Source organism: Geotrypetes seraphini, chromosome 12, assembly GCF_902459505.1.
Source record: "Geotrypetes seraphini chromosome 12, aGeoSer1.1, whole genome shotgun sequence".
NCBI classification, from domain to species: Eukaryota; Metazoa; Chordata; class Amphibia; order Gymnophiona; family Dermophiidae; genus Geotrypetes; species Geotrypetes seraphini.
The window spans coordinates 72974099-73460636 of NC_047095.1; the positions used below are offsets into that span (position 1 = coordinate 72974099).

At 44.1% G+C, this 486538-nt stretch overlaps 1 protein-coding gene and 1 pseudogene across 6 annotated transcripts; one reads left to right on the plus strand and one right to left on the minus strand.

Moving 5' to 3' along the window:
• Nucleotides 1-39305: 39305 nt before the first annotated feature.
• On the minus strand, nt 39306-471362 carry CCDC17 (coiled-coil domain containing 17). 6 transcript variants are annotated; one of them, XM_033915896.1, is made up of 33 exons: nt 471237-471362; nt 457376-457785; nt 424894-425034; nt 370284-370346; nt 329198-329327; nt 297490-297643; nt 291523-291612; nt 275804-275937; nt 244186-244311; nt 242738-242806; nt 177358-177572; nt 174546-174631; nt 172942-173157; nt 151044-151266; nt 145303-145413; nt 144189-144343; nt 126814-126976; nt 120137-120229; nt 115012-115198; nt 110205-110299; nt 109185-109319; nt 108907-109061; nt 107837-107957; nt 104660-104776; nt 99754-99851; nt 99425-99625; nt 93319-93493; nt 84553-84735; nt 63311-63541; nt 54250-54318; nt 50015-50098; nt 45902-46042; nt 39306-40496 (listed from the first exon to the last, which is right to left on the minus strand). In XM_033915896.1, exons 2-33 carry the CDS (start codon nt 457586-457588, stop codon nt 40428-40430), a joined length of 4443 nt encoding a protein of 1480 aa, XP_033771787.1. In that variant the 5' UTR covers nt 457589-457785; nt 471237-471362; the 3' UTR covers nt 39306-40427. The 6 variants fall into 6 exon arrangements, with proteins under 6 accessions (XP_033771787.1, XP_033771789.1, XP_033771785.1 ...); XM_033915898.1 differs by lacking the exon at nt 63311-63541; XM_033915894.1 differs by lacking the exons at nt 39306-40496; nt 45902-46042; nt 50015-50098; nt 54250-54318; nt 63311-63541 and adding an exon at nt 73782-74929.
• LOC117346738 lies at nt 208231-208993 on the plus strand (annotated as a pseudogene).
• Nucleotides 471363-486538: the final 15176 nt, after the last annotated feature.

The window sequence follows — 486538 nt, forward strand, 5'->3', positions numbered from 1 at the left end:
CTTTGAGCGCCTCCCTCAGGGAGGCGGAGCCCAGAGTCCCCTTTCAGTTTTTCTTCTGCAGCAAACTGTGCACAAGTGTTCTGATCTGCTCTGCTTAGTTTTGATTTTATTTTCGGCTTAAGTTTGGTTTTTTTCTGAGGCTTTGGTGCCCTGAGGCCCCATTCTTGGGCATCCTCTGCTTAGGAAAGGACACAGATTCTGTTGAGTCAGACTGCAGCTCTGCAGGGCAAGCCTTTGGGTGAGCCTGGGGAACCAGCCTACTGTGTGTCTTCAAGGCTCGGGGTCCATTTCTCTGGGAGCCAGCTCACCTTCTGAGTCTCAGTGGCTTGAGTGCAGACTGTGGGTGCCCTGTATAAGAACCTTCAGGGTATCGGTGTGTTGACTCGCCCAAAGGTATAAATTATCCTTACCCTCTATACACGGTATTCGCTGTAGGAAAACTGGGAAAATCACTTCTCTTCAGAATCACAGGTCTTTGGAACGACCTTACTACCCCGCTGCGGAACCTGGGCTCCCTCCAATTATTCCGCAAGCAACTGAAAACCTGGCTTTTCACTAAAATGTAATTCTATCCCCCTTACTCTTCTCTTCTATATATAAGTTCATGTAAACCTTTTTTTCCTTCTCTTCCTATATTTTAAGTTCTTGTAAACCGTGCCAAGCTCCACAACATCCGTGGAGATGATGCGGTATATAAACTTAAGGTTTAGTTTAGAAGAACGTCAACGTGCCACAGCTTTGTACTTGGCCCCATTCATGTCCTCCAAGAAAAACCATGTTTGCCTCATAGACATTGTAAATTTCATCCTAAGACCAAATACGTGTCCATTGAGATGCATTCATTTGATGCTTAATCTCAATACTCCAAATATCTCTAAGTCCAGTCTTTGGTTTCTTATTTAAATAGCCAGATAATAATTTATACCACAATCTGTTAATATACACAGGAGTTTGTAATTTAGCTCCACAGAGACTGCCCTCACTAAGGTCTGCAGTGACTTGTTCATGGCAAGATCTAAGGACCTTTACTCTATCCTTATCCTTCTTGACCTATCTGCTGCCTTTGATACTGTAAATCACAGCTTACTCCTTGATATGCTATCCTCATTTGGATTCTGTGAATCTGTCCTCTCCTAGTTTGCCGCCTACCTTTCCCAACGCACCTTTAGTATATGTGTTGGTGGGTCGTCTTCTGCTGCTACCCCGCTATCGGTTGGTGTACCCCAGGGTTCTGTCTTAGGCCCTCTTCTCTCGGTGCCCTGATCTCCTCCCATGGCTTCTAGCATCACCTTTATGCTGATAACGCCCAAAGCTACCTCTTTACACCTGTAATTTCACCTAAAGTCCAAGAAAAAGTCTGCTTGTTTGGCTGACATTGCTGCCTGGATGTCCTGCCGTCATCTGAAAGTAAATGCGAGGGTCATTTCATAAATAATGCACACTATTTTTTAAATTTATATGTTTTATTTTTATATATATTTTTTTCAAGTATTTCTTTACAATCCTTCAATATAGTCTCCCTGCTTTGCAATGACCGAGTCCCAATATCTAGGAAGCTTCATTATTCCATTTAAGACACTGTTTTAGTTCAGTTGCTGAATGGCTTGGGTACTGGCGAAGAAAGCTCTTCCAGAGATGCAAAACAATGTCCACACATAGGTTGTTTCAATGTTGGAAAAAGGTCGAAGATCAGGTTTATTTAAAAATTTGATATACTGCTTTATCAAAATTCAAAGCGTTTCTACATAATATAAGAACAAAATATAAAAAGAGCGTACGTTAAAAACAAATTACAAATAACGCTACAAACAATCAAACGCACTATTAACTTACCAATACAGGATGGAAAAGGGCAGTGGACTCATGTCTGGACTGTAGGGAGCATGAGGTAACACCTCCCAGTCATATTCGCGTAGTTTTTCAATGACGAGTGGAGAGCTCCATCTTCCCCACGACCAAAAAAATTTCAGTGAGCTCAATCAAAAGATAAACAAATGATTTTTTTCTTATGATTATGAAGGCATCATCACCACAGCCAAAGTAGAAGAAATGTCACAGCAGTGTATTATTGTGATTTTTTTGAAAAGCGCAGAAAAATACACAAAACCCAACCTCAGTTCTTGGCAGGGCCACTCATTTTTCACGACAACACTCACTCGCACATAGGGAATGTCATCATTGAAAAACTACGCGAATACGGCTGGGAGGTGTTACCTCATGCTCCCTACAGTCCAGACATGAGTCTACCAGACTTCAACCTTTTTCCAAAGTTGAAACAACCTATGCGTGGACATCATTTTGCATCTCTGGAAGAGCTTTTTTCCGCCGGTATCCGAACCATTCGGCAACTGAACAAAAGCGGTGTCTTGGATGGAATAATTAAGCTTCACAGACGTTGAGACTTGGTCATTGCAAAGCAGGGAGATTATATTGAAGGATTGTAAAGAAATACTTGAAAAAAATATAAAACATGTAAATTTAAAAAATATTGTGCATTATTTATGAAATGATCCTCGTATGTCCAAGATAGCTGCTCCTTTTTCCTCCTAAGCCCTCTGCTCCTCCTCCTTTCTCTATCTCTGTAAATAATACTGTCATTGTTCCAGTCTCCTCTGCTTGCAACCTTGGAGTGGTCTTCAATTCCGATCTCTCATTTTCTACGCATATCCAACAAGCTGCTAAGACCTGTCGCTTCTGCTCTTCAATGTCGCCCCTTCCTCTCTAGCACACTACCTGGACCTTTGTCCAAGTTCTCATAATCCTTTCAGGTATTCAAAGAAGACAAATTCTCGTTCAGCTGGAAAAACAACTGCGGGTTGCCCCAAGGCTCCCCGCTATCTCCGACCCTATTTAACATCTACCTTATCACATTGGGACACTTGCTACAAAGCCTAAAACTCAACTTTTACATTTACGCTGACGACATTACTGTAGTGCTACCACTAACCAGTCCGTCATCAGACTTTATTAATCTCTTAACCAACACCCTAAAGCAAATAGAGCTTTGGATGACGGCCTTCAAACTAAAACTGAACACAGAAAAAACTAAATTTTTCCTGGCATCTCCCAATGAAAAGATAAGACAACACGATTCACGTGAATGGCCGTGATTACAAAATTGACCGAACTATAGAAATACTAGGAGTCACCCTTGACAAACACCTAATCTTGGAAAAGCATACAGATTTAATGTTCAAAAAAAGTATATCAGTCCTATGGAAGCTCCGCACCATTAAAAAATACTTTGATGATTCATCCTTTCGATTACTTGTACAATCATCCATCTTGAGTACTCTGGATTACTGCAACATTATATATCTGGGAGCTTATAAGAAGACACTTAACAAGCTGAGATTAATTCAGAACACTGCGGTCCGGCTCATCTTTGGTTTAAAAAAAAAATGGGAACATATCACCCCATACTTCCAGATACTCCACTGGTTGCCGGTGGAATCCAGAATACTCTTCAAGTTTGCCTGCATCAGCTACAAAGCTATCTTTGGGATGCTACCAGCTTACCTCGCCTCTCAATTCATCCTCAACAGCTCTAATAAGAGCTCTCGCAGAATAAATCTCTTTAATTACCCATCCCTGAAATCATTTCTTTACAAGAAGTTCCTAGACAGAATGTTATCATTCCAGGCAGCCAAACTGAACACATAGCTCGTAAAACCCATTCTCGAGGCCACTTCTTACACCGACTTCAGAAAATCACTGAAGATGCGTCTCTTTAACAAATTCTAATTCCTAATTCTTGCCTAATCCCCCTCAGCTATTCTCATCCCAATCCCCAATTCTCTTGATTTTAGATTAACTCATCCTTCTTCCCATTTGTAAAGGTATTCCACCCAAATTGTTTTCTCCTGCACCCCAATCTCTGACTAGATACTTCCTTTTGATTCAAACCATCTTGGTTCTCTTCCATTTGTAATTTGTATCCCAGAAAGTACTTTTTCTGTTCCCCTTACATCTCATACACTCATTGTATGTATCTCATTGTAAACATCTCTTCTTGTTGAAAACATCTCTTACTCTCATTGTATGCAACTTGTTGTAAACCGCTTTGAACTTATCGTATAGCGGTATATAAGAAATAAAATTATTATTATTCTTTAGCACTCTCCAGACCAGTAGAGGTTAACTTTACGAATGGGTATATATCTAATCATGACCAGCAGGTGGAGACTGAAAACAAAACTTTGGGACAGTATATCCTAGCCCCTCCTCTCTATTTCCCTCAGTCTTCTTTCAGTCTCCAGCAGGTGTTGATGTGATCTGTACCCATCTCCCTTGGTAGGGCTGTTGGAATTTGTTTAGGGGGTTTATTGTCCCTGTTTTTAGCCGGACGGAGCTTGGACGGACTCTGTTTGGGGGTTCGTCCGACCTCGGGGGTGTCAAACCCGGCGGGTCACGAGCGGGGTCCCTCCCCCCACTTCCTCCACCTCCCCACATTTTTTTAGAGGAGCCTCAGCAGTAAGCCTTGCCCCCTAAGTCAAGCAAGGCATATTGCTTCGAGAGCCTGTGGAGTCTGTTCTGTAAAAAAAAAAAAAAAAAAAAAATCCTGAGGTAGTGCTGGTCTGAAGGGTTGTTTCCCTTTAAGAAAACTGTATTTTACTGTATTTTTTCATGTAACCAGCACTTTTTTATAGCTAGGTCGCGTATGGAGCAATTGTGCCCTTCTCCGGGGGAGTAGGACACAATTTTAGTCCAGCCGCGAGGCACTCGCGGCCGGCCTGAACTCGGCGGTTTGGGTCGGTGAGGTGGTGGAGCTCCGTCGGCAGCGGCTGCAGGCGCCCAGAGCTCCCCGCCGATGGTGCCTCGCGAGTCGGCTTGGAGCAGTGGGGAAGCCCGGTCTTCCACAACCGCCCACGGAGGGATTCCCCGAAGGATTCCCTCTCAGCTGATTTTTTGACAGCTGATGCCGGCTTGCCTGCTTTAGCGGCTGAGACTATTCAGGTTTCTCAGCCGCTTCAGGCTATGGAGGGAGCTTTTTTGGCGGGAAAACCGCCATCTTCTCTGTCTGGCCCCTCCATTTTGTCTTCCACCTCAGGTGACCTTCCCCCTGTTTTGACTATGCAGGGGCAAGGTTCTGCTGGGTCCCCTGCTGTGGCAGGGAGTCCCTTGGGACCCTCGGGGGGTTTTTCTCCTGAATTTTTCTTTTCTTTATGCAGAGCCTATTTTCAGGCGGCTGGGGGTCCCGGTTGCGCCCAGGGGGTTTCGGGGGGTGGGTTTTCCTCCGCGCTCCCTGCGGCTTTGCCTCTTTCGTCTGGCGTGACGTCCCCTCCGCCGCCTCCCTTGTCCAAGCGTCCGCGGGTGTCGTGGGACGAGAATTTGTGGTCGGAGGAACGGGTCGGTCTGGAGGAGGACCTGGACCCTTCTGAGGAGTTCCAGGACTCTCTGGAGGGGACGGAAGCTGGCGGCGGGTTGTCGGATTTCCCGTTCTCCAGTGACGAGGCGTCCGTGGTGCGCCTTTTTCAGAAAGATGAGCTGCCTGACCTTATTCAACAGGTTTCTTCGGTTTTGCGTTTTGAGGACGCGCCGCCGGAGACTCCGCGTGTGGGGGACCCCCTGTTACGGGGGATCCGTTCCGTTTCCCGCTCTTTTCCTATGCATCAGGATATTCGGGATATTATTCTGGAGCAGTGGAAAACGCCGGAGACGCCGTTTCGGCTGGCGCGCAGCATGGCTCGCCTGTATCCCATTCCTGAAGGGGATCGGGCTACGTTAGCTTCGCCAGTCGTGGATGCGGTGGTCTCGGCAATTTCCAAGCGGCATACCGTGCCTGTTGAGGGCGGTTCTGCCTTGCGGGACCCTGAGGAGCGCAAATTGGAGAGCATCCTTAAGCAAAATTTTCAGGTCTCTGCCTTTGGGGTCCAGGCGGCTATTTGTGGGGGACTGGTCGCTCGCGCCGTGTTTCGGTGGGCGGAGCGGGTCTTGGATCGAGAGTCTGACGACTGGTCTCTGGTGGATCAGGAGGTTGCGAAGATTGAGATGGCGGCCTCATTCCTCTCAGATGCTCTATATGACTTGGTGCGGATATCGGCTAAGTCTATGGCTTTTGGCGTGGCCGCAAGGCGTGTGTTGTGGCTGCGCGCTTGGGCGGCGGATGCTGCGTCCAAAGCTAAGCTTACTAAATTTCCCTTTCGGGGGTCGTTTTTGTTTGGAGAGGACTTGGATAAGTTGATTCAGACTCTGTCGGACTCGAAAGTTCCCCGTCTGCCGGAGGACCGTGCCCGCCCGGCGTCTCGGGGGGGTGCGGCCCGGGGGCGTTTGCGGGATTTTCGCAAGTATCGCCCTGGGCGTGGGGCTGCTTCTTTCCAGTCTCCGGGATTTTCCCGGGGTCGGTTCTTCCAGCGCATGCAGCCCTTTCGGGGGGCCCGTCGGGGGGCAGGGAATCCCTCCGCCGGTTCCCCCGCTTCCCGTCCTGCACAATGACGCCTTGCCGGCGCCCCCTTTGGTTCCGGTGGGGGCTCGGCTGCGCGAATTTTTCCCCAAATGGGCCGAGATCACGTCCGATCGGTGGGTCCTGGAGGTGGTGCGGGACGGTTATGCCCTGGAGTTCGCCCGCTCTCTGCCGGATTTTTTCCTCGCTTCTCCGTGTCAGACTCCGGGGAAGACGCAGGCTTTTCGCCAGACCCTTCAGCGCTTGCTAGATCTCAGGGCAGTTGTTCCGGTGCCCCCTCCGGAGTGGGGCACAGGCAGGTACTCCATTTACTTTGTGGTGCCCAAAAAGGAGGGGACCTTTCGGCCCATCCTCGATTTAAAAGGGGTCAACAGGGCTCTCAAGATTCCCTCTTTCCGTATGGAAACTCTGCGGTCGGTCATTCTGGCGGTTCAGCCGGGGGAGTTTCTCACTTCTCTCGATCTGACGGAGGCCTACTTGCATGTTCCCATTCGGGCCTCTCATCAGCGTTTCCTGCGCTTTGCGATCTTGGGTCGGCACTTTCAGTTCTGTGCGCTTCCCTTTGGGCTGGCCACGGCTCCTCGGACGTTCACCAAGGTGATGGTGGTCGTCGCGGCAGCCTTGCGGTCGGAGGGCATCCTGGTACACCCCTACCTGGACGACTGGTTAATTCGGGCAAAGTCGTTGCAGGAAAGCTCCCGGGTTACTGCTCGGGTGGTGGAGTTTCTCCGGTCGCTGGGCTGGGTGGTCAACCTTTCCAAGAGTCGGTTGGTCCCGGCTCAGCGTCTGGAGTACCTAGGGGTGCTGTTCGACACCTCCTTGGGGAAGGTCTTCCTCCCAGAGGGCCGGGTGAGCAAATTGCAATCTCAGATTCGCCTGCTTTTGGCGTCCCGGTGTCCTCGGGCGCGAGATTTCCTCCAGGTCTTGGGGTCGATGGCGGCGTCCCTGGACGTGGTGAGGTGGGCGCGGGCCCACATGCGTCCTCTCCAGTATGCTCTGCTCCGGAGGTGGTCTCCCCAGAGGCACGGGATGGATGTTCCGGTTCCCCTGCGAGGCTTGGCGCGCTGCAGTCTGCGTTGGTGGCTCCAGACCCCTCACCTTGTTCAGGGGGTGGGTCTGGATCTCCCGCAGTGGACGGTGCTCCTGACGGATGCGAGTCTCTTGGGTTGGGGGGCTCAGTGTTTGGGTCACTCGGCTCAGGGCACCTGGTCCGCGGAGGAGGCCGCCTGGTCGATCAACGTGTTGGAGACCAGAGCGGTCCGTCTGGCGCTGTTGGCTTTCCACTCCCTGTTGATGGGCAAGTCGGTCAGAGTGCTGTCGGACAATGCCACGGCGGTGGCTTATGTCAATCGTCAGGGGGGCACCAAGAGCACTCAGGTGGCGCAGGAGGCGGCTCTGCTCATGGTTTGGGCGGAATCCCATCTGCTGGACCTCTCGGCCTCTCATATAGCCGGAGTAGAAAATGTTCAGGCAGACTTCCTCAGTCGTCACTTCCTAGATCCAGGAGAGTGGTGTCTCGGCGCCGAGGCGTTTCAGTTGCTAGTGCGTGCTTGGGGGCAGCCCCTGATGGACCTGATGGCCACGGGTGGCAACGCCAAAGTGCCCCGCTTCTTCAGTCGTCGCAGGGACGGTCTGGCCGAGGGTCTGGATGCTCTGGTCCAGCAGTGGCCAACGGAGGGGCTGTTGTATGTGTTCCCTCCTTGGCCGCTGGTGGGCAGAGTGCTTCTTCGCATTGTTCACCATCCGGGTTTGGTGGTGCTGGTGGCGCCGGATTGGCCTCGCCGTCCGTGGTATGCGGATCTGGTGAGGCACCTGGTAGCGGATCCTCTTCCTCTGCCTCTCTCGGACGACCTTCTGATGCAGGGTCCCATTCCCATGTTCGACCCGTCTCCCTTCTGTCTTACGGCGTGGCTCTTGAAAGGGGTCGCCTTAGCAAGAAGGGATATTCAGACAAGGTGATCTCTACACTGTTGGGGTCCCGGAGGCTTTCTACCTCTCGGGCTTATGTGCGGGTTTGGCGTCTCTTTGAGGAATGGTGTCGGGCGCGGGGAGTGACCTCTTTTCGCGCTTCTCTGCCTAACATTCTAGAGTTAAGAACATAAGAACATAAGAACATAAGAACATAAGAACATAAGAAATGCCATCTCCGGATCAGACCTTCGGTCCATCAAGTCCGGCGATCCGCACACGCGGAGGCCCTGCCAGGTGTACACCTGTTGTAATTTATAGTCCACCATATCTTTATATGCCTCTCTTAAGGAGATATGCATCTAGTTTGCTCTTGAAGCCTAGGACGGTCGATTCCGCAATAATCTCATCTGGGAGGGCATTCCAGGTGTCAACCACTCTCTGAGTGAAGCAGAACTTCCTGACATTAGTCCTGAACCTGTCCCCCCTTAGCTTCATTACATGTCCTCTAGTCCGTGTCAAATTGGACAATGTAAATAATCTTCTCTGCTCTATTTTGTCGATTCCTTTCAGTATTTTGAAGGTCTCGATCATATCCCCACGCAGTCTCCTTTTCTCAAGGGAGAATAATCCTAGTGTTATAAGTCTGTCCTCGTATTCCAGTTTTTCCATACCCTTCACCAGTTTTGTTGCTCGTCTCTGCACCCTCTCCAGCAGTTTTATATCCTTCTTTAGGTAGGGAGACCAATGTTGGACGCAGTATTCCAAGTGTGGTCTGACCATTGCCCTATAAAGCGGCATTATAACTTTCTCCGATCTACTCGAGATTCCTTTCTTTATCATGCCCAACATTCTATTTGCCTTCTTTGCCGCTGCCGCGCATTGTGCCGACGGCTTCAGGGTCCTATCTATCAGTACACCCAGGTCCTTTTCTTGTTCACTCTTCCCCAGAGTTGCACCTGACATTGTATACTCGTATTCCTTATTCTTATTGCCTAAATGCATTACCTTGCATTTCTCCACATTGAACTTCATCTGCCATTTCTCCGCCCATGTTTCTAACCGACACAAGTCGCTCTGGAGTTTCTCTCTATCCTCATGCGATCTGATCGCCCGGCATAGTTTTGTATCGTCTGCAAACTTGATGATCTCACTGGATGTTCCTTCCTCCAGATCATTGATATAAATATTAAAAAGGATCGGCCCAAGTACCGAGCCCTGGGGTACTCCACTAGTCACTTTCTCCCAGTCGGAGAACTTCCCATTTATGCCCACTCTCTGCTTTCGGTTTTCCAGCCATTTGCCTATCCATCTTTGTATATCCCCCTCTATGCCATGGCTTTGTAGTTTCCTGAGAAGTCTTTTGTGTGGAACTTTGTCGAACGCTTTCTGGAAGTCCAAGTATATTATGTCCACCGGCTTCCCACTATCAATTTGCTCGTTCACGGTCTCAAAAAATTGGAGTAAATTCGTCAAACATGATTTCCCTTTCCTGAATCCGTGTTGACTGGGTTTCATCAAGTCGTGTGCGTCCAAGTGCCGGACCATGCTATCCTTGATCAGTGCTTCAACCATCTTGCCGGGGACAGACGTAAGACTCACAGGTCTATAGTTGCCCGGTTCCCCTCTCGATCCTTTTTTGAAAATTGGGGTGACGTTCGCTATCCTCCATTCTTGCAGGATGGCCTGGATAGAGGCCTGGCTTGGTCTTCTCTCCGGGTTCATCTTGCGGCCCTGTCGGCTTTTCGAGGGTTGGTGTCAGGTCAGCGTTTATCGGCTCTTCCTGATGTGATTCGGTTTTTGCGGGCGGCCAAGTTGCTTAGGCCTCCCCTACGGCCCTCGGTTCCCTCTTGGGATCTTAATCTGGTTCTCTCTGTTTTGGTGCGTCCGCCTTTCGAGCCCTTGGACGTCTGTTCTTTGAAGGACCTTACTTTGAAGGCGGTCTTTTTGGTGGCCATTACTTCTGCTAGGCGTGTTTCTGAGCTGCAGGCTTTCTCTTGTAGGGCTCCCTTCTTGGAGTTTTCTAGGGAGCGGGTCGTCTTGCGGCCTGTTCCTTCCTTTCTGCCGAAGGTTGTTTCTCCTTTTCATGTCAATCAATCGGTGGTTCTCCCGGTCTTGGGTGGTCGGGAGGGCTCTTCTGAGCAACGGCAGCTGCGCAAGTTGGATGTCGGTCGGGTCCTTCGCTCTTATGTGCAGCGGACCCAGGAATTCCGGAAGTCCGATCATCTCTTTGTCCTCCTGGCGGGTCCTCGTCGGGGAGCTGGCGCTTCTAAGGCTACTATTGCGCGCTGGATCAAGGAGACGATTGCTTCCGCTTATCTTCTGAAACAGCAGCCTGTTCCGGAGTTTCTCAAGGCTCATTCCACTCGGGGTCAGGCGGCTTCTTGGGCTGAGTCGTCGCTCGTGCCTCCAGTGGATATTTGTAAGGCTGCGGTTTGGTCTTCCTTGCATTCCTTTGTTCGTCATTATCGGGTTGATGTGCAGGCGCGTCGGGACGCGGTGTTCGGTGAGCGTGTATTGGTATCGGCCCTTCGGGGGTCCCGCCCGTGAGAGGGACTGCTTTGGTACGTCCCATTCGTAAAGTTAACCTCTACTGGTCTGGAGAGTGCTAAAGAAGGAGAAATTAGGTTCTTACCTGCTAATTTACTTTCTTTTAGCTTCTCCAGACCAGTAGAGGTCCCCACCCTGTCTGTTGTTGTTGTTGTTGGGGCTGTTGCGCGGGCAGTTTTTGGTTTTTGCTGCGGGTTCTAGTATTTTTCTAGGGCCGGGGAGAATTGAAGAACAGCGGCTGTGGCTCGGCTGGCTTAGCTGGCGAGCTGTGGGGACATTCTTCCTTCGGGAATTTCTCCTCTGCATTTTCCAACAGCATTTTGGGTATGTTATTTGTTACTCCTTTCGGAGTATTGTTTTTTCTCTCTGTTGTTTTCCAGTTCTTGGTTCTGCTTGGCTATTCGGCAGACTGAGGGAAATAGAGAGGAGGGGCTAGGATATACTGTCCCAAAGTTTTGTTTTCAGTCTCCACCTGCTGGTCATGATTAGATATATACCCATTCGTAAAGTTAACCTCTACTGGTCTGGAGAAGCTAAAAGAAAGTAAATTAGCAGGTAAGAACCTAATTTCTCCTTATTATAACCTCACGCTTAGATTTTCTGCAGTCTACTCCTAACTGGTATCCTGCAGTGTCGCCTCTCCCCCTTGCAATCTGTGCAAAACTCTGCTGCATGACTCATCTACCAACTTTGCTACGCTCATGTCGCCCCTCTGTTACTCACTGGCTCCCTATTTGCCATCACATACAGTTCAAGATCTTATTGCTGACCTACAAGTGTGTTCATTCTACTGCACCTCAATATCTCTCCTCACTTCTCTCTCCTTATACACCACCCAGAGAACTCCATTCCTCAGATAAGTCACTCTTAGCATTACCCTTCTCCTCCACTGCCAATTTCAGACTTTGTTTCTTTCATCTAGCTGCCCCCTATGCCTGGAATAATTTACCTGAGTTTGTCTGTCAAGCCCCTTTTCTTCCCTTGTTCAAAAGCAGACTGAAAACCCACCTTTTTTGATTATAGCTTTCAATCCTTAACCCTACTCCTCTGCCCTCCAACCCAGCCCGCTTAACCATTCCCCTTAACTGTACCTATGACATCCTGTTTGTCTGTCTTGGCTGTTTAGATTGTAAGTAGAGAATGATACGGGGAAAAAATCTGTCCCCGTCACCGCCCCGTCCCCGGCCCACCATCCTCTGCACCGCCCCGTCACCGCCGTTCCCTTCACCGCCCCGTCACCGCCACTGCCATCCCATTCTCCGCCCCGTCACCGTCCCCGCTGCATCCATATAAGCCTTAGTACTGTAATATTTAGCTTATTCCTTTCTTATAAATCAAAGTTCCTGCTGCTGAACTAGAGAAAGAGATGTTCAGCTGGCAGGGCTTTGTTTATAAATTTTTATCAACACAACTAATATACTACTTTATCCTAAAGCAAAAAATAAATAAATATAATTTTTTTCTACCTTTGTTGTCTGGTTTCTGCTTTCCACATCTTCTCATTCAATTCCTTCCATCCACTGTGTGTCTTCTCTCTGCGTCTTCCATTTGCTGTTACTGTGCCTCTCCCTTCACCCCCCCCCCAATTGGTCTAGCACCCATCTTCTTCCCTCCGCTCCCCCATAGTCTGGCATCTGTCTTCTTCCCATTCTGTCTTCCACATTTCCCTTCAGGGTCTGTTCCTCTCCACCCTCCTTCAATGTCTGTCCTATTCCTTTCCACCACCACCCTTCCCTCCCTCCTTTACCATCTGTTCCTTTCTACCACCCTACAGCTCCTCTCGCGTGGCCTATCTATCTACCTTCCTCCCTCTTATTTTCATGGCACGTTACAATGTAATTTGTGCAAGCCATTGGAGCCTGTGAGCTCTGTCCCTGTCCCATCCCCACAAACCATCTCGCTTCTGTGCTCCTATTTTCCCCATTTCTAATATCTCCCCTATGTATCTGCCATTGCCTCCCCCTCCCCCCCCGGTGTCCATATACCATCCCCATGGCATGTCCCCTTTATGTCTCTGTCCCTATGCCCCATGCACATAATTTCCCCTCTTTCTGTTACTTTCCTGTGTCCAGATTTCCCCTATCTTCCTCTTCCATACCAGTGTGTCTCTTCTTTTCAACCCCATCTAGCTTTTTTCCCTCTTTCTTTCTTCCTTCCCCCCCCCCCCCTGCTTCTAGCATCTGGCTCACCTGCCCTTCCCTTTCTTTCCTGCTGTGGGTTTTTCTTTCCATCTTCATCCCCTTGGCCCAGAATCCTTTTCCCTTTCACTTCCTCCTTCCAGTTTGAGCCGGGAACACGGGCGATCGCACGGTCCCCGCAGCCCCCACCCGCCTGCCTAATCGATCCTAGTGTTTAGCCAGCTCTCTCCCTTCTCCTCACCTTAGTTTGCAGGCTTTCTTTTTCGGCGACCTGCATGCTTTCCCAAAGAGCCGCGCACGCGCGGCTGCTCAGTGTTCAATCTTCTGCTCTGCTGCAACTTTCTGTTTCCGGTTGCGTCAGAGCAGAAGATCGAAACTGAGCAGCAGCAGGTGCATGGCTCTTTGATAGCGTGCGGGTCACTGAAAAAGAAAACCTACAAACTAAGGTGAGGAGAAGGGAGAGAGCTGGCTAATCACTAGGATCGATTGGGCAGGCAGGTGTGGGCTGCGGGGACCGCGCGATCCTTCATGCCTCACTGCGGGGACAAGACCATTCACCGCTCCACAGGGCGGTGAATGGCCTTGTCCCCGTCCCCGCAGCGACTGCTAGTTTTCGTTCCCCGTTTTGGCGGGTTACCCGCGGCTAAACGCGGTGGCTGCGGGTAAACCGCCACTGTGTCATTCTCTAATTGTAAGCTCTTGAGCAGGGACTGTTTTCTTATTCTTATAAGTATGGACTCCTAAGAGGATTAAAAGAAAGATTATCCAGGTAAGAACCTAATCTATCATTGAAAGTAATGCCTAACCAGTTTTCTTCTAAGTACCTTTTTTCATTTATTTCAATTTTTATTGCATATTTATGGTGTCTATACTGTAAACCGCTTTGAACCTCACGGTATAGCAGTATACAAGAAATAAAATTATTATTATTATTTTGTATATTGTGGATGGCCTGAAAATCAGATTGGCTCTAGATCCTCTGGATTATTCTTTGCGACTCCATGCTGTGTGCGTCTGCTAGTGCTATAGAAATAATTAATAGTAGTAGTAGTAGTAGCAGCTGTTGATTTCCTACCAACTGCAAATCTGCAGAAGGGTGTCGCATTAAGATCTTGAACTCCTCCCTTTCTGCAATAGAGAATAGCTGCTACTTCAGTTGGTATCAAAGCAGTCAAACTCCACTGAAATAGAAAAAAGGAAAAGGGGCAAGGTGAGCTTCCCTGGCAACAAACATATTTTGCACTGCTGCAATTTATGAAATAGAACAATGATCAATAAACATTTAACAAGTAAACATTCAACAATAAATTATGTACATGAGTAGCTAGGAGCCAAAAGGAATAGGGAGCCACCCTGTTCTGTAGCAGTGTCTCTGCTTTATCTTAAATACAGTAGAACAGATCCTGAGACAGGCACTGGCAATGTCTGAGGCAGAAATATAGGTGAATCAAAAGTCTGTGCAGGGTGGGCTGTATGGATTCCTGTGTATATTAACAGAAACAAGATTATTGGAGTAAGAACCTAATATTTCGTTCTGTTACATATACATAGGAGTCTGTACTTTAGCTGATATACCAAAACAGTGTCGGCTGTCTAGGGAGGGGACAGAGGGAGAATTAGAGGTGAGAGTGGAAAGTCTTCTCCAGATAGATTAGAAGGGCTCTGTGCACATCAAGCTTCTACAAAGGCCTGTCCTGTTTCCCTGAATCTGTAGGATAAAAGGTGCGCCAATGAAGCCCCTGAATGACATGGAAAGCAGAAACTACCTTAGGAAGAAAGGAAGGAACTGTGTGCGGAGAAACACCCAATTCCGTGAAACAGGGAAAGGGTTCCCTACCAGAGAGGACCTGTAATTCTGAGATCCTTTCCACCGAGACTATGGCAACCAAAACAACTGTCTTAACCATAAGGTCCAGCAGGGAAGTTTTCATCAGAGGCTCTTATGGAACGTGGAACAGGCCCTTCAGGACCACATTGAATTTCCAAGAAGGAAACAGTCTGCATAACATAGGGTCTTGATCTGAGAGCCCCCCCCCCTCTTAAAAACCAAGTGACATTCGGGTGAGATGCCAGAAACTGACCCGAAAGCACAAGATATCAGCTATCTGCATTTTAAGTGATGAATCTGCCAGGCCCGTTTCAAGGCCAGCCTGCAGGAATGCAAGGATCACCAAAATGGGAACCCTCTTGGACTCCACCTGCTTCTTGGCGCACCACAACCGGGAAGGTCTTCCAAGTCTTAATGTAAGTCGCAACCTTCACAGGTTTCTTTGCTCTAAGGAGAGTCATAACCATTACCTTAGAGTAACCCTTCCAAATCAGGACCATGTGCTCAAGAGCCATGCCTTAAGACTAAAGCATCCAGATTCTCCATGGGACCCGGGCCTTGACTGAGTAGCCCTGGATGAACCAGCAGTTTCAGGTATCTGCCTTTCCGCAGATGCAACAGATCTGCATACCAAGGCCTGCAGGGACAGTCCAGAGCTACCATAATTACCAGCCCCTGATAGTTCGCTATCCTGTGGATGATCTGTCCCACCATGGCCCATAGCGAAATAATAGGGAAGCTGCTCTGTGGGCCAGGGCTAAACTAGGGCATCTAGCCTTCCACTTCCCCACTTGGCCCTGCGATTGTAGAGGCGGATTGCCTTTGCATTCTTGGCTGTGACTATTAGATCTGTGTCCAGTTTGCCCCAATTCTGAACAGTGAGGGAAAATACTGGGGCAGAGGCCATTCCCCCAGGTTCAGAGTCTGCCTGCTGAGAAAGTCCACCTGTATGTTCTCTACCTCTCCCATGTGGGCTGCTGAGAGAGTTTGTAAGTGACAGTCTGTCCACTGTAATAACATCCGTCCCTCCAGGTGAAGGGGGAGTGCTTCTGGTACCTTCCTGTCTGTTCACATAAAGGTCATTCCATGTCAAGTGGATCAGAAGCCCATGCTCAACCACCCCCCCCCCTTGAAAAACAACCATATTTTACAGGGGTGTTGTCTAGGTCTTAAATTAAACTCTGCAAAATTTTTTGGATCTATCTCAATTTGGTCAGGAGGTAGGGGTGGTTGAACAAAAGTAATCGATCTACTCCCATGCCTCTTGTGACCTAAAACGCCAACTTTGCTTAAGCACTGTGGCAGAAGGAAACTACCTAGGAGTCTGAAATTTTGCAGTTTGGTACAACACCTTGGGGCAAGTTTCTGTGCCAAGTTTGAAATCTTTTGCGAACGTGCTTCCATTTCTACAGGTCAGCAAAGTAGGCAAAAAAATTCACAAATGAAAATTTTTGGCACAGTTTGGTTCCATAATGCTGCTGGTAGATAAGTCAGCTGAGGGTACAACTTTACCAGCAGACATGTACCATGAGGTACTTCCAAGATTTGCAATATGAGCTGAATATGATTTGCAAGTGAAGCTGAAGATATGACCATCCAAAAAAATATGGCTTTATGCATTTATGTAAAATTTCACTGTTTTTCAAATTCAAATATCTCTAATGTGTAGTTTGGGTTTTTTTGGGGTGGAGGGATTTATATCATTTGAAAGAGCATGTTTTTTTGCTACAGAAGCTATCCTGTTTCATCTTGGACCCGACCTTTCTTTGGTGAGAATTAAAGCTTCAAAGATAAGCATTAGTTGTATTTGTGCACAAATGTTTAATATTGAAAAGTGGAGGGGGACAGATTCTTCAAGCTTTCGAAAACTACAAGAACGAGAGGACATTCAGAAAAATTAAAAGGGGACAGATTCAGAACCAATGCTAGGAAGTTCTTCACCCAACGGGTGGTGGACACCTTGAATGCGCTTCCAGATGGCGTGATAGGACAGGGTACGGTTTTGGAATTCAAGAAGGGATTGGACAATTTCCTGAAGGAAAAGGGGATAGAAGGGTATAGATAAAGGGTTACTATACAGGTCCTGGACCTGATGGGCCGCCGCGTGAGCGGACTGCTGGGCATGATGGACCCCTGGTCTGACCCAGCAGAGGCACTGCTTATGTTCTTATGAAAAGAGGCATGTTTAACACAAACCATATTGTATGCAAATGAACAAGGTACATGAAGTTTCACAATTAAGTTCAGATTGTTACTGTTTTATGGTCCCCTTCCCTGTATCCAAGCATTTTCATATACCCACTGCCACTGGTCGTGAAGATCATGATAAGTGTATTATACACTGAGGCCACATATTTATCAGTTATTGATCCATTGTCTGAAAGACATTCCCAATAGTCAGATAATACCATATAAATTTCTAAGCTTTAAAGATAAAAAAGAAAAGTGCAAAAACCACATTTATTTAAAGTGTGCATACATACTGACAAAGATTAGGAAATGGCATAAATTCAACTTTTAACTCAGTTTCTTGCACATGGTTTTGAAAGTCTGGTCAATGTTTTCCAAAATAGCTTGTGGATAAGTGTACTGTCTGCCTGATGAAGTGGTCATAGGTGCATTAAGGCCTGCAATAATATACTGTTCAGGGATCCAGCATATGTCTCTGGGGGGAAGCCAATGAAATGACCATGCAGGACCTTGTGGATGCAAAAAAATTAACCAGGATGTCGCATTCTTCCATTGAAATTTCACATACATGACCAATCCATCAAGAATTGTCATATATGCAAGCTAAGTACTGTCCAGGTTGAAAGCTGGGTGCTTGAAAGGTAGGGATATGTTCATGATCAATATCAAACTCTAAGACATTGGCAATGAATGAGCTGGTGTCACTTGAAATTTTGCTAATGCAGAGTCTAGCAGTGTCTATGGGCTTAAATTGGTGATTTTCTCTTCTTCCAGCCATTGTATGGCCCATACTAAACCTTTGCTCCTCAACAGGTCTTATTGCTTCAATATCTTCCTTAGCAATGAAGAAAAATTTGATTCTCGAGACAGATTTATTGCAGAATTCAAATAGATCCCTTGGTGTCAAAATTTGGTTATTGAGAGGGCGTTTAAGCTGGCATGGGCAGCTAAACGCTTGGCTGTTCCCCCAGTCCCATTACATGGAGATTTGCCATGGCTGGTGCCAAAGAAGTTCCACTCAGCAGTATTTTGAAAGTCAGTATAATGGCTACAGAGGTTAATGAAATTCTTGAAGTTTTCATATTGCACAGCAGAACCATCACTAAAGTAGTGAATATGGCTTAAGACAGGCAAGACTTCCTAGATGCAGAATAAGCTTCCTCAAAAATGCATGAACAGCAATAGTATCATGACGCAAGTAGTCACTGATCATGCATATGCCATAGCCTTTGGATATCAGGATTTCAGAAGTAGACAATGAAGGGGTATAATGTTTGCTTGGCTATTTTCCCAGTGAAACCCCTGTACTGCAACCTGAATGATGAAGGAATAATTTTCAGCGAAGTCCATCAAAACAATAGCATGCCCCTCCTTTATATTTGCTTTCAGTTCCTTCAGATAAGCACTTTGGTACTTAGAAATAAAATGGTGGCTGGTCAAATTAGAAAGTTGCACCTTTACTCTCGAACGCAGAAAGAGGGGTGACATGATAGAGACGTTCAAATACGTTACTGGCCGTATTGAGGTGGAAGAAGACATTTTCCTTACAGGCCCTATGGTGACAAGAGGGCATCCGCTAAAAATCAGGGGCGGGAAATTCCAGTGACACTAGGAAGTACTTCTTCACCGAAAGGGTGGTTGACCGTTGGAATGATCTTCCACTTCAGGTAGTTGAAGCCAGTAACGTGACTGACTTTAAGAACAAATGGGATCAACACGAGGGCTCACTTCAAAGAAGAACTTAGAGGGGAGGGTTATTTGAGTGGGCAGACTTGTTGGGCCGAAGACCCTTTTCTGCCGTCATATTCTATGTTTCTATTAATTTGGAAGTGAAGTCCTCTGGATAACTGTTGAGTTTCCAGTGTATCCCGATCAATGTGAATCCACTGCTTAAATTCAATGATATCATCTGGATCATGTTCACCAAAGAATTCAGTAAAATATTCCTCCAGAGGGATCTGCCCAGGACATATTTCACACCACTGCAACATGCATTTTTTTGAGTTCATATCACAGACAGTTTTATTCAGAAGCACCTTGTAATCATCTGGAACTGCAATTGCTGAAAGCATAAGTTTCACATTCTGGTGGATTGTGCAGACACAGACTGAATGAGTCCCTGATGAACTGACTGTGATACCACTTTGGCCAAAGCTTACAGAACTTTGAGAACTCAATTTCAGGCCCCTGCTGACTGCGATAGGTGGTATACAGTTCTTCAGATTGCATAATAGCAATCTTTTCTGCTTTTGCACTTTTTCACCACTGATCTGAACAGAGCCATAATCGTTTTTTGCCTGGGCATATTCTAGAGATTTCATCGTCTTCATAAAAATCCAGAGCTTTCTGTGTAGTCTGCTGAACAAGTACTTTTCCTCTCTTTGTTGCTGGAACAGCAAGAATGCCATCCTGCTGTTTCAGCTTCCTGGCCTTTTTAACCATTCTTTTGAAACACCAAATTCCAAAGCAGTTTTCTCAATAGTCCAGCTGTGTGGAGCAAGAGTGAGAATTTGTATCTTCTCCCTATTACTAGATAGTTCCAACTTCTGCTTCAGTTCAGTGAGTAGAAGGTCATAGTCAGAACACCTTTTACATTGGCCACTTTCTGGTTCTGCTTTGATATCAGCTGGAGTTAAGACACCAATAACTGCAATTTGGTCTGCAATTGCATTAAGGGCTTCAGAGAGTTTGCATTTAGCATAACTTAAGGAATTTTGCTTGCTAATCTGTTGAATCTTTAGAGGAGAGATTCCCAGTGGTGAAAAGCTGGCATTGAGGTTTTCAGATGCATTGGTAGGGTCATCACTGTCAGAATCAGACTTAGGGCTACTTAGATCTTGCAGTTTGACACACAAGTCTTGCCTGCATCTTGGGCAAAGCTTTTGGCCTGGTTTAAACTCATGCTTTGTGATAGCTTTTAAATGATCAGCTGCAGGAAGATCAATTGAGCTTAGACCTTTGATATTGCTGTGATTCTGTTTTCTGAACGGATTACAACAGTTTTGCTGTAGAAATTCAAACTTCATCAGAATCAAGGCTTCATGATAAGTACAGATATTAGATTCCACGGACAAAGTAGAAAGTCCAGAGCGTCTTAATTAATTCTTGGTCAGGCAAAGAGAAATCAGAAATAAGCTTCAAGCAGCTTTCTCCAGAATAGAAGGTAGATGGTTTCTGGCACTCAGAACTATCATAGATTCCAATACTGCAGGGCTCTAGCTTATTATTACTCTCCATAAGATAAGAGTCACCTAAAAATACTGAATAAAAGTAAGGTGAAAAATATCAGTGTGAGAACACAATGAAAATAGAGCAAAGCAAGTTGTACATGTCAGCAAGTGCAGAGTAAGTTTCCAAAATCCACACAGACATAGCCTAGTTAACTAGGGAAAGAACCAGATGCTGTACAGAAAGAATAGAAAGCAACACGCCAAAGGCAAGCTTTGTCAAATGATGATGTCATATGGTCACAATGAAGTATAAAAAGTATCTGCCTAAGCCCAACTCTTCTTCAGGAACTGGTTCTCTGGAATGAATGTCTAAGTTGTTGCACTGTCACTCGAACTCTGACTTCCTTCTGGCTGTCCAGCTGGGGAGTTGATGAACAGATCTGGAGGGGGCTGTGAACTCAATCTTGTGCCCCTCCTGAATAATGTCCAGAACCCAATGGTTGGACAAAATCTGTTCCCATCCCTTCCAGAAAGCTGACAGCCACCTGCCGATAGGAGTGGTGACTGTCTTGATGTCAATGTGATTGTTGCTTCTTTGGGGCTGAGCCACCACAGGAGCCCGCAGGCTGCTGGGGCCTGTAACTGTTAAATCTGTCTGGACCCCTTAAAGGGCCTCTGAGATGAGTAACCAGAGGAAAATTGGCAGGATCTCCGAGAGCAGTGTTTCTCAACTCAGTCCTGGAGTACCCCCTTGCCAGTCAGGTTTTCAGGATATCCACAATTAATATGCATGAAATAAATTTGCATATAATGGAAGCAGTGTATGCAAATCAAGTTTATGCATATTCATTATGGATATCTTGAAAACCTGACTGACAAAGGGGGTACTCCAGGACTGAGTTGAGAAACACTGTCGAGGCACAAAAATTGCCTCTTCTGCCCCTGGCCATGAGGTTGTCCAGTCCCTTGCCAAACATCATCTGTCCCTTGAAGGGCAGTTTGCTGAGAGTGTCCTTGGAAGCTGAGTCGCCTGCCCATTGTCCAATTCAGAGTATCTGGTGGGCAGAAACAGAGTAAGCCAAAACTTTACTCAGAACTGTCATAAAGAACATAGAATATTTGTTGATCCATGGAAAACTCTACGATATGTAAATAGTCTAACTCCTATTCCGATAAATAAATCAACAAATCAAACGATTTGGCTTAACTCCAAGATCAAAATTGGCGGTTTTAAAATTATCTGGAAGCATTGGATACTGACAGGAATACGTACCACCACCAGACATTTTGTGAACACTCTGGGGGAGGAGGCTAAGCCGAAAGAAAGGACTTTGTATTGGAGATGAAGATCTCCCACCTTGAATCTGAGGTACTTGTGAAAGGCTGGATGAATAGGGATATGAGTATAAGCTTCCTTGAGATCCAGTGAGCACATCCAATCTCCCTGAGCCATCAGGGAGTACAAGGTCGGCAAAGAGAGCATGCAAAACTTCTCCTTGACCAAGAATTTGTTGAAAGCTCTGAGGTCCAGAATCGGTCGCAAATCCCCCGTCTTCTTGGGAACTAGAAAGTAACGGGAATAGAACCCCAAGTTCCGCTGAGACAGAGGAATCTCCTCGACAGCTCGAAGGCGAAGGAGAGCTCGAGCTTCGTGAAGAAGAAGGGGAAGTTGCGACTGATTGGAAGGACACTCTCTTGGAGGGTGATCTGGAGGTACCTGAAGCAAGCGAAGAGAGTATCCCTCTCACAGGATGGTAAGAACCCAGAGATCTGAGGTGATGAGCTCCCACTGGTGATAAAAAGTGGACAGGCGACCCCCTATGGGCAGAGGAGAATTCTGAAATAGGGAGATTGGAATGCTCAAGCTGAGAACGTCAAAAAGACCGAGCTGGCTTGGTGGCAGCAGGAGTTTGTGACTTCTGTTGACGTTGCTGCTGCTGAGGACGGCGAAGTGAAGGCCTGGAAAAAGCAGGAGTCGTTTTCTAAGGGTAACGACGTGGAGTTTGTTTATATGCCCTAGCTGGTGTAGTCTTGGGCTTTGGTCGAAGCAGAGAAGCAAAAGAGCGCTCATATTCAGAGAGGCACTTAGTAGCTGCTTCAATGGAGTCATCAAATAACTCATTCCCCTGACAAGGTAAGTTTGCTAAACGATCCTGAAGATTGGGGTCCATGTCAACAATGCGCAGCCAGGCTAGTCTACGCATCGCTACAGCAAAAGCAGAGACACGAGAGGATAATTCAAAAGCATCATTAAGAGGCTTGCAGCATTAAGAGTCTCAATTGAGAACGAGTCTTGAGGATTTGCTTAAACTCAGGAAGACGTGATTTGGAGATGTCAGGATAAAAGGAAGGCAACAGTTTCAGAAAATGATTGAAATAGTTGGTGAAAGTGTAATTATACCTTGATTCAGGAGAACGCCTATAAAGTACTAACTAGATGGTACTATACCCCTGAACGGTTGCACAAAATGTTTCCGGGGGTGTCTGCTCAATGTTGGCGTTGTGGTTCAGCAGTGGGCTCCTTCTTACATATTTGGTGGGACTGTGTGACTATTGGTCCCTTTTGGCGGGAAGTGACGAGTGTTCTGTCTACTATGGTTGGAGATATAGTGGATGCGACTCCACAGTCTTGCCTTTTGGGCCTCTATAATGAGAGAGAACACCCATGGCAGACTAAAATACTTCGTTGGGGTCTTGCAGCGGCTAAATGCCTCATCGCTAATCACTGGAAAAATCCAGATGCTCCCTCCATCTCAGATTGGACCACTAGATTTTTGTCCATTGGGAGAATGGAACCGGCAGTGGCTAAAAGACATCACAAGTTCTTGTCAGGTTCTTTGACTTGGAGCACAATTGAAACTTTATTGGATGCCCTGTAGGGGTTTCTGATTTCTCTCTGTCTGGCCGGCTCATAGGAAGATGAGCGAAAAGTTTTTTTTGGGGGGGAGTACCTGGGAATTGGGGGGGGAGGGGGGATCATGGGGCGAAAATTGTGTGGAAAATGTGCATTTTTGTATACTGCGCGATCTTAGTAGCTGATGTCTGCTTTATTGATGTACCAATTGGTTGATGTAAGTTTTCTGTTGTATTTTTTACAAAATCTTTCTAATAAAAATTTATATATAAAAAAAAAAGAAAGTGTAATTATAATTGAGAACTGTTGGCCATCATGGAGTTTTGGTATAAACAACGACCAAATTTGTACATGGTATGACCCTCCCTGCCTGGAGGGACTGCAGCATAGATCTTTGAAGGATGGGCCTTTTTCAAAGATGACTCCACCACCAAGGACTGATGAGAGAGTTGAGATTTTTCAAACCCTTTACAGGGAACTGTATGATAACGTGACTTCAGCAGAACGAGATTTAGGAGTAATCATCAGCGCAGACATGAAAACTGCCAATCAAGTGGAGAAGGCTTCATCTAAGGCAAGGCAGATATTGGGTTGTATCAATAGAAGTTTCGTCAGCTGAAAGCCTGAAGTCATAATGCCATTGTACAGGGCCATGGTGAGACCTCATCTGGAGTACTGTGTGCAATTCTGGAGGCCACATTACAGTAAAGATGTGCGCAGAATTGAATCGGTTCAACGGACGGCCACCAGGATGATCTCGGGGCTCAAGGGTCTCGTACAAAGAGAGACTGAACAAATTGCAGCTCTACACTCTTGAGGAACATAGGGAGAGGGGAGACATGATCGAAACATTTAAGTACCTCACGGGACGTGTCGAAGTGGAAGATGATATTTTCTTTCTCAAGGGACCCTCGGCCACAAGAGGGCACCCGCTCAAACTCAGGGGCGGAAAATTTCATGGCGACACCAGAAAGTATTTCTTCACAGAGAGAGTGGTTGATCATTGGAACAAGCTTCCAGTGCAGGTGATCGAGGCAGACAGCATGCCAGACTTTAAGAATAAATGGGATACCCATGTGGGATCCCTACGAGGGTCAAGATAAGGAAATTGGGTCATTAGGGCATAGACAGGGGGTGGGTAAGCAGAGTGGGCAAACTTGATGGGCTGTAGCCCTTTTCTGCCGTCATCTTCTATGTTTATATGTGATTCCAGTTTAGATGGAATAGCAGTTACAGAATAGGGAGTTTCCATATTCCTAATGAAAGTCTGTTTAAGGACTGGAGTGAGAGGCAATCTCAAAGACTCTAGGTGGATGAGAAAGTTCTATATCCGCCAAATATTCAGGAGTATATTTGGAGTCCAAATGAAGATCCAGTTTGAGGGCTTCTCCCATATCAAAAACAAATTTAGCAAATGAAGTAGACTTGGACGAGGAGGTCTCATCTGGAGATGGACTATGAGACCGAGGAGTCACAGAATAGGAAGGGGAAGTTTCCCTAGAGTATTGAGACAATGGTTCAGATTCAAGACGCATAGTAATTGAAGAAGCTGCACTGTCAACATGAGGTGAAGTCAAAGAATGTCTACTTGAGGGAGTCCAGAGAAGAGCAACTAAACTGATAAAGGGTATGGAAAAGGGTACTGACAGACTGAAAAAGCTGGGGCTGTTCTCCCTGGAAAAGCGGAGACTTAGAGGAGACATGATAGAAACCTTCAAGATCCTGAAGGGTATAGAAAAGGTAGACAGGGACAGATTTTTCAGATTATGGGAAACCACAAGTACAAGGGGGCACTCGGAGAAATTAAAAGTTTAAAACAAATGCCAGAAAGTTCTTTTTCACCCAGAGGGTGGTGGATACATGGAACGTGCTTCCGGAGGCTGTGATAGGCCGGAGCACATTACAAGGCTTCAAAGAAGGTTTGGATAGGTTCCTAGAGGATAAAGGAATTGAGGGGTACAGATAGGAGTAGAGGTAGATCATAGGGATAGTCTGGGACCACTGCTCAGGAAATGGGCCTGATGGGCCGCCGCGGGAGCGGACCGCTGGGCGAGATGGACCTCTGGTCTGCCTCAGCGGAGGCAACTTCTTATGTTCTTATGTTTCAGACTCCGCAAAGGAGAAGTCCCCGGTGTTCAAGGCAGAGAATGGGTCGAGGCAGGAGGAGAAGAGTCTCGGAGAGCTGACTTCGAAGGAGGAGTCCTTGATCTGGATGAACTTCGAGTCGAGGCAGCCGGTAGACGAGACTTGTGCTTCGATTTGGAAAAGCGAGGCAGAGAAGCCTTGGTGTCCATGGAAGTGGATTGTACTGTAGAGGACTCTCAATGAAGCTTGGAAGCGAGATGCCTCGAATACTTAGAACGATGCTTCGAACGAGGCAACACTGGAGGCTCAGGTGACGAATCACTGGAGGATAGCCGTTTTGAAGTCCGAGATCTGCCTCGAGGCACGAGGACTGGAGGATCAGGTTGGCTTCCAGGCTGGTCTACCAGAGTCGAGGACGGAACCAGTTGAATCACGATGGAAGATATCTGGGTGGTCAAGATGGACTTTAACATGTCCTCGAGTGTGGGCACTGAGACACATGGATCTGGCATCGTAGGTGCAGCAGTGCATTCCAAAGAGGGTGACCTCGAAGATGAGTATTTCCTTTTCTTGGAGGCACGCGTAGAAGGAGGTCGCGAGGACTCTGGAGGCTTCTTAGGAACGGCACCTGAAGGAGAGACAGGAGACTTACCCAGCGAGGCCGTCTTCACAGGAGGTATCGTTGAAGCCTTTAAGATCGAAGCTGACGAGGTCAAGGGCTTCGCAGGGATGGAAGTCGAGGTCGAGGCCTTCGAGACGAGGCTCCAGCCGGAGCCGTGGTCGAGGCCTTCAAGACCGGGGCTGAGGTCGAGGCCTTGTCAGAAGGTTGCTTCATACCACCAAAAAGTTGGTGAAATTGGGCACACCGTCGATGAAAAAACCGAGTCTGAAGAGTCCAACAACGATGACAATCTTCAGGCGAATGACTTGGGCCCAGACAAGAAAGACAATGGGAGTGAGGGTCGGTGAGAGAAATCACACGACTACATTGGTGGCAGCGTTTAAACCCAGTAAGAGGCCGGGACATAGAAAAAATAAAGTCCGTGTCGAACAATGCGAGCGGTTGGGCCTAGGCCTAAGGCCCGCCAACTGGATGAAAAGGAGACGAAGAAAAAATGTTAATTTTTTTTGTTTTGTTTTTTTTTTAAAAAGAAAGACAAGAGAAATACACAGCGACCGAACTACAAAAAAATAAGAAACAGCCGTGGTGAAGAGAAGGCTAAGTGCTGCAGAGCTGAAAAGAACAGGTCTTCTCGGCTCCGCGGAAAACTTTGAACTGAGGATCCTCACAGGAGACGCGCCCCCTAGTTCAGGTGGGAAGGCACGCGCACATGCGCAGTGCAGCACTCGGAAGCGCTTAGAAAGTCTGCTTTCGAGGCTGTCCGCTGTGGGGCTCCGTTGGTGACGTCACCCATATGTGAGAATATGCTGCCTGCTTGTCCTGGGATAATGTAACGATTTGGGTGGAATAATCCTGAAAACATAGGACGGGCTTATTTTCAAATGTGATAGGTACCCAGGTTCTTAAGGCATGGAGGATGTCCATTTTATAAACATAGTTTAATAACTTCAAAATGACTATCTGCGGGCTTCCCTCAGTGCCACGCCATGAACCCAGTCGATGAGCCCTTTTGATGCAAAGCAGGCCCCCCTTAAATTGTAGAGCCAAGGAGTCCTCCAGCCAGGTCTCTAAGAAATTTAAAAAACGGCAGAAAAATACACCAAAATAACATAAAGAAGCAGAGCAGATCATAACACACCTTCTGATTTCACTTGCAGAAGGAAAAACTGAAGAGGGAGTTCTCCACTGCAGAAAGGAAGGAGTTCAAAATTTTAACACCCCTCTGTAGAAAGGAAGGAGTTCAAAATCTTAACACCTCTCTGCAGATTTGTGATTGGTGAGAATCAAGAGCTAAAGTATGGACTCCTGTTATATGTAACAGAACAGTGTCTTATTGACATTGAGTTGTATTCAGAGTCAGCAGTGAATTTGTAGAATTGTTCCCTTAAGGCCTCGCTGGATCTGATGACCCCTATAAGGGAGAAACAAGTGAGTGAAAGTCCTAGGAAGCCTTGGTTTACTAATGACTAACATTTGTTAAACCAGAAATTAAGGAGGAAGGAAAAAGTGGTGTAAATTTCCCTCTTGAGACACACAAAGTTTTATTACAGCTTTTTATCTTATTTATAAAATCTTTATTTGTTTTAAAACTTACAATAAGTGTGACAGTGAGTTAAAACATTTTAACATTAAATAGAACACTTAATAATCAGCAATAATCCAAATCATATAACTTATCTCTCTCTCCCTCCCCACCCTTCCATAGAAAATATAAAACATGTATCATATGATAAAATTTCCCCCTATCATTCTTACATTGTTAAATATTAAACTAAAAATTACCCCCCCCCCAGTATTGAACTTGTAAATTTAAGGGAAAATGATATCTATTCAGTACAATATTTTGTTAACGGCTCCCATACATCTTGAAACTTCCTTAAATACACCTGTGTAGATATTGCTCTTTCCATTTTATATATATGGCATAACGAGTTCCACCAAAAATTTTAGTTTAATTTACTCCAGTTTTTCCAATTACATGTAATTTGTTGTATGGCGACCCCTGTCATAAGTAAAAGCTTGTTATTTGAAGATATCTGACTCTGCCCTCATTGACATGCCAAATAATATAGTATCATAGGTCAATGCCACCGGGTTTTCTAATAAACAATTAATTTGGTCCCAAATTGATTTCCAAAAAGCCATAATAAATGGACAATAGAACAATAAATGATCTAAAGTCCCTGCTTCAAGATGCCAATGCCAACATCTATTAGACTTGGAGCTATCTAACTTTTGTAACCGAATAGGGGTCCATATGTTCTATGTAACAGAAAAAAACAATTATCCCAGGACAAGCAGGCAGGTATTCTCACTTATGGGTGACGTCATCGATGGAGCCCGGATGCGGATGCCTCACAAGCAGACTTGCTTGAAGAAACTCAAAGTTTCGAGTCGCCCACACCGCGCATGCGCAAGTGCCTTCCCGCCCAGCACAGGGTGCGTCTTCTCAGTTCTCAGTTTTCTGTGGAGCCGAGAAGTCTGTCTTTGATTCTGTGTTTAACTTTGTTCCTTTGTGCTTTCTCTCAACCGCGGTTTGTGGGGTTTTTTTCTCACGAATCGCTGTTTTTAGTTTATTTTTAGTTAAAAAGAAAATTTCTTCCGTTCGTTTTCCGGGACAGGCCGCTCGGCCGCAGCCCGAGGGCTTTGATTTTGCGGCGGCTATTTTTCCTTCTATGTCCCGGCCTGCCATGGGGTTCAAGAGGTGTAGCAAGTGTCAACGCGCGATCTCTCTTACGGACCCTCACGGACGCTGCCTCAAGTGCCTTGGGCCGAAACATCATCCTAGGTCGTGCCTGCCTTGCTAAACACTTCAGCCTCGTGCTTTCAAGCGTCGTATTTTGGTGGACAAGCTCGTCGAGATGGAGTCTTCTACTGATCCCTCATCTTCAAAGGCGTCTTCGGCTTCGACTCCCACCGAGGCTCCTTCTGCGCCTAATGCTTCCACCTCGAGCCTCATCAGACCTTCGTCATTTGCAGCGGCTCTTGCTTAGACGTCATCTGCAGTATCTTCCCCTGTTTCCTCAGGTCAGATAGCTCAGCAGTCTGTTCCGCCGATGGTGATTAAAGTGTCTAAGACTCCCAGGTCGAAGCACACACTACCTCGAAGGAACCTCCAGCCAAAGCAGGTGGTCCGGTTTCAGACTCGGATCCATCCTTGCCGGCTTCTTTCCAGTCCATGTTAGAGAAGCAGTTTATTCAGTTCCTTACTAACATGGGACCCAAACTGCTTCCTCTTATCCAGCCTGGGCATTCAGCAGACTCACGCGAGGTCGAGCCGCTTTCTTTGCTCCAGTCTGAACTTACACACTGTTTGAAGGGAGCAGTCTCTGCGAGTGTCTGGTCTGGCATCCAAGCACATAAAGCAAGGAGCAGATTCTTTGCGAGTGCCTCGACGGGAATCCTCACCTCTATACAAGGAACAGAGTCTTTGGGAGTGCATCGAGGTTCCTCCACCAAGCCTCTGGAGTTTCGATCTACAGCCTCTAGTCCTATTCATCCGATGGCATTGGCTGCTCTCGTCTCCTCGATCCTCGAGATCTGGTTCCAGACACAGTTCTCACCGACGTTTGAGGCCTTCCTCGAGGCATCATTCCAGGCATAGTTCTTCTTCTCAAGACAGACCATGTTCCTCGAAGCCTCGATCTACTCCAACCTCGACCAGACCACCGACGCCTCGTTCGAGGTCTCCAATGCCGGAACTCGATATTCCGGTTTCAATTGCCTCATCCAAATCACCAGGTTCCTTTGATGCCGAAGCTTCATCTTCGACTCAGGCTGCCTCGACGTTCTCGAGTCCTTCTCGAGGCAAAGCATTGCAGATCAGCTATCTTTTTTGTCTTTCCTTCGTCAGATGGCTGTGGACTTGAATCTTCAATTGGATACTGGCTCAAAATACTCTAAGGAGTATCTAGAAGTCATGCATCTTCCTCAACCTCTGGCAGAGTCTCTTAAGCTTCCACTTCATAAGCTTTTGAATCAGACTTTTGGTCAATGCATAGAAACATCTTTTTCCATACCAGCTGTTCCAGGCAAATTGGACTCTAGGTCTAAAACTGTGCATCGCAAAGGATTTGACAATACTCAGTTATCTCATCAATCCCTCCTTGTCAAGTCCTCCTTAAATAGGTCCCATCCTTCCAAGGTTTATGCCACCGTTCCTCCTGGAAGGGAAGGGAAAACTATGGACAAATTCGGCGTCGCATCTATCAAAATGCTATGATGTCCTCTTAAAGTCCTCAATTAAAATTTTCAATTCATCACTTATTTTGAATTTCTTATTTCTTTATTGCCGAAGTTCTTGCATTATCTGGATACTCAGATGCACTTTGAATTTCAAGAGATTAATGCTTCTTTGTCTCAACTCCGGTTGCATCTCCTCCAGTCATCTTACGATGCATTCGAGTTGTCTGCTCGAGCAGCTGCTTGCTCTGTGGCTATGCCTCATCTTGCCTGGCTTCGTACCATTGACAATGGACCCTATTCTGCAAGACCGCTTAGCTAACATTCCTTGTGAGGGCAATGACCTCTTTGATGAATCTATCGAGGCAGCCATCAAGAAATTGACCATGAAAATTTTTTTGATTCAATTCTAATCTAATCTAATCCTTAGGTTTGTATACCGCATCATCTCCACGTTCGTAGAGCTCGACGCGGTTTACGGTAGGAGAAATAGGAAGGAACTACAACAGAGGGTTAGAGGTAGAAGTGTGAAGAAAATTTAGAGGACTTGGGATGCCAAGATATAAGAGTTTCCTTGATTCCTAAGTTGGAGGGAGACTTATATTTTTTGAGAAATGCCAGGTTTTCAGATGTTTGCGGAAAACTTGGAGATGGAGAGAGCTCAAGTTCCGAAGAGGGGAGGTAAGGTTGTTCCAGAGCTCAGTGATTTTGAAGTGGAGGGAGGTCCCTAGCTTTCCTGTGTAGGAAATGCCTTTTAGCGAGGGGAAGGATAGTTTTAATTTGTGGGAGGATCTGGTGATATTAGGGGTTGAGGAATTCCAAGAAAGAGGGATAAAGGGAGGGAGGATACCATATAGGATTTTGAAAGTTAAACAGGCGCATTTATAGTGGACCCTGGTGATTATCGGAAGCTAGTAGAGCTTGGCCAGGAGCGGGGAGACATGGTCAAATTTACTTTTAGCGAAGATGAGCTTGGCCGCGGCATTCTGAATCCGTTGTCAATTGTCAGACCTAAGCCAAAGCTAGCTCCTGCCAAGCCTGCACACCCTACTCTTATTTATCAACGGCGTTATGCTCCAAAGCCGGCTCCTTACACTTGCCCTCCTCTGAAGAAACAGCAACCTCAGAAGCAACAGAAACCTCAACCTTCTGCTGCACTTAAGGCTTCTCAGCCTTTTTGACTGTTTAAAACAGAGCATAACCTCCACCGTTCTGACTCTGTCTCATTTTCCCCCTTTAGGAGGTCGTCTCCATCATTTTTACAACCGATGGACATTAATCACCTCCGACCTCTAGGTGCTTACCATTCTCAGAGAAGTGTACTCTCTTTATTTCACTCAGATTCCACCAGAGCTTCCTCCAAGAGAGTATCCTTCCAATCCATCCCAGACCGCCCTTCTTCTTCAGGAAGCTCAAGCTCTGCTTCGTCTCCATGCCATCGAACCAGTTCCTTTGGAGCAGCAAAACAGGGGTTTTTACTCCTGTTACTTCCTTGTTTTGAAGAAGACGGGCGATCTGCGACCCATGTTGGTTTTCAGGGTTCTCAACAAATTTCTAGTCAAAAGTTTTCAATGTTGTCCCTGGCATCCCTTTATCTCCTTCTCGAGAACGACTGGTTATGCTCTCTGGATCTCAAGGAGGCCTACACTCATATCCCCATTCATCCGGCCTCCCATCAGTACCTCAGATTTTGGGTGGGGAATCTGCATTATCAATACAGAGTACTACCATTTGGCCTGGCCTCGTCTCCCAGAGTGTTCACCAAGTGCCTGGTAGTGGTAGCAGCAGCTCTAAGGAATCATGGTCTTCAGGTATTTCCCTACCTCGACAACTGGCTCATCAAGGATTCCACGTCTCAAGGGGTTATTGTAGCAACCCAACAGACTACCTGGTTCCTACAAAGTTTGGGATTCGAGAACAATTTTCCCAAATCTCAGCTTCAACCCTTACAGACTCTACAATTCATTGGAGCTGTTCTGGACACTGTCCAACTCAGAGCATTCCTTCCACAGCAACGTCTGAAAGCTCTACTTCAACTCTGTCATACTGTGTCTTCCTGATCTTCCATCTCAGCGATACACATGATGGTACTTCTAGGTCACATGGCCTCCACAGTACACGTGACTCCTTTTGCCAGAGTTCACCTCAGAATTCCTCAGTGGACCCTGGCATCCCAATGGATGCAGGTTTGCGATCCTCTTTCTCGACATATCACAGTCACTCCTTCTTTGAAGCAGTCTCTGCTGGTGGATGCTCTCTTCCTATCAAACACCCCCTCATCAGAAGGTCCTCACAACAGACTCTTCGACCTACGCTTGGGGCGCTCATCTCGATGGTCTCCGTACTCAAGGCATCTGGACCAGTACGGATCGTCAGTGTCATATCAATCAGTTGGAACTCAGAGCGATCCTCAAAGCTCTCCAGTCTTTTCAACATCTGCTCAAAGAACAGGAAACAATTTCAAGAGTAGCATTGGAGGAAGATGACTGGCCCTACTCCAAGGACGTGGACCTACGCCCCCCAAGGAACTCCCGAATAAAGAAGATGGGGATCATCGTAGGCGACTCCATCATACGACACGTGGACAGCCACACCGCAGGAGGAAGAGAGGACAGAGTCGTCACCTGTCTGCCTGGAGCAAGAGTAAAGGATGTGACCAACAGGATCTCCAGGATCATAGATGGCGCAGGGGGAGTGGACACCGCTGTGCTTATCCACGTGGGAACAAATGATGTGAGCGGGCGGAAGTATGACAGGGAAGAGATGAAGGGCCAGCTCCGCTCACTCGGAAGACAACTGAAGATCAGGGAGGTGAAGGTGGCCTTCTCTGAAATCCTCCCTGTACCAAGAGCAGATGGAAAGAGACAAGGGAAATTGCAAGTGATCAACGCCTGGATGAGACGATGGTGCGAAGACGAGGGCTTCGACTTCGTGCAAAACTGGACGGCGTTCTGGGGAAAAAGCAAGTACTACAGAAGGGATGGACTACACCTCAACAAGGAAGGAGCAAGAGTTTTGGCAGGCAACATGAAGAAAGCAATAGAGAAGGCTTTAAACTGAAGGACAGGGGAAAGCCGACAGTCGACGACCGGTCGATGGTACGGACAACAGGATGCCCTGACGTAGGAACAAAGGACTACTACTCATACACAAGAGAGGTCAACCTCACAGCCAACAAAGGAGAACAAGCAGGAAAGGACAACCCAGACACAGGAGGGGATGACCACACAACAAACATGGGAGATAACACAGGAGCAGTAAAGGATACCGTAAAGGAAACTGTAAGGACAACCAAGAGTAGAAAGTCCAAAAAGGTAACACGAAGGGAACTTAAATGCATGTATACAAATGCTAGAAGTCTAGGAAACAAAATGGGAGAACTAGAGACGATAGCAAGACATGAGAACATGGATATCATTGGCATAACAGAAACATGGTGGAATGAAGAAAACAAATGGGACACCGTACTGCAGGGATACAAACTATATAGAAGAGATCGAGTAGGGCAGAAGGGTGGAGGTATTGCCCTATATGTTCAGGAAAGAATAAAATCTGTTGAAGTGGCTACAACGGAAACAAAAGAGAAGCTAGAGTCCCTCTGGGTCAAGATTCCTGGCCAAAACAGCGCAGACACGAAAATTGGCCTTTATTATCGTCCCCCAGGACAGGCGGAGGAAACTGACTCAGAAATGATAGAGGAAATCAAACAAGAAAGCAAAACGGGCAATATAATAATATTGGGAGACTTCAATTTCCCGAGGATAGACTGGAAACTAGGAACCTCCAACTGCGGCAAGGAGGCCAAGTTCTTGGAGGTGCTAGGGGATTGCTTCCTGGAACAATTGGTAAAGGAGCCGACAAGAGACAACGCCACCCTGGACTTGGTACTAAATGGCCTCACGGGACCGACAAAAGAAGTAGAAGTTACGGTACCGCTGGGGACGAGCGATCACAATGTGATCAACTTTAAGCTTGACATCGGGAATAGAAAACGTGCCAAAACCTTAACCAAAACCTTTAATTTTAAAAAGGGCAAATACGATCGCATGAGAGCCATGGTGAAACAACGACTCAAGAAAAAGGTGGACAAACTTGAAACGGTAGACCAGGCATGGTCCCTACTGAAAAATACTATCTCAGAAGCACAAAATCTCCACATTCCAAGGATCTCCAAAGAGGGGAGAACAAAAGGTAAGGGAGAACCGGCATGGCTTACCAGACAGGTGAGGGTAGCCATAAAAGAAAAGAAGGACTCTTTCAAAAAATGGAAACACATGAAAACAACCGAAGCATGGAAAATACATAAAGATGATCAAAAGAAATGTCACAAGGCGGTGAGGGATGCCAAAAAGGACTATGAGGAAAAAATAGCGCAAGAAGCCAAAAACTTCAAACCCTTCTTTAGATACGTGAAAGGGAAAAAACCCGCAAAAGAGGCGGTGGGACCCCTGGACGACCAGGGAAGAAAAGGGTACATCAAGGAAGATAAACAAATTGCTGACAAACTAAATTCCTTCTTTGCGTCCGTCTTTACGGAGGAGGATACCGCTAAAATACCAGAAGCAGTGAAAGTGTTTAGTGGAGTAATAGAAGACAGCCTCACCACAGTTGAAGTGGAGTTGGACCAGATATACTACCAGATCGACAAACTTAAAAGTGACAAATCCCCTGGACCGGATGGAATTCACCCGAGAGTTTTAAAGGAATTGAAGGTTGAAATCGGAGAGCTATTGCAGAAACTTGCCAATCTGACAATCAGAACTGGACAGATACCAGAAGACTGGAAGATAGTGAATGTCACGCCAATTTTCAAAAAAGGATCGAGAGGGGAACCGGGCAACTACAGACCTGTGAGTCTTACGTCTGTCCCTGGAAAGATGGTTGAAGCACTGATCAAGGATAGCATAGTCCGGCACCTAGATACACACGACTTGATGAAACCCAGTCAACATGGGTTCAGGAAAGGGAAATCATGTTTGACGAATTTACTTCAATTTTTCGAGACCGTGAACAAGCAAATTGATAGTGGAATGCCGGTGGACATAATATATTTGGACTTCCAGAAAGCATTCGACAAAGTTCCACATGAAAGGCTTCTCAGGAAACTACAAAGCCATGGAATAGAGGGAGATATACAAAGGTGGATAGGCAAATGGTTGGAAAACAGAAAGCAGAGAGTGGGCATAAATGGAAAGTTCTCAGACTGGGAGAAAGTGACTAGTGGTGTGCCCCAGGGCTCCGTGCTTGGGCCGATCCTATTTAATATTTATATCAATGACCTGGAAGACGGAATATCCAGTGAGATCATTAAGTTTGCAGACGACACAAAGCTATGCCGGGCAATCAGATCGCAGGAGGATAGCGAGGAACTCCAGAGCGACTTGTATCAGTTAGAGAAATGGGCAGATCAATGGCAGATGAAGTTCAACGTGGAGAAATGCAAAGTAATGCATTTAGGTAGTAAGAATAAGGAATACGAGTATAGAATGTCAGGCGCAACTCTGGGTAAGAGCGAACAAGAAAAGGACCTGGGTGTACTGATAGATAGGACCCTGAAGCCGTCGGCACAATGCGCGGCAGCGGCAAAGAAAGCAAACAGAATGTTAGGCATGATAAAGAAAGGAATCACGAGTAGATCGGAGAAAGTCATAATACCGCTTTATAGAGCAATGGTCAGACCACACTTGGAATACTGTGTCCAACATTGGTCTCCCAACCTAAAGAAGGATATAAAACTGTTAGAGAGGGTGCAGAGACGAGCAACGAAGTTAATAAGAGGTATGGAGAACTTGGAATATGAGGAACGACTCAAGAAACTAGGACTGTTCTCCCTTGAGAAGAGAAGGCTGCGAGGGGACATGATCGAGACGTTCAAAATGCTGAAAGGCATCGATAAAATAGAGCAGGAAAATAAATTATTTACATTGTCCAACACGACACGGACAAGAGGACATGGTTTGAAGCTAAGGGGGGACAAGTCCAGGACAAATGTCAGGAAGTTCTGTTTTACGCAGCGAGTGGTAGACGCCTGGAATGCTCTCCCAAAGGAGGTTATCAAGGAATCCACTGTGCTGGGATTCAAAGGCAAATTAGATGCACATCTCCTTATGAGAGGCATAGAGGGATATGGGTGACTAAAACTACATCAGGTGTATACCTGACTGGGCCTCCGCGTGTGCGGATCGCCGGACTTGATGGACCATGGGTCTGATCCGGAGATGGCAGTTCTTATGTTCTTATGTTCTTATGTTCTTATGCTTCACGACAAAGTAGTCCTCGTTCAGACAGACAACCAAGTTGCCATGTATTATGTCAACAAACAGGGAGGGACAGGGTCTGCCTCCCTTTGGAGGTTTGGGACTGGGCAATCCGCCACAACACCTTCCTCAAAGTTGTCTACATTCAAGGGGCAAAGAATTGCTTAGTGGACAACTTGAGTCATCTACTGCAACCTCACGAATGGACACTCCATTCTTCGCCTCTTCATCACATTTTTTCACAGTGGGGAATGCTTCAGATAGACCTCTTTGCAGCTCCCCACAACTACAAAGTGCCTCATTTCTGCTCCAGGATATACTCTCCTCATCGCCTCGAGGCAGATGCTTTTCTTTTGGAATGGACGAATCTCTTCCTCTATGCATTCCCTCCATTCCCTCTCATTCTCAAGACTCTGGTCAAGTTGAACGATCATGCCACCATGATTCTGATTGCTCCTCGGTGGCCGAGACAACCTTGGTACTCCCTTCTCCTTCAACTCAGCAGCAGGAAGCCATTCCTTCTACCAGTTTTTCCTTCTCTGCTTACACAGATTCAAGGGTCTCTGCTTCATCCCAACCTGCAGTCTCTACACCTGACAGCTTGGTACCTCTCAACATAACCCCCTTCAGTTTTCTCAATCTGTAAGAGACGTTTTAGAAGCTTCTAGAAAGCTCACAAAAATGGACTAGATTTTCTACATGGTGTTTTTCTCATCATAAGGAGCCTCAGCATTCCTCCTTATCTTCCGTTTTGGACTACCTTTTGCACTTATCCAATTCTGGCCTCAAGTCTACATCTATATAAGTTCATCTCAGTGCAATTGCGGCTTTCCATCAGCCTATTGAAGGGAAATCCCTCTCTGCTCATCCGGTGGTTTCCAGATTCATGAAAGGACTTTTCAATGTCAAACCTCCTCTCAAACCGCCTCTTGTGGTTTGGGACCTAAATATTGTCCTTACTCAACTCATGAAGCCTCCATTTGAACCAATTGATAAGGATCATCTGAAGTATCTCACTTGGAAAGTGGTATTTCTCATTGCCCTCACTTCTGCTCGACGAGTCAGTGAGCTGCAAGCTTTAGTTACTGACCCACCATTCACGGTGTTCCATCATGACAAGGTGGTTCTCCGTACTCATCCAAAATTCTTACCTAAAGGGGTCTCAGAATTTAATCTCAACCAATCCATCATCCTTCCAGTATTTTTTTCCATAGCCTCATTCTCATCCTGGAGAATCAGCTCTTCATACTCTGGACTGTAAGCGTGCTTTGGCCTTCTACTTGGAATGCACCAAACCACACAGAACTGCTCCTCAACTTTTTGTTTCCTTCGATCCAAATAAGTTGGGACATCCTATTTCTAAGTGTACCATCTCCAATTGGATATCGGCTTGTATCTCATTCTGCTATGCCCAGGCTGGATTACCCCTTCACAGTAAAGTCACAGCCCGTAAAGTCACAGCCCATAAAGTCAGAGCAATGGCAGCTTCAGTAACTCCTCAGATCTACACCTATTGAGGAAATTTGTAAGGCTGGTACTTGGTCCTCGGTTCATACCTTCACTTCTCACTATTGTCTGGATACTTTCTCCAGATGGGATGGACAGTTTGGCCAAACAGTATTACAAAATTTATTCTCCTAAATTGCCAACACTTCCACCATCCCATTCTGGTTAGCTTGGAAGTCACCCATATGTGAGAATACCTGCCTGCTTGTCCTGGGATAAAGCACAGTTACTTACCGTAACAGGTGTTATCCAGGGACAGCTATTCTCACAACCCACCCACCTTCCCTGGTTGGCTTCTCTGCTAGCTATCTGAACTGAGGAGACGCGCCCTGTGCTGGGTGGGAAGGCACTCGTGCATGCACGGTGCGGGCGACTCAAAACTTCGAGTTTCTTCAAGCAAGTCTGCTTGTGAGGTGTCCGCATCCAGGCTCCATCGATGTGTGAATATGTGAGAATAGCTGCCTGCTGTCCCTGGATAACACCTGTTATAGTAAGTAACTGCTTTTTGTCTCATAAATGCAGACACTGTACATCTCATCCTCCAAGTCCAAATTCGTGTCCATTGAGACGCAGAAATTTGATGCTTAATCTCAATACTCCAAATGTCTCTCAGACTGATTTTTGGTTTCTTTTTAATAAATCCAGTTAACAATTTATACCACTGGGCGGCCTGGTGCCCCAGGAAGTCCACTTTTTATCTTATTATTGAGTTCTACAAACTGCTAAATGTGCTTAAGAAACCAGGATTGAGCAGGCACCCTTAAGTTCTAGAGTTGTTTTGTGTATCACCAACTTGGTGACGCCCTCAAACAATACACAGACTTTTCATTCGAATTTGAATCACTGATTTTTGCATATGGCTTCATCAGTAAGGTGGAAACTATAATTAGAACTTTCGATTTGGTGGAGTTGCCCTCTAAAGAATGAATGCCTTTTACCTCATAGTGCTTTTTTTATTTTTTTATTCTTTATTCATTTTCAAATTTACAATAAGTGTAACAATATATCCAAACAAATTAACAATAAATATAACACTTAATAATCATCAATGGTACAAATAATATGCTCATCTCCCACCCTTCCTTATCATATAATCAATACCTTATACAATATGTAACAATAAATTTATCCTCCCCTCCCCCCTCACAATCAAACTTGTAAATTTAAGGGGAAAAAAAATAAAAAAATGTCATCTAATCGGTACAATACTTTGTAAATGGCTCCCACACATCCTGAAATTTCCTGAAAAAATCGCGCTATATTGCAATAAATCTCCATTTTATAAACATGACATAAGGAATTCCACCAGAAATTATAATTTAATCTACTACAATTTTTCCAATTATATGTAATTTGTTGAATGGTAACCCCAGTCATTATAAGTAATAATTTGTTATTATTTGTAGAAATCTGACTTTTTGCTCTCATTGCCATACCAAACAGCACAGTATCATATGATAATGCCGCTAGGTTATCTAATAAACAATTAATTTGGTCCCAAATTGATTTCCAGAAATTCATAATAAATGGACAATAGAATAATAAATGATCTAAAGTCCCTGCTTCGAGATGACAGTGTCAACATTTATTAGACTTAGAGCTATCCAATTTTTGTAACCGAACAGGGGTCCATAATGCTCTATGTAACAGAAAAACCCAAGTTTGTCTCATAGATGCCGACACTGTTCATCTCATCCTCCAAGTCCAAAAATTATTATTATTTTGTAATTTCAATTATACATATCAAGTATAGATAACTCATATACAAGAAAAGAATAACATTCATGAAACATTTATTATTTATTTATTTAGATTTCTATCCCATCCTTCCGTGAGCCCTTTCACAGTAGATTACAGTAGACACAGTCAATTTATATTAGACATTCATGGTACATTACAGTTATATTATGCATTCTTGGTACATTACATAGGACAGCCATGGAAACTGCCTGTAGCCATGGTAACATAGGACATGACGGGATGCAGAGAGCTCACGAGTTGTTTCCTGCTGATTGTATATTAGCGTTCGTCGGAAGAAGAGTATACCACTTATGTCATTAACCCCCTTAGTCTATAGTTTATATATGTGATCTTAATATGTCTCTAGTTTGAAGTCCATGCACTTTAATTATTTCTTTGAATTTTTCTTTTCCTGTTGGCAAATGGGATACAGGCCAAGTCCAGGGGATTCCTAGGGTATCTGTTATTAACTGCTTAGAGAATGGGAGTATCCAGCAAGAGAACAACATTGTGTTATCTTTGCTGGCAAAGAGGTCCTCCAGTCCTGAACATGTGCAGAGTTCTCTGGTTCAGGGTCCACTTGGGTAGTTCTGAGCCTGTCAGCTATCTGCTTTCAATTTGCCAGGAAATAAGCAGCCTCTGTTTGGATATGATTGATGTTGACAAGTCCCAAATCTCCTGCTCTCCAGCAAAGATTAAGGAACCCTATGTCTTCTCCTTTGATATCAAACATGGCACCTTGGTTGTCAGTTTGGATTAACACCGAGATGTGTCAAAGAATGAGGAAGAATTGGAGGGCATAAAATGTGGCTTGAGGTGCCAAATAGTTGATTTGAAGATGTCTTTCACACTTTGACAATATGCCCTGGCTGAGGTAAGAGTCTAAGTGAGCATCTATTTGGACAGATCGGTACTGCATTTGAGTCAAATGGGCGCTACAACTTTGCAGGTGAAGCTATGTGCATGTCTTGCTGTTTGGAATCCATGCTTGCAATCATTTTGTCTCCATGTTCATTAAATGTGATACAGATTTTGTTGATTGATGTAGGGCTTCACTGAGAAACTGAAAAGAAATGCACATTTAAGAAGTTATAATTTCATTTTAAAAAAAGCATGGGGAGAGGCACTTATTAAAGCATTTTGGCAAGTATGAGATTTTCATAAAGGCTTACAGTAAATTGGTACTTTTATTTGGCACACATTTGTCATAGTCACACACAAAAAAAGATACAAAACAGATTTTGAAACCTATCTGGTTCATTTACACCCCTTGACAGAGATTAAGCTAGTAGTGTTCTCTGCTTCAGATGTGTGCAAAGGTATGATAAATTTCTTGTATATACGAGAAAAGCTGAAGCAGGTCTTTTTTTCTGTTATTGGTGTGTTAGTTTCCAAGGCAAAAAGGAAGTTGGATACTGGATATTTGGAATGGACTCACAAAGTATGTGTGTATAGGGGTTGGGGGGGGGCGTTCTGAAACTCAAGAGAGCATGTACTAAACACAAAGGATCACTTCAGTACAGCAAGATGGTAACAAAGCCTGGAATAACATACATATTACTTCAACCTAGAAGAGCAGAATGATTATGCTGTGCATCTAAAAAGTTGAATGAGATGAGTATGGGGAATAAAGTTGCTTACCTGCTCCATAGGCGACAGAATCATACAGGTGAATGATGTCATCTGATACTTCTAGGATAGGACAGAACAGCTCTTTCAGAGCTTCTTTATAAAGCCAAATGCGCCAATCGCATAACTCCTTTGCAGATTGACCAACCAGGAGAATTCAATTTAATTCTTCTACTAGCTCACATCATTTTTACTTTGGCTATCCATCTATTTATTTAATCTTGTAACAACTTCTAAGAGCTTTGCATTCTTCAGACTCCAACCTCCTTAAGGAAACTGGTGTTTGGATCTTTACATTCATCTGTTTTTCACTTACTCTGCAGTCTGACCCCTCTTATTGAGTTTAAATTTGCACTACAGACCTAGCTATTTAAAGAGAATTTCTTACGGCCTCTTTTAACACAGCCGCGCTAGCGGCCCCGAAGCCCATAGAGATTTAAAGGGCTTTGGGGCTGTTGCTGCGTGGCTTTGTAAAAGAGGCAGTTAGTATAATTTTTCACTTTTTGTCCTTTTGATTTCTTCTTTGTTTCATATATTTTGAGCTATCCCCCTCCTAATGTATTTTGGATTTTCACCTTTTTGATGTGTGTGTGGTTCTGTGGTACAGATGATGGATTATTGTAAACCACACTGATACTTTTGTGACCTTGTGCTATAACAAATTTTATGAATCAATACTGTCACATGTGTAATTGCAGTAAGGCATGACCTAGAATTGCAACTCGAGCCTTTAGAGCTTCTTTAAATTTTGGTGACTTGAAGTCATCAGATCTGAAAAGCAAAAGGAACACACCTGTCGTTCAAATCTAGGAGACGCAGTGTTTTCATCTAGAGGAATTCCTGTAGCCCAGTGTTTAGACTGTGAATCTGAATTTATCCAGAAGAGACTTGTTGCTAATGTGGGAGCACTTCCTACCCCTTTACATAGTAACATAGTAGATGATGGCAGATAAAGACCTGAATGGTCCATCCAGTCTGCCCAACCTGATTTAATTTAAATTTTTTTAAAAAAATTTCTTCTTAGCTATTTCTGGGCAAGAATCCAAAGCTCTACCCGGTACTGTGCTTGGGTTCCAACTGCCAAAATCACTGTCAAAAAACCTACTCCAGACCATCTACAGCCTCCCAGCCATTGAAGCCCTCTCCAGCCCATCCTCCCCCAAACAGCCATATACAGACTGTGCAAGTCTACCCAGTACTGGCCTTAGTTCAATATTTAATATTATTTTCTCATTCTAGATCCTCTGTGTTCATCCCACGCTTCTTTGAACTCGGTCACAGTTTTCCTCTCCACCACCTTTCTCGGGAGCGCATTCCAGGCATCCACTACCCTCTCCGTAAAGTAGAATTTCCTAACATTGCTCTTGAATCTACCAACCCTCAACCTCAAATTATGTCCTCTGGTTTTACCATTTTCCTTTCTCTGGAAAAGATTTTATTCTACGTTAATACCCTTCAAGTATTTGAATGTCTGAATCGTATCTCCCCTGTCCCTCCTTTCCTCTAGGGTATACATATTCAGGGCTTCCAGTCTCTCCTCATATGTCTTCTGGCGCAAGTCTATCATTTTTGTCACCCTCCTCTGGACCGCTTCAAGTCTTCTTACGTCCTTCGCCAGATACGGTCTCCAAAACTGAACACAATACTCCAAGTGGAGCCACACCAATGACCTGTACAGGGGCATCGACACCTTCTTCCTTCTACTGGCTACACCTCTCTTTATACAGCCCAGCATCCTTCTGGCAGCAGCCACCTCCTTGTCGCACTGTATTTTCGCCTTTAGATCTTCGGACACTATCACCCCAAGGTCCCTTTCCCCGTCCATGCATATCAGCTTCTCACCTCCCAGCATATACGGTTCCTTCCGATTATTAATCCCCAAATGCATTACTCTGCATTTCTTTGCATTGAATTTTATTTGCCAGGCATTAGACCATTCCTCTAACTTTTGCAGATCCTTTTTCATATTTTCCACTCCCTCTTCGGTGTCTACTCTGTTACAAATCTTGGTATCATCTGCAAAAAGGCACGCTTTTCCTTCTAACCCTTCAGCAATGTCACTCACAAACATATTGAACAGGATCAACCCCAGCACCGAACCCTGAGGGACTCCACTAGTCACCTTTTTTTCCTCCGAGCGACTTCCATTAACCACCGCCCTCTGGTATCTGTCCAACAACCAGTTTCTAACCCAGTTCACCACTTTGGGTCCTAATTTCAACCCTTCAAGTTTGTTCAACAGCCTCCTATGAGGAACCATATCAAAGGCTTTGCTGAAATCTAAGTAAATTACATTTAGCATATGTCCTCGATCCAGCTCTCCGGTCACCCAATCAAAAAATTAAATCAGGTTCGTTTGGCACAATTTACCTTTTGTAAAGCCATGTTGCCTCAAATCCTGTAACCCATTAGATTCAAGTAAGTACACTATCCTTTCTTTCAGCAACACTTTCATTATTTTTCCAACCACCGAAGTGAGGCTTCAACTTGTGTTGAGACTGCTAAAGTTCTGCCTCTTGAGCAGTGCTGGAACCTTCTAAACACCTTCTCATCTCATAATTTATAAGACAGGCTCTGCCTTTGATAGAATGGGAAAAGATATCCCTTAGAGGGAAATACCCAACCCAGGGATGTAGCTATTAATCAAACCTGGCAAGATGCCCAATGTAGGGGCTGCCTTCAGTTGAACCCCTCTCCATTGCTGTTACAGCATCCCTTTTTTTCTCTGTGTCCATTTCTGTGCCCTGTCTATCTAGTAGTTCCCCAGGCGTCTGTGCTGGGACCGCTGCTTTTGAACACAAGGACATAAGAATAGCCTTACTGGATCAGACCAATGGTCCATCTAGCCCAGTAGCCTGTCTTCACAGAGGCCAATCCAGGTCACAAGTACCTGGCAAAAGCCCAAATAGTAGCAGCATTCCATACCACCGATCCAGGGCAAGCAGGGGCTTCCCCCATGTCTGAAAACCAGCTACATTAACCACTCTTACCATTCTATTGAAGAAATCTGCAAAGCGGCTACTTAGTCCTGAATTCATACATTTTACTCTCACTATTGTGTAGAATACAACTCCAGAAGAGAGATTTGGTTTGGACATGCAGTTCTGGAGCTTCTATCCTCTACTTAAAGCCAACTTTTCTTCCAACCCTGTGAGGTTTCTTCAGGCTCCTGTATATTACATGTTTATCCTCCTTCCAGAGACATAAGAACATAAGCAGTGCCTCTGCCGGGTCAGACCACAGGTCCATCCTGCCCAGCAGTCCACTCCCGCGGCGGCCCAAACAGGTCAAGACCTGTCTGAATCATCAGAAGGGGCTCCCTTGCCACCTTGGTTTCCCATTTAAGTCCTGCCTTCCTATCGAAGTCCTAGCCCTCCGGTCTTGCACATGCACGACCTGGTTGGTTTATACTCATTACCTGGTTAACTTCCTATACTTGTGTTACATCCCAGCTCCTCCCTCAGTATCCCACGATCCCTTTATCCCTCAGAAATCCGTCCAATCCCTGTTTGAAGTCAGGCTCACCGGCCTGTAGTTCCCAGGGTCAGCCTGACTTCAATTATAGGGAAGATGGTGGAAGCTATGATCAAGGACGACATTTGCGAGCACATCGAGAGGAATGGCCTACTGAGAACAAGCCAGCATGGATTCTGTAAGGGAAGGTCGTGCCTAACGAACCTTCTGTACTTCTTTGAGGGAATAAGCAGTCGGGTGGACAATGGGGAGCCCATAGACATCATGATCTTGGGAGTCCCATATGTAAGAATAATATGCTCGCTTGTCCTTGGAGAAAACAAAGATACTACGTACCTGTAGCAGGTGTTCTCCAAGGACAGCAGGCATATATTCTCACAACCTACCCATCTTCCCTAGTTGGCTTCTTAGCTTTGTTACTGAACTGATGGTCCTGTGAGCAAACGTTGGGTGGGAAAGCACTGGCATACAAGTCATATGGGCATTGCCTAAAAGAAAATTAGTGACAGTATACTTGGGCAGTTTCCATACTGGGGTCCGTGGATGTCACCCACATGTGAGAATATATGCTTGTTGTCTTAGGAGAACACCTGCTACAGGTAAGTATCTTTTGCTTTTATTACATTAAAAATGTCTTATGAGCTGGGGGAAAGTACAATAAATTATAACGAATGATCTTGAATATGATACAATAAACCTGAAACTAAACAAAACTTGTGCTTCTATTGGTAGCCAATGTAACTGAAGATATAAAGACACACTTTCATATTTTAAAAATAAGTGTAGATGAGAAATTCCATTTTCCTTTTTACTTAAAAATATTTATATACTGCTTGTAAGCAGCTTACATAAAATAATGAATTAGAAAAATCTACAAGAAATCATACATAAAACAAACAATACTAAAAAAAAATCAACACAAATATAAAACTACTCAGATTGCTGAAATAGGTAACTTTTATCTTTTCTCTAAATTGAAAAAGTTTTCATTCTGTATAAGCACTAATGGAAGAGTATTCTGTACTACGAGATCACCAGAATAAAAACATGCAAACTAAACACAGCCTTATGAAGAATTTTCACTTCAGACACTTGAGAAAAGTACCTGTGGAATGGGCATAAAGTATCATGGCGTTGGAGTAGCACCAAAAGATTATCTACTAAGATGGGTCAATACCATGATAAATTCCAATCAATTAATCAAATCGATACAAGAAAAATGTACTTTAAAAATCATCACAGAGTTCCCAGGTTCCCTCTGTTCCTCTGAATATTTCCTCCTTCCACCACCAGATCCAAAACCTGCCTCTTTGTGCGAGCTGGAAAGTTTCCTGAAAACCCACTCCTCTGCCTAATATTTTGTACCTTTTTGAGCCATCTTGTAATCTGTTTGTTCATTGTAGCCCCTGATTGTTGCTGCAGGATTAACTCGGAAATTTTAGGTCCAGTTGGCTGTCTATTATAGTCATCAATAGCATCAGTGGGCAAGTACGATAGATCAATGTCCTGTAAAAACAAAGAAAGAAATCTAAAATTCAAATGCAAAATTACAGTTCATCACTTTTTTTTAAATAAAAGTTCAAGGGAATTTACAGTCTTGTACACAAGTTAATTCCCTGTCTGTGAGTTTACAGTCGCCAGGGAAAAAAGCGGATAGCAAAATCTGCCTCTGCTGGAGGATAAACAGGTCTCAAGAGGGATAATGATGATTTAATTTGAATGTTTCTCTAAATAGCAGCTTTGTACACTGATGCTGTGGGATAGCAATCAGCAGCTGCACCATAAGCAAAGTATTGCTTTTTCCAGCTATTAACTTTATAATCTCTGTGGGAATGGCCAGGCCAATTCTTTTGTAAACCGCCTAGAACTGAAAGGTATTGGGATAGAAGATACCAATGTAATGTAATGTAATTTCCGGCAACCATAGGAGATCAAAGAGCCATCGATGTGTACTTTACCTGCAGTAAGTGGGGACACTTTTTAACTAAGCAAATGACTTTTGGAAGTTTTTAACTAAGCAAATGACTTTTGGAAGTTGTGTTCATTTGTGTGTGTGTGTGTGTGTTATACCCCCTCACTGCCACACACAGCAAAATTTAATATTTAAAAGTTTGATGTTTGAGGGGTTGGGAGATGAAGGCCTGCCTGAGGCACCTAATCCCCTTACCCCAGCCTTGGTGCATGGATTTGGCTAGGGTTGTGTAGGACTGACTGTCTATAAGGATTGGTGTGATGCTGTCCTGCATTTTCTGAGTGAGGGGAATGTCTGCAGTGATGTAAGTGGAGTCTATTCATGTGGTGCTGGTGGGGGGTGTCTGTTATTGTCTAAGGCAGTGGTTCCCAACCCGGTCCTGGAGGACCACCAGGACACTCGGGTTTTCAGGATAGCCCTAATGAATTTGCATGGAGCAGATTTGCATGCCTGGCACTTCCATTCTATGTAGACCTCTCTCATGCATATTCATTAGGGTTATCCTGAAAACCCGACTGGCTTGGTGGTCCTCCAGGACAGGGTTGGGAACCACTGGTCTAAGGTGCTAAATAAATAGATGTTTCTGTCCTTTAACTTTAGTTTTATCTTTTATTTAAGGTATAGCAGAATTAGAAAAGGTTCAAAGAAGAGTAACCAAGATGATTCCACACTGCAGATCTAATTCTCAAGCAAAGTTTTGGGCATCATTATTGACTCTACACTTTCCTTTAATGATCATCTCAACTCTCTGGTAAAAAAAATGTTTTTTTAGTCTTCACATGTTGAGGAAAGTGAGATCCTGCTTCCGCCAACAACATTTTGCTGTCGTACAATCAATCATTCTTTCCAGACTGGACTATTGTAATTCCATCTATCTAAGGCTAACCAAGAAAAATCTTCAAAGACTTCAGCAGATCCAAAACACTGCAGCTAGGTTGATCTTTGTAAAAAGCAAATTCGATCATGTTTCCCCGCTTCTGTCAAAACTTCACTGGCTTCCGGTGATTTCTAGGATTCACTTTAAATGTACCTGCCTAATTTTCAAGATCATACATGGCATTCTTCCTCCCCTTATCCCACTATCCTGAAATTCTTCGAGACCTGACACTACAGATCCGCCCATAAACTCAAACTATCTTTCCCCTCATTAAAAGGTGTCATGTATGCAGGTAAATTAGGGAAATCCCTTTTCTTCAAATTCACTGAGCTTTGGAATAACCTCCCTGTCCCACTGCGGAACCTAGGCTCATTCCAATTATTCCGAAAGCATCTGAAAACCTGGCTTTTCTCCAAAACGTAAAGCTATCTATTTAAAATGTAAAGCTAGCTATCCTCTTCATAACCTCTAATTTCTTATTATGTCCTTCCCTCATTTATTGAATTACCTGTAAACCGTGTCGAGCTCTATCTTTATGGAGATGATGCGGTATACAAACTTAAGGTTTAGTTTAGTTTAGATAAAGGGAGGAAAGACTAAAGAGGTGAGGGAGGTGGTGGAGAGGAAAATGGTGACAGTTCAAACAAGCGTGGGATAAGCACAGAGAATTTCTAATCAGAAAATAATGAGACTAAGGCCAGTACTGGGCAGACTTGCACAGTCTGTGTCCCATATATGGCCATTCAGTTGAGGACAGGCTGGGGAGGGCTTCAATGGCTGATATGGTTTAGGTGAGCTGGAGTGGGCTTTGACAGAGACTCCAGTAGATAGAACCTAAGCACAGTACCGGGCAGAGCTCTGGGTTTTTGGCCCAGAAATATCCGAAAATAAGGACTATTTAAATTAAATTATTAATTGAGCGTTGGGCAGACTGGATGGACTATTTGGGTCTTTATCTGCTGTCATTTACTATGTTATGTTACTATGACTCTTCAGTTTGGAAAAGAGTTGGCTGAGGGGAGATATGACTGAAGTCTACAAAATCCTGAGTGGTGTAGAATAGGGTCAGGTGGATTGGTTTTTTTAATCAATCAAAAATGACAGAGACTAATGGACACGAAGTTACAGGGAGAGTGTGGCACAGTGGTTAAAGCTACAGCCTCAGCACCATGAGGTTGTGGGTTCGAGCCCCCACACTACTCCTTGTGACCCTGGGCAAGTCACTAAGGGCAAGGAGAGGATCCATGTCCAGGGGGCTGATTCACAAATCACCCTCATGCAAATGAGGGTGATTGGAATCACACCCCCAACCGACTGCAGGGATCGCTGAATAGTGATCCTGACGCATGTGCAGACCATCTGTAAAATAGTCTGCTCATGCGCTGGCCCTCCGTGCCCAGCAGAGCTTTTTACTTTTTTTGTGCAAGCGGGTTAAAACCACGGGCTTGCACTGCGGGGCAGAAGGCAGGGCAGTCGGAAAGGACCTGAGTGACTGGTCCTTAGCAGTCGCTTCTTTTTGGATCGGTCAGCCCAGTCAGTGTCCCTCATTATTTATTGATTTTTTTGTGAATCACTTCCTGCCTACATTTGAATGCCGTTCCCCCTCATTTGCATGCACGGATCGGAGGATGATCAGGACAGAGGTTAGTGAATTGGTTCGGAGGGAAATCAGGTCATAAAGGGGGTCAGAACTTGATCGGTGGGCTTAGTGAATCTAGCCTTTAATCTCCCATTAGATAGATTGTAAGCAAGCCAGGACGGACAGGGAAAAATGCTTGAGTACCTGAATAAATTCATGTAAAGTGTTCTGAGTTCCCCTGGGAGAACGATACAGAAAGTTGAATGGATGAATAGGAAGGCCAGGGTTGGTCACCCCTGCTTTAGCTCATCTACTGAATCACTGCACTTAAGCCTCCATTGCCTCAGGGACCACAGTTACATTGTGAACCTGCCAGGACAGATGGGGAAAATACTTAAAAGTACCTGAATACTATTGTATTCAAGGCATTGGGTGAATCTGTTCATGAAAAGGCAGTTAGTATATATAAATAAAATCCTGTTTGCTTCCCTGACACTGGGCAGAAGATTTCAGGTCTTATTCTTGGGTGCTGACTCCTAAGTTAGGCTTTAGGATCAGGTAACTATGATTTGGATTATTCTTCCCACTTGAACAGGTAGACAATTGGCGTCAGAAACCAAAGTGTAGGCGAGACATTTTTAGCTGGATTAATTAGTTTAGTTAATTATTATTGATATACTGCCTACCCAAGAGCAAATCAACAAATAACCAATTCTGTATTCTATGCCCAGTTTGACCTGACAAAGGAGTTGAGCTCTGCAAAGCTGATACAATAAGTATTTACATAGTCCAACCAAAATATTATAATAATAATTTTATTTTTTATATACCGCCATAGCCATGATAATTCGAGGCAGTTTACAACAAGAGGCACTGGACAAACAGCGGAGTAGTTACAATGTAAAGTCATTGAAGTAGTTACAATACAATGTCGAAGAAGTTACAATGCAAAGTCATCAAAAATAAGGTACAGGTTGGGAGGAGAGATATACTAGATTCATAGGTTTAACTTTAACTTCTGGTGGCATTCAGAGAAAGGAATTTGCTTACCTGCTTTGTGTAAGTCTTCAGTTCTTCACTTCGTCTTCCATCTGCTATACGGACAATAAGAGAGGCCCTCGACACCAACTGAATCTGTGTGAGAGAAGGTCAGTGAATGAGTTGCAGTTGCACCATCTCCAACTAATTCAAAATGCTGCTGCAAAACTGATAAAGGGTTGCAAACAGCGTGACTACATCACACCCTTTCTGCAAAAATTACTCTGGCTACCAATATTCTGCAGGGACAAATTTTTAAGCTGCGAGAACCTATAAGAGTATGTTAGGCCTCTACACACCTTTGAGGCTTTTAAGGACCTCTTAAGGAGCATCACACTCTGTACCCTCATTATATGGCTGGTCACACAAGACCTCAAGCTACCAGGGGTCCTGCAGCAATGCTGAGTTGAGAACAGAGTTGATGGTCCTGAGGACATTGGGTGTGACAGTTTTGCTCTGCCTGAGGTCAGTTTGGTTGCTCTCAGACCCAGAAAATATCTGCTCCTATAGCCCCATACGTGTAGACTCAATCCACAAAGAGCCATCTTGGGAGAGAGCCTGTGCTTCAAATAGTGCTAGTGGGATGGACATTTAAGCCTATCTGACTGGTGGTGCCAATCACAGGCCTCTCGCGGAGCTTCCACAGTCTAGAATTGGCAGCTACAGCAGCAGCGTTTTTGCTACTTGATTGGCACTTTAGTCTTGCTGCTGGCAGGCACTGAACTCTTTGGTTGAAGCCTTCCCCCCAGCAGCCCCCAGGCACCATCAGTGCTCCTCTCCATTTGGGTTAAAAAAAAAAAAAAGAAGATATGATCTAAGTTGGGCTTTGAGGAGGGGCAGAGGATTGAGAAAAGCAGAAGTTGATGCTGGGTTGTTAGGAGGGTAGAGAAGGTCAGCGTTGATATTGGGTTTTGGGACTGGCTGCTTTGGTGTGTAGGTGTGAGGCACAAGATGGTGGACAGGCTGTCATGTTTTGAGTGACATTTTCTGGAGTTCCTTTGGCAGTGTGTTTTCACAGTGGAATGTTCATGTCAAGTATAGAATGTGTACTGCTGAGAAATTGGCTAAAACGCCTTAAACCTAAAGGGGTAAGTCTGACAAAACAATTACTCAAACAGGGTGTGAAGTAGTGGACATCAGTACGAGCCTGTCGCAGATAACGTAAACCTCTGGCTCAGGCAAAATCTTAGAGGTGACCAGCACCAGACATCAGTCTAAATGAGAGTTGCCTCATACATCATATAGTCCATAACAAAATTCATCACCTGTGAAAATAATAACACTCCCAAAAGAAAAGTGCCAGGCTTAGCACTCAGGAAAAAGGGAAGCAAAGGCATGTAAACAACATACACTCCCTAAAGACTAAACTAATACAAAATTAATGAGGTAAAGTGTGTGGGGTGGGAATGAAGGAGAAAATTAATGAATTAATAGATTAATCACACATGATTTTGAATTTTTTGGTGAATAAACACATTGACATTTATAAATTAATACATAAGTCTTACTAAATAAATAACATATATATAAAAAACCTTTAAAAAGCCCTGAGAGAATTATTAACATGCTGATATAAAGTGCAAGTGCAAAAGTTCCTATCGTAATAAAGTAAATAACGTTGCCTGAGCTGATATACAAAGGCCAAACTAAACACTAAATAATCAAACTATGAAAGTGTATATAAATATATAAGGTGCCAATCCAAAAATTCATTAATAAGAATAAATATAAAGTGCAAATGCCCAAAACCTTAATAATCAACTGGTAAAGATAATAAAGCACAAGCACTACAACATACATCCAGGGTCTGAAAATGTTAAAACCCCAAACACACACATCACCACTCAATCAAAACATAGGAATATCACCACTCGACAGAGCTCCGTTTCGCGTCTTCATCAGGAGCGGGATACAAATGAAAAAAGTGGAGAAACCGACAGTTCAGGCGACATCTAAACTTGTCGGTCAAAAGTGAGAAATCAAAATTACACAGCGTACAAAAATCAAAGACGCTGGAACTTAAGAGAACAACATGGCGTCTGCAGGATTTAAGAACGCCTTGAGAATCCAGCCGTGACAACGCCCCTGTGGAGCGTGATGACGTGAGTCAACGAAAGCACGCCACTTGGAAAAATAATATCAAAGGAAAAAAGAGATATGAAAAATTAGGGGAGAATATATGACAAGGGGGAATCGAAAAAATATATATATGATAAACAGAAAGGAGAAAAATATAAAAAATATGATACTAGACACAGGTAAAACTTTGACTACCAGAACCAAAATAGTATAGAATGTGGCATGGATGGCACACAGCAGCCACGTACTTTTACTTCTGGGGGAATTCTGTCTCTTCTGTCAAGCTATGTATGGTCTACTGACCAATGATCTCACCAATCAGTTCACATTCACCAGACCTGGATGATCTACTCAACCTCAATCATTCTTTGCCTTCCCCTCAATTAGGTTCAAACAATTTTTATTGATGCAAACAACAACAAAAACAAGGCCAGGCCATCTTTCGGCTCCTTAACTTTCACATTTTTAATGGTCACATTCTAAAGGGGTAAAGAGGGATATTGGAGTGCTTGCTTTTTGTGTGTGGTTTACACAGGACAACGAAGTGTTAAGTGACTTGCCCAGAGCCATATGGGCTGCACTGGGAATAGAACTCACCACCTCAGGCTGCTGAGGCAGCTGCTCTAACCACTTGGCTACTCCTTCACACCTACCCTCCACTCAAAGGCACTCGACGCAAAAAACTATATGACAATCTACTTGCTACACAGGCAGCGAAACTTGATCCCACCATCTCCAAGCTGCTGAACACAACAACTGACTTTAAAGAGTTCCAAAAATATATCAAAACCATACTATTCAAAAAACACATCCCAACAACCTAATCTCCCCCCTTTTCCTATTCCAACTGCACATTCCTCATAATACCCCTCCTTCAGGCAACATCTAATCAAGTCTCTAAAACGAATCCTCAATATATACCCGGATCCGGCCTCTTTTAAAACATTGTAACCACTAAATGTATCAAAACATCCGATACCTCTAAATGTAACCTGAAGCTAGCTTTCTGCAATGTAATGTAAGGCTATGTAAAGTAATGTAATGTAATGTAAAGTTATGTAAATCTATGTAAAGTTATGTAAACTAATGTAATGTATTGTATTGTATTGTTATTGCCTGGAAATGTCCAGCTATCTTCTAATGTAATCTGCTTAGAACCGCAAGGTACAAGCGGAATAGAAATCACTAATGTAATGTAATATAGGCACATATGTAATTTTGACACCTGGGGGAGCGTGTGGTGCAGTGGTTAAAGCTACAGCCTCAGCAACCTGAGGTGGTGGGTTAAATTCATGCTGCTCCTTGTGACCCTGGGCAAGTCACTTAATCTCCCCATTGCCCCAGGTACATTAGACAAATTGTGAGTCTGCCAGGACAGACCAATCTGAGCTCCCTGGGGAGAATGGTATAGAAAATTGAATAAATAACCAAGCCACTGAAAATCTGGGTATGGACTTGGTAGTGTGATTTATTTGGGTAGAAGTTTCTCTTACATGGCTACGTCCTAATGAACATTGACCCTACACATTTATATGTCCTAGGTGGCCTACACAAATGGCAGTTGTAACTTGAAACATCCAACTTTGATTCAGTTCTGCTATCCTTAGATCAAACTTTATTCTTAGATGACACCTTAGATAGAATAACCACATAACATCATTCCATGACATGAACTGAAGAGAGAGATTTGAAATTATACTTGAGGTAAAGTGACTCAACTCCTCACAAAGAGATGGGATGATGTCGAGACATGGGATTTGGTGCTTTAGCTTGCACCATTCTTGATTTGCTACTTGGATCAGTGCCTGCACCAGGGGTTGCTCATTGCAGTAGAAGTGAGTTTCTGGAGGCAGCAACACTTTATGTGGAAAACCTTGGACCACAAATACTTCAGGGTCCTCATTTCTAGAGCTGAAAGTGGCTAACTACAGTGAGAGACACACTAAGGGAGGGACATCAATGTGGGCTACTGATAAGACAAGTTAACCCCCCCCCCCACTCTGGTAGCCAGAGCTGATATTGATGCTTTCACTGCTCCCACCCCCACCCCTCAAGTAGAAATTTCAGAAATTCTTTGCAAATGAGAGCACATATTAGCTGATTCCTTTCTAATATCAGTTAACTCTGCCTGCACTGGGATAACCTTAGACAAAAAGATGACATCTTACCACATTCCTGCGCAGGAGGTCACCAAGGACGCTGATACATTCTCTATCACATAAATCTGTTAACACCTTCTGTGATGAAAGAGAAAAATAGTCTACTGTTTTGCTTTATATGCACTTTAAAATTGTACTTACTTTGCAATTAATATGAGGAGCATTCAATAATTTATCTGAGTATGAAAGAAAGTAGCAAGCGTGTTGAAACAAGTCTGTGCATGTTGTGACATGTCTCAAGGTTACTCATGCACGGTTGCAGCTCAGTGTGAGTCTAACATCCTATATAATAAAAGGCTAACTCGCGCATGTGCACTCCTATTTGCGTGTTCCGTGCGCTGTAGGTCTGTGGTCGCAGGAGTGCGCATGCGTGAGTCCCCAGCCTTCTTCCCAGCACCTACCTTGGCTGTCAGCAGCGGCGCCTCATCTCCTGTGGGGACCTCATGTGTGCTGTGTCCGTCCGTGGCCGCGGCTTGAGGCGTATGTGCAAGTTAGGTGCATCGGGCGACAGAAGCAGCGCTGGCGGCGGATGACGGGAGGATGGCTCATGGTCCTACCGCCACTGCCGCTCCTGTTCACAGCGGCCTGCACGTCGCCGACTCCCCCCCCCTTCCCGCAACAACCACTACTGCTCCTGTTCAAAGCGGCCTGCTGAGGTTCGCGGTCAGCTGTAATGAACCTTGCAGGCCGCTCTCCAAATGGTAACACGATCCCTCTGACGCGATCGCGTCACAGGGAACAAGCTACTGAGGTGGATAGCAGCCTGCGAGGTTCGCTACAGCCGGCCGCGAACCTCAGCAAGCCGCTTTGAACAGGAGCGGCAGCGGTGGCAGGAACCATGGATGGAGGGAGGGGAAGAGGAAAAAGAAGTGCCATGGAGCAGGCAGGAAAGGGGGCTGTTTTGGTGAGAGGGTTGTGCTGAGTGCAGACAGCAATCATGGGGGGGGGGAAACAGAAAGGGGCCATGGAGCAGGTAGGCATTGCAGAACAGGGGGAGAGGGAAAGGGGGCTGCTTTGGGGGGGGAGAGGTGTGCTGGGGGCAGACAGAAATCAGGTTGGGGGAGGAACAGAAGGGGGACATGGAGCAGGTAGGCATTGCAGAACAGGGGGAGAGGGAAAGGGGGCTGCTTTGGCAAACAGGGGGGACAGGGAGACAGAAAGACAGACAGACAGGGGACCAGGGAGAGAGAGACAAATTAAAAAAAACAGACATACAGACATCTACTCTGGGCGGCGGGAGGAAGGCAGTGCGGAGCGCTGCTGGCAGTGGCTGCCGGGAGGAGAGCTTCGAGCCGCAGAAGACTGTCCCCAAAGCCCCTGCGGAGAGTCAGCCCAACCTCTCCTTCCTCACCGACAACGAAGAAGCTGCAGCTGGGGCAGTCGGGGCCTCCCCCGCCGCGCCAAATACACCTAGGCCCTGCTCCCTCTCACGCTCTGAGCACTCACGATTGGCTGAAGGGTGTCGTGCAGGTGCTGCAGATACAGGGGGCTGCTTTTGTTGGAGAGGTGTGCTGGGGGCAGACAGCTTTGCTCGGACGGGGGGGGGGGGAGACAGAAGGGGGCCATGGAAAGACAGTCAGGAAGAGGGAAAGGTGTGCTGGAGGGCAGACAGCTTTGCTCTGCGGGGGAAGACAGAAGGGGGCCATGGAGAGACAGGGAGAGGGGAAGGGGTATGCTGGGGGCAGACAGCTTTGCTCTGGGGGGGGGGCGGGAGAATGACACAAGGAAACACACGAAGAATGACACACAAGAGGCCAGAGAGACAGACAGAAAGGAAGACAGACAGCCAGCGTCCAAGGAGAGACAGCCAGCGTCCAAAGAGAGACAGCCAGCATCCAAGGAGAGACAGCCAGTGTCCAAGGAGAGAGAAACAAATAAACATAGACAGACAGACAGCGGCCAAGGGGAGAGAGAGAGAGAAAGAAAGAAAGACAGACACACACATCTAGCACCCGTTAATGTAACGGGCTTAAAGCCTAGTAAGAACATAAGAATTGCCCCTGTCGGGTCAGACCGGAGGTCCATTGTGCCCGGCAGTCCGCTCACGCGTCGGCCCCTCAGGTCCAAGACCTGATAGTGCTCATACCCTAAAACTGTCATACGCTTTTCGCTTATGACCTGTAGAGTAACCTTCTATCTATACCCTGTAATCCCCTTCGCTTCCAGGAAGTCATCCAGCCCCATTTTGAAACCCAGTATTGTACTCTGTCCTATTACCTCATTTGGAAGCGTGTTCCAGGTGTCCACCACCCTCTGAGTGAAGAAAAACTTCCTTGCATTCGTTTTGAATCTGTCCCCTCACAGTTTTTCTGAATGACCTCTTGTTTTTGATGTCCCCGCTAGTCTGAAGAATCTGCCCCTATCCTTCTCTATGCCTTTCATGATTTTATACGTCTGTATCATGTCTCCTCTCAGTCTCCGCTTTTCCAGGGTAAAGAGCCCCAGTTTGTCTAACCTTTCAGAATATGAAAGGTTCTCCATTCCTTTTATCATCCTAGTTGCTCTCCTCTGGACCCTCTCAAGCATCGCCATGTCTTTCTTAAGGTACGGTGACCAGTATTGGACACAGTATTCCAGATGTGGTTGCACCATTGCTCGATACAATGGCAGGATAACTTCCTTCGTTCTGGTAGTGATACCTTTTTTGATAATGCCCAAGAGACAGGAGATCAGGAGAGTCCTCGTGCAAATCAAGTAAGAAACTGCTTAATTTGGAGCACCATTCCAAAAGAAGGAAAAAGCCAAAGAAGAGCCATGAACGCATAACTGCAGTTTATGGTGAGTCTGCCCAATCATCCGACAAAGTAAAAATTTGGAGCAAGCAGTTTAAGTGGGGTAGAGAGTCCATTGAAGATGATCCTCACACTGGATGGCCTGTTGAAGCAACTTCCATAGAAATGTGCAAGAAAGTTGAGGATTTAATTTTGTCAGACGAATTAAGGTTTCCCAAATTGCTGAAGAAATGGGCATCTCAGCAGGTACAGTTTAGAAAATAATGTGTGATAAGTTGGGCATGTCCAAGATTAGTGCAAGATGGGTTCCAAGAATGCTGATGCCATGTCAGAAGGCCACGAGGCTCCAGTGCTGTCAGGAGAACTTGGAGATGGTCTGTGAAGACCAAGTGAATTTTTTTTCATCATTTAGTGACTGAAGATGAGACTTGGGTCTATCACAGAGATCCAGAGTCCAAAATGAAGTCAATGCAGTAGAAGCACAAGTCATACCCCACCCCCCAAAAAAGTTAGAAAATCTGCAGGCAAAGTCATTGCAACTGTCTTCTGGGATGATGGACTTTTGCTTCTGGAGTTCATGCTGCACAAGACAAGCATAATTGTGGAGTTATGCCAACACAATGATCACTTTAAGGGTGTCAATCAAGGAGAAAAAAATGAGGAAACTCATAGCAGGCATGCTGTTTCTTCAAGACAATGCACCAGTGCATACGTCATGACAATCACAGGCTGCTATTGGGTTTCAGCAACTGAACCATCCACCCTACAGTCCTGACCTGGCTCCCTTGGATTATTTCCTGTTCAGAGTTTTGAAGAAATCTCTCCGTGGACACCAGTTTTCAAATTTTCAAATGGTGAAGACATCAAGGAAGCTATGATGTTTTAGTTTGAAGGTCAAATAGAAGAATTATTTTCAAAGGGGTTAGTCATTGCAGGAAAAGTGGATGAAGGGTATGGAGCTATTGGGGAACTATATTGAAAAATACATTTTTTGAAAATTTTTTCCTATTGAGGTAGATAAATTATCGAATGCCCCTCATGTTTCTATGTTTCTATATTCAAGAGGACCAGGGATAGGCACATGGGATCTCTCAGAGAGAAAAAGATAATGGTTACTGCGGATGGGCAGACTAGAAGGGCCATTTGGCCTTTATCTGCCATCATGTTTCTATGTAGATCCTTTTTTATTTTGTTAGATTTTCTTATGTACCTCATTACTACTGTATAGAAAATTCCATGACTAATTATATTTGACTATTTGCATAGGCGCAAGGTCTGTGAGTATTTTTACACCAGTTCTCAAAAGGAAATTCGCATATCTGTATGTGAAGCTTGGGAAGTCATTTCCTACTTTCTGTGCCAGGAGCAGCAAACCTTGAATGAGAGTTGCAGCCGGGTTCTCTGTAGGGACCAAAGATGGCATAGCTCTGTCAGAGCTCAAAAGTAGGAAACACATGTAGCTATTTTAGTGCTAGTATTCTATTTGGAAATAATGGAATACTTAAAGAATTCCAATCTCTTTTGGAGGATGACCAGTGGAAACCATTGGAGTTGGACGTACAAGATGTGCTTGGCATAGTTAAGAAGATGTGTTGTAAACTTGATGTAGTACATTCTTCTATTATGAAATCTATGAGGGATCCTTCTATTCATGTTTGTTTGAGCGTTGTAAATGGCTCATTACAGAAGGGTTGTGTATAGACATAGGGAAAAGACAGTGCTAGTAATAAAATGGAAAATGTTGTCTTTACCGTCTTATGCAAAAGTTAAGTGTAGTGTTTACCCAATTAGTGACGTATCTAGAGTTGTAATGTACTAGATAAACAATTTTGTTTATGTGAACACCATGACACAGATATTGGTATCTAGTACAGATCAAAGCCAAGGAAGCAAACCCCAAGAAAAACTGATAACAATGCAAAAAGTGGAGAAGGAAACCTAAACATCAACCAGAGATAAAGCATTTCTTTAGTGTCCCTCCAGACTGGCAAAGAAATAGATGGGTTTATGTTCTTCTGCCAGCAGATGGAGACTGAGACTTTGACTTTTGGCTGTAGTATAAGTAAGCTGTGCAGTCCCAAGTACAATCAGTCTGTTCTCAATCTCCAGCAGGTGGAATGGTAAACCTTGGTTTAGTGTAGGACCTGTTGGATTTGTTTAGTGGCCTTCTTGTCCTTGTGGGTGCTGGATTGAGCTTGGGGGACCCTTTCAGGAGTCCGTTCAACCTCAGGGATGCCATACTTGACTGGTTGTGTCCCTCCCCCTATTTCCCCCACCTCTCTTAAATTTTTTATCTTGGAGGTGCCACAGCTGTAAGCCTTGCCATGTTCAGGCAAGGCATATAGCTTTGAGCCAGTGGGATCTGCTCAATTGCTCACTAAAGTTGTGTTTAAAAAAAAACCAACCCAAACCTGAAGCAGTGTCAATCTGAAAGGAAGCTTTAAATTAGCTTCAATTGACTTTAATTGATTTTTATTGCTAACCGGCACCAAGAACATAAGAAAAGCCTTACTGGGTCAGACTAATGGTCCATCAACCCCCAGTAGCCCGTTCTCACGGAGGCCAATCCAGGTCACTAGTACTTGGCCAAAACCCAAGGTGTAGCGACATTCCATGCTACCGATCAAGGGCAAGCAGTGGCTTTCCCCATGTCTTTCTCAATAACAGACTATGGACTTTTCCTCCAGGAACTTGTCCAATCTTTCTTAAAACTAGCTATGCTATCCACTCTTACCACATCCTCTGGCAACTTGTTCCAGAGCTTAACTATTCTCTGAGTGAAAAAAATTTCCTCCTATTGGTTTTAAAAGTATTTCCGTGTAACTTTGAGTGTCCCCTAGTCTTTGTAATTTATTCCACTCCGCTCAGGATTTTGTAGAGTTCAATCATATCTCCTCTCAGCCGTCTCTTTTCCAGGCTGAAGAGCCCTAACCATTTTAGTCTTTCCTCATATGAGAGGCGTTCCATCCCCTTTACCATCTTGGTCGCTCTTCTTTGAACCTTTTCTAGCGCCACTATATCTTTAAGGAGAACATAATTGAACGCAATACTGTAAATGAGGTCGCACCATGGGGCGATACAGGGGCATTATGACATTCTTAGTCTTGTTAATCATCACTTAATAATTCCTAGCATCAGGTTTGATTTTTTGGCCGCCGCTACACATTGGGTAGAAGGTTTCATTGTATTGTCTACAACAGGGGTCCCAAAAGTCCCTCCTTGAGGGCCGAATCCAGTCGGGTTTTCAGGATTTCCCCAATGAATATCTATGAGATCTATGTGCATGCACTGCTTTCAATGCATATTCATTGGAGAAATCCTGAAAACCCGACTGGATTCGGCCCTCAAGGAGGGACTTTGGGGACTCCTGGTCTACAATGATACCCAGATCTTTTTCTTGGGCGCTAACCCCCAAGTGGGACCCTAGCATCCGGTAACTGTCATTCAGGTTATTCTTCCCAATATGTATCACTTTGCATTTGTCCACATTAAATTTCATCTGCCACTTGGACGCCCAGTCTTACAATTTCCTAAAGTCCGCCTGAAATTTTTCACAATCCGCATGCGTTTTAACACTTTGAACAGTTTAGTGTCATCTGCAAATTTGATCACCTCATTCGTCATTCTAATTTCCAGATCATTTATAAATAAGTTAAATAACACCTGTCCCAATACAGACCCCTGCGTCATTCCACTGTTTATTCAGAAACAAAAACACCAAATACCTACGACCTACACTAACATGGGATTCCACTCTACTAACGGCAGCAGATCAAGTTCGCAGCCTGGGAGTAACCCTAGACGGACACCTATCCCTATCTAACCACATATCCCAAGTAGTCTCCACCTCCTTCTACTACCTCCGCCAACTGAAAAGGATCAAACCCTACATCTCCACACCAGACCTCGCCCAACTCCTATACGCATATGTCCTCTCCAGAATGGATTATTGTAACTCCCTATTTAATGGACTAACCAAAAATAATATCAAACGCCTCCAACGGGTCCAAAATGCAGCCATCCGCCTCCTACACGACCTCAACTACCACGATTCCATCTCCCCGGCACTCCATGCTGAACACTGGCTCCCAATTAGCCAACGCTGTACTTTCAAAGCCCTGGCAATTGCCCACAAGAGAATCTATTCCACCACCCCCTCCTACATAAAATCCAAGTTTCCCATCTACAACCCCACTCGCACCCTCCGCTCTAAGTCAGAGATACGCCTATGCACCCCCCCCCCCGGAAGATCCCTGCTCACAGAAACTGCCCACAAACGATCCTACAGCCACTTCATTCCACACCTCTGGAACCAACTCCCCCCCCAACTTAGACAACAGAACTCATTATTAACATTCCGTAAATCGGTAAAGACCCTCCTCTTCAACTAAAGATCTCCTCTGTCTTCTCCCCCCCTTACGCCCCACCCCTCCACTCTCCTATCACCTTCCCGAACTCCAGTATAACCCTCTCTTACTCTCTCCACTAACAAATTGTACCTAAACGCATATAACTTTCCTTAAACTAAACTACTGTATTTCCCCCTTCTCTCTTTCTGCTATACTCTCCCTGTATTTAATTCTCTCCAAAATCTATAAATCCAATCACTAAACCTGTTGTACTACTTATATGTCTAGTTACTCCCCACTGTGTATGTTCATTTGTAGACCGTTCTGAGCTACTGGAAGGACGGGATAAAAATCCAAATAAATAAATAAATAAATAAATATTCTCCTCCATTGATGTTTTCCTCTTAGCAGTTTTTACAATGAACACTTTTACCAAGCTTAAAATGCTCATTGTGCTCCAGATGCGCGGTTGATGTGGCTGGCGTGTGTACAAAATGCTCCAGCCATCGCAAAAGGGAATCTTCGTTGGCTTCAGGTACTGGCAAGCAGGGATTCCCTTTGCACATGTATAACTCATCGGCTGCAGGCAGTGGGGAAGCTAGGGCTTCCCCTACCACCCACATAGGGATTTCCCCAGCCGCCAAGAGTCAGGGAAAGCAAAGTTACTTACCTGTAACAGGTGTTCTCTGGAGACAGCAGGGGAATACAGCCACACTTGTTGGTGAAGTCCTCTGACTGAATCTGAGTGCCAGTGCTCTCCCCTAACTAAGTAAGCTTTTGAGCTTAGTGGGCATGTGTAGGAGTCCCTACACTTATAGAGCCCCTCTCCTAAGCCTGACAGTTTTGTCTCTAGCAATGAACAGAATTCGAGATGAGGCAAGTGTGGCTGCATTCCCCTGCTGTCTACGAAGAACATCTGTTACAGGTAAGCAACTGCTTTCTCCAGAGACAAGCAGGGGATATGCAGGCACACTTGTCGAGTCCCAAGCTGAAAAACTGAGAAGGATGGTGGAAAAAATTGATCACAGTGCAATGGGTTTTGTAAGACTGACTGACAAATCAAACATCTTGTGCTAAACTCTGATTCAGGCAATAGTTAAGGTATTTTGGTAGGACCCTTGGTCGACAAACTTCCCATATATAGGGAGAGGTTGAAGGATAGCAGGTTGTGATCTGATTAGGGAACTGGAGACCATACAGTATAGGAGACGAGATGGAGCAAGTTGGATGCTATATTTAGTGTGCGTCCTTTTTCGTGTGTAGGACCAGATAGCTTTAGAGAAAAGGGGAGGACATGATAGAAACATTCAAATACATCACGGGCCGCATTGAGGTGGAGGAAGAAATCTTTTTTCTTACGGGTCCCACGGCGACAAGAGGGCATCCGCTAAAACTTAAGGGGGGAAGATTTCATGGTGACACTAGGAAATACTTTTTCCCTGAAAGGGTGATTGATTGATGGAATGGTCTTCCATGCCAGGTAGTCGAGGCCAATAACCTGCTCGACTTCAAGAGACGTTGGGACAAACAGGTGGGGTTGCTGCAGAGTTATACTTAAAAGATAGACTCTCAAAGGAGGGAGGGTTCTTGAGTGGGTAGACTTGTTAGGCTGCTGGCCCTTTTCTGCCATCATACTCTGTTTCTCTATGTTTAGATCTAGTTGGCTGTCACCACCTCTTCTGGGAGACTGTTCCATACATCTACCAACCTTTCTGTAAAAAAAAGTATTTCCTTAGATTACTCCTAAGCCTATCACCTCTTAACTTCATCCTATGCTTTCTCATTGCAAAGCTTCCTTTCAAATGAAGGAGATTACTGGAGGATACAGGATTGGCCACCATGAGAACAGGATACTGGGCTTAATGGTAATTGGTCTGACCCAGTATGGCTGTTCTTATGGTTCTTATGACTCGACTCATGCACATTTACGTCTCTATCATATCTCTCCTGTCCTGCCTTTCCTCCAAAGTATGGATTGTGTAGATGTACCTGACTTGGGGTCCCATAGTACAATGGCAGTTGATATACCCCAGTGTTACAGTATGTGTTAGTGAAGACATGGAGTGCAGTCCAGGCTTTGTGTCCCAGCCTGTATCCCAATGTGCCACCTATGGCCTCTGTGGAGTCTGCATTGGCATCAGCTGGATACACATTCATTGTAACCTCATACAACTGGAAAATCACTGTCAGATGCTGTTTGTATATTCTGTGCTGGAACACCTGTAAGAAAAGCATATCACAGAGAGGCTCTTGATGCCAGAAACAGCTTGTTCGGAAAAGGTCTCTAATGCAGGAAACACAAGACAGCTGATACATGGGGAATAACAACTTGTTAATATTATATCAACTTCTATCTCCTATCTTGCCTTTAGAAGACATTACTGTTTGGCACATATGATGAATAATTTAATATGATCAACTGCTGTATGTTCAGTATTCTTTATCTTTTGTTAACCGCTCTGAACTGAGAGGTAACTGGAGTATATAAGTTTTAGGTTGTTATGCGCCTCTTTATGATGCCCAGCATCCTGTTGGCTTTTTTCGAGGCATCTGCACAGTGCGCAGCAGCCTCGAAAAAAGCCAACAGGATGCTGGGCATCATAAAGAGGGGCATAACAACCAGGACGCGGGAAGTCATCATGCCATTGTATCGAGCGATGGTGCGTCCACATCTGGAATACTGCATTCAGTATTGGTCGCCGCACCTCAAGAAGGACATGGCGGTACTTGAGAGAGTCCAAAGGAGAGCAACGAAACTGGTAAAAGGGCTGGAACACTGCCCATACGCCGAGAGGTTGGATAGGCTGGGGCTCTTCTCTCTGGAAAAAAGGAGGCTCAGGGGAGATATGATAGAGACCTTCAAGATCATGAGGGGCATAGAGAGGGTGGATAGGGACAGATTTTTCAGACTGAAGGGGACAACAAGTACGAGGGGGCATTCGGAGAAACTGAAGGGAGATAGGTTCAAAACAAATGCAAGGAAGTTTTTTTTCACCCAAAGGGTCGTGACACTTGGAATGCGCTACCGGAGGAAGTGATCAGGCAGAGTACGGTACAGGGATTCAAACAGGGATTGGACGGATTCCTGAGGGATAAAGGGATTGTGGGATACTGAGGGAGGAGCTGGGATGTAACACAAGTATAGAAAGCTAACCAGGTAATAAGTATAGAAACCCAACAGGTCGTGCATGTGCAAGACCGGAGAGTTAGGACTTCGATGGGAAGATAGGACTTCAATGAGAAACCAAGGTGGCAAGGGAGCCCCTTCTGGTGATTCAGACAGGTCGTGACCTGTTTGGGCCGCCGCGGGAGCAGACTGCCGGGCAGGATGGACCTATGGTCTGACCCGGCGGAGGCACTGCTTATGTTCTTATGTTAAGTTATATGCCATGTTCCATTTTTATTTGATCTATCGCCAGACTTACTAAATCTCCTTTCGTGGATGATCGCCCTTCCAACGCCACTAGGAGAAGTCTTAATAAAAGGTCATCTCCTGCTGCTATGGGACAAGAACTGTGCTATTGGTCCCACAGCAGCAGCTCCTGCTGCTGGAAAAGGAAGTGACTTTTGGAGCCACAGCCATGAAATGCTCCTACAGCCATTTTTTCCCTCAGCTATGGAACCAGTTGCCTGCACAGATAAGGTCAACTGGACTTGCTGATGGCCTTCCGAAGAGCAGTGAAGACCTTCCTCTTCTGCTAAATCTGCCTTCAGCAGACAGATGACTTCATTAAGCTTCCTTCTATGTGCTCCTTGTTTGTAACCAGTCATGTCCTTAAATTTACTGTGTGAATGTCCTATTGTAATCTGTTCTGAGCTTCCGGGAGGATGGGATTGAAATATTTAATTAATTACAGTGGTGCCTCGCATAACGGACGCCTCGCACAGCGAACGCTGCGCACAACGAACTTTATGTCTTGATCCGTACAACGAACTTCGTTTCACACAACGAAGTCGCCCGAGCTGCATCCTTCCGCGCAGGCACTGCGCTTAACTGCCCTCTCTCCGCCTGGTTCCCTCTTGCCCCCCCCGACTCCCCGACACGATCGGGGCAAAAAGGAGCCCAAGCCCTCTTGCCCCGCCGATTCCCCAACTCCCCACACAATATCGGGCCAGGAGGGAGCCCAAGTCCTCCTGGCCACGGCGACCCCCTAACCCCACCCTGCACTACATTACGGGCAGGAGGGATCCCAGGCCCTCCTGCCCTCGACGCAAACCCCCCCTCCCCCCAACGACCGCCCCCCCCCAAGAACCTCCGACCGCCCCCCCAGCCGACCCGCGACCCCCCTGGCCGACCCCCACGACACCCCCAACCCCCTTCCCCGTACCTTTCTGTAGTTGGCCGGACAGACGGGAGCCAAACCCGCCTGTCCGGCAGGCAGCCAACGACGGAATGAGGCCGGATTGGCCCATCCGTCCCAAAGCTCCGCCTACTGGTGGGGCCTAAGGCGCCTGGGCCAATCAGAATAGGCCCGGGAGCCTTAGGTCCCTCCTGGGGGCGGGGCCTGAGGCACATGGGCCCAACCCGACCATGTGCCTCAGGCCCTGCCCCCAGGAGGGACCTAAGGCTCCCGGGCCTATTCTGATTGGCCCAGGCGCCTTAGGCCCCACCAGTAGGCGGAGCTTTGGGACGGATGGGCCAATCCGGCCTCATTCCGTCGATGGCTGCCTGCCGGACAGGCGGGTTTGGCTCCCGTCTGTCCGGCCAACTACAGAAAGGTACGGGGAAGGGGGTTGGGGGTGTCGTGGGGGTCGGCCAGGGGGGGTCGCGGGTCGGCTGGGGGGGCGGTTGGAGGTTCTTGGGGGGGGGCGGTCGTTGGGGGGAGGGGGGGTTTGCGTCGAGGGCAGGAGGGCCTGGGATCCCTCCTGCCCGTAATGTAGTGCAGGGTGGGGTTAGGGGGTCGCCGTGGCCAGGAGGACTTGGGCTCCCTCCTGGCCCGATATTGTCGGGGAGTTGGGGAATCGGCGGGGCAAGAGGGCTTGGGCTCCCTTTTGCCCCGATCGTGTCGGGGAGTCGGGGGGGCAAGAGGGCTTGAGCTCCCTTTTGCCCCGATCGTGTCGGGGAGTCGGCGGGGGCAAGAGGGCTTGGGCTCCCTTTTGCCCCGATCGTGTCGGGGAGTCGGGGGGGGCAAGAGGGCTTGAGCTCCCTCTTGCCCCGATCGTGTCGGGGAGTCGGGGGGGCAAGAGGGCTTGAGCTCCCTCTTGCCCCGATCGTGTCGGGGAGTCGGGGGGCAAGAGGGCTTGAGCTCCCTCTTGCCCCGATCGTGTCGGGGAGTCGGGGGGGCAATAGGGCTTGAGCTCCCTCTTGCCCCGATCGTGTCGGGGGTGCCAGGGACCACACGGAGTCACCCACCGTACCACCCGATACGGGTAAGCGCAGGTATCGGTGGGTGGCTTATTTGCGGGGGGGTGCCTTATTTTACATTTTTTTCTAAAAAGGGGGGGCTGTCTTATTTGATGGCCCTGCCTTATCATCGGGGAAACACGGTAGAAAAAAAAAAAAATGAACAGTTAAGTCCCAGTTTTTGCCGCTGAGACTCTGCCCTCTCTCACTGTAAAATTAGACTCTACTTAGTCTGTCTTTAAATTTAAAAAATGTGTGTTGTTTTAAAAAACAATTATGTTTTTAGATGTATCTAAATAAAAATAATAACCAAAAATTTATCTTTTTTTATGTCATCTTAGCATATTTTATGCTACAGAACGAATTATTTTTTTTAACATGTATTGTTATGGGAAAACGCGTTTCACACAACGAACGTTTCACATAACAAACTTGCTCCTGGAACGGATTAAGTTCGTTGTGTGAGGCACCACTGTAATTGGGGGTGTTGTATGGGCAGAACTGAGGGTGAGCTGGGAGCATTCCCTAAAATCTCCTGCAGAAAAATAGGGTCCTTAGCAGCTCTGTACAGCGTATCTCATAGAACCCAGGCAGTTTTACAATGATGAGTACAATTGTTTTAAAGTAGTTTACAAAAAAAAGTAAATGATACATAACAAATATTTGAGTATCTGAATGTAAACTGCTTAGGTTATAAGTGGTGTACAAATATTAAAAATAAATATCACAATATACAATAATACAAGATTACCAATAAAATCAAACAGAAAAATAAACAATGTCTGAAATTCTGAGGACTTTTCTTAGATCAGACTAGAGAGCTGCACGGGAACGGGGATGACAGGAATCCCGCAGGACCTGCGGGGATCCCGTGGGTTCCCCCTTCGGGTCACGGGGATCCCGTGGGGATGCCCCCTAGAGTCACGGGATTCCTGTGGGGTTGGATGCACTCGAGCCACGAGGCTCGTCTTCTGTTCCCTACCTATCCTGCCACAGCACACAGCCGACCGGAAGTCTTCCACGATGTCAGCGCTAACGTCGGAGGGAGGGCTTAAGCAAAGCCCTCCCTCCCTCCGACGTCAGCGCTGACATCGAGAAGACTTCTGGTCGGCTGTGTGCTGCGGCAGGGCAGGTAGGAAAAATTCAAGGCAGTGGCGTACCAAGGAGGAGGGGGGCAGCCTTAGGGGGGGTGCAAAGCCGGCCAGATTCCCTTACCTTCATGGCGCTTTCCCCCAACCGACCGACAACAGGCCCGGTCCGACAAACCTCCCTGCCTTGTAGCCGCGGATCTTCTTACAGCAGGGAGGTTTGTCGGACCAGGCCTGTTCTGTTGTCAGTTGGGTGGGGAAGCACCACATAGGTAAGGAGCAGGGAGGTAGAAAGGGAGGAAAGGTGGAGTGGAGAGGAAAAGACGCTTAAGGAAAATGGATAAAACTTGAGGGGGGAGAAGGACACTGAAAGAACTCGGGAAGACAGTGGGGGGAGAAGGACGCAGAAAGCACATGGAGAAGACAAAGGGGTGGAGAAGGACGCTGAAAGCACATGGGGAAGACAAAGGGGTGGAGAAGGATGTTGAAAGGACATGGGGAAGACGGGGGAGAAGGACACTGAAAGCACTGGGGAAGACAGAGGGGGAGAGGGACGCAGAAAGCACATGGGGAAAACAAAGGGGTGGAAAAGGACGCTGAAAGCACATGGGGAAGACAAAGGGGTGGAGAAGGACGCTGAAAGGACATGGGGAAGACAGAGGAGGGAGAAGGATGCTGAAAGGACATGGGGAAGACGGGGGAAGAAGGACGCTGAAAGGACATGGAGAAGACAGAGGGGGAGAAGGATACCGAAAGCACATGGGGAAGATGGGGGGGAGAAGGACGCTGAAAAGAAATGGGGAAGAGAAAGTGGGGCGAAGACGCTGGCAGGGAAGAAGACAGAGATGCCAGACTATGGGGGGAGCGGAGGGAAGAAGATGGGTGCCAGACCAATTTGGAATTGGGGAGAAAGGGAGAGGCACAGTAACAGAGCAAATGGAAGACGCAGAGAGAAGAGAGATAGTGGATGGAAGGAATTGAATGAGAACATGAGGATAGCAGAAACCAGGCAACAAAGGTAGGAAAAAAAATTCTATTTCTTTTTTTTTTTTTGCATCAGGATAAAGTAGTATATTAGTTGTGTTGATAAAAATGTATAAACATTAGAGGCTTTGGTAGAAATCCATTTACAAAGTATGTATTTTTCCCAATTAATATTTCCAAATTAATAAAGTCTCTTTGCTTATTTGTAAATGGATTTCTACCAGAGCCTTTAATTCAGTAGCATAATTAAATGAAATAACTATTTCTGAAGTTTATAGGGACGGGCGGGATGGAGGGGATTCCTCGCGGGGACGGGTGGGGACAGAGGGGATTCCTCACGGGGACAGGTGGGACTTTGACGGGGACGGGTGGGGACAGGTGGGATTTCTGTCCCCGTGCAACTCTAGATTAGACTCCACAGGTGACCCTTGAGGAGTAGAATGTTGGCCCAGTGCCTAACCCTCAATAAACTTGGTTCTAAGAGAGAGATTGTAGAAGCTCAGCATTAATCGTTTTCACAGTAACCTGTGAATTGCATATATAATTTGCATATATTTGCTTGAGTGAGCTGTTGACTAAAAGGTTTCTTTGGACCTGTTTAGGACCTTTGTGAGACTTTGAGTAATAGTAAGTGGGAAAGAGGCCTGGAAAACTCTTCAGGCCCAGTACGTTATACTTCATGGGGGTGTGAATCCTCTCACTCTAACTGAAAATCGCTCCATGAGGAGAGACCTCTGACTGGTTTCAGCCTCTAAGGCCAGGATTCACTAACCTACCAGATCGGGCCTGATCCAGGCAGGTTCGACCAATTCAGAAAACAAAAATATACAGATGGGGGCGATCAGAGGAATGGCCCCATCTGCTTGCACAGTTCACGCATGCGCAATTGGTGTGCATGCGCAGACCCGTCCCAGCCACAACTTTTTTTTTTTTTTAAACTTTAAACTTTTGCAGCCTGTGGGTTTAACCTGCTTCGGGTTAAACCCACGGGCTTGCACAGGCAGTCGAGGCAAACGTGTTTGGAGCAGTGCACTGTGATTTCAAAGCCCATATGTGCAAGCTTCGGAGCCAAGCAGACCAGGATGGGTTTTGTGTGTATTGTGTCTGAAAAGGAGAAATCCTGTTACTGTATCCGTGCACCCGTGCGTTAAGTTTGCATATTTCTGCTCCAAAAAGCGAGAGGCATATTCAGGCCCGATTCTCCTGCTTCCATGCAGCAGCAGCAGCCTCTTCCCTCCTTCCCTTCAGTGCGAGCCTGTGGGTTTAAAGCGGGGCAACCCTGCTTTAAAACCGCGGGCTCGCACTGGAGGGAAGGCGGCAGAGCCAGGGGGAGCAGAGAGGACATATCAGGCAGGCATTTGGAGCAGGCAAGCCCAGGGGCAGGCAGATACAGATCAGGGATGCAGGAGGTGTTCGGGGCTGCAGCAGATCGGGGCTGACAGGGCAGAGAGCAGGGCTTCAATAGAATAGGAGAGTTAGAAGGACGATTCCTACTGCTCCCCAGCTTCCGTTGATCGGCCAGCCCTGTCAGATGTGAAATTTTGTGTAGTGAATCGGGTCACTGTCCAATTTGCATGCGTTTCTCATTTGCATGCACGAATTCAAAGCGGATCGCAGGAGAGGTAAGTGAATCAGGTCGGAGGGAAATTTGCTCGTTAAGTGATCACAAACTGATCGGTACACGATCGGTTTACTTAGTGAATCTAGCCCTTAGTCCTCAGAGTTCAGTCTCAAACTTTCTTAGAGATCAGACTCCACAGTTACATAGTAACATAGTAGATGACAGCAGATAAAGACCCGAATGGTCCTTCCAGTCTGCCCAACCTGATTTAATAAAAAAAAAATTTTTAAATTTTTCTTCTTAGCTATTTCTGGGCAAGAATCCAAAGCTCTACCCGGTACTGTGCTTGGGTTCCAACTGCCAAAATCTCCGTTAAAACCTACTCCAGTCCATCTACTCCCTCCCAGCCACTGAATCCCTCCCCAGCCCATCCCCCACCAAATGGCCATACACAGACACAGACCGTGCAAGTCTGCCCAGTACTGGCCTTAGTTCAATATTTACTATTATTTTCTGATTCTAGATCTTCTGTGTTCATCCCACGCTTCTTTGAACTCTGTCACCGTTTTCCTCTCCACCACTTCTCTCGGGAGCACATTCCAGGCATCCACCACCCTCTCCGTAAAGTAGAATTTCCTAACATTGCCTTTAAATCTACCACCCCTCAACCTCAAATTATGTCCTCTGGTTTTACCATTTTCCTTTCTCTGGAAAAGATTTTGTTCTACGTTAACATCCTTCAAGTATTTGAACGTCTGAATCACATCTCCCCTGTCCCTCCTTTCCTCTAGGGTATACATATTCAGGGCTTCCAGTCTCTCCTCATACGTCTTCTGGCGCAAGCCTCCTATCATTTTCGTCACCCTCCTCTGGACCGCCTCAAGTCTTCTTATGTCCTTCGCCAGATACGGTCTCCAAAACTGAACACAATACTCCAAGTGGGGCCTTACCAATGACCTGTACAGGGGCATCAACCTGTACAGGGGCTTCTTCCTTCTACTGGCTACGCCTCTCTTTATACAGCCCAGCATCCTTCTGGCAGCAGTCACTGCCTTGTCACACTGTTTTTTCGCCTTTAGATCTTCGAACACTATCACCCCAAGGTCCCTCTCCCGTCCGTGCATATCAGCTTCTCACCTCCCAGCATATACGGTTCCTTCCGATTATTAATCCCCAAATGCATTACTCTGCATTTCTTTGCATTGAATTTTAGTTGCCAGGCATTAGACCATTCCTCTAACTTTTGCAGATCCTTTTTCATATTTTCCACTCCCTCTTCGGTGTCTACTCTGTTACAAATCTTGGTATCATCTGCAAAAAGGCACACTTTTCCTTCTAACCCTCCAGCAATGTCACTCACAAACATATTGAACAGGATTGGCCCCAGCACCGAACCCTGAGGGACTCCACTAGTCACCTTTCCTTCCTTCGAGCGACTTCCATTAACCACCACCCTCTGGCGTCTGTCCGACAGCCAGTTTCTGACCCAGTTCACCACTTTGGGTCCTAACTTCAGCCCTTCAAGTTTGTTCAACAGTCTCCTATGAGGAACTGTATCAAAGGCTTTGCTGAAATCCAAGTAAATTACATCTAGCATATGTCCTTGATCCAGCTCTCTGGTCACCCAATCAAAAAATTCAATCAGGTTAGTTTGACAAGATTTACCGTTAGTAAAGCCATGTTGCCTTGAATCCTGTAACACATTAGATTCAAGGAAGTACACTATCCTTTCTTTCAGCAACACTTCCATTATTTTTCCAACAACTGAAGTGAGGCTCACTGGCCTGTAGTTTCCTGCTTCATCCCTGTGACCACTTTTGTGAATAGGGACCACATCCGCTCTCCTCCAATCTCCAGGAACCACTCCCGTCTCCAGAGATTTGTTGAACAAGTCTTTAATAGGACTCGCCAGAACCTCTCTGAGCTCCCATAGTATCCTGGGATGGATCCTGTCTGGTTCCATTGCTTTGTCCACCTTCAGTTTTTCAAGTTGCTCATAAACACTCTCCTCCATGAACGGTGCAGAATCCACTCCATTTTCTCATATAACTTTGCCGGACAATCTTGGTCCTTCTCCAGGATTTTCTTCTGTGAACCCTTGAAGTTAATTCCTTCCCTCCCACCCCAAGGTGGAGCTTTTTTGGCTCTTCAGACAACCAGGAACAAGGCATTGCGTTGGCAGGATTTTTCTGTTCTTTCTTTTTTCTTTCAGGTGTAAGTACTTCTGCAACCACAGTATGGCTGTGAAATATTGTGTCACCAAAGCTGCTGCTCAGTTACAGCTTCTGTCTCTGTGCAGACAGAAAATGCTACTCGGGCAGAGGGAGTAGTTCCATGTGCAAGCTGTCTTCAGCTTGAATCCCTCAATTAAGGAAGTAAAAGAACTGAGAAAGCAGGTGGCAAGACTGAAAAGCATCCGTGAGAATGAGAGGTACATTGATGAAATGGTTCATGGGGCATCAAAGATTTCCAGCAGTGAGGAAGAGGCAGCTTGCTGAGAGAAAACAGTTAAGACTCAGATTACGGAACCCTGCAAGATTGGTACTGTGACTTCACCCACCCTTGAACTGAAGAACCTATATGCTGCCTTGGAAGTGGATGAGATGAGAGCATCCCAGGAAGAGGAAGGACCAAAAATCCCAAAAATTGCTGGATCCATGACCACTAGGAGAGGTATAAATTAGTGGTGGTTGGCGATTCCCTTCTGAGGAGTACAGAAGTGTCCATTTGCAGACCAGACATGATGTCCCAGGAGGTAAGCTGTCTGCCTGGTGTCAAAATCCAAGATGTTATGGAGAGAGTGCCATGACTCATCAAGCCTGATGACTATTTATCACTGCTGCTCATCTTTTTTATTTTTTTTTTTATATAAAATCTTTATTCGTTTTAAAACTTACAATAAGTGTGACAGTGAGTTAAAACATTACTGTTCTTCCGTGGTCTCCACTTCAAAAGCTGTGAGCAGCCTCAGGACAGATGATTTTTTTCCTGGCCATTGAAAAGGTGCTCATCGGAGTCATATTCTTATTAATTTATACCTGAATAACAGAATGGATATATGCAGCAGCAAATTAAAGTGATATTGATAAATTTAATTATGACCTAAATGTTGGGTCATGTTAAATATATTTATTTTTACTTTTAAAGAAAGTGATAAAGTTAATTTAAATGAATTTATTATAGAAGGTATAATATTACAAGGGTAATTCTTAATAATATAAAGATTATATAGATTTTTTCTCTTAAATAAGATACGTAAATTATCATATATTCGGTTGTCACAATATTAAATGTACCAATGATTTTATAATCAATTTTCTATTATTAATATGGATTGTAAAGGAATATTTTATGTTTCAATCATTTTTATTAAACACCACAAAGGTAATACAGAACGCAACAAATCACATTTTCATAACAGAATACAACTCCAATCCCCACCCTCCCAACCATCCACCCTCCCACCCTCCACCCCACCCAGGCAGCAGCGGTAGCAGAAAATCAAATAAAGGTAAAAGTAATATAAGATGTAGACTGATTAATTTTTCCAAATTTGGTTTTGAACGTAAGGAGTGAAAGTCAAACTAAAAGGGTACCAACAGTGATAAAACAATCGTCCAGCTTTGGTCGACATATCCACAATATCTCGTCGTTCCAATAGCATTTGATGTAACATTAATGCTCTCCATTGAGGGATGGTTGGAGGCTGTGGCGAGAGCCACTGCAATAAGATACATTTCCGTCCCAGCAACACAGTTTTTCGAAGGAAGGCTGCACAACCTGGTCTAGGTGGGTGAAAACGAATCTGTAGGGTGAAAAAAAAAACTGGGGTGCAGTCTCCAAGAGCAACTCCAAAGCCGCGCCACCAAAGACACCAAGTGTATCCAAAAGGAAGATACCAGGGGGCAAGTCCAGAACATATGTCCAAAAGATGCCATAGGATAAGCACACTTCCCACAACAATGTCCCGCACTGATCCCCATCACATGCGCTCTCCTTGGTGTGCAAAATGCACGCAACAGGAACTTGTAATTTCTCTCTCTCTCCACCGATGACACGGCAGAGGCATTTCCCAGACGAATACCTTTACGGATCATATCAGCTGAAATAGGCAGCTGGAGATCTATTGACCACTTCTGTGCCAAGGTGGAAAAGTCCAAGTCACCAGCACGTTCCTGTAACCACTTATGATAGAATCTTAGCGGTATGGGCTCCTGAGCTGTGAGGGAAATCGCCTCCTGCAATCTGTCCTTAACATCCTCTTGTAGCATCGTCGGAGTCAAGGTCTGTAGATAGTGTTGAAGTTGTCGGTACGCAAACCAGTCCGTGGGCAATAGACGAAACTTCGTCTGCAGGTCAGTGAAAGAGACAGGAGAACCAGTATGTTGCACAGCCTGTGACACATATTGCAGGCCCGCACTGGACCAACGCCGGAACACTGTAGAATCCAAGCCAGGTAAGAAGTCCCCGTTGCCAGCTATGGGAAGGCAAGGTGTTCTGCGTGAAGAAATCTGCAACATCTTACACAACAACTTCCAGGCTTTGCACATAGCAGGTAAAAGCGGGTGAGACTGCAACTGGGGCAAGTCTGGCAACTGGAGAGCATGCAGAAGATAGCTGAAATGGTAGGGCTGAAAATGAAAACATTCAATCTCAGGTAAGGAAAAATCTGCAGTATTACAAAACCAATCATGAATGTGGCGTAATTGACATGCAAGGTTAAACCTAGATACACATAAAAGTCCTAATCCCCCCTGAGCAATTGGAAGCATCAACTTGGCCAAAGAAATCCTAGCTCGTTTACCCTGCCACAGATATGCTGATAAATGAGACCTATGTAGTGATAAATGGTGTGCAGTTAACATAATAGGGAGCATTTGTAGTATATATAGCCATTGGGGCAGTATCATCATGTTATAAAGAGCTATACGGCCAGAGAGAGATATAGGAAATTTCCACCAGCCATGTAACATACTTGAAGTTCGACGGAGCAAGGGCAAGATATTAGCTGTATAAAGCCTATTTAGATTTTGGGGAATAATCACTCCTAAATATGTCAAATGAGAGGGGGCCCACTGCAAAGGAAACTTTCCAGGCCAAGTCAGTCGCACCTCAGATAAGGTAGGAAGCGCCAAAGACTTCTGCCTGTTGAGGACTATCCTGAGTAAATGTGAAATTCATCCAATATTTCTAATGCTCGCTGCAACGATCTATGAGGATTGCCCAATGCAAGCAAGAGATCGTCTGCAAAGGCTAGTACCCTTAACTGCGAAACACCCTCAGATAAGCCCATAATCTCATCATCTCTTTGTAAGGTGCGTAATAGGGTGTAAAGGAATATTTTATTGTAATTTTGGTGTTTAAAAATATTTAAAAGTATATTTCTTAATTGAATTGAAGTCATGAAGATCTTTATATAAAGTTTGATAATTAATAAGAAAGTAAGGGGTTTTAAGTATATAGATTGATTCATTTTTATTAATAATGGGGGATAAGTTAAATAGGATGCTAATGGGAGGGAATGGGTGGCCGGTCTGAGCAAATGTCTTCAAGTTATCGTTTTAATAAGAAGGGAGGGATAGGGGAGGGCATAGGGAAGGGTTTTTGGTTTCATAGGAATTTAATATTTAAAGAATTAAGAGAGGGAAAGATTGTTTTATATAGTAAATTAAGGGGAATGAACTATGTGTATGAAAATTATAATAAATTAATATATTTGTTATAGTTCAAATGTGCTGGAAATAATTGTATTGATGGAACTTAAAATACTTTCGCTTAATGACCACTTCCCCATGCTTCTCATCCACATCGGAATGAACGACACTGCCAGGAACACCCCGGAGAACATATCTGAAGACTTTGGAGCCCTGGGTGAGAAGCTGAGGAGGATGGAAGCGCAAGTGGTCTTCTCCTCGATCTTCCCAGTGAGGGGCAAGGGAAGAGCCAGGGAGGATCGTATCCAGAGGACAAATGACTGGCTGCACGGATGGTGCAGGGAGAAGAACTTCGGATTCCTGAACTATGGAGAGGCGCTGCAAGGACTACAGGCACCAGACGGACTCCACCTGACCAGAAAAGGAAAGAACATATTTGGACACCGACTAGCCCCGCCTACTTCGTAGGGCTTTAAACTAGGTAAGTTGGGGGAGGATACCCACTCACATACTGGCGCAAGTAACCAACCTGGCGAGGTAAGTTGCCAATCCATTTCTGAGTCCGAGGTAAGTACACACTGCATTTCCGAGTCAGAGGTAAGTACACACATTGCAAACAGCATTATAGGAGTTCAATTAGCTCAAGCAGGAATATCTACACAGAGAAATAGCAAACATAAGGTATGGAGGGCTATGTACATTAATGCCCCCATGAATACTTTTGCTCAGTCTTCACTTGCGAGGCGCCTGGATCCGTCCCTCGGCTGCAAACAAGGGAAAGCTCGGAAGACCCATTTCATAATTTCGAGTTTACGCCCAGCAGTGTCTACTATGAGCTATCAAGACTCAAGGTGAACAAAGCTATGGGATCAGACAAACTACACCCCAGGGTGCTCAAGGAGTTGAGTGACGTCCTGGCGGAACCGTTATCCGTGCTCTTCAATCTTTCCTTAAGTACAGGAAGAGTCCCGTTGGACTAGAAAATGGCTAACGTCATTCCTCTCCACAAAAAGGGATGCAGGACGGAGGCTGTGAATTATAGACCAGTGAGTCTCACATCGATAGTGAGTAAACTTATGGAAACACTAATCAAACGCCAATTGGATATGATCCTGAACGAGGAGAATCTACGAGATCCCCATCAACATGGTTTTACGAAGGGAAGGTCCTGCCAATCAAATCTGATCAGCTTCTTTGACTGGGTAACAAGAATGCTGGATATAGGGGAGTCCCTGGACGTCATGTACCTGGACTTCAGCAAAGCGTTTGATAGCGTCCCACACCGCAGGTTATTGAGCAAGATGAGTTCGATGGGATTAGATGAAACATTAACTGCATGGGTTAAGGACTGGCTTAGAGGTAGACTTCAGAGGGTAGTGGTAAACGGTACCCTCTCCAATACGACGGAGGCGATCAGCGGAATTCCACAGGGCTCGGAATAGGCCCGATCCTGTGTAACATCTTTGTAAGAGACTTGGCTAAGGGGCTTCGAGGTAGAATTACATTATTCGCCGATGACACCAAACTATGCATCATAGAAGGCAAAAGCACAATAGACAAAAGCACAGTGCCCGACAAAACACAGTATGACGCAGGACCTACTCCTGCTGGAGCATTGGTCAAAGACTTGGCAACTAAGTTTCAATGCCAAAAAATGCAAGGTCATGCACCTTGGCGGCAAAAATCCATGCAGGACTTACAAGCAAGGACTGTAGTAGAACGTGACTTGGGAGTGATCATTAGCGAAGACATGAAGACTGCCAATCAAGTGGAGAAAGCTTCATCCAGGGCTAGACAAGTCATGGGATGTATCCGTAGAAGTTTCGTCAGCCGTAAGTCCAAGGTCATAATGCCATTGTACAGATCCATGGTAAGACCCCATCTGGAATACTGTGTACAATTCTGGAGACCACATTATCAAAAAGATGTGCTGAGAGTTGAGTCGGTTCAGCGAATGGCCACCAGGATGGTCTCAGGACTCAAGGATCTCCCGTATGAGGAACGGCTGGTTAAGTTGCAGCTATACTCACTTGAGGAACGCAGAGAGAGGGGAGACATTTTTGAGATGTTCAAATATGTCACGGGCCGTATCGAGGTGGAAGAAGATCTCTTTTTTCTTAAAGGACCCACGGCAACAAGAGGGCATCCGTTGAAAATCAGGGGTGAGAAATTTCATGGTGACACCAGAAAATATTTCTTCACCGAAAGGGTGGTTGATCGCTGGAATAATCTTCCACTACAGGTAATTGAGGCCAGCAGCATGCCAGATTTTAAGAAAAGATGGGATTGGCATGTAGGATCTCTTCTTAAAGGAAGTTAGGGGGTGGGTCATTAGTGTGGGCAGACTAGATGGGCCGTGGCCCTTTTCTGTCGTCATTTTCTATGTTTCTATGTCTATGTTTCTAATGTAAATGGTCTCAACCATCCGATTAAAAGACAGAAAGCACTTTTATTCTTAAAACAACAGAATATTGATATTTGTTTCATCCAGGAGACTCACTTATCAGACTTATAATCTCAAAAGCTTAAAGGAAACTGGGTGAAACATTGCTTTTATGCCCCAGCTGTAATGAAAAAAAGCAGATGTTGCTATATTGGTGAATAAGAGATGTAATGCTACGTTCAAATTAATTGCTGTTGATCCCTTAGGAAGGTGGATACATGTAGACATGAATCTGGGAAATACTACCATGGTGCTATTCAATGTATATGTACCTAATTCGAATCAAATTGAATTTTTCAAATCTCTACAACATTTATTGTTACCACTGGCCGCTTCTAATTTAGTTGTGGCAGAGGATTTTAATGCTGTTATAGATCCTTTAATTGATAAAAAACCTACTAGAATTATGAAATCATTAGGGTTGGATAATCTGGTTCAAAATTGTGATTTAAAAGATATATGGTGAATATTACATTTTAATGATCGGGAATTTTCGTTTTGCTCCCATGTCCACAAATCATTTTCAAGAATAGATTATATATTTGTTTTCAAATGCATTAGTTCAGCAAGTAACACAAGCCTCCATTGATCCAATTATTTTATCTGATCATGGTGGGGTGTGGATTAAAATTAAAATAAGTGATCAGGAGGAGAGAAGATCTGTGTGGAGATTTGATAATGCTTTGCTTGAAGAACCAAATTTTTATTGAGAAAATTCAGTTAAAAATTAATGATTATTTTCAAATAAATAATACGGAAGATATCTCAGTGGAGACGTTATGGGATGCTTTTAAGGCAACCATAAGAGGCCAAATTATTATTATTTTTTTTTTTTTGGCGTATACTAAAAAACAAATTAAAAATCAATTTTCCGAATCGGAGAGGAAACAAGATGGCGACGAGAGCGGACGCCTGAGTAGGAGGCTCCCTCTCTTGCAGTCGGCAGGCGTTTTGCTGAAGTGATCTAGCAACCCTCTTACCTCGATATGGGGAAGAGGAAAGGAGCCCTTCGCAGCAATCCTCCGGCGGCGATAGCGGCACCGCGTCTGGTGCAAACTACAATCGAGGGAGCATTAGCCCGCTCGAGTGAATCTTCGGGGGCTACTTCAGGGGTAAGCCCAAATACGTCGGGCGAACTCAGCCAGCACATTCGGGCGTTGTTGAGCCCGGAGCAGAGGCAGCCACCACCACAACCCGGAAGCAATGCAGAGTCGGGAGTTCCTGAGGAAATGATGACCCCGGAAGGTACATCGATCCCCAGAGAAGGAGGACAGCCAGCTCCAATTCTATCGGGAGCTGAAGAAGCTAGAGAACAGCATCAGCTTTCCCACTCTGCAGAGGAGTTGAGAGGAGCTTCGGGAGGAAGTAACATCAACTTTGGGGTGTTGGAGAAGCCTAAGGTAATAAATATGGAGGCTTTATGGCAGGCCATATCAGTTATGGACGCTAACCTCAAACTATCCTTTTCCACTTTAAAAATTGATTATGGGACTATTCACTCTAAAGTGGAGCAACAGGGCTTGGTCCTTAAAGATTTAAGTGAGAAATTTGAAAAACAGGAGTCAAGAATATCCGAAATGAAAACTTTGGATTTGGAATTGGTAAAAGAAAGATCATTTACTGCCAGGAAAATGGAAAGTTTTGAGAACCAACTAAGGAAAAATAATCTGAGACTCCTAAACTTTCCTAAATGTCCCTTAATTTCACCAATGGAGATGGCAAGAAAATACTTTAAGGAAATTTTGCTAATTCCCACAGAAAGTTTGCCACCAATTGTTAGAGCTAATTATCTGCAACTAAAGAAACCTGTAAAAGTTTCCACTCCTAATGAGATTCAAGGGACAAATAATGACAACATGAATTTAACGACGTTTCTGGAGAACTCTTTAGAGGTTATAACGGAAAGGAAAACCCTGTTAATAACTCTTGCTTTAGAAAGTGATAGAGAATATATACTACACTTGTTTTTTCGTCATATTAATGATCAATTTTTAGGCTCTAATGTTCGAATATTTCCTGATATGTCATTGAGATCTCAGAGGCGTAGGAAGGAATTCTTGGCATTACGGCCAAGAGTCCTAGCCTTGGGAGCAAATTTTATGTTGAAATTTCCTGTAAAATGTTTTGTTTCATATCAGAACAAGAATTACTTATTTTTTGAGCCTAAACAATTGATAGGATTTATAGAATCTAAAGAGCATGTAGGGCCTGTAACTGAAAATGAATAACCTGCTATGAATGGCTGTAGCACCGCAGAAAAATGCCGCTTTCTAAGTTGGACAAGATTCGTCTTATTTCTTATTTTTATTTTTTCTTAAGTCTCTCTCCAAAAGTTGTGGACTAAATAATTTGAATTATTATTGAGTAACCCAAAACACTGTGTTAAGTGGAATTGGGGTTATAGTTGTTTTTTTTCCTATAATATTTTGTGTAATCTGTGTACAAGTATGTTTATTGCTTGTTTGTATTAATTAAATTGAATAAATAAATAATAATTAAAAAAAAAAAAATCAATTTTCCAGGTTAGAACAAGAAATTAAGATATTGGAATAAAAATTAAAGGATAAATAGGAATATTCTATATTACAGGATCTTTTGAAAGCTAAAGGGAAATATAATGAGATTTCTTCTAAAATGATAAGGAAAGATTTATTTTCTCAACAAGCATTGTATTATGCAAATTCAAATAAGGCAGGAAGATTACTGGCAAATTATTTAAAAGCAAAAAAACGGAAAACGAATGTAGTGGCGATAAAAGATGAAAAAGGAGATTCTTGTACACAAATTGATTCTATTTTAAAACAATTTTTACAATTTTATAAAGATCTGTATTCTTCTGAGCCTTATTTAGATAAAGAAAAAGATGGTTTGGAATTTTTAAATTTAATCAAGGGGCCGAAAGTTCCTGAGCATATAAAAGAAAGTTTAGAAAAGCCAATATCAATTAAGGAATTGCAAGCAGCATTGAAATCTCTTAGAGTTAGATCCACTCCAGTAGAGTTTTATAAATCATTCCAAATTACTCTATTACCATATTTACTAAATTTATATCAAAATCAACTAACTAATGGTTGTATTTCAGGTACCATGGCAGAATCATTAACTATAGTCTTGCCAAAGCCAAATAAAGATCCCACTCTGGTTTCAAATTACAGGCCTATTTCTTTAATTAATGTTGATGGAAAACTTTTAGCTAAAACTTTAGCTATACGCTTGGTTAAAGCTCTCCCTTTTATTATTGGAATGCATCAAACTGGATTCGTTGCTCAAAGACATTCTTCTAATAACACTAGGCTTGCCTTACATATGTTGAATTTATCAAAAGCCTTAAACGATCCGGCTTTTTCTGTATCCCTTGATGCAGAGAAGGTCTTTGTTCGTGTTGAATGGACCTTCATAATCAAGCGTTGGAATGGTTTGGTATTGGTTCAGGATTTATACAAATGGTTCAAACATTGTATAGCTCCCCTGTTGCTAAATTATATATTAATAATAATTTTTCAGATGGCTTTAGGTTGCAGAGGGGGGTTAGACAAGGTTGTCCCTTATCTCCTCTGCTTTTTGATATTGTATTGGAATCCTTGTTATTAGCCATTCAGCAAGCGAAGGAGATTCAGGGTATTCCTCATAGAGATCAAGAATATAAGGTCTCGGCTTACGTGGATGATATTGCTTTATTTGAGAAATCCTGAAACAACCATTCCTTGCTTACTTGAAATGATTGAGAAATTTGGAAAATTTTCAGGTTACAAGATAAATTGGAGTAAATCAGAAATTCTTCCACTCAATGTCCATTGTACAAAAGATTTGTTTGATTCATTTCCATTTCTATGGAAGGATGATGGAATAAAGTACTTAGGCATATGGATTAAAAGTACAATGGAAGAAACAATAAAAATAAATGAAAAATCGTTATTACAGAGGGTCACAGAAATGTGTGAGCAATGGAATCCTTTACATCTTTCTTGGTGGGAGAGAGTCCAAACTATTAAAATGATGATGTGGTTTGTTATCAGATGGGTATGTTGCCGGTTTATTTTCAAGGGTCTTTTTATAAAAAATTAAATAGTATTCTCATAAAATGTATTTGGATGGATAAAACTCCTAAAGTTGCTTTAGTATCTTTACAAAGGCCAATTTCAGAGGGAGGGGTAAATTTTCCCAATTTTTATAGGTATCATTAAGCCTATATTTTGTGCTAAGGTATGTATTGGATCCTCCCAGAGCTCATGGAAAAACTCCCAGATTGGTTGTGGCTAGAATGGCAACTCATGTCTCCATTACGCCTTTGCCATGTGCTCAGTATCAATATGCCTATTTACAGTAAAGATAACAAATTATTAGCTGATACATGGAAAACATTGCGATATGTAAGTAATTTAACAACTATTCCTATTCACAAATCTACAAATTTGACTGAACTCCAAGATTCAAATTGGCGGAGAAAGACTTGCCTGGAAGCATTGGATGATAGCAGGAATACATTTATTAGATGATGTTATCTCTAATGGTAAAATGCTTGAATTTTCACAGTTGCAACATAAAAATGGCCTTAATAAATCAGAAAGTTTTAGATGGTTGCAACTGAAGCATGCCATTCAGGCGGGGTTCCCTGATTGGAAAAACCTTAGTAATCAATTTAGTATGGAGTTCTTATGCTTTCAGGCGGACTTCTTGGGTCACCAGGCCGCCCAGTGGTATAAATTGCTGACTGGACTTATTAAAAAGAAACCAAACACTGGCCTGACATTTGGAGCATTGAGATTAAGCATCAGATTACTACATCTCAATAGCCACGAATTTGGTCTTGGAGAATGAGATGTACAGTGTCGGCATCTATGAGACAAACTTGTTTTTTTCTGTTGCATAGAGCATTGTAGACCCCTGTTCGTTTACAAAAATTGGATAGCTCTAAGTCTAATAAATGTTGGCACTGTCATCTTGAAGCAGGGACTTTAGATCATTTATTATTCTATTTATAATGAATTTTTATAATGAATATTTGGAAATCAATCTGGGACCAAATTAATTGTTTATTAGAAAACCCAGTGGCATTATCATATGATACTGTACCGGGCCATGGTACGCCCTCACCTAGAATACTGCATCCAGCACTTGTTGCCGTACATGAAAAAGGAGACACTATTAGAAAGGGTCAAGAGAAGAGCGAGAGGGCACTCTCTAAAGTTAAAAGGGGATAGATTCCGTACAAACGTAAGGAAGTTCTTCACCCAGAGAGCGGTGGAAAACTTGAACGCTCTTCTGGAGGCTGTCATAGGGGAAAACACCCTCCAGGGATTCAAGACAAAGTTAGATAAGTTCCTGCTGAACCAGAAGGTATGCAGGTAAGGCTAGTCTCAGGGTGCTGGTCTCTTGACCAGAGGGCCGCCACGTGAGCGGATTGCTGGGCACGATGAACCACTGGTCTGACCCAGCAGTGACAATTCTTATGTTCTTATGATTATCTAATGAATGCCAGAATTTATATAAAGCTTTATTTAGTAATAATAGATTACATATGAGCAGTAGTATTATAGTTGAATAGATATTTTTTCTAAAAGCTCATATCATCTTTTGTGACTTATTTGTAGCTCATCTTACCTTTGGCCCGTCCCAATATGGCAGCTCTTTTGGTCTTATGATATCAGGGTTTGAGACACTTATTAAACTTTGCTGGAGATAGCTTGGCCTCTAGAGTAATCTAAGGAAATACATTTTCATAGAAAGGGTGGTAGATGCGTGGAACATTCTCCCAGAAGAGGTGGTGGAGACAGAGACTGTCTGAATTCAAGAAAGCCTGAAATAGGCACATGGGATCTCTTAGGTAGAGGAAGAGATAATGGTTACTGTGGATGGGCCCTTTGGCTTTTATCTGCCATCATATTTCTATGTTTCTATTAATTCTGGTTTGGGGGTGGGAGAGAAATTTTTGTTTGTTTAGTAGTTTTTATTTTATTGATTTTGTATACAGGTACAAATTTAAAATAAATAAAAAAAGCAGTTTAGAGTGAGCTCACTAGGAATAGGAAAATTACCTATAGGATATAAACTGCTTTGATTGTACCACACAACAGGCAGTATATCAAATCCCTTCTCCTTCCTGGATTTTAGTGCACTGTAACAGTACAAAAGAAACTTTACAATAAGCTAATTATACCTTAAAACCATCCAACCATACTGGAAACTGCTGCGAGCTGTTTAAATCCACGTCTTCCAGGAAAACAGGATAGTCATACCTCAGCCAGGGTTGTCCAAAATAAAATGCTCCAGGAGGATTCAAGCAAAAGTGAGCTGCTGGGAATCCAGACCAGGGCAGGTTTATGCCACAGTCCACTGCCACCTGTGAGAAAAGGTCAAGAATCAGAAATTGCTGTAACATTATCATTCAGATGGCACCAGAATCACCCTCATCTGCTGGTGTAAGAGACTGTGGTTCTGCCCCTTTTGCTAAAGCCAGACTTTAAGCATCCAGGAAGAGCTTGACCTGCCTTATTTCACTGCTTTTTTCTGGGGCAACATTGGCTGCTTCTTCACCTGTTCAGCTGTCATTTAAAAAATGAATAGAGTGAAGAGATTTTTTTTTTAACAGAATTAACTTTACCAAAAGATGTAAATGTAGAATCTGGTAGTGAGGGGTTTCAGCTCAGGCTCAGTGTCACTATCTTAACCCGTGGTGGTGTCATCTAATGTAGTGTAGTATAAAACAGGAGAATCAAATCCACAAACACAAGATCGCAATGGAAATGTCCTATACAGACTGGTGGACTCAAATGTATTGCAAAAATGCCCTTTTATTCATCCAAAAGCAAGTCAATGACTCGACATGTATATGTTTTGGCCATGATGGCCTGTCTCAGGAGTCACACAAATTAATGAAAAGAATTAAAAATGCAATCAAAATATGTTGACAATCTACATAATACAAATATAATAAAGCATAAAACCATCATAAATATATGACAATGTAATTAAACAACCTAATACATATTAGAGAACAATGACACACACAAAAATATGATAAAAACTTTACAATTTTAATGAACTGACATTAAAAATGTGTATGACACATGTAAAGCTCAATGGCACCATTAGCAAAGCATTACAATCAAAATTGATAAATATGGCATAATATGTAAAAAACTAACAACAAATCCATACCAAAAAAATGATACATAAAAGAAAATCTGATAATGAAACACTTAAAATTATGAGGCTAAATATAAAGAAACTACCAATAAAGTAAATACAACAATAAATGTGTATCAAATATAACATTATACAAACGTAATATATCAATAAATATAAAATCATGTTTGAAAAAAATAAAGCAAATAAGAACAATCTAGAAGCAAATTAAAAAAAAAATCATGTACTGCATCCAAACATGTTTTTCCATTTTTCATTTTCATCTTTTTTGTTGTGTTGGTATCTTTCATTTAGCCATAATTTGAGTGCATGTTCTTTTGTGGACTTAATTCTTCATATCAAGCACCAGATTTTTAAGGTATGTTTTAATTTGGAACTTGCATGTATTTTCATGTTGGATTTTGTTTAACTGTTATGCTTATTTGTTTGATGATTTTATTTGCTTCTAGATTGTTCCTATTTGCTTTGGGGTTTTTTCAAACATGATTTTATATTTATTGATATTACATTTGTATAATGTTATGTTGAAATATGTTTATTGGGTTATATATCAAACAAAGTTAACAGTAGATATCATTTTCAAACAAGTAACGTCCCCCCTCCTCCCCCTCCCTACCCTCTTCCCCCCACCCCCCCAACCTCCTAAATGAACAAGATTCCATCCTCCATCAATCCAATTGTTACGGGTTCAATAGGTTACTTCGAGCTTTATGAGTCAGTGTAAGCCAGAATGGTTCCCAAATAGAACTAAATGTTCGTCCTGTAGGGGTATCCAAGGAAGCCAAGGATAGTCGTTCCATTGATGCTTGACGAAACATCAAGATTCTCCAGAGTGATACTGTCGGCGGATCTGATGTTATCCAACAGTGTAATATTGTTTTCTTTCCCAAGAGGAATGTTCGGGTCATAAAACCTCGAAAACCTTTCGGGGATATCCGAGGAATGGAGTCCATTGAAAATAACAATTCCGGACAATTAACATAGCCATGGTGCCACATAGAAGTGATGTGTTGCTGTAACTGTTTCCAGAAGCCCTGTACCAAGGGGCATGTCCAAAATTGGTGACCCAAAGAAGCTCCTGGTTGAGCACATTTAGCACACGTGTCCGTAGCACTGATTTTAGCACGATACAAATATGTCGGTGCTCTGTAGAGACGTAAGTAGAATTTATAATTCAATTCAATAAGGGTCACTTGCCCCATTACTTTAAAGATTGCTTGAAGACCCTGTTTGATATGCTGTCCAGTCACCTCACATGGTATATCCCCTGACCAACGGGCCGCATAATTGTCATAGGAAATGGGCTCCAAACTCTCTCTCAAAAAACGTAAATGGAATTTCAACGGGATATGAGTCTGGGCCGTCAGGCATAGCGCTTCCGAAATAGCTTCCTGACTATGACTTGTAAGTCCTGCCGGTGGTAGTGATTTAACATAAGATGTCATCTGTGCATAAGCTAACCAGTCCCTAGAAGTCCAGTTATATTCAGCCAGCATCACCGTGAATGATGGCACCATTCCCTGTGCTGTTACCACCTGTGAAATATATTGTAGATGAGAAGTTCTCCACACCGATGTAGGAAATCTAGATGTCCCAGGTTGAAAATCGTTGTTATCTAGAAACGGCAGGTATGCTGTGGCTGTTGGATTTATCTTTAATTGTCTACATAAACGCCTCCACACCTGACGCAGCGGTTGAAATAATATTTTTCCAACTGGTGGCGGTCCCCCTGGAAGACGTAAGGTGTGCAATAAGTAGCTGAAGTGATATGGGTAGCATAATGTCAGCTCCGAGGGAGTAGCCGAAAAATGGCTCGTCCCTCTGAACCAGTCATTCAAGTGACGCATTTGGCACGCCTGAGAGAACATTCGGAGGTTATGCAGTCCCATTCCTCCCTGTTGCTTTGGCAGCATCAAAATAGACAGTGAAATTCGTGCCTTTTTACCATTCCACAAGTATGATGTTAAGCATTTCCTAACTTCTTTCTCATGTTTAGAGGACAACAAGAGTGGGAGCATTTGAAAGATATAGAGCCACTGGGGCAACATCACCATATTGTATAATGCAATTTTACCCATTAATGATATAGGAAAGTCCCTCCAAATTGACAATTTCTGTCTCGTAATAGCGATGAGCGGTAGGACATTCAATGAATATAAACTATTAAGATTCATAGGTATTTGTATTCCTAAGTAGGACAGTGACGTGGTTGCCCATTGCAATGGAAATGGTCCCCTCCACCTATTTGGGACATCTCGAGATAATGGAAGTACCAAGGATTTTTGAAAATTTAGAACCATTCCTGAATATAGGCTAAATTCATCCAATATCGCTAAAGCTCTGGTCAGAGAGGCCTGAGGGTCAGCCAATGTCAGTAGCATGTCATCAGCATACGCCAGTACACGCAATTGAGAGTTCCCTTCCAGGAGGCCCTGCAAACCATCATCCTTCTGCAGTGTTCTCAGAAAGGGGTCCAAATATAGCAAGAATAACAAAGGGGAGAGAGGACTACCCTGCCTCGTTCCCCGTGCTATCGGGAACGAAGGAGTCCTTGTCCCGTTTACCAATATGCTAGCTGTGGGTGATGTGTATAATAACCTAATCATGTCGGAAAACCAACCAGTAATTCCCATATATGATAGCACTGAAAATAGGTATTTCCAGTTAACCTTGTCAAAGGCTTTAGCCGCATCTAGGCTTACTAATATTCCATCCTGTCTCGCTAGTTGTGCTCTGTGTACAGCCGTCAATAATCTCCGAACATTTAGGACCGAATGTCGTTGTTTTACAAAGCCTACCTGCTCTGGGACAATCAATTGGGGAAGCAGTGTCGCCAACCTATTGGACAATACCTTGTCTAAAATTTTAATGTCTACATTAAGTAGTGATATAGGTCTGTATGATTCTATATCCGTTTCTCGTTTCCCAGGTTTTGGAATTAGTGTAATGTATGCATGATTGGATCCCTCCGGAAACGTTCCCCCCTCGTCTGCTGCGTGATAATAAGCCTCTAAAGGTCCACATAATTGCGATAGTAAGAGTTTGTAAAACTCCGGAGTAAACCCATCAGGGCCCGGGGATGTTCTGTTTCTTAGTTGTTTTATTGCTAATTGTATTTCCTTCCCCTGGATAGGTCTATTTAGTGTGTCACGCATAGTGGATGTCAATTTGGGCATCCCCGCATCCTCCAGAAAATCCACAGATTCGGGTCCCCCAACATCCTCCACCGAGGAGTAAAATCTTTTATAATAACTAAAAAATTTTTCCGATATTTCCCCTGTTTTCGTCAATTTCGTGCCATCCGGCATATGTAGACAAGAAATATACCTATCTGGCCTTCTCAACTTAGTGAGAGAGGCAAGCAATCTGCCCTGTTTGTTCCCGTATCTATAATATTTGTGTTGTGTGAAATAGAGATATTTTTTTGTGCGTTCATGAATCAAGGCGTTCAGTGCAATCTGTGCTGATGTCAATTGTTCATTTGAGCGGGGCGTCGGATGTGCTAGGTGTCGTTTTTTAAGAAGTAAGCATTGCCGCTCTAAATGTATGATGCCCTGTGCCAACCTCTTTCTGTGAGCCACTACATAAGATATAATATCTCCCCTAAGAACGGATTTAGCCGCCTCCCAGAACAGAAGGGGTGTGTCTCTATGTTGATCATTAAAGCGAAGATAGTCGTCCCATTTTTCCATTAAATAATTTTTGAATTCTTGATTGTCAATTAAATAAGAAGGGAACCGCCACCCTCCCAAATTCTGAGATGTCCCAGTAAACAGATCCAGCCATATCGGACAGTGGTCAGATATAGAGAGAGGACCAATTTCAGCTGTCTCAACATGAGAAAAGAAGGAAGTTGACGCTAATATGTAATCTATTCTGGAGAAAGATTGGTGGGCCCGAGATTGATGTGTGAAATCTCTCTCTCGAGGGTGCAATAACCTCCAGGGGTCCACCAAGTCCAGGGCGTCACACAAATAAGGTATGCCCTTGTGTGGTGCTGAGGAATGATTCATTCCCGGTCCAGTACGGTCCTGTACCGGGTCCATGACCTGGTTAAAATCCCCCAGAAGTAGTAATGATATTGTTGGGTCAAGTTGGCCCAGTTTAACCAAACCTTGGAAAAATTTATGATCATATTGATTAGGGCCATATACCATAAGAAGGTGAAATTTCTGATCTGATGTGGTCACCCTACAAAGCAGAGATCTACCCATAGGATCAGCATATATTTGTTCAACCTTCCCTTGAAATCCTCTACGCACCAACAGTGCCACTCCTGCATGTTTATTAGGGGAGGAAGCCGAACAAATCTGTCCCACCCACCCTCGTTGTAATTTGGCATGTTCGGTCACAGTCAGCCGGGTTTCCTGAATACAAGCAAGATCTGCCTTGTGATGTTTCAATCTGGTAAGGATCTTAGTCCTTTTCATAGGTGACGTTATTCCCCCAACAGTCCAGGACAATATTCTAAGCGTCCTACCGCTCATCACAACCTGAGGAACATGCATATCGCAACATTATTACCAGGAGAACCCCAGGCGCCCAGCCTTCACCTGGGGGATCCTCAGCGCTTAGTCTTTTCCTGAACCCGCAAAATGCAATTAACTCTCTTAGACATACTACATAAGAGGATAAATCTAACGATACATAACAATCAACATGTGTGTTCTTTCCCTCCCTTACCAATATCCCCCCCTCCCTCCCCTTGATCCCCTGTTCCTGAACTTCCCCCCCAATACAGAGACCCATCCTGTAGCACTAGGATACAGGAAGGCAGAGCACGTCTCTGATGCTTGGAAACTCGTCCCCCTCACATAGTAAGCTGAAAATAAGAAATCAGTATGGGAGATACAGCAAATGCATAGTTATACAGTGATATATCATACAGAATTCTAGTGAGCTTTCAATTAGTCAAGTTGTTGAAGGTCCTGGATTCCCCAGTCTATTTATGAATTCCCCTGCCAGTACATCTGATTCAAACACATGCCATTTGCCGTCCAGTTGGATTTTCAGTATAGCTGGATACAGAAAAAGGAATCGGTATTTGAGATCAGCCAGCTTCCTGCACAGAGGGTAAAATACTTTCCTTTTTTCTGTCAAGGCAACAGAGTAATCCTGTCCAATTCGAATGGGTATGGAATCATAATTCAAGGACTCCCTTTTAAGGCGAAATTCTTTAAGTATCTCCATTTTGTGCCTGTAGTTGTGCAATTTTCCAATCACAACCCTTGGCCTTTGATCATTCCCTGGTCGTGGTCCCACGCGGTGGACCCTTTCAAAGCGCACTGGGCCTATGTTAGCAGGCATCGGCATTTCACTAGCTAGCCATGTTTCCAGCACATTTATAAGAGATGAATCTGTGATTGTCTCTGGGAACCCCATAAATCTTAAGTTCCCCCTACGGGACCTATTTTCTAGGTCCTCCAACTTAGCCTGTTGTTGGTCTAGCTGTGTTTTCATGCGGGCCATGTCCGTCGTTACACTGTGGGTTTCATCTTCCACTGCAGACACTCGTTCCTCCAGCTCTGTCACCCTCGCTGAATGGTCTTCCATTATTCCTTCGAGTTTTGTGAGTTGGGCAGACAGTTGCTCCATACTGGGGGATAATGCCTGGGTGACTATACTTTTCAATTCCGCCAGCGTCTCCGGCGTGAATTGTCTCAGGACCCCGCATGCTGTGTCCGCCATTTTGTCCTCCGCAGGTTTACCTCTCTCCTTGTCCTTCTTGGTCGATTTTGTGGACATGGCTAGCTGGGTTTGTATTAGGAATCTGTCCATATAAATCCCCACTATAAGCGCCGAGTTTTGCTATTATTTATTTTTCGCCGTTCGTCCCGTTTCGCGGCAAATGAGGGGAACGAGCTCCGGAGCTGGCTGAGCTGCGTGCACGCCGGCTCACGTCATCACGTGACTCTGTTTGTATAATGTTATATTTGATACTCATTTATTGTTGTATTTACTTTATAGGTAGTTTCTTTATATTTAGCCTCATAATTTTAAGTGTTTCATTATCAGATTTTCTTTTATGTATCATTTTTTTTGGTATGGATTTGTTGTTAGACTCGTGAGGCAGGCCATCATAGCCGAAACACATACATGTTGAGTCACTGACTTGCTTTTGGATAAATAAAAGGGCATTTTTGCAATAGATTTGAGTCCACCAATCTGTATAGGACATTTCCACTTCTTGTTTTGCAGTCTCATCGAATTTAAAATGTGCATTTCTATTGCACTTTACCTTCCAATTCAAAATGGATCACATAATAAATACAACATAATATCAATCGAACAAATATTCTCTCTCTCCGTGCCCCATTTCTTTCTTTGTTTCACCCTGCCCCCTTCTTTCTTTCTCTCTCCATACCTTCTTTCGTTCTGTATGTCTATCTTTCTCTCTCTCTCCGTGCCCCATTTTTCTTTGTTTCACCCTGCCCCCTTTCTTTCTTTCTGGCTCCCTGTCCCCCCCTTTCTTTCTTTCTCCCTGCCCTCCCCTATGCCACCACCATTGGGAAAATGCTGCCACCGCCACTGGGGAATAGGCTGCCACTGCCGCCATTGGGAACAGGCCGGCGCCGAGTTCGCCCTGCTTCTCTTCCCCGCGGGGCCGACCAACTCTCGCCACCCGACGTCAATTCTAACGTCGGAGAGGACGTTCTAGGCCAGCCAAGCAGCGATTGGCTGGCCCAGAACGTCCTCTCTGACGTCAGAATTGACGCGGGTGGCGAGAGTTGGTCGGCCCCATAGGGAAAAGCAGGGAGAACTCGGCGCCGGCCATTTCCCAATGGCGGCGGTGGCACTCAAGTGGCTAAAGAGCCGCAGTTTGCCAGCCTAGGGAGAACACTGGAGGGTGGCCAGCTGTGCACCCCCTTGGGACGTAAACCCAGGGCGGACCGCCCACCTCCACCCCCCCACTTTGGTATGCCACTATCTGTACCTCACTCCCTCCCTATGACCAAAAATTCTCCTTTCTTCTATTCCCCGTGTACACAACCATCTCTTTCCCTCCCTTTCTCTCTCCCAAGTCCATGCCTTCTGTGCCCAAAAGCCCATTCCCTCCCCCACCTCAGCATCTCTTTCCCTCCCTTCCTCTCTCCCAAGTCCATGCCTTCTGTGTCCAAAAACCCATTCCCTCCCCCACCTCAGCATCTCTTTCCCTCCCTTCCTCTCTCCCAAGTCCATGCCTTCTGTGTCCAAAATCCCATTCCCTCCCCCACCTCAGCATCTCTTTCCCTCCCTTCTTCTCTCCCAAGTCCATGCCTTCTGTGTCCAAAAACTCATTCCCTCCCCCACCTCAGCATCTCTTTCCCTCCCTTCTTCTCTCCCAAGTCCATGCCTTGTGTCCAAAATGCACTCCCTCCCCCCTTTTGTGTTCCGCGTTTGCCTCCCAGCCCATCTTTGCAACTTTCTCAGCAAAAAGGAGCTCGAGCCGCGAGGCTTCTCTTCAGTTTCCTTCCTGCTCTGCCGCGCATAAATAGCCGACCGGAAGTATTCTCCTACATCAGCGCTGACGTCGGAGGGCAGGATTTGCTTAAGCCCTCCCTCCGACATCAGCGCTGACATCGGGGAAGACTTCCCATCGGCTATATGTGAGCGGCAGGGCAGGAAGGAACAGAAGACGAGCCTCGCGGCTCGAGATGTATTTAACTCCGCGGATCCCCCGTCCAGCTCTCTCCTGTGTACCCCCTTGGGGCGTGCACCTGGGGCGAACCTCTCCCCCCCCCCCTAGGTATGCCACTGGTGCTGTTTTAGGACAACAGAGCAGCATGCCTGATCTCACCTTGATCCCATGAGATGGGAGGTAGTGGGAAATGCAGCTCAGGTTGAAAGGTGTAGGATTTAGCGTTAGGTTCAGCTTCTTCTGTATCCATTCAGAGATCTTCTCATCTGAGCTCAGCTTCTGGGCTTCCCTTCCAGACAGAAGAAGAGCAATCTCTCGCACCAGCATCACTGGCCTGGGGGCAATAGACTCGCATGTGATATCATTCTTATATCACTGATGTGACCAATATACAAAACACAGCAACATCACAGACCTGGGGGACAACAGACTCACAGGTGATATCTTCACAGAATGGAGGGACACATGAACTAGAACTAAAAAAACTGAACTTGAAAGCCTCAAGAAGCCAGATTTCTCATGCCGTGCAATATTGGAGAAATAGAAACAGAAATTCATTTCCTATTGCACTGTACCAAATACAAAGACATCAGCAATACACATTTCCCAAACCTAAAGAAAGTTATCGTTCCTGCTCATTTTTTGGTTTTCTGATACTACTCTTTAAGATGCTTAAAGCTATACTGATTTCGGCTAAGCGAAATTGTTCCTGATGTGGCATGAGTCATTCAATTTCAGGAAGGCTTGACACTGTGCTGGGTTTTAGCGATGGACTACTTTTTCCTTTATCTTCCCTGTATAAACTTCCTTCAGAATCTTTATAGTGCGAGCCAAATGGTTTGTTCAGTTTTAATTAGTTTCAGGTTAAGAATAATGAAGATAAGAAAAACCCCAAGTAAATTAGAAGACTAATCTTTTATATTATTTTGGTTTTCCTCTCCTTGGATGTGGGCTACATTTTGAATGTTACTTTCTTGAAAGCAACTTATACTGGTTTTCTTTAATGATATGGGGTTGTTGAATTGTTTTTTTAAATTAATTTTTAGAAGTGTATTCTTATAAGAGCACATGAAAAGGAAAGGGAAAACTCTGTATCTTCCTGAGGGAAACAGAGAAACAGCAGCTCTAGCAGCAAACCAGCACTTGGACATTCTTCTCAACATAATATCCAACTGCCAATTTTTGAAACCAACTTTCTGGATGTCTTGCTAGGCTTCCTAGCTGCTGTGCATCCCAAACTCAAGGGGGGCAGGTTGGAGACATGTTATTGGTGGGCTTGGCTATGCTTAGACTTGGATGTCTTGCAGTGATAATCGAACCTTTTCCAAAATGTCCAGAGCCAGACTTGTTTAAAAGCATCAAAGTGCTAAAAAGATACCCAAACTGACCAGATGACTACTGGAGGGATTATATAATGATCTCCCCCCCCAAAAAAAAAAAAAATTCCCCTAGTGGTCATAGACCACTTCTCAACCCCCCCCAAATCTAAATGAAACAGTACATACCTGTTTCTAGAACAGCAGCATCTGGTATGGGAAGCCCAGTAGCCCATTTTCACAGTGGCCAATCCAGGTTACTAGCACCTGGCCAAAACTCAAGGAGTAGCAACATTCCATGCTACCGATCCAGGGCAAGCATTGGCTTCCCCCATGTCTGTCTCAATGACAGATTATGGACTTTACCTCCAGGAAATTGTCCAAACCTTTCTTAAAACCAGTAATGCTATCCACTCTTACCACAACCTCTAGCAATGCGTTCAAGAGCTTTATTCTGTGAGTGAAAAAAAAATTTCCTCCTATTGGTTTTAAAAGTATTTCCCTGTAACTTCATCGAATGTCCCCTAGTCTTTGTAATTTTTGACAAAGTGAAAAATCGATCCACTTATACCCGCTCTACTCCACTCAGGATTTTGTAGACTTCAATCATATCTCCCCTCAGCCATCTCTTTTCCAAGCTGAAGAGCCCTAACCGTTTTAGTCTTTCTTCATATGATGAGTTTCAAACCCCTTAATCATCTTAGTCACTCTTCTTTTAACCTTTTCTAGTGCCACTATACCTTTCTTGAGATAAGGAGACCAGAATTGAACGCAATACTCCAGATGAGGTCGCACCATGGAGCGATACAGGGACATTATAACATTCTTAGTCTTGTTAACCATCCCTTTTAAAATAATTCCTAGCATCCTGTTTGCTTTTTTGGCTGCCACTACACATTGGGTGGAAGATTTCATCATACTGTCTTCGATGATACCCAGATCCTTTTCTCGGGCGCTAACCCCCAAGCTGGACCCTAGCATCTGGTAACTGTGATTTGGGTTATTCTTCCCAATGTGCAACACTTTGCATTTGTCCACATTAAATTTCCTCTGCCAGTTGGACACCAAATCCTAGTCCTAGTATTTTTGGAAAGAGTGAGCAAGTGATTCACATCTACCCTTTCCACTCCACTCAGTATTTTATAGATCTCTATCATATCCCCCCGAACCGTCTCTTCTCCAAGCTGAAGAGCCCTAGCCACTTTAACCTTTCCTCATAGGGAAGTCATCCCATCTCTTTTATCATTTTTGTTACACTTATCTGTACTTTTTCTAATTAATAATAATAATAATTTATTTTGTATACCGCCATACCCAGGGAGTTCAAGGCGGTTCACAACAGATAGATGAATTACATATAGTGCGATTAAAAAAAAAAAAGAAGAACATAACAAGGCAATCGTAGGGTCAAACTCATTTACATTAACAATTTAGGTGAGGGAAGGGCTAAATACGGAGTACATACAGTGTGGGCTGTAATAGAATACAATTGAGTTTAAGAGAAGGGGGGAACAAAGCATATTAGATATGGCGACCAGAACTGCACACAATATTTGAGATGCATCCATACCATAGAGCAGTGTTTCTCAACTCGATCCTGGAGTACCCCCTTGCCAGTCAGGTTTTCAGGATATCCACAATGAATATGCATAAACTTCTTCATTTGCACACACTGCCTCCATTATATGCAAATTTCTTTCATGCATATTCATTGTGGATATCCTGAAAACCTGACTGGCAAGGGGGTACTCCAGGACCGAGTTGAGAAACACTGCTATAGAGTGATCCAAGGGCATTATTACATTTTCCTCTTTGTTTTCCATTCCTTTCCTTATATTCTCTTGCTTTTATTAGCACATTGAGCTGAGGGTTGCAGCATATCTTCAACAATAACACCTAGATCCTTTTCCTGGGCAGTGACTCCTAATGTGGAACCCAGCATCATGGAGTTTTAGTTTGGGTTCCACTTTCCCATATGCATCACTTTGCACTTGTTCACATTAAACATCATCTGCCTTTTTGACACCCAGTCTTCCAGTCTCCCAAGGTCCTCTTGCAATTTGTGATTTAACAACTTTGTGTCACCAGCAAATTTAATTATCTCACTTCTTATTCCCATCTCTAGATCATTGATAAATATGTTATCAAGCATTGATCCCAGCAGAGACCCCTGGGGAACCCCTTTATTTAAAAAATCAAAAAGGTGTGATCCATTGTGAAAATGATGCAGAAAACGTTCACCAGACTATTTATAGGAGGAAAAGCCTCAGAGCCCCATTAGGGAAGGAAGCCTTCTCTAACTAGAGAGGGTAAATAACTTCAGTTGCATAAAAACCTCCTTATAATGCAAGCTATTGTTAAAGTAATTATTTGAAAGCAGGTCCAAACGTCCGACTGTTAGTAGCAATTACAAGCCGTTAGTAGCAGTTTCAGCACTAAGATGTCCAAAAAAGTCATAAACCAGCACTTGGTTGTGGTAAAAGCGGATAGCGTAGCTGGTTTTAAGAAAGATCTGGACAAATTCCTGGAGGAAAAGTCCATAGTCTGTTATTAAGACATGGGGGAAGCCTCTGCTTGCCCTGGATCAGTATAATGCAGGGCTCTCAAAGTCCCTCCTTGAGGGCCGCAATCCAGTTGGATTTTCAGGATTTCCCCAATGAATATGCATTGAAAGCAGTGCATGCACATAGATCTCATGCATATTCATTGGGGAAATCCTGAAAACCCCACTGGATTGCGGCCCTCAAGGAGGGACTTTGAGACCCCTGGTATAATGGAATGTTGCTACTATTGGGGTTTTGGCCAGGTATTAGGGACCTGGATTGGCCACCGTGAGAACGGGCTACTGGGCTTGCTGGACCATTGGTCTGACCTAGTAAGGCTATTCTTATGTTCTCACCAAAACGTCCTACTGCCAATTTTTTGAAACCAACTTTCTGGATGTCTTGGCTAGGGAATAATGATGTTATTGGTGGGTTGGGCTTATAAGCAACCAGACACCAGGCAGCCTTCATGGTGTGGGCATTGTACAGTGCCAATTGGAAAGTAAGTGGATCTGAACAGTCTGAATGCAGCTTTCCATGTTAGTAAGTAATGGCATATCTTGATATATTTTTTGCAGGCTCTACCCTCCCTTTCCCTGAAGCAGCCACGAGGCGAAACACTTGACCATCGTCGGTTGGGCGGAAGCCTGTGCCTGAACATGCTGAAGATAAGTCCAATGGCTTGTAATTGCTACTAACAGTAGGATGTTTGGACCTGCTTTCAAATAATTGCTTTAACGATAGCTTGCATTATACGTTGCCGATTAAGTTATTTACCCTCTCTAGTTAGAGAGGGCTCCCTTCCCTTAAGGGGTTCTGAGGCTTTTCCTCATATAAATAATCTGCTGAACTTTTTCTGCATCATTTTCACAGTGGTTCACACCTTTTTGGGGTTTTGCATTGTGAAATTCTAGCTGTGTGGGTGGTTTACGGTATATAGTGAACCCCACTATTTACCCTTCTCCATTGAGAATATTGAACATTTAAACCCATTCTCTGTTTTCTCTCTTTCAACCAGTTCAACAACAGACTTTTTTATTTGGATATAACTGCTGAGTCTTGTTCCTTCACAGCTCAGAGTTTCAAAACACTCTCTTAATTCAGCTCCAGGCATCAATATTCCCACAGAGGGGAAGATTCTCAAAGCTTCATGGTAATAAAATGATGGGCCATTCCTGTAATGATTTAAAAACACCGAGTCATTCTCCAAAAACAGCAAATGCAAATGCTTTGCAGAGCGGAGCATAGGCTTGCTAAATTTACTTGACATGAGTCATGTGGTAGCGATCAGCACATGCGCAAAATACACCCACATAAAAAAAAACCCAACCCCAACCAAACCAAAGATCAGCAGGAGAGATGCCCACTCTCAGCAATACATCACCTATTAGCCCCATCATGGCTGGCAAAGAGTTAACTTCACAACCAGCATTTAAACATGGGTGACCCGAGCCCACATAGAATGATAAGCAAGGCTCTTGTCACCTTGTTGAGCAGACTGAACTGTGAGGGTCTTTTTCTGCTGTCATTTACTGTGTCACTGTGGTTCGGAAAGGCCTATACTAAATGGATAGTCACTCAGAGGAGGGAAATTTAGTGGTGACATCAGGAAGTATTTCTTCACAGAAAGGGTGATAGATCACTGGAACAAACTTCCGGTGCAGGTGATCAAGGCCACCAGTGTGCTCGACTTTAAGAATAAATGGGACATCCACGTGGGATCCCTGCGACGGTCGAGTTAAGGAACTAAGTCATTAGCACTCAGACTTAATAGGGTGGGTAAATGGAGTGGGCAGACTTGATGGGTAGTGGCCCTTTTCTGCCGTCATCTTTCTATGTTTCTATGTTTCTATGGTCGTGGTCACCAACTAGATGCATATTTAGCAGCAGCAAATAAATGGAAAGTACCGCTGAATCTACAATTTAAAATCATACTGAGGCCTTGGCTACATGTAGATGGCGCCCTCTTGAGGCTAATTTTATAAGGGGCAGTAGGAATGCATGTGAATGCTGGTATTTTAGTCATGATGAGTGTGAAAGTAGCTGGGAAAGTTTCATGGTGGGTGTGCACAGGGGTGGAGTCTAGGCAGAGCGCAGGTGGAGTCCAGTTATGCACATATTTGCATTTACACTAGTCCTTATGCTAGCATGTTATTTTGTATTGGTAATTTATAAAGTCACATAGGTGCGTACATCACTTTATAAGATAGACATGAAATAAGTGCATGAAAATGTGCGTCACCTAGGCATGGCTGTATAAAAAGACCCTTTTTATGTACTACTTTGGAAACATATGGACAGTCTGTGCAGACCAGAAAGTTTCCTGAATTTTGAAGCTGGAGAGAGCATGAGCGATGTAGCAAGATAGAGGCCTGGACAAACTGACAGACTCTGGTACTACTTTACCTGCTGGCCATAGTACTATAGAGTTGTGTTTCTCCAGATGTGGGTAAAACAGAATCAGAATAATACACCGTGTTCTTATAGGCTGGCTGGGGCTGGATGAGGCCCACCTTCATCCAGGCCTCCTGTCTGTGCAGAGTCCTCTGTGCTTTGTCCACTGGTGCCTTAACCACTCGGACAAGCAGAGAGGCACAGGGGATGTACCTGCAGGAGAGGGAGAAAGACAGATAAGGTGATACATACTAAGCTGCACAGTTATGGTGCTGAGCTGTGATTCATTCTCATTCTTCCTAGCTGCAGGCAGTGTAAGTGAGAGACTATGGGAAGAGTACCGTCCTCCATGAGTGAGGGCTTGGACTGAAAGTGGCTGGTCCAGAGCAGGTCCTCTGTGATAGAGTCGTAGCTGGTGGGCTCCTTCATTTAGAGAAACCTAAGGAGGCAATCAGAAATAGAGACTCTTCATTAGAAAGGAAAAAGCAAGAGCATACACAGAAGCAGCCCAGGAGTGTGAGCAAAATCAGCCAGTGTAGGGTTAGCAGACATCCTGGAAAACCGGGCCATGTCCTCTTTTTCATAAACTATCTGAGTTCCTGGATATTTTTTTAAAAGTGGGTGAGTCTGTCCAAATTTAGCCAGCTCTCCTGATTTCCCTACCTATCTCTTCACCGGGCCCAGCTGCTGTAACTGAATCTTCAGGCAGCCGGCAGCAGCAACAAGGAAAGCCTGCTGCCACCAGCATGCCTCGGAAGCTGCCTCTCTGTAGCAACTTCATGTTCCCGTGTAGGTGGGACCTGCAGAGAGGTGGCTTCTGGGGCAGGTCGGTGGCAGCAGGCTTATCTTGTTGCTGCTGTTGGCTGCCCGAAGATTCAATTACAGCATCCAGGCCGAGGGCGGAGGTAGGTGGCGGAGTCAGAAGCTAGAGAGCAGTGGAAACAGGATACATTACATTAGTGACTTATATTCTGTCTTAACCTTGCAGTTCTAGGTGGATTACAAGAGGTAAACTGGACATTACCAGAAGAGTTACAGGGTAAGGTACTAATTACAGAAATAGAGATAAATTATGGTACTGTGTTAATTTGACCTGACAAATTTTCTGAATAGCAGGGTTTTTATTTCCCATTGGAGGGTTTTGTAGTTGGACATAGTTATAAGTAATTTGGAGAGGTTGTGGTCAAGGTTCGCTGCCTGAGTTGGTAGTAGGCCATCGTACGTCATCTTGCACTGTGTGTCTTTGATTGGGGGGGGGGGGGGGTGAGTGAATGGGGTCTGAGTTCTTCTTGGCCTGATTGAGTTGTTCCCCATGAGGTGATCGTTCAGGTGGGTGGGGGCAGCACCATTTAGGGCTTTGAATAGTAGACAGTAAAATTTGAATAATATTCGTGCTTGCATTGGGAGCCAGTGTGAGTCTAGATATGCAGTGGAGATGTGGTCATATTTGTTTAATGAGTAGATCAGTCTGAGGGCTGTGTTTTGTATGGTCTGTAATTATTTTAACATGCCTGCGGGGAACGGTAGGTAAAGGACATTGCAGTAATCCAGAGTCCCAGGCTAGGGACTGGACCAGGAGTTGGAACTGTTCCCTGTTGAAGAATTTTGAAATTTGCTATAGGTTGCACATGACTGTGAAGTTTCCAAGTTTCCAAGTTTATTAGTTTTTAATATCCCAACCATCAAACAAATGTCTGGCCGGTTAACAATAAAATTTAAAAAGGCAGATTTAAAAATGAAAAAGTAGTAGGTGCGTAAAAATATATGAAGTGAACATAGATGACAAAGACTAGACAAACTAGAAGGTGAGGGTAAAAGGGGGGGAAGGGGAAAAGTTACATAATTTAGATGAAAGGGAGAAAGTGGGGTAGGGATAGAACGAGAGGGGTAGGGGCGCGTTGTTGAAGCAAATACTTGTTCGAAGTAAAAAAAAAAAAAAAAAAAGGAAGAAAAAACAAAAAAAGGAAGAAAGATGAGGATCTAAGTCCAGTCGAAAGCGTCCTGAAATAAGAAAGTCTTAAGGCTAGTCTTGAATTTGACTAAATGTTGTTCGTCGCGGAGGTATTGTGGTAGAGAGTTCCATAATGTAGGTGCAGTTACTGCAAAGTTGGTTTTTCGGGTATAATAGAATTCTTTTAGGGATGGAATAAAGAGAAGTTTTTGGTCCGTTGATCTTAAAGTGCGAGGGGAACATTGTGGTATAAGGAGTTTATCGAGAAATGAAGGTTGGTGAGAGAGTTTGATTTTAAAGGAGAGTAAGATGATTTTGTAGATGATGCGGTGGGTGATAGGGAGCCAATGAGCCTCTTTAAGAAGGGGAGTGACATGCTCGAATTTACCTTTTTTGTAAATAAGTTTTATTGCCGTGTTTTGAAGGATTTCCAGATGGTCTTGTTAATTTGTAGTTGCATGGTGCAGCATCTGTCTATTACCCCAAGAAGTTTTAGGGCAGGTTGTATGGGGTATTTGATGGAGTTTATTACTATTTCTGTTGTGGTTGGAGTTTTTTCTTTTTCGAGCAGTAGGAATTTTGTTTTGTCTGTGTTAAGATTTAGTTTGTGGTCTGTCATCCATTTTTCAACTGTTTCTAATATCTTTTGCAGTTTTTCTGTTATGATGGGAGTTGGTTGGTCAACAGGAAGGAATATGGTGATGTCATCCATAATGCCTAAATGGTCCAGGCTGGAACCGAGGGAGGCGATGTAGAAGTTGAAAAGCATTGGAGATAGTGGTGACCTTTGAGGTCAGGAATTGGACCAGGATTCTGATTTTTCTCTGTTTGTCTTGATAATGTAGGCTCTAGATTGCAGGAATCCTTGAAACCATGTGTGTAGCCATGATTCCTGTGACATTCAGTATTTGTAATAGGATGGCATGATTACCAGGTCAAATGCTGCGGAGAGCATGACTAGCATCCTCTTGCCTTTACTTAGGTGTTGTTGGGCTGTGTCCAGAAGAGATCTTAGTAGTGTCTCCGTGCTGTAGTTGGTCTTGAAACCATAATGTAAGGGATGAAGGTCTTTTAGATAGTTTGTGAGGTATTGTGCCCATAGACCTTCCATTAGTTTGACTTACATTGATATTGAGGCTATGGGTCTGTAGTTTGAAGGAAGATCTATTGCGCCCTTTGGGTCTTTCATGATTGGGGGGGTGATAATTTTGCTGAGTTCTTTTGGTAAATTGGCTCTCTGTGAACAGTGTTTGTACCCACTGTATGAGGTGAGTTTGGAAATGTGGAGGTTTTTAACAGGTAAGGGGGTGGCAGTTAAGGTCGCATGCTGCTTGGCTATATTTTCTATAGAATTGGTTCAGGTCTGGTCATTGTATTGTTGGAAAGTTTGTGCATGTCCTGTCTGCTGCAACTGATTCTCCTACTGTGGGGTGTATTGTTACCTCGTCCAGGAGGCTTGGGGTGCCATTGAGGGTAGTCCTGGCAGTTGTGATCTTATTTTTGAAGAATTCTGCTAGTTGGATGGCTGAGGAGGGGATGGTGGTTTCTGGTGGTAGCCAGGTAGGGTTTGGTGTCTGTGTGCTCTCTTACTAGTTTGAATAGTTTTTTTGTGTCTTGAACTTCCAGATCTACCTGTTTGGAGTAGAACGCTTTCTGCTTCTCTTTTAGTTTAACCTTGTATTGTTTGATTAGACTTCTCCATGCTATTTTTGCATGTTCCTGGTTCTTCTTTCTCCATTCTCTTTCGAGTTGTCTGCATTGCCTTTTGAGTAGGAGTAGTTCACTGTCAAACCACTTGTCAACTTGCCTGTTGATTCTGTTCTTTGTATGTACTGGGGCCAATTCATCCAGGATAACTTCACTTAGCAAGCGCCATTGAGAGATTAATTCTTTGGGATTGCAGGCTTTGATCATGGAATCTGTTTTGTCCCAGAATGTGGAAGGGTCGATAATTTGACATGATTTGTAGGTTGATCTTTGGGTTTCTTATTTGATTTTGCCTTGTGCCCAGTTGATGTTGAAGGTGTACATGTAGTCTGACCAGAGGGAGCGGAGCCATGCCCCATTGGAGATGTGGATTTAAGGCGAGATGAGTTATTGGGTCATGTAGGCTGCTATATCAAGTTGGTGACCTTTCTCATCAGTGGCTTGGGGATCTAGTATCTGGTAGGATTGAACTTTGAGAAATGAGAGGAGGAGGTTTTCTACTTGTTTGGAAGAGAGATCATCGAGGTGAAGGTTTAGATCTCCTAGGATCAGGATGTGTGCTGACGATAATGAGTTTCATAATACAAAAACTTTGAATTCTGGTCTTGCTGTGCCCCATTGCTCTGGTGTTATGTAGCAGAGAAGGCAAGTTATGGAGCCTCTTAGCGTGTCTCCAGAGATGCTTTTAATTAATTAGTTAGCCCCTTAAACTGAGTTGATATTCCCAATTGAAGTAGGCAAGCACTGATCTAATATAATATAACTCCTATTGTTTTATCCTTAATTGTTCTCTTTCCTATATCAAATTGTAGTTTTTCCCTGATTTCTCCATGAAGTGCACGTCTGTCTATCCCTATATTGTACGTTCCCCTTATTTGAAAATTATTTATTGTACATCGCTTTGTAATATTTGAAAAAAGTGATTTTATCAAATACGAAATAAACTTGAAACTTGAAAGTTGGCAGACGAGTAGATCCATGTAGGGAGTAGAGGCTTTGTCCAGAATATCTACGTATGTTTAAGTTGTTTTTGGCTAGGATGGCCAGACTCTCCCCTTCATTGTTTTTTCTCACCAGACCACCTTTAGCTCTAGGATACTGGCCTAGATAGACCATTGCTCTGACCCAGTATGGTTAGTCTTATCTAAGTGCCTCAAATTCACTGTTTTTGAGTTTGGCGCTAACCAGTTATTTTCAGTGGTGCTGATGCTTAAGTGCTGCTGAAAATGAATGGTTAGCCCCAAACAGGTGATTTAACTGACCAGGATAATTTTCTGGCTGCTTAAATTACATTCAATATCAACTCCCTGTTAGAACTCAACTAAGAGAGAGGAAGGTACAAAGCTAAATACCCCTTTTTGAAGGATGGTTTTAGGGTGGCTGGGGTTTAGATAACCATGATTGTTGAGCTGAATTATTAAAACCTCTGCAAGGGGAGGGCAAAGCGTAGGGTTCTCATACCCTTGCACTGACCCTACACCTAATGACCTGGGTTATTATTTATGCCCATATCATACACTATGACCTTGGGGTAGAGGCAATATGGGGACTCCATTGCATTGGAGGAGTGGGAAGAGGGAAACACTCACCTGGACTCCTCCAGAATCCACTTTTGGGAAGTTTTGAGTTCCAGATTCCACAAACAAATTAAGAGCAGCCCAGCCGATCAGTACAAGCTGGAGGCTAAACCTTTCAATGGAGTAGAGCTGCATGAAAGAAGAAGATTGGTATAGAAGTGGCATTCTGAGATGATTCACTAAATCCAAGTACTACAGCATAATGAATCTTGTTATGGTGCTGGGTCCCCTCCCTGGCATAGCCCTGCCAACATACAAATACCATTAAGCCTTATTTGTTTCATAACTCCCCCCATACCCTTCACCTACATTGCCCCATGCATATATAAAATAAGGAGAACTATGGCTTAGCTGGTGCTATTTTGAAGGATGGTGTAGGAAGGAAAGGCAAAGCTGACTAGGGTTTGGGGATGAAGTAGGGCATGTTTTGAAGATGGGATAGAGTTTGAGCAAAACAACAAGACTTACAAGTTATCACCCTTCTCAGAGGACAAGCAGGCAGTATATTTTCACATATGGGGGCAATATCATCCACGGAGCCTGGCATGGACATGTACCAAAGTATACTATCGCATTAAAAACTTTAGCATTGCCCATACCACGCATGTGCGTGTTCCTTCCCTCGTGACATTGGCTCAAGGGACCCTTGGTTTTTAATTTTCCACAGAGTTAAAAAATCATGGTTTTTCAGATTCTTCAGTGTGCTTTAAATTTTCTTTATTTTTCTGCCTTCCCGTACCCTTTATTTTTCATAATTTGTCTTGGTTTTACTTTTTTTTTCTCCATTCTCTCTCTTTTTTTTTTTTTAGTTTTGGGTTTTTTTTTGCAGCCTTCAGTCCATTTTCCAACTTCCGGCTCGGCTGGGAGCATTGACTCATTTTTGTTTTCAGTTCTTTTTTTCCCCAAATTTTTATTCATTTTCAAAATTGCATAAAGTGTAAGTACATATTCAATCAGATAAACAATACAAATATCACTTACATTCTGTCATTTGTTAATTACATAACTTCTTACTCCTCCCCCCTCCCACCCTTCCCTATCACATAATCAATAATCATATAAATATACATCAATACCACAATCCCCACCCTACTTGACCTGTCTTACAATTGAGCCCTCATCAAGGTCACCCACCCCTCGACACCCTTCCGCACCAATGGATACCAGCTTTTGAGCCAAGGATACTGGTGCAACTCTTCAAAGAACTCAATGAGTTTTTTCGGAGGGATATCGGTGACATGTTTAAATTGCACTCGACACTGATACTTGTATCGACTCCCTCAGTAATGGCCCAGCCTAAGCATAGCACCTTTAGGCCATAGGGTACCAATTCCAGATCTCCATCGCAGCATTGGCCTACCTCTTATTGATCCTCCAATAGGCGTTGACGCACTCCATCGAGGCATTGGTCCTCAACATCGCAGCGTCTACGCTCTTCATCGAAGCATCGATGTTCACTTTCAAAGCATCAATGCTCTTCATCGACTAGATGCTCTGCATCGAGGCACCGTCGCTCTCCATCGTGTCAATCTCAAACTTCCAGGGATAAAAACTTCTCGTCACTCCAGATCAGTACTGAAGACCTCGAGGAGCATCTTCTTGTCATTCTCATCGTTCACTATAATCTTCATCTTACAGAGAGTCACTAGGAGTTGATATAGTTGATTCTGATCTCTTACGTCACCATACTGACTTGGAGTTTGAGCCCACTTTGTCTGCTCCTGAGTCATTATGGTATACCTTCAGATCCATCTCCTCCTCCAAGAAGATCTCCTGAAGAACTTTCATTTACTAAATACATTAGACAGTTGGACAAGGCCCTGCCTGTCAAATTAGAGACTGACATTGAGCCCACAGCAGATTTCCTTGATGCCTTGGATTATGATGAGCCTCCTAAAGAACTTCTCAAATTACCTTTGCAAAATCTCCTTAAGGAGGCACTCTTCAAAAACTGGGAGACTCCTCTTTGTCACTGCAGCCCCAAGGAAAATTGATTCACTTTACAGAATAATTTCTTGCCCTGGATTTGAAAAACTGCAACTACAACACCAATCATTGCTTATGGAATTTGACCCTTAAAAAGTCTTCCAGCAACAGGGTTTATGCTTCTGCACCACCAGGGCATGAGGGTCATACTATGGACAAATTTGATCGCTGTCTCTACCAAAACTCTATTGGCCAATAGAGTTCTTAATTACAACTTCTACATGTCGTTTTATTTTAAACACTTTGTAAAGTAGTTGGCTGACTTTGAACAGTGTATTCCCCAGAACATCTTTTGGATTTTCAGCAGACCACTCAGTCTCCTGCAAACCACAAAATATATGGCAAGGATGGCGTTTGATACTTTTGAAATGTTTTTCAGAGCATCGGGCATGTCTGTTGCTATGAGATATCTTGCTTGGCTTTAAGTCTCTGACATGGATATTAATCTTCAAGACCGTTTGGCCAACATTCCATGCCTGGGTGAAGAACTCTTTGGTGATGGGATAGAGGCTGCTACTGAAAAGCTGACTCAGCATGAGCAGAACTGGAATTCTTTGAATAGATCAAAAACTAAGAGTCAACCATCTAAGTCTGATCCAAAACCTACTTCTTATGCCTATAAGAGACCATACCCTGCAACATCCTCTGTATTGCCTGGCATTGAGGTCTGTAATTCCCCAGATCTCCCCTGGAACCCTTTTTAAAAAATTGGTGTAACATTGGCCACCCTCCAGTCTTCAGATACAACAGATGATTTTAGCAGAAGGTTACATAAACAACAATGAAGATGACCAATTGGTGCTCAATCGCCTTTATTTTGCAATAGACTCGACACGATCATGTGTCAACCAAATGGGCCTGCCTCAAGAGTCTTGTTATCTAATTATGATAGAAATCATGTGCAGATTCACATACCTATGTTACTCATTGAGTTGACATCAAAACATGAAAAACATTGTCTAAAAAAGTTTAGATCAAATCAAGTTTTCCATTTATGAACTGTTGTACTTCAACTTGATTTCGATCTAAGCTTTTTTAGTTTTTCACGTATCTTACCATGCATTAAATACCAAAATCAATGTTTAGCGTGTGATGTGTTATCACAGCTTAATAAATAGGTCCCAAAGTGACTTGAAAGAGTAATAGGAGGGTAGAGCGATATGTAAAAGACCATCAGTATCAGGGTGGGATTAGCATACACACCTTTAATAATAGTGTGGCTGAGGCTGGTATTCCTGGTTTCCTGATCTGTACCAAATAGTTATACTGGGGTTCAAAGACACTGCTGTTTAAATCAATTCCAGTGGAAATATCTGGCCCAATCCTAGAAGGGAATGGAATACCTCAGGATGACTCCCTGCACGGCAATGTGAGAGATGAGTAAATAAAACCTCTCAAAACTAGGCCACCTCCTTTTTGACCTGGCACATTTCTCCTGCTCTTTTGTACATCCAATAAAATGGGAATTGCTGCTGGGATCTGATTACAGCTACCTGAGGATTCTCCCCCTCCCAATACATCTAATCTGGCCACTGCAGTGACATCATCCGTCAAGAACCTAGTATCTAACCACTGGGCATTACCTCTGAGTAATTACCATGATGCCAGCAGCAGAAACCCTGAGAGAACATAAATATCTCCATAGAAATGAGGGGGAAAGCCTGCTAGTATGGGAAATAAGGAGAGCCATGATTGGGATATAGTTAAGCCATGTCTTACTGTTCTTTTTGAAAATTAGTAAAGTCTGCTTTGTTTGACAAATTTATCACATAATTAGACCTTCTTAACATTGTAATTATTTTACCATTTTTAATCTTGTTTTTTTAATCTTATATGTATGTACTTCGCTGATTGTTCAGTTTCTTAAGGTGTAAACCGCCTAGAACTCTTGGGCAATTTTTATGTTCTTATGTAAACTGTTTTGGAATAAAACGGTATAGAAAAAAAAGATGGAGGAGAGAAACAGCTGAGAAATAGAAGAGATAAAAAGGGTGGAGAATAGAGTCTATGCATTTGATTTGTTAGTACTCCCTAAATTGACTTACCTATGAATTAATGAATATTAATCCAAAGAGTACATGTTAAAATATCCTATGTCTGTTAAAACTGTGTGAAATCAACTGCTTAAGAAACTACCTAAAATTGGGAAACAGAAAACACTTTTTTTTTTGCCTGTGTTCATCCCTAGAAGAGAGGGTAAAGCAAGAAAAGGACAGAAAAGAAGTCAGATTCTTTAGTTCTCTGCTGAGCTGACATTCCCTGTCCATAATTACTGGTTATAGGTCCTGTCAAAGATGCGTCCGGTGACCCGGCTGATAGTGACAATATCTGGCAGAAAGCGTGCTCCATCGATGTATAAGTCACAACCATCTGTGGAAGCAAAGGGCTCAGAAACGAGGTTCTCCCAGTGATGCTGGACATATAGATCCTGCAAAGACACCAGAAAACTTCAGTGATAACAAAGGACCATGACCCTGCTGCAGAATTGAGCTTCACAAGAGCAAATGGTTGGATTTCTATCTGCTCAGCACTCAAGAACACAAATACTTACAGGTGGTCTCTCCTGACTGAGGCTGACTGGAGATTCAGCAGGAAATGGAAAGTTGGGCTTTCTGCCACTAAAAACACATAGGCGGACACTGGCACTGCCGTAGGGCTCAAACATCTCCTGATGATGTTCACCTGGCTGCAAGAAACATCCCCCTCAATCGATTTGACAAACAAAGGAAATGCTCCTGTGCTAACACTATGAATTTCCTTCTCATACATTCTTTATTTATCTGTATCCTAGCTTGAAGTGTGATCTTTATTGAAACAGTTACAATGATTGGAAAGTGAACTCTGTTTCATTCTTGGGAGGGTATATCCCTTCCTTGTAGAGTTTCATGCCTCTGAGTAACCTGGAAAAAATCTTGATCACACCATAGATAGGTTACTATTGTAACAGCAAAGTCAGTTCACATTTTTGACTTTAACACTATGAATTTGGCATACATTCCCATGGGAAGTCACTGCATTATAGTACAATATTTGTATATGGGATATTCTGCATTTGGGCACACTGTAATGTGATATTCCTTTAGACATACTCTGCACATGGTACATTATAGCAACCTAACATGGTATTGATGTGGGAACACTCTGGGTTTGGTACATTATAACACTTTAACGTGGTATTCCAGTAGGGCCACTCTGGATGTTGGTACATTGTAACATGGTATTGAGGAAGGGACACTGTACATAGTACAGGTATAGACCGTAACATGCTATTGGTGTGGGAACACTCTGGGCTTGGTACATTATAGCACTGTAATGTATTCCTGTGGGGACACTCTTGGACATGATCCATTACAGCACTTTAACATGGTATTCCCATGGGGACACTTTGGATGTGGTACATTGTAATATGGACATAGTACAGGTATAGCACCATAACATGGTATTTCTGTGAGGACTCAGTCCATTACAGCACTATAACATGATATTCCCGTGGGGACACTCTGGACGTAGTACAGGTATAGCACTGTAACATGATATTCCTTTGGGGCACTCTGCATTTCTGTGTACTTACCAGTACTGATAGATTGAGGGCATGAGGTACTGGGCAGTGATATAAAGAAAGCTCATGAATCCCTGTGTTCCAGGCAGCATGTTTCTCTTTTCTCCCTGTAAGATTGGGAAGAATTTAGGGATCAGTAAAAGGCCAACCCTATTATGCTTCTGGTAGACTGGTCACATATCATTGCTTGTATTAGGGGGGAGGGTGTATATATGTGTTTTTTAACCAGTTGATGCTGGCAAATCGTAGTTTGAGTTATTGTAGAAGTCCAAGTAGATTTCAAGCCTTTTAATGATGGGAGGAAGAGGAAAGCTTAGACTTGTTAATTAAGAAAGCAAAGGCCTGACAGATGATGAATGGCAAAGGAGAGTTGAGGTCTGTTGGCTAATTATTGAGAAGAAGAGAGCAGTCCTGTTGACCAACTGTTGATAGGAACAGGAAGAACAGGAGAAGAGGAAAGCTTAGACTTGTTAATTGAGAAAGCAAAGGCCTGACAGATGATGAATGGCAAAGGAGAGTTGAGGTCTGTTGGCTAATTATTGAGAAGAAGAGAGCAGTCCTGTTGACCAACTGTTGATAGGAACAGGAAGAACAGGAGAAGAGGAAAGCTTAGACTTGTTAATTGAGAAAGCAAAGGCCTGACAGATGATGAATGGCAAAGGAGAGTTGAGGTCTGTTGGCTAATTATTGAGAAGAAGAGAGCAGTCCTGTTGACCAACTGTTGATAGGAACAGGAAGAACAGGAGAAGAGGAAAGCTTAGACTTGTTAATTGAGAAAGCAAAGGCCTGACAGATGATGAATGGCAAAGGAGAGTTGAGGTCTGTTGGCTAATTATTGAGAAGAAGAGAGCAGTCCTGTTGACCAACTGTTGATAGGAACAGGAAGAACAGGAGAAGAGGAAAGCTTAGACTTGTTAATTGAGAAAGCAAAGGCCTGACAGATGATGAATGGCAAAGGAGAGTTGAGGTTTGTTGGCTAATTATTGAGGAGGAGAGAGCAGAGTCCTGTTGACCAACTGTTGATAAGGACAGGAAGAACAGGAGAGCAGGAAGTCACTGGTCAATGAGGATCATTCATGATTACTGGAGAAGAGTATGGTGCAGTGGTTAGAACTACAGCCTCAGCACCCCGAGGTTGTGGGTTCAAATCCCACACTGCTCCTTGAGACTTCAGCTGGGCAAGTCACTTAATCCTCCACTGCCCCAGGTACATTAGCTAGATTGTGAGCCCACCAGGACAGATAGGGAAAATGCTTGAGTACCTGTATGTAAACCACTTTGAATATGGTTGAGTAACTACAAAAAGGCAGTATAGAAATCCCTAGCCCTTATCCATTCATAGGCTGATGCTCAAAGATTCACAGAAGAGTCAAATTCTATCATGAATCCTGCACAATAAAATTACCATGGCATGATCAGAATAATGATCATGCAAATTAATGCTGTGTTAAAATTGTGGTATTGCTCACTATTCTGTGCTAATGTTCCTGTCAGTGCCTGAATACTGATTGGCTTTTTTTTTAATGACACAACCTCTAACTATGTATTATGTATATTGGTATTAGATTTCAGTATGTGTCGAGTTAGGATAAAAAAGCTTGTACTGTAATTATGGCAAATTGTAACTGGTTTTTTTAAAATTTATTTATTTTAGAAATTTTTACATTATTTAACAAGCATTTCGTCTTGTACAGAAAGTGCAATTAAGCAAACATAATATTAAACAAAACATTAAAATACTTCTATCCAAAAAGAGGAAATAATTCTCAACTTAATCACACACAAGTCCTCAAAATTAGGATCCAAGACTTAAAAAACCCAACAACCTGTAGGCGTCTATCACAGATGCAGGGAGGTGCCTAGGGATGCTTAAGCTCGCCCAAGGCTGGGTGTGGGTACAGGATCGCCCAGAAGTGGTCTTAGGTGAGCTTAATCGGCCCTAAGCATCTCCCTTCCTTAATGACTTTCAGAACCCACAGGTCAGTTGTTATCAGAGTCCAACATTGATGGTAGAATTGTAGACAACCTCTGATTGGTTGAGGAAGAGATCGGGGAGATTTTTTAGGGTTGATTCCACAAGTAATGATTGATGTTGTAGCGGTGGTTTATAAAACCCTGGCCAAGAAATGATTCTGTATATGGAATCCAGTTTTCTTGGAGCTGCCGTGATAGTTAAAGGTGTTTCCCAATTTTTGAGAAGCGTCTCTTTAAGAATGCCATGTAACGGTAACTTGAGGAGCTCTTTGGGAGGCTGCTCATAGTCCAAAGCATCAAGGTACTCAGCACCTTGGTCCAGTGTCAGCTTCCAATTTGATAGGTAGGGCTTTGCCCAGCTGCCTAATATTCCTTACATAGAAACATAAAAACAGGATGGCAGATAAAGGCCAAATGGCCCATCTAGTTTGTCGATCTGCAGTAACTGTTATCTCTTTCTTTCTCCAAGAGATCCCATGTGCCTATCCCAGGCCCTTTTGAATTCAGACACAGTCTCTGTCTTCACCACCTCTTCTGAGAGACTGTTCCATGCATCTACTAGTGCTGCCCGATTCCGATTCGAATCGGTTCACCGATTCACTTTGGGTGAATCGATTCGAATCGATTTAAATTAAAAAAAAATCGGCTTCCCAATTCGGACCCTCTCCCCTCGCCCCCTAAAGCAGGAGCAGCAGCGCTGCTCTTGCTGGCCACTGCTGCACCTGTTTTAGAGGGTGAGGAGGGAGGGTCAGTTGGGAAGTGCTGCGTCTGGCTTCCCTCCTGGCCTCCCTGAAGGACTGCCTCCCCCCCCGGGAAGGTCTCCGTGTTCCCCCTGGCCTCCCTGAACCGTTTACCTTACCTTACAGCTTCAGACGAAGATCGTGGTTACAGCTCTTTGCACTGCAGTGCTTTGAGCTGTTTCCTCTGCTGCGGTCCCGCCCATCCTCTGACATCAGAGGCCTTTAAGGGAGGGGACAGGCCTGGGATGGTGGCATAGACCTTCAGGGAAGACAGGCAGGCCTTCAAGGGGGGGACAGGCCTTCAGGGATGGGGGTATAGGCCTTCAGGGGAGGGGGGCCCTGGTGTAGAAGTACACAGAGGGAGGGAAGGGGGGTTTAAAGAGATGTGCATATGCCAGACTTTGTGGGGGAAGAAATAATAAGTCTAAAAATAGAGGAGAGGGAGAGAGATGATGGACAATGGGATTTAGGGAGGGAAGGAACAGAAAGGGAGAGAAGTTGGACACAAGGGATGGTGTGGAGGGGGGATAGAGATATTGGATAGGAGAGTAGTTGGGAAAAGAAAGGGAGAGATGGTGGACCCTGGGGTGGTGGGGAAGGAGGGAGAGATGCTGGATGAAAGGGTAATTAAGAAAAGGTGGATCTGTGGATGGAGATGAAAAAAAAGAAAGATGCCAGACCTCCAGAGGAGGGAATGGAAACGGAAGGGGAGGACAGAGATGGAAGATGGATGGTTAGCAGGGAGAAAGAAGAAAGAAGACCCTGTCAAGTAAGTTATAAGAAGACAACCAGGGCTTGGGACTAACAAGATTTGAATAATGACCAGGCAACAAAAGGTAGAAAAACTAATTTTATTTTCCATTTTGTAATTACAATATGTCAGATTTGAAATGTGTATCTGCCAGAGCTGGTGTTAGACCGCAAACATGAGCTAGGATTTAACAGAGAGAGAAAAAGTCTTTTTTGTTTGTTTATTTTGCTTACACCACAGCGCCAGTGTGGTTAGGAGAAGGCAAAGGGGGTGAAGAGGCTATAAAATAAACCCACCAGGATGTTTGGAAAACACACCCAATTGGGCAGGAAAATCAAATCGAAATTTTTTTTCCTGAATCGGGCAGCACTAGCATCTACTACCCTTTCTGTAAAAAAGTATTTCCTCAGATTACTCCAGAGTCTATCACCTCTTAACTTCATCTTATGCCCTCTCATTGAAGAGTTTCCTTTCAAATGAAAGAGATTCGACTCATGTGCATTTACATTACATAGGTAATGTAAAGTCTTTCTGGAGGAGATCTTCTGGGAGATGTTTTCTGTGGTGACTGTTCTGAAAGTGTACCATAAGACTCAGTCACAGATAAAGTAAGTTCACACTCTGAGTCAGATCGCAAATCTGAATCATAGAGAAGTCTTGGAGAAGCTGTGCGTTGAGGAGAATGATGTCTACATTTGTGACATCTTCAGTACCGATCCAATGAGGATCGACCAGTATCCCTTTTTCGCTTTGAAGCATAAGATCAACTCAATGAGGAACGATGATACCTTGGTGTCGAATGCCATGCTGAAGAAGAGCGTTGATGCTTCCAAATAGTGGATCGATGTCTCTCGATGGAGAACATCGATATGAAGATGATGCCTATCGGATATTTAACCCTTTTATTTTTTAAATTCTTTTTTTGTATAATTTAGTGATTGTCAGTTTCTCCATAATGTGGGCTTGATAAGCCATTTTGCTTGATTTATTTTTATATCTTTTCTTAATTAACTGTACTGTGTATTTAGAAGATGCTATACTTCTAATAAGTATTATGATTTATAATGCATACGAAGGACTTTTATTTAAAAAAATGTATCCACATGTGGTCTGTGCTAATGGTTTCAGTGCCCATGCTGAAACCATTAGAGCATTAGGGAGCACAGAGACACCTTTGTTAACTGCCTTTAGTGTGGGCTTTAGGTTTTCACTGAGCAGAATATGAGATCGTTATCTGTCATTATAATCTATTTGCTGCAGACACATCTCTGATATTCCTATAGCCTTGAAGAGTGATAATAAAAAAGGGATAGCTATCTTTATTACACTGACAATTACACAAAGGAATACTTACATAAGAGGGCTGCTGCTTTTGTAAGTCTGAGGGCACTCCATGCAACGACCCACTCCTCACTTCCCAGCAATGGTGAGACAGGTGATCTAGGATCCCATGGAGCATTTTCTACACTTCCATCAGGCCAAAGATATAAGCGGATGATGAGAATCATGTCGATAAGTGGATTAACACCATGGAACATTAACTGTGGGGGGCAGAGCCAAAATATCTCAGTCATATGTTCATCACACACTACTCCCACTGTATATTCAGTGACACAAAACGATAAGTCCATCACCGACTGCTCCTGTTCCACACCCACCGAGCCAAAAGAGTGACTTAGATGTTGTGGGGCCCAGAGCAGAAATTAAGAGGGGGACCCCCTCGTCCCGTGATCTTCCCACCATTACTACCACACATAATAAAACCTCCCCTCGCTAATCCCTCACACTGAGGATATCCCCTTATCACTACTTATATTCCTATTTGGGTTATAAGGCATTCCTATTTTGCCTCCAGGGTTGGCCATAACACCTCTCTGAGAATCTATTAACTGTACTGCCTTTTTGTTTGTATCTTTGTAAGTTAAGAAGATATTTACAGGGAAATTTTAGGTAAAAAGATGCCTCAAGAGTCAAAACTCTAACTTTTAATCTCAAAAACTCTTTGTTCCTTAATTGAGTAGCTCTAGAGACATCAGGAAAAATCCTAACCAAATCTCCTCCAAATTGATCTATTTTTGAAATAAAGTTTCATTATTAACATCTTATCTATCTCACTCATGCATGTTAGCACCAGAGTTGACCTACTCTGAATCACATCCTAGCTATCTTCTAATCACTTGATTTTTCAGGTATAATGGAGGAACAACCACCCCAACGGCTGAAACACGAGATATTACCCTTAAAGATTTGTGGTTAGGTATTTCTAGAGTTGAAGGGTTTTTTTTGTTTGTTTTTTTTTAATAATAATAACAGTTTATATACCGCAGGACCGTGAAGTTCTATGCGGTTTACAATGATTAGAAATGTTGCAGGTTGAGTGAATAAGCAAAGTTACAGATTGAATGAATAAACAAAGTACAGATTTAGCGACAGGTGGTTCTTGCGCTCGGTTGTTAAGGACTAAGATTGAACAGGTTGGTTTCCTAAGTATTTCAGGTCAATGATGAAACAAACAGTGGACTTTTCACAAGCTGTTTCTCATAAATTCGTAAATGTGGATGATAATCTGAGTTGTTTGGATAGGCGTTTAAATGTGATGGAAACACGGTGTAATACCCTTCAAGCTGTCTCAGTATCTGCTGTTAAAGATTCTACTGTGATACACTCCAAAATGGAATTAATGGAAAATATGTATAGAGCTAGGAATCTCCGCTTGGTCAATTTCCCAGTAATGCATTTACTATCATCTGAAATTCTATTAAGGAAATATTTCAAAGAAATACTGAGATTGCCCAATGCGGAGAATTTCCCAATCAATAATTTTTATTATGTTCCTCAAAAAAGAATAGAATCTGCCCAGGAGATGGACCATTTGGTCACAATCGAAATTAATTTGACTGCATAAAATTCTTTTTTCTACCTGTACCTGAAATTAAAAAATAAAATTCTTTTTTCTACCTGTGTAGTTTAGTCATTTAATGTGTTGATTCCAATCTCCAGTTTCTGTCTTCTCAACTCTGTCTTGCCAGGGTTTCCTGCCCATTTGTTATTCTTCTCTCTTCTCCTGTCTTCTTCACTTCTTCCATTACATCCATCTCCAGTACTGATCTTTTCCTTTCAATTTCTTCCATTTATTTCTCTCTCTCACAATCCAACATCTTCTCTATTTCTTCCCCATCTACCATGCCCTTTTGTCTCTTATCCCTAGCATTACCCTATCTATATTCCCCCTACATTCAGCATCATCTGTCTCTCTTCTAATACTCCTGTCTCACTCTTTTTTCCTTTCCCCTATCATGACCTTGACATGGCATCCCCTGCAGGGCACACCCAAATGGGCTGGTATTTGGAGTAAACTCAATGCATATGCAAGAGACCGAGTCACATCTCATGCATATTCATTAAATATCTCCTGAGTCAGCTACTCCCCATCTCTGCCCCAGTTGTTCCGCTGGTAGAGGAAGTAAGCTGATGCTATGGGAGCGAATGGGCTGCTCCGACATGTCTGGGTGTTGTCTACAGACCTCTGACACAATCAGAGCAACTTGATAAAGATTTGGAAAAGAAAGGGGAGGTGCTACTGCTGAGTCATTTCAACTTGCTTAATGTGGATTGGAAAGTTCCATCTGCAGAATTGGAAAGAAGCAGAGAGATCGTGGATGCTTTTCAAAATGCTCTCCTCAGGCAAATGGTGGCAGAACCCATGAGGGAAGAAGTGATGCTGGATCTAGTGTTCACAAATGGGGAAAGTGTCTCCACTATGTCTGAGTTGGTCCCCACCTGGGCGGTAGTGATCATCAAACAGTTTGGTTTGATATAACAGCTAAAGTGGAGGGCAGCCACACAAAACTCAAGTCCTGGATTTCAAACGTGAGGACTTTAGTAAAATGAGGAAGTACCTGAAGAAAAAGCTGATAGGATAGGAGGATATAAGAGAAGTGGAAGAACAGTGATCCAGGCTGAAAAGAGCAATAAAATTGGCCACCAACCTTTATGTGAGGAAAACAAAAGCAAGAGAAAAAGGAAACTGAAACGGTTTTCCAAAGAAGTGACAGAAAATAAAGGCAAAAGAGTTTGCATTTGTGAAACCCCCCCCAAAAAAAAACTTAAGAAGAGGCACATAGAAAAGAATACTGTATGAAATTGAAAGAAGCCAAGAGAGATACGTCTAGCAAAAGAACAAGCGGAAGAGCAAATGGCTAGAAATACATATAAAAAAGAGTGGCAAAATTTTTTTCAGGTATATTAGTGAAAGGAGGAAGGCAAAACATGGAATTGCGTTACTGAAAGAAGCTACAAATCGCTATGTGGAGACTGAAGGCATCAACTTCTCCTTTCTTCTGCTGGTTATGCCTCTTCTATATAGCCCAGCATCCTTCTGGCTACAGACACCACCTTGTCATAGTGTCTGATGATCTGAAGGCATCAAAACAGTATCACCCCACAGTATTATCACAGTCCCTCTCACCATTTGTGCATATCAGCCTCTCACCTCCCGACACATAGGGGTTCCCTCATATTTCTACTCCCCAAATGCATCAATCTGCATTTCTTTACATTGAATTTTAGTTGCCAAACAGACCATTCTTCTAACTTTTGCAGATCCTTTTTCATATTTTCCACACCCGCCGGGGTGTCCACTCTGTTACAAATCTTGGTATCATCTGCAAAAAGGCAAACCTTACCTTCTAACCCTTCAGCAATGTCACTCACAAATATATTGAACAGAATCAGACCCAACACTAATTCTTGTGGCACTCTACTATTCACCTTTTCTTCTTCCAAGCAACTTTCATTAGCCACCACCTTCTGGTTTCTGTCCATCAACCAGTTTCTAATCCAGTTCACCACTAGGACCTAAATACTGCCTGTCAAGATTATTCAAGAGCCTCCTATGTAGAACAGTGTTGAAGGCTTTGCTGAAATCTAAGTAAATTACATCTAGCGAATGACCTTGATCCAGTTCTCTGGTCACCCAGTCAAAGAATTCAATCAGATTCATTTGGCACAATTTATCATTAGTAAAGCCATGTTGCCTCGGATCTTTTAACCCATTGGATTCTAGGAAGTTCACTTTCCTTCAGCAACGCTTCCATTATTTTTCCAATAACTGAAGTAAGGCTTACCGGCCTGTAGTTTCCCTCTTTATATCTTCAACTACTTTTGTGAAGAGGGACCACATCTACTCTTCTCCAGTGCTGCAGAGCCTCTCCTGTCTCTAAGGATTTACTGAACAAATCTTTAAGAGGACCTGCCCAAACTTCTCTGAGCTCCCTCAAAATCCTAAGATGGATGCCATCTGGTCCCCTGGCTTTGTCTACCTTCAATTTTTCAAATTGTTCATAAACACTTTCTTGCATAAACGGTGCAGTATCCACTCCATTCTCACATGTAACGTTGCCTGCCAATCACGGTCCTTCTCAAGGATTTTATTTTTTGAACAGAGATCAGAAGTATTTGTTCAGTAAGATAGCGTTTTCTCTTATAGGTTCTCTTAGAAAAGAAAAATTACCAACTGATTTTCCAATCAAAGTTGAGACCAACTCACTTTCCCTCCAAAATTCAAATTGGTGATCAACAGACTGCCCAGTTCCCCATCGGATCAGTGGACCCACTATTTACAAAGACAACTGCAGACCTTGCAGCAGACCCTGAAGAAAGCCACAGCAAAATGTAAGTTTCTAACTGACAAGACGCAGGGTACTAGATGCCTGGAATGCCCTCCGAGGGAGACGGAATTCAAAAAGTGTGGGATGAACATAATTAGAAAATGAATGTTATAAAAGAAACACGGTCTGTGTCCCATATGTGGTGATTTCATTTAGGATGAGTTGGGGAAGGCTTTGATGGTTAGGATAGGCTAGAGCAATGGCCTCGGAAGAGGAGGGGGATGGGGCGGACTGCCTTCCTGCCAGCAGGAGCAACTATGCTAGCCTGCTGCTCATGCCAGTCTGGCTCCCTCTGAAATCATTTCTGGGTTGTGGGGCCAGGAAGTAACATCAGCGGGAAAGACAATGCTAGAGGCCAGAGAAGCTGCTTGTGAAGGTGAAGATTTAAAGAGGTACAGGGTGGGAAGGGGGGGAGCATTGCTCCTGGGCACCTCCCACCCTAGCTCTACCATTGGGTTTCAATGGCAACTCAGGAGTGGCAACCTAAAGACAGCACTGGTCTATTGCCCAGATATATTAGAGAAAAGACAATTTAGCCATGAATCTACCTTATAATGAGTGTGAATATTAGACAGACTGGATGGACAGTTCAGGTCATTATCTGTTGTCGGTTACTTTGTATGAATGGTACTTGCTGGGAATCTTAATAAATCAATTACAGGACCTGCTCCATGACTAATTCACTCCCCATTAACTGCTCCAAATTTATTACCTCATTTGCATGCTCATTGATATGAGGGTTATAACCGTGGCCAGTCCAAGAACCACAGCCATTTTGGAAGTATGCTGAGTAAAGGCAAAAGTCTTTACCTCTTGCTCTCCAAATATAAAGTATCCATGTTTAATATTGGATTGAACAAGGGATGTGAAACAGTTCATTATGGATTCCTTAGTCCTGATTACCTGAGGGAAGAGAGAGAAAAATAGTGCATCAGGGAGGGAGACAGTGATTAAATGAGTTAAAAGTACACCGTCACAGTGTGACACAATGGTGGGTTTCCCCTTCCTCCATCTGCAGACTCAATGGCTGTACTGGGTGTCAGAAAGGTATCGTGGGCTGTGTAAGTGGGTGTCTGGATGTTGGAGGTCTATAGATGCCAGCACCATGTCTCAGAGGCTGTGTGTTTGTTTGTGTGTTGACACTGTGTCTTAGGGGCTCTATATTTGTGGGCATTCCAATTTGTATTCCACCAAAGCGGATAACGGAAGTATTTATTTCTGGTGACAAATCCAGTTAGAACATAATGACAGATGTACAATTACAAACAAAATACAGCATCAATATTCACGACAATTTCTTAAACAAGAATGTTTTAACTTTTCTAAAAACTGTATAACAACCCTCTAATCTAACTAGAATGGGAAGTTCATTCCAAATTAAAGGAGACTGGTAAAAAAACAACAACCCCAAAGCATTTCAATGAGTGAATGACTTGATTTGCCTTCGGAGATGGAAATTGTAGGTAAAATTGCTTCTCTGAAACATGATGTGGGTCTACCCACTAAAAATGTAATTAATTCCATTAAATACTGTGGCATCTAACCATATATGATCTTAAAAATTATAATGTGTGTGTGGTATATTGGGAGTGGGCATGGAGATACTGTGTCTTAGAGGCTGTGTGGTTATATATATATATATATATATGTATGTGTGTGTGTGTGTGTGTGTGTGTGTGCTTGTGTCATGTGACTTAGGGGCTGTTTTTATGTATGTATTTATGTGTTGGGTAAAAAACAAAAGGAATTGACTCTGAAATATCCACAAAGAAGAAAATCCAGAGAAAACAAAAAAAACTCTGTGGAGTGATGATGTTCCTAAATGGACTTTATTTGAAAGTGTCAAAGTTCCAAAGGAACACTGAAATCATCCACATAAAATAATTCCATCCACATAAAAATAAATCATCCACGTAAGAGCCTTAAAGGACCTAGTCCGCTAGGGATACAGGATCCAACACGGTCCGCGTTTCAACAAAAAGTCTTCTTCAGGGGTCCCTATAAAGGTGAGTACTTGGGAAACAATTGTATGGTGAGCCGGAAGTGAGACACTGCTTGCTAGCAGTGTCTCACTTCCGGCTCACCACACAATTGTTTCCCACGCACTCACCTTTTTTATTTTTCTCTTTTTTTAAATTTTTTTATTCGCACTCACCTTTATAGGACCAGCAGGGACCCCTGAAGAAGACTTTTTGTCGAAACGCAGACCGTGTTGGGTCCTGTATCCCTAGTGGACTAGGTCCTTTAAGGCTCTTATGTGGATGATTTATTTTTATGTGGATGGAATTATTTTATGTGGATGATTTCAGTGTACCTTTGGAACTTTGATACTTTCAAATAAAATCCATTTAGGAACATCGTCACTCCACAGAGTTTTTTTTGGTTTTTTATGTGTTGGGTAGCACAGCTTTACAACCCAGTTCTCAGGGGTTTCAGCATATCTGATATTCTGAAAATCCCGACTGGCTGGGTGTGCCATGAGGACTGGGTTGAAATCCTCTGATCTATGGGTATGTTATGTGTGTGTGTGTGTGTGTGTGTGTGTGTTTTGCCACTGTGTCTTGGGAGCTGTATTTTTGTGGGTATGTAGATATATGTGTGTGTATGGAACATAAAAAGACACATGATGGCAGATAAAGGTCAAATGGCCCATCCAGTCTAACCATCCACAGTATGTATATATGTATATGTAGGAATATGTGCCCATATGTGTGTTGGGGTACATACTTATTGGGCGCAGTGTGTGTGAGGAGGCTTCTCTGTCACTGCAGTTTCACTGTCTTCCTGCACAAGTTTGCACTCTTCCCCCTCATTTTCTGCCATCCACCATGCACTTTTTCCTCCCCTCTTTCTCCTGTCAACCCTTTTCACTCCCTCCCTTCTTGCACTCTTGCCCCACCCTCCCTGCCTTTGTACTCTCAATTCTCCTCCTCCTTCCATTCCACTCTTCCCTCCCCCTACACTTCTCCTTTATGCTCCGACTCTCACCCTGCCCTTTTCTTCATAACAACATAAGAGCTGACTTACTGGGTTAAACCAAAAGTCCATCTAATCCAGTATCCTGTTTCCAACACTGGCCAGTCCAAGTCACAAGCACCTGGCATAGTCCCACAAAGTAGCAAGATTTAATATTACTGATCATCAGGGATAAGCAGTGGCTTTCTCTTGGTCTACCTTAATAATATGTAATACCTGGAGAATTCCCACAATGTTACCAGCAGGTTTGAAGAGGAAAGCATTCACAGTGACTTCATGGGTAGGGTTACCATATTTAATGATGGACAAACCTGGATGCATGGCTCCGCCCTATTCTGCCTCCAGCCCTGCCCCCCAAAGTCTTGTCTCTTTTCCTGACCTCCAGACTGCAAGCATGTGACATCATCCAAGCATGGTTGTTGAAGGCCCTCCAGACGCAGCCAAACTGCTGGGTTTTGGAATGTTCTAAAAAGAAGACATGGCTGGGTTTTCCCAGACATCTGGTAACCCTATTCATGGGTTAGTGGGAAAGGAGTGAGGTAAAGTAGCACCTGGGATCTGCCCATTCTCTGTGGGAGGGTGGGGTTGTCCTTTGGGCAGGAAATGGTGTAATGTATAAAAAGTGAGAGTGCAACAAGGGTCTTTGGATCCCGCCTCCTGCCAAGAGGAAGCGACGGAGGATCTCAGGCCTCAGGGAGAGTGAGAATATGTTGATGTGGGTTGGACTTCTGCTCAAGAATAGAAGTGGAAGAACCAGTTACCTCATCCACAAAAAGAGGGTGTGCAAAGGCAAAGGATCCTGGAGGGAGAAGACATCTCTGGATTATTAACAGGAGATGACGGAGAAGAGTGGAAAAAACAATGAAGATTTAGGGGATAACCTACTGGAATGGAAGCACTGTTTAATATAGAGGTCCCGAAGTGAAGGGCTAGATAAGGGCCCTGAGGTCTGGAAGGGATAGTATCAGAGTTAAAACCCTCTTTGATATTAAAGGTGGATTGTGAAATTAACAAAAAGAATCCTTCACTCTCATGAGTGCAGTGAGGTGGCTCACAAGCAGGGTTATTCAAATACCATAAAAATAATTCAAATATTTCTAAATCTATCAAGCCAGCTGACCATACCCGATATGAAACAATTAGGGGATAATATTGAAGGAAAGCAGTACTGAAACAGTGCCTCAGTTTTAAGAGACTAGGTTTTGGGCTAAAAAAATTGACTGACTTTATCTGTGCTATGTTTCAACTATATAGGCATCTAAGGTAGGTTCCTACAGTTGAAAATTTGTGTAAGGTTCTGTACTTTCCCTCATGATCTCACATAACACATTTCAATGCTCAGTGGAGAATTAGTCTTTACCCTGAATTAAGTGCCTAATTTCTTACGTTAAGTGGATAGATGTTTTGAACATCAGCCCATTAATATTCAAAAACAAAAAGCAACCTATATTCCATGTTATGGCATCTATGAGGGAAGGATAATGGGCCATCTCCAGTGCCTGAGGAATGAAGCAATATAACATCTCAAAGAGAGAGCAAGATCCAATCATGTTGCAGTATCTCAAAGATCAGCCATCTTACAAAGCTTCAGAAAGGGAGAAGCCAGCCGTCTCAACACCGAGGAATCACACATCAATCTATTTTCTAGCATTTTCAAGGGAGAGATCAGCCATCTGAGAAAGGGGGAAGCCAGCCGTCTTGGAACACCGAGGAGACACACATCAATCTATTTTCCAGCATTTTCAAGGAAGAGTGAAATCAGCCATCTTACAAGGCTTCAGAAAGGAAGGAGCCAGTCATCACACAACATGAGACATAAATCAAAATCTCAAAGGAGAGTGAGATCAGCCATCATACAGATTTTCATCATACACAATGCTTTAGAAAAAGAAACTCTCCTGACTAACTCTTGTCTTTCATACTGCAGGCAAGTTTTATTTTATTTTACATAGTCAGTCAGACCAGAAAGCAGCTTTAAGGTTTAATTTGTAGTTGGAGATTATAGCACAGAATCTGTTAGCTAGATTTATTTGGGAATATTTAGAATTTTTTAAAAAGTAGATTACAGCAGAATTTGTATCATAGCGTCTCAATTGCTAGGCCCTCCTATAGAACTGCTGATAGGGATCCTGCAAACTTTTAATGTAATTCTTGTTAATTTTGATGTAATCCGCCTTGAACCACAAGGCGGAATAGAAATCACTAATGTACTGTAATGTGAGTCACTGGGACTTTACACCTAAGAATGGAGTAGATATCGCACCGTTCATGGAAGAAAGTGTTTATGAACAACTTGAAAAATTGAAGATGAACAAAGCTATGAGACCGGACAGGATCCATCCCAAGATATTGAGGGAGCTCTGAGAGATTTTGGCGAGTCCTCTTAAAGATTTATTCAATAGATCTTTAGAGACGGGAGAGGTTCTGCGAGACTGGAGAAGAACGGATGTGGTCCCTCTTCACAAAAGTGGTCGCAGAGATGAAGCAGGAAACTATAGGCCGGTAAACCTCACTTCGGTTATTGGAAAAATAATGGAAACATTGCTGAAGGAAAAGATAGTGAAATTCTTAGAATCTAATGGATTACAAGATCCGAGGCAACATGGGTTTACCAAAGGAAAATCGTGCCAAACGAATCTGATTGAATTCTTTAACTGGATGACCAGAGAATTGGATCAAGAACGTGTGCTAGATGTAATTTACAAAGCATTTGACACAATTCCTCATAGGAGGCTCTTAACTCTTTCAGGACCATAAGGATCGTAGGCCAATTTTTGTGGTTTTGATGACATTTTTATGGTAAAAAGGGCTTGCAGATGCCAAAAAATTGATTTTTTTTTGTGAAATATCATTATTTTTATTTAAAAAATCACACTTCTGGCTTATGGACAGTGTGGCAAGTGAATCTTCTCGTCAATCTGGCAACGACGCTAATGAATGAATGTCGGAACCAGTTTATTTACATAAAGGCAGTATCATATGGAATCCGTACATATCAAATTTAGAACTGTAGACTATCCCAATCAAAATTTATAGGATTTTAAAGTTATGGGACAAATATGTCCCTTGGTCCTGAAAGGGCTACACAAACTCCATGGGCTGAAGTTAAGACCCAAAGTGATGAACTGGATTAGAAGCTGGTTGATGGACAGACACCAGATGGTGGTGGTTAATGGAATTCATTCGGAGGAGAGAAAGGTGAGTGCCTCAGGGATTGGTGCTGGGACTGATTCTGTTCAACATATTTGTGAGCGACATTGCTGAAGGGTTAGAAAGTAAGATTAGTCTTTTTGCGGATGATACCAAGATTTATAACAAAGTGGACACTCTGGAGGGAGTAGAAAACATGAAAAAGGATCTGCTAAAGTTAGAGGAATGGCCTAATGTCTAGCAACTAAAATTCAATGTGAAGAAGTGCAGAGTGATGCATTTGGGGGGTAGAAATCTGAGGAACCCGTATGTGCTGGGAGGTGATTAGCACTGTCCGAGAGAGAGACCTTGGGGTGATTGTGTCTGAGGATCTAAAGGCAGCTAAACAGTTGATAAGACGGTGGCTATAGCCAGAAGGATGATAGGCTGTGTAGAAAGAGGAATAACCAGAAGGGAGATGTTGATGCAACTATATAGGTCATTAGTGAGGCCAAACCTTGAGTATTGTGTTCAGTTTTGGAGGCCGTATCTGGTGAAGGATATAAAAAGACTTGAAGCGGTCTAGAGTAAGGCGACAATAATGGTAAGGGGTTTGAACTTAAAGAAGTATGAGAAGAGACTGGAAGACCTAAATATGTATACTCTGGAGGAGAGGAGGGACAGGGGAGATGATACAGATGTTTAAATACTTGAAAGGTATTAATAAAGAACCAAATCTTTTCCAGAGAAGAGAAAATGGTAAAACTAGAGGGCATAATTTGAGGATGCAGGGAGGAAGACTCAGGAGCAATGTTAGGAAATTCTTTTTCACATAGATGCCTGGAATGCCCTCCTGAAGGAAGTGGTGGAAAGGGAAACGGTGCTGGAATTAAAAAAGAAAGTGCGGGATAAACATAGAGGATCTCTAATTAGAAAACTAAGAATGTAAGTTAAAGAACTAAGTCCAGTACTAGACAGATTTGCATGGTCTGTGTCCCATATGTGATGATTTGGTATAGGATGGGCTGAGGAGGGAATCAATGGGAACTCCACTAACTTGGAACATGAGGATGTTACTGGCCAGACTTTATAGTAGATATCCTGCAAACAGGATGTTTGGATAGGCCAGAGTGAGCTTGGACGGCAACTTCAGCATTTGGAACCTAGGACAATACCAGGTGGACTTTACAGTCTATGACCCAGAAATATCAAAGAAGAGACAAGTTAATTTAATCATGTATTTTTAATGGGTGTATAACTAATGGGCAGACTGGATGGACCGTTCAGGTTTTTATATGCCGTCATCTACGATGTAGATGCAGCCATGTCACAGCATTCTCAAGCAACTTTTGTAAGCAGCAGTCTGTTCTTGAAAGTCTTACCTGCCCAGTCTTCTGATGATAGCCAGTCAGGCGCAGGCTGCCATTACCCAGAGGGGCCCCCCTCACCCTGTCCACAATAAAACCCAGGTTGAGGTCTTGTATTTCTGGTTCACCCCACTGTGGGTGGAGTGTGGTCTGCTTCTGAGTCACAGCTCCATCAACCCTGTGATGATGGAGCAATATATTAATGTTTTATCTGATGCTATACACTCAGAATTAGTGAGATGTCTGTATATGTTTCATCTACTGAGGCTTGCAAAACGGGGCATACCCCTACAACTCAAAATGTCCACAAAGACAATGGAAGTTCCACAAGTTGGACATATTAGAACCAGCTAACACATGAATGTCAAGAGGGCTAAAGAGCAGATCATTGCCCCCATGGAAGCCACGTGCATAGACAATGCAGACACCAGGAAGGCTGAGAAAGTCATTCTCATCCAAAATTGTGCAACATCATTTGGTTTTTCACTTTTATGGTTTTTGTGTTTTCTTAGAAGCCATAAAACATGGTACAATCACTTAGAATATAAGGTAATGTTTTTATCCTAAGGCCCCATCAGTGTAACTCTTAATAGCTGGGGATTAGGAATGGCTCTTCAAGGCCCTCTTAGTATCAATCAGAGGCTTAGGGCCATATTTTATTTATGATGAATGTATTACTCATCTTTCCAAAGAAACGCACACATGTGCTGTGAGATGACTTCCAGAAATAGAGAGAGCTTCACAGGTAAGAATTTGCTGGGAAATTGCTTGTAAACTTGGGGAAAGGTAGACTTAAAGTTCAATAGGTAAGCTCACTTAGCAGGGGAGTTTTTTTTTTTCTTAGCATAGAAAGTCTCTGCTACAGTTCCTAGGCTTGCATTTAAGGGAACTATTTTAAAATTGCTATAGTATCAGTATAAAGCACGGCTAACAGGCACAGGAAGCCTCAGTTCAGACTTTCTTTTTAACAGCCATTTCAAAGGACAACTCAGCCAAAACAGAAAGTGAATATGTATGTATATAGTTGTCCCTCAGTATCTGCAGAGGATACCAAAATCCACAGATGCTCAAGTTCTCTTAATTCCCTCCCTTTTCTTCACCTTGTCATCCCCACCCCCTCAGGCATGGTCTGGTACCATAGCTCACTCTTTCAAGTTCCTTGCACCTGGTGTACCTTTAGAGCCAGCCTTTGGTATTGCGTCAACAGCAGCAGCCATACTCAAAGGCTGTCTATGGTCTACACTGGGTCTTTCCCTCTGACCCATCAGAAAGGACATGACAAGTCAGAGGAAAAGGTCCAGTGCAGGCTACAGGTAGCCTATGAGTACAGCTGCTGCTGTTACTGCAGGGCTTAAGTCTGGCTATGGAGGATGGGGGAGAGAGTGAGTCACAGTCAGATCCATGGTTGGTTGAATCTGTGGATGTGGAACCTATGGATATGGAGGGCTGACTGTATTTGTACATATTGGAACTCTTATAAAAAAAAATAAAAATTAATGATTGTATTGATGTGGTTTTATGTGTGCACATTTGTAATATGTTATTAAGCCCCTGAAGCAGTCCAAGGCAAAAATGGCCATGTTGGACATCAGCTTTTAATCATTGGAACATGCGAATAAAGTCTACTTTTAATCTTCTCACTGGATAGCGTTCTGTTTGTCTTCCACTTTGGATTTTACCAGTTGAATGCCTTATTTCTTTTTTGGTTTACATATTATTTACAGATGTTGTGCTCATAGAAAAAGAAATGCTGTGCCACCTCTCCCCCCACCCCGATGAGGGATGCCCACCTGCCTCCCAAACCTCCCAACCTCCTCCATACCAGGAAATTAGGTTGACAGCAGGAGGGATGCCCAGTCCCTCTTGCTGCTCAGGCCTGTCACTCCAAAATGGTGGGCCTTCCCCTTCCTGATGAATCCTGGGCTGCATAGGGAGGGACCTAAGGCCCGGATTGGCTCAGATACCTAAGATCCCTCCCAGGGGAGGGGCCTTAGGCATCTGAGCCAATCCGGGCCTTAGGCTCCTCCCTCTTTATCCCAGGACCAGATGGTATACATCCCAGAGTACTGACAGAATTGAAAACTGAACTTGCAGAGCTATTGTTAGTTATTTGTAATTTATCTTTAAAATTCAGCATGGTACTAGAATACTGCAGGGTAGCCAATGTAACACCAATTTTTAAAAAGGGCTCCAAAAGTGCTGGGCAAAATGGTAGAGTTTATTATAAAGAACAAAATTACAGATCATATACATAAGCATGGATTAATGAGATAAAGCCAACTTGGATTTAGTCAAAGGAAATCTTGTCTCAACAATCCACTACAGTGTTCCCCCGGTCATTCGCTGTCGGCAGTTCGTGGTTCCGGTCATTCGTGGTATTTTCCAACTGCAAACCGCTGACCAGGAGAGGGAAGCTGGAGCGCCGGAGAGTGAAGGAAATCACTCACTGTATGCTCTGACCGCCTCTTCCTGTACTAAAGTTGGGCCTCACCAATCAGGAGCTGCTTTGACACGCAGTTCCTGATTGGTAAAGCCCGACTTTAGTGCAGGAAGAGGCAGTCGGAGCATACAGCGAGTGATTTCCTTCACTCACCGGTGCTCCGGCTGTTCTCTCCTGCCTCTCCCGCTGCCCTCTCCAGTCTCCCCCACGAAAAACCGTATTCGCGGTTTTTCAAGATTCACGGGGGTTCCTGGAACGGTCCCCTGCGAATATTGGAGGAGTACTGCATATTTCTTTGAAGGTTTGAATAAACATGTGGATAGAGATGAGCTGACTGATAATTGGGTATCTGGATTTTCAAAAGGCATTAGACAAATATGAAACTGAACAAAGATAAAAACCATATTTTTATTGTTAAGTCCACCTAGGATCTTAGTGATGAGATTCCATCGGTATTGCATAATATCCCACTGAAACTGCAATTGAGAATTCTGGGGATTAAATGTATTTATTTGTTCATTTTTTTAGCCCGTCCTCCCAAGACCCCAGAACGGGTTACAATAAAATAAAAATAAAAGTAAAAATTAGGTACTTGGAAATTCCCTAACTGTCCCGAAGGCTCACAATCTAAAGTACCTGAGAAAACAAATTATTAAATAATAAAGATATATTGTTAATACAGGGCTTTTTTTTCTTGACCCAAATGCATGGAATTTGTTCATAGTGCTATGTTTATGTTATGTTTAATATTATTTGTTATACCGCCTATACCATATTACAGACCTCAGCGGTTTCCATTCCAAGTTACATTAAATATCTAAGAAAAATCAATTCCCAAAGAGAGATGAAGAAAAAAAAAAGTGTACTGTAGATAAAGATAAAGAAACTACATCAAGGTACAACTAAGAAGCAGCAAACTAAAGAAAGAACAAAAATGAGGCCATCTCACAAAAGAAAGGTATAATAAAGCAAATCAAATCCCATTTAGGCTCCACAGTCTCATCCAAATTGGTTGCCCAATGCTTGTAAACATCTGACATGCTTGTAGGCATCTGACATGGGAAACACAGGTACAAGCTTTAACTGAAAAAATTAGGACAAATTCGTTACTGCTGTGATAGCGAACACTTTCGGCTATTGGTTTAATCACTTGTATTGTTCCAATAGATTACTGTAATGTTCTTTATATTAGTTGAACAGTAAGTATAAACAAAAAATTACAGACCATCCAGAATGTTGCTGCCAGGCTTATCTTTTTTCAGAAACAAGATATAATAAGGTGATGCTTATGTATCTACGGTAATCTAATCTGAATTTCTATATTGCATTTATCCAGTACAAGTTCAAGGTTATTTACAAGCTAAGAGGCCGATATAGTGATATGGGGAATTATAGTTACATTATCTTATTAAGTAAAGGTTACATAATTGCAGAGAGATATCATATTACAGGTTCAAATCAATTCACAGTTAAGCCCATAAAGGAAATGGGGAATTACAATTACATTATCATAGAAGACTACTTTACACAATTACAAGGAGATGTCAGGTACAGATTCACAGATGATTTAGGATTATATGGAAATATTAAAAAAATTAGGTATTAAAATGTTTGAGCAAAAGTAATTTAGTTCAATAAAGACCTCCAGGGTCAGTGGACTTGTTTGTCTGAAATGTATTGCTAGGTCCATTATTGAGATGAAGATAGGCATAGTTAAGTTAATGGTTGTCATTTTTAGTTTAGAGGGGAGCTGGAGTTGATGGATTGTAAGGATTTATCAAACAGAGAGATTAGATTCTTACCTTGATAATACAGTATCTTTTCCAGTAGATAGGGATGGTAACCATACGGTTGTCCATCTGTGCTCACAAGTATATTGCAGAAGATGTCAATCACAGCTTTTCAACTCCTCCTCCTTCTCCACAGTCTCTGCTGTCCCCTTCAGTTCATAACAAAGCTGGTGAGAGTCCTACAGAAGAAGACAGGAGAAAGAGGAATAGGGGGAATTCCCTGAAAACAGGACTCTGATCTTCTCAGATAAAATTAAAACAATGAGGAAACAGTAATGTAGTTAACACATTAAAAAGCCTCTCAGGAATAATACATTCAATAAAATACAAGTCAAGCAAGAAATATGAACAGTCTGAACATTTATGGAGCTGAAACATCCCTCCCTTGTAATCCTAAATACAATCTCTTCCTAATCCAATAGGCTGACTGACAGTGAAATCTTAGCTATGGAGTTGACCATTAAGTTTGAGTGAGAAAACAAGCGCATAAGATAAATTGCTGGGCGGGGGTTTCAGCATACTATCCATATCTACTTGAAAAGATATTATCAAGGTGAGAACCTAATCTCTTTTTCCAGTGCAAAAGGGATGACATGCTGAACCATAAAGACGTACCTAAGCAGTTCCTAAACTCTGTGGTGGGATAGATGAGCCTGCTCATAGTATTGAGAACCTGAAATTGGCATCCTCTTGTGCCGCTACATCCACCCTGTAGAATTTGATGGGAGGACATGTTGCTGATTTACAATTGCCTCAGGTAGAATTGCCTGAGACTCAGACCAAGAGGAGGCCACTCCTCTTGTCGAATTCACCTTCAATGAGACAGGCAGTTGTTTGCCACACAGATGTGGCAGAGGAGATCGCTCTATGAATCCATTTGGAGATGGTGGCCTTGGAAGTTGGTCTGTCTCATCTTGCTTAATTAATTAACACAAAAAGATGATCCAAGAGACAAAACTCTTGAGTGACCTCTAGGTAATGCAAGAGAACTCCCTGACATCCAAAACCTTTCAAGTCCTTCTTTTTCTTCTTGGACCCTGTGGGATGAAATGCTGGCAGTCTAACTTCTTGGTTGACATGAAATGCTGAGACAACTTTTAGTAAGAAGGAGGGGACCGTACACAAGGTTATCCCGCTTCCATGAGCCTGAGAACAGCTCCCTGAACAGCCTGCAATTCTGAGACTTTTCTGGCAGAAGTAATTGCTACCAGGAAGACTGCTTTGATCAATAAATCCATGAGAGAGGCTTCCTGTAATGTCTCAAACAGAGCCCTGCTGAGTCCTTCTAAGACTATATTGAGATTCCAGGATGGAAACGGATCTTGCATCGGCAGCCTTAGTCTCAGGGCACCTTTCAAAAATCTAACTATGTCTGGATGGGTCACTAATGAAGCTCTCTTCTCTTGGCCCCAGAAGCATGACAGTCATGCTACTTGAACCTTAAGGAACACCACTGACAATCCCTTGTCAAGGTCCTCTTGGAAAAACGCCAGTACTGACAAGATTGGGGCTTTGCTCAGCTCTATCTTTTCTCTGCTGCACCAGTGCTTAAATGTCTCCCATGCCATAGCATATGCTGAAATTGTCATTGGCTTTTTGGCTCTAAGGAGATTAGTAATGGATACTTCTGAATATCCTTTCTGGACTAACATTGTACACTTAAGAGCCATGCTGTATGACCAAAGCATCCCGGATCTTCTAGGGCAGTGGTCGGCAAACCGCAGCTCTTTAGCCACTTGAGTGCGGCTCGTGGCTCAGCTAGCTAGAGCAGAGGGTTCCCAACCTGCTTCCCTTCCCCGTAAGGAGGATGCTGAAGTGCCGAGCCAACCAACTTTTGCCACTCGACGTCAATTTTGATGTTGGAGAGGAAATTCTGGGCCAGCCAATAACTGCCTGGCTGGCCCGGAACTTCCTCTCTGCCATTAAAATTGACGTTGGGTGGCAAAAGTTGGTTGACCCGGTGCTTCAGCATCCTCTTTAAGGGGAAGGGAAGCAGGGAGAGCTCAGAACTCAGCAGTGGCCTGTTCCCTAATGGCGGTGGCTTGGGGGAGGGCAGGGAGAAAGAAAGAAAGAAGGGGGGGCTGGGAGACAGAAAGAAAGAAGGGAAATAGGAGACAGAAAGAGAGGGAGACAGACAGAAAGGGGGCATGCATGGAGAGAGATAGACAGATAGAAAGGTGGCATGGAGAGAGAAAGAAAGAAGGGGAAGGGTGAAAGAAAGAAAAAGTTGGGGGAGGGAATGAGGTCTGGAGGAGAGGAAGCATACAGGAGGCTGAAAGAAGGGAAGAAATATTGGATGCACAGTCAGAAGAATAAAGTGCAATCAGAGATTGATGAAATTACCAGACAACAAAGGTAGGAAAAATGATTTTATTTTCAATTTAATGATCAAAATGTGTCAGTTTTGAGAATTTATATCTGCTGTCTATATTTTGCATTATGGCCCCCTTTTACTAAACCGCAATAGCGGTTTTTAGCGCAGGGAGCCTATGAGCATCGAGAGCAGCGCAGGGCATTCAGTGCAGCTCCCTGGGCTAAAAACTGCTATCGCGGTTTAGTAAAAAGGGAGAGGGTATATTTGTCTATTTTTGTATAGTTGTTACTGAAGTGACATTGCATAAAGTCATCTACCTTGACCTCTTTGAAAACCTGTGGAAAAAAAAAAAATATATATATATATAAATGATAATTAACATTTTCGCTGCGTACAGTGTGCTTTGTGTTTTTTTAAATTTTATTGTTGGTAGATCATTTTGTCTTGGCCATGAAGGTAAGGGGAGGGAGGGGAGCTGCTGAAAGACATCTAGTAATCCTTGCAGGCTTGACTATGCAGGGAATTATTTTTGTAAAATCATGTTTTGTTATGTGACTGGCATTATTTAGACTTTAATTTCTATGAATGAATAGAATGAAAATGATATAAATTACTTGCTTGTTTTTATGTGCATGCACTGAAAGGAAGTGGAGAGAGAGTGGGCTGATGACGCTGAAGGGAAATGGGGAAGAGAGAGTGGGAAGAAGACGCTGATTTATAAACTGACAATTAGAATATTGTTTCTTTTTATACTTTAATATAATAAGTTCAGTATAAAATTCTTCGAGGCTTGTGTGGATGGGATCAGATGGTTTGCGGGGACGGAATGGAGACGGAGACAAATATTTTCCCCGTGTCATTCTCTAGGCTCTGCCACGAATCAATTTCGACTACATGAAGGCGAGAGGGGTGTCAGTCGGGTTGACGTAGCCGTTGTAGTGCCAGCGGGCGTGGGGTATAGCTCTCAAAAGAAATCTTAATCGTTATACTGCTGACTTTTGGCTCTTTTGACTAATGAGTTCTAGGGCAATCAGCCCCTGTGAGAGCAAGTCTGGACGCACTTGGAGTCTGAGACTTTGCTCCTTTAGGAGATGTAATACTATGGGCACCTGGGCCAATCTGATGCTTCTAGAACTACCATTCCTGGATGAATTGCTATTCAGCAGACCACCTGGCCTATTATGGGCCAGGGTGGAAACATACAGCAGCCCAGTCTCTGGCCCTGCACTTCCTAGTTCACATCTTCGGTTGAAGAACTGAATTGTTTTTTTGTTCTTTGCAGTCGCCATAAGGTTGAAACTTGGATAAGCCCATCGTTCCAGGCCACTGCGAGATGCTTTCAGGGACAACGACCACTCTCCCAGGTCTATTGTCTGTCTGCCGAGATAATCTGCTTGAACGTTGTCCACCCTGGCCACATGTGCTGCAGATTGCCTACAGGTAAGTTTCTGCCAAAAAGAACAATGCTTTTGTCTTCTACTGGAGCGAAGCGCTGCTGGTACTTACCTGCCTGTTGACATATGCCACTGCAGTGGCATTGTCGGAGAAGATTCTGACTGATTTGCCCTTTAGCAAGGACTGCAGTCATTGCAGTGTGAGACGAATGGCTTGCAATTCCAGCCTATTGATCAGAAAAAAGAAGGGGGAGGCACTCTAGCTCCTGACCAAGTCGAGGAAACGAGCAAGTGTGAGGGCCTAGAACCCTGAATTCCACAAATCTTCAGTAGGCTGGCTGTACAGGTCCCCGAAGTATACACCTGCCAGCTGCAGACTGAAACATTTGCTCCTTTCCATGCAGGCAAAGCAGTCCCTTCAAACTGGGATCTCTGACACCTTGAAAAAATTCACAGACAAGCTGAAAAGCAAAATAACACTGCAAAACAATAAAGAAATAACAGCAGATTAAAGATACACCTTCATGATCGCTTGCAAAAGGAAGAACTGAAAGGAGCAGCAGAGACTATGGAGAAGGAGGAGTTGAAAAGCTATGATTGACATCTTTTGTAATATGCTCACAAGCATAGGTGGACAACCCTATGGTTCAGCATACCATCTTTACTGCACTGGAATGTTGAGGTAGTTTTTCTGCCCTTATGGTTGTGGGAAGGCCATTCCAGGTTCTTGTGGCTACATAATTGAAAAGGTGTTGAATATTTGCTTGTATTTCATCACCCTAGCCAACCATTTAAGCATCCTCTGCTGTAACCTCTACCCTGGCATCCTGTTTGTCTGTCTTGATTAGATTGTGAGCTCATCTAAGCAGGGACTGTCTCCTTTGTGACTATGTACAGCACTGCATACATCTGGTAGCACTCTAGAAATAATAAATATTGTTTGAAACAAATGTGCCTCTTGTCTAGTTAACAATAATTCCTATTTGTAGCAAGAAAGATAATGACTCTCTATGGTACAGAAAGAGTGATAGGTTTTGGGTGAGGTCTTGGAAGCTGTAGCCTTCTATGCAGAGGATATGGTTTATGATCAATTTTAAAAATCATGGTAATCCATGGGTGTTCTTTGGCCATCTACAGCAAGGGAATCTAGGAACGCAATTTCCCTGTCACTGGAATCTTTTTCATGAATTATGACTGCAGCAAATACTCCCTTTTATTAACAGTGTGTATATATAGATCATGTTCTCATCGTGATGGGATGACTTAGCACACCATGAAGTCTTTTGCATTCTCTGAGGCCAGATAAAGCTGTAGAGATCTCGATTTATAAGACATGGGAAACCCTTGAAACCTCTAGAGCAGTGTATCGCAAATTGTGTGTCTCCTGAGATTCCAAGTGTGCCGTGGCACACTGAGGAGGAAGAGAAGTGCCGGCTGGCTGACTTGCCTCTCACTGCGAGAGGCACCTCCTGTAGAGCCAGAGGTTTACGTGCCGGTGCTGCATGTCTACCGGCAGCATCTTCCTGCTGCCATCACGTATCTCTCAGGGCTGCCTTCCACGTCTTCTCTCTGCACCTCCTTGCTGCCGTCACGTATCCTGCCTTCCGTGTCTTCTCTCTGCACCCCCTCCTGCTGCCTTCCGCATCCTCTCTCTACATCCCCTGCTGCCATCGCATATCCTGCCTTCTGTGTCTTGTCTCTGCACCCCCCCCCGGCAACAGCGCCTGGCCTAGCAAAGGGCCCGAGCCTGCCTGATGAAACCACGTCAAAATTAATCCTAGCAGCAGCTGTGTGGCCAAGTTAAAGTACACAAGAGCTGCCACAAGAGACAGAAGAAATACTGCTGGACAGGGGATGAGGGAAAGGGAAGGGATAAGGAAGAAGGGGTAGAGATGTTGCTGAACCTAGCAGAAGGGGAGGGAAAGGAAAGATGCTACACATTGGAGGGGAGGGTGAGATGGTGTATGGAGAGTGAGCATATTAGCTGTGATGGGGTTGGGGGAGGGAAGGAAGGAAAATTGTTACAGGAGGAGTGAGAGTGATGAGAGAGGGAGAAATGGAGATGGGATGGAGGAGAGGGAGAAATGATGCATGGGTTGGGGAGTGGGTGGGAAGGAAGGATGTAATTTGAGGGAAGAGGCAAGGAGAGAAAGTGTGCAGGAGGCAGAAAGGGTTGGACTCATGGAGAGAGCAAGATGGATAGGGAGGACATAAAGGGGGGAAGGAGAAATGTCACAGGGGAAAGGAGGAGAGGGTGGAGAGTGATAAGTTGGACTCATGGAGGGAGAGAGAGAGAGATGTTAGTAAGGGGAAGGAAGGAGGACTGGAGGAGAAGCAGCATGCAGGATGAAGAGAGAAATAAATGTTGGACTGGTGGCAAGGAGGGAGAAATGTTGGACTGGGAGGGAGGCCAGAAAGGGAGTTGGACTACAGGGGGCAGAAAGGAGGATGGGAGAGAAAAATGCTACACTTGGGAGGGGGAGAGATGACTAAAGGAAGGGAGAGATACCAGACCAGGGAATAGAAGGGAAGGAGGGGAGTCTGGTAGCGCTATAGAAATAATAATAATAGTAGTAGAGAGAGATGTCAGATAATGGGAAGGAGAGGAGAAAGATGCCAATCCGGGAAGGGAGAAAGGAAGGAGAGAGATGTCAGACCACTGAGAAGAGGGAGGGAAGGAGAGAGATATTGGACTACTGGGGGGAAAGGAGGGAAAAACAGAGATGTCAGGCCATGGAAAGGGGGAGGGAAGGAAAGAGAGAGAGGAAGGGAAGGGAAGACATGGAAAAGTAGATTTTGAGAAGAAAGCAGAAAAATGGAAATATTGAATGTTAAGTTAATGCCAAAGATGGCTGCAAGGCAGAAAGTGAAGACAGAAAGAAAAAAAGTCAATGGATAAGAAGGCCCTGGAAACAGTTAAAAGCATAGAAAAATAAAGTCACCAGACAACAAAGGTAGGGAAAATGATTTTATTTTCAATATAGTGATTAAAATGTATCAGTTTTGAGAATTTATATTTGCTGTGTATATTGTGTGTATATGAAAAATGAATGGAAAAAAATTGCATTACAATTAGTAAAGGGGGCGGGATCTGGGGAAGAGCTTGGGTGGATCTAGGGTGGAGTTTGGGGGTACTCAGTTGATATTTGTTAGACTTCCCTGCTGGCACGTCCTACTGGCATTTCAGAGCCTGTCTGGAGGGCCTTTGCGCATGCGTGGATGATGTCACACATGCACATGATGTCATCATGGCGACGTCCGCGCACTTCTGGGTGCCTCGAGCTGTGGCCACTACCTTTAGTGTGCCCGGCTCGAGAAAGTTTGAGAGAGACTGCTCTAGAGATTCAACCCCAGTCTTATGTAAAAGATTGCCAGGCCATTCTCAGGAATAATTTGTTAAATAAGAAAGATCAAATTGTGCATTAGCCTGACTAAAAATGTCATGTTGGACATAAGGACAGCCCGACATTCCTCTCCTAGGATTATTCCCATACCTTTGGTTTGTTCCTTTTCTTTTAAATTTTATCGTTCTACCCCTTTTTCCTTTCGTTCAAATTTGTCTGTCTCATTAAACTTTCCCCAGTTATGTTTATATTTATTAATCTAGTTGTTTTAATTGACTGATGTACACCTCCTAGATGCCTGATTAGGCAGTATCATAAATTTTTAGATTAACTTGATAAAGTATGTGGTTACCATGTTAGTCCACTTTAAAAGTAACAAACAGAAATAAAACGAAGAGAAGAGAAGGTGATCTTTTTATTGGATACATTTTTGAAAAGTTTTCAAAGGCAGAGCCTTTTTCTTCAGGTGTGGTAGGAGCAAAATCTATACCGTGCAACATGATAAGCATCTCAATGACAGTTTTGAGGGGGAGGGAGGAGGGAAAGTAGTGGGATGGGGGAATAGGAGGGGAACCTGAAGTTGTGCTATCCTGGATGGGAAATTTGGTTGGTTTGAAGCACAATTGGGGATCATTTATTTGCATACAGTGGCTCTAACCCATGCTTAGAGCTCCAGGGCACACTAGCTTGTTATTAAGGTTATTTCTAATGTTATAACGTGGAAGGTTTATGGAGTAAATTCTCCAATTAAGTGCAAGGAGCTGCGCTGTGATGGCGTGGGGGTTGGCTTAGTCACATGGAGCCTGGTGAGAGAATGGCTTAGGATGTGGTCAGCAATATTAATAAATAAAATCATAGGAGAGGACGCAACATCCTAGTGGGGATTAGAAACTGACTGTGGTAAAGGAAAGAGACAACAAAGTAGCAAAGTGGTGCGTCCTTACCTGGAGTACTGCGTACAGCACTGGTTGCCGTACTTGAAGAAGGACACGGTACTACTCGAAAGGGTCCAGAGAAGAGCGACCAAGATGGTTAAGAGATGCCGTACAGCGAAAGATTAGAGAAACTGGACCTCTTCTCCCTCAAACAGAGAAGATTGAGAGGGGACATGATCGAAACATTCAAGGTGCTGAAGGGAATAGACTTAGTAGATAAGGACAGGTTGTTCACCCTCTCCAAGGTAGGGAGAACGAGAGGGCACTCTCTAAAGTTGAAAGGGGATAGATTCCGTATGAACATAAGGAAGTTCTTCTTCACCCAGAGAGTAGTAGAAAACTGGAACGCTCTTTTGGAGTCTGTCATACGGGAAAAGACTCTCCAGGAATTCAAGACAAAGTTAGAGAAGTTCCTGCTGAACAAGAACGTGCACTGGTAGGGCATTGGTCTTTGACCAGAAGGCCACCGTGTGAGCGGACTGGACTTCTGGGCATGATGGACCACTGGTCTGACCCAGCAGCGGCAGTTCTTATGATTTCTCAGGGCCTCTGGGAACTAATGGATTTTATGATCATATTAATAAATGACCCAGAAAAGGGGGCAAGTGAATTACATTTGAAGATGAGAGGAAGAAGCCTGGTAAGACTGAGGAATTGGTCATCTAAATGGTTGATGAAATTTAATGTGAAGAAGGGTAAACTGAGCAATATTGGGAAAAATAATCCCCACTAAATAGGAGCAGGTATACAGGAAAAGGCTCCTGAGACAATACATTGAAATTCTCAGTTCAAGTGCAGAATGATCCAGAAATGGAAACATGATGGCAGAGAAAGGCCAAATAGCCCATCTAGTCTGCCATTATCTCCATTAAGGACAGAGAAGATGTGCAGTTCTGTTCTCCCCAACGAAGCCTACTTCGAACTGGGTGACTATGAGGTCCTCTGCCTTTGTTAGCAGTGTTTTAAGCTCTGACTTCTTAAGCAGGAAGAAACTGCAGCAAAATGTGGCTTATTCTGTGATATACGTTAAAGTCTGTAAATGCAAAGCAGCTGGAGTGAGCAGATATGGTCCTTGCTTATTTCGTGGAAATGGCACCACAGCAGCTTCTCTATCCTCCAAAGCAGAAGACTCTCAAAAACAGGCTGGGCCACGTGAACTAGCCGCATCTCACGTACCTTCTTTTCCTAAGAGTAACATTCCTATAGTTGCTCTACTCCACTCTTTGCCATTGGGTGTAGCAGATAAATATATCACTCTGAAAGAAAGGCTTCCCACTGAGACCAGAGTCTTAGCCTCCTGGAGTGGATTTGATGCCATATTCTCATGTAAGAGCTAGACACTGTTGAATATCACAGCTCTTAGACCTTTCTGAACAGCAATCACCAAGCTTGGGTAAAATCCCTGGTGCCTTGCAAAAAAGGGTGGTCACTGTTACTGTACTTTCTGGTATAGCTGGGGATTTCAATGAGACCTAGCCAACAGTATTATAGGAAATTTCAACACACTTGGACACCTCTTGAAATTTAACATCACAAGACACTGCATTAGGGAGGGTCCAATACTTCCGTCATTGTTCATCTTTTATTGAGGAAAGGCTCAAGTGGCTAGGGCTCTTCAGCTTGGAGAAGAAATGGCTCAAGGGGGATAAGATAACGGTCTATAAAATACTGAGTGGAGCAGAAAGGGTAGATGTTCACTCTTTCCAAAAATACTAGGACTAGGGGACATGCGATGAAACTATTAAGTAGTAGATTTAAAACAAACTGGTGAAAATATTTCTTCACACAATGTGTAATTAAACTCTGGAATTTGTTGCCGGAGAATGTAGTGAAATCAGTTGGGTTAGCAGGGTTTTAAAAGGTTTGGCTCATTTTCTAAAACAGAAGTCCATAGGCCATTATTGAGATGGATTGGGGAAATCCACTGCTTATTCCTAGTACAAACAGCATCAAATCTGTTCTACTACTTGGGATCTAGCTAGGTACTTGGATCCTGGGTTGGCCACTGTTGGAAACAGGATACTGGGCTTGATGGACCTTCGGTCTGTCCCAGTATGAAAATTCTGGAATAATAGAAAGCCTAGAGCAGGGGTGTCAAACTCAGTCACATAAAAGGCTGAAATCTAAAATACATGCTAAGTCGCGGGCCAAATTTTTTATTGAGAATTGAGCCACTGACTGTGCTGAGCTGGAGGCCTGTGTCTCTGAGACTCCATACCTGTGTAGTTGTTACTGGCAGCAGGTGCAGGATCGGGACTTTGACACGGTTGTGCCTAGTGCTGGATCTCGGTAGGGAAGGGGTATGCAGAAGCAACGTAGCTCACTGTTTGCGACTGGATCCTTCTGCCTGTGGTGCGGAGCGCCCTGCTCAAACCTAGCTTTTACACTGGGACTGGGTCTTTCTGCCTGCAAATGGGTACCGAGGCAGCACGGTGAGGCGTTTGGATGTGGCAGTCACCGTGGGCCACATAAAATGGCCAGGTGAGCCGGGTTCAGCCCATGGGCTTTGTGTTTGACATGTGTGGCCTAGAGAGACATTTGCACAATTAAGATGACCATCAGGTCAAAAGGGCGAATAATGGGCCATGTTTAATGGGATGCATTCTACAGTAAATCTAGAACATCACTTACTCATGCCACATAAGAGTATTAATCTCCACCAAACAACTTATTTTGAAATCATGTAACCTAATGAAGATCTTACCAAGAACTACCGTACTGTTGACTCTAAAGAGAAATATGGACCTGGTCAAAGTACTGAAGTAAAAGTAAAAATAAATGTATTTTTCAATACTTACTGTAAGTAAAAAGCACTGTGAAAACACGAAACAATGTACTTAAGTAAAAGTTAAAAAGTTATTGCATAGTATAACAAGTAAAAGTATGATAATTGCAATGAGAATGCAACTCTTGTTAAAAATTTTATCCCAACAACTTTATTGCCTACAATTACATCCACTTTGCTTTTAAAAATATGTTCAACAGCTATACTGGCAGAACATAGATTGCTCTGCCTGATCAAATCAAGCCAGGCTGCAATAGGACTGATGTCTTTTGACTGGGGTTGGGAATCTGTCTGAAACACTCGACTTCCGTCTAGTAAAGAATCATTTCTTCTCATTGTCAATATCATCTACATTAGAAGCAGTGCGGTCTAATTCATTCTTTGCATCCTCATCTGCATTATCGTCAACACACAGTCCAAGTACAGAGAAGGCTTTGACAAAGTTGCAATCATTGTCTGTTCTGACAATTTCAGGAAGCTCTAGGGAGCTGGGGTAAGACTACAAAAGAACATACCAGCCCTGTAGACTGGGAGATGGATGGGCCAGAAGATCTTTGTCTGCCTTCAGTTTCCAGTGTAGGACTAGCAGGGAGCTCACTACACACACAAGGGGTACTTTTCCAAGCACTTATTTCTGCATCCAAGGCTTATAACATTTCCCAGGGGACTCCACACAGCCAGTGTGCATTCAAGTGCTCCAAGCAGAGCTACGAGACATGTGCCTGTTGCGTGGAAAATGCAGCTCTGTGCAGGAGCTTTGGGGAGGCAATCTGATTCAGATACACATTCCCAGCCTTGGCACCCTCATAGTGAAGACATCTCTCAAGCTGAAGAATTGACGAGTTGCCTGTTACATAGGTGGTTGGAGAGTCTCCAGTGAATCTCTTATTTGTACCCTTCTCCTCTACTGCCAACTTCAGAATACATTCTTTCTGTCTTGCTGCACCATATACCTGAACAGGCTGCCTGAGTCAGTACATCAAGCTCCGTCCAGGCTAAAAGCCCACTTTTTCAAGGTTGCTTTTAACTCCTAACCCCCAACTTGTTCTGTTTTCCTGTTTGATTAGATTGTAAGCTCTTACAATCTCTTGACTGTTTTTTGGCTTTTTTTTTAAGGTTGGAAAACAACTTTTATACAAAAATTGAAATTCCATAAACACTTTTTTTTAGATTTTGTTCTAGCAGTTGTGGTAGGAATTGGGAGTTGTGACTTTTCTATACCGTTCTCCCAGGGGAGCTCAGGACAGTTTACATGGGTTTATTCAAGTACTCAAAGCATTTTTCTATCTAATGTCATTGGGGCAAGGGGGGGGATTAAGTGACTTGCCCAGGGTCACAAGGAGCAGCGTAGGTTTGAACTCACAACCCCAGGGTGCTGAGGCTGTAGTTTTAACCACTGCACCACACACTTTTAACATCTAGCAGTGCTATAGAAATGATAAGCAGCAGTAGTAGAGGTGGATTTGTGGGGCTACTGAAAACATTTGGTTTTTTAGTAGATTCCTCTTCCACGGTCGTATGTCACCACCCAGTTCTGGTAAAGACAAACTCCATAGCACATGGTGAGGAATACTGAAACTCAGCTCAGCTAACAATAATACCCAGTCCAGTGATAAAGCTTACAGGCTTTTTTCCTCTTTTGGACACACAGTTCTCGCTGTCATATGAATCTCTTCAACCAGTCCCATACCACTGGGTTCCTCACTGTATGGTCCTGGGGAAAAGGCTTCCTTGGTCCCAGTTGAATTGGTGACTGCTCCTGCACCACTTTCAGCACTCCTTAAGGTAACGCCTGCAGCTCCTTTCCCAGATTAGAGCTCGCTCTTCATTTGGGCTAGGAACTAGGGGTCTGTCACTCATCCCCTTCCTTAGATAGGGGGGGTACCGAGGGTCCTGCTTTAATAAACTTTAACCACTATGCCCTGCTGGCTGGTAGAAGAAAGATGAAGGAAAGAAACATTCCTTCCAAAATTGAGGTCTTAAATAATAATCTAAGGAAACCTGCAGTGGGGAACTGGGTTCAATTCTCTCTGGGCACAGAAAAGAGGTGTATCAAGTCCCCCTTTCCCCTAATTCCTTCCCCTGGCATATCCCACCTGGGTACCCAGCAGGAAAACTCTAGGCAGTTCCAGGCCTGAAAGCAAGGGGTTCTTTGAGATGGTTAGGGCACATAATTTCTCTGCCAACTGGGTCCTAATGGGCTAAAGAGGAGGAGGATATGGATGGGGCAAGGAAAAGAGAGGGTAAGTGGAGGCACAGGGGGTGTTAAACCCAATACAAATGATCCCCCCTGGACAGAAAGGGAGATGGACTGCAGAAGGAGCATGTTCAATACTGGGGACAGTGAGCAGAGCCAGGGCTGGGGAGGGGGATCAGATGACCTCTCACCTTTGATTGCGATTTTTCTTGCTGGGTTGCTCCTGGACAGGGGGAGGATCAATACAGTCAGTGAAAAAGGGGGGAGAGAAATAAGGATTGGGAGGGGAGGGGTAGAGAGTTCCTTGAGATGACTGTTCCACTGGGGGGGCAATGCGACTGGAAATCTGTAACCAAGAAAGAAATGAGATCATGAGAAGGATGACATGGGAAAGAGGCAAGGATAAAAGAGGCTCTTTGCAAACGTTATCTACACACATAAAGGACAAGAATGATGCAAAATCCAGGTACAAGATCCTTTCTTTGAAATTCTATAAATGGCAAAGAGAAGCAGAAAAGGAAGCCTTTCTCTCTGTCAATGGTTGAAGTGTTTCATATTTGGTGGCAACTATTACCCTTCCAAAAAGCGAAATGTGCCTGGTCCCTAAAGGATCTTGTACCTGGATTCCACTGCAGTGCTAAATCTTCCAGTGCATTCTTTATTTCAATCATTTATAGCAAAAAAGGGGGTATCCAGATGGTACAATAGACAATTTTGGTTGTTCTGATAACAAACTATTGTCATCAATTGCTAACATTCACTTTTTCTATACATCTCTATCGAAGTTCTTCTCTCTCTGAGCAATCAAACTTGTGGTGGGCATATCATAATTATACAGACATTTCAAGTTCCTGTCTTGTATATTTTTATAATCATTTAAGTCCACCACCTCCTTACCTTTCCCTACTAAATCTTTATTTTTAATCCTTTAACCTATTTCTTAATAATAATAATACCCATAAATATCTTTTTTTAAAAACATTGTAAATCGTGTAAACAAAAACCTTCTAATTCTAATTGAAAGGCAACACTTATTTGTACCATCTGGATACCCCCCTTTTTTTGCTATAAATAATTTGAAACATGGAGTTGATGTTTTAAGGCTTTAATAATAACATCCAATGCGGTGCTGTGTAACATTTCAGTGCAGCGTGGCACCTCAGACACTGTCAACTAGCCCAGGATTGCACTGCAAGAAGCTCCTCATTCAGCATTAATGCAATTGATTGAAGTAAGCGTTGCGGTGCAGCCGTCTATAGGCACATCCCAACTGCTGATTCCGCATTGCCCTGGCCTTGCACTCACCAGAGCTGGGTACTTGTACATGGAGATGTTCCTGGGATCTGTCTCTGCCAACGACTGCATGTCGGCATCCCTTGCATTCACCACGCGGAGATAAAGTTCTGCTGTGCCAACCTGAAGAGAAAGTTGGCATCTGGTCATGGGTTCCAGGATGAAGCAGAGCCCTTCTTAGAGACCTAAATGTTACTGTAGCTGCCAAATGCCCTTCCGACCTGCTGACACGTGTGAGGAGGAGGAGTTTGGCGTTTGCTCACTGCATGCTATTGCAGCTTTAGGAATACTGTGAGGAGGGGACATGGGATTTGTACAGGTTTGAACTGTGAAGTCTAATGAGGCAAATGCTGGTATGAGCCAGTGGTTAGTGCTACAGAATGGGTTCTATTTTTATCCTGGTCCTCTGGTTTCCCTGTGTTTTGGCTATTGATCATTGGTGACATAAACCTTCACCTAGAAGACAACACCAACAAGGACACAACTGAGTTCAAAGACTTCCTCACTTCCTTAGGCTTCACTGCTCCCCCGCCCACCCCTACCCACGAAAAAGGGCACTCCATTGACATCATTAGTTTTCTTGACCTGACTGAGCACAAAACTTCTGCAGACATGACCCGTTGGGAACATGTCCCCTGGTCTGATCACCTCCTTGGCTCTTTCTGCCTCCCAGTCTTCATGTCAGCCCTTGATACCCCAACCCATGCCACAAACTTCATCTCCTACCGCAAAAAAATCTCAAGTGAATTATTCTGGTCCCAGTTTCTCAACAAACTCCCTCCTCTTCCCAATCACAGACTCAATCTGGCACAACTGGGTGACTATTTCCGAAACCACATACCGTGTCCTTGCCCCTCTAGCCACTAAACCCATCTCCTACTCTCATAAGGCTCCCTGGTATCTCCCATACCACAGAGAATTAAAACAGAAGTGTCGGGCCCTAGAACGGAAATGGAAAAAATCAAAATCCCCCCTAGACAAGCAATCCTGGAGAGAAAACATCAAATTCTACAACTCCGTGCTAAAAAAAGCTAGGAAGATTTACTATGGAGATAAAATCTCCAAGTCAAAAAACCAAAACAGTACACTGTTCAACATCTGGCGGAACCTAACTTCTAAAAACAACTCCGCCCCCTCCCATCTCCAAATGACCTAGCCAAATTCTTCAATGAGAAGATCACTACCATAAAGAGTTTGTTCCCCTCAGCTATCTCCTACAATTCTTTCCCCGAAAGACTCTGACCCTATCCCTGCCGACAGATCTTGGACTACATTCGAACTTGTATCCGAGACCCAGATCTCTAAACTCTGCCTCAAACTTAAATCCTGCAAGTGTATCCTAGATCCTTTCCCATCCTACCTTTACGAAAACATCCCTGCGCAGGCCATCTCTTCCCTTACAAACCTTATAAATAAAGTTTTACTATCTGGCCTGTTTTCCTCCGAAATGGGACACATTGCCTTATCCCCTCTTCTGAAAAAAGCCGATCTCGACCCTTCCTCACCATCGAACTACCGCCCCATAGCAAACATCCCTCTTTTAACAAAACTTCTAGAGACCATAGTCACTACCCAGCTCTCCTCCTACCTAGAGAGATTCTCCATTCTCCAACATTACCAATACGGATTTAGGCCCAATTTCAGCACCGAGTCCCTCCTAGTTTCCTTAATCTCAAAGGTACAACAACTACACGCCCGAAAAAAATTTGCTGTTCTCCTACAGTTTGATCTCTCCACGGCTTTCGACGTCGTACACCATGACATACTAATCTACCAACTTTCAGAGATAGGAATAGACTCCTCTGTTCTAAACTGGTTCTCAAACTTCCTCCGCGCTCGTTCCTATATTGTCAACACAAACGGCTCCAAATCTGCTTCATGGACACCATCCTGTGGTGTCCCTCTGGGCTCCCCCCTATCCCCTATTCTCCCTGAAGCTCCTCAAACTATCCCCCCTTGAAACAATCTACACATATGCAGACGATATCCTTATCCTCCTCGAAACAGATTCAAACCTTACAAACCTCCAAGAGAACATCTCTTCATGCATAACGAGACTTCACACCTGGTCCCTCTCTGTACAGATGAAACTAAATGAATCAAAAACAAAATTACTCTGGCTCGGCCCAAAACTAGCACACCTGCCCTCCCTCTTCACTCTACCCACAGGCCCTGCTCTGCACCTTGAATTCTCTAGCAAGGTCCTCGGCATCACCATCGACTCCTCCCTTTCCCTCAACGATCACCTGAACTCCTTGGCAAAATCTTGTTACTTCAGCCTCCACATGCTGAGGAAAGTTAGATCCTATTTTCACCAAAAACATTTCACCGTCTTTGTACAATCCATCATCCTATCCAAACTTGATTATTGTAATGCCATCTACTTGTGCCTAACAAAAAAAAGTTTCCGCAGACTCCAGCTTATCCAGAATACTGCGGCCAAGCTGATTTTTGCTAAACACAAATCTGATCACGTCTCCCCACTACTTACCAATCTTCACTGGCTCCCAGTACTTTCCAGAATTCATTTCAAATGTTCCTGCCTAGCCTTCAAGATCATTCATGGCATCCTTCCGCCATTAATCCCTCTATCCTTCCTCGCCCAGACGCCTGCCACCACCAGATCAGCCCACAGACATAAACTATCCTTCCCCTCTCTACACGGCATCCTCCATGCAGGAAAACTGGGAAAATCCCTCCTCTCCAAAATCACGGGCCTTTGGAACAATCTCACTGTCCCGCTGCGGAACCTGGGTTCCCTCCTACTATTCCGAAAACAACTGAAAACCTGGCTTTTCCCTAGCATATAACTTTCTCTCCTTATGTCTACATCCCCTCTTTTTATATTCTTTGTAAACCCTTCTCCCCTCTCTTCTTATTTTTTAAGCTTTGTAAACCATGTCGAGCTCCACTTCCGTGGAGATGATGCGGTATATAAACTTAAGGCTTAGTTTAGTTTAGTTTAGTCACAGCCAGCCCTCCTCCTGTTTTCCACCTTCAGTTCCCAAAGACCCTGGAACAGGGAAAGAGACATAACTGATGTGGTAAGAGGGAAAGATGTTAGTGGGGAAGGGAGAGCAATCCAGGAATTGAACAGCAATTAAGGGAGGCTGAGGTAGAAAAACAGGAGAGAGGAATGGAGGGGAATGAGAAAAGGGTAGATGGGCAGAAAGGTGTCAGGAGAGAAGGAAGGAAAGTTAATATAAGGAGGCAAAAGTCTGAGGAAGGAGGAAGGGCAAAGGGGTGGCCTAGTGGTTAGAATTGCTGCCTTCACATCCTGAGGTTGTGAGTTTAATTGCAGCTGCTCCTTGTGACCCTAACTTTTCATAACTGGATTGTGAGCCCACAGGGACTGCCTTAGGTGAATCTCTTGTGGGGAAAAGGATTGAAGATGGTCTGCAAGAGGGATGAGGAGTGAGTACTCTTATTGGCAAGGCAGAGTGGGGGGTGGGGGGTACGGGGTGCTGCTTGTGATTAGACAGCAGAAGGGATGGCAGCTGCTCAGTGTTCCCTCTAAGCGGGCGGGTGTTGTGAGCAAACTTTTTTCACTGTGAGCTAAAAATATCGGGCGCCAGCAAGTTATGAGCCAAATAAATATGTTGCTTTCTACCACAGAACTTCCTTACGTTTGTATGGAATCTATCCCCTTTCAACTTTAGAGAGTGCCCTCTCGTTCTCCCTGCCTTAGCTACTAAGTCTATTCCCTTCAGTACCTTGAATGTTTCTATCATGTCCCCTCTCAATCTCCTCTGCTCAAGGGAGAAGAAGCCCAGTTTCTCTAATCTTTCGCTGTACGGCAACTCCTCCAGCCCCTTAACCATTTTAGTTGCTCTTCTCTGGATCCTTTCGAGTAGTACCGTGTCCTTCTTAAAGTACCAGTGCTGGACGCAGTACTCCAGGTGAGGGCGTACCATGGCCCGGTACAGCAGCATGATAACCTTCTCTGTCTCTTCAGTCCAGCATCTGCCCCTTCCATTCACTGTCTGTCTTTCCCTGCCATCTCTCCTCCTGCCCCCCCCCACCCCCCAATTTGGTCTAGCATCCATCATCTTCCTTCTGTTCCCCTCATGGTCTGGCATCTCTCTCCTTCCCTCCCCCCTGTGGTTTTTAGCATATCTCTCTTCTCATTTCCTCCACTCAGATCTGATCATTCTCTGCTCTCTCTTCCCTTTTCTTCTCTGGTCTTCCTTCTCTATTTTCTGCCTCCATCTAAATTAAATTCTTTCTTACTATTTAGTCCCGTTTCCCTCTTTTCACTGTGTCTACACACAGCTTGTCACCCCTTTCCCTCACCCCTCCATTATCTTACTATTTTCTTCCCCCTTTATTTATCTCCTCCTTCCATCCAGTATGTGTTCTTTCCCCACTTCCATTCAGCATCTGCTCTCCCTTCTCAACTGACATCCATCTGCCTTCTGCTCTCTCTCCCTTCTTCTCACTTCCATCATCTGTCCCCTTCTCTCTCTCTCTCCTCTCCTCCATTCCATCATCTGCCCCTTCTCTCTCTCTCTCCCCCCCCCAACTTCCATCATCTGCCCCCCTTCCCCTCACCTTTGTGGGTCACTTTCTTTCCCCTGAGGGTGGCTCATGTCACAGGGGAAGCTTTGGCCGAGCAGAACCGCTTGATTGACAGTGGAACTTACTTGATTGATGTCGATGCTGGGGCCCGTTGCCGTTTGAAGGAAAAAAAAAAGGTGGAAAAAAGGAACCTGTAAAGGCGAGAGGAAGGGAAACCTCCAGGACAGCTGCTTTTTGCCCTCCTTCAGCGGCCCAAGAGTTCAGACCAGCAGCGGCAGCTCTGTATGCTTTTAACTTCGGCACAGAGCTGCCCCTAATCAATAGTTTAGCGCGGTTTCATGAGGCAGCCTCGGGGCCTTTGATAGCCGGCCCGCTTCGATGATGCGATGTGGGCCGGCCTAGCAAAGGCCCCGAGGCTGCCTTATGAAACCGCGCTAAACTATTGATTAGGGGCAGCTCTGTGCCGAAGTTAAAAGCATACACAGCTGCCGCTGCTGGTCTGGAGGTGCGGAGACAAGGCAGGAGGCAAACGCGGTGGAAGGCAGGAGTCCCGGCGAAGGCAGGAGTCCCGGCACAGCGACTGCAACAGGAAGTTGCAAGTCAGCTGACGCCGGCCTTTCGTTGCGGCGGGGACCGAATCCTTCGTGGACCGGCAAGATTTTGTTTGCGGACCGGCGGTTGAAGAACTGTGCTCTACACTGTGTGCGCTGCGACGAGAAACTTGTGCGCTGCGAGGTAATATTTTGTGCGCGTGCGCACGTCAACGCAGCTTAGCGGGAACACTGCAGCTGCTAGTGAACTTTCACTTTGAATGACAAGTAACTTATGCATTTAAGCCCCATCAAGTCATCAGACCCGATGAATGACAGCTGGGACATTTTCTGCTGCCATTTACATAGGGGAACCTCTCCCGGCTTCTCAGGGCACATCCAGCAGTCAGATTTCATGATGTCCACCTTTAACTGACGTGCAAATGTCTCTCACGCATTGGCATTGGGGGTTCCATATTTAGAGGAGGCATTAGCAGAGGAATAGGTTGTAGTTTCAAATCATACCCACAGCTGCAAACATCAGAGTGAAAATCCACATATAGGTTTGCTTTGAAAACTGGTTCAAAGTATTCAGGTAAAAAAAAGTGCCCACAGCCTTTATCCTAAAGCAGATCATTTGAAAATTCACCCCATATGGGAGAGTATCAACACATCATAAACAACGCTCTTTTTGCTTCCACTGACCTGTGGCACCATATTCAGCTCCCCCATGGTGAGTCCAGTTCGCACTGGCAGTGCTCGAATTGGAACCTTCCAGTGGCCGCTCAGCACCTGATTGTGTTGGTCAAAGAGATCAATCTTAGTCCAGCCCCTGGAGGACAAGCATTGAACCTCCTGACCACATGTATCGAAGCCCCCAGAAGCCTGAAGCTCCACCACCAGGGCCAAGGATGGCACAGGCCGAACCCTGAAGAGCAGAAAAAACATCTTTCATTAGCTCATGCAACTAAAGGACAGCGTTCTCTCTGATCAACCTCTGCCATCTCTGTTCAACAGCTTAAAGAGATGACTACTGTCTAGATGGATTTCACTGTGTAGACCCGGCTTAATTTAAAGAAGTGGAACTGTGGAGCCAGGAGGAGCAACAGATCTCGTTCATGTCTCTTTATTGTGGACATCCTGAAAACCTGACTGGCCGGGCATGCCCCAAGGACTGCATTGAGAACCCCTGATCTAGATCTGTAAGAGGAAACATTTTAGAATTCTACTTTGGATGAGAATTGCGCTATGGTTGACAATGGCTGTGTATTATTTCACGTCTGCCAGTATAATCAAAGACAACAAAGAATACCCCCCTCCCCTGACACTGCACCTGATGCGATATTTGCCAAAGGTTACTGGGCTGAAGATATGATACTGATCCCATATCTTAGCACGGATTGTCTGGCTGATATTACAATGTCCCTTTATCTTGGTACAGGTTATTTGGCTGATATATGGGATTGATTCATTACACTTATGTGGGCTGTTTTGCTGATGCTTCAAGCAAAATTGCTTACCTGTATTTATTTATTTTAAAAACTTATATTTCACTTACACCTAAGCGGATTAAAAAAATCAAACATAATCATAAGATAAAAATACCAACCTCCCCCCCAGTATAAAGCATAATAAAACAAAACAATATACATATAACCTTTCCATTAATCATTCCTTCAGTTGCTGCTTTTTAAGCGCTTAAAAAGCTTGTATAAAGAGCGAGAGCGGGATACCAGTCTCCGCAACTCTGGTGATGCCATCAGAAGGATTTGACTACAAAGCTGGGTTCTCTTGAACAGTGCTAGAAATTAGCCTTGAGTTTGTGAGGACTGAATGCCTATCACAGTTGAGTCTGAGAAAGGATGGGAAGGAGCATCATTTTACTAAGCCACTATCCAGAGTCTTAGAGAGCTCTGGAAATAATTTACCATAATTAAGTTTATTGAAATTGCCAAGATATTGAATAAATCGAGAGGCCTACCCAGCCTGGGGACTCAAAGTCACGTTCAATAGTTGTGACTTAGATGCATTCATTTTCAACCCAGACAGGGAGTGTATCCTTAGGCCACCCAACTGTAAGCAAGATATCATCTGCCAAGAGTGATAATTTAAATTTCTCACCAACAATAGTAATTACTCTGATGATTCCTAATGGTGGCCACTAGTGGTTCATTAACCAAAGCAAATAGCAGGGGGGGGAAAGAGGATTGATCTAAATAACAAGGATTTTCGTCACCTCAGAAGAGTATAGTTTTTGATAAAAATGCACAAAGCATTGCCCAATTTTCTGAGATTCTATAACCATTTCCCCTTGATAAAATGTAAGCTTGTGCCTATTTCCCTCTTCAACATAGACCCTCTGGTGTTGTATTGTATCTACCCATTACACTTTGGATTGTTCATAGAGAGAGCTTAACTTAGCTTGGAGGGTTGTTGACTTCATAGCCAAATAGCTCTCTTCTCAATCCAAAATTGTTGGTCTCTTTTCCTTTGAATTGGATGCCCATTTGATATGATGTCCCCTTACAAAAGCTTTAAAGTTGTCCCACACCATTGCTATGGATAGAACTGGTGTCCTATTCTGCTGAAAAAGCTCAGGAATGGTTTGGTTAAGTTCTGCTGTCATTTCCTCCTTTTCTAGGAGTCCGTCATTAAGCCTCCAAAATTTAAGGGGCTTATCAGCATGGGAGAAGGTTAAATTTACCAGTACAGGTGTGTGATTAGACCAGGAAATAATATCTACAGGAGAGCAGTAGGTCAATTGGGTTTTCTGCTGATGGAGAAACCGCCAAGCGTCTAGCAGCACAGGATTATAAATAAAGATCTTTAAGGCCTCTCTAGCCGCTTCGTTATCCAACGGAGGGAACAGTGTTACATTAAAGTCCATTACCCACTATCAAACACCCCACAGGTAACCTGCCCAAATGTAATTAGGGGCATAGACTGAAACAATATTAAAGAAACACCCATCTAACTTCACATGAATGGTCCAAGACCTTCGTCATTACTTCAGCCTGGACTCTCCCTGAAATCAGAATTGCTTCCCCACATACTTTTTTATCATTTCTATAAAGCTGCTCAGCGTACACAGCGCTGTACATTAAGTCAAAAAAAGCAATAAGAAAATGTTCATCCCATCCCTTAAAATGAGTTTCTTGCACTAAGCAGCGTCCTAACCTCTGTAGCAAACTCTTTTGTTTGTAGGAGATTTCAGGCCTTTAACATTTAAAGTAATAATAATAATAATAACTTTATTTTTGTATACTGCAAGTACCACAAGGGCCCAGGAGACCACTGTCAGACAGACCCATGGACCTGGGGGACTAGCCGTCACTCACCTCTGACAGATTCGATGGACTGGGTGAGAACTTGGGGGCTGGGTAAAAGGAGAGAGAAAGGAGCTAAGCACATAGCACCCACCTATTGTTGAAGCTAAATCAGACGCCCAGGCCACTGACGAACTGCATAGGTAGTGCTTAGGGTGTGTACATATGTGTATATATTTATATATATATATATTTATATATATATTTATTTGAACCACTGAAAGTTGTCATGACTAGGCCTGTGTACATGATGTAAATAAAATGTCTATAATTTATTAGCCAACCTTGTTCACAGACCCTTTTTTATTTTCCTGGGGGGAAAAGAGTGTGAGCCCACCCTCTAACACTTCTTTTCCCCAGGTGGAGGCACCGAGCGCCAACCAAGTGAGGGACCATCGGAGACTGCCTTCAGGGGACTCCAGCCAGGTCGGGCCCTGGGAGCATTACATAAGTAATCAGGGGGAGATCATCAAAAACTCCAATGTCATAGATATCCCAGAATTTTTTATCCTGTTTGCGTGCTGCTGCCATGATCTCCTCTTTTTGTGTGTATTTTATGAAAACAGACAACGATATCTTTCAGGAGGTATGCATGTGCTGTCCTGAAGGCACGATGTGCTTGATTTATCTTCACCTCCTGTGGCTGACAGTCAGCTTCATTAAGGGATAATATAGGGGCACTTATTTTCTGTACCATCAATTTACAGTCCACATATTCTGGAGCATCAGGGAGACCTCTAAATCATAGGTTCTGGCATTTACTTCTGTTTTCTAAGTCTTCAATACAAATCAAGAGGTCTCCTTGTTGTGTCATGTCATCTAATTTTTTCTCATGGGAGGAAATTTGGGCCACCTGTTAATCCACACATTGTTCCATCTCATCAATGTGGGTGCCGAGGTCAGCAATATCTGCTTGGAGCTCTGACCCAATAGATACCATTTCCACTCTCAATGCCACAATATCTGATTTAATCTCATGGAGGCATCGCTTCATTTCCTCCATATGTGCTGTATCTGAAGCTGGCTTCACTGCCATGGAGCCAAAATTCACATAATGACCCAGAAAGATCCTGCAGCCTCCATCTTGTTTGTATCATAGCACCGCTGGCTGCTGCACTAGTAGGCAAAGTCCTGGAATGAGATATCTTTTTTTTTTTTCTATCATATCTATAGGATATCAAGAGTAAAAGTCAGCGCTGTCTTTAGATCCACGAATTGAACAGGTTGTAGCCAGTGATGGATGCAAATTACATCTGGCTGTGAGCTTCCATTTGGCCTGATGACATCACTTCCTCCCCATTAAAAAAATTTTTTTATGGCGTGATCAATAACCATGTCAATTAAGCTCACTAAATAATTGAAGTTCCACACAGAACTCAGCTAGGCATTCCTGATCTAGGTGCCACTTATAGAATCAGGGCCTTGGTAAAAACCCTGGGAGCTGACATGAGGTCAAAGAGAACACGTAGTACTGGAAGTGATGTGTTCCCACCTGAAATCTGAGATACTTCCAGGCCACAGGAAGTATCAGGAAATATGTATAGGCATCCTTTAAGTCCAGAGAGCAAAGCCAATCTTGTTCCTCAGTCATTGGGAAAAGGGAGCCCAGGGAAACCATCCTGAACAGATATTTTTTTCAGGGCCCTTAGGTTTAGGATGGGGATACATTCCCCCTATCTTTTTGGAATAAGGAAGTACTTGGAATAGAATTCCAGCCCCTTTTTCTGATGGAATAGGCTGGGCCGCACTGGTCTTTAGAAGGCAGAGAGGTTCTCTAGAAATATTTCCTTGTTGTGGGAGCTATATAAAGTGGCTCTTGAATAATGTGACCATACGTCCCGTTTTGAACGGGACCGTCCCGTTTTTAGGTATCCTGTCCCGTTGTCTCCAAGCATAGCTTCGGGACGCTGAAATGTCCCGTTTTCAGAAAGAGAGCAACTAGAGTCTAGTTGCTCTCTTTCTGAAAACGGGACATATCGGCATCCTGAAGCTCTACTTGGGGACAACGTGCAGGGATGCCCAAAAGAAGCCTGGGATTTCTCCCTGCTGGTGCGAGCAGCTGGTTGTTAGAACCAAGAGAGAATGTGCGGGGAGCGCTAAGTGCACTGGGGACCTCGGCTCGTGCACTGTTTACAGCACGGAACGCTTTTGCTGTTGCACTGGTGGCTGTGTGCAGCGTCGGATATTTCCGGCCCTTTGGACTTAACCTTTCACCGCTTCATTGCGCATTGTAGTTAATGGATTCGCTCGCTGACTTTCCATTCTGCCGTGGTGTGAGGAGCCCCCCCCCCCATCTGCGTGTTGGATGTGAGCAGCCCAGGCTTCAGCGGCGGTGGCCCTCGCCATGCTCAAGTGCATCCCCCTCTGGTGCAGCAACCAGCATGTGGAGTCAGTGGATAAGCGGCACTGTTCCCTGCAGGCTGTGCCCGATGAGATCTACTGCTACAGCCGCAGCCTAGAGGAGCTGCTGCTCAACGCCAACCAGTTGCGGGAGGTGTCCAAACCCCTTGCAATAGGAAAGATGGCCCTGAATGCCAGTAGCAGCCCTGCTCTAGGTTTAACGTTCTTCAAAGATGCAACAGGGGAGAGATTTGTGGTTTGAAAGAAAGGGGGGCAGGGAGAGAAAAAGAAAGACAAAGAAAGAGGGGGGACAGGGAGAGAGAAAGAAAGAAAGAGGGGTGACAGGGAGAGAGAAAGAAAGAAAGAGGGGTGACAGGGAGAGAGAAAGAACAGATGCACAGTCAGAAGGAAGTGCAACCAAAGACTCACCAGATAACAAAAAGGTAGGAAAAAAGATTTTATTTTAAATTTAGTGACAAAATGTGTCACTTTAGATAATTTATATCTGCTGTCTATATTTTGCACTATATTTAATGGGATCTGGAGGATCTGGGATTGGGGGGGGAATGGATCTGGGGGTCCTGTCCTGTTTTGAGGAAAAAAATAAATGGTCATGTTTCTCTTGAAGAGCAATTTGGAGGCTTTTCTCACCAATAAAGAGTGTAATCCATGTGGACTCTTTGTAAAACCCACCGGTTAGAAGTTACAAGGGGCACCTTTCTTTGTATAAACTAAGCCTCCTCTCCTACCAGTAGGTTGTACAGAATGGTTACTTTGACTGTGGCTGTGTTCTGCTAGAGTCAATTAATAATTTGTCCCCCATTTTGACTGGGGAGTTGGTTGGGTGTTCTGCTCATGTTAGAAACATAGAAACATGATGACAGATAAAGGCCAAATGGCCCATCTAGTCTGCTGGGACTGAACTTGCTGTGAGAAGTGAGAAGAAGTGGTATACCTAACGTGACCATTTATTTTTTTCATCAAAACGGGACATCTATTAATATTCAGTCGCGCCCCAATCCCGCCCTAGCCCCACCCCAATCCCGCCCTAGCCCCACCCCCAATCCCACCCTAGCTCCGCCCCAATCCTACTTTAGCCCCACCCCAAATTTCTTCCATTCATTTTTCATGTACACACAATATCTTATTATTTCATAATGGTAACCATAAACTTTTTAAAAACACAAAGCACCCTATACGCAGAGAAAATGTTAATTATCATTTATATTTGGGGGGTTTTCAAAGATATCACCTCAGTAACTATAAAAAAATAGACAAATATAGTGCAAAATATAGACAGCAGATATAAATTCTCAAAACTAACACATTTTGATCACTAAATTGAAAATAAAATCATTTTTCCTACCTTTGCTTTCTGGTTATTTCATGAGTCTCTGGTTGCATTTCCTTCTGAATGTGTATCCTTTCTTTCATTTCTTTCTTTCTGCACTCAGGCCCAACAATTGTCCCTTTCTATTCCCTCCCTCCTTCCTTCCTATGTCCTTAGAGCCCCATCCTATGTCCTTAGTGCCCCCAGTGCCTCCTTCCTATGTCCTCCTCACTGCCTTCCAGCCTTTGTCCCACCCCCTCCCCCAAAGCCAGCCTGCCTGCCTACCGCCCTCCCTCCCTGCCGCGCCAAAACCAGCCTCCCTCCTTCCCGTCTTCCAGCACCAATTCAAACCCCCCCCTCCCCGGTCCACCGGCGCTGCCTGCCAGCCTCTCTCCCCACCTCCCTCCAACACCAATTCAACACTCCCCCTCCGGTCCGCTGCCGCTGCTTGCCACCCAGAGACTTTCAGTGAAGCCCTCACAATTCCCCCTCATTCCCCCTCCTCTTCTATCTAGGATTATCAGACGTCCGGATTTAGCCAGACAAGTTCTCTTTTTAAAGGAGTGTCCAGACGTCTGTCTAAAATGTGAGAGTTTGTCCGGGTTTTCCTCTCCCCTGTTCCCCGCCTACCTCGGTTTCTTTGCTGCTACTCGTATTTTTGGGAGGCATTAACTATTCAACCAGTGTAGCTCTGGATCTTGCGCTGTGAAAATCAAGCCTCGTTCTGGAGTTGCAATTGCTGCACTCATAGCAATCCAAGCCTCGTTTTGGGGCTCCAATGGTTTCGTTCATTACTATCCAAGCCTCATTTTGAGGCTCCAATAGCTCCTCTCAGGATCCCCCAAGCCTCACTCTGGCCCTCACTGAAGGGAGGTAAGGAGAGAGGCTGGCAAGCAGCAGCAGCTGCAGACCCGGGGAAGGGGGTTGAATTGGGCGCAGGACAAAGAAAAAGAGGGAGGATGGCTTTGGCGTGGCAGGGAGGGGAAGTGATTGCGTGTCCCGTTGTCCCTGCGCACAGCTTCGGGACAATGTCCCTGAAAACGGGTTATTTTGGCATCCTGAAGCTGTGTGTGGGAACAACGAGACAGGAGATCTAAAAAAGGGACTGTCCTGTTCAAAACGGGACGTATGGTCACCTTAGGTATACCTATGCCTATGTGAGTGGTAGGATGCTCACTTCAACTTACTCAAGAATTTCCTAGTTGAGGAAGGTGCAGAAGATGCTTGACAGGAAATAATGTCAATGGTTTCTTGATTAGGTCAGTGACCTTCTCTACCTTTGTTCCCAAAAAATTATCTCCATGGCAGGTGGCATCCACCAGTCTCTGCTGGATTGCTTGGTCCAAGTCGGAGAGTTTGCGCATTGCTATACTTTGGGCTGAGATCCTGGAAGCTACATCAAAATTATTATATGTGCCCCTGACAAGAAACTTTCTACAGGCCTCCTTCTTTCTGCCTGTTCCGGTGGAAGAATATCTTTCATACTCAGTATACTGAGCACTAAGGATTGCAAGTATATGCTCATGTAGAGCTGGTATGATTGAATGGTGGAGATGAGCATAGAGATCTATTCTATTCTATGACAAGATTTTATATACTACCCAGTACACAAAGTTTAAAAGCGGTTCACATCTTTTACCCAAATGAATCTAAAGTTCTAGCTTCTCTGCCTGGGAGTGCTTAAACTTAGTCTCTAGAACTTTTAGCCCTTTTGAGGGCAGATTGCACCACCAAAGAATGATAAAGCAGTTGGGACCTATCAAATCCTGGTGTGCTCTGGATTCGGTACATGGTGTCAATCTTTTTTTGGGAATACCAGGACCGACAGAGGAAACTCCCAATTCTTCATCTGAATGTCTCTAAAGATCCTGTGAAGAGGGATAGTCACTGCCTCTCAGAACTTTCAGGACTTTGAACATCTCAGTCCTGTAACCACCATCTCCCTGACAATGACAAGCGATCTCCCTGACAATGACAAGACTCTCAGGTGGACACTTCCATTTTTCCTCAGGTTGAGAGGGGTCTGATGGTATTCCATGTGACTCATCATCTGAGAAATAATGTGAATCTTCATCAGACTCCCATGAATCAGTATCATATTTGTGGGAGGGTTGATGTCTGGCCTGTCTCAGTCATGAAGAACTATGTCCTGTGCCAGAATGGTGCCAAGAAGAAGGCTGCCCTTTTGATTCTGGTGAAGCTTCCTCTATTGATGTTAAGGGGATACCCACATGGGCTGGTGTTGACATTGACCCCGAAGGTGGTGCTTACAATTGAAGCCTGCACTACAGGCTGAGGGCCCTGTGGGATAGGCTGAGGAGATGCTGTGGCTGGTGCAAGCACCCTCAATGCCGACGTAGTCTTCAGGGCCAACAACCCCACCAAGTGCCCATGTCGTATGGCCCGGATCCATTCAATGAGGTCCACCATTGGTATAGGCTAGAGCATTGAGGTGAAAACAGTCTGCACAGTCATCAGTGTTGACTCAGGAACCACAACTCTGCTAGTAGGAGACCTACATGGAGGCACCTCTTGAATGGAGGGGGAGTGCGGTCTTCCTGGTGCTGATGTTTTTTGAGTACTGTCTCTTGCAGTGCCCTAGAGCTCTCAACACTGTGCATCAAAGGAGACCAATGCTTGTACTTCTTGGCCTTTGCCCAATGCACAGCATTGATGTCTCAGTGCTGATGATGATGACATCAAATTCCCCCATCTCCTCAGTATTGGGTCTGATGTTGATTGGTCCCGATAGCCCTGTGCAATCACTGGCACTGAGGCAGATGGAGACCCACTTGATGCATGAAGACTCCTAGTGCTGGATACAGGTCCTGAGGTCCTGATGAAATGCTGATGCCGATGGTTCAGACCTGACTCTACTAAATTTCTCTTTCTGAGTCTTTCTGGATTTTTGAGTCCTTTTTCTGCATATGCAAAAAAAGAGGACAGTTTAGATAATTATATTCTGGCTCCAAACACTGAATGCACCAGGAACAGGTGTCAGAAGCAGAGATAGTCCAACATTGGGCACAATGTTTGAAGCTATAAGTGTTAAGGAAATCGCTCAAAACATACCTCTTTGACAAATTCCTCTAACCCCCGCTCCTCCCCTACAGAACTAATTATCCCTTGCCTATCTCCCTTTCCCTTCCCCTCCCCCCATGCAACAGTTACTAGATCTTTATTGTAATTATCACTTTACCATATAATTGCTAACTAACTCTCTACACCTACATTGTATAAATCGCCCTGAACTGTCTTCTTGATATGCTGTAACCTCGATGTTAACTTCGCTGTAACCTTGATGTAACTTCACTGTTAATGTACAGTCTCTTATCCTGTAAACCGCTCTGAACTGTTTTGTGGTATTGCGGTATACAAAAAATAAAGTTATTATTATTATTATTATTATTAAACCTATGCATATAGATTTTACACAGAGCTGATGCAGAATTCAAAGACTATGCCTAACGCAGAGAGGACCTTTGATCCATATTTGATTCTTAGCAGGCCTTGTCTTGCCCAGAGCTTGCACTGATGTGGAAAAATGATCCTCCAGCCACTATGATGCTAGAACTCTCTGGATTCTAACAGCAAGGAGCTGAGGTTCTTCGAATTCTACCTGAGATGACATTAAGGAGATCTTTCTGGAGATGCTCAGGTCAAGAGGTCAGAATAGGAAGCAGGAATAATGTCTCATCTTCAAAGATAAGTCCTTGGACCAGAGGGTCTAAAGGAAGTCTCTCTGATGGTCCAAAAGGTCTGATCCCCGAAATCAGATCCTGAGCCTGCTCCTCAAGTCTGAGCCCGGCCTGCTCCTCAAGATGCTAGAGGCCGAAACCAACAGAAGGATCTGGGCTGCATTCATTCCAGTGTCCCTGCCTTGGCAGCTCATTATCTCCTGTCACCTGAAATAGACCTCTCCAGCAATAAATGTGCTGGGCATCACTCCAGACCTCCTGCTGCCAAAGAAACTTCTCCTACACTACTGGGATCCTCTCACCTCAATGCAGTGGCATAGTAAGGGGGGTTAGTCCACCCTGGGTGCTGTCTTGATGAGGGCGCAAGCATCAGTCCTCCTCTCTGCACATTGCTTCCCTTCCCTGTACCTCTGTAATGTCGCACCAGTGTTGGCTCTTCCTCCAACGTCACTTCCTGGACCACGATTTTGTACTGTCTCGTGTAGACTATTGTAACACTCTACTAGTGGGCCTGCCTACAAAAACTCTCTCCACCTCCAAAGGGTGCAAAATGCTGCAATCCACCTTCTGAAAAACCTAGGCATCTGCGACCATGTTACTCCTGCATTAGCTTCCATGTACTGGCAGCCCATTCAAAAACGCTGCACCTTCAAGGCACTGGTCCTCGCTTTCAAAACCTTCCACGAAACGATTCCGTACTATATGAAAACTAAACTACAAATCTACTTCCCAAAGCGACTACTGAGGTACCAAGGAGAAAAACGACTGGCCATACCTCCTGGCCGCTCCCTCAAAACTGAAACAGCCCGTAAACGCTCCTACTCACATTTCATACCCAAACTTTGGCACACCATCCCTCCATCTGTCAGATCACTAGATGGACTCTGGAACTTCAGGAAGGCCGTGAAAACCTTCCTCTTTACAAACCCAGCACCTTAAAGTCATTCACCCAGAAATGCCACTCAGTCAACACGCCTAAGCCACCTAATCTCACCAGATGCTACTTAGTGCATATGTTTTATTGTCATGTCTATATTGTAATTTACTTTGTAACCTGTTTTGGGCTCCTTTGGGAGGACGGGCTAGAAAATTTAATAAATAAATAAAAGTGATTTGACCAGGGTCACAAGGAGCAGTGTGGGTTTGAACCCACAACCTCAGGGTGCTGAAGCTGTAGCTCTAACCACTGCACCACATCTTAACTTCTCTAATACTTAAGTCCTTCATCTACATTGTCAGCTGCCACCTGTTATAAGAATACACAGCTTGGTTCATTGCTTGTCATAATGTGTTGTCCAGGGGTTAGGACTCGGATCTATTTGGGGAACATAAGTAAATAATCTATACTGTTAGATATGGAAAATGAATCTCACATATGTCAATACACAAACCAATCGAGGTTCTCACTTACAACAATGAAATAACACTGGAAGGCAAAGAACCACAGAAACCCGCTCAGAATCTGACTCAAGGTAAACTTAGTCTGAGACTTATCGGTTCTGGCTTTCTATCATAGGTTCTAAAAAAACCTTCCAGTTTGTTTGACTAGACAAATGCTGTGAAACTGATTAACACCTAAAAGTGTGTGGAGCACTGCTTCTCTTAATATTAAATAGTCAAGATAAAGATATTAACACTTATCCGACATGCAATTAACATCAAATTCAAGCTGAAATGGATTTTCAAAGGTAAGTTATCAGCTCAATCTCCTGAATCTGAAATATATAGATTGTAATCCCACTTATCTTAGTGCTACTTCTGTGCCCAAGCAAGTCGGCTTCTTTTGGGGAACCACGGAACAGTTCAGTTCATTACAGTAATCATTTAAAAGAAATCTGCATTGTTAAGTTGCTTTAATGAACATAAGAACTGCCATCTCCGGATCAGACCCATGGTCCATCGAGTCCGGCGATCCGCACACGCGGAGGCCCAGTCAGGTATACACCTGATGTAGTTTTAGTCACCCATATCCCTCTATGCCTCTCGTAAGGAGATGTGCATCTAATTTGCCTTTGAATCCTAGCACAGTGGATTCCTTAATAACCTCCTTTGGGAGAGCATTCCAGGCGTCTACCACTCGCTGTGTAAAGCAGAACTTCCTGGCATTTGTCCTGGACTTGTCCCCCCTTAGCTTCAAACCATGTCCTCTTGTCCGTGTCGCGTTGGACAATGTAAATAATTTATTTTCCTGCTCTATTTTATCGATGCCTTTCAGCATTTTGAACGTCTCGATCATGTCCCCTCGCAGCCTCCTCTTCTCAAGGGAGAACAGTCCCAGTTTCTTGAGTCGTTCCTCATATTCCAAGTTCTCCATACCTCTTATTAGCTTCGTTGCTCGTCTCTGCACCCTCTCAAGCAGTTTTATATCCTTCTTTAGGTTGGGAGACCAATGTTGGACACAGTATTCCAAGTGTGGTCTGACCATTGTTCTATAAAGCGGCATTATGACTTTCTCCGATCTACTCGTGATTCCTTTCTTTATCATGCCCAACATTCTGTTTGCTTTCTTTGCCACTGCCGCGCATTGTGCCGACGGCTTCAGGGTCCTATCTATCAGTACACCCAGGTCCTTTTCTTGTTTGCTCTTACCCAGAGTTGCGCCTGACATTCTATACTCGTGTTCCTTATTCTTACTACCTAAATGCATTACTTTGCATTTCTCCACGTTGAACTTCATCTGCCATTGCTCTGCCCATTTCTCTAACTGATACAAGTCGCTCTGGAGTTCCTCGCTATCCTCCTGCGATCTGATTGCCCGGCATAGCTTTGTGTCGTCTGCAAATTTAATGATCTCACTGGATACTCCTTCTTCCAGGTCATTGATGTAAATATTAAATAGGATCGGCCCAAGAACCGAGCCCTGGGGCACACCACTAGTCACTTTCTCCCAGTCTGAGAACTTCCCATTTATGCCCACTCTCTGCTTTCTGTTTTCCAGCCATTTGCCTATCCACCTGTGTATATCTTCCTCTATACCATGGCTTTGTAGTTTCCTGAGAAGTCTTTCATGTGGAACTTTGTCGAACGCCTTCTGGAAGTCCAAATATATTATGTCCACCGGCATTCCACTATCAATTTGCTTGTTCACGGTCTCAAAAAATTGAAGTAAATTCGTTAAACATGATTTCCCTTTCCTGAACCCATGTTGACTGGGTTTCATCAAGTCGTGTGTATCTAGGTGCCGGACTATGCTATCCTTGATCAGTGCTTCAACCATCTTTCCAGGGACAGACGTAAGGCTCACAGGTCTGTAGTTGCCCGGTTCATCGCTCTTTCCTTGCTGTATATGGGTTTGGAATCGCCAGCGGCACAGATGAGCTGACGCCATTATTCATCTGTGCCGCTGGCAATTCCGACCCTGTATACAGCAGGGAAAGAGCGATGACAAGTACTCATTAAAGCAACTTATACTGATATAAGCACCTACATTCCTTGGGCTTCTGTACATAGGCAGAGAGTAAATGCAGTGTCTGCTATAAGGTAATTCTATGACTGGGAGCATATGAGGCTTCTGGAATACTAGTGCAACAGCTGAAAATCATTGAGGGGTGAGAACTTATGACATCCATAGAGATGGTAAAAAATATCAAAGATATGTGCACACATGAGAGTCCCACCCATGTGTGAACCTACCTGTAAATACACATTCTATAAGAAGGATATTTATAGACCCGCACTTAGGTAGAATTTCGGCAATCACAGGCACTGGCCAGTGTTCTAATCATTTATATACGTATTCAGCACATAAAGATTAGCTCCCACTTTATCATCAGTTAAACCAGTGTTTTTGAATCAGTCTTCTGGAATCACCTGGCCAGTTGAATTTTCAGGATATCCACAATGAATATGCATGGAAAAGATTTGCATACTCGTGTTCAAGTCCTAGTGACTTTATTAATTAAAAAATTTTATACCCTAGGTGTGGCTTGGCGCGCGCGATATATGGAAGTGTGATCGCGGCGCTCCGTTAGCCAGGCAGTGGTTTTATTAAATATATTATATCTTTTTGCCTTAAAATTAAATTTTCGTCGCTCGGGTATTGTGCGAAGATGGCCAGCACACACCAGGGGAAAACTGAGGCGGCTTTTGCAACATCTGGTACGGCAAAGCGCCTTAAGCAAGATTTGGCGGCGGCAGCAAAAGCCCCACTTCCTGAGGAAGAAGAAAACGGAAAAAAAGAAATAATGGCTGAACTTAAAAAAATATCAAAGCAAATCCAGAAGAATGCAGAAAGCATTCAAGATATAAAAGAAGAGGTGTTAAACATTAACAGGCAGTTAGAGACAGTTTTAGAATCCAGGATGGATCAGATGGAACTAAGTGCTGTTCAAGCTAAGGAAGATAATAAAGTCATCAAAGAGATACAGAAAAGGCTGGTGGACTATGAGAACCGTGGCAGAAGAAAGAACATTAAAATTTTTGGACTGGCAGAAAATTTGGAGGGGGGAAACCCGGTTCAGTTCCTGGAGAATTTGCTCCCAAAGCTGTTACAGCTGAACACTAAGTACCCCCTAGAGATTGAACGAGCACACAGGATTCAGCAAATAACTCCAAGCCTAGACCTCTGGTTTTCAAACTTCTGAGGTTCAGTCAAGCATTTGAAATATTGAGCTTAGCAAAAGCTGATAAAAATTTAAACTACAAAGGCTCTAAGCTGATATTCTTGCCAGATTTTGAAAAAAATACTGTGGCTGTAAGGCAGCAGTTTCTTCAACTCAGAGCGCAGTTGAAAGAGAAGGGATACAAATATGGTTTATACTACCCTGCAAGATGAGGATTTCCTCTGAAAATAAGTCGCTTTATTTTGAGGATCCGGAAAACTGAAAAGTTTCCTTGCCACTGCAGAGCCAATGTCTATGTGAAGTGTTTCCAGGAATAGAAGAAAGAAGAAATGAAGAGGATTAACTGTTTTAAAGTTATATTATTATTGAGTTTTGTCATGTCTAAAGAGAGTTTATTGCTTTTCAAGGATGTTATTGGTCTGAGTTTGTTTATTTATGTTCTTTTCAGTGTCTTTTCTTTTGAATGAGGGTCATGGTATGTTGAGGAAAGGGTGTCATAATTGTTATATGTTATTTGGGTGTTGGGTTCTTTCTAAGATTTGTTTGGATATTTTTAAAGGAGTCAGTGGATTTAATAAATGAGAGGAAAATGGTTATGAACTTAACTATTTGAAGTATGGTGACTTGATTTTATAAGATTTATGTCTATGAAATGTGATTTCATTAAATGTATAATTGATTTGTTTGATTATTCTTTTTTAAAGAATATGAGTTATGGAGAAATTAAATTAAATGTGGAGGAATGATAATTTAATTGTAATGGGGTAAAGGTTAGTAAATGAGGGAAATTAATTGATTTTTGAGTTTAGAATTGATTAAATATAAAGGTGTATGAATTTTACTTTTATTAGGAATACTTAATTTTTTAATTAAATGAATTGAGATTAGAATATTTAAGAAACAAATATGTTTTTATTATTATAATAAGATGAAATGTTTTAAACGTTGCCTGGGGGGAGTGTAGAGATTACATATCCTATGTGCGTTACAAGTGTTACCAATTGGAGGGAGGGTTTGGGTGGGATAGGAATAGGGTTTTTTAAAATAATATGCTTAATGATGAATTTTAGGAATAAAGGGAATGGGTATTTAATCTATTTATTATTAGATGTTATGATGGTGCTGGTGTCTAATCATTTTATAATAATTAACAAGGTATATTATTATTGGAATAGATATTTAGTTGAATGATGATTAAGTTTTTTTCATTGAATGTAAATGGCCTCAATCATATGATCAAGAAAAAGAAAATGTTAGATTTCCTTAAGAAATAGAATTCTGATGTATATTTCATCCAAGAGACACACCTATCATTTAATGAATCTAGGAAGCTGGAAGGAGGATGGATTTCAAAATGTTTTTTTGCTCCAGCAAATGGGAAAAAGGGGGGAGGTTGCTATATTAATAAGTAAAAAATGTTTAGCAAATTTTCAAATGGTTGCTGCAGATCCTTTGGGAAGGTGGGTGCATGTCAAAATGAGCATGGGAAATAATACCCTTGATTTGTTCAATTTATATGCTCCAAATTCGAATCAAATGGAGTTTTTTAAAAAATATACAAAAATTACTATTACCACTGGCTGCTTCTAATTTAGTAGTGACTGGAGATTTCAATGCTGTAATGGATCCGATAGTAGATAAGAGTCCAAGTAAAATTATAAAATCATTAGGTTTAGATAATTTGGTTCAATTTTGTGATTTAATAGATATATGGCGTATTCTTCATTTTAATGATCGGGAATTTTCCTTTTGTTCTCAAGTGCATAATTCTTTTTCAAGAATAGATTATATATTTGTTTCAAATAAAATAGCTCAGAAAGTGAATAAAGCCATCATAGATCCGATAATTTTATCTGATCATGGTGGCGTTTGGAATGAATTACAATTGGATGAGCAAGTTGATGCAAAGCCGATTTGGAGATTCGATAATGCTTTGATTGCAGATTTAAAATTTATTGATGAGTTTAAATAAAAAATGATTGAGTTTTTCAAATTAATGATTCTGGAGATGTTAATATTGAGGTGGTATGGGATGCTTTTAAAGCAACTATGAGAGGATATATTATTTCATATTCAGCTTATGTTAGAAAATAAGCTAAAAAACAATTTTATGATTTGGAAAAAGAAATCAAAATTTTGGAAAATAAGTTAATTAGTAGATGGGAACGGAATACACTACAAATTTTGTTAAAAGCTAAAGCTAAATATAATGAATTATCTTCAAAGCTTGTTAGGAATGATTTATTCTGTCAACAAGCTCAGTATTATGGAAATTCAAATAAGGCTGGGAAATTATTAGCAAATTATCTTACGGCAAAAAAAGAAGGACAAAGATTGTTGTAATAAAAGATAATAGAGGTGATTCATATACTAAAAATGAGCATATTTTACAACAATTTCTTGCTTTCTAAAAGGAACTATATTCTTCAGAGACTTATAGAAATAAACAACAAGATGGTTTAAATTTTTTAAATTCAATTATTGGTCCAAAAATTCCTGATCATATAAAAGGAAGTTTAGAAGAACCTGTATCTCTAAAAGAAATAGAAGTAGCATTGAAGTCTCTTAGAGTTGGATCCGCTCCAGGTGGTGATGGTTTTACTGTAGAATTCTATAAATCATTTCAAATTAACCTTTTAGCATATTTGTTAAATTTGTATCAGCATCAACTGACTAAAGGTTGTATTTCAGGTACTATGGCAGATTCAGTGGTTATTGTTTTACCAAAACCAAACAAAGATCCCACTTTGGTATCAAACTACAGGCCTATTTCATTAATAAATGTGGATGGGAAAATTCTTGCTAAATTGTTGGCTTTAAGATTGGCAAAAGCTCTCCCTTTTATTATTGATACTCACCAAACAGGATTTGTTACAAGGAGGCATTCTTCTCATAACACTAGATTGGCTTTTCATACTTTAAATTTAACAAAAACAGTGAATGATCCGACTTTTTTGGTCTCTCTAGATGCAGAAAAGGCCTTTGATAGGGTAAAGTGGAATTTTATGTATCAAGCATTGGATTGGTTTGGGGTGGGGTGGGGTGGGGTCTGGTTTCATTCAAAGGATTCAGACACTGTATAGCTCTCCTGGTGCAAGATTATACATTAATAACAGTTTATCAGATAGATTTGACTTGCGAAGGGGGGTTAGGCAGGGTTGTCCCTTATCTCCTTTACTCTTTGATGTTGTTTTGGAACCCCTATTAATTGCTATTAATCAAACAAAGGGGATACAGGGTATTCCTTATTCGAATTGGGAATATAAACTTTCTGCTTATGCGGATGATATACTGTTTTATTTGAGGACCCAGAGACCACCATACCATGCTTACTTGAATTGATAGAGAGATTTGGAAAGTTTTCAGGATATAAGATTAATTGGAGTAAATCTGAGGTTCTTCCGCTTAATGTTCACTGTGTCAAAGGATTATTTGATTCATTTACTTTTGTATGGAAAGATGAGGGTTTAAAATATTTAGGTATCCTTATTAAAAATAATATTGAGGACACAGTAAAGGAAAATGAAAAAATTTTATTAAAGAAAGTTACAGAAATGTGTGAGAAGTGGAATCTATTGCATTTATCCTGGTGGGGGAGAGTTCAAACTATTAAAATGATGATTTTGCCTGTTGTTTGTTATCAAATGAGTATGATACCAGTTTTTTTTCAGGGGTCCTTCTATAAAAATTTAAATGGTATTCTTACGAAATTTGTTTGGATGGGTAAAAGGCCAAGAATTGCATTAGTATCTTTACAAAAATCAATTATGGAGGGAGGGGTAAATTTTCCAAATTTTTATAGGTATCATCAGGCCTATATTTTACGTCAGGGTATGTATTGGATCCTCCCAGAGCTCATGAAGAATGTTCCAGATTGGTTATACTTGGAATGGCGACTCCTGTTTCCTCTACATTTGGTTCATTTACTTAGTATAAAAATACCTAGAAGATATAGAGAAAATAAAATATTTGTTGATACATGGAAAACATTACGGTATGTTAGTAACTTGTCACCTATTCCAATTACTAAATCATTACATCAATCCATTTGGGTAAACTCCAAGATTAAAATTGGCGGGTTTCAAATCGTTTGGAAGCAATGGATTATTGGAGGTATTCGTACTTTGAATGATGTTATTTTAAATGGTTCGCTGCTTAGTTTTTCACAATTGCAACATAAATATGGTTTAAATAAAAATCAAAAATTTAAATGGTTGCAATTGAAGCAGGCTATTCAGGAGGGGTTCCCTGAATGGAAGAATCTTAATAATCAATATAGTTTGGAATTCCTTTGCTTTCAAGCGGATTTCTTGGGTCACCAAGCCGCACAGTGGTATAAATTGTTAAGTGAATATTTGAATAAAAAAAAGAAAACCGGGTTGAGGGATATTTGGAGCATTGAGATTAAGCACCAAATTTCTGCATCTCAATGGCCACGAATTTGGTCTTGGAGAATAAAATCGACAATGTCGGCATCTATGAGGCAAACATGGTTGTTTTTGTTATATAGAGTGTTTTGGACCCCAGTTCGTTTACAAAAAGTAGATAACTCTAGGTCTAATAGATGTTGGCATTGTAATCAAGAGGCAGGGACTTTAGATCATTTAATTTATTTCTGTCCTTGTATTAATGCATTTTGGAAATCAATCTGGCCCCAAATTAATTTGCTATTAGAAAATTATGTTGCCCTGTCCTATGATACAATTTTATTTGGTACTTCAATGAGATATAAAAGTCAAATTTCAGTGTCCAACAATAAGTTATTATTAATATTAACAGGAGTTGCCATTCAGCATATCACTAGGAATTGGAAAGATTATACAAGACTTAATTTTACGTTTTGGTGGAATACAGTGTGTTATATATATAAAATGGAGAAAGTTCTTGCATTATAGAATGGAAATTATAATAATTTTAAAAAGATATGGGGGCCATTAATGATTTATTCAAATGATTAGACACCTTTTTAGGACTGAATTATATAATGAAAAGAGACATAATATGGTAATGATTTAATTATAGACTTGGGATGGGTTGGGGGGAGGGATATTCTATAATTTTTAAGAGATATGGTTAAGAATGTACAAGTGATTCTGTATAATATATTGTATAAAATTGTATACTTGTTGATTGAAATGAGAATGAATAAAGAAGTTAAAAAAAAAAAATAAATTTATACCCCTTCTAAAATACCAAAGCGGTTTCCAAGCAACACTCACAGATCTAAAAAGAAATCGGCTTTGTGCTAGTCCGGAAAGGTCCTTCAGCATCATCCCCATGGTTGTTTTCATCTGATTGCAGGTTGCCCTCTCCGCCTGCTTCCTTCGATCTTTCCAAACATGATGTCCTTTTCCAGTGATCTCTCTCTTTTGACAGTGTGACCAAAATAAGACAGTTGTAACTTCATCATTTGGGCTTCAAGTGACATAGCTGGTTTGATCTCTTTTTAGTTCTTCTGGCGGACCATAGCACCAGAGCTCAAACGAGTCAATCTTCTTTCTGTCTTGTTTCCGTAGTGTTCAGCTTTCACATCCATAATTGGCAACTGAGAAAATGAGTGTGTGGACAAGTCTGATCTTTGTTTGGAGTGTTACCTCCTTGCCTTTGAATACTTTGTCGAGAGTCTTCACTGAAGAGCAACTAAGTGCTATTCTGCGAAGTACTTCTTAAGAAAGAGCCAGGAAATTGAAATCCTTTGCAACTTCTATTCTGTTACCTTCAAGCTCAAAATCTTCATCATTTTCTATGTTCATGATCTTCGTCTTGCTTATTTTCAGTTCTAATCCCATGTTATGACTTTCAGCTTTGACTTTTCTCAGTAGATACAGCATGTCTTCTTTGCTGCTGGTGATGAGCATTATATCTTCTGCATAGGGCAGGTTGTTTATATTTTGGCCACCAACTTTGAAAATGACACTCTCTTCTCCCAAATTTACTTTTCTAGAGGTGGCTTCGCCGTAAAGGTTGAACAGGTAAGATGACAAGATGCATCATTGCCTAACACCGTGTTTTATTGGAAACCAATCAATGTTGCCATATTCTTTTCTCACTGCAGCTTCTTGATTTTCTTAAGAGGCTCTTTATCAGCTGAGTTATGTGTTTGAGTATTCCCATTTGTGCTAGAGTTCTCTATATTTTTATCATGATCCACACAGTCAAAAACTTTGCTATAGTTGATGAAGCAAAAGTATTGGGGCTTTTGGTATTCTTTACTCTTCTCCAATATCTCTAATGTTGGCAATAATGTCTCTTGTTCTTCGACCTTTTCTGAAACCAGCCTGAACTTTAGGTAGTTCTTGCTCAACGTATGATTCTAGCCTTCATTGTAATGCATGCAAATCTCTTTCTTGCATACTCATTCTTGATATCATAAGAACATAAGAAGTTGCCTCCGCTGGGGCAGACCAGAGGTCCATCCTGCCCAGCGGTCCGCTCCCGCAGCGGCCCATCAGGCCCACTGCCTGAACAATGGTCTCTGACTAATTTTATAATTTACCGCTAATCCTGTCCCTATAACCTTACCTCTACTCCTGTCTGTACCCCTCAATCCCTTTGTCCTCTAGGTACCTATCCAGACCTTCTTTGAAGCCCTGTAGCGTACTTCTGCCTATCACATCCTCCGGCAGCGCGTTCCATGTATCCACCACCCTCTGGGTGAAAAAGAACTTTCTGGCGTTTGTTCTAAACCTTTCCCCTTTCAATTTCTCCGAGTGCCCCCTTGTAGCTGTGGTTCCCCTTAGTTTGAAAAATCTGTCCCTATCCACTTTTTCTATGCCCTTCATGATCTTGAAGGTTTCTATCATGTCTCCCCTGAGTTGTCGCTTTTCCAGGGAGAAAAGCCCCAGCTTTTTCAGTCTGTCAGTATATGAGAGGTCCCCCATACCTTTTATTAGCTTAGTTGCTCTTCTCTGGACTCTCTCAAGTACCGCCATGTCTCTCTTGAGGTACGGCGACCAGTACTGGACACAGTACTCCAGGTGCGGGCGCACCATTGCACGATATAGTGGCAGGATGACTTCCTTCGTCCTGGTTGTGATACCTTTCTTAATGATACCTAGCATTTTGTTTGCTTTCCTTGAGGCTGTGGCGCACTGCGCCGACGCCTTCAATGTTGTGTCCACCATCACTCCCAGGTCTCTTTCAAGGTTTCTCACCCCTAGCGGTGATCCCCCCACCGCCAACTGGCCAAGTAGTCCCTGAGGACCAGGTTGCAAACCACTGGTTTAGCTGAAAATAAAACAGTACAGATTTTTAAATTGGCATGGGTTATGTGGCTAATTATATGATTGTCTTGATTCCTTATGTTGACAAAAGGTTTTAGTTGATAAAATGTTATTGTTCTCTTACCTTGGCACAGGTTGTTTTACTGATAATATAGCGCTGGTCCCTTTCCGGACATCGAGCATGTACTGTGAAGCCTGTCCCATCTCACAGAAAACTGCAGGGAGGAGTGTTGTCTGGCTCATCTCCTGCCCGCTAGCATAGAGTCCCGTGACTAAACGCACCTGGACAAATGTTGGATCCAAGCCCATCAAGAAGTCATAGAATATGACAAAACCAGCCCTGTGCAGTAATACAGAATCAGAGAAAAGATATTTACAAGAAGGCTAAAAGCATTTAAGCAGCAGATCTCACATGTGCATTTGAGAAATTGACCCCTAAAAGAGATCAAATAATCTCTGTTCGGTAATAAGAGCCATCTGAGTTATACAGTGTTAAATTGACACCATGTGCTCACTGCTGGAGATACCAGCAAAAGAGCTCCTTTCTGAAAATAGCAACAGGAAGATGTTCCTCACAGTTTTTGCACAGGCCAACTCCTGAAGTGGTTTTTATTTGATGCAGGATCATTTTTCCCAGAGCTTGAAAGGAGGCTTCAGTGTGGGGAATTGCACGGTGTGGCTTTGGGGGTTTCACTGTGGAGGTGTCTCAGGCAATGTATTGGTTTAGAGGTTTACAATAATATATAAGTGGGTGCAATATATGGCAAAATAAGCATCACCCGAGTGACTTCTAAGGTATAACATAAATACATGAACTTTACTCTACTTGAGGGTACAAACTGATTTCAAGTGCTGTGATATGTTATAAGTTGCCTTCTCATTCATTTTATATACACTTTTGCACATTATTATGCACATCATATAAACCAGGGGTAGGGAACTCCGGTCCTCGAGAGCTGTATTCCAGTCGGGTTTTCAGGATTTCCTCAATGAATATGCATGAGATCTATTTGCATACAATACACTGCTTTCAATGCATATTCATTGGGAAAATCCTGAAAACCCAACTGGAATATGGCTCTCGAGGACCGGAGTTCCCTACCCCTGATATAAACAAACTATACATTTATACCAGTGTCTCACAAAGTTTGTGAGGCGCGGCACACTAAACTGGCGGGCGTGGATTGAGGGCACCTGGAAGTATGTGGTCTTTGTCATAAGGTGTATAGGGACAGACTTAAAGATCTCAATCTGTATACTTTGGAGGAAAGGTGGGAGAAGGGAGAAATGACAGAGATGTTTAAATACCTACGTAATCTAAATGTGCACGAGTTGAGTCTTTCATTTGAAAGGAAGCTCTGCAATGAGATGGCATAGGATGAAGTTAAGAGGCGATAGGCTCAGGAGTAATCTAAGGAAATACTTTTTTACAGAAAGGGTGGTAGATGCTGGAACAGTCTCCCAGAAGAGGTGGTGGAAACAGACACAGTGTCTGAATTCAAGAGGGTCTGGGATAGGCACGTGAGATCTCTCAGAGAGAAAGAGATAATGGTTACTGCGGATGGGCAGATTAGATGGGCCATTTGGCCTTTATCTGCCATCATGTTTCTATGTGCATTGTTAATTAGCGCTAATTTAGGATTAACTGAATTAAGGTCCCAAAATCATTAGTTAAGGTGATGGAAATCTTAGTCTAATATTGGTATCCAGACATGGCATTAAACTTACGCTGGGTCATATGGAGCTGGTCCTAGGACTTCTGGCACATCTAGCACGTGTTTGCCCAGCACAGGAGTCTGAGGTCTCACCAACTCCTGAAACACACAATATGCAAAGCTCAGGCCTTAAAATTAGGACATCAGAACATTAAGTGTGTCATGTAGGGCAAGCCAGTGGTTTACTGAGCCTTGCAACCTGTCTCTTATAGTTGCAGGCCCAGGTCACTTTTAATGTATCTAGCAGACTCCTAAGAAAGTCTATAAATTAATATCTGTCCCACCTTCTGTAAACCAGAAAGCATTACATCATACCCACAACTCCCTAAAGAAAGCTTGTTCTCTCTTCCCACCCTTAACCTCACCATAATATATTCAGCATATCACAGACTTACAGTAACTCAACTTGAGCTACAACTGAAAAGGTGTGAGCAATCCATTGAACGCTATGCCTGAAAGACTGTTGCTTTTAAAGAAAGGCTCCTGACCATGACCCTGACATCTGGGCTAAGTTGGAGGCATGCAGGAACTTTGGGCAAAGACATTTTGCTTATTCAGCCCAGACTGTTTAGAGCCTATGGAATCTGGGGGGATATCCAGATAACTTCAAATCATACTTGTGATTATCACATCTATAACAATCGGGCACAAGCCCGATGTTATCAAGATGTTATCATTTGAAGGACATTTCTGATATGAGTTTGTATAAAAGGGTCTTGTACTCTGATCCTATGGCATATCTATTGATCAACAACAGTTGCAAAGACCGTTTTAAGATACAGAGAGAAACCATACAGGGCTGCTTGCTCTTGGCTCTCCTCTTTATGCTAACTTTGCATCTGTTGGCCCGTGACATTCTCGCCAATCTTGATATCAAGAGTATTGAGATTGGGCCTCATGTCTTTAAAATGGTTTTATATGCTGATGACATTTTGGTCCATTTATCAGAGCCTGAGAGGTCCTTAGCAACCTTACTAGAAATGTTTAGAGAATATGAGAACTTTGCTGGCCTCAAGCAGAACTTAGACAAATCTGAAGCATTACCATCCTCAGAGAACGTAATTCAAAGCTGGAATGGCTCCTTTCCATTGAGATGGGCATGATACTCATTTAAATATTTGGGAATTCAACTTTCTATGAACACTAGTAATCTTTGCTCTCTTAATATTAACAACTTTACTCCTGCTGCTGAGTTTACAACTGAGAATGGGGAGGAGTCAAGATGGTGGTTGGACGCTGATGGCTCTCCAGAGCCCTGCTTGTTTTTCCTAAGCAGAGATGCCGCATACAAAACAGAAGGGAACAATCAAGGCCAATCATGGTATCATCCCTGATAAAGCCAACAATAGTTTAGCCTTTGGAACGCCAATCAGCGAAGTCTTAGAGAACTTGGGATGAAGGCCCTGCTTTAGAAGCAGAGTAGTCATTATAAGGAGATTCAGTCTAGATGGGATTGAGTTAGGGCATAACTTGCATAACTTGGATAACTGGAGTCTGCTTAGTATGATTCAGACAATCCCTAAGCTGGTTACTAGTACAGATTTGAGAAAGTTTTACAAAATTTATTTACGAGTCTATATGTTCCAATATGAGCTTTATAAAGCTGGTAGATTCCCAATTTCATCATGTGCAAAATGTCAGAAATCGGACAATACCTTTTTTCATGCTATCTGGCATTCAGCATTTTTGAAAAGCGGATGTTTGTTATTTGGCTAGTGACTCAAATCAATATTTTGGGCACTGCAGAACATCTGCTATTTGGCTTGTCACTGAATTTAGGAATTGCAAGGAAATCCAGTTTTCTGCTTAGAAGGAAGCTGTGTTTAATAGTGGTGAAATGTATCTTACAAACTTGGGTGGGGCATGGCACGCCGGGTTATTGGCATTGGAGAAATCAGGTACACTAGCTTATGGTATAGGAAGCAATGGAGCCAAATACTATCCCAAATGTAAACATTTGTTTCTGAAGGTATGGGATATATACGTCTCATGGACGTTGTCTTATGCTGAACTCCTTAGCGTAACTGAGTTCTGTTAGGAATTCCAGGATGAGTTGGGGAGGGGTGTAGTTCTTGCCAATGATACCCACATTTCTGCAGTATACCAGTAGTTATAAGATACAAAAACACTGGACTGTACTTATGACTTCAGTTTTTCTTTTGAGGAAATTGATTTGCTTGCTACTTCTAAGAATCTGGAAGTGAGGGGTACATTATGTGATCCTCTTATGGTTGGATGTTTTTACTTTTTTTGCAAAGTACTTTAGCTCTTCATATACGACTTTGGTACTATTAAGGAAGTATTGTGGTGATATATGAGGAGGCAGGGGGAGATAAGTCTGCATGTTATAAAACAGAAAAATGACTATAGTTATATCCTGTTGATTCAGTAAATAGGAGGTGGTGGGCTCACTCACTCACGTGATTTCAGTTGTATTTTTCTGATAATGCTTTATTGTGCTGATGTTTTGTATTGTCATCAATAAAAATTGTTTTACATAAAAGATACATCTGCAAAAAGCCCTCATCGAGAACATTCCACATTACTAATAGCAGCTCCTAAAAATCTGACTGGCTATAGGTTTTCCACCTTGTCCTGGTCAACATGATACTGTTTCTCCCTCACAGGAGCGTCAGGGAAAAATCAGTGGGAAAACAATTAGAAACCCAACATGACAGCTCTACACAGCCACCCCTCTTATTGATTACCAAAGCTGTATCATGTCCTTTGTATTGGAAAGAGAAACTCATGAGCAGCTATAATCAACAGCTAATCAAAATTCTACATTTTCCATGTCTGCAACTCTACTGAATAAGGAAACTTACTGTTGCTCTCAACGTGAAGGGTGGAGGCAGAGGTGGTGGAGGAGGAGGAGGTAGTGGTGGTGCTGGTGGAGCCACAGGGGGTGGCAGCAGAGGGGGACCTATATGGGGATGAATCCTGGAAGAGTCTCGTTTTAGCTGCTGAATCTCCGATTGTAGAGCCACCACATGCTGGAGATGTTCCCATTGCATACTTGCCAGCTCCCCATTCACATACCCTGAAAGCAAGTATCCAGAAGGGGTCAATATATTGAAATGTAGACCAGTGGAGAGAGGACAAATCTACTAAGATATAGACCCAAGCGTCTATTGCCCAGAAATAGCTAAGAAGAAAAAATTTAAATTGAATCAGGTTGGGCAAAATGTATGGACCATTCGGGTCTTTATCTGCCGTCATCTACTATGTTACTATATGTTACTATGTCTATCCCATTGCTGTCAGCTATACAAGTTTGTCAAACAGTGAACCAAATTTAAAACAATTATATGGACAGAAATCATCTTAAAACAATGAAATTTCTAATCCAATTTGGAGATTTGATAATGCTTTACTTGTGGATTCGAACTTCCTGGAAGATCTTAAAATAAAGATGAATGAATTTTTTCAAATTAATAATTCAGATAATGTTAATGCTGAGATTTTATGGGACGCTTTTAAAGCAACAATGAGAGGAAATATTATTTCATATTCAGCATTTATTAAAAAACAACTTCAAAAACAATTTGTTGATATGGAAAAACAAATTAAAATATTAGAGAATAAATTAATTGAGAAATGGGAAAACAATACACTACAAGAGTTATTAAAAGTAAAAGTTAAATATAATGAGATTTCTTCTCAATTTGTGAGGAAAGATATATTCTATAGGCAAGTTCAATTCTATGGTAATTCAAACAAAGCTGGAAGATTATTAGCAAATTTTCTTAAAGCAAAAAAAAGGAAATCTAAGATTATTGCAATTAAAGATACACAAGGCAATACACACACTAACACTAAAGATATTTTAACACAGTTTCTTGATTTTTATAAAGATTTATATTCTTCTGAATCTTATGAAAATAAAGAACAAGATGGATTAAATTTTTTAAATTCATTTATTGGACCAAATGTTCTGGATCATATAAAAAGAAGTTTAGAAGAGCCTATATCTTTAATAGAAATAGAATCAGCATTGAAGTCTCTTAGTGTTGGATCCGCTCCGGGTGGTGATGGATATACTGTTGAATTTTATAAATCATTTCAAAATATTATTTTACCATATCTATTAAATTTGTATCAGTATCAAATGAATAATGGGAATATATCAGGTACTATGGCTGATTCAGTAATTATTGTCTTACCAAAACCAAACAAGGATCCTATCTTGGTTTCAAACTACAGGCCTATCTCTTTATTAAATGTAGATGGTAAGTTGATTGCTAAAGTATTAGCAATAAGATTGGCAAAAGCTCTTCCTTTTATTATTGATGTTCACCAAACAAGATTTATTGCTAAAAGATATTCATCAAATAATACTAGACTAGCATTTCACTCTTTAAATTTAGCAAAAAATATTAATGATCCAGCTTTTCTAGTGTCTTTAGATGCAGAAAAAGCTTTTGATAGAGTGGAATGGAGTTTTATGTATCAAGCTTTAGAATGGTTTGGTATAGGCCCCGGTTTTATTAAAATGATTCAGACATTGTATAGCTCTCCTGGTGCAAGATTATATATTAATAATAATTTATCAGACAGATTTAACTTGTGTAGGGGTTGTTAGACAAGGATGTCCTTTGTCCCCCTTACTTTTTGATGTTGTTCTAGAACCCTTATTAATTGCAATTAATCAAACTAAGGAGATAAAGGGAATCTCATTCTCCAACTGGGAATTTAAACTTTCTGCTTATGCAGATGATATTTTATTATATTTAAGAGAACCGAGGAATACTATTCCATGTTTACTTACTCTTTTAGAAAAATTCGGTAAATTTTCTGGATATAAAATTAACTGGAGTAAATCTGAAATTCTTCCAATTAATGTTCATTGTACCAAAGGACTATTTGATTCATATTCATTTATATGGAAAGATGAAGGTTTAAAATATTTAGGAATTATTATCAAAAATACAATTGAAGAGACAGTCAAAGAAAATGAAAAGCTTTTATTAAGAAAAATAACAGAAATGTGCGAGCAATGGAATCCTTTACATCTTTCTTGGTGGGGAAGAGTTCAAACAATTAAAATGATGATATTGCCTGTGGTTTGTTACCAAATGAGTATGATACCAATATTTTTTCAGGGGTCATTTTATAAAAAATTAAACAATCTTTTTACAAAATTTGTTTGGTTTGGGAAAAGACCCAGAATTGCTTTAGTATCATTACAAAAACCAATTGTGGAGGGAGGGGTAAATTTTCCAAATTTTTATAGGTACCATCAAGCCTATATTCTAAGACAGGGTATGTATTGGATCCTCCCAGATCTCATGGAGAATGTACCGGATTGGTTATATTTAGAATGGCGGCTCCTGTTCCCATTACATTTAGAACATTTACTTAGTATAACAATGCCTAGAAGATATAAAGATAACAGAATTTTACTGGACACTTGGAAGACATTAAGATATATTAGTAATCTATCACCAGAACCAATTGCTAAATCACTAAATCAATCTATTTGGGTAAACTCCAGGATCAAGATTGGCGGATTTAAGATCGTCTGGAAACAATGGATAATTGCAGGTATACGGACATTAAATGATGTTATTTCAGAAGGATCACTGCTTAGTTTTTCACAATTGCAAAATAAATTTGGCTTAAACAAGACACAATATTTTAAATGGATGCAATTGAAGCAGGCCATTCAGGCAGGGTTCCCTGACTGGAAAGATCTTACTAATCAATATAGTCTGCAGGTATTATGTTTCCAGGCGGATTTTTTGGGTCACCAAGCCGCAAAATGGTATAAATTGTTATATGGATTTTTAAATAAAAAAAAGAAAACTGGACTTAGGGATATTTGGAGTTTTGAGATTGGACAGATAATTTCTGCTTCTCAATGGCCACGATTTTGGTCCTGGAGATTAAGGTCTACAAGGTCAGCATCTATGAATCAAACATGGATGTTTTTGTTACATAGAGTGTTATGGACCCCTACGCGCCTGCAAAAGATAGATAGTACTAGATCAAATAGATGCTGGCATTATAGAATAGAAGTAGGGACGTTAGATCATTTAATATTTTTTTGTCCCTGTGTTAATGCCTTTTGGAATTTAATTTGGCCCCAAATTAATAAGTTCCTAGAAAATCATGTAGGACTCTCATATGACACCATACTATTTGGCACTGCAATGAGAACTCAGAGTCCGATTTCAGCTAATAATAACAAGTTACTATTGATATTGACAGGGGTCGCCATGCAACAAATTACTCAAAATTGGAAGAAGTATACCAAATTAAATTATACATTCTGGTGGAACTCTGTCTGTCTTATATACAAAATGGAAAAAGTATTGGCATTACAACAAGGGAATCTTCACAACTTTAAGAAAATTTGGGAACCATTGACCAACTATTCTAATGATCAGATTTATTAGCACATTGGTAGTAGGTTTATTGGGATAGGGAGGGATATGTATAATTTTTGGAAATAGGAATTGGGAAAAAGGGGGTGGGATTTATCATTTATGATATGATGTATTGATTGTAGCTACAAATGTCATATAATAATTAATTATATTCTATATGTTTCAATTACTGTAAGAATGAAAAACTAATAAATAAAATTTGGAAAAAACAAAAAAAACAAAACAAAAAACAATGAAATAATAAATAATTGCATTATAGCCAAGATATGTAAGCCTTTTTCATCTGGATAAGCTTTAGATGGGTTACTTTAGAAAATTAACATAGATTCGTGGTAGTTCAGGGTTGGATCTAGTAGTCACTGTTGGCAAAATAAATCCACTTACTTCCAGTGTTGGAAAGTAATGAGTAACTAAAATGATGACTTTCATTCAAATGTAATAAAATAACTGTAATACTGTACACATGAGCCAACTTTTCAAAATGATTGGAGGTCCCCAAAAGCCTTACCTTGCCCCTACAATAATAGTACTACTTGTAATGCCATTTATTCCATTCATTTTTCATATATACATACAATATAATCTTATTAATACACAATGGCTCACCACAAAATTAAACTACACTGTATGCTTCTCAACATTCATTCCTACCAGAACACTTGGCCTTGGTCACACATGAAGAACATGCAAATACGGGACCACAAACTAAAAGTACTAATATGCACAAACAAAACCCTAAGATGCCAGACTCTACACACAGTACAATACCAGAGAAAGAGAAAGAAAATAATTGTGCAAAATATAGACAGCAGATATAAATTCTCAAATCTGACACCATTTCAGTCACTAAATTGGAAATAGTTTCAAATTTTAATAGACATTTGACTTATCTTAATTCTAGACGATTGTACATAATAAAATTGGGGGTTCTATAACAACAAAATAGTTTATTACAAAGACAGAAGAGACTAACGAGATACAAAAGGGAGAGTGATGAACTACAATAAGATTTAAGAAAACAGAACGAAAAAGGATATAACAGGAGGGGGGGGTGGTATTGTTCAAGCTGCCTGAAAGGATTCAGAAAAGAAAGGAAAACTCATGTTAGTGCTCAAAGGCATTTTCCCTACCTTTGCGGTCTGGTGATTTTATTTTTCTAATCACCTTTTCCCAGGCTCTGTCTATTCTCTTAACTGTGTTTCCAGGGTCTTCTTATCCTTTTGTTGTTTTTCTCTACTTTATTTTCTGCCCTACATCCATCTTTATCAAAAAAGAACTGACTTCTTGTTGAAAATACTGTCTACAGAGAGTGATCAATAATTTATGCAGAGCGCTCAGAGAAATGAAACTCCAAAGGGTGAACTTGAAAAGCCACCCTGCAGAAGGAGTTCACCTTCCAGTCATTGCAACTACTTGAAATGTTGATCGCTCTCTGAGACTAGGTGTTAAGTTATATTAGTCACATGATTTATAATAATTCAAACTGAGGTGAAACTTCTCTCCTTGTAACGCAATATATGAAATGCATAAATCACTGAGATGGTTAGGTAAAAAATGCTTCAGGAGACCCGATTATAGATGTTGAAAACGCTTAATGCTGTAAATTGTCGAACTCTATTAGCTTCGTGATATGCAATCTCATCTAGAAATAAAAAATAAAAAAATATTTCGTATTAAGTGTGAACCAGTCTTTCAAGTGCACACTATAAATACTAGATTATAATAATATATAAAGCAAACCATGAGGAAGCTAACACTTAGATAGCGATCCATCATGTACACAGATGGATCAAGCACTGGCTGTCAGGTAGACTACAGAGGGTCGGAGTAAAGGGCCAATATTCTGACTGGCGGGGAGTCACGAGCGGTGTGCCGCAGGGATCGGTGCTGGGGCCGCTACTCTTCAACATATTTATCAATGACCTGGAAACGGAGGCAAAGTGTGAGGTTATAAAATTTGCAGACGATACCAAGCTCTGCGCCAGAGTTAGGACCAGGGAGGAGTGTGAGGAACTGCAAAGGGACCTCGATAAGCTGGAGGACTGGGCAAACAAATGGCAAATGCGCTTTAACGTAGATAAATGCAAGGTCATGCACATAGGGAAAAAGAACCCGTTGTTCGAGTATAAAATGGGGGGGGAGATTGCTGGAAGACACCGGACTTGAGAGAGACTTGGGTGTGCTAGTGGATCCATCCATGAAACCATCCGCACAGTGTGCAGCAGCCTCGAAGAAAGCCAACAGGATGCTGGGCATCATCAAGAGGGGCATATCAACCAGGACGCGGGAAGTCATCATGCCGCTGTATCGAGCGATGGTGCGCCCACATCTGGAATACTGCGTTCAATATTGGTCGCCGCACCTCAAGAAGGACATGGCAGTTCTTGAGAGAGTCCAAAGGAGGGCAACGAAACTGGTAAGAGGGCTGGAAAACTGCCCATATGCTGAGAGGCTGGATAAACTGGGGCTCTTCTCTCTGGAAAAGAGGAGGCTCAGGGGGGATATGATAGAGACCTTCAAAATACTTAGGGGCATAGAGAGGGTGGACAGGGACAGGTTCTTCAGACTAAAAGGGACGACAGGTACGAGGGGGCACTCAGAGAAACTGAAGGGAGATAGGTTCAAATCAAATGCAAGGAAGTTTTTCTTCACCCAAAGGGTCGTGGACAAATGGAATGCGCTCCCGGAGGAAGTGATCCGGCAGAGTACAGTACAGGGATTCAAACAGGGATTGGACAAATTCCTGAGGGAAAAGGGGATCGTGGGGTACTGAGGGAGGTGCTGGGGTGTTGCATAAGTATAGAAAGCTCACCAGGTCGTGCAGGTGCAAGGCCGGAGGGTTAGGACATTGATGGGAAGATAGGACTTCGATGAGAAACCTAGGGGGCAAGGGGGCCCCTTCTGGTGATTAAGACCTGTTGGGCCGCCGCGAGGGCGGACTGCTGGGCGGGATGGACCTCTGGTCTGACCCGGCAGAGGCACTGCTTATGTTCTTATGATACATACCGCTGTTGGACTTCTGAAAAGTCCAACTGACAGAAGAATGCAGTCTGCTGCTGTGATTTTTAAAAGACGTAAGGAGGAGACTCAATATTACATGTCATAATGTGATGATGTAAAATTTAAAGCATTTAGCTAACGAGAACTGATGCACTATGGTTGTAATCGTAAAGACCGGTATATTGAAAAAATAGAAAAAGTAAAAATATAAAAAATTCAGAGAAACGCCAACCACTCAATTTCATTATTAAGTCCATGAGGATGCAATGTATTAAGGGTATAGATCCACTTTTGTTCTTTTCTCCATAGAGTTTGTGCAGGATTGCCTCCTCTGGTGGTAACTACTATATCTAGAACAGAATATTTAAGAGCAGTTAGATCGTGTTTATGCTCAAGTCAATGGGAGACCAGTGGGGCTTCCTGGATACCAGACTAGTCTAGTCTTTATACTGCGAGTGGTACATCCTACATAGTACAAGTGACACGGACATTGAATTATGTAGACAACTTGCTTGGAGTTACAATCAGTTGCAACAAATGGATTTAAACATTACTATTCTGCACAACTGTCCTGTAACTGATTGTAACTCTATGGAGAAAAGAACAAAAGTGGTGGCAACATAGTTTTAAATAAACAAGTTAAATTATATAATAGTAAAATAAAGTAGTAAAGACACCAATGGAAAACTGGTGATATTCCCGCTATTAAGATACATTTAGCATTGGGGCTGAGGCTTTCTGTAGCAACCTAAAGCATTTATTACATTCTTCATTCGGGATTTTGATATTGTGACTGTTACTGCTACTGGCATTCTAAATTAAGTACTGTACTTTAAAAAATTTTTTACATCATTATTGGGGAGCTGTTTCCAGAAAAAGAAGGACAGATTGAAACATCTGGATTTTACTTCCATTGCTTTCAATGGAAGTAAAACCCAGATATCTCTATCTATCCTACTTACTTCTATTGCTTTCAGTAGAAGTAAAACCCGGATGTCTCAATCCATCCTCCTTTTTCTGGAGCCATATGGTAACCCTAAACAAGCCACTCCCAAAGTTTCCATAGGAAATAATGGAGGTTTTATTCACAGTTTCAGCAGTGCCAGCCGATCAGCAGTTTCACAGCAGCTAAATGGAGGAAAACAATTTTTTGTCTCAGAATAGCTCCAATTTGACCAGACTTTAAGATCTTTGGATTGCCAGTTGGCTGGACACTGACTGTAACCTCTGTCTCCATGGATACTCTTCACATGAAGGGGGGTAGGGGGGGGGGTCACTCCAGATGCATACAGTCTGCACTTAAATTCACAGGGGAATGGACCCCGAGTCCAAGAAGGGTGGCACATAGCAGGCTGACTTCACAGATCCAACAAAGTTTCTCAGTGAAGCAGCAGTCTGGCTCAGCAAGACTGGGTCCTTTCCTCTGACAGGAGACAAGAAACGGGTCTCAGGGCACTGAAGCCACTGAAAAAGTTAACTTTAAGAAAAAAGCAAAGCAATTCAAAGACTTCTGAATGATTGCTTTCAGAAATTGAAACTGAATATGGATCTAGCTCTCAGTCTAAAAGTGTTGGATTTCTGCAACTCCCGGAATGCGGGTTGGGATTGAACACCTAGCATAACAGAAAGGGCTATGTTTTCATTTGGACAATTTCTAATTCTACATATTTTGCTTCTGTGGAACAAAATTCTGATAGCCATGTTTAGCCTGGAGAAAAGTGGAATCTTAGTGAGATTTAGAAGAAAAGCCCACAATATTTTGTTTGCTCCCTCTTTGAGTGAAGAGAGACACAAGGTATGGGTATACAAATTACTTCCACAATCACAATGAACACAGTGCTCTATCACCACTGCAACCTACAGCAAATGCAGACAGATACATTTGCATCCTTGTTGCCCATCGTTTGCCAAGCTACTATGCTCAGTACCCAAAACATGTACATAAGAATTTCTACTACTGCTCTTCATCCTTTTAATCTATTGTTCTGTATTTCTGCTCTATATAAAGTTGTAACCTTGTTGCTAAACACCTTCTACTATGTATGTAAACTTGTAACCCGTTCTGGGCTTGAAATTCGACTAAATAAATAAATCTCTGCATAAGTCTTATGATGTAAAAATAGGGTTATCATATTTGCAGAAACAAAACAGAGGACACAAAAAAAGGGTTGCTACCTTTGCTAAAAAAAATATTGAATCATAGCTAGGGTTAGTGGCATAGTAAGGGGGGGGCAGCCCACCCAGGATGCTGTCTTGGTGGGGGCACCGGCACCCGTCCTCCTCTCTGCCCCTACCAGACACCCCCCGCCCCATGCCTGTGCTCCTTTCCTCGTACCTCTTTAATTTTCCCGGCACGAGCAATACCACGAACTTGCCGCATGGGTGTCGGTTCTTCCTGACATCACTTCCGGGTCTCGTGCCTAGGAAGTGACTTTAGAGGGAGAGCTGACATGGTGCGGGCAGCAGGTTTGTGATGCTGCTAGCACCAGGAAAATGAAAGAGGTACAGAGGAAGGGAAGGGGGCAGGAGAAGAGGGCTGGGGAGTCTGAAGAGCAGATATTCCGCAACAACTTTGGCTGGTTTCTGAGATATGTGTGAGTCTTTGCATGACATATGCTTCAAATTGTGCTGCATGAACAAAATTCCTTTGACAAATTCAACCATTAGGGAAACAGAGAGCAGACCAGCAATGCCTTTCTCTCTTTAGCACCCCTTTGTGTCCAGACTGACTAGTAGGCCAGAGATGGTTTTTCTCATTATGTTGGTCAGAGACACATAAAAAAAGAGGATATTTTCCTAAAAATTACAACAAAAAAGCCTGGAAGACAAATCTGCAGAAGTCCAGAAGTCTTAAAAGAGGATATATGGTATCCATCCATATACTATATAAAGATATTACAGAAACTGGATTATTTTGTCAAAGACCAAAAGAAAGGTAAAGATCATTTATTGCAGTGCCAAGCCATTTTCAGTCATCAAAATCAGATTTTATTTTGAACCTGAGATTAAAAGCAGGAAAACCCAAGTCTTTGCCTTTTCAGATATTCGATGTGACTTGAGCAGGAGCATTAAATGCTGCAGTTCGTGGAGATTGGCGTTTAGGGCGATGCTGCGTGGAAAGTGGTGTATTTTTGGACTACCTCAACAGCTCATTTCCTACACTTTGGATGCCATGCTCACTAGAAAATATTCTCAGCAGACTGAGGAGCCGATGCAATAAAGTACACTCAGGCTTTTTTGGCAGGGTTAACACAGCTTTAGTGTACAATGTTGTGGACACACAATGCAGGAAGTACTTTGCTACCGTGTTAACCTTGCCAGAGCCTTAGACGCTAATGCACAGTATAATGGTAATGGGCTAATTAACTGTTCTGCACCAATACAGAGAAATGTGCAGAAGATATCAAGTCTGAGAATCAGGGGTGTAGTCAGAACTCCAATGTTTATTGAAGGACTTGCTATTCCATTTTGCATACTTTGGGATCTGGTTGATAGTTTACAATATAACAAATGACACCTTTGCTGGCAGAGATACCCAAGCCCCACCAGCCAAAGAGATTCATTGACAGAACCCCATTCTGCACTGCCTGAGCAGCGAGGAAGTCATCATGGTGCTCTCGGCACTTGCACATACGTAGCGTCTGTAGCGGAGGCTCCAGGAGAGACTTGAGCATCCCCACCAGCCATGGATCTGGTGCAGTGATTTTGGAGGGTGTCTGAGCCCAAAGTGGGAGGCTCAGGACCCTGAGGTGCATCTTTCAGGGCTATACCACTGCTGAGTACACCAGGGATTTAATGACAAGTCTAAGGAGATGTAGAAGGATTAGCTTGCTCTTCTGTAGGTTGGCGTCTGTGAGGATTTAACATGCTTCTCTTTTTCCTGAGAGCAATCATGACCCACCAAATTTTTTTGACCTCCATGAAGAACAGGAGTTAAAAAAAGTACAGAATGGGGAGAAGACGGCTCTGTATTAAGGCACATATTTGCTTGTGCTCAACTGTATACAAATGTCAACATTGCAAACGCATTTTCTGCACAGAATGGCACATTGTGTGGAGACGTTTCTCTGCTCAGACAGAGCACTAGCTGCCTTATTGTAGGAAGTTCTGTGCGTGCATCCAGTGTGCTCTCTCTGTGCAGATCCTATTTCCTTACTCCACTGGGGAGAAAAATTAGGCATTACGCTTTGCATGCGGAAAGTGTTTTTGTTATTGGTGCATGGCATCAGCCCCAAGAGTCTCAGCTTTACAAGGACCAGTGATCTTTCATATCAACTCTGAAAGGTTCATAAACTGTAACTTGAAGTGTTTATTTCAGCAAATTATGGGTTATTTAAGAGAACAACAAAAAGAAATATCAAGGGATACTATTAAGACACAGTTGTAAGAATTTGATGTAAACACCAGCCATTGCAGTGATTTTATATACGACTATCCAAATCCCAGTATCTGGATCAGTAACTTTATCCAGGCAGATACTCGGATAGTGGATTGAAAACCATTGCCATTGGAAGTGGAAATTCTCCTCAGGAACTGCACCGATACCATTGCAGGTACGTTTTCCTGTGCAATCAAACACATACATTTATGCAGATGAGGAGTCAACAGGGATAAAAGCAGAAAATGAGGGTAGCCAAGGGCAAGGGGTGAGAAAGTACTAGAGGAAGTGGATTTTCCAGTGTTTATCCATTACTATTTTTGTTCAGTGGGTAAGTTAAAACCTAGTGCATTTTTCTAGCCAAAAAGGTGCCGATACTCAAATACCAGGCCATTCTTCAGGCCCCATGCAACTGGCCACAGAATCCATGAAAAGGTGTAAACTAAAACTAAACTAAACCAAACTAAACCTTAAGTTTGTATACCGCATCATCTCCACAGAAGTAGAGCTCGGCACAGTTTACAGGAATTGGTATAGAAAAGAACTACAAAGAAAGTAGAAGGACTTAGAAAGAGAAGTTTAGAGGGAATTAGTATATCGATGAGGGAGGGGATCATTGCATTTTAGAGAAGAGCCAAGTTTTCAAATGTTTTCGGAAGTGTTGGAAGGAGGTCAGGCTCCGAAGCTGGGTAGTAAAGCTGTTCCAGAGTTCGGTGATCCTGAAGAAGAGGGAAGTCCCTAATTTTCCTGCATGGGATATGCCTTTTAAAGAGGGGAAGGATAGTTTGAATTTTTGAGTGGATCTGGTGGTGTTGGGATTAGAGGAGTTCCAAGATAGTGGAAAAAGGGGAGGCAGGATACCGTGTAGAGACTTGAAGGTTAGGCAGGCGCATTTGTAGTGAACCCTAAGGATTACTGGGAGCCAGTGAAGCTTAGACAGAAGCGGGGAGACGTGGTCAAATTTGCTTTTTGCAAAGATTAGTTTAGTCGCAGTGTTCTGGATCCGCTGGAGTCTATGAAGGCTTTTCTTTGTCAGGCTTAAGTAGATGGAGTTACAGTAATCCAGTTTGGAAAGAATGATGGATTGTACGAGGACAGCAAAGTGATGTTGATGGAAGCAGGATCTCACTTTCCTTAACATGTGAAGATTGAAAAAGCATTTTTTTACTGAGGAATTAAGGTGGTCATTGTAGGACAGTATGGAATCAATGATGATGCCCAGAACTTTGCATGAGTGTTCAAGCTGCAATGTGGTGCCAGAGGACAGTGGGATGAGGGTGGGTAGCTGATCTAATTTTGGGCTGAGCCAAAGTAGTTTTGTTTTGGTTTCGTTTAATTTCATTTGTACGGTGAGGGCCCAGGATTGGAGGTTCGATATACATGAGGAGATGTTCTCAGAGAGACTGGTGATGTTAGAGTCGGTCTCGAGGAGGACAAGGATGTCATTGGCGTAAGTGTAAAGTGTTTCCAAGGGGGACAGTTGGAGGAGTTTCAGGGAGGACATATAAACATTGAAGAGAATCGGAGATAGAGGTGAGCCCTGAGGAACTCCACAAATCGGTTTCCATGGGAGGGATGAGGAGCCATTCATGTTAACGAAGTAGGAAAGGGAACGTAAGAATTTTGAGAACCAATCTAATACTGTTAAGTTTATGCCAATTTCAGAAAGTTGGAGAATTAGTATATCATGATGGACCATGTCGAAAGCTGCAGAAAGGTCGAACTGAAGAACAGCGAACTTATTGCAAGAGTGAAGATGTTGGAACTTTGAGATTAATGAGGTCAATAGGGATTCGGTGCTGAAGTTGGGTCTGAAGCCATGTTGGTAGGGTAGGAGAATGGAGAATCTTTCAAGATAGGATGAGAGTTGGGTAGATATGATGGACTCCAGCAACTTGGTCAGGAGAGGAATATTTGCTATTGGGCGATAGCTGGATGGTATGGTGGGGTCTAGATCAGATTTTTTCAGTAGTGGGGATAGGGCAATGTGTCCCATTTCTGCAGAGAATAGGCCTGAAAGTCAGGCAGAGTTTATAAGTTTGGTGAGAGATGAGATGGCTTGTGTGGGAATATTCTCGTATAGGTAGGAGGGGAAAGAGTCCAAGGTACAGTTGCAGGATTTCAACTTGAAGCAGAATTTGGCGACCTGGGAATCAGATATGAGCTCGAAGATGGTCCAGGATCTGTTGGCTGGAATATGGTTGGTGACGGTTAGAATGGGGTTGGAGTCGGTGGATACCAGAGAGTTGTAAGAGAGTGCTGGTGGGAATGAGCATCGTAAGGTAGTGACTTTTTCATTGAAGAATTTTGCTAGAACGTCTGCAGATGGAGAGAAGGGGAGTGTGGTGGTGTCATGTTTGGAGGATATGGAGCGCCAGATGTTAAACAAAGTATTACTTTGGTTGTTGGACCTGGAGATTTTGTTACTGTAGTAATTCTTCCTTGCTTTTTTTAGTTCAGTATTGTATGATTTAATATTAACCCTCCAGGATTGTCTGTCTGTGGGGGATTTCGATTTTTTTTCCATTTGCGTTCCAGTATTCGACATTTCTGCTTCAGTTCTCTGTGGTATGGAAGGTACCAAGGGGCCTTGTGGGAGTAGGAGACAGCTTTAATGGATAGTGGTGCGAGGGAGTGGTAGGTGGTCTTAGAGAGGGTGATCCAGGTGTGCCAATTGGATTCAGGGTTTGGAGGGTTAGGAAAGGTGGGAATTAGGTTGAGGAATTTTGTCCAGAACAATTTGATAGCGATTTTTTTTCAGAAGGTAATGGAGTTTGAGGAACGAAGTGGGAACCCAAGGTGAGACATGAAAATGGGGAGGCAAAAAGCCCCTAGGAAGTGGTCAGACCAAGGGACATGATCCCAACAAGGGTCATCGACTGAAGTTTTGTAATCGGTGAGATCGAGGAAACTGATGATGTCTAGCATGTTCCCCTTTTCATGGGTTGGAGAGAGTGCCGGTGGGGGGGGGGGGGGGGAAGCCTAAAGTGAGGAAGTTAATGAAATCAGTTGCATCCTTGTTGGTGGTATCATTTAGGTGGAGATTAATATCACCAATGATTAGTAATCTATGAAATTTGAGGAAGGCGTTTGTAATGGTCTCGAGGACGGGTTCAGAGGATTTGTTCCAGGGGGACGGTGGACGATATAATAGTAGGATACCCAGTGGGTGAGGATGGAGTTCATCATTGACAGAGACTAGCATATATTCTAGAGAGGCATGGCTGCCCTTTTCGAGAAGCTGGACATCGAAGAATGATTTGTGGAGTGCCAAGCCAATTCCTTTTCGGTTAATTCTGGGGGAGAAGAGGCCTTGGTAACCGTGAGAACAAAGCTAGTTTTGTGTAAATATGTCTTTTGCAATCCATGATTCTGTGATGAAAAGGAATCCAGGTTCAAGATCTTCAAGTAGGTCCTTCAAAATTTGGGTTTTGTTGCATGCGGATCTGGTATTGCAGTAAAATGATGGGACTGGGGTGAGCAAGTCAAAGGCAAGGTTGGGAAGGTTGGCAGGGGGAATGGGCTTTAAGGAGGCATTAGTTCTTCGTGGGTTTTTGTTTTTTTTAAAAAGAATGATTTCTGGTGTGCAATAACGTGGGGATTTTGATGCCTGGGCAAATAGTACTGACATTTATGGGGTCGGGTAAGTTGGGAGAGGGGGGTTTCAGGCAGAGGATGATATTGGAGAATGTGCAGAGAAGGAGAAGAAGAATCCACGGGTGTGGCTTCATGTTGGGGTTGGGGAGGGCTAGGAGGCAGGAATAGAGGAAAGTCTTGGTAATTGGGTAGGACTAGAGCAGAACCTGAGCTCTTTTGTTGTACAAGAAATGACAAAAGGATTTGACTTTTGCTAATATGTAAGAGCCTCATATTGCCTCTGGCCCATAAGGATACAAATCCTACACATTACAACTTTCAAACTATACTAGAGCAAAAGAAATAAAACACTCAGTGCCTCTTGTTACCCCAAATGTGTCCAAAGGAGTGCCCTAAGAAACACCTCAATTGTATTCCTTTATCAGCGTGACTTGATTGGCATGGCATATCATGTGCATTTGATACACTGCACTATCTGAGGAAGAAGGATCACCTTCGAAAGCTAATCAAACAATGCACTAACCCCCTTCCCCTTTTACAAAGCCGAATTAGACTTTTTTTTATTAACGGCTGTGGCAGTATTAGCTGTGGCGCTCATAGGAATTCTATGAGAATCAGACCTAATACTGCCACGGCCGGTGATAAAAAAAAGCCTAACACAGCTTTATAAAAGGGGGGTAAGTTAATACAATACAAAAGGTATTAAGAGTACCAGGGGTGTCCAACCTGCGGCCCCGTGAAGGAATTTGTGTGGACCCGGTCGCGGGCGATGCAGTGTTTTCCTCTGCTGTCCCTGGGAGTTTACCATCTTGCCGGCTCCCTCCTCTGTCTTGCTACAGCATTTGCACATTTGTGTGGCCCCAGAAACATTTTTTTCGGCCAATGCGGCCCAGGGAAGCCAAAAGGTTGGCCACCCCTGCTTTACTCCTTTTATTTATATATATTATCTCAAACACGGCTAGCACACTTTTTCATTCATACATCATTAGGAGGGCTTTTTTGAGGGGGCACTGAGTACCAGCACCTTTTCCATTGTTTAATAAAAATAGCGCTGTACTTTTAAATGACCTCATGGCTGTTGACACAGTGCTTAGATGGCAGCTCCAGTAGCTGTAAAAGAAGGTCAGTGTGTCCCAAATCAAAAATGTAAAGAGGAACTGGAGTAAAAACTAAACAAACAATTCTAATAAACTCCAGTAATATATTTATTTGTGCTGGGAGCAAATTACTCTCTATTGCCTGACCCCTATTATCAAACACTCAGTTACTGAACTTATCATGAAATACAATCAGAGGGGGAAAGGCCTCAGAAGCCCTGGGGCAATTTTTGCACAGAGGCTATGAAGGGGAGCTTAGGTTGCTTGCTGTCTCCCCCCCCCCCTCCATGCTTCTATCATTGGTCAGAAAAACCCATTTGTACAACTTGAGGTTGAATTAAATTTTCAAGTAGTTCAGGATAATACAAGATTATACAAAATTTCACAGAGTGTCTATCCAAAAAACAGAAGAGCAAGCATAACTTATCTTAAGTGAAACGAGACTTCTTAATAAAGTGCTTGCCTCTCCATGAAGAGAAGGCAAGGCAAGCACTTTACTAAGAAGTCTCGTTACCTTATATCACCTTCATCTAATATGCTGAGTGCAGGTACTGTGTATGTCAACAGGAGGGTGGGAAAGACATCTTACAGTTGAAATCAGTGAGTAAAATTTTGGTGGACTACGGATTAAAAAGACACGATTTCAACAATGTGACTATCCTGTGGCCATAATAATCAAAGTACTCTTTGGACTACTGGCATGATGTGGTGGTACTGGGGAACTGCCTTCTGTGATACCAGTGTTTGGTCAGCTCTGGTCACCTTGTTGGGGAGACTTGATAGACTGAGTAGGTCTTTACGTATCTGCCGTCATTTACTATGTTACTTTGGGGACGAGGAAATCAGGATTGCTATCCAGCACAGTATCCCCATTCCCTGCAAAATTTAGCTACAGCCTTACTGGGTCAGACCAATAGTCCATCTAGCTCAGTAGCTTATCTTCACGGAGGTGAATCCAGGTCACAAGTAACTGGCAAAACCCCAAATAGTAGCAGCATTCCCTACCACTGATCCAGGGCAAGCAGTGGCTTCTCCTATGTCTGTCTCAACAGCATTTTATGGACTTTTCCTCCAGAAACCTTTTTTGAAACCAGCTACATCCTCTGGCAACACATTCCTGAGCTTAACTATTCTCTGAGTGAAAAAATATTTTCTCCTATTAGTTTTAAAAGTATTTTCCTCTAACTTCACTGAGTGTCCCCTAGCCTTTGCAATTTTTGGACGGAGCAAAAAAAAAAAAAAAAAAAAAATCGATCCATTTGTACCCGTTCTATATTACTCAGGGTTTTATAAGACTTCAATCGATAAAGTTACACTAATCTGAAGAATCTCTTTCTCTGTGAGCCCCTTCTCACATTCATTAGGAGTGTGTCGCATATTTGAAGCCTGTCTCTCTCTCTGAGCTCCTTCTCTCACTTATTAGGAGTGCGATACCAATCTGAAGACTCATTTTCACGCTCTGAGCCCCTCTCTCACTCATTAAGAGTATGTTACTCTCATCTAGGCTCTCTCTCTCACTCATTAGTAACATAGTAAATAACAGCAGATAGAGAGACCTGAACGGCCCATCCAGTCTGTCCAACATTCACACTCCTTCTTACATTCATGTTTAGATTGTCTTTTCTTTAATATTTCTGGGCAACCGATCATAGAAGTTTGCACGGTATTGCCATTAGGTTCCTGCTACTGGAGTTGCCATTGAAGCTCACTCCAGCCTATCCTAACCATCCTATCACTGGGGCTTCAATCAAAGCCCTCCCCAGACTATCCTAAACCAAATCACCATATACAGGACACAGATCATACAGGCCTTTAAGTTAGTTTTATACCATTCATTTTCTAATTAGAGATCCTCTGTATTCATCCCACCATTTTCCTCTCCACTACCTCCCTCGGGAAGGCATTCCAGGCATCTACCACCCTCTCTGTGAAAAATAATTTCCTAAAATTACTTCTAAGTCTGCCACCCTACAACCTCAATTCATGCCCTCTAGTTTTACCATTTTCCTTCCTCCGGAAAAGATTTGTTTCTATATTAATACCTTTCAAGTATTTATGTTTAAATATATTTATTAAGATTTTCAATAAAGTGCAAAGAAATTACACACAGCAATGCAAACCGAATACTTTTACAGATGCACAAACCAAACCCCAACCCCCCCCACTCCCCCCTCTGCATAAAAAATCAATGACCAACAGTTCACCATGTAGCTTGTGGCCCCCTTCACAAATTTAATAGTCTGCTACGGGCCTGGGGTGTTAGGTCCATCCAGAAATGCTCCCAGATCTGACAAAAGCGGCGACCCGGGACCCGGTTCAGATCACCAGCTTGTCTCCGCTCCAAAGATCTCCATTGACTGTAAGATGGCGGTTCCTGGGACAACCAGTTGGTCAAAATGGCTTTCTTTCCCATCAGCATCGCCCTTGACACAAAAGCTGTCATCCCTTTCGGTTTTGGCGTTACAATATTGTAATATCCGAATAAAGCTCTGGGCGTAGGGGACCAACGCCGATCCCAGAGAAATGTAATATAGTTACCCAGGCTGCTCCAGAATGGAAGAATACGCAGACAAGTCCAAAGCATATGTCCCAAAGAAACATGAGCCAGAGCACACTTAGGACAATTATGGGTAGGGGTGATTCCCATCCGAAATGCCCGTTTAGGTGAGATGTAGAGCCGCAGTACAATCTTCAATTATAGTTCCCAATGAATAACGTTGGGGGACACTCTCCTAATGTTTTTTAGCACCTGTTGCACTTGTTGGGCAGACAAAGAGCACTGCAGGTCTTCCGCCCAGGACACTGCCAAAAAGTCCAGATTAGGACCCGTTTGACAATTCCGGAGACCCAATAGATGAAATCGAAGCGGGACCGTCTGTTGAGCTGAAAGACTGAAGAGTTCCGAGAGTGCTTCACGGCTCTCCTCTGTTAAGTGCTTAGCTGGCAAAGAATGAACATGTCGTATCTGGTAGTAAGCAAACAAATCCGCAGCTGTCAGGTCAAACGTATGACATAAAGTTGCAAATGATGCCAACTGTCCATCCTCCGAAAACAGTTGAAATAAATATTGTAATCCTTGATCTGCCCATCATTGAAAGGCAGCATTATGCAATCCAGGCAAAAAGTTACCATTGCCCTGAATGGGCAGGTACATAGAAACCACAGATGACAGCTTGGCGACCTTACAAAGCCGCCACCACCACATCCGCTGAGCGGGGGCAAAAATAGGGTATCTTGCCACCATCGGCGGAGCACCGACTCCGTAACATTTAACATATAACTGATATGGTAAGGAGCCAACAAAGATAATTCTATTGGGGTAGCTGTAAAATAAGAAGTACCTCTGAACCAGTCATTAATGTGTCTCATCTGGCATGCCAGGGCATACCAGCAAATGTTCAACAAGCCATATCCACCCTTTTCCCGAGGCAGGCACATCCGAGGAAGGCACATGCGAGGGTGTTTACCCTCCCATAGGAAATATTGTAAACCCTTAGTAATTTGAGCATTGTGAGCATGAGATAATAACAAAGGGAATACCTGGAATCGGTACAACCATTTGGGAAAAATCACCATATTAAACAGGGCCACAAGTCCCGCCACTGTGGACCAAATTTGTAACCTTTGCAACATATCCAACACTAAGGGGGGAAATATTACTTTTGTAAAGAGTCATGAGATCTCTAGGAATCCAGACTAGAGAGTTGCACGGGGACAGAAATCCCACCCATCCCCGCCAGAATCCTCTCCATCCCCACCCGTCCCCGTCAGGATCCTCTCCGTCCCCACCCATCCCTGCAAGGAATTACCTCCATCCCTGCCCGTCCCCATAAAAAGCAGCAATTACTTCTGACAGGATCATCAATTCCACAGTTTCTTTTGTGTTTGCGCTGCTGTTTTCCTTGTGGAAACTCTTTGGTGGAACCCTTTTTTTGTTTTCTGTTCAGGTAATTAACTTATAAATCCCTCTTTTACTAAGGCTGACGTGTCCATTATATTATATGGACGAATCCTGCTTCCAAAGCCTTCCATCTCCATGGGAGTCCTGTGGGCCAGAGGGGGGTCCCCATGGGAGTCCCGTGGGTTGGGGGATTCCTGTGGGTCCCCCGTGGGACCTGCGGGATTCCCGCGATCCCTGTTCCCGTGCAGACCTCTAATCTAGACCCCCAAATATTTAATAGAGGCCTGGGCCCATATGAAAGGAAACTCCACCACCCAAGACTGTTGCAAAGCCAGCGGGCTAGCCAGGGCAGTGGATTTCCGGTAATTTAGGGTGAAACCCGAATAAAATCAGAACTCATCAAGAGCTTGTAATAAATGGGGGATTGAATGACTAGGCCGTGTTAAAGCAAATTGCAAATCGTCTGCAAAAGCCAAGACCTTCACAGAACGGTCAGAAAATTCCACCCCAAGGATATTCCTATCTTGAGAGACAGTTCGAAGAAAAGGTTCCAGATAAAGTAAGAAAAACAAAGGGGATAGGGGACAACCCTGTCTAGTACCCTGCTCAATCAAAAAAGGGTTGGTGATGACATTGTTAACCAGGAGATGGGCCATGGGATTCGTATATAAAGTTCGAATTGCCTGAGTGTACCAATCATTCAATCCCATGTAAGCAAGCACGTGAAATAAATATGTCCAGTCTACTTGATCAAAAGCTTGTGCTGCGTCTAAACTAAACAACATCATAGACAAGTTTTGAGCTTGCGTATGTGCTAAAGTTAATATCACTTTATGAACATTATGTACTGCCTGCCGGCCTCTCACAAAGCCCACCTGAGCCGGGGCGATAAGACTGGGGAGCAAAGGAGCCAGCCAATATTTTAGATAAAATTTTAATATCCACATCTAGGAGTGAAATTGGTCGGTAGGACTTGAGAGCCGCCCCTCCCTCCCGGGTTTCAAAATTAAGGTTATTAGGGCTTCATTGGCTCCTGTCGGGAATCCCCCACCCTCAACAGCCCGAGTATAATATTCGCGTAACGGAGGCCCAATTTGAGGGGATAACAACTTATAAAATTCAGCTCCGGGGCCGAATAATTCCGCTGGGTCTGAATGGCCCTCTGCAATTCTTTAGCAGTAATAGGTGCGTTCAGAGACTCCACATCCCGCTCCAGCAGTTTAGGGAGGCCTGAATCTTCCAAATAGTCTCGAATAAGAGGCCCGGCCCCCGAGTCCCGCCGACCATAGAATCCCCAGAAATAGTCGTGGAAAGCCCGTGCTATCAGGTCAGTAGAATGTTGCATCTGACCCATACCATCCCGAAGACCGGATACAAAGCGCTGTCCCCGTGCCTGTTTAGTTAAACGTGCTAACAATTTCCCTGAGCATAATGATGGTACTGAAATTTATGATAAAACAACATTTTGACCGTTCGCTCATGGATATGTGAATTAAGGGCCATCTCCACAGAAATTAGATGCTCCTTATGAGTTCGGGACGGCCGTTGATTATATAGTCGTTTAGCTGCTGCTAATTCTCATTCTAAACAAACAATTCCTCTAGACAAGCGTCTATTGCGAGCTATCACACACGCAATGCAATCCCCTCTAAGAACCACCTTAGCAGTACTCCAAAACAGAGCGGGATCTGGTCGATGTTGACCATTAAACTCTAAAAATTCTTCCCATTTAGTTGTCAAGTATGTTTTAAAATGATCATCCCTAAACAAATAACTAGGAAAACGCCAGCGGGCTGGGCCCCGCAAACCAGTGCCTACATTTGCATCTATCCAAATCAAAGCGTGATCTGATATCACCGCGGGGCCAATGACCGCAGAATCTACATTAAGAAAGGTCCAGCTAGTAGTAAGAATGTAATCTATTCTTTAAAGTGTGCCATGTGCCCGTGATCTATGGGTGTAGTCCCTTTCTGATGGGTGCAGGAAGTGCCACGGATTGACCAAGTCCAATGTGGCACAAAGATACAGGATATCTCGGGTCTGCGCTCCCCCTATAGACAGCCCCTGAGAGGAGTGGTCACAATACATATCCAGTACTTGATTATAATCACCCGCCAGAAATACTGGGTCTGTCACTCGCTCTAACAGGGCTGTGATACGTTCAAAAAAGGAGTTATCATAAACATTGAGAGCATAAACATTTAAAAGGTAAAAGGAGTATGATCCCACCGTCAAATAAAGCAGCAAATATCTGCCCTGTGGATCGCTTTCTACAACTCGGGCTGTATAGGGCAAGGATTTATGAAATAAGATCGCTACCCGCTCGCTTCTGTGGGGAGGATGCTGCATAAACTGCGCCCACCCAGGATCTTCCCAACTTGGAATGTTCTAGGCAGACTATGTCGGCCTTATGACGTTTCAACTGGTTCAAGATTTTTGTTCGTTTAATAGGGGAATTAATACCCGATACATTCCAGGACATAATTCTCAATGTAGTGGCCATAGCCTAATAAAAGTGGAAATACCTAGTCAACAATAGCAACTGAATCATTGTCGAGCCATCCCGGGTTCCCAGCCTAACCCAGGTAGCAAAAGCAAGATTGGAGCCTGCATTTTCCCAGCCTCCAGTGCATCAGGCCAAAGCCGCCAAACATCATTATCAGGACCCACCAGCCTACATATCCTAAAGGTCACATACCGCCACATGGTCAAAATGCTATTACCCACTCCCACCCAAATTCCAACCCCCACACCCACCCTCCCTCCCAATCCCCTCTCCCTCATTCCTAGACTATCACAGCTATAGACCCACACCAAGGTGGTTCTAGAGGTGTGAGAGATCACGATTAGGTGCCTCCCCGAGCCCTAAGTTGTTTACTGAGTCTCCATCAAGTCGAACTACAGGATCCACTCGTGTACTTACATCTCCCCAACCAGAGTAATAAATGGGTACATAACTAAGCCACAGCAACAAGAACAATCCAAGTGTAATAATAGAATAATACATACAAAATTAAAAGGAAACATCATAACCAGTTGTAATAACATGTGCAATAGATAATGCAGCCGTAGACCCCCAAAATCAAGGGGCCAAAGGGCCATTCCACAACAAAACAGAGGTTTGGATGACAGCAAAAGAGAAGAACATAACTATGTCACCCAACACCATCAATGGAGGTCCTGTGATTGAAGCACATGTGTGTTCAGGTAGTTGGCTGCTTCCGAAGAAGAATCAAAAGTATGCCACTGGCCTTGATGATGTATGCACATAACCGTTGGGTAGGCAAACACAAACCGCATCTTTTTGTCTGCCAAGGTGGAACAAAGCTGATAAAACAATTTTCTTTTCTTGGTCAGCGTCGCCGAGTAATCCTGAAAAATCCGCACTTCCGAGTCCTCGTATTTCAAAGAGTCTCGAATCTGCTTATACTGTCGCAATATTTCAACTTTATGGTTATAATTAAACAGTTTGACAATGACCATCCTCGGGCGTGCCTCTCGGGCTTGCTCCCTGCCCAAACGATGCACCCATTGCAAGCATATGGGGCCCAGTCCGTCCCGCATAGGGAAGGTAGCAGCCAACCACTTTTTCATGGCCTGCAATAAGACCGACCCCGATACCGTCTCTGGGACGCCAAGAAAGTGAAGATTGGACCTAAATCTGAACCGCTTGAGCACATGTACGATCCCGCAGGTCTTGCAGCATTTTATCCTAAGCCCCCTGGGTGTCTTCCAGAGTAGAAACGCGGGTCTCCACTTCAGCGGTGCGGCGGTTTGTGTCCACTATCATATTTTCCAGCCAATGAAGTTGTTCAGACAGGCGATCGATTCCGGGCTGTACCGCCATGATGACCGCCTGCGTAATATCCCACAGTGCTTCTGGAGCCAACTGACTGATCACGGCTGGAGTTCCCACTGCCATTTTGTCTGCCCCTGGTGGCTGCCGATCACGATCTTTTTTCGCTGTTCGCGTGGTCATCTGCGGCAGTGAAGAAGCCAGAAATCTGTCCATGGACCAGGGGTAACAAGAAACTACCTCCCAGCGGCTCATGTGCAGTGCAGAGCAGAGCAGCTTTGCAGGGTAAATGGTGACTTGGGGCCCGGCAGCTCAGGTAGCACACGTCTGCCTCAGCCTACTGCATCACGTGATTTCCTATCTTTCAAGTATTTAAACATCTGTATCATATCTCCCCCGTCCCTCTTCTCCTCTAGAATATACATATTTAGGTCTTCCAATCTCTTCATGTGTCTTTTGGCGCAAGCCCTATATCATTTTTGCCACTTTTCTCTGGCTTGCTTCAAGTCATTTTACTGAACATTCTTAGCCAGATATGGCCTCCAAAACTGAACACATTCATTTGAATGTTCCCTTACTTTCACACTCTTTGATCCCCTTCTCTTACTCTTAAGAGATCAATGTCAGTGCACTGATCCTGATCATTGCTCTCAGGAGATACGAGCCTAAGTTTCCCAACTACTGCACCATTTCATATCCCAGCAACTACAAGTATACAGGCTGCCAAAGCTATGCCCATTTTGCTGATGAGTGGAGGGCAATTTTCAGGGCAACTTCCTTGAAAAATGTCAATACTCCCTTCATTCTATATTCTTTAATAGAGGCTAGAGAAAAGCAATACTACACTTAAATTTTATTTGATTTATACCTTTGGCCGTCATTCTCATTCTTAGAATTTCTGTGTGTTTCTAGCCTTGAGACCTGAACTGATCTCCAGAAGGTTCATCTTAAATTTCAAACCTTGTATACAGAGTCTATTCTTGTATTAGTCTATTGGCGCTACAATCGATGACTCAAGCTTTGGTCAAGGATAATGTGATTCTGACTAAAAGTATTCAACATATTCTGAACTGATCTACCTTTCAAAATGGTAAAGAAATATTTCTGATCTTATAATTTAGGGCCCGATATTCATCTGGTGCAATCAGCATTTTATTTTCAGCCACCAGCATTAAAGCCAGAAATTTAATGCCAGGCAACATCTGGCCATGGGCATTGAATATCCAGGTTTCCATCACACACACACAGCGATATTCAGCATTTAACCAGCTATGAATTATTGCATAAAAACAGGACTGTTTCTTATGTGGCCCTATTTATGCAGTTAACCTGGCTGGTTCAGTTCTGAATATTGGCATTTATCTGGCCAAGTGCCGCTCCTGCCCCTGGAATGCCCTCAAATAGCCAGTTTTCAGATGGACTAATCAGTCAAGTGCCTCTGAAATGTAGCAGTTAGCCCCAAACAAGTGATTTAATTGGCCAGGGACTGTTTCTGTTTCTCAAGAGCCTGTCGCATTACAGGTTTAATGGGTTTGATAATTTGGAACCCCTCAGTCTGCCAGGCTGGTCACTTCTATTGTAAGGTTTAGATTAGATTAGATTAGATTGACTAGATTGTAAGCTCTTTTGAGCAGGGACTGTCTCTTCTGTGTTTTGATGTACAGCGCTGCATATGTCAAGCAGCATTATAGAAATGATTAGTAGTAGAAGTTGTCTGAACGCTCAGTGACATCACAATGCATCTGGGTCATACCCAGAATAATGCAGCTGTATATAGTTCCCCTACCTGAGCCCTGTATCTAGATGCACCTTCTTGTCCAGTTTGTCTGTCTTGACTAAACTGTAAGCTCTTTGGTGCAGGGATCGTCTCTTCTGTGTTTTGATGTACAGCACTGCATATGTCTAGTAGTGCTATAGAAATGATTAGTAGTAGTAAGACCTAAAGTGGAGCTCTGGTCACTATAGTCTGCAGAGAATGACGGTTTGGGGAGTGTATGGAATCTTTCATCTATAGTTCCTTTGGGGCAGATATTCAAAATGATTTAACTGCACAGAAGCTCCTGCCTGGTTAAACTGCAGTTACCAGGCCTTCTCTGGATTTTTAGCAGCACTTAACCACACAGTGCTACTGAAAATCCAGTATGACTGCTGTGCCACTCGAATCCAGGGGTGGAGCTGGGAATTATATAGACACTGGCGATGTTCAATGCCAGTACCAGCAGAGCTAGCCAAGCATATGGGATCACACAAAAGGTATTCCTAACATTACCCAGTTAACTCTGCAGCACTGAATATAACTTCTGGGTGTCACTGAAGATTCAGACAGTGCCTAAATTAGTCAGCTCTGGAACGCATTGCCAGAGGATGGGGTAACAGTGGTTAACGTTGATGGGTTTAAAAAGGGTTTGGATAATTTTCTGGAGGAAAACTCCATAGTCTGCTATTGAGCCACTTGTATTTTTCAGTAACTGGGTATGCTAGTTGTATGACCTGTTCTTTGAGGGCTTGCAGATTAAACAAACTAGAAAGGACACTAAATTAAGTAGTCAGTAGCCTTGGGAAATTTAAAAGATGTAATTTATCCAGATGACTTCCCAACTAAATATCAATCCCAAAGACGTGAATTTTGTGCAGTTAGAGTGAGTGTATGTGTATATGTGTCTGAATATAATAGGAGAGTCTTTAAATCTTGTCCCCTTTGCAGAGACTTTAGCTGCTGACAGGTCATCAATAGCTGTTCATCCATTAGACACGTAGCAGCAGGAACAGCCTGCAACAAGATAAAAATCAGTTACAGAAATACTTCCTGCCTCTTTAAGGACACAAGGAAGCTTTGTAAGCAAATCATTGTTTTGGATATATATATTGGGATCTCAGCTTTTGTAGCTGTACTCTCTCCCACTTTTTTAACCCCTCCCCTTTAAGGAGGGGCAGTGATGCCTTTGCACTCTCTCTCTCTCTCTCTTTCTCCATCATCAGTTTTGGAGAGGTAGGAATAGCTGTGTATTTTCTGATTTCCCCAGTCATAGATGCCAACTTGAAAAGCCTCCCAAAGGTAGCCAAGGCACCATGCAACACAGAAAGGCTCTATTCAAAGGCAGCTGCAGCAGCATTAAAAACCGGTGACGGGTCAAAAGCGCACGAGGACAAAGGCACGCCGACAACCGAGCGCGGACAACTAATCGCGCCAAAGAAAACCTGTATTTTAAAGGGCTCTGACGGGGAGGTGTGGGGGGAACCCCCCACTCTACTTAATAGGGATCGCGCTGCCTCATGCTGCCATGTTGGGGGGTGTGTGGGGGTGTAACCCCCCACATTATACAGAAAACTTAACTTTTTCCCTAAAAAACAGGGAAAAAGTTAAGTTTCCAGTATAATGAGGGGGGTTACAACCCCCCAAATCCCCCACAACGCCAGCGCGATCTCCATTAAGTAAAGTGGGGTGGGGGGGGGGCTTCCCCACCAACACCCCCCGTCGGAGCCCTTTAAAATACGGTTTTTCTTCAGCGCGATGAAGTCCTGCACTCAGTTGTTTGCGCTCGGTTGTCGGCGCACCTTTGTCCTCGCGTGCTTTAGACTATGAACCTTAAAAACCTACTGTTCCTGCAGTGCCACAGTGATAGCTGGGGCTCCCATTCTCCCTTCTCTCACGCACTGCTGCAAGTAGCGGTCTCTAGCAGTCAAATGATTGCAGCAGGCCTACCTCAGGGACTCAGGTTCCTCCTACGACACATCCCACCTCCTCTGATGCAACTTCCTGCTTCTGCAAGGGCGGAATGTGTCATAGGGAGAAAGCTGAGTCTCCAAGGCAGGCCTGCTATGATCACTAGACTGCAGACTGCTATTGGCAGCACTGTACCCCACAGTGAAAGACTGATCCAGCAATCCCCTCTAAGAAGGCAAGTGTCCAACGGTGGAGGGAAAGGAGCATAACAAAGGGAGAGACTGGAACCTGGGGGGGGGGGGTAGCATATGTACTTGGAAGAGATCTTGCTTGCTTGCAGTCGCTGGATCTTTAGAAGAGTTGAAGGTGCTGTTCTGAATGATGGGTAGGGGTGGGGAAGATGAGTTATAGATGTGGACTTGTAGGGGGGAGGATCACCCTACCTATTTGTTCTTCCTGCCTTGGACTTGGGCCTGGCAGAGGTATTAGTGAGTCACTAAAGGGAAGGTGGAGGGAGGGAAGGAGATGAGGTGATTACGGGGTTAAGGGATGAGATGGAATAATAGTGAGGGATAGGATTAATGGGAGGAAAGAGAGAGAACAACTATGTTTGGGGGGGGGGGAGAGAGAGAGGCAATACACCACAAGGATTTTAACTTAGACCATCACATCCCATATCCTACACCCTGGCCTCTATCTTCCCATAGTTGGCTCAAAGTGTCAGGAGGGTGGCAGCAAATGATATACCAACTGTGGCAGTCGTGTGGCTAAGTGCTGTGGATTGGGGAAAGACCTGGTGACTCTACCCGATAAAACCTTCATCATGAAACTTTATGGATCAGAATCAATATTCTTCAAATATAGTGCTCAACAATGGGCCTCCCTAGCTGGACAACATCATTCAAGCGAGAAGAGCAAAGGTGGATCCGATGTAATCAGGAAAAGACAAGAACGACTTCCTGAATGCTCAATGCATGAATCTCGAAGAAGCCTATAAAAAGGGTCACACATTGAGTCATATTCCTTGGCTTCCACTGAGCAGGATTAGAGCTATGGCACCTCATGTTAACCCACTTTTGGGTGTTACAATCCGCCTGTGGTCCTCTTTTCAGGACTGCCTATTCCCTGGAAGGGTGTACTTTGGCCAAACACCTGTGGTTGTAGCGGAGGAGGGATTCGCTCCAGGACACAGTGACGCTAGATACTGGGAGTTGGCTTTAGGAGGGTTAGTCTCACTGGGCTAATTTTTGGTGGAGGGTACACTGTTATCAGCTGACCACATGAAGGAGGAATATGGCCTTACCGCAGTAGAACTCTTCCAATATAATCAAGTTATTTCTTTTATTAACTGAAGGGCCCTGCCTGACCTTCAGAGGGACTCTTCAGCCTGGGATAAAGTGTGGATGGAATCTAGTGGGAGGGGTAATATTTCTAGACTGCATAGCTTATTGATACATCAGGATAACCCGCCAGTACAATATTTTGCTCAATGGGAGACTCTGTTGCAGCAGACCCTTATGCAGTGGAAGGCTACTGTGCGCTCCCTTCTTAAGGTCTCGATTGTCAGTAATATGGTGGAGAATGTCTACAAATTATTGTATCGGTGGTATTATACGCCCTTACAATTGCATAAAATTAGGTATAGTATATCAGATAGGTGTTGGCGCTTATGTGGTGCCCAGGGCTCCTTTGAGCATATCTGGTGGACCTGCCCCAAAGCAAGTGATTATTGGGATATGGTGTTTGCCTTGATGTCCGATATATGTGGTGTGATACTGGTAAAACATATGGGTTGTGCCTTGTTGAATATGAAACTTAAGTTTGCTAAACTGATAGCGATAATTGTGACTGCTGAAGGTTTGGTGCTGACAGCAGCCTGGCGTCAAGTCTCGACACCATCCCAGGCTCAAATGATACAAAAAATAGCCTATGTCTTTAGTATGTCCAAGCTTACGGCTCTGAAACATCACTGACTGCTGCGTATGTTGCAAAATTGGAAGCCCTACATTGATTGGTGTGAACAGAGAGGGTAACTCACAAACTCTTGCTAGCGACCATTAGACTGCGCAGAACTTCTGGGGGGAGGGAGTGCTTGTACTGTTTGAAGCTGCTTGATGTGCTTTGCTTCTCAGAGTTTTGTTACAACATTATGTTGCAGTGCCTGTTGTATTTGTTTGGTTATGCAAAAATTTTCAATAAAACAAATTTTTAAAAAAGGGCCACACCAGGGAATTATTCTCCATGGTGAAACAAGTGAAAGAATCTGGGGGGAGCATGGCTTAGAGCACGCAAGATGGTAGCTTAATCGCGAAGCTCCTCAAGCCCCAGTAACAAATTGAAAGAAAAGAGTTTCATGGACCTTGCCCCTCTAATAAAAAGCGCTGTAAAGTAGTTTGGAGATGGCAACAACGCGGCAGGGAAAAGCTGAGAAGCCGAGTAAGTCGGGTGTGACTGCTAAAAGTTCAAAAATTACTCAGCTGACTCCAACAAAGGTGCTGATTCCGTGTGATGAAGAGGATGTGCTAGGAAAGGCAGATATTATGGCGGAGTTGTTTAAAATACAGCTGATGATACAGGATAATACCAATAAAATCATGGAGGTAAAGGAGGAAGTTGTCAGCCTAAAACAACAGATGCAGATAGTGGATCAGAGAATGCTGCTGATTGAAGATAGAGTTGAGCAGGTGGAAGCTATAACAAAAAAATGTGAAACTGAGAGACAGGCTGTGGAGTTACTGAAAAATCAACTTATTGATATGGAAAATAGAGGAAAGAGGAAAAATATAAGACTTCTGGGTTTAGCTGAGAATTTGGAAGGTGGAGATGCAGTACAATTTTTAGAGACATTACTGCCTAAGCTGCTTCAGTTAAATTCTAAATGGCAGTTAGAAATAGAACGGGCACACAGAATCCCTGTAAAACGCTCAGCTAACCAGACTGGCCCAAGACCATTGGTTTTTAAAGTTCTACGTTTTCAACATGCTTTAGAAATTTTAAAATTGGCCAAAGCTAATAAAAATTTGAATTATAAAGGCTCCAAGTTGTTGATGGTTCCTGATTTTGCAAAATCAACAGCAAATATAAGGAAACAGTTCCTTCTGCTGAGACAACAACTGAAAGAGAAGGGTTTCACATATGGTCTTTATTATCTATCCACCATTAGAGTCTCTAATGGGAATAAAACCATGTATTTTCAAGATCCAGAAAAACTAAAAGAATTCTTGTTGTATGCAGAGCCTATGTCTATTTAATATATGGAGTTTTGTGGAGATAAGAATGATAAAAAGAATAGCAGTTATGTTAAAACTTGGATATATTTTACAAGGTTTTCTCTTTATTGAAAAATGCTGCGAGTAAGTTTTTTTTATTGTGTGAAGGAAGCATTTTAATTTCTGGGCTTATATGAGTTGATGATGGAGTTCACAGAATTCAATTTTACAGAAGTCCAGTGGTAATTTATTTATAATATCAATGAATATATATTTTTTCAAGTTTCAAGCCACTTCAAGTATGCCATTTGTCTCTGATTACCAAGACATGCTATTGTGTACAGTACTGTAATCGCAACATATTTGAACCCTGTGTGAGATGTGCGTGGCATTCAGCAAAAGTATGGCAGTGTATTCCCCTAAGAGAAGAGAGAAGATCAAAGTTGTCCCTTTCAAAAAGAATGAGCAAGAAATCTTGGGGAAAGAGGAGCAACAGCAAAATCTGGGGATCCTGAACCCAGGTTAGAAGCAAAGACAGAGAGAATGCTCTGGGGTAGAACTGCCCAGTTCCAGCAGATCAATTATACACAAGCTTGGACTTTTTGTGCGGCCACACGAGAAAACATTGTATAATTTTAGTGGAGATTAACAAGTTAATAAAGTACCAGGAAAATGTGACTCAAGGACCACTATATTTTCTTCTGAAGGTCACCTATATTAGGTTGAATATGCCATGGAAGCCATTGGACATGCAGGTACCTGCCTTGGAATTTTAGCAAATGATGATGTTCTGATAGTGGCAGAGAGGCGAAACGTCCACAAGGCTTCTTGATTCAGTCTTCTTTTCAGAGAAGATCTATAATCTTAATTGGATATGGCTGGCAGTGGTGCAGATATAACTTCAGATGCCAATGTATTGACAAATGAACTAAGATTGTTTGCTCAAAGGTATCTTTTGCAGAATCAGGTGTCTATACTTTGTGAACAATTGGTTACTTGCCTGTGTGTTATCAAGCAAGTTTATACACAGTTTGGGGGAGAGTCCTTTTGGTGTGCCCCTTTTTTACATTGGTTGGGATAATCATTATGGCTTTCAGTTGTATCAGAATGACCCCAGTGGAAATTATGGAGGATGGAAGGTCACTTGCATTGGAAACAACAGTGCTGCAGCTGTGTCCATGTTGAAACAAGATTACAAAGAAGGAGAAATGAGCTTAAGGTCAGCTTTTACTTTAGCTGTTAAAGTGCTAAACAAGGCCATGGATGTCAGCAAACGGTCTGCGGAGAAAGTTGAAATTGCAATACTGACTAGAGAAAATGGAATGACAACAATAAGGGTTCTGAAGCAAAAGGAGGTAGAAGAATTAATAAAGAAGCATGAGGAAGAAGAAGCAAAATTCAAACGAGAGAATATCAAAATTAGAAGTTGAAGAAATAGTTGGAGTGTTGAACAAATAGCCTATTAAGTGCCGGTGGACTAATGGGAAAATGAAAAGTTGGAATAATGAAAGAGTAAAGCATAGAGAGTTGATACAGTTTTTTAAATGGATCAATTTAATACCGGAAGGCTCATGTGGAATGGCATATTTTATCAAATGTACTGAAGATTTTTCTTTTTGGTGGCTAGTTACTTATGTTAAAATTTTTGTTTTTATTTATAACAGTGTAATGTCTCTCAGCAGTCATCTTGCATTTATTTGTATATTTTATTCTTTTAAGTTTGAAAGATCCTTTTCTTAACAATAAATTTGTATAATTTTAATAAATTTATATATTAGAGATTTTTAAAGGATAGGGTGCTACCTTTGTTTTAGATGGATTTCTGATTTGATAAATTATTGTTACATGGGAGGTTTTATTTTCTTATGAGATTAAAAATTTTTTACTTGATGATATAATTGATATTTTTAACTTTAATTAATGGAGTTTATTTTTAATATTTATTGTTTCTGGGATATAGTATTTTATATGTAATTTGTATAATTTTAAGATTAATTTGCATATTAGGGATTTACAGTTAGGGTGATATCTTGTTCAGATGAATTTGTGATTTGATAAATTAAAGATATTTGGGCTGTCTATTTTCTTATAGGGTAAATGGGAGGATTTTTATATGATAAGGGGGTGTATATGAATTTAAAAAAAATTTGTAAATTAAGAATGTTTATATTATTTATAATAATCGTAAGAAATGATAATATAATAAAGTGAGTTTGAGTTGCCGGGGGGAGGAGTTTAGTGTTTGCTTACCTCAATGTGTGTTCTAGGACAGTCAGTGTGTGTGGGGGGGGGGGGGTTGGGAGGGAGTAAGGAGGGTTTTATAGGTTTGGGAAGGTTGAGTGGGAAGAAATGGATTGTTTTGGGGGGATGGGGGTTGAGGGAAGGGAGGGTTTAGGAAGATTAATTTGGAAACAGGTTATGGTTTATGAGATTATTTCAGGAAAATGGTGTTCATTTTGGAAACTTATAATTTTTTTGATTACTTGTCTTTAAAGAATCACTTTAGTTTTATAAATTGTGATGGCTTTAAAAAAATTTTCACTCAATGTGAATGGCCTAAATCAACAGATCAAAAGAAAAAAAGTGTTATCCTTTCTGAAAAAGCAGAATGCGGATGTTTGTTACATACAAGAGACCCATCTTAATTTGACAGAATCTAAGAAATTGGAAGGGGGATGGGTGAAGCATTGTTTTTATGCTCCTGCCGTTGGGAAAAATGCAGGTGTGGCTACTATACTTATTAATAAAAAATGTAATGCCACTTTTCATTTGGTAAGTTCAGATCCTCAAGACAGATGGGTACATGTAGAAATGAGTATGGGAAATACTACTTTGACTTTGTTTAATGTGTATGCCCCTAATTCGAATCAACAGGAATTTTTTAAAACATTACAGAGATTGTTGCTCCCACTGGCTGCTTCTAAATTAGTTGTGGCTGGAGATTTTAACGCTGTTATGGATCCATTATTAGATAAAAAGCCATGTAAAAATATAAAATCTTTAGGGTTAGATAATTTGGCTCATTCATGTGATTTAAAAGATATTTGGCATATTCTTCATTTTAATGAACAAGACTTTTCTTTTTGTTCACAGGTTCATAAGTCTTTTTCCAGAATAGATTATATTTTTATTTCAACTCAATTAGCAATTGCTGTACAGAAAGGTAATTATAACAACTTTATAAAGATCTGGGGGCCATTAGAGAATTATTGTAATGAATGAACATCGTTTTCCTTTCTGATGGATACATGTATTTTATTGGGGGGAGGGGGGAAATTGAATGATTAATATTTTTATTTAATGATTGGATTTCTGTTGAAGAATTGTTGGGTGGGGGGGAAAGGGTTATAATTTCTACTTTAATGGATTATATGTATAAGAATGTCAAGTGCTGTATATTTTATTAGTAATGTAATGTTTTAATATTAATCAATTGTTTGTCAGTTTTAAAATGAATAAAGAATTTTAAAAAAACCCAAAACAAGTGAAAAAGCATTTCTCAGCATGCCAATCAACCATTAAAGACTGTGATGGGAATGAAATTAGTGACCAGAAGGACATCAAGCAGAGATGGAAAGAATACACATAGGAATTATACATCAGCACCAGCACTGAGTACTCTGAAGAGCTTGAGGGTCAAGCGGAAGCAAAACCAGAACTATTGGAAAGTGAAGTGGATTAGGCGCTGAGGCAGCTGTCAAACAAAGCACCTGGCATTGATGGAATTCTTGCAGAGCTGCTCAAACCAGTCCCAAGAGCCACATTGACAGCACTATGCCAGAAGATCTGGAGGACCTGCACATGGCCAAAGTACTGGAAAAGATCAGTTCTATCCTACTACTGAAGAAAGGTGATGCCAGGGACTGTACCAACTATAGAACAATCGCCTTGATCCCCCATGCCTGCAAGGTGCTTCTAAAGATCATCCAGAGGCGCTTGGGCAACACCTTGATTGAGAACTTCTTGATGCCCAAGCTGGATTCCATAAAGGCAGAGGGACCCACGATCACATTACAAACTTGACGTGGATCATAGAAAAGGTGAGGGTGTACCAGAAGAAGCTCTACCTGGGCTTCATTGATTATACTAAGACTTTTGACTGTGTTGAGCATGACAAGCTTTGGGAAACACTGAGTGAGGTAGGAGTGCCAGTGCACCTAATCAGATTAATCAGATCGCTCTACTACGATCAAGATGTTATAGTGCAAACCAGATACGGAGATCAGAATGGTTCAAGATCAAAAGGGGTACAAGACAAAGATGAATCCTCTCTCCTTTTCTTTTCAACTTTTATGCAGAAGTAATCATGAGCAAGCTGGACTTACATGATTCAAGTGTTGGGGTGAAAATATGCGGAAGAACATCAGCAATCTGAGATACCCTGCTAGCAGAGAGTGAGAAGGACCTCAAGAAGTTGATCCTGAAGCTGAAAGAAGAAAGCGAGAAGATGGCACTTTACCTGAACATCAAGAAGACCAAAATCAAGACTACCGCCAAAAAGAAAGTCAATATAAAGATCAACACTGAAGAAATAGAAATGGTTGACATTATTTTCTTTGGGTCCCTCATTGATCACACTGGTGGTTCAACAGCAGAGATCAAACGTCGATTAGCATTGGGGCATGCAGCCATGGTGAGCATGGACCAAATATGGAAGTGCAAGGACATCTTATTCACTATCAAACAAAAACTGATCACTGCCATTGTGTTCCCAATCGCAACATATGGCTGCAAGACATGGACACTCATGAAAGCAGATAGAAGAAAAATTGACTCCTTTGAGCTGTGGTCCTGGAAGACTTCTACAAATCCCATGGACAACTAGGATCACCAACAAAGGTGATCTTGATCATATAAACCCAGAGTTGTCCCTAGAAGGCAAGATTACCAGACAGAAACTGTGCTACTTGGAATGGTCAGTGGTAAAAGAAAGCAGGGGACACCAAAGGCCCATTAGCTGGATACCATCAAGAATGACACGGGTCTGAACATCAAGTAATTGTAAGAAGCTGTGGAAAACAGGGAAGCATGGCGAGAAAAGGCCTACAGAGTATCCAAGAGTTGGGCACGACTGAATGGATAGTAGCAGTAGTAGTAAACCTGACCTAACCTACCCCACTTTAATCATACCCTGTCCTGCCTCACCCCACTTTAGCCTCCCCAAATATCTGAGTCACCAACTACCTATGGCCCCAGTTGTGAAGTAGTGATAACTGTGTACTCTGGAGGGGTCATTATAACTGTGTACTCTCTGTGTTCCCAAGCTGTGAAGGGGTTATGATGGCTGTGATAGGGTAAGGTTGCTAGGCTGTATAGAGAGAGGCGTGACCAGTAGAAGAAAGAAGACGTTGATGCCCCTGTACAGTTTGATGGTGAGGCCCAACTTGGAGTATTGTGTTCAGTTTTGGAGAGTGTATCTGGCGAAAGACAACAACGACTTGAAGCGGTCCAGAGGAAGGCAAAGAAAATGGTAGGAGGTTTGTGCCAGAAGACATATGAGAGACTGGAAGCCCTAAAAGCAATGTTACTTACCGTAACAGTTGTAATCCAGGGACAGCAGGCAGCTATTCTCACTAGTGGGTGATGTCATCCGACAGAGCCCCGATACAGACGTCTCACAAGCATGTCTTGCTTGAAGAAACTTAGAAGTTTCGAGATGCCCGCACCGCGCATGCGCCAGTGCCTTCCCGCCCGATGGACCGGGCGTGTCTCCTCAGTTCAGGTAGCTAGCCTGAGAAGCCAACCCAGGGGAGGTGGGTGGGACGTGAGAATAGCTGCCTGCTGTCCCTGGATAACAACTGTTACGGTAAGTAACATTGCTTTATCCCAGGACAAGCAGGCAGGTATTCTCACTAGTGAGTGACCTCCAAGCTAACCTCAATGGGATGGTGGGAGTGTTGGCAACTTAAGAGAATAAATTTTGTAACACTGTTTGGCCAAACTGTCCATCCCGTCTGGAGAAAGTATCCAGACAATAATGAGAGGTGAAGGTATAAACCGAGGACCAAGTGGCAGCCTTACAAATCTCCTCAATTGGTGTCGATCTGAGGAAGGCTATAGAGGCTGCCATAGCTCTGACCTTATGGGCTGTGACCCTACAAGGAAGGGATAATCCAGCCTGGGCATAGCAGGAAGAGATACAAGCCGCCATCCAGTTGGAGATGGTACGCTTCGATACAGGTCATCCCAACTTGTTCGGATCAAAGGAGACGAAAAGTTGAGGAGCAGTTCTGTGTGGCTTGGTGCGATCCAGGTAGAAAGCCAAAGCACGTTTACAGTCCAGAGTGTGAAGAGCTGATTCTCCATGTTGAGAATGAGGCTTTGGAAAAAATACTGGAAGTACAATGGATTGGTTGAGATGAAATTCAGAGACCACTTTAGGCAGGAATTTCGGATGAGTGCGGAGGACCACCTTGTCATGATGGAATACTGTGAAAGGTGGATCCGCCACCAAGGCCTGAAGCTCACTGACCCTGCGAGCAGACGTGAGGGCCACCAGAAAAACCACCTTCCAGGTGAGATACTTAAGTGGAGCCCTGTTGAGAAGTTCAAACGGAGGCTTCATGAGTTGAGAAAGGACGATATTGAGATCCCAAACCACAGGAGGAGGGATCCCAAAAAACTCAGAGGAGGGAAATTTCAGGAAGTATTTCTTCACAGAAAGGGTTGTAGATCACTGGAACAAACTTCCAGTGCAGGTGGTCAAGGCCACCAGCGTGCTAGACTTTAAGAATAAATGGGACATCCACGTGGGTTCCCTATGGGGGTCGAGCTAAGGATCTGGGTCATTAGCACTCAGACTTGATGGGGTGGGTCAGAAGAGTGGGCAGACTTGATGGGCTGTAGCCCTTTTCTGCCGTCATCTTTGTATGTTTCTATGAGGAGGTTTGATAGGAGGATTGACATGGAAAAGACCCTTCATAAATCTGGAAACCACAGGATAAGTAGAAAGAGGTTTCCCCTGTAGAGGCTGATGGAAAGCCGCAATAGCACTCAGGTGGACTCTTATAGATGTAGATTTGAGACCAGACTGAGACAGGTGTAGAAGATAGTCCAACACAGAGGATAGGGAAGCTCGCTGTGGCTCCTTGGCATTGGAAATACACCAGGAAGAGAATCTAGTCCACTTTTGGGAGTAGCATTTTCGAGTAGCAGGCTTCCTTGAAGCCTCTAAGACATCCCTCACTGCTTGAGAAAACTGGTGAGGAGTTATGTTGAGAGGAACCAAGCTGTCAGGTGGAGAGACTGCAGGTTGGGATGAAGCAGTGATCCTTGATGTTGAGTAAGCAGAGAAGGAAACACAGGAAGAAGGACTGGTGTCCTGCTGCTGAGTTGAAGCAGAAGGGAGAACCAAGGTTGTCTGGGCCACCGAGGAGCTATCAGAATCATGGTGGCTTGGTCTGATTTCAATTTGACCAGAGTCTTTTGAATGAGAGGAAATGGAGGAAACGCATACAGAAATCGATTCCTCCAATCCAGCAGAAAGGCATCTGCCTCGATGCGATGAGGAGTGTAGATCCTGGAGCAAAACTGAGGCAGTTTGAAGTTGTGGGGAGCCGCAAAGAGGTCTATCTGAGGCGTCCCCCATTGTGCAAAGATCTGATGAAGGGGGTTGGAATGGAGAGTCCATTCGTGAGGCTGGAGGAGTCGACTCAAGTTGTCTGCCAAGACATTGTCCTTCCCCTGAATGTAGACAGCTTTGAGGAAGGCATTGTGGCGAACTGCCCAATCCCAGACTTTGAGAGCTTCCTGGCAGAGGGAGGCCGATCCCGTGCCCCCCTGCTTGTTTACATAATACATGGCGACCTGGTTGTCTGTGCGGATGAGGACCACCATGTCGTGAAGCAGATGTTGAAAAGCTTGAAGAGCATAGAAGATTGCTCTGAGCTCCAGAAGATTGAGGAGGAGTGTGTGGCGCAGTGGTTAGATCTACAGCCTCCGCACTCTGGGGTTGTGGGTTCAAACCCCGCACTGTTCCTTGTGACCCTGGGCAAGTCACTTAATCCTCAATAGCCCCAGGTACATTAGATAGATTGTGAGCCCACCGGGACAGAGAGGGAAAAATGCTTGAGTACCTGATTGTAAAAACCGCTTAGATAACCTTGATAGGCGGTATATAAAATCCTAATAAACTTGAACTTGAGGTGCTCCGCACTGGTCCAGAATCCCTGAGTGCGAAGCCCATCCAGATGAGCCCCCCAGGCATAGGCCGAGGAATCGGTTGTGAGAACCTTCTGATGAGGAGGAGTGTGAAACAGCAAACCTCTGGATAGATTCGAAGAGGTCATCCACCAAAGTAGAGACTGCCGAAGAGCAGGAGTGACTATGATGTGTCGAGTCAACGGGTCTGACACTTGAGTCCATTGAGAAGCTAGGGTCCACTGATGAATTCTGAGATGGAGCCTGGCAAAGGGTGGCACATGAACTGTAGAGGCCATGTGGCCCAGGAGGACCATCATGTGTCTCGCCGAGATGGACTGGCGAGAAGATACAGACTGGCAGAGATGAAGAAGAGCATCCAGGCGCTGAGGAGGAAGGAATGCTCGAAGCTGAATGGTGTCCAGTACCGCCCCGATGAAGGGAAGGGACTGGGTAGGCTGCAGATGGGATTTGGGGAAGTTGATCTCGAAGCCCAAGCTCTGCAGGAAGCAGATCGTGGTCAAGGTCGCCAAAATGACCTCTGGAGCAGAGGGGGCCTTGATGAGCCAGTCGTCGAGGTAGGGAAATACCTGAAGACCCCTGTTCCGGAGTGCAGCGGCCACCACCACCAGACACTTCGTGAAGACTCTGGGAGACGAGGACAGGCCGAAAGGAAGCACTCGATACTGCAGATGTAGATGTCCCACCCGAAATATGAGAAACTGGCGGGAGGCCGGATGAATGGGAATGTGAATGTAGGCCTCCTTGAGATCCAGAGAGCATAACCAGTCGTTCCGCTCGAGGAGGAGATAGAGAGAAGCAAGGGTCAACATACGAAACCTCTCCTTTACTAAAAACTTGTTGAGGACTCGAAGGTCCAGGATGGGTCGTAGGTCGCCCGTCTTCTTCGGGACGAGGAAGTACCGGGAGTAAAAACCCCGGTTGTGCTGGTCCACCAGGACCGGCTCGACGATCCGAAGCCGAAGCAAAGCCTGAGCCTCCTGAAGGAGAAGGGCGGTCTGCGTTAAGTTGGAAGGATACTCTCTTGGAGGGTGGTCCGGGGGGACCCGATGGAAATGATGAGAGTATCCTTCTTTTACGATGGAAAGGACCCAGAGGTCAGTGGTAATAGCCTCCCATTGATGGTAAAAATGATGGAGGCGATCCCCGATGGGAAAAATAGGGAGATGCAGAATGAGGTCGGTTATGCTCCCTGGAAGAGAGTCAAAAAGGCTGAGTAGCCTTCGGTGCAGCCGGCGGCTGAGGTTTCTGCTGAGCCTTCTGGGGAGGCTGTCTCTTCGCCGGTTGTCTCGCAGCAGGAGTCTGACGAGGGGTGTAGCGCCGCTGATAAATCAAAGGCGGTCTAGAAGGTCGAGACTGCTGAGGCTTGGGCTTAGGCCGAAGGATAGATTGAAAAGACTTTTCATGATCCGAAAGTTTCTTGGTAACAGTCTCGATAGACTCGTCGAATAAATCAGAACCCGCACAAGGCACATTGGCAAGTCTGTCTTGGAGGTTCGGATCCATGTCAATCGTCCGAAGCCATGCCAATCGACGCATGGCCACGGAACAGGCGGCAGCACGTGCCGAGAGCTCGAAGGCATCGTACGAGGACTGCATCAGCTGAAGACGTAGCTGGGAAAGGGAGGCTACCACTTCTTCGAACTCGAATCGAGCCTGAGCATCAATGTAAGGAGTAAACTTGCGGAGCACCGGCAAGAAGAACTCCAAATATGAAGAAAAAAAGAAATTATAATTGAGCACTCGAGACGCCATCATAGAATTCTGGTAGATTCTCCTACCGAACTTATCCATCGTTCTCCCCTCTTGTCCCGGTGGTACAGAGGCATAGACCTGGGAGGGATGAGAACGCTTGAGCGAGGACTCGACCAGCAGGGATTGGTGAGAGAGTTGAGCGCCCTCAAACCCCTTATGATGAACAATGCGGTACTTGCATCCAATTTGCTCGGGACCGCAGGGATGGAGTACGGCGTCTCGAAACAGCGCATGAATGTTTGATCCAGTAATTTATGCAGAGGAAGTCGAAGAGACTCCACAGGAGGATTAGGCAAGTGCATGGTGTCGAGATACTCCTTAGAATACCGAGACCCAGTGTCCAAAGTCACATCCAAGTCATCCGCCATTTGCCGGAGGAAGGAAGAAAAAGACAACTGGTCCGCCAGTACCGGCCTCCGAGAAGGACTGGAGGAAGTAGAAGCCTCAGGATCCAGGGAGACTTGGGAGCGACAAGGAGAATAAGAGGTAGATGGCTCCTCGTACTCCGGCCCCTCCTGGGGAGATAAATCCGATGTGGCGAAACCTCCGAGTGGCGCGAGGAGTGCCGAGAGGAGTGTCTGGATCGATGTCCCTCCCGGTGCCGGGAGGGAGAGCGAGAACGTCTATACTTCGCATGGTCCCCCGAAGCTTTCAGTGAATGTATGGGACTGGAAGCGGTAGAGCGAAGGGGCGGAATGGAGGCCGCCTCCCGTGTTGCAGCCCAGGCCTGGTATGGAGTGCGGAAGAACTCTTCCTGTGATTTACTATGCACAGGACTTCGATCATCAGTCGGGGGAACGGCGCCGTGATGGCGCGAAGGTGTAATGGGCTCTAAAGGAGGCATATCGCTAAAGGAAGCCCGCCTCGAGGGACCAGCCGCCCTTCGCCGCTCCTCCTCGTCAAGCAACGAGATCGATCGACGAGGGGGAGGGGGCGGTCCGCTCCCTGGGGCCGGGACCGGGAGGTCACCCTGGATGGAGGCGATTAATCTTGGCCCCATAGTCTGCATAAGCTCGACAAACTGAGCTTCCAGCAGGGACCGCAGCGAAGCCGATATGGAGGGATCCGCACCGAAAGGGGGTCCTCCAGCACGGTCTTCGCGCTCCTTCGTGGTCGAGTGCTTCTGCTTGGCAGCTTTCGGCACTTTAATGACCACAGGTGGAATAGTGGAAGGCGGTACCTGAGCCGAGGAGACAGGGACAGGCACCGACGTCGAACTCGTGGCCGAAGTCGGGGTAAACGAAGCCGGCTTCAAAAGACCGGGAGTCGCAGGAGCAGTTGCTGGTTTCGCATGGACAGGCGAAGCGGCCGATGAAGTCGAAGCCGAAGGTTCTTTAGCAGCTTCCATCTTGAACATCGACTCCCACAACAGGCAGCGCCGCTTAAACGCTCGCGCTGTTAGAGTGGAACAAGGCCGGCACGATTTCGGGAAATGTTCTGGACCAAGACACTGCAGACAGCGTCGATGCGGGTCCGTCAGCGAAATCGCGCGCTGGCACTTGCTACACTTTTTAAAACCGGTGATTGGCCGGGACATAGGCCAAAAAAGCTCCGCCTCGCCGGAAGAAAAATTTTTTTTTTTTTTTTTTTTTTAAATAAAAGAAAGAAAGAAAACACACGAAAAGAGGAAAAGAAATCCAAAATCGCGGAATTAGAAGGCAATAAAACAGGAATTCAGTCAGCACAGAATTGAAGTAAAACTTCTCAGCTCCGCGGAAAGAAAAGAACTGAGGAGACACGCCCGGTCCATCGGGCGGGAAGGCACTGGCGCATGCGCGGTGCGGGTATCTTGAAACTTCTAAGTTTCTTCAAGCAAGACATGCTTGTGAGACGTCCGTATCGGGGCTGTCGGATGACATCACCCACTAGTGAGAATACCTGCCTGCTTGTCCTGGGATAATATGTATACCCTAGAGGAAAGAAGAGACAGGGGAGATACGATTCAGACATTCAAATACTTCAAATGTATTAACGTAGAACAAAATCTATTCCCTAGAAAGGTAAATGGTAAAACCAGAGGGCATACTTTAAGGTTGAGGGGTGGTAGATTCAAGAGTAATGTTAGGAAATTCTTCTTTACGGAGAGGGTGGTTGATGTGTGGAATGTACTCCCGAGGGAGGTGGTGGAGAAGAAAACGGTGATGGAAAACGGTGATGGAATCCAAACAAGCGTGGGATGAACACAGAGGATCTCTAATCAGAAAATAATGTGTACACATTGAAGGAACCAAGGCCAGTACTGGGTATGCTTGCACAGCCTATGTCCCGTATATGGACATTCAGTTGAGAATAGGCTGGGGAGGGTTTCGATGGCTGGGATGGTTAAGATGGGCTGGCGTGAGCTTTGATGGAAACTCCAGCAGATGAAATCTAAGCACACTACTGGGCAGGGCTCTGGGTTTCTGGCCCAGAAATATCTAAGAAAAAGGACCATTTAAACTAAATTAATTTATGGAGCATTTATGGTTGGGCAGACTGGATGGACCACTTGGGTCTTTATCTGCCATCATTTATTATGTTACTATAAGGTAGGGTGGGGCGGGATAGGGCATAATTCATGGGATGGGTGGGAGTTGACACCTATATCAGCAATAAATGGTCAATGGCTCGTTTTGAAGACTGCAGAGAAGGACCCCCCTCAACTAAGAACATAAGCAATGCCTCCACTGGGTCAGACCTGAGGTCCATCGTGCCCAGCAGCCTGCTCATGCGGCGGCCCAACAGGTCCAGGACCTGTGCAGTAATCCTCTATCTATACCCCTCTATCCTTACCCGTACCTCTGTGCCCTGTATATGGCAAGACAGTTTAGGACAGGCTGGAAAGGGATTCAACCTCAACTCCAGTAGTTTGAATGTGAGGACAGTATTTGGTGGATTTCTATGGTCTGTGTACCATGTATGACAACAAAATCAGAGCAAAATTCAAAGCTCACTAAATATGTGAAACATCAAAAATCAAGATTTGGCATCTTGTGACTGATGTATGTTTTACTACCTTAAATGTTGCAAATAGAAGCCTAAAGGAGGAAAAGATCTCAGACATACATCAGTCCTATGATGCCAAGACAGATCGGGATAGGCTGGAGTGGGTTTTGACAGCAACTGAAATAGCTGGAATATAAGGACAGTGCTAGGCAGACCTCTACGGTCTACGTCCCAGAAATGGAAAAGGAAGGCCAGGATCAAATATTTGATATTATTTTATTGTTGGTTAGGCCATAAACTAATCATGAGTGTGAATGCTGGGCAGACTGGATGGACCGTTCAGGTCTTTATCTGCCATCCTCTACTATGTTAACATGTATGTTACTAAAATCACTCCTGGGAATTATCCCCCCCTCCCTTTTTACAAAGTTGCATGGCAAAAGCTCCAATGCCCTTTAAATCCAGCTAGTGTGGCTTTGCAAAAATGGGGGGGGGGGGGGAGTGTAAGTGTCTAGCCCCCCCTACCCCCCGATATATTGTAACATATTAAACAGAATAGTATTTGCAGTATTCTGGCAATATATGCATACTTTAACATTTGATGCCTAGTCAGCCCTAGTTCCCCAGTCCAGCACATTCCTGTTAACCATGAAAAATCATGAGGTTATTGGCAACTATAAATGTATTTGCCTAGCAGTGTTTTTGGTAGATTGTCTTATGCCCACCAGGTTTCAGATCTACTGGCCTCTAGTTTATTGTAACTTCGCTGTAAACGTACAGTCTCTTCATGTGTTAACCGCATAGAACTTCCATGGTAATGCGGTATCTAATATAATAAAATGCTAGGCCGCGCATGCGCACTAAAAAAAACGTGTTCCCTGAGCTGTCCCGTTTTTTTTAGTGCGCATGCGCAGGTTGTACGTCACCAAACTCGGCAACGCAAGCCATGTCCGCCGTCGGCCTCGAGCTCCTGGGGGCCGGCGGCTCGAGTCGCCCAGCCGGTTCTGTGTCCCCCCCACTCCCACTTCAGCTGGCACGGACGGTTTGAGAATGAGGGAGAGAACAACGCAGCCAGACGGACCGCGGGAAGGGAAAGGGGGGGAGGGTTTCGAGGGAGCCGGCTGGCCGCATAAATTATTTTAATTTGAAATCTGCCGCCGTCGCCGCGGCTCCTCTCTCATCTTCCAACATAATATAAGTGCAGCTCATGAGAGGAGCCGCGGTAGCGGCTTTGAAAACGGCTCCCTTAGTTCGCTGCATTTTTTTTTTAAGTTTAAAACTGCTCCTCTCACGATCTCGGCCTGTGTCAGAGAAGGCTTCTGACGCAGGCCGGATCGTGAGAGGAGCCGCGTAGGCATCTTTAAACTTAAAAAAAAATCCATCAAAGAACTAAGGGAGCCGTTTTATCTCCATGCTGCTACGAAGGAACAGGTGAGGGGGAGGGAAATGCTGATGCTGATGCACAGGGAGCAGGCAGGCAAGCAGGGGAAGAGGGAAAGGGGCTGCTTTGGGGGTAGGGGTGTGCTGGGGGCACATAGCAGTCATGGGCAGGGGATCACAGAACAGGCAGGCATGGCTCAACAAGGGGAGAGGGAAAGGGGGCTACTTTGGGGTGAGGGGTTTCCTGGGCCAGACAGCAATCATAGGGGGGAAACAGAAAGGGGCCACGGAGCAGGCAGGCATGGCACAAAAGGGGGCAGGGGCATTGGGAAACGGGGCTGCTTTGGGGGGAAGGGTGTTCTGGGGGCACACACCAATCATGCCGGGGAAGAGAAGGGGGCCACAGAGAGATAGGCAGGCATGGCGCAAGACAGAGACACAGACAGAAAGAATGACAGACAGACAGACAGCATCTAAGCACAGAGAGAGAAAGGAAAAAAAAAACCAGTCGTCTACTCTAGCACCTGTTGCACAGGGGGAGAACGAAAGAGATGCTGATGGACAGGGGGTTGAAGAAAAGGAACGGAGGACTAATGTTGGACAGGGGGAGAAGGAAAGAGGTGCTACTGGACAGGGGGGAGGTAAAACAAAGGGAGAAGGGCTGCTGCTGCATAAGGAGAGCAGTGAAGGGGTGGTGGTGGACACAGGGGAGGTAAAAGAAGGGAAAATGGACAGGGGGAGCAGGCAAGGGGTGGTGATGGACAGCCAAGGAAAAAGAAAGGCAGAAAGAAAAAAAGCGGCTAAGGAGAGAGAGAGAAAGAAATAAAGACAGACACGCACACATATGTTCTAGCACCCGTTAATGTAACGGGCTTAAAGACTAGTACAAGAATAAAGTTATTATTATTATTATTACCAAACATGTTTGGAATCTGCATTATCTGTACCTAATGGTTAGAGCAGTGGGCTGTGGTTCAAATCCCAGAGTCACCTGACAAGTCACCTGAGGTATAAGCCCTTCCATGGACACAAAAATATCTAATGTAATTGAATATTACTCCTCTTAAGCTACTACTGGAAAAATACATGAGCCAAATTGAAATCCAAAATCCAGTACCAGACATAGAAACATGATGGCAGATAAAGGCCAAATGGCCCATCTAGTCTGCCCATCCACAGTAGCCATTATGTCTTTCTCTCTCTGAGAGATCCCACGTGCCTATCCCAGACCCTCTTGAATTCAGACACTGTGTCTGTTTCCATCACCTCTTCCAGGAAACTGTCCACACATCTATCACCCTTTCCATAAAAAAGTATTTCCTCAGAATACTCCGGAGCCTATCACCTTTTAATTTTATCCTATGCCATCTTATTGCAGAGATTCCTTTCAAATGAAAGACTCAACTTATGCACATTTAGATTACATAGATATTTAAACATCTCTATCATATCTCCCCTCTCCCGCCTTTCCCCCAAAGTATGCAGATTGAGATCCTTATGTCTGTCCCCATATGCCTTATCACGAAGACCACACACCATTTTAGTAGCCTTCCTCTGGACCGACTCCATCTTTTTTATCTTTTTGAAGGTGCGGCCTCAGGAATTGTACACAATATTCTAAAAGAGGTCTCACTAAAGTCTTATAGAGGGACATCAATACCTCCTTTTTCCTACTGGCCATACCTCTCCCTATGCAATCTAACATCCTTCTAACTTTAGCCATCACCTTTTCAACCTGTTTGGCCACCCTATGATCATCACAAACAATCATACCCAAGTCCCGCTCTTCTGTCGTGCACACAAGTTCTTCAGCCCCTAAAATGTACCGTTCCCTCTGGTTTTTGCAGCCCAAATGCATGACTTTGCATTTCTTAGCATTAAATTTTAGCTGCCAAATTTCAGACCATTCTTCAAGCTTTGCCAGGTCTTTCTTCATTTATTCACACCACCGGCGTGTCTACTCTATTGCAGATTTTGGTATCATCTGCAAAGAGGCAAATCTTATCCGACAACCCTTCAGCAATATCATTTATAAAAATGTTAAAAAGAAAAGGCTCAAGAACAGACCCTTGAGGCACACCACTGGTAACATTCCTTTCCTCAGAGCGATCTCTATTGATCACTACCCTCTGTCACCTTCCACTCAACCAGTTCTTGACCCAGCCCGTCACTATGGGACCCATCCGAGGGCACTTTGTGTGGAACACTGTCAAAGGTTTTGCTAAAATCTAAATACACCACATCAAGCGCACATTCTCTATCCAATTCTCTGGCCACCCAGTTAAAGAAATTGATCAGATTTGTCTGACAAGACCTATCTCTAGTGAATCTATGTTGCCTCCGGTCCTGTAATCCACAGGAACTGAAAGGAGTTATAGCTGAACTGCTTCAACTAATAGCCAATCTGTTGATCAAATCAGGAAGGATTCCGGAAGACTGGAAAGTGGCGAATGTTACGCCGATCTTCAAGAAAGGTTTGAGGGGAGATCTGGGAAACTAAAGACCAGTGAGTCTGACTTCGGTACCTGGAAAGATGGTAGAGGCGCTGATAAACGACCGCATCATTGATCATCTTGACGGACACAATCCGATGAGGACCAGCCAGCACGGCTTTTGCAAAGGAAGATGTTGCTTGACAAACTTACTGCACTTCTTCGAGGGAGTAAACAGGCAGATAGGCAAGGTTGATCCGGTCAACATTGTCTATCTAGATTTTCAGAAGGTGCTCGACAAAGTCTCACATGAACGTCTACTTCGAAAAATTGCGAGACATGGAATCAAGAGTGATATATTCACATGGATTAAAAACTGGTTGGCAGATAGGAAACAGAGAGTGGGGTTAAATGGACAGTACTCGGACTGGAGAAGCGTCACGAGTGGAATGCCGCATGGTTTGATGCTCGGGCCCGTGCTCTTCAACATATTTATAAACAACCTAGAAATTGGTACGATGAGTGAGGTGATTAAATTTGCGGACAATACAAAGTTATTGCAAAGACCTACAGCGAGACATAAACACACTAGAGGAATGAGCCGCGACATGGCAAATGAGGTTTAACGTGGATAAGTGTAAGGTGATGCATGTCGGTAACAAAAATCATATGCACGAATACAGGATGTCCGGTGCTGTACTCGGAGAGAGCTCCCAGGAAAGGGACTTGGGAGCACTTGTAGACAAGTCAATGAAGCCGTCCGTGCAATGTGTGGCGGCGAAAAGGGCAAACAGAATGCTAGGAATGATCAAGAAGGGGGTCACAAACAGATCTGAGAAAGTTATCATGCCGCTGTACTGGGCCATGGTGCACCCCCACCTGGAATACTGCGTCCAACACTGGTCACTGAACATGAAAAAGGACATACTACTACTCGAAAGGTCCAGAGAAGAGCGACACAAATGGTTAAAGGGCTGGAGGAGTTGCCATACAATGAGAGGCTAGAGAAACTGGGCCTCTTCTCCCTTGAAAAGAGGAGACTGAGAGGGGACATGATCGAAATATTCAAGATATTGAAGGGAATTGACTTAGTAGAGAAAGAGAGATTGTTCACCCTCTCCAAGGTGGAAAGAATGAGAGGGCACTCTCTAAAGTTAAAAGGGGATAGATTCCATACAAACGTAAGGAAGTTCTTCTTCACCCAGAGAGTGGTAGAAAACTGGAACGCTCTTCCAGAGGCTGTTATAGGGGAAAGAACCCTCCAGGGATTCAAGAAAAGGTTAGATAAGTTCTTGCTGAACCAGAACGTACACAGGTAAGGCTAGACCGAACAGGAAAAGGACCTGGGTGTACTGATAGATAGGTCCCTGAAGCCATCGGTGCAATGTGCGGCGGCGGCGAAGAAAGCAAATAGAATGCTAGGCATGATAAAGAAGGGAATTACGAGTAGATCAGAGAAAGTTATAATACCACTCTACAGAGCCATGGTCAGACTGCACCTGGAATACTGCGACCAGCATTGGTCTCCATACCTAAAAAGGATATAAAACTGCTAGAGAGGGTGCAGAGGCGAGCAACGAAGCTAGTGAAAGGTATGGAGAACCTGGACTATGAGGAACGACTTAAGAGACTGGGGTTGTTCTCCCTTGAGAAGATGAGACTGCGAGGAGACCTGATCGAGACTTTCAAAATACTGAAAGGATTCGACAAAATAGAGTAGGGGAAGCAGTTATTTACGGACACGGACAAGAGGACATAAACTGAAACTGAGGGGGGACAGGCCCAGGACGAATATCAGGAAGTTCTGTTTCATGCAGCGAGTGGTGGACACCTGGAATGCTCTCCCAGAGGAAGTAATTGCAGAATCCATGTTCTAGGATTTAAGGGTAAATAGATGCACATCTCCTTAAGAGTGGCATAGAGTGATATGGGTAAGGGTAAATTAGATGCACATCTCCCTTGAGAAGTATACGGTGATATGGGGACTAAAACTAGGCCAGAGTACACCTGGTGGGGCCTCCAAGTGTGCGGATCACTGGACTTGATGGACCCAGGGTCTGATCTGGAGATGGCAATTCTTATGTTCTTATGTAGACTTAAATAGGGTACTGGTCTTGAACCTAAAGGCCACCATGCGAGCAGACTGCTGGGCAAGATGGACTACTGGTCTGACCCAGCAGTGGCAATTCTTATGTTCTTAGAAACAGAAACTTGACCATTCTCTGTTTTAAAAGCGTATCCATTAATTTGCTTACCACAGAAGTCAGACTTACCGGCCTTTAATTCCCTACTTCTTCCTTACTTCTACTTTTGTGGAGAGGGACCACATCCGCCCTTCTCCAGTCCTCCGGTACCACTCCTGACTCTAGAGACTCATTGAAAAGGCCAGTCAACAGAGCTACCAGAACTTCCCTAAGTTTCTTCAGCACCCTCGGATGTACATCAACCGGCCCCATCGCTTTGTCTACCTTTATTTTAGCTAGCTCCTCACAAATACAACCCTCTGAAAATCGATCGGGGTCTATTACTCCTCCATCCCTATTCACGTTTGTCTTCTGCAGTCCCACTCCCAGCGCTTCAGCCGTGAACACAGAACAGATATATTTGTTAAGCAATTCAGCCTTTTCTTTATCAGCTTCTACATATTCCTTCCCTTCACATTTGAGTCTCACCATGCCACTTTTGCGCTTCTTCCTATCACTAATATATCTAAAAAAATGTCTTGTCTCCCTGTTTTACTGTATCAATTATTTTTTCTTCCATTTGCATCTTTGCTTTCCTGACTACATGACCAGCCTCTCTTAACTTTTCCAGATATTTTTGCCTGTCTTCCTCTTTCTACAATCTTTTGTAGTTTATGAAAGCTAACCTCTTATTCCTTACCTTCTCAGCTACTACTTTTGAGAACCAAAGCGGCCTTCTTTTCCTCTTACTTTTACTTACCTGCCTCACAAAAAGGTGTCGCCTCAATCGATTCTTTCAGTTTTACCCACCGCATTTCCACTCCTTCTAGACGTTCTCACCCAAACAATTCCTTGACATAAACCCCCATCCGAACAAAGTTAGTTTTTTTAAAGTCTAGAACCTTTGCTTTTGAATGAGCCCTTTCCATACCCATCTTAATATTAAATCCTACCATGCAGTGATCACTGGATGCCAAATGATCACCCACTGTAACATTAGAAACACTGGATGCCAAATGATCACCCACTGTAACATTAGAAACACTTTCCCTGTTTGTAAGCCTAAGTCCAGTATGATCCCATCCCGTGTGGGTTCCATTACCAACTGCTGGAACAGTTCTCCTTGTAGAGAATTCAGAATCTCCGTACTTCTAGAAGACCCCGCAATAGGGATACCCCAATCAACATCCAGCATATTAAAATCACCTATTAGCAAGACTTCCCCTTTTTTAGATATATTCCTGCATTTGTGTGGCTACTCCCCCTCCTTTTCTTCCTACCCTGTCTTTCCTGAACAGATTATAGCCTGCAATAACTACATCTCAGTCATGGTTCTCCGTGATCGCCACTATATCCAACTCCTCTTCTTCCATCACAGCTTCTAGATCCAGAATCTTGTTTCCCATCCTTCGAGCATTAGTATATACTGCTTTCCAGACATTGCCCCCTTTTCCTTTCTGTGTAGAGGTATTAAGTGATTTACTTACCTGAGGGCTTATACTCACCCGAGTCTTTGATCACCCTGCCCTATCACTTCTAGTTTAAAGCCCTCTTCAGTAGATTAGCCAGTCAGCCAAAGACACTTCTTCCCTTCTTTGATAGATGCACACCATCCCTGCTCAGCAGCCCTTGGAAAATCATCCCAAGGTCCAGGAAGCCAAAACGCTCTTGACGACACCATCCATGTAGTCACGCATTCATCTCCAGGATGCGAGCTTCTCTGCACTGGCATAAATCAATATAAAACCCTACAAAAGTCATGAGAGGCCTATTAGGCATATTCTACCATACCATAATAGCACTAACTTTCAGGAATGACATAAATACCAAAGAGCAGCACTATAAACATTGCATTAGGTAGTAGAATATCAGTATACCTATTGAAAACGAAACAAGCTAGACCAGTACAGCTCATTCCTACACAGATGTTCTATTTCACAAACGCAGACCATAGGTAGATCCTTACCAAACAAAAAGATCAAATGTAAACTGAATCCCCAAGCAACCAGCTCTGCATACAGTGCAATAATCAGAGAAAGAGTAATGCATGTCTTTGTGTACTGTGCAAAATAGAAAGATGGTAGTTGTACATTTTAAAAACGGACACTAAATTAAAAATTCATAAAAAATAAAATAAAAATGAATAAAGGTGATGTGGTTTTGATTAGTCCAATATAAAGGTATCACCATATTTTATTTGTATTTTGTAACCTTTACTTCATCCTATTTTAATAATAAAATTGTTATATTGTAGGTTATCTTTGCATATTTTTGTCTTGGTGCTCACTAATGGAAAATTTATAAAAATTTATATTGAAAAAAAAAATGCATACAATTGTTTGTTCTACTTTTGTTGTCTGGCCATTTAATTTTTCTAATTGTGTAGGTACCAGTCTTTGGGTACCATTTTTCAGAGTCTCCTGTCTACTTTCTCTGCTACTTTGACACTTACCTTTTTTTCTCAGCTTTCTTTTTGAATTCAAAATATTTGGAGAAGGAACACTACTCCTCTTCACAACCCCCTCCCAAAACAATCCCTTACCCAAACCGCTCCCCATCCATTACCCCTCTAACCTATTACACTCACTGTTTTTTCAGCGGATGCCTGTTCCAAATAAAAGGAATCTTCCCCCTCCACCCCCCAAAAAAAATCTAACCTTCCCCAAGAATTACAGTACAACGGCCATGATACCAATCTGTTAATTGTTCCAAATCTTGAACTACCTTCAATCTCAAGAACTAGTCCTCTTTCCATTTTGCTGCTATTTCACTTAGCTGCTGCTAAGTACACCATAGACCCGTCATAATGCAGGAAAGGGAAAGGAAGGAGAAATTAGGTTCTTACCTGCTAATTTACTTTCTTTTAGCTTCTCCAGACCAGTAGAGGTTAACTTTACGAATGGGTATATATCTAATCATGACCAGCAGGTGGAGACTGAAAACAAAACTTTGGGACAGTATATCCTAGCCCCTCCTCTCTATTTCCCTCAGTCTGCCGAATAGCCAAGCAGAACCAAGAACTGGAAAACAACAGAGAGAAAAAACAATACTCCGAAAGGAGTAACAAATAACATACCCAAAATGCTGTTGGAAAATGCAGAGGAGAAATTCCCGAAGGAAGAATGTCCCCACAGCTCGCCAGCTAAGCCAGCCGAGCCACAGCCGCTGTTCTTCAATTCTCCCCGGCCCTAGAAAAATACTAGAACCCGCAGCAAAAACCAAAAACTGCCCGCGCAACAGCCCCAACAACAACAACAACAGACAGGGTGGGGACCTCTACTGGTCTGGAGAAGCTAAAAGAAAGTAAATTAGCAGGTAAGAACCTAATTTCTCCTTCTTTAGCACTCTCCAGACCAGTAGAGGTTAACTTTACGAATGGGACGTACCAAAGCAGTCCCTCTCACGGGCGGGACCCCCGAAGGGCCGATACCAGTACACGCTCACCGAACACCGCGTCCCGACGCGCCTGCACATCAACCCGATAATGACGAACAAAGGAATGCAAGGAGGACCAAACCGCAGCCTTACAAATATCCACTGGAGGCACGAGCGACGACTCAGCCCAAGAAGCCGCCTGACCCCGAGTGGAATGAGCCTTGAGAAACTCCGGAACAGGCTGCTGTTTCAGAAGATAAGCGGAAGCAATCGTCTCCTTGATCCAGCGCGCAATAGTAGCCTTAGAAGCGCCAGCTCCCCGACGAGGACCCGCCAGGAGGACAAAGAGATGATCGGACTTCCGGAATTCCTGGGTCCGCTGCACATAAGAGCGAAGGACCCGACCGACATCCAACTTGCGCAGCTGCCGTTGCTCAGAAGAGCCCTCCCGACCACCCAAGACCGGGAGAACCACCGATTGATTGACATGAAAAGGAGAAACAACCTTCGGCAGAAAGGAAGGAACAGGCCGCAAGACGACCCGCTCCCTAGAAAACTCCAAGAAGGGAGCCCTACAAGAGAAAGCCTGCAGCTCAGAAACACGCCTAGCAGAAGTAATGGCCACCAAAAAGACCGCCTTCAAAGTAAGGTCCTTCAAAGAACAGTCGTCCAAGGGCTCGAAAGGCGGACGCACCAAAACAGAGAGAACCAGATTAAGATCCCAAGAGGGAACCGAGGGCCGTAGGGGAGGCCTAAGCAACTTGGCCGCCCGCAAAAACCGAATCACATCAGGAAGAGCCGATAAACGCTGACCTGACACCAACCCTCGAAAAGCCGACAGGGCTGCAAGATGAACCCGGAGAGAAGACCAAGCCAGGCCTCTATCCAGGCCATCCTGCAAGAACTCCAGAATGTTAGGCAGAGAAGCGCGAAAAGAGGTCACTCCCCGCGCCCGACACCATTCCTCAAAGAGACGCCAAACCCGCACATAAGCCCGAGAGGTAGAAAGCCTCCGGGACCCCAACAGTGTAGAGATCATCTTGTCTGAATATCCCTTCTTGCTAAGGCGACCCCTTTCAAGAGCCACGCCGTAAGACAGAAGGGAGACGGGTCGAACATGGGAATGGGACCCTGCATCAGAAGGTCGTCCGAGAGAGGCAGAGGAAGAGGATCCGCTACCAGGTGCCTCACCAGATCCGCATACCACGGACGGCGAGGCCAATCCGGCGCCACCAGCACCACCAAACCCGGATGGTGAACAATGCGAAGAAGCACTCTGCCCACCAGCGGCCAAGGAGGGAACACATACAACAGCCCCTCCGTTGGCCACTGCTGGACCAGAGCATCCAGACCCTCGGCCAGACCGTCCCTGCGACGACTGAAGAAGCGGGGCACTTTGGCGTTGCCACCCGTGGCCATCAGGTCCATCAGGGGCTGCCCCCAAGCCTGCACTATCAACTGAAACGCCTCGGCGCCGAGACACCACTCTCCTGGATCTAGGAAGTGACGACTGAGGAAGTCTGCCTGAACATTTTCTACTCCGGCTATATGAGAGGCCGAGAGGTCCAGCAGATGGGATTCCGCCCAAACCATGAGCAGAGCCGCCTCCTGCGCCACCTGAGTACTCTTGGTGCCCCCCTGACGATTGACATAAGCCACCGCCGTGGCATTGTCCGACAGCACTCTGACCGACTTGCCCAGCAACAGGGAGTGGAAAGCCAACATGCGCCAGACGGACCGCTCTGGTCTCCAACACGTTGATCGACCAGGCGGCCTCCTCCGCGGACCAGGTGCCCTGAGCTGAGTGACCCAAACACTGAGCCCCCCAACCCAGGAGACTCGCATCCGTCAGGAGCACCGTCCACTGCGGGAGATCCAGACCCACCCCCTGAACTAGGTGAGGGGTCTGGAGCCACCAACGCAGACTGCAGCGCGCCAAGCCTCGCAGGGGAACCGGAACATCCATCCCGTGCCTCTGGGGAGACCACCTCCGGAGCAGAGCATACTGGAGAGGACGCATGTGGGCCCGCGCCCACCTCACCACGTCCAGGGACGCCGCCATCGACCCCAAGACCTGGAGGAAATCTCGCGCCCGAGGACACCGGGACGCCAAAAGCAGGCGAATCTGAGATTGCAATTTGCTCACCCGGCCCTCTGGGAGGAAGACCTTCCCCAAGGAGGTGTCGAACAGCACCCCTAGGTACTCCAGACGCTGAGCCGGGACCAACCGACTCTTGGAAAGGTTGACCACCCAGCCCAGCGACCGGAGAAACTCCACCACCCGAGCAGTAACCCGGGAGCTTTCCTGCAACGACTTTGCCCGAATTAACCAGTCGTCCAGGTAGGGGTGTACCAGGATGCCCTCCGACCGCAAGGCTGCCGCGACGACCACCATCACCTTGGTGAACGTCCGAGGAGCCGTGGCCAGCCCAAAGGGAAGCGCACAGAACTGAAAGTGCCGACCCAAGATCGCAAAGCGCAGGAAACGCTGATGAGAGGCCCGAATGGGAACATGCAAGTAGGCCTCCGTCAGATCGAGAGAAGTGAGAAACTCCCCCGGCTGAACCGCCAGAATGACCGACCGCAGAGTTTCCATACGGAAAGAGGGAATCTTGAGAGCCCTGTTGACCCCTTTTAAATCGAGGATGGGCCGAAAGGTCCCCTCCTTCTTGGGCACCACAAAGTAAATGGAGTACCTGCCCGTGCCCCACTCCGGAGGGGGCACCGGAACAACTGCCCTGAGATCTAGCAAGCGCTGAAGGGTCTGGCGAAAAGCCTGCGTCTTCCCCGGAGTCTGACACGGCAGAGAGCGGGCGAACTCCAGGGCATAACCGTCCCGCACCACCTCCAGGACCCACTGATCGGACGTGATCTCGGCCCATTTGGGGAAAAATTCGCACAGCCGGGCCCCCACCGGAACCAAAGGGGGCGCCGGCAAGGCGTCATTGTGCAGGACGGGAAGCGGGGGAACCGGCGGAGGGATTCCCTGCCCCCCGACGGGCCCCCCGAAAGGGCTGCATGCGCTGGAAGAACCGACCCCGGGAAAATCCCGGAGACTGGAAAGAAGCAGCCCCACGCCCAGGGCGATACTTGCGAAAATCCCGCAAACGCCCCCGGGCCGCACCCCCCCGAGACGCCGGGCGGGCACGGTCCTCCGGCAGACGGGGAACTTTCGAGTCCGACAGAGTCTGAATCAACTTATCCAAGTCCTCTCCAAACAAAAACGACCCCCGAAAGGGAAATTTAGTAAGCTTAGCTTTGGACGCAGCATCCGCCGCCCAAGCGCGCAGCCACAACACACGCCTTGCGGCCACGCCAAAAGCCATAGACTTAGCCGAGATCCGCACCAAGTCATATAGAGCATCTGAGAGGAATGAGGCCGCCATCTCAATCTTCGCAACCTCCTGATCCACCAGAGACCAGTCGTCAGACTCTCGATCCAAGACCCGCTCCGCCCACCGAAACACGGCGCGAGCGACCAGTCCCCCACAGGCAGAGACCTGAAAATTTTGCTTAAGGATGCTCTCCAATTTGCGCTCCTCAGGGTCCCGCAAGGCAGAACCGCCCTCAACAGGCACGGTATGCCGCTTGGAAATTGCCGAGACCACCGCATCCACGACTGGCGAAGCTAACGTAGCCCGAACCCCTTCAGGAATGGGATACAGGCGAGCCATGCTGCGCGCCAGCCGAAACGGCGTCTCCGGCGTTTTCCACTGCTCCAGAACAATATCCCGAATATCCTGATGCATAGGAAAAGAGCGGGAAACGGAACGGATCCCCCGTAACAGGGGGTCCCCCACACGCGGAGTCTCCGGCGGCGCGTCCTCAAAACGCAAAACCGAAGAAACCTGTTGAATAAGGTCAGGCAGCTCATCTTTCTGAAAAAGGCGCACCACGGACGCCTCGTCACTGGAGAACGGGAAATCCGACAACCCGCCGCCAGCTTCCGTCCCCTCCAGAGAGTCCTGGAACTCCTCAGAAGGGTCCAGGTCCTCCTCCAAACCGACCCGTTCCTCCGACCACAAATTCTCGTCCCACGACACCCGCGGACGCTTGGACAAGGGAGGCGGCGGAGGGGACGTCACGCCAGACGAAAGAGGCAAAGCTGCAGGGAGCGCGGAGGAAAACCCACCCCCCGAAACCCCCTGGGCGCAACCGGGACCCCCAGCCGCCTGAAAATAGGCTCTGCATAAAGAAAAGAAAAATTCAGGAGAAAAACCCCCCGAGGGTCCCAAGGGACTCCCTGCCACAGCAGGGGACCCAGCAGAACCTTGCCCCTGCATAGTCAAAACAGGGGGAAGGTCACCTGAGGTGGAAGACAAAATGGAGGGGCCAGACAGAGAAGATGGCGGTTTTCCCGCCAAAAAAGCTCCCTCCATAGCCTGAAGCGGCTGAGAAACCTGAATAGTCTCAGCCGCTAAAGCAGGCAAGCCGGCATCAGCTGTCAAAAAATCAGCTGAGAGGGAATCCTTCGGGGAATCCCTCCGTGGGCGGTTGTGGAAGACCGGGCTTCCCCACTGCTCCAAGCCGACTCGCGAGGCACCATCGGCGGGGAGCTCTGGGCGCCTGCAGCCGCTGCCGACGGAGCTCCACCACCTCACTGACCCAAACCGCCGAGTTCAGGCCGGCCGCGAGTGCCTCGCGGCTGGACTAAATTTGTGTCCTACTCCCCCGGAGAAGGGCACAATTGCTCCAGACGCGACCTAGCTAGAAAAAAGTGCCGGTTACATGAAAAAATACAGTAAAATACAGTTTTCTTAAAGGGAAACAACCCTTCAGACCAGCACTACCTCAGGATTTTTTTTTTTTTTTTTTACAGAACAGACTCCACAGGCTCTCAAAGCAATATGCCTTGCTTGATTTAGGGGGCAAGGGATACTGCTGAGGCTCCTCTAAAAAAATGTGGGGAGGTGGAGGAAGTGGGGGGAGGGACCCCGCTCGTGACCCGCCGGGTTTGACACCCCCGAGGTCGGACGAACCCCCAAACAGAGTCCGCCCAAGCTCCGTCCGGCTAAAAACAGGGACAATAAACCCCCTAAACAAATTCCAACAGCCCTACCAAGGGAGATGGGTACAGATCACATCAACACCTGCTGGAGACTGAAAGAAGACTGAGGGAAATAGAGAGGAGGGGCTAGGATATACTGTCCCAAAGTTTTGTTTTCAGTCTCCACCTGCTGGTCATGATTAGATATATACCCATTCGTAAAGTTAACCTCTACTGGTCTGGAGAGTGCTAAAGAAATGGCACTTTTTGTGCTTACACATTCAAAGCGGTTTACATAAATACAAGTACTTATTTTAGGGTCACGAGCAGCAGTGCTTACAACATGGTCAAAAGGTGGACCCCCTTTTTCACTTTTTGTTATTATTCATTGTACATGGCTAAAACAAAATCAGGGCTCAACACCTCCCCACCGGTGGCAAAGAAGCACTCACTACAGAAGCAGGATAAACATTTAAAACCTATTCTTGTCTCTCTAAGACAGGAGGGAGGCCACAGACAAAATGAAAGAGCTTCCTGCCAAAACTGAGGAAAAGCCAGCCGAAAGAGGCCTGAATAGATCCAGCCACTAAAGCAGCTGCTGCCTGAACAGATCCAGCCGCTACAGCAGCTGCTGTAGTGGTAAGGGAGTCCCTAGCACTATCGGCGGTAAAGGAAACCTTATTTCCCTGACCGTCAGCAGCTAGGGAAATCCCTATGTGGGCGGTAGAGGAAGTTTGGGCTTCCCCACTGCCTGCAGCTGATGAGCAGAACCCTGCTTGCCGGCACCCGAAGCTGATGAGGATTCCCCTTCATGGCGGCTGGAGCACTTCGTGCACCTGCCAGCTGTGTCCACCACTTGTCAGGTATACAATGAGCACTTTTTCTGTTCTTAAAAGTGCATACTGCAAACCGCTATAAAGTGAAAGGAAAACCACCGGTTAACAATTAAAGCAATTGAAGCTAATTTAAAACTTCCTTTCAGACCGGCATTGCCACAGGGTGGGTTTTTTTTTTAAGTACAACTTTAACAAACAAAGGAACAGACACCAACAGCTCTCAAAGCTATATGCCTTGCCTGAACAGTAGCAAGACTTACAGCTGAGGCATCTCTAAGCCCAAAAATTATGGGGAGGTGGAGGAAATGGATACTTGACCAGTTGAGTGTGACACCCCTGAGGTTGGACGGAACCCCGAAAGAGTCCCCTAAGCTCGATCTGGCTACCACAAATAGGGACAAGAAAGCCACTAATCAAATCCAACAGGACCTACACTAAACAAAGGAAAGACTGCATAGGCTTACCATCTCCACCTGCTGGAGGCTGAGATTGCAGATGGGACTGCACAGCCCACTTGTACTACAGCCAAAAGTCAATGTTCAAGTCTCATTCTCAACCTGCTAACAGAGGAGCGAAAACCCATCCATTCTGTGCCGGTCTGGAGGGATGCTAAAGAACAGTTATTTTATGCTGCTGACCACCCACTAGGAACCATTTAATGTCCAAAATTTTTCAGATCCTCTTTGCAAGAGGCTCTTTAGACAATGCAAACAGCAGGCATCCGTCTCTATGGTAAAAGAAATATAGTCCTTACTTTCTTTTACATAAGCCGTGACTTATAAAGAACATAAGAATTGCCGCTGCTGGGTCAGACCAGTGGTCCATCGTGCCCAGCAGTCTGCTCCCGCGGCGGCCTTTAGGTCAAAGGCCAGTGCCCCGAGACTAGCCTTACCTGTGTATGTTGTGGTTCAGCAGGAACTTGTCTAACTTTGTCTTGAATCCCTGGAGAGTGTTTTCCCCTATAACAGCCTCTGGAAGAGCGTTCCAGTTCTCCACCACTCTCTGGGTGAAGAAGAACTTCCTTACATTTGTACGGAATCTATCCCCTTTTAACTTCAGAGAGTGCCCTCTCATTCTCTCTACCTTGGAGAGGGTGAACAACCTGTCTCTATCTTCTAAGTCTATTCCCTTCATTATCTTCATTCCCTTCATTTGCTCTCAAACTCCTTGGAGTAACATTAGACAGACGTTGCACTCTTCAATTGCAAATCAACAAAATCACACAAAAAGCATCTTCACCATGCGCAACCTTCGCAAAATCAGAAAATTCTTCGACAAAGAACATTACAGACTCGTAGTCCAATCCCTAGTCCTAAGTCTAATGGACTATTGCAATATTCTCTACCTTCCTTGTCCCACCTACTTAATAAAACAACTACAGACCGAGCAAAACACTGCCCTCAGACTGATCTATTCCCTTGGAAAATTTGACCACATCACCAATGCCTTCCTAGATTCACACTGGCTTCCAATACAAGCCCGCATCCAATTCAAACTCTACTGCATATTATTCAAAACATTAAAAGAAACGGCACCCACCTACCTAAACAACCGCCTAAACAGGAACCTCTCATCCAGACAGAGGAGAACCCAATCCCCCTTCTCCCACCCCCCTTTTAAAAGAACCAAGCGCAAAAAGATGTACGACAACCTACTAGCAACACATGTAGCTAAATTGGACCCCTCAATCACCAACTTACTGACAGCATCAACTGACATCAAAGCTTTCCGAAAAGAAATCAAAACACTGCTATTTAAGAAATTCATCCAAATATACTAACCCCTTTTTATTTTCCCCTCTCTCCCCCTCCCAGTATCTTCCCTTCAAAATTGTTTCAGACCTAACGCTTTCAATTGTATTCATCTTCCTGGAAATGTCTAGCTATCTTCTTGTTGTATTAGGCCCAATGTCTTTAATTGTATCCCTCATCCTGGAAATGTCCAGTTATCTTTTGATGTAATCCGCTTAGAACTGCAAGGTACAGGCGGAATAGAAGTCATTAATGTAATGTAATGTAATCTTGAACATTTCGATCATGTCCCCTCTCAGTCTCCTCTTTTCAAGGGAGAAGAGGCCCAGTTTCTCTAGCCCAGTTTCTCTAGGTTGTTCAACTACAAATTGGGGGGGGGCATTGTTGGGAGACAGCAGACTTGAGAGAGACTTGGGTGTGCTGGTGGATGCATCACTGAAGCCATCTGCACAGTGCGCAGCAGCCTCAAAAAAAGCCAACAGGATGCTGGGCATCATAAAGAGGGGCATAACAACCAGGACACGGGAAGTCATCATGCCATCTGGAATACTGCGTTCAGTATTGGTCGCCGCACCTCAAGAAGGACATGGCGATACTTGAGAGAGTCCAAAGGAGAGCAACGAAACTGGTAAAAGGGCTGGAACACTGCCCATACGCCGAGAGGTTGGATAGGCTGGGGCTCTTCTCTCTGGAAAAGAGGAGGCTCAGGGGTGATATGATAGAGACCTTCAAAATCATGAGGGGCATAGAGAGGGTGGATAGGGACAGATTCTTCAGGCTGAAGGGGACAACAGGTACGAGGGGGCATTCGGAGAAACTGAAGGGAGATAGGTTCAAAACAAATGCAAGAAAGTTTTTCTTCACCCAAAGGGTCGTGGACACTTGGAATGCGCTACCGGAGGAAGTGATCAGGCAGAGTACGGTACAAGGATTCAAACAGAGACTGGACGGATTCCTGAAGGATAAAGGGATCATGGGATATTGAGAAAGCTAACCAGAAAATAAGTATAGAAACCCAGGTCGTGCATGTGCAAGACCGGAGGGCTAGGAAGGGAAACCAAGGCGGCATGGGGGCCCCTTCTGGTGATTTAGACAGGTCGTGACCTGTTTGGGCCGCCGCGGGAGCGGACTGCTGGGCATGATGGACCTGTGGTCTGACCCGGCGGAGGCACTGCTTATGTTCTTATGTTCTCTCATTGTATGGCAACCCTCCAGCCCTTTAACCATTTTTGTCGCTCTTCTCTGGACCTTTCGAGTAGTAGTATGTCCTTTTTCATGTACAGCGACCAGTGTTGGATGCAGTATTCCAGGTGGGGGTGCACCATGGCCCGATACAGCGGCATGATAACTTTCTCAGATCTGTTTGTGACCCCCTTCTTGATCATTCCTAGCATTCTGTTTGCCCTTTTCACCGCCACACATTGCACGGACGGCTTCATTGACTTGTCTACAAGTGCTCCCAAGTCCCTTTCCTGGGGGCTCTCTCCGAGTACAGCACCGGACATCCTGTATTCGTGTATAAGATTTTTGTTACTGACATGCATCACCTTACACTTATCCACGTTAAACCTCATTTGCCATGTCGCGGCTCATTTCTCAAGAGTGTTTATGTTACGTTGCAGGTCTTCGCAATCCTTCTGCTTCTTCACTACTCTGAATAACTTCGTATCATCTGCAAATTTAATCACCTTGCTTGTCGTACCAATTTCCAGGTCATTTATAAATATGTTGAAGAGCACAGGCCCAAGCACCAAACCCTGCGGCACTTCACTCATGACGCTTTTCCAGTCCGAGTATTGTCCATTTACCCCCACTCTCTGTTTCCTATCCACCAACCAGTTTTTAATCCACATGAGTATTTCACTCTCGATTCTATGGCCTTCTGAAAATCCAGATATATAATGTCGACTGGCTCGCCCTTGTCTATCTGCCTCTTTACTCCATCAAAGAAGTGCAGCAAGTTCGTCAAGCAAGATCTTCCCTTGCTGAAGCGGTGTTGGCTGGTCCTCATCAGTTTGTGTCCGTCAAGGTCCTTTATCACACATCACTTGCCACAGGAAATTCCAGCAGACTCTATCAACAGTCTTTTCTATATCTAAGGCTAACAAAGGCAAATTTGCAGACGATACCAAACTGTGCGGCAGAGTTAGGTCCAGGGAAGAGTGTGAGGACCTGCAAAGGGACCTGGACAAGCTGGAAGACTGGGCAAACAAATGGCAAATGCGCTTTAACGTGGAAAAATGCAAGGTCATGCATATAGGGAAAAAGAACCCGTTGTTCAACTACAAATTGGGGGGGCATTGTTGGGAGATAGCAGATTTGAGAGAGACTTGGGTGTGCTGGTGGATGCATCACTGAAGCCATCTGCACAGTGCGCAGCAGCCTCAAAAAAAGCCAACAGGATGCTGGGCATCATAAAGAGGGGCATAACAACCAGGACGCGGGAAGTCATCATGCCATTGTATCGAGCGATGGTGCGTCCACATCTGGAATACTGCGTTCAGTATTGGTCACTGCACCTCAAGAAAGACATGGCGGTACTTGAGAGAGTCCAAAGGAGAGCAACGAAACTGGTAAAAGGGCTGGAACACTGTCCATATGCCGAGAGGTTGGATAGGCTGGGGCTCTTCTCTCTGGAAAAAAGGAGGCTCAGGGGAGATATGATAGAGGCCTTCAAGATCATGAGGGGCATAGAGAGGGTGGATAGGGACAGATTCTTCAGACTGAAGGGGACAACAAGTACGAGGGGGCATTCGGAGAAACTGAAGGGAGATAGGTTCAAAACAAATGCAAGGAAGTTTTTCTTCACCCAAAGGGTCGTGAACACTTGGAATGCGCTACCGGAGGAAGTGATCAGGCAGAGTACGGTACATGGATTCAAACAGGGATTGGACGGATTCCTGAGGGATAAAGGGATCGTGGGATACTGAGAGAGGTGCTGGGATGTAACACAAGTATAGAAAGCTAACCAGGTAATAAGTATAGAAAGCCAACCAGGTCGTGCATGGGCAAGACCGGAGGGTGAGGACTTTGATGGGAAGATAGGACTTTAATGAGAAACCAAGGTGGCAAGGGGCCCCTTCTGGTGATTCAGACAGGTCGTGACCTGTTTGGGCCGCCGCGGGAGCGGACTGCTGGGCAGGATGGACCTGTGGTCTGACCCGGCGGAGGCACTGCTTATGTTCTTAGGTGACAACGCATTCAGGCCGAGGGCCTTACCAGTCTTCAAATTTTTAACCATTCACTCAGTCTCCAACTGAATTATAGGGGCTTCCAGCCTGCTCCTATCTTTCTGGAATTGGAAGAGCATCGTTATCTGCTCTAAATATACCTTCCAAAGTTGCAACAACTTCTGCACTGTACGTATAATTTTTGGTAAAACTCCAGAAACTCCCCAGTAATTTCCTCATCTGCCCTTTATTTTCTGAATGGTTGCTGGCATCAGAATTGGTGGGAATGTCGTGAGGGACAAAAATTACCTCTGCCTTCCCCAGTGGGTTGGCAAGATCTGCTATCAGGCAGAGATTTGGGGCAGCGATCTACCATGCTGGCCATAAGGTCGCCAAGACTCTTAGCAAATAGCATCTGCTCTTTGAAGAGCAGACTGCTTCAGGTGGCTTTGGAACAGCTTGAGGAGTCCATTCCAGTTCATTTTGAGACAAATCAAGGGGTTTTGAGGCAGATGGAGGCTTTAGAAAAAAAAAGATTGTTTAAAAACCAAGATGGCTGCTGCCAGAAAAATAAAATGGCCCATGGGAGCTTCCCTGAAAGCTAAAAAAAATTCTCAGGAAAAGGGGTTTTGGAGGTGGGGAGACCCTATCTCTTTATCCAGAAACCCTTAATTTCAATATCAAAATGGAGAGATCCTCCTCTCCATTTTCCCAATAGGGAATAATAACTGCTATTGGTGCTGCTGATCCTATCCCTCCTTGACTACTGTAACATCATCTACCTGGGTATCCCACAAAAAACAGTAAAAAAATTGAGACTAGTACAAAACACCGCTGTCCGCTTAATCTTCGGACTGAGAAAAAAAGACCACATCAGCCCCTACTACAAAAAACTACACTGGTTACCAATAGAATCACGAATACTATTCAAATTTGCTTGTATCTGTTTTAAAAAAGTCTGGGGACTAGCACCTTCCTACCTGCAAACTCACTTCATTCTGCACAACCCCACATGAACAACCAGAAACAAAAACATCTTTGCCTATCCAAAGATCTCAGGCTGCAGATACAAATCCTTCCTGGATAGAACCTTCATGTTCCAAGCGAATAGACAACAAGTCTGGTTGTGAAACTGCATAAATGAACCCAAACTGACTTACAATGCATTCCGAAAAGCAATAAAAACCGCCCTATTCGACAAATTCATTGACTAAAACAGACCACCCTTAAACAAAAACAACCCCCCCCCCCCCCGTAATCACTATTCAATCTCTCAGGAAGCTCCATTTTTTCATGTATTCTTTACCCATGGAACTTAAATTAGTAGGTAACTTGTTTATGTAACTTTTCTATTTTAGGCTCCCTATCATTCGCAGACTGTCCAGCCTTCTTCCAATGTGAACCGCCTAGAAGTCATCTGACTGGCGGTATAGAAAAATAAAGTTATTATTATTATTATATCAGCTTTGCTTTAGCCTGACTGAAGTGGATATAACTTTTTGCTTCAAATCCTTGGGATCAGTCCAGACCTGGAAATCTTCAGGCTGCCAGTTGGACCAGAACCTACTGAAAACTCAATCCCTACAAATCCTTGCGGTGCAACAGGGGAGAATAAAGTACTGCTGGCTCCCTGAAACCCAGGGACTCCACAACCTGTGCTCAAGCCTCTAATAAATCAGGTGAGCAGGATCCCAGGAGAACAAACTCCGTTGCTCTGCGAGCTGTAGTCTACCCTCACAAAGTCTGCATTCTCTCCCAGGCAAAGTAGCCCTAAATATGGGGTCCTCTGGTACCAAAGCCTCCTGAAAATGGAGTAAAAAGACCTGAAAATAATAAAAAACAAACAGAGCAGATCAGAACATCTCTTCTTGGTTCGCTTGCAAAAGGAAAAACCAAAGAGGGATATTCCACTGGTGAAGGAGAAGGAGCTGAAAAATGTGATTGACACCCTTCTGCAAGTGTTTGTGAGCATGGATTAATCACCTAATGTAGTTTGTGTATATGTAACAGAATCTGTATTTTATTACAGAGTTATTACGGATAAAGTTTAAAGTTAAAAAAAAAGAATGCCTGCAACAAGAGTAAGTCAGGAATGGAAGAAAAAGATTCAGATCCCACAAAAGGCAATATGTGAATAAATGGTCCAACCTTAATGCGCTGGCAGCCAGAATTGTAGCAATTTAGCACTAGTGGAGCACTAGTAGCGGTTTTGTTTCGTACCTGCATCTGGGATCCTTCTCAGAATCTGCCATCTTCTTTTCATCCCTGGGGAAGTATGCACATAGCTTTCTAAAAGGTAAAGGTGAGTCTACTTGTAGTCTTTACCCCAACACAGCTTTGTCCCTTTTCAACCAGGATATGACTAACACAGGTACTTTTACAGATACTGGGGCAGGGAATTCTCTGCCAACCCTTAAATTCCTGTTTACCTCCAAAAAAACCCTCTGAATATTGACATCCCTCCTTTCAAATTTCCATGTTATTTTGCACAGAAATGTAACTCACAGAAAGAGCAGGTAGAAAGGTACAATTTAAACACCAGAAGCTAAGATTTACAGGCAGCTTCATATTTTAGTAAGCTAGTTTTCTAAAAGTTCTACCCCCCTAATAAATCAGTTGTCTGAAATTCTCCACCCTGGATGTGGTTGAACGTATGTGTTATGTAATATCGTGAGGAGTTTTACCTAGGGATGTGTTTAGGTGGGGGGGAGAGGGAAGAAATGTACACATACATAGGTTTCATTTTCAAAGGTGTGCAGATTCTTTTCAAGTACCCACACAAGTGAGAAAAAAGTGCAGGGCTTACCAGTAAAAGTAAATAAAGGCTAGTCCTAAAGCAGATTCAGTAGGCTGAATAAAACTGGAGATACAGGGCACAAAATCAGATCCTCTGTTTTTCTTGCTCTCTATTCTCTATTGTTCATCCCTCCTCAGGTAGCAGAAGTTCAAGGGATCCTCACTGACAAAACCAAGGTGCCACCTGCTAGGGGCACTCAGTAATATAGTAAACAAGAGATCCAATGTGACCCATTAGATACAACACTAATGATATCTACAACCACTATCTTTGAAAATGTTATTGGTAAATTGAAGCTTACCAAAATATCTGTTTAAAGATATACTTCGTTTCTTCTCATTTACTGTAGGTATAATCAGTGTTTTATCAGTTGTAACAATGGTATGTATACAAGTCTACAATCTGTAATTCATCTAAAACTTCACTCTGTGAGGATTCGGCAGGATATAAGAGCACAATACAACAAGACCAAACTGCTCCATCCAGTCTGCCCAACAAGCACGGTTCCACTCTCTCCATGCCATTGGATTTAGAGCAGGGGTGTCCAATGTCGGTCCTCGAGGGCCGCAGTCCAGTCGGGTTTTCAGGATTTCCCCAATGAATATGCATGAGATCTATTTGCATGCACTGCTTTCAATGCATATTCATTGGGGAAATCCTGAAAACCCGACTGGACTGCGGCCCTTGAGGACCGACATTGGACACCCCTGGTTTAGAGGATCCATAGCCAGACCCTGTAAAAGCCTCTATTCTACCAGGAGCTAGGCTCAGTGGACATTAGCTTGGCTTGACAGTATACAGATGTTAATGTAAACAAGGCGGGAGCATTTTAAGCTCTAGGCCACAAGCAGAGCTGCCTGCATAGACTTACCATTATTCACTTTTCTCTTATCTCTGTGCACCTGCAGTTTCAGAATCTCATCCTCCAGCTGCTGGTTCTCAAATTCAACAGCCAACAGATCTGAATCCAAACCACCAAGAGTTGACTGTGGTGGCCCTGTGAGCATGGGGGAGATCAGGATATGTGGTGAGACAGTGGAAAACAGAGAAAGAATTTAAAAGAGATCCAGACAAAGTGTAAAACTGATCATACCACATTGTCTCTATATAGAATGATGATGATTATTTTGTGCAATTCTACTTCATCGTTTCGCAAAGAATAGAATTCGATGAGGTTCAGAGAAGGGCAACTAAAATGATAAAGGCTACCTGTAAGCTGGTCTTGCTGAGGCTGCAGCTCTAGTGCTATTTGCAGCACCAGATTACATGGCCCCTGCATTTTTCTTAAAGGAGACAGCTGTGAAATTCAGATCTGTTCTGCTTGTGTTCTATGGAATCCTGTGTGAATCAAACATCTGTTTCAACTGCACAGGAGTCCATGGTTCAGATAGAGCAGGATTGATTGCAGAGTCTAGCCTCCCTATAAAGAGGAAGAATGCAAGAAGGAGAGGCCATGGGATCTGGTGCTGCCACCAAAGCTGCAGCTGTGCTTGACCAAGAAGGGAAACTGGGGAACTGAAGACTAGAGAAGGGGAACAGAGCAGAGGATTGATGGAACTTGGGGGTGGAAAAGAATAGAGTAGAAGATGAATGGAACTGGAAAGGAGTGGAATAGAGCAGAAGATGGATGGAACTCAAGGGGAAGGAGAACAGAGCAGAAGATGAAAGACTGGATAGAGGGAAATAGAACAGAAGATGAATAAAACTCTGGGGAAAGGGGAACAGAGCAGAAATGGATAGGACTGAAGGGGAAGGGTAACAAAGCAGAAGATGAATGAAATTGGGGCATTGGTGGGGCAAAGCAGAAGAAATGGACTTGGAAGAACTGAAAGATGATGACTGTGTGTGAGAGAGGGAATTGTGGATGCCTGTGGTATGTTACCAAATGGGAATGTTACCAATTTATTTTCAATGTTCTTTTTACAAAAAAACTGAATAGTATTCTTATCAAATTTATTTCGATGGGCAAAACTGCTAGAATAGCTTTAGTATCTCTACAAAAACCAATTGTGGAGGGAGGGGTAAATTTTCCAAATTTCTATAGGTATCATCAAGCCTATATTCTACATCAGGGTATGTACTGGATCCTGCCTGACCTCATGGAACATTATCCAGAGTGGTTAATTTTAGAATGGGAAATTATGTCCCCAATGCGTCTGTCTCATGTATTGGACATAAAACTACCTAGTTATGCTAAGGATAATAACCCTGAGATGTATAAATAAATTAACTGAAATTCCTATAGAACAGTCTTTATGTCAATCCCTATGGCTGAACTCCAAGATACAAATAGGCGGATCTAAAATTGCCTGGAAGGATTGGATGCAAGCAGGCATAAGAACATTAGAGGATGTTATTTTAAATGGAAAATTGCTCGATTTAAACGGTTGCAACAATCTTTTGGTATTTCAAAATTTCAATTTTATAAATGGTTGCAAGTGAAGCAGGCTATTCAGAAAGGGTTCCCTAAGTGGCGTAATTTGAAAAATTTTTATAGCCTGCAATTCCTTTGTTTTCAGACAGATATGCTAGGACATCAAGCCGCTAAGTGGTAAAAATTAATATCAGAACTTATGAATACAAAACCCAAAAACGCTCTTAGAGATATTTGGAGCATCGAGATTAAGCAGTATATTTCTGCATCTCGATGGCCATGTATTTGGTCTTGGAGGATGAGGTATACAGTATCAGCATCTATGAAACAAACTTGGTTTTTTTTTTTTTTTTGTTACATCGTTCTTTTTGGACCCCAGTTAGACTGAATAAGTTAGATAATTCTAGATCTAATAGGTGCTGGCACTGTCACTTAGACATAGGAACATTAGATCATTTACTGTTTTATTGCCCTAAGATACTGATTTTTTGGAAATCAATTTGGGGACATATTAATAATATTTTAGAATCTGAGATTCCTTTAACTTATGAAGCAATAATTTGTGGTACAATTTTGCATACCAAAGATCCCCTAGACAAATATAAAAGACGTCTCTTTTTAATTATGACAAGTACAGCTATACAATTAATTACAAGGAACTGGAAAAACTGGGATCGTCTCAACTTTACATTCTGGTGGGCAAGTCTATTTTAATCTATAAATATGAAAAAATGAGAGCAGATTTGTTAGGGAATTTTAAAAATCTTTAAATTAATTTGAGGCCCATTAGATAGAACTATTATAGTAATGATTTTGTTATAAGATAAAATGCACATCCAGGGAGGGGTGGGGTTCAAATATAAGGTTTTTTATTGATTATTTTTAAGGATGGTAATTGGGGGGGAAGGGAGGTATTTTTGAGGATTGATAAATAAGTCTGAAGGATTATATATGTGGAATTTATGATTAAAATATGTATAGTGTATTTCTGAAACTATGATAAAATTATAGATATCTTAAAGACTAGGATTAGGTTGGGTGGGGGGAGGGTATTAATCTGTATGAACTTTGTAAAAAAAATTTTTTTTTCCATTTATTTTTATTCAAGTTTCAGAAATAGTGAATACAGCAATATAACAATAATGTAGTAAATGACGGCAGATAAAGACCCAAATGGTCCATCTAGTCTGCCCAACCATATATGCTCCATAAATTAATTATTTAGTTTAAATGGTTCTTTTTCTTTTTAAAATCTTTATTCATTTTATATTTAACAAGTGTACATAAAATTTTTACAATTAAAATATCACATCACTTGAAATTCTAGAACAATTTCTAAAAATGAGTTTTATCCCCATCCCACCCAACCAATCATATATATCATGTAATATAACATGTAAAACCATTCTTTTCACATTTAATAATAAGATACAAAAACCCACCCCCCACCCAAATCAACACTAATAATCCACAGGGAAAAATAACAATTATTCATTATTCATTATAATAACTTATTAATGGCCCCCACACATCCTTAAACTTTATCCAATCCTTCTTTGAGCACGCTACAGGGATTCAAAGAAGGATTGGATAAATTCCTGAACGATAGGGGGATTGAGGGGTACAGATAAAAGTAGAGATAGGCTAGGAAGAGGGGTACAGATAAAAATAGAGATAGGTTAGGAAGAGTATAGATAGAAGAAAAAGGGAGATCATAGGGCTATGTCAAGGAACACCGGACAGGTCATGGACCTGCTGGGCCGCCGCGGGTGCGGACTGCTGGGTGCGATGGACCTCTGGGCTGACCCAGCGGAGGCAACTTCTTATGTCTTATGTTCTTATGAGGCATAGAAGGATATAGGTGACTAAAAAACTATGCCAGGTGTACACCTGGTAGGGCCTCCGCGTGTGCGGATCGCCGGACTAGATGGACCGAAGGTCTGATCCGGAGATGGCGCTTCTTTTGTTATGTTCTTATTAAAATATCCTTTTTGCACTGCTAGCATTCTTTCCATTTTGTATAAATGGCATACTGAGTTCCACCAAAAACTATAATTTAATCTTGTATAATCCTTTCAATTATAAGTTATCTGTTGAATGGCAACTCATAGAAACATAGAAATAGACGGCAGATAAAGGCCCACGGCCCATCTAGTCTGCCCACCTTAATGTCCCTCCCCTACCTTTGCCCTGTGAAGAGATCCCATGTGCCGATCCCATTTTGCCTTAAAATCAGGCACGCTGCTGGCCTCAATCACCTGTAGTGGAAGACTATTCCAGCGATCAACCACTCTTTCAGTGAAAAAGAATTTCCTGGTGTCACCTCGTAGTTTCCCGCCCCTGATTTTCAACGGATGCCCTCTTGTTGTCGTGGGACCCTTGAAAAAGAAGATATCTTCCTCCGCCTCGATGCGGCCCGTAAGATACTTGAACGTCTCGATCATGTCCCCCCTCTCTCTGCGCTCCTCGAGCGAGTATAGCTGTAATTTGTCAAGCCGTTTTTCGTATGGTAGATCCTTGAGTCCCGAGACCATCCGGGTGGCCATTCTTTGCACCGACTCCAGTCTCAGCACATCCTTGCGATAATGCGGCCTCCAGAATTGCACACAGTATTCCAGGTGGGGCCTCACCATGGATCTATACAATGGCATAATGACTTCCGCCTTACGACTGACGAAACCCCTTCGTATGCAGCCCATGATTTGTCTTGCCTTGGACGAAGCCTGCTCCACTTGATTGGCAGACTTCATGTCCTCACTGACGATTACCCCCAAGTCTCGTTCTGCTACCGTTTTTGCTAGGATCTCGCCATTAAGGGTATAAGACTTGCATGGATTCTGGCTGCCCAGGTGCATAACTTTGCATTTTTTGGCATTGAAGTTGAGTTGCCATGTCCTAGACCATCGCTCCAATAGGAGTAGGTCGTGCATCATGTTGTCGGGCACTGAATCTTCGTCTGTTGTGCATTTGCCCACTACATTACTCAGTTTGGCGTCATCGGCGAATAATGTTATTTTACCTCGAAGCCCTTCTGCCAAGTCTCTTATAAAGATGTTGAATAGGATTGGGCCCAAGACTGAGCCCTGTGGTACTCCACTAATCACCTCCGTCATTTCGGAGGGGGTGCCGTTCACCACCACCCTTTGGAGCCTACCTCCAAGCCAGCTCCCAACCCATTTCGTCAATGTGTTACCTAATCCTATAGAACTCATCTTGCTCAGTAACCTGCGGTGTGGTACGCTATCGAATGCTTTGCTAAAGTCCAGGTACACGATGTCCAGGGACTCCCGTAAGGATTATCAAATATTTGTTATTATCAGAAGATATTTGACATTTAGCCCTCATAGACATTCCAAATAATACCGTGTCATACGACAGTGCCACATGATTTTCCATCATACAATTGACTTGGTCCCAAATCGATTGCCAAAATGCCTTAATATATGGACAATGACCTAAGGATTAGATTAGATTAGCATCAAGATGACAATGCCAACATCTATTAGACTTGGAGCAATCCAATTTTTGTAAACGAACAGGGGTCCAGAATGCTCTATGCAACAAGAAAAACCATGTTTGCCTCATAGATGCAGACATTGTACATCTCATCCTCCAAGTCCAAATACGTGGCCATTGAGATGCATTAATATGATGCTTAATCTCAATGCTCCAAATTTCCCTAAGTCCATTTTTTGGTTTCTTATTCAAATATTCAGATAAAGCACAGTTACTTACCGTAACAGGTGTTATCCAGGGACAGCAGGCATATATTCTCACATGTGGGTGACGTCATCTACGGAGCCCCAGCGCGGACAGCTTTTCAAGTAAACTTGAATGAAGTTTCAAGTTTGCTACACTGCACCACACATGTGCATGCCTTCTTGCCCACTAGAGGGCGCATCCCCACCTCGTGGTCCTCAGTTCCATAACCAGCAAAGAAGCCATCCCCGGGGAGGAGGGCGGGTTGTGAGAATATATGCCTGCTGTCCCTGGATAACACCTGTTACGGTAAGTAACTGTGCTTTATCCCAGGACAAGCAGGCATGATATTCTCACATGTGGGTGACCTCCAAGCCAACCAAAAAAGGGCAGGTGGGAGGATGGCAATTTAGGAAAACAGGTTACGTAAAACCGACTGGCCAAACCGGCTGTCGCTTCTGGACAACGAATCCAGACAGTAGTGGGAGGTGAAAGTATGAACCGAAGACCAAGTGGCAGCCTTGCAGATATCCTCCACCGGAGTAGACCGGAGGAAAGCAACAGAAGCTGCCATAGCCCTGACCTTATGCCCCATGACTCGACCATGGAGCGTGAGACCAGCCTGAGCGTAGCAAAAAGAAATACAAGCAGCTAGCCAGTTGGACAAGGTGCGCTTGGAAACAGGATGTCCCAGCCGATTAGGATCAAAGGACAAAAATAATTGAGGAACCTTCCGATGAGACTTGGTACTTTGGAGATAAAAAGCCAACGCCCTCTTACAGTCCAGCGTGTGAAGCGCCGTCTCACCAGGATGAGAGTGGGGCTTCGGGAAAAACACCGGAAGGACAATAGACTGATTGAGGTGGAAATCAGACACAACCTTAGGTAGAAATTTTGGATGGGTGCGAAGAACCACCTTGTCATGATGGAACACAGTAAAGGGCGGGTCTGCAACCAAAGCCTGAAGCTCACTAATTCGGCGAGCAGACGTGAGCGCAAGTAAAAAGACCACCTTCCAAGTGAGAAACTTAGGAAGAGACTTGTTAATTGGCTCAAAGGGAGGTTTCATCAACTGAGCCAAAACCACATTCAGATCCCAAACTACAGGAGGAGGTTTCAGAGGAGGATTAACATTAACTAAACCCCTCATGAAAAGAACCACCAGAGGATGAAGAGAGAGAGAACGTCCCTCTAGATGTCGATGGAAAGCAGCAATAGCACTGAGATGCACCCGGATGGAAGTCGTCTTCAGCCCAGACTTGGACAAATGCAGCAAATATTCCAGAACCGAGGACACCGGAACCAAACTCGGGTCCAGATGGTGCGAGGTACACCAGGATGAAAATCTGGTCCACTTCTGGGAATAACAAAGCCGAGTCGAGGCCTTACGCGAGGCTTCCATCACCTCCCTGACCGCCGAAGTCAGGGGGAGAGGAACCAAGCCGTCAGATGTAACGACTGAAGATTGGGATGCAACAGCGAACCCCGACTCTGAGACAGCAGAGAGGGAAAAACTGGCAGAAGTAGAGGCTCCCTGGCACTGAGTTGAAGGAGCAGGGAAAACCAGTGCTGACGAGGCCAATGTGGCGCTATGAGAATCATAGTGGCTCTGGATGACTTGAGGTGAACCAACGTCCTCAAGATCAGAGGAAAAGGAGGAAATGCATAAAGGAATCTCTCCCCCCAGTCGAGAAGGAAGGCATCCGCCTCGAGACGGTCCTGGGAGTAAATCCGGGAACAATAGAGGGGCAGTTTGCGAGTTTCGGGGGAAGCAAAGAGATCCACCTGAGGAATCCCCCAGCGGTCGAAGACCTCGCGTAGGACTCGGGAGTTTAGCGACCACTCGTGCGGCTGGAGAAGACGACTGAGTTTGTCTGCGAGACAATTCTTTTCTCCCTGAATGTAGACCGCCCGCAGGAAGATGTTCTGGGAGGTCGCCCATTCCCAAAGGCGCAAGGCTTCCCGGCACAGGGACCAAGAGCCCGTTCCCCCTTGTTTGTATACATAATACATTGCCACTTGGTTGTCCGTCCGTACCAGGACTACCTGATTTCGCAGCAGATGACAGAACACTCAAGCTGCCAGGAAAATGGCGCGAAGCTCCAACACATTGATGTGACAAAGACGGTCCTCCGCCGACCATAGAGCTTGAGTTCGCAGACCGTCGAGGTGAGCCCCCCACGCGTACTCCGAAGAGTCCGTGGTCAGGACCTTGCGATGTAGAGGGACGAGAAAGAGCAAACCCCCGGAAAGATTGGAAGAGTTGGTCCACCAACGGAGCGATCGTCTCAAGGAAGGAGTCACCGTTACAGGACGGGAGAGCGGGTCCCGATCCTGACGCCACTGTGAGGCCAAGGTCCACTGAGGGAGTCTCGGATGCAATCGGGCAAACGGTGTGACATGAACTGTCGAGGCCATGTGGCCGAGTAGAATCATCAGCCTGTGTGCAGAGACGGAGCGCAGCAGCGAAATCTGACGGCCCAGTTGAAGCAAAGTCTCCAGTCTCGACGAGGGAAGGAACGCACGGAGGCGAACCGTGTTCAGCACGGCCCCGATAAACTGAAGGGATTGAGCCGGGCACAGCTGTGATTTGGGAAAATTTACCTCGAACCCCAGACGTTGAAGGAAGATGATAGTCTGTCGGGTCGCTGAGGTAACCCCCTCCCTGGATGAAGCCTTGATCAGCCAATCGTCCTGGTAGGGGAAGACCTGTAGCCCCTGAGAACTCAGGGCAGCCGCGACCACCACCATACACTTCGTGAAGACCCGAGGGGACGAGGCCAGCCCGAAGGGGAGGACGCGATACTGGAGGTGCAAATCCCCCACCTGGAACCGTAAGAACTTGCAGAAGGCGGGATGCACCGGAACATGCGTATATGCCTCCTTCAGATCCAGGGAGCACATCCAGTCCCCCGATTCTAACAGAGGGTACAGGGCTGGAAGGGAAAACATACGGAACTTCTCCCGGACAAGAAACTTGTTGAGTCTCCGGAGGTCCAGAATGGGGCGTAAGTCCCCTGTCTTCTTCAGGACCAAAAAGTACCGGGAGTAAAACCCCCGTCCTCTTTGGTTCGGGGGTACCGGCTCCACCGCCCGAAGGCTCAACAAGGACTTGGCTTCCGACAGGAGAAGGGGAAGCTGGTCTCAACAGCCAAGAGAAGCCCCCGACGGATGTTCCGGCGGCCTGGCTAAGAAGTTTAGCGAGTAACCCTCGGAGATGATCCGGAGCACCCAAGCATCCGACGTGATCTCGGCCCAGGCTGGAAGAAAGGCCTGCAATCGGCCCCCGATAGGAAGGGGGTCCTTTGACAGTGCGAAGGGGGCCCGCCCCCAACCGCGCATCACGTCAAAAAGACGGAGCGGGTTTAGACGCTCCCTGCACCTGAGGCTTTGGTTGGGATGCTCTGCCCTGCTGCTGGGGACGCCGGGGCGGAGGCCTGGAGAAGGCCGGCGTCGACTTCTGCGGGTACCGCCGCGGAGGAGGTCTAAACGGCTTCTGCGGCGGGGCCCGGGGTTTAGGACGGACCAATGAGGCGATAGAGTGCTCATGTTCAGACAAGCGTTTGGTCGCCGCCTCTAAGGACTCATTGAACAACTCGGAGCCAACACAGGGAAGGTTGGCCAGACGTTCCTGCAAGTTCGGGTCCATATCCAACGCACGAAGCCACGCGAGATGGCGCATCGCCACCGCAAAGGCAGATACGCGAGAGGCCAACTCAAAGGCATCGTAGACTGCGTGAAAGAGGTAGAGGCGCAGCTGGGATAGATTGGCCATAAAGGCGCCAAAATCCTCCTTATGGGAATCAGGCATGACTCCATAATACCTGGGCAACGCCTTGACCATCTGCCTCAAATAGGAGGAGAAGGTGAATGCGTAATTAAGGACCCTGACGGCCATCAAGGAGTTAGAATAGAGGCGACGACCAAACTTGTCCAGGGTCCGTCCCTCCCACCCGGGGGGGTCGCAGCCGAGACCCGAGAAGGCTGGGACTTCTTCAACGCCAATTCCACCAGCAACGACTGGTGAGACAACTGCGCTTTATCGAAGCCCTTGCAGGGGACTGTGCGGTACTTCGACTCCATCTTAGACGGAACAGCTGTGACTGTAAGAGGGGAGTCCAAGTTCCTCAGGAAGGTCTGATGTAGAACCTTGTTAAGAGGCAGCCGGGGGGTCTCTCTGGGAGGAGAGGGCAAATCCTGCTCCTCCAAAAATTCCTTCGAATATTGAGACCCTGACGCCAGATCAAGGTCCAAGGCTCTTCCCATATCAAGGACAAATCTGGAAAAGGAAGAGGGCTTCGAATGAGGCGAGGGAGAACAAGAAGCCTTCGTCGCCAAGAAGGAAGGGGAAGCCTCACGGGAATAACGAGGCTCCCTCCCCGTGCCCGAACCCGAACCCCAAGAGGCCGCACCAAGCGACCTCGACGGGGTCGGGGACCGGCCACGCCCCGAGGAACCCCTGCGGGAAGTCCCCGGGGTATGAGGGATCGAGGCACGCCCCCTCCGTCTCGGCGAAGAGTCCCTCGAGTACTCAACCTCGGAGGAACGGAGAAGCCTCGGATTATCGAGGCGAAGCTCGGAGACCCGAAGGGTCTCGACCCCGGTCGGCGAGGAGCGACTGCGTCGTCGAGGAGAAACCCGTTGACGTTTGGGCTTCCTCGACCGACGCTTCGCCCGAGGCCGACCTGAGGGCGAGGAGCCCCGGGAGGACCTCGACGAGGTCGAAGAGGAAGAGATCCTTCGAACCCTCCGCCCCTTGTCCCGAGGCCGCACGCTCCGCTCAGGCTGGTCAGCCGAAGTCGAGGGCAAGGCCGGGGTTGAGGCCGAAGTCGAGGGTACCGAGACCGAGGCCGCCGACGCCGGGGCCACCGAAGGCGGCTGGAGGTGCGCGAGGGCACCGGACAGCTCCGAGGTAATAAGCGCACGGAGTAAGTCCTGAAAGGCCGGTACCGCCATCATGGCAGGTAGATCCGGGGCCGGCGGGTGCTCCCTCGAGGGCGACCTCGGTCTCGAGTATTCCCGCGGGGCACCCGACTTCGACGCTCGGGGCGGGGCCGAGGACGACCCACCCGCCCCCGTCGATGATCCAGAGGATGGCTTCTTCGAGGCTGGAAGAGAAGAAGGAAGTGAGGACTTACCCTTCGTCGACTTCGGGGTCGAAGAGACCGGCTTCGACGAAGCGGGCTGTCGGGGCGAGGTCGAAGGAGACGAGGCCGAGGTCAAGGCCGGGGCCGAAGCCGAGGCCGATGTCGAGGCCTTCCCCGCCCCGGTGTCCACCGCAAAGAGCTCCGCCATCCGAGCGCGACGGTGGCGGAGGGCCCTGTTTTGTAAAGTAGAGCACCGAGTACAAGAATCCGTCGGGTGCTCAGGGCCCAGACAAAGCAAGCACCACCGGTGAGGATCGGTAATTGAAAGGAGGCGATCGCACCGGGTGCACTTTTTAAAACCCGTCAAGGGACATGGACACGAAACCCGGCCGGGAACAAACGAGGTCTCGCGGCCGCGGCTACTGGGAGCCCCCGGAGCCGACGGAAGAAAATAAAAGATTTTTTTTTTTTTGATGAAACTCGATACACAATAAAAGAAAAAAACAAAATAAGCACAGCGACCGAGAAAAAACCCCTCAGCCGCGGTGTCAGAAGGCTAAACACGAAGAGCACAATTTCCACAGGGCTTCTGGCTCCGCGGAAAAGACTGAACTGAGGACCACGAGGTGGGGATGCGCCCTCTAGTGGGCAAGAAGGCATGCACATGCGTGGTGCAGTGTAGCAAACTTGAAACTTCAATCAAGTTTGCTTGAAAAGCTGTCCGCGCTGGGGCTCCGTAGATGACGTCACCCACATGTGAGAATATCATGCCTGCTTGTCCTGGGATAATACTTTATACCACTGTGTGGCCTGGTGACCCAGAAAATCTGCCTGAAAGCATAGGAATTCCAAACTAAATTGATTATTAAGAGATTTCCATTCAGGGAACCCTGCCTGAATAGCCTGCTTCAATTGCAACCACATATAACTTTATTTTTTGTCAAGGTCAAATTTATGTTGCAACTGTGAAAAATCAAGCAATTTACCATTATATATAATGTCATCTAAGGTACGTATCTCCGCTTTAATCCAATCCTTCCAGACAATCCTAAAACCGCCTATTTGGATCTTGGAGTTCAACCATATAGTTTGATATGTAGATTTTTCAATAGGAATAGGTGTTAATTTATCAACAAATCTCATAGTTTTCCAAGTGTCCATTAATATTCTGTTATCTTTACGTATTCTAGGCATTTTTATACTAAGACGACGACCAAGCCTGATTAGAAACATAAGTTGCCTCTCCAACCATAACCAATCTGGAAGCTGTTCCAAGAGCTCTGGGAGGACCCAATACATACCCTGGCGCATTAAAAAAAATAAAAAAAAATGGCACTGCGTACACCCAACCTCATTCTTGCCCTCATACTAATTGCCACATTTATAGCAAAATGGAAAACCACAGGCTACCAATTACAAACCATCCCTATCCTACCAACAACACACAGACCTGTTCAACATACCAGAAAACTGCATACCACTAGAACGCTAACTCCATGCCCAATATCCAGCCAAGCCAGCATCCCCACCATCTGGGGAAAAAGACCACCACCAAAGCCTAACTCAAACACACAAAAATACCAAACCTCACCAAGAACTATCATCTATACAACCACTACACCCACCACAAAATACACTACAATTGCTTGCGCATATATGAACATCAGATCCGTCAGCCCAAAGGCAGAATTAATCAAAGATTGGCTGACCAAAGACAATCTAGGCTGTCTCTTCCTAACCGAAACATGGCTCACCTCTGAGTCAGATCCAAGCATCACAGAATTCTGCCCCAAAGGATATAAACTTGAATTAGTATGTCGAGAAAACAGAAGAGGAGGAGGTCTAGCAATCATAACAAAAAACAATCTCAACATCGACGTACTAACCAAGCACTCCACCCCTTATCTAGATCTGCTAGCCTGCCAAATATCTGACAAATCACTCAATGGAAACCTGAACTGTCTTATTTGCTACATTACACCAGGTAAATGGAACACCTCAAAACAAGAACTTGAAGAATTCATCTTCCAGAACTCACTCTCCTCCACACATAACTTGATCCTCGAAGACTTAAATCTCCACTTAGAAGATCAATCATCCAAACAAACAACAGATATACTCTCATACCTCAACACTTTATCCTATCAAATTCTCAACCCAGAACCCACACACGAAAAAGGTCATCAACTCGATATAGCAGCTTATTCATCTCCAAATCAAAACGAACAAAACATCTACATCTCAAACGGGTCCTGGCACCCTACTCTATGGTCAGATCACTACAAATATTCATTCACCATCAATTGGGCTCAAAATAACAACAAGCCCATCCCAAAGAAATCACTCATCAAGATCAGACCGAAAATCGAACCTCACACATTCTGGAACACAGTCGACCCCGAAATCGACCCCAATAACCCCAAAGAATTCATAAACAGTTGGCGGACCCTCAGTGAATCTACACTAAACGAACTAGCTCCAATAAAAAACAAAAACAAAATAGACAGACCATCTAATAAATGGTTCGACGACGAACTTCTACAACTAAAAAGAAAATGCAGACAATTAGAAAGGACATGGAAAAAACAAAAACACAATCACATCAAAGATGAATGGAAAATCCTAATCAAACAATACAATACCAAACTGAAGGAAAAACGAAAAAACTACTACTCCAAACTCATCAGCACCGAAAAACCAGACACAAGAATACTTTTTAACATCGTAAGAAATCTCACTGATACCAAACCATTTCTCGCCACCCAAGGAAACCAAACTCCCACAGCCACCCAATTAGCAGATCATTTCAAACACAAAATCATCACAACCAGAGCCACATTCAACAACTCAAGAACCAACATAGAAGAAATACGAATCAATCCCAAAACAGATGAAGCAATCCCAGCAGACAGGATATGGACAAACTTCCCAAAGATACAATGGTCAGACTTGGACAGGCTTTACAAAAAATACAGCAAATCCTCATGTGACTTAAACAACTGTCCCTCATACTTACTAGCAACAGCTTCCACCAAATTTAAAGCTAGCCTCACACTATGGCTTCAAACAACATTAAGTGAAGGTCATTTCCCACCGGAATTAGGAGAAATCATAATTACACCTATCCTAAAAGATCCCAAAGGTCCTATAGATAATCCTGCAAACTATAGACCAATCGCTTCAATCCCACTATACATTAAAATAACAGAAGGCCTTGTCGCACAACACCTCTCCAACTACCTTGAAGACCATCACATACTACATCCATCACAATCCGGATTCAGATCCAACCATAGCACAGAAACTCTACTGGTATCACTATTAGACATTGTCCGACAACACCTCAGCAAAGGAAACAAGCTGCTTCTCATTCAACTCGATCTTTCTGCGGCATTCGACCTAGTTGACCATCACACGCTACTCCAGACATTAGACACAATAGGAATCTCAGGTAATGTTCACAAATGGTTCCGAAGCTTCCTCAAAACACGAACATACAAAGTCAAATCAAAAGAGCACATATCCGACCCATGGTCAAACCCATGTGGAGTACCACAAGGATCACCATTATCACCCATATTATTTAACCTCTTCATAGCATCCCTAGGCATAACCCTAGACGCCCTAAACACAGTATCATTCAGCTACGCGGATGACATAACTATCCTCCTCCCCTTTAACATTCAAGACCCACTATCCACAAACCACCTGAAAATAATAATGGAAACGGTAGAAAAATGGATGTCAAGTCATAAACTAAAACTGAACTCGGAAAAAACTAAATTCCTACTACTAGAGAAGGAAAAAAAACCATCTCTCACAGAACTAGTACTAAATACAATCAAGTACCCAATGCAAAGTACACTCAAGATCCTGGGAATACAACTAGACAGAAACTGCACAATGCAGTCTCAAATCCACAAAATCATCCAAAGAGCTTTCTTCACAATACGTAACCTAAGAAAAATAAGAAAATTCTTCAACAAAGATCAATACAAGATAGTAGTACAATCCCTAGTACTAAGTATTGTAGATTACTGTAACAGCCTATACCTATCATGCCCAAACTACATGATAAAACAATTACAGACAGTTCAGAACACAGCCCTCAGAATCATCTACTCACTCGGCAAATATGACCACATCACCAAAGCATACCTAAACTCACACTGGCTACCAATAAAAGCAAGATCCCAGTTCAAATTCTATTGTCTACTATACAAAGCAATACATGGAACAGCCCCCAGCTACCTAAATAACAGACTACACCGTAACCTCTCACACAGACTAAGGAGAACTCAGAGCCTATTCACTCACCCCCCTCTCAAAGGAACACGACGAAAGAAACTATACGACAGCCTTTTAGCGACAAAGGCAGCAAAGATCGATACTACCATCACCAATCTACTGACCAAATGTACAGACATTAAAGTATTCCGAAAAGAAATCAAAACTCATCTCTTCAAAAAACACTTCCCATCATCATAACCTCACAAAAGTATTAGAAAATGTTCTCACGACCACCTCCATCACCACCACCAGCAACACACTGAATCCGAACAGTATTATCTCTATTCGTCTAAACAACCTATCACTATCTACTACCTGCTATCAATTTCTCCTGGAAAAGTCCAGACTAACAATTGTAACTGGACACACTCTTGATTACATGTACTGCAATGCTACTGGAAATGTCCAGTCCTCTAACTTGTAATCCGCTTAGAACCGCAAGGCACAAGCGGAATAGAAATCACTAATGTAATGTAATGTAATGTAATAATATAGGACTGATGATATCTATAGAAGTTGGGAAAATTTACCCCACCCTCCTTAATTGGTCTTTGTAAAGACACTAAAGCAGTTCTTGCAATTTTACCCAGCCAAATAAATTTGGTAAGAATACTGTTGAACTTTTTATAAAAAGACCCCTAAAAAAACCCTGGTATCATACCCATTTGGTAACAAACAACAGGCAAAATCATCATCTTAATAGTTTGAACTCTTCCTCACCAAGATAAATGCAAAGGATTCCATTGCTCACATAACTCTTACTTTTTGTAATATAGACCTTTCATTTACCTTCATTGTCTCTTCAAGTATGTTTTTTATCCAAATTCTTAAGTATTTTATTCCTTCCTCTTTCCAAATAAAAGGGAAGGAATCAAATAAGCCTTTTGTACAATGCACATTCAAAGAAAGAACTTCTGACTTAGTCCAATTTATTTTATATCCTGAGAACTTCCCAAATGTTTCAATCAATTCAAGTAAACATGGAATGGTTGTTTCAGGATTTCTCAAATGAAGCAATATATCATCTGCATAAGCAGATACTTTATACTCAATTCCGGAACATGGAATACCCTGTATGTCCTTCACTTGCTGAATAGCTAATAACAAGGGTTCAAGTACTATATCAAAAAGCAAAGGAGACAAGGGACAACCCTGTCTAACTCCCCTTTGCAACTTAAAACAATCTGAAAAATTATTATTAATATACAAACGAGCAACAGGGGAGCTATACAGCGTTTGAATCATTTGTATAAATCCGGATCCAATACCAAACTATTCCATAGTTTGATACATAAAGGTCCATTCTACATGGTCAAAAGCCTTCTCAGCATCTAAGCATACAGAAAAGGCCGGATCATCAATTGTTTTTGTTAGATATAACATATGAAAGGCCAACCTGGTGTTATTTGAAGAGTGTCTCTGAGCAACAAAACCTGTTTGATGCATACCAACTATATGAGGAAGAGCCTTAGCCAAACGTAAGGCTAAAATTTTATCCAACAATTTACCATCTACATTTATTAAAGAAATAGGCCTGTAATTTGAAACCAATATGGGATCTTTATTTGGCTTTGGCAAAACAATAGTTAAAGATTCTGCCATAGTGCCTGAAATACAACCTTTATTTAGTTGCTACTGATATAAATTTAATAGATAAGGTAAAAGGGTAATTTGAAATGATTTATAAAACTCTACCGTAAATCCATCACCACCTGGAGCGGTCCCAACTCTAAGAGATTTCAATGCTGTTTGTAATTCTTTTAGTGATATCGGCTCATCTAAACTTCTTTTTATATGATCAGGAACCTTAGGACCCTCAATTAACTTTAAAAAATCTAAACCATCCTGTTCTTTTCCGAAATAAGACTCAGAAGAATAAAGATTGTTATAAAAATTCAGAAATTGTTTTAATATAGACCCAATTTGAGAATGAGTATTTCCTTTATCATCTTTAATTGCACATATTTTTGTTCTTCTTTTTTTGCCTTAAGATAATTTGCCAATAATCTTCCCGCCTTATTTGAACTACCATAATACAAAGCTTGTTGAGAAAAAATATCTTTCCTTACTAATTTAGAAGAAATCTCATTATATTTACATTTCGCTTTCAACAGAGCTTAAAGCATAGAATGTTCCCATTTTCCAATCAATTTTGATTCTAATACCTTAATTTCTTGTTCCAAATTAGAAAATTGCTTCCTTAACTGCTTCTTAATATACACTGAGTGAAATAATTTGTCCTATCATAGTTGCTTTAAAAGCATCCCATAAGACTTCTACAGAGATTTCCTCCGAATTATTAATTTGAAAATATTCCTTAATTTTAACTTGAAAATCTTTACAAAATTTTGGATCCACATGCAATGCATTATCAAATCTCCAAACAGGTTTAGAATTATCCTGATCTAATCTAATCTAATCTAAACCTTAAGTTTATATACCGCATCATCTCCATGAGAATTGAGATCGACACGGTTTACAAGAACTTAAAATAGTGGGTAGAGAAGAAGAAAAAGGATTACATGAACTTATGTGTAGAAGGGGGGAGAGAAAGGGGGGGGAAGGATAGAGCTACAATTTGCTGAAAAGCCAGGTTTTCAGTTGTTTGCGGAATAACTGAAGGGAGCTCAGGTTCTGCAGTGGGGTGGTGAGGTCGTTCCAAAGACCTGTGATTTTGAAGAGAAGGGATTTTCCCAGTTTGCCTGAATAGTGGATGCCGCGTGGAGAGGGGAAGGCTAGTTTAAGCCTTTGGGCAGTTCTGGAGGAGTCGGGACTGGAGGAGTTGAAAGACAGTGGGATAAGAGGAGGCAGGATTCCGTGAATGATCTTGAAAGCCAGGCATGAACATTTGAAATGGATTCTGGAGATTATTGGGAGCCAATGAAGTTTGGCAAGGAGTGGGGAGGCATGGTCAGACTTGCGTTTTGAGAAGATCAGTTTGGCTGCAGTATTCTGGATTAGCTGGAGTCTTAGAATACTTTTTTTTGATAGATTTAAGTAGATGGCGTTGCAGTAATCTAGTTTGGAGAGGATGATGGATTGGACAAGGATGGCAAAGTGTTGTTGGCTGAAGTAGGATCTAGCTTTCCTCAGCATGTGAAGGCTGAAAAAGCATGATTTTGCCAAGGAGTTGAGGTGGTCATTGAGGGAGAGAGAGGAATCGATAGTGATACCAAGGACCTTGCATGAGAACTCGAGCTGTAGTGTATCGCCTGTGGGTAGTGTGAAAAGTGTGGGCAGGTGTTCGAATTTTGGGCCGAGCCAGAGTAGTTTTGTTTTAGATTCGTTTAGTTTCATCTGTACCGAGAGGGACCAGGCACGGAGTCTCATTATGCAAGCTGTAATGTTTTCGTGGAGGTTGGTGAGGTTCTGGTCAGTCTCAAGGAGGACAAGGATGTCATCTGCATAAGTGTAGATTGTTTCCAGGGGGGATAGTTGAAAGAGTTTCAGGGAGGACATGTAGATGTTAAAGAGAATAGGGGAAAGGGGTGATCCTTGAGGGACACCGCAAGATGGAGTCCAAGGAGTGGACATGGTGCCATTTGTGTTGATGGTGTAGGAACGGGAGCGTAAGAAGTTTGAGAACCACATTAGGACGGTGGAGTCGATTCCAATCTCGGAAAGTTGGTAAAGTAGTATGTCGTGATGGATGACATCAAAAGCAGCGGAAAGATCGAATTGTAGTAGGACAGCGAATTTGATCAACTAAATTTAATGCAATCTACACACCACCATGATCTGACAAAATTATTGGATCTATGGAAGCTTGTGTAACCTGTTGCACTAATTGATCAGTAACAAAAATATAATCAATTCTAGAAAAAGATTTATGAACATGTGAACAAAATGAAAATTCCCGATCATTAAAATGAAGTATATGCCAAATATCTATCAAATTACAAGATTGTACAAAATTATCTAGACCTAAAGATTTCACAATTCTACTAGGATTTTTATCAATTAAAGGATCCATAACAGCATTAAAATCCCCTGCTACTACTAAATTGGTAGTAGCCAGTATTTAAAGAACTCAATTTGATTCGAATTAGGGGCGTATACATTAAAAAGCGCTACAGTAGTATTGCCCATGCTCATGTCAACATGCAACCATCTGCCTAAAGGATCTGCAGCTATCATATTAAATATTGCAGAACATTTTTTATTAATTAGTATTGCTACTCCAGCTTTTTTCTTTGTCGCAGGTGCAAAAAGACAATGTTTCACCCAATTGTCAGCCAATTTTTTAGATTCTTCACCAGACAGATGTGTCTCTTGCAGAAAGCAAACATCTGGGAGGGAATGCATGGATGGGAGAACATCGCAGGGGAGGAGACATAGGCATCCTGGGACTGTCTGCCAAGTCTCTTCCCTGAAGAAGCCCTTTCTGGAAACGTCAATCGCTCCTCCTAAACTTACTTGCTCCACTTCATCACTGACGCTGAAACCGTGGATTGAAGACAAAGTTTTATTTTATTTTTCTTTCCAGCTTATGATTTATCTTTAATCTTATCTATTGTTTTGCCTTTTGTCTTTGTTTTGTTCTATTTCTATCATTTAAATTTCTCCAGAATTCTACTGTTCAACGGCTCCCCCTTCTGCTTCTATTCCTTTCTCTCCTCTCTTCTACCTTCCAAAGTATTTAGATCAATGCTGTCTTGTTAAAATGTTTATTTTATTTTTATTTTTCCTCTAACTCTACTTTTCACTTCTCTATTACCCTCCAGGTACTTTAGTTAGATTGTGAGCCTTTGGGACAGTAAGGGAATTTTTCAAGTACCTTTCTTATTTCTAATCTTAATGTATATTTTCTGTAAACCGCTTAGAACCTAACGGATGTAGCGGTATATAAGAAATAAATTACATTACATTACATTACATCCGCATTCTGTTGCTTAAGATATAACGTTTTTTTCCTTTTAATCGGATGGTTGAGGCCATTAATGTTTAATGAAAGAATTTTAAAACCCATTATAAAGATTAAATACAATATCCATATTTATCCACCATAACAGTAATCTATATTCCTTTTCCCCAAACCAATAATCTAAACAACCTCCCAGCCCAAACCCCCAAACCCTCCCAATATCCCTTTCTCCCACTCCCACCCATCCCACCCCCTACCATAAATGCAAACTTCGAAACGCACATACAGGTTAAGCAAAAGATAAACTCCCTTCAGGCTAGATCAAAAACAATTCTAATGATTAACATAAACTTTAATAACAAAAAGAGAGTCACATAGAAAGAAGAAAATCTTTTACATATATTCTCATATCCTATTTTTATTTTTTTTTACCATTTCTTACCTTTCCTTCCCTAATGGAAGAATAATTCCTAATACACAAATAAAGAAAAAGAAAATAACAACAAAATTACATTAATTGTCTCACTAAATCACTTCTATATCCTGACAGAAAATAAATCTCAAATAATTCAGGCAAAAAATTATTTTAACCTTTGCAATACCCATCCATTACCCAACCCTACAATCCTCATTAATGATAAACCCCAATAAAACCCATTATACTTAAATCATAACTCCAAAACGAAAAATCAACTTTACATACATTCTGAAGACTCCACCATAAATCAAATTATAAACAAAATGCAATTTCCTCTCGATAAAGTCTTAGATTCAGAGTTAATAAAACCTCTGAAAAACCTTCCTAACCATTTCACACACATTTATAAAGACTCATATTTAAGTAAAACCTGCCCACCAAAGTATAACATATAAGAAACAGCTAAATAGAACTGATCCAAGGCTCCATGAAAAATTATAATAATCTTCTCCCAGAAAAACAAATTTCTTGTTATAATGAGTGTCCAAGTCACCTATCCAAATCTTCCATAATCCAAACGCAGCATGTAGTCTTCACAGTCTTTTCCTTGCAAAGATCTAACATCGATAAAAAGGCTTATAAGATCTTCAAAAAGCAAAGTCAAATGTATGGTGCATTTCAGAGGTTAGGCCGTATCATACAAGCACTCACTCCTGTAATGTTTTATATACTATATCAATCTTTCTCCAACATACCGCAGGTATAAGTCAAATCTGGACGAAAACCTCCATACCAGATCAGCAAATAACGCCATGAATACCAGTTCAAGAATTCAAATCATATCGATGTAGTAACTTAAACATCTTGAAACAAGGAAAAATAAACAGAACTGATTCACAGACAAGAAAGCACAGTTACTTACCGTAACAGGTGTTATCCAGGGACAGCAGGCAGATATTCTTGACTGATGGGTGACGGCACCGACGGAGCCCCGGTACGGACAATTTTAGAGTGATTGCACTCTAAGAACTTGGAAAGTTCTAGTAGGCCGCACCGCGCACATGTGAGTGCCTTCCCGCCCGACAGAGGCGCGCGGTCCCCAGTTAGGATAAGCCAGCTAAGAAGCCAACCCGGGGAGGTGGGTGGGATGCAAGAATATCTGCCTGCTGTCCCTGGATAACACCTGTTATGGTAAGTAACTGTGCTTTATCCCAGGACAAGCAGGCAGCATATTCTTGACTGATGGGTGACCTCCAAGCTAACAAAAAGAGAGATGGAGGGAAGGTTGGCCATTAGGAAAACAAATTTTACAAAACAGATTGGCCGAAGTGTCCATCCCGTCTGGAGAATGCATCCAGACAATAGTGAGATATAAAAGTATGAACTGAGGACCAAGTAGCAGCCTTGCAGATTTCCTCAATAGGAGTGGAACGGAGGAAAGCTACAGATGCTGCCATAGCTCGAACTCTATGGGCCGTGACAGAACCTTCCAGTGTCAGTCCGGTCTGAGCATAACAGAAAGAAATGCACGCTGCAAGCCAATTAGACAACGTACGTTTAGAAACAGGACGTCCCAATTTATTCGGATCAAAGGACAGAAAGAGTTGGGGAGATGATCTGTGGGGCTTAGTACGCTCTAAATAGTAAGCTAAAGCCCGCTTACAGTCCAAAGCATGCAGAGCCTGTTCACCAGAATGAGAGTGAGGTTTCGGAAAAAAAACAGGCAGAACAATGGATTGGTTGAGATGGAATTCAGAGACAACCTTAGGGAGAAACTTTGGATGTGTACGCAGAACCACCTTGTCATGATGAAAGACCGTAAAAGGTGGATCTGCAACTAGTGCATGTAGCTCACTGACCCTCCTGGCAGAGGTAAGAGCAATAAGGAAAAGTACTTTCCAAGTGAGAAACTTGAAAGGAGTGGTAGCCAAAGGTTCAAATGGAGGTTTCATCAAGGTGGAAAGAACCACATTGAGATCCCAGATTACAGGAGGGGCTTTAAGAGGTGGTTTCACATTGAAAAGACCCCGCATGAATCTGGACACCAAGGGATGAGCTGAGAGACGTTTTCCATGAACCGGCTCATGAAAAGCAGCAATAGCACTGAGGTGGACTTAAGGCCAGAGTCAGACAAAGAAAGAAGATAATCCAACAATGTCTCCACTGCCAGAGAAGTGGGATCGAAATGATGAAGAAGACACCAGGAAGAAAATCGTGTCCACTTCTGATGGTAACATTGCAGAGTGGCCGGTTTCCTGGAGGCATCCAGAATGGAACGAACGGGCTGAGACAAAAGAGTATCATGAGAAGTCAGCCCGAGAGATACCAAGCTGTCAGGTGCAGAGACTGGAGGTTGGGATGTAGAAGGGTCTCCTGATGCTGTGTAAGCAGAGAAGGAAACAGTGGAAGAAGAAAGGGTTCCCTGGAACTGAGTTGAAGTAGAAGGGAGAACCAATGTTGCCTGGGCCACCTTGGAGCAATCAGAATCATGGTGGCTCGTTCCCTCTTGAGCTTGAACAAGGTTCGTAACATGAGAGGCAGAGGAGGGAAAGCAATCGAGGAGAAATGCATCCGCTGCCAGACGGTGAGGAGAGTAGAGTCTGGAGCAAAAAAGGGGCAGCTGCTGATTGTGAGGAGCTGCAAAAAGGTCTATCTGAGGAGTGCCCCATTGAGCGAAGATGGACTGTAGAGTGAAAGGATCGAGTGTCCACTCGTGAGGCTGGAGAATTCTGCTGAGCTTGTCCGCTAAGGAATTCTGTTCTCCCTGAATGTAGATAGCTTTCAGGAATAGATGGTGATCTATGGCCCAAGTCCAGATCTTCTGGGCTTCCTGGCACAAGAGGCGAGAGCCTGTCCCACCCTGTTTGTTGATGTAGTACATCGCAACTTGATTGTCTGTGCACAGCAGGAGGACTTGAGGAAAGAGAAGATGTTGGAAGGCCTTGAGGGCATAAAACATCGCTCTGAGTTCCAGGAAATTGATGTGATGCTTCATTTCCTGAGCTGTCCAAAGTCCTTGAGTTTGGAACTCATTCAAATGAGTTCCCCAGGCGTAAGGGGAGGCATCGGTGGTGATGATAAGTTGATGAGGAGGTAGATGGAAGAGAAGACCTCTGGAGAGATTTGAGGATATCAACCACCATTGCAGAGACTGACGAAGAGATGATGTCACAGATATGTGACGTGAGCAAGGATCCATCGCTTGGGACCACTGGGTAGCTAGGGCCCATTGAGGAGTGCGCAGGTGAAGACGTGCGAAGGGTGTGACATGAACTGTGGAGGCCATGTGACCCAAGAGTATCATCATTTGCTTGGCAGAGATGGAACGTTGTGGAAGCACCTGCTGACATAGAGATTGAAGCGTTTGAAGACGGTTGGATGGCAGGAACGCTCTCATGAGGACTGTGTCCAAGACCGCTCCGATGAATTGAAGTCTCTGAGTGGGGATGAGATGAGATTTGGGTAGATTGATCTCGAACCCCAGAAGTTGCAGAAACAGGATGGTCTGGGTGGTGGCCTGAAGTACTGTCTGAGATGAATTGGCCTTTATCAACCAATCGTCCAGGTAAGGAAACACCTGAAGGTGGTGGGAACGTAGAAAGGCAGCCACTACAATCAGACATTTGGTGAACACTCTTGGAGAGGAGGCAAGACCGAAGGGTAGCACCTTGTATTGGTAATGACAACGATTGATCATGAAGCGTAGGTACTGTCTGGAGGCCAGATTGACCGGTATGCGAGTGTATGCTTCTTTGAGATCGAGGGAACATAGCCAGTCGCCTTGATTGAGAAGAGGGTAAAGAGTGGCCAGAGAAAGCATTCTGAATTTCTCTTTGACCAAGCATTTGTTGAGATCGCGAAGATCTAGGATGGGTCTGAGATCTCCTGTCTTTTTGGGAACTAGAAAATAACGGGAGTAGAATCCTTGCCCCTTTTGATCTAGAGGAACCTTCTCTATGGCGTTCAGAAGGAGGAGGGATTGAACCTCTTGAAGAAGGAGGGAAGACTGAGGAGTGTTCAAAGCAGACTCTTTTGGTAGACCTTGGGCAGGAAGAGTCTGAAAGTTGAGAGAGTAGCCTTGGCGGATGATGTTGAGGACCCACTGATCCGAGGTGATGGTTTCCCAATGGCTTATGAAATGAGTAAGGCGTCCTCCAATAGGCAGCGGAAGATGGGCAGATGGAGGGATACTGGCTATGTCCTGGAGAACCAAGTCAAAAGGGTTGTGAAGATTTTTGTGGAGGAGGAGGCTTCACCTGTTGTTGCTGCTGTGCTGGTCTAGTGTTTTGCCTCTGTTGTTGCCTCTGACGCCTGGGTTGTTGAGGTGCCGGTGGCAAAGGACGAGCCACAAATCGACGTTGGTAGGCCGATTGCTGACGAAAAGGCCTGGAAGGTGGGGTCTTCTTTTTTGTTTTGAGGAGAGTATCCCACCTAGTTTCATGACCTGAGAGCTTTTGGGTAGTGGAGTCCATGGATTCTCCAAACAGCTCATCCCCCAGGCAAGGTGCATTAGCCAGTCGATCCTGATGATTGACATCAAGTTCTGAAACTCTGAGCCATGCCAGTCGGCGCATGGCCACCGACATAGCCGTGGCCCGAGAGGTTAGCTCAAAGGTGTCATAGATCGACCTGACCATGAACTTACGAAGTTGTAAGAGCGATGAAGAAGTTTGGCGAAAGGCAGATCTTTTACGGTCAGGGAGGTACTTCTCAAAAGCAGTCAGATTTTGTATGAGATGCTTGAGATAGAATGAGAAGTGGAAAGCGTAATTCCCTGACCTGTTGGCCAACATCGCATTCTGGTACAACCTCTTGCCAAATTTGTCCATGGCTTTACCTTCTCTGCCAGGAGGGACTGAGGCGTATACACTAGCTCCCGTGGATTTCTTTAGAGTGGATTCCACTAATAGAGACTCATGTGGGAGCTGTGGTTTGTCAAACCCAGGAATCGGGATGACTTTATATAAGGAGTCTAACTTGCGGGGGGCTCCTGGGATGGTCAAAGGTGTCTCTAAATTCTTGTAAAAAGTCTCTCTCAAGATGTCATGGAGAGGTAATTTGAGATATTCCCTTGGAGGTTGGTCAAAATCCAGTGCATCAAGAAAAGCTTTGGATTTCTTTGACTCAGCCTCCAAGGGAATAGAGAGAGAATCACACATCTCTTTCAAAAAAGATGAGAAAGAGGTTACATCTGGTTTAGAGGATGGGTCTAAAGCAGAAGGATCCTCATCACCAGATGAACATTCCCCTTCAGAGAGAAGAGGGTCCTCTGAGTCACCCCACAGATCAGGATCCCTAACCTGAAAACTGCGGTCTCGAGATTCCGGTGTGGAGGGTTCCAGGTGTTGGGATTTGCGTGCCGACTTACCTGACCTCATAGACACGGTACTGGGAGACGTTAAGGGCTGCATCGGTGCCGAAGTCTGAACAGCCTGGTGTTGAGCTCTCGGTTCCGGTGCGAGGACTGGCATGGAGACCGAGGAAGCAGAATGTACCGGTACCGACAAAGTGGATGCCAATAGAAGGGGCTGCTCCACTGTCGGTACCGGTTGCTCAGACCGGACCGGGACCGGAAGGCTCGGTGTCAAAAGTGCAGGAAGGAGTTGTTGCAACTGTTCCTTAAGCTGCACCTGCAGAACAGCGGCAATCCGCTCGTCCAGCGAAGGCACCGGTACCGCCTTTTTCTTCTGCGGTACCTGCGGTGCTGCTCTACGCCCCGAGGATGAGGAACCCGAGGTCGAGGGGCTCACTGCTACTGAGACCGGAGGACGCTCCAACGGGGAAGGCTTCTTAGCCGGCTTACCTGAGGGATGCGACGCCGACGTGGTATCGCGCGGTGTCGACGAGGTGGGTGCCGACTGAGACGGGACCGATGTCGGTGCCGGTGACACAGAATCAGACATCTCGGCACCAAACAATAATCGCTGTTGGATCTGCCGGTTTTTCAGAGTTCTCTTTTTTAAAGTCGCACAGCGGGTGCAGGTAGACGCTCAATGGTAAGGACCAAGACACTGTAGACACCAGTTGTGCGGGTCAGTGAGTGAAATTGGTCGTGCACACCGCTAGCACTTCTTAAACCCGGGTTGAGGGGGCATGAAGGTAAAAACGGCTTCTGCCAAATCGAAGGCCGAGGCCTCGATGGTGGCAACAGGCCCCGCCGGGGCGAAACTGAAAGAATTGAAAAAAAAAAACCCAAAGTTTTTTTTTTTTTTAAAAGAAAAGAAAAGAAAATGAAGGAAACAATATTTCCTTAAGGGTTTACGCGAGCGGGAAGGCGATACCAAAAAAGTCTTCAACAGTCGTTGAAAGAAACGCGTCTTCTTAGCTCCGCGGAAACTAAGAAACTAACTGGGGACCGCGCGCCTCTGTCGGGCGGGAAGGCACTCGCGCGTGCGCGGTGCAGCCTACTAGAACTTTCCAAGTTCTTAGAGTGCAATCACTCTAAAATTGTCCGTACCGGGGCTCCGTCGGTGCCGTCACCCATCAGTCAAGAATATGCTGCCTGCTTGTCCTGGGATAACCCAATTGCTCACAGATCCATGTATAATCCATCCATTTGAACTCCCATCTTCACACTTCCTCATATTCAATGAGTAGTGCAGGCGACTTGCAGCAATCACTCTTTTGTAAAAACACCCTACAGTGCTTACAGTCACAGCGCCCTCCTCCAAACAAGCGAACCACCAGAATTGCAGGGTTAGAAGAAAAATAAAATAAGCACTTTTCTTTACTGACTGTTCTTCATCTGTATAATACTCAAAAACACCCTATATTGAAATAAACCATTCAAAAACCATATACAGCAATTCTAATGCCTTTTTTTTTTCCTTTCCTTTTATGAGGCAAAAGTCATTTGAAATCAAACTTCTATAGAATCTTTGTATTTTCCAATGGCCATGACACTGTAATAGAATGTTGAATATTCAAATCCAACTGTAACTTCCTTCGAGTATCAAACTTATTTAGCCATGGGCAGTTCACATTGATCCAGAAATTCCTTAAGTTTTGTAGCATCTTCAAAACTCAAAGTTTTATTTTCGTTAAGTGACCCGCATAGTTGCCGGGTACACCAAGCCATATCTAGTTCCTAATGCCCTTAGTTGCGGCCGCAAGTCTATCAGCTGTTTCCTTTTAAAAGCAGTCACTCTAGCAAAATCAGAAACAATAAAAATCTTGGAGTCTTGACATTTGAGATATTTATTTTCCTTAGCCAATTTAAAAGTATTTCAGTTACCTGCTGGTACCGAAGCATTTTAAAGATCAAAGGACATGGTCCCTTTTGACTATTTGATCTTTTCATCGGGATTCTGTGCGTCCTCTCTAATTCTAACGGGTATTTGCTTTGAATCGGTAAAATCTTCGGTAAGAAATTCAGCAAAAAGACAATCGGATCATTTTTTTCTATCCCTTCAGGTAATCCAAGCACCCTTAAATTGCTCCTCCTCTCACGATTGGACAAATCTTCCAATTCCTTTTTCAATAAATCAATTTCTCTATGATCTTTTTTATACTGCACTGCTTCTGCCTGTTTTTTCCACTCGTTTCTCCAGATGATCCACTTTCATATCCACTACATCCAGTCTCTTTGTCAAACATGCCACTTCTGCTTTTACTTCATTTATATTTTTTGAGTTATCTAAAACAATGTCTTTTATTTTCTGTATCTCTCTCATAAGATATTTGTTGTCCACTTCTTCCGATGGCAACGGAACCAGCAGAGGTGATGTTGACTCTAACTTTGACCTTTTAACACTACCTGAACCAACTCCTGCCGAAGAGTTTTTATTTTGTTTATCTGAAGCCATTTCTTTATCAACTATAACTTCTCCGAAGTGACTCTCAACAATTTTTCCCAACTAATACCACATTAATTAGCCTGACTCCGCGGAGCTCTTCAATTACCCAGCCATCTTGGTACGCCTCATAGCCACGCCCCCACCTTGTAAAATTTTTAAGTGATGTCTAAAGTGTAAATGTTTTATTAATTATTAATTATATTTTCACTTATTGAAAGTGTTTTCAAAAATGAATAAAGATTTAAAAAAAAAAAAAAAGATCATCACACCCAAGTTCCGCTTTTCCATCGTGCACATAAGTTCTTTACTCCCTAAACTGTACCGTACCCTCTGGTTTTTGGTGCCCAAATGCATACCCTTGCATTTCTTAGCATTAAATTTTAGCTGCCAAATTTCAGACTATTCTTCAAGCTTCGCCAGGTCTTTCCTTCATGTTATTCACACCATCCGGCGTGTCTATTGCAGATTTTGGTATCATCCCTTTCCTCAGAGTGAGCTTCATTGATCACTACCCCGTTGCCTTCCACTCAACCAGTTCTTGACCAAGCCTGTCACTTTGTGACCCACCCTGAGGGCACTGAGTTTATTTATTAGACGTCTGTGTGGAACACTGTCAAAGGCTTTGCTAAAATCTAAATACACTGCATCTAGCACACATCCTCTATCCAATTCCCTGGTCACCATTTAAAGAAATTGATCAGATTTGTCTGACAAGACCTACCTCTAGTGAATCCATGTTGACTCCAGTTCTGTAATCCACAGGATTCCAGAAAGTTGACCATTCTCTGTTTTAAAAGCGTTTTCATTAATTTGCTTACCACAGAAGTCAGACTTACTGGCCTGTAATTCCTTCTTCCTTACTTCCACTTTTGTGGAGAGGGACCACATCCACCCTTCTCTAGTCCTCTAGTACAGCCACCAGAACTTCTTTAAGTTCCTTCAGCAACCTTGGATGTACATCATCCGGCCCCATCGTTTTGTCTACCTTTATTTTAGCTAGCTCCTCAGACGACACCAAACTCTGCAGTAGGGTTAGAACCACGGAAGACTGTGAAGACCTGCAAAGGGACCTTGCGAGACTGGAAGAATGGGCAAAAAAGTGGCAAATGAGCTTCAATGTAGAGAAATGCAAGGTCATGCTTGTAGGGAAAAAGAACCCGATGTTCAGCTATAAAATGGGGGGATCACTGCTAGGGGTAAGTAACCTTGAAAGAGAGGTGTGTTGGTGGATACAACAATGAAAGCATCGGCACAATGTGTGGCAGCCTCCAAGAAAGCAAACAGAATGCTGGGTATCATCAAAAAGGGTATCACGACCAGGACAAAGGAAGTCATCATGCCGCTGTATCGGACAATGGTGCGCCCGCATCTGGAGTACTGTGTCCAGTACTGGTCGCTGTACCTCAGGAAGGACATGGCGGTACTTGAGGGAGTCCAGAGAAGGGCAACTAAATTGATAAAAGGTATGGAAAACCTTTCATATGATGACAGGTTGGAAAAGCTGGGGCTCTTCTCCCTGGAGAAGCAGAGACTTAGAGGAGATATGATAGAAACCTTCAAAATCCTGAAAGGCATAGAGAAGGTAGACAGGGACAGATTCTTCAGACTGTGGGGAACCACAAGTACAAGGGGGCACTCAGAGAAATTGAAAGGGGACAGGTTTAGAACGAATGCTAGGAAGTTCTTCTTTACCCAGAGGGTGGTGGACACATGGAATGCGCTCCCGGAGATTGTAATAGGGCAGGGCATGCTACGGGGGTTCAAGGAAGGTTTAGATAAATTCCTGAAGGATAAAGGGATTGAGGGGTACAGATAGAATTAGAGGGTACAGATAGATTTAGAGATAGGTTATAGGAAAAGGCAGGGACCACCTAACAGGTCGTGGACCTGATGGGCCGCCGCGTGTGCGGACTGCTGGGCGCGATGGACCTCTGGTCTGACCCAGCGGAGGCAACTCTTATGTTCTTATTAAGGTCTTTTGGTATTCAATTTGGGACCAAGTTAATCTTTTGATGGAAAATCATGTGACATTATCTTATGATATGGTTTTATTTGGAATGAGTATGAGGGCTAAGTATCAAATTTCTGCTGCTAACAATAAGCTTTTGATGATCCTTATGGGAGTGGCTATCCAACAGATAACGTATAATTGGAAGAATTGTTCTAGATTAAATTATAGTTTCTGGTGGAATTCAGTATGCCATTTATATAAAATGGAAAGATTGCTTGCAGTACAAAATGGTTATTTTAATAAGTTTAAGGATGTGTGGGGACCATTAATAAGTTATTATAATGATTAATGATTACTTGTTTCTTTTCCTTATGGGATATTAATGGAAGAAAGGGGGGGAGGGTGGGTTGGGATACTTTAATATTAAAAAATTGGATATTATTATTGCATATTTTAATATTTGGGATATAAGATGAAATAGGTGGGAGGGGGGATAAAGCTCATTTTAATAATTATTGAAATATTCAAGTGATGTGATATCTTATTGTTGAAATTTTTGTACACTTGATGTTGAAAATAAAATGAATAAAGAGTTTAAAACAAAACAAAACTGTACACTGCACTGGTATGGATCTTTGTTGTTTTGAATTTTAAAATAAAAGAAAAAAAAAAAGAAAATGGAAATAAATAAGTAAGTAAATAAATGGGGGGGGGGGCGGGGCATGGTGGGGGGGGGGGCAGGGGGCCCAGTGTATTTGTGTGCCTAGGGGCCCTCGATGAATTAATCTGCCCTGGATAATCCCCAGAAGTGGTGTACACATGTGAAGAAAAGAAAGTTCGAGAAACATTCCTGTCCTGGGCACCTCTGAGGAGGGTAAAGGCGTGGACTGGAGATGGTTTAGATAGGCGGCAGATTTGCACCTATAGGGATGGTACATGAACAGAGCTGGAGGTGTGTTCACAGGACAAAGAAAAACTGTGTATAAAACCCCATGCTTGTGCAGGGTGGGGCAGAGTGCTCAACATACATTCAGAAATGTGCTGGCCTCTGTCTATAAATCTCTCCATTGTATTTCCAGACTGATAATACAAGTTTACTTCTGATATGCTTACATTGCTGTTATGCCTATGGCCAGGGTATAACTGAAACTTCTAAGGCTATGTGACATGTCTCTTCAAGTCTGCTTGCTTGCTAACAAAAGAACAGTAAAACCATCTGCTTGCTTGCTATCTTGACCGTTGCAAAAACCAAGAACAAAAGAACAGTAAAACCAGGTGTGTCTGAGTCATAGTTAAGGAAGCTGTGTACTGCAGAAATCCAGCTTGTGTAACCATGAACTGTCGTAGTTAGGGAAGCAGAAATTCAGCTTGTGTAATCATGGACTCAGCAGTTCTCACCCTATATAAGAAATGGGACTTTCCAACAGAATCCGAATCCATCTTGTTGCAACTATGGGGAAGTCCTGTGATCTACCCATCTATCAATTGAAAGGGATTACCAATTGTGAGAAGTGGTGATGCTTGTGATCGCGGTGAAGTTATTCCATTTTTATATGCATATATTTATATAAGTAAATAAAGGATTATTGTCTATGCTTTTATATTGTTTGTGTGATTTTCTGAATGTCACTGATCATCCCATTTGACAGAAATAAGTGGCGGAACAGTTGCTATAACTTTTTATACTAACAATAAAAGTACTATCTGGTTTGGAATATACGATGCTTGTCTGTGGTCATTCCTTCAGAAGGATCCCAGCGAAGTAGTAAGGCAGCCAGCTACTTCACACTGCTTATCCCTAGGAAAAGCAGCATAAAATGTGTTTTACTCTTTGGGATTTTGCCAGGTACCAGTGACTTTGGTTGGCAATTGTTGGAAAAAGGATACTGAGCTTGATGAATCTTTGGTCAGAACCAGTGTGGCAGTTCTTATAAAGAACCTCATACTTTTCATGAGTCTGAATTTGTGCATGTGAGACTGTGTGTACAAGTATAAGGAAGAACCTCATACTTTTCTTTGTTTCCTTGTGTTCTGGCTTCTTTCCAGTTCTCTCAAACACGGTCACTTCCATCTGCAGGTCATAAAGCTGAGCAAGGACATTAGGGTCACTACCCCCATTCTGTAGATAGGACAAGTATAGTGCCCTGAAAGAAAAAGGAGAAATTAGGTTCTTACCTGCTAATTTACTTTCTTTTAGCTTCTCCAGACCAGTAGAGGTTAATCTTTACGAATGGGTATATATCCAATCATGACCAGCAGGTGGAGACTGAAAACAAAACTGTGGGACAGAATATAATATACTCCCTTCTCTATTTACATCAGTCTGCCGAATAGCCAAGCAGAACTAAGAACTGGAAACAGAAATAAACAATACTCCGAACAGGAGTAACAACTAACATACCCAAATGCTGTTGGAAAATGCAGAGGAGAAATACCAGAAGGAAAATGTCCCCACAGCTCGCCAGCTAAGCCAGCCGAGCCACAGCCGCTGTTCTTTAATTCTCCCCGGCCCTAGAAAAATACTAGAACCCGCAGCAAAAAACAAAAACTGCCTGCGAAACAGCCCCAACAACAACAACAACAACAGACAGGGTGGGGACCTCTACTGGTCTGGAGAAGCTAAAAGAAAGTAAATTAGCAGGTAAGAACCTAATTTCTCCTTCTTTAGCACTCTCCAGACCAGTAGAGGTTAATCTTTACAAATGGGACGTACCAAAGCAGTCCCTCACACGGGCGGGACCCCCGAAGGGCTGACACCAGAACATGCACACCGAACACCGCGTCCTGACACGCCAGAACATCTACCCGAAAGAGTCTGACAAAGGAATACAAGGAAGACCAAACTGCAGCCTTACAAATGTCTACTGGAGGCAAGAGCAACGACTCAGCCCAAGAAGCCGCCTGACCCCGAGTAGAATGAGCTTTGAGAAACTCCGGAACGGGCTTCTGACCCAGAAGAGAAGCGGAAGCAATAGTCTCCTTGATCTAGCGTGCAATAGTAGCCTTAGAAGCGCCAGCCCCCCTAAGAGGACCAGTCAGAAGGACAAAGAGATGATCTTATTTCCTGATCTCCTGGGTCCGCTGCACATAAGAGCGAAGGACCCGACCAACATCCAACTTGCACAGCTGTCTTTGCTCAGAAGAGCCCTCCCAACTACCTAAGACCGGGAGGACCACAGATTGATTGACATGAAAAGGAGAAACTACTTTCGGCAGAAAAAGAAGGAACAGGCCTCAAGACAACCTGCTCCCTAGAAAACTCCAAGAAGGGAGCCCTATAAGAGAAAACCTGTAGCTCAGAAACACGCCTAGCGGAAGAAATGTCCACCAAAAAGACCGCCTTCAGAGTAAAGTCCTTCAAAGAGCAGCCGCCCAACGGTTCGAAGGGCGGGTGCATCAGAATAGAGAGAACCAGACTGAGATTCCAAGAGGGAACAGAGGGCCGCACGGGAGGTCTGAGCACCTTGGCCGCCCGCAAAAAACGAATCACATCAGGAATGGCTGTCAAACGCTGACCTGTCACAAACCCCCGAAAGGCTGACAAGGCCACAAGCTGAACCCGGAGAGAAGCCGAAGCCAGGCCTCTATCCAGGCCATCTTGCAAGAACTCTAGGATGTTAGGCAGAGAAGCGTGAAGAGAGACCACCCCCCACACCTGGCACCACCCCTCAAAGAAGTGCCAAACCCACACAGAAGCCTGAGAGGTAGAAAGCCTCCAGGACCCCAAGAGTATAGAGATCACCCTACCTGAATACCCCTTCTTACCAAGGCGACCCCTTTCAAAAGCCAAGCCGTAAGACAGAAGGGAGACGGGTCGAACATGGGAATGGGACCCTGCGTCAGAAGGTCGTCCAAGGGAGGCAGAGGAAGAGGATCCTCCACCAGAGTGTCACTAGATCCACGTATCACAGATGTCGAGGCCAATCGGGAGCCACCAGACCCGGATGGCGAACAATGCGGAGAAGAACTCTGCCCACTAATGGCCACGGAGGGAACATGCACAACAGCCCCTCTGTTGGCCATGGTTGAACCAGAGCATCCAGACCCTCGGCCAGTCCATCCCTGCCACGACTGAAGAAGCGGAACACCTCAGCATTGCCACTAGTGGCCATCAGGTCCATCCGGGACTGACCCCAAGCCTGCACTATCAACTGAAAAGCCATGGGGCTGAGACACCACTCTCTGGGATCTACGATGTGACTGAGGAAGTTCGCCTGAACATTCTCCACCCCGGATATGTGAGAGGCTGAGAGGTCATGAAGGCGTGACTCCGCCCAAAGCATGAGCCAAGCCGCCTCCTCCGCCATCTGAGCGCTCTTTGTGCCCCAACGATTGACAGAAGCCACCGCTGTGGCATTGTTAGACAGGACTCTGACCGACTTGCCCATCAAGAGGGAGCAGAAGGCTAACAGTGCCAGACGGACGGCTCTGGTCTCCAACACGTTGATCGACCAGGACGCCTCCTCCATGGACCAGGTGCCCTGAGCTGAGTGACCTAGACACTGAGCCCCCCCAACCGAGGAGACTGGCATCCGTGAGAAGCACCGTCCACTGCGATAGATCCAGACTCACCCTCTGGACCAGATGAGAGGTCTAGAGCCACCAATGAAGACTGCAGCGCGCCAAGCCTCGCAGAGGGACAGGGACCTCCAAACTGTACCTCTGGGGTGACCATCTATGGAGCAGAGCATACTGAAGAGGCACATGTGGGCCCGCACCCACCTCACAACATCCAGGAACGCTGCCATCGACCCCAAGACTTGGAGGAAATTCTGCGCCCGAGGACACCGGGACGCCAAAAGAAGGCGAATCTAAGATTGCGATTTGCTTACCTGGGCCTCTGGAAGGAAGACCTTCCCCAAGGAGGTGTCGAACAGAACCCCAAGGTACTCCAGATGCTGAGCTGGGACCAACCGACTCTTGGAAAGGTTGACCACCAAGCCCAGTGACCGGAGAAACTCAACCACCTGAGCCGTAACTCGGGCGCTCTCCTGCAACGACTTCGCCTGAATCAACCAGTCATCCCAGTAGGGGTGCACCAGAATGCCCTACGACTGCAATGCTGCCATGACGACCACCATCAACTTGGGGAACATCCGGGGAGTCGTGGCCAGGCCCCAAGGGAAGCATACAGAACTGATAGTGCAGACCCAACATTGCAAAGCAAAGAAAGAGTTGATGAGAGGTCCGAATGGAAAAGGCAGAGCGAGAGAAGTCAGGAACTCCCCCGGTTGAACCGCCAGAAGGACAGACTGCAGAGTGTCCATGCGAATAAAAGGGAATTCTGAGAGCCCTGTTGACCTCGGTTTAAACCAAGGATGGGCCGAAAGGTCCCCTCCTTTTAGGGCCCTTTTTGGGCCCCAGAAATGGCGTACCAGCCGCTGCTGCACTCCTGAGGGGACACTGGACAACTGCTTTGAGATCTAGCAAGCGCTAAAGGGTCTGGCGAAAGGCTAGCGTCTCCCAAGCCACCTGACATGGAGAGGCTAAATATGATCCGGCAGAGAGCGGGCAAAATTCAAGAACATAACCGTCCCGCACCACCACCAGGACCCATCGATCGGACATGATCTTGGCCCACTTGGAAAACAAGTTGCGAAGCCGGGCACCCACAGGAACCAAAGGGGGTGCCGGCAAAGAGCCATTGCTCAGGACGGGCAGCAGGGGAACTGGGGGGGAACTCCCAGACCCCCGACGGGCCCCCTGAAAGGACTGCATGCGCTAAGCCAACCGACCCAGGGGAAAAACCGGAAGCCTGGAAACAAAGCAGTCCCATGCCCAAGGCGAAACTTGCGAAATTCCCGCAGATGCCCCCGGGCAATGCCAACCCGAGATGCCGGGCGGGCATGGTCCTCAGGCAGACGGGGCACCTTAGAGTCCGTCAGAGTCTGAACCACCTTATCTAAGTCCTCTCCAAACAAAAACAACTCCCGAAAGGGAAATTTTGGAAAGTTCAGTTCTGGACACGGCAATCGCCGACCAAGCGCGAAGCCACAAGGTACAGCGTGCGGCCACCAAAAGTCCCAGACTTAGCTGCACCAAGTCACAAAGAACAACCAAGAGGAACGAGGCAGTCATCTCAATCTTCACCACCTCCTGATCCACTAAGGACCAGTCATCAGACTCACGATCCAGGACACGCTCAGACCACCGAAACACGGTGCGAGCCACCAGCCCCACACAAATAGCCGCCTGGACCCCCAAGGCAGAGACATTAAAATTATACTTAAGAAGTGTCTCTAACGTATGCTCCTCAAAGACCCTAAGAGCAGAACTGTCCATAACAGGTACGGTATGCCGCTTAGTAAGTGCCGAGACCACCGCGTCCCCCATCGGCGAAATTAAGGTAGCCCTATCCCCCTCCGGGATGGGATACCCATGAGCCAAGGTGCGCACCAACCGAAATGGCGCCCATAGTCCACTGCACCAGGACAAAATCCCGAAAATCCTGACGCACAGGAAAAGAGCGGGAAACAGGTCAGACCCCCTGAAGCATAGGGGCCCCCATACACGGGGTCTCCGGTGGCACAACTTCAAAAATGCAGCACCAAGGAGACCTGCTATATCAGGTCTAAAAGCTCATCCCTCTGAATAAAAAGCGCACCACAAACGCATCTGCTCTGGAAGACGGGAAACCCGCCGCCCTGCTGCCAGCGGGCGTCCCCTCTAGAGGATCCTGGAAGCCCGCCAAAGCGGCCAGGTCCTCAATCATGCCCACACGCTCCTCCGACCACCAATTTGCAATCCAGAAGAGGGGACGCCAAACAAAAAGAGGGAGGCAAAGCCACAGGGGGCACGGAGGGAAACCACCCCTGAAACCCCCCCAGGTGCACGGGGGACCCCCCAATTGTCTGCACAAAGAAAGAAATTAAATTGGGGGCAAAAATCCCCTGGGGGTCCCCAGGGACTTCCTGCCCCAGCAGGGGTCCCTGCTGAAACCTGCCCCTGTATTTGCAATACAGGGGGAAGGTCACCTGAGGTTGCAGACAAAATGGAGGGGCCAGACAGAGAAAATGGCGAAGTTCCCGCCAAAAATGCTCCCTCCATAGCCTGTAGCGGCTGAGAAGCCTGAACAGTCCCAGCCGCTAAAACAGGCAAGTCGGCATCAGCTGTCAAAAAAAATCAGCTGAGAGGGAATCCTTCGGGGAATCCCTCTGTGGGCGGTTGGGGAAGACCGGGCTTCCCCACTACTCCCAGCCGACTCGCAGAGGCACCATCGGCGGGGAGCTCTGGGCGCCTGCAGCTGCTGCCGACGGAGCTCCACCACCTCACCGGCCCAAACCGCCGAGTTCAGGCCGGCCGCGAGTGCCTCGCGGCTGGACCAAATTGTGTCCCACTCCCCCGGAGAAGGGCACAAAGCTCCATACGTGACCTAGCTAGAAACAAAGTGCCGGTTAGATGAAAAAATACAGTAAAAAACAGTAAACTGACAGGGAAGCAACCCTGCAGACCGGCACTACCTCAGGATTTTTTTTTTTTTTACAGAACAGACTCCACAGGCTCTCGAAGCAATATGCCTTACTTGATTTAGGGGGCAAGGCTTACTGCTGAGGCTCCTCTAAAAAAATGTGGGGAAGTGGAGTAAGTGGGGGGAGGGACCTGCTCGAGACCCGCCAGGTTTGACACCCCCGAGGTCGGACGGACCCCCAAACAGGGCCCGCCCAATCTCTGTCCAGCCAAAAACAGGGACTAGAAACCCCCTAAACAAATTCCAACAGCCCTACCAGGGGAGATGGGTACAGATCACTCAACACCTGGAGACTGAAAGAAGACTGGTGTAAATAGAGAAGGGAGTATATTATATACTGTCCCACAGTTTTGTTTTCAGTCTCCACCTGCTGGTCATGATTGGATATATACCCATTCGTAAAGATTAACCTCTACTGGTCTGGAGAGTGCTAAAGAACAATGATTTTAACCCACAAAACTCAACTTTTCAAAAATCACACACTTTGGGGCATAGTTATCAATGTGGGCTACTGTTAATGTGTTCATATGCTGAAAGATTGGAGAAACTGGGGCTCTTTTCCCTGGAAAAGCAGAGGCTTAGAAGGGACATGATAGAGACTTACAAGATCATGAAGGGCATAGAGAAAGTGGAGGGACAGATTCTTCAAACTTTCAAAGACTACAAGAATGAGAGGGCATTCGGATAAATTAAGAGGAGACAGATTCAGAACCAATGCTAGAAAGTTCTACTTCACCCAGAGGGTAATGGACACCTGGAATGCGCTTCCAGAGGGCATGGTAGGACAGAGTATGGTATTGGGTTTCAAGAAAGGATTAGATGTTTTCCTGAAGGAAAAGGGGATTGAAGAGAATTAATATGCAAGTCCTGGACCTGATGGGTCACCGCGTGAGCGGACTGCTGGACATGATGGACCTTTTTAGCACAAGTCCTATTTTAGGCAATGAGACCTAGTTACTAATAAGTGGGATAACAGTAAAATTACACTTCTTAAGAGTAGCCAACATTGGCAACTTCCCCCTACGCTGGCCCAAAAAGAAGGGTTCTAAGCAAAAATACCTGCAATCTTAATGTAAATTGTATTTTCACATTTATAAAGGTTATTTTCCTTTATAATTTTTCTTAATTAAAAAAAACACAACACTCTACACATGTAACTTTTTTTTTATTATTAATTGTGCAAAATTCATATAGGTCAGAGCAATTTAAAGGAGAAATTAGGTCTTACCTGCTCATTTTATTTTTTTTAGTCCCTCCAGATCGGCACAGACAGATGGTTTATGCTCCTCTGCCAGCAGGTGGAGACTGAGAGCACACTGAATTCTAACAGTACCAGTGGGATGTGCAGTCCCTCACAGAATCAGTCTGACGAATAGCCAAGCAAGAACACAAAACTAAAAGCTTTTGCTATATATTATATAAATAGTGAACAATGCAAAACAGAGCACAACTGTTGGAAGAGGATCGGAACAGGCAACCTTTACTAAACCTACAGTCCGCCAGCTACACCAGCTGTCGCTGCTCCACAACCACTATTTATGGTACCATAACTAAAGCGTGCAGGACTTTGGGGTGCCGACAATCCTGCGGTGAGATTTGCGTGCAGGACAAATGAGCGCCGTCACTTCTGCCATTTCTGTTTGTGCTAAGAGGGGAGGATGGGGGGAACCCACCGATTACACTTAGATGTGCTTGCAATCCCGTTGGGGGGGTGTTGGGGGGTAACCCCCCCATTACACTGAAAACTCCCATTCTCCTTCCATTTTTCAGTCTTCAGGAGTTTTCAGTGTAGTCCCCACTCCAACCGGAGCACGAGCACTTCTAAGTGTAAAGGGGGGGTTCCCCTCCACACACACCCTCAGACCACAAACGGGAACAGCAGAAGTAGCCACTTCGGCACCTGGCCTGCTTTTCCAGCCCTCTTAAGGGCTTTGCAGACCGGGCCTTTTTCCCTGTTCCAGCACAGTGAAGGGGAAGGGAGATCGAGTCGTCCCCCTTCACTGCACCAGAGGAGCATCGCGTTCGGCGGTTTGCCCCGCCCCCAGCAGCCACTTCGGCATCTGGCCTGCCTTTCCAGCCCTCTCAAGGGCTCAGCCGCCAAAGACCGACACCTAACTCAGTGTCACTAACTCCCGAGGGCCACGTACTATATTCCTTGACTCTTGCTTGCGGCCTCCCTGATCTGATCATCTTCTCTCAAGTTCACAGATTTATTCTTTGTATCTACCCACGACTCCTACTTCATACCTGTTACAGATTTTTACCTTTAATTCCATCTTATGACCTATTCATAGTCATAGATTTACCTTCTCCACAATCTCTCCAGTTTACATGCCCTGAATCTATATTCATTCATAAGCCTCCCCTCTGCACTCTAGCTTACATACCCCGTGTTTGTATCCGCCTTAGCCTACCCATCTTACCCTTTATTCTCTTCTCTCTTCCCTTCCCAGGCCTGCTGCTTCCACCTAGCTGCCCCTCACCAAGCCTCTCCCCTAGCCCTCCTCTTCCCCCAACACCCCTCAATCTCCCCCTTGCGAACCCAGCTTTGGCCTCCCCTTCACACTAGCCTCACAGATTGCCCCCCCCTCTGAATCTTCCTCCCCCCTCCCGACCAGACTAACATGACCAGCATCACTCATAATCTCCCCGCCTTTCTCCTCCTCTATCTGCTTAGCACAAGAGGCTGGATTACAAATGTTCTAGCATTTGAACCTATTTCAACCTACACTACTTGGACTAGAATCCCCGGTCCTGACAAATTCCTCTGCCCTCATTGACTTATACACGATTGCACAGAAGCAGGTCCTTTCCCAATTCCTGTGATCAACACCACCCGCCACCCTCCTAGACCAACTCCTAAAAGAAAACAATCTCTAAAATATCTGCAATATACGATACCCTCCTGCCCCCCACAACAATCCATTCTTCCTTGTGCCTACTTGAACATCCGCTCAGCTAGAAATAAGGCCCAGCTCATCAAAGACTGGCTGGATGAAACTCGCTTAGACATTGTCCTCCTAACCGAAACATGGCTCACTTCCGACCAGGACCCCATCATAGGGGACATTCTCCCTCCACACTACAAAATTATCACTCTCTCAAGAAACTCAAAAAGAGGAGGTGGCCTCGCTATCATTCTCCATAATCACCTTCACTTCCATGTCCTAGACTCTAAATCAACCAAGGACCTGGAAATCCTCACCTGCAAAATTTCCAAAACAGACTGTATAGATAACCTAATCGTCACGCTATTCTATATACCCCCTAATAAATGGAATCAAGCAAAAGACGATTTCTACGAGCACCTTCTTGCGAACTCGTCAGCAGGCACCTACAATCTCTTAGCAGGAGACATCAACCTACACCTAGAACAGAAAGAGAACTCAAATGTCGCAGACCTTCTCTCCTTCCTCACGTCACTAGGCTTCTCCAATCCCCCACAAACCACAAAGGTCACCACCTCGACCTCATCACCTTTCTCTCCAATACCAACACCACTCCCAACATAAGTCTCTTAGACCAAACCTGGTCAAATACCCCCTGGTCTGACCACCTCCTGTGCAATTTTGAACTAGCCTGGCACAAAAAACAACCTAACAAAAAGCCTAACCCCATCCATACAAAGCAATTCATCTGGACAAGAGAACATCTTAATCCAGCAGACTTCTGGTCACACTACACTCTCATCTCCGACTCCGACGTAGATCCCAACTTCCACCTAAATTGGGAAAAATTTAGCGACCAGGTTCTTAACACCACTGTCCCTCTTAAACTTCGCTCGAAAACTCTTCGCCCCTCAAACAGCTGGTTTGACGCGGACCTCCTGACCATAAAACGAGAAGTCCGGAAACTTGAAAGAATCTGGCGTAAATCAGGGTCTGATTCAGACAGATTTACCTGGCGACTGAAAGTCAAAGAATACAAAAAACAGATAATCGATAAGCGCAGTAAACACTACTCCCAACTAATAAACTCCCCTTCTCTAAACAGCAAAGCACTTTTCAGACTAGTTAACTCCCTATTCGACATAGACTCTCACAAACGCCCCACCTCCGACCTCCCTCCGTTCGCAATCACTCTAGCCGACCACTTCGTGAACAAAATCCACACTCTAAAACTGTCTCTTGCAGCTCCCAGCCCCGAACCCCCACTCAACCTACACGCAGCAGATATAGAAGGTTCAATAGCCGACATGTCCTGGACCTCCTTTGAAAATCCTGACTGGAATCTATTCCTCGAACTTTACTCTAAATACGCCAATTCCAACTGCCTATTAGACACTTGTCCTCCCACCATCATGAAATGCGCCCCCCCCCCATCATTCAAAGCAGAACTCTTCAATTGGGTATCCCTATGCCTGTCCACTGGACACTTCCCGTCCGAACTTGGCCACATCCTCATTTCCCCTATCCCTAAACAACCCAAGGAGCCAATCTCTTCCCTCACCAACTACAGACCCATCGCCAACATACCACTCTTCCAAAAACTCATGGAAGGTCTTGTCAACAACAACCTTACGAATTACCTCGACAAGTTCAATATTCTTCATGACTCCCAGTCCGGTTTCTGCCCAAAACCACAGCACCGAAACCGTCCTAGCTGCTCTGACAAATTACCTCCTCCACCTGTTCTCGCTGGGTAAAAGTGCCCTGATACTTCAATTCGATCTGAGCAGCGCCTTCGACCTGGTCGACCACGACATTATGCTCAACTGCCTTGACTCCATCGGCATCTCCGGACAGGTAATAGATTGGTTCACAGGCTTCCTAACCAACCGTACCTACCAGGTCCACAGTAATGGAGCCTTCTCCCACCACTGGCGTAACCCTTGTGGAGTCCCACAAGGCTCTCCCCTATCCCCCTCCCTATTCAATATTTACTTGACCCCTCTGGCACGAAGCCTAGCAAACTCAAACCTAAAATCGTTCATATATGCAGATGACATCACCATCATTGTTCCCATTACCTCACTCACTCTAGAAACGGAAAAACTCATCGCATCTATCCTCACCAAGTTAGAACTGTGGACCTCAAAACTCAAATTAAAATTGAACTCTGAAAAAACCAAAATCTTCCTAGCGAGTCCCAACCATAAATTAACAAACACTTCCCTCAGACTGAATGGGCTAGATTACCCTATCCTACCCACCATAAAAATCCTTGGAGTCATCCTGGACCGCACTCTAACCTTCGATGACCATACCAGTGCCCAGGTGAAAAAATGTTTCTCTACCCTCTGGAAACTGCGCACCATCAAACGTTACTTCGACCATCAAGCCTTTCGTCTACTCGTTCAATCTCTGGTATTAAGCATATTAGACTACTGCAACATTATTTACCTGGGATCCTATAAAAATACCATCAAACGTCTTAGAACAGTCCAAAATGCGGCCGTCCGCCTCATCTATGATCTCAAAAAATACGACCATGTTAGCCCCTACTACACCAAACTCCATTGGCTTCCAGTAGAGGCAAGGATCATCTTTAAGTTCGTCTGCCTCTGTTTCAAAACTCTAACAGGATCTTCCCCAATCTACTTGCCTGAGCACCTTGAAATAGCAGGCCCCTCTCACACACGAAACGCCCACCTATTCACCTTTCCCTCCCTAAAAGGCTGCCTCTACAAGAGATTCATTGATAGAACCCTAGCATTCCAAGCGGGCAAATGGAACAATTGCCTTACTGCCCTCATTTCCAACTCCCCGCCCTACCACCTGTTCAGGAAGTCACTAAAAACCTACCTCTTCGACAAATTCCGCTAACGCTGCCTTCCCCCCTTCCCTGCACCCTCCTGATCTCGATATGCCTCCATGCCCTCTGACTACGCCCCCCTCCCAAGCCACTATGGCCTCTCTTACTCAATCTCTGTTTTATCTAATTGCCCTGCCTTATCATTGCCTCACATTTAACATCACCGTAAATGTATCACCGCTATAACATGTAACATCGCTGTATACGCACAGCCTCCTCTTTAGTATATGCCTTTTTATTACTGCTATTTATGTAACATCTCTGTAAATGTAACAACACTATAATATGTATCATCGCTGTAAATGTACAGTCTCTTCTATTGTTAACCGCATTGAACTTCCATGGTATTGCGGTATACAAGAATAAAGTTATTATTATTATTATAGTGGCACGCATTTGTCCTGCGCGTAAATGTTGCGGCGGGATTGTTGGCGTGCCAAAGTCCTGCACGCTTTTGACGGGTCACCCTATTTATGCTCCCTAGAAAAAGAAAAAGGCAAAAAGAACAAAAATCATGAGATCACATTCCCAAGAAAAACCCAAATCTTTGCATCAACAACCACAAAACACTGGGTGGGTTCTGTGCCGGTCTGGAGGGCCTAAAAGAAAGAAAATTAGCAGATAAGACCTAATTTCTTCTTAATGTCCCTCCAGACTGGCACAGACGGATGGAACGTACCAAAGCAGTACCCATCACAGGTGGGACCCCCAAAGGACCACCATAAGAACGCGCTCACTAAAAACAGCATCCCGACATGCCTCAACATCCACCCAGTAGTGACACATCAAAGAATGCAGAGAAGACCAAACTGCAGCCTTACAGATATCCATTGGCAGCACAAGAGAGGACTCAGCCCAGGAAGCCACCTGACCCTGAGTGGAATGAGCTTTAAGAAACTGGAACTGGCTTCTTCTGAAGAAGGTACGCCAATGCATCCTCCAGTCCTGGGGGTCCCTCAAGGCCAAACCCCCCTCCACCAGAACAGTATGTCTCTTGGCAATGGCTGAAACCACAGCATCCACAACCAGTGACCGAAAAGAATCTTTATTAGGTTCAGGAATAGGATAAAAATGGACTGTGCCAGCCGAAAAAGGGCATCCAGAGTCTTCCACTAAGCATGCATGAAATCCCAGGGATCCTGATGCTTGGGAAAAGAATGAGAAGCTGTCAGAATCCCCTTGAGAAGAGGATCCACCACTCGTAGAACCCCTTTGGTGTCCTCCTCAAAATGTAAGACAAACAACACCTGAAGAATAAGCTCTTGAGGGTATGAGGGATAGGGAATTGGTCTTGTTTATGGAAAGGAAAGATTAGGTTCTTACCTTGATAATCTTCTTTCTAGTAGAAAGTCTTGAACCACTGGGTTATCCTCCTTTACTCATGAGTTTGTAGAAGACATCATCTATTTTTTCCTCTCAGCTCCGCCTCCTGCATCTCTGGGTTGTGATCTAGCTCCTCAGTTCGTATCAAAACAGTTGACAATTCCTATAAGAGGATAGATAAGGAGACGGGAAATGGGGTACTCCCTGACAAGCCAATTCTGTTCTGATCTGCAACAAGTCAATGCCAATATAATTATAACTCAGAACAAGTTGAAAATTAACAAACCACCTACTTGGGTGCAACCAGCACTAACACTTTTCTCATTTAAACAGCCTCTCACTTTTCTCATTTAAACAGAGATCAATCAATCAATCTTTGGAACTGTCTGACAACAGACACCAACATCTGGAAATATATACGTGTCTGAGAGAGCAAGCAGGCTAATTGAAATCTGACAGAGTGGACCTTCAAGACTCATATGACTTTCTACTAGAAAGAAGATTATCAAGGTAAGATTATCAAGGTTACTGATCCCATATAGAATATTATATAAAATTGCCATCTTAGTATTCAAATCCCATAAAGTTAAAGAACCAGCCTTCATAGATAAACTTCTCATACCACATGGCCCTCTAAGAGCGTTAAGATCTGCTACTCAGCACCTTTTCATAAGTGCCCTTATTAAAGATCACTGGTACCCGCCATGCAGCTACTTTCTCCATAACTGCCCCTACGATCTGGAACTCGCTGCCTATTTATATCGGAGGAGTAAAATTTAGATAAATTTAAAGGAGCATTAAAATGCTTCTTTTATAAGGAAGCTTTTGAACAATGATTTTTTTTCCTTTTTTGCTTCTCTAAGGTGTCCAGTGACAAAAAAGGTCTCCCTACCCTATTCCTACTGTTTATCCGTTGAATTTTTCTTTTCTTTGCTATATTGTAGTTCTCCCCTCATCCATTTTGTTTAACTATATGTCAAGTCCGCTTATCTTGTTTGTCCATGTCTGTAATTTTAAATTTTGTAACCCATTTTTATTAATGTAAAATGCCTAGAATTCAAGATAGGCATTTAATCAAATTTTTTTTTTTTTTATGTTCTTTATTTATTTTTTCATCTAACAACAAGTGCAACAAATATTAACACTTAAACTTATACAATATCACTTGAGTATCTATTCTTGAGTCTGTTGAGTAAATGGCAACGAGTAAGCAGATGAAAAATGAAATGGCTGACACTAGTGCGGGAACTACAAAAAGATCAAAGATTGAGCCGACGACACCGTCTAAAGTGCCGTTGCCCAAGGAAAACACTGGTGACATTTTTGCGGAGCTGAAAATAATTAAAGAAATTGTCACTGACAACTCCTTAAAACTACAAGATCTTACTAAACGAATGGATAATCTTGATCTTAAGTTTGAAAATATGGATCAGAGAATTACTGCAAATGAATTTAAAATTCAGACTTGTAAATCATATAGGGCAAAAGTAGTATGTTTAGTGACATACGCCCAAATCAGACTTAGATATATGTTTTGATTATGCCCCTCCACAGGTAGAAATTCCATGTGTAAAATAGGGCACTGATTGGTAAATTGTTCTTAGATCTTGGAGTACAATATCAAATTTATGCAAATGATCTTCAATTCTTTTTTGAATTTCCAGCTGACTGGGCGCAGGGTGAAACGATTGCTGTCTTCCAAAAATGAATAAAATTAACTCATGGATGACCTTGAACTGTCTTAGCTTAAATGTCTCCAAAGCAAGGATCTTGTGGCTCTCCCCTACTGGTGGTAAAGGAGCCCCATAGTTTTGCATATACAGGGCTGAAGATTTTAATACAACAAGAAATCAAGAGTTTGACTTTTTTTCTAGATTTGTCCCTGCAATTTCGTAGTCATATCTCATCAGTGGTTAAAACTGTGTTTTTAAAGATCAGGATGGTTTTGAAATTACGAGATTTATCATCATCCACCAATTTCTGCTTTCCTGTCTTCTGCAAATTCTTCTTCAGGTGGTTGCTTTCCATTGGTTCTCTCTTCCCTCCCTCCCATTGTACAGCATCATCACTCCCTTCTATCCTGGATCATTCTCCCTCTTTTTATCCCTCCCCACTCCTGCACAGCATTTCTTCCTCTCTCCTCCACCCCCATATGCAACATGGCTCCCTCTCTCTCTCTCACTGTCCATCATCTCTCTTTCTCTCATTCCCTCTCTTGCTGCAAAAGGAGTAGGGAAAGAGAGAGAGGGATCCAGGGTGCATCTCTCCCACCTTTTCTACTACCACATCAAACATTACACCCTCTCATCCCCTGGACCATGTGCATCTTTCGTCCCTGCCCATCAGCCCCATACCCAACATCTCTTTTTCTATCACCCCTCTCCAGCACTATGCTACATCTCTCCCTCCATTACTATCCTTTTGCATCCTTTTCAATATATCCCACTGTTCCCTCTCCACCATCATATCCAACATTTCTCCCTCTCATCTTTCTCTTCCCTATGCATCTGTACCTCAATTCTCTCCCTTCCTATGCCCAACAGTTCTCTTCTTTCTTCCATTTCCCATGTGTACCATCTTTCTTTCCGTCTCACTTACACACCCATGCCCAATAATTCTCCCTTTCTATTCCCTTCCCCATCCTCAGCATTTCTTTCCTTCCCTCTCCCTTCTCTGTCCCAAATTCATGCTTCCTCCCTTCCGTATCCAAATGTGCTCCCTCCCTTTTGTGTCTCATTTGTGCCCTCCTCCTTCCAGCCTTTGTCCCAAGTTTGTGCCCCTCCCGTGTCTCAACATACTCCCTCCTTTATCCCAAGTTCATATCTCCTTTCCTTTTCGTGGCGCATGCTCACTCCCTCCTGCCTTCCTGTGGTCCAACTACTTCCATGCACCCCTCCCACGAGACTATACCGGAGCATCCTTCCTGCCTTCTAGTCGCCATTACTTCATGGCAGGGCTGCAGTTTTTGCACGTGGCTGACCAAGAAGCCTTCCCTCTAATGTTAGTGCCTTTTCCTGTAGTACCATTTTTTCTGGACACAAGGTAGTCTTATAAAAATCCCAGTCATGCACCAAAAAAGCTCTTTGGTAAAATTCCCCCTTACAGAGGACAAGCACAGTCTGAGGGTGAGAGACATATCTAATCTGTTGAGCACCCTGTAGAAATCTCTTCATAGTTCTAATACCTGATCTCAGAAGACAGAGGGCCAGAGTTAGAAGAAAATGGAATCAGGGGCACTTTCTCCTCCTTCAGATCCATCTTCACAGGTTTCGCTCTGCAAAGAAAGGAAAAAAACAGAACCTCAGAGCTCAGTAAGCTTGATGCTGCAAGGCTGCTTTTGTTCTCAGGAGACTGATACCTCAATATAACTGTTGCTTATCTATAACAGCAATGTCATCTAGTGGCACCCATGCAGAATGCTTCTCATAAAGCAAAGCCAAGGCCTAGAAGGCTTTTCTGAGCAGGTGCAGGACTTTCTATGTGGCCAACACTGCTACTGTCATGCAGATAGCACCCAACCCCTCATTTATTCAGAAACAATGGTATAAAGAGACTATATAGTTTATCAAGTATACCAACAGCCTTGTCTCTACAACCCTCTTCTTCCCATAGATATTCTTTGTGTTTGTCCTATGCTTTCTTAAATTCTGATATACTCCTCACTGTTACCACTTCCCCTGGGAGGCTGCAGGCAGATGTAGGGTGCACATCTCCTCAGTTCAGATAGCCAGCAAAGAAGCCAACCAGGGGAGGTGGGTGGGTTGTGAGAATATCTGCCTGTTTTCCCTGGATAACACCTTTTACGGTAAGTAACTGTGCTTTATCCCAGGACAAGCAGGCAGCATATTCTTACATATGGGTGACCTCCAAGCTAACCAGAATGGGATGGTGGAAGTGTTGGCATTTAGGAGAATAAATTTTGTAATACTGTTTGTCCAAAATGGCCATTCCGTCTGGAAAAGGAATCCAGACAGTAATATGAGGTGAATGTATGAACTGAGGACCAAGTGGCAGCTTTGCAGATTTCCTCAATAGGAGTAGATCTAAAGAAAGCTACTGAAGCTGCCATAGCTCTAACTTTGTGGTCTGTGACTCAACCCTCTAGTTGCAGCCCAGCCTGAGCATAACAAAACGAAATGAAAGCAGCCAACCAGTTGGAAATCGTCCTCTTGGAAACTGGATGTCCTGTTTGGATCAAAGGAGACAAAAAATTGAGAAGATTAATGTGATTTAGTCCTTTGCAAATAGTAGGCTAAAGCACGCTTACAATCCAGAGTATGAAGAGCTGTTTCTCCAGGTTGAGAATGAGGCTTGGGGAAAAACACTGGAAGAACAATTGATTAATTGAGATGAAATTCTGTGACAACTTTGGGTAAGAATTTTGGATGAGTGTGGAGCACCACTTTATCATGATGGAATACAGTAAATGGTGGATCCGCTACCAAAGCTTGTAGCTCACTGACTGCGAGCAGATGTTATCTCAATGAGAAATACCACTTTCCAAGTGAGATATTTAAGATGAGCTGAAGACATTGGTTCAAATGGAGGCTTCATGAGTCTAGCTAGTACAACAATGATGTCCCAAACCACTGGAGATGGTTTGAGAGGTGATTTGATATTGAGAAGTCCTTTCATAAATCTGGAAACCACAGGATGAGCAGAAAGAGGTTTTCCTTCTAAGGGTTGATGGAAAGCAGCAATTGCACTGAGATGGACTCTAACAGAGGGTGGATTTGAGGCCAGATTGAGACAATTGAAAATGATAATCCAGAACTGAAGACAAGTATGCAGACTGAGGCTCCTTGTGATGAAGATCGTACCAAGCAGAAAACCAAGTCCACTTCTGGTTGTAACATTGTCTGGTGGCAGGTTTTCTGGAAGCATGTAAAATGTCTGACAGATTGAGAAAACTGAAGGTGTGAAGTTATGTCACAAGGAACCATGCTAACAGATGTAGAGACTGCAGGTTGGGATGAAGAAGTTGCTGGTTGGGATGAAGAAGAGAACCGTGACTCTGTGTAAGCAGAGACGGATAAAATGATAGAAGGTATGGCTCCCTCGTGCTGAGTTGAAGTAGAAGAGAGTACCAAGGATGCTTGGGCCACCGAGGAGCTATCAGAATCATGGTGGCATGATCGGTCTTGAGCTTGACAAGAGTCTTAAGAATGAGAGGGAATGGAGGAAGAGATTAGTCTATTCCAGCAGAAAAGCATCTGCCTCTAGGCGATGAGGATAGTATACCCTAGAGCAGAACTGAGGCAGTTTGTGGTTGTGGGGAGATGCAAAGAGATCTATCTGAGGAGTTCCCCACTGAGAAAAAATGTGATGAAGAGGCGAGGAATTGAGTGTCCATTCGTGAGGTTGCAGAAGACTCAACTTGTCCACCAGACAGTTTTTCTCTCCTTGAATGTAGACAGCTTTCAGGAAGGTGTTGTGAAGGATTGCCCAATCCCAAACCTTCAGAGCTTCTTGGCAAAAAGGGAGAGATCCTGTTCCTCCCTGATTGTTGACACAGTACATAGTGACTTGGTTGTCCGTCCAAATGAGGACTACCTAGTCATGAATAAGATGTTGAAAAGCTCTGAGAGCACTGAAGATCGCTCTGAGTTCCAACAGATTGATATGACACGGATGATCCTTGAGTAAGGAGACTGTCGAGGTGAGCCCCCCAAGCGTAGGTCAAGGAATCTGTCTGATGAGGGGGCATCTGAAACAGTAATCCTCTGGAGAGATTGGAAGCGAGCATCCACCAGTGGAGAGACTGCCTCAATGAAGGAGTGACTGTAATGTGTCGAGAGAGTGGTTCGCAAGTCTGCGTCCATTGAGATGCCAGGGTCCACTGAGGAATTCTGAGGTGAAGTCTAGCAAAAGGAGTCACATGAACGGTTGAGGCCATGTGACCAAGTAGTACCATCATGTGTCTCACTGAGAGTGAAGAAATGGAAGACACTGTGACACAGCTGAAGAAGAGCATCCAGACGCTGCTGAGGAAGGAATGCTCTGAGCTGGATAGTGTCCAGGAGAGCTCCGATGAACTGTAGATTCTGAGAGGGCTGAAGGTGGGATTTGGGATAGTTGATTTCGAATTCCAAGCTTTGTAGGAACCATGCAGTCCATTGGGTCACTACAATAACACCCTGAGATGTAGAATCTTTGATGAGCCAGTCGTCCAGGTAGGGGAATACCTGAAGCCCATGGTTCCTTATAGCTTCTGCTACCACCACTAGGCACTTGGTGAACACTCTGGGAAATGATGCCAGGCTGAAAGGTAGCACTCTGTATTAAAAATGTAGATTCCCCACCCAAAATCTGAGGTATTGACGGGAGGCTGGATGAATGGGAATGTGAGTATAAGCCTCCTTGAGACCTAGAGAACATAACCAATCGTTCTGATCTAGAAGGGGATAAAGGGATGCCAGGGACAACATGCAAAATTTTTTCTTTGACCAAAAATTTGTTGAGAGCCCCGAGATCCAGAATGGGGCGCAGATCGCCTGTCTTCTTCATAATTAGGAAGTAACGGGAGTAAAACCCCCTGCTCTCCTGTTCCAAGGGAACTTCCTTGATGGCACGGAGATGAAGCAGAGCTTGAGCTTCCTAAAGAAAAAGGACGGTTGGGATGGATTGGAAAGATACTCTCTTGGAGGAAGCTTTGGTGGAATCTGAGCGAAATGAAGAAAGTACACTTCCCTGATTTTTGACAGCACCCAGAGGTCGGATGTAATGATCTGCCATCGATAGTAAAAATGATGGAGATGACCTCCTATGGGGAGAGGACAGAGGCAGAACAATGGAGGTTATGCTCTGTTTGAGACAGTCAAAACGGCTGAGAGGCCTTGGGTGTAGAAGAAGGCTGAGGTTTCTGTTGCTTCTCGAGTGTAAGAAGCTGCCCTCGGAGGATAACCCCTCTGATAGGATGGAAGAGGTTGAGAAGGCTTTGCAGGAGCTAGCTTAGGCTTTGGTCTGACAATGGAAGCAAAGGATTTCTCATGCTCAGACATCTTGGTGGCGGCCTCTATCGATTCATCAAAGAGGTCATTGCCCTCACAAGGAATATTAGCCAGACGATCCTGAAGATTGGGATCCATATTGATGGTGCGAAGCCAGGCCAGGCGGTGCATCATTACCGAGAATGCAGTGACCCTTGAGGAAAATTCAAAGGCATCATAAGATGACTGAAGAAGTTGCAACCTGAGCTGTGCTAAAGTGGCAATGACTTGCTGAAACTCTAAAAGCCTGTGTTGACCAAGTTCTTTAGAAAAACCAGGAAGTATCAATAAAATACTTGAAATAAGTAGTACAGATAAAATTATAATTTAAAACCCTGGAGTTGAGCCAGGACTGTATTTGCTCAGTAACTGAACAAATTCTCGCTTTAAAATGGTCTGGATGGTAGCCTGCAATTGTAGATCCGAGTCTGAAACTGGACTAGTTGCTGAGGCTAAAGGCTCCGAGGTGGCAAAGGAAGCATGCTTCGACTTGGAGGAATGATGCTTAGGTAGCTTGAGGACCACCACTGGAACCGTCTGCTGAGGTATCTGACTCAGGAGAAGACTTGGCAGATTTACTCAAGGTCAAGGACGTTCCAAACGAGGAAGGTCTGATGAGACTCAAGATTGGAGTCATGGAGGCAGGAGGATACCCTGCAGCAGGCCTGACCGAGTCGGATGTTGAGGTTGAGGGTGTAGTAGAGGTTTCCATACTGAAAATTTTCTCTATTTGAACTTGACAACGTTTCAAGGGCTCGAGGTTGAGGCACTGGCTACACTTCTTGAAGCCCGTGACCAGCCAGGACATAGAAGGAAAGATAGTCGCTGCAAAGTCAAAGCCCGCAGGCTGAGGGTGTGCAGCAGGCCCAACCAGTCAGTTGATGAAAAATAAAACTTTAAAAAAAATAACCAAAAGAAAAGCACAGCGACACGGTAGTAATAAAAATAAAACATGAACCGCGGTGAGAGAAAGCACGAAGCGAACTAAGTTCAGCGCAGAACGTCAAAGATGGACTTCTCGGCTCCGTGGAAAACTGAGAACTGAGGAGACGCACCCTGTGTTGGGCGGAAAGGCACTTACGCATGCGCAGTGCGGCAGACTCAAAACTTCTGAGTTTCTACAAGCAAGTCTGCTTGCGAGGCTATCCACAGGCTCTATGGATGATGTCACCCACATGTGAGAATAGCTGCCTGTCCTGGGATAAACTATGTTACTATGCTATCTGAATAGCATTTCCATGCCCAATTTTCCACCCGAAACACACCTTCCAAAAAAGTAAATAAATAAATAATAAATAAATACCACGTTGGTGAAGACAGCAAAACAAATGCAACAAACTTTAGCGTGTCCCACATTAGGCCATTTTGCTGTGTTAAGCACCCCATAGCGTTCTTCTTTTTTGCAAACAGGGTGAATTATTCCTGAGTGTATCTCGCTTTTACAGCCAAAGTCAGGAAGATGCTGCAGTACATAAGGAGAGGAATGGCCATTAGGAAAAGGGAGGTGATAATGCCATTATAGAAGTCTCTGGTGAGGCCCCATTTGGAATACTGTGGCAGTTTTGAAGACCCCACTTTCAAAAAGACATAAATACGATGAAGTCGGTCCAGAAGGCTGCTATAAAATTGGTTAGTGGTCTTTGTCATAAATCATATGGGGACAGACTTAGAGAACTTAATATGTATCTCTGGAGGAAAAACAGGAGAGAAGGGATATAATAGAGACGTTTAAATATCTCCGTGGCATTAATGTACAGGGGCGAGACTTTTCAAAGGAAGGAAATTTCTGGAAGAAGAGGACATAGGATGAAGTTAAGAGGTGATAGGCTCAGGAATAATCAAAGAAAATACTTATTTACAGAAAGGGGGGTAAGATGCATGGAATAGCCTCCCAGTAGAGGTTGTGGAGATAAAAACTGTATCTGAATTTAAGATAGCATGGGACAAGCATGTGGGATCTCTTAGGGAGAGGAGACAATGGATTCTGTGACCATTATGCTTTTATCTGCCATCATGTTTCTATTCTATGACAAGTAGGAATCCCTAGCTAAGTTGTCTTCCAGCCAATAAGTAGAAAATATTTTTCTGGTGGAAGCCTCTTCATAATTTTATAAGTATGCAGTCGAGATTCAGTTTGTCTAGCTCTTTCTTCCAGGACCTACCTGTTTTCAGTTTGCATGCGTTCAATCTGATCCTTTAGAGCATCCAAGGCCATTTGGTTTTTTTCCTCTTGAACCTTCAGTTCCATCAGCATCTGCTCAATATGTGAGGTGGGAGCTGCCTGGCTGGCCATTTCTGAGAGGCGCTTGTGTATTTCTGCAGGAAAGGACAGGATCTGAGAGGAGGAATGCAAGACAAAATGGTAGGGGGGTTCTCAACAAAAATGGGATGGGGTGAGAAATATTGAAGATTCATAAGAAGTAGAAAAAGACCTGGGATATACAAAGCTCTTTCATAGCCTCTTCTCAGGAGTCTGGAGGTATAGGACACATTTTATTAGGCATAATAATGTAAATGGCATCCTCAAACTAATATAACCTTAATTGCTCCGGGGGGAATTCTGTGCAACTGAGTAATTTCTGCAGAATTGCACAGTCGCCCCGAATTCCCTTTTCCTGTGCAGAATCTCAACCGTGTCAGCATCTTTGGGTCACAGTATCGGCAGTAATTCCCAAACGCTGCCTGCTGCTAACCTGGAAGTCTCTCCAAGGCAAACAGGATGTGAGAGTCGCTGCTGATACCACGACCCAAAGAAGCAAGCCTTAAGAGTACAGGAGAGGAGAGGAAGGAAAGTTGGTGACACAGGAGGATGAGAGGGAGACATGCATGGTAAGGGGAGAGGATGAAATTGCACATAATGCAGGGGAGGAAGGGAGAGAGAGTGATGGAAGGGGATAGAGAGATTTGACAAAGGGCACACGGAAGGGAGAAAGAGAGGTGTTGGACATGGGGGGTGGATGAGAAGGAGGGATACAAAAGAGGTAGTGGGGAAGAAGTTGGATCCAGGAGCAGAATAAAGTGATGGAGGAAATGGGAGTGAGGGAAGAGAAATGCTGGACCATGAGGGATAGCATAGCTGGGAATAGATAGGGAGATGTCAGGATATAAGGGTGGAGGAAGAAAGACACCGAGAATGGTAGAACCCTGAGGGGGAGGAGAGGGTGGCAAGGAAACGGATGAAAGGACAGATATAACAAGAGGGTAGAAAGCAGTTACTTACTGTAACATGTGTTATACTACGGATTAAATGTATCTTTATTGTAACCCACCTGTATCCCATACACTGACAAAATGCATCTTGATAGTAAACCACTTGTATTGTAACCCACTTGCATCCCATGTACTGACAAAATGTAACCCACTTGTATCCCATGTACTGACAAAATGAATCTTTAATGTAAACCACTTGCATCCCATGTACTGACTAAACATATCTTTATTGTAAACTGTTTCTATCCCATGTACTGTCAAATGTATCTTTATTGTAAACCGTAAATGTAAATCTTTATTGTTCTTGTTACATAGAGTATTATGCACCCCTACGCGCCTGCAAAAGATAGATAGTACTAGATCCAATAGATGCTGGCATTGTAGAATAGAAGTAGGGACGTTAGATCATTTAATTTTTTTCTGTCCCTGTGTAAATGCCTTTTGGAATTTAATTTGGCCCCAAATTAATAAGTTATTAGAAAATCATGTAGGACTCTAATATGACACCATACTATTTGGCACTGCAATGAGAACTCAGAGTCCGATCTCAGCAAATAATAATAAGCTGTTATTAATATTGACAGGAGTCGCCATGCAACAAATAACTCAAAATTGGAAGGACTATACCAAATTAAATTATACATTCTGGTGGAACTCTGTATGTCATATATACAAAATGGAAAAAGTAATAGCGTTACAACAAGGGAATCTTCATAATTTTAAGAAAATATGGCAACCATTGACTAATTATTCTACTGATCAGATTTCTTAGCACATTGGTAGTAGATATATAGGATTGGGGAGGGATTTGTATAATTTTTGGAAATAAGAATTGAAAAAAGGGGAGGGATTTATTATTTATGATATGATGTATTGATTGTAATTACAAATGTTATGTAATAATTAATTATATTATATGTGAATTAATTGCTGTAAGAATGGAAAATTAATAAAAAAAAAAAAAATAAAGAAGCCAACCCAGGGAGGTGGTTGGGTTGTGAGAATATCTACCTGCTGTCTCCTGATAACACCTGTTATGGTAAATAACTGTGCTTTATCCTAGGACAGGGGTAGGCAATTCCGGTTCTTGAGAGCCGGAGCCAGATCAGGTTTTCAGGATATCCACAATGAATATGTATGAGATGGATTTGCATGCACTGTCTCCTTGAGATGCAAATCTATCTTATGCATATTTATTGTGGATATCCTGAAAACCTGAACTGGTTCCGGCTCTCGAGGACCGGAATTGCCTACCCCTGTTCTAGACAGTAGGGTTATTTCCCTTTAGCCACATGCTGCAGAAGGAATCCACGCTGGATTTTTCACTCTGCCTCTGTTATACTTCACTGGGCTCTGTAGCTCCACTTTCAGTTCTTTCCTTATGCATGCATGACTGCAGATGTATTTGTTCTGCTCTCCCCATTTTAATATATTTAATTTGATGTAATATTGTTCCCTTTTTGGGTATTTTAGTGCTTGGAGTGATTTTGAAGCTCTGTCTACTTAAAAATTCACAGACTTCGGTCTGTAACAGACAGGCCGATCACACTGGGTACCTGTTAGCCAGCCTACATACTGTAGTTTTCTCTGGAGTTCAGGGCCGTCCCTGACGTGGTCTCACCTCCTGTTAATCAGGAGTCGAGCGCAGACAGTTAGGAGCTCTTAGGAGGCTTGCCAGTGTCTCGCAGGGTGCTGGCTGCGACGTCGCATCTTTGCCTGTACCAATGCATATCCAATGGTCCGCAGGGTGGAGGTGTAATCAGACGTAGGAGACTGACAGTCTGAAGATCAGCTTTACTGAACCATTCCCAGCATTGTGGCAGTAAATTTTCTCATCCAGCTTCTGTGAGAGAGCTGACAGCAGGTACAGCACAGATCCTGTCAGGTCACTGTGAGTACACAGGCTGATAGCCTGTAAGAGACATCGGGGGAGGTTAGAAAAGTGGGGGGTTTGAGAGTTTTTGAATGTTCCCATTCCTGAAAAATCCTAAAACCAATGTTTTTAGAATTTGGAAAGTGTGAAAAAATATTGTGATTTTGGTGCAAATTTTGTGGCGGCGGCCATTTTTTATTTTTTAGCAATTTTATTTTCTAAAGCTCTCTACTTCTTCAAAACTGCAACTTTTGCCTTGAAACTTGCTGGGATGGAGTCCATGGGCTCTCCTCATGTGGATTCTTGCCAAGATTGTGCAAATTTAACACTTTTTGGGTGTTTTTGCACCAAATGCTGTGTGGCATGGTAGGGGGGTCACAGTGTCCAGCTTAGCCTCTCCCTGCTGAAGTAGGTGACCAAACACTCAGTTAGCCCTGCAGGGCAGCCTTTATGGTGTTTGGAGTTCGGCACGACTGATAATTCCATTCGCTAGGCTGTAAACCATGCGCAGCCTCAGAAATGCACAGTTTAACCACCTTAGATTGACCTATGCCCCAGGATCCAGACACCTTTCAGAATTTTTGCACTCTGGATTTTGGATCAATGTGTTCTCCCCCTGCACAGTCCCAATCTACCTCCACAGCGTCTCTGTCTCTCATTGGTGTTACTCCTTTGGACACGTCCTAGATTCACCCTGTCACTATGCTTGCACTGCCTGACCCTGATCTGGGGGATCCAGATGTAGATGATTGCTTGCTGACCCTTTATTTACAGGTGCAGTGCTTCCTGGTTTCGGAGATCAGGCAGTGTGCTGGATCTGGGGATCCCTCTGGGGTTTTGGGAGCCTGTGCCTATGTGAGTCTGCGGCTTTGCCAGACCTTCTTTCTGAATCTTTACAGGAGGTTGTTTTGATCCTCAGCTGGCTCCATCCACTTCTTCCTCCTGGCTTTGTGGGGGGTGTGCTGGCAGTCTTCTACCTTCCCCTGGCACCCTGATATGTGCATTCTGGTCTTGGAGCAGTTTGACTCTCCAGAGGGTGCTCTGAACATTGCTAGAGCTATGTCATACTGGTATTTTCTGACACAGGAGTGTCAATAACTTTTGGATCAGTCCAGGGTGGATTTTTTGTGATGCAGGTGACAAAAATTTACCTTTCTCCCAAATGTGGGTGGTTTAGTGTTAGAAGACATGCAAGACCACTATGTGGAGGTGGTCCTCAGGAAACTCTTTGACGCAGCTGCTTCAGGCATTAAAGCTGCTTCGGCAACGTCTTTTTTTATTTTTTTTCTTTCTGTTTATAAATCTTTATTCATTTTCTTATGTTACAACAAGTGTTTCAATAAACTCATTAGAAATTTGAATATACACACTTGATTAACTCATATACTAATATCAAATTTAACATTTCATTAGAAATTTAATATTATATAAAGTTATAATATTATGCAAGAAATCAAAATTTATATAATTCTTTTTGGATATAATAATCCCCTTTCCCTCCCTCCCAATCATTAATACATAAATCAATTTTTATTGTAAATTCATTCAGATATTAAATTGATATATAATAATCAGAATTAAAAGCCCACCCTATTCCCCTCTATTCAAATATCTTATCATGGGAAAAGTTAATCATCCATTAAAGAAATCTGTTAACGGTCTTCAAATTTTTCCAAATTCTATTCATGAGAAAATTTATCATTCTTTACAAAAATCTGTTAATGGTCCCCATATTTTTTGAAATTTATTCATATATCCTTTATGTGTTGCAATAGCGAGTTCCATTTTATATATATGGCATACAGAATTCCACCAGAACATATAATTCAATCTATCATGTTGTTTCCAATTGAATGTGATTTGTTGTATTGCTATTCCAGTTAGGATAAATAAAGTTTGTTATTACTTGATGAAATTTGGCTTTTTGTTCTCATGGTTGTTCCAAATAATATAGTATCATATGTCAAGGCTACTGGATTTTCTAATATTCTATTAATTTGGGGCCAAATTGATTTCCAGAATGATAAGATAAATGGACAAAAGAATAAAAGATGATCTAATGTCCCAATTTCTATATGACAATGCCAGCATCTATTAGACCTTGAGCTATCTATTTTTTGCAAACGAACAGGGGTCCAAAATGCTCTGTGAAGAAGAAAAAACCAAGTTTGTCTCATAGATGCTGATACCGTACATTTTAGCCTCCAAGACCAAAGTCGTGGCCATTGAGATGCACTAATTTGGTGTTTTATCTCAATGCTCCAAATGTCTCTAAGAGCATTTTTTGGTTTTTTATTTATAAATCCAGATATTATTTTATACCACTGTGCGGCTTTATGTCCTATTGAGTCCATCTGGAAACATAAGAATTCTAAACTGTGATATTTAGCAAGGTTTTTCCATTCAGGGAACCCTTCCTGAATAGATTGCTTCAATTGCAACCATTTAAAATATTGTGTTTTATTAAGACCAAATTTATGTTGCAATTGTGAAAACTCCAGCAATTTGTCATTTTTTATCACATCATCCAAAATACGAATACCTGCTATCATCCAATGTTTCCAGATGACTTTAAAACCGCCAATTTTGATCTTGGGGTTTAGCCATATTGTTTGAGTAGTTGATTTACTAATTGGAATTTGAGTTAGATTACTTATGTATCTTAGAGTTTTCCAGGTATCCATAAATATTTTATAATCTTTGTATAACTTTGGCATTTTGATACTAATTACATGACTAAGACGTAATGGAAATATAAGTCTCCATTCCAGCCAGAACCAGTCTGGAATATTATCAGTGGGCTCTGGGAGGATCCAATACATACCATGATGTAAAATATAGGCTTGATGATACCTATAAAAGTTGGGAAAATTTACCCCTCCCTCCTTAATTGGTTTTTGCAACGACACTAAAGCAATTCTTGGTTTTTTATTAAGCCAAATAAATTTTGTCAAAATTCTATTTAATTTTGTATAAAAAGATTCTTGAAAGAAAATTGGTATCATTCCCATTTGGTAGCAAACTATAGGCAAAATCATCATTTTAACGGTTTGTACTCTTCCCCACCAAGATAAATGTAAAGGATTCCATTGCTCACACAATTCTGTCACTTTTTGTATTAGACATTTTTCATTAATTTTCATTGTTTCATCTACTGTTTTTGTTATCCAAATTCCAAGATATTTAATAGATTCTTCTTTCCAAACAAAAGAGAATGTATCAAATAAACCTTTTGTACAATATACATTTAGAGGAAGAACTTCTGATTTATTCCAGTTAATTTTATATCCTGAAAAATTTCCAAATTTCTCAATTAGTTCAAGTAGATATGGAATGGTAGATTCTGGATTTCTCAAATATAATAATAAATCGTCTGCGTAAGCAGATATTTTATAGTCTCTGTCTGAATGAGGTATACCTTGTATCTCCTTTGCTTGTTGGATAGCTAATATTAAGGGTTCTAAAACAATATCAAACAGCAAAGGAGACAAGGGACATCCTTGTCTAACTCCTCTCTGTAGATTAAATTTTTCTGAAAAAGTATTATTGATATATAATCTTGCAGAAGGGGAGCTATACAATGTTTGTATCATTTGTATGAATCCAGGACCTATACCAAACCATTCCATTGCCTGATACATAAAAGGCCATTCTACTCTATCAAAAGCCTTTTCTGCATCCAATGAAATAGCAAAAGTAGGTTCATTCATTTTCTTTGTTAAATATAGCATATGGAATGCTAATCTGGTATTGTGAGATGAATGTCTTTGAGCAACGAATCCTGTTTGATGCATACCTATAATGTGGGGGAGAGCATTAGCCAATCTTAACGCAAGTATTTTTGCTAATAATTTTCCGTCTACATTTATTAAAGATATTGGCCTATAGTTTGAGACCAAAGTGGGATCTTTATTAGGTTTTGGCAAAACAATAGTTAAAGATTCTGATATAGTGCCTTTAATACAACCTTTATTAAGTTGATATTGATAAAGATTTAGTAACTAGGGTAGTAAATAATTTTGAAATGTTTTATAGAATTCAACTGTATATCCATCACCATCTGGAGCGGATCCAACTCTAAGGGATTTCAAAGCTGTTCCTAATTCTTTTATTGATATTGGTTCTTCTAAACTTCGTTTTATATGTTCAGGAATTTTTGGACCCTCTAACATTTTCAAAAATTCTAAACCATCTTTTTCTTTATTTATATAAGTCTCGGAAGAATAAAGAGATTTATAAAATTTTAGGAATTGTTTTAATATAGGTTCAATTTGTGTAAATGTGTCTCCATTTTCATCTTTTATAGCTATTAATTTTGTTTTTCTTTTTTTTGTTTTAAGATAGTTTGCTAATATTCTTCCCGACTTATTTGAGTTACCATAATACAACGTTTGCTGAGAGAATAATTCTTTTCTAATCATTTTAGATGAGATTTCATTATATTTAACTTTTAGTTTTAATAATTCTTGTTGAATTGAATATTCCCATTTTTCTATTAATTTTGTTTCCAAATTTTTAATCTCTTTTTCTAAAATTAAAAATTGTTTTTTATTTTGTTTTTTGAGAAAAGCCGAATAGGAAATTATTTGTCCTCTAATTGATGCTTTAAAAGCATCCCATATAATTTCTCTATTAATCTCATCTTTATCATTCATTTGAAAAAATTCTTTCATTTTTATTAAAAGATTTTCACAAAAAATTGGATCAGCCAACAATGTATTATCGAACTTCCAAATTGGTCTATTATTATTTTGATCTATAATTTTAATTTTTATCCATACTCCACCATGATCAGATAAAATAATAGGATCAATGGCTGCTTGTGTCACTTGCTGTGCTAGATGATTTGAAATAAATATATAATCTATTCTTGAAAAAGAATTGTGAACATGAGAACAAAAGGAATATTCCCGATCATTAAAATGAAGTATTCTCCAAATATCTGTTAAATCACAAGATTGTATCAAATTTTCTAATCCCATAGATTTCATAACTCTACTTGGGTTTTTATCTAATAAAGGATCCATTACAGCATTGAAATCCCCTGCTACTATTAGATTTGAAGTAGCTAGTGGTAAGATCAGTTGTTGAAGGGTTTTAAAAAATTCATTTTGGTTCGAATTAGGGGCATATATATTAATCAACATCATGGTAGTATTTCCCATATTCATTTCCACTATTACCCATCTTCCATGAGTATCTGAAGCTTTTAATTTGAATGAAGCAGAACATTTTTTACTAACTAGAATAGCAACACCTGCTTTTTTCCCTATAGCTGGTGAGAAAAAACAGTGTTTGACCCAACCTCCTTCCAGCTTATTAGATTCAATATGTGAAAGGTGGGTCTCTTGTATAAAGCATATATCTGAATTTTGCCTCTTTAAAAATGATAGAGCTTTTTTCCTTTTTATCATATGATTTAGACCATTAACATTTAAGGACATTATTTTAAAATCCATTTATTTTATTAAATTTTAATATACAATAAATACTTTTAAGAAAAATAAAAATTTCCCATTCTTTTATATATTTTATATCCTTTCCCTTCCTTAAATCCCTTATTTTCTTATATAATTCCCCTCTATTCCCTCCCATCCCTCCCTTCCCTCCCTTATTAATTACGAAAACTTGGATACGCAGATTGAGGTTAGATTTAAATAACTCCCCCAAGCTAATAATAATGTATCTAAATTACTACCTTTTTTATTTTTTTATAAATTCAGAGGAGCTTATTAAAAACTTTGGTTAATATATATATCATCTAATATATAATATATCATCATATTATATAAATATTAAGATCAATATTTAAATATTTTCTAATATTTTTTTTTTTTTTTTCTTTCATATATTCCTATTTTAAAAATATTTAAAAATATTTGAGATCAAAAAGATTCTTTTTTTATATATCATTATAATTCTTCTAAATCATCAGAATTTTTCTTTATCCTCTGTTGTAATTTTTCTATATGAAGAATAAACATGGGCCTAATAGAATCCTCAAAACAAAACATATTTAAAACTTATTAGGCAAACTTGCGTCTCAAATTAAGATCTTTTTATTTATTTTTCATAGTTTATCGTGTTTGAAACGCAATATTATATATTTGAAACGCAAGTTTAACCGGAAGTACCGCCTTCCACAGGAAATAGCTTGATTGAACCAATCTCTCATTTCCTTCTTTTCTCCACCCCTAGTATTTCTGTCCAATCAGCATGTCTCTTAGTCTTTTGTATAGGAAATCCTCCTTCGTCATCATTCAAGACGGATCTCTGTCCACTTCGCTTCTCTGCATGTAAGTCTGTTCCGTTTAAAATTCTAGAATTGAATCTTGTGTATTACTTCGGATTTTTATTTCTTCTCTGCTTCTTAACTAGAATGTTATTTGTTGTTCAAATATTAATTTGATCGTCGTGTATTCTTCTTCCGTTGCTCTGAAAGTTCCAATTCTCAACCGAAGTTTTTAATTTCCTTATTAAAGTTTTGTCAGTCATATAAATATATATATATTTGTATATATATATTTGTAATTTTTATAAAATAGTCATCTTATCCTTATATTGTCATTGGTTGTTCATGTTGATTTAAAAATTCCTGTAGTTTTTTGGGGTCATTAAAGTTTTGAGTTTTGTTAGCGATAGTAACTTTCATTACTGCTGGGTAAAGGAGCCCAAATCTAGCTCCTAATGATCTTAGTTGTGGTCTCATGTCCAAAAATTGTTTTCTTCTCGTTGCTGTTTCTTTCGCGAAATCTGGGACAATGTGTATTTTTGAGTCCTGACATTTTAGATTTTTGTTTTCCTTGGCAAGTTGACATATTTCAATTGCTTGTTGATGTCTTAAAAGTTTAAATATTAAAGTTCTCGGTCCCGTTTGAGTGTTATTTCTTTGTGTTGGAATCCTGTGTGCTCTTTCTATTTCTAGTTCTGTTTTGAATTTTAGTGGTAATATTTTAGGTAGAAATTTCTCCAGAAAGGCAATCGGATCATTTTTTTCCACTCCTTCCGGTAATCCAATTATTCTCAAATTATTCCTTCGTTCGCGATTCCTGCTGTCTTCAAGGTTTTTTTTGATTTCTGTCACTTCTTTCCATATGATTTTGCTGTAATTCATATCTATGTTTAATTGTTCTGTGTTATCTTCTAATGTTGAAATTCTGTTTTCTGTCATGTCCACTCTTTTTGTAAGTATTGCAGCTTCTTCTATCGCTTTTTGTTACTATCTAAGACAATTTCTTTGATTTGTCTCAGTTCTTCCATAACGTCGAGGTTTTTTTCTGTTGGCAGCGGGGTTTTAGAGGGTGTACCTGGCTCTGGTTTCGACCTTTTGTTGCTTCCCGATATTCCGGCTCCCAAATCAGCTTTATTTTGTTTAGTAGAAGTCATGTTGTATTATATTTTTGTATTTTCTTAAAAAATATTGGTAGTATTTCTTATATATATGCTTGTCTATGTGGAGCTACTCGTTTATCCAACCATCCGAGTTCGCGTCCAAGCCACGCCCCCCGGCGTATCATTCGGCAACGTCTTTTGTCGCACGCGCCTGTCACGCTCAAAAGTGCACTCTGGAGAGTGAGACGGTAGTTCCCTCTCCTCAACTTTTTTTGGGCAGGGATAGATTATATGCCGGATGCATTGTATGCCCTTATGCAAGTTTGCCCGCAGAATGCTTTGGTTCAGACAGTGGGCTACTGTTTCCACTTCCAAGGCTCCTTTGGCTAGACCACCTTTTTAGGAGCAGTGATTATATAGCAAAGGTCTGGACAACCTCATGGATTCAGTGATGGACCGTCGCCCTAAGGTTAAAGGTACTGTTTAGTTATTGTTTGAGTAGAAGCATTTCTTTGAGCCTGTTGCTACAGGTGCCTCTACTTCACATGCATTGGATGGCTCTATGTGCTTGGGTACTGACTGAAGGTGGAGCTACAGAGCCCAGTGAAGTATAACAGAGGCAGAGTGAAAAATCTGGAGTAGATGCCTTCTACAGCATACGGCTTAAGGGAAATAACCCTACTGTCTAGAATGTCTCACCTATCTACTAGAAACCCATCTTTTTACCTGACTCTTGCAGCATGCCCCTAACCTCTATTTCTACCTCAGCAAAATTATTCTGCCACACTGAATGTGCCCTCCACTTGACTTAAAGACAGAATTAAGTCTCGAGGCACACACTCGGTGCGAAACTAAGCAAGATCTTATCTCCCAAACCATAAATGCCAAAATCTCTCCTTTACTTCAAATGTATTGTAATTCTAGCTGCTTTACATATAGGGCCTCTCGGTTGCCATGCTACTGTGCTTAGCCTCCAAATCTTGTATTCTCCTCTCCATACAGTTCATAAGAATTATCCCGCTTATCAACAAGGGATCCAAGAGGAAAAAGAACAAGGAACCGATGTGGCTCACTGTAGTGGCGAAGGAAGCAATCAGAGACAAGAAGACTTCGTTTAAGGAATGGAAAAGGTCAAAAACGGACGAGAACTGGAAAAAGCACAAACAACATCAAAGCAGGTGCCATAAGGTGGTAAGAAGGGCCAAAAGAAACTATGAGGACAAAATAGCCAAGGAGGCGAAAAACTTCAAGCCGTTCTTTCGATATATTAAGGGGAAACAACCCACGAAGGAAGTGGTGGGGCCATTGGATGACCATGGAATAAAGGGAGTGCTAAAGGACGACAAAGCAACCGCCGACAAACTGAACACATTTTTGCGTCTGTTTTTACCGAAGAGGATATACACAACATACCGGAAGCTGACAGGTGGGAAACTGACAGGGTTGACGGTCAGTCTAGAAGAGGTATGCAAGCAAATTGATAGGCTTAAAAACGATAAATCCCCGGGACCGGACAGTATCCATCTGAGGATTATCAAGGAACTGAAAGGGGTTATAGCCAATCTGTCGATCAAATCAGGAAAGATTCCGGAAGACTGGAACATGGCGAATGTTATGCCAATCTTCAAGAAAGGTTCGAGGGGAGATCTGGGAAACTACAGACCAGTGAGTCTGACCTCGGTACTGGGAAAGATGGTAGAGATGCTGATAAAGGACCACATCATTGATCACCTTGACAGACACAATCTGATGAGGACCACCCAGCATGGCTTCAGCAAAGGAAGATCTTGCTTGATGAACTTGCTGCACTTCTTCAAGGCAGATAGACAAGGGTGACCCGGGCGACATTGTATATCTAGATTTTCAGAAGGTGTTTGACAAGGTCCCACATGAACGACTACTTTGAAAAATTGCAAGCCATGGAATCAAGGATGAAATACTCAAGTGGATTAAAAACTGGTTGGCGGATAGGAAACAGAGTAGGAGTAAATGGACAATACTCAGACTGGAAAAGAGTCACGAGTGGAGTGCCGCAGGGTTCGGTGCTTGGGCCTGTGCTCTTCAACATCTTTCTAAATGATCTGGACATAGGTACGACGAGTGAGGTGATTAAATTTGCAGACGATAAAGACACAGAAGGATTGTGAAGACCTGCAACGTGACATAAACATGCTCAAGACATGGGCCGCGACATGGCAAATGAAGTTTAACGTGGATAAGTGTAAGGTAATGCATGTCGTTAACAAAAATCTTATACACATAGAAACATAGAAATAGATGGCAGATAAGGGCCCACGGCCCATCTAGTCTGCCCACCTTAATGTCCCTTCCCTACCTTTGCCCTGTGAATAGATCCCATGTGCCGATCCCATTTGGCCTTAAAATCAGGCACGCTGCTGGCCTCAATCACCTGTAGTGGAAGACTATTCCAGCGATCAACCACTCTTTCAGTGAAAAAGAATTTCCTGGTGTCACCTCGTAGTTTCCCGCCCCTGATTTTCAACGGATGCCCTCTTGTTGTTGTGGGACCCTTGAAAAAGAAGATATCTTCCTCCGCCTCGATGCGGCCCGTAAGATACTTGAACGTCTCGATCATGTCCCCCCTCTCTCTGCGCTCCTCGAGCGAGTATAGCTGTAATTTGTCAAGCCGTTTTTCGTATGGTAGATCCTTGAGTCCCGAGACCATCCGGGTGGCCATTCTTTGCATCGACTCCAGTCTCAGCACATCCTTGCGATAATGCGGCCTCCAGAATTGCACACAGTATTCCAGGTGGGGCCTCACCATGGATCTATACAATGGCATAATGACTTCCGCCTTACGACTGACGAAACCCCTTCGTATGCAGCCCATGATTTGTCTTGCCTTGGACGAAGCCTGCTCCACTTGATTGGCAGACTTCATGTCCTCACTGACGATTACCCCTAAGTCTCGTTCTGCTACCGTTTTTGCTAGGATCTCGCCATTAAGGGTATAAGACTTGCATGGATTCTGGCTGCCCAGGTGCATAACTTTGCATTTTTTGGTATTGAAGTTGAGTTGCCATGTCCTAGACCATCGCTCCAGTAGGAGTAGGTCGTGCATCATGTTGTCGGGCACTGAATCTTCGTCTGTACACGAATACAGGATGTCCAGTGCAGTACTCAGAGAGACCCCCCAGGAAAGAGACCTGGGAGTACTGGTTGACAAGTCAATGAAGCTGTCTGCGCAATGTGTGGCGGCGGCGAAAAAGGTGAACAGAAAGCACAGTTACTTACCGTAACAGGTGTTATCCAGGGACAGCAGGCAGATATTCTTAACTGATGGGTGATGGCACCAACGGAGCCCCGGTACAGACAATTTTAGAGTGATTGCACTCTAAGAACTTAGAAAGTTCTAGTTAGGCCGCACAGTGCATGCGCGAGTGCCTTCCCGCCCGACGGAGGCGCAAGGTCCCCGGTTAAGATAAGCCAGCTAAGAAACCAACCCGGGGAGGAGGGTGGGACGTAAGAATATCTGCCTGCTGTCCCTGGATAACACCTGTTACGGTAAGTAACTGTGCTTTATCCCAGGACAAGCAGGCAGCATATTCTTAACTGATGGGTGACCTCCAAGCTAACAAAAGGAGGGATGGAGGGAAGGTTGGCCATTAGGAAAATAAATTTTGTAAAATGGATTGGCCGAAGTGTCCATCCCGTCTGGAGAATGCATCCAGGCAATAATGTGATATGAAAGTATGAACTGAGGACCAAGTAGCAGCCTTGCAGATTTCCTCAATAGGAGTGGATCTGAGGAAAGCCACAGATGCTGCCACAGCTCGAACTCTATGGGCCGTGACAGAACCTTCCAGTGTCAGTCCGGTCTGAGCATAACAGAATGATATGCAAGCAGCCAGCCAATTGGATATCGTGCGTTTAGAAACAGGATGACCCAGCTTGTTAGGATCAAAAGACAGGAATAGTTGAGGAGAAGATCTGTGAGGCTTAGTGCGTTCTAAATAGTAAGCCAAAGCACCCTTACAGTCCAAAGTATGCAAAGCCTGTTCCCCTGGATGAGAATGAGGTTTTGGAAAGAAAACAGGTAAGACAATGGACTGGTTAAGGTGAAAGTCAGAGACAACCTTAGGAAGAAACTTTGGATGTGTACGCAGAACCACCTTGTCATGATGAAAATCAGTGAAAGGCAGATCTGCAACTAGTGCATGTAACTCACTGACCCTCCTGGCAGAGGTGAGAGGAATAAGGAAGACCACTTTCCAAGTGAGAAATTTGAAATGAGTTATGGCCAACGGTTGAAAAGGAGCGGAAAGAACCACATTAAGATCCCAGACAATGGAAGGAGGCTTGAGAGGTGGTTTCACATTTGAAAAGCCCCCGCATAAATCTGGAAACCAACGGATGAGCAGTAAAGCAATGTTACTTACCGTAACAGTTGTTATCCAGGGACAGCAGGCAGCTATTCTCACTAGTGGGTGATGTCATCCGACAGAGCCCCGATACGGACATCTTGCAAGCATGTCTTGCTTGAAGAAACTCAGAAGTTTCGAGATGCCCGCACCGCGCATGCGCCAGTGCCTTCCCGCCCGATGATCCGGGCGTGTCTCCTCAGTTCAGGTAGCTAGCAGAGAAGCCAACCCAGGGGAGGTGGGTGGGACGTGAGAATAGCTGCCTGCTGTCCCTGGATAACAACTGTTATGGTAAGTAATATTGCTTTATCCCAGGACAAGCAGGCAGGTATTCTCACTAGTGGGTGACCTCCAAGCTAACCTCAATGGGATGGTGGGAGAGTTGGCAACCTAGGAGAATAAATTTTGTAACACTGTTTGGCCAAACTGTCCATCCCGTCTGGAGAAAGTATCCAGACAATAATGAGAGGTGAATGTATGAACCGAGGACCAAGTGGCAGCCTTACAAATCTCCTCAATCGGTGTCGATCTGAGGAAGGCTACAGAGGCTGCCATTGCTCTGACCTTATGGACTGTGACCTTACAGGGAAGGGGTAATCCAGCCTGGGCATAGCAGAAAGAGATACAAGCCGCCATCCAGTTGGAGATGGTGTGCTTCGATACAGTTCGTCCCAACTTATTTGGATCAAAGGAGACGAAAAGTTGAGGAGCATTTCTGTGTGGCTTGGTGCGATCCAAGTAGAAAGCCAAAGCACGTTTACAGTCCAGAGTGTGAAGAGCTGATTCTCCAGGATGAGAATGAGGCTTTGGAAAGAACACTGGAAGCACAATGGATTGGTTGAGGTGAAATTCAGAGACCACTTTAGGCAGGAATTTCGGGTGAGTGCGGAGGACCACCTTGTCATGATGGAATACTATGAAAGGTGGGTCCGCCACCAAGGCCTGAAGCTCACTGACCCTGCGAGCAGAAGTGAGGGCCACCAGAAAAACCACTTTCCAAGTGAGAAACCTTAGTGGAGCCTTGCTCAGAGGCTCAAAAGGAGGTTTCATAAGCTGAGAAAGGACAACATTGAGATCCCAAACCACTGGAGGCGGTTTGAGAGGAGGATTGACATGAAAAAGTCCTTTCATAAATCTGGAAACCACAGGATGAGAAGAGAGAGGTTTGCCATGTAGAGGCTGATGGAAAGCCACAATAGCACTCAGGTGGATTCGTATAGATGTCGACTTGAGACCAGACTGAGACAGGTGTAGAAGATAGTCCAACACAGAAGATAGGGAAGCACGCTGAGGCTCTTTGGAATTAGAAATACACCAGGAAGAGAATCTAGTCCACTTTTGGGAGTAGCATTGTCGAGTAGCAGGCTTCCTGGAAGCCTCTAAGACATCCCTCACAGCTTGAGAAAACTGGTGAGGGGTTACGTTGAGAGGAACCAAGCTGTCAGGTGGAGAGACTGTAGGTTGGGATGAAGCAGTGGTCCTTGATGTTGAGTAAGCAGAGAAGGAAACACTGGGAGAAGGACCGGGTCCCTGCTGCTGAGTTGAAGTAGAAGGGAGAACCAAGGTTGCCTGGGCCACCGAGGAGCTATCAGAATCATGGTGGCCTGGTCTGATTTCAACTTGACCAGAGTCTTTTGAATGAGAGGAAATGGAGGAAACGCATACAGAAATCGATTCCCCCAATCCAGCAGAAAGCCATCTGCCTTGAGGCGATGAGGAGTGTAGATCCTGGAGCAAAACTGAGGCAGCTTGAACTTGTGGGGAGCCTCAAAGAGGTCTATTTGAGGCGTCCCCCATTGTGCAAAGACCTGATGAAGGGGGTTGGAATGGAGAGTCCATTCGTGAGGCTGGAGGAGACGACTCAAGTTGTCTGCCAAGACATTGTCCTTCCCCTGAATGTAGACAGCTTTGAGGAAGGCATTGTGGCGAACTGCCCAATCCCAGACTCTGAGAGCTTCCTGGCAGAGGGAGGCCGATCCCGTGCCCCCCTGCTTTTTCACATAATACATGGCGACCTGGTTGTCTGTACGGATGAGGACCACCATGTCGTGAAGCAGATGTTGAAAAGCCTGAAGAGCATAGAAGATGGCTCTGAGCTCCAGAAGATTGATCTGATGGAGGCGGTCCGCACTGGTCCAGAATCCCTGAGTGCGAAGCCCATCCAGATGAGCACCCCAGGCATAGGTCGAGGAATCGGTTGTGAGAACCTTCTGATGAGGAGGAGTGTGAAACAGCAAACCTCTGGATAGATTCGAAGAGGTCATCCACCAAAGTAGAGACTGCCGAAGAGCAGGAGTGACTATGATGTGCCGAGTCAACGGGTCTGACACTTGAGTCCATTGAGAAGCTAGGGTCCACTGAGGAATTCTGAGATGGAGCCTGGCAAAGGGTGTCACATGAACTGTAGAGGCCATGTGGCCCAGGAGGACCATCATATGTCTCGCTGAGATGGACTGGCGAGAAGACACAGACTGGCAGAGACGAAGAAGAGCATCCATGCACTGAGGAGGAAGGAATGCTCGAAGCTGAATGGTGTCCAGTACCGCCCCGATGAAGGGAAGGGACTGGGTAGGCTGCATATGAGATTTGGGAAAATTGATCTCGAAGCCTAGGCTCTGCAGGAAGCAGATCGTGGTCAAGGTCGCCGAAATGACCTTTGGAGCTGACGGGGCCTTGATGAGCCAGTCGTCGAGGTACGGAAATACCTGAAGACCCCTGTTCCGGAGTGCAGCGGCCACCACCACCAGACACTTCGTGAAGACTCTGGGAGATGAGGACAGGCCGAATGGAAGCACTCGATACTGCAGATGTAGATGTCCCACCCGAAATCTGAGGAACTTGCGAGAGGCCGGATGAATGGGAATGTGAGTGTAGGCCTCCTTGAGATCCAGAGAGCATAACCAGTCGTTCTGCTCGAGGAGAGGGTAGAGAGAAGCAAGTGTCAGCATGCGAAACCTCTCCTTGACTAGGAATTTGTTGAGGGCCCTGAGGTCCAAAATGGGTCGCAGGTCGCCCGTCTTCTTCGGAACAAGGAAGTACCGGGAGTAAAACCCCTAGTTCAGTTGGTCCGTCGGGACCGGCTCCACGGCACGAAGCCGGAGCAAAGCCTGAGCTTCCTGGAGAAGAAGGGCGGTCTGAGTCAAGTTGGAAGGATACTCTCTTGGAGGGTGGTCCGGAGGGACCCGATGGAAATGAAGAGAGTATCCTTCCTTGATGATAGTAAGTACCCAGAGGTCGGTTGTTATGGCCTCCCAGCGATGATAAAAATGATGGATGCGCCCTCCGATGAGAAAAACAGGGGGAGGCAGAACGAGGTTGGTAATGCCCTCGACGAGACAGTCAAAAAGGCTGAGTGGTCTTAGGGACAGAAGGCGACTGAGACTTAGGCTGACCCTTCTGGGGAGGCTGGCGCTTCGCCGGTTGCCTCACAGGTGGAGTTTGCCTCGGCTGATAACGCCGCTGATAAATCAACGGCGGACGAGAAGGTTGAGACTGCTGAGGCTTAGGCTTCGGCCTAAGGATAGATTGGAAGGATTTTTCGTGGTCAGACAACTTCTTCGTAACAGTCTCGATGGATTTGTCAAAAAGATCCGCCCCAGCACACGGGACGTTCGCCAGGCGGTCCTGAAGATTCGGGTCCATATCAATGGTCCGCAACCAGGCCAACCGGCGCATCGCCACCGAGCAGGCCGCCGCTCGGGCTGAGAGCTCGAACGCATCATAGGCAGATTGCATTAACTGAAGCCGAAGTTGGGACAGCGAAGCAACCACTTCCTCAAACTCAAACCTAGCCTGGGACTCGATGTACGGTGTGAACTTCCGAAGCACAGGTAGAAAAAATTCCAAGTAGGCTGCAAAGTGGAAATTGTAATTCAGGACTCGAGACGCCATCATCGAATTCTGATAGATGCGTCAACCAAACTTACCAATGGTTCTGCCCTCGCGGCCCGGAGGCACTGAAGCATAGACCTGGCCAGGATGAGACCGCTTGAGCGAGGATTCGACCAGGAGGGACTGGTGAGAAAGCTGAGGACCCTCGAAGCCTTTATGATGCACCGTGCGGTACCGCGCATCCAATTTGCCAGGGACCGCAGGGATAGAGTAAGGAGACTCGAAGCAGCGCATGAAGGTCTGGTCGAGGAGCTTGTGCAGGGGAAGCCGCAAGGACTCCGCCGGAGGACGAGGCAAGTGCATGGTATCGAGGTACTCCTTGGAGTATCGAGACCCAGCATCGAGAGTAATGTCCATGTCATCTGCCATCTGCCTGAGGAACGATGAAAAGGACAGTTGGTCCGCCGTCGCCGGTCTGCGAGACGGACTAGAAGAAGAAGAGGCTTCAGGCTCCAGAGAGGCCTGCGAGCAACAGGACGAGTAGAAAACCTCAGGGTCCTCGAACTTCGGGCCCGGAGGAGGAGACCCAGTCGAAGCAGCATACCCCAACCGAGGCAATTTCTTCTGAGGCGAGACGGTCGAGTGCCGAGAGGAATGCTTCGAAGAATGTCTGGATTGATGCCCCTCCCGATGCCTGGAAGGGGATTGAGCCCGTCTGTGAGAAACTGGTTCAGACGCCTCCAAGGAGCAGATTGGACTCGATGCCGTCGATCGCAGAGGCGGAAGAGTCGGCGCCTCCCCTGACGTCGCCCAGGTTTGATAGGGGGTTCGGAAGAACTCGTCCTGCTTCCTGCTATGCCCAGGACTGGGTGGCCCCGAAGGTGGACGCCACACTGAGTCATGGGGCGGAGTAATCGGTTCCAAGGGAGGCAGGTCACTAAACGAGGCTTTCCTCGAGGGGATGGGCTCCAAGGGAGGCATATCACTAAGGGAGGCCCTCCTCGAGGGAATCGGTTCCAAAGGAGGCACAGCACTAACGGAGGACCTCCTCGAGGACCCGGACACCGCTCGCCGCTCCTCGTCGCCGAGCAACGAGGTCGTGCGGCGAGGAGGAGGAGGAGGGGGCGATCTGCCCCTCGAAGCCGAAGCTGGGAGGTCACCCTGGATGGTGGCAATCAGTCGAGGCCCCATGGTCTGCATGAGCTCCACGAACTGAGCCTCCAGAAGGGACCGCAACGAAGCCGATATGGAGGGATCCGCACCAAAAGGGGACCCTTCCGCACGGTCTCCGCGCTCCTTCGGTGCTGCGTGCTTCTGCTTGCCAGTCTTCGGCACCTTGAGCACCACCGGTGGAACTGTCGAGGTCGATACCTGCTCCGAGGAGACGAAGGAAGGCACCGGTGTGAACGATGCCGGTTTCAGGAGGCCCGAAGCAGCCGGGGAGGCAGAGGGCTTCGCTGAAGGAGTCGAAGCACCCGTCGATGTCGAAGCTGCAGGAACTGATGAAGCTTCCATCTTGAACATGGACTCCCACAGTAGACAGCGGCGCTTAAACGCTCTCGCCATCAGAGTGGAGCAAGGCCGGCATGATTTCGGGAAGTGATCCGGTCCCAGACACTGTAAGCAGCGTCGATGAGGGTCCGTGAGCGAAATCGCGCGCTGGCACTTGCTACACTTTTTAAAACCGGTAATCGGCCGGGACATAGGCCGGAAAAGCTCCGCCGCAAGGTCGAAGGCGCGGGGCCCTAGCCACGCGGCCGACCCGGTATCGGAAGGAAAAATTTTTATTTTTTTTTTTTCGAAAAAAGAAATCAAAGAAAGAAAGAGATGCACAGGAGAGCCAAAAGAATTCAACCCGCGGCAAAACAGAAGGCAAAAAAGAGATTCAATGGGTGCAAATTGAAGATAGACTTCTCAGCTCCGCGGAAGAAAAAGAACTGAGGAGACACGCCCGGAGCATCAGGCGGGAAGGCACTGGCGCATGCGCGGTGCGGGCATCTCGAAACTTCTGAGTTTCTTCAAGCAAGACATGCTTGCAAGATGTCCGTATCGGGGCTCTGTCGGATGACATCACCCACTAGTGAGAATACCTGCCTGCTTGTCCTGGGATAAGAGGTTTTCCGTGAACAGGTTCATGAAAAGCAGTGATGGCACTGAGGTGGACTCTAATAGAGGTAGACTTGAGACCTGAGTTAGACAAAGAAAGAAGATAATCCAACACTAGTTCTACTGCTAGTGAGGTAGGATTATGATGATGCAGAAGGCACCAGGAAGAAAACCGAGTCCACTTCTGTTGATAACCCTGAAGAGTGGATGGCTTCCTGGAAGCATCAAGAATAGAACGGACAGGCTGAGAAAGAAGTGAGTGGGTCGAGCTCAGCCCGAAAGATACCAAGCTGTCAGATGTAGAGACTGCAGGTTGGGATGTAGAAGGGACTGCTGATGCTGAGCAAGCAGAGTAGGAAATACTGGAAGAAGAATGGGCTCCCTGGAACTGAGTTGAAGAAGAAGGGAGAACCAATGTTGCCTGGGCCACTGTGGAGCAATGAGAATCATGGTGGCTCGATCCCTCTGGAGTTTGAACAAGGTCTGCAACATGAGAGGTAGAGGAGAAAAGGCATAAAGGAACCGACTGGTCCAATCCAGAAGAAACGCATCTGGTGCCAGACGATGAGGGGAGTAGAGTCTGGAGCAAAAGAGAGGCAGTTGATGATTGTGAGGAGCCGCAAAGAGGTCCACTTGCGGAGTTCCCCATTGAGCGAAAACGGACTGGAGAGTCATGGGATCGAGAGTCCATTTGTGAGGTTGGAGAATTCTGCTGAGATTGTTGGCCAAGGAATTCTGCTCTCCCTGGATGTTGACGGCTTTCAGGAATAAATGGCGAGCTGTCGCCCAAGACCAAATCTTTTGGGCCTCCTGACACAACAGGCGAGAGCCCGTCCCATCCTGTTTGTTGATGTAGTACATTGCAACTTGATTGTCTGTGCAAAGCAGTAGGACTTGAGGAAAGAGGAGATGCTGAAAAGCCTTGAGGGCGTAAAACATTGCTCTGAGTTCCAGGAAATTGATGTGATGTCTCTTTTCCTGGGCAGTCCAAAGACCTTGAGTTTGGAGATCGTTCAAGTGAGCTCCCCAGGCATACGGGGAGGCGTCTGTGGTGATGACGAGATGATGAGGAGCAGTGGCGTACCTAGGGGGGGGCGGGGGGGCGGGCCGCCCCGGGTACCAGCCCTGAGGGGGTGTTCCCGGCCTTGCCGCTCAGTCCCCCCCCACGCCCGAAGGACCGCTCGCCCCACTGACCTTCCAGCACACCTATGAAGCAGCCCGCAGCAGGATCGCGACGTCAGCAATCCCTCAGCTGCTTGGGCGCTGCTTCCTGCGCCGCGGTCCCGTCCCTCCTCTGACGTCAGAGGAGGGGGCGGGACCGCGGCGCAGGAAGCAGCGCCCAAGCAGCTGAGGGATTGCTGACGTCACGATCCTGCTGCGGGCTGCTTCATAGGTGTGCTGGAAGGTCAGTGGGGCGAGCGGTCCTTCGGGCGTGGGGGGGGGGCAGTAGCTTAAGGTAGCCCGGCGCAGGAAGCAGCTCCTAAGCAGCGCAAAGATAGCTGACGTCGCGATCCTGCTGCGGCTGCTTCATAGGTTGTGCGGGGAGGCCAGGGGGGCGAATGGTCCTTCGGGGTGGGTCGGGGCATCAGGCCTTCAGGGTGGGGCGGGCGGGCGGGCAGGCAGACTTTCAAGGGGGAGGGGGGTGACAGGCAGGCAGGCAGGCCTTCAAGGGGGGGTGCAGGTCTTCGGGGGGGGTGCAGACCTTCAAGGGGGGACAGGCCTTCAGGGGGGGGTGCATGCCTTCAGGGGGGGTGCCGACCTTCAAGGGGGTGCAGGCCTTCAAGGGGGGGACAGGCAGGCAGGCCTTCAAGTGGGGGGACAGGCCTTCGGGGGGGTGCAGGCCTTCGGGGGGGGGTGCAGACCTTCAAGGGGGTGCAGGCCTTCAAGGGGGGGACAGGCAGGCAGGCCTTCAAGGGGGGGACAGGCCTACAAGGGGGTGGGACAGGCCTTCAAGGGGGTGCAGGCCTTTGGGGGGTGCCAACCTTCAAGGGGGGGTGCAGGCCTTCAAGGGGGGGGACAGGCCTTCAAGGGGGGACAAGCAGGCAGGCCTTCAAGGGGGGGACAGGCCTACAAGGGGGTGGGACAGGCCTTCAAGGGGGTGCAGGCCTTTGGGGGGGGTGCCAACCTTCAAGGGGGGGACAGGCCTTCAAGGGGGGACAAGCAGGCAGGCCTTCAAGGGGGGGTGCAGGCCTTCAAGGGGGGGGACAGGCCTTCAAGGGGGGACAAGCAGGCAGGCCTTCAAGGGGGGGACAGGCCTACAAGGGGGTGGGACAGGCCTTCAAGGGGGTGCAGGCCTTTGGGGGGGTGCCAACCTTCAAGGGGGGGTGCAGGCCTTCAAGGGGGGGGACAGGCCTTCAAGGGGGGACAAGCAGGCAGGCCTTCAAGGGGGGGACAGGCCTACAAGGGGGTGGGACAGGCCTTCAAGGGGGTGCAGGCCTTTGGGGGGGTGCCAACCTTCAAGGGGGGGACAGGCCTTCAAGGGGGGACAAGCAGGCAGGCCTTCAAGGGGGGGTCAGGCCTTCAAGGGGGGGGGACAGGCCTTCGGGGTGGGTGCAGGCATTCGGGGTGGGTGCAGGCCTTCGGGATGGGTGCAGGCCTTCAGGGGGGGACAGACCTTCGGGTGGGGGGTACAATCCTTCGGGGAGGGTGCAGGCCTTCAGGGGTGGGGTTTAGGCGTTCAGAGGGGGACAGACCTTCGGGTGGGAGGTAAAGTCCTTCGGGGGGTGCAGGTCTTCAGGGGTGGGGTGTAGCCCTTCTGAGGGGGGACAGACCTTCGGGGGAGGGGGGTCCTGGTGTAAAAGTACACAGAGGGAGAGAGGGGAGGGGGGGGTCAAAGATACGTGCATATGCCAGACTTTGGGGGTTAGAAATAATGGGTCTAAAAACAGAGGAGTGGGAGAGAGATGGTGCATAATGGGATTTAGGGAGGGAAGGAACAGAAAGGGAGAGAACTTGGAAACAGGGGATGGTGTGGAGGGGGGATAGAGATACTGGATAGGAGGATAGTTGGGAACAGAAAGGGAGAGATGGTGGATCCTGGGGTGGTGGGGAGTTGAGAAAAGGTGAATCTGTGGATGGAGACAAAAAAAAGGAAAGATGCCAGATCTCCGGGAGAGGGAAGGGAAACGGAAGGGGAGAACAGAGATGGCAGACGGATGGTTAGCACGGAGAAAGGAGACCCTGGCAAGCAAGACAACAAGAGCCTGGGACCAACAAGATTTGAATATTGATCAGAGAACAAAAGGTAGAAAAAATAATTTTATTTTCTGTTTTGTGATTACAATATGTTAGATTTGAAAAGTGTACATGAGACAGCTTGAAATGGGAACTTTTCTATTTTTGTGAATGGCAAGGCTGAGTTCAGTTAAAATATATGCTTTATAAGAAAATATAATAATGTGTTTTATAAAGTTTATAAGCATTGCTGGCATACTCGGTGAGGTGTTCCTAGTGTTGGTGGTGGTGGTAGCATGTCAGTGTGTTGAGAGGAAGAGGTAGTCTGGGAAATTCTACTGAGCAAACTCTGGGCCCATTTCCACCCCCAGTTAGTCCACTCCACTCAACTGGTTCACACACTGAGTGGGTCTTTGGGTGTTATTTCTGGGTAGTTGTTTTAGAATCTCTTCCAGTGGTTTGTCAGTATCTCCTTCTGGTCCAAGGAAGGAAACTTTGTCAACCTTAGCATTGACCTTCAGAATATGTTTGTAACAGCGCTGCTTGTGTGGCATTAGGCTATGTAGTGATCGAAAGAAAAAAACAGACCTTTGCACATTTTTGCACTATATGGTGGGTGTATGAGGAGATTCATTTCCTGCACAGTTAAGTCCATGTGAAGTTACCTTGTGCTGTATTTGACATCTAGCAAGGTCTCTGTTTGGAAGGAAAGATCTAAGCTTAAAAATGAAGTGGCCAGAAGTTATGTTAAAAGTAGATAGCGTAGCTGGTTTTAAGAAAGGTTTGGACAAATTCCTGGAGGAAAAGTCCATAATCTGTTATTAAGACATGGGGGGAAGTGTCTGCTTGCCCTGGATCGGTAGCATGGAATGTTGCTACTCTTTGGGTTTTGACCAGGTATTAGTGTCCTGGATTGGCTACCATGAGAATGGGCTACTGGGCATGATGGACCATTGGTGTGACCCAGTTAGGCTATTCTTATGTTATGTTCTCATCTGTAGGGGCCTTTGTTTTCACTTCTTATTTTAATGTATTTTTTTCCTGGGAACTTATCAGTGTTTTTTTATAATGGGAACAAAAATGGAAGAGAATTAATGTGTGTGGAATGGGAGGGTAACTAATTTCTTCAGCTAAATAATTCAATCCACTTCAAACAGACATAGGAGAACTCACGCACCATTCACACACCCTCCAACCAAAAACGTCAAAAGAAAAAAACTGTTCGACAACCTCCTAGCCATTCGAGCTGCAACACTTGACCCCCAACTCTACAACCTATTGACCTCGACCACAAACTACAAAACCTTAAAAAAAGAAATAAAAACCCTTCTATTCAAAAAACACATAAAACCAAACTAACATAATCAGAACTGTCCCAAGCATCACCTGCAACTACTCCATATGTACTTCTGATGTCATGACAATTCCGACATAATTTATGTTATGTTATGTTTGGAATAATGGTTACATAAATGAGGTTCAATAAAAGAAAATTTTCACTGCCTGTTTCTATTCTGATCATTTATTCCATTTCATGGTTATTGCAAAAAAAAAAAAAAAAAAATTTTCCATGAGGGGGGGGGGGGGGTGTGTCAAAAAATGATGGGCCCCGGGTGCCACATACCCTAGGTACGCCACTGATGAGGAGGCAGATGGAATAGAAGACCTCCTGAGAGATTTGAAGATTTAAACCACCATTGCAGAGACTGTCAAAGAGACGATGTCACAGATATGTGTCGCGAACAAGGATCCGTTGCCTGGGACCATTGGGTAGCCAGGGTCCATTGAGGAGTGCGCAGGTGAAGACGTGCGAAGGGGGTGACATGAACTGTCGACGCCATGTGACCCAAGAGTACCATCATTTGTTTGGCAGAGATGGAAAGCTGTGGGAGCAACTGTTGACAGAGATGAAGAAGGGTCTGAAGGCGGTTGGATGGAAGAAACGCCCTCATTAGAACAGTGTCCAATATCGCTCCAATAAATTGAAGTCGCTGAGTTGGAATGAGATGCGATTTGGGTAGGTTGATCTCGAAACCCAGGATTCGGAGAAACTGGATGGTCTGGTTGGTGGCAAGAAGCACTGCCTGAGGTGAAGGAGCCTTGATTAACCAGTCGTCCAGGTAAGGGAAGACTTGGAAATTGTGAGACCGTAGAAAGGCGGCTACCACAATGAGATATTTGGTGAATACCCTGGGAGAGGAGGCCAGACCAAAGGGTAACACTTTGTACTGGTAATGGGAACGATTGATGAGAAATTGGAGGTACTGTCTGGAAGCCAGATTGATCGGTATGTGGGTGTAGGCTTCCTTGAGATCCAGGGAGCATAGCCAGTCGCCCTGAGTGAGAAGAGGGTAAAGTGTGGCAAGAGAGAGCATTTTGAACTTCTCTTTAACCAAACATTTGTTGAGATCTCTGAGATCTAATATGGGTCTGAGATCTCCGGTCTTTTTGGGGACTAGAAAGTACTGGGAGTAAAATCCCTGACCTTTCTGCTCTGGAGGAACTTCTTCGATGGCATTGAGGAGAAGGAGGGACTGAACTTCTTGACCGAGAAGGAGGGACTGAGATTTGTTGGAAGCAGACTCCTTTGGAGGACTTGGTGGTGGAAGAGTCTGAAAGTTGAGGGAGTATCCATGACGGATGATGGACAGAACCCACTGATCTGCGGTGATTACTTCCCAACGGCTCAGAAAAAATTGGAGACGTCCCCCGATGGGTTGCAGTAGAGAAGAAAAGGGAAGACTGGTTATGTCCTGGAGGAGGAAGCCCAAAAGGGCTGAGTGGGCTTAGGCTGAGCAACAGGTTTTACTGGTGGTTGCTGCTGTTGACGAGCCTGCTGGTGCTGTTGCTGCCGTTGCCTCCAAGGCTGGGGAGGTTGAGGATGAAGAGGCCGAGCTAAGAAACGACGCTGGTAAGACGTCTGCTGTCTAAAAGGACGAGCAGGTGGGGGGTTTCTTTTTGGTTTTCATTAAGGTATCCCATCTAGTCTCGTGAGCAGAAAGTTTCTGGGTGGTGGAATCCAGAGATTCACCAAACAGCTCGTCACCCAGGCAGGGAGCGTTGGCAAGGCAGTCCTGGTGGTTTACATCAAGTTCTGAGACACGGAGCCAAGCTAAACTTCTCATAGCGACAGCCATTGCTGTAGCTCGTGATGTGAGCTCAAACGTGTCGTAGATGGAATGGACCATAAACTTCCGGAGCTGGAAAAGATTGGAAGTACATTGTTGAAAAGCAGGTATCTTGAGTTCCAGGAGGTACTTCTGAAAAGTGGTAAGCTGCTGAATGAGATGTTTCAGGTAGAAAGAAAAATGGAATGCATAGTTACCTGAACGATTGGCCAACATAGTGTTCTGATATAACCGCTTGCCAAATTTATCCATGGCCTTGCCCTCTCTGCCAGGAAGGACAGAAGCATACACACTAGAGCCTGCAGTTTTCTTCAGGGTCGACTCCACAAGCAAAGACTCATGTGGGAGCTGAGGTTTGTCAAACCCTGGAATGGGGATAACCTTATAAAGAGATTCTAGCTTTCTAGGAGCTCCTGGAATGGTTAGAGGAGTCTCAAGATTTTTATAAAAGGTTTCCCTCAAGATGTCATGTAAGGGTAATTTTAGGAATTCCCTCGGAGGTTGATCAAAGTCCAAAGCATCAAGGAATGCTTTGGACTTTTTGGAATCAGACTCCAATGGAATAGAAAGGGTGTCTGACATTTCTCTAAGAAATTTAGTGAAGGAAGTCTGCTCTGGCTTACTATCAGGCTCCTGAATAGATGGATCAGCGTCATCCGATGAAAGGTCGTCATCGGTACCGAGAGGATCATCGGAATCATCCCATAAATCAGGGTCACGCACTGAAGGGAGTCGTCCCTGGGAAAGAAGAGTAGAGACCTCCGCATGTCGGGTTTTGTGTACCGATTTGCCTGATCGCATCGATACCGTACCTGGGGAAGTATGGAAAGCGGTATGGAGGTTCTGGTCAGAGAGCGGTACCTGCTCAGAGACCGAGTGAACCGCCCGACGTAAGGTTTTCGGTTCCGCCGATAGAATAGGCATGGATACCGAAGAGGTAGAATGCAGCGGTGCCGATAAAGTCGATGCTGACAAAATAGGCTGGTCGACAACCGGCACCGAAGGCTCAGAGGGTACCAACACTGGAAGGTTCGGTGTCAAAAGAGCCGGGAGGAGTTGTTGCAACTGCTCTTTAAGTTGGACCTGGAGAATGGACGCTATGCGGTCATCCAATGATGATCCCGATGGCACCGGTACCGCTTTTCTCTTTTTCGGTACTTGTGGTGCAGCTCTACGCTCAGGAGAAGTAGATGCTGATGGCGAGGCAGTGACTTCAATAGGAGTGGAGCGTTTACGGGGCCGGCGCGCGATCTGCAGGACTTGGCTCATTGCTTGGTCGACCGGCGGGCCCAGGACAGGAGATGGCTTCTTAGCTGGCTTACCTGGGGGATGCGACACCGAAAACACGTCCTGCGGTGTCGAAAGGGCTGGCGCCGATTTCGAGGACGCGCTGATGCCGGGGTCGATGCCAGTGGACTCTCCATAGCGGTACCAAAAAGAAGTTGTTGTTGAATTTGGCGATTTTTTAAAGTTCGCTTTTGAAGAGAAGCGCAACGGGTGCACGTCGAAGCCCTATGATCTGGACCCAAGCACTGAAGACACCAATTGTGCGGGTCGGATAAAGATATAGCGTGCACACCGCTGACACTTCTTAAAGCTCGATGAAGGGGGCATGAAGGGAAAAACGGCAGTTGCAAAATCGAAGGTCGAGGCTTCGATTTTGCCAACAGGCCCCGCCGGGGCCGACCGAAAAATTAAAAAAAATATATATTTTATTTTTTTTTGAAAACAAGGGAGAAAAAATGTGAACAATTTCACGAAAAAACACGCGAGCGGGAAGGCGAAGAAAAACTTTTCAACAGCCATTGAAAAAACGCGTCTTCTTAGCTCCATGGAAACTAAGAAACTGGGGTTCGCGTGCCTCCGTCGGGCGGGAAGGCACTCGCGCATGCGCGGTGCGGCCTAACTAGAACTTTCTAAGTTCTTAGAGTGCAATCACTCTAAAATTTTCCGTACCGGGGCTCCGTCGGTGCCGTCACCCATCAGTTAAGAATATGCTGCCTGCTTATCCTGGGATAATGCTAGGAATGATTAAGAAGGGGGATCACAAACAGATTGGAGAAGGTTATCATGCCGCTGTACCGGGCAATGGTACGCCCCCATCTAGAATACTGCGTCCAGTACTGGTCGCCGTACATAAGAAGGACATAGTACTACTCGAAAGGGTCCAGAGAAGAGCGACTAAAATGGTTAAAGGATTGAAGAAGTTGCCATACAGTGAGAGATTACAGAAACTGGGCCTCTTCTCCCTTGAAAGGAGAAGACAGAGAGGACATGATTGAAACATTCAAGATAATGAAGGGAATAGACTTGGTAGATAAAGACAGATTGTTCACCCTCTCCAAGGTAGAGAGAACAAGAGGGCACTCTCTAACGTTAAAAGGGGATAGATTCCATACAAATGTAAGGAAGTTCTTCATCCAGAGAGTGGTAGAAATCTGGAACGCTCTTCACCCTCCAGGGATTCAAGACAAAGCTAAACAAGTTCCTGCTGAACCCGAACATACGCAGGTAAGGCTAGACTCAGTTAGGGCACTGGTCTTTGATCTAAGGGTGGCCGCTGCGGAAGCAGACTGCTGGGCACGATGGACAACTGGTCTGACCCAGCAGCGGCAATTCTTGTGATTCTTATGCTGCTGTTCTTCCCTTCAATCTGCTGTTTTGAATATCTTATATGTGAATTTGTATCCTTGTTGCCCATCGTTTGCCATGTTATTGTGCCCAGTACCCAAAACATGTACATAGGGATTTCTACTACTGCTCTTCATCCTTTTGATTAGTTGTTCTGTCTATCTGCTGTATATGAAGTTGTAATCTTGATGCTAAACCTTCTATTGTGTATGTAAACTTGTAACCCGTTCTGGGCTCTTCTGGGAGGACGGGCTAGAAATTCCACTAAATAAATAAAGTACATTATCTCCTTTTCCTACTGTTCCCTCATTCTACAATGACTAAACTAAACTAGACCTTAAGTTTATATACTACATTCTCTCCACGGAAGTGGAGCTCGGCACGGTTTACAAGAACTTAAAATATAAGAAGAGAAAGGAAAAGGTTTACATGAGCTTATATATAGAATGGAAGAGTAAGGGGGAAAATAGTATTACATGTTAGAGAAGAGCCAAATTTTCAGTTGCTTGCAGAATAGTTGGAGAGAGCCCAGGTTCCGCAACGGGATAGTAAGGTCGTTCCAGAGACCTGTGATTTTGAAGAGAAGAGATTTTCCCAGTTTACCTGCATAGAGAATACCTCGTAGAGAGGGGAAGGATAGTTTATATCTTTGGGTGGGTCTGGTGGAGTCAGGACTCAAGGAGTTAAAGGATAGTGGGATTAGGGGAGGAAGGATGCCGTGAATAATCTTAAAAGCCTGGCAGGAGCATTTGAAATGGATTCTGGAAATCACTGGGAGCCAATGAAGATTGGACAGATTTGCATTTTGCAAAGACCAACTTGGCTGCAGTATTCTGGATAAGCTGGAGTCTTTGAAGACTTTTTTTTGTTAGGCATAAGTAAATGGCATTGCAGTAGTCAAGTTTGGAGAGGATGATGGATTGGATGAGGATGGCGAAATGTTTTTGGCGAAAGTAGGATCTTACTTTCCTCAACATGTGGAGGCTGAAAAAGCATGATTTTGCCAAGGAGTTGAGGTGGCCGTTGAGGGAGAGAGAAGAATCAATAGTGATGCCAAGGACCTTGCTTGAGAACTCAAGGTGCAGAGCAGCGCTTGTGGGTAGTGCGAAGATGGTGGGCAGGTGTTCTAACTTTGGGCCAAGCCAGAATAATTTTGTTTTTGATTCATTTAGTTTCATCTGTACCAAGAGGGACCAGGAGTGGAGTCTCATTATGCAAGATGTAATGTTCCCATGGAGGTTAGTGAGGTTCTGGTCTGTTTCAAGGAGGACAAGGATGTCATCAGCGTATGTGTAGATTGTTTCAAGGGGGGAAAGTTGGAGGAGCTTCAGGGAGGATATGTAGATGTTAAAGAGAATAGGGGACAGGACAGTCAGTGACACTACTATTTTTCATTTCTATAGCACTGAAAGGTGTATGCAGTGCTGTACATTTAACATACAATACATGGTCCTTGCTCAGAAGAGTTTGCAATCTAATTTGGACAGACAGACAGAATATCTCAGGGTTGGGGAGATTCCCGTAGAGGAAATAATACAATCTCTCCTGAGATAATGCTAGCTACTATTGTACCCTGGTGTCTCCTCTCTTTACAGTGCAGTTCTCTTGATGTAACACCAACTAGTGTTGTGTCTTTGAGTCTGCTCTCTCTACAGTGACAATCAGTGGCACTCTCCTCACATAATGCCAGCTAGTGCTGTGTCCTGGTGTCTCCTCTCTACAGTAATGTTCTTGAGACATAATATCATGATGGGCTATGCCCTTGTGTCTTCTCTCTTTACAGTGATGGTTTTCTCAGCTTAGTGGGGCTTAAAACAGGTTTGGCTAATTTCCTAAAAGAGAAGTCCATAGGCCATTATTGAGATGGCTAGGGGAAATCCACTGCTTATTCCTACGATAAGCAGCATAAAATCTGTTTTACTAGGTACTTAGGACCTGGGTTGGCCGCTGTTGGAAACAGGATGCTGGGCTTGATGGACCTTTGGTCTGTCCCACTATGGCAATTCTTAGGTTCTTATAATCCTAGCTAAAGCTGTGCCTTGGTGTCTCCTCATTCTACAATGAGTCAGTGATACTTTCCTGAGATAATCCCAGCTACTACTATGCCCTGGTGTGTCCTCTCTCTACAGCGATGTTCTCCTATCATAATCCCAGCTAGTGCTGTTTCCTGGTGACTCCTCTGTATTTGGTCATGATCCTGTACCTCCTCTCAGTTCTTCCAGGTTTCGATTTCTCGCCTGAATACTAGCCAGATGTTGCTGATGGGCATCTTCCATCTCCTGAAGCCTCTCCCGATATTCACGGTCTCGTTGAATCAGAGGGCTGACAGTTTGCTATGAGACAAAACCAGAATACAGTTCATAACAACAGTTAGCATCTCCAGTGAGTGGAATCTTTCTAAGTTGTTCAAGATTTTATTGAGAAATAAGCAAATACATACAAAAGAATATCTTGAAATAACAACTGCAACCCACCCCTCTGCAAGCTTCATATAATTTGCCATGGTAAAATCTAAGAGCTTTAGTCACATCAACACAAAGAAGGGATCTTCTCATACAACCCTCCCCTCCTACTCACCCCCCTGCTACCCCTAGGAGAGGTGGACAGACTTGATAAGAAAGAGAAAGGCATAAAGACCAGAAAAGAATAGAGAAATGAGTATACTAAATATCATAGAAACATGATAAGAACATAAGAATAGCCTCACTGGGTCAGACCAATGGTCTATTAAGCCTAGTAGCCCGTTCCCACGGTGGCCAATCCAGTTCACCAGTACCTGACCAAAACCCAAGGTGTAGCAATATTTCATGCTACCGATATAGGGCAAGCAGTGGCTTCCCCCGTGTCTTTCTCAATAACAGTCTATGGACTGTTCCTTCAACTTGTCCAAACCTTTCTTAAAACCAGCTACACCAGCTGCTCTTACCACATCCTCTGGCAATGCGTTCCAGAAATTAACTATTTTCTGAGCGAAAAAAAATGCCCTCCTATTGGTTTTAAAAGTATTTCCCTGTAACTTCATTGAGTGTCCCCTAGTCTTTTATAACTAAAGAGCCCTATCCATTTTAGTCTTTCCTCATATGAGAGGAGTTCCATCCCCTTTACCATCTTGGTAAAGGGGAGCTCTGTGATGTCCTGGCAGAGCCGTTATCTGTGCTCTTCAATCTTTCCTTGAGGGCGGGAAGAGTCCCCTTGGACTGGAAAACAGCCAATTGTAATCCCACTCCACAAAAAGGGCTGCAGGACAGAGGCTGAGAATTACAGATCGGTGAGTCTCGCATCCAAAGTGAGTAAACTCATGGAAACACTAATTAAGCATAAATTAGATACGATCCTGGACGAGAAGAATCTACGGGATCCCCACCAACATGGATTTACCAAGGACAGGTCCTGCCAATCCAATCTAATTAGTTTTTTTTGACTGGATAACAAGGAAACTGGATGTGGGTGAGTCCCTAGACGTTGTGTACTTGGACTTTAGTAAAGATTTTGATAGCGTCCCACACCGCAGACTATTGAGCAAGATGAAATCAATGGGACTGGGAGAAACATTAACTGCATGGGTCAGTGATTGGCTAAACGGTAGACTTCAGAGAGTGGTGGTGAACGGTGCCCCTTCAAAAACGTCAGATCAGTGGAGTGCCGCAGGGCTCGGTCTTGGGCCCGATCCTCTTCAACATATTTGTGGGAGATCTGACTCAGGGGCTTCAGGGTAAAATCACATTATTCGCCAATGACGCCAAACTATGCAACATAGTAAGTGAGAACACTTTACCTGACAGTATGACGCAGGACCTACTTCTATTGGAACATTGGTCCTCGACTTGGCAGCTAAACTTCAATGCTAGAAAATGTAAGGTCATGCACCTTGGCAGCAGGAATCCGTGCAAAACTTACATACTTAATGGTGAGACCTTAGTTAGGACCAAGGCGGAACGTGATTTGGGGGTGATCATTAGCGAAGACATGAAGACTGCCAATCAAGTGGAGAAGGCTTCATCAAAGGCAAGACAAATGATGGGTTGTATCTGTAGAAGTTTTATAAGCTGGAAGCCTGAAGTTATAATGCCGTTGTACAGATTCATGGTGAGGCCTCATCTGGAATATTGTGTATAATTCTGGAGGCCACATTACCAAAAAGATGTGCTGAGAGTTGAGTCAGTTCAACGAATGGCCACCAGGATGGTCTCGGGACTCAAAGACCTCCCGTATGAGGAAAGGCTGAATAAATTGCAGCTATACTCACTCGAGGAACGTAGAGAGAGAGGAAACATGATAGAGACGTTTAAATATATCATGAGCCGTATTGAGGTGGAGGATGATATCTTCTTTCTTAAAGGTCCCTCGGCCACAAGAGGGCATCCACTGAAAATCAGGGGTGGGAAATTTCATGGCGACACCAGGAAGTTCTTCTTCACCTAAAGGGTGGTCGATCGTTGGAATGAACTTCCACTTCAGGTGATTGAGGCCAGCAGCATGTCAGATTTTAAAAGGAAATGGGATACACATGTGGGATCCCTAGGGGGGTAAAAATGAAAATGTGATACACATGTGGTATCTCTAGGGGGTAAAATCAAGGAGGTGGGGTCGTTAGAGTGGGCAGACTTGATGGGCTATGGCCCTTTTCTGCCGTCATCTTCTGTGTTTCTATGTTTGGTCACTCTTCTTTGAACCTTTTCTAGCGCCACTATATGTTTCTTGAGATAAGGAGACCAGAATTGAAAGCAATACTCCAGATGAGGTCGCACCATGGAGCGATACAGGGGCATTTATAACATTCTTGATCTTGTTAACCATCCCTTTTTTAATAATTCCAAGCATCCTATTTGCTTTTTTGGCTGCCGCCACACATTGGGTGGAAGATTTCATCGTATTGTCTACGATGACACCCAGATCCTTTTCTCGAGCGCTAATCCCCAAGGTGGACCCTAGCATCCGGTAACTGTGATCCAGGTTTTTCTTCCCAATGTGCATCACTTTGCATTTCTCCACATTAAATTTCATCTGCCACTTGGACGCCCAGTCTTCCAATTTCCTAAGGTCCGCCTGAAATTTTTTACAATCCACATGCGTTTTAACAACTTTGAACAGTTTAGTGTCATCTGAAAATTTAATCACCTCACTTTTTCTTCCAATTTCCAGATCATTTATAAATAAGTTAAATAGCACCGGTCCCAGTACAGACCCCTGCGGAATTCCACTGTTTACTTTCCTCCACTGAGAAAAATGACCATTTAACTCTACCCTCTGTTTTCTATCTGATAACCAATTCGTAATCCACAACTGAACTTTGCCACCTATCCCATGACACTTTAATTTTCTCAGGAATTAATTATTAAGTTTCTTGGTGGTTGGAAAAGCTGGACCTAATGGTTCTAAGTTTCAAATGCATCCTTATAAAGAAAAGTTTTTAAGGAACTCTTGAATCTATCTAATACAGATTCTTCTCTAATATAAGCTGGAAGCAAGTTCCATAAATGGGGGAGCGGTGATCAAAAAATATTTTGTTATGTCTTGTGCCAATGATTTATTTAATTTTTTTAAATTCTTTATTCATTTTAAATCTTACAAGTGCACAAAATTACATCATTGAAAACTTTTACAAAACACTTGATAATAGAAAGAATTTCATCATAAATACATAAAATTTAATCCCTTCCCTCCCACCATTCTTCAATTAATTTAATCAAACATAACATATAAATATTATAATCTTAATTTTGCAATAAAATTTCATACCAACCCCCTACCCCTAAGTATAAATATATTATCAATGAAAAATGATGTCTACTCATTACAGTAATTTGCCAATGGCTCCCAGATCTTTATAAAATTATTATAATTCCTTTTCTGCAAAGCAATTACTCTTTCCATCTTATAAATGTGACACAAGGAATTCCACCAAAATGAATCATTAAGATTGGTATAATTTTTCCAATTATTGGTAATATGTTGCATGGCGACTCCTGTCATTATCAATAAAAGTTTGCTATAACTTGAGGAAATTTGACTTTTTGTTCTCATTGACATGCCGAACAGAATAGTATCATATGATAGTGCTACATGGTTTTCTAATAGCCAATTTATTTGAGACCAAATTGATTTCCAAAAGGTCATAATGCAGGGACAATAAAATATTAAATGGTCCAATGTTCCCACTTACAGATTACAGTGCCAGCATCTATTAGACTTAGAGCTATCTAACTTTTGTAAACGAACTGGGGTCCAAAAAGCTCTATGTAACAAAAAGAACCAAGTTTGCCTCATAGATGCGGACACTGTACATCTCATTCTCCAAGACCAAATTCGTGGCCATTGAGACGCAGAAATTTGATGCTTTTGATCTCAATGCTCCAAATGTCTCTAAGACCAGTCTTTGGTTTTTTATTCATATAACCCAATAATAATTTATACCATTGTGCGGCCTGGTGTCCCAGGAAATCGGCCTGAAAGCATAGGAACTCCAGACTATATTGATTATTAAGAGCTTTCCATTCAGGGAACCCCACCTGAATAACCTGCTTCAGTTGCAGCCATTTAAAACTTTGCGATTTATTAAAACCTTATCTATGTTGCAACTGTGAAAAATCAAACAGTTTACCATTTGAAATAACATCATTTAGAGTACGTATACCTGCAATAATCCAGTGCTTCCATAGGATTTGAAATCCGCCAGCTTGAATCTTGGAGTTTATCCATAAAGATTGATTTGTTGATTTACTTATTGGAATAGGTATTAAATTACTAACGTACCGTAATATTTTCCATGTATCAATTAATATTCTGTTCTCTTTATATTTTCTAGGCATTTTGATACTGAGAACATGAACTAAATGTAAAGGAAACAAGAGATGCCACTTCAAATACAACCAATCCGGGGCATTATCCATGAATTCTGGGGTGATTGTGCCAATGATTTTAAAAGAGAGTATTGAAAGGAGGTTTTGAATGGTCGATCATAAAGCTCTATTAGAGGTGTAAGGAGTTAAGAGTCTGTCCAGAAAAATAGGAAGATTTGTCTGGTGAATCTTTTGTTTATACCTTTATACCTTACTTTTCTTTAATCATTGTAGTTCTCCCCTTTTTTCCACTCGTACCCATTTGTCCAGTCGTGTATGTTATTGTTTTATCTAACCGTGTATGTTTATTTTGTTAAAGTTATGTTAAATTGTATTATCTGTTTTTAACCTATTTTAAAATGTATAACCACCTTGAAATAAATGATATAGTGGTATATCAAATTTTTAATAAACATGAATGGGCATTGACATGGCAGATGAGGTTCAACATGGATAAGTGTAAAGTGATGCATGTAGGTAACAAAAATCTCATGCACGAATACAGGATGTCCGGGGCGGTATTTGGAAAGACCTCCCATGAAAGAGACTTGGGAGTTATGATCGACAAGTCGATGAAGCCGTCTCTGCAATGTGTGGCGGCGGCGGCGAAAAAGGCGAACTGAACGCTAGGAATGATAAAGAATGGGATCACGAACAGATTAAAAAAGGTTATCATGCCATTGTACTGAGCCATGGTGCGCCGTACATGAAGGACATTGTACCTTGAATGTTTCAATCATGTCCCCTCCCGATCTCCTCTGTTTGAGGGAGAAAAGGCCCAGTTTCTCTAATCTTTCACTATACGGCAACTCCTCCAGCCCCTTAACCATCTTAGTCGTCCTTCTCTGGACCCTTTCGAGTAGTACCATGTCCTTCTTCATGTACGGGGACCAGTGCTGGACGCAGTACTCCAGGTGAGGGCGCATCATGGACCGGTACAGCGGCATGATAATCTTCTCCGATCTGTTCGTGATCCCCTTCTTTATCATTCCCAGCATTCTGTTCGCCCTTTCGCCGCCACCGCACATTGCGCAGACGGCTTCGACTTGTCGATCAGAACTCCCAAGTCTCTTTCCTGGGAGGTCTCTCCAAGTACCGCCCCGGACATCTTGTATTCGTGCATGAGATTTTTGTTACCGACATGCATCACTTTACACTTATACACGTTAAACCTCATCTGCCATGTCGATGCCCATTCCTCGAGCCTGATTATGTCTCGTTGCAGATCTTCACAATCCCCCTATGTCTTCACTACTCTGTACAACTTCATATCGTCCGCAAATTTAATCACCTCACTCATCGTACCTATGTCCAGATCATTTATAAAGATGTTGAAAAGCACATGTCCAAGCACCGAACCCTGCGGCACCCCACTGGTGATGCTCTTCCAGTCCGAGTATTGTCCATTTACTCCCACTCTCTGTTTCCTATGCTCCAGCCAGTTTTTAATCCACGTGAGTATTTCACCCTTGATTCCATGGCTCGTAATTTTCCGAAGTAGTAGTTCATGTGGAACCTTGTCAAATGCCTTCTGAAAATCCAGATATACAATGTTGACCGGGTCGTCCTTGTCCATCTGCTTGTTTACTCCCTCGAATAAATACAGCAAGTTTGTCAAACAAGATCTGCCTTTGCTGAAACCGTGCTGGCTGGTCCTCATCAGACCGTGTCCATCAAGGTGATCAATGATGTGGTCCTTTATTAGCGCCTCTATCATCTTTCCCAGTACTCACCAGTCTGTAATTTCCCGGGTCTCCTCTTGAACCTTTTTTGAAGATCGGCGTAACATTCACCACCTTCCAGTCTTCCGGAATCTTTCCCGATTTGATCGATAGATTGGCTATTAGCTGAAGCAGTTCAGCTATAGTCCCTCTCAGTCCCTTGATGACCCTCGGATGGATACCATCCAGTCCCGGGGATTTATCACTCTTAAGCCTATCAATCTGCCTGCATATCTCTTCTAGACTGACTGTTATCTCTGCCAGTTTCCTGTTTTCGCTTCCAGCATATAGCCTGATGGGTTCCGGTATGCTGTGTAAATCTTCTTCAGTAAATACAGATGCAAAAAATGTGTTCAGTTTGTCGGCGATTGCTTTGTCCTCCTTTAATGCTCCCTTTATTCCATGGTCATCCAACGGTCCCACTGCTTCTTTCGCAGGTCATTTCCCCTTGATATATCAAAAGAATGGCTTGAAGTTCTTGGCCTCCTTGGCTATTTTTTCCTCTTAGTCTCTTTTGGCCCCTTTTACCGCCTTATGGTACCTGCATTGATGTTGTTTGTGCTTGTTCCAGTTTTCGTTCGTTTTTGACCTTTTCCGTTCCTTAAACAAAGTTTTCTTGTCTCTGATCGCTTCCTTCACCTCTACAGTGAGCCACGCCGGTTCCTTGTTCTTTTTCCTCTAGGATCTCTTGTTGATACGCGGTATATATAGATTTTGCGCCTCGGTGACTTTGTCCTTAAAAAGGCACCAAACTTGCTCTAATGTTTTTACAGTGCTTATCCTCTTCTTAATCTTCTTCCCTATCATGAGTCTCATCCCTTCGTAATTCCCTTTTCAGAAGTTCAGTGCCGTGGCTGTGGTTTTGGGCCGATGTTTCTCCTCTTTACTTGATCATACAATATTGAAATGCCACACATTTGAAGATCTACGTTTTATTGCTTTGAGTCAAATGAAAAGTCATTGGCAAGGTGGTGACACTAGTAAGATTCTATTATAAGAACAGCAAAAATACATTTTCAGATTTAACACAGTTGCCTCCAAAGGGTTCAAGTTCATTTAACATTTGATTTATATCCTAATCATGTATTCAAGGCGATGCACAATTCTAAAAATAATTTATGATAGTATATAGGGACACAAAAAAAATCATACAGCAAATACATGACTTACAGGACGGACAGGACCAGTATGGGATAAGGGATGGAAGTACAATAATCGAAAGCAAATAACACATTCAAGGAAAACCACAAGAGAAGGGTATTTTTTTTTAATAGAAGATAGCTGGATATTTAGCAGGATTTTATAATGTCTAGCAGTCAAAAGCATCTTTAAAAAGAAAGCATTTCAACTGATTTTTAAATCTAACAATATTTCTTTCCTCTCTCAAATAGATTGGCAGGGAATTCCACATTTGGGGGGCAACGACCGAAAAGATTACAATTTTTATGTAAAACTAAGGAAGGACACTGCTGCCAGCTATGCAGATACATTTAATATATATTAATGTTGTTAATTTAATTTACTTATTTATAGCTTTAGCAATTATTTTTATTCTTAACATATGTTTATTTATATAATCTCATTTCATTTACATCAATCTCTATTTTGATGATTTTAATTTTAAGTTTATTAATTTTATGTTATGATGCCTGTATTTTAGTATGGATTTTTTATTTTCTATAGTCTCAGCAATTGTGCAATGCATCTGCATCCTATTTTTTCAGGAATCTTTAACATATGAGAAAATGAGAGCTGATTTGTTAGGGAATTTTAAAAACTTTAAATTAATTTGAGGCCCATTGACGTCCTTTGTAGAACTATTATAGTAATGATTTTGTTATAAGATAAAATGCACGTCCAAGGGGAAGGACGGGGGGGTTGAAATATAAGGTTTTTCATTGATTATTTTTAAGGATGGTAATTGGGGGGGAAGGGAGGTATTTTTGAGAATTGATAAATAAGCCTGAAGGATTATATATGTGGAATTTATGATTAAAATATGTATAGTGTATTTCTGAAACTATGATAAAATTATAGATATCTTAAAGACTAGGATTAGGTTGGGTGGGGGGAAGGTATTGATCTGTATGAATCTTGTAAAATTTTTAAGTGATGTCTAAAGTGTAAATGTTTTATTAATTATAGTTTCACTTATTGAAAGTGTTTTCAAAAATGAATAAAGATTAAAAAAAAAAAAGGAATCTTTAACATTAAAAAAAGTAATCCACAGTTGACACCAACCAATGATTTATTTTTGACATTCGGTTTTTGGATTGGAGGCATTGAGAAAGATTAGTTTATTAATCATTTCAGCAGTTAAAAGCTGTCCATCTGAACTTACATCTTTTTTTGATGGCCCATTTTGGGTCATTTATATATTACTTTTAACACAACTATTAATTAGGGCAAAACATGGCCACATCAGGTCTTTAAATAATAAATTGTTTGTATGTACGTCTGTTGGTTTGCTGTTTGTCTTGCTTGTTGCACTTTCTGCCTGTAGTCAATACTTCTCCGTGTGCTTGCATCTTTGTCAGTGTTAGGTCAGCTGAACATACCAGTTGTAACGAACCCACAGTGCCCAGATGCTTTGTTCCAGTGAGGGTTCAGAAATACAGACAGCCCTGGTGCCGTAGAACTGACCAAGTCAGTAGCATGTCACCCCTTTGCGCTTAACTGACTTGGTTAGCGCATTTGGGCTGTGACAATCTTCTCCCCAGCGTGCCCTCTGTAGCCTGAGGGTCCCCTTCAGGACTTTTATCCATGTTAGGCAACTGCTTACTAGTGCAGATGCAGTTAATTAAAATGGTTTTTAACCAACAAACAGACACCAAATCAGAATGGCTTCCAAAACAAAATAAAGATTTATTTAGGCCACTGGCCAGATAAACTTCCAAACCTGTGCTATGTTGACTGCACACAGCGCAGATAATGTTCATGACAGGTATCAAGCAAATAGTTCAAAATGGTAATAGTCTTTGTATAGGGAAAACACCCTGGCAAACTCAAACTTCAGTTCACTGCACTGGAGCAGTTCAAAATGAAAGCAAAAAGTTTCAACATAAATATTTCACAAAAAAAAATCTATTCTTGGCTATGCTTCTTAACAGATGTTAATTGCTGTGTGGTTTAACCCTGGTTTGGATAAGGCAGTCTATACCAGCTTTGTTCATGAACACAATTCAGTAACAGTGTTCTGATGACATACAGTTTGAAACAGTTCTTTTGAGACACAGAGAATTTCTTATGGCAGAGAAACAGGTATGCTTTAACAGCATGAAGCAGGGAATAACTCACACAGCTTGCAGCTCTTGCTCTGCATCTCTCCTGCCACGGGTCGCGGCAGTTCGGGTAGAGGAGTGATGGCATCGCGGTAGGGGAGATGAGGCATCTCTCCTGCCGCGATGCTTGCGGTGGAGGGGTAGGCAGATTGCGTTTTCGGCACTTAGACGTGTTTTGACTTGGTCTAAGTCAAAAACGTATAAGTGCCGACTAGGCAACCTGCCTAAGGTTTTGGTTATACCTGTTGTACGCCTAGGTGTGGGTCAGCTCCCTCCCGTCTTCACCCGCCCTTTCCCCTCATCTAAACACACCTCTTTTCTCTCTGTGCGTCTAGAGGCAGGGGAAAGGCCTAAGTTGGTTTTAGATATGTCTAAAAACCAGCTTTGGTTATGGGTACTTGGACGATTAGGCGTTTTGATCGTCCAAGTAGCCATTAGGACACTTTTTAGATGTTTTTTTCTTTTGATTATGCCCCTCATAGAGCCTAAGTTTGATGACTACTGCTGGATTAGCCAGCATAATGCTGAAGAGGAAAGACAGCCTAGTTGTCTCCCTATAGAAGGGGATCTAATTCTGACAGAAGCTTGAAGCCTGAACACCTCCCTGTTCCGTTAGGAAAGGGTCAGAGAAAGATCCCTGTTGCTAAATCTAGACAATCTGCTAGAGAGCTGTCACCCTTCCCCCTAACCCAGCTGAGGGGCAGAGTTTGGGGCTTGGTAAAAGCCAGCCTGCTGCTGAGAGGGGAGAGGTAGGTCAGAGTAGAGAATGACATGGGGAAAAATTCTGTCCCCGTCACTGCCCCGTCCCCGGACCACCATCCTCTTCACTGCCCCTTCACCGCCCCGTCCCCATCTCTGCCATCCCCTTCACCGCCCCGTCACCGTCCCTGCTCTCCTTTTCACCGCCCCGTCCCCATCTTCAGCGTCTTCTCCTCTCCATCCCCCCACCCCCAGCACCCTTCACGCGGTCCAGCAGCTCCCTCCCACCGGACAGCCGTGCACTTCTCTCCCTCCCTCCCTCCCTCTTACCTTCTCTTGTGGCAAAACTGGCAATTTGTATAAGGCTATGCGCTGTAATACAGCTGAAGCCTTGAAGTCGCGTCGGGTTGCCTGCTAGAAAAGTCTCCTCCGATGCAACCGGAAACAGGAAATTGCGTCAGAGGAGATTTTTCCAGCAGGCAACGCGACGCAACTTCAAGGCTCTGGCTGTAATACAGCTCATAGCCTTATAGAAATCGTCAGTTTCAACAAGAAAAGGTAAGGGAAAAGGAGGGAGGGAGATGCATGGCCGGCGGGAGAGAGGGAGCTGCCGAATCGAACACTCGTTCACCACGTGTGCTAACCATTCACCGCTCCACGGGGCGGTGAATGGCCTTGTTCACGATCTCACGGTGACCTTTTTTTTTTTGGTCACCGTTTTGGCGGGTTACTCGTAGCAGGCAGCATATTCTTGACTGATGGGTGACCTCCAAGCTAACAAAAAGAGGGATGGAGGGACAGTTGGCCATTAGGAAAACAAATTTTGCAAAACAGATTGGCCGAAGTGTCCATCTCGTCTGGAAAAAGCATCCAGACAATAATGAGATGTAAAAGTATGAACTGAGGACCAAGTAGCAGCCTTGCAGATTTCCTCAATAAGAGTGGAATGGGAGAAAGCTACAGATGCTGCCATAGCTCGAACTCTATGGGCCGTGACAGAATCTTCCAGTGTCAGTCCGGACTGAGCATAACAGAATGAAATGCACACTGCAAGCCAATTGGACAACGTACGTTTAGAAACGGGGCGTCCCAATTTATTTGGATCAAAGGACAGAAAGAGTTGTGGAGTTGATCTGTGGGGCTTAGTACGGTCTAAATAGAAAGCTAAAGCCCATTTACAGTCCAAAGTATGTAAAGCCTGTTCTCCAGAGTGCGAATGAGGTTTCGGAAAGAATACAGGCAGAACAATCGATTGGTTGAGATGAAATTCAGAGACAACCTTAAGGAGAAACTTTGGATGTGTACGCAGAACCACCTTTTCGTGATGAAAGACTGTAATAGGTGGATCGGCAACTAGTGCATGCAGCTCACTGACCCTCCTGGCAGAGGTAAGAGCAATAAGGAAGACCACTTTCCAAGTGAGAAACTTGAAAGGAGCTGTAGCCAAAGGTTCAAATGGAGGCTTCATTAAGGCGGAAAGAACAACATTGAGATCCCAGACTACAGGAGGGGGTTTAAGAGGTGGTTTCACATTGAACAGACCCCGCATGAATCTGGAAACCAAAGGATGAGCTGAGAGAAGTTTCCCATGAACTGGCTCATGAAAAGCAGAAATAGCACTGAGGTGGACTCTGATGGAAGTAGACTTGAGACCAGAGTCAGACAAAGAGGAGTCTCAAGATTTTTATAAAAAGTTTCCCTCAAAATATCGTGGAGGGGTAATCTGAGAAATTCCCTTGGAGGCTGGTCAAAGTCCAGTGCATCAAGGAAGGCTTTGGACTTCTTGGACTCAGCCTCCAAGGGGCTAGAGAGAGACTCACACATCTCCTTCAAAAATGACGTGAAGGAGGCAGTATCTGGTTTAGAGGATGGATCTTGAACCGAAGGATCCTCTTCACCAGATGAACATTCACCCTCAGAGAGAAGAGGCTCTTCGGAGTCACCCCACAGATCAGGATCCCTGATTTGGAAACTTCGATCCCGAGACTCCGGTGTCGAGGGTTCAAGGTGTAGGGATTTGCGCACCGACTTACCCGACCTCAAAGAAGCGGTACCGGGAGAATTTAAAGGCTGTATCGGTGCCGAAGTCTGGACAGCCTGATGTAGCGCTCTCGGTTCCGGTGCCAGAACCGGCATGGAGACCGAGGAAGCAGAATGGACCGCTACCGATAATGTGGAAGCAGACAATAGAGGCTGCCCCACTGTCGGTACCGGTGGCTCAGACTGGACCAGGACTGGAAGGTTCGGTGCCAATAGAGCAGGAAGGAGCTGCTGCAACTGCTCTTTAAGTTGCACCTGTAGGACGGCTGCTATGCGCTCGTCCAGTGAAGGCACTGGTACCGTTTTCTTTTTCTGCGGTACCTGTGGTGCCTATCGACACCCTGAGGATGAGGAACTCGATGACGAGGGACTCACCTCTATGGGGGCGGAGCGTTTGCGCGGGCGCCTCGTGGTTGGCAGGACTGGGCTCGCTGCCACAGAGACCGGAGGGCGCTCCAGCGGGGAAGGCTTCTTAGCTGGCTTACCTGGGTGCGACGCCGTCGCGGTGTTGTGTGGCGTTGAAGAAGTGGGTGCCGATTGCAGGGGAGCCGACGCCGGGGTCGATGCCGCAGAATCAGCCATGTCGGCACCGAAGAGTAAGGAGAAATTAGGTTCTTACCTGCTAATTTACTTTCTTTTAGCTTCTCCAGACCAGTAGAGGTTAACTTTACGATTGGGTATATATCTAATCATGACCAGCAGGTGGAGACTGAAAACAAAACTTTGGGACAGTATATCCTAGCCCCTCCTCTCTATTTCCCTCAGTCTGCCGAATAGCCAAGCAGAACCAAGAACTGGAAAACAACAGAGAGAAAAAACAATACTCCGAAAGGAGTAACAAATAACATACCCAAAAATGCTGTTGGAAAATGCAGAGGAGAAATTCCCGAAGGAAGAAGGTCCCCACAGCTCGCCAGCTAAGCCAGCCGAGCCACAGCCGCTGTTCTTCAATACTCCCCGGCCCTAGAAAAATACTAGAACCCGCAGCAAAAACCAAAAACTGCCCGCGCAACAGCCCCAACAACAACAACAACAACAGACAGGGTGGGGACCTCTACTGGTCTGGAGAAGCTAAAAGAAAGTAAATTAGCAGGTAAGAACCTAATTTCTCCTTCTTTAGCACTCTCCAGACCAGTAGAGGTTAACTTTACGATTGGGACGTACCAAAGCAGTCCCCTCACGGGCGGGACCCCCGAAGGGCCGATACCAGTACACGTTCACCGAACACCGCGTCCCGACGCGCCTGAACATCTACCCGATAATGCCGAACAAAAGAATGCAAGGAGGACCAAACCGCAGCCTTACAAATATCCACCGGAGGCACAAGCGACGACTCAGCCCAAGAAGCCGCCTGACCCCTAGTGGAATGAGCCTTGAGAAACTCCGGAACCGGCTTCTGACTCAGAAGATAAGCGGAAGCAATCATCTCCTTGATCCAGCGCGCAATAGTAGCCTTAGAAGCGCCAGCCCCCCGCCGAGGACCCGCCAGAAGCACAAAGAGATGATCAGAGCTCCGAAACTCCCGGGTCCGCTGCACATAAGCATGGAGGACCCGACCGACATCCAACTTGCGCAGCTGTCGTTGCTCAGAAGAACCCTCCCGACTACCCAAGACCGGGAGGACCACCGATTGATTGACATGAAAAGGAGAAACTACCTTCGGCAGAAAGGAAGGAACAGGCCGCAAAACAACCCGCTCCTTCGAAAACTCCAGGAAGGGAGCCCTACAAGAGAGAGCCTGTAGCTCCGACACCCGTCTAGCGGAAGTAATGGCCACCAAAAAGACCGACTTCAGCGTAAGGTCCTTCAACGAACAGCCATCCAACGGCTCGAAAGGAGGGCGCACTAGAACAGAGAGAACCAGATTGAGATCCCAAGAGGGAACCGAGGGCCTTATGGGAGGCCTGAGCAACTTGGCCGCCCTAAGAAAGCGAATCACATCAGGAATGGCTGACAAACGCTGACCTGTCACCAGCCCCCGAAAAGCCGACAGGGCCGCCAGATGAACCCGAAGAGAAGACCAGGCCAGGCCCCTATCCAGGCCATCCTGCAAAAACTCTAGAATGTTAGGTAGAGAAGCGCGAAAGGAGACCACTCCCCGCGCTCGGCACCATTCCTCAAAAAGACGCCAAACCCGTACATAAGCCCGAGAGGTAGAAAGCCTCCGGGACCCCAAAAGTGTAGAGATCACCTTGTCGGAGTATCCCTTCTTACTCAGGCGGCCCCTTTCAAGAGCCAAGCCGTAAGACAAAAGGGAGACGGGTCGAACATGGGAATGGGACCCTGCGTCAGAAGATCGCACCCGAGAGGCAGAGGAAGAGGATCCGCCACCAGATGCCTCACCAGATCCGCATACCACGGACGACGAGGCCAATCCGGAGCCACCAAAACCACCAGCCCCGGATGGCGAACAACGCGAAGCAGTACTCTGCCCACTAATGGCCAAGGAGGGAACACATACAACAGCCCCTCCGTTGGCCACGGTTGGACCAGAGCATCCAGACCCTCGGCCAGACCGTCCCTGCGACGACTGAAGAAGCGGGGTACTTTGGCGTTGCCACTTGTAGCCAACAGATCCATCAGGGGCTGCCCCCAAGCACGCACTAGCAACTGAAACGCCTCGGCGCCGAGACACCACTCTCCCGGATCCAAGAAGTGACGACTGAGGAAGTCCGCCTGAACGTTTTCTACCCCGGCAATGTGAGAGGCCGAGAGGTCCAGAAGATGCGACTCCGCCCAAACCATGAGCCGAGCCGCCTCCTGCGCCACCAGAGTGCTCTTGGTGCCCCCCTGACGATTGACATAAGCCACCGCCGTGGCATTGTCCGACAGGACTCTGACCGACTTGCCCAACAAAAGGGAGTGGAAAGCCAACAGCGCCAGCCGGACCGCCCTGGTCTCCAACACGTTGATCGACCAGGAGGCCTCCTCCGTGGACCAGGTTCCCTGAGCTGAGTGACCCAGGCACTGGGCCCCCCAACCCAGGAGACTCGCATCCGTAAGGAGCACCGTCCACTGCGGAAGATCCAGACCCACCCCCTGAACTAGGTGAGGGGTCCGGAGCCACCAACGCAGACTGCAGCGCGCCAAGCCTCGCAGGGGAACCGGAACATCCATCCCGTGCCTCTGGGGAGACCACCTCCGGAGCAGAGCATACTGGAGAGGACGCATGTGGGCCCGCGCCCACCTCACCACGTCCAGGGACGCCGCCATCGACCCCAGGACCTGGAGGAAATCTCGCGCCCGAGGACACCGGGACGCCAAAAGCAGGCGAATCTGAGACTGCAATTTGCTCACCCGGGCCTCTGGGAGGAAGACCTTCCCCAAGGAGGTGTCGAACAGCACCCCGAGGTACTCCAGACGCTGAGCCGGAACCAACCGACTCTTGGAAAGGTTGACCACCCAGCCCAGCGACCGGAGAAAACTCCACCACCCGAGCCGTAACCCGGGAGCTTTCCTGCAACGACTTGGCCCGAATAAACCAGTCGTCCAGGTAGGGGTGTACCAGGATGCCCTCCGACCGCAAGGCTGCCGCGACGACCACCATCACCTTGGTGAACGTCCGGGGAGCCGTGGCCAGCCCAAAGGGAAGCGCACAGAACTGATAGTGCCGACCCAAGATCGCAAAGCGCAGGAAACGCTGATGAGAGGCCCGAATAGGAACATGCAAGTAGGCCTCCGTCAGATCGAGAGAAGTGAGAAACTCCCCCGGCTGAACCGCCAGAATGACCGACCGCAGCGTTTCCATACGGAAAGAGGGAACCTTGAGAGCCCTGTTGACCCCTTTCAAATCGAGGATGGGCCGAAAAGTCCCCTCCTTCTTGGGCACCACAAAGTAAATGGAGTACCTGCCCGTGCCCCACTCCGGGGGGGGCACCGGAACTACTGCCCTGAGATCTAGCAAGCGCTGAAGGGTCTGGCGAAACGCCAGCGTCTTCCCAGGAGTCTGACATGGAGAAGCGAGGAAAAAATCCGGCAGAGAGCGGGCGAACTCCAGGGCATAACCGTCCCGCACCACCTCCAGGACCCACTGATCGGACGTGATCTCGGCCCATTTGGGAAAAAAGTCGCGCAGCCGGGCCCCCACCGGAACCAAGGGGGGCGCCGGCAAGGCGTCATTGTGCAGGACGGGAAGCGGGGGAACCGGCGGAGGGATTCCCTGCCCCCCGACGGGCCCCCCGAAAGGGCTGCATGCGCTGGAAGAACCGACCCCGGGAAAACCCCGGAGACTGGAAAGAAGCAGCCCCACGCCCAGGGCGATACTTGCGAAATTCCCGCAAACGCCCCCGGGCCGCACCACCCCGAGACGCCGGGCGGGCACGGTCCTCCGGCAAACGGGGAACTTTCGAGTCCGACAGAGTCTGAATCAACTTATCCAAGTCCTCTCCAAATAAAAACGACCCCCGAAAGGGAAATTTAGTAAGCTTAGCTTTGGACGCAGCATCCGCCGCCCAAGCGCGCAGCCACAACACACGCCTTGCGGCCACGCCAAAAGCCATGGACTTAGCCGAGATCCGCACCAAGTCATACAGAGCATCCGAGAGGAATGAGGCAGCCATCTCAATCTTCGCTACCTCCTGATCCACCAGAGACCAGTCGTCAGACTCTCGATCCAAGACCCGCTCCGCCCACCGAAACACGGCGCGAGCGACCAGTCCCCCACAAATAGCCGCCTGGACCCCAAAGGCAGAGACTTGAAAATTTTGCTTAAGGATGGTCTCCAATTTGCGCTCCTCAGAGTCCCGCAAGGCAGAACCGCCCTCAACAGGCACGGTATGCCGCTTGGAAATAGCCGAGACCACCGCATCCACGACTGGCGAAGCTAACGTAGCCCGATCCCCTTCAGGAATGGGATACAGGCGAGCCATGCTGCGCGCCAGCCGAAACGGCGTCTCCGGCGTTTTCCACTGCTCAAGAATAATATCCCGAATATCCTGATGCATAGGAAAAGAGCGGGAAACGGAACGGATCCCTCGTAACAGAGGGTCCCCCACACGCGGAGTCTCCGGCGGCGCGTCCTCAAAACGCAAAGCTGAAGAAACCTGTTGAATAAGGTCAGGCAGCTCATCTCTCTGAAAAAGGCGCACCACGGACGCCTCGTCACTGGAGAACGGGAAACCCGACAACCCGCCGCCAGCTTCCGTCCCCTCCAGAGGGTCCTGGAATTCCTCAGAAGGGTCCAGGTCCTCCTCCAGACCGACACGTTCCTCCGACCACAAATCCTCGTCCCACGACACCCGCGGACGCTTGGACAAGAGAGGCGGCGGAGGGGACGTCACGTCAGACGAGAGAGGCAAAGCCGCAGGGAGCGCGGAGGAAACCCCACCCCCCGAGACCCCCTGGGCGCAACCGGGACCCCCAGCCGCCTGAAAATAGGCTTTGCATAATGAAAAGAAAAAATCAGGGGAAAAACCCCCCGAGGGTCCCAAGGGACTCCCTGCCACAGCAGGGGACCCAGCAGAAACCTGCCCCTGCATAGTCAAAACAGGGGGAAGGTCACCTGAGGTGGAAGACAAAATGGAGGGGCCAGACAGAGAAGATGGCGGTTTTCCCGCCAAAAAAGCTCCCTCCATAGCCTGAAGCGGCTGAGAAACCTGAATAGTCTCAGCCGCTAAAGCAGGCAAGCCGGCATCAGCTGTCAAAAAATCAGCTGAGAGGGAATCCTTCGGGGAATCCCTCCGTGGGCGGTTGTGGAAGACCGGGCTTCCCCACTGCTCCAAGCCGACTCGCGAGGCACCATCGGCGGGGAGCTCTGGGCGCCTGCAGCCGCTGCCGACGGAGCTCCACCACCTCACCGACCCAAACCGCCGAGTTCAGGCCGGCCGCGAGTGCCTCGCGGCTGGACTAAAATTGTGGCCTACTCCCCCGGAGAAGGGCACAATTGCTCCATACGCGACCTAGCTATAAAAAAGTGCTGGTTACATGAAAAAATACAGTAAAATACAGTTTTCTTAAAGGGAAACAACCCTTCAGACCAGCACTACCTCAGGATTTTTTTTTTTTTTTTTTTTTTTTACAGAACAGACTCCACAGGCTCTCGAAGCAATATGCCTTGCTTGATTTAGGGGGCAAGGCTTACTGCTGAGGCTCCTCTAAAAAAATATGGGGAGGTGGAGGAAGTGGGGGGAGGGACCCCGCTCGTGACCCGCCGGGTTTGACACCCCCGAGGTCGGACGAACCCCCAAACAGAGTCCGTCCAAGCTCCGTCCGGCTAAAAACAGGGACAATAAACCCCTAAACAAATTCCAACAGCCCTACCAAGAGAGATGGGTACAGATCACTCAACACCTGCTGGAGACTGAAAGAAGACTGAGGGAAATAGAGAGGAGGGGCTAGGATATACTGTCCCAAAGTTTTGTTTTCAGTCTCCACCTGCTGGTCATGATTAGATATATACCCAATCGTAAAGTTAACCTCTACTGGTCTGGAGAGTGCTAAAGAACTTTTGTTGAATGAGTCGATTCTTTAACGTTCTCTTCTTTAAAGTCGCACAACGGGTGTAGGTAGAGGCCCGATGGTCCGGACCCAGGCACTGTAAGCACCAGTTGTGCGGGTTGGTAATAGAAATGTGGCACTTCTTAAACCCTGGCTGAGGGGGCATGAACGTAAAAACGGCTTCTGCCAAATCGAAGGCCGAGGCCTCGATGATGGCAACAGGCCCCGCCGGGGCGAAACCGAAAGAAAAAAAGAAAGAAAAATTATTTATTTTTTTTTTTTTAGAAAAAGAAAAAGAAAAGAAGGAAGAAAACTTCCTCACACAATTTTCGCGAGCGGGAAGGCGAGAAAAAGGGCTTTTCAACGGCCGTTGAAAAGAACGCGTCTTCTTAGCTCCGCGGAAACTAAGAAACTGGGGACCGCGCGCCTCCGTCGGGCGGGAAGGCACTCGCGCATGCACGGTGCGGCTGCTAGAACTTTCCAAGTTCTTAGAGTGCAATCACTCTAAAATTGTCCGTACCGGGGCTGCGTCGGTGCGGTCACCCATCAGTCAAGAATATGCTGCCTGCTTGTCCTGGGATAATGTTTTTTTTAAAAAATCTTTATTCATTTTTTTGTGTTACAACAAGTGTTACAAATAAACTCAATAGAAACTTGAATATACACTTGACTAACTCATATATTAATATCAATTTTAACATTAATGTAATAATCCCCTGTCCCTCCCTCCTTCCCAACCAATAATACATAAATCAATTTTATTGTACATTCTTTAAATATTATTTTAGTATGTAATAATCAGAATTGAAAAGCCCACCCCGTCCCCCTCTTTTCAAATATCTTATCATGGGAAAAGATGATTTTTCATTAGAGAAATCATGTTAACGGTCTTCATATATTTCCAAGTTTTATTTATAGGAAAAATTATCCTTCCTTACAAAAATCTGTTAATGGTCCCCATATTTTTTGAAATTTATTCATGTATCCTTTGTGTGTTGCAATAGCGAGTTCCATTTTGTATATGTGGCATACCGAATTCCACCAGAACATATAATTCAATCTATCATGTTGTTTCCAATTGCCTGTAATTTGTTGTATTGCAATTCCAGTTAAAATAAATAAAAGTTTGTTATTACTAGATGAAATTTGACTTTTTGCTCTCATGGTTGTTCCAAATAATATAGTATCATATGTCAAGGCTACTGGATTTTCTAACATTCTATTAATTTGGGGCCAAATTGATTTCCAGAATGATAGGATAAATGGACAAAAGAATAAAAGATGGTCTAATGTCCCAATTTCAATATGACAATGCCAGCATCTATTAGATCTTGAACTATCTATTTTTTGTAAACGAACAGGGGTCCAAAAAGCTCTATGAAGAAGAAAAAACCAAGTTTGTCTCATAGATGCTGACACCGTACATTTTAGTCTCCAAGACCAAAGTCGTGGCCATTGAGATGCACTAATTTGGTGTTTTATCTCAATGCTCCAAATGTCTCTAAGACCATTTTTTGGTTTTTTATTTATATATCCGGATATTAATTTATACCACTGTGCGGCTTTATGACCTATTGAGTCTATCTGGAAACATAAGAATTCCAAACTATGATATTTAGCAAGGTCTTTCCATTCAGGGAACCCTTTCTGAATAGATTGCTTCAATTGCAACCATTTAAAATATTGTGTTTTATTGAGATCAAATTTCTGTTGCAATTGTGAAAACTCCAGCAATTTATCATTTTTAATTACATCATCCAAAGTACGAATGCCTGCTATCATCCAATGTTTCCAGATGACTTTGAAACCGCCAATTTTGATCTTGGGATTTAGCCATATAGTTTGATTGGTTGATTTAGTAATTGGAATTTGAGTAAGATTACTTATGTATTTTAAAGTTTTCCAGGTATCCATAAATATTTTATGATCTTTGTATAACCTTGGCAATTTGATACTAATTACATGATTAAGACGTAATGGAAACATAAGCCTCCATTCCAGCCAAAACCAGTCTGGAATATTATCTGTGGGTTCTGGGAGGATCCAATACATACCATGACGTAAGATATAGGCTTGATGATACCTATAGAAGTTGGGAAAATTTACCCCTCCCTCCTTAATTGGTTTTTGTAATGACACTAGAGCAATTCTTGGTTTTTTATTAAGCCATATAAATTTTGTCAAAATCCTATTTATTTTTGTATAAAACGAATCTTGAAAGAAAACTGGTATCATCCCCATTTGGTAACATACTACAGGTAAAATCATCATTTTTACAGTTTGTACTCTTCCCCACCAAGATAAATGCAAAGGATTCCATTGCTCACACATTTCTATTACTTTTTGTAGTAAACATTTTTCATTCATTTTCATTGTTTCGTCTACTGTTTTTGTTATCCAAATTCCAAGGTATTTTATATATTCTTCCTTCCAAACAAATGGGAATGTATCAAATAAACCTTTTGTACAGTGTATATTTAGTGGAAGAATTTCTGATTTATTCCAATTAATTTTATATCCTGAAAAATTTCCAAATTTCTCAATCAATTCAAGTAGATGTGGAATGGTGGATTCTGGATTCTTCAAATATAGTAATAAATCATCTGCATAAGCAGATATCTTATATTCTTTATCTGAATGAGGTATACCCTGTATCTCCTTAGCTTGTTGGATGGCTAATATTAAGGGTTCTAAAACAATATCAAACAGCAAAGGAGACAAGGGACATCCTTGTCTAACTCCTCTCTGTAGATTAAATTTTTCTGAAAACGTATTATTAATATATAATCTAGCAGAAGGGGAGCTATACATTGTTTGTATCATTTGAATAAATCCAGGACCTATACCAAACCATTCCATTGCCTGATACATAAAAGGCCATTCTACTCTATCAAAGGCCTTTTCTGCATCTAATGAAATTGCAAAAGTAGGTTCATTCATCTTCTTTGTTAAATATAACATATGGAATGTTAATCTGGTATTATGAGATGAATGTCTTTGAGCAACGAATCCTGTTTGATGCATACCTATTATATGGGGGAGAGCTTTAGCTAATCTTAGCGCAAGTATTTTTGCTAATAATTTCCCATCTACATTTATTAAAGATATTGGTCTATAGTTTGAGACCAAAGTGGGATCTTTATTGGACTTTGGCAAAACAATAGTTAAAGATTCTGCTATAGTGCCTTTAATACAACCTTTATTGAGTTGATATTGATAAAGATTTAATAAATAGGGTAATAAAAAATTTTGAAATGTTTTATAAAATTCCACTGTATATCCATCACCACCTGGAGCGGATCCAACTCTAAGGGACTTCAATGCTGTTCCTAATTCTTTTAGTGATATTGGTTCTTCTAAACTTCGTTTTATATGTTCAGGAATTTTTGGACCCTCTAACATTTTTAAAAATTCAGAACCATCTTTTTCTTTATTTAAATAATTTTCGGAAGAATAAAGAGATTTATAAAATTTTAGGAATTGTTTTAAAATAGGTTCAATTTGTGTATATGTATTTCCATTTTCATCTTTTATTGCTATTAATTTTGTTTTTCTTTTTTTCGCTTTAAGATAGTTTGCCAAAATTCTTCCTGATTTATTTGAATTACCATAATACAACGTTTGTTGAGAAAATAAATCTTTCCTAATCATCTTAGATGAGATCTCATTATATTTACCTTTTAATTTTAATAATTCTTGTTGAATAGAATATTCCCATTTTTCTATAAGTTTTGATTCTAAATTTTTAATCTCTTTTTCTAAGATTAAAAATTGTTTTTTAATTTGTTTTTTTAGAAAAGCCGAATAAGAAATTATTTGTCCTCTAATTGATGCCTTAAAAGCATCCCATAAAGTTTCTCTGTTAATATCATCTTTATCATTTATTTGAAAAAATTCTTTCATTTTTATTAGAAGATTTTCACAAAAGTTTTGGTCAACCAACAGTGTATTATCCAGTTTCCAAATTGGTCTGTTATTATTTTGATTTGTAGTTTTAATTTTGATCCACACTCCACCATGATCAGATAGAATAATTGGATCAATGGCTGCTTGTGTCACTTGATGTGCAAGATGATTTGAAGTAAAGATATAATCTATTCTTGAAAAGGAATTATGAACATGAGAACAGAAAGAAAATTCCCGACCATCAAAATGAAGAATTCTCCATATATCTGTTAAATCGCAAGATTGAATCAAATTATCTAGTCCCATAGATTTCATAACTCTACTTGGGTTTTTGTCTAATAAAGGATCCATTACAGCATTGAAGTCCCCTGCTACTATAAGATTTGAAGTAGCCAGTGGTATGATCAGTTGTTGAAGAGTTTTAAAGAATTCATTTTGGTTCGAATTAGGGGCGTATATATTAATTATCGTCATGGTAGTATTTCCCATATTCATTTCCACCATTATCCATCTTCCATGAATATCTGAAGCTTTTAGTTTAAATGAAGCAGAGCATTTTTTATTAATTAAAATAGCAACACCCGCTTTTTTCCCTATAGCTGGTGAGAAAAAACAATGTTTGACCCAGCCTCCTTCTAGCTTATTAGATTCTATATGTGAGAGGTGGGTCTCTTGTATAAGGCATATATCTGCATCTTGCCTTTTTAAAAATGATAGTGCTTTTTTCCTTTTTATCATATGATTTAGACCGTTAACATTTAAAGACATAATTTTAATATCCATTTATCTTTTTAATTTTTCAGGTATTAAATTATGTATATTTTCCCATTGTTTTAAATGTTTCATATCTCTTCTTTCCTTTATACCCATAATTACCTTATATATCTCCTTTTTATTCCCTCCCATCCCTCTTATCCCTCCCTTCCCCCCCTTATTAATTACGAAAACTTGGATACGCAGGTTGAGGTTAGATTTAGATAACTCCCTCAAGCTATTAATAATTTATCTAAAGTACTACCATCTTTTCTCTATATCTGTATATTTTGTCTTATTGTATTATTCATTATAAGAATAAGTAAAGAAATTTTTTTTTTTTTTTTTTTTTTTGTCATTCTTATATATTGAAAGATTATTTTCTAGATTTGTATGTCTTTAAATCTATAAGAATGATTGTATTACATCACTTATATCTTAGAACATGGAATATATATATATAAAGAAAAAAAAAAACCATTTCAGTTACAATTTTAATAAGAGTCTCCAGCACAGGTATTTTCTCATCTCCTATGCTCATTATTTTCTATGATTCATAAGAGAATCGTCATCTCCGTGTCAAATGCCATATAAGAGAAGTTAATAATCCCATCAGTGATCTATTCATGTGCCTAGACCCTAATTCATCTTAGAGAATGACACAAAGACGAATTTGTCCCCTTCTTTCAGGAAATAAATTTCCTCACCCCATCATTGCCCCATTGTTGTAAGCTCTGTCCCAACAGCATTCTCTCCAAACACCTATGATTTTAAAGTACCTGAGGTCTATGCAGACAAGAGTGAAGACCTGTGCTAAAAACTCTCATCTTAACTCCGGTTAAAGAATTGCCAGGTTGAACAAATTGTGGGTACTCAGATTCTACTTAATAAAGATAAGAGCGATTGTCAATAAAGAAGAAACATAAAATTTGAGATATATATATTGAAAAATTTTCAGACAAATTTTGCGCTTCAGATACATATCGTATTTGAAACGCAATGTAATGTATCTGAAACGCAAAATCTAAACCGGAAGTACCGCCTTCCTTTCAACAGGAAATCTAGCAAACCAATCACTTCGTCTTTTTTATAATCTTCTCTGTGATTGAAGGATGATTCTCCTTCTCACCATTACTCCGCCTTCAATCTTTTCCAACCAATCAGTACATATTTAAGTTTGTTTGAAAAACTTTCTTCGTCATCATTTGAGTTCGGAGACGGGTTTCAGTTCATTTCGTTCCTGCATGTAAGTTGTTCTATTTGTTCTGATTAGAATTCTAGAGTTTTTCTGTGTTTCTTCAGTTTTCTTGTTATCCATGGAGAATGTTGCAAGTTATTTAAATCTTTAATTCGATCCTTGTGTGTTCTTTTTCCGTTGCTTTGAAAGATCTAAATCTTTAACCGATGTTTTCAAAAAGTTCTTATATTGAAAATCATATGAAATATATTATATATAAGTCAAAGTTTTTACAAATTAATTTTTAGTCATTGGTATGGACCCATTAAATTAAATATTCTTTAGATTGTCATTGGTTGCTCAAGTTGATTCATAAATTCCTGTCGTTTTTTTGGATCCGTAAAGTTTTGCGTTTTGTTAGCAATAGTAACCTTCATAATCGCCGGGTAAAGGAGCCCAAATCTAGCTCCTAGCGATCTTAGTTGTGGTCTCATGTCTAAGAATTGCTTTCTTCTTGTTGCTGTTTCTTTTGCGAAGTCCGGGATAATGTATATTTTTGAGTCTTGGCATTTGAGGTTTTTGATTTCCTTGGCTGTTTGACATATTTCAATTGCTTGTTGATGTCTTAAGAGTCTGAAAATTAAAGTTCTTGGACCTGTTTGAGTGTTATTTCTTTGTGTTGGAATCCTATGAGCTCTTTCAATTTCTAGTTCCGTTTTAAATTTCAGTGGTAATATTTTAGGTAGAAATTTTTCAAGAAATGCAATCGGATCGTTTTTTTCCACACCTTCAGGTAATCCGATTATTCTTAAATTATTCCGTCTTTCACGATTCCGGCTATCTTCAAGATTTTTTTTTATCTCTGTTATTTCTTTCCATATGATTTTGCTGTGGTTCATATCTGTATTTAATTGTTCTGTGATATCTTCCAATGTTGAAATTCTATTTTCTGTGATATCCACTCTTTTAGTAAGGATTGCAGCATCTTCCATTGCTTTTTGTAGTTTTTTGTTACTATCTAAGACAATTTCTTTTATTTGTCTTAGTTCTTCCATAACGTCCAGATTTTTTTCTGTTGGTAACGGGGTTTTAGAGGGTGTACCTGGCTCTGGTTTCGACCTCTTATTGCTTCCTGATGTTCCGGCTCCCATATCAGCTTTATTTTGTTTAGTTGATGCCATGTTTCAATATATATCCTAATTTCTTTAAAATATTTGGTAGAATTTCTTGTATATATGCTTGTATATGAGGAGCTACTCGTTTATCCAACCATCCGAGTTCGCGTCCAAGCCACGCCCCCGTCCTGGGATAATGAATTTTACTGTGTGCATATGGATAAGAAGGATAAATTCTAGGAATATAAAATATCATTTTAGAAATGATAGAAGTATATATTGATATGATATTAACTATTATTTATTTATGGATATATCAATTATATGAAGGATTTTAATAGGAAAGCAAAATTAAGTTTTATGAATATGAAACATTGATTTAGGTTAATATGTTAATCTATTGATTTAGATGTGTAAATGTTTTATCTAATCTTTAATGAAAAGATAGATGTAAATAATTATAGGTTGCCCCTGGTGGGGGCTTTGAGGTTACTATTCCAATGTGTGTTTTTAGGCAGTCATTATACTGATGGGGGGTTGGGAGGGAAGAGGGTGGTATTTTTAGGTTGTTTAGGGATGATTATGATAAGGATTATTAAATCTTTTGGAATACAGAAGGGGAGGGGGATTATAGGGATTACTGAGTGTGCTAGAATGGGAATGCTTTCAGATTTTAGAATTGGGAATAGAGAAGATGATGGCTACGTTTATGATTCAAAAATTTTTATTATTTGCTTGATTTTATTTATTTATATGTTTATTCATCATGATGTCTTTTAAGGTTTTTTCTATAAATATCAATGGCCTTAATCATATGATAAAAAGGAAAAAAGTATTGTCATTTTTAAAAAAAACAGAATGTGGATGTTTATTATTTACAGGAGACTCACCTAAATATGATTGAATCACAGAAACTAGAAGGTGGGTGGGTGAAGGAATGTTTTTTCGCTCTGGCTACAGGTAAAAAAGCAGGGGTAGCAATTCTCATCAATAAAAAATGTACGGCCACTTTTAAGTTAGTAAACTCAGATCCACATGGTAGATGGTTACACGTAGATATGAGCTTGGGAAATAATACCCTGACGTTGTTCAATATATATGCCCCTAATTCGAATCAACAAGACTTCTTTAAAACTTTATAGAGGTTGTTACTACCACTGGCTACTTCTAATTTAGTAGTGACTGGAGATTTCAATGCTGTGATGGATCCTTTAATGGATAAAAAAACAAGTAAAAATATAAAATCTTTAGGATTAGATAATTTGTTTCAGTCATGTGATTTAAAAAATATCTGGCGTATTCTTCATTTTAATGATCAGGAATTTTCATTTTGTTCACAGGTTCATAAGTCTTTTTCAAGAATTGATTATATTTTTGTTCCAAACTCATAAAGTTCTCATAAAGAACTCATAAAGTTCAACATGTGATCAAAGCTTCTATTGATCCAAGAGCCCACAGACCCGATCCAGCCAAGAGTGTGAGCTCCACCTCCCCCTGCAGTCCACTAGGAAGATCAACTGTTTTTTACACCTAAGCAGCAACAGGACCAGCCACCACTACCGAGAGCCCTTTGCCCTGATCCAGCCAGACAAGTAAGCTCTTCCCCCAGCATTCCGTTGGAAAAATCAATATGCTTGCTTTTAAATATCATCAGAAGTAGGAGATCAACTGCTTTTACACCTAAGCAGCACCAAGACCAGCCGACACTATCGAGAGCTTTTGTCCCAATCCAGCCAGATGTGTATGCTCTTCACCATACAATTTGTTGGAGAGATCAATCTGCCTGCTTTTAAATATCAGCAGCATTGGGAAAACAACTGCTTTTACACCTAAGCAGCAGCGGGTCCATCCGCAACCACCAAGAACCCACAGACCCGAACCTGCCAGGAATGTGAGATCCGCCCCCCCTACAATCCGATAAGAAGATCAACTGTTTTTACACCTAAGCAGCAATAGGACCAGCCGCCACTACCGGGAACCCTTTGCCACGATCCAGCCAGACATATAAGATCTTCCCCCAGCATTCCATTGGATAGATCAATCTACCTGCTTTTAAATATCAGCAGCAGTGGGAGAACAACTGCTTTTACACCTAAGCAGCATTGGGACCAACCGCAACTACCAAGAGCCCATAGACCAGATCATGACAGGAGTGTGAGCTCCACACCTCCTGCAGTCCGCTAGGAAGATCAACTGCTTTAACACCTAAGTAGCAGCAAGACCAGCTGCCTATAATAGGAGCCCTTACTCCGATCCAGCCAGGCATGTGAGCTCCTCCCCCTATATCCCGTTTAAGAGATCAATCTACCTGCTTTAAATATCAGCAGCAGTAGAAAAACAACTGCTTTTACATACAAGCAGCAGCGAGACCTACCGCAACCACCAAGAGCCCACAGACCCGATCCTGCCAGGAGTGTGAACTCCTCCCCCTGCAGTCCATTGGAGAGATCAATCTGCCTGCTTTTAAATATCAGCAGCAGTGGAGATCAACTGCTTTTACACCTAAGCAGCAACGAGACCAGCCACAACCACCGAGAGCACACAGACCCGATACTACCAAGAGTGTGAACTCTTCCCCCCCTGCAATCCGCTAAGAAGATTGACTGTCGGCTCCGGGCGGCTTTCCCGCAGAGGAGAGAATCCTGCATTCACCGTGGGCCTCATCTGGGGCAGCCTCCTTGGAGCGGCTGGGGCACGGGCAGTGTGTCTGGGAGGGAATGCATGGATGGGAGAACATCTCAGGGGAGGAGACATAGGCATCCTGGGACTGTCGGCCAATTCTCTTCCCTGAAGAAGCCCTTTCTGGAAACGTCAATCGCTCCTCCTAAACTTACTTGCTCCACTTCATCACTTCATCATGCTTCTATTCCTTTCTCTCCTCTCTTCTACCTTCCAAAGTATTTAGATCAATGCTGTTTCAAGTTTATCAAGTTTATTAATTGATTTGTTCAATCGCTTAATCTGATTTCTAAGCGATGTACAATAAAATATGCATACATAAGGAGACAAAAACATTACATACACTTAATTAATTATAATATAAACAAAAGGAAAGAGGGGATGAAATCCATTTTTATAGTAAAGAAAGGACATACATGGTAAATACAAAAGGAAGCTAGGAAGCTGTCTTGTTAAAATGTTTATTTTATTTTTATTTTTCCTCTAACTCTACTTTTCACTTCTCTATTACCCTCCAGGTACTTTAGTTAGATTGTGAGCCTTCGGGACAGTAAGGGAATTTTTCAAGTACCTTTCTTATTTCTAATCTTAATGTATATTTTCTGTAAACCGCTTAGAACCTAACGGATGTAGCGGTATATAAGAAATAAATTACATTACATTACATATTATATCGGATCATGCAGGAATATGGATTGAATTACAAATAGATCAACCAGAGAATAGTAGACCTCTGTAGAGATTTGATAATGCATTGCTTGTGGATGACAAATTCTTGACGGATTTTAAAATACAAATTAGTGAATTTTTTCAATTTAATTTATCAGAGGATATATCCATGGAAAATTTATGGGATGCCTTTAAGGCTACTATGAGAGGTTTTATTATCTCATATTCTGCTTATATTAGGAAACAACTTAAAATACAATTTTTAGACTTAGAAAAAGAAATTAAATTATTAGAATCTAAATTGATAAATAAATGGGAACAAGACACACTGCAAGCTCTTTTAAAGGCAAAAGGTAAATATAATGAACTAGCTTCAAAAATGATAAGGAAAGATTTGTTTTCCAAACAAACAATGTATTATGGAAATTCTAATAAAGTGGGAAGATTATTGGCAAATTATCTCAAAGCAAAGAAAAGAAGAAATAATATTAATGCAACCTACAATGTAAAATCAAACAAAGATAAATCAGAACCCTGGTCAAACCCCTGCGGCGTACCACAAGGATCCCCACTATCCCCTACCCTCTTCAACCTTTACACTGCTTCCCTGGGAACACATCTGGACAATCTAGGCATAACCACCTATAGTTATGCAGATGACATTACCATCCTCATCCCATATGATCAACCTAATCCTACCATAACAAATACACTACACAGAACACTTGAAACAGTCACGACCTGGATGAAAGATCACAAACTTAAACTCAACCCAGACAAAACCAAATTTATTCTCCTCGAAAATGACAAAGTCCAAACCACAACCAACTTAGAACTCAACTCAATCAACTATCCCATCCAAACCACCATAAAACTACTTGGCATGACCATAGATAGATGCTGCACCATGCAACCACAAATAAACAAAACAATACTGAAATCCTTCGCAATCATGAGAAATCTGAGACTAGTCCGAAAATTCTTTGAAAGAACACAATTCCAACTTATAGTACAATCCCTTATTCTAGGTCTGCTGGACTACTGCAACATCCTCTTCCTTCCATGCCCTGTTACTATGACTAAACAACTTCAAACAATCCAAAACACAGCCTTGAGACTCATCTACTCATTGAGAAAACATGACCATATCACAGAAGCCTACATCAACTCACATTGGCTACCAATCCAAGAAAGAATACAATTTAAATTCTACTGCATGTTATTTAAAACCCTAAACGGAGATAGCCCATCCTACCTGAACAACCGCCTCATCCTAGCATCCACTACTAGACACAGAAAAACGCACTCCCCATTCATACCTCCCCCGATCAGGGAAGTAAAACGATCAAAACTACACGACGGCCTCCTAGCCACTCAAGCCGCAAGACTGGACAACCAGATCTCCATCCTTCTGACGACCACTCCAGACTACAAGACATTCAGAAAATAAATAAAAACTATACTTTTCAAGAAATTCCTGAAGCAGCCATAACATCAAGTACTATTAATAACTCTAAAACTGACAAGTGATATACTCTTTACTTCACTAGTAACAACAACAGTGCTTCCACTGTTACCCCCTTTCAATTCTTTTGCAAGCCGCCTTACCCTTAACAACCCGTGAAATGTAAAAAGATTCACTACTTACCTCTCCAGCCAATCAATAGTTCTCTCATTGTAACCCCTGTTTTATTAATCTTTTGTAAGCCACCTTGAACCTCAAGGTAATGGCGGAATAGAAATCCCTAATGTAATGTAATGTAATAAAAGATGATAAAGGAATTATAAATAATCAAATTGGACAAATACTAAAGCAGTTTCTGAATTTTTATAAAGACCTGTATTCTTCTGAGCCTTACATAGAGAGGGGAAAAGGATGGTTTAGACTTTTTAGATTTAATTATTGGACCAAAGGTTCCAGAGCATATAAAACGGAGTTTAGATGAGCCTATATCCCTAAAAGAGTTAGAAACAGCGTTGAAATCTCTTAGAGTTGGATCTGCTCCAGGTGGTGATGGTTTTATGGTGGAATTTTATAAATCATTCCAAAATGTCCTTTCACCTCATTTATTAAATTTATATCAGTCACAACTTATTAATGGTTATATTAAGGGTACTATGGCTGAATCATTAGTAATTGTTTTGCCTAAGCCAAATAGAGATCCCACTTTGGTTTCGAACTACAGGCCTATTTCTTTAATAAATGTAGATGGTAAACTTTTGGCTAAAATATTGGCTTTGTGGCTATCAAAGGCTCTCCCTTATATTATTGATATGCACCAAACTGGTTTTGTAGCTAAAAGACATTCCTCTAATAACTCTAGATTAGTGTTGCATATGTTAAATTTATCCAAGCATTTGGATGATCCGGCTTTTGCTGTTTCTTTAAATGCAGAGAAAGCTTTTGATAAAGTCGAATGGAGTTTTATGTATCAAGCTTGACTAGGTAAACTCGCATGACTACACGAACTTGCATGATAATGCGAACCTGCATGACATTGCATGAATATTGTGAAGTTTTATAATTGTACTGCGCCTCAACTATTACCAAGGCCATATCCATTTCACCCACAGCCAAAATGAGGGCGTTAAATACCACACAGATAATACTATGCATCATCTACCTAACCTACTATAGATGCCGGTGTAACGACGAAAGACCCCCTGAACCAATACCAGTCCATATCTCCTGGCAAAGGCCACTCAAACAGATTAAACCAACTCCCTCTCCCCAATCCCTATTTAACTGCTCAGAACTTGGCCCTTTTCAAATCCCCGCAGTCAACTCCATACATAAAGCATCCAAACAACAGAGAAACAAGACCAAAAAAAACTTAAAACAACTGAAATACATCAAAACCCCCACCCCCAAACAATACAGGAACTTCAAGGGATACTATTTGAATGCCCGATCTGTGAGAAATAAGGCACACATCATACACGATTGGATCGAACACAAGAACCCGGACATCATATTCCTAACTGAAACATGGACGATCTCAGACACAGACGTCATAATGAAGGAAATGCTACCGCAGGGCTATAAAATCGTCCCAATAACTAGAAGCTGGAAAAGAGGAGGGGACTAGCTATAATCCTTAAATGCTACTTTGACTTCACCAGAATGGACTCAAAAATCACAGAAGAAATGGAAATCATCACTTGTAAGATCACCAACCCCGAACTGGAAGAATCTCTAATAGCTACACTATTCTACATCCCCCCCAAAAAATGGTCAAGTGCAAAAGAAGAATTCTTTGAATTCCTTTCGTTCAACACCATAAAAGGGCCATATAACATACTACTGGGAGACATAAATGTACACCTAGAGCAAAGGGAAAAGCGCCAGTCAGTGGTGTTAAAACAAAAACTATATGCCAGAGGGTACTCTGAGAAATGTGTGAAGAATGCCTATACTAGGGCACTATATAATCCAAGGGAACGTCTGTTAGAATACTCTAAATCTAAAGATCTGGACTCTAAGATTACCTGTGTACTACCCTATTCCCAGCAGGGGAGTGCTTATGGTCGCAGTTTGAAGAAATATTGGGAGTGCTTGTCAGTGCACCCCTGTTTTCGTGACTGTACTATGATGTTTTCTTACTCACGAAACAAATCCATCCAAGAGGAGCTTTGTCCCACGAGTAGTGTGGCAATTGTACCTGTGAATGAATGCACGAATGGGAGTATGGACATTGGACATGATAAATGTGGACATTGCTCTGTCTGTGATATTATGGAGGTGTGCACATCCTTTGTGAATCCAGCAGATCGTAAAGTGTATTATCTACATCATTTCTCTGATTGTGCCACTAGTGGAGTTATATATATTATCAAGTGCCCGTGTCAGCAATTGTATGTGGGTCAGACTTCAAGGGCTTTGAAAACACGCTTTATTGAACATCGCTCGTGCCTTGCACGAGAAAGGCTTGAGGCTCCCATGGTACAGCACTGTATGGACTGTAAACATGTTTTTGAAGATTTGCGCTGCTGGTTTTTGGAGAGAGTGTCACCGTCTGCACGGGGTGGTGATTTTAAACAAGTTTTATTGAAAAGGGAAACAACGCTGGATATTTTCTTTGCAAACTTTTACCCCTATGGGTTTGAATAGTGGGGTGGATTGGAAAGCCTGGTTTTGATAGTCTGCAATGAGAACAATAAGAATTGCAGTAATATGATGTCACCACGTTTTTTGCATGATTTGCATAAAGATGATGTCATCACACTTTGACGTGGTGTCACTGGGAGGTGCCTATTTAAGGAGAACGCTGAGGGGCCATTTTTATGACAGGAGTGGAAGCGGGTGTGTGATCGCTGTGGGTATAGCTATCCTTTTTCTGCTTGTTTTCTCAAGTTCTTTGAAAACTTTCTACAATATGTCTTTCATGTTTTACAGCAAATCCCTGACGAAGCATTTTGTTGCGAAACAGGGGCCCCTGTTGGATATTTTGGAAGAATGTTTTGACTGATAGCTTTTTTCCATAGAGCAGTTTTTCCTGCTTGCTTTACTCCAGGACTACACCTGAATATCGAAGGGCTCAGATAAGTGACTTCTATTTTTGACAATTGTTGTTTGAAAAAAAGTTTAAAAAAATATATAAAACTATAAGAAAATATATAAAACTATTAGAAAATTAGAATAGAGGTTCACTTACTAATTGGGAGTTTTTCTGACCAAGGATGTGTCTGCTAGGATTAAATTCTGTTTAAAACTAGCCTGTCTATATGGGAAGCTTAAAGAGCCCCTATTAGACACTGAGGTCTTTTCTCCCTTTTTGTAAAGAAAGGTGACTTTTTTGTCCTGTATTTTGGAGGGTGCAATTTTTTGTGAAAGTAAGATTTGAGACATATCAGAAAGGTACACATTGGGAATCACTTTATTATAACTGTTATTATGTATTCATATGTCACGTGAGATAGTAGCTTTGATATAGATAAACAATATATTGCCTTGGTTTAATCCTCACTGTAAATGCATTATGAAATTATAACCTTGTAGAGCATTAACTAAGTAATTAATGGAGATATGATTCTCAATAAAAAGAGGGAGAGACCATTCATTTGAAACACCTCCTCTCGACTCTATGCTTGAGTGTTTGTGTTTCCTTTGTGGCATTCCTACAGAATGGAAAAGTCTTAACAATCAATATAGTCTGGAGTTCCTATGCTTCCAAGCAGACTTCTTAGGACATCAAGCCGCATTGTGGTATAAATTACTATCTGGATATTTGAATAAAAAAACAAATTGTGGTCTCAGAGACATTTGGAGCATTGAGATTAAGCATCAGATTTCTGCATCTCAGAAACCACGAATTTGGTCTTGGAGGATGAGATGTACAGTGTCAGCATCTATGAGGCAAACTTGGTTCTTTTTGTTGCATAGAGTGTTTTGGACCCCTGTTCGTTTACAAAAATTAGATAGCTCTAAGTCTTATAGATGTTGGCATTGTAATCTGGAACAAGGGACATTAGATCATCTACTTTATTATTGTCTTTTCATCAAGTTATTTTGGAATTCAATCTGGCCTCAAGTAAACTCTTTATTGGAAAACCATGTTGCGCTTTCCTATGATACTGTTTTATTTGGAATGGCTATGAGGAAGAAGAGTCAAATATCGTCACATAATAATAAACTTTTATTAGTTATGACAGGGGTTGCCATTCAACATATTACCAATAATTGGAAAAATCACAAGAATCTTAATTACACATTCTGGTGGAATTCGTTATGCCACATTTTTAAGAAGGAAAGAGCAATAGCGGTACAAAAAGGGATATATAATAACTTTGTAAAGATATGGGGGCCATTGGAAAAGTATTGTGATGAATAGACATCATTTCTTTTCTGTTCCTTTTCTTTTTCATTTTTAGTTTTATCTAGCACACTCAAGGGGGAGGGTGGATTTGGAATTTAATACGATATGTTATCCCAGGACAAGCAGGCAGGTATTCTCACTAGTGGGTGATGTCATCCGACAGAGCCCCGATACGGACGTCTCACAAGCATACTTGCTTGCAGAAACTTCAGAAGTTTCGAGATGCCCGTACCGCGCATGCACCTGTGCCTTCCCACCCGATGGTCCGGGTGTGTCTCCTCAATTCTTTTCTTTCCGCGGAGCTGAGAAGTTTACTTCAATTCTGCGCTAATTGAACCCGTGTTTCTTGCCTTCTATTGCCATGGTTTTGAGTTATTTTACTCTTTATCGTGTATTTTCTTTACTTCGGTTTTCTTATTTTTAAAAAAAAAAATTTATTCCGGTGATTCGACCGGGTCGGCCGCGTGGCTCAGGTCCCGCTCCTTCGATCTTGCAGCAGAGCTTTTTCGGCCTATGTCCCGGCCAATTACCGGTTTTAAAAAGTGTAGCAAGTGCCAGTGCGCAATTTCGTTGATGGACCCACATCGACGCTGCCTGCAGTGTCTTGGTCCAGAACATTTTCCGAAATCGTGCCAGCATTGTTCCACTCTCACAGCACGTGCGTTTAAGCGTCGCTGTTTTTTGTGGGAGTCGATGTTCAAGATGGAAGCTGCTAAAGAACCTTCGACTTCGTCCAGCGCTTCGCCTACAACTGCGAAGCCCCCCACCACTCCTGCTACGCCGGGTCTCCTGAAGCCGGCTTCCTTCATTCCGGCTTCGACCCCGCCTCCTGCTCCGGTACCTTCCTCCGTCTCCTCGGATCAGGTACCTCCGCCTCCCATTCTGCCAGTGGTTCTCAAAGTACCGAAGGCTTCCAAGCCAAAGCACTCAACCATGAAGGAACGCGAAGACCGATCAGGAGGCCCCACTTTAGGTGCGGCTACCTCCTTGTCGGCTTCGTTACGTTCAATTATGGAGGCTCAATTCATCGAGCTTATGACCACCGTGGGACCCAAGTTGCTGGCCACGATTCAGGGTGACCAACCGGTTCCTCCTCGGGGGGGGGCGAGCCGCTCCCTCATCCTCCTCGCCGTTCGCTCTCGCTGCTCGGCCGGTCCCTCGAGGAGGGCCTCTTTTAGTGACATGCCACCCTTAGAGCCTATTACACCTCCGGACGAGGATATTTGGAATCTTCCTTCGAGTAATCGAAGCCCTGGGCATCGCAAACAGGAAGAGTTCTTCCGCACTCCTTATCAGGCCTGGGATGCATCTCGAGAGGCGTCGAATCTCCCGCCTCTTCGATCTACTGCTTCAAGTCTCCTTGGAGGCTTCTGGGGACGATTCTAAGCACCGCCGATCTCGATCCCCTTCCAGACATCGGAAGGGGCGTCGGTCCAGGCATTCTCAAAGGCATTCCTCTCGACACTCTACAGTCTCGCCTCAGAAGAAGCTACCTCGTGTGGGGTATTCCTCTTCGGATGTCTCTCCTCCGGGACCAGAGTTCGAGGATCCCTGTGGCTCGTTCTCGCCCTGTCGATCACAGGTCTCTATGGATCCCGAGGCCTCGACTTCGTCCAGTCCGTCCCGCCGGCCTGTGCTAGCGGACCAATTATCCTTCTCATCTTTCCTCCAGCAGATGGCGGATGACCTGGACATCACCTTGGACTCCGGTTCCCGATACTCCAAGGAATACCTGGATATCATGCATTTGCCTCATCCTCCTGCCGAGTCTCTTCGTCTTCCTCTCCACAAACTCCTCGATCAAACTTTCATGAGGTGTTTTTAAACGCCGTACTCTATCCCGGCCATTCCTGGCAAGTTAGATGCCAGGTACCGAACAGTGCATCACAAGGGATTCGAGGGCTCTCAACTCTCTCATCAATCCCTGTTGGTCGTATCCTCCCTTAAGAGGTCTCATTCGTCCCAGGTGTATGCCTCGGTGCCTCCAGGCAGAGAGGGCCGGACCATGGATAAGTTCGGGAGGCGCATATACCAGAACTCGATGATGGCTTCCCGAGTTCTCAATTATACTTTTCATTTTGCAACTTATTTGGAGTTCTTCCTGCCTGTGCTTCGGAAGTTTACGCCTTACATCGAGTCTCAGGCTCGCTTCGAATTCGAGGAGGTGGTCGCCTCGCTGTCCCAGCTGCGTCTTCAATTGATGCAATCTTTCTACGATGCCTTCGAGCTCCCGGCACGGGCTGCCGCCTGTTCTGTGGCTATGCGTCGCTTGGCGTAGCTTCGGACCATTGACATGGACCCGAACCTCCAGGACAGACTTGTCAACGTTCCTTGTGCGGGAGCAGATTTGTTTGACGAGTCCGAGACCGTGACGAAGAAGCTGTCTGACCATGAGAAATCTTTTCAGTCCATTCTTCGTCCCAAGCCTAAGCCGACGCAGTCTCGACCACCTTTGATCTATCAGCGGCGCTATGCACCTAGGCAGGCCCCGGCTGCGAGACAACCAGCGAAGAGACAACCTCCATAGAAGGCTCAGCAAAAACCTCAGCCTTCTACTGTCCCCAAGGCTCCTCAGCCTTTTTGACTCTCTCTTAGGGAGCATAACCAATCTCGTTCTGCCTTTCCCTGTTTTTCCCATTGGGGGTCGCCTCCATCACTTTTATCATCGATGGGCGGCTATCACCACCGACCTCTGGATTCTTACCATCATCAAGGAAGGGTACTATCTTCAGTTCCATCGGGTCCCCCCGGACCATCCTCCAAGAGAGTATCCTTCCAACTTGACCCAGACCGCTCTTCTTCTTCAGGAAGCTCAGGCTTTGCTCTGACTCTGGGCCGTCGAGCCGGTCCCTGTGGACCAACACAAACGGGGGTTTTACTCCCGGTACTTCCTTGTTCCGGAGAAGACGGGCGACCTGCGACCTATTCTGGACCTCAGGATCCTCAACAAGGATCCTGGTCAAGGAGAGATTTCGCATGCTGACCCTTGCTTCTCTCTACCCCCTCCTCGATCAAAATGACTGGTTATGCTTTCTGGATCTCAAGGAGGCCTACACTCACATTCCCATTCATCCGGTCTCTCGCAAGTTCCTCAGATTTCGGGTGGGACATCTGCATCTGCAGTATCGAGTGCTTCCATTCGGCCTGTCCTCGTCCCCCAGAGTCTTCACGAAATGTCTGGTGGTAGTGGCCACTGCACTCCGGAACCAGGAGCTTCAGGTATTTCCCTACCTCGACGACTGGCTCATCAAGGCCACCTCGGCTCCAGGGGTCATCTCGGCGACCCTAACCACGATTTGGTTCCTGCAGAGTTTGGGCTTCGAGATCAACTTCCCCAAATCTCATCTACAGCCTACCCAGTCTCTTCCCTTCATCGGGGCAGTTCTGGATACCATTCGGCTCAGAGCATTCCTTCCGCCTCAGCGCCTGGAGACTCTTCTTCGTCTCTGCCAGTCTGTGGCTTCTCGCCCGTCCATCTCAGCGAGACACATGATGGTTCTCCTGGGCCACATGGCCTCTACAGTTCATGTGACGCCTTTTGCCAGACTTCACCTCAGAATTCCTCAGTGGACCCTGGCTTCTTAATGGACTCAGGTGTCAGATCCCTTGACTCATCACATCATAGTCACTCCTGCTCTTCAGCAGTCTCTACTTTGGTGGATGACCTCTTCGAATCTATCCAGAGGTTTGCTGTTTCACACTCCTCCCCACCAGAAGATTCCACGACAGATTCTTCGACTTATGCATGGGGAGCTCATCTGGACGGTCTTCGCACTCAGGGATTCTGGACCAGCGCGGACCGGCTATATCATATCAACTTTCTAGAGCTCAGAGCGCTTTTCAATGCTCTTCAAGCGTTTCAACATCTGCTTCACGACATGGTGGTCCTCATTCGCACAGACAATCAGGTCGCCATGTATTATGTCAACAAGCAGGGGGGCACGGGCTCAGCCTCCCTCTGCCAGGAAGCTCTCAGAGTCTGGGATTGGGCGATTCGTCACAACACCTTCCTCAAAGCTGTCTACATTCAGGGGAAGGACAATGCCCTGGCGGACAACTTGAGTCGTCTTCTCCAACCTCACGAATGGACCCTCCATTCCAGGCCCCTTCATAAGATTTTTTCTCAGTGGGGGACGCCTCAGATAGACCTCTTTGCGGCTCCCCACAACTTCAAGTTGCCTCAATTCTGCTCCAGGATCCATACTCCTCATCGTCTCGAGGCAGATGCCTTTCTACTGGATTGGGGGAATCGCTTTCCGTATGCGTTTCCTCCATTTCCACTCATTCAAAAGACTCTAGTCAAATTGAAATCCGACCATGCCACCATGATTCTGATAGCTCCTCGGTGGCCCAGACAACCTTGGTACTCCCTTCTACTTCAACTCAGCAGCAGGGAGCCATTCCTTCTTCCAGTGTTTCCTTCACTGCTTACTCAGCAACAGGGATCTCTACTCCATCCCAACCTGCAGTCTCTCCACCTGACAGCTTGGTTCCTCTCAACGTAACTCCTCACCAATTTTCCCAGGCGGTGAGGGAGGTACTAGAGGCTTCCAGGAAGCCTGCTACTAGACAATGCTACTCCCAGAAGTGGACTAGATTCTCTTCCTGGTGTGTTTCTAATCGTAAGGAGCCTCAACGAGCCTCCTTGTCTTCTGTATTGGACTATCTTCTACACCTGTCTCAGTCTGGACTCAAGTCTACATCCATACGAGTCCACCTGAGTGCTATTGCGGCTTTCCATCAGCCTCTCCAAGGGAAACCTCTCTCGGCTCATCCTGTGGTTTCCAGATTTATGAAAGGACTTTTCCATGTCAATCCTCCTCTTAAACCTCCTCCAGTGGTTTGGGATCTCAATGTTGTCCTTTCTCAACTTATGAAACCTCCTTTTGAGCCTCTCAACAAGGCTCCGCTGAAGTTTCTCACTGTCTCCCCTCACCCAAAGCAAACCAAGATTGCTCCCAGGCCCTCTTTCCCTCTCCGTTCCCTCCACTTCCCTGTGCAGCAGCAACAGCATTTCCCTCCCACCCTTCCCTGTGCAGCAGCAGCATTTCCCGCCCTTCCCTGTGCAGCAGCAGCATTTCCACCCCCCATACACCCTCTTCCCAGTGCAGCAGCAGCATTTCCCGGCCTTCCCTGTACAGAAGCATCATTCCACCCCACACTTCCCTGTGCAGCAGCAGTATTTCCCAGCCTTCCCTGTGCAGCAGCAGCATTTCCCGGCTTTCCCTGTGCAGCAGCAGCATTTCCCACGCTCCCTTCCCAGCCGCCGCATTTAAATTAAGATAAAAGCACTGCACCGCGCTACCGCTGGCTTCAGCGTCTTCTATCCACTGCGGCCAACCCTAGCGGAAACAGGAAGTAGTCAGAGAGGGTGGGTCGCAGTGGACAGAAGATGGTGAGGCCAGCAGTAGCGCGGTGCAGCGCTTTTCTCTGAATTTTAAATGCGGGTGAGCCGGGGAGAAGGAGGAGGCTTTAAAGTACAGTAGCTGGTTTTGGCGGTGAGTGAGGGCGGGAGGGGGGAGTCGCTGGCTGTGCTGTGTCTCTCTGTGTTCTAATTCGACACGGAGGGACACAGCACTTGTCAGTGGCCACCGAGGTTGGCAATCGGGGGGAGGGGGGGGGCGAGGACGCAGCTCAGGACACTGGGAAGGTGTTGGCGGGCGGCGGCGGTGGGGGCCTCCTCCTGCAGGCGCTCCTGTCTCAGGGGTCCGGCTCATCCCGGCAGGGAGAGAACTTGCCTGCACTTCCTCCCAGCAGCAGTTGGTGAGTGAGGGCGGGAGGAGGGGAGTGGCCAGAATGTTCCCTGCCGCTGGGTTCTAAAATGGAACACGGCCACGGATCACACACCACAGCGGCAGGGAACACGCTGTTTTAACAGCGCATGCGCCGGTAGCCTTTTATTATATAGGATATGGAAATTACTTTTATGATATATTTTTGTACACTTATTGTTTGATTTGAAAATGAATAAAGATTAAAAAAAAAAAAGAAAGTTTACTTACCTGTGTCACCTGAAAAGCCACGCTGAAACTGGTTCAAATAGATCTGAGAGTTCTCCAAGTTACAGGGTACATGCCGGGCTAATAAGTGTTTTCTTTAAACACCCTTCTCGTCCAAGATTTGCTTCTATGAGAGATTCTGAGTCAGATATATTCTTACCTCTGGCTGAAAGGACTTCAGTGTAGGCAAGCTCTCTTCTATAGATGTGCGCAGCTTCTGGAACTGGAAAGAAAGGACATAATTGTACTAATTTCAAAACCAAACACTTACTACTTTCAGACAAATGAGACTAATGTCATTCCCTGTTCTCTTCATTAAAGGAAGAATAACATTTTTTTCCTGTTTAGGTTTATCTCAAACCTAGAACTGTCTATAAACTCGTTGTATACCAGTCACTAGCATTCTTCACAGGTCTACCAAGTCTCCCGCATTCAGTTAGAGACTCATGCTTCCACAACTAATCTCTTGAACTCCTGCTAAGCAACCTCCCCTTCCATCAGCAGCAGGAGATACATTCATAAGATATCATCATCTCCTGCCACTGTGGGACCAGTCTCATGATAAAAACTGCAAAATCTGGCAGCAGGAGATCACAATTTATTAAGGCACCTCCTGCTGCCTGAAGAGGAGGCGGTTGTGGAGCCAGGAGGTGGAGTGGATAGGGTTAAAAATCTCCCTCTTAAAAACTGGACTCCCTTGGCAACTCTGTCCTTATCCAGGAGCTTCACAGAAACCTTCACACAGCTAAGAAGATTTGTGAATTAGACCATGCTGAAAGCTGCTCCATTCTGAAGATGGTTGTCAGGGCTCACCAGACCTCAAATGTGATCCTCAGGGCAGAGACTTATAGCTAAGGTTAACAGATTTTTGGCTTCTAAATTTCTGGGTGGGGTTGGGCAGGGCAGAACCTTCCCATGGCAATTTTCCACCATAAAAGTTATAATCTTCACCAGTGCCGGATCAATAGGCCCAATAGGCACGTGCCTAGGGCCCGAAACTGTGAAGGGGGCCCATTAAAGGAGGATGACTCACCTTTCCATTTTTTTAAACAGCAACGGCCCCCTCCCAGCATCAACGGCATCGGGCTCCCCCCCGTGGCAACGCTCCCCCCCCCCCCCCGCGGCAATGGCAACATGGCCGGATCTGTTACAGAAAGGTCCCACGATGACTGCTTCTGCCGGTCCATCCCCCTCCGCCGTCACTTACTTGCTCCGGAAGAAGTGATGTCGGAGGGGGATGTACCGGCAGAAGCAGTCATCGTGGGACCTTCCTGTAACAGATTCAGCTCTGCTGCTGTGTGTATGGGGGGCCCGTTGCCGTTGCTGTGGGGGGGACCATTGCCATTGCTGCGGGGGGCGTTGCCGTTGCTGCGGGGGGTGTTGCCGTGGAGGGGTAACCCGTTGCCGTCAGCTGTTCTAATGCTGCTTTCGGGCAAAGGAGCTCAGCGGGCAGATCCGGCAGCTGCAATGTTTGGAGGCGGAGAGAGAAAAGAGCATGGAAAGGTGGCAGAGAAAGAGAAAGGAGGCAGGGTGGTATGGAAGGGTGGTGGAAGGAGAGAAAGGGGCTGATGGAATTAGTGTGCAGAGGAAGGGGAGAGATATAAGGGGAAGGATACTGAATGGAATTGGGTTGAAGGGAAAGAAAGGGGGCGGATTCTGATGGAATTGGGGTGCAAAGAAAAGGGAGAGAGACATAAGGCGGAAGGATCCTGGATGGAATTGGGTTGGGGGGAGAGGAAGAGAGTGAAATGCCCGACCATGTGGATGTGGGAGAGGGAAGGAGAGGAGAGGAGAGAGATGCCAGACCATTGGAGGTGGGAAGGAAAGATGATGGGTGTCACACCAATAGGGGGGAAGAAGAGATGGAAGGGAGAGGCAGACAATTTCTGGAAGAGGCACAGAAGGACAGAAGATGAAAGGAAGAGAGTGACAAGAAGATGAGGAGAGCGGAAACCAGAGAAGACAAAGGTAGAAAAAAATTTTCTTTTTATTTATTTTTTTTGCTTTAGGGGACATGCATCGCTGTTTCTGTGGTGTTGCATTGTATGCAAAGCCCAGTTTCTTGGTGGTTTTATTTAACCTTTGTCTACATATTTCTATTTTATCCCCCCTTTTACAAAACTGTAGAGCATTTTTTAGCGCTGACCGTGGCTAAAAACCATACTACAGTTTTGTAAAAGGGGGAGAGGTTAGTTTGTAATTACATATTCCATACTAGGCGAAGGTGTTTTCTGTGCTCTGTTTGTATGAAAGACAGGTTTTTTTGTTAGCGTTGACTAGCCTTGGGAGCACCTTGAATTAACCTGGTTTGAATCTCCTTATTTTCTGCCAATCTTCTTTTGTTTCATGTTGGATTCTTTGGTGGACTGCTTGCCTTGTTGTAAGTTAACATACATGGAGTGGAACGTACTAGAGGAGTTACAGATTTGGTTGTTTATACATATGGGTTATAGTTGGTTGATGTAGAGTGAGGCAGTTGAGAGGCGTTGTAAACTTGATTATTAATATAGACTTATATTTCGGATAGTATTACTGCTTTACAAATATTTGAACACTTTTATATATGCATGGGAAGGGTTCATAGTTAAGTAGGTGGGAAGGGAAGGAAGGGGGATTTGTTCAGAGATGTTTGGGGGTTGCATAGAAGAAAAACTGTGCACTGGTATGCTAATCTTTGTTTGTTTTTAATTTAAATTTTTATTTTTCAAAATAAATATACAAAGTATAAAAATAATTATTATAAATATGCAAATATACATATATACAAAAAATAACTTAAACATGAAACAGACTAGTTGTTAATAAGCGGGAAGATAGTATTATTTATAAGTCAATACAACCAGTCTCTCATGTCAACCAAATCCAGCAGGGCCAGTACATATAATTTCAGCTGAGAGTATACGTGAAAAGAATAGAAGAGAGTTCCCAATGAGCATCATACTAAGCATCCCAAGCGACTTAATTAACTGATAAGAAACTAAACTAAACCTTAAGTTTATATACCATAAAAGATAGAGCTCGACACGGTTTACAGGTAATTCAATAAATGAGGGAAGGACATAATAAGAAATTAGAGGTTATGAAGTGACTCTAAATATATTTTATAAATATTACATTGGTATTACACTGAAATAATTTTATGTCAATGGTCCAAGTCATAATAAAGTTGAACAGGTCTCCATACTTTGAGAAAAGAACTAATAGAATGATGTTTTTCAGCTATTACACTTTCAAATTTGTTGGTTATGCATACAGTGTTCCACCATACAATGTATTCTACCTTAGATAAGTCCTTCCAATAGTGAAAGATGTTTTTAATAGCCAAGAATAATAAGATGTTAAGTAATAAGAATTCTTCGAGACCTGACACTACCAGATCCGCTCACAAACTCAAACTATCTTTCCCCTCGTTAAAAGGTGTCATGTATGCAGGTAAATTAGGGAAATCCCTTTTCTTCAAATTCACTGAGATTTGGAATAACCTCCCTGCCCCGCTGCTGAACCTAGGCTCATTCCAATTATTCCGAAAGCATCTGAAAACCTTGATTTTCTCCAAAACGTAAAGCTATCTATTTAAAATGTAAAGCTAGCTATCCTCTTCATAACCTCTAATTTCTTATTATGTCCTTCCCTCATTTATTGAATTTACCTGTAAACCGTGCCGAGCTCTCCCATTTTCACAATTTCTATGCTTGAAAAGAAATTGTTCGACATTAAGAACTTTTAAAATTCAAGCAAAAGAACTTTTACAGAAATTGAAGATCTGGGGATATTTAGATTCAGTGGTTCGCCGTGCATTTAAATGTGCAAAATACATGAACCGCGATTTATTAATGCATGGACATAATAAGAACAAAGATAATGAAGATCAGGTCCTCACATACGTCATGCGATTCATGGCGGACACACAGACACTGGCATCTATTGTAAGGAAAAATTGGAAGATTCTGCAAACTAATCCATTATTTCAAGATACTGCTTTAAGGTTAGCTTTCATGAGAGAGAGGAATTTAAAGGACATCTTATGCCCACCCGTGTTTAATATGAAAACCGGGATAGATGATAATACTCTCCCTTGCGGTTTTTTTAGATGTGGCAAATTGCGAGTTAACAATACAGGGCAAGGAATTTAAAAATCCGGTTAATAATGAATCTTACAACATTAATCATTTTTTCACTTGCGATTCAAACTACATTATTTACATCATCATATGTCCATGTCCAAGAATCTATGTCGGGAAATCTATCAAGCGTTTCGCATTAGAATGTGCGAACATAAATCAAGCTTGAAACGGGGGATTGTGACTGCCCCGTTAGTCGAACATTGTCAACAAATGAACCATCAATTTAGTCAACTTAAATGTTTGTGTATTGATAAAGAACCAAAAAACATTAGAGGGGGGTGACCGTCAGCAGAAATTGTTAAAATGAGAAGCTAGATGGATTTTTTAAGTTAAATTCTTTGCAACCACAAGGATTGAACATCAATATTGTTTGGAAAGCATTTTTCTGATACTTTTTTTGATATTTTCTTTTTTTAATATCTTTATTCCTTTTTACATTATGCAAACAAGTGTACAATAAATCAAGTCATACTATACATTCTTCACTTGAAACTCTACAGTCATCTTATACCATAAATTACCACCCATCCCTCCCTTTCCAAATATTTTTGTAATTACCCATCACAATGTCATAAGACCCACCATATACATACTAAATGGGGATAAATACAATTATTTATTATAGTAATCAATTAATGGTCCCCACACATCTTTAAATTTCTTATAATAACCTCTCTTAATCGCCAATGTTTTTTCCATTTCATACACATGACACACCGAACTCCACCAGAAACAGTAATTCAACCCTCTATAGTCTTTCCAGTTGTGTGTTATTTGTTGGATGGCAACTCCTGTTAAAATCATTAACAGCTTATTATTATTCGATGAAATTTGACTTTTGGCCCTCATAGACATCCCAAACAAAACTGTGTCATATGACAGGGCCACAGGATTCTCTAACATACAATTTATTTGACCCCAGATCAATTTCCAAAAATTATTAATAAGAGGACAATAAAATAATAAATGATCTAGAGTTCCAGTCTCAAGATGACAATGCCAACATCTATTAGACTTAGAGCAATCCAATTTTTGTAAACGAACAGGGGTCCAGAGTGCTCTATGCAACAGGAAAAACCATGTTTGCCTCATAGACATTGTACATCTTATCCTCCAAGACCAAATACGTGGCCATTGAGATGCATTAATTTTATGCTTAATCTCAATGCTCCAAATATCTCTAAGTACAGTCCTTGTTTTTTTATTTAAATAGCCAGATAATGTTTTGTACCACTGCGCGGCTTTTGATATTTTCTTGACATACTTTGAAGTAACATTTGAGGAATCCCCTTCAATTGTTTACCAATGGAGAGTTTGGCTTAACCAATTAGATTTATCAGAGGACTGTGTATTTAATGAGCATGTCTTGCATCTTGAATTCGCCGGCGCCATTTTCAGGAAGTGAATGTCTTAGCTGTCAACAGTGAGTACTACATTATTTAATGTTAACACAATTTAAAAGTTTGTAGAAAGGATAATTATTTGATTCTACATTGCAGTTTTCTTGAAAAAAAAACTCCGAGGAAGCCATTACTGATTGGCGAAATGGGCCCCGTCGGGTGAATATTTCAACGCATTTTGCACAAAGGCACTAAAGCACTTTTTGAAGACATTTTAAGATACGTGCACTTTTTCAGTTGATTCTTATAGATTTATACAAGCTCTAAATGAATGAGTGAGAGGTTTAAGTCAATGACCGATAATCTACCCTGCATTTATTAATCCAATGTTCATTCATTGAACGAAGCAGGATATCTGAGACCTTTCCTCTCAACACTGACACAACTTTTAAGTTGTGACATAGATACCTGGTTTTTGGATTGAATGTTTATTCATAGAAGTTTCTAGCTTTTCTTGAAATTTAGTGTTCCACTGTTATGCACAGCATAACATCAGCTGCATATGCAGCAAGTTTGATTTCACAGCCACAGTATTTAAATCCTTGAATATACGATTTTGCTCTTATAGCCACCAATAGCGGTTCCAGCGATAAATTAAAGAGCAAAGGGGACAACGGGCATCCTTGATGGGTGCCTCTAGAGCAGTAGTCTCAAACTCAAACCCTTTGCAGGGCCACATTTTGGATTTGTAGGTACTCGGAGGGCCGCAGAAAAAATAATTAATGCCTTATTAAAGAAATGACAATTTTGCATGAGGTAAAACTCTTTATAGTTTATAAAACTTTCCTTTAACAATTAAAAGGAAAGATATATAAACTATAAAGAGTTTTACCTCATGCAAAATTGTCATTTCTTTAATAAGACATTAACTATTTTTCTGCGGTCCTCCAAGTACTCTATTTTTTTCTGCAGCACTCACATTTAAAGTTCAATATCTTTTCTTTCTCAAAACTGGCACATTTCAATCACTAAATTGAAAATAAAATCATTTTCCTACCTTTGTTTGGTAATTTCATCAGTCTCTGGTTGCACTTTATTCTTCTGACTGTGCATCCAATACTTCTCCCTTCTTTCAGCCTCCTGTATGCTTCCTCTCCTCCAGACCTCATTCCCTCCCCCAACTTTTTCTTTCTTTCTCTGTCTGTCTTTCTCTGATTCCGTGCCCCATTTTTTGCTTTGTTTCTGGTTCCCTGTCCCCCCTCCTTCTTTCTTCCTTCCTCCGTGCCCCATTTTTTGCTTTTTTTTCTGGCTCCCTGTCCCCACCCCACCCCACCTTCTTTCTTTCTTTCTTTCTTCCTGCCCTCCCCCATGCCACCGCCGCCACGGAATAGGCTGCTGCTGCTGCTGCTATCGGGAACAGGCCATCTCCCTGCTTCTCTTCTGCACGGGGCCGACCAACTCTCGCTGCCCGATGTCAATTCTAACGTCGGAAAGGATGTTCCGGGCAGCCAGGAAGCGATTGGCTAGCCAGAACGTCCTCTCAACGTCAGAATTGACGTCGGGCCGCCAGAGTTGGTCGGTCCTGCAGGGAAGAGAACAGTGGACCGCCCCTCCTTGGTACGCCACTGGAGCAGCAGCGTGTCTGGCCGGCTCGTTCTTTCAAAGCCGCGGGTGGTGGCTCCTTGCGAGATCCGCGCCTGCGTCTGAAGCCTCTCTGATGTTGTGACATGGGGGAGAGCCACATGTGGCCCGCGGGCCACGTGTTTGAGACCGCTGCTCTAGAGGGTTTAAAGAAATCAGAGAGGTGACTATTAATGGAATCTCTTGTTCTGGGCTTTGAGTATAACACCATTATCATGTTAATAAAATGATCAGGAATACCAAATTTACCTAAAGTAGCATACATAAAAGGCCATTCCACTCTATCAAACGCCTTTTCAGCGTCAAGCCCTATTAGTGTAAAGTTTTGAGTAGAGGATTGAGATGCTGCAATAACATTCAATAACATATGGGAGTTATTAAAAGAGAGTCAAATTTCAGCAAATAACAATAAACTTTTGTTAATACTGACGGGGGTTGCCATTCAACATATTACTGGAAATTGGAAGGACTATACTAAACTTAATTATACCTTTTGGTGGAATTCAGTTTGTCATATTTATAAAATGGAGAGAGTCGGGGCCTACGAGTTGCAGGTGAGTCTTTGAAGACGTTGGCCTTCGCGGACGATATGTTTTTAATTCTGACCAGTCCTACCACATATCTGCCTCTTGCGTTGGACCTTATTTCTGAATTTGGTTTTCATTCTGGCCTTTCTCTGAATCTCGACAAATCGTTGGCCTTGCCGTCTTGTCCGCGGGTTTGTACTTCTTGGCGGGGCATTTTCCCTCTACAGTGGGCGGACTCTGAGCTACACTACTTAGGGGTCTACATTCCCATGGACCTCACCCGCCTTTACTCCCTCAATATTCGCTTTTTGTTTTCCGCCTCTGGGCCGCGGCTTCAGTTGTGGAGGGGTCTTCCCCTCTCTTTGTTGGGCCGAGTGAGTCTTTATAACATGCTTGTTGTACCTCAGTGGCTCTATGTTTTTCAGGTCCTTCCCCTCTATCTCTCATCGCATGATGAAAAGCGTTTAGAGTGCATGGTGCAGCGGTTCCTCTGGTTGGGCAAGCGGGCTCGCTTGCCCTATAGGAGGATAGCCTCCCCTTGGTACAAAGGTTGTTGAATCTACGTTTCTTGACGATTGCTTGTGGCATGCGTCACATTAATGACCTTTTTAGTGGCACCTCCACTTTTACTAACACCTCCCTGGAACTTTCTTGTTTTCTTTCTATCCACTTTAGTGCGTTTCTTCACTCTTCTTTGCTCTCCAAATGGGAATCTGCACCCAGTGCGTTGTTGCATTGCCCCCTTCGTTGGACCTGGCACTGGGTCTGTAGATTTCATTCCCTCAGTCCCACTGTCTCTCCCTTTTTACCTCTACGTTATAATGCCCGTTTCCTCCTGGGGTGGACAATGCTAGTTTTGTATGTTGGGAAGCAAAGGGGATTCATTTCTTGTTGCATTTGGTTGATGACGAGGGTCTGATCAAGCCCTTTGACTTGCTTTGCGAGGAATTTTATCTACCTCGCACAGATGTCTATGCCTACCTTCAGGTTCGTCACTATATTTCTTCTTTGTCGAGTACTCACCTTTCGGCTTCCTGTCGGGAATTATTGATGGAGGCCTTTACCTTTGGTTCCCAACAACCTTTTCCCATTAATTTTCACCATAGACATCTGAAGGATGAGTCCCCTATGCTTGCTTGTCTTAAATTGCGGGATGCTTGGGTGGGAGATTTGAATATGGAATTCTCGGAGGATGTTATTATGACTGCTATTAAAAAGCTGCCTTTGTTTAGTAAATATGCTATATTTTGGGAACAACACTTTAAATTGACTCTCCGTCTGTATATTTCTCCTCGGAGAGCTTTCCTGGCAGGGCTCTGCCTGACTGCAGATTGTAGGCGCTGTAGTGCTCCAGATGCTGGTCTCGGACATATGTTTTGGTCCTGTCCATCTATACAGATTTTTTGGGATGCTGTTTTTCTTTTTGTCAATTCCACCTGGAACATTACAGTTCAGAGACCTGCATTGGTGTTATTTGGAGCCTCTTTGCATTATTATCCTCACCAGCCAGGGGCCTCCTCGTTCCTTCGCTGGATGGCAGTGATTGCTATCAGATGCATTTTGCTTAAGTGGATGGAACCCGGGGCTCCTGACTATTTCCTTTGGCGTAGTCATATGATAACGTTGCTCTCTTGGGAACGGAGAGGAGTTAACGACATTTCTTCCTTGCCTGGACGGGCATTCCAGCGGGTTTGGGAGCCCTTTTGGTCGACTCTCACTCCGGTGGCTCATAGCCGCCTATTGAACTGCTAGGGTCCTGGTGTTATCACTTTCTTTGCCTCTTTTATTTGGCATCAGTGAGAGTGGGGGGGTGGGTGGGGGGGCTGGGAAGGGTGGGGTTGGGTGGTTGGGGTACATTTTCTGGACTTTGTGTATAAATTTGAACTCCATTGTTGTTTTCTGTTCTTGTTGCTGTATGTTACTTTTCTTGGTGCTCAATAAAATATATTTGACAATAAAATGGAGAGAGTGCTTGCTATACAGCAAGGAAATTATAATAGTTTCAAAAAGATTTGGGGGCCATTGATTGCATATTCTAATGATTAGACACCTTGGACACCTTTTTATTACATAGGACTATATTTAATGTGGGGATGGGGAGGTATGTTATGTGATTTAATGGGTTTATTCCTGATGAATGGGATGGGTGGGGGAGGGGTCTTTTTTATATGCATTTGACAATAATTGTTAGAATGTCAAGTGATTTATACGAATTATCTGATTGAATATTGTACACTTGTTGCAAGAGTTAAAACTGAATAAAGAATTAAAAAAAAAAAAAAAAGAGTGTCTACCATTGATAAATCCAGTTTGGTCCGTGGTAATCAGGAGTGGTATTACTTGTTGTAATCTTGTTGCCAGTATCTTGGCGTAGATTTTAGCATTCATATTAATCATGGAAAGTGGTCTGTAATTGGTTACAAACTGGGGATATTTTCCTGGTTTAGGGATAACTATAATGGTCGCTTCTGTAAAAGTACCTGAAGCAGCTCCTTGTGATATCAAATATGTAAAAAATTGTTGCGTATATGGGGCAAGTATATGTTTAAAAGATGAGTAAAATTCAGTAGTAAACCCATCAGGGCCTGGAGATTTGTTCTTGGCCATATCATCAATTGCGTCAGCTATCTCACTTTGTGTGATTGGCGAAGTTAGATGCTCTTGGGCTGAAGTAGGTAAAGATGGTAAATCAATTCCATCTAAGAAAGTGCGAGAGATTTTTTTATTAGTTAGTTCAGAGGAATCACGTTTTTCATAGTATCTTTTAAGTATCCTGAAGAATCTCAGGTGTTGTGGATATATTATCGCCATTTCCCAACACTAGTTTATTAATCGGTTTCTTTTCACTTTTCTTTTGCAAGTATTTTGCTAGAAGATGACCTGATTTATTATTGTCAGAATAATAATTAGCCTCAGTAATGAAAACTTAGCGAGCCACATTTTCCCATAAAATAGAATTGTATTGGAAGCGAAATTTTTGAAGGTTAAGAAGAATGTTAACGTTGTTAATATCCAGTTGGTGATCATGTTCCTTTTTTTAATGTCGCTTTTTAGAGCATGAATTTCTGCAGCTTGTGATTTCCTAAATTTGGAGTTAAGTGAAATTATTATGCCTCTAATATATGCTTTGAATGCATCCCATGTAATAATCCAGCTAGTATCTTTTGGATATTGAACTGAAAAATATCTTTAATAACTGTAATAACTTGATCTTTAAATTCAGCTTCATGTAAAAGGCTAGAATTAAATCTCCATTGTATAGGAGCAGACACTTGGGTAAAATTTTCTAAAGTAAGAGTTATAACAGCATGATCCAAGATTGAGATTTCTTCAATGGTGGCATCTTTTATGAAGTGGCGAATAAAATGGCTGATGAGAAACATATCTATGCGCGAGTATGAACAATGAGGTGGTGAATAAAAAGTGAAATCTTTGTTGTTTGGGTGAAGGTCTCTCCAAATATCAATCAGGTTCATTAAAAAAAAAAAATACAAGTGGAAATAAAGAAGTAAATAAGAAAACAGTTAAATGGGGGTGGGACATGGGTGGGGCAGGGGCGGGGCATTTGAGGGGCAGGGCCAGGGGGAGTCCAGTGTATTTTGGTGCCTAGGGGCCCTCGAATAATTAATCCTGACCTGATCTTCACCTCCTCCCTTCTATTTCTCTACCTCTTTCTCCTCCCTTTCAATTCAGCCATCTCTGTCTTTCTCGCTCCACCTCTGTCTCTCGTCTAACCTTCCAGTAAGCCATTTCCACCTCTCTTCTCACTCTTACAGCCCAACAATCTCCATTTCCAGACCCAGCCTAGCACTTATTTAGATTTATTAACCACCTTATTTTATTTTGATTTATATCCCATCCTCCCAGAAGAGCTCAGACCAGGTTACAAGTTTACATACATAATAAAACCCAACAGGGTTTACATAATAAAGTAGAATAGGGTATAGTAATGTAGAGCATGACAGTACATTTTAGGTTATGACATAATAGGACAATACATACAGGAGCATGGCAATAATTAATAGGATACGACAGGACAAGACTTATACAGCATGGGGTGGTGATGTTATGAGTTTGCGGTAATTAATAGAGCTTGACAGTACATTATAGTGCTAGACAGTATGAAGTGTGGTAAGGCAGTACATAACAGAGTATGGTAGTGCAGTATGTAATGGCCCAAAGTGGCCCTCAGGGGCCACAAAGGAGTCCTGAGACCAACCTGTCCCTTACACCTGTCCTCCTTCAAGAAGAGATTCACCCAAGGTGGTGTATAGCAGGTATAAATTTAAATTCAACATAAAACTACAATTTTGTTAACAGCATAACAGTAGTAAAAAGACCAAATAAAACCATAAATACAATGAATAAGGTAAAGTCAAAATCAGTAAATTGAAACTTAATAGGAAATCAGCTCATGCTAACTGCAAACAAAAATTAATTTCTATTATGGCACAGAGGGAGCATGTCTGGAGGCTGAGAGTGAGCATTAGTTACACCCATAGGAGACAACTTTTCAAAATGATTGGAGGTCCCCAAAAGCCTTACCCTGCCCTTACTACTTGTAATGCCATTTTTTCCATTCATTTTTCATATATACACACAATATAATCTTATTAATACACAATGGCTCACCACAAAATTAAACTACAGTATATACTTCTCAACATTAATTCCTACCAAAACACCTGGCCTTGGTCACACATGAAGAACATGCAAATGCGGGACCACAAACTAAAAGTACTAATATATACAAATGAAACCCTAAGATTCAAGTACAACCCCAGAGAAATAGAAAAAAATTCATTTCTTCCTGAACAGCAGATGTAAATTCTCAAAATAGACACAATTCAATCACTAAATTGAAAATAAAATTCCCCCTACCTTTGTTGTCTGGTGATTTTATTTTCCTAATCATCTTCTCCCAGGCTCTGTCTGTGCTATTAACTAAGTTTCCAAGGCTTTCTTATCCATTTGCTGTTTTTCTCTCCTTCACTTTCTGCCCAACATCCATCTTTTCAAAATCATTCAACTGACCCGCATTGGTAACAAAATTCATGGAGTGATCAAAATAAAGTTTATAAAAATACTCAGAGATATGGAACTCTGTAGGGAAGGCTTGAATACCTCCCTTGGGTGAAGAGTTCACCTTCCAGTCATTGTGATTTTATAAAAACTTTGATCACTAACTCCACAGAATATTGCTTAATTCAGTCTCAAAAAAACTTTCATAATAAAGATTTTTAACGTATGAGAGTCACTGTGTGTTATAATATGTTTAGAAATAACATTTAGCTTAAACAGGACTTGGGGGTCCCAACGTGGCCCCGTTTCGTTTACCATGTATAGTGATCAGTCACAGGTACCTTTTTTAGACATCAAGATATGTCTGGAAAATGGGAGTTTCAGTACCAGCATCTACCGGAAACCCACTGACAGGAAAGCAATGTTACTTACCGTAACAGTTGTTATCCAGGGACAGCAGGCAGCTATTCTCACTAGTGGGTGATGTCATCCGACAGAGCCCCGATACGGACGTCTCACAAGCATGTCTTGCTTGAAGAAACTCAGAAGTTTCGAGATGCCCGCACCGCGCATGCGCCAGTGCCTTCCCGCCCGATGGTCCGGGCGTGTCTCCTCAGTTCAGGTAGCTAGCCGAGAAGCCAACCCAGGGGAGGTGGGTGGGACGTGAGAATAGCTGCCTGCTGTCCCTGGATAACAACTGTTACGGTAAGTAACATTGCTTTATCCCAGGACAAGCAGGCAGGTATTCTCACTAGTGGGTGACCTCCAAGCTAACCTCAATGGGATGGTGGGAGAGTTGGCAACTTAGGAGAATAAATTTTGTAACACTGTTTGGCCAAACTGTCCATCCCTTCTGGAGAAAGTATCCAGACACTAATGAGAGGTGAATGTATGAACCGAGGACCAAGTGGCAGCCTTACAAATCTCCTCAATCGGTGTCGATCTGAGGAAGGCTACCGAGGCTGCCATTGCTCTGACCCTATGGGCTGTGACCTTACAGGGAAGGGGTAATCCAGCCTGGGCATAGCAGAAAGAGATACAAGCCGCCATCCAATTGGAGATGGTGCGCTTCGATACGGGTCGTCCCAACTTGCTTGGATCAAAGGAGACGAAAAGTTGAGGAGCAGTTCTGTGTGGTTTGCTGCGATCCAAGTAGAAAGCCAAAGCACGCTTACAGTCCAGAGTGTGAAAAGCTGATTCTCCAGGATGAGAATGAGGCTTTGGAAAAAACACTGGAAGGACAATAGATTGGTTGAGATGAAATTCAGAAACCACTTTAGGTAGGAATTTCGGATGAGTGTGGAGAACCACCTTGTCATGATGGAATACAGTGAAAGGTGGGTCCGCCACCAAGGCCTGAAGCTCACTGACCCTGCGAGCAGATGTGAGGGCCACCAGAAAAACCACTTTCCAAGTGAGAAACTTTAGTGGAGCCTTTCTCAGAGGCTCAAAAGGAGGTTTCATAAGCTGAGAAAGGACAACATTGAGATCCCAAACCACTGGAGGCGGTTTGAGAGGATTGACATGAAAAAGTCCTTTCATAAATCTGGAAACCACAGGATGAGAGGAGAGAGGTTTCCCTTGTAGAGGCTGATGAAAAGCCGCAATAGCACTCAGGTGGACTCGTATAGATGTCGACTTGAGACCAGACTGAGACAGGTGTAGAAGATAGTCCAATACAGAGGATAGAAAAGCTCGTTGAGGCTCCTTAGAATTGGAAACACACCAAGAAGAAAATCTAGTCCACTTCTGGGAGTAGCATTGACGAGTAGCAGGCTTCCTGGAAGCCTCCAAGACATCCCTCACCGCCTGGGAAAACTGGTGAGGGGTTACGTTGAGATGAACCAAGCTGTCAGGTGGAGAGACTGCAGGTTGGGATGAAGCAGTGAACCTTGATGTTGAGTAAGTAGTGAAGGAAACACTGGAAGAAGCACCGGCTCCCTGCTGCTGAGTTGAAGTAGAAGGGAGAACCAAGGTTGTCTGGGCCACCGAGGAGCAATCAGAATCATGGTGGCATGGTCTGATCTCAACTTGACCAGAGTCTTTGAATGAGAGGAAACGGAGGAAACGCATACAGGAAGCGATTCCCCCAATCCAGTAGAAAGGCATCTGCCTCGAGGCGATGAGGAGTGTAAATCCTGGAGCAAAACTGAGGCAGTTTGAAGTTGTGGGGAGCCGCAAATAGGTCTATCTGAGGCGTCCCCCATTTTGCAAAGATCTGATGAAGGGGGTTGGAATGGAGAGTCCATTCGTGAGGCTGTAGGAGACGACTCAAGTTGTCTGCCAAAACATTGTCCTTCCCCTGAATGTAGACAGCTTTGAGGAAGGCGTTGTGGCGGACCGCCCAATCCCAGACTCTGAGAGCTTCCTGGCAGAGGGAGGCCGAACCCGTGCCCCCCTGCTTGTTGACATAATACATGGCGACCTGGTTGTCTGTGCGAATGAGGACCACCATGTCGTGAAGCAGATGTTGAAAAGCTTGAAGAACATTGAAGATGGCTCTGAGCTCCAGAAGATTGATTTGATGGAGTCGGTCCGCACTGGTCCAGAATCCCTGAGTGCGAAGACCATCCAGATGTGCTCCCCAGGCATAGGTCGAAGAATCGGTCGTGAGAACCTTCTGGTGGGGAGGAGTGTGAAACAGCAAACCTCTGGATAGATTCGAAGAGGTCATCCACCAAAGTAGAGACTGCCGAAGAGCAGGAGTGACGATGATGTGTCGAGTCAACGGATCCGACACCTGAGTCCATTGAGATGCCAGGGTCCACTGAGGAATTCTGAGATGGAGTCTGGCAAATGGCGTCACATGAACTGTAGAGGCCATGTGGCCCAGGAGGACCATCATGTGTCTCACTGAGACGGATTGGCGAGAAGACACAGACTGGCAGAGATGAAGAAGAGCATCCAGGCGCTGAGGAGGAAGGAATGCTCGAAGATGAATGGTGTCCAGGACCGCCCCGATGAAGGGAAGAGACTGGGTCGGCTGTAGATGAGATTTGGGGAAGTTGATCTCGAAGCCCAAACTCTGCAGGAAGAAAATCATGGCGAGGGTCGCCGAAACGACCTCTGGAGCTGAGGGGGCCTTGATGAGCCAGTCGTCGAGGTAGGGAAATACCTGAAGACCCTTGTTCCTGAGTGCAGCGGCCACCACCACCAGACACTTCGTGAAGACTCTGGGTGACGAGGACAGGCCGAATGGAAGCACTCGATACTGCAGATGAAGATTTCCCACCCGAAATCTGAGGAATTTGCGGGAGGCCGGGTGAATGGGAATGTGAGTGTAGGCCTCCTTGAGATCCAGAGAGCATAACCAGTCGTTCTGCTCGAGGAGGGGGTAGAGAGAAGCGAGGGTCAGCATGCGAAACCTCTCTTTGACCAAAAACTTGTTGAGGACCCGAAGGTCCAGAATGGGTCGCAGGTCGCCCGTCTTCTTCGGAACGAGGAAGTACCTGGAGTAAAAACCCCGGTTGTGCTGATCCACCGGTACAGGCTCAACGGCCCGAAGCCGGAGCAATGCCTGAGCCTCTTGAAGAAGAAGAGCAGTCTGCGTCAAGTTGGAAGGATACTCTCTTGGAGGGCGGTCCGGAGGGACCCGATGGAATTGAAGAGAGTATCCTTCTCTTATGATGGAAAGGACCCAGAGGTCGGTGGTAATAGCCTCCCATCGATGATAAAAATGGTGGAGGCGACCCCCAATGGGAAAAACAGGAGGATGCAGAACGAGGTCGGTTATGCTCCCTGGAATAGAGTCAAAACGGCTGAGTAGCCTTGGGAGCAGCCGGCGGCTGAGGCTTCTGCTGAGCCTTCTGGGGAGGCTGTCTCTTCGCCGGTTGCCTCGCAGGAGGAGCCTGCCGTGGAGTGTAGCGCCGCTGATAGATCAAGGGCGGTCTAGAAGGTCGAGACTGTTGAGGCTTGGGCTTAGGCCGAAGGATAGATTGGAAAGACTTTTCATGGTCAGAAAGTTTTTTGGTTACGGTCTCGATCGACTCGTCGAACAGATCCGCACCCGCACAAGGTACATTGGCAAGCCTTTCCTGGAGGTTCGGATCCATATCAATCGTTCGAAGCCATGCCAAGCAACGCATGGCTATGGAGCAGGCGGCAGCACGTGCCGAGAGTTCAAAGGCATCGTACGAGGACTGCATCAGCTGAAGGCGCAGCTGGGAAAGCGAGGCTACCACCTCCTCGAACTCGAATCGAGCCTGGGAGTCGATGAAGGGAGTAAATTTGCGGAGGACCGGTAAGAAGAACTCCAAATATGAAGAAAAGAAGAAATTATAATTGAGAACTCGTTAAGCCATCATCGAGTTCTGGTAAATTCTTCGACCGAACTTATCCATCGTTCTGTCCTCTCGACCCGGCGGCACAGATGCATAGACCTGAGAGGGATGAGAACGCTTGAGGGAGGATTCGACCAGCAGGGATTGGTGAGAGAGTTGGGCCCCCTCAAACCCCTTATGATGAACAATGCGATATCTGGCATCCAACTTGCTCGGGACTGCAGGGATCGAGTACGGGGTCTCAAAGCATCGCATAAATGTTTGATCCAGCAACTTATGGAGAGGAAGTCGAAGAGACTCCGCAGGAGGATGAGGCAAGTGCATGGTGTCGAGATACTCCTTCGAATACCGAGACCCAGTGTCCAAAGTAACATCCAAGTCATCTGCCATTTGTCGAAGAAAGGAAGAAAAGGACAACTGGTCTGCCAGTACCGGCCTCCGAGACGGGCTGGAGGAAGTCGAAGCCTCAGGATCCAGAGAAACCTGGGAGCGGCAAGGGGAGTAAGAGGTAGACGGTTCCTCGTACTCCGGCCCCCCCGGGGGCGACAAATCAGAGGAAGAGTACCCCAGACGTGGCAGCTTCTTCTGTGGTGAAACCTCAGAATGGCGTGAGGAGTGCCTTGACGAGTGCCTGGATCGATGCCCTTCCCGGTGCCTGGAGGGGAGCGAGAATGTCGGTGCTTCACACGGTCCCCTGAAGCTTCCAGTGAATGAATAGGACTGGAAGCAGTAGAGCAAAGGGGCGGCATCGACGCCGCCTCCCGCGATGCAGTCCAGGCTTGGTACGGAGTGCGGAAGAATTCCTCCTGAGATCTACTATGCCCAGGGCTTCGATTATCAGGCGGGGGAACAGCACCATGTTGGCGCGGAGGCGTAATGGGCTCCAAGGGAGGCATGTCGCTAATAGAAGCCCGCCTCGGGGGACCGGCCGCCCTTCACCGCTCCTCCTCGCCAAGTAGCGAGATCGATCGACGAGGAGGAGGGGGAGGGGGTGGTCCACCCCCCTGGGTCGGGACCGGAAGGTCACCCTGGATGGAGGCAATTAACCTGGGTCCCATAGTCTGCATGAGCTCTACAAACTGAGCTTCGAGCAGGGATCGAAGCGAAGCCGATATGGGGGGTTCCGCACCGAAAGGGGGTCCACCAGCACGGTCTTCGCGCTCCTTCGTGGTCGAGTGCTTCTGCTTGGAAGCTTTCGGCACCTTAATGACCACAGGTGGAATAGTGGAAGGCAGTACCTGAGTCGAGGAGACGGGGACAGGCACCGGCGCCGAACTCGGGGCCGAAACCGGAACAAACGAAACCGGCTTCAGAAGGCCCGGAGTAGCAGCTGGCTTTGCATGGACAGGCGAAGCGGTCGATGACGTCGAAGCTGAAGGTTCCTTAGCAGCTTCCATCTTAAATATCGACTCCCACAACAGACAGCGGCGCTTAAACGACTGTGCTGTAAGAGTGGAACAAGGCCGGCACGATTTCAGGAAATGTTCTGGACCTAGACACTGCAGACAGCGTCGATGCGGGTCCGTCAGTGAAATTGCGCGCTGGCACTTGCTACACTTTTTAAAACCGGTGATTGGCCGGGACATAGGCCGAAAAAGCTCCGCCGCAAGATCGAAGACGTGGGGCCTGAGCCACGTGGCCGACCCGGCCGGCTCGCCGGAAGAAAAATTTTTTTATTTTTTTTTTAAATAAGAATAAAAATAAAAATAAAGAAAATACACGATAAAGAGTAAAAGAAACCCAAAATCGCGGCAATTAGAAGGCAAAAACGTGGAATTCAGTCAGCGCAGAATTGAAGTAAAACTTCTCAGCTCCGCGGAAAGAAAAGAACTGAGGAGACACGCCCGGACCATCGGGCGGGAAGGCACTGGTGCATGCGTGGTGCGGGCATCTCGAAACTTCTGAGTTTCTTCAAGCAAGACATGCTTGTGAGACGTCCGTATCGGGGCTCTGTCGGATGACATCACCCACTAGTGAGAATACCTGCCTGCTTGTCCTGGGATAATAACCTTTTACAATACAGCAGTTTTCATCCTCAACACCTTAGAAATAATATACCGACAGGTCAGTTTTTACAACTACGGAGGCTTTGTTCTACCACACAAGAATTTATCCAGCAAGCCACAGATATGAAGATCCGGTTTGAACAGAAGGGGTATCCATCTTCTGTTATTCGCAAAGCATACAAACGTGCACTGTATGCCAATCGAGATCTTTTGTTGAACTCATCATGATCTCAGGACTCACCCTCATTGGTCTGTGTACTCCCATACTCCATTCACGCCTTTCATATCAAAAGAATCATCAAACAGCATTGGGACATTTTGAGATATCACCCAGAGTTCCAGGAATTCCCATGGTTTGCTTTTTCTAAACAGCAGAATTTTAAACAACTTTTGGTGCATTCACAATTTTTGAGAAAGACAGAGGTAGTGGAGGGAGGTGAGCACAGCCCATGTGGTTCATGTAAAATGTGTGCACACAGTGTGAGCCTAGCCTACATGTCACTTAAAACACAGACTAAGTCTATATGCCTGGCTACTACCTGCAGTACAAAGCAGGTAGTATACATCATACAGTGTCCGTGCCACCTTCACTATGTGGGATGCACTACTAGAAGCATCAAAGTACGAATAGGTGAGCATATTAGCAGAATTAGATCTAAAGTGAAGGAAGCTCCTTTAGTGGCTCACTGGATTGAACATAATCATGACCTGACAGACCTTAAGTTTTCTATTCTGGACACTGTCACATCTACAAGAGGTGGAGACATAGCTAAATTGTTATGGAGAAAAGAACAGCAATGGATCTTTACTTTGAACACACTGCACCCTCGAGAGCTTAATAATGAGATCGAGTGGTTAGCATTTCTTTAGTAACGTTAGCCTTTGCTGTATTCACTCATTTCCACTTCAGGATTTCTCCTTAGTCAGTTTTTTCATTCCTGACAGCTGACGTCGTGATGTCATCACATTTTTGACATCATGACGTTTTTTGACGTTTTTTCAGCGTTTTTGCACTTAAATAGTGCCAGAAATCTGCTCTCTGCCTGGCGGTTTTTGAATTAAACAACTGTTTTCCAGCAGAGGTATGTAAGCTCCAAGGAGCTCTTTATATTAGTTACATTTCATTGTGCTTCCTATTCCCTAGAGCTGTTGCAAGAATGTGTCATTTTCAAGTCTCAGTGTGGTTATTAGAGTTTTGCTACATCCGCACCTGACTCTTGCTTTTACTGTTTGTTTCCTTAATAGAATCATTTTGATAGTCACAAGAGCCATTTTCAACTGCATTTCATCAGGAACCTGTCTGAATTACACCACTCGGGTCCCCTGACGCAGGGAACGAAATGGGGCCACGTTGGGTCCCCCAAGTCCTGTTTAAGCTAAATGTTATTTCTAAACATATTATAACACACAGTGACTCTCAAATACGTTAAAAATCTTTATTATGAAAGTTTTTTTGAGACTGAATTAAGCAATATTCTGTGGAGTTAGTGATCAAAGTTTTTATAAAATCACAATGACTGGAAGGTGAACTCTTCACCCAAGGGAGGTATTCAAGCCTTCCCTACAGAGTTCCATATCTCTGAGTATTTTTATAAACTTTATTTTGATCACTCTCCATGAATTTTGTTATCAATGCGGGTCAGTTGAATGATTTTGATATCATAGCCTATTTCTGACCTCAGGTCTGTAATCATTGTCCCTGAATTTCACAGCAAATCTACATCCATCTTTGGCATTAACTTTTTTTTTTTTTAGTTCAAACTTTTTATTGAATTTTAAAGGTACATATTAACTTTTAACATTAAATTTTCTTCCATTTCTCTGCTTTCTTTTCAAAATCTACTTTTCCATGCCTTCCCTTCCCATCTATCTGTGTGTACCATCTCCTCCCTCTCTCTCCCCCTTCCCCTCCATTCCTGTGCACAATATCCTCCCTATCTCTCTCTCTCTCCTGTGCTCCAACATCTGGTTTTCTCCTCCAACATCTGGTTTTCTCCTCCCACATGGACTAACATCTCTGTCTCCTTCCCTCCCCCCCAGTCTCCATTTACACCTGCTCTCATCCCTCCCCATCCCCACCCCTGGGCTAACTTAAAACAGCTCCAGGGGGCAACGCAGTCTAGGCATCTCTTCTCCTTCTGTCCATCTCCCACCCACCCTTCTTCCCCTTACCGTCTCAGTCTCCGTTCAAACTTAAAATCTTTTTCAGAGGAGCCCCAGCACAGCAGTCATTCTCATAGGCTGCCAGCGCTGCCCTGAAGTTTTCCCAAGTGAAAACAGGAAGTTATGTCAGAGGGAGGCGGATCGGGGCAGAGGGAAAACCTCAAGGCAGTGCCAGCAGCCTGTGAGAATGGTTGCTGAGCCAGGACCCCTCTGAAAAGATTTTGATTGGAGACCAGGAAGGCAGTGGCGTACCTAGCATATAGCCAATCATTTTTTAACACCCCCTTTCTATATGAATTTTTTTTTTTTGTAATAATCCACAAGTCGTACAAGGGTGTACTTAGAAACAGGCCAGCAACTTAAATATTGTCGTGAGCACTACATCATCAATACACCCATTGTAAAACTAAACAAGTCAGATCAGTACAGATCGATTCTGCACAGTCGAAGCTAACAGAAAAACCATGTCTTTTTCACACACAGAGAACATAGATATACCCTCGCCCAGTATAGAATAAATAACCACAAACTTGAATAGAAATATAGACAGAAATTAAACTGAACTATCAAGAGCCGGATTCTGCATACAATGCAACATCACAGGAAAAGACATATAGAGTAATGGCTGTTCTTTCTAAATCTCAGTATTTTAAGAAGTACTGTCCAAATTATCAATGAAATTAAGATGTCTTCAGTTGAGTCTACCTGAGAAACCTAAGGACATTACTTTGAAGGATTTATGGCAAGTAAATATGAGGATGGAGGGATTATTAAGATCAACAATTAAACAATCTTCAGATTTTTCATCAGATATTATTAAAAAAAAACTTGAAAATGTTGATTCTAATTTACTATTATTGGACAATAGAATAGTGACAATGGAGTCACAGGTTTCTACACTGTAGCAAGTTTCTACAGTTAAAGTTTCATGTATTATCCATTCAAAGTTTGAACAAATGGAAAACACAGCTAAATAAAAAAAAAAATCCACTTTGTTAACTTTCCTAAGACCCATTTGATGTCAGCTGAAATATTGCTTAGAAAATACTTTAAAGATATATTAGGATTAACAAATGTGGAGTCTTTACAAATAATGAATTGTTATTATATACCTCAGAAAAAGAAGGTAATATCTGATCAAGGGACAGACCTATTAGTATTTACAGAGTTTGATTTAACAAATTTCTTGGAAGATTCCCAAGATACTATATCAACTAGGTCTACTCTCTTGATCACTTGTTTAAGTGAATTGGATAAAAATTTGATAATGAGACTATATTTCAAGAATAGAACTATGAAATTTTGTGGTGATCTCGTATCAATATTTCTTGATGTTGCTAGAGCAACACAATATCAAAGAAAAGAATTTCTCAAGTTAAAATCTCGGGTATTGGGGGCGTGGCTTGGAAGCGCATGACAGCGGTCGGGTGAACGGTGAGCTCTGTCCCGATAGATCTTTTGATAGATTATATAGGTTACAAAAATTGATTTTTTTCTGTCTGATACAGAAAGGTTTGTTAACCTATGGCGTCTGGCAAGAATAATAAGGCAGATTCAGCTTTTGCTGTAACGGCTAGTGCCAAAAGAGCAAAACCCGAGCCTTGACTCCTTCGAAAAACAAGCAGTGAAAGAAAATATGGACAATATTGAAATCCTCCGGGAGCTCAGAGCAATTAGAGAAATTGTTTCTGACAACTCTAAAAACATTAAGGAGGTTAAAGATGAGATGGTTATTCTTAACAGGAAAATGGAATTAGTTGAGAATAAAATCGTAAATCTCAATGATAGAATGCTGACAGTTGAAACGGATTTATTTCAAATGAAGCCGGTACAAAAGAGGATTGAAATACTTACTCAAAGGCTGGAAGATTGTTGTAATAGGGAGAGGAGGAGTAATTTGAGATTAATAGGGCTACCGGAAGGGGCAGAAAAGAATAATATTACTTCCTTTTTGGAGAACCTCCTCCCTAAAATCCTCCCAATCAACATGAAATATCCTCTTGAAATCGAAAGAGCTCATAAGATACCGTCTAGGAGGAGTGATAATCAAAGGGGACCTCGTCCAGTAATATTCAAGCTCTTAAGGCATCAGCAAGTATTGGATATTGTTCGGCTGGCTAAAGAAAATAAAAGTTTAAAGTTTCAGGATTCTTGTATACATCTTGTACCAGATTTTGCTCCTGCCACTGCAGCTATGAGAAAGATTTCTAGACCTAAGACCGCAACTAAGAAATATAGGGGCAAAATATGGGCTGATTTATCCGGCGATGATGAGAGTGACTTACAAGAACAAAACATCAAATTTTAAGGAACCAGAAGATTTAAAGGATTTCTTACAGAAGCAAGAAGAACCTATGATTTCATAAATTATTTTACTTTAATATTTTTTCTTCCAGGAGTTGTGTTTTAAAACTAAACTTATTTGAAATGTGCATATATCTGTATTATTTAATTTGAGCTTTAAATGCAAAATCCAAAACACAGCACTAAGACTCATCTACTCATTAAAGAAACATGATCACATTACAGAAGCATATCTCCAATCGCACTGGCTTCCGATCCCAGCAAGAATACAATTTAAATTCTACTGCCTACTATTTAAGACTTTATACGGAGACAGTCCAAACTATCTGAATAACCGCCTCATCTACAACACCGCAACCAGACATAGGAAAACTCACACCCCATTCTCATATCCCCCAATTAAGGAGGTCAAACGGAAAAAACTATATGATGGCCTCCTGGCCACTCAAGCAGCCAAACTAGACAACCAAATCACCAATCTACTGACGGCATCCCTCAACTACAAGACTTTTAGAAAAGAAATAAAGACCATACTCTTCAAGAAAACTCTGAAAAAAGAAATAATACCGCAAGTGTCAAACTCCATCTCTCACTAAAGCCAACTACCTCAAACAAATAACCTTACTCATTTCTTACTCCTTTTGAAAATGACCAATTTTTTTTTTTTTTTGTAAGTTCTTATTGTAATACATCTTGGATAATTCTTTTGTAATCCGCCTTGAACTGCAAGGTAATGGCGGAATAGAAATCCCTAATGTAATGTAATGTAATGTTATTTTTAAAGTTTAGTGGATCAGTGTAGAGAATGGTTTATATTTGGAATGTTGTCCTTTTAACTTTAACTTTATTTTTTCTATACCGCAATACCACAAAACAGTTCAGAGCGGTTTACAGGATAAGAGACTGTACATTTACAGCGAAGTTACAGCTTAGTTATAGCGAAGTTACATCGAGGTTACAGCATATCGAAAAACAGTTCAGAGCGATTTATACAATATAGGTGCAGAGAATTAGTTAACAATTATATGGTATAAACCAGTGACAATTACAAAATGATCCAATAATTGTTGCATGGGGGGAGGGGAAGGGTAGGGAGGGAGGCAAGGTATTATTAGTTTGGTCGGGGGGGGGGGGGCGGGGGTTAGAGGAATTTATCAAAGAGGTATGTTTTTAGAGATTTCCTGAAGGATTGATAAGTTGGGGCAAGAGAGATGAGAGTGGACAGGCAGTCATTCCATTTGCCAGCTTGGAAAGAGAGGGTTTTGTCGAAGAATCTTTTGTGGATGCATTCTTTTGGGGAGGGGTAGGCAAACAGGTGTGCATTGCGTGTACGGTTAGAGCCTGGGAAGGTGAAGTGGCGTGAAAGATATATCGGGGCTGAGCCAGTTAGGGTTTTGAAGCAGAGGCAGGCGAATTTGAAGATGATCCTTGCTTCGAACGGTAGCCAGTGAAGTTTCCTGTAGAAAGGGCTGATGTGGTCTGATTTTTTGAGCCCGTAGATGAGGCGGACGGCGGTATTCTGAATAAGTCGTAGTCGTTTAATGGTTTTCTTGTAGGAGCCCAGATATATGATATTGCAGTAATCCAGGGAGTTTAGAATTAGGGATTGGACCAGCAATCTGAAGGTGGGAAAATCAAAGTAATGTTTGATGGAGCGGAGTTTCCACAGGGTGGAAAAACATTTTTTGACCTGGGTGTTAGTGTGTTCTTCTAAAGTGAGGCATCGGTCCAAGATGACTCCGAGGATTTTTATAGTAGAGTTGATTGGATACGTTAAGCCATTAAGTTGCAGGGTGGTGGATGTTAGTTTGTGGTTGGGACTTGCAAGGAAGAACTTGGTTTTTTCTGGGTTTAGTTTCAGTTTGAAGCGAGTGGTCTTTATGGGATTAAGAAATTATTACCATGACAGTTTTTGAAGCAACTGTAGTTTAATGCTTTTATGAAGATATTCAAGGGGATGATATTATTTCTTATATATTGATATAGGGTGATTTAAATGTCATGGATAAAAGAGATGTAATCAATAGTTCACGATATTTGGGTGCTTAGTTTGTTATTTTTCTCATTTATTACTTTTTGATGAGTATTTTCATATAGGTATTATTTTATATTACTTTGCTTATACTTTATAAGATTTTTTACTTTGATTAAATTATTTCATTCATTCAGGATTTAGTAAAAATTTATTAATGATGAAAGTTTTCAGGGGGAGTGGCCTAAGGAAGATGGCTGCGGGAGTCTGGAGCTAGACGCCACGGATGTTCCCTGACTGCTGTTTCTTTTTCTAAAGTGGAGAAATGGTGAAACGAAAATCCAAGATTCGGATTTTCCCTGACGAATCCTTACCAGCAGCAACGGGCCCGATGGACGCCTTCCTTCAGCGAGGGACGCCAACACAGCCGGAGGCTTTCTCGGCTGGGAGAGACACGCTGGCTGAAGCGTCGCAGCTCTCCCTCGAGGCAACATCTCTGACCCCGGAAGAGCGGAGTCCTCCGAGTCGCCCGGGGGCGTTTGTCCAATTGACTGAAGATCAAAGTCCTCCAAGTCCTCTGAGTTGCTCGGGGGCGTTTGGCCAGTCGACGGTGGAGGAAATGCACCAGGGTGTTTGCTCTCCAGGCATGCTGAGTTCGGAAGTCGGCTCAGTAGGAGGAGGAGTGAAGCCACTATTATCTGTGCATTCGGAGGAGCTGGGACAGAAACTTCCTCAGGATTTCCTGACATTAACTTCATCACCTGCTGAAGTTCCAGGTACTTTTACACCAGAGGTTCTGGGTGCTGAACTGACACCAATGCAGAGGCCCAAGGTTTTCAATATGGAGACAATTTGGGAAGCAATATCTACTTTGCAAATCTCTTTGGGAACTCAAATGCAGCAACTTACTACACGTTATATACCTCTGTTGTGTCTGAAAATTTGGAAATGAAAAATAGGATATCCAGCGTTGAAAATAAAGTGGATGGATATGAAACTAGATTAAAAACAGTGGAGTCCCAGGCTTCGGTCTGGGTAAAAGACAGTGGAAACCTTAATTTTAAGGTGGAAATGTTGGAAAATATGACTAGAAGAAGTAATCTTCGGATTATTAACTTCCCAAAATTACCACTTATTTCAGCGCAGGATACATTTAAAAAATATTTGAAAGAAGTTTTGAAAGTTTCCGAAATCTCCTATCCGCCTCTCACTAAAATTTATTATTTACTAACTAGAGCATCTGTTCAAAAACCAAACCAGCAGAATTTGTCTGCTGATAGTTTGGATTTGACAAATTTCCTGGAGAGGTCAGGTGAAGAGATACCGGCAACTGCTACGCTATTTGTACAATTTGCTATAGATGCTGATAGGGAATGGATGCTTAAATTGTTTTTCAAGTTTAAAGATGTTCCATTTATGACTAAAATAGTGAGAATGTATCCAGACGTGTCACGAATGACCCAAAAGAGAAGAAAACAATTTCTTATTTTGAGACCAAGGGTTCTGCAGTTAAGTGTGACGTTTGTACTCAGATTCCCCTGTAAGTGTGTAATGACCTATCAAGGGAACAGATTTATTTTCTTTGAACCTCAGCAGTTGACAAAATTTATTTCTGCTAAAGAGCAAACTTAAATTCTTGAGAGAAGTTCAGTCTCAACCTGCTCAAGTATAAGGTTTTTGGTTATGTTCTCTCCCACTACCATTTTCAATTTTCTTTGTACTATTTGATTAAGATTTCAGCAATTTTAAAGCTTTCTCCCCCATGGATTGAGGTCTAACGATACAAACCAGTAAAAATTTATTTTGTGTTTAATGTTATGCCGTATGAGAAAGGGAAAAATTTTGCCTTGATTCCTTTATTTCAATTGTAAATGTTTATTATTACCTATTGTCTCATTTTAATCTTTGAACTGACTTGTATTATTTTCTTGTTTTGACTAATATTATGTCAATACTATAAAATGAAAATAAAGATTTAAAAAAAAAAAAAAATGATGAAAGTTTTCATATGGGATACTTAAATATAACAATAATTTTTGAGGTTTTCAACATAATTTTCTAACTTTGTTTTTATATCTCATAACATATTTATTTTAAGGGATTTGGTTTGGTTGACTGGGGTTATTTGGAAAGAGATTAATTATTTATCTATATTTCTTAATGTAACTTATTGTTAAAGATCAATTGTTTTTGATTTTTTTCTATGGGGGAATTCTCTTTTACCTGATCAAATATGTGTGTTTTCAAATTTACACATTTATCATTCTTTAGGGGGGCTGGGGTGGGGGGAAGGTGGTAGGTTAAAATGGGGTTGTGTTCAATCTCAAGAGTTTAAATTAAGGAAAATGGTGTCTGCTTTTGAGATCCAAATTTATTTCAGTTTCATGTTTTCAAATAATAATATTGTTTTTAATTACCATGATGACTTTTAAAGTTTTTTCACTTAATGTTAATGGCCTTAATCACCAGATCAAAAGGAAAAAAAATATTAGCTTATTTGAAAAAACAGAGTGCTGATATCTACTATATTCAAGAGACCCATCTGAATATGGTGGAGTCAAAGAAATTGGAAGGGGGTTGGGTGAAGAAATGTTTTTTTGCCCCTGCAGTAGGAAAAAAAGCAGGGGTAGCTATTATTTTTTTTTTAATTTAAAAAAAATAGAAAAAAGTCAAACTCACTTCTGTTCACGAGCTACCAGAAATTGTTGCAATTGAATGGGGTCCCAAAAGACAAACTCAGTATTTTGTATCTTAACCAAACATTTACAAGGAAACTTCAAATAAAATGATGCCTCAAATGCCAATACTCTAGTTCTCAATTTCAAAAATTATTTTCTTCTAAGCTGTGTGGCTCTTGAGACATCAGGAAACATACTAACCAAATGTTGGTCAGTCTATTTTTAAAGTAAAGTTTCATTAACAGCATTTTATCTGTCTCACTAGAACATGTTAGAATCATTGTGGACCGAGTCTGAATAACATCTTGAGAATCTTCTAAAAACTCCGTCAAATTAATATCATCTGTTACCATCCACATCCTGTACAGTTTCCTTTTTCTTCTGGGGAATGTGATAACAGTTATTTATTAGAAAGCTATCCGCATTGGGTAATCCCAGTATCTCCTTAAAATATTTTAATAATATTTCTGGTAATAACAAATGAGTCACTGGGAAATTAACCAAGCGAAGATTATTTCCCCGATGCATATTTTCTAACATTTCCATTTTTAAATGCAATGATGTAGAATCTTTTACAGCAGATAGTGAAACAGCTTGCAATGTATTACACTGAGTTTCAATCCCACCTAATCTAGTTTCCAAACAATTTAAATTGGCATCCACATTCTCTAATTTTTGAACAACAGACTGTGAGAAATCAGATGTTTGTTTCATTGATTCTCTGAGAAACCCTTCAACCCTAGAAATACCTAACCATAAATCCTTTAAAGTGATATCCTGTTTTTCCACTGCTAGTGGTTGTTCGTCCACTACAGTAGTAAATTCAAGTGGTTTAGGTATATCTATGAAAGTTAATTTACTTGTTGAAGTGGACGATACCACAGGACCTGTGGAAACAATGGGAGTTATATTCCCACTTACACCGGATATTGGATGAAGGGGGGGGGGGGTCCTTAATAGAGGACTCATTGATGCTCCAGATATGGGAGAATTCAAATCAGAAACATTTTGTGCTGGAGAGTCTAAAGAAAAAAGGGGGTTGGGTGAAGAAATGTTTTTTTGCCCCTGCAGTAGGAAAAAAAGCAGGGGTAGCTATTATTAATAAAAAATGTACTGCCAATTTTCACCCTTTAGATAGATGGTTGCATGTAGATATGAGTATGGGAAATAATACCTTGACTTTGTTAAATATTTACGCCCCTAATTCAGGTCAACAGGAATTCTTTAAATCATTACAGAGGTTGATACTCCCACTGGCTGCTTCTAAAATAGTAGTGGCTGGAGATTTTAATGCTGTTATGGATCCTTTAATAGATAAAAAACCATGTAAAAATATAAAATCTTTAGGGTTAGATAATTTGGTTCATTCATGTGATTTAAAAGATATTTGGCGTATTCTTCATTTTAATGATTGGGAATTTTCCTTTTGTTCACAGGTTCATAAGTCTTTTTCAAGAATAGATTATATTTTTGTCTCCACTCAAATAGTTCAACAAGTGATTACAGCTGCCATAGATCCAATTATTGTATCTGATCATGCGGGTGTATGGATTGAGATACAATTAGATCAACAAGAGTATAGTAGACCTGTTTGGAGATTTGATAATACACTGCTTGTGGATGCAAAATTCCTTGAAGATTTCAAAATACAAATTAGTGAATTTTTTCATTTCAATTCAACTGAAGATGTTTCCATGGAAAATTTATGGGATGCTTTTATGGCTACCATGAAAGGTTCTATAATTTCATATTCTGCTTATATTAGAAAATAATTTAAAACGCAATATGCTGAATTGGAAAAGGAAATTAAATTAGAATTTAGAATCTAAATTGATTACTAAATGGGAGCATAACACTTTACAGGCTCTTTTAAAAGCAAAAGTTAAATATAATGAATTATCCTCAAAATTAATTAGGAAAGATTTGTTCTCCAAACAAACTATGTATTATGGAAATTCAAATAAGGCGGGAAGATTATTGGCTAATTATCTTAAAGCAAAGAAAAGAAAGAACAATATTGTTGCAATTAAAGATGATAAAGGTAATACACATAATCAGATTAGAAATATATTAAGTCAATTTTAAAATTTTATAAAGACCTATATTCTTCTGAGCCTTATGATGACAGGGAAAAAAAGATGGATTAGAATTTTTAAACTTAATTATTAGACTGAAGGTTCCTGATCAAATAAAAAGGAGTTTAGATGAGCCTATATCTCTAAAAGAATTAGAAACAGCACTGAAGTCTCTTAGAATTGGATCTGTTCCAGGTGGTGATGGTTTCACGGTAGAATTCTATAAATCATTTCAAATTACTCTTTTACCTCATTTGTTAAATTTATATCGGTCACAACTTACTAAAGGTTGTATTAAAGGTACTATGGCTGAATCATTAACTATTGTGTTGCCAAAGCCAAACAGATTCTACTTTGGTTGCAAATTACAGGCCTATCTCATTAATAAATGTGGATGGAAAACTTTTGGCTAAGATATTGGCTCTATGCTTAGCTAAGGCTCTCCCTTATATTATTGATATGCACCAAACAGGATTTGTTGCTAAAAGACATTCTAATAATTCTAGATTAGCGTTGCATATGTTAAATTTAACTAAAAATATGAAAGATCCGGCTTTTTCTGTATCTTTGGATGTGGAGAAAGCTTTTGATAAGAGTTGAATGGAATTTTATGTATCAAACATTAGACTGGTTTGGTATAGGATCTGGATTTATACAAATGATTAAAACATTGTATAGCTCCCCTTTTGCAAGATTGAATATTAACAATAATTTATCTGAGAGTTTTAATTTGCAGAGGGGAGTTAGACAAGGCTGTCCTTTATCTCCTTTGCTGTTCGATGTTGTATTAGAACCCTTATTACTAGCCATTCAACAAGCAAAGGGGATAAAGGGTATTCCTCATTCAGATTGGGAATATAAAGTTTCAGCATATGCAGATGACATTCTGCTTTATTTGAGAAATCCAGAAACTACCATCCCATGTTTGTTAGAATTGATTGATACATTTGGGAAATTTTCAGGATACAAAATAAATTGGAGTAAGTCAGAAATTCTTCCTCTAAATGTGCATAGTTCTAAAGGATTATTTGATTCTTTTCCATTTATATGGAAGGATGATGGATTAAAATATTTAGGTATTATGATAAAAAATACTCTTGATGACAGTAAAAGAGAATGAAAAACTTTTATTAAAAAGAGTTACAGAGTTATGTGAGCAATGGAATCCTTTGGGACAGCTGGGGACAGCATTCGGGCCAGTGGCAGGAGATAGGCAGAGCTGTGCCTAGCGAACCCGGAGCACGAGGCAGCTGAAGCAGGAAAGGGAGAAAGAGGATCGGAGGAAGTAGAGGGAGAGAGGCAGCGGACGGAGAGCGGTGCAGGGAGACCAGAGTCGCGGGGCAGAGGCGAGAGTTAGCTCCGCCCACCCCCTGACGTCACCAGACCGAACTCTCCATATAAGGAGAGCAGCCAACGGCGAGGAGCTCAGCTGGGGACAGCATTCGGGCCAGTGGCAGGAGATAGGCAGAGCTGTGCCTAGCGAACCCGGAGCACGAGGCAGCTGAGGCAGGAAAGGGAGAAAGAGGATCGGAGGAAGTAGAGGGAGAGAGGCAGCGGACGGAGAGCGGTGCAGGGAGACCAGAGTCGCGGGGCAGAGGCGAGAGTTAGCTCCGCCCACCCCCTGACGTCACCGGACCGAACTCTCCATATAAGGAGAGCAGCCAACGGCGCGCAGCCGTTCGGCGCGCGGCGAAGGCGAGCGGCAAAGGCGCTCGCCTTAGCGAGAGCGCCTTTGCGAAGGAGCCTTGCGAGGGAGCCAGAAACGCCAAGTAATCACTTTCTTTTCTCTCTCTCTTACCCACAGCAGGAGCACACCAGCACTCTCCGAGAGCGATGGAGGATCCAGGATCCCAGAGGTACTTTCCGGTATACTGCACAGAGTGCAATATGTACGACTACCTCCCCTTGGGAAGGCGGGAGTACATATGCAGTCAGTGTCAGGAACTGGAAAGCCTGAGGATGGAGGTCGACAGATTGAGGGTCAGGGTCCAGGAACTGGAGGGACTGCGCACCACAGAGGAGACGAGCTGGTCGACCAAGAACACAGACAGAGCAGGCCCCATTGTGGAACAAGTGAGAGACCTCGAGAGATTCATCGAGGAGGCCTATAGGAAGGTGGAGGAACAGGACCAGCAGCTGCTCAGACAGATGTCGGCAGACGAGACCCAGGATCCACAAGGCGACTCCGGGGAAGGACCTAGCGGAGGAACCATGCAAGAGGAGGAGACCGTGACTCACCAAGACCCCAAGGGAGAGACACCGCACTACACCGAGGACACGGACCTGAGACAGAGGAGGTTGCTGAGGAAAGGGAAGTCTGCTATTGTGGTGGGAGACTCGATCTTAAGAGAGGTAGATAGTCACGTAACATAGTAACATAGTAACATAGTAGATGACGGCAGATAAAGACCCGAATGGTCCATCCAGTCTGCCCAACCTGATTCAATCCAAAATTTTTTTATTTTTTTATTTTTTTTTTCTTCTTAGCTATTTCTGGGCGAGAATCCAAAGCTTCACCCGGTACTGTGCTTGGGCTCCAACCGCCGAAATCTCCGCCAAGACCCACTCCAGCCCATCCACACCCCCCCAGCCACTGAAGCCCTCCCCCGCCCATCCTCCCCCAAACGGCCATACACAGACACAGACCGTACAAGTCTGCCCAGTAACTGGCCTAGTTCAATCTTTAATATTATTTTCTGATTCTAAATCTTCTGTGTTCATCCCACGCTTCTTTGAACTCAGTCACAGTTTTACTCTCCACCACCTCTCTCGGGAGCGCATTCCAGGCATCCACCACCCTCTCCGTAAAGTAGAATTTCCTAACATTGCCCCTGAATCTACCACCCCTCAACCTCAAATTATGTCCTCTGGTTTTACCATTTTCCTTTCTCTGGAAAAGATTTTGTTCTACGTTAATACCCTTTAAGTATTTGAACGTCTGAATCATATCTCCCCTGTCTCTCCTTTCCTCTAGGGTAGCTGGAGGAAGGGAGGACCGGCTAGTGACTTGTCTCCCAGGGGCCAAGACACGAGACATCACTGATAGGATCGAGAGGATCCTGGACGGAGCAGAGACAGAGGAGACTGCGGTGATAATCCACGTCGGAACGAATGATGTGAGCCGGAAGAACTTCAGCATGGCCACACTGACTGACCAGTTCAGGGTCCTGGGACGAAAGCTGAAGCGGAGTACCCGGAGGATAGCATTCTCAGAGATCCTGCCTGTACTGAGAGCAGATGCAAAGAGGCAGGCAGACCTCCAGGCTGTGAATGCATGGTTGAGGAGATGGTGTCAGGAGGAGGACTTCCACTTTGTGAGGAACTGGACGTCCTTCTGGGGAAAGAGCAAGCTCTACCAGCGGGACGGCCTGCACCTGAGCACAGCGGGAACTAGACTACTGGCAGCCAATGTGAAGAAGGAGATAGAGAGGGCTTTAAACTGAGGAGAGGGGGAAAGCCGACAGCTGATCTGATGTTGACGCTTCGGACAACAGTATCCAGAACAGATGCTGAACGGGCTGACTGCAAGGAGGAAGTAGAGGGACCGGTGGATCTTAGGATCAGACAGCGAGGGAAACATCAGGTAAAGGGAGCTTGCTGGGAGGAGACTAAGGGGCATGGAGACACAAGGGGACTGGGCGGCACGAGGGCGAAAGCTGAGGGCAATATAGGGGTGCCACAAGGCGAGGGAGATCAAACAGAGGCTCAGGGGATGATAGCCCAGGAGGGGCCGGTAGGGCTAGAAAACCCAGAGGAAAAGAGGGGAAGTGGGGTGGCGGGAATGTGGGGAAGCCGAAAGCTACGAGGGTAAAGGCTGAGGGCAAAGCAGAAGCACAGGGAACAGGAGAACTGCCCGAAATTCAAGGAGAGGCGGCCCAGGTAAATGCGGAGGTGGAGGAAAAACGATGGGACCTGCGGTGCTTATACGCAAATGCAAGAAGCCTCATGGCCAAGATGGGTGAACTAGAAGTCGTGGCCAAGGGGGAGGACCTGGATGTAATTGGAATTACAGAAACCTGGTGGACAGAGGAGAATCAATGGGATGTGGCACTGCCGGGGTACAAGCTCTACAGGAGGGACAGGACCCACAAGAAGGGGGGAGGCATAGCACTATATATAAAGGACTCTATCTACTCGGTCAAGATGGATATGGCAACGAAGGCAGAGGGGCTGGAATCGCTATGGGTCAAATTGCCGGGAAACAAGGGTGCAGGCATAAAACTGGGGCTGTACTATCGCCCACCTGGTACGCCAGAAGGAGTCGGAGATGACTTGGAAGCTGAACTGAGACGGGAATGCAGGACTGGAAGTGTAACAGTGATGGGGGACTTCAACTACCCGGGGATAGACTGGAGTACGGGTCACTCCAACTGCACTAGGGAAACAGGATTTGTAGAAGCTGTGAGGGACTGCTTCATGGAGCAACTGGTCACGGAACCAACACGAGGGGGTGCTACTCTTGACCTCATCCTAAACGGATTGGGGGGGCCTGCAAGAGGGGTAGAAGTGGGAGGACCACTAGGCAACAGTGACCACAGCGCGATCAGATTCACATTAGAAAGTGGGACACCCATAGTAAGGAGGACCGCTACAACCGCGCTCAACTTCAGGAAAGGGAACTATGTTGCTATGAGGGAAATGGTGGGGAGGAAGCTCAAAAACATCTTTAGGATGGAGACTGTAGGAAGCGCCTGGACCCTATTCAGGGACACCCTGCAGGAAGCACAAAGAATGTATGTCCCCAGTTTCAGGAAAGGCTGCAAGAACAAGCGGTCAAAGGACCCGGTTTGGATGTCAGCTGAAGTAAAGAGGGCAATAAATGACAAAAAAGTATCCTTCCGGAGATGGAAAAAGGACCCAACGGAGGAAAATCACCAGACGCACAGGAAATGCCAAAAGGAATGCCACCGAGAGGTTAGAAAAGCAAAAGGGGAATACGAAGAGGGGCTGGCCAGGGAGGCGAAAAACTTCAAGGTATTCTTCAGTTACGTAAAGGGGAAGCGACCAGCGAGAGAGAAGATGGGGCCGTTGGACGATGGGGACAAGAAGGGAGTGATTAAGGAGGATAAAGAGGTAGCTGAGAGGTTGAACGCGTTCTTCTCGTCGGTTTTCACGAGAGAAGACACATCTAAATATACCACTCAGAGGAGCTCACGAGTGGGGAACAGGCCGAAAAATTGGAGCACATAGAGGTAAGTAAGGAGGATGTCCTCAAACAGATAGACAGGTTAAAATGCGGCAAATCACCGGGCCCGGACGGGATCCACCCAAGGGTTCTGAAGGAACTGAGACAAGAAATAGCGGGCACAATCCAGCATGTATGCAACCTATCCTTGAAAACTGGAGAGGTACCAGAGGACTGGAAATTGGCGAATGTCACACCTATCTTCAAGAAGGGATCGAGGGGTGACCCCGGGAACTACAGGCCGGTGAGCCTGACTTCAATTATAGGGAAGATGGTGGAAGCTATGATCAAGGACGGCATTTGTGAGCACATCGAGAGAAATGGCCTACAGAGAACAAGCCAGCACGGATTCTGTAAGGGAAGGTCGTGCTTAACGAACCTTCTGTACTTCTTTGAGGGAATAAGCGGTCGGGTGGACAATGGGGAACCCATTGACATCATTTACCTCGATTTTCAAAAGGCTTTCGACAAGGTGCCACATGAAAGGCTGCTTAGGAAGCTGTGGAACCACGGGGTGGGAGGGGATGTGCACAGATGGATCAAGCACTGGTTGTCGGGTAGACTGCAGAGGGTTGGAGTAAAGGGTCAATATTCTGACTGGCGGAGAGTCACAAGCGGTGTGCCACAGGGATCGGTGCTGGGGCCGTTACTCTTCAACATATTTATCAATGACCTGGAAACGGAGGCAAAGTGCGAGGTTATAAAATTTGCAGATGATACCAAACTGTGTGGCAGAGTTAGGTCCAGGGAGGAGTGTGAGGACCTGCAAAGGGACCTGGAGAAGCTGGAAGACTGGGCAAACAAATGGCAAATGTGCTTTAACGTGGAAAAATGCAAGGTCATGCATATAGGGAAAAAGAACCTGTTGTTCAACTACAAATTGGGGGGGGCATTGTTGGGAGACAGCAGACTTGAGAGAGACTTGGGTGTGCTGGTGGATGCATCACTGAAGCCATCTGCACAGTGCGCAGCAGCCTCGAAAAAAGCCAACAGGATGCTGGGCATCATAAAGAGGGGCATCACAACCAGGACGCGGGAAGTCATCATGCCATTGTATCGAGCGATGGTGCGTCCACATCTGGAATACTGCGTTCAGTATTGGTCGCCATACCTCAAGAAGGACATGGCGGTACTTGAGAGAGTCCAAAGGAGAGCAACGAAACTGGTAAGAGGGCTGGAACACTGCCCATACGCCGAGAGGTTGGATAGGCTGGGGCTCTTCTCTCTGGAAAAAAGGAGGCTCAGGGGAGATATGATAGAGACCTTCAAGATCATGAGGGGCATAGAGAGGGTGGATAGGGACAGATTCTTCAGACTGAAGGGGACAACAGGTACGAGGGGGCATTCGGAGAAACTGAAGGGAGATAGGTTCAAGACAAATGCAAGGAAGTTTTTTTTCACCCAAAGGGTCGTGGACACTTGGAATGCGCTACCGGAGGAAGTGGTCAGGCAGAGTACGGTACAGGGATTCAAACAGGGATTGGACGGATTCCTGAGGGATAAAGGGATCGTGGGATACTGAGAGAAGTATACAGGAAATAAGTATAGAAACCCGACCAGGTCGTGCATGTGCAAGACCGGAGGGTTATTACTTCGATGGGAAGATAGGACTTAAATGGGAAAGGTGGCAAGGGGGCCCCTTCTGGTGATTCAGACAGGTTTGGGCCGCCGCGGGAGCGGACTGCTGGGCATGATGGACCTATGGTCTGACCCGGCGGAGGCACTGCTTATGTTCTTATGTTCTTTACATCTTTCTTGGTGGGGAAGAGTTCAAACTATTAAGATGATGATACTGCCTGTAGTTTGTTATCAAATGAGTATGATACCAGTTTTTTTTCAGGGGTCCTTTTACAAAAAGCTTAATATCCTTACGAAGTTTCTTTGGCTTGGTAAAATGCCTAGAATTGCTTTAGTATCTCTTCAAAAGCCAATTGAGGAGGGTGGGGTAAATTTTCCAAATTTTTATAGGTATCATCAAGCCTATATTTTGTGTCAGGGTATGTATTGGATCCTCCCAGAACTCATTGATAATGCACCTGATTGGTTATATTTAGAATGGCGTTTTTTGTTTCCTTTAAATTTAGCTCATGTTCCTAGTATTAAAATATCTAGAAAATACAAAGAAAACAGAATTTTATCTGACACATGGAAAACATTGAGATACATTAGTAATTTAACACATATTCCAATAAATAAATCAACGAATCAATCTTTATGGATAAACTCCATAAATCTTTATGGACAAATTGGCGGTTCTAAAATCTTATGGAAGAACTGGATTATTGCAGGTATTCGAACTCTGAATGATGTTATTTCAGATGGTAAGCTGCTTGATTTTTCACAGGTTCAACATAGATTTGGTCTGAATAAAACACAAAGTTTTAAATGGTTGCAGCTGAAGCAGGCTATTCAGGTGGGGTTCACTGAATGGAAAAATTTGAATAATCAATATAGTATGGAGTTCCTATGCTTTCAAGCAGACTTCTTGGGACATCAAGCCGCATTGTGGTATAAATTAATATCTGGATAAAAATATGTGAATAAAAAACCAAAAAATGGTCTTAGAGACATTTGGAGCATTTAGATTAAGCAGCAAATTTCTGCATCTCAATGGCCACGAATTTGGTCTTGGAGAATGAGATGTACAGTGTCTGCATCTATGAGGCAAACCTGGTTATTTTTATTGCATAGAGCGTTTTGGACCCCAGTTTGTTTACAAAAGTTAGATTGCTCTAAATCTAATAGATGCTGGCACTGTAATCTGGAAGTGGGGACGTTGGATCATTTACTTTTTTATTGCTATTTTGGAATTCAATTTGGACTCAAGTAAATTGTCTATTAGAAAACCATGTTGCGTTATCTTATGATACTGTTCTGTTTGGTATATCTATAAGGAAAAAAGTCAAATTTCTTCGCATAATAATAAACTTTTATTGATCATGACGGGAGTCGCCATTCAGCACAGTTACTTACCGTAACAGGTGTTATCCAGGGACAGCAGGCAGATATTCTTGACTGATGGGTGACGGCACCGACGGAGCCCCGGTACGGACACTTTTAGAGTGATTGCACTCTAAGAACTTGGAAAGTTCTAGAGACCGCACCGCGCATGCGCGAGTGCCTTCCCGCCCGACCCCGACGCGCGGTCCCTCAGTTAAGATAAGCCAGCTAAGAAGCCAACCCGGGGAGGTGGGTGGGACGCAAGAATATCTGCCTGCTGTCCCTGGATAACACCTGTTACGGTAAGTAACTGTGCTTTATCCCAGGACAAGCAGGCAGCATATTCTTGACTGATGGGTGACCTCTAAGCTAACAAAAAGAGGGATGGAGGGAAGGTTGGCCATTAGGAAAACAAATTTTGCAAAACAGATTGGCCGAAATGTCCATCCCGTCTGGAGAAAGCATCCAGACAATAATGAGATGTAAAAGTATGGACTGAGGACCACGTAGCAGCTTTGCAGATTTCCTCAATGGGCGTGGAACGGAGGAAAGCTACAGATGCTGCCATAGCTCTAATTCTATGTGCCGTGACAGAACCTTCCAGTGTCAGTCCGGACTGAGCATAGCAGAATGAAATGCACGCAGCAAGCCAATTAGATAGCGTACGTTTAGAAACAGGACGTCCCAATTTATTCGGATCAAAGGACAAAAAAAGTTGGGGAGATGATCTGTGGGGCTTAGTACGGTCTAAATAGTAAGCTAAAGCCCGCTTACAGTCCAAAGTATGAAGAGCCTGTTCCCCGGAATGAGAGTGAGGTTTAGGGAAAAAAACAGGTAGTACAATAGATTGGTTGAGATGGAACTCAGAAACAACCTTAGGGAGAAACTTTGGATGTGTACGTAGAACCACCTTGTCGTGATGAAAGACAGTGAAAGGTGGATCAGAAACTAGTGCATGTAGCTCACTGACCCTCCTGGCAGAGGTGAGAGCAATAAGAAAAAGTACCTTCCAAGTGAGAAACTTGAAAGAGGCAGTAGCCAAGGGTTCAAATGGAGGCTTCATCAAGGCGGAGAGAACCACGTTCAGATCCCAGATCACCGGAGGTGCTTTGAGAGGTGGTTTCAGATTGAAAAGACCTCGCATGAATCTGGAGACCAGGGGATGAGCTGAAAGGAGTTTCCCCTGGACTGGCTCATGAAAAGCCGTAATGGCACTGAGATGAACTCTGATGGAAGTAGATTTGAGACCAGAAGTAGACAGAGAAAGCAGATAATCCAATAGAGGTTCCACAGCAAGAGACCTGGGGTCATGATGATGGAGGAGACACCAAGAAGAAAACCTCGTCCACTTTTGATGGTAACATTGTAGAGTGGCTGGTTTCCTGGAGGCGTCCAGGATGGAGCGAACAGGCTGAGATAACAAAGAATCAGTTGAAGTCAGCCCGAGAGATACCAAGCTGTCAGGTGTAGAGATTGCAGGTTGGGATGGAGGAGGGTTTCCTGATCTTGTGTAAGCAGAGATGGAAACAGTGGAAGTAGAAATGGATCCCTGGAACTGAGTTGAAGTAGAAGGGAGAACCAATGCTGTCTGGGCCACCGTGGTGCAATCAGGATCATGGTGGCTCGTTCCCTCTTTAGTTTGAACAAGGTCCGAAGCATGAGAGGCAGAGGAGGGAAAGCATAAAGGAACAGATTGGACCAATCCAGAAGAAACGCATCCGCTGCCAGACGGTGAGGAGAGTAAAGTCTGGAGCAAAATTGGGGCAACTGATGATTGTGAGGAGCTGCAAAAAGGTCCACCTGAGGAGTGCCCCATTGTGCAAAGATGGACTGTAGAGTCGATGGGTCGAGAGTCCATTCGTGGGGTTGGAGAACTCTGCTGAGCTTGTCTGCTAAGTAGTTCTGTTGTCCCTGAATATAAATTGCTTTCAGGAATAAGCGGCGCGAGGATGCCCAAGACCAGATTCTCTGGGCTTCCTGGCATAAGAGGCGAGAGCCCGTTCCCCCCTGTTTGTTGATGTAGTACATAGCCACCTGGTTGTCTGTGCAAATTAGAAGGACTTGAGGAAATAGAAGGTGTTGGAAGGCCTTGAGGGCATAGAACATTGCCCTGAGTTCCAGGAAATTGATGTGATGCTTCTTTTCCTGAGGAGTCCAAAGGCCCTGAGTTTGGAACTCGTTCAGATGAGCTCCCCATGCATAAGGGGAGGCGTCGGTGGTGATGATCAGATGATGAGGAGGCAGATGGAACAGAAGGCCCCTGGAGAGATTTGAGGATATCAACCACCATTGCAGAGACTGACGAAGAGACGATGTCACAGATATGTGTCGTGAGCAAGAGTCTGTCGCTTGAGACCACTGGAGAGCCAGGGTCCATTGAGGAGTGCGCAGGTGTAGCCGTGCCAGGGGTGTGACATGAACTGTGGAGGCCATGTGACCCAAGAGAATCATCATCTGCTTTGCAGAAATGGAGTGCTGGGACAGCACCTGCTGACAGAGCGATTGGAGGTTGCGAAGACGGTTGTCCGGCAAGAAGGCTCTCATCTGGACCGTGTCTAGAATCGCTCCAATGAATTGAAGTCTCCGCGTAGGAAGAAGGTGAGACTTGGGTATATTGATTTCGAACCCCAGGAGTTGTAGAAAAAAGATGGTCTGGTTGGTGGCCAGAAGAACAGTCTGAGATGAAATGGCCTTGATTAACCAATCGTCCAGGTAGGGAAAAACCTGAAGGTGGTGGGAGCGTAGAAACGCTGCCACCACTACCAGACATTTCGTGAACACTCTTGGAGAGGAGGCAAGACCGAAGGGGAGCACCCTGTATTGGTAATGACAGTGATTTATCATGAAGCGAAGGTACTGTCTGGAGGCCGGATGAATTGGAATGTGAGTGTAGGCCTCTTTGAGATCGAGAGAGCATAGCCAGTCGTTGTGATCGAGGAGAGGATAAAGCGTAGCTAGAGATAGCATCTTGAATTTTTCTTTGACCAAACATTTGTTGAGATCTCGCAGATCTAGAATTGGTCTGAGGTCTCCTGTTTTCTTGGGGACTAGAAAATACCGGGAGTAGAATCCTTGCCCTCTTTGGTCCAGAGGAACTTCCTCTATGGCGTTTAGAAGTAGGAGGGACTGAACCTCCTGACAAAGGAGGGCAGATTGAGGAGTGTGCAAAGCAGACTCTTTTGGTAGACTTTGGCCCGGAAGGGTGTGAAAGTTGAGAGAGTAGCCGTGGCGGATGATGTTGAGGACCCACTGGTCCGAGGTGATAACTTCCCACCGGCTGAGAAAGAAAGACAGTCGTCCTCCTATCGGTTGAGGGAGGAGAGGAGATGGTTGAACGCTGGCTATGCCCTCGAGTATCAAGTCAAAAGGGCTGAGTCGATTTTTGTGGAGGAGGCTGCTTAGCTGGTTGTTGCTGCTGAGGTCTAGGTGTTTGCCGCTGCTGTTGACGCTGCCTCCTAGGTTGCTGAGTGGAAGGCTGCAAGGGGCGAGCCGCAAAACGCCGCTGATAGGCCGTTTGCTGTCTGAATGGCCGTGAAGGTGGAGGTTTCTTCTTGGTCTTAAGAAGGGTATCCCAGCGGGTTTCATGAGCCGAGAGCTTCTGGGTCGTTGAGTCCATAGAATCTCCGAACAGCTCATCCCCTAAGCACGGGGCATTAGCCAACCGGTCTTGATGATTAACATCAAGCTCAGAGACTCTGAGCCAAGCCAAACGGCGCATGGCTACAGATATGGCTGTTGCTCTAGAGGTAAGCTCAAAAGTGTCATATATAGACCTTACCATGAATTTCCTGAGCTGGAAAAGAGCTGAAGAGCACTGATGGAAAGCCTCACGATTCCCCACAGGAAGGTACTGTTCAAAGGAAGCCATGGTGGTAAGGAGATGCTTTAAATAAAACGAAAAATGAAAAGCATAGTTACCAGAACGATTAGCAAGCATCGCATTCTGGTAAAGTCGCTTACCAAATTTGTCCATGGCTTTACCCTCTCTGCCAGGAGGGACAGAGGCATAGACACTAGCTCCTAAGGACTTCTTGAGGGTGGATTCTACAAGAAGAGACTCATGAGAGAGCTGTGGTTTATCAAAACCAGGAATAGGGATTACTTTATAAAGGGAATCCAATTTGCGAGGGGCTCCCGGGATGGTAAGAGGAGTCTCCAGATTCTTGTAAAAGGTCTCCCTCAGGATGTCATGTAGAGGGAGTTTCAAGAATTCCTTTGGAGGCTGGTCAAAATCAAGAGCGTCCAAAAAAGCTTTGGACTTTTTAGACTCAGCCTCCAAAGGAATGGAAAGAGATTCACACATATCTCTTAAAAAAGAAGAGAAAGAGGTGGAATCAGGTTTGGAGGAAATATCCTGCAGAACAGGCTCGTCCTCCTCTGAAGAACACTCCCCTTCTGACTGAAGAGGTTCTTCAGAGTCGCCCCACAGATCAGGGTCTCGAACATGGGGACCACGGTCCCGAGACTCAGGGGTGGATGGTTCTCGGTGTCGGGACTTCTGTACCGACTTACCTGACCTCACCGACGCGGTACCGGGCGATGTTATCGGTCGCACCGGAGCCGATGTCTGCACCGATTGGTGATGAGACCTAGGCTCCGGTGCGAGGACAGGCATCGATGCCGATGAGGTCTGGTGTACCGGTACCGAAGGAGTGGATGGTGACAATAATGGCTGTTCCACGATCGGTACCGGTTGCTCAGTGGGGACCGATACCGGAGGGCTCGGTGTCAGGAGAGCTGGAAGGAGTTGTTTGAGCTGTTCCTTCAGCTGTACCTGCAAGATGGCCGCAATGCGATCATCGAGGGAGGGCACCGGTACCGCTTTTTTCTTCTGCGGTACCTGCGGTGCCGCTCGACGCCCCGGAGATGAGGAGCCCGATGTCGAGGGACTCACCTCAATAGGGGCGGAGCGCTTCCGCTGGCGCCTCACGGTCGGCAGGATTGGACTCTCTGCAATGGAGACCGGAGGACGTTCCAGCGGGGAAGGCTTCTTAGCCGGCTTACCTGCATGCTGCGACGCCGACGCGGTATCGCGTGGCGTCGATGAGGTGGGTGCCGACGAAACAGGTACCGAGACCGGCGCCGAAGACGCGGGGTCGGACATGTCGGTGCCGAAAAGCAGTCTCTGCTGTATTTCTCGATTTTTGAGAGTCCGCTTTTTCAAAGTGGCACAGCGGGTGCAGGTAGAGGCCTGATGTTCCGGACCCAGACACTGAAGGCACCAGTTGTGCGGGTCTGAAAGGGAAATAGGCCGTGCACACCGCTGGCACTTCTTGAATCCGGGCTGGGGGGGCATGAACGTAAAAACGGCTTCTGCCAAATCGAAGGCCGAGGCCTCGATGATGGCAGTAGGCCCCGCCGGGTCAAATCAAGAAACTTGACAAAAATACGATAAAAATTTTTTTTTTTTTTTTTTTTAAAGAAAGAAAAACGGAAGGGCAAAAAGAACCCGAAAAAGTTTACGCGAGCGGGAAGGCGAATGAAAAATATTTCAACAGCCGTTGAAAATGCGACTTCTTAGCTCCGCGGAAACTAAGAAACTGAGGGACCGCGCGTCGGGGTCGGGCGGGAAGGCACTCGCGCATGCGCGGTGCGGTCTCTAGAACTTTCCAAGTTCTTAGAGTGCAATCACTCTAAAAGTGTCCGTACCGGGGCTCCGTCGGTGCCGTCACCCATCAGTCAAGAATATGCTGCCTGCTTGTCCTGGGATAAAGCATATTACCAATAATTGGAAAAACTATGCTAATCTTAACTAAACATTTTGGTGGAACTCATTATGCCATATAGCACAGTTACTTACCGTAACAGGTGTTATCCAGGGACAGCAGGCAGGTATTCTTGACTGATGGGTGATGGCACCGACGGAGCCCCGGTACGGACAACTTTAGAATGATTGCACTCTAAGAACTTAGAAAGTTCTAGTTAGGCCGCACTGCGCGTGCGCAAGTGCCTTCCCGCCCGACGAAGGCGCGCGGTCCCCAGTTAGGATAAGCCAGCTAAGAAGCCAACCCGGGGAAGTGGGAGGGACGCAAGAATATCTGCCTGCTGTCCCTGGATAACACCTGTTATGGTAAGTAACTGTGCTTTATCCCAGGACAAGCAGGCAGCATATTCTTGACTGATGGGTGACCTCCAAGCTAACAAAAAGAGGGATGGAGGGAAGGTTGGCCATTAGGAAAATAAATTTTGTAAAACAGATTGGCCGAAGTGTCCATCCCATCTGGAAAATGCATCCAGACAATAATGAGATGTAAAAGTATGAACTGAGGACCAAGTAGCAGCCTTGCAGATTTCCTCAATGGAAGTGGAACGGAGGAAAGCTACAGACGCTGCCATAGCTCTAACTTTGTGGCCCGTGACAGAACCCTCCAGTGTCAGGCCCGACTGAGCATAACAGAATGAAACGCAAGCAGCAAGCCAATTGGATAGAGTGCGTTTAGAGACAGGATGACCCAACTTGTTAGGATCAAAGGACAAAAATAGTTGAGGAGATGATCTGTGAGGTTTAGTGCGTTCAAGATAGTAAGCCAAAGCACGTTTACAGTCCAAGGTATGCAAAGCCTGTTCACCTGGATGAGAATGAGGCTTTGGAAAAAAGACATGTAGGACAATGGACTGATTAAGATGAAAGTCAGACACAACCTTGGGGAGAAATTTTGGATGTGTATGGAGGACCACCTTATCATGGTGAAAAACAGTGAAAGGTGGATCGGCCACTAGTGCATGCAGCTCACTGACCCTCCTGGCAGAAGTGAGAGCTATAAGGAAGACCACTTTCCAAGTGAGAAATTTGAAATGCGCTGTGGCCAAAGGTTCAAATGGAGGCTTCATTAAAGCAGACAGAACCACATTGAGATCCCAAACCACAAGAGGGGGCTTGAGAGTGGTTTCACATTGAAAAGGCCCCTCATGAACCTAGAAACCAACGGATGAGCTGAGAGGGGTTTTCCATGAATTGGCTCATGAAAGGCAGCAATGGCACTAAGATGAACTCTGATAGAAGTAGATTTGAGACCAGAGTCAGATAAGGAAAGAAGATAGTCCAACACCAGTCCCACTGCTAGAGACATGGGATTATGGTGATGTAAGAGGCACCAGGAAGAAAACCGAGACCACTTCTGCTGATAACACTGAAGCATGGCCGGTTTCCTGGAAGCATCAATGATAGAACGGACAGGCTGAGAAAGGAGTGAGTGAGCCGAAGTCAGCCCGAGAGATACCAAGCTGTCAGGTGCAGAGACTGTAAGTTGGGATGCAGTAGGGTCTGCTGATGCTGAGTAAGCAGAGAAGGAAACAGTGGAAGAAGTATGGGTTCCCTGGAACTGAGTTGAAGTAGAAGGGAGAACCAATGTTGCCTGGGCCACCGTGGAGCGATGAGAATCATGGTGGCTCGTTCCCTCCTGAGCTTGAACAAAGTCCGCAGCATGAGCGGTAGAGGAGGAAATGTATATAGGAAGAGATTGGTCCAATCCAGGAGAAATGCATCGGGTGCCAGATGGTGAGGAGAGGAGAGTCTGGAGCAAAACAGGGGCAGCTGATGATTGTGAGGAGCTGCAAAGAGGTCCACTTGAGGAGTGCCCCATTGAGCGAAAATGGACTGGAGAGTCAAGGGGTCGAGAGTCCATTTGTGAGGTTGGAGAATTCTGCTGAGATTGTCTGCTAAGGAATTCTGCTCCCCTTGAATGTAGACAGCCTTCAGGAATAAATGATGAGCTGTCGCCCAAGACCAAATCCGTCGGGCTTCCTGACACAACAGGCGAGAGCCCGTCCCTCCCTGTTTGTTGATGTAGTACATTGCAACTTGATTGTCTGTGCAAATGAGAAGTACTTGAGGAGAGAGAAGATGTTGAAAGGCCTTGAGGGCATAAAACATCGCTCGGAGTTCCAGGAAATTGATGTGGTGTTTCTTTTCCTGGGTGGTCCAAAACCCCTGAGTTTGGAATTCGTTCAGGTGAGTTCCCCAAGCATAGGGGGATGCGTCTGTGGTGATCACAAAGTGATGAGGAGGTAGATGGAACAGTAGACCTCTGGATAGATTTGAAGATGTCAACCACCAAAGAAGCGACTGTCGAAGAGACAAGGTCACAGATATGTGTTGTGAACAAGGATCTGTTGCTTGTGACCACTGAGTCGCTAGGGTCCATTGAGGAGTACGCAGGTGGAGACGTGCGAAGGGTGTGACATGTACTGTGGAGGCCATGTGCCCCAAGAGCACCATCATGTGATTTGCAGAGATGGTAGTCTGTTGAAACTCCTGCTGACAGAGATGAAGGATGGTTTGAAGGTGGTTTGATGGAAGAAACGCCCTCATCAGAACAGTGTCCAGAATGGCTCCAATGAATTGAAGTCGCTGAGTCGGAATGAGGTGCGACTTGGGTAGATTGATTTCGAACCCCAACAGTCGAAGGAAGTGAATTGTCTGATTGATGGCAAGCAGAACCGCCTGAGGTGAATGAGCCTTGATCAGCCAGTCGTCCAGATAAGGGAAGACTTGAAAGTTGTGAGAGCGGAGATAGGCCGCTACCACAATCAGACATTTGGTGAACACCCTGGGAGAGGAGGCCAGACCGAAGGGTAACACCTTGTACTGATAATGATGTTGGTTGATGAGAAAGCGTAGATATTGCCTGGACGTCAGATGGATAGGAATGTGTGTGTAAGCCTCTTTGAGATCGAGGGAGCATAGCCAGTCGCCCTGAGAGAGAAGAGGGTAGAGGGTGGCAAGAGAGAGCATTTTGAACTTCTCCTTGACCAAACATCTGTTGAGATCTCTGAGATCTAAGATAGGTCTGAGGTCTCCGTTCTTTTTGGGAACTAGAAAGTACCGGGAGTAAAATCCCTGGCCTCGCTGATCTTGAGGAACTTCTTCGATGGCATTGAGAAGGAGGGAGTGAACCTCTTGAGCGAGAAGGAGGGACTGAGACTTGCGATTACTCCTTAAGCTGGACCTGTAGGATGGATGCAATACGCTCATCCAGAGACGGTCCCGATGGCACCGGTACCGCTTTTTTCTTGCTCGGTACCTGCGGTGCAACTCGACGCTCAGGCGAAGTCGATGCCGATGAAGAGGCAGTGACTTCAATGGGAGCAGAGCGCTTGCGGGGCCGGCGCGCAGTCTGCAGGACTTGGCTCACTGCATGTTCGACTGGCGGGCCGAGAACAGTAGGGGATGGCTTCTTAGCCGGCTTACCTACTGGGTGCGACACCGGCGATGGATCTTGCGGTGTCGACACCACTGGTGTCGACTTGGAGGAAGGTGCAGGAGTCGATGCCGGTGGAACTTCCATAGCGGTACCGAAGAGAATCCGCTGCTGTATTTGGCGATTTTTCAGAGTTCTCTTTTGAAGAGAACTACAGCGGGTGCACGTTTCTGCCCTATGGTCCGGACCCAGACACTGAAGGCACCACTTGTGCGGGTCGGATAAAGATATAGGGCGCGCACACCGCTGACACTTTTTAAAACCCGGTGAAGGGGGCATGAAGGGAAAAACGGCCGTAGCAAAATCGAAGCCCAAGGCTTCGATGGTGCCAACAGGCCCTGCCGGGGCCAACCGAAAAAAGTCGAAAAAAATTGACTTTTTTTTTTTTACACAAACGAAAGAAAACAAGAAAGAGAGCAATTCTCGAAGAAAAAATAACGCGCGAGCGGGAAGGCGAGTAAAAGGGAAAAAAATTTCCAACAGCCGTTGGAAACACGCGTCTTCTTAGCTCCGCGGAAACTAAGAAACTGGGGACCGCGCGCCTTCATCGGGCGGGAAGGCACTCGCGCACGCGCTGTGCGGCCTAACTAGAACTTTCTAAGTTCTTAGAGTGCAATCACTCTAAAGTTGTCCGTACCGGGGCTCCGTCGGTGCCGTCACCCATCAGTCAAGAATATGCTGCCTGCTTGTCCTGGGATAAATATAAGATGGAAAGAGTAATTGCTATGCAGAAAGGGATTTATAATAATTTTATAAATATCTGGGAGCCATTGGAAAAATATTGTAATGAGTAAACATTATTTTCCTTGGATACTATATGTACACACTGGGGGGAGGGGGGTGGATTTAGAAGTATACACTCATTAAGTATTCATAACATGTTTATGATACGTTTTGTTTGAAATATTTAAGGAAGGGTGGGAGGGAAGGCATATATGTTTTTCTGATGATATTAGAAAGATTTTCAAGTGTTATATAGAAGTTATAAATGATGTATTTCTGTACACTTGTTGTGTGATTTAAAATGAATAAAGAAATTTTTAAAAAATAAATAAAATCTTGGGTATTAACTTTGAATGCTATATTTTTCTTAAAGGGCTCCTTTTACAAAGGCGCGCTAGCAGTTTTAGTGCGAGCTTAAATGTCACACGCGCTAGCCACTACTGCCTCCTCTTGAGCAGGCAGTAGTTTTTTGGGTAGCGCGCGCTAATCCTGTGCGTGCGCTAAAAAACAGTAGCACACCTTTGTAAAAGGAACCCAAAGTTTCCTTGTAAGTGCATCATTAAATTGCTACAAAAATAATTTTTATTTTGGAATTCCTTGCACTTGCAACAGTTTTTAAGTAAATAGGAACAAAGTAAGGATAAGGAGGCTGAAAAATAAATGCTGATCTTTATTAGTAGTTAAAGTAAATACAGCACATAAGAAGGTTTAGCTCAGATTTATTCCGAGTTTAATATTTTCTTTGTAATATTATGTAAAATGTTTAGTAACTCCTCCATTATGATGGGCTAGAAATTATAGTATGAGGAAAGGGTATGTTTATTTGCATGTTATTTGATTTTATTATCTTTATTCTTTACTGTTCTGTTTGAACTGTAATATGAAAAAAAGAAAATAAGATGTCCTCATTTAATTAGAAAATAAAAAGAAAAAAAAAGAAAATAAGATGTCCTCATTTAATTAAATATCAGATGTTGATCAATAAACTTATTTTCAAAGACAGAAAGGGAAGGGGGCAGGGAGAGAGAAAGAAAGACAGAAAGAAGGGGGGGCAGAAAGAGAAAGAAAGGGGGCAGGGAGAGAGGAAGAAAAAGATGGACTCATGGAGGGACAGAGAGAGATGTTGGTTGGGGAATGGAATGAGGTCTGGAGGACAGGAAGCATGCAGGAGGTAGAAAGAAAGAAATATTGGATTTACAGTCAGAAGAAGGAAGTGCAACCAGAGACTCATGAAATCACCAAAGATGATCCAAGATGGCGATCTGAGAGCAGGACGCGTTGAGCCGCGTGTCCCAGAATCGCGTTCGTTGGAATATTTCTAGTGGTATTCACTTACTGCGATGCCGAAGAGACGGGGCCGGAGTGCCGCTTCTGCCTTGCGGCGTCCTGGAGCCCCGGGTCTCGGGAACATACAGGAACTTTTGCGGCGCATGCAGGAGGTCACAGCTAGAGAATGACACGGGGAAAAAATCTGTCCCCGTCACCGCCCCGTCCCCGGCCCATCATCCTTTGCACCGCCCCGTCACCGCCATTCCATTCACCGCCCCGTCACCGTCACTGCCATCCCTTTCACCGCCCCGTCACCGCCACTGCCATCCCATTCACCGCCCCGTCACCGTCCCCGCAGCATCCATATAAGCCTTAGTACTCTAATATTTAGCGTATTCCATTCTTATAAATCAAAGTTCCTGCTGCTGAACTAGAGAAAGAGATGTTCAGCTGGCAGGGCTTTGTTTATAAATTTTTATTAACACAACTAATATACCACCATAATGTTTCCGACAGAGGACAAGTATGCAATAAATGCATTTTGCTGTTTCAATGCCAGTGCTCAGCAGAACAACAGACAGCAATATGGACATTCACCTTATGTAGTACTTTTTTAATATATAAAAATAGGCAAAATTAGTTGCTGTTTTATCATTATATTTTCTTGCCATTATAGTATTCTTCATTGATCATTTTTCTTTTTAAATTCAAAACAAATTCAACCTATCTTGTGTCCCAGCATGAATTCATGTTTCACTCAATTGGCTGTTTCAAGGGAATTAACCCTCCAACTTCCATTTGCAAAAATACCCAATGTTGTTCCTTTTATGAGCAATATTTAAATTATGAGGAACAACATTGGGTATTTTTGCTGAATTGTGTGACACCATTTGGGCTGAACATGAAGATTGAAAATGCCTGGTTAGCCCTGGACAGATGATTTGAACAGCCAGGAGCCTGTCCTGGCCATTTAAATCATTTTGAATATCTAGTCCAATGATAACAGAATTAGGGTGATTATAGAAACATAGAACTTTGTTGATCACTAAAAACAGTGGAGACTAAGGGTCTATCAAGCTCAGCATCCTGTCTTTGACACTGGCCAGTCTTGGTCTTTGGAACTGCCCATTGTGTCAGAAGCAATAGGGATTAAGTGACTTGCCCAGGGTCACAAGGAGGGTAGTGTAGCTCTAACCACTGGATTTAGAAGTTGGCTTCTTTTGGGATCTTTAACTCATCATCGCTAGGACTCGAATCTGAGTCCGTGGCACCTAACATAGAATGGAATTAGTATGGCAAAGTAATGAAGAATGGTCCAGCAGCCCCCACCCTCCCTCCACCTCACCTTATATTCGTTCCGAGTTTGCGGCTTCCTTTTTCCCTAGCCGTGCGTTCAAAAAGCCGTGCATTTAGCCAGCTCCCTCTCTCCACCTCACCTTAAATTTCGAGTTTTCCGGCTTCCTTTTTTCCGAGCCGCACGTGTTCAAAAATCCGTGCACGCGCGGCTGCGCGAGTCAATCAAACTTCTCCTCTCCTGCAACTTCCTGTTTCCGGTTGCGTCAGAGGAGAAGATTGATTGACTCGCGCAGCCGCGCGTGCACGGATTTTTGAACACGTGCGGCTCGGAAAAAAGGAAGCCGGAAAACTCGAAATTTAAGGTGAGGTGGAGGGAGGGAGCTGGCTAAATGCTACGGGCGGGCGGGCGGTGGCTGCGGGGACCACGCGATCCTTGATACCTCACTGCGGAGACAAGACCATTCACCGCCCCGCGGGCGGTGAATGGCCTTGTCCCCGTCGCCGCAGCGACTGCTAGTTTTCTTCCCCGTTTTCGGCGGGTGACCCGCGGCTAAAATGCGGTGGCCGCGGGTAAACCGCCACCGTGTCATTCTCTAGTCACAGCGACGTTGGATGGTGGCCTGCAGAGGACACAGGGAGGTAAACCCGTTGTGGATACTCCTGGGCCCGATACTATACTGAGCCCTGACGTTAGGGCACCGCCCCCGCAGCCCCAGAGAACCAGCTCTCCCAGGGGCGGGGAAACCCCGGATTCAGTGGTTTTCTCCTCTCCAGAGGCAAGGAAGGTTTCACTGGAGAGTTTGGAGGTTGGGGCCCACCTTTCCAGGGCCCCCATGGAGATATCTGGGGGAACATCATCTCAACATGAGGGGGAAGGGCAGAAGACATCCCCCGAAGGACTTCAGGACGGTGAGCACTTTACATTTACACAAACTCCAATTGTACTGATTAAACCTGCAGAAGTGACTTTAGACTCTATTTGGGATTTAATGGCTGGTTTTGTTAAAAATATTACTCCTACATTTCAACAAATTGAAGGGAAAATTAAGGAACACGATAAAGAACTGAAGAATTTAAGAGAAGAAACGAATACTTCTAACTCATCTATTCAAAAAAATAGAAAAAGAAATTGTATCATCGAAACAAATTCAAGAGACTTTAGTTAAAGACAATATTAACCTAAGGAAGAAGATTGAAATGCTTGAGAACAACTCATGTAGCAATAATTTAAGGTTAATTAACTTTCCAAGACTCGAGTTAGTAACACCTAGAGATATGCTTAAGAGATATCTAGTGGAAAATTTAGAGATACCCGAAGATTCATTACCACCATTTTCACGGGTTTATTATTTGCCTGATAAAGAACAAAATCAACAACAAAAAGTAAAATCTTCAGATCAAGAACCCTTAAACATTTCACAGATTTTAGAAACATCTGAGAAGGATTTAGCATCACCAGCCACTATGATTATTACTTTAGCTTTGCCAATTAATAAAACATGGTTGTTAAAACTTTACTTTAAAAATAGACAAAAAAGCTTTTTTGGTTATAAAATACAAATGTTCCCAGATTTGGCACAGGAGACGCAAAGGCGCCGCCGTGAATTTCTTCTTTTGAAACCTGGGGTTTTATCTTTGGGGGCAACTTTTTATTTGAGACACCCGTGTAAATGTATTGTGTATTACCGTACTCTTACATATGTGTTTTTTGAACCATCACAATTGACAAATTTCGTGGCTATGTCTCGTCTGAATGTTAATAATCTTTGAGCCCTATAATTTGGATATTGTGACCCCATCTCATTGATATAGCTCTCAGTTTCTTAATATTATTACTGTTTTTCCTTATAATTTCGCCAATTTTCTTTAATTCTTGGATCTTAATTTGTGGACTTGAGTATAAATAGTGTAATTGTTAACTTAGGAATTATATTAGTATTGTATTTGATATCTATTCTATTCTTGCTTTCTGTACAAGTGTAATATTTGAAATTTAAGTTGAAAATAATAATAAAAAAAAAAGAAATCACCAAAGATAGTAAAATGATTTTATTTTTAATTTAGTGATCAAAATGTGTTCAAATTTATATCTGCTGTCTATATTTTGCACTATGGCCCCCTTTTACTAAATTGCGATAGCAGTTTTTAACGCAGGGAGCCTATGAGCATCGGGAGCAGCGTGGAGCATTCAGCGCAGCTCCCTATGCTAAAAACTGCTATCACGATTTAGTAAAAGGGGAAGGGGTATATTTGTTTATTTTTATATAGTTGTTACTGAGGTGACATTGCATATTTTAAAGTCATCTCCCTTGACCTCTTTGAAAATCCCCCAAATATGAATGGTAATTAATATTTTCTCTGCGTACAGTGTACTTTGTGTTTTTTTAAATTTTATTGTTAGTAGATCATTTTGACTTGGTCATTTTAAAAGTAGCTCGCAAGCCAAGAAAGTGTGGGCACCCCTGCCATATATACTCTAATATAAACTGATCCGAATATAAACCGAGATTAGAAGTTTGGGTATGTGAGTGTCGCAAGTAAAGCCATAAGTAATCACTAATTTTTCAGTTGAGGCTGTTTCGAGTAAAAAAGCTGAAGTAGAGCCAACTAATATCTTCCTAATATGCCAAACTGCACACAGTACCACACAAAAGAAATAGAAAGAAATGCATTTCTTTCAGCCCAAAATATAAAAGCAACAGATGTAAATTTTCATGACCTATTTCAATCACTAAATTGGAAATAAAAACATTTTTCCTATTGTTATCTGGTGATTTTATTTTTCTGTTCATCTTGTTTCCCTCTGTGCTCTTAACTCTTTTTCCTAGGCCTCCTTATGCATTTGCTGTTTCTTTCCTCTCCTTCTTCACCTCTTCCACTACATCCATCTTTGGCACTGATTTTCATATTCAGTTTTCTTCCATTTTTCTGCCTCCATCTCAAATCTATCTTTCCAGCTCTTCCTCTCTCCTCCATCCATGTGCCCCATCTCTTCCCTCCCACTTCCCTCCATTCATGTGCATCATCTCTTTCCTCTCTTCCATTTCCATGTGCCACCTTCTCCTTCCTTTCTCTCTCCCTCCTCCCCAGTTCTACCAAATGTTCTCCCCATCCAGTTCCAAAGCACCCCTCACTATGAAAACTACAAGGAGGTCGCCAACGTGGGAGCAATTCTCTTGCGCTGCCCGTGCCTCCTGTACACTGTTTCTTTGCTGCAGTCCACCCAAACAGAAACAGGGAGGTGGGTGGGTGGGTGGATCGTGGCAAAAGAACAGTACAGAGGAGGCCATGGCAGCACTGGAGAATCAAAGAACAGTGGCTTAGGCACTTTTGTCCTTCACTACCCGCTCCCCCCTGGCCCAGACCGACATTGCACTTACAGTTCCGGGACTAAGAAAGCCAACACTGATGCTCTGTGCTGGTGAAGGGCCTTGAGCATCTGTGCTTGCTCAAAGTTTGTTGGACTCCCTTCGAGAATCCTGGAGAGGGCGGGAGCCGTCAAGTCTTAAGCACATGCAGGCTTTAACCAGCACAAAGTGTTGGCTTCCTGAGTCCCAGAACTTTAAGTGCAATGTCAGTCTGGGGCGGTGGGAGCAGGTGGTGGAGGATAGGAGTACTGATCATCAAGTGGGGGGGAGACAACAGTGCCAGTCATCGGAGGGGGGTGGATGATAGTGGTGCCGGACATCGAGGGTGGCATGGTGTGGGGTGGAAAATAGAAGCATTGGTCATTGGGTGGGGAGGGGAGGAAAAAAGCACAATCAAAAGGAGGCACAAATATAAACCGAGGCCCCCATTTTTGGGCCATATTTTTGGCCCCATAATCTCAGTAATAACAGATCATTATCATAAAATAAAACAGATTACATCATAGAGATGCTATAAATACTGCTGATTAACAGGTTCAAACAAAACTGTTTTCAAACTTTTTGAAAACTGCAAGACCCCAGGCAGGTATCTAACTTCCAAAGGCAGAGTGTTCCACAATGATAGATCTTGAATGGAAAGCATAACTGTGACTGTACCTCGTCTGTCAGTCTCTTCAGAGCCACGCTGTCTCCCATGCTTGTCCATGGCTCATATCCCAGCAGGAAACTCTTCTCCCGCTCACGAAGCACGTCCTCACGGGCCCTCAGATGACGAATATTCAGCTTCTCATTGCTCCGCTAGCACAGGATAGAAAAGACAAAATAAAGAGTAACACAGAACAAAAGCAAATTGAGGAAAGTCAAAAGTTCCTGATTCAGCTACCTGCTGGTGCTATACAGAAATAATAGTGCTGGACGAGGCCCCCGGCAGCCATTCCCTTATCACCCCAGACAGATGGTTTTCTAATTACATCAATAAATAGCCACTGCTTTTTAGGTCTAATGTTGGGGGCATAATGTTGTATAGACCAGTGGTCCCCAACCCTGTCCTGGTAGACCACTAGGCCAATCGGGTTTTCAGGCTAGCCCTAATGAATATGGATGAGAGAGATTTGCATATAATGGAAGTGATAAGCATGCAAATCTGCTCCATGCATATTCATTAGGGCTATCCTGAAAACCCGATTGGACTGATGTTGGAGACAGGACAGGGTTGGGGACCACTGGTATAGACCATTTCAGTATCTAAAGCACTCATATCTGAACAAATGCCTTTGAAGCTTAACTGCTTTAGCATTGCAGTTATCACTGTGTTATTCTATATGTCATTGAATTTAGTTTCATATGTATTATATAACATTAATTTAGGACAAATACTTGTGCATTAATATTATTGTGGTAAAATGTGTATGCTTTTGTAAGGAGGGTTGGGAGGAGTGGTGAAGCTTAGCAATTATAATATGAGGACTCTTAGTACTAGGCGATAGACATGGCAGAATGCGACAGTGTGACTCCGCTATTAACAAGCTCAGAAACTGCAGGTGTCATTCAGCTAGTTTCATTTCTTACTCATTTAAGATCTTATGACTTAACAGCAGGCAGGGAATTCCCATGTCTTTCAAAGATCATTTGTTTTATTTGATCTGAAGTATATTTATAAAACATCTCTAAAATCACGTACTTAACAGATATTTACAAAAAAGCCACATTTTCAATTTTTGTAGGACACAATAATCCTCAATGCAATGAATTCCATAAGGCAGGACCTTGGCCTCTAATGGTTCTCCATCTAGTGTTTTGCAATTGAAGCGATGGCCCAGGTATCACTAATCCTAGGAACACAGACTCACACACAATGACCCAAATATCCTGGCGCCAACCCATATATCATTTTAAAATCTAGAGTTAAAAATTTAAACTCTATCCTCACTTTAATAGGCAACTAATGAGATTTTATTAAATACAGTGTCACATGATCTGAGTAACAATCTTTACTGCTACTTTAGTACAACTTGAAGCCTACAAAGTTGTGTCTCAGACAGACCCAGAAAAGCAGTTACTTACTGTAACAGGTGATATCTAGGGACAGCAGGCAGATATTCTTAAATGTGAGTGATGTCATCTACGGAGCCTAGTATGGGAAGGGATGTGAAAATATCTGCCTGATGTCCTTGGATAAAGCACAGTTACTTACCGTAACAGGTGTTATCCAGGGACAGGAGGCAGCTATTCTCACATATGGGTGACATCATAGACGGAGCCCGGATGCAGACGCCTCACAAGCAGACTTGCTTGAAGAAACTCGAAGTTTCGAGTCGCCCGCACCGCGCATGCGCGAGTGCCTTCCCGCCCAGCACAAGGCGCGTCTCCTCAGTTCAGATAGCTAGCAGAGAAGCCAACCAGGGCAGGTGGGTGGGTTGTGAGAATAGCTGCCTGTTGTCCCTGGATAACACCTGTTACGGTAAGTAACTGTGCTTTATCCCAGGACAAGCAGGCAGCCTATTCTCACATATGGGTGACCTCCAAGCTAACCAGAATGGGATGGTGGGAGTGTTGGCAATTTAGGAGAATAAATTTTGTAATACAGTTTGGCCAAACTGTCCATCCCGTCTGGAGAAAGTATCCAGACAATAGTGAGAAGTGAAGGTAGAACCAAGGACCAAGTAGCAGCCTTACAAATTTCCTCAATGGGTGTAGATCTGAGGAAAGCTACTGAAGCTGACATTGCTCTGACTTTATGGGCTGTGATTTTACTGTGAAGGGGTAATCCAGCCTGGGCATAGCAGAATGAGATACAAGCCGCCATCCAATTGGAGATGGTACGCTTAGAAATAGGATGTCCCAACTTATTTGGATCGAAGGAAACAAAAAGTTGAGGAGCAGTTCTGTGTGGTTTGGTGTGTTCCAACTAGAAGACCAAAGCATGTTTACAGTCCACAGTATGAAGAGCTGATTCTCCAGGATGAGAATGAGGCTTTGGAAAAAACACTGGAAGAACGATGGATTGGTTGAGATGAAATTCCGAGACCATTTTAGGGAGGAAGAAGAACCACTTTGTCATGATGGAACACAGTGAATGGTGGGTCAGTAACCAAAGCTTGCAGCTCACCGATTCGTCGAGCAGAAGTGAGGGCTATGAGAAACACCACTTTCCAAGTGAGATACTTCAGATGAGCCTTATCAATTGGTTCAAATCGAGGCTTCGTGAGTTGAGTAAAGACAACATTGAGGTCCCAAACCACAGGAGGCGGTTTGAGAGGAGGTTTGACATTGAAAAGTCCTTTCATGAATCTGGAAACCACCGGATGAGCAGAGGGGTTTCCTTTCAATAGGCTGATGGAAAGCCGCAATTGCACTGAGATGGACTCAGATAGATGTAGATTTGAGACCAGAATTGGATAAGTGCAAAAGATAGTCCAAAACAGAAGATAAGGAATAATGCTGAGGCTCCTTATGATGAGAAAAACACCATGTAGAAAATTTGGTCCATTTTTGGTGATAGCACTGTCTAGTGGTAAGCTTTCTAGAAGCCTTTAAAATGTCTCTTACAGATTGAGAAAACTGAAGAGGGGTTATATTGAGAGGTACCAGGCTGTCAGGTGTAGAGACTGCAAGTTGGGATGAAGCAGAGATCCTTGACTCTGTGTAAGCAGGGAAGGAAAAACTGGTAGAAGGTATGGCTCCCTGCTGCTGAGTTGAAGTAGAAGGGAGTACCAGGGTTGTCTCGGCCACCAAGGAGCGATTATAATCGTGGTGGCATGATCGTTCTTCAACTTGACCAGAGTCTTGAGAATGAGAGGCAATGGAGGGAATGCGTAGAGGAAGAGATTCGTCCATTCCAGAAGAAAAGCATCTGCCTCGAGGCGGTGAGGAGAGTATATCCTGGAGCAGAACTAAGGCAGTTTGTAGTTGTGGGGAGCTTCAAAGAGGTCTATCTGAGGCGTTCCCCACTGTGAAAAAATGTGATGAAGAGGCGAGGAATGGAGTGTCCATTCAAGAGGTTGCAGAAGACGACTCAAGTTGTCCGTTAAGCAATTTTTTGCCCCTTGAATGTAGACAGCTTTGAGGAAGGTGTTGTGGCGGATTGCCCAGTCCCAAACCTCCAGAGCTTCTTGACAAAGGGAGGCAGATCCTGTCCTGACCTGTTTGTTGACATAATACATGGCGACTTGGTTGTACGTCCGAATGAGGACTACTGTGTTGTGAAGCAGATGTTGAAAAGCATGGAGAGCTTTGAGGATTGCTCTGAGTTCCAACTGATTGATATGACACTGACAATCTGTACTGGTCCAGAGGCCTTGAGTACGGAGACCATCGAGATGAGCGCCCCAAGCGTAGGTCAAAAAGTCTGTCATGAGGACCTTCTGATCAGGGGGCGTTTGAAAAAGCAAGCCTCTGGAAAGATTGGAAGAGAGCATCCACCAATGGAGAGACTGCTTCAAAGGAGTGACTATGATCTGTCGAGAAAGAGGATCGCAAACCTGCGTCCATTGAGATGCCAGGGTCCACTGAGGAATTCTGAGGTGAAGTCTGGCAAAAGGAGTCACGTGTACTGTGGAGGCCATGTGACCTAGGAGTACCATCATGTGTCTCGCTGAGATGGAAAATCGGAAAGACACTGTATGACAGAGTTGAAGTAGAGCTTTCAGACGTTGCTGTGGAAGGAATGCTCTGAGTTGGACAGTGTCCAGAACAGCTCCAATGAATTGTAGAGTCTGTGAGGGTTGAAGCTGAGATTTGGGAAAATTGATCTCGAATCCCAAACTTTGTGGGAACCAGGTAGTCTGTTGGATCACTACAATAACCCCTTGAGACGTGGAATCCTTGATAAGCCAATCGTCAAGGTAGGGAAACACCTGAAGACCATGATTCCTTAGAGCTGCTGCTACCACTACCAGGCACTTGGTGAACACTCTGGGAGATGAGGCCAGGCCGAAAGGTAGAACTCTGTATTGATAATGCAGATTCCCCACCCAAAATCTGAGGTACTGACGGAAGGCCGGATGAATGGGAATATGAGTGTAGGCCTCCTTGAGATCCAGAGAGCATAACCAGTTGTTCTGCTCGAGAAGGGGATAAAGGGATGCCAGGGACAACATTCGAAACTTTTCTTTGACTAGAAATTTGATGAGAGCCCTGAGATCCAAAATGGGTTGCAGATCGCCCATCTTCTTCAGAACAAGGAAGTAACGGGAGTAAAACCCCCTGTTTTGCAGCTCCAGGGGAACTGGTTCGATGGCATGGAGACGAAGCAGAGCTTGAGCTTCCTGAAGAAGAAAGGCGGTCTGGGATGGATTGGAAGGATACTTTCTTGTAGGAAGCTCTGGTGGAACCTGAGTGAAATGAAGAGTATCCTTCTCTGAGGATGGTAAGCACCCAGAGGTCGGAGGTAATTAACTTCCATCGGTCGTATAAATGATGGAGACGACCTCCTATAGGGGGAAAATGAGACCGAGTCAGAATGGTGGAGGTTATGCTCTGTTTTAAACCGTCAAAAAGGCTGAGAAGCCTTAGGTGCAGCAGAAGGTTGGGGTTTTTGCTGCTTCTGAGGTTGCTGTTTCTTAAGAGGAGGGCGAGTGTATGGAGCCAGCTTTGGAGCATAACGCCATTGGTAGATAAGAGCAGGGCGTGCAGGCTTGGCAGGAGCTGGCTTTGGCTTAGGTCTGACAATTGAAGCAAAAGATTTCTCATGGTCAGACAATTTTTTGGTGGCTGCCTCGATAGATTCATCAAAGAGGTCATCGCCCTCACAAGGAATGTTAGCTAAGCGGTCTTGAAGATTAGGTCCATATCGATGGTACAAAGCCAGGCAAGACGATGCATAGCCACAGAGCAAGCAGCTGCTCGAGCAGACAACTCGAATGCATCATAAGATGCAACTGGAGTTGAGACAAAGAAGCAATAACCTCTTGAAATTCAAAGTGCATTTGAGTATCCAGATAATGCAAGAACTTCGGCAATAAATAAATAAGAAATTCAAAATAAGTGATGAATTGAAAATTATAATTGAGGACTTTAAGAGGACATCATAGCATTTTGATAGATGCGACTTCCGAATTTGTCCATGGTTTTCCCTTCCCTTCCAGGAGGAACGGTGGCATAAACCTTGGAAGGATGGGACCTCTTTAAGGAGGACTCGACAAGGAGGGATTGATGAGATAACTGAGTGTTGTCAAATCCTTTGCAATGCACAGTTTTATACCTAGAGTCCAATTTGCCTGGAACAGCTGGTATGGAAAAAGATGTTTCCATGCATCGACCAAAAGTCTGATTCAAAAGCTTATGAAGTGGAAGCTTAAGAGACTCTGCCAGAGGTTGAGGAAGATGCATGACTTCTAGATACTCCTTAGAGTCAGTATCTAATTGAAGATTCAAGTCCACAGCCATCTGATGAAGGAAAAACGAGAAAGATAGCTGGTCTGCCAATGCTTTGCCTCGAGAAGGACTCGAGGACGTTGAGGCAGCCTGAGTCGAAGATGAAGCTTCGGCATCAAAGGAACCTGGTGACTTGGACGAGGCAATCGAAACCGGAATATCCTTGAGGTCTGGCATCGGAGACCTCGAACGAGGCGTCAGTGGTCTGGTCGAGGTTGGAGTAGATCAAGGCTTAGAGGAAGATGGTCTGTCTTGAGAAGAAGAACTATGCCTGGAATGATGCCTCGAGGAAGGCCTCGACCGTCGGTGAGAACTGTGTCTAGAACCAGATCTCGAGGATCGAGGAGACTTCGCCTCGGAGATGAGAGCGGCCGATGCCATCAGATGAATAGGACTAGAGGCTGTAGATCGAAACTCCAGAGGCTTGGTGGAGGAACCTCGATGCACACCCTAAGACTCTGCTCTTGTATAGAGTGTGAGGATTCCCGTCGAGGCACTCGCAAAGAATCTGCTCCTTGCTTTACGTGCTTGGACGCCAGACCAGACGCGCGCAGAGACTCTGCTCCCTGCAAAGAGTGTGTAAGGTCAGACTGGGGCAAAGGAAGCGGCTCGACCTCGCGGGAGTCTGCTGAATGCCCAGGTTGGATAAGAGGAAGCAGTTTGGGTCCCATGTTAGTAAAGAACTGAATAAACTGCTTCTCTAACATGGTCTGGAAAGAAGCCGGCAAGGATGGATCTGCGTCTGAAACCAGACTACCTGCTTTGGCTGGAGGTTCCTTCGAGGTAGTGCGAGTGTGCTTCGACCTGGGAGTCTTAGACACTTTAATCACCACCGGCGGAACCGACTGCTGAGCTATCTGACCTGAGGAAACAGGGGAAGATACAGCAGATGACGTCGAAGTAAGAGCCGCTGCAAACGACGAAGATCTGATGAGGCTCGAAGTGGCAGCAGTAGGCGCAGGAGCCTCGGTAGGAGTCAAGGCCGAAGACGCCTTCAAAGTCGAGGGATCAGTAGAAGACTCCATCTCGAAGAGCTTGTCCACCAAAATACGACACATGAAAGCACGAGGCTGAAGTGTTTGGCAAGGCAGGCACGACCTAGGATGATGTTTCGGCCCAAGGCACTTGAGGCAGCGTCCGCGAGGGTCCGTAAGAGAGATCGCGTGCTGACACTTGCTACACCTTTTGAAGCTCGTGGCAGGCCGGGACATAGAAAGAAAAATAGCCAACGCAAGATCGAAGCCCTCGAGCTGCGGCCGAGCGGCCTGTCCCGGAAAACAAGCGGAAGATGAAAAATTTTTTTTTTTTTTTACTAAAAATAAAAGAAATAAAATAAAAACAGCGTTTCATGAGGAAAAAAACACAAACTGCGGTTGAGAGAAGGCACAAAGGAACGAAGTTAAACGCAGAGAGTCAAAGACGGTCTTCTCGGCTCCGCAGAAAACTGAGGAGACACACCCTCTGCTGGGCGGGAAGGCATTCGCGCATGCGCAGTGCGGGTGACTCAAAACTTCGAGTTTCTTCAACCAAGTTTACTTGTGAGGCGTCTTGCATCTGGGCTTCGTCAATGACGTCACTCATATGTGAGAATACCTGCCTGCTTGTCCTGGGATAACATCTGTTACGGTAAGTAACTGTGCTTTATCCTAAGACAAGCATGCAGCATATTCTCACGTATGGGACTCTGTAGCTTACTGAAATGGGATGGAAGGAGAGTTGTCCATTAAGATGAAAATTAATTCTGTAATACTGCTTGGCTGAAACAACCATCTCAACTGACAGTAGTGAGATGTAAATGTATGAATTGAGGACCAAGTAGCTGCTTTGCAAATATCATCAATGGGAGTGGAACGTAAGAAAGCTACTGACGCTGCCATTGCTTGGACTTTTGTGTGCTTCAGCCCAGCCTGAGCATAGGCCACTAACCGTGAAGAAATAGTTCTCTTACTTACAGGCAGGCCCAATCTGTTAGGGTCAAAGGACACGAACAGTTGAGGTGAAGCCCTGTGTGGCTGAGTCCTTTGAATGTAGTAAGCCAAGGCGCACTTACAGTCCAATGTGTGAAGAACAGTTTCTCCAGGATGGGAATGAGGCTTTGGAAAAAATACTGGAAGCACAATGGATTGATTCAGGTAGAATTCCATAACTACTTTGGGAAGAAATTTCTGATGAGTATGAAGAACCACTATCATGATGAAATACTGTAAAAGGTGGGTCACAAACCAATGCTTGAATTTCACTCACTCGACGAGCAGAAGTGATAGAGATCAAAAAGACCACTTTCCAAGTGAGATACTTAAGATGAGTAGATGATGAAGTGGTGAGGTGACTGTGATCCGTTGGGACAAGGGATCCATGGCCTGAGACCATTGTGATGCCAAGGTCCACTGAGTTGTCCTTAGGTGAAGTAGAGTGAAGGGGATGACATGGACAGTTGATGCCATGTGACCCATAACACGCATCATTTGTCTTAGTGAGATGCTTTGGAGAGTGGACACTTTATTGCAAAGATGAAGTAAGGTGTATTGTCTCTGCTGAGGAAGGAACGTCCATAGAAGAATAGTATTTAGCAGGGCTCCTATGAACTCTAATGTCTGAAAGGGTTGAAGGTGAGACTTTGGGAAATTGACTTCGAACCCTAGAAGTTGAAGGAAAGTTATTGTTAGCCGAGTTGCCGAATGAACTGCTTGATGTGATGGAGCTTTGATCAACCAATCGTCCAGATACGGGAAAACTTGCAAGCCGTGAGACCTTAAAGTGACTGCGACCACCACCAGGCACTTTGTGAACACTCTTGGAGAGGAAGCAAGGCCAAATGGCAGGACTGTGTGTGGGAAGTGTTGTTGAGCTATCCGAAACCATAGGAACTTTCTGTGTTTGGGGTGAATATGTTTCATTCTAGAAGGGGGTATAGGGTCCCCAAGGATAGTATGCAAAACTTTTGACTAGATATTTGTTGAGGGCTTAGAAGTTGAGAATGGGACAAAGACCTTCCACCTTTTTTGGAATTAGGAAATACCTGGAGTAGAACCCCTGATTTTTCTGGGAAAAGGGTACTATTTCTATGGCATTTAATTGAGTATCGATTTCCTGAAGAAGAAGGTATGTCTGCTGTGACATGAAAGAGGACTCTCTTGGAGGGTTGTCTGGAGGCTTGGTGGTAAAATGGAAAAAGTAACCATCTCGAATGATTTTGAGCACCCAGTTGCCTGAGGTGATGAGAGTCCAATGATAGTAATATAACAGATTTCAACCTCCGATGGGTTGCAGAAGAGGTTGAGATGGGGGAATGTTGGCTATGTTCTCCATAAGCAGGTTAAAAAGACAGGGCTGGTTTTTGAAGAGCTAAAGTTTGAGATTTCTGAGGCTTTAGTTGCTTCTGCCTCATCTGCAGTGGTGGCTTGGAAGAAGCTGAAGTGGTAGGATAATGCCTCTTATAGGCATATGAAGTAGACTGATGAGATGATGATTGTGGCTTAGCTTTGGAGCCAGTGAGAGTGGTCCAACTCTGTTCATGCAGCATGAGTCTGAGTAGAAAAAACAAGGAAGGCAACCAAGTCACATCAAGGTCTGCGTGGGGGAAGCTCACAGTGCCAAACTTGTCTCACAACTTATAAGCCAAATACAGTGTGACATGTCAAAAAAGCATGTCACACTGTATAATGTTGTGGGGCGCTCTCAGTGTGAACCCTCAGTGATAGGAGCGCAGCTCCGACACTTCACTTCTGGGTCAAGGCAATAAGCCTCCACCCACACACCATCATCGAGCGCCCTGTGTGTGCAAGAATCAAAGCAATCAACAATCAAAGTGAGTAAATAAAACTCAACACAACACAAACAACCTGAGCGACCCCCACACAAACCCTGCCAGCCAAACCCCCTCAAAAAGCACGCACAAAATCACAACAAAATCAAAAACCATACCAAAAAATGAAGAACATATCCAAAAATAAACAATACTTATCCAAAACTGTCACACCGACGGAAAAACCGCGCCAGGAGGAAAGGTTCAACCGCGCTGGTTTCGGGAGGAGCCCTTCTTCAGGAACCTGGCCTCCAACAGAACACGAGCAAAGAGGACGGCTGGAGGGCGGGGTGCCCGGGAGGGAGAGGACACCAGCTAAAACAGATCTGCAGGTGACATCATGCACGAACCAACCAATCATGCTGTGCCAGCACTCAACACAATCATAACTACAAAAAGGAACAGAGAAAGAAAGAGGGAGGGAACAAAGAACACCCACCAATAGAGACACCACAATCAGAAAAGTTCCTCCCCCACACACACCCACACGCACACAAGCACACCATACCCTGTAACCAAAATCCATTATCTAAAGGAAGCCAAGAACCCTATTAGACAATGGTATTCCATTCCACACTTTCGTTAAGGCCATTCGGCTGAACAGATTGTAATTGAAAAATCCAATATTGTTCCCTGAGATTCAGATGAGCCTGTCGATCCCCCCTAAAGTCCCAAGGGACTTGCTCAAGCACGAACCAAGATAGGTCAGTAAAACAGTGACCAAAATCAGCACAGTGGGGTACCAAAGGGGCAGACTGAGATTCAGTACGGATCCGGCTTCTATGTTCTTGCAGTCTGACCCTAACACTTCTGCTGGTCCGTCCCACATAGCACAAACCGCACGGGCAGATGATGACATAAACTACCCATTTAGAATCACACGAATCTGAGTGGCATCCTCAACCTTGTCTCCAAAGAGTTCTTCCCCGAGACAAGAGATGTTTGTCAAGTAATCCTGAACATTAATGTCCATATCAGAGACTCTTAGTCATGCCAAGTGTCTCACGGCAATAGACATTGCTGATGCTCTGGATGATATGTAAAAAGCATCAAATATCGATCATGTCATGAACTACTATGTTTTAAATAAACTGTGAATGGTATCTTTAAAGTCCTATAGTTGGTCTGATGGAATGTACTGCTTTAAATCAGCTAACTTCTTAAGATGTTTCAGGTGGAATGTCACGAACAGCTGTAGTTTAGAACTCTATTCGTTAACACAGTTTTGATACAGACGGATATCAAAACTTGTCCATGGTACAACCTTCATGACCAGGTGGTGCAATGCATAAACTCTGGAGCTAGAGAATTTTAAAAGAATGGATTCAGACAAGTTAAAAAGTGATAAATCGGGATGGTATACATCCCAGGATATTAAAAGAACACAAAAATGAAATTGCTGACCTGCTGTTAGTGATCTGTAACCTGTTGCTAAAATAGTCTGTAGTACCTGAAGATTGGAGGGTGGCCAATGTTACACCAATTTTTAAAAGGGCTCCAGGGGAGATTAGGGAAAATTACAGACCGGTAAAGTGCTGGATAAAATGGTAGAAACGATTATAAAAAATAAAATTGTAGACTTCACCGAAAGAGTAGTGGATCATTGGAACAGACTCCCACTCCAGGTGATAAAGGCCAGCAGCGTGACGGATTTTAAGAGAAAATGGGATAATAATAATATAATAATAATAATAGTTTATTTTTATATACCGCCATACCCATGCGAGTTCAAGGCGGTTTACATTGAGTTACATTAGGGTCTGCTTAGACAGGCAGAATTACAATTATTTGTCAGAATTACAGATTTGTTATTTGAATTACAGAATAACAGAGTTTCAATTATTTATCAGCTTTATTTGAACTAGACAGGGGATGCGGAAAGAGGGGAAAAAAGAGGGGAAAAAAGGGGGGAAGGCTTCATAAGGGGGCCAGATTGGGGAGATATTGTCAGGGGGGGGAACAGTTTGGGTCTTGTTTGCGGAATAGGTAAGTTTTAAGTGATTTTCTGAAACCGAGGTAAGTGGGGGCCTCTAGTATCATTTGTGCTAGCCATGGGTTCAGCTTGGCAGCTTGGAAGGCGAAAGTTCTATCAAGGAATCTTTTGAAGTGACAAAGTTTGGGTGAGGGGAAGGCGAACAGCTGAATACGACGGGATATCTTGTTGGTGCGGTAGAGGTTGAAGTGAGGGTTGATGTAACTTGGTGAGGAACCATTTACCGCCCTGTAACAGAAGCATGCGAATTTGTAAAGGACTCTAGACTCGAAAGGCAGCCAGTGGAGTTGGTGGTAGAATGGGGTGACATGTTCCCATTTCTTTAGGCCAAAGATGAGGCGCACGGCGGTATTCTGGATTATTTTTAGTCTTCTGGTTGTTTTCTTCGTGGCGTTAAGGTATATGATGTTGCAATAATCTAGAATGCTGAGGATAGAGGATTGTACAAGAAGGCGGAAGGAAGTGTCATTGAAGTATTTTTTTATAGTGCGAAGTTTCCAAAGTGCAGAGAAGCTTTTCCTGATGACGAGGTCGGTGTGATTTTCTAAAGAAAGATTTTTGTCCAGCGTGACTCCCAGGATTTTTAAGGTTGGTTCGAGTGGGAAGGTCATTCCTTTCAGTTGAATTGTAGTTTCTTTGATTTTGTCGTTGGGGGTGGCTAGGAAGAATTTAGATTTATCGGGGTTTAGTTTCAGTCTGAATGCTAGCATCCAGAGTTCGATCTGGTTGAGAATGTTTGTAGTGTGGTCGAGTATTTCATGTGAAAAGTTGGTGAGTGGGATGGATATTGTGATGTCGTCTGCATAAATGAAGAATTTGAGCTTGAGGTTATGAAGAAGGTTGCCTAGGGAGGCCAGGTAGATGTTGAATAGGGTGGGGGATAAGGGGGAGCCCTGCGGGACCCCGCAGGTGTTGTCCCAGCTGTAAGAGAAAGAGTTGTTCTTGCATACTTTGTAGGATCTATTTCTTAGGAACCCCTGAAACCAGTTAAGGACCTGGTCTGAGATGCCGATGTGAGCCAGGCATTCAAGGAGAATGGTGTGGTCTACCAGGTCAAAAGCGCTGCTCAGGTCAAGTTGTATGATTAAGGCACTTGAGCCCTGACTGAAGAGCGTGTGTAGGTGGTCGAGAAGGGAAGCTAAGATGGTTTCCGTGCTGTGGTCAGTACGAAAGCCTGATTGAAAGTCGCTGAGTATGTTAAATTTATCAAGGTATGCAGAGAGTTCCGCCTTTACCAGCCCCTCCGCAATTTTGGTGAATAAGGGGATACTGGCGATCGGTCTATAGTTAGATGGGGAATTGGGTGGTTCATTCGCATTTTTTGTAATAGGGATACTCACGTGGGATCTCACGTGGGATCTTTAAGGGAGTAAATTCAGGGGAGGGGATACTTGGAATGGGCAGACTTGGTGGGCTATAGCCCTTTTCTGCTGCTTTTTTCTATGTTTCTATGTTTCTAACATGATTTAATGAGATGGAGTCAAATTGGGTTCAGCCGAGGGAGATCTAGCCTCACAAATTTGCTTGACTTCTTTAAAGGTGTGAATAAACATGTGGATAAAGGTGAGCTGGTTGATATAGTGCATCTAGATTTTCAGAAAGCTTTTGATAAAGTTCCTCACGAACGACTCCTGAGAAAATTAAAGTGTCATGGGATAGGTGGCAAAGTTCAGTTATGGATTAGGAATTGGTTATCAGATAGAAAACAGAGAATAGGGTTAAATGGTTATTTTTCTCAATGGAGGAGAGTTAACAGTGGAGTGCCGCAGGGGTGTGTACTGAGACCTGTGCTATTTAATTTATTTATAAATGATCTGGAAACTGGAATGACAAGTGAGGTGATTAAATTTGCAGATGACACTAAACTGTTAAAATGCACGCAGATTGTGAAAAATGACCTTAGGAAATTGGAAGACTGGGCGTCCAAGTGGCAGATGAAATTTAATGTGGACAAATGAAAAATGATGCACATTGGGAAGAATAACCTGAATCACAATTACCAGATGCTAGGATCCACCTTGGGGATTAGCGCCTAAGAAAAGGATCTGGGTATCATTGTAGACAATATGATGAAATGTTCCACCCAATGTGCGGCGGCGCCAAAAAAGCAAATAGGATGCTAGGAATTATTAAAAAAGGGATGGTTAACAAGATTAAGAATGTTATGCCTCTATATCGCTTTATGGTGCGACCTCATCTGGAGTACTGCGTTCAATTCTGGTCTCCTTATCTCAAGAAAGAACTAGTGGCGCTAGAAAAGGTTCAAAGAAGAGCGACCAAGATGGTAAAGGGGATGGAACTCCTCTCATATGAGGAAAGGCAAACAGTTAGGGCTCTTCATCTTGGAAAAGAGACGGCTAAGGGGAGATATGATTGAAGTCTTCAAAATCCTGAGTGGAGTAGAACGGGTACAAGTGGATCGATTTTTCACTCTGTCAAAAATTACAAAGACTAGGGGACACTCGATGAAGTTACAGGGAAATACTTTTTTTAAAAACAATTGGAGGAAATTTTATTCACCGAGTATAGTTAAGCTCTGGAACGCATTGCCAGAGGATGTGGTAAGAGTGGATAGTGTAGCTGGTTTTAAGAAGGGTTTGGACAATTTCCTGGAGAAAAAGTCCTTAGACTGTTATTGAGAAAGATACAGGGGAAGGCACTGCTTGCCTTGTATCGGTAGCATGGAATATTGTTACTCCTTGGGTTTTGGCCAGGTATTAGTGACCTGGATTGGCCACCTTGAGAACAGGCTACTGGGCTTGATGGACCATTGGTCTGATCCAGTAAGGCTATTCTTATGTTCTTATGACTGATGTAATCATTGCGTTTTATCAAATCCAGGACAAGATTGAATTCTATAAAGAAAGTCAATTTTCCTTGGGGCTATAGTAGTGGAAAGAGAAATCTCCCAGTTCTTAAAAAGAGCTTCTTTAAGTAGATTATGTAGAGGTAACTTAAAAAGTTCTTTAGGAAGCTTATCAAAATTCAAAGCCTTTAAGAGCTCTGCTCTAGGCTCAAGGTAAGACTAACTTAACAGGCAAGTCTTTTCTCATATTTCTGATGAATTTGGTGAAAGAGCCCCTTCAGAGGAGATCTTTGCCTGGGAGGCAGAGGAGATGGATCTGAAGGAATTCCATAGGATTCTGAAGCTGATAAAGTAGGCTCATTGTCAGTGTCAGAATGGTAAGATAGGTCAGTAGCAATATCTGGTGCACCAGGGGACTATATGACAGAGAAGGCTGTTTCTTAGAGTGTGAAGTATGACGGGAAGGACTTCTACTATGCCAGTACCAATCCAAAGATGATGTAGATGAAGAACGTCGTCTAGAACAGTGTTTTTCAACCTTTTTTGGGCAAAGGCACACTTGTTTCATGAAAAAAATCACGAGGCACACAACCATTAGAAAATGTTAAAAAATTTAACTCTGTGCCTATATTGACTATATATAAAGTAATTCTCTTGAATAGGAATCAAATAAACACAAAGAAAGTATTTTATAATGCTGCCACCGCCAACACCACCGTTGGCGGCGGTGGCACTCAAGTGGCTAAAGAGCCGCAGTTTGCCGGCCTAGGGACAACAATGGAGGGTGGCCAGCTGTGCACCCCCTTGGGACGTAAACCCGGGGTGGGGCAGACCGCCCCCCCCACCCTGGTATGCCACTATCTGTACCTCACTCCCTCCCTATGACCAAAAATTCTCCTTTCTTCTATTCCCCGTGTACACAACCATCTCTTTCCCTCCCTTCCTCTCTCCAAAGTCCATGCCTTCTGTGTCCAAACACTCATTCCCTCCCCCACCTCAGCATCTCTTTCCCTCCCTTCCTCTCTCCCAAGTCCATTTCTTCTGTATCCAAAAACGCATTCCCTCCCCCACCTCAGCATCTCTTTCCCTCCCTTTCTCTCTCCCAAGTCCATTTCTTCTGTGTCCAAAAACGCATTCCCTCCCCCACCTCAGCATCTCTTTCCCTCCCTTCCTCTCTCCCAAGTCCATGCCTTCTGTGTCCAAAAACCCATTCCCTCCCCCACCTCAGCATCTCTTTCCCTCCCTTCCTCTCTCCCAAGTTCATGCCTTGTGTCCAAAACGCACTCCCTCCCCCCTTTTGTGTTCCGTGTTTGCCTCCCAGCCCATCTTTGCAACTTTCTCAGCAAAACGAAGCTCAAGCCGCGAGGCTTGTCTTCTGCTTCCTGCCTGCCCTGCCGCGCACAAATAGCCGAACGGAAGTATTCTCCGACGTCGGAGGGCAGGCTTTGCTTAAGCCCTCCCTCCGACGTCAGCGCTGACATGGGGGAACGCTTGCGATCGGCTATATGTTAGCTGCAGGGCAGGCAGGAACAGAAGACGATCCTCGCGGCTCGAGATGTATTGAACTCCGCGTGTCCCCCGTCCAGCTCTCTCCTGTCCACGTGGGGCGGACCGCCCCTCTCCCTAGACTGGTGGTACTGCCCTGATGGCGGCCCTGACCGTACGGCACACCAGGCAACATCTCGCGGCACACTAACAGTGGTTGAAAAACACTGGTCTAGAACAGTGTTCTTCAACCTTTTTACACCTATGGACCGGCAGAAATAAAATAATTATTTTGTGGACCGGCAAACTACTAAGACTGAAATTTTTTTTTAAAAACCATCGCCGCCCTGTCCCCGCGAAGTCGGTCCCACAAACCATCTGATCCCAACCGCACAAGCCTCAAATAGTTATGATTTTATATTGAACATATTTTATTAAAAGTATAAAAAGAAACAATATTCTATACAATTGTCATTTTATAAATACAAATAATACAAGGCAAAGATCAACAAAACTCCTGTCTCCCCTCCCCTTCACATATATCCCCTCTACTATCAAGAAAACTGAATAAGCCAAATTATTACAGAATGCTACACAAATATCATGTAACAGAATACCAGTCATTCACACATGACAGGAATTGTGTTATGGGAGTGGAACTAGGGCAACTGCCCCCTGGTCAGAGAGAGCCCTAAACCAGCTGGAAGCTAAAGAAGCACTGCCTGGGCTTTGCACTCCCCAGTTATGTCTAGCAAGATACATATTTCAAATCTGATATATTTGAATCACAAGATAGAAATAAAATTATTTTTTTCGACCTTTTGTCGTCTCTGGTTTCTGCTTTCATTGCCTTTTCACTCTCTTCCAGCCAGTGTCTGCCCTAAGAACATAAGAATTGCCACTGCTGGGTCAGACCAGAGGTCCATCATGACCAGCAGTCCGCTCACGCGGCGGCCCTCTGGTCTAAGACCAGCACCTTAACTGAGACTAGCCCTACCAGCGCACGTTCTTGTTCAGCAGGAACTTGTCTAACTTTGTCTTGAATCCTTGGAGGGTGTTTTCCCCTATAACAGCCTCTGGAAGAGCGTTCCAGCTTTCTACCACAGAACTTCCTTACATTTGTATGGATCTATCCCCTTTCAACTTTAGAGATCCTTCTGCTCTCTCTCCCTTCTTCTCACTTCCATCATCTGTCCCCTTCTCTCTCTAATCTCCTCCATTCCATCATCTGCTCCTTCTCTCTCTTCCCCCCCCCAACTTCCATTATCTGCCCCCCTTCCCCTTACCTTTGCGGGTCACTTTCTTTCCCCTGAGGGTGGCTCATGTCAGAGGGGAAGCTTTGGCCGAGCAGAACCGCTTTCAAGGAACAGTGGAACTTACTTGATTGATGTCGATGCTGGGGCCCGTTGCCGTTTAAAGGAAAAAAAAAAAAATGGACCTGCAAAGGCGAGAGGAAGGGAGACCTCCAGGAAGCTGCTCTTTGCCTTCCTTCAGCGACCCAAGAGTCCAGACCAAAGAGCGGCAGCTCTGTGTACTTTTAACTTCGGCACAGAGCTGCCCCTAAGCAGTAGTTTAGCGCGGTTTCATGAGGCAGCCTCGGGGCCTTTGCTAGGCCGGCCCGCTTCGATGATGCGGTGTGGGCCGGCTTAGCAAAGGCCCCGAGGCTGCCTCATGAAACCGCGCTAAACTACTGCTTAGGGGCAGCTCTGTGCTGAAGTTAAAAGCACACAGAGCTGCCGCTGCTGGTCTGAAGATGCGGAGACAAGGCAGGATTCAAACGCGGTGGAAGGCAGGAGTCCCGGCATAGCGACTGCAACAGGAAGTTGCAAGTCAGCTGACGCTGGCCTTTCGTTGCGGCAGGGACCGAATCCTTCGCGGACCGGCAAGATTTTTTTGCAGACCGGCACCGGTCCGCGGACCGGCGGTTGAAGAACTGTGATCTAGAGCAGTGTTTTTCAACCTTTTTACACCTATGGACCGGCAGAAATAAAAGAATTATTCTGTGGACTGGCATCGGTCCATGGGCCGGTGGTTGAAGAACACTGGGCTAAGTCGTGGGCCAGACCCCGCCCATCTCTAACGAATCTCCACCCCAGACCCCGCCCCCATAATAGTACTAATTGCACCTTGCACGTCCCGTGCCTCATCTGGAAGCCTTCCCTCTGACGTTGCAACATCAGAGAGAAGGCTTCTGGTTCAGGTGCAGGATGCCCATAGGAGCCACTGCCCGTGGCTTTGTGCACTGAATCAGTTAGGAAGAGGGAGCTGGCTCGAAGATAACGCCGCATTGATCGCACCGTGGGCTGGCGGTTAAAGAACACTGTTTTGGGCCTGATGCACATGCTGGCCCTGTGGACCGGCAGGAAATTTCTGTGGATCGGCACTGGTCCGTGGACCGGTGGTTGAAGAACACTGGTCTAGAATGTCTGGATCTTGATCTCTGACATGACAAGGATGTCATGTCAGAAACTCTTTTAGATGCAGAAGAATGTGCATTGGTACGATGTGATGTCTTCCTAGACTGTTGCGATGGAGAACGTCGATGCATCGATTGATGCGTCAATTCAGATCTTTGATATAGAATGGTGCTGCCTTGATGTAGACCTTGAGCTGGTACCCAGGGGCCTCAAGATGCTATACTCTAGCAGGGCTGGTACTGAGGGAGTCGGTGTTTGCATCAGTGTAGAATAGAACTTAGAAATAAAACTGAGCTCCCTGTTAAGGAACCCCTTCAGCTGGTTTTGTAAGATCTGCATCGGTACCACTGGCTCAACAACCAGTACTATTGGTGCTGCAGGGGGTATGACCTCGATGAGGAGACACTGCCTGTACTGAAGAAGACCTTTGGCATCTGCTCTTGGCCAGCATCGAGGGATTCGATGCAGTGGAGGCCCCCTGGGAATATGGCTTCTTAGTAGGCTTCGATGGAGGCGTGGCATCCGATGTCGATGCGAGTACTGATGGACCTGCCTTGTCATCAGAATCCATTACCGAGCCAAAAAGCTCCTGCTGCTGGATTAGTTGAGTCCTCAATGAGTGCTTTTGTAAGGGGGAACAGCAAGAACTAGTATCCACTTGATGCTCAGGCCCTAAACACTGTAAACACCAGCTGTGTGGAATAGCAATTGAAATTAGGTGCAGGTACTGACAGACTTTTTAAAACTGCTTGGAGGTCTTGACATGGACAGGAAAATTACAGCAGCAAAGTCAAAAGATTCAATGGTGAAGAAAACGAAACACCAATTTTAGAAAGGACCCGAAGGCCTGACCGAGGAACCAGCTGAAAAAAATTAAGATATACCGGTAATGTTTTTGGGGTTTTTTTTAACTAAATTAAAAATACTATAACTAGGTAAAACAAGAAAAAAAGCTAGCCATTGGCATTGTCTGTACCAGGCTCTGTGGATGATGTCACCCACAAGTGAGAATATAGAAACATGATGGCAGATAGAGGCCAAATGGCCCATCTAGTCTGCCCATTCCCAGTAACCATTCATTATCTCTTCCTCTCTCTAAGAGATCCCACACGTGCTTATCCCACGCTTTCTTGAATTCAGACACAGTCTCTGTCTCCATCACTTCTTCCACGCATCTATCACTCTTTCTGTAAAAATTATTTCCTTAGATTACTCCTCAGTCTATCACCTTTTAACTACATCCTATGCCTTCTCATTCCAGAGCTTCCTTTTAAATTAGACTCGATTGATGTGCATTTATGCCACATAGGTATTTAAACGTCTCTATCATATCTTCCCTCGTCCGCTTTTCCACTAAAGAAGTGGTCTCAAATAGAGAATGACACGGGGAAAAAATCTGCCCCCGTCACTGCACCGTCCCCGGCCCACCATCCTCTGCACCGCCCCGTCACCGCCGTTCCCTTCACTGCCCCATCACCGTCACCGCCATCCCTTTCACCGCCCCTGCCATCCCATTCACCGCCCCGTCACCGTCCCCGCAGCATCCATATAAGCCTCAGTACTGCGAAACACCATGAAGACAGACGAGTCCTGCCACTACTACTATTGCACTGAGAATCTGTTTCAGTGCCTCTGCCCTGTAGTAAAAACAGAACATAAAATAAATCAATTGACTTGTCCTCCCTTGCAATGACGTGTCCCCCATGTTTACCTATAGCTCGAATCAGATCAATTGTGCACACTAAAAATGCAGGAAGATCTGGAACATGAGCGCAGGCAGGCAGTGATACAAAAACAGCAGACACCCGACCGATTGCAGTGTTCCGCCATCTCTCTCCCTCCATCTCACCTTAGATGTAGAGTATGCCGGCTTTCTTTTTCACCCAGCCGCACGTGCAGGTGCTCATTTGTTCAATATTCTCCTCTGACGCAACCGGAAACAGGAAGTTGTAAGAGAGGAGAAGATTGATCAACTCGAGCAGCCGCGCAAGCGCGGCTTTTTGAACACATGTGGCTGGGCGAAAAAGAAAGCCGGCATACTCTACATCAGTGTTTTTCAACCTTTTTACACCCGTGAACCGGCAGAAATAAAATCTAATCTAATCTAATCCTTAGGTTTGTATACCGCATCATCTCCACGTTCGTAGAGCTCGACGCGGTTTACAGTAGGAGAAATAGGAAGGAACTACAACAGAGGGTTAGAGGTAGAAGTGTGAAGCAAATTTAGAGGACTTGGGATGCCAAGATATAAGAGTTTCCTTGATTCCTAAGTTGGAGGGAGACTTACATTTTTTGAGAAAAGCCAGGTTTTCAGATGTTTGCGGAAAACTTGGAGAGAGCTCAAGTTCCGAAGAGGGGAGGTAAGATTGTTCCAGAGCTCAGTGATTTTGAAGTGGAGGGAGGTCCCTAGCTTTTCTGTGTGGGAAATGCCTTTTAGCGAGGGGAAGGATAGTTTTAATTTGTGGGAGGATCTGGTGGTATTAGGGTTTGAGGAATTCCAAGAAAGAGGGATAAAGGGAGGGAGGATACCATATAGGATTTTGAAAGTTAAACAGGCGCATTTATAGTGGACCCTGGCAATTATAGGAAGCCAGTGGAGCTTGGCCAGGAGCGGGGAGACATGGTCAAATTTACTTTTAGCGAAGATGAGTTTGGCCGCGGCATTCTGAATCTGTTGGAGTCTGTGGAGATTTTTCTTAGTTAGGCTTAAGTAGATAGAGTTGCAATAGTCCAATCTGGAGAGGATGATGGATTTGACAAGGAGGGTAAAATGTTTTTGATGGAAGCAGGATCTAACTTTCCTCAGCATGTGAAGGCTGAAAAAGCATTTTTTTACCAAGGATTGGAGGTGGTCATTGAAGGACAATGTGGAATCAATGATGATGCCCAAGACCTTGCTCGAGAACTCAAGCTGCAGAGAGGAGCCAGAGGGTAGTGGGATGGAGGTGGGTAGGTGATCTAGTTTTGGACTGAGCCAAAGAAGTCTTGTTTTGGACTCATTCAATTTCATTTGCACAGTGTGGGCCCAGGATTGTAGGTTCATTATACAAGAGGATATGCTCTTAGACAGGTTGGTGAGGTTTGAATTGGTCTCGAGGATGTCGTCTGCATAAGTGTAAATTGTTTCAAGGGGGGATAGATGGAGGAGTTTTAGGGAGGACATATAGATGTTGAAAAGGATAGGGGATAGTGGAGAGCCTTGTGGGACTCCACAATTCGGTTTCCAGGGGGAGGATGAGGTGCCATTCATGTTAACAATGTAAGAACGAGAGCTGAGGAATTTAGAAAACCAACTGAGGACTGTGGAGTTGATACCTATCTCAGAGAGTTGGTAAACAAGAATATCATGGTGAACAACGTCGAAAGCAGCGGAAAGGTCAAATTGTAGGAGGACGGCTAACTTATTTCGAGAGTGAAGTTGCTGAACCCTTGAAATCAGGGAAGACAGTAGGGATTCGGTGCTGAAGTTAGGACGAAAGCCATATTGATAGGGTAAAAGAATAGAGAATCTCTCTAAGTATGATGAGAGTTGGGAAGAAATGATGGACTCTAGCATCTTGGTTAGGAGAGAGATATTTGCAATTGGGCGATAGCTGGATGGTATGGAAGGGTTAAGGTCAGATTTTTTCAGTAGTGGGGTCAAGGCGATATGACCCATTTCTGGGGAGAAATGGCCCGACTGAAGGGCGGAGTTTATGAGAATGGTGATAGAAGAAATAGCCTGAGCGACTGGCTGGCCCAGAACATCCTCTCCGACGTCAGAATTGACGTCGGAAAGACTTCCTGTCGCCTTTAGTAGCTGCAGCATGAGCATGGCGGTAAGAGCAGGGGAAAAGGAAGGAGGCTTTTTTTTTTCGCGCAAACCGGCAGAAATTCAACCGGCGGTAAGGAGGGAGGGAGATGGCGGAGACAGCGCGATCCTTGATTGCCTCACTGTGGGGACAAGTCCATTCACCGCTCCACGGGGCGGTGAATGGCCTTGTCCCCATCCCGCAGAGGTCACTATTTTTTCTTCCCCGTTTTGGCAGGTTACCCGCGGCTAAATGCGGCTAGCCGCGGGTAACCCACCACCGTGTCATTCTCTAGTCTCAAACTCACGGCCTGGGGGCCACATGTGGCCCGCCAGGTACTATTTTGAGGCCCTCATTATGTTTTATCATAATCACAAAAGTAAAAGAAAGCAGTTTCTTAGCCAAAAGGAAAGATTTGTAAACTAAAGAGTTTTACCTCATGCAAAATTGCCATTTCTTTAATAAGACATTACTATTTTTTCTGAGGCTCTCCAAGTACCTACAAATCCAAAATGTGGCCCTGCAAAGGGTTTGAGTTTGAGACCACTGCTCTAAAGTATACATATTGAGATCTTTAAGTCTGTCTCTATATGCCTTATGACCAAGGCCCCACACCATTTTAGTAGCCTTTCTATGGACCGACTCCATCCTTTTTATATCTTTTAGAAGGTATGGTCTCCAGAACTGTACACAATATTCTAAATGAGGTCTCACCAAAATCTTATACAGGGGCATCAATACCTCCTTTTTCCTACTAGCCATACCTCTTCCAATGCACCCTAGCATCCTTCTAGCTTTCGCCGTCACCTTTTCAACCTGTTTGGCCACCTTAAGATCATCACAATCACATGCATGCACTGTGAATGTCATAGTGAGCTTCTTTTTTTTTATATTTCTTTATTCATTTTTAAAATATGGAAACAAGTGTACAATAAATCAAATCATAATATACATTTTCACTTGAAATTCTAGTCATCTTATACTATAAATTACCTCCCATCCCTCCCTTCCAAATATACTTGTAATTGCTTATCACATTTTACATAAACCCCACCCACCCATCCACCCACCCACCATATATATACTAAATGGGGATAAATACAGTTATTTATTATAGTAATTTATTAATGGTCCCCACACATCTTTAAATTTCTTAAAATAACCTTTTCTAACCGCCAATGTTTTTTCCATTTCATACATATGACACACCGAATTCCACCAAAAACAGTAGTTTAACCCTCTATAGTCTTTCCAATTGTATGTTATTTGTTGGATGGCAACTCCTGTTAAAATCATTAATAGCTTATTATTATTCGAGGAGATTTGACTTTTGGCCCTCATAGACATACCAAACAAAATTGTATCGTATGACAGGGCCACGTGAATCTCTAACATACAATTTATTTGACCCCAGATCAATTTCCAAAAATTATTAATAAAAGGACAATAAAATAATAAATTATCTAGAGTTCCAGCCTCAAGATGATAATGCTAACATCTATTAGACTTAGAGCAATCCAATTTTTGTAAACGAACAGGGGTCCAGAGTGCTCTATGCAACAGGAAAAACCATGTTTGCCTCATAGACATTGTACATCTTATCCTCCAAGACCAAATACGTGGCCATTGAGATGCATTAATTTGATGCTTAATCTCAATGCTCCAAATATCTCTAAGTACCATCCTTGGTTTTTTATTTAAATAGCCAGATAATGTTTTGTACCACTGCGCGGCCTGGTGACCCAGAAAGTCTGCCTGAAAGCATAAGAATTCCAAAGTAAATTGAGTATTTAAGGACTTCCATTCAGGGAACCCTGCCTGAATGGCCTGCTTCAATTGCAACCATTTATAACTTTGTTTTTTAGCAAGGCCAAATTTATGTTGCAACTGTGAAAACTCCAGCAGTTTACAATCAGAAATAACATCATTTAAAGTACGTATTCCTGCCTTAATCCAATCCTTCCAGACAATCTTAAAACCGCCTATTTGTATCTTGGAGTTTAGCCATATGTTTTGAAAAGTAGATTTTTGAATAGTAAGAGGAGCTAAATTGTTAACATATTTTAATGTTGTCCAAGTGTCCATTATTATCCTGTTGCTTTTCCTTATTTTAGGCATTTTAATGCTAAGCAGATGACGAAGCCTGATAGGAAACATGAGCTGCCATTCCAACCACAACCAATCTGGAAGCTTCTCCATGAGTTCTGGGAGGACCCAATACATACCTTGGCGCAAGATATAGGATTAATGAAACCTATAAAAATTTGGAAAATTTACCCCTCCCTCCTCAATTGGTTTTTGTAAAGTCACTAAAGCAATTCTTACAGCTTTACCCAGCCAAATAAATTTACTAAGAATATTATTTAATTTTTTTATAAAAAGACCCCTGAAAAAAAAACTGGTATCATTCCCATTTGATAGCAAACCACAGGCAAAATCATCATTTTGACAGTTTGGACTCTTCCCCACCAAGATAAATGTAAAGGATTCCATTGCTCACATAACTCTGTTACTTTTTGTAATAAACTTTTTTCATTCATTATAATTGTTTCATCAAGTGTGTTTTTTATCCATATACCTAAATATTTTATTCCTTCTTCTTTCCATATTAAAGGGAATGATTCAAATAATCCTTTTGTGCAATGCACATTCAAAGGAAGAACTTCTGATTTAGACCAATTTATTTTATATCCTGAAAACTTTCCAAATTTTTCGATCAGATCCAGTCAACTTGGAATGGTTGTTTCAGGATTTCTCAAATGAAATAATATATCATCCGCATATGCAGATACTTTATACTCTCTACCAGAACGCGGTATACCCTGTATCTCCTTCTTCTGTTGAATTGCTAATAGCAAAAAGTAAAGGAGATAGAGGACAACCCTGTCTAACTCCATCTCTGCAACTTAAAACAATCAGAAAAATTATTATTAATATATAATCTAGCAACAGGAGAGCTAAACAGAGTTTGAATCATTTGTATAAATCTCGAACCAATACCAAACCATTCCATGGCCTGGTACATAAATGTCCATTCCACACGATCAAAAGCTTTCTCTGCATCTAGAGACACAGAAAAAGCTGGATCTCCAATTTATTTTGTTAAATATAACATTTGCAATGCCAATCTGGTATTATTAGAAGAGTGTCTCTGAGCAACAAACCCTGTTTGGTGCATACCAATTATGTAAGGAAGAGCTTTTGCCAAACGTATAGCCAAAAGTTTGGCTAATAATTTACCATCCACATTTATCAATGAAATAGGCCTGTAATTTGAAACCAACATGGGATCTTTATTTGGCTTTGGCAAAACAATAGTTAATGATTCTGCCATAGTGCCTGATATACAACCTTTCTTTAGTTGATTCTGATATAAATTTAATAAATGAGGTAAAAGAGTATTTTGAAATGCTTTATAAAACTCTACCGTAAAACCATCACCACCTGGAGCGGTCCTCACTCTAAGAGACTTCAATGTTGTTTGTAATTCTTGTAATGATATTGGATTTTCCAAACTTCTTTTTATATGATCAGGAATCTTCGGACCTTCAAAAATGTTTAAAAACTCTACACCATCTTTTTCTTTATCTAAATAAGACTCAGAAGAATACAGGTTTTTATAATAATTTAAAAACTGTTTTAAAATAGGACCAATTTGAAAATGATTATCACCTTTTTCATCTTTTATTGCATTCATTTTCATCTTTCCTTTTTTCACTTTAGGATAATTAGCCAATAGTCTTCCCGCCTTATTTGAACTACCATAATACAAAGCTTGCTGACACAAAATATTTTTTTTAGCCAATTTAGAAGAAATCTCATTATATTTATATTTTACTTTTAATAAAGTTTGTAACGTATAATTCTCCCATTTTTTAATCAATTTTGACTCTAAATATTTTATTTCTTGTTCTAATTCAGTAAATTGCTTATTTAATTGTTTTTTAGAATAGGCTGAAAATGATATAATTTGCCCTCTCATTGTTGCCTTAAAAGCGTCCCATATTATTTCTAAAGACACTTCTTCTGTATTATTATTTTGAAAATATTCATCAATTTTTGATTGAAATTCTTCACAAAATTTTGGATATGCAAGCAATGCATTATTAAATCTCCAGACAGGCCTAACATTGCCTGGGTCATTAAGATTTAAAGTAATCCACACACCACCATGATCTGATAAAATTATTGGTTCTATAGAAGCTTGAGTAATATCTTGTACTAACCCATCAGAAACAAAAATATAATCAATTCTAGAAAAAGATTTATGAACATGCGAATAAAACAAAAAATCTCGATCATTAAAATGAAGAAATCTCCAAATATCTTTTAAATTACAAGAATTTATAAAATTATCCAACCCTAAAGATTTTAAAATTTTACTAGGTTTTTTATCCAATAAAGGATCCACAACAGCATTAAAATCTCTTGCTACTATTAAATTATTAGCTGCCAGTGGTAAAACTATTGGTTGTAGAGTTTTAAAATAATCAATTTGATTCGAATTAGGGACATACACATTAAACAGCGCCACAGTATTATTGCCCATACTCATGTTCACATGCACCCACCTTCCTAATTTATCTGCAGCCACCATATTAAATCCTGCTGAACATTTTTTGTTAATTAAAATAGCTACACCAGCTTTTTTCCCCACCGCAGGTGCAAAAAAACAATCCTTCACCCAATTACCAATACATTTTTTTGATTCATCTCCATTAAGGTGAGTCTCCTGTATGAAATAGACATCCGCATTCTGATTTTTAAATATAGCAATGCTTTTTTCCTTTTTATCGGATGGTTGAGACCATTAACATTTAGTGAAAGAATCTTTAGAGTCATTACAGTAAATCAAAACAGTAATCCAAAATATTCATCACATCAATATTATATCCTCTTTTCCCCTTATTAAAAGTAATATTAGACCCCAACCCCTCCCCATATACCCCTCCCAATACCCTTAATCCCTACCCCCTCCCATCCCTCCCTTAAATTAATTGCCAACTTTGAAACGCACATCTTGACTAGGCAACAAACTCCCCCACAAGCTATATTTATAAACATTAAACCATTAGCCAAAGCATTATAATATTAAATGAAAATCACATATTAAACAAGACTTTTTTATCAAGAATTACCTCCTCCTTTTTTGTTGGTTTTTTTTTTTTTTCCATGAACCATCACTTTCCTACTCATTCTTTACAAATATGATATCATTGTAAATAAATAAATAATCAAACAAACTTTTAAAATTATAACCTTCCATATCATATCCACTTTCTAGGACAAACTACATCTCAAAACTTCAAGTCATTTGACACATTTAAGTATTATTGAATATATATTGCAATCATCATTCTTAACCTATTTCTTTCAAAAAGTCAATAAAATTTTCAAAAACAAACAAAATTTATCCATTCAGCACAGCTCTCATAAAAATCCACAATAAATTTTCCATAATAGCATAGCTGTTATCCTTCTAACTTTCAATCCATTTTCAACATCCTCTTAGATCATATGCCTTATACTGCAATATCCAAACTTTTCTTTCATCATTCAATTTTTGCCAAAAAGATTTATATTGATCCTGGTTTCAGACCTGTGGTGCCAGACAAAGATCAGCCGTATCATACATACATAATCTCTGTTCATTTTTATACACCACCACATATCTGTCATTGTTTAATATAAGACCAGACCAACTTGTAGCAAAAACAGCTATATTAGATCCACTGCTGCATTAATGGATTTTCAAATGCAATGTCTTAATCCATATATTACAGCAAACTTCGTCTTCTTGAAATGAAAAGTTGTAAGGCATATAAAGTCACATTCCAAATCCCATCTTGCTTGCAGATCCACACTAACTAATGTCCTCTTGCTTGCAGATTATACCTTCTCAATCTCAGTAGTTAGTACACATAAATTATCTTATTCAAACTGTTTTGCATAAACATCCAACTTTTCCTCAGTCTGCATCTTCAAACAGCAAGTCAGTTCAATCAATAGAGTTAACTTCTGCAATATAAAAGGTCTGCAGTATTATAACTCTTATATCCATTCAGGCTACATTCCAATTGACCTCGTGACAAAATAGAATGTGGAATGTATTTCAAATCCAACTGCAGCCATGCCATCAGAATCTTATTAACTTTATAAGATATATAAATCTTTAAAACAAAAACAAATATTACAACCAAGAAAAATTATATTCATCCAGATCACTTCTAAGTAGCCATAGGTGATTCACACTGGTCCAGAAATTCTTTGAGTTTTGCTGCGGTTTCAAAATTTAAAGTTTTATTCTTGTAAGTGACCCGCATAGTTGCCGGGTATATTAGACCATATCGGGCTCCCAAACTCCTCAGCTGCGGTCTCAGATCTAATAACTGCTTTCTTTTTTGAGCTGTTGCTCTGGCAAAGTCAGGAACAATATAAATCTTGGAGTCCTGACACTTTAAATTTTTATTGTCTTTAGCCAGTTTAATTATTTCAGATACCTGCTGATATCTAAGTAACTTAAATATCAGTGGACGCGGACCTTTTTGACAATCTCGTTGGGACCCTGTCACTCTTTCGATTTCCAACGGAAACTTGTTTAGAATCGGGAGCACCTTTGGCAGAAAATTAAGCAAGAAACCAATCGGATCAGACCTTTCAATTCCCTCCGGAATTCCAAGCACCCTTAAATTGCTCCTTCTCTCACGATTAGACAAATCTTCCAGCTCCCTTTTCAATGCTTCAATTTCTTTACTATGTTCCTTATGTTGTACAATTTCTTCCTCACACCTTTCAACTCGTTTCTCTATATGGTCCACTTTTAACTCCATAACTTGCAGTTTGTTTGATAAACACACTACCTCTTCCTTAACTTCTTTTATATTCTTTGCGCACTCTAAAACTATTTCCTTTACTGCCTGAATTTCTTTCATTATATCTTTATTTTCTATATCTTCCGGCGGCAACGGAACTGATAGCGGGGATGCCGCATCTAGTTTCGACCGCTTAACACTTCCTGAGCCATTCCCCGCTGCCGAATTTTTATTTTGTTTACCCGAAGCCATTTCTAACCTCAGATCCACTATTTCAAAGTGATTTTTGAAATTTTTCCCGGCTATATTATCTGTTAAATAGCTTGACTTCGCGGAGCTACTCCATCACCCAGCCATCTTCGTCCGCTCCAAAGCCACGCCCCCCATAGTGAGCTTCTTGACAATGTTGTTTCATTTACATCATGACCAAGTGCTTAGGTAACAGCACCAATGACAAATGTAGCACCTCTATCTGGCAAATTAATATGATCTAATGGTCCGGCAACGTCAGGATGTGCAAAGATGTTTGCTTTTGGCTGTTTTGACCGAGAATTGAAACAAGGGGTTCTGCTGACTTCAAAATCAACATCTGAATTTGAACTATCAGTCAACTTCAGCAATATTCTTGGACTCAGATAATCCACTAGTCAGAGAAAGAGAAGTGGCAGTTGGCTGTATAGAACTACTGACAATGACATTTTCTGCCTCTACTTTGGCTGCAAACTTACTAAATCATTCTTCTTGAACTCGCTTTCTATCCTCCTTCTTTGCCAAGTAGTATCATTGTCGGCCATGCTCCATGACAAAACATCTTGCTTCTACATGATTAGAAATTGTCTGTTTTCTTTGATTTTCATTGTGACTAATTCATCACTGGTAGCAACATCAAAAAGTTGGATGAGACATTCTTTGAAGGTTTCTTGATTCACCATATTATGTACATTGCATCTATGATGGTTCTTTTTTTGGTTCTCATAGTCTTCATAAAGCTTCATCAATATGCAAATCCCTGAATCTATTTGCTAATGTGGTATTCTTGTGTCAGTGTGTAAGTACATTATCAATTGAAGAACATCCCCATTGATTGGAAGAGGTGAACTCCACTCCTCCCCCTGCCACGTGCACACCTTCACTTCACTCCCACTCTACCTCTTTGTTGGCATGAGCAGAAACTCCAACCTGCTGCTCACGCCAGCATTGGCTCTTCCTCTGATGCAACTTCTGGGTCTCACACCTAGGAAGTGACATCAGAGGGAGAGTTGACCTAATGCGGGCAACAAATTGGTGATGCTGCTTGTGCCAGTGAAATTAAAGAGATACAGGGAAAGGGAAGAGGGGCAGAAAAGAGGGCAGGGGAAGGGCACCTCTCACCCTCTTTATGCCATCAGTGCCCTTCCCTAGCAGACACACTTTAACACTGCTTCTAGTCTTTGACATTATTTCTTAGTTAAGAACATAAGCACTGCCATCTCCGGATCAGACCTTCGGTTCCTCAAGTCTGGCGATCCGCACCCGCGGAGGCCCAGCCAGGTGTACACCTGGTGTAATTTTAGTCACCCATATCACTCTATGCCTCTCGTAAGGAGATGTGCATCTAGTTTGCTTTTAAATCCTAGAATGGTGGATTCCGCTGGGAGAGCATTCTAGGTGTCCACCACTTGTTGCGTGAAGCAGAACTTCCTGATATTTGTCCTGGACTTGTTCCCCCTTAGCTTCAGTCCATGTCCTCTTGTCCGTGTCACATTGGACATTGTAAATAATTTTTTTTCCTGCTCTATTTTGCAAATTCCTTTCAGTATTTTGAAAGTCTCGATCATATCCCCTTGCAGTCTCCTTTTCTCAAGGGAGAACAATCCCAGTCTCTTAAGTCGTTCCTCATATTCCAAGTTCTCCATACCTTTTATTAGCTTCGTTGCTCGTCTCTGCACCCTCTCCAGCAGTTTTATATCCTTCTTTAGGTTGGGAGACCAAAGTTGGACACAGTATTCCAAATGTGGTCTGACCATTGTTCTATAAAGCGGCATTATAACTTTCTCTGATCTACTCGTGATTCCTTTCTTTATCATGCCTAACATTCTATTTGCTTTCTTTGCAGCTGCTGCGCATTGTGCCGACAGTTTCAGGGTCCTATCTATCAGTACACCCAGATCCTTTTATTGTTTGCTCTTACCCAGAGTTGCACCTGACATGCTATACTCGTGTTCCTTGTTCTTTCTGCCTAAATGCATTGCTTTGCACTTTTCCACATTAAACTTCATCTGCCATTTCTCCGCCCATTTCTCTAACTGACACAAGTCACTCTGGAGTTCCTCGCTATTCTTCTGCGATCTGATTGCCCGGCATAGCTTTGTGTCGTCTGCAAACTTGATGATCTCATTGGATGTTCCTTCTTCTAGGTCAGGGGTAGGGAACTCCGGTCAGGAGCTGCGCAGGGCATTCAGTGCGGTTCCCTGTGCAAAAAAACGCTTTCGCAGTTTAGTAAAAGGGGGCCATAGTGCAAAATATAGACAGCAGATATAAATTCTCAAAACAGACACATTTTAATCACTAAATTAAAAATAAAATTATTTTTCCTACCTTTGCTGTCTGGTTGCACTTCCTTCTGACTGTGTATCCAATATTTCTATCTTTCTGCCTCCTGCACTCTTCCTCTCCTCCGGACCTCATTCCCTTCCCCAACCAACATCTCTCTCTGTCCCTCCATGAGTCCAACTTTTTCTTCCTTTCTCCCTGCCTGCCCCCTGCCACATTTCATTCTCTCCCCCCAACTTTTATTTCTTTCTTTCTCTCTCCCTGCCTGCCCCCTGCCACCCGACACACTTCATTCAATCCTCCAACTTTCTTTCTTTCTCTCTCTCTCTCTCTCCTTGCCTGCCCCCCACCAGTCACTGCCACCAATTTCTCCCTGCTTTCCTGCCACACACAGTAACATAGACAGGCCAGGCATGTGCAGCAACTGTAAAACGGCCAGCACAGAAGTCTTCCCCTGATGTCAATTCTGATGTCGGAGAGGAAATTCTGGGCCAGCCAATCGCTGTCTGGCTGGCCCAGAACTTCCTCTCTGATGTCATAATTGATGTTGGAGGAAAGGCTTGTGGGCCAGCGGCGTACAATCGCTGCATGCGCCTGGCCTTTTCTTGCGGCAGCTTCAGCAGGGAGAGATCCCAGGCTTCATGATCGACTCGTGTAGCCTTTGCAATCTACCTGTAGATTGCAATTGACGTTTTGGGCACCCCTGGTCTAAGTGCTTTAAAAATGAGCCTCAGGGTCTCACAGAAATGCCAAGTTAACCAGTTCCAGCCTGGAGATTTTGGGTCAGTCCTAAATTTCTGACCACCCTATCCCAGTTCATTATGAAAACTGCAGAATTAGGCATTACAAACCCCACACTGCTCTGAGTGTTAAGTTCAAAACCAGGCTTGTCAAAATCTCTAGCCTGGAAATAGGTAACTTGGTATCAGCAATCAGGGGTGAAAACCAGTGAAAGCAGGAAAACTCCCTTGGGCCTTCATAGGGTCAGCATAGCTTATGGTATTTTTTCCTTCTTCCACAGCAGAGTACAGATCCTGGGTGAGCTCCCTTGTCTACTACCTATCTGCATATCCATGTTCTCAATGATTATTCCTTTTGTTCACACCATGATCTATGTCATTACCATGAGGTCTGGCATCTCAGCCTCCCTGGTTCCAATTTTGGTTGTACTATACGGTCCGGTTCCATTTTTCAGAGACTCCAGGTACCTTGAATTTAAAGCATATGGATCCCCAATGTGGCTTCCGATACAGAACTTCTCCCAATGCTTTTCCAGAAGAGATTGTGAGCGAAAAGCCATGTTACAGTTCTTACAGCAGTAGTCTCCCAGCTCCATTATGCTGGGATCTTTTGAAGAGGGTCCAGATATGAACTGTGGTCTCTCCTGAACTTGGTATTGGACTGAGACAAAGCACTTCTAAAACCAGAGCCAAACTATTTGAGATGAAGTGGTGAGAACATATGCACATGAAGGAAGGAATTTCTGCTTTTCATATACTTGTATTGAATTATACCTTCAAGGCGGTATAAAATCTAAAACAGAAAGAATATAAAAACATATCTGTTAGGTTATGAAGGGACTGACCTGGAATCCCACAAACAAGAAAAGGGGCTTAGGGATCCTTCAAATAGGAAAGAAGCATATCCCCAAGCTAACTTACAGAGTGAAACACAAGAGATTTAAACAGAAATATTCCCAGCTTTGAAAAAGAAATATCAAAAGGGCAGACAGAAGTATTTTGCCAAATTAGTCAGTCAAATAACCCTTTATCTAATGTTAACATAATGCCAGAGTGCATATCCACTAACAGAAATAAAATAGTCAAAGGCATTGAATAGACCAGACAGAAAGACCCAGCCATACTGGAGGAAGAATACATTTCTTATCAAGCATCAAGCTGTAACCAGTATCTCGGGGCAATCTGAAACAGTCCAGCTCAGGGTTTCCAGATTCCCTTTTACCAATAACTAGTCATCATAACTAAATTTTATTTCTTTATTTATATTAGTTCAGTGCTGGGGAGACAGAGAGGGCAAAAAAAAAAAAAAACACAACCCCAAACAAATCCTTTCGTCTCTAAATGCAAAACTTGTCAGTACCTTATAAAGAGATTAGGTTCTTATCTTGCCAATATCTTTTCTAGCAGATAGGTATGTCATTCTGGATATCCCATTGCTTATGAACTGTGCCGAAGGAATCCACTTCAGCTTTTGAATCCCTCCTCCTTCAGTTTGCAGGCGATAGCCCCATAGAGAAATACATGTGAAGGAGGGGTATGGGGAAACTCCCCAAACTACAACTCAGTTATGCTCTGAAATCATAACAAACATGTTTTGTCATTAAACAATCAAAACAGTTATGTGGCAAGTTTATTTTTAATTTGATATACTGCCTATCTAGTCTAAGTTTAAGCGGTTTACATACAGAGTTAAAATAAACGTAAGTTAAGAGAAGAACCATCAGGAGAACCCTGAGACACAGGCTAAAGGACAAGGCCTAACAACAAAATAGGCCAAGGACAAAATGGATTCTATAAAAAACTTCATCTCTGACCCATAACTGCTGACAGCAGGAAAACAACTACTGGGGAAATTTCCATGAAGCATTGCTGGTCACAAGATAGTGACCACAGCAGGACAATGTGATGTGCCCTGGAGAGATAGTCACAAGGTAGCAAAAGCAGAACAAGGTAGCAAAAGCTGAGAACACAACATACTGAAAGTACTGATACCGCAACACCCAAAAAGCTGAGGGCGGGGGCCACTAAGAAGGGAGGGGTCCATGTCAAGAGGGTCTGGGAGTTAGCACCAAGGACAAACTGGTAAGTCCTGGCAAGGGTGATAGAGAAGTTGTTTTCGGCAACACCCAAGCCTTGTATTGACCTGAAGTAAACCTGTAAAACAACCAATAACTAATTTGAAAATGTAACCACCAATCAGAATGCTAATGTAAACTCCAATCATAATGATAGAATAACATTCTAAGTTAAGGGATAAAAGGTCAAGAATGAGGAACTGGACTTAAGAGAGGACTGAAGCTGTCAGACTACTAGTCTGGATGATTCCTCCTCTTAGTCAAATAAGTGAAAGGGAGATTACCAAAACTATGGCATTGTGAGTAAAGAGATTAAAATACTGGAACACAAAATATATATATGATCTCTAAAGCAAAATCTAAAGTGACCTTTAACCTTAGATTTAGAACTTTTGAATCATATCATGTAGGAATTAACATGATTACACAATTTTGAGTGTATGTTAATTCCTACATGATATGATTCAAAAGTTCACTTTAGATTTTGCTTTAGAGATCTTATATATATTCTGTGATTCCTCCTCTTGACACATTGCTGTATGATCATTTTTTATGCCAATTATGTAAACTGATTTTGTTTTACTTATTAAAACTTATTAACTTGATACAGCATATGTGTTGGTGTGTGGTCATTACCAAAGACAGTGAAAGGTAGAGGCCTCCTTTTAGGATGAAGACAAAACACAATTAAAAAAAAACAAATACTTGTTACAGAAGGGAATGAGGGGCATTATGTTCTAAAATTTTAAGAAAATGAATGAAGAGAAACACTGAGGGTATGGGGAAAAGAGAATAGTCCTGAATACAAGTATAACCCCAAAGTGTTATAGCAATAGTTTAGTCTTTATACTCTTAAGGACTGATTGACATGCAAATATCAGTTTGGATTTGAACTTTCTTATAGAGATAGTAGGTAGGCGCAGGAGATAACTGACAGGGTGTGACTCCAGAATGATACACCTATCTGCTAGAAAAGATATTAGCAAGGTAAGAACCTCACTCTTTCTCTAGTGCAATAGGAGAGTCATTCTGGATGGACAGGACATACAAAAACAGTTCCAAACATCTAGGGTAGGACCACTGAGCTGGCTCATAATACTGAGGGCCTAAAGGTGGATTCGTCCCTTGTCACTACATCCACTCTGTAAAACTTGGAAAATGTATGCAGAGTGGACCAAATCGCTGCCCTACAATTCTCCTCGGGGGAGACTGATTGAGCTTCCACCCACGAAGAAGCCACACTTCTAGGGAAATGCACCTTTATGGAAACTGGTGACTATTTCCCTAGGCTATATATGCTGATGAAATGGCCCTATGGATCCATCTGGAGATTGTGGCCTTGGAAGCAGTGTATCGTGTCTAGCCTAACTAGTGAGTGCAAAAAGATAGTCAGATAGCCTATACTCGTTAGTGACCTCAAGAGATCAGAGAAGCACTCTTTTCACATCCCTTGTTTTTAGAATCCAGTCCTTCTTCTTATAACTTGTGGACTGGAATGCCTGGACTGGAACGCCTGCAATCCGACTTCTACATTGACTTGGAAAGTCAAAACAACCTTCAGCAAAAGGGATGGAACAGTGCACAAAAAAACTCTGATCTCTGTGAATTTGAGAATAAGCTCTCTGAAAAAAAGAGCCATTAACTCCAAGACTCTTCTCGCTGAGATAATGGCCACAAGAAAGACCATCCTGAGCGTCAGATCCATCAAGGACATGTCCTTCAGCAGTTCATATGGAGCTTGGCTGAGGCCTTGCAAAACCACATTAAGGTTCCATGTAGAGAAAGGCTCCTCCTTTTCCTCAATGCACCAGTGAACATAAGAATTGCCTCTGCTGGGTCAGACCAATGGTCCATCCTGCCCAGCAGTCCGCTCACGCGGCGGCCCCAAGGTCAAGACCAGTGCTCCACATGAGTCCAGTCTCACCAGTTTAGCATGAACTTGTCCAACTTTGTCTTGAAACCCTGGAGGGTGTTTTCCCCTATAACAGACTCCAGAAGAGCGTTCCAGTTTTCTACCACTCTCTGGGTGAAGAAGAATTTCCTTACATTTGTACGGAATCTATCCCCTTTCAACTTTAGAGATTGTCCTCTCGTTCTCCCTACCTTGGAGAGGGTGAATAGTCTGTCTTTCTCTATTAAGTCTATTACCTTTAGTATTTTGAATGTTTTGATCATGTCCCCTCAGTCTCCTCTTTTCAAGGGAGAAGAGGCCCAGTTTCTCTAATCTCTCACTGTACGGCAAGTCCTCCAGCCCCTTAACCATTTTAGTCGCCCTTCTCTGAACCCTCTCGAGTAGTACCGTATCCTTCTTCATGTACAGCGACCAGTGCTGGACGCAGTACTCCAAGTGAGGGCGCACCATGGCCAGGTACAGCGGCATGATAACCTTCTCGGATCTGTTCGTGATCCCCTTCTTGATCATTCCTAGCATTCTGTTCGCCCTTTTCACCGCTGTAGCACATTGTGCAGATGGCTTCATGGACTTGTCGATCAGAACTTCCAAGTCCCTTTCCTGGGAGGTCTCTCCAAGTACCGCCCCGGACATCCTATATTTGTGCATGAGATTTTTGTTCCTGACATGCATCACTTTGCACTTATCCACATTTGAACCATGTCGATGCCCATTTCTCAAGCTTGATTATTTTCCGTTGCAGATCTTCGCAATCCCCCTGTGTCTTCACTACTCTGTATAACTTTGTATCGTCCGCAAATTTAATCACCTCGCTCGTTGTACTAATGTCCAGATGACTTATAAAGATGTTGAAGAGCACAGGTCCAAGCACTGAGCCCTGCGGCACCCTGCTGATGACGCTCTTCCAGTCTGAGAATTGTCCATTTACCCCCCACTCTCTGTTTCCTATGCTCCAGCCAGTTTTTAATCCATGTGAGTATTTCACCCTTGATTCCATGGCATGCAATTTTCCGAAGTAGTTGTTCATGTGGAACTTTGTCGAACGCCTTCTGAAAATCCAGATATACAATGTCAACCGGGTCGCCCTTGTCTATCTGCCTGTTTACTCCCTTGAAGAAGTAAAGCAAGTTCGTCAGGCAAGATCTGAAACTGTGCTGGCTGGTCCTCATCAGATCGTGTCCATCAAAGTGATCAATGATGCAGTCCTTTATCAGCGCCACTACCATCTTTCCTGGTACCGAGGTCAGACTAACCGGTCTGTAGTTTCCTGGATCTCCCCTCGAACCTTTTTTGAAGATTGGCGTAACATTCACCACCTTCCAGTCTTCCGGAATCTTTCCCAAGTTGATCGACAGATTGGCTATTAGCTGAAGCAGTTCAGCTATAGTCCCTTTCAGTTCCTTGATGACCCTCTGATGGATGCCAATCAGCCCTGGGGATTTGTCGCTCTTAAGCCTATCAACCTGCTTGCATACCTCTTCTAGACTGACTGTCAACCATATCAGTTTCCCATCTTCTTTTCCAGCATATACCTAATAGGTTCCGGTATGCTGTGTATATCCTCTTCAGTAAATACAGACGCAAAAAATGTGTTCAGTTTGTCGGCGATTTCATTGTCCTCCTTTAGCACTCCCTTTATTCCACGGTCATCCAACGGCCCCACCGATTCCCTCGCGGGTCATTTTCCCTTAATATTTCGAAAGAATGGCTTGAAGTTTTTCGCCTCCTTGCCTATTTTTTCCTTGTAGTCTCTTTTGGCCCCTTTTACCGCCTTATGGCACCTGCATTGATGTTGTTTGTACTTATTCCAGTTTTCATCTGTTTTTGACCTTTTCCATTCCTTAAATGAAGTTTTCTTGTCTCTGATCGCTTCCTTCACCTCTACAAAATGCTGGTTCTTTATTCTTTTTCCTCTTGGATCCTTTGTCGATACGCGATATATATAGATTTTGTGCCTCGGTGACTGTGTCCTTAAAAAGGGACCAAACTTGCTCTAGCGTTTTTACAGTGCTTATCCTCTTCTTAATCTTCTTCCCCACCCTGAGTCTCATCCCTTCATAATTCCCTTTTCCGAAGTTCAGTGCCGTGGCTGTGGTTTTGGGCCGATGTTTTTCCACCATGTTTCTGTGATACCGATGATGTCAACGTTATCTTTTTGTGCCATAGCTTCTAATTCACCCATTTGCTTGCAAGTAGCCTTGTTCCGTCTCTGCTGAGGTGGAGTCCTTCCTTCCTGTATAGCTTGCTCTTCCCCCAGAACGCCGTCCAATTGCGCACGAAGTGGAATCCTTCTTTCTCACACCAGCGCCATATCCACGCGTTGATTGCTTGCAGCTCCATCTGTCTCTTCTCATCTGCCCTGGGTATCAGCAGGATCTCCGAGAATGCTATCCTCTGCTTTCTGGTCTTCAGCTTCCTTCCTAGCATCCGGAAGTGGTCCTTCAGTACTTCCCTGTTGTAGTTCCTGTTGCTCACATTGTTCGTCCCCACGTGGATCACCACCGCCGTATCTTCTTCTTTCATACTGTCGATGATCCTGTCGATGCGGCTCACTATGTCTTCTACCTTGGCTCCCGGTAGGCAGGTCACCAGCCGATCCAGTCTTCCTCCCGCTATGTGGCTGTCAACTTGCTTGATGATGGAGTCCCCCACAATGATTGCTGTCCTCTCTATCTTCTCTTGATTCTCCAGACGCAGGTCCGTGTCCCTGGTGTATGTCCATCTCTCCTGCCTCAGGTCCGTATCCTTCGTTCTCGCTGCTGTGTCATCCATTTCTTCGTGGTGGTTGTCTGTCCTTAGGTCCGTATCCTTCATTCTCGCTGCTGTGTCATCCATTTCTTCGTGGTGGTTGTCTGTCAGATGGTTCACACTCTCTGTAGGTATCTTTCGGCAGTTCCACTGTTGCTGGGGATATTCCATGGCCTCCCTGTATGCCTCCTCTATGAACTTCTCCAGCTCTTGGACTTCTTCCTCGATGGTGTCCTCTGTCTTGGTGTTCGTTGTGTCCTGTCTCAATGTTCGCTGTGTCTCTGTCTTCCTCCTTCGTTGCTTGAAGTGCCTCCAGTTCCAGTATTCTACCCTCCAGGAGTCTGACTTGTTTCTTCAGGCTCTCCAGTTCTCCACATCGAGCGCATACGTAAGACCGCCTGCCAGAGGGGAGGTAGTCATACATATGACAGATGGTGCAGAAAACTGGATAGCTCAACATCTTGCTGTCTGCTGCTTCCATTGCTGCCTGCTTGCTGGTCTGCTGTGGCTGTTCTCTGTGTCTGCCTGGCTGTGTCCTCTGCGCCTGCTGTGGTATCCTTCTGCTCTCCTTTAGTGTCCCTTCTCAGTGAGCTTCGGTGGTCGACGTCGAGGGTGGGTGGAGCTAACCCGCGCTGATTCCCCCCTGTAGTCTCCTGCCTCTTCTTCCCCTCGTGCGCTTTTCTGTTCTTGCTTTGCTTCCCTCTAACTCTTTCTCTCTCCTGCTACTTCCTTTTTCTTGCTTGCCTGCCCGCCCAAGCTCCGAGTTAACTTCACTCATTGGCCCCGCCCCTTTTAAGGGGGAGCTTTGGGGTGGGCGGATCTAACTCTCACCGATTCCCCCCTGTAGTCACCTGCCTCTTCTTCCCCTCGTGCGCTTTTCTGTTCTTGCTTTGCTTCCCTTCCCTCTAACTCTTTTTCTCTCTCCTGCTGCTTCCTTTCTCTTGGTGTGGAAATGTAACCTATCTCCGTGATAATGTGGTTACATTTCCACACCAATTGAGAATTTTTAATTTGGGTCTCCTGAAGCAGATTCCGAAAAGCAGAGTTACTTACCGTAACAGGTGTTATCCAGGGACAGCAGGCAGCTATTCTCACATATGGGTGACGTCATTGATGGAGCCCGGATGCGGACGCCTCACAAGCAGACTTGCTTGAAGAAACTAGAAGTTTCGAGTTGACCGCACCGCGCATGCGCAAGTGCCTTCCCGCCCAGCGTAGGGCGCATCTCCTCAGTTCAGATAACTAGCAGAGAAGCCAACCAGGGGAGGTGGGTGGGTTGTGAGAATAGCTGCCTGCTGTTCCTGGATAACACCTGTTACAGTAAGTAACTGTGCTTTATCCCAGGACAAGCAGGCAGTCTATTCTCACATATGGGTGACCTCCAAGCTAACCAGAATGGGATGGTGGGAGTGTTGGCAATTTAGGAGAGTAAATTTTGAAATACTGTTTTTCAACTTGACCAGAGTCTTGAGAATAAGAGGAAATGGAGGGAATGCATATAGGAAGAGATTCGTCCATTCAGGAGAAAAGCATCTGACTCGAGGCGATGAGGAAAGTATATCCTGCGTCCATTGAGAAGCCAGGGTCCATTAAGGAATTCTGAGGTGAAGTCTTGCAAAAAGAGTCAAGTGTACTGTGGAGGTCATGTGACCTAGGAGAACCATCATGTGTCTTGCTGAGATGGAAGAGGCAGTTTGTAGTTGTGGGGAGCTGCAAAGAGGTCTATCTGAGGCATTCCCCAATGTGAAAAAATGTGATGAAGAGGCGAGGAATGGAGTGTCCATTCAAGAGGTTGCAGAAGATGACTCAAGTTGTCCGCCAAGCAATTCTTTGCCCCTTGAATGTAGACAGCTTTGAGGAAGGTGTTGTGGTGGATTACCCAGTCCCAAACCTTCAGAGCTTCTTGACAAAGGGAGGCAGATCCCGTCCCTCCCTGTTTGTTGACATAATACATGGCGACTTGGTTGTCCGTCTGAATGAGGACTACTTGGTCATGAAGAAGATGTTGAAAAGCGTTAAGAGCCTTGAAAATCGCTCCGAGTTCCAACAGATTGATGTGACATTGATGATCTGTATTGGTTCAGTGGCCTTGGGTACAGAGACCATCGAGATAAACGCTCCAAGATTAGGTTGAAGAATCTGTCGTGAGGACCATCTGATGAGGGGGCATTTGAAAAAGCAAGCCTCTGGAGAGATTGGAAGAGAGCATCCACCAACGGAGAGACTGCTTTAAAGAAGAAGTGACTGTTATGTGTTGAGAAAGTGGGTCGCAAACCTGCGTCCATTGAGAAGCCAGGGTCCATTGAGGAATTCTGAGGTGAAATCTGGCAATAGGAGTCAAGTGTACTGTGGAGGTCATGTGACCTAGGAGAACCATCATGTGTCTCGCTGAGCTGGAAGAGCAGGAAGACACTGTATGACAGAGTTGAAGGAGAGCTTCCAGACGTTGTAGAAGGAATGCTCTGAGTTGGACAATATACAGAACAGCTCCGATAAATTGTAGTCTGTGAGGGCAGAAGTTGGGATTTGGGAAAGTTGATTTCGAATCCCAAACTTTGTGGGAACCAGGTAGTCTGTTGGGTCACTACAATAACCCCTTGAGATGTTGAATCTTTGATGAGCCAGTCGTCGATGTAGGGGAATACCTGAACCATAGTTCCGTAAAGCTGCTGCCACCATCAACAGGCATTTGGTGAACACTCTGGGAGATGAAGCCAGGCCAAAGGGCAGCACTCTGTATTGATAATGCAGATTCCCCACCTGAAATCTGAGATATTGAAGGGAGGCCGGATGGATGGGAACAGGAGTGTAGGTCTCCTTGAGATCCAGAGAGCATAACCAGTCGTTCTGCTTGAGAAGGGGATAAAGGGATGCCAGGGAAAACATGCAAAATTTTTCTTTGACCAAAAATTTGTTGAGAGCCCTGAGATCCAGAATGGGCTGCAGTAACGGGAGTAAAACCCCCTGTTCTGCTGTTCCAAAGGAACTAGTGTGATGGCATTGAGACAGAGCAGAGCTTCCTGCAAAAGAAGTGCGGTCTGGGATGGATTGGAAGGATACTCTCTTGGAGGAAGCTCTAGTGGAACCTGAGTGAAATGAAGAGAGTATCCTCTGATGATGGTCAGTACCTTGAGGTCGGATGTAATTGTCATCCATCGGTGGTAAAAATGATGGAGACGACCTCCTTTAGGGGGAAGAGAAGTCAGAGACAGAGTGATGGACATTATGCTCTGTTGTAAACAGTCAAAAAAGGCTGTGAAGCCTTAGGTGCAGCAGAAGGTTGAGATTTTTGTTGCTTCTGAGGCTGCTGTTTCTTAGGAGAAGGGCGAGTGTAAGGAGCCGTCCTTGGAGCAAAACACCTCTGGTAAATGGGAGGTGGGCATGTAGGCTTGGTAGGAGTCGGCTTTGGTTTAGGTCTGAGAATTAGTGCTGCCGATTCAGAAAAAAATTTTTTGATTCGATTCAGCCTACTGAATTGGTTTTTTGATTCAATTCTATTTTCCTGCCCAATTGGATGTTTTTTTCAAACATCCTGGTGAGTTTATTTTATAGCCTCTTCACCCCTTTGCCTTCTAACCACACTGGCGCTGTGGTGTAAACAAAATAAACTAACAAAAAAGACTTTTCCCCTCTCTCTTAAATCCTAGCTCATGTTTGCGGTCTAACACCAGCTCTGGCATGATACATGTTTCAAATCTGACATATTGTAATCAGAAAATGGAAAATATAATTAGTTTTTCTACCTTTTGTTGTCTGGTCATTATTCAAATCTTGTTGGTCCCAGGCTCTGGTTGTCTTCTGATAACTTGCTTGCCAGGGTATCCTTCTTTCTCTGTTCTAACCATCCATCTGCCATCTCTGTCCTCCCATTCCGTTTCCCTTCCCTCCCCCGGTCTGGCATCTTTCTTTTTTTTCATCTCCATCCACAGATCCACCTTTTCTTAACTACCCTTGCATCCAATATCTCTCCCTCCTTTCTTCCCCACCACCCCAGGGTCCACCCTCTCTCCCTTTCTTTTCCCAACTACCCTTCTATCCAGTATCTCTATCCCCCCTCCTCCCTTGTGTCCAACTTCTCTCCCTTTCTGTTCCTTCCCTCCCTAAATCCCATTGTCCATCATCTCTCTCCCTCTCCTCTATTTTTAGACCCATTATTTCTTCCCCCCAAAGACCAGCATATGCACGTCTCTTTGAACCCCCTTCCTTCTCTCGTGTATTTCTACATCAGGGCCCCCCTCCCCTGAAGGTCTGCACCTCCCCCCTGAAGGCCTGTACCCCCATCCCTGAAGGCCTATCCCCCCTGAAGGCCCATGCCACCATCCCTGGCCTGGCCTGTCTCCCCCTTTGAAGGCCTGTCCCCCCCCTTAAAGGCCTACTTGTTCCCCCTTGAAGGCCTGCCTGTCCACCCCTTGAAGGCCTGTCCCCCCCCACCGGGAAGGCCTCCGTGTTCCCTCTGGCCTTCCCGCAGCGTTTACCTTATAGCTGCAGCCTGCAGCGAAGATTGCGGTTACAGCGTCTTTACTAAGTGCTTTCAACTCTTTCCTCCGCCTGATCCTGCCTCTGACGTCAGAGGAGGGGCGAGATCGCAGCAGAGGAAACAGCTTAAAGCACTTAGTAAAGACGCTCTAGCTACGATCTTCGCTGCAGGCTACAGCTATAAGGTAAACGCTGCGGGGAGGCTAGAGGGAACACGGAGGCCTTCCCAGGGGGGGATGGGATGCGGTGTACTGCAGGCGGGGTGGGGGGGGAAGATGGGATGTGATGCGATGTTCTTTGGGGAGGCCAGGGGGAAGCCACAGCAGCACTTCCCGAATGACTCTCCCTCCTGCCCTCTAAAGCAGATGCAGCAGCGGCTGGCCAGCAAGAGCAGCGCTGCCACTCCTGCTTTAGGGGGCCAAGGGGGAGGGTCCGAATCGAGAAGCCGATTTTTTTTAAAATTTAAATCGATTTGAATTGATTCATCCAAAGGGAATCGGTGAACCGTTTCAAATCGTGAATCGGCCAGCATTACCGACAATAGAAGCAAAAGATTTTTCATGTTCAGACAACTTCTTGGTGGCTGCCTCGATCGATTTATTGAAAAGGTCATTGCCTGCACAAGGAATATTAGCCAAGCGGTCCTGAAGATTAGGATCCATGTCAATTGTATGAAGCCAGGCAAGGCGACACATGGCTACAGAGCAAGCAGCCACCCGGGCAGACAACTCAAAGGCATCACAAGACGACTGAAGTAGATGGAGTCTGAGTTGTGATAGAGAAGCAATGACTTCCTGAAATTCGAAATGTTTTTGAGTGTCTAAATAGGTAAGAAATTTAGGCAAAAGAGCAATAAGGAACTCAAAATATGTGACAAAATGGAAGTTATAATTAAGGACCTTAGAGGACATCATAGCATTTTGATAGATACAATGCCCAAATTTGTCCATAGTTCGAGGCTTAGTGGAAGAAAGACACTCCTTAGAGGAAGAACCTGGAAGGATGCCTCGATGAAGGTCTCGATCGTTGATGAGGACGGTGCTTGGAAGCAGATCTCGAAGATCGAGGAGACTTTGCCTCGGAGACAGTAGCAGCCGATGCCACCAAAGAATGGATGGGATTGGAGGCCATGGATCGAAGCTCCAGAGGCTTGATGGAGGAACCTCGATGCACTCCCAAAGACTCTACTCCTTGTATGGAGTGTGAGGATTCCTGCCGAGGCACTTGCAAAGAATCTGCTCCTTGCTTCACGTGCTTAGATGCCAGACCAGACACTCTCAGAGACTCTGCTCCCTGCATAGAGTGTGACGCTTCAGCCGATGGCAAAGGAAGAGGCTCGACCTTGCGGGAGTCTGTAGAATGCCCAGGTTGGATTAGAGTAGCTAGCTTCTGTCCCATTTTGGTAAGGAACTGAAGAAATTGCTGCTTTAACATAGTCTGGAAGGAAGCCGGCAAAGATGGATCCGCATCTGAAACCGGACCACCTGCCTTGGCTGGAGGTTCCACCGAGGCAGTAGAAATGTGCTTCGACTTAGAAGTCTTAGGCACCTTAAGCACTACCGGTGGAACTGTCTGCTGAGCTATCTGACCTGAGGAAACAGGGGAAGATGTAGCAGGCATCGTCGAAGAAAGAGCTGCTGCAAATGAAGAAGGTTTGATGAGGCTTGAAATTGAAGCGGTAGAGGCAGGAGGGCCCTCGGTCGAAGGTGAGACCGAAGTGGGCTTCGAAGTTGAAGATGTGGACAAATTCATCTGAAAGAGCTTCTCCACCGAAAGTTGACGACGTTGAAGGGTAGCACAGTGTTCGTGCGACTTCGGATTATGTTGTGGCCCGAGGCACCTAGTGTGAGGGTCCGTGAGAGAAATTGAACGTTGACACTGACTACACTTCTTGAATCCTGTCGCTGGCCGGGACATAGAAGGAAAAACAGCTGCTGCAAGGTCGAAGCTCTTGGGCTGCGGCCTGCCCCGGCAGCCGAACAGAACAAAAAAAAAATTATTTTTTTTTTAAAGAAAATAAAAGAAAGAATGTACAAACAGCGATTTGTGAAGGAAAAATCCCACAAACCGCGGTGTAGAGAAGGCACGGAGTGAAAAGTTAAACGCAGAGTCAAAGACGGACTTCTCGGCTCCGCGGAAAACTGAGGAGACGTGCCCTACGCTGGGCGGGAAGGCACTCGTGCATGCGTGGTGCGGTCAACTTGAAACTTCTAGTTTCTTCAAACAAGTCTGCTTGCGAGGCTTCCGCATCCGGGCTCCGTCGGTGACATCACCCGTATGTGCTTGTCCTGGGATAAAACTTCTTATGCTGAACATGTTGAGCTTTAAGAAAGCATTTCTGAAGTGTGGAACAGTGAATGCACCAGTGATGCTCTGGGCCCAGAAACTGAATGCACCAGCCGTGCTGGTCAGTGACAGGAGATGGGCTGTTGGCAACTAGTGCGCTTTTTAAAGCCAGAAGGCCTCAACATGTGAGGAAAAATCTCAGCGAAACACTGAAGAAAGAAGGTCCAAATGCTCAACTGTGGAAAACGAAATAATGTTGAAAATAACGCAATTTTTTTTATATATAAGAAAGAAATATTAAATTAGAAGAAAAAGAAAAATCGAGCTGAAGGGCAAAAATAGGAAAGGGAACGCGATTTGGACAGTCCAAACACAACGTCTTCGCTCTGTGGAGATGACAAAAGTGAGGCTCCATGAGCCGACATCGGGCGGGAAGGCAAGCGCGCGCGCGGTGCGGGCACTCTTTAAAGTGACAGCAAACTTTAACCCTGTCCGTCCCGGGCTCCACGGATGACGTCACTGACATGTCAGAATGTTAGAAAGCTGTGACTTCCCAGGCCTGACTGAGCACCCAAGCGCGGCTCTTCTACCCTGAGCCCCTTCTCTGACCTCCGCTACCCTCTCTTATGGCGCCAGAAAAACCAAAGCAAGGCAATCCAAGGGAAGGGATTTTCTGGAGCGTTCCCGCCCTCAGCTCGCTCGCTCTCTCTCTCTCTCTCCCAATCTCCTCAGGCGGAGCCATAGTACCTGGACCGATGAGCGTCCGGTCTCGCGCCCCGTCCTCTCAGCTCACCGCAATGGCGCCCACGCCGCAGTCAGCTGCCATGGCAACCGCCCGCAGGGAGGAGCCTCCGTCGCCCGAGCCATTGTCCCTAGGAAGCGCTCCGGTAGCTAAGGACCACGCCCTGAGAAGGCGGAGCCTCCATTGGCCACGCCCCCGGAGGCCCAGGCGCGAACGGCCACGTGCAGTCGCCCAAGGCAGAGAGGTTGCATTTCTGCTTACACAAGTGGCTCTGCCTCCTTCCTCAGAGAAGTTTTTCCATCCGTCCCCGGCCTGCAGATAACCACGGGGAAGGGAACGAATGCATTCGAACTCACCCAGTGCCCCACGGTGCTGGCTGCATCCATGTCCTGGGCTTAGCTTCCAGGGAGAAAATGCCTTTGGCAAAACACATGGACACTAGCTAGAGCTGAAGGGGTCCATTTTGTGAATCGAGTCAGTCTATGCCCATAGTGGGCATCGGACTGCAAGCATCTGCTAGCCAGAGTGGATCTTTGCTTTTAGGAGATTCGGGGGGTTCAAGCTGAGGCTTCTGGCCAGGAGGACACAGCACTGTGTGCTGCCTTTTCAAGCTGACAGCATTGCTACAAGTGATCAGACCTCAGCCACACAGTGCTCTGTTATGTTAGTGTTGCCATTACCTTGTTAGTCATGGAGCACTAGGAGAGGCCAGAGGACTCCTTGCAAGATGGATGCCAGGCCTGTGTCCAAGCTGTAGCCCAGGTTACCAATTAAGAACATAAGAGCCTACTGGGTCAGACCAATGGTCCATCAGGCCCAAGAGCCCGCTCTGCACCCAGCCCCCTTCCCTACCAGCAAGAACTGAGGGCAGCCATTCAGGGAGAGGCGCAGGCGTCCAACGAGGGAGGGGCAAGCGAGCGGAAAGCTCGCTCCTGCCACTACACCGCTGGACCATCAGAATTTTAAAAGGTACCGGGGAGATATAAAATTGTTATATTCGCTCTATAAGATGCAGACATTGCCACCCACTTTTTGGGGGGGAAAAGTGCATCTTATGCAGCAAAAACTACAATATATAGTGCTGAAATGCATACACAGCACTGTACATTTATAGATGATCCTTGCTCAGAATAGCTTACAATCTAACTTGGACAGACATGACATAGAGGGTAGGGGATGCAGGACCCAAGGTGAGGAGTTAGGAGTCGAAAGCACTCTCAAAATGGTGGGCTTTTAAACAGGCCTTGAACACTGCCTTAGCTGGAGCCCGCCTTAATTATTTGGGCAGCTTGTTCCAAGCATATAGTGCAGCAAGGCAGAAGGGACGGAATGGAGCTGGCAGATGAAGAGAAGGGAACAGATAGGAAGGACTTACCAGCTGAGCGGAGCTCACGGGGGGGGGGGGGGGGAGGGAGATAAGTGAAGATAGTGAGGGGCAGCTTAGTGAGTGCATTTGTAGGTCAGTAAGAGGACTTTGAATTGTATTTAGAAACGGATGGGAAGCCAGTGAAGTGACTTTAGGAGAGGAGTAATGAGAGTAAAGAGGTTCTCCCCGAATATGAGTTGTGCAGCTAAATTCTGGATGGATTGGAGAGGAGTGAGATGGTTAAAGGAAGGCCTGACAGTAGTGAGTTGCAGTAGTCTAAGCGCGAGGTGATGAGGGTGTGGATAAGTGTTTTGGTAGTGTGCTCAGAGAGGAAGGGTCAGATTTTGGTAATATTATAGAGGAAGAAGTGGCAGATTTTATCGATATATTATATCTGGGTGGTGAAGGAGAGGAATCAAAGATGACCCCAAGATTAAGAGCAGACAAAACAGGAAGGGTGAACATAAGAATAGCCTTACTGGGTCAGACCAATGGTCCATCAAGCCCAGCAGTCCATTTTCACGGTGGCCAATCCAAGTCCCTAGTACCTGGCCAAAACCCAAAGAGTAGCAACATTTCATGCTACCAATCCAGGGCAAGCAGTGACTTCCCCCATGTCTTTCTCAATAACAGACTATGGACTTTTCCTCCAGGAAATTGTCCAAACCTTTCTTAAAACCAGCTACGCTTTTCAATCTTTTTCATACAGTCTGCCAGCTTTTTCACCACATACTTCCTGTTACAGTTGAAAAGAAAAAACATATATCATTTGCATATATCCAATAGTGGACATTTAGAAACATAGAAATAGACGGCAGATAAGGGCCACAGCCCATCTAGTCTGCCCACCCCAATGACCCTCCCCTACCTTTCTCTGTGAATAGATCCCACGTGTCTATCCCATTTGGCCTTAAAATCAGGCACGCTGCTGGCTTCAATAACCTGAAGTGGAAGACTATTCCAGTGATCAACCACCCTTTCAGTGAAAAAGAATTTCCTGGTGTCCCCATGCAGTTTCCCGCCCCTGATTTTCCACGGATGCCCCCTTGTTGCCGCAGGACCCTTGAAAAAGAAGATATCTTTATGTCTTTTTCTTTTAATTCTTAATGTTACTATGAGCATTTTGCCTTTTAACAGCTTTGAAGTCTGCTGATCAAAGGCCTAGATTAATTTTAGCAATGAAGAAATAAATGAATTCATACGCTGCATATTTTTACCCCCACAATCAGGAGGCAAAACAAAATCTATCATTAACCCAAGGGGAACAAATAAGCAGGAAATTCCTTCTTACCTGTATATGCTGAGCACATTCTTTTTTTTTTAGTTCAATATTTTTTATTGATTTTTTGAAAAAATATAGGAAACAGTTCAAGTACATGGTATCAAAATATAAAACAAAACATTTAGTATAACTAATATTCAGTTACATTGTGCAATGTAGAATTGAATCGTTTTAAAAGATCTAAAGTACTAGGACTGTTCATGAAAAATTAGTAAAAGGAAAGATAAGAGGAAAGAGAAATTGAAGGAAGAAAAAGAAGAGGAAGAGGAAGAAGAAGAAGAAGAGAGGAGTGTCTATGAAATAGATTTAACATATGAGTCCAGGAATTTCCAGGGTGATTTACATTGTATCAAATTTTTGGAAAGTCGAATTATATTTTTCTTTTCATAAGCATATGATTCAAATTTATGATACATGCTCAAAGAATTCCACCAGAAGGTATAGTTTAGTAATGAAGAGGACTTCCAATTTTTCAAGATGTGCATAAGGGCAGTCACAAACATTGCATCAATGAGTTTAGGAGGACAGTTAGACTGTGTAAAACAAGGGTGTTGAGATCGGAGAATTATAGTGTTTGTTTATTGTTTATTGTTTATTTATTTATTTGATTAAACGCCTTATCGATTCTACAAAGCGTTGTACATAATAAAAAAAATTTTTCCTTTTGACAAACAATTACAATTAAAACATACTGCAAATGAACTATAATACACTCAAACTTGTTGTGGACGAACGAACAAAAGACACACAAGGTAAAGAGGGGAGAAATACAATAGTAATAGTAAATGGAAGAGACATTAATGGAAAAAAACAAAAGGGTAGGGAGATTAAAAAAAATAAAAGAAAAAGAAAGATTAAAATTAAGATGTCAGTTAAAATTAAATTTAAGATAAAGTAAAACTTCAGTTAAAAGCGTCTTTAAATAGAAAGCATTTTAATTTGCTTTTGAATGATGTTAGATTATTTTCTGTTTTTAAATACAACGGAAGAGAATTCCAGATTGTTGGGGCTGTTACTGAAAAAATGGTAGTACGACGTGTACCAATCATCTTCAATGAAGGGATATTAAGGTTAGATTGGGTTATAGATCTCAAAGATCTTAGTGAGTCATAAGGGATCAATAATCGATCAATGAAAGCTGGAGAATTAGTTTGCATGGTTTTAAACGTTAAGAGAGCTATTTTATAAGTTATCCGATGTGAAATTGGCAACCAGTGTGCGTCTTTTAGCAGAGGGGTAACATGATCGTACTTTGATGCTTTTGAAATTAACTTAATGGCCGTATTTTGAATTAACTGTAAACGTTTCAAATCCTTATGATATATTCCTTTTAAAAGTGAATTGCAATAGTCTATTTTTGAAATTACAAGTGAATGAATGAGTACGTTAAGAGAACTGGTGTCGAGAAGAGGAGCCAATGTTCGGATCATTCTTAGTTTATAAAAGCAGTTTTTGACTAAGGCGCTTATTTGCGGACGAAAAGTAAGCCTGCTATCTATGAGTACCCCTAAAATTTTTATAGTTGTAGTCGAGGCAAGTGGAGTGTTCTGGATAGTAATTGGTAATAGACTTTATGGTGTCCCAAATGCACGTCCAAAAGGAACGAACTTGAGCACAATGGAAAAGCATGTGATCAAGAGTCCCAACTTCTTTCATACAGTTCCAACATATAGAGTCTTGTTTTAGGTTAGCTTTCCACATCCGAAAAGGTGTCCATACCGCATTCCACATAATGAAGAACATTGATTGTGAGACTCTGGATGATAAAAGAGGTCGGTTTGTCGAGGACCAAAAGAGTTCCCAGTCAACATCAGAAAGTGAGGTTGTCAGCATAGGTTCCCAATGTTTCATGGAATGAGAGGAAAATGTAAAAGAGTGATCTCTTAGAATACTATAAAAGAGAGATATCGCTTTACCTTTTGATATAGCCAATGTGGACCAGTGATACAAAGTGTGAGTGGATGTCATATAATCAAAACGTATAGACATAGAAGATAACATCTCAGTAAGAGAAAGCCACTGTGAGTAAGCAGAAGGAGACAACGAGTAAGTAGAGCAAATTGTGTCAAAGGGAACAAACGAAGTGAGAGTGGTTATCTGATGGAGAGACCACAAACCAGCCCGCTGCCACCTCTTCCATGAAAGAGATTTACTATTGATTTGGATTTTGGGGTTGTTCCAAATGGACAAGAATGGACTGTCTTTAATTGAAATCTCTGCGATAGTGTCTAGTATATGAAGGGCATGCTGCGTTGCACTCAATAAGGAGTATTTTCTCAAGAGTTTGGGTACTGGCACCGTCAACAAGCATGAAACATGTAGTGGTGCACATAAAAATCGTTCCAGGTCAAACCAGGTTGGTGAATCTTGGGTGCTAGTGTTAGTAATCCAGTAGGCTCCATATTTGGCCAATGATGCGATATAATAAAAATGAAAATCAGGTACATTCAGACCCCCATTAATTTTAGAGGCTTTCAGTTTGTCGAGAGCAATACGAGGTTTTTTGTTATTCCACACAAAGTCAGATATTTTCTTATTCAACCAGTGAAAAAATTTCTTCTTGCATAAGGAGGGAAGCATTGAGAGGGTGTAGTTTATCTGAGGAGTAAGGGTCATTTTGATGGAAGCTATTCTGCCCCACCATGAAAGAAAGAGTGGAGACCAACGAGACAGGGTGTTAAGAACTAAGTTTTTAATTTTAGATATGTTTAGATCTTGAGTTTGAGTTGGATCTTTATGTATTAACACTCCCAAGTATTTTACAGCTCCGTGTGACCACGTGAAGGGAAATTGGGCGAGGTCTGAGGGGTAAATGAGATCATTAAGAGGGAAAATTTCTGATTTTTCCCAGTTAACTAAGTATCCAGAAAGCTTGGAGTAATGAGAGACAATATTAACGAATGAGGGAAGGGAAGCAACAGGATCTCGGATAAAGAGAAGGACATCATCAGCGTATGCTGCTAATTTGATATGACAATAAGTAGTTTCAATTCCTGTTATTGTTGGGCATTGTCGGATAGCAGAGAGGAGAGGTTCCAACGCTAAGTTAAATAGCAGCGGCGACAGAGGGCAGCCCTGGCGAGTACCTCTATGTAGGGAGAATTTATTGGAGAGAGAGTTATTAATTAAAATGCGAGCTGTGGGTTGATGATATAAAGTTTTAATCCAGTTTGTATAGAACGGGCCAAAGTTGTACCACTTTAAAATTTGGAATAGAAAAGGCCATTCAACTCGGTCAAAGGCCTTTTCGGCATCTATGGCCAAGCCGATTACGGGATCTGAGAGTGTTTTAGCATGGGCATTAATATGATGAAAAAGGCGTATATTGTCTCCTATAAACCTTTGTTTAATAAACCCCGTTTGATCTTTGTGAATAAGAGAGGGGATCACTTTGTTGAGTCTCAGTGCAAGAAGTTTTGCCATGATCTTGTAATCTAAATTAAGAAGAGAAATGGGGCGAAAATTTTTAACCAAGGTAGGGTCTCTGTCAGGTTTGGGAATAACTACTATAGTGGCCTCAGTGAAGTTGAATTGTTTGTCTGGATCAGAATGGAGAAATTCATAGTAAGAAAGAAGATGAGGAGCCAGGAGATTACGAAACTGTTTAAAAAATTCATTGGTAAATCCGTCAGGACCTGGGGCTTTGCCGGTAGGTATAGATGATATTGCGGCTTCTATTTCAGATACAGTAATGGGAGAGTCCAGTTTTAATTTCACAGAGTCCGATAAGGTCGGATGAATCAAAGAAGCAAGAAAAGAGTCTATCTCCGATTCTGAAGCAGAAAAATCAGATTTATATAAAGTAGTATAGAAGTTTTCAAACTGAGAAGAGATCAGAGACCGGGTTTTAACCATATGTCCCAATGGGTTTTGAATGGCTGTGATATGAAGACGTTTGGATTTAGTTTTAAGATATCTAGCCAAGGGGCGTCCCATAAGGTTGTCTCCCATTTAATGTCCAGAGGTTGAGATAAAAATATCTCGTCTAGCAGTACTGGAGGCTAAAGTGTTAAATTCGTATTTAAGATTTTGTATACGTTGAAAAATGGATGGATCATGTAAGTGGGTAGACATATGTTGTAGTTCTAACTCTTTGATAGAAGATTCTAATTCTTTCTCTTTTTTCATGGCTTGTTTCTTTTTCCAAGAGGCAAGATTGATAAGTTCACCCCTAAGGGAGACTTTATAAGCCTCCCAGACAATGGATGGGCAAATTTCTGGATCTTTGGAGTTGAATTCGAAGAATTCAGCAGTGAAAGATTTAATTTTGTCAGCTATTTCTGAGTCTAAGAGTAAAGCATTGTTTAGCCTCCAAGAAGAAGATTCTTTGCGAGGGGCAGAGATAAGTAAGTGTAGGGAGGTGGCCGCATGATCTGTAAGAGAAATTGGGTGAATAATATTGTTTGCAAGGTCTTGAATGAGAGAGGAGGATATAAGAAAGAAGTCTATTCTTGAGTAGGTATTATGAGGTGGTGAATAGTGAGAGTATTCTCTACCTTTTGGATTAAACAAACGCCATGGATCTACAAGGGAGAAGGCATCTTTGAGGGCGTGTAAGGCTGTGAATGACTTGGATTTGGAGGGTTTGCAAGAAGATGATCTATCAATATAAATATCTTGAATTTGATTGAAATCGCCTCCAAGTATTAAAGAGTAAGAACTGTATTCTACTAACGCCACCTGAAGATCTTGAAAAAATTCTGGGTGATCTAGGACTGGAGCATAAATGTTTAGGAACACAAAGTTCACTGAGTGCAACGCAGCGTGCACCAAGCACCATCTTCCATCTTTATCCGTCGTAGAAGAGTGTATTACAGGAGAGAGTTTATCATGAAAAAATATTGAAACTCCATAAGAATAAAAGTGAGAGGAGTATCCCTTTAATTGGAATTTTAAGGCAGCAGCGAGAGGTAGGTGAGTCTCTTGTAAAAAAACCACATCAGGGTGCTTATTAAAAATATAGTTAGCTATCTTTTTCCTTTTAATGGGATGATTTAGTCCATTTACATTAAAAGAAAAAATATGCAAGTCAGCCATAATCTTTTAAATACCTTAATATATTGCAGTATATTTTACACATGTTCAATGTGTGTATATAGTAAAGAGAATGTTTGAGGAAGACACTCCTGTCAGAAAGTAAAAGAAAGAACGTAAAGGTAGAAGAAAAAGAGTAAAAAATGTCATCACAAAGGATCACATTCTCATACATAGAGTTAAAAATTTTTATGGGTGCTCCTGTGAGTACAAAGATATAACACATATGGGAAAGCTAGCAAAGAACCCCACACCCATACTATATCAATAAATTGAAAATTGGTGTGCTTATTAATATTTGCAATATAACTGAGAAACCAGTAAGTTTGTTTGCATCAATTCATGTCAGCGCACTTTTAAAGATTCCAGAAATGCAACTAAGTCATTAGGGTCAGTATATGAAGATGTGTGGTTGTTGTAGGTCACTTTCATCCTTGCTGGGTACATAAGACCATATTTGGCTCCTATATCTTTAAGTTCTTGTCGATGGGAAAGAAATGCTTTTCTCTTCAAGGCCGTGGATTTGGCCAGGTCTGGAACTATAAAGAACTTCCTACCTTGGTGGAGGAGTTGAGATTTAGATTTTGCAGCTGTTGTGAGGATCTGTAATGTGTGTTGAAATCTGAGGAGTTTAGCCACAATAGGCCTGGGAGAAGATGCATGTGCAGAGAGATGAGACGGCACGCGGTGAGCATGCTCTATTTCCAGTGGAGGTGAGAAGACGAGACCCAGGGTAGCAGGCAGGAAAGCAGAAAGAAAGGCAACCATATCAGAGCCCTCCGATGTTTCAGGTAACCCAATAATTCTTAAGTTGGATCTTCTGTTTCGATTAGAAAGATCTTCATAGTCTCTTTGTAAAGTAGTGATCAGTTTGTCATGTTTAATTACCGTTTCTTGTAGTGAAGATATTACAGATGTTTTTTCCTCTAGGACGTCCAAACGGTGTCGGGCATCCACAAATTGGGAATTAATTGCCTCAATCTCACCCCTTAAGAGTTTGATTTCATCAACCTGTTCTTGAATTATGCTCCGATTTGATCTTATTTCTTTCAAGAGCAAGTCTAATGAAGCCTCATCGTTCTTGGACGCCATTTTCTCTGGCGTGTTCAGATCAGATTTCTGCTTCTTCCCTCCGATCGTCACAGGTGGAATAGTTTCATTTTTTGTCGATTTTGAAGGCGACATAGTGACTCATGAAGTTATATTTTGGCGAAATAGCGAAGTTTTGTGTTTTTTATTTTATTTTATTTTTTCCAAAAAATAAGCACTTTATAATCAGTTTCGAGTGTGGGTGAAGAGGAGTAATTATTTCATGTTTGTGGTTCTCGCGGTAATCAAGCCGCGTCTCTTAATGATGTTGGTCTAGATTGAGGCGGTTAGTTTGTTGTATATATGAGGATTTCCGCGTTTGTTGTGAAGTCTTAAAGAATCAGTTATTGTGTTTGAATTATAAGTTGGACTGTTTGAGCTTCACTCAGACGCTTCGCTAAGGCGCACGCGCCTTTGCCGTGCGCCTTAGCCGGCGCGCCGAACGGCTGCGCCGTTGAGCTGCCCACTTTAAAGTTTCCCGGCAGGGGCTGGGGGGCGGAGCAAGCTCGCACGCCCGGCCCAGCAGTAAGATCAGCGTCGGCTGGGTTGGCTGAAGCAGGGCAGGCAGCCGTTGGAAGCGAGACGTCCCCGGGTTGGTTCAGGGTCTCGAGGGCTGTCCCTAAGCAGCAACGGCTGCTAGACGTCTCCTCCGCTCGAGCTGCCCACTTCAAAGTTTCCCGGCAGGGGCTGGGGGGCGGAGCAAGCTCGCACGCCCGGCCCAGCAGTAAGATCAGCGTCGGCTGGGTTGGCTGAAGCAGGGCAGGCAGCCGTTGGAAGCGAGACGTCCCCGGGTTGGTTCAGGGTCTCGAGGGCTGTCCCTAAGCAGCAACGGCTGCTAGACGTCTCCTCCGCTCGAGCTGCCCACTTCAAAGTTTCCCGGCAGGGGCTGGGGGGCGGAGCAAGCTCGCACGCCCGGCCCAGCAGTAAGATCAGCGTCGGCTGGGTTGGCTGAAGCAGGGCAGGCCGCTGAGCACATTCTTATTAAGCATAACGAGGAGGAATGAGTACCTACCATAGCTGCTTTCAATCTTTGGGCTATCGGCAGCATCAGCCATCTGAATATGCTGCCTTTGGTCATTTTCTCTCCTTACCCCACCAGATTTGCTGCATGGGACTTTATAGGCAACTGGCCCCACTCCCTCAAGAACAGGCTTTTCTTCTGCCTTTAAAGAGCCGCCAAACAGGTGGGTCTCTCCTACTGGAGGAGGTCTAAGTACAGAACCAAACTTGAATTACAGAAAAAAAGAGCACCAAATACATTCACTACCTTCACAATTTGCCACCGGTACCCAGCATGGTAACTGTGATTACTTAGTAGTGCTAATAGAGGGAAATGATCCCATTAAGTTTGTGTTACCCCAGAGAGAGATTACCTTTTGCTCTACCTAAAACCATCCACTCTCTTAATTGCACTCCAATGCTAATATTACTTTAAATGGCTGACGTCACTAGTAAGGGAGAACAGTTGCAGTGGTCAAACTTACAACTCTGTAACTTAATCATGAAAACTGCTTCCCCAAAAACTGTAAGACATGCAGATTGTGAAAAATTGCAGGCAAACCTTAGGAAATTGGAAGACTGGGCATCCAAGTGGCAGATGAAATTTAATGTGGACAAATGCAAAATGATGCACATTGGGAAGAATAATCCAAATCACAGTTACCAGATGCTAGGGTGCACCTTGAGGTTTAGTGCCCAAGAAAAAGATCTGGGTGTCATTGTAGACAACATGATGAAACCTGGTGGCCAAGAAAGCAAATAAGATGCTAGAAATTATTAGAAAAGGGATGGTAAACAAGACTAAGAATGTTATAATGCCTCTGTATAGCTCCATGGTGGGACCTCATCTTGAGTATATTGCATTCAATTCTGGCCACTTTATCTCATAAAAGATATAGAGGAATTAGAAAAGGTTCAAAGAAGAGTGACCAAGGTAAAGGAGATGAAACTCCTCTCGTATGAGGAAAGATTAAAAAGGTTAGGGCTCTTCAGCTTGGAAAAGACACAGCTGAAGGGAGATATGATTGAAGTCTACAAAATCCTGAGTGGAGTAGAATGGGTACAACTGGATTGATTTTTCACTCTATCAGAAATTACAAAGACTGGGGGACACTTGATGAAGTTACAGGGAAGTACTTTTAAAAGCAATAGGGGGAAATATTTTTTTCAATGAGGTGTAACAATGATCATTCTAAGCCAAAATCACCTCTAAACTAGCATCTTAAGCAACGTAAAAGCAAGCCTCGGAGACCTCAAATTCAGGCAGTATGCTGCTAGATGTAATAGCAGGTCAGAATCTCAATCATTGGCTTAAACTCTTACATGCTTCTGACTTTTTATATATATTTAAGTTTTTTTTAATTTTTTAAACATTTTTGAGAATAAATGGAAAATTCAAAACAATAGTGCATTAAATTTCAACAGCACTTATCTTATTGACTGTAGCACTGCAGTAGAAACCCGACGGGGCCACCGTTTCACCTTGTCAGCTCGTCAGTGGAAGTATTAAAACAATACAAAAAAATTTATTTAACATTGCCTAAACAATACAAAAAAATTTATTTAACATTGTTCTTATTTCAATCTAACACAACTTTAGTGCAAGTGCTTAATGAAAACAACTTACGGAACAGAACTTTCACCATTGCTCAAAATCTTTTCCTCAAAATGGCGCCGTCAGCTGAGGACGCCAAACTATTTATAAGACCAATCGGAATGAGTAGCGTCATGACGTTAAAGAAGCAACTCAAATGTCATTAAAGCAATGTTACTTACCGTAACAGTTGTTATCCAGGGACAGCAGGCAGCTATTCTCACTAGTGGGTGATGTCCATCCGACAGAGCCCCGATGCGGACGTCTCTCAAGCATACTTGCTTGAAGAAACTTCAGAAGTTTCGAGATGCCCGCACTGCGCATGCGCGAGTGCCTTCCCGCCCGATGCACCGGGCGTGTCTCCTCAGTTCAGATAGCTAGCAGAGAAGCCAACCCAGGAGAGGTGGGTGGGACATGAGAATAGCTGCCTGCTGTCCCTGGATAACAACTGTTAAGGTAAGTAACATTGCTTTATCCCAGGATAAGCAGGCAGGTATTCTCACTAGTGGGTGACCTCCAAGCTAACCTCAATGGGATGGTGGGAGAGTTGGCAACTTAGGAGAATAAATTTTGTAATACTGTTTGGCCAAACTGTCCATCCCGAGAATAGCTGCCTGCTATCCCTGGATAACAACTGTTACGGTAAGTAACATTGCTTTATCCCAGAATAAGCAGGCAGGTATTCTCACTAGTGGGTGACCTCCAAGCTAACCTCAATGGGATGGTGGGAGAGTTGGCAATTTAGGAGAATAAATTTTGTAATACTGTTTGGCCAAACTGTCCATCCCGTCTGGAGAAAGTATCCAGACAATAGTGAGAGGTGAAGGTATGAACCGAGGACCAAGTGGCAGCCTTACAAATCTCCTCAATCGGTGTCGATCTGAGGAAGGCTACAGAGGCCGCCATTGCTCTGACCTTATGGGCTGTGACTTTACAGCGAAGGGGTAATCCAGCCTGGGCATAGCAGAAAGAGATTCAAGCCGCCATCCAGTTGGAGATGGTACGCTTCGAGACAGGGCGTACCAACTTGTTCGGATCAAAGGAGACGAAAAGTTGAGGAGCAGTTCTGTGTGGTTTGGTGCGATCCAGGTAGAAAGCCAAAGCACGTTTACAGTCCAGAGTGTGAAGAGCTGATTCTCCAGGATGAGAATGAGGCTTTGGAAAAAACACAGGAAGAACTATGGATTGGTTGAAATGAAATTCAGAGACCACTTTAGGCAGGAATTTCGGATGAGTGCAAAGGACCACCTTGTCATGATGGAATACTGTGAAAGGTGGATCCGCCACTAAGGCCTGAAGCTCACTGACTCTGTGGGCAGAAGTGAGGGCAACAAGAAAAACCACTTTCCAAGTGAGAAACTTCAGCGGAGCCTTGTTGAGAGGCTCAAAAGGAGGTTTCATAAGTTGAGAAAGGACAACATTGAGATCCCAAACCACTGGAGGAGGTTTGAGAGGAGGATTGACATGGAAAAGTCCTTTCATAAATATGGAAACCACAGGATGAGCAGAGCGAGGTTTCCCTTGCAGAGGCTGATGGAAAGCCGCAATTGCACTCAGATGGACTCATATCGATGTAGACTTGAGGCCAGAATGAGACAGGTGTAGAAGATAGTCCAATACAGAAGATAGGGAGGCTTGTTGAGGCTCTTTACGATTAGAAACACACCAGATAGAAAATCTAGTCCATTTTTGGGAGTAGCATTGTCTAGTAGCAGGCTTCCTGGAAGCCTCCAACACATCCCTCACCGCTTTGGAAAACTGGAGGGGAGTTACGTTGAGAGGAACCAATGTCAGGTGGAGAGACTGCAGGTTGGGATGGAGCAGAGATCCTTGATGCTGAGTAAGCAGTGAAGGAAACACTGGAAGAAGGAATGGCTCCCTGCTGCTGAGTTGAAGAAGGGAGTACCAAGACTGTCTGGCCACCGAGGAGCTATCAGAATCATGGTGGCATGGTCTGACTTCAGCTTGACCAGAGTCTTTTGAATGAGAGGAAACGGAGGAAACGCATATAGAAAGAGATTCCTCCAGTCCAGAAGAAAGGCATCTGCCTCGAGGCGATGAGGAGTTAGATCCTGGAGCAGAATTGAGGCAGTTTGAAGTTGTGGGGAGCCGCAAAGAGGTCTATCTGAGGCGTCCCCCACTGAGAGAAAAGCTGATGAAGGGGCTTGGAATGGAGGGTCCATTCATGAGGCTGGAGGAGACGACTTAAGTTGTCTGCCATTCATTGTCCGCCCCCTGAATGTAGACAGCTTTGAGGAAGTTGTTGTGGCGAATTGCCCAATCCCAGACTCTGAGAGCTTCCTGGCAGAGGGAGGCCGATCCCGTGCCCCCCTGCTTGTTGACATAATACATGGCGACCTGATTGTCTGTGCGAATGAGGACCACCAGGTCGTGAAGCAGATGTTGAAAAGCTTGAAGTGCATTGAAAATCGCCCTGAGTTCCAGAAGATTGATATGGAACAGCCGGTCCGCACTGGTCCAGAAGCCTTGAGTGCGAAGACCGTCCAGATGAGCCCCCCATGCATAGGTCGAGGAATCGGTCGTGAGAACCTTCTGGTGGGGAGGAGTGTGAAACAGCAAACCTCTGGATAGATTTAAAGAGATCATCCACCAACGTAGAGACTGCTGAAGAGCAGGAGTGACCAGGATGTGACGAGTCAAAGGATCTGACACCTGTGTCCATTGAGAAGCCAGGGTCCACTGAGGAATTCTGAGGTTAAGTCTGGCAAAAGGAGTCACATGAACTGTAGAGGCCATGTGGCCCAGGAGAACCATCATGTGTCTCACTGAGATGGACTGGCGAGAAGACACTGACTGGCAGAGATGAAGCAGAGCATCCAGGCGCTGAGGAGGAAGGAATGCTCTGAGTTGAATAGTATTGAGAACCGCCCCGATGAAGGGAAGAGACTGGGTCGGTTGCAGATGAGATTTTGGGAAGTTGATCTCGAACCCCAGACTCTGCAGGAACCAAATAGTCCTTTGGGTTGCCAAGATGACCCCTGGAGCCGAGGCAGCTTTGATGAGCCAGTCGTCGAGGTAGGGAAACACCTGAAGACCATGGTTCCGGAGTGCAGCGGCCACCACCACCAGACACTTTGTGAAGACTCTGGGAGACGAGGTTAGGCCGAAGGGAAGCACTCTATACTGCAAGATGCAGATGTCCCACCCGAAATCTGAGGAATTTGCGAGAGGCCGGATGAATGGGAATGCGAGTGTAGGCCTCCTTGAGATCCAGAGAGCATAACCAGTCGTTCTCGAGGAGAGAGAAGCTAGGGTCAGCATGCGAAATCTCTCCTTGACCAGGAACTTGTTGAGCACCCTGAGGTCCAGAATTGGACGCAGGTCGCCCGTCTTCTTCGGAACAAGGAAGTACCGGGAGTAAAACCCCCGGTTGTGTTGGTCCACAGGGCCCGGCTCGATGGCCTGGAGCCGGAGCAAAGCCTGAGCTTCCTGAAGAAGAAGGGCGGTCTGGGTCAAGTTGGAAGGATACTCTCTTGGAGGATGGTCCGGGGGGACCCGATGGAACTGAAGAGAGTAACCTTCCCTGATGATGGTAAGGTCCCAAAGGTCGGTGGTTATAGCCATCCATCGATGATAAAAATGATGGAGGCGACCCCCAATTGGAAAGACAGGGGATAGCAGAATGGTGTTGGTTATGCTCCCGACAAGAGAGTCAAAAAGGCTGAGGAGCCTTGGGAACAGCAGAAGGCTGAGGTTTTTGTTGAGACTTCTGCGGCGGCTGTCTCTTCGCTGGTTTCCTCGCAGCAGGAGCCTGCCTGGGAGTGTAACGCCGCTGATATATCAAGGGCAGTCAAGAAGGTCGAGACTGAGCAGGTTTAGGCTTAGGACGAAGGATGGACTGGAATGACTTTTCATGGTCCGACAGCTTCTTCGTCACGGTCTCAATAGACTCATCAAACAAATCCGCACCTGCACATGGGAC

Bases quoted from the DNA above. Each gene is read 5' to 3' on its own strand.
- CCDC17 (XM_033915894.1), bottom strand. From the start codon at position 457,588: ATGGAGCTGGGAGACTACTGCTGTAAGAACTGTAACATGGCTTTTCGC. The intron at 99,626-99,753 runs GTACTCTTCCCA...CCTCTCCTGCAG, and splicing joins GCCCTCACTCATGGAGGACG to GTACATCCCCTGTGCCTCTC. The intron at 74,930-84,552 runs GTATAATTAGCT...TTTCATTTTCAG, and splicing joins TATGGTTGGATGGTTTTAAG to CCCTACCATTTCAGCTATCT.